The 476,455-nt window shown below is 35.4% G+C and overlaps 1 protein-coding gene across 1 annotated transcript; it reads left to right on the forward strand.

The window, feature by feature from the left end:
- The first annotated feature begins 4,527 nt into the window (after nucleotides 1–4,527).
- LOC150110456 (dipeptidyl peptidase 9) lies at nucleotides 4,528–445,990 on the forward strand. Its single transcript, XM_090393952.1, has 20 exons — nucleotides 4,528–5,057; nucleotides 30,988–31,490; nucleotides 74,927–75,095; nucleotides 87,215–87,325; nucleotides 127,061–127,174; nucleotides 150,317–150,378; nucleotides 171,392–171,492; nucleotides 179,768–179,936; nucleotides 222,029–222,191; nucleotides 229,630–229,697; nucleotides 245,357–245,427; nucleotides 263,175–263,256; nucleotides 266,098–266,245; nucleotides 287,467–287,647; nucleotides 321,060–321,171; nucleotides 345,771–345,873; nucleotides 358,731–358,780; nucleotides 388,755–388,897; nucleotides 423,471–423,582; nucleotides 445,231–445,990. Exons 2-20 carry the CDS (start codon nucleotides 30,990–30,992, stop codon nucleotides 445,321–445,323), a joined length of 2,553 nt encoding a protein of 850 aa, XP_090250078.1. The 5' UTR covers nucleotides 4,528–5,057; nucleotides 30,988–30,989; the 3' UTR covers nucleotides 445,324–445,990.
- Nucleotides 445,991–476,455: the final 30,465 nt, after the last annotated feature.

Genomic DNA, 476,455 nt, shown 5'->3' on the forward strand with positions numbered 1-476,455 from the left:
AATGCTTTTCTTCGGAATATGAGCAGTTCTGCTCGGTGGTGTTGATGGGTGGAAGGCCATCACTGAGTGGAGCCAACGCTGAGATGGATGGTTTTTCACCCACAATTGAGTGGCCTAGGGATCGTCCGAATTTTTAGACACGGCTTTAGTTATTCATAAGGTCGAAACCGGTCTGGGTAGTGGCCCCTTGCCTCTAATACAAAGCATCATACATCTTCTCCAGGAGTTGTGCTTTGCATTAATCGTAAATATTAAGATTAGTGATAAGAGCTTTTTCTACTTTTTACCATGAACTGCTTTGATCTTGCACTATGCACAGGGTCAACTAGACTTGCAACACTGGCAGGCACAAACTTGACTTGTTTGTCAGTTTGCTTACTTGGGAAATGGAGTAAAACTAGGTTTAAAATAGCTTGCTATCTTTAACATGAGTAATATAATAACATGAGTACTTTAACATGAGTAAAGTATATAGATATATATATATATATATATATTAGAGTTACCAAGTAATTTTATAAGCTTGGTTATTTAACTCCTAATCCCAAGTATGCAAACAATTAAGTTTATGCCTGAAACATAGTTCAAGTCTAAAGATGGTATAACACCAGGGCAACTCATTGTAAAGGTGTATAAAACACTGATCACTATTCTTAGTATTTTCCCATAATGTAAAGCACATCTCACTAAAAGATGTATACTGCAATACGTTATGTGTGGGGTCACTACCCAGACCAGTTTCAACCTTTTTTTTTTTGAGGTCTTCTCAGTGAGTAGCTAGACCCTAAATACCAAGGTTTTAGTAATACAGAGCCTTATCAACTTTACCTATGGAAGTTGCTGCAAGGTGTTTTGATTTTTATTAAGAATCTCTGGAGGAGCTATAGATGTAATTAATTTTTTAACTTGGGGATACTGTATATTAGGGTTACCAAGTAATTTTATGAGCTTAGTTATTTAACTCCTAATCCCAAGTATGCAAACAAATAAGTTTGTGCCTGAAACATAGTTCAAGTCTAAAGATGGTACAACACCAGGGCAACTCATTGTAAAGGTGGGTAAAGATCTGATCACTATTCTTAGTATTTTCCCATAATGTAAAGCATATCTCACTAAAAGATAAATAAAAATAAAAACTTAATAAAAATAAAAACACCATGCAGCAACTTCTATAGGTAAAGTTGATAAGGCTCTGTATTACTAAAACCTTGGTATTTAGGGTCTAGCTACTCACTGAGGAGACCTCAAAAAAGGTTGAAACCTGTCTGGATCGTAACCCCACCCATAATGTATTGCAGTATACATCTTTTAGTGAGATGTGTTAGTCTTGGCAACTCGTGGTAAAGGTGGAATAAGCTCTGATCACTATTTTATTGCAAAGCCCATCTGCTTGAGGAGTTGTATGATGCTGTGCATTAAAGGCAAGGGGCCGCTACCCACACCGGTTTTGATTAGTGGAAGCCAGGCTTAGAAATACCAAGGTTAAGTAATACAGAGCTTATAAGTATTTTACCAAAGCAAGTTATAGGCTTTGCATTAGGGGTAAATATATGGAATAGTTATCAGAGCTTATTCCACCTTTACCACGAGTTGCCTAGAGTTGTACTACTTTATGGGTCACCTAGACTTGCAATACATGCAGGCGCAAAATTGACTTATTTGTCTGTTTGCTTACTTGGGAAATGGAGTAAAACCAGGTTTAAAATAGCTTGGCATCTTTAACACACACACACACACACACACACACACACACACACACACACACACACACACACACACACACACACACACACACACACACACACACACACACACACACACACACACACATACTTATTTAGATCCGAGAACTAGAAAAAACAGCCCTCCCTTGTTTCGGACTGGTAGACTGGTTCTCCTTGAATTCTGATGACCTGAATTTTGAAAATTTGAAAGGGGGAACTCCGCCTCATGGTAGGCCTGGGTTTGTTATGAATTGTTCTAAAAGTGTACAAATCTCTTGTGATCAAGGAACCGAAAAGAGACTCTTTGCATTTCGCATAGTGAGTAGAATGCATTGCTGTAGTGAGTGGGAAGTACACCAATGCTAAATGTCTTCAAAGCAAGATATGACAGTTATTGTCGTCTGTGAATATTCTACCTTCAGCAATGAGTCTTCATGCTCCATAAAGCTTGGAAGCAATGCTAATACTTTTAATTTTTGAAAAAATATTACTAGACATTCCAATCAAAATCTTAGGCTCTCTCCTAATGTCCATAGAGAGCATTACACTTAAGACTCTGTGTTTGGAGTTCAATTTCCCTCTCCTTCTGTTTTTCAATATGTTATAATTTTTATATTGCATTCCATTTTATAAAATATGAAACATTATAGTCATTAAACCTTTGTTAAGTTCATTGCCAGTGCCATTTTTATTCTATTAGACTATAAAATAAATAGAAATATGTAGAAAAAATTAAGCGAATTCAGCAATCTAATGCAAGTAGCAAATACAAGTCAAAATAGCACACCACATGAGGTGTTTTAAATATTTAAGTATTTAAATTAACTCAGAGTTGTATAACACTAATCAGCTATGCTAACGCCTTTTTTTAATTCCCGTTTCGGGAGTAGGAGAGCCCCTTTTAGCCCTATCTGACTTTTGGAGAATGAGTTCCAATCAGAGATTGCTGGCCCAAGGTTATCACTAATTGATCGGTATAGTATGCCCACCCTTTGAAGAGCTTCGCTTGGCTTTGTGCCAAGAATAGTAGATTCGTGCTGAAGGGGAGAAAGAAATGAAGGAAGTACGAATTGGTCACCAAAACCCGAAATCACGTGCTTTATAGATAAAATTTTCCAACTCTTTATACAAGCAAAATAGTTACCTGATCATAAAAGAGAAGTTAATTTTTCAACTTGTAATAATAAACAACTCATCCCAGAAGACGGATTGATTACTCTATTATCAGAATGGATTCTCCTTTTTGTGACATGCGCAGAAGTGTCGAATCTGTGGGCGTACTATACTCAGTGAAGAAGGCTGATAACAAGTGCCGCCATCTCGTGGTCCCTTACCCTAACACAATATTTTTAATGTCTGAAAATCGTGTGGGTTCGACAGCTGATTTTCTTGAGTTTACGGGACGAAAAACCCTAGTTTCCCGGAGAAAATACCCGCTTGTCTGTGCCAGAGATTGACTAAGTCGGGAAGGTCGAAAAACGGCTTAGAAAATGTTCCTCCATTCCATGACTAGACTCGAATTTAAGTCTTTTTTTTCGTGCGGTCAAGCGCCGTAGAGTGCAAATGCCACTTCTACTGAGCTACGCAGACATATAACATAATTTAATGTATCGCTTAAGTTAAAAAAAAAAACAACACTTTCTGCTTGTTTAAACAGAATAGTATGAAACAATAATAATTAGAATAATACAACTACGACAACTGTATCTTTAACTATCATAAAAGCGATTTTAACTTTTAATCGTAAAACCAAACACTTAAACACTGCTATTACAAAATGGAAATATGAAGAGAAACTGTGGGAAAATAAAATTTATGATCAGTATTCTTACGTGACACCTCCAAGGAGTCCTCATGGGAGGATACACTACCGACTACAACTAACCGTCTCGCTTACTCAGCTCTCCAACTATATGGCATTACCAACCAACACAGAGCCATCTGCCATACAACCACCACCAGTATATATTGTATGTAAATTGTGGGATGTATGCAGAATATAAAACCGGAGTGTCCATGAGGAAAAACCTTTGCTTCATCCGTATGAGATCGTCTAACTCACCTTCTATTGAAATTAAAAAAAGCTCACAAAGAGGTTCCTCTTGCCACGTCGAGAATCTAACTTATTTCTCTTTCAAACAAACGGCGCAATGTATCGTCGTTCTTCTATTGTGGTATGAGGTGCTTAGGTAAGATTAGAAACGAAGACATATACAGAACAAATGTACTTTCCGCTAATTGAATGGACAGAAAACAAGAAAATAAATGCCAAAAGGAATGCTCACTGATAAGGATACGGTAGAGTTGTAAGAAGAATAGAAATCTTCTTCTCCTTATTATTATTATTACATGACATCTCTAAGGATTCTAAGGATTCATCGCGAGAGTGCAATCTACTCCATTCAGCTACACACTCCAACCGTCTTCCGCACTACTATTTATATTAAATTATTAAAACAAAATATTAATTAAAAAATAAAAAAAATTATATTTTTTTATTAAAATACTATATGAACATCTAAGGAGCGTTTATAAACAAAGATTGAGATGAACTTTGTGACACCACGATTAAGATCTAAGGCTAATTGAGATGATGATGAAGAAGGTAATTGAAACTGCCTAATTTAATAAAATATGTTTCCAGTCTTTTGGAGCTACGATCAGCTTCATTGATGCGGTGTCTAGAACATCGTCCTTGAATTTCACATCGTATATTGCATTTCAAATAATTTTTTGAAAGCATTTTTTTCATTGTTTCCACATTGAGGGCGCTGAAACTCATCATGGAGGCTTGTGCCGGCAACGTGGGCATGTGAAAATGTCATGAATAACTTTTGAAATAGCATGAGCCATTAATGTTCTTAGTTTGTAATGCATGTTAGTATCTGTTTACGGATATTATTAAATTTATGTTAATTTATTTAAAATATTTGAAACGTGAACGGTGTTTTTTTAAAAATGTTGATTTCGAAAGGCGCATATTTTTAGTATTGCTGTTCGTCAGTGTTTTAGTGGTGTGTACTCATCAGAAGGGAAATAAACTCTACCCTGCAATCGACATTTTTTTTTTTTTTAAATACAAAGAAGCGATTTATTCTGTTATAAAACAATGCAAGATATACTACGAAATGCGTCAGACCTATGTAATTCATATTGCAATACATGACAGGAAGATTCTGCCTGTGTTTTCATATTCAGATGTATGCAGTGTTGACCACCCACTACTACTTATCACATATTGTTAAGATCATCAGATATTTTTGCTCATACTGGCTTCTAGCAATACCGATCCAAACTGTGGCCCACAGTTCCTTCAGTACAAAAAGCGTAAAGGTAAGTATAATTAGATTGTGAATTATTGTAGAGATACTTCATGAGCCTTCGTGGTTTGAATACCTTGTCTTTAGATTATATATATATATACATATATATATACATACATACATATATATATATATATATATATATACACACACACACACACACACACACACACACACACAGTTTTTGTATGCAGTATACATTTACCAGTGTATATCTTATTCAGACATGTTTATGCATGAGTGCATACATCATTGATTGGCAGTAATTCAATTTCACATGCTTGCAAGGGGGGGGGGTGATCTTCTAGTGGTTCAATACAGAAGAAAAAATTATCAGTAAATTGCAAATTATTTTGCTCTAAAAGTTATTTAAGAGGATCCACCCAAAATATAGAGATTAAAAACACGTGAATGCAGTAAACATAAATGGATTTTTTTGAAAGAAACCAAAATTATTTTGGACTGAAAAGAAGAGTAGTTAAAAAAAAAAAAAGCAATTCAGACTTCAGGAATGGATAGATCATCATTCTGATGTAAATTAGGAGCTAATTAGGATGTAAGCTTTAGATATCTCTTTGAACTGATATTCATGTTTAAAAATTATTTTTCAGAATTAGATGTATTTTTCCAAAGAGGATTCTGTGCTTTGTGCTGAAGCTTTCCAATTCCTCTCCAATATTCTGAGAGGAATGCTGAACCAAACTTTATTATATACATCTGTTGGTGAATGTGGGCTTATGGTAAAAGCTGCTGGATAAAGTGCTAGAGGAGGAAGGGCAAACTATTACCACTTTTCTTTTCCATAGTTAATTTGATCTGTAGATGATGATTGCTGATTGTTTTAAGGTGATCCATTCATTTTCGGAATGTGACCAGAATTGTAAAAATATCACCCACATAGTAGATCCAGAAGGAACGATAAAGGTGAATGTTCGAAAACATGGTATCCTCTAAATTGGTGGTCCACCAAAATCCTCTTTAAGATTGTTTGATTTTATCCAGAAGGAACAGTAAGGGTGAATGTTGGAAAACATGATATCCTCTAAATTGGTGTTCCACCAAAATCCTCATTAAGATTGTTCCATTCTATCCAGGAGAGTGCAATCCAATTAATGATCCCTCTAACATATCCACTGCAATCCCTGTCTCTCTCTCTCTCTCTCACATAAGACATCCAGTTTCCCCCTCTCGTGCCTCTTCTACAGATACTTTCATGGACAGTGCTCTGCTGAATTGGCCATTATTATTCTTCCAAAATCATTAGAACGAGAGCTACTGCTAATCAGTACCCTTTTACAGCCCATCTTAAAACTCACCAAACCAACTTCACTTCCTTCTCTTTCATATACCATATACTTCTGTTCTTTGAATCAGCTTCTCCCACTCTGCCTTCCCCAAAGAATACAACCTTCAGTTGTTCCAAAAAAAATTTAAACAGATTCCTTCTCTCTTCTGTCCTCTTGCTCACACATAGCACTGATGTGTTATAGGTCTTCTGAATTTTCATATGTAGTTCAGATATATATAAATATCAATTTTCCATTTTTTAAAATTTTTTTTTTAATGGGAATCCCTAACTGTAAATCAGAAAAAAAACTATCAGACAAATACATAGTTCAAAATTGTAATTATCATATTACTTATGTACCAACATTCAGGCCACAGCATTATCAATATTACCATGCATGTTTGCTTTCTGACATACTAATCGTATGATGTCATTTTGGACAAGTCCATTTTGCATACCATAGTACATTTTCCTATTCTTATGAATAAGAATTATTGTTCATATTCACAAGATGGCATTGTATGAAAAGTATAAAATTGTTTTATATTTTAGACCTAGGCCCGAAGAGCTCCTTAGACACTTCACAGAACCCTAGGGTTCTGTAACACACTGACCTGGATGGGTGGTGGGTTAACAGTCTTCCTACAGCTGAGTCTTTAATCTCTTTATAGATCTTATTCTTCTAGCTAAAATAACATGTACATGACCTATTCAGATACCTTCACTATCAGCAGAAAAGTCCCAAGATTAAAAAAATAAAAAATGAATAGTTTCAGCCATTGAGGGTTTGTTTGTAAATAAAGGAGTGATGTCAGTGCAACAGATAACTATAAAAAAATCTTGACTTTTTATATTATGTTTATAAAGATAAACATAAAAATTTTGATGCTAGTTAAGCATGAGTGTCAATGTAGTTGTAGGTTACAAATGATAGTCCCCTTTGTGGATTTGTAGTAAACTATATAAACGAGGAGTCCTTCCAGAATAAATAGTTTCTTTATAGTATTCTTCTACCAGCTTGCAACATCATCTACTTGAATTCATTGATTGATTTGACTTTTGGTGGAATTATGAGTGATTTTTCTGATAAATGATCCATCTCACTTTAGAAGGAAGAGGAGTAGAACATAATAAGAACTGTCTTATATTTCAAGTGTGTCTGAACCTATTAGTAGAATTTTGAGAAAGTATCACCTTATCTTGTTGTCATTTCATATTAACAAAATTATCCTGGTTTCCTGCTAATAACTGAGGATAAATCCAGAGGTGAGCTGTTAAACTATTAACAAATGGCTTACTTCAGAAGAAATGAATGAATAAATAAAATATGCAACGAATTCTCCCTTTGTGAGAATTTCAACCCCCCCCCCCCCCCAAAAAAAAAGGAAACACAAAGGGTACCAAAGTTAAATTGTCCCCTGGCTGGATTTTTTGTCACCATTGCAGCAAAATTGAAAAATATATATTTAGGAATTGGATAAGTAGCATATCAACATAATAGGGGTGACTGAAACAAAAAAAAGGCAAAAACTGCTGAGATCTTTCTGAGCAATGAATACAAAATGTTATACTCAGGCAATGACAATCAAGGAAAAGGAGTTGCCATAGTATTCAACACTAAATATGAGGCTAATCTTCTTGAATGGCAGGCAGTCTCAAGTAGAGTGATATGGGCATTTCTCAGAATGGGGAATTGGACAATAAGACTTATTTGTGCCACAGAAGGCTCTACTAAGGTAGAAGTAGAAGAATTTTTTGAAGCTCTAGAAAAAGCTACTGACACAATGAAAAGGAAAAGTTGGTCTTTGTTGGGGATCTAAATAGCAGAGTAGGAAATGATTATCAAACATAAAAATATTTTGGGAAAATTTGGAGAAAAGAGCAATGCTAATAATAATGGCAAAAAATGCCTGTTGGATTTCTGCTCAGGACATGGACTGGTTATTACTAACACAATGTTCCAACATAAAAATGTGCACAAATTCACATGGAGAGAAGAGGCAAGGAATAAGAAAAGTCTCATTGACTATGTTATTGTTGATAGTGATGTTTTCTCCCTGGTGCAGGACACCAGAGTATATAAAGGATTTGAAATTGGAAGTGATCACCATTTAGTCTTGAGCAGGATAAAATTGAATTTCATACTGAAAAGAAGAACATATAAGAAAGCTTCAAAACAAATAAAAGTTGAGCAGCTCTCAGATGTGAACTGTAGACTAAAATACACAAACATGATTGAAGAAAAAATGAAAGAGTTTGAGAACACCAACCAAACCTTGGAGATTCAGTGGCAATCCCTGAAAACACTGATTGATTTAGCCAGAGAGCAATGTGGTGAGGTTGTCTGTAAGGATAGAAAAATCAGAACTCTATGGTGGGCACAGTAAGTTAAAGAGGCAGTGAAAAAAAAGAAGAAGAAAGCATATCAAATGTTCCTGGCAAATAAGTCAGCTTGTCCTCTTAGAGAATACAGAGACAAATGTAAGAAAGCTAAATACTGTGTAAAACTAGCTAAACAAAAGTCATGGGAGGACTTTGGTGAGAACTTAGAAAATAAATATCAAGAAGGTGGCAAGATATTCTGGAGGTTGTTGAAGAAGCTCAGAAATGGTTGAAGAGTGCTGTAAAAGGAATTAGAGATGATATAGGTGACACAAAAACAGGAGAAAAAGATATCTCTGAAGTATGGAGTAATTACTTCGAGAAATTGCTAAATGAAACAAGCAGTGATGATAGCACAGTGATAAAAAAAACACTCAACAGGCGAATAGTCAGGAATACATATCCATAGACTTGAAGTAGAAAAAGCCATCAAAGGCTTGAAATGTGGAAAGGTAGCAGGAGTAGATGATATTCGACCAGAAAGCTCAAGTATGGAGGTATAAAAGTCTTATAGTGGCTGCACTGCATAGTTCAGAAGGCAGATTGGACAGAAGAATGAATTCCAGATGATTGGAGTAGAGCTCTCATAGTAACCATATATATAAAAAGGGAAATAAAACTGAATGTGAGAATTACAGAGGTATTTCATTACTGAGTGCTCCTGGTAAGATATATGCAAGTATACTTGAGAAGGATTGTGGAAGAGAAGCTTGGTGAAGAATCAACTGGATTCTGCCAAATGGAGGCTGTCAGGATCAGATTTTCACTTTATGACAGATAGTTGAGAAATCATGTGAATATAACAAAGATCTGTATTTAAGTTTTGTAGATCTAGAAAAGGCATATGACAAGGTGCCAAGAGAGAAGTTATTTGAAATGCTACGGTTATATGATGTCAATGGGGTGTTATATCAAGCAATACTTAGTCTTTATTTGAGTTGTAAGTCAGCAGTTAGAATTGAAGGAAGTACAGGAAGGTGGTTTAATGTTAAATCTGGTGTCAGACAAGGATGTACATTATCCCCTCTGTTATTCATTATCTATATGGATCACATTATGAAGGAAAGTAGTATTAAACCTGATTTCAAAATTGGAGATGTTAATGTCACCTCTTTTCTTTATGTGGATGATGTTACTCTTCTAAATAAATTCGCTGCAAGTCTGCAAGATTCCCTAACTTAAATAATTAACTGTTGTAATAGGTATGGTATGAAGGTTAGCATTAAAAAGACAAAGACAATGAAAATATGTAGGAACATTGAAATTATCAACTGCATTGTGAATGGAAACCTATAGAACAAGTAAAACATTTCAACTACTTAGGCACAAATTTTAGTGAAGATGGTAAAATAAATATGGAAATAGACAACAGAATCAACAAAGCTAGTCAATTGAATTAATTATTATTATTATTATTATTCGTGACATCTCCAAGGAGTCCGAAGACTCATCGCGAGAGGACACCTACTGTACAACTCTCTGTCTCCACCACTACCGAACCTCTACTTCCAATCAACTACATCAGTGCCATCTAATGCCCACCACAACAACAAGTATTTTTTGTCTGTAAATTGTGGGTGTTCTGAAGGGCCGATTTGTCTGTATGCGACAAATAATGAAAAACCCGAGTTTCTGGGAGAAAAAACTGCTATCTCCATATGAGATTGGCTAAATCACCTTCAAATGGAAAAGTATATTTGTCAATTGAAAATTTATATGGAATAAGAGAGAAATTAGTCAAAACAGTAAATTAGCTGTATACAAGACAGTGTTCAAACCAATTTTAACCTATGGATCTGAGAGGTAAGTCAGAAGTTAAACACTTGACCAAAGATTAGAGACCGTAGATATGAGAGTCCTGAGAAAGATTAGGGGCATGAACAGATGTCATCAATGGCGATATCATATTAAAAATGAGGATATTAGGAAAGAATTGTCAGCATCCAGAATGCATTAGTATGGTCACTTAAACACTCATCTCTTCATCGGGAGAGGAAAGATTAGCAAAACAAGTGTTCTCTGCCAGGTTTGCAGGAAAAAGAACCAGAGGAAGACCAAGATATAGGTGGCTTGATACAGTACAAAGTGCCTTAGACAACAGAAATATAAGATCTGATAATGTTGGAGTCTTGACAGGTAACAGACTGATTTGGAGGAAAATTGTAAATTGGAAGTTAGTAATGATGTAAATTTTTCATGTGGTACTATCATATCCTGTACACCCCTAGACTGTATATATCTGCAATTTGATGATGATATATATATTTCAATGACAAAACAGAAACACGAATGCAATCTCTGATTTAAGAGATAAGAGAGCCTATTGCCCAAATGCTGCTGGCCATAGTGGACTGAAGTGTGTGCTACTCAGTAGTTTATAGCAGGTGTCGGTTTAATAGCTGGCTCATGAAATTCATGAAATGATTAGTTCACATGGGCTAGCTCCAGCACATCACTGAATAAAGCTCTTCTCTTTCTCTACTTGGCAATTATCATATTTGTTATGAATGTCGTCATATTTTGGACAAACTAGGCTGCTTATTAGAGAAAATAATTAGTGAACACCAGCTTACCTATTGATTACGATAACATAAATAAATCTCATCAACTTTGAATACTAAAACACAGAATCCTTTGGGAGGTTATATGCCTAGTTTATAGAAATGTATTTAAACATGAATGCTTCTTCAAAGAAATCTGAAATGTTGTTATATCTTCCTATTTTAAATCCTAATGTTGACCTCTCTTCTGGTTTGTAAGATGCTCACTACTTGCTTTTATCAATTAATTGATTTTTTATATTTTGTTTGAACTGTTCTTCTTTTTCTTCTTTTTTTATTTTATTATATATATATATATATATATATATATATATATATTATTGGCATCACATGCCCATTTAAGGTAGGTTAGTAGGCAATCCACACTACAAAATTCACATCAGTTTAACTGTATAATTGCATTTTTATCAATGTATGATAGCTTTAAGAGTGCATAGCATATCAATACTCATCGTAATTGGTCCAATGCAATTAATTGTAGGATAACTTTCATTCTTCAATTAACATAATTTTAAAGGAGACCTGTGTAACTCAGTGGAAGTGGCTCTTGTGTCCTCTGCACTAGGCTGCCTGGAGATAGACTTCAGTTCCAATCTAATCCACTCCGGAAGAACTTTTTCGAAGCTTATTTTCAACCAGTTCCTGAGTTAGTTGATCTCTGCACAGGCAAGTGGGTTTTTTCTCCAGGAAATTCAGTTTTTTTGTCCTGTAAAGTCAAGAAAATTGACCGTAAAACTCACATTATTTCAGATAGTTACATATCCTGTTAGTTAGGTACCAAGAGATTGCAGCACTTGTTTGCCCATCTCTTCATCGGTTGCTGCTTATAATTAGTTATAGTCATCGGCCAGCTATCTGTGATTGGCTACCAGTGGATATTAAATTGCCCTCTCAGTCTCCAAAAGCTAGATAGGGTTAAAAGGCCTCACCTACTCCCTATAAGGGCATAAAAGGCTTTAGCTGATTATTTTTATTTATTTATTTATATAATTTTAAATATGGAAAGCATAAAGGTCAAATGAACAATACTGTTTATGTGAGAAGCAAAGAGTGTTTATGCTTCATGGTGAGATTACATTATCATTGGCAAATACTGGAGTGAGACACGCATAATTTGAATTTTGATACGATTTTTAAATACAGCCATATAATAGGCACAGAAATTGGAAAAAAATAATCACACGAGAAATTATTATTTTCCCAGATTGACCCAAAGAGATGCTGAAATAACTCATTTTATACATTCACAAGTTCCAACCTTCTTTGATTATAAACATACAATCCGTGAAAGCTCTGTTAAAAAACAGGACATTCAATAGATCTGCAAACCTGTTTCCCATTGTAAATATGGGAAAAAAAGTTATAAATTGTTTATAGAACATTATGTATTAAAAACTTGTCTATATTGGTGTCCTAAACACATCAGTTCACACTTCATGCATGCAAAATCGATGAAACTCAGAAAACAAAACTATAACGGTTCACTGTAGTTGATGGAGTGGTAGTGGTGGTGGAGACAGAGTGTCATAGTGTAGGTGCCCTCCCTCGATGAATCTTTGGACTCCTTGAAAGTGTCATGTAATAGTAATAAAAACAGCAACTCATGACAAACGACAACATTCAATTGGGTTGGTTGACACAGTAGCCAATCGCAGCTACTGATTTATGGGTGCTATTGTCTCAGAGCACACACACTTCCTTACCTTCTGGATGGTTTAAAACCCTGGAACACTAAGAATTTGACCCACTGCAGCATCTGTACATTTGTTGAAAGGGCTCAACAGTGTCTGTGTTGGTGACTGCACACCTGGGCTATTGATGCGATTGTTATGTAATGTTTATTCATCGAAAAGTGTCCTTTTCATGAAGCATTAGTATATTATGTTTAAGTTTAGGAATTACGCAGAGCCAGGAACAATTAGAGGAGTCTTTAATAGGAATAAATGCAAAAATATAATATTGGTGATATGCTATTTCATGGGTGTGCACTGCACACCTTGCACACCCAGAGTATATGCCGATGATAACTGCACTGATATTGTTTTCAGTATAAAATATTTATGCAAATCCTCTTAGAAAAATACTGTTATTATTATATGGGCAACTCTGTGGAGTCCTGTGACACATCGAGGGAGGCCTAAACATTATGCCAAGCACTACCCAACATTCATGTAATATTAATAGCATACACAGTTATGGCACTCATAACAAACTCTGGATACCTATTCCAGTCATTTACCACTCTCCAAGCAAAAAAAAAAACAAAAAACAACAAAAAAACATCTTTACACACCCTTTTCTTGCTCAATTTCCATGAGTGGTCCCTAGTTCTCCTACCACCAAACCTGTTCTGAAACATTTCCTCTGTATTAATCTTTTAAAAACTGTAGTAATTTGTATATCTTAACCTTTTAACTGCTGAGAACGTATTATTATGGGCTCAGAAATACATGCCTGTATATGTACTGTTGTACATAAATTAAGTAATTTGCATAATCAAGTGGACACCCCTTGATTATGCAAATTTTATAAAACTATTATTGCCAATTTTGTGAGTGAACAAGTGTATATCAAGAATGTATGATGCTGTCCGGACTTCTTACTTCAGTAAGAATTTTAATTGATTTTATTTATAAATTTTTTGCAGAATTAATTCAGCACTTGGACAATGTCAGTAGAATATAAAATCAGAAGTTAAAGGGTTAATCATATCACCCATTTTCTGCATGCCAACCAGTTTATGTAACTCACAACCTATCCTCGTAAGGTTCATTCCATAGACTTATTACCATCTTGGCCACTCTCCTCCAAATCTACTCCACCATCTTATCTCCAAGAAACTCAGGTGGCCAGTGCACAGTAGTCGAGATATATAAAGAAATATAATAACTTGCTTGTCTCTGCTCAACCAAGTAATCTAATGGGCTGCTTTAGCCACTTTTGCAATATGTCCTCTAAGCTTTATCTCCCTATCCACTTACATCTCCAAAATTTCTGACTTCATTAATTTCCTAGAATGCAGATACATCAGTGTGGTATGGCACACATCTGGTAATCTTTTCACTCCAAGATGGCATTACTTTGTCATATTAAACTGACATCTATTCACCTTTGCCCTTACTGCCAGTCTGTCTAAATCATCCTGCAACGAGTGTTTGGTGTAGGTAATATTAACATTCGTTCCAATAGTGTGCATCATCCCCTTATGCATACCAGATGGACAAATGGCAGTCTGATGCATGCAGTGTTGAACTTCTCATGTAGAGAAAAAATACCAGTTACATAAAATATTTAGAAAGAGATTCTATTTTCAGTCATACCTAAGATGCTACTGCCTTCATTGAAGTGACTAGGCAGGTCGATTCACTTTGATGTAATGACTTTGAACGTGTGATGTGCGAAATGTACTAGTAGCTGCTTGCATATTCTGATGATGTTAGATCCAACCATCAAAAGGTACCATACTCTTCTCTGTGGATAGTAAATTATGGACCTACAATCAAATCTTGATTGAACAAGTACATGATTAATTCAAAGTAAGCAAAGTCACTCCACACCCATTCTGCAGAAGACAGAATGCAAAAGACATTCAGCACTGTCTTGACTCTTCTCCCCATTTCCCAGCTGACAAATGTGTGCAAGGAATATAAGCCTTCTTTCAAAACCACCTCTGTTGATACTGAGGCAGTAGATGTGCCATCCTTAAGTGTATCTGGGTCAATGACTATCCCATTACAAGAATTACAGTAAATTTTGAAATCATTAATGTACAGAGCACTATCCAATATGGGAGGACAGCAAAGCGCATCATATTTGGGTGTGATATGCATTGCTGCCAAAGTGGACTCAATCACTGACCAAAGCATATCATACCCAAGTCCCATGGAACATCCTATGCCTGATAAAACAGCTGAGATGCTTGGCTGGTTGCTTCAGCATTAAATTTTGCAAGATGGGGAAATGTATTCCAATCATCCTGGTCAACCTTCCACGTGGGCATCCAGGATATAGTGCAAATCACAGTTGACAAGAACCTATATGATCTTTTCCATATATGCTCTCTCTCTCTTTGACTTCCCATGAACAGCAGAAGAATGGCAGGGGAGCAGATTGTAAGATCTATTGCAGAATACAAATAGGTAGGCAGTTGAAAGAAGGTATTGTAACTATTATTAAGAAGAGAGAGGTGATAATTGTCAAGCATATGCTTAATGCTTGACAATAATGGCCTCATCCATTTGTGCTGGCACAAATGCACATCATAGAGTGCTATTTCCATTAGTCACTCACAAGAAGCATGGCTAGGCAATTGTAATATAAGACTATCAAGGTCATTCAGACAGTTTTTCCTCCCGGAAACTCGGGTTTTTCGTCCTGTAAACTCAAGAAAATCGACCGTAGAACCCACATTATTTTCAGACATTAAATATATTGTGTTAGGGTTAGAGACCACGAGATGGCGGCACATTTGAGCCGTCTCTCTTCACTGCGTACCGCTTAATTAGTGATAGCCTTGGGCCATCTGTCTCTGATTGGGTACCAGTGGAGATTGAATTGCCCACTCAGTCTCCAAAAGTTAGATAGGGCTAAATGGCCTCGCCTACTCCCGTATATACGGGAATAAAAAGGCGTTAGCTGATTTTTTTTTTTTTAAGGTCATTCAGACTTAACTCAGAGCCTAGTGGAAAATAAATGGAACATATTGTAATAAGAAATCCCACTGAAATGTGAATGACCACCACCCCCACAGCAGCACTAACTGGACATGCTGGAAAGGACAGCAACTCCTTCACTAGTAGTTTCATCCAACCACATTCTTACAAATAACAGTGAAATTCCTTAAGGTAGAAACCCAAATGGGTTTTAAACATGTTTCTTGTAGACAGGAACAGATAGGTTTGTATTTCAGTTGAAGGACCTTCATATTATCAATATCTTGACAAAATCCACAATGTCACTGTAAAATTTTTTTTTTCATTCTTTTGGCTTTGTAGAGACCTCCAGTTTCTGAGAGATTGATGGGCTTTGTCTGTCTTGTCTGTGTTCAGGTCAGTTGTGTTTAGTTTACATTCAGTGGATACAGATGTATCAATTTTTTTCTGCACGAGCAAAGCTCCTTTTTCATAGAGATGTCCTTGCTATAACTTCCTTGTCAAGTGACAAGAGAGTTATGGCAAGGCTCTCTTGGCTCTCACTTCAGGAGTTTTCAGCAGAGAGACCGTAATAGCTTGGGTTACTACTGTGCTCCGTAGAGAAGTGCTCACAGTCATAAAGCTCAGGGAATGCTGAAAATAATGGCTTTGGTTAGCATATTTGCTCTCCAACCAACAGGTCGCATGTTCAAATTCTGCCATGGGCCATGGATGTTTGTGATTGTCTTTAGGTGGTAGATGAATTTCATTGCCTGGTGTGATACCACCACCCTGATTATTGGAGGCCTGAAGTGGCTTGAAAAAGTTCAATATTTGGTCTCCAAAGCAGGGTTTCTGGATTATGTAATTAAAAATAAATTAAATATATATATATGTAATTAATAAAAATAGGAAAAAAATCCTTAGCCCACCCACTGTACTAATATACTATAGGTTTACAGAAAGACCTTTCATGGGCAGGAGCTGCATAAAAATTTAAAAAAAAAAAAAAAAAAAAAAAAAACTTTATGGTTATATTTCCAGAAATGGAAATAAAAGTTAGAATTGAAATGGCAAGAAAAATTTTCTCCTGATGAAATCAGCACTGTGTAACCACAATTTAAATTTAGAGTTTAGGGTATGCATGGTTAAATGCTATGTATGGTCTGCTTGTACAGTGCAGAAACTTGGAGACAAATTGATAAAAAAAAAAACTTGAAGCCTTTGAGATGTGTTTATACAGATGGAAGTTAATAATCCCATGGACAGCAAAAATGTCCAATCAAAAAGTATTGGAACAAATGGGTAAATCACATGAACTTTTAGATACCATAAAAACTGCATATCTTGGTCACCTATTTTGTAATGAAAAACATAAGATACTTCAATTGATTATAAAAGGGAAGATAAATGGAAGAAGAGGACAAGGAAGATGAAGAAAATCTTGGCTGGCAGACATCAGACAGCGAACTGGTATAGGCTCTAAGGGAATGTTCAGCGTGGCTGAGGATTGCTCAAAATTTGCCAAAAGTGGTCGTCAACCTCTGATAGGAGATGGCACTCAAAGAAGAAGAAGAAGGTGGTTATTTTTACTCTGATATTGCTGGCCTGGTTGGCTGAGTGGTTAGTGTATCTACTCTCCAGCCAAAAGACCTCGGGTGTGAATCTCGCCATGGGCATGGATGTTTGTGATTGTCTGTGAAAATACTGGTGGTGAGCAGAAGATGGCGTTGGTATAGTTGCAGTTTGTTGTAGTTGGTGGATTGAGTGGTGGAGATGGAGAGTTGTGGGGTGGGTGCCCTCCTTCGATGACTCTTGGACTCCCTGGAGGTCTCACATGATAATAACAATATATATATGTGTGTGTGTGTGTGTGTGTGTGTTATTGTTTCTCGCTCCCACCATAAAGTTACAGACCCTGTAGCATGTTAACTTTTTTTGTGAATAGCTAGAGGTTCTAATCATTAGGGAACACTTTTACCAGGAAACACTGGTATTTAAAATAAAAGAGGAAGGGAAACAGCAGTAAATTTGGTGAATTAGCACATGGATTGGATGTTAAATATGGGACAGCTGCTACTCCTGTTATTATAAGCTTATTGTAAAGTGGAGGAATAATGTATGCCATTTCTGCACCCATGAACTGTAGAAAAGATATTAGACAGAATAATAAATTTAGTTTAATCCTTTATCCAAGTGTAAGCAAACAAAGTTTGCGCCTGAAGTATCTTCAGGACTGAGGCAACTCGTAGTAAAGGTGGACCAAGCTCTCATCACTCCTTGTCTCAGTATCTCCCATAATACAAAGCACATCTCCTTGCAGATATGTATAATGCTATGCATTAAGGGAAGGGCCACTACCCAGACCGGTTTTGATCTTTATTGAGGTCTCATCAGTGGGAGCCAGGCCCAGAAGTGGTGATACTAAGACAGAAGCAACAGAGAGGTCATATTTACTTATACGAGTTGCCAAAAGGTCTGGGTAGTGGCCCTTCCCTTAATGCATAGCATTATATATATCCACAAGGAGATACTGAGACAAGGAGTGATGAGAGCTTGGTCCACCTTTACTATGAGTTGCCTCAGTCCTGAAGATACTTCAGGTGCAAACTTTGTTTGCTTACACTTGGATAAAGGATTAAACTAAATTTATTATAGTCTAACCAAGTGGAAAATAAACTTCCAGTATCTTTCTCTAAATCCAGAGTAATTTAATAATAAGCTGGTACACCTTTTGGCAACTCATATAAGTAAATATGACCTCTCCATTGCTTCTGTCTTAGTATCACGACTTTTGGGTCTGGCTCCCACTGACGAGACCTCAATTAAGGTCAAAACCGGTCTGGGTAATGGCTCCTTCCCTTAATGCATAGCATTATACATATCTGCAAGGAGATGTGTTTTGCATTATGGGAGATACTGAGACAAGGAGTGATGAGAGCTTGGTCCACCTTTACTGTAAGTTGCCTCAGTCCTGATACTTTAGACACAAACTTTGTTTGCTTACACTTGGATAAAGGATTAAACTAAATTTATTATAGTCTAACCAAGTGGAAAATACACTTCCAATATTAGATAGAAACTGCTATCTGTGTTCTGTTTGTAAGAGATGGATAGATGTTTGGCTGAACTAGCCTAGTTTGAACACAAATGATTTTTTGGAATTTTTCTGTTGCCCCTCCAGATGTGAAAACACTATTTTTCAAGACAAATTGTCAGAGGTAATAATTGTGAATTAGATATTGTTTGATATATAAATTGAAATTGATATTTACAATCAAACATTTTTGACTAAGTCACTCAGTCAATCTTCAGTGAAACCATCATCAATTTCTTGATATGTACCTTCAAGGGGTTGTTCAGGTTACTATGACAGCACTACATGAATAAGTTTACATTATTATGAATGTCTTGTTAACAATTTTCCACAGATTAGTCTTACTTATCATTACCTAACATTTTGTGCTTCTAAGGCACTTCTGACTGAATCAATCCACCTACACTTTGGCCATCTTCTTATAGATTGCTTTACTGCCATCTTGGCATCAAACAATTGTTTTGCTGATCATTCATCACCCATTCTATTCCATACCAACTTAGATTAGCTCTGCTGACACATTCTTGAATGCTAACAAAATTAAGTTCCTTTCTAATATCATCATTTTCAATATGATTCTGCCATTGCTGCAATCAGGTCATTCCTTTAATTTTTCTCAGAACTCGCATATCTGTAGTCTCTAGTCTTTGATCAAGTGCTTTATTTCTACCCCAACTCTCAGATTCATAACTTAAAACTGGTTTGAACAGTCTTGTATATTGCTAGTTTGGTGTTTTAGCTTCTCTCTCTCTTTGATTCCATATAAATTTCTTCAGCTTGCTCCCCACTATATCACTTTGCTTATTCTGTTGTCCATTTTTAGATTTAACTTTCCATGTTCACTAAAAACTGTGCCTAAATAGCTGAAATGTTTTACTTGTTCTATAGGATCTCCATTCAGTTTTAGGAAAGGTAAGGGCATCAAAGATCAGATCCTTTGTCTTAGACAGATCATTGAAAGTATAAAGAATTTAGACTCCCCAGTAGTGTGTTTCATAGACTAGTTCAAAGCTTTTGGCTTTATCAGCATGTAACAGTGTGCGAAGTAATGAAAATAATGGATTTTCTTCAATATTATCAGGCTGATAGCTAAATTGTAACAATGAGCAATAAATCATGTTAAGAACAGGTGTTGAATAAACTGATTGGCTTCAGGTTGGAAAGGGAGTTTGCCAAGGATGCCTACGTTCTCCTTACCTGCTTAGTATCTATGCTGAGGATACTAAACAGAAAGACAGGATTTAGGATAAGTGGCAGATTGTTCAATAATCTGAAGTACACTGCTTATTCAGTACTCCTTTGTAATCACAAGAAATAGGACAAATCCTTGACTAAGTTAATGAGATCAGTAAGAACAGAGGACTTGAGCTCAATCCTAGCAAGACAAAGATTATTGTTCTTAAAGGAAATACAGACAGGGAAGCTCTTGAGAAACAAGTGTACCTTAATGGAGAAAGAATTGGGAAATCAAGTTTGAGTACCTGGGATCAATTATTAATTGGAAGGATTGTTGTTCAGAAGACTTCAGAAGAAGATTAGGAATGACTAAAACAACAGTCAGAGATTTGTGTCTAATACAAGAACAAAGTTCAGGATTCTGGGTGTAGATTTTTCCACCAGCAGCTTATGGATGTGAAACTTGGAACCCTTAAGAAATCTGATAGGAAAAGGATATCTGCTTTTGAGATGTGGTGTTACAGAAGGTTGTTGAGGATATCATATACTGAAAGGTGGACAAATGGATGAGTGATAGAAAGAATCCGTTGAACTTTAAGGCTCCTTAAGGATATTGGAAAGAAGAAAAGCAACAAAAAAGGCGAGGAAAGAAATTCATTGGAGATCATAAAGAAGAGGCGACTCAAATGGATAGGACACCTACCAAGGCATAACAGTTTCTTCAAAACAGTAATAGAAGGGAAAATCCTGGGTAAAAGAACAAGGGAAAGAACAAGATTTGAACTTCATCAAACAACTATGTGAAGGTTTGGGAACAAGAAAAATATTGAGAAATGAAGACATGGGACTTTTGTGCTACAGCCGACCAGTCCATGGACTGAAGGACCACAGGACGAAGGATATTGACAGAAGAAAGTTGAAATACTTTGGACACACTGAAAAGATGGAACGAGGACTTCTCAAAACAGTCAAGAAAATCAAGTTTCTGGGAAAAGAGGATGGAGGTAGACCATCAGTGAAATGGATGGAATAGTGTGTCTGGAGTGATTGATCTTCAGAAAGTTGAAGCCTCCAGAAAAGCATACAACAGAACCACCTGGTAAGGACTGGTATAGCACATCACCATGCAACTGAGTTACCATTTGGCATCTGTTGATGTCCACTGAGCAGTATTTAGAGTGATCTGCAAAGATCACTCCGAGTTTTGGAGGGAGAGAGAGATTCCCCCCCTCCCACATCTTAATGGTGCCACAATAGAGGTCAAACTGGTCTGGCTAGTGACCCTTTCCATATTTCATAACACTAAAGGAAAGGACTCTTTCCATAATGTTTTTGCATTGTATTTTAATAATAAGGTGTAATAATAATAAGTAGTGATAAATGTTAATAGTAAGCATTTTACTACTTGTATATGGGAAATATATGATATCTGCATTAATTCAACATTGATATCTCTCCTGGGTCTGGCTCCCATGCATGAAATTTAATAATGTTTATCTTTGGGATTGCTTCCAGGGGAGTAGAGCAGTTCTGCTTGGTGGTAGGCTTTTGCCTGGCACTGAGTGGAGCCACCACTGAGTATCCTCTCCTGGAGTGATAAGTTGAGAATAGTGATCCTTTAGGATCACTCAGTGAGATTTAGAGTGATCTCATAGATCACTCAGAGTTTTTAGAGAGATATCCCCACACTTTAACTGTACTTCAATAAAGGCTGAAGTCAATCTGGGTAGTGACTCTTCCCATAAGTGTGCCAGTCTTTTCTGGCATCATCTGTTTTTAAAAATATAATCACCGTTCTTCAATTTATACTTTTACATAAATTAACATAATACGTTAATTTATGTAGAAATAAATATTCTCTGAGATCTCAGTGATCTCATTGTCATTAGTATGCCATCAGTAATTTTTGCAAACAAATGCAAATTACAAAAATGTTTTTGTAATGAATAATGAAATATTTAATTTTCGGTTAAATATTTTTCATTAACTTGTATTTAGAAAACAAAAGTGGGCTGTTGGGATATTAAGGCAGTTGATCTGAAGTCATCAGCCTCTATATTCAAGTAGCCTAGTTGTTAAGATACTTCATGCACAAATTTTGTTTTCTCACACTCGCACTGAAATCACTCTCACACTGAAATAATTTCTTGGCAAATCTATTTAATTTCTAACCAAGTGAAAAACTTTATGAGTAGACCAGTCGTAGAAATCTTAACAATTAAATTTATGCTAGGATATAGGTTTCAAACTAGAACATAATTTAAACAATAAATTACACGATAACTACAGTAATTAACTTGAATGAAATGAAAGTACAGATATTTCGTATTGAAAATAACAGTCAGTGCATAGAAACAAACAAATCAAAGAAATGGGAATATGAGGTACATACAGCAGTCTGTGGTTTACTAATTAAAAACTGTTGCCTCATGCTAGAAATTAATATTAATAAATAATATTATTAAAAAATATTTTTGATGGTTACATAAAATAAAAATCTCCCACACTTTTGGGAGAGAGAGAGACAATCGTTCAGATTCAGATTTGGCCGATGTAAAAGGGCTTCTCAACTTTCTTTCAAAAAAGGCATTCATATTTAAACCTGCTTCTATGGAAAAGACGAGCTTCATCCCACTAAATACTTGTTTAATGTCAATACTATGTTGTGCCAGACCAGACTTTTGAGGTCTTTGATATAATATTGATGTTCGTTAATTCTTTTTTTCCATGTATTGCACAGGGGAGAAGCATACACAGTGCTATACTCAAAATACTGCTCCCTAGAATGGCCTGTCTGCCCAAAATATTACATTCACAAAGTATCTGGTAAATGTCAGCTAATGATAGAGGTGGCAGTTTGTTTTTTGTAGATGGCAATAGACGAGAAATTTTGTTGATAGGAAAATAATTTTTTATAGAAAAATTTCTTCCACATTAATCTAGTAACAACCTCTGACCATATCATATATCTCAATTATATACCCTCTCCTCCTATTCATGCGGTTGGAAGTTCAACTTTGTACGATATAAAGAAACAAGGTGGGCAACTCCAGAGATTCATGATGCAAGCAGAATCTACAAAAGCTGCAGAAAATTGGGAAAACTGTATACTGTTAAATTGTGAATGAAGATATTTTGTATGTTTTAATACTTCATTCACATTTAACATAAATCACCATGTCATTAGCAAGACTTGTAAATATTATTTATTGTTAGTCTCTTGCTTGTAATATATTATTCATATAAATGCTTTGAGTTTTGTTTGTTATTAATTAATTATTTAATCTTAGAATATGTAATAATAATGAAAAGACTATATAAATATGTCATTCATTTTATTTAGTTTATTCTATAAAATTTATTAAAAGAAACTGTAAGTAAATTTAAATGTATATTATGATTATATGAATTGTGATATATCTGTTTTTATTTTTGTATATAAGAGTGATTTTATGTAATTCTTCTGAATGCATTTGATTGGCTGCTGAAGGAGAAATGGAGTTTGTTTTTAGTCAGCGTGTGTTTAGAACGTGAATGGCTGTGATATGGAGTGAAGCCAGTAGATGTAAGCTGAACTGGCTAGAACCGGATTTTGGCAGGAAGAATGAACGTATTTAATTGGAAAACGAAAGTAAAGAGGGGAGAAGCATTGAAGACAGCAAGGAGTGAAGTAACGGGTGGCAGTAAGGAGATTTGGGAAATGTCGTAAATAGATTAAGAAAGGAACCGGGAAATTAATAGGCAATTAGGAATATTTATACAGAATTCTAAAATTACGACGAATTCCAATTGTTTTGAGGAAGAATAGTGCAAAGCTGAATTTAATGCATAGAAAAAAACAAGGAATAAGTAGATTACCTAAAACGAGTGCGTCAAGACTTGCGAAGCTCTATGTTTAATATTTCAGTTATTATAGCGAAGATTTCTTTTGAATAGCGTTACTTCAAAGTGATAGTTAACTACAGTTTTAAGTGTGCCTATAGTGAATCCAATGTGAAAAGATATAACCTGGTAAGAGCGGTCCTTTTTGTATTTCAGTATAAAGTTAGTTAGAGTTAGTTAAAGTTAGAGGAGTTAGCTCCGTCTGATATATCTTAACATTAACTGTGGCGTTCTACTAAAAATAGCCGAAGTATGAAGCTTTTGAGTGTTTCCCCCTTGAAATGATAACTGCCTCATAATTAAATTAAGTGTATAATTACTGTAAAATTCAGAAACATTGAACTGTGTAAACCATTTTCAATCATTCGGAAGAATATAGAATTGACAGCTGAATGTTTAATATCTAATGCTTTATGTTTGTTATGAGTATTTGAACTGAGTTGATGTATAAAAGAATTGAATTATCTCATTGAATAGAGGCAAGTTGTGATAATAGTATTTAAGCGTTGGAGAATAAGATCTGTAAATTTAACTTCAATCTTTAAACCAAACCGAGAGGCTACTAGTGTCTCAGAGATATTTTGAATATTGTTCGATTAGATTATCTTGCTTAGAAAATTATGCTTAAATGTACATGTTCTATAATCCTGTATTAAATGTTTATTTTATTGAATTCAGTTTGTTGTTTGCCTGATTTTTCTTCATCTGCACCGCTTATAAAAATTTATCGAACCTTGCGGAAACCTTAAATGATAATATTAACCTTAGCCTGTATAAAGTGAGATTCCAAAAGTTAGTTGATGATTGATTCCTCTGTATTATATAGACTAATCTGAGTATAGAGTGGCACAGTATAATATAAATTTCCTTATATTCAGATCAGTATCAATCAGCATCTAACAAAATAAAAACAGAATCTAAAGAAATAAGAATAGATCCAACTAACCAACATAAATGGATCAATTACAAGATGGACTGGTAATTAATTTACGGAATTAACAACGCATATGAAGTATATTAATTAAAGATAACTTTAATGAATCACTTCTATATTTCGGCAATGTCACATTGCCATCTTCAGGAACATAAAGATATGGTATGTGCACTAAGGAACTAACAAAGCAAATGAGGAAGAAAGTAAGAAACTAATTTTGTTCCTAAAGTCCTAATGGTGCCCTCTTGTGGGCTAATTTGGTAGTCTTGGCAGTTGGGCTGGATGATACAACAATACCAATCCCAATGTGAAGAATTAAATTGTGTGTTATATGAGTGGTTTTCCCTGAAAAAATCAGGGGAACTTGCATTTTTGGATAAATTCTGCAAGAAAAAAGCAAAAGAATTGCACGGGAAAATGAAGATGCAAGGCGAGTGTGTGAAGTTTCAGTTGGGTGGCATAACTGATTCAAAGAAAGGCATGGAATCCATAAGTTAGATGTGTCTGGTGAACAGAGGAGTCCTGATGAAGTGTCCGTGAACAAGCTTATCGAGCAGTTTCAGAAAATTGTGGATGAAAATAATATGACTGCAGAACAAATATATAATGCAGATGAGACTGGATTGTTATGGAAGTGTCTTCCTACGTCGACTTTGGCTTGTGCGAAGGAAGCCTCATTGATGGGCTTTAATCAGAACAAGGACTTCATAACTGTGATATGTGCAAATGATGCAGGTACGCACAAAGTAAGATTGTCAGTGGTAGGCAGGTACCACAATCCACGGTGCATTTAAAAATGTGAAAAATCTGCCTGTCATTATCAGGCGCAAAAGAACATATGGATGGATTGTGACATATTCAAAGAATGGTTTCATAGTGTATTCGTGCCCAGTGTGAAGAAGCATTTAAGGGAAAAGGGTTTACTACTGGACAGAAAAGTGATTCTTTTGTTAGACAACCGCTCAGCTGAAGACTTAAATGTGGAGAACATTCGTCTTATGTTTCTGCTACCCCAGCATAACAAGCCTTATCCAACCAATGGACCAAGGCGTCATCGAGAATATGAAGATGAACCACCACTCTCTTTTTATGCATTGATGTGTGAACTTTGAAGGTAGCGTCCAGGATTTTCAGAAACAGTTCGCATTGAAAGATGCCATATTTACTTTGTCTCTTGCCTAGAAGAATGTAAAGAACATTACGTTGCTGTTGGCATAAATTGTGGCCAATGATCATGTTTGAAGATGATGAATCAAGTGATGAAGATTTTTGCGGTTTTAAAACACGTCCTGTGTCCAACATCTTAGATTTAGTAACACATTCGGAGAAGGTTAGTGAAGAGGAGGTGCAGACTTGGGACAGTTCCATTTCCCCATCACTCTCTCTCTTGATGACGACGAAATAATCAAACATGTACTGGGAAAGGAGAAAGATGAGGAGGAGGATGAAGATGAGGACAACGGCACGCAGACCAAGAAAGTTATGTGGAAGGAAGCTGAAATGATTGCACACTTTCATAAGATTTGCCGAGCAGTGTTCATCTGTCAGCACATGATGTTATGAAACTTCATTGTATACACAGTGAATTTTTAAGGCTCCGGTGACAATCTTGTAAGCAGGCAGACATTTGAAGTTATATTATGTCGTCACACTAAGAAATTCACAACAACTTTCATGTGATATGTAATAATTTTTAAATGCTGTTTAAATTTGATTTGGTGAAATATAAAATTATATGTGTGTTTAAATTTTAAAAAATCTGCATAATTTTTGATATTATTTATTTAATTATGGCCAGCAGATTGAAAAACATGATCAACGAACTTTGCATGTCATGTTTTCTTAACTTACATGAATTACCTGAATTAAATAAAAATTATTTTTATTGGATATGTCATTGTTGTTTATATAATTTAAAAAAAAATGATTTCGGAACCTTACCCTACTTTTTCTATGTGATCTAAATCTCGCATAATGCAATTTATATAACACTCCATTTTTATGGAACCTAACATCCGCGTTATGAGGGTTACCTGTATTAAGAGATGAAGAGGAGAAAAAAAAATCTTGCTAAACTGGAGCTAGAATCCCAAAAATTATTCAGAGATATTGTTGAATGAGTTTTGGGTAACAGTAAAACTAACAGTTATAACGAGCCTATTGATCAACTTATAACAAAGTATCAAAGATGGTAACCAACCAGGATATCATTGAAGATGCACTTCCTTCATTTTCACTTGGACTCTTTCTTGAAAATCAAAGCGAGACATGTTAGTTCTTACAAAAAAAAAAATGAAGTACTTATAAGCACTTATAAATTTGTGTATTTTTAGTAATTTTTTTTCAGTATTGTTATTTATTGTAAATGAAGTAAAATATAGAAGTGCTCAAATTTTAGTAAAATAAATAATGCCTTTTATTCCCTTATAGGGAGTAGGCAAGGCCTTTTAACCCTGTCTAGCTTTTGGGGACTGAGTGGTCAGTTCAATTTCCACTAGTAGCCAATCAGAGATAGCTGGCCCATGACTATCACTAATTATAAGCAGCAGCCGATGAAGAGATGGACAAACAAGTGCTGCCATCTCTTGGTACCTAACCGTAATGTGTTAATGTCTGAAATAATGTGGGTTCTACAGTCTATTTTCTTGAGTTTACAGGATGAAAAAGCCTGTGCCAGAGATCGACTAACTCCGGAACTGGTTGAAGAAAGGCTTAGAAAAAGTTCTCCATTCAGCGACTAGACTTGAACTTAAGTATATCTTCAGGTGGCCTAGCACAGAGGATTCAAATGCCACTTCCACTGAGCTACACAAACCTCAAAAGTTTAGCTTAATTGTATTTTACAAACTGTACTTTTTTTATTTCATTTGATGGTGTTTTTTATTTATTAATCATGGAACAATAGTTAACCAAGCTTAACTTTTGGTATACATTGAATAAAATTCTTGACATGATAAAAAAGGAGTTCTATTTTTAAATTCTATGACTCAAAATACGTAGAATCCTTTGTTTCATTGCTACAAAATCTATGTCAACAAGGGGTACTTTTCTTGTAGCTATTTTAAGTTTTATATAGGTTTCTTGAAAGGTAGATGAAACAGATTTTAGGAAAAGTCAGCTGTGATTTCATTGTTTAGCTTAGCCTTGGTTGGGGGGAACAAATATTTCAGTAGATTCAGTGCAAATGTTTGGATCAGAAGAGCGAAACCAATCAATATTCCAACGAAGGAAATGAAGAATGAAATAGCTAATTCTACATTGGCATTCTTGTAATGCCAAATGTGTATAAGAGTGACTGTATGAGTTTTGCTCCATAGGAGAGAATCATCCTTAGATGTTAATCTCAATTGCCTTAATTAAGGACAAACAGCATCCACAGTATTTAAAGCATAATTAGTGAGGTATATGTTAAAGGAGGTGGAAAGCAGATTGTGTGATATTTTGGTATGCATATAACAATTTGTGCCAGATCTTTACTGATGGCAAATGGCTCAGCATCCCTACCTACTGGATCACACATTTTGAAAAGGAAAGACTCTTGGAATTGTGAATATTAACATCTCACTATAAGCCAGCTTTACTATTATCAAATATGAACTGGTGATATGCAACATTTAAAGAAAGTAAATCAGAAAATGCAGAATGGAATGAGGCAAGGAGACATTTAGCCAGTTGAGATCAAAGAGAGGTGATTATAAGGTGGATGTAGGATGTCAGATTATCTGTGGCAGAAACAAATGAAATTAGTTAAAATTAGGAAATGCAATAAAGATCAAAGTAGTGGCCCTTTCCATAATGCTTAGCATTACACACGACTGAAAGGATGTGTACTCTGCATTAAATATGGATACTAAGGAAATTAATGTGAAGATTCTCTGTATGCAAGTAGCCTAGTCATGAAGATACATGTGCAAACTTTGTTTGCTTACATTTGGATAAAAGATTAAACAAGAATATAATTTCTTGACGTCTTTAATTTCATTCTTACTATGAGTATATTATTTTGGGTAATATCTTCTAAATGCAGGTGACATGAAGGTTACAGATGCAGAAGAGGATGTTTAACTAACGAGTGTCCATTTTGTTAAAAGCTATCAATCTAGTGTATGCAACATTGCGCTCACTGCTACCCTTTCACTGGATGAAGAAATTCAGATGTATGAGGATGAGGTATTAGAGCTGTTGCACAAACTGAATAAGAATTCAGCAATAGAGGCTGGTGGGATATCTGCACATGTGCTAAAAGAATGTTCAGCTGAACTAGCTTTTCCTTTGACCAGGCTGTTTAAAACGAGTCTCAGAACAGGGAAGATTCTGCAGGAATGGAAAGAATGTTTGTTAATTCCATTGCACAAGGATGGTGCAAAGGCCAATGTATCCAACTGTTGACCAATTAGTATCTCAGGAGTGGTGGTGGAGAGTTAGGGCTCACATTCAGAAATGGGTTGACAGTGAATCTCTACTTTGCAATGAGCAACATGGGTTTACTAAGGGAAGGTCATGTTTTAGCAACTTGCTTGCATTCTATAACAATGTTACCATTGAACTAGACAAAGGGGAATGGATACATCATGATACTTTTGGAGTTTGCTAATGCTTTTGGCCGAATACAGCATGGTAGACTATTGCATAAATTGGAGAATATGGTTTGGATTATAGAATATTAGCATTGATAAGAGGATGGCTGACTGACAGATATCAAAAATGGTCTGTGGGGGATGTGAGTGCAAGATTTAAGGTAACCAATGGTGTACCACAGGGATCAGTGCTTGGTCCACTGTTATTCAATCTGCACATAAATGATATTAGGAAGGATTTGACAAGTGACATACAGCTATTTGCTGATGATGCAAAGATAGGTTGGGTAATCAGGAATGCTGCTGATATGCAGTACTTCTAGAATGATTTGAATATGTTGGAATTGTGGGCATGGGAAAATGGATGTCAGTTCAATGTCAGTAAATGTAAAGATTCACTTCAGCATGATTAGATATCCAATGTCATATTACGTTGTTGGGATTATGCTAGAAGAAATTGATGAGACTAAGGATCTTGCAGTGTTATTAGATAGGAAGTTGAAGCTCAAGGGACATGCAGCAATGATTGCAAATACAATTCAAAAGATAATTGCAATGCTGAAATGAATGTTCATTTGTAAAGATAAGGATGTCATTTTGCCTCTTTACAAGGACTTGATAATACCTCACTTGGACTATTGTGTGCAGGTCTGGTCTCCTGTTTTCCATTGTGATTCTGATAGAGTGGAGAGAGATATAGAGAGAGTGCAAAGGAGAGTGTTTAAAATGATATCTAGATTGTGGAATGCTGATTATGAAGACAGCTTGAGAATTTGTAGACTGCAGACACTAGCAAACAGGAAAAAGAGGGGATGATATGATCGAGACGTACAAACTTCTAGAATGGTCATGCAGGATTTCAGTTGATGGGAGGGTGGGGAAAGGACAAGAGGGCATCCTTGGAAGCTGAGAATGCCACTAAAAAAGAGGGTGAGGGTCAGATTTTTCTCTCAGGATGGTGCATGATTGGAATGGATTGCCATTGGATGTTGTGAGTGCAAGCAATGTGAATGAATTCAAGAATAAGTATGTAGCCTCCCTCAATGATTCCCTGACTCCCCAGAGGTCTCTCTTAATAATAATAATAATATACACGATATCAGTCACCTAAGATAGTATACTTTAAAGCGACACACACTTTCTTTCTTTCTTTCTTCATAACCCTGAAAATGTCATTCACACATGTGGAAGAAATGGAGAAACTTATTAAGTTGGAGCCAGAATAATTGTTATGAAATAGTATAGCAAAATAGTTAGGGAGATCAGAAAAATAAAATCCTGTATAACTAAATATTTGTTATTACTTAGGTTACATATTGTAATATTCCTATATAAAACTATAATTTTTATTGATATTGTAAGATATGATGCAAATGATTTATTTTTATTTTTTTTCTCCCCTGCACATACAGTTATGGAGTTAGAAGGTATAGAACAAGGAGACTCACTCAAGGTTGATTCCACAACTGAAGGATTCTCTCCTAAGCCCAAAACAAAATCATGGCAAGAATTGCGTCAAGTGGTTCGAACAGTACGCCGCCTAATGTCAAGTATTTCTGCAAAAGTTCCCAGTTGTTTCTCCTTTAAAGAGTTTTTGAGGGACGGTATTACAGTTACCCGTATTTATTTTCTAAGCACCCCTACCAATGGGCGAGAAACTACATTGCTTTGCATCGATGTGCCAAGGGGAAGCTGCTGTAATGATAAAACTGTATATTCATGGCAACCTTTATTAGAATCATCCTTTCAAGCATTCCCTCCATTAGGCAGATTTTCTCGGGAAGAACAGTTACAGTGGGAAAGGAAAAGATTAGTTTTATGGGGCATCACAGCCTATGATTTTCACTGTGATTCTGGAAGATTCGTGTTTCCAGCATGTGGCTCAGTTTTTTTCTGTGATGATAATGGAAGCCAGGTGAATTCTTGAATTCTTCCAGCTTTTTTTTAATTATAATTAGCAGTGCTGCAATTTAAATTATACATGTTTTGGTCATAAAGTATTACAAAATGAAGATTTATTGTTACATAGACCATATATTTACAACGTACTTAAGCTCTTACAAATTGCCTACCGGTTTCGCTAGTAACTGACCAGCTTTCTGAAGGCTTGCATAGTACAAAAAAGAGGTAAATGCAAAAAAGGTTTCAAAATACAAAGAACCGTTAGTACCTGTTAGGTAGCTAGGGTGACACGTTTGCGTGACATAACTACTCAGCATCATGAACACGCGTTACATGCAAACGCGTAATATGGTTATTTGCATACTGTAGCTCTGTTGAACTGAGGGAGTTAATTAGATTTTTCCAGGTATCGTTCAGAATGGCCCCTTGATTTCTGTTTAGGTTACTTCCCGTACGTAGTACAACTGCCACTTCTTTAAATACTCGATGCCTGTAATCCTCGTCTACATAGGGCATGGAGCTGTTATTCCAGTCTATAGTGTGGTTCGAAGTTGAAAAGTGATGTGCCAATCCTGAGATGATCATTCTGTTGTGATTAACATCGCCTATATGTTCTTTCTGTCTTATTTCCAGGCTTCTCGAAGTCTGTCCGATGTAGGAAAGACTGCACGTGCATGGGATATTATACACACCTGGATATTTATAAAATGGCACACTGTCTTTAGGGGATCTTAGGACCTGTCTTATGCTATTTGTTGGTTTAAATACAACCCTGATGTTATGTGTCTTTAACAATCTTGCAATTTTTGTTGAAGTTGAACCTATAAAGGGGATGACTGCTGTTGAGATATGCTGGGCGACTGTTCTTTCTTGTTGGTTATCTTTGTATAGAAATTTGTTGATGATGTGTCTAGGATAACCATTTTGTGATAGAGTTGTAGCTATTTGAGACAGTTCTGTTCGAACTTCTTTTCCACTTCTTACTCTAGAAGTGGAAAATAACGAACAGTTACACTTCTTGGACTTACTAGTAAAAAGACAAGGAAACAGCATCAAACTGTCGATTTACAAAAAACCAACGGACACTGGAAGATATCTACATTACTCTTCTAACCATCATAGGTCACAGAAACACAGCATCATCCACATGCTAAGAAATCGAGCTAGAAAATTTATCTCTGACGAGGAAGAAGTTCAAACAGAACTGTCTCAAATAGCTACAACTCTATCACAAAATGGTTATCCTAGACACATCATCAACAAATTTCTATACAAAGATAACCAACAAGAAAGAACAGTCGCCCAGCATATCTCAACAGCAGTCATCCATTTTATAGGTTCAACTTCAACAAAAATTGCAAGATTGTTAAAGACACATAACATCACGGTTGTATTTAAACCAACAAATAGCATAAGACAGGTCCTAAGATCCCCTAAAGACAGTGTGCCATTTTATAAATATCCAGGTGTGTATAATATCCCATGCACGTGTGGTCTTTCCTACATTGGACAGACTTCGAGAAGCCTGGAAATAAGACAGAAAGAACATATAGGCGATGTTAATCACAACAGAACGATCATCTCAGGATTGGCACATCACTTTTCAACTTCGAACCACACTATAGACTGGAATAACAGCTCCATGCCCTACGTAGACGAGGATTACAGGCAACGAGTATTTAAAGAAGCGGCAGTTGTACTACGTACGGGAAGTAACCTAAACAGAAATCAAGGGGCCATTCTGAACGATACCTGGAAAGATCTAATTAACTCCCTCAGTTCAACAGAGCTACAGTACGCAAATAACCATATTACGCGTTTGCATGTAACGCGTGTTCATGATGCTGAGTAGTTATGTCACGCGAACGTGTCACCCTAGCTACCTAACAGGTACTAACGGTTCTTTGTATTTTGAAACCTTTTTTGCATTTACCTCTTTTTTGTACCATGCAAGCCTTGAGAAAGCTGGTCAGTTACTAGCGAAACCGGTAGGCAATTTGTAAGAGCTTAAGTACGTTGTAAATATATGGTCTATGTAACAATAAATCTTCATTTTGTAGTGCTGCAATTGTCATTTTATATATTAGATTATTATAAAATGTCCTTACTTTTTGCGGTTGTGTATCTTAGCACATTATAGACAATTGCTCATTACATATATTTATTTTTCGTTGCATCTGGAAATAAAACATGATGCTATTAACTATTATCTTGCTATGTAATGCATTGGATTAACAAAGGATTTCATAAATATTAAATTAATACTGGCAAAAAACAGATAACATAAAACAGTTTTATACATCAATGACTACTTTTCTTACAACTCTTGTATACTTCTTCATGATTGTATACAATAAACAGATTACCATTTTAATATATCTGCATTTTTTAAATTTAATTTAATTTTATTATTATTATTATTATTATTTTTTTATCAGTCTGAAAAAAGTATGCATTAGTGTTGTATGCACTAGTCATTGATTTATTAAATTGCTTTACTTTTTTTACTTATTTTTTTGCCAGTATTAATTTAATAATTATGAATACTACAAGCCATGGAAATATAAATACAACAAGGGATTTATTGCATTCTAATTATAGATGATTGATTAACATCATAAACATTATGGGCGTTAATCATAACACCCATAATGTTGTGATTGTTAAGCTTAATATTAAGCTATTATAACTTAATATTAAGTATTAAGTTATAAGTTCATTAATATATCATTAATTAATCTTTTAAACATTAACTGCATTTTTTTACCATTTGTAAGCTCTTTTTCTATTTCTTCTCCAATTAGCCAATTATTTTTTCCATTTATTTCATATATAAATAATCATTTTTAGTAATCAATTATTTTTTATATCAATCCCATAAATGAGAAGTCTGAAGACATATAACATGCAGTGTCATGTGTGGGCAAGATTATGTTATTAAAATTACTTATCTACTTTTGTATTTAATTTTTTATATAAAGGGCTTGAAAAATGTTGTGCTGGCTCACCATTCAGGCAAATATGTCACAAATGAAGTATCAAACTGCCGATATAATAACATGTTCAGTTGTAAATTCAGTTTATGAGCTTTTGTTAATGCTTGGCTAATTTTTATCTTGTGTTATTACCATTTTCAGAGAGCTGTAGATTCAAATATACAGATATTATCAATGAAAAAATGAGAGTTGGAAGACAAGAATTGAACCTTGGAGAGTCATTGGCATACTGAAGAAAACATTGATTGATTTGTTTCATTCATTGAAATTAAACAGTGAACAGCACTCATTATATTAAATTTATGGACTCAGAGCTTTAATAAAATTAAAATTCTATATTTAAATCTTTGCAATTAACGTCATCTTAATCACACACACACACACACACACACACACACACACACACACACACACACTGCATTAAGGTACCTGAACTCTTGGGGAGTAAAAATAAAATTATCTGCCCAATTTTCATGGGAAAACAGGCCGTTCCAGTCTTTCTCTGGAGATACTTCATAGGATTAATTGGAAAGACACATAACTCTTGCATCAAATCAGAACTCGGTATGAATGAAAGTTTAAAAGTAGCTTTAAATTAAAGGTGCCAAGAAATTATATTCTTGGTTTAATCCTTTATCCAAGTGTAAACAAACAAAGTCTGTGCTATCTTCACGACTAGGCTACTTGCATATAGAGACACTAAGAACTTTACATTATCTGCCTTAGTATTCCATAATGTAAAGCACATATCCTTATATGGGATACTGTTATGTATTTGTCGTTGTTGTTTCTCTCTAATTTTCTTATTTAATATACTTCATTAACCTCTATTATCTTTTCTTGTGTGTAGCCTAACTAGATTCCACCTAGGGATATTTCCTTTTCAGATACTAGCAAATTTGTATTTATACTGCGCCAGCCAGTATCCTATAACAGGAATTTATTCAAGTCCAAGGAAATATTCCTAGATTCATTGGCATACACTCTAACATACACTTAAATAGATATCGGTACTTTGCAGTCATGACCAATGATCTATTACCTAAACATATATATCTAAAATTTCTCCCACTATGGTTCTAATTTTATAAGTGGTAATTTGATATCTCGAATTCAGGCATGACTCAGGCATATGCAATAAAACATGTTTATTGGAACTAAATGACAATTACTAAATTGAATCAAATTACTAAAACTTCTAAATCTCTTGCTAAGTTAAATCTCATGCTAAGATAATTAAACAATTCTAAATTAATCAAGTTCACCTAGACAGATCAAATTGTTAATCACATAGAACAATAGAAAGCAATGACAATATTACACTAAATTAAGATTCTCTCATGCATGCTATTCATAGAGTACATACTATACAACTTGTTTGTTTCTCAGTTAAGGTTACCTACTATACAAAATACACTTATTACTTCAGTCACATACAATTAGATTCGTTCCTGACAATTCCTTGTCCAACAGGATTTTCTGTCTCAAATACGAAATCTTATCCAAGTTCTCTAAAGAATTGTCCACATTACTTAATCAAACATAAATTTCAATCTTCTATCACTTCCGTAACATATAACAAAGATCTCTACATTACCCAATTCTTTCCGAAGGTCTATTAACTACCACGTGTTGTTCTGGTCATCCTTTGATCGGCTATCTCAGTGCCTGGCTTTTGGCTATGTCATTCTTTCTACTGCTGCCAGACTCGTACTATTTTCTTCCGCGACTGAGGACTATCTTCGCTCCTTTCCGATGGGACATCAAGTGACTGGCACGATTTCTGCATAGGATGATGATTTGCGTATGGCTCCGTGTGGAATCTTGTTCAGCATAATCTGGAAAATGGCCCTGTCCGACATCATAGAACCCTGGCTCGTCCTTTCTCTGACCACCGGTCAAGAATCTTCAAGATGAAATCCGGAACAAAAAGCCTTGCAATATGGCACGCATTGCCTTATATTCTATGTTCTAGCGCCCTCTTTTTGCTGTATCCTTTTTTTCGCACGACCCTTAGTTTTAATGCCCTTAAGATGATCCTTACTCTCCCTATTGCTGTTAGGTGCTGTCTTTGAGGAAAGCGCGCTGTAGCCTTCGGCGTTACGACCGATACATGCTTTTCAGACACGACTTTTGCACTGTTACTCATTACCTGTCTGGCGACTTACATTATTTGAGATAGCTTAATAGGACACATATTTAACCTAATATTTCTTTTACATAGAATCATTAATTTGTACACAAAGTTCTTTACATAGTATTACAATTCTACTAAAAGGAGGTAATTCTAATTCTATTTACAGTTAGTACTTTATTTCTTCTGCTCGAGTACAAATTTTTTTCCTTCAGCTGATTTTTCTGACTTGTTAAATCCTGAATGAATTGTTTATTTTAAAGGATCTTCATTTAGGATGTAACAATACTAAGGCAAGTGATGTGAAGTTATTAGCCTCTATATATGAGTTGCCTAGTCGTGAAGTTACTTCACACACAAACTTTGTTTCCTTACACTTGGATAAAGTATGAAACCAAGAATATAATTTCTTTGAATCTTTAATTTACGAGGATGGTCTGAAAAGTTCTCGGCCTCGACCATAGATGGTAACACTATTGGCAAGATTTTTTTTTCTAAGTTGGTACATCTGTCATAAGCATCAATGTGAAATTGCAAGTCATTCTATCAAGTAGTTTGTTTTATAAGCTGTCTGAAGCAAAAGTGTTGTCTATATCCCCTGAAATAGAAAAAATTGAGTATCGCGCTGTTATAAAATTCTTTGTAAAAGAAGGTTTAACTCGAAAAGAAATTCCTTCGAAGTTCATAAAAGTTGATGGGCACTCTTCTTCATTTTCGACAATTAAGAAATGGGCTGTCAAGTTTTATCAAAAGAACTTGTAGGATATAGTTTGCATGAAGAATTGCAAATGAGAAAGCTTTGCGCGAGATGGGTGCCGTGCTTGCTCACAGCAGATCAAAAACGCACTCGCATGAAAATCTCTGAACAGTGCTTTGAGCATTTAAACAAGAATAAAACTGATTTTGTATGTTGATTTATTACTATGGATGAGACTTGGATTCACCATTACATACAAGAATGCAAACAGCAGTCAAACAGTGGACAGAAGCCGGTTGTTCAGTGCCAAAGAAGACAAAGTTGGATCCATCAGCAGGAAAGGTCATGGCATCGTGTTTTGGGATGCTAAAGGCATTTTGTTTATTAATTATCTTGAGAAGGGTAAAACAATAACCGGGTAATATTATTCCAATCTTTTAACCAGACTGGATGAAAAATCGTGAGAAAAGACCTGGTTTTGCAGATGAAAAAAAAACATCTTTCATCAGGAATGCACCTGCCCACAAAGGTGTTTTGGCAATGGGAAAATTAAGGGATCTGTACTATGAATTGTTGGAACATCCACCCTATCCCCCAGATTTGGCTCCCTCTGACTTCTATCACTTCCCATAATTAAAACTCTTCCTCGCTGGTTAGCATTTTTCTTCGAATCAAGAGGTGATTGCAGCTGTAGAGGGATATTTTGTAGATCTTACTGAGAACCACTACAGGGACAGGATAATCGTGTTGGAGCATCACTGGAATAAACGTAAGTCTTATAGTCTTAAGGGAGATTATGTTGAAAAATTAAAATAATTTTAAAATTATAAATTTGTTTTTTCATTGTTAGGCCGAGAACTTTTCAGACCACTCTCATATAGTATAACCAAGTGGAAAAACTTTCAAAAAACTATCTCTAATCCAGAGTATTTTAGAAGTATAATGTGACACTTTTTGGATACTTCATCATCATCAAATTCCTGACATGTACCCTCAAAGGGTGTACAGGATATGATAGTTACTACATGAAAAATTTACATCATTACTAACTTCCTATCTACAATTTTCCTCCAAATTTTGCTATTTGTCAAGACTCCAATAATATCATTATCAGATCTTATATTTCTATCGTCTAAGGCACATTGTACCGTATCAATCCACCTATATCTTAGTCTTCCTCTGGGTCGTTTTCCTGCCAACCTGGCAGAGAACACTTGTTTTGCTAATCTTTCCTCGTCCATTCTGTTTAAGTGATCATACCAATTGAGATTAGCTCTGCTAAAGCATTCCTGGATGCTGACAATGTCAAGTTCTTTCCTAATATCGTCGTTTTTAATATGATATTGCCATTGATGCCATCTTTTCACCCTTCCCTAATCTTTCTCAGGACTCTCATATCTGTGGTCTCTAGTCTTTGGTCAAGTGTTTTACTTCTGACCCAGCTCTCAGGTCCATAAGTTAAAACTGGTTTGAACACTGTCTTGTATACAGCTAATTTAGTGTTGCGACTAATTTCTCTCTTATTCCATATGAATTTATTCAATTGACTTCCTACCATACCAGCTTTGTTGATTCTGTTGTCTATTTACATATTTAATTTACCATCTTCAGTAAAAAATTGTGCCTAAGTAGCTGAAATGTTTTACTTGTTCCTCCAGTTTCCCGTTCACAACACAATTGACATTTTCAACAATTCTACCTATTTTCATTGTCTTTGTCTTTTTAATGCTGACCGTCATACCATATCTATTACAACAGTTATTCAATTTAGTCAGAGAATGTTGCAGACTTGTAGCGGATTTATTTAGAAATATAACATTGTCTGCATAAAGCAAAGAGCTCACATTAACATCTCCAATTCTGATATCATATTTAATACCACTTTCCTTCATAATGTGATCCATATAGATAATGAATAACAGAGGGGATAATGTACATCTTTGTCTCACACCAGATTTAACATTAAACCATCTTCCTGTACTTCCTTCAATTCTAATTTCTGACTTACAACTCAAATACAGACTAAGTATTGCTTGATATAATGCCCCATTGACACCATATAACTGTAGCGTATTGAATAGCTTCTCTCTTGGCACCTTGTCATATGCATTTTCCAGATCGACAAAACTTAAATACAGATCTTTGTTATATTCCCATGCTTTCTCAACTTTTTGTTGTAATGTGAAAATCTGATCCTGACAACCTCTATTTGTCCTGAATCCAGCTTGTTCTTCACCAAGCTTTTCTTCCACAATTCTTCTCAACTGTTTCTCAAGTATGCTTGCATAGATCTTGCCAGGAACACTCAGTAGGGAAATACCTCTGTAATTCTCACATTCAGTTTTATTTCTCTTTTTATATATGGTACTATTAGAGCTCTACTCCAATCATCGGGAATTCGTCTCTCTGTCCAGGCTTTCTGAACTATGCAGTACAGCCAATGTAAGACTTTTATACCACCATATTTCAGCATTTCTTGTCGAATATCATCTACTCCTTCTGCCTTTCCACATTTCAAGCCTTTGATGGCTTTTTCTACTTCAAGTATGGATTTCTACTGCCTGTTGAATGTTTTTTACCACTGTGCTATCACTGCTTGTTTCATTTAGAATTTTCGAAGTAATTACTCCATACTTCAAGGATATCTTTTTCTCCTGTTTTCATGTAACCTTTATCATCTCTAACTCCTTTTACAGCACTCTTTCTTCCATTTCTAAGCTGCTTCGACTTTCAGAATATCTTACCACCCTCTTGATATTTATTTTTTATGTTCTTGCCAAAATCCTCCCATGTCTTTTGTTTAGCTAGTTTTACACAGTGCTTCACTTTCATACATTTGTCTCTATATTCTCTTAGAGCACAAGCTGACTTATTTGCCAGGAACATTTGATATGCTTTCTTCTTTTCCTTCACTGCCTCCTGTGTCCACCTTGGGGTTCTGATTTTTCTATCCTTGCATACAACCTCACCACATGCCTTTCTGGCAGAATCAATCGGGGTTTTCTTCAAGGCTTGCCACTGAATCTCCAAGGTTTGGTTCCTGTTCTCAAACACTTTCATTTTTTCTTCAATAATCTTTGTGTATTTTAGTCTACAGTTCACATCTGAGAGCTGCTCAACTTTTTTTCGCTTTAAAACTTTCTTACATTATTGTTTTCAATACGAAATTCAATTTTATCCTGCTCAAGACTAAATAGTGATCACTTCCAATTTCAAATGCTTTGTGCACTCTGGTGTCCTGCACTAGGGAGAAAAATCACTATCAACAATAACATAGTCAGTGAGACTTTTCTTATTCCTTGCCTCTCCTATCCATGTGAATTTGTGCACATTTTTATGTTGGAACATGGTGTTAGTAATAACCAGTCCATGTCCGGAACAGAAATCCAACAGGTATTTGCCATTATTATTAGCTTTGCTCTTTTCTCCAAATTTTCCCAAAATATTTTTGTATGTCTGACAATCATTTCCTACTCTGCTATTTAGATTCCCAACAAGGACCAACTTTTCCTCTTTCATTGTGTCAGTTGCTTTTTCTAAAGCATCAAAAAATTCCTCCACTTCCCTTAGTAGAACCTTCTGTGGGACCATAGTCACATATAAGTCTCATTGTCCAATTCCCCATTCTGATGCCCACATCACTCTACTTGAGACCGCCTGCCATTCAAGAAGATTAGCCTCGGATTTTGTGTTGAATACTATGGCTACTCCTCCTTTTCCTTGATTGTCATAGTTGGGGTGTGCTTTCAGATTTGTTCCAGTAGCTGAATTTTCGCTGTTCGCCCTGGTTCCCTGCAAAAACAACAGGGGCCTTGTGTAACCGGGCGATGCCCCAGCCGGCATGAAATTTTATCATGTTGTACCATCATTTTCTATATTGGTTTAAGCCAATAAGAATACAATTTGGTCGGCTAAATCCCAAATTGCCAGCCCATCCCTGTTCGTTCAGTATCCAGGTAGATACCCAACAGGGTGCTTCGCATTCCTTTAAAGGCTATGTTGAGTTCTCCTCTCAGTTATACAGCTTTGTCCCTTAAGCACCCCCTTTTTTTGGATACTTGTATATGGAAATATGACTTTTGCATTACTTCAACCTCAGTATCACTTCTGTATCTGGCTCCCACTGATGAGAACTCATTTAGTTCGAAACCAGTCTAGGTAGTGACCTTCCCATGATGCATAGCATTATACATGTCTGTAAGGATATGCGCTTTACATTATGGGATACTAAGGCAAGTGATTGAAGTAAAATACATTTGACTGTGGGGGAAAGAAATGAGCGTGGGGAACTCCTGGCAGAATTTGTTGAATCAGGAAGCTTTACATTATGAATAGTTTCTTTAAAAAGAGAACCGGAAAAAGATGGACTTGGCAGTCCCCAAAAGAAGAGAGAAGAAATGAAATTGATTACATTCTAACAAATTGCAAAAGAATAATAAAAAATCTTGTAGTCATTGGAAATCCTACTGCGATATTCATTCAGACCACTGCCCAATAAGAGCCACCCTCAAAATACATAAAAAAAATGAAGAACACCTATGAGCACAGTCCAACCATAAAAAGCGCTCGAAACAGATAAATCCAGAAGAATTGAGAAAATATGTGGAAGAAACTGACTGGAAATTAAAAAACGACATTGATGAAGAATTAACAAACTTTAATAATCATTTATTGAACTGCAAAGAAAGAGCCTCCTATGAACTTCCTCCTAAAACCAGGGAACATCTATCAGGAAGAATGATAGACTTATCGAAAAAAGAAGAGTACTGAATGATACAGGAAAAGACCGTTTAGAATATAAAATTAACTGTGAACAACTGAGGCAGAACATCAAAGACGACTATAATATATTTAGAATGACAAAATTGTCAGAAGCAGCTAGGCTCCATAGTAGCCTAAAAAAAGTAGAAAAAGAAATAAGTCTAAAGCAACCACTACCATCAGCCTTCATAGACAATCAAGGAAACAGACACACAAACAGAGGTGAAATGGAAAAAACAATAAAATCGTTTTATGAGAACCTTTACTCATCTGAACAGGTAGTCACAATGCCAGTATTAGATGAACATTTGGAAATACCATCTATCCTATCTGAAGAAGTAAAAATGGCTGTCCACCATATGAAAACTGACATCACCAGGAATTGATGGTATAAAATCCAATGAATTAAAAATGGGTGAACAAGTATTCTTTAAACTCTAGTAGAAAGATTTCCTCGATATATATATATATATATACAAATAAGGAAAGCACCTACTGAATGAAAAACATCAAAGACCATAATTCTGCATAAGAAAGGTAATAAGGAAGACACAAGTAATTACAGACGTGTCTGTCTATTATCATACACATATAAAATATTTGCTAGAGTCATCCTAAACAGAATACAAACCTCCATCAATGAAAATAGCTGCAAAGAACAGGCCTGTTTTTTGTTGAAAAAGGCTTTTCGACAATAGACCACATCCTAACTATTACTCAACTAACAGAAAGATGCAGAGAATACCAGATTCCGTTTTGTCTTCTTTTTATAGATTTTAAAAAGGCATTTGACACTGTTGAACATAATGCAGTATTCCAAGCTTTAATAGAACAAGGAGTAGAAATAGCATACATCCTGCTCATAAAAGATATCTACAAAGAAGGTACAACAAATATCACTCTTTTCAAATACCCAGTTAAAATTAAGTAGAGGAGTACATCAGGTCGATGCCTTATCACCTAATCTCTTCATATCTACTCTGGAAGCATCATTCGTAAAACTGATATGAAGGGTGGAATAAACATTGATGGTGAAATGTTAAATATCTTATTATTTGCCGATGATGTGGTATTAATATCTTACTCCCCCGAACTATTAGAATCAATGATGAATGACATAAGCAAAAACTGCCAAAAAATTGGATTGGAAATACACCCAGACAAAACAAGATGGATGAAAAATGAATACTGTTAAGATTACAATTACTCTAGAATCTCACACCATGGAAAAAGTTATCTACCTCAGACAGTCCATAAAAATGAATAACGACATATCAAATGAAATAGCAAGGAAAAAAAGAGCTGCTTGGATAGCCTTCAACAAAATAAAATCAACAATCACCAACCAAAATATAGATATAGAAATAAGAGCCCACCTTTTCAATAGTCACATCCTACCAGCATTAACTTATGGCAAGGAACACAACCTTAAAAGACGAACAAAGCTTAATAACAACTTAACATGCAATAGAAAGAATGTGCAATATAAATAAAATAGCCCACTTAAGACACACAGAAATCAGAAAAATGTCTGGACTCAAAGATGTAATAAAAGCAATCTACAACAGCAAAAGTAGATGGACAAGACATCTTGCATGAATGAGAGACAACAGATGGACAGTCAGAGTAACAAATTGGTTTCCGAGAGATATCAAAAGGAAACCTGGAAGACCAGCCTTCAGGTGGGAAGATCCAATGATTAAGAAAGTTAGAAGATAATGGAGAAGAAGGGCCCAAGAGAGGAATAGCTGGACTCTACGACCTGCAGTCATGGAGAAATCCTGACTAAAATCACAGGTCCATCAAGGTAAAGGCAAGTGATGTGACATCGTTAGCCTCTATATATGAGTTGCCTAGTTGTGAAGTTAAAGTGGCATGTGAGACCTTCATAAAATAATCAAATTTAAACAAAAACGGTAGTCTCAAAATTTCCGAGTTTTGATCAACATGTATACAACACTGACGACAGTGCAAATTCTCAGATTATCTACAGCAGGGCTGTCCAGCCTTAGGTAATCCAGGGGCCGCATTAAAAAAAAATTTCTGAGGGCCACATCATAATGCGTATCTAGTAATTTAGTGAGCAGCAGAGACATAACCTCGATAGCTGAACAAAAGAACAACACTAATCGCACACTCACGTTCCCCATGAGCGCCCGGAGCATGCATGTTGGAACAAAGCAGTGTAAGAACGCTTCTTTGACACATCTAATATTTGAAAAACACGTGGATATATGGTGATGTATAAACACCAAATAAAATTACCAACATCGAGATTATCGATTAATGATAGAATTACAATATCTAATATGCATTTGATTCAGATTATTTTATTTTTTTGCTCATGAATATCAAAACCCACAGGCGGAGCCACACAAAATCGCACTGTGGCTGCATCCAGCCTGCGGGCAGTGCTTTGGACAGCCCTAATCTACAGTATCACACTATGGTGTCAATGGATGGTGCCCACCTTAATAAGATGTAGGACCGCCTTTTGCTGCGATGATTGTAGCAAATCTACATGGCATACTTTCCACAAGCATGTGATAGCGATCAATGAGAATTTTGGACCATTCTTCCTGTAGGCATATGATGAAGTCCTGGGCTGTTGTAGGGCAGATGTCCCTTGACCTCACACAATGCTTCTGTTCATCCCACAAATGTTCAATATGGTTCATATCAGGGCTCTGTGGAGGCCAGTTAAATGTGATGATGTTCATGTCCACAAACTATGCAAATTACATCAGCAGCCTTATGATGCAGTGCTTTGTCTTGCAGAAAGACATGGTCAGTTCAGTAGTAATGCCACAAAATAGGAAGCATTGCATTGCCCAGAATGTTCAGATGCCTATTGGAGTTCAATGTTCGTGACACCACAAACAGAGGTCCAAGGCCAATTCAGGATCATACTATCACATTGCCACCTCCAAATTTCATAGTTGGAGTTGCACACACTATGGTAAGAGGTGTTCATTCACCAGGAATCCTCAATACCCACACCTGTCAGTCTGCTCAGTAGAGGGTATAGCATGATTCATTGCTCCATACCATAGCTTTCCATGCTTCCACATCCCACTGTACATGCTATTTGCACCACCACTCAAGACAATGCTGCATTTTGGTTTAGATAATGTGGAGCTTGCATATTGCAGTCCTACCATGGAAATTCATGTTGTGAGCATTGGTTCTGAATGTTTCCGTGCAGATTTGTGTTGACTCCCTGTACTTCCATCTCTATGGTACTATTATTATTATTATACAAACACCTCTTGGAGTCGTTTGTATAAATGTGTGTTTGTATACAAACGCCTCTTGGAGTCGTTCCACTCATCAAGGGATACTATCTCTATGGTATCACTGATTGTTGATATGGAATGGACCAGTTTGTCAAACAGATAGGCCTGCACCCTTGGCATCCTATCACACTGCCTCTTTCCAACTCCATCAGTTTCCTTCTCACAGCCATTTCGCTTGGATGCAGTTGCACTAATTGGGGGAGGGTGCATAATATTTCTCGAATTTATACAGGCTACAAACACGTTACTCATTACATTGCATGATGCACCTTGCTCCTGCTGTGTCCGTTAACTTCTTTTCAAGCAGTGTATATTTGTCTTAATAATTTGAATAACATCCCCACCTCCTTTGCGTTTATTTCTACTATGTTTTAGTATTTAATATCGTGGATTTCATCATCTCATGAGGCAATTAAAGTTTATAATCACTAATAGAGTATTACTATTAGTTTGAAATCATAGGCCTTTTTAAGATTAAAAAAAAAAAAAAATCAAATGTGTTTCCTGCCATTCGGTGTTTCATTTTTCAATGGTCTGTCTTATGAAGAAAATATTATCAGTACAGTAGTTCCCCCACCCCCATATGCAGGGGATATGTTTCAAGACCTCCAGTAGATACCTGAAACCATGGATAGTACTGAACCTTATATGTATGTATGTGTATATCTATATATATATATATGTATATATATATATGCTATGTTTTTTCTATACATACCTACGATAAAGTTTAATTTATAAATTAGGCACAGTAAGAGATTAACTATAATAACTAATAAAAAAATAGAAGCATTATAAGAATATACTGGAATAAAAGTTATGTGAATGGAATTTTATCAACTTCAGCATAAGTGTTTTTTTATTATTTTATTTTATTTTTATGAAGTCGAGAACTTTCACCTTTTCAATTAAAAGGAAGCACTTAACGGCTTCTCTTTGGCATATCCGAATTGCCAGCATCGTTACTCTTGCACTCATTTTGGGGCAAAGTAAAGTAAGTAAAATAAGGATTACTTCGAACACAAGCAGTGTGAAACCATGCCTAATGGGCGGGTGAAGGAGACGGTGCAGAGGAAAAGAGAAAGAGAAGAGGAGAAATACAGGAGAAGGTGTTGCAAGACCTTACATCCATGGCATGAAACTCATCAAAGAAATACCTCACGATAAATATGGTAGTGCAATATTTACAAAAGAAAACTTGATCCCATCATCCATTGGCTCAACAAACAACAGAAACATTGAGATTATTACAATCACATTTAAAAATATCTCAATCACCTCAGTCTATATACCACCAGAAGATTTTTCCTTCCCTGACATCCTCCTCAATAATAATACATACATGACTAGTTTTGTATTAGGTGACTTTAACAGCCATAGTGTTAACTGGGGTTACACAAAGTCCAACGAAAACGGAGAACTTGTTGAAAAATGGACTGAAAACCTTTCTCTAAACCTGATACATAATCCAAAACTCCCTGCATCTTTCAACAGTGGCAGATGGAAGCAAAGCTATAACCCTGACCTCATATTTGTTAGCTCAAAAATATCCAACATTTGTGTTAAAAAGGTTTTAAATCCCATTCCACATACTCAACATAGACCTCAATTATGCCTAACACAGTCCCTTACAGATGACGATTTCATTTCCAAAAAGCTAATTGGAAGGGTTTCATGGAAGATCTCGACTGCTCCATAGAACAAGTCTCTCCAAATCCTCAAGAGTATCCTGAATCCATAAAATTACTGAGGAAAATCTCCACCAAACACATCCCCCGAGGATGCCATAAACTACATTCCAGGCCTTTCCAGTGACATACAAGCCCAGTATGCTGATTGCTTACAACTTTACAACACCAACCCCCTCTCAGAAGAGACTATCCAAGCAGGAGAAAAATTATGCTCCAAGATGGCAGAGGAAAGGCATTCCTCATGGGAAAAAAAATAGAAGCCCTTGATGACCCATAGTAGCAGAAAGGCATGGAACTTTATCAACAAAATTAGGAAGGATTTCACTAAGCCATATGAGCATCCATAGATGATAGCTAATCAGATTGCTCACCAGCTGCTGCTGAATGGAAAATTCCCTAAAAAGCACACAAAAAATAACATACTTAGAACCCCAAGTGAGGAACAAAATGTGATTAACTCAGATTTCACCATCACTGAACTCAACACTACCATAAACCTATTAAAACCTAGAAAATCTGCAGGCCTTGATCATGTCTGTAATGAAGAGATTAAACATTTTGGAACCAGGACTAAAGAATGGTTATTAAACCTATACAACACTTGCCTCAGAACCCTAAGGATACCAACTATCTGGAGGCATGCTAAAGTGGTGACCTTTCTGAAACCAGGGAAAACTCTAACCGAAGCAAAAAATTACAGACCTATATCACTACTTGACAACCTCTTTAAACTCTATGAACGATTAATTTTGAATAGGCTACAATCCCTAATCTAACTCCATCTTATTGCTGAGCAGGCAAACCAGGAAAATCCTGCACATCACAAATTCTCAACCTCACTCAATATATAGAAAATGGTTATGAGCAAAAACTAGCCACAGGAGCAGTCTTTGTAGACCTAACTGCAGCATATGATACCATGAACCATCTCACACTCAGAAATAAAATATACAGACTAACTAGAGACTATCACCTTGTTCTCCTGATCCACTCACTCTTGGAAAACAGACACTTTTTATGTGGACCTGGGGGGGGGGATAGGAAGAGCTGCTGACACCTCCAAAAAAATGGCCTCTCCCCCAGGGAAGTGTGTTATCACCATTACTTTTCAACATCTACATCAATGATCTCCCCATCTTTCCAGAAACTAGAAATTTTATCTATGCTGATGACCTTGCCATAGCTACTCAATCAAAAAATTTCAAGTCCATTGAAACTACTCTATCACTTGCCTTAAATAGTCTAACCACATATTGTACCAGCAATCAACTAAAACCAAACCCCTTGAAAACCCAGACTGGTCTTTTCCACCTTAACAATAAGGAAGCCAATAGGAAGCTACAGATTTCTTGGGAAGGCTCTAATATAGAACATTCCTGGAACCCAATCTACCTTGGTGTGACATCGCACACTCTCATATAAAACACACCTAAAAAGAACAAAGGAAAAAGTGAATGCAAGAAAGAAACAATATACTAAGAAAGCTTACCTCCTCCAAATGTGGGTGCAGACCCTAACACACAGATCTTCTGCTGAATACGCCTGCCCAGTATGGTCCAGATTCTGCAATGCTGAAAAACTTGATCCAGCATTGAATGAAAGCTGCCGCTTAATTACAGGATGCCTGAAACCAACACTACTAAAAGACCTGTATACTTTGACTAGTATTGCACCCCCCCTTCAATTTGAAGATCTGCATTGTCAGCTGACGGAAGAAGCAGACAAATGAATGATGAACGCAACTCACTATTCGACCAAACCACAGTGCCCCAAAGACTAAGATCCTGGCATAGCTTCCTGGCAACTGTTGAACCACCTAAAAACCTCCCAGAGACAAGACTTCAACAATGGTTTGCACTATTGCCGAACATCTTCCACGTGGTGCCCACTTGAACTGGAATACTTGGAAAAGCCTCAACAGACTTCGAACAATAGGACGCTGCAAACAAAACCTCATCAAATGGGGCTACCTCACTGGCCCAGACTAATGAAACAAATGTCATAAACAGTTGACACAACACTAATGAAGGTTGATGCTTACAACAGGTGGCACCACTAGTTTCTTCTATTTTTGAAAAACTAGATTTCTTTTTGGACAGAGGGTGTACATAAAACATCTCAACCCAAAATTAGAAAATTCCATCAGAATTGGAATATACAGTTTCTTGTTTGGATGATAAAAAATCAAGGGAGACAGAACATTTATTAAGATCATCATTGAAAGAAACTGAGGGAAAGGTTTGCATCAGCAAATTAGTACGAGTGCAGGTCAAGTGATTATTATGGGGGACTTCAACTGTGGAGATATAGATTGGTCAGCAGAGCGATCACGTGGCAGGAAGCAAATGGAATTTTTTCACCTCCTGAGAGATAATTACTTGAGGCAGCATGTGATGGAGGGGACTCGAGGTACAAGAGTCTTGGACCTGGCCATAGGATCAGAAGAGCTATTCATAACTAAGGTGGCCACATTGCCTCCAATTGAGGAAAGTGACCATGGTCTTGACTTGGGATATTGTAAAAAATGAGGAACATTCTGTCAAGAAGTTGGAATTACAAGGAAGGTGATTATGACAAGCTTAGGGGAAGGCTTGAAACTGTGTCATCGCATAAAATCCTGCAAGGGAAGGATGTTAGTAGTGCATGAGAGATAGTTAAGGGCCTTTTGGGGGAAGCTATATTAAATTGTATACCTTAGGTAAGGAGGGTTATCAGGTAGGAGTTAGTTGGATGAGTAATATCATTAAGCAAGAGAAACAGAAAATGCTTTGGATAGTATATAAGGAGAAAGGTGACTAGCAAACTCAAGAACAGGTTGATCTCATGATCATGAGAAGAAACTAGCCAACAGGTCAAGGGAAATCACAAAGAGTTCTTTCACTATTTGGCAAGTAAGAGAAAGAATGACTATCGAAGAATAATCTTAATCAGTGCTGATTTGCTAAGGTGATAGAAGCATATAAAATAGTTGAGTTACTGAGTAACCACCTTGCAAGGGTATATCATTCAAGTTTTTATATCTGATCTGCACACACACACACAAAAGGCCACATGCTCACACACAGCACTAATGTGCTGTGCAGCAACAGGAATAGAAGAAAGGAGGAATCTGTTCATATTTTGCTTGAACAGCTTAGGGTTGTAATCTTCAGGGGAAGACAGAGTGGAGGAGACTGTTCCAAAGGACAGAAGTAGATGGAATGAAAGAGCAGGCAGTGAAGTTGGTTCAGTGAGTTTCAAGATGGACTGTAAGAGGGTGTTGGTTAGCAGTTGCTCTTGTTTTAATGATTTTGGAGGAGAGTGGGAGAATACTAGTGGCCAATTCAGTAGAGCACTGTTCATGAAAGTATCTGTAGAAGAGGCAAAAGTAGAAACTGAATGTCTGTGAGAGAGAGAGAGGGTGGTCATTAATTTGCCAGACTGCCTTCTTCTGGACAGAATTGAGCAAACTTAGAGAGGATTTTGGTGCAGTTGCTCTTGTTTTAATGATTTTGGAGGAGAGTGGGAGAATACTAGTGGCCAATTCAGTAGAGCACTGTTCATGAAAGTATCTGTAGAAGAGGCAAAGGTAGAAACTGAATGTCTGTGAGAGAGAGAGAGAGAGAGGGAGGTCATTAATTTGCCAGACTGCCTTCTTCTGGACAGAATTGAGCAAACTTAGAGAGGATTTTGGTGCACCCTCCCAAATATGGGAAATACTCCATGGCTGGGCAGATTTGGGCTTTGTATAGAGTTAGCAGGTGCGATGTAGTGCACCAAGTACACCAAGTTTTTTGGCAGCTGCAGAAGATATAGTTGAAATGTGGTTGTGCCAGGAAAGATCTGAAATTCAGGTGTCCAAGAAGAGAAATCTGATTGTTGTACTTGGATATCACAGTATTACTGAAGGTGAGGGGCGGGAGGCATGTGAGCTCTTTCTTGCAAGAGATCAGACAGGCCTATGTTTTGGTGGCATTGAAGTTTACTAGGTTGTCTTTGGCCCAGTGAGATATAGTTAGGAGATCCGAGTTCATTTCGCTGGTTGTGGTAGAGGATTCTTGAGGATAGAGGTGGAAGTCTTAAGGATTGTAATACTTGAGCACTGCAAGGTTTGTTGAATGAAATGGAGGAATGGAATGTGCTGTCGTTAGCAAAGCTATGGATAGGATTGGAAATTTGAGAGAGCAGGTCATTTATATATATATATATACAAAAGGAAGAGAGTGGGTGAAAGAACAGAGCCTTAGTGGGGAAATCTGAAAAGAGTAAGATGTCTACCATGGCATGCACTGAGCAATCAGTGAGACAGTCAGAGATCCAGCTACAGAGCGAGGAAGGCAGACCATAGGATGGCTGTTTGTTAAGTAGTCCCTGTGCCAAAACCGATTGAATGCCTTTAAAATGTCACTGGCAACCATGTGAGTTTCTCCATTGCTTGAGTCCAGAGGTGAGTGGTTTAAGCAAGAAGAAAACACAGATGAATTTGATAGAATGGGGCAAAGAGATTTTTACCCTAAAATGAACAAAAAGAGAATATGCCAAGGTGGACATGAAATATCAGAATGTACATATATACATATGTCACCTTTGAGATGAAATGAGTCGGAGAGTGAATAATTTGTCAAAGTGAGATGTGTAATATTAAAGAAGATGAAAGATAAGTTTCTGTTGGAAAATTTAGGTTTGGATTTGTTAATAACACACATGGCATGAATAAGCCATGTTTGTTATTTGATTATTTGTGGACTGATTCACAATCCTAAAGTGTTACCATTAATAAGTATATATCTAATGCTAGTAAAATACCTGATATTTCATCATCATCATCAAATTCCTGATATATACTCTCAAGGGGTGTACAGGATATGATAGTACTACATGAAAAATTTACACCATTACTAACTTCCTATCTACAATTTTCCTCCAAATGAGTCTGTTACCTGTCAAGACTCGATATTATCAGGTCTTATATTTCTGTCTTCTAAGGCACTTTTTTACTGTATCAATCCACCTATATCTTGGTCTTCCTCCTGATCTTTTTCCTGCCAACCTGGCAGAAAACACTTGTTTTGCTAATCTTTCCTTGCCCATTCTGTTTAAATGACCATAACACCTGAGATTAGCTCTGCTAATGCATTCCTGGATGCTGACAATATACAGTTCTTTCCTAATATCCTCTTTTTAACATGATATTGCCATTGATGCCATCTGTTCATGTCTCTAATCTTTCTCAGGACTCTCATATCTGCGGTCTCTAGTCTTTGGTCAAATATTTTACTTCTAAAACCCAGCTCTCAGATACTAGATACCTGATTTTTATTCTGGTGATATTGGTCAAGAAAAAGGGCTAAGGCTAATGTGTGTGTGTGTGTGTGTGTGTGTGTGTGTGTGTGTGGATGCTAAACTTGAATAAAGAGTTAAGATTTTCTGTTGTTTAATTTTATTTTTTATCCTTTGTAGCTTAATTTTCTCTATTGGCTTATATGCCATATGAATCTTTATATTTGCTGAAGTCCCTCCTCTCCCCAAGGATTGGTGGTGGGCTGTAGATCACACTTTGAGAAATTAGAAACATTGCTGTAATTGATTTTCTTTATAGTGGCCCAGCATCTCTCATATTGCAGTTTAGAAAAAAATAATGTAAAAGTAAATTATGACTTTGTGCTAGAGGTCAGATATAGGTTTAGTCTGCTTCATGCTGCTACTATGAAAAATAGTGGTATGATGCTCTTGATGAACCTCATCCACCCCTGTAGTTTGGCCTTTTCTGTGAGCGGTTCAGATGCCACACCTCATCTCCCATTTACATTGGTTTAGATGAAGTACAGTCCATTCTAACTATAGCAAACACCACTATAGTTAACTTGTTGACTGTAACAAACAATCGGAAAGTTCTATTCGTAGTCACTAACATAGTAATGAAAATTAGTTACTAGAAATATCCATTGATAGTGAAATATTTCTTTAAGTTCATAGTGAAAGTTGATTATATAAATTATTTGTATTTTCATTTTGTGTGATCATAACTTTCTGGAATGTGTTTTTAAGATGTGTACAGGATATTGGGGAAATATCAAACTCAAAATTATTATTTTTTAAATTAATTACTTTATTTTTTAATGAACCCTTTTCTTCTAGGTTGATGTATTATTTTTTAGGTCTCTCAATTGGTCACATCTTTTCAGAATTCTAAACAGACCTACCAATTCTCATGATATCTGTTGTCTGGTGGAGGTGGCAATCTTTTCTCCTCCTGGAAAACAAACTATTGGGCATACTGACTGCATAGAGTCAGTTGCTTCAGCTGCAGTGCCCTCCAGCATATCAGTGTTTTTTTAAATAAGGATTTTGTTTTCAGAGTTCTCTCATTGATATTTTTGGCATATTAATATCAATTCCTTTTTTACTGAGTTATAGCTAAAGGAGCTCTGCATAATTCCTTTGGGAATTAAGCATTGAAGGATTTTTATTTTGTTCTATTTTTTTATAATTCCTTTTTAATATACAGTGGTATCTCGCTAATCCGAACCTTTTTAGTCCGAACCCTCCAGTAATCCAAACTGCGGTTTGAAAGAAAAAAAAAGTTTTATTTATTATTTTTATTATATTTATTATATATTATTATTTTGCCTCCAAACTGTACTCCATTGTTGCAACCAATGGATCAGAACATAATACAATCCGTTAAATTAAAAGATCGTAAAAACCTGCTTTTAAATGTAATTTTCCAAAATTATGACCTTACCACATCAATAAAAAAGTTAAATTTTAAGGATGTAACATTCTCAATTGATGTTGCTTGGCAATCCTCAAACCTGAAGCAATTCGAGTATCATGGAGAAAACTGTGGCCTTCTAGAATTTACGAAGATAACTACGGTGATACACAAAATTCAAAACGTGCATAATTTGGTTAAAAATATAAATCCAAATGTTGAAATTTCACAAACCGATGTTACGGAATGGATTACAAGTAGAACCGAAAGTGAATTTGAAATCAAATCAGATGCTTAAATTATAAATATGACGCTACAGAATGAATTAGCAGACGATGATGACGATAAAGAATTCAAAGGAAGAAAAAGTAAAACATGAAAAGGCAGTTGACAGTTTTAGTATGTGTATAGAATGGGCTAATCAGAATGATACGCCATTGCACAAAGTTTTATTGCTAATGCAGCTCCGAGAAGAAGCATTCGAAAAAAGTTTAGCTTCTAAGAAGTGAAAGAAAATCAGTGACTTTTTTTTACAGAGAAATTAAAAAAAAACTTTTTTGTGTTATTTTGTGAAACTTTGTTTTGTGTGTTGCGTAGAAGAAAAGATATTTTTTACGCAAATTAAGTTATGTACTGAACTATACAATTTTCTTAAATCAAAATCCTCAACAATAAAGATATCCAAAAAAAAAAAAAATGAGCTAATTTTTTTTTACAATAAAGATATATACAAACTAAATTTTTTACTAAAATAAACTTATATTACTTTTTAAGTTTTACATTACAGTACAGTAGTTGTTTTTTTTCTATGAGTTACTTCATTTATTTCCAGAATTAAATTTATGTACCATTAGAATCTGATTATTTTTGTCTTAAACTCTAGTTATTGTTGTCTCTTGGGCGAAAATTCACTAATCCGAACTTTTCGTTAATCCGAACGAGCATGGTTTTTATTAGTTCGGATTAGCGAGATACTACTGTATTTATTTTTAATGACTGTCATGAATTCCATCTGTTCACTTTAATTTTCCTTAGAATTTTCATATCAGTGGTTTCCAATTCTTGATTGAGTGGTTTCAAATCTCATTCCAAGATTTCTGGGAGGGTTTGAATTCTCTTTTGTTTACTACTGGTTTTGGTGTCATGATTGAGTTCTCTCTCTCTTGTTTGTATGCATTTATTTATGTGACTTCTCAACCTTGCATATTTATGATACCAAGGTAGAGTTTTCTTCGTATGCACCCTTTCATAAAATGCTTTTTGTAGGTTCAGTATTAAAAGACTGCATTTAATGGTCTTTGATTTCTTGTCTATTTTCATAGTCTTTTCATAGTTTAGGTCAAGTGATTGCTAATTTTCTCATATCTGCTATAGTTTTAGATAATGAATCTTTCAGATTTGTAAGAGATTTACTTAAGAGAATAATGTTATCTGCAGAGATTATTCAATCCTGCGTTAAGTTTAATACCACTACTACTGCTGCTACTTCCCATAGTTCCATACCAGGGCTTTTGCCACATATATCAGAAGACATTGCTCACAAAAATCCTCCAACCAGGATCCACACTTCAATTTCAGCTCTTAAGCATTTGTCCAAATTTTTATATTGCCTCTCCAGTTTTTCCTGAGACTTCCTCTTTCAAGCTGATGGAATAAATTTCTTGAGGATCTTCATTCTGATATGAACAAATCAAATGAGTTGTTTCCTTTGCATCTTTGTAATTGTTTGATCTCTCAGATCCTTGAAATAATCATTTGTTTACCTCATTTCTGAATTTGTGATATGATCAGCGTATGGCATTTTTAGGACACATTTATAGCACCCCATTTCAAATGCAGCCTCTTTTCATTTTCTTTCACTGCTGTAAATACCCTTGTATCACAAGGGTATAATTCACAAGTGTGTCCAATATGTTTATAATTGTAATTTTGTTATCTCTCCAAGACGAAAGTAGAAGTTTAATATCGCTTTCTTTAATATTGTAGAGAATAGCATATCCTGTCCTTTAACTGAATTAACATTCATTATGAAAGTTTGTCATTTACTGAAAATCAAACAACGCAGATAGATAAAAGTATTTCTATTATTAATCTACATAGAAATTTTAAACAGTTATCGTATATTTTGGCGTACAAGTCGACCTGGCGTGTAAGTCGATATTGGAATTTTTTTTGAGTTTATTTGGATTTTTATAGTATACTCATTGTATAAGTCGACTCCAAAAATTTCTTTTTCGTATTAACCAGTTGACCAATAGTGAAGTAAAGTGCAATAGCTCCTTTTAAAAGGATGAAATATGACGCGAGTTTTAAGTGCAAAGTGATTAAATTTGCAATAGAAAATACTGTGTAGCTGCATGTCAGTTCGGAGTAAATGAAAAACTAGTTCGCGATTGGAGAAAAAATGAAACTTTAATAATGAAAATGCCAAAAAATAAATGCTCATTACGGAAAGGAATTTGTAAGTGGCCTATTCTGGAAAATAATGTTGCGGATTGGGTTCGAGAAAATCGCCAAAATGGACTTATTATAACGAGAAATAATATTCGTTTATTTGCTTTGAAGTGGGGCAAAGCAAATAAAAAGGACAGCGAAAACTTCAAAGCTATAGTGAGTTGGTGTAGCAGGTTTATGGAAAGGAAAAATTTAGTGCTTCGACTAAAAACGAAAATCGCACAGAAGCTGCCAAAAGATTTGGATGATAAGTTATTAAGTTTTCAAAGATTTATAATTGCTAAAAGAAAGCAAAAAAAATGATTTATTGTCTTAAATCGGAAATATGGATGAAACTCCAGTTATGTTTGACATGATCAGGAATAGAACAGTAGAATTGAAAGGAAGTAAAAATATTTCTTTAAAAACAACTGGACATGAAAAAAAGGCGTTTCACAGTTGTACTTGCTTGTATGGCTGATGGTACTAAATTAAAACCTATGATAATTTTTAAAAGAAAAACAATGCCAAAGATCAAAATTCCAAGAAACGTTTTTGTCCATGTTTATGAGAATGGTTGGATGGACGAAGCAGGAGTTAAGCTGTGGATAAAAAATATTTGGAATACACGACAAGGAGCATTAAAAAATCCAAACAGTCTTTTAGTGTGGGACATGTTCAAATCCCATTTAACGGAGAGCACAAAATCTTTATTAAGAGAGAATAATACCAATATGGCAGTGATTCCAAGTGGGTTAACTTCATTAGTGCAACTGTTGGATGTTTGTATAAATAAGCCATTTAAAGACGGTTTACAAAAACAGTGGAATGCATGGATGCAAGAAGGAGAGAAAAGTTACACAAAAGGAGGACAAATGCGACATGCTCTTTGGTAACTATGTGTGAATGGGTAGCGAAAGCATGGGATGAAATAAAACCATACAGTAATAAAATCTCTTAAAAAATGTGCTATATCTAACAAATTAGATGGCTCAGAAGATGATTTTGTTTACAATGATGACAAAATTGATGCTAAATCTGATGAAGAAAACGAATATAATTTATATGACGATATACCGGAAGAAATTACAGAACCAGAGTACAATGAACTTTTCATACATTCAGACAGTGAAAATTAAATTTTAATTATGTAGTTACCTACCTATTTTCTTTTGTAAATAAATAATTATATAACATGTAAATAATTTTTTCTGTAAATAAATTTGATATAAGTTGAAATATTTTTACTTATTTACTCTTTTTGTATATTGCTAATAAATTTAACAGAGTATGATACGTACTAGTTTTTTCTTGGAAAGCAATCAATTTGTGACCCGACGTATAAGTCGACCTAAAAAAATTAGTACCTTTTTTTCAATGCTGAAAAGTCGACTTATACGCCGGAATATACGGTGAGACCCTTATTCAAAGAAGAGGTTCCACTGATCCAATATTTACCTCTAGAATGATTTCTAGGCAGTAAAGACACCTTGTAAACTATACTTAAACCAGAATTGTATTGGCATAAACAAGAAACAAACATGGTTGCTATTAGCAGCTCTGGTGTTTTTCTTCAAATTTGACCATAGCTTTCCTATATGCCTGGGATTCATTTACTATCCAGTTGTTTAGATCTGCAACCAGATCAGCTTTTCTGTTTTCTTTGTGTCAAAGCTGCAGTCTCTAATAGCTAGAAAAATTCCTAAACTTCTTCCTCAGGAGAATTTTCTGTAGAGCCTTCATAAGCACAAATAAGCTTCACTGTCCAATTCCCCAATTAGAAAATTTCCCATAAAACTTTAATATTATCTGCCAATTAAGAACATGGTGATACAACACAATGAAATTTCATATCCGCTGTTACTTTGAACAGTTAAGTAAGAAACCTCTCCCCTTGTTATTTTTGTCAGGAAAGCATTTAACATCAAACATGAAGATAAACTTCTTAATTGGCAGATAATTTTAAGTAAAGTTTTATGAGAAATTTTCTAATTTCCCATAAACCGATCCTCGATCTTCCGGCCAACGTCTTTTATTCACCTTCTTTCAGATCCCTGCACGAAGACATGGGATCCCGAATATTTCGGTGCGACCTTGTTCTTTCCTTGACACTGACCCTTTCTTTGATCTTCTACACTCCTTTAATCCTATTTGTTTCGGGTAGCGGAAGTGCATCTGAAGTTTGTCGGTCTGTCTGACACTGACCTTGAGTGTTTACAGGTGGAATTTACAAACAACTTTCTCATATCCTTATAAGGAGCTAATATACAAAGTTTTCTGGTGGCAAGGTATTGCCTTTGTGTAATACAATCTTGAATTTTCCTTTTTAGGGCAGTAAGTACAGACAATCCCCATGGAATTATTTACATTAACAAACTGTTTTAACTATATACACATATACAGGTTATTTTTATAACATCCTTACAGGGCTTGACTTCTGTAAAAATTGATGTAAGGCTTTCTGGCATTATTAAGCTACATCAAATTTTTAAAAGGCCCACCCCTTCATGAAAAAATTTTAAACCATGAAAATGGATGAAATATTTTTAAATGCCGGACTGTACTCAGGTTTGTCATCTAACTTAGAGCAGGAAACTCCATCAATCTGTTCTGTGTGCTCTTTCTGGCACACAGACTAGCTCTGTGACTTATTATTATTATCCCTTGGGCATTTTACCCCATTACAATACCCTGATCTCCTTCCAGTTCTTCTGGTGCCTGGGTAGTGGCTTCTACTCTTGCATATCTCTGTAACGTTTACTTCTATTACATTCTTTATATTTTTCATTGTGGCCTCTGTATTCTCCTTTTCATCTGCTACCACCTTGACACTCAAGATGTGCAAGGTCTCTCCCCCTGTCCTTACCTGTCCAATATCTCTAATAGCTGGGGAGTCAGGCAATGAATTTTCCTCATCCTTCTGATCCACAATCTTATTTTCCTTAGCTCCCCCCTTTTCTAGCTGGGAATGGTCGTTTTCTGTGTTGACCTCGTTAATACTTTTGCCAGCATAATGCCTCCGACTTCCTCTCATCTGGGCATCCTGGTTGTATCCCGATATAGAAATTTCCCCCTTTGAAAAATCACATGAGAACTTGTGTTTCTTAAGAAAGTCAGTCCCAAGTTACTACCTTTGCTGTAGTACGAGAGGATTCCAGGAGAATTAATAGCTCCGGTGAAACATTTAAATTAAAATCTGCCAACCACATGTTCACTTTTAATTTCTTCGAGGCATAGAAATGGTGGGGTCTGTTATTCCCTTTAACATGACAGGTGGCTTAAGTTTAGTGATACCGTCGGATACTTGGGATTGCGACTTCCTGAATAGAGACCCAGTTATCACCGAAACTTGGGAACAGTGTCTAGCAAAACTCTGCATTTTACCCCCTTTTATTTTTCCCCTTATTACGATCATGGAGCTTTCCTGCTGACTTCTAACGCTTCTTGGCCATCTCTTAGTTCTCCGTGTGGGATGGTGGTGGGTCATTACCATATTGGCCTCAAATCTTCCATTTCTGTCATAGTTCCCTCTGCTGTGAGATCAGTATCTGGCAATGTGCCCAAATTTTCCGCATCTGTAGCACTGGGGTGCTTCTTTCCTATTTTCCTTAAAACAAACTTAGAGCATTTAGACTCGGAGTGAACGCTGTGCGTTTGCTCCGAGTCTAAATTCTCCAATGAGGGTTTTGCTTTGATCTCCCCCTAACTGATCGAGAATGGAGTTAAGCTTCTCCATCAAGGGCTGCTGTAGCTTTTCTACCTCTCTTTTGATAAAGGCTTGTAATTCTTCTCTGTTAAAAGAATAAGAGGTTGTCTGTATGTTGTGATCTACTTCATATATTTCTTTAACCTTATCTTCCTCTTTTTCTACCTTCTGTTTGTGTATTCTTTTTTCTTTAGGATCAGCTAGATTCTTCTCTTTCTTACTCTCACTTTTTGATTCCGACACCTCTGAAATGTTGTGTATTTGATTGGCACTAGATGCTGGATGTAGATCGTCTAACCTTTATTGCCTGATAGCAGTCTTCTAAATTATTTATCTTCCTATTATATGCTGTTTCTTTATATTCCTCTCTCACTCCTAGCCTGAATTGGTTAAGGACTGCCCAATCAAAATGGCTCTTTTCCTCATCTGGCACACTCAAGCTATTTGCTAAGGTGAGCAGCCTATTGTAAACGTCTGTGATAGTCTCTTTACTTTCCTGCTTGCATTTCTGTAGCCTCCACGGGTTTGGACCCATGCTTCTAGTCTTGGAAAACTGAGACATTAGGGTATTTTTGAACTTATTGTACTCCAAAGTGTCTCTCAGTATAGGAGAGGAATACAAAAAGTTTGTAGCCCTGCCAACCAGTTTGTTCCTTAATATTACCATAAGCTGGAAGTCCGACCAGTTTCCGACGTTCCTTAGCTCCTCAATGAACTTGAAGAAGGACAACACATCATCGTGATCCTCTCCAGAGAATTGAGGGATTAAGAGATGAGGATTCACCGTTCTGAAAAATTCTCTATTCCCCATTTTATCAGTACTAGTGAATCCCGAATCAACATTGTTCACATTCATTGTTAAAAAAATTTTCTTTTACACTATATGTATACTCTTTTCTGTTTAGTTGCCTGATCTTAATTTATGAAACTGTTCCAATGCACTTTTATCTAATTTAATTACTGTGGATTTGATCCTACCGGCTGCTGCATTGTAAATGCGGGTGGAGGTTCTATCCTATATCTCTATCTATACTTTTATATGTATTCTTTTATATGCTCTTTACCTTTCTTTACTTTAGGTATTTCAATGCCTTCTATAATGTTAGTCTGTTCCTTCCTATATATACTACTTTATGCTATGACTCCTTTTTTGCTTATTCTAACTGCCTTCCGCACTTGCCTTCTTATTCCTTGAACACCAGAAAATTTATTTGATATGCTGCGCCACTGATGTCCGTTTTCTAGTAATAAGAAGTGTTGAGTGCGTCCAGTAGTTTTCCCATTACATTCAAATTATCCCTGATTACTTAATATCTGCAGGCGTGGTCTACTATCTATCCTTTACTATCTAATATTTTTTTTGGAACAGTGCGGCAACACTCTATTAACATTTAAACAACACATTTATTTACCATAAAACAATTTACACTATTATTCCATTAAAGAAAAATTTGCTTAGTTTAACTTTACATAAAACAATTATGTTAAAATGCCCTTTCAATTCATGAAAATCATATCACATAAATAACCACTCTCTTCCAATATCGAATTACTATCCTAAGCAATAGTACCATTAACAAACAGTTACTTCTTTTCTGTTATACACATAAGAATGTCATTACATATAAAAGTTCGATCCTTCAGATACTAAGATAGTACTCTAGGCAAATGCACTGTTAACAAACTGTTACTCTCTAATTGCTACACACACACACACACACATAATCTTCTATTACTTATTAAATATTTAAATCCAACCATTAACTCTGTTCAAATTCAGCAGCCTAATCTTAACAGTCCACTTAGAGTTCTCTTATAATTCACAAAATTGGAAAGAAAAAATCAAACTCACTTTAGGGCTGCTACCCACTGCGTATTCTCATCCCCTGGCTTCGGATTGGAGTTCTGACCTTTTCCTCCCATATCAGGCTTTCTCTCTCTCTCCCTTTTTATGACAGCGATAAATTTACTGATGGCTTCTGTTGGGCGCTGTCCTCCCGTCACACGGGCGAAGATTTTCGGCTTGAGGAGTACTTGCTTGCGCATTAAACTAACGGAGCAATTCTTTCCTGCTCAAAGGTTCCTCTGTTTGGACGATAGCTCCCTGCAAAAGTTTGTCATCAGATCAAATGCTTTGCCTGGCAGACTGGCTTCTTCTGTCATTTTTCTTTCGGACCACTGGCATGGCTTCTTCTGTCATTTTTCTTTCGGACCACTGGCATGACTTCTCCTGATGTTGCATCCTCGATGGCTTATATCCGACAGACAACCACTGGGGTACTGGTGACGACCTACGGGTAACCGATGAAGACTTCTGGATAACTGATGACGACCTATGGATAACTGATCCTCGATCTTCAGGCCAACACCTTTTATTCACCTTCTTTCGAATTCCTGCACGAAGCCATTGGACCCCGATTATTTCGGTGCGATCCCTTGTTCTTTCCTTGACACTGACCCTTTTTTTGATCTTCTTCTACACTCCTTTAATCCTATTTGTTTCGGGCAGCAGAAGTACGTCTGAAGTTTGTCGGTCCATCTGACACTGACCTTGAGTGTTTACAGGTGGAATTTACAAACAACTTTCACATATCCTTATAAGGAGTTAATATACAAAGTTTTCTGGTGGCAAGGTATTGCCTTTGTGCAATACAATCTAGAATTTTCCTTTTTAGGGGTAAGTACAGACAGTCCCTATGGGATTATTTACATTAACAAACTGTTTTAACTATATACAGATTACTATTATTATTACTATTATTACGGGCGACTCCAGGGAGTCATTAGACTCATCGAGGGAGGCCCTAAACATCATATCCACACAACTATTCGACATTCTCACATTATGTATTGTTGTGGCGTACATCCTGGCTTTGAATCCGCCATCTCATTGGAAAGTTATTTTTATTTAAATTATCTGTTTTTTTTTTTTTTTTAATCAATTTTTGGTTGATTACTGATCCAAATATAGAGAAATTTATATTATCCTGTGCCACCCTATATTGAGATTAGTCTATATAATATAGTGGAATCAATCATCAACTTACTTTTGCAGTCACTTTTCTACAGGTCGAGGTTAATATTATCATTTAAGGCTTCCGCAAGGTCCGATAAACTTTATGAGCGGTGCAATGAAAGAGAATCAGCAAATACCAAATTGGAATCAATAAAACAAAACATTTAATGCAGGGTTACATAACATGTGCATTAAGTATAACTTTGAAAGCAAGATAATGCAAATCAACTTAGTTCAAATACTCATAACAAACATAAAACATTAGGCATCAGACATCCAGCAGTCAATTTTACATTCTTCCGAATAATTAAAAATGGTTCACACAGTTCAATGTTACAGAATCTTACAGTAAATATTCTTCAAGTAGAATTCTCTAATTCTCTCTTAGTCAACAAACACTTAATTCAATTATGAGACAGTTATCACTTCAAGGGGGGGGGACACTTTAAAGCTCCATACTTCGGCTAATTTTAGTAGAACGCCACAGTTAACGTTAAGATATATCAGGCGGAGCTAACTCTTATTTCTTCACGCTGAAATATAAAAAAAATGGACTGTTCTTACTGGTTTACATCCTTTGTACATTGGATTCACTATAGGCACACTTAAAACTGAAGTTAACTATCATTTTGAAGTAACACTATTCAAAAGGAATCTTCACTATATAACTGAAATATTAAACATAGAGCTTCACAAGTCTTGATGCACTTGTATCAGGTAATCTACTTATTCCTTATCTTCTTCTACGCATTAATTTCAGCTTTGCACTATTCTTCCTCAAAACAATTGGAATTCGACGTAATTTTAGAATTCCATAGAAATATTCCTAATTGCCTATTAATTTCCCGGTCCCTTCTTAATTTATTTATGGCATTTCCAAATTCCCTTTATTGCTGCCTGTTACTTCACTCCGTGCTGTCCTGAATGCTTCTCCCTTGTTTACTTTCGTTTTCCAATAACATGCCTTCATTCTTCCTGCCAAAATCCGGTTCTAGCCAGTTCAGCTCATATCAACTCCTTCTCCCTTCAAATACCATAGCTCACACTCCACACACGCACTATCTAAAATTAACTCTGTTTCCTTGACAACAGTCAATCAAATTCAATCAGAAGAATTACATAAAATTACTTTCTTTTTCAGTAATGTTAAATAAAAAATATCATAGTTCACATAGGGTACATTAAACCTACATATATATAATTTCTTACAATATTATTATAGGAATAAATTAAATAAAATGAATGACATTTTTATACAGAGTCCTTTTTATAACTATCACATTACTTAAGATTATATTATTAAATAATAAACAAAATTCAAGGCAATTATATGAATAACACACTCTAAGCAAGAGACAAACAATAAATAATATTTACAAGTCTTGCTTATGAAATGGATGATTATGTTAAATATGAATGAAGTATTATAATTTATAAATTACCTTCATTCATTATTTAACACTATCATACCCTGCCTTGAACTCATTCACTGTCATAGCACCTACAACAGACTCTGGCAGCTTATTCCACTCATTTACCACTCTAAAAGTTAAGAACCCAGCTCTAACACCCTTGCTAACCACACTCTTGCCCAGCTTCCATAGGTGTCCCCTAGTTCTCCCACCACCACCACCACCAGTCCTGATCTCAAAAATATCCTCTGAATTAATCCTATAGAAACCCTTCAGCAATTTGAATGTCTCAATCATATCTCCCCTTTTCTGCCTATCAACTAATTTCTGCAACCCACAAATCTTCAACCTGTTCTCATAAGGTTCCTTCCATAGACCTGCTATTATCTTGGTCACTCGCCTCTGGATCCTCTCCACCTCCTCCCCATCAAGAAGAAACCTAGGTGACCAAATCTGAGCACAGTAGTCGAGATGAGGTCTTATCAAGGCTCGGTACAGAGAAACAATAACTTGCTTGTCTCTGCTCGTCAAAGTATTTTTCAGCAACCAAGTGATTTGATGAGCTGATTTAGCCACTTTTGCAATGTGTCCCCTAAACTTCATCTCCTTATCCACCAACACTCCCAAGTCCCTGGCCTCATCAATCTCCTGGAGTACAGTTCCACCAGTGTGGTATACTGCTGCTAATCTTTTCACCACAAAATGCATAACCTTGCATTTTGTCACATTAAATTGACATCCATTCTCTTTAGCCCAGAACTCCAATCTATCCAAATCATCCTGCAAGATTTTGACATCTTCTGCATTCACTATTGCCCTACACCCAACTTTGCATCATCAGCGAACAAATGAACCGTTCCTCTTAGATCCTTCCCTATATCGTTAATGAACAAATTAAACAGCAGTGGTCCAAGAACAGACCCCTGCGGCACACCACTAGTCACAGGCAGTCTTTTGGATTCTACTCCTGAATAAACTACTCTCTGATATCTCTCCATCAACCACCCACCTATCCATCTCACCAACCCTATATCCATTCCCATATGTTGCAGTTTACGGATTAGAATTCCATGTGGTATCCTGTCAAAGGCCTTAGCCAGGTCCAGCAGTATCACTGTTAACCCATTGCCCTTATCCAGTTCAGCCGTCACCGTGTTATAAAACTTGAGCAAGTTACTGAGGCACGATCTACCCTTCACAAAGCCATGCTGTCCCCTGTACAGTATCTCATTTTCATCAATCCATTCCTGTATTTTTCCCTTGACTACTTTCTCCAAGAACTTGACAACGACTCCTGATATGCTGATCGGTCGGTAATTTGCAACAGTAGTCTTGGATCCTCCTTCATGCGGTGGAACTATTTTCCCCTCTTTCCACACCTTCGGGACTAAACCAGACCCGAGACTCAAATTAAACAACATGGTCAAGGGCACTGATAATTCTTTAGCCACTGCACGTAAGACCCATGTATACCATCCATAACAGATATACAGGTTATTTTTATAACATCCTTACAGGGCTTGACTTCTGTAAAAATTGATGTAAGGCTTTCTGGCATTATTAAGCTACATCAAATTTTTACACTCTCATAGCACCCATCTGTAAATAAGGAAAATAAAACTAAATTTGAGAATTACAGAGAAATTTCTGTATTAAGCATTCACGTAAGATTTATGCAAGCACGCTTGAGAAGAGACTAAGAAAAAATATTGAAGAGAAATTTGGAGAACAATTTGGTTCAGGCCAAATAGAACTTGTCAATATCAGTCTTTCACTTTACAGAAAAGTTAAGAAATCATGGGAATATAACAGTGATCTGTACTTACTTTTTGTAGATCCTGAAAAAGACTATAACAAGGTGTTAAGAGAGAGAGAGAGAGAGAGAGAAGCTGTTGCAATTGTTACACTTGTACAGGTAAATTGAAGATTATACAGAATAGTACATAGCCTGTATTTAAGTTGTAAGTTAGTAGTTAGAATTGAAGGAGGTACAGAAGATAGTTTGATATAAAATTAAGTGCAAGGCAGGAATGTATTCTATCTATATTGGTAATATTATGAAAGAAAGTGGCATCTAATAGGCAGATGATGATCAGTATACAGCCTCTCCCTGTCAAATCAAAACCAGCAATTATTCCAACTACAAAGGGATACCTTCCTAGTTAGAGGAAATGTCAACTAAATCCATGAGGTGGTAGATGACCTTCATTGCCTGTTGAAATGTCACCACCACCACCCTCATTGGAGGCCTGAAGTGGCAAATTCCAAGTTTGGTCTACAGAGCAGTGCTGCTGGTTTCCCCCATCCCCCCTCTTTTCCATGCAACAGGAGTGATACCCTTTAAACTGTGCCAAACATTCTTAGAGATCCATAATCTTCATTTCAAGGGTACATAATTTAAAATGGTAGTGGTGCTGTAAGCTGGCTGCCAGTTAGTGCACGAGCCGAAGCCTGTTATGAGTCAGGAGGCATCTTGGTCACCTGGTCGCATAATCCTGCTGTCATATACACTGCCAGGTTGTGCCTGGAGAGGAGATCCGAGTAGCAGTATGTCGGAAGCACCCTTTAGGCCATGTTATTGCATGGATATTGATCTCTCTCTCTGTATGGATGTCTTGTCTAAGAATGTCTCCTCTGCACATCCTTACTCTGTCCTTCTGTTTAATTACAACTGAACTTATGATGAATCTCACAAAAAATGACAGTTTTACTGCTACAAAATTGAATCTTCCTCATGAACTAATCATATCAAAAAGGACAACCAATCATAACATGCAAACCAAGCCAGAATCTCTTCAATAAAACTTACTTTCACATCCATGGCATTTACACCAACACAAAATGACATTTACTATTAAATGCAGTCATTCAAACAAGACATCTTACTCTTGACTATAATACTGTCCTTCCACCTTCATGCCCAATTATGCAATTCACAATTCCTTTCAACACAAACATGACACCTGTTTGGTCTGGGTTTGGTTTATTTGGTTTTATGGCCAAAGCAACTCGGGCTATGAGGCTAGTCTGCTATGCCTGTTAATTTGCTGTGTTCTAATGACTGGTTTTTCTGCTTTGTGGGATGAAAAAAACCTCTGCCACCTCCATCTGAAACCAGCTAATAACCACTGACCAACTTATGATTTTTTGAGGCTTTAGAGAAAGCATCTGGCACAATAAAAAATTGGTCCCTTTTTTATTTCCCTTTTTATATATGGGCACTATTAGAGCTCTACTATAATCATCTGTAATTTGTCCCTCTGTTCAGGCTCTCTGAACTATGCAGTGCAGCTACTGTAAGACTTATGCTTCCATACGTGAGCATTTCTGGTCAGATATCATCTACTCCAGCTGCCTTTCCACATTTCAGGCTTTTCTAAACTAAAGTTTTGTCTTGTTGATGGTTGGGAGCCATTCTGGGATAATTTTGTGTTGTACATCCAGTAGAAGGAAAAGTGGGTTGCTGTCATAGTGAGGTTGTCTATTCCACTTATTTAGCATCAGTGCATGATAATTTGAAGTATTGATGTCATGGACATCAAAAGGTTTTCCCTCCTTGTAGTACATGGGTTTTGGAGATAATAGAATTACGATGTTCCTGGTGGCAGCAAAGTCATTGAAGGTTCTGTTGTTACAGTTTGTAATTCTGCTATTTGAGGTAATGTGCTTGGCATCCAGGTCTGCTGCTACTAGCACTGCTTAGTTTTTATAGAATTTCAGTTACATCTGCTTCCAGTGACTGGAAATTTATATACAGTGTTTATTTTCAACAACATAGTTCCTGAGCTTTGGATTGTCAACACGTGTCATTTGCAAGGATCACCTCAGCACTGTAGTGTGTTGTAAATTATTGTAATTTGCATATTTCATTTCCTAGTTTTTGGTATTCCAGAACATGATTTGTAGAGAGTTTGGCCTTCTACATTTGTTAATCATCAATTGGTCCAGTTAAGAATTGTTTGTGTATGTCTCACAAAGTTGTTCAATGAGTCCTCGCTGGGATTTGCTTTGCTGAACTCGATTAACATCTCACCCAAAGTGGGAAATACAATTTTAGTTCTGTGAATTTTGTGGGTGCTGGGATTCAGTATTTTCTGCTGGTTTTGATGCCACTACCTTTGTATATAAGGCACATGCTTTGAATGGCTTGGTTCGCTGCCATTGAGAGGAGTATCATCATTTGCTGTAGGTGTCTGTATAGTTGTTGGTGGGCGTTTTAGTTTTCTTTTGCTGGTTTTGGTTAGCTGAGTATTGTTTACATTCTCTGTAGTTGGCAGGATATGATCCACTGCAACTGGGATGTTTAACTAGCTCCGTTTTTGATTTTTTGCAGGGAGCCATTGCATGCTTTTCTTCACATTTTATGCTGCAGAAATCAGTATTGCAGCAGCGTTGTGGCTGGCTGCAACAATTTTTGAATTTTTGACTATGATGCTTTCCTTTGTAATTGTTTTAGTTTTATAGCCAGGTCATAGACGGAGTTTAGGTTATGTATTGCTCAGTATTGTTTGCTGATTTCCACCAGGACGAAGAGCATTGAATGTTTATTTGCTCGATTCCCAAGGCCTGTGTTAACAAGGTTTAGTCTGCAGTTTTGGAAATCTCTTGTGACTGTCATGTCTGGGTCCTCTTTAACTCTGAAGTACCATCTTAAAGTTTTTTAGAGCGAATTTGTGGTACTGGATGTTTTCATCATCTGAAAATTTAGTGAGTGTGCAGTAGGACACTCATCCATGTTTCTGGCTTTTGGGAAATTTATTTTATGGCTGTGGCCATTGCTGTCCATTGTTCCTTAGCTTACAGGATAACTGTAGGAACTTTCATTATAGTTGTTCTTTTCTGCTTCCATGGGTGTTGCAGTTTCAATAGATGCTTGTTCATTGCATCTTTTTATCTAATTGACTTCATGTAACCTATTGTGTTTCTCAGCTGTTTCGTAAGTTTAATGTGAAATTGTGGTCTTCTGGTCTCTTGTCAATGTCTATCTGGAGTGGCAGTGGACCTGTTGAGCTCAACCTGCCATTGGTTGGGCCATTTCATCTGCAGAAATTCTGAACTATGTGAATACCTGCTGAAACTCCAGGCTTTCCTGTTGGTGGGAGGATCACACCTTTGGAGTTGGTAATGCTGTCATAAATTCAAAGTTTAAGAGACGTGAATAAAATTACTGAGTATAATAAAGAATGCAAGAAAGAGAACAATAGTGTAAATCTAATAAGTAATAAGTACTTACCTCCAGACTGGTCTTGAACACAAAGTCACTGAAGATTACAATGAATTACAATGCAGAAATCAGAGGATGCACAATGAAAAATTGTGCGTCCTCTGATTTCTGCATCGCTGCTTATTGTCATTGTTTCTATATCAGTTCTTCAGTGGTGCGTTACCAATTTCCTTTGAGAAGATGAAGTCTTGGTAACCAAAGTGTGTGCTTCTAATTCATAGAGAGATTTTACAATATGAGCAGTGCTCCGGGATGGTTCTTCATTCATCGGTCTTTCCATTAATTTGTTTGTTGTAGTTCTTCTTTATGCTGAGTTTGTATGGTAAGAAGAGTTAGATAATTCCAGTGATATTTATTTGTTATCTGTTTTTTAGGTATAAAAGCACTGAGATGAAGTTTTATATATATCCTTACTTATTCTATGATTAAAGTTTAGCTATTTCGTGATCGGATTTTAGTTCTACACCGTTGTAAGTTCTGCAATTTTGATCAGATTTCACAAACTTTCTGATTAAACTGTTTAAAATGTGATCAGTTTATGATCTTTTTCTGTTTGGATGTTCACATGTCCATTTTATTGCAGGTTTATGTGGAAATTTGTAGATTGACAAGGTTATGAGTGTTGCATAGTTCAGCTAGAAGATATCCATTTTCATTTATGGTATGTGAAAGGCCTATATTTTTTGTCATTTCCAAAACATATCCTATTTTTGGATGAAAATCTCCACTTATGATATGGAGATTGTGTGTTGGGACAATAGAGAAAGTTGATTGTAGGAAGCATTCATGGAATTTTCATCTCAAGTCTCAATGGATATAGGTCAGATTGTTGTTGTTGCTGCTTTTGGGTTTGAGTTTAAAGTTATGGCGATTATTCTCTTGGAGATTTTGAAGATAGATGAGATGTGACAATAGCTCTCTTTGTTGGCTAAGAAATCCGATTCCTCCATTACTAGATTTGTCTGCTGATGTATAAATGAAATTCCATTTTTTTTTTTTTGCAGTTTGATATGACTTAATTCCATTCAATATCTGTTCTCTACCTATGTTCTTGGATGTAGAGTGCATTAAGGTTTGCTGACTCTGCTCCAGTGCAAATTTCATGAAGTTTTCCAGATTTCAAGTGGGTACAAACATAGTAAGTGGATATAACGAGTGGGTTTCTCTACAGCTGATGTTTTGAGAAAGCTAAAGCAAGTGGACTTCCTTGAACTTTCACTGACAGGCTTCATAATTTCTCTTTGAGAAAAAGGAATGGAGATTGCACTATGTGAGTTTTCTGTATCTCTCTTATTCCTTTCGTAATCTGCAAAATATCCACATATCTTGTGATTGGTTTTGACATGCTTCACCAGCCATATTAGCCTACTGGAAGTATACCCAGTGTTTCCCACAATCAAACCTATACCACTAGGTTTTAATTGGAACGATATACTCAGGTATGAGGCATCTCTCATACACGGTAACACTCATCCAACTGGGAGGTGTAGCTTCGGTTTTACCCCAAAGACTAATAATAATATAAACTTAATCATGTACAAATCATGTATTCTCCTTTAGAGTATATATCAGGAATTTAAAGATGAATGCTTAAGGACAGTAATCATAGAATTTGTAGAAATATTTCTATGGTTATGCAACAGCAGAAAATACAAATTTATTCCTTATTAGTCTCTCTCGTCTCATTTTTTTCTTCTTTTTTCTGGTTATCTTCCTTGTTGTTTCAAAAAATTTCTTGGAATCAAAATTTGCTATAGCCTGCTCAGCCTCTTTACAGAGTTCTTCAATGAATTTTCTTTTATCATCTCACACTTTTCTTTACTTGTCCTTTTCCTCTTTTTTGTTTGTTATCCATTGTTTCTGGACTCTACAATTGTTTTAGATTGCCATTTTTCTTCTATATCCCAATTTTTTCCCTTTATTTTGTATTATTGTTTCATATTTGTGTTTAATTGTGTAAGCAAAGATTTTTAGTGTCCTTACTTTTCAGTTTATTTATATTGTACCAGTTTCTTTTTGCATTGTGATTTAAATATCTTTATTAATTTCATTTCTATCTTTTCCATTCATAGTATATGTCTGCATCTCTCCATGCTTTCATATCCTGCAAGGAGGATATCCATGATTTATTTATTGTTATGTGATCTCTTTGGTTTTTACTCTTTCCATCTGGTGAGATCCAGTTTTGTTTATGTATATTCTTATGATTAGATATTGTATGATTATATGATAAACCTATGATTAAGTTTTAAATAGGTAGACGTCCTTGAATAAAATTTCATTTCCATCTTTCCCCATCACTATTGCATAACCTCTGTTGTCTTTGCCTACTTTTGCATTTGCATCTCCCAGAAGTAAGATCATATCCCTTTTGCAAATCTTGGACCTACCCACGTATCCAAGCAGGTCATAAAAATCTTTTTTCTTCCCATTCAATACTGTAGGAGTATAGATGCTTATTATAGTAACATTTTTATACTTGGTTTGAACTTAGCTTTTATTATTCTTGCTGATACTGGGTTTCATTCCAATAGTGCCTTTCTTATCTCCACTATCATCATCAGAGTGACACCCCTGCTGTGTTCTTCATCCTCAGGGTTTCTAGAATATATGACTTATTGGTTTGATGTTAGTCTGATCTCACAATTTCCATCTCATCTCTGGTTTCACTTAATCCTATATATATATATAATCATATCCTCATATTTTATATCTGTCCATTAGCTGGTTTCAGATTTAGGTAGGAAGATATCATTTCTAAAAGCCTTCCCCTTGTGAGCTTTTGCCAACCTGCATAATTTCCTCTGGTGATTCTTCAGCAGAGCTAGTCTGATTTCTTTCAATATTTGAAGTTTCTGTGCAGGAAGCATTTTTTATGTGTTGTGGTTGCTGACTGCAAGTACAACCCTCTTTTTCTTCTGGGCTTGGGACTAGCAGTTGCTGAGTTAACTCCTTGCTATATTCCTAATATTTGAATTATCTGTCTTAAAGTGAAAATCTGATCCCAACAACTGCCGTTTAGAATAAACCTATCTTGTTTTTTCTCCAGGTTTCCCATTGACAATTTTTCTTCACCTTTCCTCAAGTGGGTTTGCATAAATCTTGCTAAGAATACCAAGGAAATTTCTCTCTAATTTTCCTATTCAATTTTATTTTCCTTTTTTATAGATGTGTACTGTGATAGGTCTACTCAAGTCATCTTGAATTTGACCCTCTGACCAGGCCTTCTGAATTATTCAGTGTATTCACTGTATGGAGTAAAATTTTACCCCATTTAATGAAGTGAAACAGCACTAGGAAATAATTAAAAATAGTATTAATTCCTATATTTTATCTCAGTTAAGAGACATCATCATGGAGTACAAAATGAGACATGTAACATGCACAAAGGCAGCACAAAACTAAGTGAAACACATGGATGAAAGACTAGAGTCTTAACTAAGTGGGAGACCCTCTATGGACACCTGTTGGCGGCATAAGATGTAAACTGGGATTTCGAAGTATTAGTGTTTCCCACATTTCCAAAAGTTTTATACAACCATATTTATTCAATTAGGCTGGTTTTTAAGAACCGCAGCAAATTCTAAAAACAGTCCTTCTCTTCTAAATTTACTGTGATGGAGTATAATGTTCTTTTTTCTAATTGATTCTGTGAGCTGTATCCAAAGCATAGTCTGCAATGCTGGATTGATCATAATCATGACTGCAGATATACTTTTTATGTCCTTCTGTGCAGACGGTAACTGATCTTCCTGTCTGTCCATAGTAGGCCAACTTGCAGGAACAAGAAACTATATATGCCCAGAACTGAGAGGGGAGGGAATTTGTCTTTAATGAGCAGATAAGGGTAGCTAGTTTTATGTGAGTACTGAAAATGGTGCAAAGATTTTATTTCTTTAAGATTTTTGATATTTTTTGTGATGTGCCTTGGACATAGGTGATAGTGATAGCATTGCTAAAATCTTTCGGAAGATAAGGTTGTGACTTGTGGAAGGATTAATTATTTTTTGATGCTCAGGGAACTCTAACCATTAGATAAAAAAGTGTGGTGTGTATATGATTGAGTTCTGTTGCAAGAGAGAGGTCTCGGACAAAGGTTGTAGGCTCTTTGAACTAGTGTTTTTATGATACCATATTGTTGGGGGGGGGGACTAATGGGAAGGTTTTTGAATGTATCTGCCTGTGTGAGTGGGTTTACTATATACTGAAAAGGATTAGGTAGGAGGATGTGTCTAGAAAGGTTAGACTATTAATAGTTTCCTTTTCCATTGTAAATTGGATTCTAAGATGAATACTATTGAGGTGAAAGAGAAAAGTGTCTAATGTGTCTGGGCTATTAGACCAAATAGAAAACATATCATTTACATACCTTAACCAGATAGAAGGTTTCAGAGGGGCTGAGTCAAAAGCTTGTTTTTCAAAATCTTCCATAAAACTTGACAAGGTGTGAGTGAGAGGAGAAATCCCATAGAGGTACCCTCTATCTATTTATAAATTTTGTTCTTCCAAGAGAGATAACTAGAATGGGTAGCAAAGGAAAAAAAGGTCAGTGACATAAAGAGGAAACTTTCTTTTTAAAAGGAAAAAAAGTTATTTCATCATGAGGCTTCTTAGCTATTATCTTCAAAAAAATTCATAATTGTTCAGATGAAGTGGTCATTATTGATAAGTTACCTTTGGCCCTTCCTAAGAGAATCGGAAACGGTCCATGCTTGCCTACTTTCTGATGAAAGGAGGTATTATTAATATTATTATTTTATTATTTTTACTGACATTCTGTCAGAAGTATTGAGAGAATGTTAGCACTTCTGTTTCACTTTGAAGTCTAAGGTAAACTCTCTCAGGGCTAATTGCAAATTGTTATTTCTTTTTAACAGTTTTATGCAAGATTGCCAAATTACATTTGTATTCGAGTGCTTGTGCATGCACACACATGCCTTTTTTTATTACTATATATTTTTGCTTTAATTTCACCTTTGATCTGGAGCTTTGCTATTTCTCATGCCCTTTTCTTATTTCTCTTTCAGCTCTGAGTGGATCAGATGTGTTATTCACAGTAATTTTTTTTCTGAAAGATGTGTCTATATTAACTTTAAATGATATCATTAATAGTGGTATGTACCTGTGTATTTTGCCAAGTAAATGTGACCTTAACTTATTTCATTGTTATTTTATTTATTTTTTTTGCATCTGGAAAACTTAACAACTTGAACAATATCATATTTATATTCATTATAACAAACTGTGTTTTTATTAGACTTGTAATGAAGCAAATTGTGCTTCTAATGTATGTAGATTTTACATTTGTTAATTTCACCATTTTCTTGTAAATGCTAATTAATATTGTTTCTACTTTCATTGAAGAAGTTATATATTTTTTCTCTTTTAGCCTCTTCCATTTTTCCCCCAAGAACTAAAAACATCTTCAGATGGTGCAAGATTAAATCCACAGATGTGTCCTTGGAATCCTAATTTAGTTGCTTATGTTCATAATTTTGACTTATGGGTATCCAATATTGAGACCTCCTCAGAAGTCAGATTGACATTTGCAAGAAAAGGTAGCATTCATAAATCATCTAGTTACTTAAAAGAAATTTTAGTAATTATATATACATACATATTTCAAATACAAATTTATTTTTTTAGCATAATACAAATTAGTATTTCATATGAATTTGCATTAATAACATTGAGTACTAAAAACTATGTATTGGGATCTCCTTGTATTTGAATGAAATATAACTGATATTCCTGCCATCACATGTAGCCTTCTCTGCTGCAGAATGCAAAGAAACATACCTCTTGACTCGACTGTATATCTCTATCAATCAGTGGCACATGGAGAACTTGCAGACTTTTAAAGGAGTGTTAAAAGGAACCCCATCATCCAGAATCATCTGGCAGCAACATTAATTGCCATTGGAAATATGAGAGTTCAACATCACCCTAGAAATGCAGTGGAAGATCCAGAAAGCTAATTACTAAGAAACTGCAGGAGGGTATAGACTCCTTAGCACCGGTTGACTGTTTCACTTCAGATTATTGAAATATCTATATCAGAATATTTCAAGTCATTAGTAGGATAGTATGTAAAAAGCTGCACAGTGCGAGTTTCTCTGGAAGGGTAGTTGCATGTAAGCCAAACATGAGAAATTCATGATATGGAGTGACAAATCATGCCAAACCCTTTACTGACCTGGTATGTCTAATGGATGCCTTGTACCCAAGTGCACTGCTCAGTTGTGAAATTTATCATTATCAAATTCCTACCATGTACCCTCAAGGGGTGTACAGGATATGATAGTACTACATGAAAAATTTACATCATTAATAACTTCCTGTCTACAATTTTCCTCCAAATCAGTCTGTTACTTGTCACGACTCCAACATTACCAGATATTATATTTCTATCGTCTAAGGCACTTTGTACCGTATCAATCCACCTATATCTTGGTCTTCCTCTGGGTTGTTTTCCTGCCAACTTGGCAGGGAACACTTGTTTTGCTAATCTTTCCTCGCTCATTCTGTTTAAGTGACCATACCACCTGAGATTAGCTCTGCTAACGCATTCCTGGATGCTGACAATGTCAAGTTCTTTCCTAATATCCTCATTTTTAATATGATATTGCCATCGATGCCATCTGTTCATGCCTCTAATCTTTCTCAGGACTCTCATATCTGCGGTCTCTAGTCTTTGGTCAAGTGTTTTACTTCTGACCCAGCTCTCAGATCCATAAGTTAAAACTGGTTTGAACACTGTCTTGTATACAGCTAATTTAGTGTTGCGACTAATTTCTCTCTTATTCCATATGAATGTATTTAATTGACTTCCTACCATACCAGCTTTGTTGATTCTGTTGTCTATTTCCATATTTAATTTACCATCTTCACTAAAAATCGTGCCTAAGTAGCCGAAATGTTTTACTTGTTCCACAGGTTCTCCATTCACAACACAGTTGACATTTTCAATGATTCTGCCTATTTTCATTGTCTTTGTCTTTTTATTGCTGACCTTCATACCATATCTATTACAACAGTCATTCAATTTAGTCAGAGAATGTTGCAGACTTGTAGCGGATTTATTTAGAAATATAACATCGTCTGCATAAAGCAACGAGCTGACATTAATATCTCCAATTTTGATATCATGTTTAATACCACTTTCCTTCATAATGTGATCCATATAGATGATGAATAACAGAGGGGATAATGTACATCCTTGTCTCACACCAGATTTAACATTAAACCATCTTCCTGTACTTCCTTCAATTCTAACTGCTGACTTACATCTCAAATAAAGACTAAGTATTGCTTGATATAATGCCCCATTGACACCATATAACTGTAGTGTATTGAATAGCTTCTCTCTTGGCGCCTTGTCGTATGCCTTTTCCAAATCTACAAAACTTAAATACAGATCTTTGTTATATTCCCATGATTTCTCCACTATTTGTCGTAAAGTGAAGATCCGATCCTGACAGCCTCTATTTGACCTGAATCCAGCTTGTTCTTCACCAAGCTTTTCTTCCACAATTCTTCTCAACCGTTTCTCAAGTATACGTGCCTAGTATAAACTTTATACCACCATACTTCAGCATTTCTGAAGTATGGTGGTATAAAGGTTTTACCAGGAACACTCAATAGGGATATACTTCTGTAATTCTCACATTCAGTTTTATTTCCCTTTTTATATATAGGTACTATGAGAGCTCTACTCCAGTCATTCGGAATTCGTCCCTCTGTCCAGGCATTCTGAACTATGCAGTGCAGCCACTGTAAGACCTTTATACCACCATACTTCTGCATTTCTGGTCGAATATCATCTACTCCTGCTGCCTTTCCACATTTCAAGCCTTTGATGGCTTTTTCTACTTCAAGTATGGATATGTATTCCTGACTGCATGCCTGGTCAGTGTTTTTTTATCACTGTGCTGTCATCACTGCTTGTTTCATTTAGCAAATTTTCAAAGTAATTACTCCATACTTCAAGGATATTTTTTTCTCCCGTTTTCATTTCACCTTTGGTGGAAATGTCATAGTCTGGAGCTGTTTCTCCTGGTATAGATTTGATCTTCAGTTGTAGTGCCTTAGTGCCTGCAAGTATGAACACCAACAGATATTTAACACTTATAGATAATGCAGTGCATCTGTCTCTAGCAAGTCTGTGCATCATATACAATGTTATTGCACATATGGTGCAGCTAGACTTGTGCATTCAGTGATAGTTGAACTGCTATGTCAAAAAAAAAAATAAAAAAATATTTAACATGCCTGACTTATTATCATATGCAGGTGGATAGTATACCTGGAAGAGTGGATATGAGTAGGGCCAAAGAATATTTCACATGTTTATTGAGGCATGTGCAGTTCAAATATTATCTTTGAAATATAGGGACAGTACTTATTTCAACATAATGTACAGTTTTCTTTGACTATAACAAATGCCATAATAACATACTTATTCATTTGTTGTTTAATTTTGACGGTATATATCAGAACACAGAATTATAAGTAAATTATTATTATTTATTAACCTATTTGCTGATATTTCGCTGGTGTTATAACCAGCATCTTCAGAGCACAAAAACACAGTTTTTCCAGTACATGAGACTACAGCAACATGGTGTGACAAAGGGACTAGTTTAAAAAATTGTAGCAACAACACAAAGACTAAAGTCCTAATTATGCCCCCTCTATCTTAAAAAAAAAAAAAAAACAGAGAGAAAGCAGTACCTAGTTATGTTTTAAGATGACTGTCTACCAAATCTTAAGTAAATTTATACAGCCATATTTGTTGGGATTCGGAGTATGTTTCAAGGCTTCTGTTGCTACTAAGAACAATCTCTCTGACTTGTAAAAGCTTCTGTCTAGTACTTTTGTTTTCTTTCAGTTGATCCTGTGTGCAGGAGTATCCAAAGCATTGTCTGCTAGGCCCGACTTGCCATAGTAATAGTGCTGGATGTATCTTTTATGTTCACTAATATATATGTCCACAGTTCTTCCTGTTTGACTGTAGTAAGCTTGATCACATGAACAGGATACTTCGTAGGCTCCTGGATGTGATAAAGGAGGGATATTGTCCTTGGGTAAACAGATGAGAGTTGCTAATTTGACACATGGTCTGAATACAGTGCGTAGCGTCTTCCAAATGGTTCGTTATCATTCTCAGTGTTTAGAAAACCCACACATACAGGGAGATATTTACACAAACAATCACACCATCACCCTTCTCAACAGTATGGTATCTTGAAAACGCTAACCCACAGAGCAAGAGCAATCTGTTCCAATGACAGTGCTCTTGCTGCTGAACTGACTCACTTACGGCACACCTTCTTGGCCAATGGCTATAATCCCCATAAGATAAACAAAATACTAAATGCTCCCAAGAAACCTCTCCCACTATCCACCACGTAGAACTACAACACAAGTCATATCCCATGCCTTAGAGGCACATTGAAACTTTTTAATAAGACCATCCCAATACATTCCTAATTAGAACTTTGTGTTGTTGTTGCTACAATTTTTTAAACTAGTCCCTTTGTTACACCATGTCGTTGTAGTCTCGCGTCCTGTGACAACTGTGTTTTTGTGCTCTGAAGATGCTGGTTATAATACCAGTGAAATATCAGCAATAAGTCAATAAATAATTATTTACTTATAAATCTGTGTTCTGATATATACCGTCAAAATTAAACAGCATGTACGAACACATAAGCCTTTCTGCACACTTACTCACTATTACAGAGTTTCTTATAGTGAACTGCTCTTTCTTCTCCTGATGGGAAAAAATCTGGACTTTAAAGTTTTATTGATTATAGACAATGTGTATAGCCATCCTGTTTTAGAACACCCGAATGTGGAATTTTGTTTTCTGCCACCTAATATAACATTTTTAATACAACCACTAGACCAGGGTGTGATCGCTATCTTAAACTTCCTACACAAGAAGACCATCCCAATACATTTTGGATAAACTAAATAAGGATAATTTACTGACAGTTATTCATGTTTGGAAGAAATTTTTTATTTTGGATTGCATCAAACTTGATACATTGTTGTTATCAGAATTGAAACCAACTTTAAGTGCATGCTGGAAAGCTACTTGGCCAGAGTGTGTGAAAAATAAAAACTCTGTACCTTTGCATACAACTGAATATCCCAATATCATCAGATTTCACATGCAGTTGGCAGAGAAGGATTTGATGATTTTTCCTCTGCAGATATTGAAGAATTGGTGGTTGACAATTCTGTTAGTGACGAAATAATAGGAGCTGTCCTTGAGAATCTCGATGAAAAGAAAAAAGTGATGATGAAGAGATTCCACTCACTGTAGGGTTATAATTAAAGAAGGGCTTCAAATGGCTAGTAAATTGCAAAGTCATTTTCCTACACATGATCCAAATACTGAACAAGCTGAACAGTTTAAACATGAAGTCATGTATGGTGCGACATGAAGAATTATACAAAGATATATTTGTTGTATAATGAAACCTGTGGAGCATTCATGACTAAACATATACACGTAACCACAGTAATAAGATTTTTTAATAAGTAAATATTTCATCCTAAGTATCATAGGACATCGTCAATTCAGTTAATTCAAACAATACTAGGAATCACATACAGTTAGGGCGCATGCTTACAATGGAATCCCTCTATGCGTGCAGTAGCGTGGTAAAAAATTAAATTAAAATATGTCTGGAAAAAAAATAAGAGAAATATTTACTTATTAAAAAATCTTATTACTGTGGTTATGTGTGTATGTTTAGTCATACAAAGATCTAGTCAAAACAGGATCTCAATGATTAATTACAAGAGTTTGTGGTGAGAAAAAATGAACATTCAGAATTATTGGACATTATTGTTAATTTAGTTCCTTTTACTGAAGAAAACATTTCACCATTGCACTATGAACAAGACGGCCAAAGTGTTTCAAGTGATGGAAGTGATCTAATTCGAATGATTTGAATAGGTTGGAAATTTGAGCAAATGATAATGACTATCCATTCATTGTTACTAAGTGTAAAGTAATGCACTTTGGTGTGATGAGATTTCGAACCCTATATTATATTAGTGGGATTATTCTTGGAGAAAGTTATCAGACTGGGGGATCAGACTTGGAGTTATGGCAGATGTGAAGTTAAAGTTCAAAGGTCATAAAGCAAAGATTGCACTCGGGGGATAATTGTGATGCTGAAATGAACATTGACATGCAAGGATAAGGAAATCATTCTGCCTCTTTACAAGGCTTTAACAACTGTACTTGGCTATTGCATGCAGATTTGGTCTCCTGAATTCCGAAGGGATGCTGTGGAGATGATGCACAAGAGTATTACAAAGACGATATTGGGATTATTGAATGTACATTATGAAGACAGATTGAGAGTATGTGGGCTGCAGATACTTGTAAGCAAGAGGAAGAAGAGGACTGATAAGATAGACACCTGTAAACTTCTGAAAACTTAATTCTAAACTTACATTCAGTAGGTAAGCTGTTCCACTCACTCAATGCTCTGTGAGAGAAAAACCTAGCTTCACCTCTTTCTTAACTGCACACAGCTCAACTTTCCTTTTGTCCTCTCTCACCTTCCATATAAAGAAAAGAGAGGGGAAAAATGTTGAGAAGAGGTGAGAGAGCTAGGTTTTCTTCTAACAGGGCATTGAGTAAGTGAAACAGTTTTCCTGCTGAAATGGTGAGTGCATCTATCATGAATGAGTTTAAGAGACGGTTTGGTAGCTGGTGTAGGGTGTGTGTGCATTGTATGTGGTTTCCCTCAATGAATCCTTGACTCCCTAGAGGTCTGCGATCTGCAAATGATGATCTCATTCATTCATCTAACTGAAGCATTAATAACTTGATATGCTATTGAAAGCTTCCGGATAAGATGGGCAAATGATAATTATTGTAGTTTACAAATCCACGTTTACAGAAATATATCATACCTTTTCTATGTGATTGAGAGGAAAAATCACATCATCGGCAATATGCTTGAAATGTCCCTTGCTTGTTGCATTATCTGACTGGAGTTTTGTCTATAGAATGCAAAAGGCATATGTAGTCAAGAAATTTGCTAAATGTCCTTATAAAATTCCTTATGTTATAGTTCATTTCAGCACAAAAAATATTTAAAATTTTTTTTTTTTAAACTTTCCGATGACCTTAAATGACTAGCTGATGAGTTTTCATGATTTTCCCATGTTACTGAATAAATTGCGCACGTGCACGCACACACAAATTATCATTAATTGATGTTTAAATGAGATAACACACACAATCTAAAAATAATAATTAACTTACTAATTTTATTTGGTTATTAAATTATTAAACCAGTATGTTGTCACCTTGGTCACCAAGGTACTTTCATGGCCACAAAGGTATACATTTCACTGTGCATGCAGGCACAGTTAAAATAATTGACAGGCCACACCATCAATATTATCACCATATGTTGGATCACCAGTGGGTTCCCCACCTATCCAGATTATATAGAAACAAATACAAATCTGAAAAACTGTTCCTGGATTCTGTCCCAGCACTAAATCCTCCAAATTTGCATAAATATGGCAAATTCATAAAAATTTCATCTTATCCAAAACCTGGGAGATAATCATCTTGAGATGAAAAGCATGGGTATCCAAGGGGTATCCAAAAAAAAAAAAAAATATATATATATATGCATATCTGGCATTTTGGCTATGGCAAGTTGGGTCGGGCAGACAATGCTTTGGATACCCCTACACACAGGATCAATTGAAAAAAACAAAAGTACTGCACAGAAGCTTCTGCAAGTCAGAGAGGTTGTTCCTGGAATAACCTTAAAACATACTCCAAATCTCAACAAGTATGGCTGTATCAATCTTCCAAAGATTTGGGAGACCAGTCGTCCTAAGACCAAATTAATTTTTTTTTTTTTTTTCAAAACTTTCAAAGACTATTATTTGGACTACTATTTTTCAAAACTTTGGACTACTGTTTTTTATCATCATCATCAAATTCCTGCCATGTACCCTCAAGGGGTGTACAGAATATGATAGTACTACATGAAAAAAATTACATTACTAACTTCCTGTCTACAATTTTCCTCCAAATCAGTCTGTTACTTGTCAAGACTCCAACATTATTAGATCTTATATTTCTATCGTCTAAGGTACTTTGTACCATATCAATCCACCTATATCTTGGTCTTCCTCTGGGTCGTTTTCCTGCCAACCTGGCAGAGAACACTTGTTTTGCTAATCTTTCTTCGCCCATTCTGTTTAAGTGACCATACTACCCGAGATTAGCTCTGCTAACACATTCCTGGATGCTGACAATGTCAAGTTCTTTCCTAATATCCTCATTTTTAATATGATATTAAAAACCCAGCTCTCAGATCCATAAGTTAAAACTGGTTTGAACACTGTCTTGTATACAGCTAATTTAGTGTTGCGACTAATTTTTCTCTTATTCCATATGAATTTATTCAATTGACTTCCCACCATACCAGCTTTGCTGATTCTGTTGTCTATTTCTATATTTAATTGACCATCTTCAGTAAAATTCGTGCCTAAGTAGCTGAAATGTTTTACTTGTTCCAAGGTTCTCCATTCACAACACAGTTGACATTTTCAATGATTCTGCCTATTTTCATTGTCTTTGTCTTTTTATTGCTGACCTTCATACCATATCTATTACAACAGTTATTCAATTTAGTCAGAGAATGTTGCAGACTTGTAGCAGATTTATTTAGAAGTATAACATCATCTGCATAAAGCAAAGAGCTGACATTGACATCTCCAATTTTGATATGTTTAATACCACTTTCCTTCATAATGTGATCCATATAGATAATGAATAACAGAGGGTATAATGTACATCCTTGTCTCACACCAGATTTAACATTAAACCATCTTCCTGTTCTTCCTTCAATTCTAACTGCTGACTTACAACTCAAACACAGATTAAGTATTGCTTGATATAATGCCCCATTGACATCATATAACTGTAGCGTATTGAATAGCTTTTCTCTTGGCACCTTGTCATATGCCTTTTCCAAATCGACAAAACTTAAATACAGATCTTTGTTATATTCTCATGCTTACTCAACTATTTGTTGTAAAGTGAAGATCTGATCCTGACAGCCTCTATTTGGCCTGAATCCAGCTTGTTCTTTACCAACCTTTTCTTCCATAATTCTTCCCAACCGTTTCTCAAGTATAATTGCATAGATCTTGCCAGGAACACTTAGTAGGGAAAAACCTCTGTAATTCTCACATTCAGTTTTATTTCCCTTTTTATATATGGGTACTATGAGAGCTCTACTCCAATCATCGGGAATTCGTCCCTCTGTCCAGGCTTTCTGAACTATGCAGTACAGCCACTGTAAGACTTTTGTACCACCATACTTCAGCATTTCTTGTCGAATATCATCTACTCCTGCTGCCTTTCCACATTTCAAGCCTTTGATGGCTTTTTCTACTTCAAGTATGAATATGTATTCTTGACTGCATGCCTGGTCAATGTTTTTTATCACTGTTCTGTCATCACTGCTTGTTTCGTTTAGCAGTTTTTCAAAGTAATTACTCCATACTTCAAGGATATCTTTTTCTCCTGTTTTCATGTCACCTTTATCATCTCTAACTCCTTTTACAGCACTCTTTCCTCCATTTCTAAGCTTCTTCAACAACCTGCAGAATATTTTGCCACCTTCTTGATATTTATTTTCTATATTCTTGCCAAAGTTCTCCCATGACTTGTTTTAGCTAGTTTTACACAGTGTTTAGCATTCTTGCATTTGTCTCTGTATTCTCTAAGAACACAAGCTGACTTATTTGACAGGAACTTTTGATATGCTTTCTTCTTTTTCTTCACTGCCCTCTTTAACTTCCTGTGTCCACCAGGGAGTTCTGATTTTTTTATCCTTGCAGAGACAACCTCACCACATTCTTCTCTGGCAGAATCAGTCAATGTTTTCTTCAGTGTTTGCCACTAAATCTCCAAGGTTTGATTCCTGTTCTCAAACTCTTTCATTTTTTCTTCAATCATGTTTGTGTATTTTAGTCTACAGTTCACATCTGAGAGCTGCTCAACTTTTATTCGCTTTAAAACTTTCTTACATGTTATTCTTTTCAATATGAAATTCAATTTTATCCTGCTCAAGACTAAATAGTGATCACTTCCAATTTCAAATCCTCTACACTGTAGTGTCCTGCACCAGAGAGGAAAACATCACTATCAACAATAACATAGTCAATGAGACTTTTCTTATTCCTTGCCTCTTCTCGACAATTCGAATTTGTGCACATGTTTATGTTGGAACATGGTGTTAGTAATAACAGTCCATGTCCTGAACAGAAATCCAACAGATATTTGCTATTATTATTAGCTTTGCTCTTTTCTCCAAATTTTCCCAAAATCTTTTTGTATGTCTCACAATCATTTCCTACTCTGCTATTTAGATCCACAACAAGGACCAACTTTTCCTTTTTCATTATGTTAGTTGCTTTTTCTAAAGCCTCAGAAAATTCATCCACTTCTACCTTAGTAGAACCTTCTGTGGCACCATAGGCACAAATAAGTCTCATTGTCCAGTTCTCCATTCTCATATTTGCCCACATTACTCTACTTGAGACTAACTGCCATTGAAGAAGATTAGTCTCGTATTTTTTGTTGAATACCATGGCTACTATTTCTTTCCTTGATTGTCATTGCCGGAATATAACATTTTGTATTTATTGCTTAGAAACATCTCACCAATTTTTGTCTTTTTTATTTTTTATTTTTTTAAACTTAGATAGCTTCTAATTAGGACTTTAGTCTTGTGTTGCACGCTGCAATTACTTATACTAGTCCCACTGTTACACTGGATTGTGGTTGTCTCGCTATCGTAACAAACTTTGTTTGTGTGCTCTGAAGATGCTGGATATAATACCAGTGAAATATTAGCTTTTAAGTTAATAAATATTTATTTTTCTTATCAATCTGTGTTCACATCAGTACTGTTAAAAATCCAATTCAACAAGTTTAAAGAACTGGCAGAAGAAGTGGAAACCCAGCATTAGCTGCAAAGTTTGCAGAAATGATCAAGGTATGATTAAAGAATTGTAATCATACCTTGATCATTTATTAATAGGTCTTTTTACCAAACCTGGTTGATTGCTTGTCTTAGAGATATCAAGGGCACTCGCTAGAGTTTTTGGAAACTTTTCTATAACATTTGTCTCAAGGTAGTCAACATAGTAAGAAGATCCCATGTTGATTGATAGCGGTAGAATTCTGGTAATCATTTATCAGATGTTTAAAGAAAGGCAACCAAAATTTCAGAATGGTTGGTGGCATTAGGAGAGTGCTAAAACACACTGATTGAATTTCATAGAATGAGCAAAGAAACTTGTAGTGAGATTAAACAAAGGAGATTCTAAGTTGGATACTCTGTGATGTGGAATATTAAAACAAACATGCACAAATTCTACCTTTGAGATGCATCGACGAGTGTACAATTTGGAAAAGTGAGATGAGTAATGGATGAACAAGCTGAAAGTTGAGTTTCTTTTTCAGCAAGTAGATGTGGTTAAACAGCATAGAAATGGAAGGAAGTTAAAATCATTCATTCTAAAACTGAGCACATGTATTTGTACTGAATCTGGAAAGTTTTGTAAGATTTTTGTTATATGTAATTGATTTTTCTTTGACTTTTCATAGTTGTTTAAATTGAAATTTGTAATTGTAAGATATAATCACCTGATGCATTACTACAAAACAGTAAAGTGATTCTATCTTTGGAAACTTTGAATCCAGAAGTTGATCTTTCAATTTTTGAAATATCAATCTTTGAAATTTCAATTTGAAACATTTATAATGCAGAACAGGTGTTCATCCGCATTGAACACCTGTTCTGCATTATAAATGTTTATAAACTTTGAGAGTTTTTTGTTTAATAAAATTTCCATGCAAAGGAATTTTCTTTTGAGTGCAATCTTCTATCCAAATCATTATTAGAGATTTCTCAATTTTTCCCAATAGAATATCGCGTACACGAGCAACATGCTTTGCACTTACTGTTGACTGAGCAATAAGACTCTTGGATTTTATGTTCATTTTGTTTGATTGTTCGAATTGTTGATTCATTTAAATTCCAGGGTCCTTACAACAACTCCTGGTTTTTCTTCATTTTTCAACTGATCCGTGATTTTAATTTTTTCTTCGAGAGAAATGAATTTTCTTTTCAATGTTGGTTTTTCCCCTTTCGTTGCAGTTTGTGGCCATTAGTATAAAAATCAATTTTTTACATAAAAAAAAAAGCATTACATATTAATTATGTATGTAACTCACCAGAAAATAAAGGCTCAGCTTGAGATTAACACACTTATTTTTAATGCGCTTTCCTGGTAGAAAACGAAGATAATTTCAACAATAAACACTAAAATACGGTAAACAATTGACGTACATGCGTGCTAAAGGATATTTCCCCTAATATAAATTCTCTATTTATAACTACATGTGTTATACGGGCAGATGCAAATTTAACGAAGATAAAATTTGATTTTTAAGTCGCACGGTAAAAAATATATGAAAAGATAAAGGGTTACTACAATTTGTAGACCATGTTTATACAGAAGCTTTTTTTGTTTTTCTTTTCTTTTTGTTAATGCTATATTTACAACTATAAAATAGTCTCTCTTGTGTGTGTTTCTATAGGAACTTCCAGTATAATTGATGATCCTGGTTCGGCTGGCATACCCCCATATGTCACTCAGGAAGAATTTAATAGATATACAGGATATTGGTGGCAGCCTGTATGTATGCAAAGTGAGTGATTTATTTTTGCTCAGTTTTTCTGGTTTTATATGTGCTTTATCATATTGTCATCAGGTAGCTTTTCTCAATAAGAGTTCCATCTATGGGTATGAAGTTAATTTTTCTGGATTTTGAAACTGCTGAGATTGAAAACATTAACCATACTGATAAGAAGATTGCTTGCACAACATTAAACCATACTGATAAGAAAATTGCTTGCACAAGTTATTGTTATTAACCAAATGATTCTAGTTGCTTGTATGTTATGGAACTTATTCTCTAGGAAAACGAAAACTTTTATATTTGTTTTCTTTACAACATTAACAATGGTGTATTCGGAAAACAATAAATATTAGTCTTTCTGTGGCTGATTGATTTTTTTTTAACACCATCATTAAATAAGGGTGAACAGTACAGTGTAGGGAGGAAGAAAAGAATAAGCATGAATTATTCCAAAAGTATACTTAAGATTGATAAGTTGTCTTAATAGTTTTTATTCATTATTGGTCCTAAATAGAGTTTGGGTCTTTGCTGTTTTTCTATTACCAGAACTCAAGATATTTTTTTCCCAAGTCCTGAGAATCTGTTTTCTCACAAAAAACAACCTTAGTCCATCTCCATTTACTTTTGATGACACTAAACTTAAACTCAGACTAGGTGTCTGTTCTCACATTGACTCTACTCAATGTGAGAACAGACTCACTTAGTCTTAGGTTGTCGTTCCTGGCATGATCACATCAGTTTTACAGATGAAGTTATTTTTCATATCATCATCATCAAATTCCTGTCATGTACCCCCAATAGGTGTACAGGACTGTATCAATTCACCTATATCTTGGTCTTCCTCTGTGTGTTTTTCCTTCTAACTTCGCAGAGAACACTTATTTTGCTAATCTTTCCTTTCCCATTCTGTTTAAGTGACCATATCACCTGAGATTAGCTCTGCTAACACATTCCTCAATGCTAACAATTTCAAGTTCTTTTCTGATATCCTCATTTTTTAATATGATATTGCCATCTGTTCACGCCCCCTAATATTTCTCAGGACTCTCATATCTGTAGTCTCTAGTCATTGGTCAAGTGTTTTTTTTCTAACTTATTCCATAAGTTGAAATTGGCTTGAAAACTTTCATATATATGGCTAATTTAGTGTTTTGACTAATTTCTCTCTTATTCCATATATATTTTTCCATACTGACTTTGTTGATTTTGTTGTATATTTACATATTTAATTTACCATCTTCACTAAAAATTGTGCCTAAGTAGCTGAAATGGTTTACTTGTTCTCTAGATTCTCCATTCACAATGTAGTTGATATTTTCAATGCTTCTACTTATTTTCATTATTTTTGTCTTGTTATTGCTGACCTTCATACCATCTCTATTACAACAGTTATTCAATTTAGCCAGGGAATCTTGCAGACTTGTAGCGGATTTATTTAGAAGTATAACATCATCTGCATAAAGTGAAGAGCTGATATTAACATCTCCAATTTTGATATCAGGTTTAATACCACTTTCCTTCATAATGTGATCCATATAGATAATGAACAACAGAGGGGATAATGTACATCCTTGTCTGACACCAGATTTAATATCAAACCATCTTCCTGTACTTCAATTCTAACTGCTGACTAACAACTCAAATAAAAATTAAGTATTGCTTGATATAATGCCCCATTGATACCATATAATTGTAGCGTATTGAATAGCTTCTCTCTTGGCACCTTGTCATATGCCTTTTGCAGGTCTATAAAACATAAATACAAATCTTTGTTATATTCCCAGATTTCTAGACTATTTGTCATATAGTGAAAATCTGATCCTGACAACCTCTATTTGGCCTGAATCTAGTTGTTCTTCACCAAGCTTCCTTTCCACAGTCCTTCTCAACCGTTTCTCAATATACTTGCATAAATCTTACCAGTGTAAAAATTTTATTATATTTATTTTTTCTTTTTATTTATTATTATATAAGGATTTGACGAATGTAACGAATGGATGTCTACTGCGCCATTATAATAGTTTCTTATTTATTTTATGTCATAGTTGCTTGAGCTAGTTCAAACTGTCTATGGACTTCAATTTCTAATTCGCCCATAAAACTCGCAATTAATTTTAATCCTTTAGTCCTTAACTTAGTTTTACTCCCCTCCCCCTCTCTCAAGGCTGTAAATATGCTCTTGCATGTGCTTGAATTGTAGACTTAAGAAAAGCCTCTGTCTGGAGCCAAGTCCTTAATCTACTTTGCCGTGTTTCACTTGTATTGATCCTTAAAAATTAATTTATTTATTGACTGTGCCATTAAGGATCGCATAAAAGAATTGTTGTTCCTTCCCTTATATACAAGAGAAATATTCAGCTAAGCACAAAGATAACTCTTAATTTAACTCTATCTCAAGCAACTCCTAATAATTAATCAGTCAGTCATGGCTACTACTCTTAGGTCACACAGGTTCGGTATTTTTATGAGAAGTGCATCGGCTAAAGATCAGGCAAGCTATTAACAAAAACAACATATTTATTCTTGCTAAGACAAATTATATACAACATTCAAACAGCACATAATCACGTGTCTGGTTCTAACTAAGACAACACACTGTCACGTGTCTAACTCTCCACAAAATCAATTAAGCATTTCACTTAAGCTTTAAGACAAAGGAATCATAATTACACATTAACTTTTCAGACACTTAGATGAAACACACTTTAACTTCTCTCACAGTGTAAACAATCAAAGGCCAAACTTAAACCACATTCACTCTTGACATTACATAACATAGGCAAATCAGTAAATCTCTGTATTCTACTATTAACACTCAAACTAAAATACGACTTTCTGATTCTTTGTAACAACTTCCATGCCACTAGATAACAGAACCAATATTTGTCATTTGAACTTCACAATGTAAGATATTACATGAAACATTCTACTTACAATCTTTCTAGTTCATTACACAGTCATAGATCCTGAAGGCTTATGGGCATGTTCTGCTTCTTCCCAGCTAACTTTCGATCGGGCACTGGGACACGGCTGCGATAATTCAGCACACAAGTAGATCATCGGGGAATCTCATGGTAGGATATCTTGAAAAAGCCGTCTCTGCAACTAGCGAACTTCCCATCTTCATCAGAACTGCTCTTCGCGGGAAACATGACTCTCTCTGTCCTCAGAAAAGCCTGGCACAGGAATGAACTTCGAAACGAGAGCTCCCTAGCCACTCAATCTCTGTTTTTTATATCATTCTCCTTACCTTGGCCCTTCTTCTCTAAAGTCCCCTGGATTTATAGACAGTTTTCTCTGTCATCCATGCTATCGCTGGATTTTGGTGGGAAAACTCATAATCCGGTGACCTTTGCAACTGTTGCTAGCCTTAGGTCTCCTAGCTTAATCCTGTCTGAGCTTAATTGTAGTTACAAATGTAGTGGTTGTTATTCAAATATTTTAACATTTAGTTACTGCATTTATCTCAGTACAGTGAATTATAAATATTTTTTACTTACAAATACGATATGTAATTTAATTGCCCATGTAAAATTGACATAGAAAAAATATTTCTATTTTTTTTCTATACAAGACTTTATACCAGGAACACTCAGTAGGGAAATACCACTGTAATTCTCACATTCAGTTTTATTATTATTATTATTTTTGTTTATGGGTATGATGAAAGCTCTACTGCAGTTGTCTGGAATTCATCCCTCTGTCCAGGCCTCGTGAACTATGCAGGCCTATCTTGTAGCCACTGCAAGATTTTTATACCTGCTCATTTCTGGTTGAATATAACATCTACTCCTGATTGCATGTGCCTTTCTACATTTAGGCTTTTGATGGCTTTTTAATACTTCCAAGTGTGGATATGTATTCCTGATTGCATGTGCCTGTGGAATGTTTCTTACCACTGTGCTGCACTGCTTGTTTCATTTAGGAACTTTTTGAAGTAATTACTCCATACATCAATGATATATTTTTCTCCAGTTTTCATGTCACTTTTATCACCTCTAATACCTTTTGCAGCACTCTTTCCTCCCTAAGCTTCTTCAACAACCTCAAGAATATTTTGTCACCTTCTTGATATTTATTTTCTATGTTCTTGCCAAAGTCCTCCCATGACTTTTGTTTAGATAGTTTCACACAGTGTTTATCATTCTTACATTTGTCTTTGTATTCTCTAAGAGCACAAGCTGACTTATTTGCCAGGAACTTTTGATATGCTTTCTTCTTTTTCCTTCACTCCCTCTTTAACTTCTTGTGTCCACCATGGAGTTCTGATTTTTCTATCCTTGCAGACAACCTCACCACATGCCTCTCTGGCTGAATCAATGTTTTCTTCAGGGCTTGCAACTGAATCTCGAAGGTTCCTGTTCTCAAACTCTCATTTTTTCTTGAATAATGTTTGTGTATTTTAGTCTACAGTTCATCTTGAGAGCTGCTCAACTTTTATTTGCTTTAAAACTTTCTTGCATGTTCTTTTCAATATGAAATTCAATTTTATCTTGCTCAAGACAAAATGGTGATCACTTCCAATTTCAAATCCTCTGTACACTCTAGTGTCCTTCACCATTCAGAAAATTTCACTATCGACAATAACATAGTCAATGAGACTTTTCTTATTCCTTGCCTCTTCTCTCCATGTGAATTTGTTTACATTTTTATAATAAATATAATAAATTATATTTCAGGCTTCTTATATTAATAGTACCAATCTTGATCTCTGTTGATGTTGAGTTGGGTGTGTTTCAGGATTTGTTCCAGTATCTGACTTTTCCCTGTTCACCCTTGTTCCCTGACGAAAACAATGTGGAGGGGGGGGGGCCTTGTTTAACCGGGTGATATCCCAGCCGGCATAAAATTGTCATGTTGTACCATCATTTAATGTGGTTTAAGCCAAGAGAACACAGTTTGGTCAGTAAATCTCAAATTGCCAGCCCATCCTAATTCATTCAGTATCCAGGTAGATACCTAACAGTGTGCAGCATGAGAAGGTGAGGATTGGACGGTATGTTAGATGCCCTTTGTCAGTTCTCTGCATTCCTTTAAAGGCTCTGTGGAGGTCTCCTCTCAATTTTATAGCTTTGATCCTTAAGCACCCTTCTTATTCATATGCAGTATATATTTATTATATTTTAATATAAAGCTTCAACAAAGTAAATTTTTGGCTGATTTTATATCCAGATATCTTCACCACTCTTGCTCTATATTTCGTTATGGGGGAAGGGACATGTTATTTGTAAATCCACAATATTTTGAATATCAGTTGTTAAATTTTCAATGTTTACAAACTAATCCTTAGTTAAAATTTTTTTGAGTCATCTTAATGAACAATACTGAAAATTTTCTTGTTTCACAAAAGATTAAAATTGAATGATCAGTCTCAGTTCAATCTTTCACCATTATCACTTTCCTGAGATGTATCCTCAACATGTGTTCAGGCTACTATGAGGACACTACATGATTAAGTTTATGTCATTACTAACAAACAATCCTTTCAACAATTTTCCTCCAAATTAGTCTATTACTTGTTAGTTCTAAGGCCCTTCTGACTGAATCAATACAACTAGATCTTGGTCTTCTTCCTGTGGGCCTTTTTGTCTTTTTTCTGCCATTTTGGCATTAAACACCTATTTCGCTAACCTTTCTTTTCCCATTTTATTTAAGTGACCATACCACCTTAGATTAGCCCTGCTCACACATTCTTGAATGCAAGCAATGTCAGGTTCCTTCCTGATGTCTTCATTTTTAATATGATTTTGCCATTGATCTCTTCAGGCCCCTATTTTTTCTAAGAATGACAAATAGAATTTGATCCTTGACCTGAAATTTGCTTTGAACATAATTGCACTGAACTGCTTTCTTAAAATGTTTCCAAACATTTGATTGATTGATTTTTATTTTGTAGCTAAAGTGAAAATAGTGAAATTATAAAAGTAAGAAAAATTAAAATTATAAATACTTTTTTTTTACCAAAATGTCAAATATGATCCAAATTTAAAAATAAAAATGAAATAATAATAGCCTCTATATTAAAAGTCCTTTGTCCACTAGTAGTGATCTTTGGTTTTCATATAATAATAATGAAAAAAAAAAAAATATATATATATATGAGGAGGGGGGAATGAAAAATTCTGATAAACACCTAGAATAAAAATGATATTAAAAAAACTGTTATAACCACAAGAAAGAGCATGTGTGTTCTTTCTGAAGATATTAAAGAAAAGCTGAAGATATGTTCTTTCTTGTGGTTATATCTGTTTTTTTAATATCATTTTTGTTCTAGGAATTTATCAGAACTTTTCAACCCCCCCATAACTATATTTTATATATTTTTTGCAGTTGTAAAATAGTTTTATTAATTTGTAAAATAATTTAATAATAATCTATAATTAGAATTAAAAATTATAATAAATTGAACACTTTTTTGTTTTAGATTTTTAAATTTAAATTTATGAAATGTCTTGCATCTCAAGCTATTTTCCCACAACTAGAGGTAAGAAAGATTAGAAAATCCCAGGAATTTTTTCCATGACTAAAAACCTAGTCCTTAACTTTCAATTCTGTTTCCAATAATGACATTTGAGATATAACACCAATATATTAATAATTTAAAATCCATATATACTCAAGTGCTTATTATTAAATTTGCCCATCCTAGTTGACTGAGTGGTTAGCATATCTACTTTCCAACCAAACAGGATGTGTTGTTGAATCCCACCATGGTTGTGGAATGTTTTATGAATCATGTTGGAGGTTTAGTGGAATATTTATGAATGTTTTTAACCATACTTCCATGTTTTTAACCCATGATGAAGTATAAATACTGGTGTGTCATATTAAAAAAATAAACTAAATACTACACTGTTTTTTTTTTTTTTTTTTAACAAAAAAATTAGTTCTGAAAAAATGTTTTCAGAATATCCATTAAGTATAACATGATGTAGACAGATATGCCAAATGGTGATGTTACACTTCTTCTTCCTATCCAGGTTCTAGGCCAAGTGGCCTGTTCCTGACTTAGTCCATCTTCTTGGTTGTCCCCTATTTCTTGTTCCTCTAGGTTTATGTGTTAAGATCTTTTTTGGTAATCTTTCTCTCTGCATTCTTGCTATATGGTCTAACCAGTTTTTTCTATATTTAATCACTGATCTGTTATGGAATTAATTTTAAGATTTTTAATTATTTCACTATTTCTTTTTTTTATCTAATTAAGTTAGTTTTTCTGTTTTTCTAAGGAATTTCATTTCTGCTGCCTGAATTCTCTGTATTCTCTTTCTCCAAAGGTCCATGTCTCACTTCCACATAATAGTGTAGGTTTGGCTATTGTTTTGTAGACTATAAGTCTTGTGTGTTTCTATATGTAATTAGTTTAAAGGTTCTGTTAATTACTCCAGTGATTTTTATAAAGTTTATCATCTTAAAATGAAAGATTTATTTTAGTATTTATTACAGTTTTACTTCTGACAGGGTTATCTCCATGAAAAATCGTGACTTTAGTTTTCTCCATTGATATTTCCAGGCCAAATTGTTGTATAATATTATGTTAAATGGTGATGTTACACTATTCAGTGATATATATATATATATATATATATATGTTTTGACTTCTTTAATTCTTTGACTCCTTTATTTATCATTAAACTTGATATTCTGATATCAGGTTTGATATTAGAATATCAAGTTTAATGATAATTTTCCACTTTCTTTCATAATGCGATCCGTATAGAGGACGAATAAGAGTGGAGATAGTATTTACCCATGCCTTACACCTGATTTCATATGGAACCATCTTCCTATGTTTCTTTTAGTTCTTTCTACTGATTTCAACTTAAATATAGACTAATGAATGTCTCTGTATAATCTATTTACCCCATTTAATTGCAGCATTTTATAAAGCTTTTCTTTGGGCATCTTGTCATATTCCTTTTTAGGATCTATAAAAGTTAAACGCAGATCCTTATTATATTCACATGATTTCTCAACTATTTATCATCAAGTGAAAATCTGAACTTGACGATCTCTATTTGTCCTGAACCCAGCTTGTTCATCAAGTTTCTCTTCAACAGTATTTCTTGGCTTCTTATGAAGGACGAGGTACCAAAAATTTTCGAGACTAGTTTTGTAACACACCAACAGATGGCAGCACAAGGCTGCACACACAGTCACAGGGAGCACCTACCTTCATAAGTGAGTGTGCCAAAAAAAGACATCGTCCTGTGTACATTGTTCTCCAACTGTGCAACTGGTGCTATTCTGACCACGTGCATTACCACGTCTGCAATTTCATTTTTTATTTTTTATATTTTAATGGAAAAATTCACGCATTGGTGTTGGTTCACAAACTTTGCTTCCTGCATATTTCGGCGCTTAATGAATATTAGTAAATATTGCTTATTCATATGTTTCATTTCAAAGCAGTGATGAATTGTATTTACTTCGAATGCTCTCCAGGTAAGCTCCAAATCTTCCTGTCCCTTTCATCACACGTTCGTAATCAGGGACTGTTGATATTGACTTTATATACATATCAAAACTCGTTTTATATTATCACTGTCATCCGAGCTAGTTTTCTGTCACCAATAAAAGTTTTGCATATACTTCACACATGAAAAAAAGCATAAACAAATTTATGTGGGGAGATAGTAACTCCCTTGCAGTGGTAAACAACACCCCTCTCTAACAGCCACTATACTGCAGAGGCAATAAAAACAAGTACTTTTATTATGCTAGTGAATAAGGTATGAGGAGTCTGTGTAATATATTTCTCAACAAATAGTGCAATTAGAGACAACTGGGATAAAAATACACTAATTAATGAATCACATGTCCCCTCATACAGAAACTATGCTGTATATATAGACAGAAACAAAACCATATGTTGCATGGGCAAACAGCGCATCTAACTAAAAACTATTGTTATTAATTAGATGTATGTGAGTTCGATTTCCCAAGGCAGCAATAAAATTCAACTGAGCCTGTTAAAATTCGTAAAAGTGTTAAAACTAAGTAATATACATATACAGGGTGTTCGGGATAAATTTGACAGTTTCGTAAGGAAAAAGAAAATCTTCTTTGTATCTATTAAATTTAATGAATTGACAAAAAACATTACAGGCAGAGTTAATTACAATACTATCAACAAGATTTACTCAAAATAACCACCATTAGCATCGATCACAGCTTCAATCCTGCTTCGGAACCTCGAACAAGCTGATGCTACAGTCTCCCTGGGAAGGGCCGCAAAAACTGTTTTAATTTTATCCATTAACTGGGCTTTTGTATTACTGGAAGTGCGATTGGTGTCTTTTTCAACTGCGCCCCATACAAAATAATCCATGGTGTTAAGGTCTGGGGAGTTTGGAGGCCAAACATTTGGACTGGTGAAGTCGTAGAAATTTTCAGACAACCATTTTTGACTTTTCCCAGAGGTGTGGCAAGGGGCCGAATCCTGCTGCCATACATACGGCCTACCATTGGCTACCCTTGTTATCCAGGGCTTGACTACAGTGTTTAGCAACTCCACGTAGCCATCTGAAGTCAACCTGAGGCCCTCTTGGAAAAAATGCGGAGGCATCACATTGCCTTAAGAGGATACACATCCGAAAACCATCACAGTTTGGGGAAATTTAGTCTGCATTACACGAGGAATGTCCTTTGTACTGTATGCAAGCCATCTGTTATTCTGCGTGTTGTGTTTTTGATCCTGGCAAAAGTTTTTCTCATCGGAAAAGAACCAGATTGTTTGTGGTTCCGCAGGATGTTTCACTTTGCTTAGAAGTTTCTTCGCGTTTATCAAACGTTTTTCATGGGCCTTTTCTGTAAGCAGCTGACCTTTGCGGCGCTTGTATGAGTAGTAGCGGAGGTCTTCATTGAGTGCAAGCTTCATAGTAGAGGCTGCAACATTCATTTCACGTGACAAAGCCCGAATTCCAATGCCAGGGATCTTCAACACCTGTTCCTGCAGATTTGCGAGGAATTCTGCTGTACGAACGCAATCAGATCGTCTGCTAGGGATCTTTCTTCTTACTACATCCTCGTAGTCACCATTGCAAGTCTCTAGTTCATGCCTGATTGTTTTTACTGTATTCAGGGAGCATTGGGCAGCAGTCGAAATATCCTTATTTTGATGGCCGGCACGAATCATCATGATACAAGTTATTCTCTTCCATGATTCAGGTGGGTTCCAGCTATCCATCCTTTCTGACATCTTGTATATGAATGAAGAAGGGTCCAACCTTTTAAATGAAGAGAAGTGTGTGTTAATACATGTAACTTACGGAAAAATATAATTAATTATAAATATGTCAAATTTATCCCGAACACCCTGTATATATAATGAATGTTATGGCAGTTTCACATATGGAATTCGGTTGAAGAAAGTTAGCATTTCAACTCAATTGTCAACTGTGCTTTTATCTTTCGGTTGCGCGATCTTTTGTTAATACCGCACCAATCATATGCACGTTTTAATAACCTGCCTTTGCTGTCTGTTTCGCGTTAGGCTTAATTAGATTAAAGGGAGAAAAGTCACAAAAGAGAAAAATGTTCTTGGTCCAGGGATTCCCTTATTCAGGTGATATTCACTAATTTCCTGTTATCAGTCTGTGGCGTGCCAATATCGGTAAGTGGTGATATTATTTGATCTATTCTACGTTAAAACATTTAACCCTGAGATGGATAAGTGGCTGATAAAAAAATAATAAAAAATCCCGCGAACAATCAGAAGAAGCAGAAACAGACTCAAAAAAAGGACAGTATTTCATATTTTACCAGAACAGCCCGCATCGTCTTTAGAACCAAACGGTAAGAGGCAAAAAAATGTAATATATGCATTTGATTTTTGTAATACTCGCTGTGTATGTTTTGTATTGAATATAAATACAATAAATATTATAATAATATATCTCTCTATTACGATTTTTTTTGAGCGGGGCCGTGAAATATTTTAATTTTTGCAAAGGGGGCCCTGACATCCAGAAGTTTGGGAAGCACTGCCATAGATGACCCGTCCTTCATGTCGAGGATCATTATCGGTGACGAAACTTGGGTGTATGGGTACGACCCTGAGACGAAGCAATAGTCTTCATAGTGGAAGAGCATATCATCACATAAAATTAAACTGAATGTGAAAATTACAGAGGAACTCCTCTACTCAGTGTTCCAGGTAAGATTTATGCAAGCATACAAGGTGGTATCAAAAAGTTTCGAGACTAATTCTGTTTACGAGAAATTACTTTATGTATCTACTTTATATTTACACACTATCTATCACCTTGAAAATAGTCCCCTTGTATAGCAATACAGCACACCAAGCGTTCCTGCCACATCTAGAATGTGTCTTGGAAGTCTTCTTTTCGAAGCGTGTCAAGCACCTTCTGTGATTCCCGCTGGATCTTGGCAGTGGTGCCAAAACGGTGACCTTTGAGCTGGATCTTCGTCTTTGGGAAGAGGGTGAAGTCTGCAGGAGCCAAATCTGGCGAGTAGGGTGGATTGGATGCGGAAGTGAGATCAAGTTGTTTCCAGCGAGAAACTCACGTGTGAGGAGAGCTCGGTGACAGGGTGCATTGCCATTGTGGAGCATCCAGTTTTTTGCCACAGATCCAGTCGCTTTCGCCGAGCGTACTCCCTCAGACGCCTTAAAACATGGCAGTAGAACTCGCTAATGATGGTCTGGCCCCTGGGGATTAATCTCGATGCATAATGCCACGAATGTCGAAAAAAACGATGAGCATGCACTTGGTCACCGGAAAAGGCGAGGCAGGTCCACAGCTCGACCAAGTGCATGCTCATCGTTTTTTTCGACATTTGTGGCATTGTGCATCGAGATTAATCCCCAGCGGCCAGACCCTCATTAGCGAGTTCTACTGCCATGTTTTAAGGTGTCTGAGGGAGGACATTCGTGAAAGCCACCAGATGTGTGATGTGCAAAAAACTGGATGCTCCATGACGACAATGCACCCTGTCACCGGGCTCTCCTCACACGTGAGTTTCTCGCCGGAGACAACATGATCTCACTTCTGCACCCACCCTACTCGCCAGATTTAGTTCCTGTGGACTTCGACCTCTTCCCAAAGACGAAGATCCAGCTCAAACGTTGCTGTTTTGACACCATTGCTGAGATCCAGCGGGAGGAATCGCAGAAGGTGCTTGACACACTTCGAAAAGAAGACTTCCAGGACACATTCCAGAAGTGGCAGGAACGCTGGGAGCGCTGTATTGCTATGCAAGGGGGACTATTTTCAAGGTGATGGTGTGTAAACGTACATAAATAAAGTAATTTCTCGTAAACAGAGACAGTCTCAACTTTTTGATACCACTCCATATGCTTGCATAAATCTTACCTGGAACACTGAGTAGAGGAGTTCCTCTGTAATTCTCACATTCAGTTTTATTTCCCTTTTTTACAAAAGATAGGAAGTATGAGAGCTATACTCCAATCATCTGGAATTCACCATTCTAACCAGGCCTTCTGAATTTTGACCTCATTGAAAGAGACTGGATTTCAAAAGGAATGTGAAAGCTGGACTGCATAACGTAAGAATAACTGGGGAATCTGCTAGTGCTGATAAAGATTTTGTAGCCAAATTTCCTGAACAATTGCAAAGGATAATTCAGGAGTGTGATTGTGACGATCGTCAAATATTCAACATCAATGAAACTGGTCTCTTTTGGAAGTGTATGCTGACAAAAACTTTCCTAGTTAAAACTGAAATATCTCAACTAGGATACAAAGTATCTAAAGATTGTCTTACGCCTTTTATTAGGAGGCAATGCAGAAGGTGACTTTAAACTCAAGCCTATGTTAGTTTATCGTGCGCAAAATCCAAGATCTAACATTATAGAAGAAATCAGCACAATTGGAAAAGAACTTGCATTTAATGAATTGGATAACGAAGATGTGAGAAACTTGTTCGATTCCGATGCAGAACAGTTAAGCAAGAATGATCTCCTTCAACTAGAAAACAGCGTGTATATGAAGAAGAAGATAAGAAGTGCTAACAAGAAGAGAATGTTACAACTAAGAAGCTAACTGTAATAGAACTTGAGTTAGTTTTCAGTTGCATTGAGCATGCTAAGGAAATTTTGTTTGATGCTGATCTTCATATGGAACAAAGCTTCAAAGTCCTCTGAAATCTTCATAAAGTGGTCGCCAGCTATCACAAATTGCATGATAAGATGAAAAAGTTGAATGCTATTCAAACATCTTTACCTAATTTTTTTTTGTAAAAAAGTAGCTCAATCAAATGTTTAGACATTAAATAAAAATTTGTGCAATTCATTTTTAACTTTGATGATTTGATCCACTAATATAGCTTATATTGTACATTTTTTTTTTTTCAAATTTATGCTAAATGATGGATGAATTATAATTATTCCTATTGTTTGTTGTATTTTTGCTTAATGCGATTTTACTCAGTGCGCATTAATTGATGGATTAATTAATTGCGTTAAGCGAGGTTTTCCTGTATATAGCAAATTACACAAGAGCAATGAATCTCATAAATATCTGTTTTTTTTTCATGGGATGATGTGGAGATTTTGGTGGATGTAAGAATCTGGAGTTTTATATAATGATAAAAAAAGCCACTTATCACTTTGTCTGTCTACCTTACATTAAGGTAGACCTTAATGTAAGGTCTTAAAATGTAGGTTTTTACATCCTATGTCCATAAAGGTACAGTAATGAACAAATTAATCCAAAAAGTACAAAAATGAAACTACAACCTGACCTAATAATTTATGTCTCCTCTTCGCAATAAGTCCATTAATTTGCTTGGGCATGGACCAATGTAGAACACATTTTTCTTATTTCTGCATCTCGAAACCATACTTTTTATAAAGGTTGTATTAATTTATCCTTTGTATCACAATTTAATTTTCTAAGTTCCTTTTTCACTATGGGCCAAAATATTTCTATTGGATTAATGTCAGGAGAGTTATCTGGGCACTGAAACAATTGGATATTGTGATTTTTGAAGAACTCTTTCACTTTTTTGAAAGTGTGGCATGGAGTGAGATTTTGTTGGAATATGAGTTCTTCGTCTTCCTGAATCTGTGGGACCACTCTTCCAGTATTTTTGTTTTGGTCACTTATCATCATACGTCAACAGGCACAACTAGCTTCAACTAGGTCCTAAACACCCGGCTAAAAATAAATATTTTTAGCTGGGTGTTTAGGAGCTAGTTGAAGGTGGGCAGGAGAAGTCTTCTTAATTGCTGATTTGCAAACATAGGGTTCCTGCTCTCCATGGACAAAGAAATAGCTCTCATCTGAGAGTATGACCTTCTTCCACTTCTGAATAGTCCAATCTTTGTATACTTTTGTCCACTGGAGCCTTTTTCTTTTCATAGCCCTAGTCAACAGTTGAGTCTTTTTTTTGGTCTGTAAGCAGTCCTCCCTGCTTCCAAGATTCTTTGATGGCTTGTCATGTCAGAATCTTTATTTAGTCTCTGTTTAAGTCTACAGCAGACAATCTTGGAATTCATTTTGCTTTTCCTAACTAGTAAAGATCTTGAGTAGACATAGTTTTCCTTTTTTTGCCCACATTTTTCTTTTCTGTCAGAACAAAAGGTACCTGTCTCCTTAAACCTCTTTAAAATCACATTTACAATACCCGAACCAACACAACACTCATTGGCAGTTTGTCTTTGGGTTGTTGTCTCTATCAGATATTTCCCCAAGTTTCTTCCACAATTTTTTCTTAGCCTCTTCTCAAATGTGCTTACATAACTTTTACCTTGAATAATCACCAGGACAACTTCTCTGTAATTCTTGCATTGTTTTATTTCTCTTTTTATAGATGGCTACTCCACCCATTAAGTACCTATCGATGAGATTTTGACCTTTTAAGTTATGCAATGGAGCAACTCTAAAACTTTTGTCCTGCAGTATTTGAGTATTTCTGGTTAAATCCATATTGATATGTACTTCTGATTCTATTTCTCCTGAATATTTTCTGCCCACTGTTCTGTCACTGGTCACTTTTGCACGATAATGCACCATCTCATCGTTCGAACATTGTGAGACAGTTTTTGAGCAAAAACCAAGTTTGTGTGTTGGATCACTCACCGTATTCACCTGATTTAGCAACTTGTGACTTCTTTCTCTTACCCCAGACTTCATTTGAATGATTTGATTTGAATAAATGATTGGAATAATGATAATTGGCCTATGTTTTATTTTCTATCAAAAGTTTGGTTTTTTTTGGGCAGAGGGTATAACTCATACAGGCCACTACTGAACATAATGAGTTGCCATCCTTATGTATTTTAGAAAAACCGTAGAGACAAGGCAGATGGGTATGATGAATTTATAACTTTTCAACAGTATTGATATCCCATGATTGTACACTCTCATAATTTATTTAATCGGCATCACTCATCTCAGAAAATGGGTGTAATCAAGAGTCCTATACATAGAACTCATACAATCTGCTCTTTTGATTCCCTTTTATTAGATGAACTGAATAAAATGAAAAGCAATCTCATATGTAATTGATCAACAAAACTACCATTAAAACATGTATTGTTAACTATCGTCCTTCTATCAGACTACAATCTGATATGAAAAGAATTTCAATACCTTACCATAAAGTAACCTCAGAACAGATAGCAGGGATTCTTTGTAAATTCAATTTATACCAGCTTGGAAACTGTCTTCCTTCCTACAGCTATGAAAGATACATTACCACCTCTTTCCTTGCCAGTGTCTATCAAGCACCCTGCTTATGTCATATTTGCTATTTTTGACTGACTGGCCACTCTCCGCCTTGATAAGATTTAAAGAACATCAAGACTATTTTCTCATTTTATTGATACTAGGCACAGTTCTTTGGAACAAGACAAAAACTTCTTCATTCTAGCAACTTCAGATTCTTTTATTATTATCATTATTTTAAATTATTCCTATCTATACAACTTTCTACATTTGTTCCTTTCAACTTTAATAAGTGTATTATCTTATACTTCAGCTGCTACTGAGACATGAGCTAATATACGCATGATTAATGACTCATTATTGTAATTAACAGTCTATCTCCCTGACGATGTACATGTAGCGTTGGATGAAATATACTGGAGATTTTCAATAAAATTGTATATATAATAATATATATTATAATATTGTATTATCTTATACTTCAGCTGCTACTGAGACATGAGCTAATATACGCATGATTAATGACTCATTATTGTAATTAACAGTCTATCTCCCTGACGATGTACATGTAGCGTTGGATGAAATATACTGGAGATTTTCAATAAAATTGTATATATAATAATATATATTATAATATTGTTATAATATATAACAATATTATATAATTTTTGCTTCCTGTAGGCCATGAAAGTTATTTCATTACTTAGCCCGCATGCATATAATGTTTTGTTCCCTGATGATGGCAATTTGACTTTTCGAAATATTGAAAGTATTAATTAAATTTAATTTAGTTAATATGTTAGTCTATATTGTAATTTGCTTAAAAAATACATCTATAAATTTGATATGTACTGTGGAGCTGAACAATGCATCCATGCAAATGTAACAGAAAATTTATCATTGGAATCGAAGGTGGGTTTAGGACTTTCTAAAAATAATTTCTGACCCTTGATTATATCATATTTTCATTTCGTTTGATAACACCATAACAGGAGTAAAAGTTGAAGGGAAATGGATTTGTGGAACATTGAGTACTGTGTAGTACAGCAACATAGCAATATACATATTATCAACTCCTATGGAAATAAAAAAATAATAATGATAATAAAATTTTGAACATAAATATGCCATTTCACCAGGATTTGTAAGGTGGTGCGATAACACAGTAACACAGAGATTGGAGTGTATTATTAGAGACCAGATAGCCTAACAATAAGATGGAATGATGAAACAGAAAGATATTATGGACATTTATGGTAGAGAGATGCAGAAGATTGGCCAGAATGGGAGAAGAGAATGGTGCCTGTTAAATTACCTTGGAAAAAAAAAAAAATGTAAAATTGTTAGACAACATTATAAAAATAATCTGCACAACCTTGAATACATGATTTTCTAGAGTGGACGAGCAAAAATTTGCTTGATTAGAAGGAAATAATTATCATGGTAAACATAGTAGAACCTTCTGTGGACTGAAATGCTAATTTTGGCATGGAATCTGCACAAATCAAATTTGCACAAAAAACTGAGAAAATGAATTTTCTCAGTTTTTTGTGCAAAATATATCAAGGCTTTGATTGATTGATTACGGGGGAAAGACTGAAAAATTTTGATAAATGCCTAGAACAAAAATGATATTAAAGCAACTGATATAACCACAGGATAGAACATATCTTAAAACACTTTAAGATTTTAAGATATGTAATAAATAGCTGAAATATGCCTTTAAGCAAATTTTTTGGCTCGTATTGTGACTGTTGATGAAACATGGCTTAATCTCTGTGACCCAGAGAGCAAATAACAGTGGGGTGGAAAGAGACACACGAACCTTGATGATAACTTACTAATAGCAACATCACCAAAAAAATTAAATCATGATTATTGAATTAAATGAAGTAAGTCTCAATATCAAAAGTTCTTGGGAAATAAGTCAGCTTGTGCTCTTAGAGAATATAGAGACAAATGCAAGAAAGCTAAACACTGTGTAAAACTAGCTAAACAAAAGTCATGGGAGGAATTTGGCAAGAACATAGAAAATAAATAACAAGAAGGTTGCATAATATTCTGGAGGTTGTTTAAGAAGAAGCTTAGAAATGGAGGAAAGGGTGCCGTTAAAGGAATTAGAGATGATAAAGGTGACATGAAAACGGGAGAAAAAGATATTCTTGAAGTATGGAGTAATTACGTTGAAAAACTGCTAAATGAAACAAGCAGTGATGACAGCACAGTGATAAAAAAACACTGCCTAGTCATGCAGTCAGGAATACATATCCATACTTGAAGTAGAAAAAGCCATCAAAAGCTTGAAATGTGGAAAGGCAGCAGGAGTAGATAATATTTGACCAGAAATGCTGAAGTATAGTAGTATAAAAGTCTTACAGTGGCTGCACTGCATAGTTCAGAATGCCTGGACAGAGGTACGAATTCCCGATGATTGGAGAAGAGCTCTCAGAGTACCCATTTATTAAAAGGGAAATAAAATTGAATATGGGAATTATAGTGTATTTCCCTACTGAGTGTTCCTGGTAAGATTTATGCAAATATACTTGAGAAACGGTTGAGAAGAATTGTGGAAGAAAAGCTTGGTGAAGAACAAGCTGGATTCAGGTCAAATAGAGGCTGTCAGGATCAGATCTTCACTTTACGACAAATAGTGGAGAAATCATTGGAATATAACAAAGATTTGTATTTAAGTTTTGTCGATCTGGAAAGGCATATGACAAGGTGCCAAGAAAGAAGCTATTCAATACGCTACAGTTATATGGTGTCAATAGGGCATTATATCAAGCAATACTTAGTCTGTATTTGAGTTGTAAGCCAGCAGTTAGAATTGAAAGAAGTACAGGAAGATGGTTTAATGTTAAATCTGATGTGCGACAGGATGTACATTATTGCCTCTGTTATTTATTAACTATATGAATCACATTATGAAAGAAAGTGGTATTAAACATGATATCAAAATTGGAGATGTTAATGTCAGCTCTTTGCTTTATGCAGACGATGTTGTACTTCTAAATAAATCCGCTACAAGTCTGCAAGATTCTCTGACTAAATTGAATAACTGTTGTTCATAGATATGATATGAAGGTCAGCAATAAAAAGACAAAGACAATGAAAATAGGCAGAATCATTGTAAATGTCAACTGCGTTGTGAATGGAGAACCTATAGAACAAGTAAAACGTTTCAGCTACTTAGGATGATTTTTAGCGAAGTTGGTAAATTAAATATAAAAATAGACAACAGAATCAACAAAGCTGGTATGGTGGGAAGTCAATTGAATAAATTCATATGGAATAAGAGAGAAATTAGTTGGAACACTAAATTAGCTGTATACAAGACAGTGTTCAAACGAGTTTTAACTTATGGATCTGAGAGCTGAGTCAGAAGTAAAACACTTGACCAAAGACTAGAGACCGCAGATATGAGAGTCCTGAGAAAGATTATAGGCGTGAATAGATGGCATTAATGGCAATATCATATTAAAATGAGGATATTAGGAAAGAACTTGACATTGTCAGCATCCAGGAATGCATTAGCAGAGCTAATTTCAGGTGGTATGGTCACTTAAACAGAATGGGCGAGGAAAGATTAGCAAAACAAGTGTTCTCTGCCAAGTTGGCAGGAAAACGACCCAGAGGAAGACCAAGATATAGGTGGATTGATACATACAAAGTGCTTTAGACGATAGAAATATAAGATCTGGTAATGTTGGAGTCTTGACAAGTAACGGACTGATTTGGAGGAAAATTATAGATAAGAAGTTAGGAATGATGTATATTTTTCATGTAGTACTATCATATCCTGTACAGCCCTTGAGGGTACATGGCAGGAATTGGATGATGATGAAGTCTGAAGACAGGCCTATAAATAAATGTGGACAAATCAAAAATAATGTATAGTGGAAATACCACAGAACAAAAATAGATGAAAAAAAAAAAAAAAGATTGAAATGGTGAGTTCATATAAATATCTAGGACAAATCATTACTGGGTGCTTAAGGGATCAAAGCAGTATAACTGAAAAGACACCTCCACATAGCCTTTAAGACAACAAGCCTGAATAGCAAAGAAATGGAGCTAGCTGAGGAATTGGATAAGTACCAGATTGGCATAATAGGGGTGACTGAAACAAAAAAGACACAAACTGTTGAGATCTTTCTGAGCAATAAATACAAAATGTTATATTCAGGCAATGACAATAAAGGAAAAGAAGGAGTAGCGATTAGTATTCAACACTAAATATGAAGCTTATCTTCTTGAATGGCAGGCAGTCTCAAGTAGTTAGGATGTGGGCAAATATCAGAATGGGGAACTGCACAATGAGACTTATTTGTGCCTATGGTCTCACAGATGGTTCTACTAAGGTAGAAATGGGGGGATTTTTTGAGGCTTTAGAGAAAGCAACTGACACAATAAAAAAATTAATCCTTCTAGAAGATCTAAATAGCAAAGTAGGAAATTATTGTCAGACATACAAAAATCTTTTGAGAAAATTTAGAGAAAAGAGCAAAGCTAATAATAATGCCAAATACCTGTTGGATTTCTGGTCAGGACATGGACTGGTTATTATTAACACAATGTTTGAACATAAAAATGTGCATAAATTCACATGGAGAGAAGAGGAAAGAAATAAGAAAAGTCTCATTGATTATTTTATTGTTGATAGTGATGTTTTCTCACTGGTGCAGGACACTTAGAGTGTACATAGGATTTGAAATTGGAAGTAATCACCATTTTGTCTTGAGCAGGATAAAATTGAATTTCATATTGAAGAGTACATGTAAGAAAGTTTTAAAGCAAATAAAAGTTGAGCAGTTCTCAAGATAAACTGTAGACTAAAATACACAAACGTTATTCAAGAAAAAATGAAAGAGTTTGAGAACTGGAGCCTTGGAGATTCAGTTGCAAGCCCTGAAGAAAACATTGATTCAAACAGAGAGGCATGTGGTGAAGTTGTCTGCAAGGATAGAAAAATCAGAACTGCATGGTGGACACTGGAAGTTAAAGAGGCAGTGAAGGAAAAAGAAGAAAGCATATCAAAAGTTCCTGGCAAATAAATCGGCTTTTGCTCATAGAGAATACAGAGACAAATGTAAGAAAGCTAAACACTTTGTAAAACTAGCTAAACAAAAGTCATGGGAAGACTTTGGTAAGAACATAGAAAATAAATATAAAGAAGGTGGCAAGCGATTCTGGAGATTGTTGAAGAAGCTGAGAAATGGAGGAGAGAGTGCTGTAAATGGAATTAGAGATGATAATGGTGATATTAAAACAGGGCGAAAAAGATATCCTTGAAGTATGGAGTAATTAGTTTGAAAAATCGCTAAATGAAACTAGCTGTGATGACAGCACAGTGATAAAAAAGTACACTGACCAGTATTTTTTATCACTGTGCTGTCATTATACATATAAATACATATCCATACTTGAAGTAGAAAAAACCATCAAAAGTCTGAAATGTGGAAAGGCAACTGGACTAGATGATATTCGACCAGAAATGCTCAAGTATGGAGGTATAAAAGTCTTACAGGGGCTGCACTGCATAGTTCAGAGTACCTGGACAGAGGAACAAATTCCAGATGATTGGAGTTGAGCTCTAGTAGTAACCATATATATAAAGAGGGAAATAAAACTGAATGTGAGAATGACAGAGGTATTTCTCTACCAAGTGTTCCTGGTAAGATTTATGTCAATATACATGAGAAATGGTTGAAAAGGATTGTGGAAGAGAAGCTTTGATGAAGAACAAGCTGGATTCCGACGAAATAGAGACTGTAAGGACCAGATTTTCACTATTACGATAAAATAGTTGAGAAATCATGGGAATATAACAAAGATCTGTAACAGGAACTGAGAGGAATGGTTCATTTGTTCACTGATGATGCAAAGTTGGTTAGGGCAATAGTGAATGCAGAAGATCTCAAAAATTTTCAGGATGATTTGGATACATTGGAAGTGTGGGCTAAGGAAAATGGATGTCAATTTAATGTGTCAGAATGTAAGATTATGTATTTTGGGGTGAAATTAATTTTAAAATAGCATTATTGATATTGTGCTTTATTCAGGAGTTGTCACTTCAGGATTTATTAAGTTCACTATAGAAAGGTTGCAGCAGGGCTGTACACTGTCACCCTATCTTTTTAATATTTATAGTGAATATATTATGAGAATAGCTAACTTAGACAAAGAAGCAGTTAGCAAACATAAGATGGATTATGTAAAGAAGAGAATTTCATAAGGAAGAGAAGAGATATGGTAGAAAGTTTATGTAATGGAGTAGCCATACTGCTCCTCTGAATGTTGCCTTTTGTGACTGAAAGTGATTAGTATAAACTACAGGAAGATTCTAAATTATTGTTGTAGTTACTCTGGCCTAATTTTAAAACTGGAAAGAACAAAATAAAACTGCTTACAGAATATGAAAATAACTCAAAGTTTTATTTTGCAATGCTGTGCTCACCACATTGATGTTTGGAAGATAATGACATCATACTTCAAAATGGTGATTCTTCAAGAGAAATGTGTGTTCTTTGGTTTTTCAATACAAAGAGCATTATCACAATGCAGTGTCATTACAAAACTCAATATGGAACACCTTCAGATAATGCTATCCAATGTTGGTTAAAGTAATTTCGAGAGGCTGGTAGTGTTCAACACCAAAAAAGTAGTTGGAACACTGACCCCTTTTCAACAAGATGTTGATCAAATCCAGGAAGCATTTTTTCGAAGCCCACAAAAATTAACTAGATAAGCTTCTTCGCAGTTAGGTATACTACAGTCAACTGTTTTTAAGGGTTGTTCATAATCGCCTTCAATTTCATGCCTATAAACTGCAGGCTTTGCAGCCAGACAATAAATCTTGCCATTTCCAATTTACCCAAGACATTTTGTTAAAACTTGAAGCTGATGAAAATTAGCTTTGGAGATAGATATTTGAAGCAACGCTTTGTATATCAGGGAGGGTAAATAATCATAACTCAGATGTTCACCTTACACAAAATGGGGATCAGAAAACCCTCATGCCATTCGAGTATTTGAAAGAGATAGTCCAAAGGTGAATCTCTGGTGTGTTTGTCATATTCGGAAATTTTGGGACTCTGTTTTTTCCAAAAAAAAAAAAGTGACAGCAGTGAATTATCTGGACATGCTACAGCTGTATCTGTTGCCGCAGCTGGAATATCATCAGCAAGATGTAGCACTGCCACATTGGACTCTTATTGCCCAAATTTTCTTGACATGCATTATCCTGGATGCTGGGTTGGGCATGGTGGACTGATTCCATGGCCTCTGTGCTCACCCGATATAACACCACTTGATTTTTTTCTGTGCGGATACTTCTTCTTGGCTTTCCATATTAGGCAATTGTTTGCCTGTAACATTTTCAAGGGTTTAAAGTCTTCTGCCCATCTCCTCCTGGGTCTTCCTCTTGATCGATGTCCCTTTTAATTTATATTTCCAAGCAATATTTTGCCATCTGTCCTCATTCATTCTTTCTGTGTGGTTTTCCCAGTTCTTTCTATAGTTTGTGATGTCTTCTGTTATGTTAATTATGGATAACTGTTTTCTTATTTCATCATTTCTTATCTTGTCTATTCTTTTACAGCCTGCGAGCGGTCTTAGGAACTTCATTTCTGCAGCTTCCACTTGTCTTTTATCTCGTTCTCCCCAAGTCCATGTTTCACTCTCATACTTCAGAATTGATTTGGCTATTATTCTGTATAGTTTTATTTGGGTTGTTCTAGACATCTGTTTACTGAAGTATCTATTCAAAGTTCCAATGACTGCTATGAATTTTTGCTTTTTAAATGCAATGTCGATTTCTCCATTGGGACTTATGTAATTTCCTAGATGTTTAAATTTCGTCAGTTGTTCTATTACTTTGTTGTGGATGACTAGTTTGCATCTTTTAATTTCTTTTCCTTGAAATGCTATTGATTTCGTTTTATTTATTGAGATTTTCATGTCATACTGTTCTATTGTTTTGTTCAATACGTGTAGATTTTTCTGTAATTGGTCTTGATCATCAGCATACAAAAGGCTGGTTTATTCTTTATTTCCTATTTTAATTCCCATAACTTTGTTCTTTCTCTATTCTCTTGAAATTTTTTCTATATATATAAACAGGTGGTTCACAATTCCACGTACAAGCTTTGAAAGGATGTGGAGAGTATCAGGATCAACCGTGTTCACATAGGGAAGCATGATCGGAAATGCCACCAGAAGGTAATAAGAGGGATACAAAGAGACAGAAATAACACAAGGCTGTAAGTAGCATAAAAAAACTTTATTAGGTGTAACTGAACAGTTCAATACTAGTTGGATACATAATATGGTTTCACATTGGGTGCTCAGAGTTACGACCATTAGCAGTGATGCATGCCTGACACAGACGACGCATTGATTGCCATACATTTTCGAAAATACCTGGAGTTTCCTGGATATTAGCAGCACTGATGCCAATTCTTGCCACGAGGTCCATGTCAGAAGCAACAGGCATTTCGTACACAATGGCTTTAAGGGTCCCCCCACACAAAGAAATCAATGCTCGATAAATCATGTGAGTAACAGGTATGGGCCAACTAAACAGTCAGTTACGATCCCTGTCCATACATCAATGGCGAAGCGTTGTTGTACAGCATGTGATCGCACAGCGTGTGGGTTCTCATGGGTTCACACATGAGCATTGTCGTGATTGAAGACCCCCTTCATGGGTAAATGAAGCTTCATCCGTGAACAAAACAGAAGTTGGAAAATCCGGGTCTATGGCACTTTTCTGTAGAAACCACTGCACGAATTGCCGACCAAATTGTAATTCTTATTGGCTTAAACCAAATTACAATATGATGGTACAACATGACAAAATTTCATGCCGGCTGGGGTGTTGCCTGATTAAACAAGGCACCCCCTTTGTTTTCACCAGGGAGCCAGGGTGAACAGCGAAAAGTCAGCTACTGGAACAAATCTGAAAAAAAAAAACACCCCAACTTAACATCACCAGAGTTAAAGATTGGTACTATCAACATAAGAAGCCTGAATGGCAAAGAAATGGAGCTGGCTGAGGAATTAGATAAATACCAGATCAACATAATAGGGGTGACTGAAACAAAAAAGACAAAAACTGGTGAGATCTTTCTGAGCAATAAATACAAAATGTTATATTCAGGCAATGACAATCAAGGAAAAGAAGGAGTAGCCATTGTATTCAACCCTAAATACGAGGCTAATCTTCTTGAATGGCAGGCAGTCGCAAGTAGAGTGATGTGGGCAAATATCAGAATGGGGAACTGGACAATGAGATTTATTTGTGCTTATGGTACCCAGAAGGTTCTACTAAAGTAGAAGTGGAGGTATTTTTTGAGGATTTAGAGAAAGCATCTCACACAATGAAAAAGGAAAAGTTGGTCCTTGTTGGGGATCTAAATAGCAGAGTAGGAAATGATTGCGAGACATACAAAAATATTTTGGGAAAATTTGGAGAAAAGAGCAAAGCTAATAATAATGGCAAATATTTGTTGGATTTCTGCTCAGGACATGGACTGGTTATTACCGACACCATGTTCCAACATAAAAATGTGCACAAATTGACTAAGAAAAGTCTCATTGACTATGTTATTGTTGATAGTGATGTTTTCTCCCTGGTACAGGACACCAGAGTGTACAGAGGATTTGAAATTGGAAGTGATCACTATTTAGTCTTGAGCAGGATAAAATTGAATTTCATATTGAAAAGAATAACATGTAAGAAAGTTTTAAAGCGAATTAAAGTTGAGCAGCTCTCAGATGTTAACTGTAGACTAAAATACACAAAGATTATTGAAGAAAAAATGAAAGAGTTTGAGAACCGGAACCAAACTTTAGAGATTCAGTGGCAAGCCTTAAAGAAAACCTTGATTGATTCTGCCAGAGAGGCATGTGGTGAGGTTGTCTGCAAGGATAGAAAAATCAGAACTCCATGGTGGACACAGGAAGTTAAAGAGGCAGTGAAGGAAAAGAAGAAAGCATATCGAAAGTTCCTGGCAAATAAGTCAACTTGCACTCTTAGAGAATACAGAGACAAATGCAAGAAAGCTAAACACTGTGTAAAACTAGCTAAACAAAAGTCATTGGAGGAATTTGGCAAAAACATAGAAAATAAATATCAAGAAGGTGGCAAAATATTCTGGAGGTTGTTGAAGATGCTTAGAAATGGAGGAAAGAGTACTGTTAAAGGAGTTAGAGGTTATAAAGGTGACATGAAAACGGGAGAGAAAGATATCCTTGAAGTATGGAGTAATTACTTCGAGAAATTGCTAAATGAAACATGCAGTGATAGCACAGGGTAAAAAACTCAACAGGCATACAGTCAGGAATACATATGCATACTTGAAGTAGAAAAAGCCATCAGAGGCTTGAAATGTGGAAAGGCAGCAGGAGTAGATGATATTCAACCAGAAATGCTGAAGTATGGTGGTATAAAAGTCTTGCAGTGGCTGCACTGCATAGTTCAGAAGGCCTGGAGAGAGGGACGAATTCCCAATGATTGGAGTGGAGTTCTCATAGTACCTACAGTGTGTTCGGGATAAATTTGACAGTTTCGTAAGGAAAAAGAAAATCTTCTTTGTATCTATTAAATTTAATGAATTGACAAAAAAACATTACAGGCAGAGTTAATTACAATACTATCAACAAGATTTACTCAAAATAACCACCATTAGTATCGATCACAGCTTCAATTCTGCTTCGGAACCTCGAACAAGCTGATGCTACAGTCTCCCTGGGAAGGGCCGCAAAAACTGTTTTAATTTTATCCATTAACTGGGCTTTTGTATTACTGGAAGTGCGATTGGTGTCTTTTTCAACTGCGCCCCATACAAAATAATCCATGGGGTTAAGGTCTGGGGAGTTTGGAGGCCAAACATTTGGACTGGTGAAGTCGTAGAAATTTTCAGACAACCATTTTTGACTTTTCCCAGAGGTGTGGCAAGGGGCCGAATCCTGCTGCCATACATACGGCCTACCATTGGTTACCCTTGTTATCCAGGGCTTGACTACAGTTAGCAACTCCACGAACAAAGCCCGAATTCCAATGCCAGGGTTCTTCAACACCTGTTCCTGCAGATTTGCGAGGAATTCTGCTGTACGAACGCAATCAGATCGTCTGCTAGGGATCTTTCTTCTTGCTACATCCTCGTAGTCACCATTGCAAGTCTCTAGTTCATGCCTGATTGTTTTTACTGTATTCAGGGAGCATTGGGCAGCAGTCGTAATATCCTTATTTTGATGGCGGGCACGAATCATCATGATACAAGTTATTCTCTTCCATGATTCAGGTGGGTTCCAGCTATCCATCCTTTCTGACATCTTGTATATGAATGAAGAAGGGTCCAAACTTTTAAATGAAGAGAAGTGTGTGTTAATACATGTAACTTACGGAAAAATATAATTAATTATAAATATGTCAAATTTATCCCGAACACCCTGTATATATAAAAAGGGAAATAAAACTGAATGTGAGATTTACAGCAGTATTTCCCTACTGAGTGTTCCTGGTAAGATATATGCAATTATACTTGAGATTTGGATTCCAGCCAAATAGAGGCTCTCAGGATCAGATCTACACTTTACGACAAATAGTGGAGAAATCATGGGAATATAACAAAGATCTCTCGAGTTTTGTAGATCTGGAAAAGGCATATGATAAGGTGCCAAGGGAGAAGCTATTCAATACGCTACAGTTATATGGTGTCAATGGGGCATTATGTCAAGCAATACTTAGTCTTTATTTGAGTTGTAAGTCAGCAGTTAGAATTGAAGGAAGTACAGGAAGATGGTTTAATGTTAAATCTGGTGTGAGACAAGGATGTACATTATCCCCTCTGTTATTCATCATCTATATGGATCACATTATGAAGGAAAGTGTTATTGAACATTGTATCAAAAAATGATAAGTTATGTCAGCTCTTTGCTTTATGCGGGTGATGTTATACTTATCAATAAATCTGCTACGAGTCTGCAAGATTCCTTGATTAAATTGAATAACTGTTGTAATAGATATGGTATGAAGGTCAGCAATAAAAAGACAAAGACAATGAAAATAGGCAGAATCGTTGAAAATGTCAACTGCGTTGTGAATTTTAACAGAGAACCTGTGCAACAAGTTAAACATTTCGCCTACTTAGGAACGATTTTTAGTGAAGATGGTAAATTAAATATGGAAATAGGCAACAGAATCAACAAAGCTGGTATGGTAGGAAGTCAATTGAATAAATTCATATGGAATAAGAGTGAAATTAGTTGGAACACTAAATTAGCTGTATACAAGACGGTGTTCAAACCAGTTTTAACTTATGGATCTGAGCACTGGGGTCAGAAGTAAAACACTTGACCAAAGACTAGAGACTGCAGATATGAGAGTCCTGAGAAAGATTAGAGGCGTGAACAGATGGCATCAATGGCAATATCATATTAAAAACGCGGATATTTGGAAAGAACTAGACATTGTCAGCATCCAGGAATACGTTAGTAGAGCTAATCTCAGGTGGTATGGTCATTTAAACAGAATGGGCGAGGAAAGATTAGCAAAACAAGTGTTCTCTGCCAAGTTGGCAGCAAAACGACCTAGAGGAAAGGAAGACCAATATATAGGTGGATTGATATGGTTGGTACAAAGTGCTTTAGACGACAGAAATATAAGATCTGATAATGTTTGAGTCTTGACAAGTAACAGACTGATTTGGAGGAAAATTGTAGATAGGAAGTTAGTAATGATGTAAATTTTTCATGTAGTACTATCATATCCTGTACACCCCTTTAGGGTACATGGCAGGAATTTGATGATGATGATGATGAGAGAAGAGATAAAACAAGAGAATTTCATAAGGAAGTATTCATCTGTTTTATTGATTATAAGAACGCTTTTGATTCCGTGGATCACAAGAAACTGTGGATTGTAGTGAGTTCGATGGGAATACCTGAGCATGTAATTCTCTTTATAAGAGAGCTGTATGAAACCAAGAAGTTTAAGTAAAAATAGTCTTTGTCGAAACAGTGTTCGAGTCGAAATGGATGCAGCAGGGTTGCATAATGTCAGCTTATCTTCTTAATCTTTATTGAATATATATTATGAGAATGGCTAACTTAGACAAAGACCCAGCTGGAATTAAGATTTGTAGCATAAAAATAAATAATTTAAGATATGCAAGTGATCCTATAGCAGAAACCAAGGAAGATCTGGAGCAGTTGATTGTATTGTTAAAGGGTAAGTAACAAAGCCCGGCTTAATTTAAACATCAGCAAAACAAAAGTAATGGCTTATAGCAATTTATATAAATTTATAATAGAGGGAAATAAAATAGAAATCATTGAAAGTTACTCTATTTTCCAGTGTATAAGACGCACCCAAGAAATTTAATACAATTTTCTTGGAAAAAACCTAAACTTTAAAGTATGATTTTAAAAAAAATGAATAAAATAATAGGTAATTTTTAATAGTAAACTGATCTTTCAGAAACCTGCAAAACCCATGTCACTGTTATCTGACTCTACTCTATCATCATTAATTTCTTCTCTTTCTTCTTCCTCTTGTTCTTCATCATCATCATCATCTTCATATAAGAAATGATCTTCACTTCCATCAAGGGCGTTGCTAATTCTACATTTCAAGAAAGATTTAACAATAGTTTTTCATTCATTTTCGACCAAGATATCTTAACCCACTCGCACACTTGAGAGATTGATGGCCGTTTCAGGGCACCCTTTGGTGTTAGCTGATGTACACTGGCATTCATCATCTTTTCATTTTTCTTCTAATCATTTCTAAGTTCTAATCATTTTTTCTCTAGGCGGAGGTCCAAAATGTCTTTTAGCTTCCCTGTTCTTCTGCATAATTTACAACCTGCAATTTGTAACTTGAAGTATATGAATGTCGCCTGTTTTTTTCAATCACTAAAATCTACGGGGAAATTTTAAACTGAACACAAAATATCTCAAAACGCCAACTCAATACTGATTAACATCGGTAACTGATTACTCAGGTAAGATATTATGAAACTTGAATAGGGACTTCCCGTCTTAGCCAATGATGCGCTAGAAGTCACGTGAAGGTCACGCATCAATTTTATTGCACCATTAACTGCCTACAAAGATCTTGGAACATAAAAGGGAGTGCGTATGACTTTGAAAAGAGGAAACAATCTTTACCTTCATTATATAAGACGCACCCCATTTTTAAGATGAATTTTTAAGGTAAGAAAGTGTGTCTTATACACCGGAAAATACAGTATGTTTTACTAGTGTCCAGTAATTAGAAATGATAGTGAATGTAAATATGAAATTAAAAGAATAGTCATGGGGGGGGGGGGGGAGCTTTTAAACCTGACAGAAATTGCGATAGATAGAGGTGTGAGTAAAGCCAGGAAAGTTAGAATTGTCAAGCAATGGTATTTCCAGTAGTGATGTATGGATGTGAAAGCATTATTATTATTAAGAAGAAAGACAGAAGGTGAATTGATTCATTTGAATTTTGGATGTGGAGGAGACTATTAAAAATCCCATGGTCTGTAAGAATGAAGATTTTAGAGAATATAAAGAGAGGCTCCTTGGAGGTGATGATCATTAAATAGAAGTCAGTATATTTTGGACATATTATGCAAACTGATGAATCATTGGAAATAGCAGTTGTGTTGGGAAAGATTGAGGAAATGAGAAGACTGCCAAAGAGTTGAATGGATATCAACAAAGAACTCACTGACTTGAACTTGCAATTGCTGAAAGAAAGGATGATAGGCCAAGTGGGATGAGAGTATTTGTTCACAAGATCACCAAGAATCAAAAATGACTGGATGGTACATAACAACAACATGGAAAGTTTATTTTTCACTTGATTAGGCTATAATAAATTTAGTTTAATCCTTTATCCAAGTGTGAGCAAACAAAGTTTGCGCCTGAAAGTATCTTCAGGACTGGGGTAAGGTGATACAACACCGGGCAACTCATTGCAAAGGTGGTGCAAGCTCACAACACTCCTATCTCAGTATCTCCCATAATGCAAAACACATCTCCTTGCGGATATGTATAATGTTATGCATTAAAGGGAGAGCCGCTACCCAGACTAGTTTCGACCTTTATGGGGGTCTCTTCAGTGGGAGTTCAGTATAAACTTTCAACATCTTTCTCTAAATCCAGAGTAATTTAATAAAAAGGTGGCACATCGTTTGGCAACTCCTATAGGTAGAGAGGACCTTGCTAATGCTTCTGCCTGGTATCTCCATTCGGGCCTGGCTCCCACTGAAGAGACCTCAATAAAGGGCGAAACTAGTCTGGGTAATGGCCCTCCCCTTAATGCATAACATTATACATATCCACAAGGGGATGTGTTTTGCATTATGGAAGATACTTAGATAGGAGTGTTGTGAGTTTGCTCCACCTTTGCAACGAGTTGGCCGGTGTTGTACCAGCTTACCCCAGTCCTGAAGATACTTTCAGATGCAAACTTTGTTTGCTCACACTTGGATAAAGGATTAAACTAAATTTATAACAACAAAGAAAAGTTGACCTTGATACCCATTATGTATATTTTTAGCTTATGAGTGCCCTGTATGTTTTCTGTGAAAATGCTGTGAATTAAGGTTAAATAAAGAAAACTCTTTTTTATGCAATGTGTGTGAGCTAAGGATTTTTCAAAATTTCAGATAAATTTTTATTTATTTTATTAGTATTATTTTCATGTATTCATCATTTTTTTTCATTATTTTTCATGTATTCTTCTTCATCATTATTAATTTTTGCATTGTCCAGAAGTCTTCCACTCTACAGATGAAACATGGAACTTTTTGAAGACACTTCAGGTCTCAATAAACAGAGCAGTGGGCTCATACTAGGCAACAAAATTCTTATCCCACATTAATCACAAACATCTGCACTGTTGGTACGATTTGATCTTGTAGCCTCTTGTTTGAAAGCTGGTATGGTAACCACTCAGCCAACCAGACTAGCTAGTTCCTCTCTTCATAATTTACACTTAACACATTTAACTTAGTAAATAAGACAGCAGGAAAAAACATTGAACAAACTAATATTTTAAGTCAATGAAGATTTGTACTTTACAACAGTCTGGAATGTGTGACCTATGAACATCTGGAAAGGGAGATCCTGGTAGTCTTGCTCTACTTTTGCTTCAGCAAGATTGGAGATCCTAGGTGGTCCAGCCAATATCAATCAGCTGGTGCAATTTAAGTTTCTTTCCTCATGATCTGGGGAATGGGACAAAGGATTGTTGTGGTGCCATTATGACATTCAGTTAGCCCTTGCATTCTGCATTCCACTCCCATGTCTAATGATTGCTTGCCAGAGAGCAAGTACCCATATATGGCTCTGTGGAGAGTTCTTCTCCTGAGAATGAATAATCTTTCATCCTGTTGTTTATTAGGGACTCTCAATAAGCCCCAGGCAAATGCATAAACCATGGGAACATTAACAGAAAACATTAGAGACAACAACAAATACACCACCATTCTTACTCTTCCCATGAACAGGGAACATCCACTTAAAAAATACCATCCTTCTTCATCCAGAATAGTTTGGAAGAATTGACAGGGTCTCTAAAATCAGTAAAGAAACTCTGTTCAGGAATCTTCAGGAAATATTCTTTTTGAAATAGTAGCAAGAACACAATCTGAAAAACTATTTCAAGCATTACCTGTTGGGGAAATACCCCCAACCCCCCAAACAAAACTCTAAACTTTTCTAAGAGTTCACTAAGTTGGAATGAGATCTCCTCAATGTTCCTTATGAACAAATCTGTTCCGAAATAAAAGACCAAGGATTAGCAGCCATGAGTAGAATACTCATGTGGGGATGGTCACCTCATTCTCGCTGGGAATATTATCTTGATTTTCAACATATCTAAACCACCAACATCCGTGGAAGCAGAATGTCTAACTGCCCAGTTAGGCTATTCATCCCAATTCCTTTACAATGCTTTAAATGTCAGAAGTATGGCTATTTGCAAACTGCCTGTTGTAGTTATACCATTCATGCTTGATGTGGTAAAGCTCACAAGAACAAAGACTGTAAGAGCAAAACACCAGAATGTGCTTAATATAGAGAGAAATCACCTAGTGTATTCCCCGATCATGCCAAAGGTGTAAGGATGAAAAGGAGATTCAAAAAATAAAAAACGAGCAGAATATGACATATTAGGAGATGAGGATGCATATGCCACAAATATCACAATATCCAATGGTAAACCCTCCTACATGGAGAAGCCAGCTGCGAAGAAAGTGTCGGTAGGACCCTTATTGTATATGTTGGTTCCACTTCTTACAATTACAACATCCTTGAATGGTATATGATTTGCTTGCTGTCTATTTAGAGCACATAAAAGAGATAAATCAATATTGGCTTACTCCTGAGGTCTTATGAAAAATGATTCTACCACACAAGAATCCACAAATTAAAAAATAATGGAACATGCACTGTGGAGAATCTAAGATATGCCTCCTAACCATTGATTGGATACCTTTGTTCCCTCACAAGAAGATGCAACAATTAATATGCCTAGTGTCCTAGAGAGAGAGTCCAATTTGATATTTTGGATATTTTTCCTGATGAAAAAGTGGCTATCCAGAATTCTTTGTTCACAAGGTCTAAGTTAAATGAAAATGAAACCTCACAAAATTGGCAGCCAGATGATACCATCAAAATGAAATAATGAAAATATTTCTATAATTGGATTCTTGTGGATTCTCTCAAAACATCAATGATATTAAGTCTGTCTTGTAGGAGTATGAACCAATCTACTTTTGCTTGTAGAAAAAAGATCAGTGATGACCTGTCATTATGAAATGTATTATCATTCCAAAGGACAGGATGGGGGATGGACCTACTGACAGAGGATTCCCCATCCTTGTGGGCATACTTCCTTCCAGCAAGTTGTACTTAATACAGATGTAGAGGCAGTTGTCATCTAATCTTCACTGAGATATTTTATAACAGTATGCTGTTTCAGATTTCTCTCAGGATGATCTTGATGTCATCATATTGCAGTCAGTCATCCCCTTACTCTTAAATGGAGATTTAAATGGACACAATGCTGAGGGGCAGTGCCCATACTAACATCAGAGGAAGAGTTGAGTATATGCTCAACAACAGTAACTTCTCTCTCTCATAAACACAGGAAGTAACACCTTCCATACACCTACCCTTTGCTCATCCTTCCTTTTCCACTCTTAAAGTTGGAAACTAGAAATCATTATCTCGTGATATTCACTTTTCTCTATGGGCTACCATGCACTACACTATGGGTAGCATCATGGAAAATTGAGCAATCTGACTGTCTCACCTTCTCTTCCCTAGAAGAGTTTGATTCTAAGACAGTCAGCTCATCTCTTTTCAATGATGCAGTGAGTCATGTGACAGAGTATATTACATAAGCTGCCACAACTGTAATTTCAAAAACACCTAGTCAGTTTTGATCATGAAAAACTGATTGCACAACAGTCAAGGAAGCACAGAAGAAAGCTTGGGATATTCTGCCAATACCTCATAACAACAAACCTCATTTTTTTCAAACATGCCGAAGCTTGATCTAATCACATCCATTGTGATTAGATCAAGTCAAAAGTAATCCTGGATCTAATATAAATCTGCCATAACAAGAACAACCAGTGTTGGATAAAACTTAAAAAATGAAAGGCAAATATATAGTGCCTGCCCACTCTGCATAATTGCGAACACTCTCAGGAAATTTTTGTAAAAACACCTGCAATACCTTCTTACAGGGTCCATGACAGGTGGGTGCAGAGGGGTACATCTTACCTGGGACTGGGAGTAAAAAAATGGGGCCTAGGAGCCATAAAAACAGAATGACTAATGGAGAAATTAAGGGGTCCAAAAGAAACTTTGCGTTCCCTGATAAAATTCCTCTCAAAGGCCCTGTCTTTTTACCCTCACTCTCTTTAAAAAAAAAAGGTCATGTTCCTTACCCAAAATGTAAAGCAGAAAAACAACAAATATAGAACAGCATAAGAGGCGGTTCACAAAAGAAAAAAATAAAAGCTGCTTTGCTAAAATGTTGGACCAGATAATATCCTTTATGAGATGCTCAAGCATCTGTCAGCAACTGCCAACTAATGTACCTGTTCAACTGAATATTTTGTGAGAATGTTTTTCCAGACATCTGGCAAAAGATTATTATTATTGCCTTTCCTAAGCTAGGGAAGGATCCAAAATCTCCAATAAACTCAACAAGTAATTGCTTTTAACAACAACTAAAGATAAATCTTTCTTTTAAGGTTTTACACGGTGATCAGCATTCATATTTACGAATTTAGGGACACAAAACACACATGTCGAAGAGATTAGTTTACTGATTAATAATAAAATAATAACGTAACATTTCGACCCCTGTATTGAGGTCATCATCAGAAGGATACATGTGTATAAGAACCAAGCTACATGCTGTTGCACTCTATACAGGTAAATTACATCTATGTTGTTAACTAATCTTTTTTCTTAGCCTGCCCTCTAGTGATTTAAAAAAAAAAAAAAACTACAATAAACGCTGCTAAAGTTTTCACATACTAGGATTCTTCTGGAATTATACAGTTCATATTGTTATATTACGATTATCTTCTGGATTTGTACAGTAAGGTTGCTATTGAACGTTCAGGGAAAAAAAAAAAAAAAACACTTCACCAAGTCTTCTTGTATTGAGATTTTTCTTTGTGGTTGCTATGAAGGTTGCAGATGGGTCCTCCACATTCTTGGAATGGTTAGACCATCATTTTTATTCAGATTCGGATCACGTTTGAGCATTTCACATGCTTCCTTGAATTTCTGCTTGAACCAGGTTTTGGTGCAGTGTAGGGACTTGGTACCTTTCCAATCAATTCTGTGGTATGTTTGGAGTGCGTGGTCAGAAAGGCCGGTTTTTCCAAAATGGAGGTATTTTATGTCGTTTGTGTTCATCCTTCCTGATTGGGATGGTTCGCCCTGTTTCCACTATGTATGGTATGCTACAAGTGCATTATATTTTGTAAACCCCTGGGCAGGCTAGGTGTGGCAGAGGATCCTTGGAAGAACTAAGTAGGGTCTTAATTTTGTCGGGGGTTTAAAGGTGGTTTCGATGTTGTATTTGTGTAGTGTTCTGTCTATTTTTTCGGATATGCTTCTAACATATGGTATAGCAATAGCATTCTTGAAATCTTTTTTGTTATTAGTGGTATCTTTGTGGAGGATCTTGTGAATAGTTTTTATACTGTATCCATTTTTTATAAATCAGGATCCCAATCAGGAAGGATGAACACAAATGACATAAAATGCCTCCATTTTAGAAAAACTGGCCTTTCTGACCACGCACACTCCAAACATACCACAGAATTGATTGGAAAGGTACCAAGTCCCTACACCGCACCAAAACCTGGTTCGAGCGGAAATTCAAGGAAGCATGTGAAATGCTCAAACATGATCCGAATCTGAATAAAAATGATGGTCTAACCATTCCAAGAATGTGGAGGACCCATCTGCAACCTTCATAGCAACCACAAAGAAAAATCTCAATACAAGAAGACTTGGTGAAATGGTCCCCCCCCCCCCCCCTGAACATTCAATAGCAACCTTACTGTACAAATCCAGAAGATAATCGTTATATAACAATATGAACTGTATAATTCCAGAAGAATCCTAGTACATAAGGACTTGAGCAGAGTTTATTGTATTTTTTTTAATCACTAGAGGGTAGGCTAAGAAAAAAGATTAGTTAACAACGTAGATGTAATTTACCTGTATAGAGTGCAGCAGCATGTAGCTTGGTTCTTATATGCGTGTATCCTTCTGATGATGACCTCAATACAGGGGTCGAAACGTCAAGTTATTATTTTATTATTAATCAGTAAAATAATCTTTTCAACACGTGTGTTTTGTGTCCCTAAATTCATGAATATGAACTAAAGATAAAGTTCCTTGCATAATTTTTCTCCTGCACCTTGCACTACATACCTCTTGTGATTGTTCATCAGAAGGACAACTTGCATTCATATTATAACTTAAATCAATCCTCCAAAAGTTCTTGTCCTGATGTTCTCTCCTGTTGTACCGAGAAGTTATGCTCCAAAACTATTTTTTTTATTAGCTGGCACCTGTTCCATAACCTGGAATTTAAACTTACCCCCATAAAGGTGGGGGGGGGGATAAGTTTGCCATCAAAATACCAATCTATTGTTCTCAATCTCATTATTCCACTCTCAAATACTGGAGAAGGTCAATAACAGCTAACTGTAATACATGGTGGTCATCAGTTGTAGATTTTGCCACTCTAGATCCAAGGCATGGATATCCTGGTGTACAGCATATCTGTCTTGTATCTTCTTCTTCAACTCTTCTCTCCCTTAGGATAGGTAGAGGCCTCTGAATAGGGGTCATGATGAATTAATGCAGCCAGAAGATCACTCCTCTGCTGCATCCCCTAAAGGCAAGTATTTATGGCTGTAGATTTGTGTTCATGCAGCCGGTTTGCCTGTTCTGAGGGACAAAAAGAACTCTCTACCTCCATATGAGATCAGTTAACTCACAACTGGGATTGAAAAGACCTGATAAAGGTTCCTTGTGTCATAGATGGGATTCGAACCCATGTCTTTCCAACCAAAGGGCTTGTCTCTACCAACTGAGCTATGAAGACTCCAATCTAGAGTGGCAGAATCTGGAGCATTTGATTGGGTCTTACATCATGGCCTTTTCTGAAAATTATCATCCTTTAATTTGCCTTCCACCCTCTGTAATATTTTTTTTTCTTCTTTCTTATCTGTCAGATGACTGGTTTAGTCCCTTATGAGTAAGAAATCTTTTGCCATTTAGCTCTATCTCTGGCCGTTTGTCATCTCTTGACCACCTTCCTCCAGTGATTCCATTCAAGACTATATTTGGTAATCTCTGAGAGGAGATTCTGTTATGACTAGTGAGTCTTATTTATTTTGTTTAAGCATTTCATTTTGAATGCTCAGATTTCTGTATTTCTTTCTGATTGAGTCTCCATGTCTCGGTTCCATAAATTGCCATAGGTATAATAATGGTTTTATAGAGTTCTAGTTTGAGGCTTTTTGAAATGTCGTTATTTTTCCATATTTTGTTTAATTTATTCATATTAGACCATCCTATTCTAAGTCTGTCTGTGTTGTTGAGATTATGAATAATGAGACTTCCAAAATATATAAATTACTTTACTTGTTCAAGTATATGATTTTCTAAATTTATTGAAATCTCTTCCTATTTTCATTGTTTTAGTTTTGCTTAGATTGATTTTCATTCCAAATAATTCTGTAATATTGAGTAGCCAGTTTTCCCCTAGATTGAATGTTGTTGATCATCTTGCACGGCTTCAGACTTCTTTTCCAACACAAGATCATTTGAAGACTCTGTTCTATTACCTGCCTTCCATCTCATATACACAAATGACCTCTCTCACTGACCAACTGTAATTTGCCAGACCTGTTTCTTCCCTTCCTCTTCCCTTCCCATCTGTTTCTATTCTCTGAGAAGACAGCCTTTTTCCTGAAGTGTTCTTCAAGAACTATAACTTTCAGCTTTTCAAGAAAAATATCATTAGGTCACTTTTTACCTTATCTTAACTCCTTTTTACACATAGCACTCTAGTGCTATGTGTGAAAAGGAGTTAAGATAAGATATACTAGGGTGCTATACTTTCTGCAGCTTCTTGTGTGGGATTATTATAAAAGAGAGAGTGCTCCTGTCAGTTCTCCTCATTGCTTACAGGATATGTAGAATCCCCTCCCTCCATGCACACTAACAAGTAGTGAAAATAAATTTTTTCATTGCTCTTCTTTCACAGTTTCCTTCCTTTGTTATTTCATGGGTAGTAAGCTCATTGTATATCTGTGCTTGTTATGTTTGGAACTCAAAGACCATTATAAGTCATGTTTGTTTAATTAAGATTTAGAGGATTCAACAGGTTTGTGTTAGGGAACATTTTATATTTTCCTTTATGCATATAGGTGCAGTTGAGTTTATATGTATCTTTAATATCTTGCAATATTCTGATTTTTTTTTTTTTTGTTTGAAATGCAACTCTTGACCTAATTTAAATGTTATTGGAAACATATTACTTTTTATATATTCAGTGTAATTTGTCTCATATATTAAAGCATTTCAAATGATGAATGATATATCTAATTTAGTTCATTTGACTTTCTGAAATAAGGGCAGGTTTCTTTAAAATGTTAATAAAAAATGTTACAGTTTTTGTGATATTACTGTGGCTGATCATTTGTGGATCTTGATACTTTTGATTGGATTTGTAATTAGGATATCCCATAGATTTTTTTTTTTTTTTGGAGGGGAGGGGTGTTACTATTTTTGTATATGTATACAATATTCATCCTCTCTTCATAATAATGGATGTTTCCACAGCATAGTTAAGGATCTAACTTAGTTAAAGACATGATATTGTCCTTCATTTGGAAAGACCTAGGTTTGAATCCTCTCTAGCATCTAAGGGACCTCTATGAAGGAATTTTCATCTTCAAGTGTTAACTGTGTAGCATACAACAGTAACAGGATTTTTGCCAAACATTTATGCAGGCCAGAGAATAAATGTATTTCCCAGAGAATTATGCTGGCCTTGTGGTGTTAGTTTCTTCAATTGTAATTTTAACAAAACCTAAAGTAATGCTAGAGAAAAGTTATAATTGTGAATGGGATCCAGATCTTCTTAAATATTCAGTTTTTCTGTTTAGATTCATATGCTATAAGGCAACTAAGAAAAAAAGAGAAAAACAGCATGCAGTTAACAGTATACCATAATATACTGGTTTCAGTTATAGCCAGTCATCATCTTGATATTTGTATCTGAGTATCAGATATTTTTAAATGTCATTACATGAAATGAGTGCTCTTTATAAATAAAGCAGCTAATTTAATTTTATTCACTCTTCAAAGTGAACCACAGTTAAAGTTCACCTATTAGTCTTTTCTTACAGAATTGAGCAATGGGTTTTATTTATACTTTAAAAAACATGCCATTTTGAAATAAATATGAATATCACTTCATAGAATTAAATAAATCATTTATGTCCTTTCTTTCCTTTTCCTGATACCCTTTCTTTTAGATGGTTATTATCGTATCCTCTATGAGGAAGTTGATGAAAGTGATGTTGAGATTCTTTGTCTCCCTAATTATGTTGATGAAAGAGAATTGGAACAGTTTAGATTTCCTCGGGCAGGTAAAGTAGTTCCTATATTTTTCTTATTATTTGCATACTATTAAGATACTACAGGAGGGAGGAGCTGTTTTCAGTAAAATAGTCATTGAAGCAAAGAATAGTTTAGATGTCAACATTTACTGTCCTAGTGTCATCACTCTCTAACCTACATACCAGTATCATAATTTACAACAGGTATGGATACTACCATGCTTATTGGAGGTCCAAAATGAGGTGCCGTTTTTTTGGAATTCCTGGATTATCTAGCCCTTAACTCACCTATGGTACAACTATATCAAAGGTTTGCTGCTTTCTGGTGGTAAGATTACTTATATGAATCTTACCATATCTTACCAGTATCATAATTTACAACAGGTATGGATACTACCATGCTTATTGGAGGTCCAAAATGAGGTGCCGTTTCTTTGGAATTCCTGGATTATCTAGCCCTTAACTCACCTATGGTACAACTATATCAAAGGTTTGCTGCTTTCTGGTGGTAAGATTACTTATATGAATCTTATATGTACATTCTGGTTAATTGGTCCACCGGTTAGTTAATCTGGGCAGCTATGTTATTGTGTTAAGTCTGGAAGAACAGAAACAAGATGAGAATACAACAAGAATTTGCTTCATTTGTTTGGGACACAATGCTGTTTAATTGGGCCAGCCAATATCCTCTACCACATGGTGTGTTAGAAAAATTATGTGATCTTGCTTCAAATATTTAGTGCTGATGACACCTGCAATGCTGATGAAATAGGGCTATTTATCATCCCACATTGGATTGTTCTCTGCATCATTGGATCAGTAAAAGCAATGATGACATTTGAATTTTTTAAGAAATTGGCTTTTGAGTTGGGACATGAAATTACAATGGAAATCAAGAAAAATTTACTGGTTCTTGACAGTTAGTAAGGAGGTCAGCCCAGAAGTTAATTGTTTACAAGAAATATAGTCTATGGCCATTGAGAAATAAGTGACAAGACCATTCAGAACTGCTTTCTTCACTGTGGTTTTAAACATTCAATCATGGATATGCTGGATATGGCCAATAGTCAAAATTACATCCTGTTAGATGTGAACCACATCAGAAACTGAAACATTTCATAGTTTTTAATGAAGATTTTGAGGAGGAATTTGAAGCAAAACATTAGTGGGCATTAGAAGAAAAAGAAAGTAATAGGATGATATTTTTGAACCTGAATGAGTGACTACCCAGGAACTATAAAATTTATTACTGAGTCATGACCCTGTCTCATGCAGGAAGGCAATATTATGTCTATACTAAATACCTGCACTGATTTTGTTTTCACTCAGACAATAAAAAAAAAAAAAAAAAGCCCATGCTATTTCATGTCCTACTTTAAACTTCTGACATGCAAGTTCATTTAATTGGGCAGCCACTTAATTTGGCCAAATTATGCTATTCGTGATGTAGCAATTAACCAGAATCCACTGTGTGTACACACACACACACACATATATATCTACACACATTATATGTGTGTGTGTGTGTATATATAAAGTGGAGGTTATATAAAGAGAAATGTGACTGACCAGCAGACTCATGAACAGTACATGGCTCAGGTAAGAGAGAGGTGACCAGCATGATGGAAGGCAAAATCAGATTATAAGAAGAATATAGCCAAGCAGACCAAAGGCAATCCCAAAGAGTTCTTTCGTTATTTGGCAAGTAAGAGAAAGAATAACTATGGAAGATTAACCTCAATGAGTGAAGATGGTCACGAGGAGACAGAAGCAGATAAAATAGTTGATTTACTGAGTGACCACTTTACAAGCATATATCTTCCTAGTGAGGTTACTGCTTTAGCATATGTGATGGACACTAATGTGAGAACAGAGGTGGATGAATTGGAGGTTCTTAGGTTATTGCAGAATCTCAATGTAAATACAGCTGTGGGATTAGATGGGATATCAGCTAGGGTTTTGCAAGAATGTGCAAGGGAACGGGAAATGCCTTTGACTAGTATCTTTAATTTAAGTCTCAGCTCTGGTAGAGTTCTAAGGGAGTGGAAAGAGAGGGAATAATAATAATTCCCTTGCATAAGAGAGGCTCTAAGACTGCAGTAGCAAATTATAGACCAATCAGTATCTCAGGTGTGGTGGTAAAAGTACTAGAAAAATTGGTGAAAAAAGAGATTTCTTTAATAGAGAGATAAAAATATGATACTGTATCAGGGTCAACATGGCTTGTGAAGGGTTGGTCGTGCCTTTAATTTGCTAACTTTTTATAATAGAGTAACAGTTGAGTTGGATAAAGGAAATGGCTACATGATGATTTTGCAAAGGCATTTGACATAATATCACATGGAGCTCTGTTATGCAAATTAAAACAAATGGGAATGGATATGGCATTGTTATGTGTATAAGATGGTGGGTCCTGGACAGATATCCAAAAGTGATATATGGAGGGGCAGAATTGAGGCAAAAACAGGTGACTAGGTGTGCCACACAGTTCAGTGCTGGGACCATTATTGTTTAATTGTACATAAATGATATAGGAAATAACCTGAAAGGAAATATTCAGTTGTTTGGTGATGATGCGAAATTAGGTAGAGTAATAGTTAATTAAGGCGATGTGGAGAACTTGCAGGAAGATTTAAATACATTGCCAATATGGACAAACGTTAATGGATCAGTTAGTGTCGAGAAATGTAAAGTTATGCATTTTGGGATAAATAGATTACAAGCTGCATATCACATTAATCGCACTGTACTCCAGGAAATAGATGAAGCTAGAGATTTAGGGTTGGTGGTAGACAAAGAGTAGTGGACATATTGCTAAGGTTGCTAAATTAGCCCATAAGATTACTTGGCTAGTGAAGAACACATTAAGTAGAAATAAGAACACACATTAAGTGGAAATAAGGAAGTTGTAATTCCTCTTTATAAGGCCTTGATACACTCATATCTGGATTACTGTGCTCAAGTCTGGTCCCTTGGGTTTCTTGGAGATGAGGAAGTGTTGGAGAGGATTCAGAGGCGAGTGACCAAGACGGTGAGTGGCCTGTGGAATGTTTTATGTCTTCAATATGAGGATAGATTGAAGGTGAGTGGATCCAGAAGTTGGTTGATAGGAGAAAAAGGGGGGGGGTCATCCCTGGAAGTTGAATAAATGTGTGGTCAGTAGGGGTGTGAGGACTACATTTTTTGCTTGAAGAGTTGTAAATGAGTGGAATGGGTTGCTTTGTCTGTTAATGAGTTCAAAGAGAGGTATAATAGATTGTATGGATAGATCGGGTCTCTCACGATGAGTCTTTGTACTTCATGGAGGTGCCTGTATAATAATATATATAGAAAAAACTTAAATGATTGAAAGTAGAGAAATGACAATGAAATTATTTATTATATGAAGGCACAACTAGTTTCCTCTTCTGAGAAGACTTCACAGGTGCATAACATTAAAATAAAAATACAAAACAGATACGTTACAAGAGAACAACAGCTATAAATTAAGTTGCAAACAGATTGCTGACATTTGAAGGCATTTTGGATACCATAATATTGTTGAGCATGTTCACACAGGCCTGATCTCACGTATACCAAAGATGGATAACTGAAGAGTAACAATCAGAGAGGTTATAGCTTAGGTTAGTATTAAAGGTGGACCAAATGGAGCATAATTTCTGTCAATTCAATAATTCTTCTCTCGAGCTCATCATAGCATCTAAAAATGTTTTCTGATTTGTTCCGGACAACTGGGTGAGTGATAAAATCTTCATCATTAGGTTTAGCTGAATTAAGGACATCATTAGACAGAGGAATGGCTCTAATTCTGTCATAGGTGATGTTTCTTGCATGCTCCTAAATGTGCAGCTCAATAGATTGTCTGTTTGACCAAAATAGAGCACACTGCAGCTACACCAAAGATGGTAAACTCCTGGATATTTTAAATTGTCACATTTAGGTTTAGCTGTACCATGTAAGGAACAGAGGTTGGTTAGAGGAGTGAAATCTGTTTATACTTTTTGAGACTTTTAGCTAACTTTGAAACAGAGTTAACACACAAGAGATATAAAACCTTTTACCTCATTATCTTCAATACCGTTAGTGGGTGGATTAAATAGCAACTCATTAATAGTCTCTTTACAATAGCTGTTCTTCTGAAAGATTGTAAGAAGAAACTTGTTCTTTGGTGATCTCTTCTTTTTCAGTGAGAAGAATAGTTATCATTACCATTTCACCAAAGTTAGCTAAAATTCTCAAAAGGTATAAACTCTTTCATTCCTCTAATCAGCCTCTTTTCCTTGTGTGGTACAGCTAAACCTAAACATGACAATTTGAAGTATCCAGGAGTTTACCATTTTTGGTGTAACTGCAATGTACTCTATTTTGGCCAGACAGAGAAATCATTGAGCCACACATTTAGGAGCATGCAAGTGACATTACCTATGACAGAACTAGAGCCATCCCTCTGTCTAATCATGTTCTTAATTCTGCTAAACCTAATGATGAAGATTCTATCACTCACCCAGTTGTCCAGAACAAATCGGAAAACACTTGAGAGTGTTGAATTATTGAATTGACAGAAATTATGCTCCATCTGGTCCACCTTAATAGTAACCTAAGCTATAACCTCTTTGATTGTTACTCTTCAGTTATCCACCTGAGATCATGCCTGTGTGAACATGCTCAACAGTACTATGGTATACAGAATCCCTTCAAGTGTCAGCAATCCTTTGCAAGTTAACAAGTTAATTTATAGCTGTTGTTCTCTTGTAATGTATCTTTTCTTGTATTTTTCTTTTCATGTTATGTACCCTTTGAAGTCTTCTTAGAAGATGAAACTAATTATGCATTCATGTAATAAATAGTAGTTTATTGTCATTTCTCTGCTTTTAGTCATTTAAGTTATATATATATATATATATATATATATATATATACAGAAAATGATTGGTTAACGAACATAAAACGAACAAATTGTTGGTTAACCGATCATCGATTTACCATTTGATTAATTCGTTCTGGAGACCCAAAAAAATAAAAAATAAATTATATAATTTCTTACTATGTTTATTTATAATAACAATAATACATACATACACACACACACACAGTCTTGCATTTTCGTCAGTCATGTTTTTTTTTTCCAGTTTGTGGGGCGTTAAAGAATCTGTCTAATGTCTATTGCTTTTCTCTCTTCTTCAGGATTTTTTGGAAGTGATTAATAGCATTGTGGTTGTAGAGATCCCCAAGCCTATTGACCTCAACTTGGTTTGGGCGCCATTCTAAGACCGTTGTTCTGACATCCTCCCACTTCTTCAAAAGATCTTTAATTGCAGATGTCGGCTTTCGTCTTCCTCTTTTTCAGAAGAAAACACATCTTGCTGAGCTTCTTGGTGTTCTTCATTCAAGAGTTCTTCTGTCGTCAGATCATTTTCATGTTTCATTATGAGCTCTTCAATGTCATCTTCATTCACCTCCAATTCCAGATCTCTGGCAGTTGTCACAATTTCATCCATAATTTCAAGGACATCATCTCCATCTCCCTGAATGCAGGATGGACACAGCTTTCACCAAGCAGAATTCAACTGTCATTGAGTGACTTCTGACCACGCCTTTTGAATGAGCCAAATAGCTTCAAGAATATCAAATTTTTCTTTCCAAAAATTTTTTATTGTCATCGTTGAGGAGAACTGGCGGAAACACCGACAGAACAGCACGCAAGTGTACAATTTCTCGTAACCTGCAATAACCTCCTGATTGATTGGCTGAATCAACGAAGTGGTATTTGGAGGCAGAAACTGAACTGTCAGCCAGGGAAAGTCTTCCAGCAAATTATCTTCAAGGTCTTTTGGGTGTCCTGGTTCATTGTCCAATAGCAACAGTGCTTTCAATGGCAATTCATTGGTCTGCTGGTAATCCTTGATGCTTGGGGCACAAACTTTAAACAGTCATTCTTTGAAAAGAAGCTGCATGACCGATGCCCTTTCATTCGATCTTCACATCACTGGCAGTCTTTCTTTCATTATGGAATTTTTGTTGAATGCTCTAGGGTTCTCAGAGTGATATACAAGAAGCGGTTTAAGCTTCATATCACCACTATCGTTAGCTCCTAAAAGTAACATCAATCAGTCTTCCATGGGTTTATGCCCAGGAATATTTTTGTCATCTTTCGTGATGTAGGTACGGTTCGGCATGCGCTTCCAAAATAAACTAGTTTCATCACAATTGAAAATTTGTTGTGGACAATATCCTTCTTTTTTTAATGAATTCTTGAAATTTGAGACAGAACTTCTCAGCTTCTTCTTTATCTGCACTAGCAGACTCACCATGCATTATCACATGTTTAATGCCAGATCTCCTTCTAAACTTTGCAAACCATCCAGTGGTAGTCTTGAATTGCATCTCCTCATGTGATGAATGTGGAGTTTGTTTCTTCAGTTCTTCAAAAATTTCTCTAGCCTTCTCTTGAATGATAGTCATACTAGTTACATCTCTTTTCATTTCCCTTTCTTTTGTCCAAACTAAAAGCAATCTCTCCATTTTTTCATGGATGGCACATCTTTGTTTCTCAGATGTGATTTTCGTTACTCCTTTAGCTGCTTGAGTCTTCTTGATTATATCTTTCTTAGCTAAGATTGTGCCTACTGTAGACCTGTTCAAGCCATACTGCCCAGCAACATGAGACATCTTCTGCCCACTCTCTACCTTGGCTATTTTATCTCTTGCTTAGTTTCTATGGTGAGCACAGTTCTTGACACTCCACTCTTTTTAGGCCCCATAATATTATCAGTTTGTTTTTTTTTTTAAATAAAAAGTTCAGAAAAGCACTTACAAAAATTCAGAGAACAGAAATCAACTAGTGTACAAAAAGGTTATGAATACAATTGTCAAAGTCTCGTTCCAGAAACCATTCATAGATGGCAGTAAAATACAGTTCTACAAATCTTACATACAGAGTCGCTTCTTATTGTGTTTGTTCTGTGAGGTGTTCGTTATCCGAACATGTGTTTGTTGTCCGAACATAAAAATCTTTCGCGAAGGTGTTTGTTGTCCGATTTGTTTGCAGTTCGAACTGTTCATTAACCAATCACCCACTGTATACACATACACAGACATTTGGCCTAATTAAGCACCTGCTCCAATTAAACTTGCATGTCAGGAGTTTAAATTTTTTCATGTTTTCTTAAGTTTCTAGTAATTTAAGTTTTTACTTTTAATGTCATATATGTAAATCAATTGCATCAAATGTGTGAGTGTGTGTGTATGCAAACAGTCCTTGTATTATGAAGAAGTTCCATTTCATTCCTAATTCAAGGGTATCTTTCTTTTCCACACTAGAAGAATGAATCACTTTTTACGTGATGGTCATTTTCAAAAATCAATAATCGCTGCCATAAATGAAAAGATGTTGTTATGCAGTGGATGGAGTGGTTATCATAAGGCTTTATGACCATGTATCCAGAGCAGTGGCAGCTTGTACATAAGCACTGTGACACTGTAGCACCTCCCAAGGAAAAAACAAAAAAATTAAATTTGGTTTGTGTTTATAAATAATAACAATGCTTACAACATTATATAAATGCAATACAACATGTTAAAGGTTACAGCTTATGTTTCGACATTGATTGAATAGTTAATAATTGGAATTGCTCAATTAACGCTTTAGATTACGAAACAAGTGCACTGTGATCTAACGCAGTATTGGAATTATCATGTTCAGTCAGTTACAGCTAGACTCGCTGGTATTCGTTTGCACTTACGTGCAGTGACAAGTGCAAACGAATATCAGTGAGTCTCAAAATTCTCAAAGTATTTAAATTTACATATTCTCGAATATGTAAATTTACTTATTAATAAATTGGTTACTGATTAGGAAAAAATGAATTATTTTTTTATTTTGTAAATGCAGCACCCCTCACTTAAAATTTTCATTGGCCGCCACTGATCCAGAGTCCAAAATAATATAAGTTTAGCATGTTTACTTCAAGCAGGGACAAATCTTGTCTGTGCTTGACCTTGTAGTGGGTATGCCATGAATCATCATATGCTTCCATTAAAACAAAAGCTATGTCCATGAGGGGAGGGAGGGGGATTTGTTTCAGGACATATAAATTAATAATTAAGGGAAATTTTTTATTTGGTTGGTATATTTAAACTAACTAATAATAAACAGCATTTGTATATGTAGGTAGATTAGTACTAAAATGAAAATACCCTCTGATCATCAGTTCAGGACTGACTGTACATATAAAACTGATGAAGACTGCAATGGTGGAATTAACTGGCTACAGATCTTGTAGCTATGACAGTGATTGCATTTGTTCTTGAAGATAAAGTACCTATATAATTGTTAGAAAGGTTGTTGAACTTTTATAGATAAATTAGAAAACATTAAAAAAAAAGTAATGTGATGACAATACCAACAATACTGAAGAAAGATTGTTCCAAATTAAAAAAAAAAAATGGGGAGTGGGGGTAACTGCTAAAGCTGCATAGTTTTGATTGTGGTGAAAGTGGGGTTATTCTGTTGCTGTATCGTTTTAGATATAACATTTTTTTTTCTCATCTAAAGGATAAGTGGCAAAATAAGAAAAAAAAATTTTGTTTTCTTTACTTTTCTATTTCCAATCTATAGAAAACGTTTCCTGGCATCCTGTAAATGTGTGACCCTTTTTAGAAATTTGACAGATCCTCCACTGAATTTGTACAATTTCAGAGAGTTTTTAAAATTAATCAGGAAATATTTTCTATAGATGGGAAATAAGAAAAGTAAAGAAAAACTTTTTTTTTCTTGTTCTGCCATTTATCCTTTAGATTTAGATCCCCCCCTTCATCATAATCAAAAACTATGCAGCTTTACCCCCCCTCCCCCCGTGGTTTTTTTTTTTCTTTTTCTTTCCCTTCCCTCATCTAAAGGATAAGTGGCAGAATAAGAAAATTTTTTTTTTCCTTTACTGATTTCCCATCTATAGAAAACATTGTGACCCTTTTCAGAAATTTGACAGATACTCCACTGAATTTGAACAATTTCAGACAATTTTAAAATTAATCTCACCTTATTTCCTGATTTTCCAATTTCTACCATTTTCATTGTCATGATGTGCTTACTTGTTGATTTCTTATTTGCATTTTCAGACACTTTGTTTTTTTTTAATGCTGGCTACCTGCTTTGGGTATTCCAAATGTTTTTTTCCTCCATTTTGTACTCTACCTTGTAGCCCCTGTGCTGAATTCACAAGTCTGAATTTTTGTGTTTCATTTATATATATAGTGGAATATGGTTGACTAACAGTTGACAATTTGTGATAACACAGTGAAAACAGTCATTTTCTTTTCAATAAACAAAGACCAACAAAGAATTTAATTATCACATTTTGTCAACTTAGTATGAACAAACTTCATGCTGAAGGAACTTGCATGAGACTAAATGAAACTGTGCTGAGGAGTGGTAAGGATGGGATGCAAATAACATGTTGAACATGCTGTTTGATTCATAGATGCTTATTTTCATACTTGCCTCTATTGTCACAAGTTCTGCAGCTTCCACAATTTTTACAGGTTTGGACACAAGAATTTCAGTGCTTTATATAATTCCTGTTCATATTGTACTTTTTCCTTGAGTAAATTATTAGTGTCTAATTTTAAAACATACAGGGTTATTTAACCCTCAGTGTTTGTATTATTTTATTACTTTTTGTTATCAGAATGCTATTTACTCTAGAAAATGGAGTAGATTGTGGGGGGGGGGGGAAATAAGTACAGATTAAATTAAAGATCTGCTGATTTGATATTTGAATGTCTTATTCCTGTATATAAATGTATTTTTATAAGCATTTTGTTCATTTATTTTTTACTCTCTAATTTGCTATTATTATTATATGGCATACGAGGGTTATTTGAAAAGTTTGCTAAAAAAATAAGTTAAACACTTTTTTTTTTTGGAAAATCACCTTTATTTCTCAACATAGTCTCCATCAAGGTCTAACATTTGTTCAGCGAGTTTCCAGTTTTTTCAAAATCAAGATGATTTTGATAGAGGCCTATGAAAAAATTGTCCTGATAGGTGGATGTACTGAATACACTGTGCAATCAAATGATGAGATCACTAAATAAAATTTCTACAAAATTAATTTGGTTATCTCATTATCTGATTGCACACAAACCTGGAGGTAGCAAGAGTTTGTTTTTAAGTTTTGAAGTTCTTTCTTTTTATTGAATCAGAATATTGATTATATGGATTGGAGATTGGCTCTCTGAACGATATCAGCAGGTCATGTATGATGGAGCAGGTTTTCAGAAAAGGAAGGTGACCAATGGCGTGCCTCATGGTTTTGTTCTTGGGTCTGTATTGTTTAACTTATTTGTTAATAATGCGAGGGGTACCCAAAAATAAACAGAATCTGAACTTGGTGTGTGCATGTTTTCTAATTATGGATGCTGCTGCTAGGCATCGTGAGTGTGCAGTTTTCTGCACCATTCTGTCAAGTGGCATCATCCTGTGTGAACTAGTTCGTTGTTCTGGCTGCTTTTTGTTAGTGCTTACAAGCAAGTTTGGCAATTTTGTGTTGGCTGACCACAAGGAACAGAGTGTGTGTGTGTGTGTGTGAAATTTTGTTATCTTTTGGATAAAACTGCAGCTGAAACTTGTTATGCTTCAGCAAGCCTTTAAAGGCGACGCTTTAGTTAAAATGCAGATGGTCTGTGAGTGGTGTTTCTCTTTAAAAAAATGGACATTTCAAGTTGAAGAGCAAGCACAGTCTGGCTGACCTTCAACAAGCAGAAATTATTAAAACATTAAAAATTTACCAGGCAGTCATCACTGAAGATTATCAAAAGACCATCGAGCAAGTTTCTGAAGAGACAAATTTGTCATGGAGTTTGTACCATTTTAAACAGAAGATTTGCAAAGGAAACGTGTCTGCTGAATTTGTGCTTTGTTTGCTCACAGAGGATTTAAAAAAAAAAACATTGTGAAATTTTGCTGCAATATGAGGCAGCAAGTTCTTAATGATCGGAACTTTCAAAAGTTGTGGCTGTGGATGGTTATAATCCAGAATTTGGATTATAACCAATTTATATATATATATATATATATAAATTTATATATAACCAATTTGGATTATAACCAATTATAACAGAATTTGGTACTATGGTTATAATCCAGAAACAAAACATGTAAATTCACTGAGACCCAAGCAGGCATGTCAAATTCAACTAAACGTACAGACAATGTTGATTTGTTTTTTTGATGTGAATGGAATTGTACACAAAGAATTTGTTCCTCCTCGACAGACAGTGAACCAACATTTTTATGTCAGCGTTTTGAGAATACTGCGTGACATAGTATGCAATGAAAATGGTCAGAAATGTGGAGTAGTGGAGATTGGTTGACACCACAACAATGCCACAGTCCACACAGCCTTGTCTGTCCAACAGTTCTTGACAAAAAAACAACATGGCAGTTGTTCCTTCCCCATTCTCCCTACTCGCCTGATCTCTCCATGTGACTTTTTTATTCCCACAGATAAAGAAAACTGTGGAAAGACAGTGATTTGTTGATGTGGACAAAGTGAAAGATAATTTGCTGGAGGCCATAAACAGTATTCCAGTTGAACAGTGCCAGAATTGTTTCCAGCAGTAGGAAAAACATTGGGTGGACAAGTGCATTGACTCACATGGAGAGTACTTTGAAGGAGACTAGAATATGATATTATAAACTTTAATAAAAATCTTTTTAAAAAAATAATTGTGGTTATTTTTGGGCAACCCCTTTCTATTTCATGTGAATCAACTGGAGATCTTCAAATTTTGCTGATGATGCAAAGTTAGGTGGAACATACAGAAATAGTACTGATGTTAATTCTCTACAGGAAGATTTGAATAGACTTTTAGCTTGCATTTGCAGCTTTAATATTAATAAATGCAAAGTGTTACACTTTGGGATACAGAGCTATAAGACTTCATACTGTATTGGTGGAGCTGTACTTCAGGAAGTGGATGAGATTCAGGATCTTGGAGTGATGTAGACAGTGAACTGAAGTTCTGATGGCAAATCCCAAGTGTTGCAAAGACTGCACATCATATTCCTGCTATGATGAAAAGTACATTGACATGTAGGGATAAGGAGGTTGTCTCTATAAAATCTTTGCCAATATGTCATCATATTGGCAAAGATTTTATATTGACCACATATTGGCTATTGTGCTTAGATTTAGTCACCTGGTTTTCATTGTGATATGGAAACACTAGAAAGGGTCCAAAGACGAATGACCAAAGTGACATCAGGACTCTGGAGTGTTGATTATGAAGAGCATTTGAGGTAATGTGGATTACAGAGGTTGGTGGATAACAGGAAAGTAGGAGATATGATAGTGACCTTCAAGTTTGTTAAGTGATTTTATCAGATTAATACAGAAGGAATTATAAAAAAAAAAGTGGATGTTAAGATGGGAAGAAAGAGAGCCCATCCCTGGAAGTTGTGTAAAGATGTGGTGAAGGTTGTGAGGAGTAGGTTTTGCTTGGAGAGTTAGTGATTGGAATGCATTGCCAGAGTGCATTATGAATGCAAGTAGTGTAAATAACTTCAAACTCATCATGATTAGACATGTTGCTGGTTGAGTCTTTTGTATGGGGAAAAAGTCACTCTTTTCATTTTTGCCTATTCCAAGAACTTTTTGCATAGTTACCAAAATTCATGTGGTATATCCATGTAGTATGCTTGTTATAAAAGTGAGCAGTTGTATGGGAATATGTCTAAATTAAAATCATTATGGCTTTTTTGCTCATTACAGCCACAATCTCATTATTTCCATGCTCTTGAAAGAAAGTTTGACTGTAGTTTTAGTATACCTCACCTAGACATGAGAACAGGATTCTGTATCAGTATGGATTTGGGATTTATAGATATAAAGAAAGGCTTATATAGCTTACTGGAAGTGGTTTGCATCCTCTATGCTAGGCTGCCTGAAGAAAGACTTAAGTTCAAGTCTAGTTGCTAACTAGAGGAACTTTTCTAAACCTTTGTTCAACTGGTTCCTGAGTTAGTCACTCTCTGGCATGGGCAAGTGGGTTTTAAGTCCCATAAACTCACAAAAAAAATAATAATAAATAAACCGTAGAACTTACACTATTTCAGACAATAACATATCCTGTTATGGTTAGGGACCATGAGATGGCATCACTTGTTTGCCACTCTCATCATCACATGGTGGTTTACTTTATTCGTGTCAGAAGCAACATAGTTCAAATACCCATAAATTTGCAAAACATAATTGATTATATATTGGAATTAAAAAGAAAAGAAAAACAACACAATTTACATCATAAATACACTAAGTACACTAGAAGGTCCATCAAATTTTTGCTCCCCAGAATTTGGTCAGATCACAAGCATTAGGTGTCTCCTTAATCAAATCGTCCATTGTACAACTAAATGGACATAACCTACAGTTCAAGAGGTGAGCCATGGTTTACTCCTTCCCACATTCACATAGGGATGATTCACATGAGAGTCCCCACTTTTTTAAATTATCCTTAGATCTTCCTTAGATATTTAAAGCTTTCCAGATAGTCCAGTTTTCTCTGTGGCCTGGTGGAAGACTTTCAGATGGTACAACCCAATCTGTAAGGTGATTATTTCTTGTCTTCCATGAGGCTAGTCTTGAATTTTGGAGTAGATCAGTCAGGCTTGGCTTTCAGTGGTATGAAGAAAACTTTTCCTGGATTTTAACCGTTGATGGATAGGTTGATATTCAAATAGGAGATTGTATGTAGACACGGATGCCTTCAGCCTCTCATTTCTAGCTGCCATCTTGCGTCTAATATCTAGAGGTGCTGTACCAGCTAAACAATAGATTTTTTCATGAGGTGTAGGTCTCAAGCAACTAGTAATGAGTCTACATGTTTCATTTAAGGCAACATCCACCTGCTTAGCGTGGCAGAACCTATACCACACAGGGCACACATATTCTGCAGCCAAGTAATATAGAGCCAAGGCAGTGGTCTTTATTGTTTGAGCTTGTGTTTCCCAGGTAGTGCGAGATAGTTTCTGAAGAATACTATTCCTTGTAGTTACTTTGTTTTGTATTTATACAATGTCTTTCATAAGATGGTGCTTATAATTATTGATTGTCTTGAGCCAGCTATTTCTGATTAACTACCAGTGGAGATTGAACTGCCCACTCAGTCTCTAGATAGGGCTAAAACAGCCTCACCTATCTCTATAAGAGAATAAAAGGCATTAGCTGATTTGATTTTTTTTGATTTTGAGAGAATAAAAATCTTAAATGAGAAGTTTGCATTGGAACTGAAAAGGGATTTCTGGATGGCAAAGCATTGATGTTAAATAAATCAGATCTCTCCTTGAGAGATCAAGCCTTACCAGGAGATCTCAAAGAGAGATTTTGAAAACAAGAACCAAATCCTGGAGACTCAGCAGAAAAATATGAAAAATATATTCATCAATTTAGCCAGGAAATCATTCGTTGAAGTTGTCTACAAGGATAGAAAAAGTATATGCTTTCAAAAGTGTATGATTTATACAGACTCATTGAGATTTTTACAAGCCATCTCCTTTCCTGTGTACAATCCACATCTAGTGCATAAAATGAAGCCACTTAATTTTGATGTTCAGTTGTGCTGAATTCCCAGCCACTTTGGAATCGAGGGTAATGAGGCTGCAGCTGCTAGATCAACTCATACTTTTTTACATACTGTTTGTCAGTACCATATGTGCGCTACACCGTTTATAAAATCAAAGCTAATTACCCAGTGGTAGTCATCATGCCAGGAAGTATTGACAATCAAATTACTCGAGATTAAACTGAAATTAAGCATTGGCAGTGTTGTCAACATCGAAAACAGAAGAGAGGAAGTTGTTCTTGCTTGGATCTGCATATGCAGTAAATACTCACTGAATTCACATTTTGTGAAATTGAGCCATGTCACAAGAAGGTTGGAGTTGACAGGGAAAGCTGTATGTTGTACTTTACCTGTGAACTATTGTAACTTTCATTAAATTTCCTCCATACTTCACTTTTCAAATACAATGATATCAGTTATATGATTGCAGTCGGAATTGATTTGCTGATCAGTTAGCTGAGGATAAGTTAAGTGAATGTATGGTTGAATAGTGCAGCTCCAGAAGATAATTGAAGATCACTAACTATCACCATAGTTAGTGATCTTCAATTATCCAACCTTATATTGATATTTGCAAAATAGCTTTTATTTAATGAGGTATAATCCTGCAGAGCTTACATTTTGTATGTCCAAATCAAAGAATTGTTTTAATTGTATCAGTTTATGATTTTATATATATATATATATATATATATATATATACAGTAAAACCCCATTTTTACGTTCCTGCAATTTATGTTTTCCTGCCATTTGTGTAATTTTCCGTTGGTCCTGTCTTAAGGCCTATTCTTATGATATATTGTTTTCCCACCATTAACAACTTGATGTGGACGTTATTTCCCGTGATTTGCGTTTTTTTCTCAGGCAGCAACACTGATTTTTGAATCGATTTCCTCTCATTCAAATCAATTTCTGCAGAAATCTGCGCATTTCTGTTCCCAGATGGTGTTGCTTTTGGCTGTAGTTTCGTTTCCACCATCATGGTGGCTTTCACTCTTGCAGCAGTGATGTAGTGATGAGCGATACTGTGATTTTTCAATCACAGTACGAATTGACACCGTGAAGTTTCATATCCGTAATTTTAAACTGTCAGTAGCTTGTGGCACCCATAACGTGTTGTGATGTGATTTTACATTCACAGTGCTGTATTGAAATAGTGAACAAGGATCATACACAGATTGTGAAATCACATTTACACTTCTACCAAGTAACAGTTGTTACTCGTGAATATTAGATATCATTGAATAATAAACCACAGTTCATGAAATATTGCTTCATTAGCTTGCTGTGTTGGTGTTCGTAGTCGCAATTCAGAAGCACGTGGTATATTGCAGAATTTCTGCTACATAATTTAGCGTGTGATAGTTGATTTCAAGCTGCGGTGGTGGATGATCCATGTTATTAACATGGAGAAAAAAAAGGCAGAAAATGTATTTCAGTAGAAGAAAAGATGGCAATTCTGCGACGTGTAGATTGGTAAGCCGGAACATGTGTGCAGTTGGTAAAAGATCTTGGACTCTCCATGTCCACTTTGAACACGATAGTCAGGGTCAAGCATTGAACTCAATTCAAAGCAATCTGGCACTATGGCAAAAAAACGAAAATATATCCGGACATCGACATACAATGAATTGGATAAACTTGTGGCAGGGTAGTTTGTTTCTACAAGAGTGTCTGGTATTCCAGTCGATGGTACTATACTCCGAACAGAAGCCTTTGAATTTGCTGTGAGCTTGAGGATAAACGGTTTTACTGCGTCAGATAGATGGATTGATCGTTTCGAGACTTGTCACAATATTGTGTATAATCAAGTGTGTGGAGAAAGTAATAGTGTTGCAGGGGACACTGTAAACCAGTGGAAACATGAACTAAAGACTATTATTCAGGACTATGAACTGAAAAATATTTTCAGTGTTGACGAAACTGAGCTCTTTTATAACATTCTGCCAAGTAAAACATTGTGTTTTAAAGGAGAGAAGTGTCACAGTGGAAAACTCAGCAAGCAGAGGGTAACTGTTTTGCTCATGGTCAATGCTGATGGATCAGAAATATTATCTCCATTGGTAATTGGTAAATTTAAAAAGCCAAGGTGTTTTAAGAACATGAAAAATCTGCCTACTAAGTATGATGCCAACAGCATAGCATGGATGACCAGCAGCATCTTCACATCCACCATGCATTCTCTGAATGCTAAAATGGGGGCAAATCACCACAAAATACTACTGCTAGACAAATGTCCTGCACACCCTGAAGGTCTGCAGCTCAGAAACATTTGATTAGTGTTCTTTCCCCTTAAATTGTACAAGTGAGCTTCAGCCATTAGATCTAGGCATCATCCATGCATTTAAATGGAAATATAGAAATATGCTTGTTGAAACAGCTGTGTTTATGCATGATAATGGTACGGACCCAAAACAAATGACCATATCAATCCTTGATGCCATGCATTATGTGGCCAAAGCATGGTTGCATGTTACTCCTGAAACCATATCCAAATTATTAAATTTTATTAAATTTTGTAATCTAGTATGTAGAGTCACATACTAGCGGTAAGTCATCTTTTAGCCTTTTTTTAAATATTTTTTACATTTCCTGCTATTTACACTTTTTTCCATCAGTCCCCTGGAAAGTGTAAAAAAGGGATTTTGCTCTCTCTCTCTGTATATATACAGGGTGTTCAGGATAAATTTGACAGTTTCGTAAGGAAAAAGAAAATCTTCTTTGTATCTATTAAATTTAATGAATTGACAAAAAAACATTACAGGCAGAGTTAATTACAATACTATCAACAAGATTTACTCAAAATAACCACCATTAGCATCGATCACAGCTTCAATCCTGCTTCGGAACCTCGAACAAGCTGATGCTACAGTCTCCCTGGGAAGGGCCGCAAAAACTGTTTTAATTTTATCCATTAACTGGGCTTTTGTATTACTGGAAGTGCGATTGGTGTCTTTTTCAACTGCGCCCCATACAAAATAATCCATGGGGTTAAGGTCTGGGGAGTTTGGAGGCCAAACATTTGGACTGGTGAAGTTGTAGAAATTTTCAGACAACCATTTTTGACTTTTCCCAGAGGTGTGGCAAGGGGCCGAATCCTGCTGCCATACATACGGCCTACCATTGGCTACCCTTGTTATCCAGGGCTTGACTACAGTTAGCAACTCCACGAACAAAGCCCGAATTCCAATGCCAGGGTTCTTCAACACCTGTTCCTGCAGATTTGCGAGGAATTCTGCTGTACGAATGCAATCAGATCGTTTGCTATGGATCTTTCTTCTTGCTACATCCTCGTAGTCACCATTGCAAGTCTCTAGTTCATGCCTGATTGTTTTTACTGTATTCAGGGAGCATTGGGCAGCAGTCGTAATATCCTTATTTTGATGGCAGGCACGAATCATCATGATACAAGTTATTCTCTTCCATGATTCAGGTGGGTTCCAGCTATCCATCCTTTCTGACATCTTGTATATGAATGAAGAAGGGTCCAAACTTTTAAATGAAGAGAAGTGTGTGTTAATACATGTGACTTACGGAAAAATATAATTAATTATAAATATGTCAAATTTATCCCGAACACCCTGTATATATATATATATATATGTGATCATTAGTTACATTGACTCGGTGATTGGATATGTTCATCTGGGGGATATGACTATAACTGAGGCTGCTGTTGATGTGAGAAGGGTCTAGGACAATTTCTTTCGATTCAACTCTGCTCCGTTCCACTTCATCATGACAAATATAAACGTTTGATGTTGTGTTCCAATCTACTCCATGTTGGCAGCCTTCTTCGTTTGTTCACTGAAAATATGATGTGACTTGGGAGTGCACTTGCTCTGATTCTATTGTATGAAATGTCTCTCTGATGTTTCCTCTAGCCGTAGGAGGATTGACTTCTCAGTCTGGCCATAGTATGGCCTCCCACAATCACATATTATTTTATATACACTGGGGAACTGAAGATGGTTATGAGCTTGTTTTGGTTGGCTTAGAACTGACCTTAGTTTTGGAAGAGTTGAAAAACATGTTTTTATATTAAATTTTTTCAAAATTCTTCCTAGTTTCCAGGAGAGCGAGCTGGTACGGTAAAGAAATATAACCCTTGGGAGTTGTAAGGGATGTCTGTGTTTTTTCGAGGGCACTGGTATAGTTGCCTCTTAATGTTTTTGGAAGAGTATCCATTATTTAAGAATGTTCTTTCTAGATATTTTAGTTCATTTTTTAGTTCTTCATCGGACAATACTGAGCGAGCACGGTGAGCCAATATGGAAATGATACCTAACTGTCGTGCGGGATAGTGATGTGAGGATGCATGTAGGTATTTTAAGTTCGAAGAGAATATTTATAAACAGAACAAAGGACTAGCTATGGATAGACCACTGTCCCCAATACTGGCCAACATTTTCTTCAAGGATTTCGAGGAAAAAGTCATCTCTAAAGCAACAGTAAAACCTAGAACATGGCTCTGCTATGTGGATGATATATTTCTTATTTGGGAGCATGGTGTAGAGAATCTTCACATCTTCCTAAATCATTTAAACAACTTCCACCAAGACATAAAATTTATTTACCATCGAGATTGAAGAAAATTATTCCCTTTCATTTCTAGACACAAAGCTTACTAAGATGTCTGATTGTTTAAGGATCTTGATCTTCAGGAAATCAACACACATGGATAGATACCTCACATCACTATCCCGCACAAAAGTTAGGTGTCATTTCCACATTGGCTTACCGTGCTCGCTCGTTATTGTCCGATGAAGAAGAACTAAAATATCTAGAAAAAACTTTCTTAAATAATGGATACTCTTCCAAAAACATTAAGAGGCAACTATACCAGTGCCCTCGAAAAAACACAGACATCCCTTACAACCCCCAAGGGTTATATTTCTTTACCGTACCAGCTCGCTCTCCCGGAAACTAGGAAGAATTTTGAAAAAATTTAATTAAAAAATGTGTTTTTCAACTCTTCCAAAACTAAGGTCAGTTCTAAGTCACCGAAATCAAGCCCACAACCATCTTCAATTTCCCGGTGTATATAAAATAATATGCGATTGTGGGAGGCCATACTATGTCCAGACTGAGAAGTCAATCCTCCTATGGCTAGAGGAACATCAGAGAGACATTTCATACAATAGAATCAGAGCAAGTGCACTCTCAAGTTACATCTTATTTTCAGTGAACAAACGAAGAAGGCTGCCAACATGGAGTAGATTGGAACGCAATATCAAACGTTTATATTTGTCATAATGAAGTGGAACGGAGCATAGTTGAATCGAAAGAAATTGTCCTAGACACTTCTCACATCAACAGCAACCTCAGTTATAGTCTACCTGACTCATATAGTTCTGCCATTAGATACTGGCATATGTGTGAATTCATACGCTTGCATTTGCACGACAGTAGAACTACAGAACGGACTATAACAACAATTCAAACTTAACTTCAGTTTACAAGTCTGTTATTATAATGGCACAGTGTTTTTATGGTTTTTTTTTTAATTTGCTTTAAGTATTACCACACCTGAAGAAGTCATTTTTGACAAAACGTGTGCTTCATTAAATTAACTTATCTATTTTCTCGGTTTCAGTCAGTCAAAAAAAAGATGAATATATATTTATGTATATATATAATATACAGGCCCATTCCATACCCTTGTGCAATGAACCTGGGCGTTATAATTGAACACGTTCATAAAAAATAGGGAATAAATAATACATTGAAATGTGTGTGGAAGTGGTGGGGGGGACAAAAATTTTGAACCCAGGCAGTGCAAACCCATAGAACGGTCCTGATTATATGTATATATTAATTTTATATGCAATTGAAACATCTGTTATGTAATTCAGAATTGACAGTTGAATGTACAGACAGGGTGGCCCATAAAATAACTTTTTCTCTTTGGAAGCATCTGTAGCTAAAACCAATAAACCAAATGAGACCAAATTTTATATCGAGACTTTCGAAGGCATGGGGAGATGATTTCCGCCAAAAAAAGATTTAGTACCAAAAGTCGTCGATGGGGGAAATTTTTGCGCTGGCAGAGCCGAAAACAACCGGATAATTACATGAAAGGCAGATAAAATGAAATAAAAACATTTTGTCGGTGTAAGTGACAGCCGTGTCACTCATTCCAGCTGGATATGTGGCGCTTTACAATGAGAATAAGAATAATAATAATTAAACTAAAACAGCAACTTGCAAGAGACACAGAAATTAATGTAGTGATTGAACTCACAGGAAATAATGTTTTATTCATCAGAATCAGGGTCCCCTGGACCACATACACAATTTTCAATGTGTTGACCTTTCTTGCGTACAACAAATTGCATCTGGTGTGCGACATGTTCTACAGCTGAGTGTATGGAGTCGGATTGGATGTTCATAACAGCTCGTTTTATGTTCCCTTTTGCATACTGAGCACAATTCGTCAGTAATTCGAAAAACTGCCTTGAATGTTCCCAATCCCTTTTTAAGCGGAATTGGTGGCTCTGCTGTCACGTACTCACAGTAGAATTTGCATAATCCTTTTTACCTGCATTTACTGAAAATATTTGACTGCTTTCGGCTCCACCATCGCCAAAATTTCCCCTATAGGCGATTTTTGGTACTAAATCTTTTTTCACAGAATTCATCTCCCCATGCCTTCGAAAGTCTCAATATAAAATGTGGTCTCATTCCGTGTATTAGTTTTAGCTACAGATACCTCCAAAGAGGGAAAGTTAATTTATGGCCTCCCTGTATATTAAAACAAACGAATACATTCACAGTAGCCACCGTTCATCTTGGCCACATTGGGAAGGTGATTTGCCATTCTGATGTTGAGTAATAGGATAACAGAAGTACATTTACATGGTGCCAGGATTAATAATATATAAACAACTAAGAACAGAAGACATAAAAGCCTACGATACTGAGGGCACAAAAAACATTCAATATGTTTGGAAAATTGTGGAAATCAAAGGATATAAGCTTTATAAAAAAAATCGGACTATTTAACACAAATGTCAAATGTTTTACTCTTATAGGGGTTAGAAACATGGCCAACAACAAAAGTAAACAGGAATAAATTACATATATTTGTAATTTATTCCTATTTATGTACAATAATAAATATAGAAAATGGAAATATATATGACATGTCTTAACAAAACCAAAAAACACAAGGTTAAACAGGTGCTGGAATGGAATCCCCAAGGGAAGAGAAATAGATGTACAGGGTGTTCGGGATAAATTTGACAGTTTCGTAAGGAAAAAGAAAATCTTCTTTGTATCTATTAAATTTAATGAATTGACAAAAAAACATTACAGGCAGAGTTAATTACAATACTATCAACAAGATTTACTCAAAATAACCACCATTAGCATCGATCACAGCTTCAATTCTGCTTCGGAACCTCGAACAAGCTGATGCTACAGTCTCCCTGGGAAGGGCCGCAAAAACTGTTTTAATTTTATCCATTAACTGGGCTTTTGTATTACTGGAAGTGCGATTGGTGTCTTTTTCAACTGCGCCCCATACAAAATAATCCATGGGGTTAAGGTCTGGGGAGTTTGGAGGCCAAACATTTGGACTGGTGAAGTTGTAGAAATTTTCAGACAACCATTTTTGACTTTTCCCAGAGGTGTGGCAAGGGGCCGAATCCTGCTGCCATACATACGGCCTACCATTGGCTACCCTACCATTGGCTATCCAGGGCTTGACTACAGTTAGCAACTCCACGAACAAAGCCCGAATTCCAATGCCAGGGTTCTTCAACACCTGTTCCTGCAGATTTGCGAGGAATTCTGCTGTACGAACGCAATCAGATCGTCTGCTAGGGATCTTTCTTCTTGCTACATCCTCGTAGTCACCATTGCAAGTCTCTAGTTCATGCCTGATTGTTTTTACTGTATTCAGGGAGCATTGGGCAGCAGTCGTAATATCCTTATTTTGATGGCGGGCACGAATCATCATGATACAAGTTATTCTCTTCCATGATTCAGGTGGGTTCCAGCTATCCATCCTTTCTGACATCTTGTATATGAATGAAGAAGGGTCCAAACTTTTAAATGAAGAGAAGTGTGTGTTAATACATGTAACTTACGGAAAAATATAATTAATTATAAATATGTCAAATTTATCCCGAACACCCTGTATACCAAAGATGTCCTGGAAGAGAGGAATAGAACAGGAGCTGAAGGAGGCTAGATGAAGAAAGAATCACATAACAGTTTGAAGATTGGATAAATGGTAGATTACCCCACACTCACCCACCCACCCACCCACCCACACACACACACACACACACATTGTGCATTTAACTCTCATTATAACAAACTTCCACAAAAGTCTACACCAATGCCCCATGGGCATGATGTTATATTAAAAAAATTGCCATAGTAAAACAATCCACTACAACAAACTACTTCTGGGTTTCCTATAGGTTTGCTATAATGAGAGTTGTCTGCATAGACCAGGAACATTTGCTATCACTTAATGTGTGTGTTGTAAGTTGTGAAAAATCTAATTTATTTTCTGTATTCTTGATTATTTTCTCTTAGGCACTGTTAATGCACGTTCATTATTGAAGATGGCACAGTTCTTCATATCAGATACCGGTGAGGTAAATAATATTCCATCTTTTTTTGTGCTATTAAACTTTTTTTTCCTTCAGCATGAAGGCAGCTTAACATTAAAAAAAAATTAAGTTATGATTATTTGATAAATTGTCTAATTTCAAAAGGCTAATGCAGTTGTATACTTCAAGTGATGTTGATCGATCATCAGAGAACAAAATATGATACCCACATGAGGTATTATTTTGTATATTTTTTATATTGTTATTAGAGTTAAAATTTACTCCATGCAAAATTTTTGATGGATTTTTAAATCTTTTTTTTTTTATATCAGATAATCTGAGAATTGGTTAGCTTAAGGCCAAAATGCAAGTAACTAGAAATAAATTTTCTTCATTTTTAAAATTGGGGAGAAGGAGTCTAGAGGTTTATGCTAATCTACTACACTTGTGTGGAGAGGGGGGGGGGGGGTAAATTCTTCTCACTTGGTACGATCTAACATCATGTTTCGTCACCAGTAACGATTGTTTCAAGGAAGTTTGAGTCCTTACGAGGCAGTTTTAATGAGGATCACTAGAGTAATTACTTTGAAACACTATTAAACTCAGAGTGACAGAACAGTGGGCAGAAAATATTCAGGAGAAATAGAATCAGAAGTACATATCAATATGGATTTAACCAGAAATACTCAAATACTACAGGATAAAAGTTTTAGAGTTGCTCCATTGCATAACTCAAAAGGTCAAAATCTCATCGATAGGTACTTAATGGGTGGAGTAGCCATCTATAAAAAGAGAAATAAAACAATGCAAGAATTACAGAGAAGTTGTCCTGGTGATTATTCAAGGTAAAAGTTATGTAAGCACATTTGAGAAGAGGCTAAGAAAAAATTGTGGAAGAAACTTGGGGAAATATCTGATAGAGACAACAACCCAAAGACAAACTGCCAATGAGTGTTGTGTTGGTTTGGGTATTGTAAATGTGATTTTAAAGAGGTTTAAGGAGACAGGTACCTTTTGTTCTGACAGAAAAGGAAAATGTGGGCAAAAAAAGGAAAACTATGTCAAGATCTTTACTAGTTAGGAAAAGCAAAATGAATTCCAAGATTGTCTGCTGTAGATTTAAACAGAGACTAAATAAAGATTCTGACATGACAAGCCATCAAAGAATCTTGGAAGCAGGGAGGACTGCTTACAGACCAAAAAAAGACTCAACTGTTGACTAGGGCTATGAAAAGAAAAAGGCTCCAGTGGACAAAAGTATACAAAGATTGGACTATTCAGAAGTGGAAGAAGGTCATACTCTCAGATGAGAGCTATTTCTTTGTCCATGGAGAGCAGGAACCCTATGTTTGCAAATCAGCAATTAAGAAGACTTCTCCTGCCCACCTTCAACTAGCTCCTAAACACCCAGCTAAAAATATTTATTTTTAGCCGGGTGTTTAGGACCTAGTTGAAGCTAGTTGTGCCTGTTGACCGTATGATGATAAGTGACCAAAACAAAAATACTGGAAGAGTGGTCCCACAGATTCAGGAAGACGAAGAACTCATATTCCAACAAAATCTCACTCCATGCCACACTTTCAAAAAAGTGAAAGAGTTCTTCAAAAATCACAATATCCAGTTGTTTCAGTGGCCAGGTAATTCTCCTGACCCAATAGAATATTTTGGCCCATAGTGAAAAAGAAACTTAGAAAATTAAATTGTGATACAAAGGATAAATTAATACAACCTTTATAAAAAGTATGGTTTCGAGATGCAGAAATAAGAAAAATGTGTTCTACATTGGTCCATGCCCAAGCAAATTAATGGACTTATTGCAAAGAGAAGACATAAATTATTAGGTCAAGTTGGAGTTTCATTTTTGTACTTTTTGGATTAATTTGTTCACTACTGTACCTTTATGGACATAGGATGTAAAAACCTACATTTTAAGACCTTGCATTAAGGTCTACCTTAATGTAAGGTAGACAGACAAAGTGGTAAGTGGCTTTTTTTATCATTATATAAAACTCCAGATTCTTACATCCACCAAAATCTCCACATCATCCCATGAAAAAAAAACAGATATTTATGAGATTCATTGCTCTTGTGTAATTTGCTATATACAGGAAAACCTCGCTTAACGCAATTAATTAATCCATCAATTAATGCGCACTGAGTTAAATCGCATTAAGCAAAAATACAACATACAATAGGAATAATTATAATTCATCCATCATTTAGCATAAATTTGAAAAAAAAAAAAAATTTACAATATAAGCTATATTAGTGGATCAAATCATCAAAGTTAAAAATGAATTGCATAAATTTTTATTTAATGTCTAAACATTTGATTGAGCTACTTTTTTACAAAAAAAAATTAGGTAAAGATGTTTGAATAGCATTCAACTTTTTCATCTTATCGTGCAATTTGTGATAGCTGGCGACCACTTTATCAAGATTTCAGAGGACTTTGAAGCTTTGTTCCATATGAGGATCAGCATTTGTTAAAACTTGAAGCTGATGAAAATTAGCTTTGGAGATAGATATTTGAAGCAACGCTTTGTATATCAGGGAGGGTAAATAATCATAACTCAGATATTCACCTTACATAAAATGGGGATCAGAAAACCCTCATGCCATTCGAGTATTTGAAAGAGATAGTCCAAAGGTGAATCTCTGGTGTGTTTGTCATATTCGGAAATTTTGGGACTCTGTTTTTTCCAAAAAAAAAAAAGTGACAGCAGTGAATTATCTGGACATGCTACAGCTGTATCTGTTGCCGCAGCTGGAATATCATCAGCAAGATGTAGCACTGCCACATTGGACTCTTATTGCCCAAATTTTCTTGACATGCATTATCCTGGATGCTGGGTTGGGCATGGTGGACTGATTCCATGGCCTCTGTGCTCACCCGATATAACACCACTTGATTTTTTTCTGTGCGGATACTTCTTCTTGGCTTTCCATATTAGGCAATTGTTTGCCTGTAACATTTTCAAGGGTTTAAAGTCTTCTGCCCATCTCCTCCTGGGTCTTCCTCTTGATCGATGTCCCTTTTAATTTATATTTCCAAGCAATATTTTGCCATCTGTCCTCATTCATTCTTTCTGTGTGGTTTTCCCAGTTCTTTCTATAGTTTGTGATGTCTTCTGTTATGTTAATTATGGATAACTGTTTTCTTATTTCATCATTTCTTATCTTGTCTATTCTTTTACAGCCTGCGAGCGGTCTTAGGAACTTCATTTCTGCAGCTTCCACTTGTCTTTTATCTCGTTCTCCCCAAGTCCATGTTTCACTCTCATACTTCAGAATTGATTTGGCTATTATTCTGTATAGTTTTATTTGGGTTGTTCTAGACATCTGTTTACTGAAGTATCTATTCAAAGTTCCGATGACTGCTATGAATTTTTGCTTTTTAAATGCAATGTCGATTTCTCCATTGGGACTTATGTAATTTCCTAGATGTTTAAATTTCGTCAGTTGTTCTATTACTTTGTTGTGGATGACTAGTTTGCATCTTTTAATTTCTTTTCCTTGAAATGCTATTGATTTCGTTTTATTTATTGAGATTTTCATGTCATACTGTTCTATTGTTTTGTTCAATACGTGTAGATTTTTCTGTAATTGGTCTTGATCATCAGCATACAAAAGGCTGGTTTATTCTTTATTTCCTATTTTAATTCCCATAACTTTGTTCTTTCTCTATTCTCTTGAAATTTTTTCTATATATATAAACAGGTGGTTCACAATTCCACGTACAAGCTTTGAAAGGATGTGGAGAGTATCAGGATCAACCGTGTTCACATAGGGAAGCATGATCGGAAATGCCACCAGAAGGTAATAAGAGGGATACAAAGAGACAGAAATAACACAAGGCTGTAAGTAGCATAAAAAAACTTTATTAGGTGTAACTGAACAGTTCAATACTAGTTGGATACATAATATGGTTTCACATTGGGTGCTCAGAGTTACGACCATTAGCAGTGATGCATGCCTGACACAGACGACGCATTGATTGCCATACATTTTCGAAAATACCTGGAGTTTCCTGGATATTAGCAGCACTGATGCCAATTCTTGCCACGAGGTCCATGTCAGAAGCAACAGGCATTTCGTACACAATGGCTTTAAGGGTCCCCCCACACAAAGAAATCAATGCTCGATAAATCATGTGAGCATGGGGGCCATGTAATGGGTCCACCACGCCCTATCCATCGAGCCCCAAAGGACCTGTCCAAATACTGACGCACAGAAATGCCAAAATGGGCTGGAGCCCCATCATGTTGGAACCACATCTGCTGACGTACTGTAATTGGAACATTGTTCAATAAATCCGGAAGAACTTCTTCCAGAAAGGTTTGATACTTCTGGGAGTCCAGCCGGGTGGTAACAGGTATGGGCCAGCTAAACAGTCAGTTACGATCCCTGTCCATACATCAATGGCGAAGCGTTGTTGTACCGCATGTGATCGCACAGCGTGTGGGTTCTCATGGGTTCACACATGAGCATTGTCGTGATTGAAGACCCCCTTCATGGGTAAATGAAGCTTCATCCGGGAACAAAACAGAAGTTGGAAAATCCGGGTCTATGGCACTTTTCTGCAGAAACCACTGCACAAATTCCACACGTCGAAGATAATCTTTGGCTATCAGTAACTGCACCCATTGTAGATGAAATGGATGCAAGGAATCAGAGTGCAAAACGCTCAATACTCTGGATCAATACTCCTATAGCAGAGGGAGCGGCACGTGTGCTTGTCTCTGGATTATTGTCCATCACATGCAACAGCTACACTTCCATGGCAGGATTTTGAACCGATCATGGCTGCCCACTATGATGCTTGCGATCCCTGAATGATCCATAGTCACACAAATTCTGATGCAAATGCACAAACATTTGGTGATGCGGTACATGTCTGTTTGGGTACCTTTCGCGATACATTCGTACAGTGGCTCGTCCATTACCATGAGCTAACCTGTAAACGAGGTGCATGTCTGCCATCTCAGTGTTTGTAAAATGATGCATGTTTTTCGTACGATGTCGATAGCTTGAATGAGGAAGTCACAATTGCTCACCTGGAGTGCTGCTGAACAGCGCCACCTTTCATTTTCAGGTGGCATTTCTGGTCATGCTTTCCTATGTGGTTGATTTTGAACCACCCTGTATATTGAAGCGCATTGGTGATAATCCACTTCCTTGAATGAGACCTCTGTTGGTTTTGATTTTTTTGGTTGTTTCATTATTAATTTTAACATAGCTTTCTTCCATTATATTTGTTATTGCTTTTGTGGTTTGAGGTGGATCTTTCAATTCATACAGTATATTGATTAATTTTGTTCTGTTGATTTGATCATATGCTTTCTCATAATCTAGGAAGGTCATATATGTTGGCAGGTTAAATTCTATTATTTTTTTATAATTTGTTTGAGTGTAATTGTGGGATCTGTGCAGGATCTCCCTTTCCTAAAGCTTCATTGTTGTTCTCCAATAATTTCTTCGGCCCATAGTGTTAATTTACTTTTAATTATATCTAGATATATTTTATAACATTTATTTAATAAGGATATTCCTCCATAGTTTCCGCAATCCTTTCTGTTTCCTTTTTTGAATATGTTTGACTATTGCTGTCTTCCATTCTTGTGGAATGTTTCCTTCTTCCCATATTCTGTTTAGAAATTTAATTAATTGTAATTGAAATGGTTTAGAGCTGTATTTGTATAGTTCTGAATTTATTCCATCTTCTCCTGTAGCTTTTCTATTTTTTATTTTTTCCAATATTTTCTTTAGATCATTTAACTGTATTGGTTCTTCATTCGTTTCTAGACTTATTACTTGTTTTATTTTAATTTTATTCTTATTGTTTAAAAGCTGGATGTAGTGATGGACCCATTCTTTTGTGGAGGGACCTTCTAATTGTAGATTATCCTTTGTTTCTTGAGTCATTTTTTTGACGATTTTATGGCTCTTTAGTTGAGGTCCATTTATGTCATGCTCTAATCTTGATACAAATTTTTCCCAGTATTGTTTTCTGATTTTCCTGGTTTCTCTTCTTGTTATTGCTCTGATTCTTTTATATTCTATTTCATTTCCTGTGGTTCTGTCATTTAACCATTTAAGGTACATTTCTTTTTTTCTTTCTTATTAAAGATTCTATTTCTGGGTTCCAGGTGGTGAGTCTTTTCCTTTTTCTTTGCAGTTTGGTTCCTATGGCTTCATATGCTGCTTGTTTTGCTATTTGTTTAATGTTTTGCCATTTTCTATATCTGTATCTCCATTTATTTTCTTTGTATGATTTGTAAGTCTTCTTTGATATAATTCTCTGTTACTATCTTGCTGTAATAACAGTTCTAGCTTAAATTGCTCCTGCTTTTGTTTTTGTGTTCTTGTGTTGTTTCTATTTCTCTGGTTTGGTATCTTAATAGTACTGATTAATAAATAGTGAACTGAGTCAATATTGCATCCTCTGTATTGCATCCTCTGTATATTCTGCAATTTTTTACCAACTTCTTTAGTTTTTCACCCACTATTATATAGTCAATGATGCTTTTATATCCTCCAGCTTCTTTATCTGTATCTTTATGTTTAAAGAAGCTGTTCATAATTTTAAACTATTATAGGCCACAAATTCCCCGAGTTCTCTTCCATTGTTATTTATGGTGTTTTCTCCTTGATTACCTATTAAATCTTTAAATGTATTTGATCCAGTTTTAGTATTGAAATCGCCTGCAATGATGAAGTAATCTTGTGTTCTAAATTACGTTTTGGAGGTTTTTATAGAATTCTGTTTTGGATATTTTTCCTTCTTTGGGTGCATATATTCCTATTACTGTAATAAATTTCTTTTTTTTTTTTCCAGTAAGGAAATACCGTGAACAGACATATTACTTACTATTGTAATAATGGAGTTGGCTCGCGTGGTTTGTTCTTTATTCGTGGAGTTTTCGCCTGAGTGTAGCGGGCATCATCAGTATGGGGGAGGGGTTAATTAAACAATAACTGTTATTGTTTAATTGGCCTTTGTGCCTGTGATGCTCAGCGGAGGGTTCTACGAGTGAGGAATGGTTTACTTGGTTTGGTTCCATTATTATAATAGTAAGTAATAAATTTCTTATTTAAATCTAGCTGTTATTATTCTTCGGGTGCTTAAAGATCAAAGCTGTATAACTGAGAGGAGACCTCCACATAGCTTTTAAAGGTATGCGGAAAACCGACCAGGGCTTCTGACCTAATGTCCAATCCTCACCTTCTCTTGGCATCCTGTTGGTATCTACCTGGATAATGAATGAACGAGGATGGGCTGGCAATTTGGGATTTAGCCGACCAAATTGTAATTCTTATTGGCTTAAACCAAATTACAATATGATGGTACAACATGACAAAATTTCATGCCGGCTGGGGCATTGCCTGATTAGACAAGGCACCCCCTTTGTTTTCACCAGGGAGCCAGGGTAAACAGCGAAAAGTCAGCTACTGGAACAAATCTGAAGAAAAAAAAACACTCCAACTTAACATCACCAGAGTTAAAGATTGGTACTATCAACATAAGAAGCCTGAATGGCAAAGAAATGGAGCTAGCTGAGGAATTAGATAAATACCAGATCAACATAATAGGGGTGACTGAAACAAAAAAGACAAAAACTGGTGAGATCTTTCTGAGCAATAAATACAAAATGTTATATTCAGGCAATGACAATCAAGGAAAAGAAGGAGTAGCCATTGTATTCAACCCTAAATATGAGCCTAATCTTCTTGAATGGCAGGCAGTCGCAAGTAGAGTGATGTGGGCAAATATCAGAATGGGGAACTGGACAATGAGATTTATTTGTGCTTATGGTACCCAGAAGGTTCTACTAAAGTAGAAGTGGAGGAATTTTTTGAGGATTTAGAGAAAGCATCTCACACAATGAAAAAGGAAAAGTTGGTCCTTGTTGGGGATCTAAATAGCAAAGTAGGAAATGATTGTGAGACATACAAAAATATTTTGGGAAAATTTGGAGAAAAGAGCAAAGCTAATAATAATGGCAAACATTTGTTGGATTTCTGCTCAGGACATAGACTGGTTATTACCGACACCATGTTCCAACATAAAAATGTGCACAAACTGACTAAGAAAAGTCTCATTGACTATGTTATTGTTGATAGTGATGTTTTCTCCCTGGTACAGGACACCAGAGTGTACAGAGGATTTGAAATTGGAAGTGATCACTATTTAGTCTTGAGCAGGATAAAATTGAATTTCATATTGAAAAGAATAACATGTAAGAAAGTTTTAAAGCAAATTAAAGTTGAGCAGCTCTCAGATGTTAACTGTAGACTAAAATACACAAAGATTATTGAAGAAAAAATGAAAGAGTTTGAGAACCGGAACCAAACTTTAGAGATTCAGTGGCAAGCCTTAAAGAAAACCATGATTGATTCTGCCAGAGAGGCATGTGGTGAGGTTGTCTGCAAGGATAGAAAAATCAGAACTTCATGGTGGACACAGGAAGTTAAAGAGGCAGTGAAGGAAAAGAAGAAAGCATGTCAAACATTCCTGGCAAATAAGTCAATTTGCGCTCTTACAGAATACAGAGACAAATGCAAGAAAGCTAAACACTGTGTAAAACTAGCTAAACAAAAGTCATGGGAGGAATTTGGCAAGAACATAGAAAATAAATATCAAGAAGGTGGCAAAATATTCTGGAGGTTGTTGAAGATGCTTAGAAATGGAGGAAAGAGTACTGTTAAAGGAGTTAGAGGTTATAAAGGTGACATGAAAACGGGAGAGAAAGATATCCTTGAAGTATGGAGTAATTACTTCGAGAAATTGCTAAATGAAACATGCAGTGATAGCACAGTGGTAAAAAAACACTCAACAGGCATACAGTCAGGAATACATATGCATACTTGAAGTAGAAAAAGCCATCAGAGGCTTGAAATGTGGAAAGGCAGCAGGAGTAGATGATATTCAACCAGAAATGCTGAAGTATGGTGGTATAAAAGTCTTGCAGTGGCTGCACTGCATAGTTCAGAAGGCCTGGAGAGAGGGACGAATTCCCAATGATTGGAGTGGAGTTCTCATAGTACCTATATATAAAAAGGGAAATAAAACTGAATGTGAGATTTACAGCAGTATTTCCCTACTGAGTGTTCCTGGTAAGGTTTATGCAATTATACTTGAGAAACAGTTGAGAAGAATTGTAGAAGAAAAGCTTGGTGAAGAACAAGCTGGATTCCAGCCAAATAGACACTCTCAGGATCAGATCTTCACTTTACGACAAATAGTGGAGAAATCATGGGAATATAACAAAGATCTCTTGAGTTTTGTAGATCTGGAAAAGGCATATGACAAGGTGCCAAGAGAGAAGCTATTCAATACGCTTCAGTTATATGGTGTGAATGGGGTATTATGTCAAGCAATACTTAGTCTTTATTTGAGTTGTAAGTCAGCAGTTAGATTTGAAGGAAGTACAGGAAGATGGTTTAATGTTAAATCTGGTGTGAGACAAGGATGTACATTATCCCCTCTGTTATTCATCATCTATATGGATCACATTATGAAGGAAAGTGATATTGAACATGGTATCAAAATTGGAGAAGTTATGTCAGCTCTTTGCTTTATGTGGGTGATGTTATACTTATCAATAAATCTGCTACGAGTCTGCAAGATTCCTTGATTAAATTGAATAACTGTTGTAATAGATATGGTATGAAGGTCAGCAATAAAAAGACAAAGACAATGAAAATAGGCAGAATCGTTGAAAATGTCAACTGCGTTGTGAATTTTAACGGAGAACCTGTGCAACAAGTTAAACATTTCGCCTACTTAGGCACGATTTTTAGTGAAGATGGTAAATTAAATATGGAAATAGGCAACAGAATCAATAAAGCTGGTATGGTAGCAAGTCAACTGAATAAATTCATATGGAATAAGAGTGAAATTAGTCGGAACACTAAATTAGCTGTATACAGACAGTGTTCAAACCAGTTTTAACTTATGGATCTGAGCGCTGGGTCAGAAGTAAAATACTTGACCAAAGACTAGAGACTGCAGATATGAGAGTCCTGAGAAAGATTAGAGGCGTGAACAGATGGCATCAATGGCAATATCATATTAAAAACGAGGATATTTGGAAAGAACTAGACATTGTCAGCATCCAGAAATGCGTTAGTAGAGCTAATCTCAGGTGGTATGGTCATTTAAACAGAATGGGTGAGGAAAGATTAGCAAAACAAGTGTTCTCTGCCAAGTTGGCAGGAAAACGACCCAGAGGAAGACCAAGATATAGGTGGATTGATATGGTACAAAGTGCTTTAGACGATAGAAATATAAGATCTGGTAATGTTGGAGTCTTGACAAGTAACGGACTGATTTGGAGAGAAATTGTAGGTAGGAAGTTAGTAATGATGTAAATTTTTCATGTAGTACTATCTTATCCTGTACACCCCTTGAGGGTACATGGCAGGAATTTGATGATGATGATGGTACGATCTATCCATCCTTAGAATATTGTTAGCACATTTGGATGATAACCTCTTTAAATATGTGTGTGTGATGCTATCCAGAAAAGGACATATGTGCTTTTCATGCCTTTTCAAAGTTATTCTTGTGGATCATACTTCATTGAACAGACCACTATTGCTTCTTTCTTTACAGTATACAGACATAGAACACTATGGGAATAAGGATTAACCACCTTCATTCTTCATGACCGAGCAACTCATATATAGAGGCTAATGACTTCACATCTGCATTATATCCCACAAGGTCTAAAAGCGGTCTCATCAGCAGGAGTCAGACCCCCCCCCCAAAAAAAAAAAAAAAAAAAAACCAAGGTTGAAATAATACAGGTCATATTCCCATAAACAAGTAGTCAGAGATGTCTCACCTTATTACTAAAATACTCTGGATTAGCAATAGATGTTGATAGTTTTCAGACTTGGTCATATTATAAATTAAAGATGCCAAGAAATTATATTCTTGGTTTCTTTTTCTTTATTCAAGTGTAAGCAAACAAAGTTTGCTCGTGAAATCACTTCATGACTCTTCAACTCGTATATAGTGGCTGATGGACATGTATAATGCTATGCATTACGGGAAGGGTCCCTACCCATAACATGTCCGACCTTTATTGAAGTCGCATCAGTGGGAGTCAGACCTAGAAGTGATACCAAGGTTGAAGTAATGCAGAAGTCATATTTTCATATACAAATAGTCATATCTGTAATCCCTACATGTCCATAAGGATATGTGCTTTGCATTATGGGATACTAAGGAAAGTGATGGGAAGTCATTAGCCTCTATATACAAGTTGCTCAGTTGCGAAGTGACCTTATGCACAATTCTTAACCTCAAGAATTAAAAGACTTAAGTTTTCAGAGTTTATTTTCAAGAAAAGTCTGGCTAATACTTAAGTGTTTAAAAACATTTTTAAACATTCTTTAACCTTCTATGGTTCTACATTCCAAATCAAGCCTTGTCCTCCTGGATTGTTGGCTCCATCCTGTCTGTCAAGGACCTTGAGTCTCCAGTTTGGACATTGCAATATGATTTTGCTATCTTTATTAATTGTATCTGTCTATATTGTTCTCAATTTTCCTTTTCCTTGAGTCTCCAGTTTGGACATTGCAATATGATTTTGCTATCTTTATTAATTGTATCTGTCTATATTGTTCTCGATTTTCCTTTTAGTCTTTTACTAAGAAATTCACTATATGGTGCTTTCTTAAGAATACTGTCATTTTTCCATACAAAAGCTTGTACTGCTCACTGCAACTTTTTGAATTTGATTATACTTGATATTAAGTTGATCTTTAAGTCTTCTCCATAGGACAATTTTAAATATGGATGCCTTTTCAAAGAAAGTTGTGAAGCCTTTTTACATCAGCCTAACTTGAATCAGTATGATAGTCTTTCTCTCTCAAAAATTTGGGAGATTCTCATTTTAATGTAAAACCAAAAATAGTTTTAATATTATTTATTAATGTTCATTTCTATCTCGTGACAAACTTTTTAATTGATAAAGCAATTGATATATATAATTTTGTATTCACATTCTTTTATTCGATCGTTTTTCTATACACTGATGATGTACTGTTATTTTCAATACGAAATATCATTACTTTCATTAAAGTTTATTACTGTGGTTAATGTGTAATTTTGTTGTTTATATTCGATATTGTGGGTTTTTTATAGAGTTGTTATAACTCATGGTTGTATCTGATTCCACAGAGACAATTGTTTTTTTAAACAAAGCATATCCAACTAGTGTGGTTATTGCTTTTTTTTTTGATGATGATGTGCTTGCCATTTGTTCCCATAGACAAGACACTTTGGATGCTTCTGTTAGCTACCTAAACAGCCAACATCCCAAAATTCACTTCACCAGTGGTAGCTCATGGCTTGAAATCATTGGGGTGCTTCAACTATCAAAATATACATACACACTGTAAGTACAGCATATACGTGTTTGGATAAAATATCAAAATTATGGTAAAAATTAAAAAAAAAATTAAACATGAAAAAATATTATTTATTATCTATAAAATTATACAATTTAGTATAATTCAAAATTACTTAAAAATAAAATCCATTATCATAACCCCAATAATGTTCTAAAATAAAAACTAAACAAATGTTATATCTTTAATTTAACGCTACCGCTCTCCAGCCAAAAGGCTACGGGTTCGAATCCCGCCGTGGGCATGGATGTTTGTGATTGTTTGTGGAAAAACTAGTGGTGCTGGTGGTCAACGGTAGATGGCGTTGGTGTAGTTGCGGTTAGTTGTAGTTGGTGGATTGAGTGGGGGAGGGAGCTGTAGAGCAGGTATCCCCCTCGATGAGTCTATGGACTCCCTGGAGATGACAAATAATAATAATAATAATAATATTTGTAATGTCCAAATATTTAAAGAGATAGAGTAAACACGATAAGCACTACGAACACTCTACTACTGGTGCACACTGCATATAAACAACAGTGGAACTGCGTGATGGGCAGTGCCGCATTACACTAATAGCTCGCATCTCACTATGACATGCACATGCTTGCATGCGTAGCAATGTGACACTGTGGTAAACACAGAGCTGCTAGTGTACTTTGCCCTCCTAAGTGCTACAAGATGGATTTTTATTATTTTTTATACAAAATAAGATAATTGTATAGGATTGTTGATGATAAAATTAAATATCACAAGCAAATATAAATAAATTAATAAATATATTTATATATCGAGAAAAATTGGGGGTGCTGCAGTTCCGCAGTGCCTATGCTCGAGCCACTCCTGCACTTCACAGTAGAAAAATAATCTAATACCTGTTCATAGTGTGACTTTTTTCTTGACTACTTGTATTAGAAACTATAACTCATTTTTTAGGAATGTTAGTCAAGTGAGTAATATTTATTATCCGACTAGTTTCACAGATTTTTTGCTATCGGCATCTTCAGGGATACAATTAGTAAGCGATATGAAGATAACAGACTAGGTTTTAACTCACAGTTCTAATTCATACAAAATTAGTATTGTATTGTGAGATGATACACGTATTGTCTCACGCACAGTACTTTTTTTTTCCATTTGCGGAAAGCCAACACACACACAGGAAGATGTCTACATAAACAATCACATCATCATCCATCCCAACAGTATAGTATTTTAAAATCACTTACACACACACAGAGCCAGGGCGATTTGTTCTAATGACGCAGCTCTTTCGACAGAACTTAAATATCTGTGCCATACTTTCTTGGCCAACGGTTCCAATTCCTATAAAATAGATAAAATATTACATAGGCCCATCACTTCTCCCTCCTCTAATACAGAAGAACAAAACATTACTATTCCTTTTCCCTCTATCAGAGATAATCAGAAAAGATAACCAAAGTACTAATAAAACATGACTTTCGCACCACATTCAAACTACATGTTAAATTAGCAAATCTGATCTGCTCTTCTAAGTATAAATTCCATCCTCTAGCACATCCTGGAGTGTATGAAGTTCCTTTTGACTGCGACTTTGCCTTCTAAGGCCAGACAGGAAGATCTGTTAACATCCACCCTGGAGAACAGAAAAATACATATGCTACCATTATTATGGCAAGTCAGGACTGGCTGACCATGCTTTGGATACCTCTTCACACAGGATTAGATGGAAGAAAACCAATGTGCTATTTAGAAGTTGTTACAGATCAGAAAGATTATTTTTAGAGTCAACTATGGCTGTTTGGCTATATGTGTTATATGGCTATATAGGTTAGGACTGGCAGAGAATCAATGGACATCATCAGGAGAGATAAATGATGCAAAGTCATATGGTCAGGACATGACACCAAGCATGAAGCAGGAGTTGGCTTCCTTCTTAACAAAAAAGCTAGAGAGACACGGTTAAGCTACAAACCAGTTGGTGAACAATTCATCATGGTAGCAAGATTTCAAGCAAAACCATTTGATATATCAATAGCCCAGATATATGCACCCACATCTGACAGCACAGGTGAGGATATTGATTTATTTTACAAAGATCTGACACAGACAATAGAAACAATACCAAAGAAAGATGGACTAATTATTGAAGGAGACTGGGATGCCTAATTGGGAATAGAAAATAATGATTGGGAAAGCATCATGGGAAAATATGGTTTTGGAGAAAGAAATGAACAAGGTGAAAAAATGTTAGAATTTGCTGTGGACCATGTGATGATTGTCTGTAACACAAGATTCCAGCAAAAGGAGTGTAGAAAATGGACATGGTGATCAAATGATGGGAAAACCAAGAACGTAATTGATATGATTAGAATTAAAAGAAAATGGATAACATCAGTATAGCAGTGTTGAACTTTTCAAGGAGCAGATATAGATTTGGATCATAGCTTAGTGATTGCAAACAATTTGAAATTAAAAAGAAAATATAAACCCCATCATCAGAAACAAAGAGATACAGCAAGAATAAGTGAAGCAGAAATAGGAAGAAGGTACAGAACAGTGTTAGAAGAGAAACTAAAAAGTGTGGACAAAGAAAAAAAATTCGAATTGAAGAGTATCGAAGCAATAGAAGATGCAGTTGAAGAAACAGTACTACCAGAAAAAGAGAAGATCAAGAAGAAGTGGATTAGTCAGGAAACACTGAATTTAGTACAGGAGAAGAGAATGATGAAGGGATACATCAGAACAAATAGAGGAGCAATAAAGAAGAAAGCGTAATTAGGTGACAAAAGCAGTCAGAATGGATAACATGAAATGATTAGAAGCCCAATAATAATATAGAACAGCACTATGGAGAGTATAAAACTAGGAGAGGTATACAAAATGATAAGAACCATTAATAGAAAGTGGCAACCAAAAGAGATCACAACTAAGGATTAAAAAAAACAAAGTACTGATGAATGAAGATAAAATTGTATAGCAGTGGACAAAATACTATAGTGAGTTATGTGAAGAAAATGTGGATTTAAATGTGTGAAACTGATTGAAGAATTGAAGCAGATATCACCACCAGGTAATGAGTATGACATGGACATTTTAATAGGAGAGGTAGAAAAAGCAATAGGACGGCTAAACAGCAAGAGTCCTGGTAATGATAACATTTCTGGAGAAATGATTAAATATGGTGGCAACAGAAATTGTGGTTATAGAAATGCACCAACTGTGTAACGTGGTATGAAAGGAAGGGAAAATGCCAGAGGAGTGGGTGAAATCAATATTAGTGACATACAAGAAAGAAAATATGCTAGAATGTAAAAATTATAGAACAATTGCTTTGAGAAGTCATATTGGTAAGGTGATGATATTGACAGAAAGATCGAGAACACAATTGGAAGCATACCTTTCAGATGAGCAAACAGGATTTAGGAAAGGTAGAAGTACAATTCAACAGATTTTGACAATTCGGTTAATAGCAGAGAAAGCTAGGAGAAAAAACATAAAACATATTTATTTGCTTTGTTGATTTTCAGAAGGCATGTGACAGTATCAACCAGAGAGTAACATTAGCAGCAGTAGAATCCTATGGAATTGACAGAAAGCTAATAGCTATATTAAAAGATGTTTATCAGAATGCAGGTGGCAGCAGTTAGAATAGGTGAGGATTTGGAGAAATGGTTTACAACAAGCAGAGGTACTAGACAGGGGACCCATTATCACCAAGCATTTTCATCGCACATTTGGAAAGAGCAATGGACAAAATGAAGGAAGATGCAAAAGGAATATCAGCACATAGGATGAGAATTAACAATCTGAGATTCGCAAATGACATTGTTATTATTGAAGAAGACGAGAATTACAAAAAACATTGAAACTGTTAAATGAGAAAAGTAAGAGATTTGGACTTGTTTAGAACTTGAAAAAAACAAAGACAGTGGCATTTAGTGAGACGAGCATGAAACAAAGATACAAGTGGATGGAATTGATATAGAAAATCTACAACAATTCAGTAAAATAACATATGACTTGGACTGTAAAAAAGAAATGAAGTTCAGGATTGGAAAGGAAAGAACAAATCTGAAGGCCATGGATAACATCTGGAAAAGTAAAGTGATCAGCCTATAAATGAAATTAAGAGTACTAGAGACATGCATCTTTATCAGTGTACGATATTGATCTGAAACGTGGGTAATAAATAAAGAATCAAGAAAAAGAATTTTGGCATTTGAAAAGCCTTGTTACAGGAAGAATCTAACAATAGGATGGGTACAGAAAATCGCAAATGGAGAGCTCTTTTGGAAGATACAACCAAAGGAGAATTTAATGCAGAAGATTATACAATGGAAACTGCAATTATTTGTACACATCTGCAACGAGGATCAGAAGATAAAGACATTCATGTTTGGTATTATGGATGGTGTAAACAGAAGAGGTAGACCATACAGAGAATGGATAGATAACATAAAGGACTGGTGTGGAATGGGTTTACAGAAATTACAATGCTGTGCACTGGACAAAGAAGATGGAAGAAGATAGTGAAGGACGCATCTAACACCAATGGGCAGAGTGGCCATGGTTTGTGATGATGACATCTATAAAGAATTCTTCTAACCTGAACAACTATCATTGCATTAATTTGCCAAAAATTGGGAGACTTATCTTAAGATCAACTCCTACATAACTGTAAAACTTTTTTTAAAAATTTTATTTATTTTTTACAACATTAGCAGGTGTCAAATTGGACTTTTTGATCTTTTGCCTGTTATAATTGGAATTTCATACTCATAATCACATGTAAACTATAGCTGCTGCTTTGTTACTTTGAAGATGCTGATTTGAAATCTAGTGAAATATCATCATCATTATCAAATTCCTACCATGTACCCTCAAGGGGTGTACAGGATATGATAGTACTACATGAAAAATTTACATAACCGGGCAATGCCCCAGCCAGTATGAAATTTTGTCATGTTGTACCATCATTTTTTATTTTGGTTTAACCAATAAGAATACAATTTGGTCGGCTAAATCCCAAATTGCCAGCTCATCCTCGTTCGTTCAGTATCCAGGAGATATCCAACAGGGTGCACCATGAGAAGGTGAGGATTGGACATTAGGTCAGAAGCCCTGGTCGGTTCTCTGCATTCCTTTAAAGGCTATGTGGAGGTCTCCTCTCAGTTATACAGCTTTGACCCTTAAGCACTGCCAGTTAATAAACTTTTTTTTTTTTAATAAAATAGTCCATTTGGTGTTGTTAATACTGTTAAAATAAGTTAATAACATTTAACACCTAAGCTTGTCTGATAGATTTTTTTTTAACTGAATATACACGAGAAAGAATAAAAAGCCCGATTACCTCCTCTTTATTTGATTCTGCACTCCGGTCAACTCATTTAGTTGGTTTGTGGTCATTACTCCTAAATATTTGAACCTTTTCTATTTCAAGGTTTCCAATTTTTACGCTTTTTCAGTCAACTGATTCTGCCTAATATTAATCATTTTAATTAACCAAAACATAACTAAGTGAGAGAAGATGTATGAAGTAATAGTATGCTTGTGTGTTCAGGGAGAAAAAAAAATTTTGTTTTTAAGTAAAAGCAGGAGGGGAAAAGGGGGGAAAACAGAAAAGATCAGTAATAATAATCATCATCAAATACCGATATGTAATCTCATATGATGTATTACATTATTATATTACATAATATAATATTATGTTATATTATGATAGTGCTACATGAAAAGATTATATCATTACTAACTTTCTATCAATAATTTCATTCAGATTATTCAGATATCTATGAGCATTCTAATATTCTCCGAGCTCATATTCCTGTCCTCTAAGGCATAATTACTGCATCGATCAACCTAGATCTTGTCTTTCTCTGTCTTTTTCGTTCCATGCTGAGATGAAAAAAAATCTGTTTTGCTTACCGTCTTCTCCCATTCTATTTAAGTAACTATACCATCCCAGCTTAGCTGATAACACATTCCTGAATGTAACAATGTTAAGTTCTTTTCCCTAATATCCTTGTTTTTAACATGATTCTGCCACTGATGTCATCTGTTCATTCCCCTAATCTTTCTTAAACTCTAATATCTGTGATGTCCAGTCTTTGATTATGTGTTTTATTTCTAATCCAACTATTAGATCCTTCGGGTAAAATTAGTTAGAATACATTGCATATAGCTAGTTTAGTGTTTTAACTGATTTCTCTCTTATTACATATAAATTCATTCAGATGACTTTCACCATACTAATTTTACTAATTCTGTTGTCTATTTCCATATTTAGTTTGCCAGCTTCACTAAAATTGTGCCTGAATAGCTGAAATGTTTTACCAGTTCAGTATATTGTAGGTACTCTATTTACTCCCAACCAACTCTTAACAATATACAGATCCGAAAGCTAACCATACATGGAATACCGTTTAAAAAAAAAGCCATAGATGCATGTGTGGGGGAAAGAAATCCTTGATAGAGACACTTAGTGATACTTGACATTTGAAATTAAGTTTCATTTGAGAAAGAAATCCCACTGAGCAAAGTTTTGTAAGTAGAAATATTATCTAGCAGTAATTTTTCTATTCTGCAAATTGGAAGAATATGTATTCTGCAAAGTATTGGTTTCTTCCTTGAAATTTTTAGCACAATCAAAAAAGCAGAATTTTATTTGAGAGTTAACTGACAGTTTCCTCTATTTTTTCAAGAACAACTTTATATGTTTATTTTTATTACAAATAACTAGACTGCAAACTGTTGTCTTTACTTTTCTTCAAAAATTTTTTTCATTTGGTTATACTGTAAATTAAAGATGCCAAGAAATTATATTCTTGGTCTAATCCTTTACCAAGTGGAAGCAAATAAAAAATTTGCACATGAAGTAGCATCACGACTGAGCAACTTCTATAATGGCTTCACATTAATTGCCTTAGTATTCCATAATGCAATGCACATATCCTTATGGACACGTATAATGCTGTGCATTATGGGAAGGGCTACCACACAGACCTCAAGAATCATGCAGTTTATAATGGTTATTCTATTCTCTTTAACCGCTTATATTGAGAGTGGCTGAGAATTTCAGCCCTGTACTCGTTAATATCAACATAATGCTATTCATAGTGTATACTCATTAATATGAACCATATAATGCTATTAGAACTTTAGCAAATAGAGCTAGAATCATACTAGCCTCCTCAGTTCAGTTGCACCCACAATAGTTTTCAAAATGCCCCCCCCCCCCTCCCCCTAATAACATAAGCAGAATTGTATGCTTTTCTCCTGAACCTCCAAATACCTCAAAAAAAAAAAAAAAAAAAAAAAAAAAATCAGAAGATATAATATTTGAACTTCCTACAAGCCTTGCCAAAAATTGGTATTTTTATCCAATCACCAGAAGATCCTTTTCATTACACTGATCATTATGGTGTATAAAGCATTGCTTACTATTGAAAATTTGATGTATTTTGGTCAAACTGGAAAAAACAGCTAGTTTTTGATTGATGATCGTAAAAAATATATCCTGAATCTACACTGCAGCTGCTCTGGGACTGCAGATCATGCTGGCATTAATCATTGAATTCAGTGGATGAACCCTCCCTCTTATAGAGATGTAATTTTAAATACAAGAACTTGTTTTTGGAATCTGCCACAGCTCATAAACATTTCTGTAACTTCAATAAAGGTAGCTTCCTCACTCTACCAAATATCACTGTTGATGACTATCATCAGGTGATTCTCACCTGAACAAACATGATCTTCTCACCACAGTCACAGAGGATGTCGTTAGGACTTTGCCAATGCACACTGAGTTCACTATTTTGAATTCAGTGTACATTATGTCAGTTTGCACACTTGTATCCAATATTCTTGTGCCTATGAAGATTATATTAATCAATTTACTGTTATTTGATGAAGTTAATATTCATCAATATTTCACCTTAATTATCAAAGCAATAATTGAGGTGAAATATTGATGAATATTAACTAAATAAAAATAGGTAATTGCTATTGCTATACATCTGTTTCTAAAAGTTTTTGAAATAAACACTGATATGCATCAATTTTGTTAATTTACAAACTTCAATAGCTTTTGTGATGTTCTGTCAAATCTGAATGGAAGTACAGAAAATCCTTAGTAGATTAACTTGAAGTACTCAGAGTCACTAACTGCTGCTGTATATTATTTGCTTTTCTACCAGACAATATTGTTCCATCTTCTTATTAAATTGTTGATCCATTTTACTACCCTCTCTTAGTTTAAATTGCCCCCCCCCCCCTCCCAAAGCATTACTGTTTACTATTTAGTGCCTGGCACTGATTGACATTATATTGATACATGAGTTGATCACATGGTCGCTAATTCTATCAAATATAAAATAAATTAAGCTATAGATAGTGTTTTTGAAACTGAAATTTATTGAATATAAGATCTGTTTATGGTAATGGGAGATCTATAAGGAATGTCATATTAGTATTTTAAAATGATGAAACAAGATTTTAACAATTTACTTGTAGCAACAATTTGCTACATGTAAACTGTTAAATGCTGTGTAATATACAGCATGATATACATTTTATTATCTTAAAAATAATTTTAAAAAATCAATGTGTAGTATGACTAGGTTTTAAAATTTTCAAATGTGATTAGTAAATTCATTATTTCTATGTTATTTAGATAGATGGTGTAGTATTGTTGCAACTTGCTGAACCTCTCCAGAATTTGTGCCCAGATTTAGAATATCTGGTAAGAATAGGCTGGACTAGAGATGGGAAACAGTAAGTATAATTCAATTTAATAATTGTGCTATCATCCAAGAATATAGAAACTTATAACCCTTACATGAAAAGTTGTTTTTAAGTATAGATAAAATATTTTATCTGCTTAAAATATAGCATAAAATGTAGAACTCAGGAAATAAGCTGTGGCGACGCCGATACACTAGTACATGGTCTATTTGGTTAGCTTTTCTACCATCTGGCGATCTCCAGGTCTGCTTGTGGACGTCTTTGTGCGCGAACATAGTGCTCTTTACAAAGCATCCTGTGACTGAGGCAAAACTCACAAGTTGGGTCCCGTTATCGTTGCACTCCTCATGTAGACTCTCACTACCCACGAAAGGGCACCACACACGCTCTCTCCCCAGTTTCGCCTTGAAATCTCCTACCACTAACTTGATGTCATAAGACAATAGATTAGCGCAGGTATGCTCAAGTACTTCATAAAAACAATCTCTGGCTTCCTCCGAGCTCTCTTCCGTAGGCGCATAACAGTTCACAATAGATACATTTTGAAAATGTCCCTTAACTCTAATAGTGCACAACTGATTGTTCACAGGTTTAAAATCTAAAATATTACACAAAAATTTATCACTAACTAAAAACGCAGTTCCGAGGACTCTTCGTCCTCTGTCGTCACCACTATAGTGTAGAGTCTATCTGTGTAACGTGGTCCGGCCAACGCGCCTCTTGTAAAGCACACAGTCCAATTTTATACTGTCATAAGACGTTTGTCACATTAAAAAGAGCACCTTCTTTCATCAAAATGCATATATTCCAAGTCCCAAAACAATTAGTAAAAGTTGTCGTAAAAGCATCTGAATTCCGAGGCTTCTGTGGTGCTTGTTTCGTAACCAGAGGTATTATTACAGGAAGGGTGTGGTTGGTCCCTTGCTTACCCTCCCCATTTCTCCGGGCTTGGGACCGGCAAGGCTTCAACGGTGTCCTTTCTTGACCGCCACCTTGGCTGAGTTCAAATATTGCATTTACTCTGTGCTTTATAATTTCTTATTTGCTTTCTGCTCTCTCTGTCTCTCTCATATGCTCTTTTAATAGTAATTTCACATATGAGAAGCTGCTCATCCTGTATTTATGATTCATGGGAGTAATGTATATCGGACAAAAATTTAAATAATAGCTTTATGAGGATTGACGTTAAGTTTTTTTTTTTTTTTTTCAGCATATTTGCTGAAAAATTGCAATCAAAATTAAGGGTGGTAGAAGTTGATTTTTTAGAAGTTTTGATCAATTTGGTATTGCAAGTTTGTGAATGTACTGTCATCAGCAAGACTTGTTCATCAGGATAAACTATTTTGATGTACTGAAGAAATAGTGGGGGAGGGGGTAACAGAGCCATGTTGTACCCCAGCATTGGCCGCAGTTTGAGTATAAATATTGCTCTGCCATCGCAAGTAATTGTGATAGCAAAAGTTGGCATCTCTATTGCAGAAGTTAGAAAAGAGACCAAAACATGGGAACTTGTTACCAAATGCAATCAGATACCACACAGATATCAAGAGCAACCAGTCAAGATTTCCCAGCCTTTTTCTTTTTTCATAGCATTTCATGCAAAGGTTGGTGACACAAGTAACATCTGATAATTGAAAGTGACAGAACCCATACTGATGATTGTTTTAATTAATTGGAAGGGTTTCCAATTTAATTAAGACTTGACACAAAAGTTGAGTCTTAATGATTTTCTCCATTGCTTTAGAAAAAATTAAAGTCCTAAAATTTTTTTAAGTGTCAAGAAGACGACATTTACTAAGATTATTGATGTATGAATTGAGGAAAAGTGAAAATCCAAGGGCTTGGGTTTTCTTGGTGATACTGATGCTACATATCCAATATATCATTTCCTATTGTGCATGGTATCACTCATATTATTTAACTGCCTGGTTAAATATCTCTTAAATAAAGCTAGGAGTACTATTGGAATGACAGGAAGCAGAATAACCTATTAAGATAATAATAATAAATTTAGTTTAATCCTTTATCCAAGTGTGAGCAAACAAAGTTTGCACCTGAAAGTATCTTCAGGACTGGGGTAAGGTGGTGCAACACCAGGACGACTCCTTGCAAAGGTGGAGCAAGCTACTAACACTCCTATCTCAGTATCTTCCATAATGCAAAACACATCTCCGCAAGGAGATGTGTTTTGCATTATCCCTTAATCACACATATTATCCCTTAACCACACTCCCTTAATGCATAACATTAGACATATCTGCAAGGAGATGTGTTTTGCATTATGGGAGATACTGAGATAGGCGTGTTAGTAGCTTGCTCCACCTTTGCAAGGAGTCATCCTGGTGTTGCATGACCTTACCCCAGTCCTGAAGATACTTTCAGGCACAAACTTTGTTTGCTCACACTTGGATAAAGGATTAAACTAAATTTATTATATTCTAACCAAGTGAAAAATAAACTTTCAATAACCTATCAAGAGTTTGCCGATGACATTGATTTAGTGGAGTAGAAATCAGACCTTCAGGAAATCACCACAAAGGCAGATCAGACTTTCAAAAAAAATGTCTGAAAAATCATAAACAATAACAAATATCTCTGCTTCTGATTCAAAAGGAAATGCTTTAGTAGAAGTTGAAAAAATCCTACTTGAGATATAAAAAATATTTCATCTCATATCATATCATCTCATCTCTTCTCTTCCTGTGTTATGCTCAGTTATTTGTTACAGCCAAGTAATTTGGCCTCTGAGAAACCCAATAACTGCTTATAAGGTAGTTAATCCAATCTGCATTTTCTGTTTTTGTCTGTAAATTACATTTGTTCTTCTTCTTCCAGTCAGTCTTCCTTTCTGAAAAAGTCAACAAAAGTAGATGACTAGATTGTCATATTAACACAGTTGTTAATTTAGTACTCCTCTACAAATTCAGAAGTGAGAAAAGAATTGATTCTTTCATTGGTTCAAGAGACAAGATTATAAGAAAAATTTGAAACAAACATCTCATCGGATTTGTTCATATCAGCAGATCTGTTTGCCTCCCAATACAGGCCCTTGAAAGACTTATTCTAAGAATTAAAAAAGAAGAAGATCCATAATAAACTGGATCAACATTATAAAAAAAAGTCGAATAATCACTTCATTTACAAAGCTGAAAGCAAAATGTAGGTCAAAAACTAGACTGTCCCCTGATGTATGTCTGATTGGCCCTGTTGCAGACTATGTGAGGAGGAAGAATGATGCAGCAGAACCATTTGAGTTATATTCTTTTTTGGCACTGAACAATAAAGCATGCTTTTATTGTTATTATTATGAAGCAGGTTCCTGCCTTTGGTCATTTCAAAATCATTTTTGAATTGCTTGTAGGACACATATCCACAAAAGATTAAAGGTGGATGATTAGCTTATGTATGGACAGTTTTTTGCAATATTTGTTGGTAATAGGAAATGTTTTCTATTCCTCTAGAGTAGTGCCAGTTCAAGATGCACCAATAAAATGTCTGAGGCAGATGACTTCACTATTAGAAAATTTGAATTTGAGAAAATCAACATTTCCAGAATGGTAATCAAAATGGTCCAGATGGCATCTTCCATTGGGTGAGCAGTAAATAGAATAAATGAACTTGACATGCGGCAAAGAGATTTTTAGTCATTAAGGAACAAGATCAAAAAACGAGATTCTGTGTTAGACTCTGCCTATATGGGTATGAAAATGAAAATATGCAAAATCAGTGAAAAGAGTCCATTTTAATTGAGAAAAGTGTAATGAGTAGTGCATTTTTGAAAATTATGGAGACAACTACCGTGTTTGAATAAAAACTTTAGTTTAATATAACTAAAATCTACAATTCGACGTTTCGACCTTTATGTCAAGGTCATCTTCTGGAGCATACAAATATACACAAGAAACAAGCTATACTACAATCAAACTGGTTTGTTAAAGACACTGACCAACCGCTACCACAATTGTTGGCCTGACTTCTGGTGGGAAAAAAAATAAAAAAAATAAAAAAATATATATATATATATAAAAAAAAAATAAAAATAAAAAATTATACATCAACGCTAGAGTCCTATTATTTGTGTTGTCTACTATATACATATATTAACATTATTCCAGCCCGTTGGAGTGGAATGGTTTCTAATACTAGCGGATTGGCTAGAGTCCTGACTTATGTTGAATCTTTCATATTAGGTTGGCTGAATGTGTGCCATCCAGATCCTTGGAATTTTCATACCATCTTTGTTATTGATATTTGGGTGGTTTATCAGGATTTCGCAGGATTCCTTAAATTTTCTTTCGTACCAGGTTTTTGTGCAGTGTAAGGAGCAGGTGCTTTTCCAGTTGATTTGGTGTAAGGTGTTAAGTGCGTGGTCTGAGAGGCCTGCTTCACCATAATGGTTATATTTAATGTGTCTAATGTGTGTTCTTTCTTGCATATAGGGATTGTCCGTCCTGTTTCACCAATGTACGGTAAGTTACAGGTGCAGCAGATGCAATAGACTCCAGGATGTGCTAATGGGAGGAGAGGATCCTTAGAGGAGCTGAATATGGTTTTAAGTTTAGTGGGTGGTTTAAAGGTGGCATTGAGGTTATAATGTTGTAAGATTCTGTTGATTTTTTCTGATAACCCTTTAATGTATGGGATGGCTATGGTTTTACTGTAATCTAGATTAGTTTTTGTTGTGGTTTTATAGAGTATTTTATTGACAGTAATTTTGTTATAGCCATTATTTATGAATGTGTCACTAATGATTTTTAGTTCTTGTTTCAGGGCTTGCTGGTTAGAGCAAATAGTTGTGGCTCTGTTTTTAAGGGTGTTAATGACTCCATATTTTTGTGCTGGGTGGTGGTATGAATTCACATGTATGTATTGGCCTGTGTGTGTCGATTTTCAGTAGAACATGAAGGATAGACTGCCTGAAGGAAGTCGTGTAACTAGTGTGTCTAGGAACGGGAGCGAATTTTGGTTTTCGATTTCGATGGTAAATTGTATGCGTTCGTGTTGTTTGTTTAGGTGGCTGAGGAATGTGTTTAGGGTTTGTCGCCCGTGCGGCCAGATTGCGAACACGTCGTCGACGTATCTGAGCCGGACTGTCAGTCGTAGCGTGGCGGAATCAAGAGCCCTTTGCTCAAAGGTTTCCATGTAGAAGTTAGCGCTTGGGGGGGGGGATAATGGTGAGTCCATGGCTGTACCTTCCTTTTGTAGGTAGAATTTGTTTTGACACACGAAGTAACCGGACTTTAGTACGTGGGCAAAGAGGGCCGTAATGTCAGGCGGAAATTTGTTCTGTAGTAAGAGAATTGTGTCATTGATGGGGACATTAGTGAAAAGGGCAGAAACGTCAAAACTGACTAATAAGTCTTCTTTGTCGAGTGTTATGTTCTTGATTTTGTTTATGAAGTGTTGTGTGTTTTTTATGTAGGAGGGGGAATGACCTACCAACTCCTTGAGTGTTGCCGCTAATTTCTTGGCTAGGTGGTAATTGGGACTGTCTATTCCTTCCACGATTGGTCGAAGGGGCACATTTTGTTTGTGTATTTTTGGAATCCCATATATTCTGGGGGGTCGGGTGTAGTGGGGTTTGAGTTTTTTAACCGTGTCTGGTGGCCAAGAAGTGATGGACTTTAGTAGTTTTTCTGTTTTATCCTTTTTGTTGGGTTATAATTTACCATTTTATGTGTGTTGTTATCGGCTACTAGTTGGTTCATTTGCAGTATGTATGTTGACCTGTCAAGGACAACCAGAAAGAATCCAAATTTATTAAACTGGACAAGCTGTGTAGTGATGGAACAAAAGTGGTATGCCAACTACAATTTCAAACCATTTTTCTGTTGTTCATGAAGGCAGAAGCAACATCAACCAATAACTGTGTAGCCAGAAATATAAGGATGCTGAAAAGACTCTGCTTCAGTTAAAATCATCAGCTCGTTTATGGTGAGATGTAATGGTGATAGTGAAAATATTAAAATTGCAGCAAGTGAAGCTCTTGTTGATTATCATATTGTGTGTCATGGCCAAAGTTTTCACATAAATGACTGCTTGTCGACATTGATAACCAAAATTTTCTTCAGCACGTACAAATCAGAAGCAACAATTACCAGGGTTTTATCACCATACATATTGGTGATAAAACCAATATGTATGGTGATGTACATATTGGTTTCTCCATTACTGGCTGTAATGAAGAAAAAGCATTACAGCCAGTTTAGATGCATCAAACAAGAAAGACATCAAACTTTTTCCAATTGTTCGGTACTTTTTGCCAAATTGTAGTGTTTAAGACACAAATATAGATTTTATTTCCTGACCTGTTGAAATATCTGACCTACAGTGTGCTATGTTGAAGGAAGGAAGTGACAAATTTGCCTTACAAAACATAATTGTTGCTTTGTGTGCAGATAACACAAACACCAATTTTGGTGGTTGCAACAGACTTGGCAAATATAATGTGTGGCAAAATCTTGAAACTGAACTGAAGAAGCAGATTATCAGTATTGTTGTGACACACATTGTACACAATTGTCTCCACTGTGGTGTCGGCTGTTTACCAGTAGATATTGAATGTTTTGCAGTGAAAGTATACAAATACTTCAATATATATACACAGTCAGAATTGAAGAACTGAAAAACTTTTGTGATTTTGCAGGAAACAATTATGCTAAATTGTAGAGCATAGAAATACAAGATTTTTGTCCCTGGGTCCATAAATTGACAGAATTTTAAGCATGTTTGATGGGCTTTGTTCTTATTTTCTCTCTCAAGAAAAATGCCCTGTTGCGAAAATTGTTTGAAGATCCTTGTTTCAAACTGTGGTTGTCATTTGCAAGAGATGAAGTATCTACGTTCCAAAAATACATTAGCTTAATTGAAAAAGATAATATTTCAGCTACAGAAGTAGCCATGAACATTGAAAGTCTTGTAAACAATTTAGAATTCAGATAAAGTGAAGTATTTGTAACTACTGATGTCAAAAAACAACTGAAAATGTTAGTAGATTCAGGAGAAATTAATAAGGCTAAGTTTTTTGAGGTAGTTGAGAATTTCTATGAAACCAGCTTAGAATTTGTCAACAAGTGGAAGTGCAGTTAAGTTCAAGTGGGTGTCACTAAGGAAGACACCTGAATGGAAAGAAATACAGGACAGCCTGAACGAGGAATTCATCACATGCACAGAAACAGAAGAAACTCATGTATTCGATCAGTGGACCCTCATAAAATCTATAATTGTGAGGCTGTTGGATACATGGAATAAAGAAGACATTCCTGTATCTGATAAATGGATACAGATTTTTTCTGAAATGATTCTTTATTCTTTGTCTGCCAGGAAGTACAGCACCTGTTGAGAGAATATTTTCTATTATAAACAGTATATGGTCAAAGGAGAAATCTAGATTAAGTGTTGAGAAAATTGTTTAATGGAGTGTGAGAAGTTTCTGATAAGGTGTTGAAAGACCAAAATTTGCTGCATAAGATCACTTCATTGGAGAAATATTCATGGTGTGATCGCGGTGAAAGGTACAGCCCCCCCCCCCCCCCCACGTTTACCTAAATGTTAGTAGATTCAGGAGAAATTAATAAGGCTAAGTTTTTTGAGGTAGTTGAGAATTTCTATGAAACCAGCTTAGAATTTATCAACAAGTGGAAGTGCAGTTAAGTTCAAGTGGGTGTCACTAAGCAAGACCTGAAGAATAATGGTAAGCTCAATATATTTATGTAATAAAACTTTTTTTTTATATCACCTTACTTTTTCATGTATACAGAATATTACATAACCCCCCGTCCTGTTTTTATCTTCCCAATGTCTCGTTTTTGTCTCAAGGAAATATGGTCACCTAAGTATAAAGCTGTTAGCTGTTATGTAATTTTGTCCATAAATTGTATGTCTTCTTTGGCCATTTGCATGTATTTCAGATGATAAATCTGAGTTTCAAACAGAGAAAACCCTGTTACCCCTGTATAATATGTATGAGATTAGCTAACTTTGAGATCAGTTAGTATGCATGCTTGAAAATGTGGTAATTAACACTAAATATATCACATTGACAGGGACATATTTAATTACTATCAGCCCATGGCAAATGGCAATATTCTCCTATATATTAACTAGGTTGTTATGATGTTTTAACTTTAGGAACTGAAACAGTTGAAATATAACTTTCACAATTTTTGTTGGTACAATAGAAATTTAATAATGTTGAACTTCTATGATATCTGTTCCAAATTAAGTATAAAAATATAAAGTGGTGTTATATATTAGAAAGATAATTTTCTTGAACAGCAAAAATGTAATCTAATTACTTCTTCAGTGTTTGGGCTCAGGTTCTAGACAGACAGCAGTGCCATTTACGTCTCATTCTCATCCCATTATCTGCATTTATTCTGCCTGATCATATGGATGATTTAACTGATAATCATGTAAATTGTGATCCAGTGATACAAGTGATATATGAAGAAAAGTCATCAGTTTGGATCAATGTAAGAAACATTTATTCAAATATGATATCCGGATCTCTTTTATATGTTTTTATTTGCTGGTATATTCGATAAAATAAAATACTTCTGCTTACATGATAAAATTATTTTAATATTTTGAAGATATGACAGGAATTTTTTTTTTTTTTAAAAAAGGAATAAAAATATTTACAAGTAATTGGGCTTAAACATCAAAAAAGGTTTTCTACACCACTGACTCCTTTTACATATAATTCTCTTGTGGATGATATACAAAATACACTGCTTGCATATTCTTAGATAAATATAGAAATGAATGAATTTCAAGAAGTTGTTAACTTCTTAAAAATTGGGATGGAACACCAGCCCAAATGTAACCACATTAATCACATTATTCAATGGTTGGATGAAATTGTGACATATTCATTTATTCTTTATAGGTAAAGTAATGTTGGATCAAAAGAGAAAATCCAATTCTTTTGCATACTACATTGAGTTGGATTGCTTTGAATTATGGCCATAGCAACTAAGGCTGTGAGGCCATGCAAAGAATCACAATATGTGTGTTCTTTTGACATTTGGCCTGTTATTCAGTTTATTCTGCATGAAAAACCTGCAAAACATTATGCTTCTTTATGAGACAGGCTAACTCACCTTTAATTGAAAATCCTTTATAAAAGTTCTTTATGTCTTAGATAGGATTCAAGCATAGGTTTTTTCTTAACTAAGCAGGTTATGTTTTCCAAATGAGTTCAGTACTGAGGAAGTGATATTTGTTTATGCAATCTTTCTTGCAGCTTAGAGCTAACCCAAGAAGAAAAAAATGCATTTTAACTAGAGATTTGAGCTATCAAAAGTAAGACTGGAAGAGAATGATTAATTTTTGTGAGAAATAAGATAGGCTTGAGTTTTGTATTCTTATACAGTCAGTAAAACAAAGACTATATATATAGTTTTTATATCATCCCAAGAACTATGACATGATAATTCTATGTATGGGTGGTCAGAAAGAAGAAAGGAATTTGTTAATGTGATTCCTTGAAGATCCGAGGTTTGTAGTAATTGAGGAATACAATATAGGGACGCCTGATCCAAAGAACAGAGGATGAGAAGTTGGTTCATTGAGGTTGGAATTGAACTGTTGACCAGAAGCTGCTCGTGTTCATACATGATTATAGGAAAGTGGAGCAATGCCCTTAGAAATACCCATTAAAAAAAACAAAAAACAAAAAAACATAATCAGCAACTAAGCATCTATAGTGAATTGCTGACTTCTGAATAGTCAAGCATTCTGAGGGAGGACTTAGGTATACCACCCTAAATAGGAGAAAAGTATTCTAAGTTCAGGAAAATTTGAGTTTTATGAAGTGTTGGAATTGAATAGGAGAGAAGCAGTATAGTGTTTTTGTGAATAACTATTGCAAGAATAGCTGATTGTTGAAGATACTGATAGGGTGATAGAAGAAGATGCTATCGTGGACATTTCTACAATGTATTTCACGATCAGGGATAAACACAAGACAAGAAATTGCCTACTGTGAACTGTTTGAGATATTAAGTAAGATTAATGTTGAAAGACTGTTGGATTAGATGGAATATTTCCATGTGAAATATGAAACTATGCAAAGGAATTAACAGATGGCTTTAGTGATGGGCCATACAATTGTGAAAGTTCCTAAGGAGTGGAAGGTGAGCAAGATGTTACTGCATACAATGAGAGAGAGAAAGAGAAGTGTTCATTTGAGAGAAAATAGTACAGGTATCCCTCGATTAATGCAGTTAATTAATCCCTCGATGTTATAGCGTATATCAAAATCGCATTAATCAAATCTAATAATCAATGGTAAAAATTACAATTCGTCCATGATCGAATACTATATTAATAATTCGTTTTATATGGTACTCTTTTAGGAAAGATAAAAAATGAATGCAAAGTAAATGTTTAATAAATACTTGTACCTACATTATTTACTGCAATTTTTCTATCAAAAGAAGTTATCAAGAGTTGTTTGAACCATTTTAGTTTTTTTTCTTATTGGCATAAATTCTACAATAACAAGCAAAATGACTCTCCAGACCTGGCAAACAAGCAATAAAACATAAAGAAAATACACTGCAAATATAATACATGATGGTACAAATTAAGTGGATATTGAATCCAACATTATTTCATAGCCGAATATAGAAACTACAAGAGTTTCATGCCGAATATATAGAAACTAAACGTTTCGGCAGATGCAAGCATAGGGAACCTTATGGGCAACTCGTAGTAAAGGTGGAATAAGCTCCAGATCACTTTCCTTTGTATTTTCCATAATGTAAAGCACATCTCTTATATGATAGATAAGCCTTTGGCTCTCTATTTCAGTAATACATGATGGTTTATTTATTTTCAGTTACAATCTAGAAATTATTGAACAAAGAATAATAAAAACAACTACCAAACCATACTATACTGACATCGGAGGTCGTGGTATCTCTCATAGTTGTTATATCACAAACCTTTACTTAATGTGTTAAAAACCAAACTGACAGCAAAAAACATTATGGAATATCACTCGTAACATATGAATGTACAGCTACTCATGACCTCCAAGCTATACACTGAATTCTGTAAGAATATTTATATTAAACACTTTGAATGTATCTGTCAGATCAGCTGCGAGCTCCGCAGGGTTAAAGGCGCATTAATCAAAACTCTTGCCGCGTATATCAAGGGATTGCCGCAATTTGTTTCCCAGCATTAAACAAGGGATACCTGTACAGTGAAAATAGTACTGTGAAATTTATTCTAGTGCTGGCTAATGAAGAGATTAGTTGGGTAAGAATACATGGCTGGAATGATAAAAGTAGAAATCTCCCCTGTTTAGAAGTGAGGATGCTGAAAGTTGGGATTACAGTAATAAGGCATTGTTTGAACTGGCCTTAACTGCTGTACACTGGATATCCAGTGTACAGCAGTTAAGAATATAATAAAAGAATAATAATAAAACTCACCTACAGCATCTAACTAAGATTCCATCAGGATTGCAGAATGTTAAGCATAAGGATATATTGAAAGCATGTGGCTTACGGGACATAGAAAGGAGAGAGAATATATGATTGAAAATAGGCTGTTGAAAGGATCTTGGAATATGTGTTGTCAGGGTGCTCAATGCATGTGAGAACAAATAAAGAATTCAGTGAGGTCCGATTGATACCATGTGTAGGATGAAAGGGCTTCTCATTGTGATGTATATATCATTTCAAGATTTTCATAGAATACTTCTAGTACTCCATGGAAATCGTGAAATAATAATATAAAAGAGCATCCCTAATTCAGTTAGTAGGTTTGTTCATATGTTAGACACACTCTTGGAAAGAAGTCATTGGACATCCCAAGGGTAAAGTGCATCATGTCATGTAATGAGTTACATGGTATGATGCACTTTATCCACCGTGTTTATAGCCGGTGTTAAGTTCTGAATGAAACTGAAACTGTATTAATTCATATTTTCTTCAGAACTTAACATGCATCTTACATTTTGAAATATACTGATATATCAGATGGATAAAGTTACTTGTAGATTACCAGAAACATTAATAATTAAGAATATATTTGTCTACACATCATGTTGTAATGCATTTTACTATAAATAGTCCATTTTTAAGCTTTGCTAAATTTTGTATAAATATTTGTATATTGCTGGGAAATGGCTAATTGGATTAAGTACCGATAGCCAGGAGCAAAACACGTATGCCAAGTACACTTACATGGTGGAAGGAGAGCACGCCCCACCACCACCGAAGAACATGCTAGGGGAGATTATGGTGCTGGGAGATGTAAGGTGACGTGAGCAAAGAGGGAGAAATTTAATGACATAGTAAGGAAGTGTTGGGCGCAGGATTTAAAAAGCGAAGCAGTGCCAGCTCACGGCTTTTTTTTTTTTTTTGTCGTCCTTTTCGCCTGCCGATGTTCGTCCCTGTTCCTTGGAAAGATTGTTGAAGCAGAGAGCATGGGAGCATGCCGAGGAGTCCTTGGGAGATTGCCTGTTAAGGAATTGCTCAGCAGAGCAGACTTCCTGATTACCACAGAGACAGCTAAGCCTTGCCGAGCCAGATGACCAGTGAACGGCGAGCATCTGCTTTCGTCGCCGGAGATATATCCAGTCTGGACCATTCAGTGGAGTAATGCAGACCAAGCAGAACGGAAGGTGGACCTGGAAGAGATGTTATATCATGATATGTATGATGTTCTAATAGTTCCCCAGCAATTGGTAAAGTAGAAACTTTAATCTGTTTAGTGAATGTGTAAAAGAAGAAAGACTGTAATTATTAGTTGGACATTAAGTTTAGAAGGTTGTGAATTTTATGCAAGGACTTTAGAGATATAGTTTAAGAGGGCAGTGTAATTCTGAGACATGAATGAAGAAATTAGGGTTAATTTTAATGTCAATGAATGAATGAATGAATGAGAAAGAGGAGTTTAAGCTCATGTTTTACCTTTGATAGAATGTTTTAACTGAACTGATACTTATACATGCTAAGAGAGAGTAAGAAGGGTTAGATAATTATGTTTTCATTGAGATTGATATTGAAGCAAGCATGTGCCAAAGTTTATTCATGATATGTAATCTGACTAGAGTGTAATTAAATGTTTTCTTTAGACTCAATAGTTGACTTGCCTGATTTCATTTTCTGTTGCACCGCTCACAAATAATCAAACCACAGCGGGAGGTAATTTATAGGGGGAGGCTACGACTGCAAACTAAGTTAGAGATAGATGAGGTTTGAACTCCTTCATATTGTTTAAGAAATTAACGATAGTGTGCTATGCTTAGTTCTGGTTCTTTGATTTTTCATTGTTCAGAAATCTAGGATTCAGGGTGGCGCAGTATAATAGAAATTTTCCCTGAATCTGAACAAAGGAATTCCCATTGTCCATTGGAAATCTCTTCTTCTACCCATGTGCAATATCCTTAAAGTTGTTAACGGCCCAAAGTGAATGTTGAGACTGCATAAATTAAAGAGTTAATGAAGTATAATTAAGGTTCTAACAGAAAGTGTTGAATTAAGGAATTAATAACATCATAGACTCAAAGTAAATAATATAAGCCAAGCAAGAAGAATTATAAGGAAAGTGAGGACGTAACACTGGTATAAATTGGAGGAATATGATGCTCTCAAGTCAGTGCAACTGTGTCTGGGTAAAATGGCTGTGAGAAGAGAACTGATGGAGTTTGAAAGAGGCATTGTGAAAGGATGCCCTGTTGCAGGCCTATCTGTTTGGCAAATTCTTGACGAATTGGGCCATCCCAGGTCACACTCACCAGACATGAGTGTGATGAATGTCTAATGAATGTCTATTACCAGACTGCGTAACTCAAAATATGAAATTTGGAGCTGGCAGTGTTATAGTATGGCCCCCCTTTTTCCTGGTTTGGACTCCGAACTCTATTTGTGGTGGCACAAACATTGAACTCGGAGATATCTGAACATTCTGCACAATATGGTGCAATGCTTCCTACTTTGTGGCATTTCTATGGAACTGACCATTGTCTCTTTCAGCAAGACAATGCATGTCATAAGGCTACTGCTGTAATGGCATGGTTTGTGGACATGAATGACACCACACTTGACTGGCCTCCACAGAGCCCTGATCTCAACCCTATTGAACATTTGTAGGATAAACTGTAGCATCAGCTGAGATCAAGGGATGTCCACCCCACAGCCATCCAGGATCTCATTATATGCCTACAGGAAGGATGGTCCAAAATTCCCATTGATCACTATCTTACACTTCTGGAAAGCATACCCTGTAGGATTGCTGCTGTCATTGCAGCAAAAGGAAGTCCTGCATCTTATTAAGGTGGGTGCCATGACTGTTTGTTCCTTACACTAGGTGTCACTTGACTTCTTTCCAAGCATTATATATTGTCCTTTGAAAGATCTGTGCTTGGATGTTGTCTACAATGTGAAGAAAACATGTATATGATTCTTTGTCCGTTCATGTAGAGGCTTTTCATCTAATGGTGAAATTAGCTGGTCTCATAGAGGTAGTAGGATTACATCTTAGGGAAAATAGTGTTTTTCACTATTTTGTTGTCAGGCTTGCTAGATTTTCATCTAGCAAGCCTGACAACCTTCTCAGAGAGTTGTCTGATATCATAGATTATGTAGATAGGATTAATGGCTCTTCTTCTTCTCCTCCCATAGTCCTAAATGAACCGTTGGGTCATTCATGGCTGGTAGGTAATACTCATGTCAATTGAGAAAGAGAGGAATTTGTCCATTTTTTGATGTTATCAGTCCATTTTAATCGAGGTCGGCCCCTAACCCTTGATCCCGGAACGATTCCTTCTAGGGTTTGCTTTGGAATGCCATTAGCCCTCTCCACATGTCCGAACCATTTCATCTGTCTTCTTCTGATGAGTGTCAGAATATTTTCCCCCTTTTCTCCCATCTATTGAGTCAATCAGTTTTCGGACATTTTCATTGGTTTTGTGAGCGGTATAGGGAATTCTCAAAAGTCTTCTGTAAGTTTTCATTTCAAAAGATAGGAGTCTCCTCTCATCTTCCTTCAATAAAGTCCAGGCTTCACAACCATATAAAAGGACAGAATTCACCAAGGTGTCAATTAGTCTTAGTCTGGTTGTGATTGCTATTCTGTTATCGCCCCACAATGGTTTTAACTTCTGTAGGGCCACGGTTGCCTTAGCAATCCGGTATTTAATGTCGGTTTTTGAACGACCATCTCGACTCAACGTGCTTCCTAGATAAGTGAACTTCTTTACATTCTCAATTTGTTTATTGCCAATTTGTATCTTTAAGAATTCAATGTCTGATTTTGAGGTTATCATTGTTTTTGTAGGTTTATGTATAATCCATATTTTTTTAATGTTCCGAAAACACGACTAGTTATCTCTTGTAATTCTTCTTCACTTTCTGCCAGAAGATCGATATCGTCAGCGAAACGTAAGTTATTTATTCTTAGTCCGCCAACTACTATTCCAATGTCATATTCATAAAGAGCTTCATCTATGACATATTCCAGAAAACAATTAAAAAGAAGAGGGGACAAGATGCATCCCTGTCTTACCCCCCCCCCCCCCCCCCCCCCCCCCCCCGTTCTTCCCGGAACGGTTCACTGCTGTAATTTTTAATTTCAATTCTCATATCAGATGAGGAATAAAGAGATTTAATAATCCTAATGATTTTGTTGTCAATACCATAATGTTCTAAAATTTTCCATAATGCCTCATGCCATATTGAGTCAAAAGCTTTTTGAAGGTCTAAGAAGTTGTGACAGATTATTTTGTTATGTTCTATGTATTTTTCGCCTAGTATGTGTATTGTAAAAATATGGTCGATTGTACTTCTGGACTTCCGGAAACCTGCTTGTTCATCTGATAGTCTGCTTTCTATTTTCTTTTCGATTCTTGAGAATAGTGTTTTTAACAGGATTTTGCTTGGATGACTAATAAGGCTTATTGTTCTTTAGTTGCTACATTTATTGCTGTTTCCCTTTTTAGGGATAGGTACAAGGACAGAAGTCCGCCAATCAGAAGGTCAAGTCTCTGTGTTCCATACGTCCTGGAATAAATTTAGCAAGGTGTCTATGATGATGTCACCTCCTTCGCATATCAGTTCCACTGTGACACCATCACTTCCCGGTGATTTTCCAATTTTTGAGGAGCTAACTGCTGCAATAACTTCTTCTTTTAATATCGGGTAACCTCCTTCCTCCGAACCTCTTGGCAAAATTCGTCCAAAATATCATTGGTCAGTTGAGGATTTTTTTGAAAAAGATTGGTTGCGTAACATTTCCATCTATCAATTATTTTCTGGTTATCCGTGATAGGAGTTCCATCTTCATCTTCTATGCTACAATTAATTGCAGTAAAAGGTTTGGTTAGCTTATTGATAATTTGAAAAGCACTTTTAGAATTATTTTTATTTAAGTCCTCTTCTATATTTTTGCATTCATCCAATATCCATAAGTTTCTAGCATGTTTGATTTCTTTTTTAATAATCTTAGTAATATTTTTATACTGTTCTCTATTATCACCACTATTAATATGAGATTTCAAATATCTTCTTTCGTCGCATAGGTCCAAAATATTGTTGGTTATCCATGGTTTATTTATTTTCCTTTTGTATCCAAGGATTTCTTCAGCTGTCTCAGTTATCTTTTGTGAGAAGTATTTGGTTTTAGATTCGATACTATTATGTTTCTTGAAGCTTGTGTCAAAAATTTGTTTTAATTTGTATTTATATAGTGTATTTATTTGGGGATCTTTTAATTTTTCTATATTATATCTTTTACTAGTTGATTTTGTAGGTAATCTTTCCCTCATTTTCATATTCACAGTTGCGATGACCATATTGTGGTCACTGCCAATATCTGCTCCAGGAAATGATCTGGTTCTTGTGAGGTTGATGGAGTTTTTAAATCTTATGCTTACAAGGATAAAGTCAATTTCGTTGTGTGTTTTACCATCAGGGGAAGTCCATGTCCATCTTCTGGAAGGTTTATGGGGAAATAGAGTATTAGTAATGGTAAGTTCATTTTGTGAGGCAAAATTGATCAATTCAAAACCTCTTTCGTTTGTCTCCCCCATAGCCATATGGTCCGACAAATGGGAGATAATCCTTGCTGATGTCTGTTCCAATATTGGCATTCCAATCGCCCTGTACAATCAAAAGGTCTTTTCTATTCACTCTGGTGATCGTTGCATTAAGTTGACCATAAAACTCCTCTCTTTCGGAGTCCTCGTGATCTGTGGTTGGGGCATAGACCTGTATGATGGTGATATTGAGTGGTTTTTCTCTCAGGCAGACTAGAGCAATTCTGCTATTGATAGGGTTGAATTCCAACAGAATTTTGTGATGATTTGTGTATCAAAAACCCGACATCTTCCTCTCCACTGCAGTCACATCCATAGTAAAAAAGCAAATGTCCTTCATCTGTTGTTAGCTCTCCTGTTTTGGGCTATCGAATTTCACAAAGTCCCATAACAGTCCATTTATATCTTTTTAGTTCATGTTGTAGTAATTAATGGCTCTAGTAACATGAATTGAATTTCTGTGAATTCAGGTTGCTTGATTGTGACAGGCAAAGAACTTAAGGAGAAATTTGATCAAGATAACAGATGTATAACTTCATATAATATTAAGTAGTGTTTAGTATCAGTAATATTGATTAAAAAAAAGTAAACAAACATTTTTCCATATACAAATAATTTAGACTCGAATATTTTGTTATTGTTTATTTTTTATATTTATAAAAAAAAGTGTGTTGCCATTATTGGAGTGTTGAATGATTTTGGAAACTAGCTCTATCATATTTCTTTCATTTGATGTCAGCAGTAGAAGCAATGTAATAAAAGAGAAAAGTCATAAATAAAACAAATAAAATGGACTATTTACTACTAGCAGGTAATTTAAATGCCAGAATAGGAAATGGGAAATAAAAACATACATTCAGAGATTTGGCAAAGATATATGTAATCAAAATGGACATACACTACAAAATTTTGTGATTTATTATGGTATGAGAATAATGAACTCATTTGAATTTCAAGAAATGCATAAATATACCCTTCATTTTAGAAATTATGGACTTGACAACCGCGTTATAAATAACTCTTTTAATACCCCGACGTTTCGATCTTCATATATTAGATCATCATCTAGCATATACAAAAATACAGGACAAGCTAAGTTACATTACATACAGTAAGCTAGAGAAAAAATGAATTGATCACAAGTTATTCTACTGGCATGACCTCTAGTGAAAAAAAAAAAATTATTTATAAACTACATCAAGCTAAATTCTATTTCTGATAACATGAATAAACATTCTTTCTTACAGATAGTAACAATGATGTCCTGCTTTTAGCATTACAATTGTTATTTTTGATTTAGGATCCTGGATTTTGTACAGTCCTGTTTATAGTTCCTCTTAAAAAGGAAGGTTCCGTGGCTCGAAGCTTCCATATGTTTGGAATTTTTAGACCATCATTATTGTTCAGATTGGGGTGGTTGGTAATAATCTCACAGGCTTCCCTAAATTTGCGTTCCTACCATGTTTTGGTGTGGTGTAGACAACTAGTGCTTTTCCAGTCAATTCTATGTAAGGTGTTCACAGGGCATGATCTGAAAGGCCAGCTTCACCATAATTATTATATTTGATGTGTCGTTTACGTTCTTTTTGTCTGATAGAAATTGTGTGTCCTGTTTCTCCTATATATATGGTATGTTACAAATGCAATAAATACAGTATACTCCAGGGTGGGCCAGCGGAGGGAGTGGGTCTTTGGATGAGTTGAGTAAGCTTTTTAATTTTGCAGGAGGTTTAAAGGTGGCTTTGAGGTTGTATTATTTTATCTGATGTCCCTTTAATGTAAGGAATGGTTATAGTTTTATTGTAGTCTGGTTTGTCTTTGTTTTTTATTGAGGTCTTGTAGAGAATTTTGTTAATAGTGTTTTGGCTGTACACATTTTTTTTGAAAACTATTGCTGATAACTTTTAATTTGTCTTTCAGTGCCTGTTCACTGGAGCAGATCTTCATAGCCCTATTTTTTTAGATTATTAATGACACCTAGTTTTTGTGTTGGGTGGTGGTAGGAGTTTATGTGTATATATTGGCCAGTATGTGTTGGTTTCCGGTAAACCGTGCATTAAAGATTGCCAGAAGGAAGACGTGTGACAAGTGTATCTAGAAACGGAAGTGTGTTCTGTCTTTTAATCTCAATTGTGAACTGTATGTGTTTGTCTTGTTTGTTTAGGTGGCTAAGGAATGTGTCTAGTGTCTGCAGGCCATGGTGTCAGATCGCAAAAACATCGTCAACGTATCTAAGCCAGACTTTGGGTTTTAAAGGAGAGGAACCTAAAGCAAGTTGCTGAAAATGTTCCATATAAAAGTTAGCAATGGGGGGGGGGGGAGGAATAATGCTGTGCCTTCTTTTTGTAGGTAGAAAGCATTTTGCCATACAAAATAACTGAATGCAATACATGTGCAAAGAGCGAACTGATATCTGGAGGGAATTTGTTCTGTAAAACAGTTATTGTGTTATTGATTGGGACATTCATAAAGAGAGCAGAGACGTCGAATTACGAATGTTCCAATCAATGACACTATGTTTCTTTTGCAGAACAAATTCCCTCCAATTATCACAGCCCTCTTTGCATATGTATTGCGTTTGGGTTATTTTGTATGGCAAAACGCTTTCTACCTACAAAAAGAAGGCACAGCCATGGGCACACCATTATTCCCCCCCCCCCATTGCTAACTTTTATATGGAATATTTTCAGCAACTTGCTTTAGGTTCCTCTCCTTTAAAACCCAAAGTCTGGCTTAGATACGTTGACGATGTTTTTGCGATCTGATACCATGGCCTGCAGACACTAGACACATTCCTTAGCCACCTAAACAAACAAGACAAACACATACAGTTCACAATTGAGATTAAAAGACAGAACACACTTCCGTTTCTAGATACACTTGTCACACGTCTTCTTCTGGCAATCTTTCCTGCACGGTTTACCAGAAACCGACACATACTGGCCAATATATACACATAAACTCCTACCACCACCCAACACAAAAACTAGGTGTCATTAATAATCTAAAAAAACAGGGCTATGCAGATCTGCTCCAGTGAACAGGCACTGAAAGACAAATTAAAAGTTATCAGCAATAGTTTTCAAAAAAATGTCTACAGCCAAAACACTATTAACAAAATTCTCTACAAGACCTCAATAAAAAACAAAGACAAACCAGACTACAATAAAACTATAACCATTCCTTACATTAAAGGGACATCAGATAAAATAATACAACCTCAAAGCCACCTTTAAACCTCCTGCAAAATTAAAAAGCTTACTCAACTCATCCAAAGACCCACTCCCTCCGCTGGCCCACCCTGGAGTATACTGTATTTATTGCATTTGTAACATACCATATATATAGGAGAAACAGGACACACAATTTCTATCAGACAAAAAGAACGTAAACGACACATCAAATATAATAATTATGGTGAAGCTGGCCTTTCGGATCATGCCCTGTGAACACCTTACGTAGAATTGACTGGAAAAGCACTAGTTGTCTACACCACACCAAAACATGGTAGGAACGCAAATTTAGGGAAGCCTGTGAGATTATTACCAACCACCCCAATCTGAACAATAATGATGGTTTAAAAATTCCAAACATATGGAAGCTTCGAGCCACGTAACCTTCCTTTTTAAGAGGAACTATAAACAGGACTGTACAAAATCCAGGATCCTAAATCAAAAATAACAATTGTAATGCTAAAAGCAGGACATCATTGTTACTATCTGTAAGAAAGAATGTTTATTCGTGTTATCAGAAATAGAATTTAGCTTGATGTAGTTTATAAATAATTTTTTTTTTTTTTTTTCACTAGAGGTCATGCCGTAGAATAACTTGTGATCAATTTATTGTTTCTCTAGCTTACTGAATGTAATGTAACTTAGCTTGTCCTGTATATTTGTACATGTTCCAGATGATGATCTTAACATGAAGATCGAAACGTCGGGATATTAAAAGAGTTATTTATAACACGGTTGTAAAGTCCATAATTTCTAAAACGAATGCTGATCATAATAATAAATTTAGTTTAATCCTTTATCCAAGTGTGAGCAAACAAAGTTTGCGCCTGAAAGTATCTTCAGGACTGGGGTAAGGTGGTACAACACCAGGGAAACTCGTTGCAAAGGTGAAGCAAGCTACCAACACTCCTATCTCAGTATCTCCCATAATGCAAAACACATCTCCTTGCAGATATGTATAATGTTATGCATTAAGGGAAAGGCCACTACCCAGACTAGTTTCGACCTTTATTGAGGTCTCTTCAGTGGGAGCCAGGCCCAAGTGCAGATACCAAGGCAGAAGCATTAGCAAGGTCATCTCTATCTATAGGAGTTGCCAAATGGTGTGCCACCTTTTTAATAAATTACTCTGGATTTAGAGAAAGATGTTGAAAGTTTATTTTTCACTTGGTCAGACTATAGTAAATTTAGTTTAATCCTTTATCCAAGTGTTGTACCACTTTACCCCAGTCCTGAAGATACTTTCAGGTGCAAACTTTGTTGGCACACATTTGATAAAGGATTAAACTAAATTTATTATAGTCTGACCAAGTGAAAAATAAACTTTCAACATCTTTCTCTAAATCCAGAGTAATTTAATAAAAAGGTGGCACACCATTTGGCAGCTCCTATAGGAGGAGGAGATGACCTTGCTAATGCATCTGCCTTGGTATCTCCACTTGGGCCTGGCTCCCACTGAAGAGACCTCAATAAAGGTCGAAACTAGTCTGGGTAGTGGCTCTTCCCTTAATGCATAACATTATACATATCTGCAAGGAGATGTGTTTTGCATTATGGGAGATACTGAGATAGGACAGTTGGTAGCTTGTTCCACTTTTGCAAGGAGTTGCCCGGTGTTGTACCACTTTACCCCAGTCCTGAAGATACTTTCAGGCAGGCGCAAACTTGTTTGCACGCTTTTGAATGCTGATCACCGTGTAACCCTAAAAGAAAGGAGCATAAATATACCCAGTCAACCAGAGGATATAAATCAGTTACATCCTCTTGTTGTAACTGATTGGATTTAAGACAATAATTGGATTTAAACCAAAACAACTAAAAATAAATAAATTAAAAAATGACTATCAACGAAGAGCTACAAAATTTCTTCCTTACAAGATCTCCATACTGGGCAACAGTATCAAATATGCACTGATTTAAAAATAGAAACTACACAAGAATCAGATGATATAAAAAAGGAATGGGAAAATCTGAAAAAAAATTGTGACAAAAGCAGCAACAAAAAGCTATGGAATAAAGAGTAAATAGAATAGAAAAAAGAGGTGCTTAAGGGTCAAAGCTATATAACTGAGAGGAGACCTCCACATAGCCTTTAAAGGAATGCAGACAACCAATCGGGTTCTGACCTAATGTCCAGTCCTCACGTGGTGCACACTGTTTGGTATCTACCTGGATACTGAATGAATGAGGATGGGCTGGCAATTTGGGATTTAGCTGACCAAATTGTATTCTTATTGGCTTAAACCAAAATATCAAATGATGGTACAACATGACAGAATTTCATGGCAGCTGGGGCGTCACCCAGTTAAACAAGCCTCCCTGTTGTTTTTGCCAGGGAACTAGGGCAAACAGCGAAAAGTCAGCTACTGGCTGAGGAATTGGATAAGTACAGATTGACATAATTGGTGTGACTGAAACAAAAAAGACAAAAACTGGTGAGATCTTTCTGAGCAATAAATACAAAATTCAGGCAATGACAATCAAGGAAAAAGAAGGAGTAGCCATAGTATTCAACACTAAATCCGAGGCTAATCTTCTTGAATGGAAGCTAGTCTCAAGTAGAGTGATCTGGAAAAATATCAGAATGGGGAAGTGGACTACGAGACTTATTTGTGCCTATGGTCCCACACGAGGTTCTACTAAGGTTAGAAGAGGAGGAATTTTTTGAGGATTTAGAGAAAGCAACTGACATAATGAAAAAGGAAAAGTTGTCCCTTGTTGGTGATCTAAATAGCAGAGTAGGAAATGATTGTCAGACATGTAAAACTATTTTGGGAAAATTTGGAGAAAAGAGCAAGGCTAATAATAATGTAAATACTTGTTGGATTTCTGCTCTGGACATTGACTAACACAATGTTCCAACATAAAAATGTACATAAATTCACATGGAGCAAAGAGACAAGGAATAAGAAAAGTCTCATTGACTATGTTGTTGTTGATAGTGATGTTTTCCCCTCTGGTGCAGGACACTAGAGTGTACAGAAGATTTGAAATTGGAAGTGATCTCCATTTAGTCTTGAGCAGGATAAAATTGAATTTCATATCAAAAACAAGAACATGTAAGAAAATTTTAAAGGGAATAAATGTTGAGCAGCTCTCAGAAGTGAGCTATATACTAAAATACACAAACATAATTGAAGAAAAAAATGAAAGAGTTTGAGAACAGGAACCAAACCTTGGAGATTGTGGCACCCTGAGGAAAACACTGATTGATTCAGCTAGAGAGGCATGTGGTGAGATTGTCTGTAAATAGAAAAAGCTGAACTCTATATTGTGGACACAGGAAGTTAAAGAAGCAGTGAAAGAAAAGAAGAGCGCATGTCTTCCTTCAAATAAGTCAGCTTGTGCTCTCAGAGAATACAGTGGCAAAGGTAAGAAAGCTAAACAGTGTATAAATCTAGTTAAACAAAAGTCATGGGAGGACTTTGGCAAGAACATAGAAAATAAATATCAAGAAGGTGGCAAAATATTCTTGCGGTTGTTGAAGAAGCTTAGGAATGGAGGAAAGAGTATTGTAAAAGGAGTTAGAGATGATAAAGGTGACATGGATACGAGAAAAAATTATATCCTTGAAGTATGGAGTAATTACTTTGAAAAACTGCTAAACGAAACAAGCAGTGATGACAGCACAGTGATAAAAAAAACACTCACCAGTCAGGTATATACATCTATACTTGAAGTAGAAAAAACCATTAAAAGCCAGAAATGTGGATAGGCAGCAGGAGTAGATGATATTCAACCAGATATATATACTCAAGTATGGAGGTATAAAAGTCTTACAGTGGCTGCACTGCATTCAAAAAGCTTGGACAGAGGGACGAATTTCAGATGATTGGAGTTGAGCTCTCATAGCACCCATATATAAAAGGGAAATAAAACTGAATGTGAGAATTACAGAGGTATTTCCCTACTGAGTATTCCTGGTAAGATGTATGCAACTGTACTTGAGAAATGGTTGAGAAGGATTGTGAAAAGAAGCTTGGTGAAGAACAAGCTGGATTCAGGCCAAATAGAGGCTGCCAGGATCAGATTTTCACTTTACAACAGATAGTTGAGACATCTTGGGAATATAACAAAGATCTGCATTTAAGTTTTGTAGATCTGGAAAAGGCATATGACAAGGTGCCAAGAGAGAAGCTATTCAAAACACTATAGTTATGTGGTGTCAATGAGGCATTATATCATGCAATACTTAGTCTTTATTTGAATTGTAAATCAGCAATTAGAATTGAAAGAAGTACAGGTAGTACAATGCAGACGATGTGATACTTCTAAATAAATCCGCTACAAGTCTGCAAGATTCCCTGACTAAATTGAATAACTGTTGTAGTAGATATGGTATGTAAATCTGCAATAACAAGACAAAGACAATGAAAATAGGTAGAAACATTGAAAATATCAACTGCATTGTGAATGGAGACCCTATAGAACAAGTAAAACATTTTAGCTACTTAGGCACGATTTTTAGTGAAGAAGATAAGTTAAATATGGAAATAGACACAGAATCAACAAAATTGATATGGTAGGCAGTCAACTGAATAAATTTATATGGAATAAGAGAGAAATTAGCCAAAACACTAAATTAGCTGTATACAAGACAGTGCTCAAACCAATTTTAACTTATGGATCTGGAAAGCTGGGTGAGAAGTAAAACACTTGACAAAAGACTAGAGACCACAGATATGAGAGTCCTGAGAAAGATTAGTTGCATGAACAGATGGCATTGATAGCAATATCATATTAAAAACGAGGATATTAGGAAAAAACTTAATATTGTCAGCATCCAGGAATGCATTAACAGAGCTAACCTCAGGTGGTATGGTGACTTAAACAGAATCAGAGAGGAAAGATTAGCAAAACAAGTGTTCTCTGCCAGGTTGGCAGGAAAAAGACTCAGAGGAAGACCAAGATATAGATGAATTGATACAGGAAAAAGTGCCTTAGAAGATTGAAATGTAAGATCTGACAACATTGGTCTTGACATGTAACAGACTGATTTGTTGAAAATTGTAGATAGGAAGTTAGTAATGATGTAAATTTTTCATGTAGTACTATCATATCCTGTACACCCCTTGAGGGTACATGTCAGGAATTTGATGATGATGATGGAATAGAAAACAAGGACTATGAAACTGGAACAAAGAAATAGAAAAGCTAATAAAAAAAAAAAATTAAAAAGTCTAAATTCCATGACAATAGAAATAGAAATAGAAATAGAGTACCAAAGAATCAGTGCAATTGCAAAATGAGAAGGGAAAAAACTAGGAAGCAATTTTGTAACAGAACTAGAAAATGATATATGTAAACCAGTAATTTATAAAAGAATAAAATACATAAACAAAGACATAAAAGAAAAGGTAAAATTACAAACATTAGATTGAGAAAAATGGGTGATATCTTTCCAAAATCTCTGGGCTGATGATCATAAAGAAGTAAAATTTTATACCACAAAGAAAGAACTAACAGAAAATATTACAGTGACAGAACTAAAAAAAAAATATAATAAATAAGTTGAAAAATGGGACCACCAGCAGAAGATAATATAAACATGGAACTGTACAAAAATGCAAGTGAAAAATTTAATAGAAGACTCCTGAAATTCTTTAATATGGTCTGGATTTCTGGAACAACTCCAAGCCCTTGGGAAAAAAGCACTGGTTATTCCAATTTATAAAAAATGAAATAAAGATGACTGCAATAACTATTGGAGAAAGAATTAATCTTCTAAATGCACAGTACAAAATACTGTATATTCACAAATATTAACAGAGAAGCTAAACAGTTGTAAAAAAACAAACTACTAGAATAACAGAATTGATTCCGAAAAGGCTGATCTTGATTAGACTCAAATTTTTCCTTTTAAATTATTAATAGAAATGAGAAGAGAATTCAAAAAAGAAACACACCATGGCCTTCATTGATTATGAAAAATCCTCTGAAAAAAATTAATAGAGGAAAATTATTTAAATTATTAATTGATCTAAATACACCAAACCAGCTCTTAAATTCTGTTTAAGAAATATATACATGAAATAAAATAGCAGGCAAATTGGAACAAATATCATAATGGAAAGACACATAATGGAAAAACACATAACAAAGAGTAGTGCAGCAAGGATGTACCTTATCACCTCTACTTTTTATTATATATATAAATAAAATCGGGAAACAGCATAACCCATTTGGTATACAAATAATCTCACAAATAAAGATAAATACACTATTATTTGCAAATGATAAAATTGTATTAGCTACACCAGAAGATGATTTACAAAAATCAGCAAAAGCATTAAATAAAATTTCAGGAAATATAAATTAAAGATGCAAAGAAATTATATTCTTGGTTTAATCCTTCTTAATCCCAACTGTGTAAGCAAACATGCAGAGTTTACATGTAAAGTATCTTCACAACTGAGCTACTTGTATATAGAAGCTAATGATTTCACATCAATTGCCTTGGTATTCCATAATGTTATTCTCTGTTCTATGCTATAAAAGTAGGCACACACACCAAGGGATTGTGTGTGTCTATGTGTAATTCATGCAATAATACCTGACAACAGTAAACAATAATGGGCCAAGAACTAGAGAGGCCATGATTATTTGCATCCAGCAGTGTTCATCACAGAAATTGATGACCTGCTGAGATATTTACTCAATTGTAATAAATTATAATAGAGAGGAAATTACATCATTTAGTGCTGCCATAGTAGCCTGAACACTCCTTGAGGGTACATATCAGGATATTGATGATGATGAGTAGGAGGAAATTACATTTTTGTTTAAACCCTATACCCAAGCTTAAGTAAATGCAGTTTTTCATGTCAAGTATCTTCATAACTAGGCTGCTTGTATATAGAGGCTGTTGAATTCACATCAATTGCTTTAGTATCCTGTAATGCAAAGCTCGCTTCCTCACAAACATATGTGTTACTATGCATTACGGGGAGGAACACCACCAGACCAATTTTAACCTTTATCAGTGTCTTCTCCCAGTGTGATATAGACCCAGGAATATACTGAAGTGAATTCTATCAGTGCAGAAGTCATACAATATGAATGGTATTTCCCATATATTGAGGAGAAATACTTTTACATAAAAATAAATATATATATAAGGAGGTATCCAAAAATAACAGGAATTATTTTTAAAAAAAATTTAATTAAAGTTTATAATATCATATTCTAGTCTCCTTCAAAATACTCTCCATGTGAGTCAATGCACTTGTCCCAACATGTTTTCCACTGCTGGAAGCAGTTCTGTAATGGCTCAACTGGAATACTGTTTATGGCTTCCAGCGACTTTTCTTTCACTTTGTCTAGATCAACAAATCACTGCACTTTCATGGTTTTCTTTATTTGTGGCAATAAAGAAAAAAGCTACACGGGGAGAGAGATCGACAAACAGGGAGGATGGGGAATAACCACCATGTTGTTTTTTGTCAAGAACTGTTGGACAGACTGTGGACTGGGGCATTATTGTGGTGTAGCAACCAATCTCCACTACTCCACATTTCTGGCCATTTTTTTTGCATACTATCACACAGTATTCTCAAAACGCTGACATAAAAATGTTGGTTCACTGTCTGTCGAGGAGGAACAAATTCTTTGTGTACAATTCCATTCACATCAAAAAACAAATCAACATTGTCTGTACGTTTTGTCGAACTTGATATGCCTTCTTGGGTCTCAGTGAATTTGCATGTTTCCATTGGCTTGATGCTTGTTTTGTTTCTGGATCATAACTGTAGCACCAAGACTCATCCCCAGTCACAACTTTTGAACGAAAGTTTTGGTCATTAAGAACTTGCTCCTTCAAATTGCAGCAAGCATTCATACAATTTTTTTTTTTTTTTTTTTTTTTTTTTTTGTTTTAATCCTCTGTGAGCAAATGAGGCACAAATTCAGCAGACACAGGTTTCATATATAAATCTGTTAAAATTCGTTTGCATGAACTACATTACAAAGTCTTCTCTTCAAAAATTTGCTCAGTGGTCTTTCGATGATCTTCTGTGATTGCCTGGCAAACCTTTTTCATTGTTCTTATCATTTCTGTTTGCCGAACACTGGCCATATTGTAGTTGGTCTTCAACTGATAGAAATGGGAAAAACCACTCGTAGACCTTGTTTTACCTAAAGTGTCATCCTTAAAGGCTTACTGAACCGTAACAATAGGTTCAGCTGCAGTTTTACTCAAAAGAAAACAAAATTTCATGCACACACTCTCTGTTCCTTGTGGTCAGCCATCACAAAATCGCTATACTTGCTTGTAAGCACTACCAAAAAAAAAAAGCAGCCAAAACAACGAACCAGTTCACACAGGATGACAGCACTTACCAGACGGCACAGAAAACTGCACACTCACAATGCCTAGTAGTAAATCTAACTTGAAAATGTGAGCGTGCCAAATTCGGATTCCATTTATCTCTGTATACTCCCTTGTGTGTGTATATATATATATACAGGGTGTTCGGGATAAATTTGACAGTTTCGTAAGGAAAAAGAAAATCTTCTTTGTATCTATTAAATTTAATGAATTGACAAAAAAACGTTACAGGCAGAGTTAATTACAATACTATCAACAAGATTTACTCAAAATAACCACCATTAGCATCGATCACAGCTTCAATTCTGCTTCGGAACCTCGAACAAGCTGATGCTACAGTCTCCCTGGGAAGGGCCGCAAAAACTGTTTTAATTTTATCCATTAACTGGGCTTTTGTATTACTGGAAGTGCGATTGGTGTCTTTTTCAACTGCGCCCCATACAAAATAATCCATGGGGTTAAGGTCTGGGGAGTTTGGAGGCCAAACATTTGGACTGGTGAAGTCGTAGAAATTTTCAGACAACCATTTTTGACTTTTCCCAGAGGTGTGGCAAGGGGCCGAATCCTGCTGCCATACATACGGCCTACCATTGGCTACCCTTGTTATCCAGGGCTTGACTACAGTTAGCAACTCCACGAACAAAGCCCGAATTCCAATGCCAGGGTTCTTCAACACCTGTTCCTGCAGATTTGCGAGGAATTCTGCTGTACGAACGCAATCAGATCGTCTGCTAGGGATCTTTCTTCTTGCTACATCCTCGTAGTCACCATTGCAAGTCTCTAGTTCATGCCTGATTGTTTTTACTGTATTCAGGGAGCATTGGGCAGCAGTCGTAATATCCTTATTTTGATGGCGGGCACGAATCATCATGATACAAGTTATTCTCTTCCATGATTCAGGTGGGTTCCAGCTATCCATCCTTTCTGACATCTTGTATATGAATGAAGAAGGGTCCAAACTTTTAAATGAAGAGAAGTGTGTGTTAATACATGTAACTTACGGAAAAATATAATTAATTATAAATATGTCAAATTTATCCCGAACACCCTGTATATATATATGTATGTATATATGTAATAATAAAAGAACCCTCAGCCCATGCATTGCACAAATTTATACATTTGAAAGTAACATATCGTCAACATAGAAGATGTCAAAGGCATTTTTTATGTTTCTTCAAATTAGTCAGTTAATTTTCAGGACTCTAATATTGTCAGATATTTTGGCCTGCTGGGTGAGACACTTTAAATACATCGAACCAACTAGATATTTGTTTTTCCCTGTGTTATTTTCTTACCATTCTGGTATCAAACCACTGTTTTGCTAATCTCTCTTTCTTCTGTCATTCTATTTAAGTGACCATGCAACTTAGATTAGCTCTGCTCACACATTTCTGAATGCTAACAATGACAAGTTACTTCCTAATATCTTCATTTTTAATATGATTCTGCTTTTGATACCATCTGTTTCTATTTTCCTGTTTTTTTTTTCTTTCTCAGAACTCTCATTATTTGTGGTCTCCAGTCTTTGATCAACTGTTTTATTTCTGACCCACTTTTCAGATCCATAGATTAAAATTGGTTTCACTATCTTACATGCAGCTGCGTTAGTGTTTTGAATAATTTCTTTCTTATTCCATATAAATTTATTCAGTTAACTTCATCCATGCAACTCTTGCTTGTTTCTGTTTACATACATATGCATCTCACTGAAACTTGTTCCTAAATATCTGACATATTTTACTGATTTTGTCAAGTTTTCCATTAGAATGCAAGTGATGATTTCAATGTTGCTCCCCATAGTCTTTGTCTTTTTATATATTGTTTGGGATGAAAATCAGCATGATTTTCATATAAACAGATGGTATCAAAATTATTACAGCACATCTTGAAGACTTATACTGAATTTATTGCAGAGTATATTATCTGCATAAAGTAAAGAGCTGAAATTATTATCATTATTCTTAAGAGAGAGAGACCTCCAGGGAGTCAAGGGCTCATCGAAGGAGGCCACATACAACACATTAGCTATCATACTTCACACTGCTTGTACACACAACATCAATGACAATCCATTCCAATCATGTACCACTCTATGAGAGAAAAATCTAGCCCCCCCCCCCCCTCTTAGCAGCATTCATTCTCAGCTGCCAAGGATGCCCTCTTGTCCTATCCCCATCCTCCATAAAATGAAAAATTCCATCGACTAAAATCGTGTATGACCCTTTAGAAATTTGTAAGTCTCAATCATATCACCCCTTTTTCTTCTGTTTGCTAGTGTCTATAGTCTACAAATTCTTATAATCAGTATTCCACGATCCTGATATCATTTTTACACTCTCCTTTTCACTCTCTCCACTGAATCAAAATCACAGAAACCAGGAGACCAGACCTGCATACAATAGTCCAAGTTATTATTAAGGCCTTGGAAAACAGTAAAATGCCATCCTTATCTTTACATTCAAAAGTTGATTTCAGCATTGCAATTATCTTTTAAATTATATTTGCAGTCTACTACATGACCCCTGAACTTCAACTTACTATCTACTAACACTCCAAGATCCTGATCAGTTTCTTCTAGCATAATCCCACCAATATGATAAGACATTGGATATCTAATCATGCCAAAGTGCAAGACTTTACATTTACTGACATTTAACTAATATTCATTTTCTCATGCCCACAATTCCACCCTATTCATTCTGCAAGTACTGCACATATCAGCAGCATTTCTGATTACCCTACCTATCTTTGTATCATCAGCAAATAGCTGTATGTCACCTGACAAATCCTTCCCAATGTCATTAATGTACCGATTGAATAACAGTGGAACAAGTACTGATCCTTGTGGTACACCATTGGTATGATAAGATCTTAAATCTTGCAGACATACATTCTCCATATACTCCACTTTTTAATACCTGTTAGTCAGCCATTCTCTTATTCATGCTAATATTCTATAACCCAAACCCATTTTCTCCAATTTATGAAACAGTCTATCATGCTGTATTCTGTCAAAAGTTAGCAAAATCCAAAAGTATCATGGTGTATCCATTTCCCTTGTCTAGTTCATTGGTAAGAGTATTACAAAATGTGAGCAAGTTGCTAAACCATGACTTTCTTTTAGTAAACCCATGCTGTTTATTGCAAAACAGAAATTCGCTGTCAACCCATTTTTGAATGCGAACTCTAACCAATTATTCCAAAATCTTCACCACCAACTTTGTGCAATGAGATTACCATATGTTCTTTCCACTCCTGCAGAATTTTTCCTGTTCTGGGACTCAAATTATATAGCCTAGTAAAAGGAATAGCCAGTTCAGCTGAGCACTCTTTTGGCACCCACCCATGCAGATATCCCATCAGCCCCTATTTTTGAATTCTTATTCAGTTTGCAACAGCTCTAACACCTCCTCTTCATACACCTGAGTTTCTTCATCCAGTGAAGAGGTAGCAGTGAACTCAATGTTGCATACACCAAGTTGATAGCTTTTAGCAGAATGGGCATTCATCAGTTGAACAACCACTTTTGCACTTTTTCTTTTAAGGTTACATGGTGATCAGCATTCATATTTATGAATTTAGGGATACAAAACGCTTGTTGAAATGATTATTTTACTTATTATTAATAAAATAACACTTGACGTTTCGACCCCTGTATTGAGGTCATCATCAGAAGGATACATATGTATAGGAAACCAAGCTACATGCTCTTGCACTCTATAAAGGTAAATTAAATCTACGCTGTTAATTGATCTTTTTCTTACCCTGACCTCTAGTGATAAAAAAATAAATAAAAAATAATAAAAAAATTATATTAAAAAAATAATAAATAAATAAAATAAATAAAAAACTACAATAAACTCTGCTAAAGTCCTGTACTAAGATTCTTCTGGATTTGTACAGTTCAGATTGTTATGCTACGATTTTCTTCTGGACTTGTATAGTTCAAGTTATTATTGAATGTAGGGGGGGGAAAAAAACACTTCACCATGTCTTCTTGTATTGAGATTTTTCTTTGGCTTGTTCTGGTTGCTCTAAATGTTTCAAATGGGTTCTCCACATTCTTGGAATGGTTAGACCATCATTTTTGTTCAGATTTGGATTATGTTTGAGCATTTCACATGCTTCATTAAATTTCCTCTCGAACCAGGTTTGGTGGGGTGTAGGGACTTGGTACCTTTCCAATGAATTCTGTGGTATGTTTGGAGTGCATGGTCAGAAAGGCTGGTTTTTCCAAAATGGAGGTATTTAATGTGTCATTTGTGTTTGTCCTTCCTAATTGGGATGGTTTACCCTGTTTCCACTATGTATGGTAGGTTACATGTGCATTATTTTGTAAATCCCTGGGTGAGTAGGTGTCTTAATTTTGTCAGGGGTTTAAAGGTGGTTTCAATGTTGTATTTGGTTAGTGTTCTGTCTATTTTTTCGGAAATGCCCAAGGCATTTCCGAAATTTCTGACATAAGGTATGACAATAGCATTCTTGAAATCATTTTTGTTTTTAGTGGTATCTCTGTGGAGGATCTTCTGAATAGTTTTTTTACTGTATCAATTTTTTATAAATGTATTGGTTGATGATCTCCTATTCCTGGTTTAGAGCTTGTTCATTTAAACAAATTGTTTCAGCTCTGTTTTTATGGGTGCTTATGACCCTTAGTTCTTGTGTATATACTGGCCTGTGTGTGTGTGTAGGTTTGCAGCTTACATCAGCTAAAGCTCTCCATATCTATGCCCAGTTGGAAAAAGCGTTAAGCGAACAGATCCACAAGGCACTAAAAAACTTAGCATCCACCCAAGCCAAAGTTTTACAACTAAAATTAGAGCTATCCAGCTACATTAATCTGGAAATTTGGGATATTTTTGAGAGGATCACAGACGACTCGGCCAAACACCTATTACTCAAAAACAAGGAAAAATTAATAATGAAGTTTCAAGCACTACAACATCAAAGCGTAAGACAATCAGGTTGCCATAACGAAAGGAGCAGCCAATCACCCACAAACAAAATTGGTAGCAACCAACCACCATCAGACCACAGCCTGGTTATCAACAAATCAAACTACAGTCTCACCCGAGGTGAACTCTCACTGCTGGAGAAAGGTCTAAACTATGCCATTGCACCGAGATCAGTAAACAAACTTGATATCATTTATCATATCAAGAGGTTTAAGATCCCTCCCCTGCCAATCTAGCTGACAAAATACGCATGGAAACATCTTGTATACTAGATTCAAACAAAAAACTAAGCAGCAACCTGAACAAAATGGAAAAACTGGCCCTCGAATCCTTAAAAAATAACCAGGACATTATAATCACAAAAGCAGATAAAGTGAATGCCACTGTTGTTTTAGACTGGATAACTTACATAGAAAAAATAAACCATTTGGCATCGGACCACAACACCTACTAAATGGTAAATTACAACCCCACAAAACACATCAAAAAGAAAACAACTGAATTAATTAAATCCGTTAAATCGCATGGCCAGAAGAAACAACTAAAAAACTAATACCTTGTTGTGCCCAGAATTTATGGCCTGCCAAAAATAACACAAAACAGACACACCACTACGTCCGATTGTTGAAGGAATGGACAGCCCGAATTACCACTTAGCAAAAAAATTAGCGGCCTCACTCAAGGAATTGGTAGGTCATTCCCCCTTCCTACATAAAAAATACACAACATTTCATAAACAAAATTAAAAACATTACATGTAATCTGCTTCGGATATTTCGTGTGGCAAAACAATTTTTACCTTCAAAAAGAGGGTACAGCCATGGGCTCACTACTTTTTCCCCCAATAGCTAACTTTTATATGGAAGACTTGGATCAACGAGCCCTAGAGTCAGCATGCCTAAAGCCCAAAATTTGACTGAGATACATTGACAATATTTTTGCCATTTGGTCCCATGGCTGCGAAGCACTAAATACATTCCTTAGCCACTTGAACAAACAACACAAACGTATCCAATTCACCATTGAAATAAAAAAAACAACTCTCTTCCGTTCCTAGACACACTCGTCACACATCTTCCCTCAGGCTGTCTCTCCTTCTCAGTCTACTGCAAACCTACACACATAGGCCAGTACATACACAAAAATTCTTATCACCATCAAACACAAAAACTAGGTGTCATAAGCACCCATAAATACAGAGCTCAAACTATTTGTTCAAATGAACAAGCTCTAAACCAGGAATAGGAGATCACCAACCAATACATTTATAAAAAAAATGGATACGGTTAAAAAACTATTCACAACATCCTCCACAGAGATACCACTAAAAACAAAAACGATTTCATGAATGCTATTGCCATACCTTATGTTAGAGACATTTCCTAAAAAATAGACAGAACACTACACAAATACAACATCGAAACCACCTTTAAACCCCCGACAAAATTAAGACACCTACTCAGTTCTTCCAAGGATCCTCTGCCACACCTAGCCCACCCAGGGGTTTACAAAATACAATGCACATGTAACATACCATACATAGGTGAAACAGGGCGAAACATCCCAATCAGGAAGGATGAACACAAACGACATGAAATACCTCCATTTTGGAAAAACCGGCCTTTCTGACCACGCACTTCAAACATACCACAGAATTGATTGGAAAGGTACCAAGTCCCTACACCACACCAAAGCCTGGTTCAAGCGGAAATTCAAGGAAGCATGTGAAATGCTCAAACATGATCCGAATCTGAATAAAAATGATGGTCTAACCATTCCAAGAATGTGGAGGACCCATCTGCAACCTTCATAGCAACCACAAAGAAAAATCTCAATACAAGAAGACTTGGTGAAGTGTTTTTTCTTTTTTTTTTCCTTGAACATTCAATAGCAACCTTACTGTACAAATCCAGAAGATAATCGTAATATAACAATATGAACTGTATAATTCCAGAAGAATCCTTGTATGTGAAAACTTTAGCAGCGTTTATTGTATTTTTTTTTTTTTTTTTAAATCACTAGAGGGCAGGCTAAGAAAAAAGATTAGTTAACAATGTAGATGTAATTTACCTGTATAGAGTGCAACAGCATGTAGCTTGGTTCTTATACACATGTATCCTTCTGATGATGACCTCAATACAGGGGTCGAAACGTTAAGTTATTATTTTATTATTAATCAGTAAACTAATCTTTTCGACATGTGTGTTTTGTGTCCCTAAATTCGTAAATATGAATGCTGATCACCGTGTAAAACCTTAAAAGAAAGATTAATCTTTAGTTGTTGTTAAAAGCAATTACTTGTTGAGTTTATTGGAGATTTTGGATCCTTCCCTAGCTTAGGAAAGGCAATAATAATAATCTTTTGCCAGATGTCTGGAAAAACATTCTCACAAAATATTCAGTTGAACAGGTACATTAGTTGGCAGTTGCTGACAGATGCTTGAGCATCTCATAAAGGATATTATCTGGTCCAACATTTTAGCAAAGCAGCTTTTATTTTTTTCTTTTGTGAACCGCCTCTTATGCTGTTCTATATTTGTTGTTTTTCTGCTTTACATTTTGGGTAAGGAACATGACCTTTTTTTTTTAAAGAGAGTGAGGGTAAAAAGACAGGGCCTTTGAGAGGAATTTTATCAGGGAACGCAAAGTTTCTTTTGGACCCCTTAATTTCTCCATTAGTCATTCTGTTTTTATGGCTCCTAGGCCCCATTTTTTTACTCCCAGTCCCAGGTAAGATATACCCCTCTGCACCCACCTCTCATGGGTTTCTCCATTTCCTGGCCAACTATTATCTATATGCACTTGAAAGTTTTTTGAAAGTTTATTTTTCACTTGGTTAGACTTTAATAAATTTAGTAATCTAAAATAAAAATCTATATGCACTCTTTCCAACAATATAACTGTAATGGATTCACTGCTTTGGGTTTATTACATTAATACTGTTTTTATTATTTGACCATATTTGTAATATGATTTTGTTAATCTTCCTACAAAAAATTGTAATCTTTCTAATTGAAATGAATTTACTATAGAAGTAAGAAATTACAAAAAATTATCTTTCTTAAACAGCCTGCTTACTTAAAATTCTGAAAAAAAAAAAAAAAAAAAAAAAAATAGTCTTACCAGCAACTGTACACCATAAATCAGTGGTAGATATACATATAAAAATTCAGATCATTATCCTTCCAAGAAGTAGAAGTCACAAAACATCATTTCTTCTTCTGATACAACTTGAAAATAGCTCAGTCTTTATGCAACCAAAACAAAATAGCAGCAAAATAATCTTTGTACAAATATTTAAAGCTTTATATAAAATTTATACAAAGATTATTCATTTGATCATAATGAATGTAAAAGTAAACAAGAACAGATTATTTTTTAAAAGATCACACTAATTGCCACCCAACACAAAAACTAGGTGACATAAGCACCCTTAAACACAGAGATTAAACTATTTGTTCAAACGAGCAAGCTCTAAACCAGGAATACAAAATCATCAACCAATACATTTATAAGAAATGGATACAGTAAAAAAACTATTCACAAGGTGCTCCACAGAGACACAATTAAAAACAAACAAAAAAAAGATTTCAAGAATGCCATTGTCATTCCTTATGTTAGAGGCATTTCAGAAAAAATAGACAGAACACTACACAAATACAACATCAACACCACTTTTAAACCCCCGACAAAATTAAGACACCTACTCAGTTCTTCCAAAGATCCTCTTCCACACCTAGCCCACCCTGGGGTTTACAAAATACAATGCACATGTAACCTACCATATAGACAAAACCTATAAGACAAATATTCTTGTCTTATAGGTTTTAAACTTAGTTGGGGTTATAATCATGTTGAATGTTTCCCAATTTTGTTGTTTGGGTGCCTTATTTGTCTACTTTAACATCTTTATTATCTTTAATTTGTTCTCCCTTCTTCTAAGAATTTATTTGGGCAACCTCAGTATTATTACTATCTTTATGACTGACAATCATAATTTCTTCTTGAAATGATTTACATTTGGAATAATTTAGGGATAACTTAATTTTACCCACAGAAGCTTGCAATTTTTCTTTAGCTACTTATCCTATCAAGTCTTCTTTCTTACCTTTATTTATCATTTCTTTTCAAGAACTTTTTTCTGTTCTACCTTAGAGCATTCACTAGACTCTTGTATGACTGTTAAAGGCCTATCATGTGCCATTTCAACTACTACATTGACTATGTGATTCGCAATTAAATCTATTAGCTTGATTGCTTGGTAAGTCACTGTTTACTAACACAATGTTTGAGTCATAACTTATTCCCTTTCTTTCCTTATAATCATATCTTTTTCATCTATAACAATACTTAGCTATATGCCCCATTTTGTTACAGTTGTAGCATTTAGGCAGAACTCTTTCCCTTATTATTTTCATACTCGTAGTTTCATTAGATGATTTATTATAAGACCTATTTGTCTGTAGCTCTTCTAACATTTTGAATATTCTCTCTTGTCCTTCTAATATTGGTCTTTGTTGTTTCTCTACTTCTTGTCTAATGTATTCCTTTAGCGGATGTAATTTTAAGAAATCTGCTGATTTAGTTTTAGAGTTAACACCTAAACTAATATCACTATTTCCTTCAGTTTTGGTTAACTTACTTTTTTGAAATACAATTAATGCTACTTGAAATGACACTACTTTGTTCTCAAGCGTGCACCTGTTTGGGAATAGAGGACTGATGGATGTCTCCAAGTGTTTCTTCCCTTTCTCCAACAAATTGGTAACATTCACCTAGACACTTAATTTTTTTTCTTGTAGGCAACCTCTTTCAATTTTTCCTTTAAGCCTACTCTGAACTGACGGAATATACACCATTCTAGGTGTGACCTCTTTTGTGACACTTATCCTATTAGCTACATTTAATAATCTATTGTATTAATCCAATACGGTCTCCTTATTTCCTTGAACGCATTTATGCAATTTCCATAAATTTGGACTTGCATCTATTACTTTAGAATATTTTGCTCCTAACATACTTTTAAACTTTTTATAAACGAACATATCTCGCAAAATAGGCGAAGTATTTAAGAACATCTTAGCCTTACCCACTAATTTATTTGAAAGAATTATCAGTAATTAAAAATCAGACCATTTTCCTACATTTTTAAGTTTTTCCATAAAATGAAAATACAATTCTAGGTTTTTGTTGTCTTCTGTAAATGTCAGAATTACAAGATTAGTCACAATCACCTTCTATATCCATAATTACTTAAAGTGCACAATTTTTTATACAACACACTGATACTGATGTCAAAACTATCCCAATCCACTATTAAATTTTCTCTTTATCTTTGTTGGACTTTATCCTGCCAACTGCGCCATTTGTAAAAACTGTGGTTATGCATTCAGTATTCTTGTCACATGTGCCTTTTGTTATACTACGTAGTTCCACTACCCTGCTTTGCCTTTGTATCTTCTTTTACTTAACTATCATTAATGGTCGACTGCCTAAAGCTATGAACTGCTGCCATATATTTATTTCTACTATATTTTATTTCTCACGCTCTATAGTCGAATAAATTTATTTGTTTAATTCCTGCACCAGTTAGACTATATATTGAGTGCAAGAGTATAAGATCTTAAACCAAAAACAAAGCAGATATCATTTATATTCCCTGCTTATATTATTCTTACTTCAAACTAGTTGTGGCTCAAATATAAATAATAACTTCTGTCTTATGCAGGTTCAAATAATTTTTTAGGATAGCACATCAACAGAATCAGTCCAGTATATTGTTTACAAATCATTTAATAAGTCAAAATGAAGTATTTACAGAGCGAATTACATATACACAAAGTCATTACCACTCTCAATTCTCTCTGTTCTAATCTGAATTCTAAGCTATTTCACAATCCAGCATTACTTGAATATAGGACATACCTTGGTTAAACCTAATTCACCATTAATATACAGTATCTCACAAACATAGACATATACTCTTATTCAGTATTACAACTACTTACAATGTTTGTTCAGCAGACAGTTTCTCACAAACTTTTGTACACACTTGTCTTCTTTTTATCTTTCTTTCCACTTACTGACACATTCCTGTTTTCCTGCAAAATTTCTTCCTTTTTTGAGTAGTTGACTGTGCCTTTCTTTATTGGATCCTTAGCTTGGTGGTGATGTACAGTTCTTTCCTTCCACAATGACTCGACACAACATTAATCAGATGGTCTCACTTGCTCTCTGCTAGTGGAAGATATATGGAGGAAATATGAAAATAGATTACAATGGGGAAGAAACAGTGACTCAGCTCTCTAAGATTTGGAAGAATAGAAAAATATCTATTAACGCAAAGATCAGACTGGTCAGATACTTTGTCTTCTCTGTGGTTCTTTATGGCTCAATCTTGGACACTGAACAAGGCAATTAAGATCAGTGCTTTCAAAATATGGGCCTGGAGAAGGATGGCTTGAATTGCTTGGACAGAGAAAAGAAACAACTATAGCATCAGAGATCAATTGAATCTTGAAAAGAGTCTCTGCAACATGGTGGAGAGAAGAATCCTCAGATATTTTGGGTGCATCTCAAGAAGAGAGGGATAGAACATTGAAAAATTCTGCATGCAGGGCAAGATATCAAGAGCTAGAAGAAGAGGCAGGCCCTCATGGGAAATGGCTAGATTAAATTCCTGCTCTTATTGGAATAAGTTTGCAGAATGCATTTCAAATGAGCTTGAAATGCATTCAAGCAGAATGCATGTCAATCCCTTGAAGGCAGGTCACAAGTTCCCAGCCTTTTGAGGGATTGACTAAGAGAGATATGAATGCAAAGAAAACACAGATGACATTGAAATAAATGATAATTTAATAGAATCTGACATCTCAAAAAAAAAAAAAAAAAAAAAAGGAAATCAGCTGAATTGATGAAATTTATGATGAAATATTAAAATATGGAGGTAATGAAATGACTGAAAATATGAGAAATTTAATTAAACATATTTAAAAAAAGACAGATTCCTAATGAATAGAGGATGAACATATAATACCAATGTTTAAAAAGTGAATGAAGTTTGAATCCAAAAATTCTCAAAGAATAACTCATTCTGTACTACCCTAAAAAAAATTATCAAAGAAAAAATCAAAATAGTACTAAATTATAATGATGAACAACAAGGATTCCACTGGAGAAGATCATGAATTGATGCTGTACTGATCACCATGTTACTCTAAAAGAAAGGAGGTACTGATGCTGTTGTTTCTGTGATACTTGTGCCATAAGGTTTAACAAATTAACATGATAACACAAGAAAAAGAGTGAATAATATATTTAATGGCCAAATATTTCCTGATGCTACTGATGATGACCTGAAAATTGTAGGTCATCAGGCAGTTTGAATGTATGGTAGATCATGAACAATGGATTATTTAAAATAATATGAGCTTCATGATGTCACACCGAATAACACAAATAGATAACAGAGGAAGCATGGAATTATTAATATGTGTGATTAAGACTCTTTCATATCTTCAATAGTGGGAAGCAGTCATTCTGATTCAGGCATTTTTCTCAGATTTTTTTATTAGCAATCTAAGATAGGTATTCTTGTACTAATTTCTCCAGTGAATGTCCAATTTATCTGAAGAAGTTAGAAAGGTAATGATCACATGGAACTTGATAGACATCAGAAAAAAGCCAGGGGGGGGGGGAATAAGACGGAAATGATGATGATGATAGTTTGTTGAAAGGAATGAATGTAGTCACCAGATTATATTTTTTTAAGGATTCTAGAGATTAGTTTTAAGATGGCAGAAATGTATGGGGTAGGAACTCTTAACGTTGTTTCACTGTTGTTTGAGCTCAGTTTATAATAATCAAAAATATGTTGTATAGTCTTTTCTGAGAAGTCATTGAGATGCATTTAACATTTGATGTTCAGAAGTTCTTGCTTTAACTGTTGAGGTTTAGAGCATATAATATGAGCATGATCTAACAATTTTTATAATTCCATTCTTCTGAGAAGAATAGCGAGCAGATTGTTGCTGATCCAGTAAAGGTCGGTTTTTTACATTACTTGCTTTTCTAGCAAAGATAAACAATCCTATACCCACGAATTAATTTCAATATTTAAATTGGAAAAGAAAACAAACTAGCTTTCCTAGACATCTTACTCTTCCACTCCTCTTCAGGTGAGACCATAATTACCTCTGTTTATCAGAAAACTTACCTTTACTGAATTTTTTTATCTTTATTTTTATTTTTTTAATAATAATAATTATACCATGTTTTCTCTGTTATCCATTTGCATTGTTCTTGTTCTACTTTGTATTCAAACTGCCTAATGCAACTGATGATGACCTGTAATTTTCAGGTTGAAATATCTGGCTATTAAATAAATGATTTACTCATTTCCTTATGGTATCATATTAATATTTGTTAATGTACTGATGCTATATTGATTGAAAAGCAATTAACATAATACTACAAACCATTATTTATATATTTCATCATCATCATCATCAATTTCCTGCCATGTACCCTCAAGGGGTGTACAGGATATGATAGTACTACATGAAAAATTTACATCATTACTAACTTCCTATCTACAATTTTCCTCCAAATCAGTCTGTTACTTGTCAAGACTCCAACATTATCAGATCTTATATTTCTATCGTCTAAGGCACTTTGTACTGTATCAATCCACCTATACCTTGGTCTTCCTCTGGGTCGTTTTCCTGTCAACCTGGCAGAGAACACTTGTTTTGCTAACTTTCCTCACCCATTCTGTTTAAATGACTATACCACCTGAGATTAGCTCTGCTAACGCATTCCTGGATGCTGACAATGTCAAGTACTTTCCTAATATCCTCGTTTTTAATATGATATTGCCATTGATGCCATCTGTTCATGCCTATAATCTTTTTCAGGACTCTCATATCTGCGGTCTCTAGTCTTTGGTCAAGTGTTTTGCTTCTGACCCAGCTCTCAGATCAGTAAGTTAAAACTGGTTTGAACACTGTTTTGTATACAGCTAATTTAGTGTTCCGACTAATTCTCTCTTATTCCATATGAATTTATTCAATTGACTTCCTACCATACCAGCTTTGTTGATTATGTTGTCTATTTCTATATTTAATTTACCATCTTCACATAAAAATCGTGCCTAAGTAACTGAGATGTTTTACTTGTTCCACAGGTTCTCCATTCACAACACAGTTGAAATTTTCAATGATTCTGTCTATTTTCATTGTCTTTGTCTTTTTATTGTTGACCTTCATACCATGTCTATTACAGCAGTTATTCGATTTAGTCAAGGAATCTTGCAAACTTGTAGCGGATTTATTTAGAAGTATGACATTATGCGCATAAAGCAAAGAGCATACATTAACATCTCCAATTCTTATATCATGTTTAATACCACTTTCCTTCATAATGTGATCCATATAGTTAATGAAAAACAGAGGCAATAATGTACATCCTTCTTTCACACCAGATTTAACATTAAACCATCTTCCTGGATAAAATATACAAAAGTCAGATTATATAAATCAGTAATTCCACCAATATTAATTTATGCATGTGAAACAAGAATTGAAATATCAAAAGCATAACAGGTATCAAAATACTAAATACAAATATCAGAAATACAACAGATTGCCTGTCTGGTTGGCCTAGTGATTAGCATATCCACTCTCCAAACAACAGGTTGCAGGCTCAAATACTACTATGGGCATGGATAATTGTGATTGTTTTTAGGCATAAGATGAATTTCATCATCTGGTGTGAGACAATTCTGCTTACTGGCGGCCTGAAGTGCTTTGAAAAAATTCCCTGTTTGGTCTGTATAGCAGGGTTACTAGACTGTGGAAAAATAAATTTAAAAAATGCCAAAAAAGTTGATAAAAACAGAGAGAAAGAGAAAAAGAAACCTTAATCCAGTCACTGTACAAATGTAGTATAGGTTAGCAACATAAAAAAAATATATATATGAAAATCCTAAGAAAAATAAATAATTAATAAAACAAAATTTTATTCTATCAAATTTTGTTTTATTAATTATTTTTCTTCGCATTATTATTATTATGTGACACCTCCAGGGAGTCCAAAGACTCATCGAGGGAGAGTGTGTCAATAGCATCGAATGATTGATCCCTTCACTACTCGCCACACTCAAACTTACTTAACTTTTTGCATGAGCCATTAGTAGCAGAGGTTCTACCAATCGACCAACCTTTGCTATATATATATATTTTGTTTATGTCCATGCTGATATTCTTTATAAATCTTTTCATTTTTTATTCCATATGAGATCATATATATATTAACTGGAAACCAAATATGAAAAGACCAATTTCATGAGGGTGGGGGGGGAAGCAATATACACTTCAATATACTGGCAAGCTGCCTGTATATTGAAGTGTACTTCAATATACAGGCAGCTTGTATATTGAAGTACAATATACAAGCTGCCTGTATACTGAATCAAAATAATAAAAATATTTTGATTTTTGGTTGAGCAACAAGCTTTGTTGTGCTGTATATAGAATTTTATGTCATATATATAGTAGACCACAAAAGAAAAAAAATCTCTCTCTCTATCTATTTATCTATCTATCTTGACGCGGAAGGGTGCAGACGTGTCCACGGTTGCTCTTGCCTAAAGTTGTAATTTGTGCGGTCGAATACGTCAATCAACTTCAAGATTTATACCTACCTAATCGTAAGCACCTCATCTATCGCATTATAAAATTAGTTTTCTAAATTTGCGAAGCTAGAAAAAGTTATTTTAAATTTTAAAATCTTCATTGTTCGTTGCTCATTGTTACAACGGTATCGAGTGCCGGAAATTGTGATAGCTTGCGTTTCCCCATATTCGCCCGAAGCAATGGCCAGTAAAAACCCCAGCAGCTGGTCCACGCCCAAGCTCAGCAGGAATCGGTCCAAGGTCGCAGGATTCCAATCAAGGAAAAGATGCCAGCCACAGCTCCAGAGAAAGAAAAGACATCAGTCTTAGCCCCTCGGACAATAACGGACAAAGGTCAGTACTCTCTGTCTCTTATGCCAACATTGTAGCTAATACTTCCGCGTGAATTAATACTACTGCGACAACGACCACTGTGCGTGCAAACGTTCAGCTAGCCAACTGCATTTCCCAAGACGTTTTTCGATTGCAAAAATTACGGAATTGTAATTTTTGCAATCGAAAATACCCCACTAGAAAAGTATCTAGACGCATTAGTTCAACATGTTCCCCCAAATAATATAACTCTCATTTCAAGAGTTGCTGGAACCATACAAATGTATTTTAACAACGCATCTTGGTTTGAGACATTAATTGAAAAGGGAATAAACATCGCAGCATGCCATGGGAATGTCTCGCCAATCGCGCTAGCTCCCACAAAAGTAACAGTGTCAAATGTCCCACCGGAAATAAGCCATCAAATTCTTCGTGGATTACTATCAAAATATGGCGCAGTGACAGGTAAAATACGAACGCTACACACCTCTACAGCTAGGGCTGAATTCGCTCGCATCAAGAGCTTTAGAAGACATGCTCTAATGCACTTTGGCGACAATATAATTGGCTTCATACCCAAAATAATCAATACAGAAATAGACGGAGTATCCTACACCCTTTTATATTACTGTTGCTGCTCAGTGCTTTTACTGCCACGAAGAAGGACATGTAAGGAAGTTATGCCCGTATATACCCAGAAATGAGAAACCGGTTAACAATACTACCAACCCTAGTAGATCAGAGAATCAGAAGCAGCAAGCAGCCAACCCCAAAAAACAGAGCATCCCTAACGAACAACAAATATCTCATGGAAACAACTCTCAGTCGAGTACCGAGGAGACAAAATCAAGTGGTAGCACTAACGAAACCCAACTTTCGGATGAACCTCCACCAACATCGATTAAAAGCAATCCTAGAGAAAAGGAAACAACACAGACAACTAACTAACTCTGATAAAGATAAAAATAATGAAGAGGAGCAAGAAAAAAAACGGAGAAACAGCCAAAGACAAACCAGCGCAGCTGCAGCAGGAAACCTTTGCCTCCAAGCATTCTGGAACCCTCCCAACAGCCTGTAGATGGGGATGAAGAGATCAAGCTTCTTGAGTCCTCAGATGATGAAGAGGAAAATGGAAATGCAGGTCTTCCTCACACTGAAGGCCCACTTACAAATGAGCAGCTTCAGAGCTTTCTTAAAAAAGTTCGAGGCTCTTCACAAAAACTGCTGACAGCCTATGACTGACCCGCTGACATCAGTGGACTTATCACCCAGCTGGAAGAATTAAGAACTATTCTGGCAGGAAAAAGAGGAAGAAAAACCACCAATCTCAGGAAAAGGATATACTACCTGATAAACGGGCTTGAATCCCAGCGGCAGCGTAACTATCCATAAAGGAAGTGAGGATTACTGCACCAAATAAAACTAAACCATAAAATAATGAGCACCTCAGTAAACCTTCTCTCACTAAATGCTAGAGGATGTGCCGCACCACTGTGAAACAGGTGGTCCTGCAGCATATCCTTGCCCACCTGCCGGAAATAGTTATGCTGCATAGCTATTTCTGGCATGCACCACTGTCCTGCCATACGACTTCATGGATCTGGAGTCAGCAATAAGTAGAAATAATCGATACCTTTTCTGGGTGTGCACTATATGCACTCATTACAACTCAGACAGGAAGAAAATATATATCATTAACACATGCATCCCACAAATTGAACAGCTTGCAGTGCAGGTACTAGAGTTTGTGCGAAACCACCTCAGCAAGGTCAATGACCACATCATACTGGCTTTCAACTGCACTCTGGATCCTGCAATGGACAGACAGCAATGCCAAGAACAACGACACTCTCTAGCTCAGCTTCTCCAGGATGTAATAAATGACTATGAGCTGACTGACACCTTCAGACACTTGCACCCATATGAGAAAGTGTTCTCCTGGAGAGCCAAAGGTGGTCCTACCAGTGTCCTATACCAGGCACGGCTCGACAGATACTACACATCGATACACACAATACCCTACATCAGGAGAGTCACATATCATCCATCTCATGCATCAGATCATGATTCCATCCTCCTTAGCATTTGCATTCCTGGACACACCAGACACAAAGGAGGAGCATACTGGATATTTAACAACAGCCTACTAAAGGATGCAGAATATCTCAGAACCTCCAGAATCTATCGAAACTCTCATCAGAGATATACCTACTTCCCAATCAATTTCTGAGTGGTGGTCACTTTTTAAATCCAAAGTTAGGGTATTTACCCAAAAATATAGTCAGCAAAAGAAATTTGAATAAGCATTCAGTCCTTAAAAATCTTCAACAACAACAGCAATTGCATCATCCAGAATCTGAGGAATACCAGTCCCTAGAAGTCACCATACATTCACACCTAGAGCACTCTGCAAGAGGAGCACTAATAAGAGCACGACGCAAACACATTAACTTCACAGATGCCCCACAAAGTATTTCTTCTCACTAGAAAAATGCCAACAAGAGTGCACCACTATATCTGCTAAACGTGTGGACAGACTTATGTGTTCGTCGAACATGTTGTTTATTATTTTAACGGTATAATAGAACACAGAAAATAAGTAAATAATTACTTTATTAACTTGATGCTGATATTTCGCTGGTATTATAACCAGCATCTTCAGAGCACAAGAACACTGTTTGTCACAATACGCGAGACTAAAACAACAGGTGTACTTAAACAAAATTGTAGCAGCAACACAAAGACTAAAGTCCTGATTTTGGTGCCCTCTATCTGGAAAAAAAAAAAAAGCTATCATATATTACTAGAGTCCTAGAAAAGTGCTAGTTTTTTCTTAACATGACTGTCTCCCAGATCTTCGGCAAGTTGATACAGCCATATTTGTTGAGATTTGGAGTGTGTTTTAGGGCTTCTGTCGCCTCTAAGAACAATCTCTCTGATTTATACGGGTTTCTGTGTAGTACTTTTGTGTTTTTCCAGTTGATCCTGTGTTGATCCTTATTTTCTGTGTTCTATTATACCGTTAAAATAATAAACAACTATATCTGCTATTAAAACAGATAGTGGAAACATCATAGAAAATCATGACGAAATCCTCTTATATACCTTGCAGTACTACAAAAATTTGTACCAAGCCAACTCAACATCTATGGAGGCCACGAATATAATTCTCTCCGATGTGAAAAGACTCTCACCAACAACAAGGAGAAACACAGAACTCCCCATCACGTTACATGATCTGAAAACTGCCTGCACCTCCTTACCTAAAGATAAATCTACTGGCATAGACGGGCTCACCACTGAATTTTACCAGTCCTTCTGGGAACAGCTTGGACCTATCCTCTACAGAGTTTTTGTCGATGCGAATACCAATGGCTTCCCACTCAATATGACAACATCGGTTATTAAACTCATTCCAAAGAAAGGAGACACAACGAAACTAGGAAACTGGAGACCCATCTCTATCACAAACACCGACTGCAAAATTATATCAAAAGCCATTGCCAACAAACTTAAACCCACTCTGAGCGAAATAATAAATAGGCATCAGAGCTATTCCATCCCTGGAAGATCTATCCATGAAAACTTACACCTCATAAGGGATCTCATAAGCATAGCGAACAACAACAGTGAAACAATGGGTCTTGTAACACTAGACCAAGAAAAAGCTTTCGACCGTGTTGAACACCTATACCTCTTCAACTGCTTGAAAGCATTTGGCTTTGGCTCGGCATCATTTATTCTATTAAGATGTTGTATGCCAAGGCACAGTTTTGCATGAAAATAAACGACAGGCTTACCATAACTGCACCATACAGCAGAGGTATTAAACAAGGCTGTCTGCTCTCTGGTCATCTTTACACAATTGCCATTGAACCCTTTTTGTGTAGACTCAGCATGCTGCTTAGGGCATGCCATCCTAAACTTCCCTACCAAACCATAACCCTGACAGCATATGCTGATGATGTTACAATCATAGCCCGCAAAGACGAGGACTTCCATAACATACAAATGGCATACCAACAATATCAGGCAGCCTCAGGAGCGAAACTAAACATGCATAAAACCACAGGACTGATGGAAAAATCGAACCGATTCCCCAATGTCTGGTACCTGGTCTGCAGAGGGAAACAAATACCTGGGGATTTACCTAGGAAACACGCCCACTTATGTGGATAAGAACTGGGAAACACTAAACAAATGTTTCAAGCAAGTACTAGGAAAGTGGGCAGCAATACGAGCTTCTGTCTCCACAAGAGGGAGAACAATAATCGTTAGCCAAATGGCCACCAGTGTCCTTTGGCATACACTAAAGATTCTTACGCCACCAGTGCAATTCATCAAACAAATAAAGTCAACCATCTATCGATTCATATGGAATAAAACAAACTGGCTTTCCTACTCCAAGCTATGCACTTCTCTCAAAGATGGAGGACAAAATTTGGCCTCCATTGACAACAAGATAACAACGTTCCGCGCTCGATTTCTCCTTAATGCCCTACAACAGGAAATATCACACTATTGCACCACTGAATATATTTTCACTTCTGCCACTAGAGGTCTCTCTCCACAACCTTAAGAATGACAACAGCTCAAGTGCCAGTAAATTTAACAAACTTCTACAAAGATGTCCTTCGACGATGGAAGAAGCTAAACCTCCAGCACACAGTGAAGACAGCATCCCTACCTGAAATCCTCATGGAACCTATCTTCCACAATACGATGGTAAGAAGTCCGATCACTCAGAAAGAGTTTTTCTTTCCTCCATGGAGCTGGCGAAGCGTGAGGATCTTGGGTGACATTCTTTCTCCAAGCCTCACCTGGCGCTTTTCAAAATCGCTCGAAAACCTGGAATATGGGAATGAGTCTGAGCAGATAGACACTGTAAAGGCCGCCTTTCAAGCCGCTATGCTTGATAGCATAACAGAAGTGGGCTTAGCCCTCCCAACTCAGAAGATCTGGTGCCTATCTTTCTGATAAAAACCAATAACTCATGGGAGAAACTTACACCCAGCAACTCCAACAAGATCTACAGCACTCTAACACAACAGTCGAACCAAAGCACTTTATTGGAAAATCCTACATCATCTGATCAAACACTATTTCAAAGGGACCTACCATATTGCACAAGAGCCATCAAACCTGATGCAGATATTCAGTGGAGAATGTGGCACAATGTATTACCCACTCCAACTATATTACGAAAATTTAACTCAAACGTCGCAGATAACTGCCAGTTCTGCTACCAATTAGGAACAGTCCGGCACATCTACTTGGAATGCCCAGTCAACACCGAATTAATCAGTTTGTCTCGGAAAATGGCAGCTCTCACCTGTGGTAGTCTTCATACTGAAGAGGAATATTTCAATATCGTCCATGCGGAGTCAAATAACCACTCCTTCTGCAATTACCTCTTCATCACCACGAAAGCCGTAATATACAACTTCTACCTCAGACATACAAGACCAGACAGCACAACAACTTCACAGAGAGAGGCAACTGATCAACTCATTGCAGCCTTCAAACAAAAGGTGAGAAGTCGGATCCTACACGAACATCAAAACAACACCTTAGATCTTTTCCACCAAGACTGGAATCCACAGAATCAACTCCTGGCTGAGCAGGGTGACTGCATCATAATCCACTTTCCAGCATAGAAGTGACATCATCCCCCCTCCTCGCCAAGAAAGGGGGAAGGATTGTTGTGCTTAACAGTGCCAAAATTAATCAGCTTGCACTCTCATGTAAATAGATAATATTGTGCTATAGTAACTCCTATGTTCTTCCACATTTATGTTCTTATACAGTATCATATTAAAATAACTCTTAATGGCTTTAATCTAAAAGGAAAAAAAAAATCTATCTATCTATATCTATCTGTCTATATATATATATATATATATATATTTATATAAAATTAGAAAATGCTAAAGATAATCATTGAAAAGATATTATTGTATGTTTAAAATATAATTGCCTTTTGTTTAGGTCCATGACATTTTACATTTTTTCCCTCAAACTTCAGAAGAAGAACTGACTTTCCTTTGGGCTAGTGAGGAAACAGGCTTTCGCCATCTTTATGTGATAAGTGTTGGTTTGTTGATGAATAGTGGTGATGATGTTATTAGCCTGAATTTTGAAGATAAAAAAAGTAAGTTTATTGTTTTGTGAATTTTCCTATTCAGTAAATAATAAGTGTTCAGCTATTCTATTCACATCTCCCAAGAGTTAGCACCTGTGAAGATGTGAAGTAGTATCTTGTACCAAAAGGTTTTTTAGCAACTGCAGAAGCTATAGTTGTGCCATGATCTCAGTATTATTGAAGATGTGGAAGAGGGATGTGGGCTCTTTCTTGTGAGAGATCAGACAGAACTGAGTTTTGGTGGCATTGAAGTTTACAAAGTTGTCATTGCCCCACTGGGATTTAGCTAGGAGATTTGAGATTCTAATACTTGAGCACTAAAGGGTTTATCGAATGAAAAGGAAGAATGGAGTATACTGTCATTGGCAAAACTATGGATAGGATTGGAAGGCTGTGAGAGTAGGTCATTTGTTAACTAGGCCCCTGTGCCAAACCAGATCGAATGCTTTTGAAATGTCAAGAGAAATCACATGAGTCTTCCAAATTTCTCCATGACTTGAGTTCAGAGGTGAAAGCAAGAAGGATCAGCTGTAGATCAGTAGAGGCAGAATCCATACTGCTGGGCACTGATTAGTTAGTATGTCTCTAGGTGATTCAAGAGTTGGTTGTTGACGACTTTCTCCATAAGTTTAGAGAGAGCAGAAGTGAGAGCATTTGGACAATAGTTTGTTGGTTGACTTTTATCACCTTTCTTTGGGATGGGCTGGACTTGCTTCCACGTAGTAGGATAGCTGCCTGCCAGTTGAATAGGATAGATTGAAGAGGTGATACAGGATAGGTGTTAGTTCTGGGAAACAATTTTTAAACTCAGTAGGCGGGATACCATCAGGACCAGTTGCCGTGGTTGTATTTAGGTTATTAAGGATTCTTTAGATTTCTTTTTGTTGGAAGCCTATGGGAGACAGGAAGGGAGCCTTTCTTGGTGGAGTGGAGGGAACTTTGCCCAGGTCATCAGTGCATGAATTGGAAGAGAGTAATGGCAGTAAGTCGGCCATGTCTTTGGGTGCAGTAACTATAGTACCATCGGGATGTGAGAGTTGTGGAGACTTAAGTGGGCAGGAGTTGCACCCAGTGGCCTGGGACCAGAAGGAGCAACTGTCATTTGTGCAGGAGGCAGGTTTGTAGCGTTTATCCCTTTCAGAGTCTGTCTTGGACCTGGTGATGATTCTTTTGTAACTGTTGTGAGCTGTGATATAGGTAGAGTAGGCAGCTGGAGTTTTAGTCTTGAGCAATTCGTGGTAAGTAGAGGTTTTTTTTTTTCTTTTACAGCATTGGCACACTTTTTTTGAGAACCAAGGCTTGGATGTTGGCTGAGAATTTGGAGTGGAATAAGCGATAAAAGCCTTCATTCCTGTGTGAATGATTTCTGCTATTTGGTCTGAGCAGGTATTTGGATCAGAAGAACTGAAGCAGTAGTCTAACCATAGGAAGGAGAAATAGAGTCATGGAGGTCTTCCCAGTTGGCACTCTTGTAGTGCCAAAGGACACAAGACTGTGAACTGGTGGCTGAAGGTTGTTCTGTGGCAAAAGAGACTTGTATAAGGTTGTGGTCCAGATTACCAAGAGGAGAACCAACAACCACAGTATACCTGGAAGGGGAGCTTGTTAGGAAGAGGTGAAGTGTGTTGGCAAATTTGAGGGGGTTGTCAGATATTCTGATAGGAAGATTGATGATCTGAGAGTGGTCATTGCTGATGTCAAACACCTCAGCTTGAATCCTGCTGTCTGTTTGATTGGTGAAACTGGAGAAGGGGGAGCCAATATGAGTTGTGTACATTAAAATCCCCAAGAAGGATGACCTCACTATTGGGGTATTTTGACTGCAGAAAGTCAAAGTTTTCTGTATATTGTTAAAGAAAGATGCCATTGATGTGTTATTAAAGTATTTACAAAATTACTATCGATATTTTCTTTTCGTACAGTAAATTGAATTTTTTTGACCCAGGTAACATGCATTATCATATCTCCTTCCCTTTCAAATAGAAGAGTTTTCTGAATTTGGTATGAATTCCACTTCCAAAAAAGTTAGAAATCAGATGGTTTTTCCAGATTTACTAGATCATAGTGTTAGAAAATCATGTGTAGTGGGAGAAAGTAAGAAATCTTCTTTTATTGAAGGTACACAAGACTTGAAATCTTCTCAAACTAGTTCTAGATAAGCTACAGTATCTGCCACATGTTACTGTTCAGAAGATTACTGTCTTGTGCTTTGTCATTGCCAGTGGATATCAAAAATACAAACCTATAATTGCAGAAAGTCACCTTTACCATATGCCCGGAGACAAAACAATTGTTCCAGTAATAGCAGTCCTTTGGTGCGTGGATTAGGCACAACTGTTGGACTTTCAGCCAATAGTGTAGTTTTATTGCAGTAGCTTGTGTTTCCTCACATTTGGATAAAATATTGGCCATATTTTATATTAAAAATTAACATGATATTCTTTAAAAGAAATTTTATATTACAAAAAAATAATTTTCTATGCTCACTTTCTCATCATCATTAGTATATTGTACAAAGGATACTATGATAGTATCACATACACTCTGAGGGTACACACCAGGAATTTGATGAAGATAGTGGTTATATTCTTACCAACTTCGTATCAACCATTTTCATCCAGATGAGTCTGTTAAGTTATTAATCTTGTCATATATTATTTTGCTTGGATCATTTTTCTGTCATCCTGACACCGAACACCTGATTTTTTCATCTTTTTTCTCCTATTCTGTTTATCTAACCATACCACCTTAAATTATCTCTGTTTACATGTTGAATATGGGGAGTGAATCCAAATAATTTCACTAATTTTTCTGAGAAATCTCATATCTGTGGTCTCTAGACTTTGGTCTTCAATATTCTCTCATTTCTTACACAATAAATAACGGAAAAAACTCACATAGAAAGATTATTTATTAGTATAATTTTCACCTGTGTGTCACAGGCATCTTCAGTACGTTAAGCTCAAAATTAAACACTAACTGACAATTCCAAAAAGCGCCACCTAGGTAGCTGGTGTACGATAACTAAAAAGGTCAATAACTTTCCTAAAAAAAAAATAAAAAAAAAATAAAAAATAAAAAATAATAATAATAATAATAATACAATAAAAAGTTAGGAAAGATTAGCTGATTTGTAAAGTACTATCTCCCATAAAGGGGATAGACATAAGCCGTCGGATCTGTTTAAGTTAGTAGAATGAAGTAGAGTTTCACATGTTTCTTTATAAAGGCATTCCATGAGAAACTGACTTTTGTGAAGAACTCTTGTCTTTCTCCAATGAACTCTGTGTCTTGTGAAGATGGCATGTTCAGAAAGTCCAGACTTTTCAGGTTTAAAGTATTCAATATAAGATTGGTGTTCTTCTAGCCTAATCAGCTTATCTTTCCCAACTTTTTATTGTATTAATTTTTTTTTTTTATTTTTTTAATTTTAAATTTTTTTTTTTTAGGAAAGTTATTGACCTTTTTAGTTATCTTACACCAGCTACCTAGGTAGCGGTTTTTGGAATTGTCAGTTAGTGTTTAATTTTGAGCTTAATGTACTGAAGATGCCTGTGACACACAGGCGAAAATTATACCAATAAATAATCTTTCTACGTGAGTTTTTTCCGTTATTTATTGTATACCAATATGTCTACTCACGGTTTACCTCTTTTAAAACTTATTCTCTCATTTCTTGTTTCATTTAACAATCTTTCACAGTAATTACTGCAGACATCTAGAATATCTTCAAACAATAAATTACACGATAACCATAGTAATTAACTTTAATTAAATGAAAGTACGAATATTTCGTATTACTGATAGTAATGGTTATATTCTTACCAACTTCGTATCAACCATTTTCATCCAGATGAGTCTGTTAAGTTATTAATCTTGTCATATCTTATTTTGTCTGGATCATTTTTCTGTCATCCTGACACCAAACACCTGATTTTTTCATCTTTTTTCTCCTTTTTTTTTCCCCCCAAACGTTTGGGAGGTTCTTATTTTATGTAACCATCAAAAATAGTTTTTAATAATATTATTTATTAATATTAATTTCTAGCATGCGGCAACAGTTTTTAATTGGTAAACAGTACATCATCAGTGCGTAGAAACAAGCAAATCATAGAAACGGGAAGACGAGGTACATACAGCAGTCAGTGGTTTACCAATTAAAAACTGTTGCTGCATGCTAGAAATTAATATTAATAAATAATATTATTAAAAACTATTTTTGATGGTTACATAAAATAAGAACCTCCCAAACGTTTGGGGGAAAGAGAGAGAGACAATCATTCAGATTTAGCTGATATAGAAGGGTTTCACAACTTTCTTTGGAAGGACGTTCATATTTAAACCTGCTTCTATGAAGAAGACTAGCTTCATCACACTAGATACTATGTTCAGTGTCAATACTATGTTGTGCCAGGTGAGACTTTTGAGGCTTCGTGTATTTAATATAATATTGATGTTCATTATTCTTTTTTTTTCACAGAACAGCCTGTCTGCCCAAAGTATGTTAGATTACATTCACAAGGTATCTGGTAAACGCCAGCTAATGATAGAGGTGACAGTGCATAGAAACAAGCGAATCAAAGAAATGAGAATATAAGGTACATACAGCAGTTGGGGGTTTACCAATTAAAAACTGCTGCCACTTGCCGGAAATGAATATTAATAAATAATATTATTAAAAAACTATTTTTGATGTTTATATATAATAAGAATTTCCCAAACATTTAGGAGAGAGAGAGAGAGAGAGAGAAACAATGATACAGGTGTTTGTCATTGCTATCATCAGATGGTGTTTATCTGGTATTCCTTTTGTACTCTGCTTTAGTTCTCCACTACGGACCAACTTTTCATTTTTGTTAATTTCAGCTGTCTGAAATGAAGCTAGTCATCATAATCATCAAATTCCTGACATGTACCCTCAGGGGATGTACAGGATATTATGATAGTACTACATGAAAAAGTTACACTATTACTTCTGATTACAATTTTCTTCCAAATTATTCTGTTATCTGCCAACATCCAATATTAGTAGATCTCATATTTCTGTCTTCTAAGGCACTATTTATTGTATCAATCCACCTACATCTTGGCTTTTCTCTGGTCTTTTTACCTTCCAACATGACAAAACACACTTGTTTTGCTAATGAAACTAGTCTCATTGTCCAATTTGCAATTTTTATTTCTGCCCATATAATTCTAATTGAAATTTCCTCCCATTCAAGAACATTATCTTTTGTGTTTGTTGAATACCATAGCTTACACCTTCCTTTCTCTGATTGTTATTGCTTAAATATTACATCCTGTATTTGCTATTTAAAAGAATCTCACCTGTTTTTGTCTTTGTTTTGGTATTGCCAATTATTTCATTGTATTATTTCTCTACTTGTCTTACCAGTTCACTTCTTTTCCATTACTACTGCTTATGTTGATTGTACCTGTCTTCAATTCCACTGATATTGAATTTATTGTGGTAATTGATGTTCATCGTTTGTATTGTTCCATTACAAAAACCACAAGGGAAGCTTTGTTTAATGAGTTGACTCATTAGCTGACATGATATTTTATCATTTTGTGCCATCATTCTCTTTTGGATTCTTCCAATTTACATAATGCTGTTGGATCAATTAAATAGGTTGTAAACCTCTCCTCATTTGGTCAGATACCTACTGACGGTGTGTAGCACTTGGACATCAAGTTGGAAACATGGTCATTCTCCACATTCCTTAAAATGGGGGATTTCCTTCCATTTATCTAACTTTCACTCTTAATTGACTCAAAATTTTTGAACTGTTTTGATTGTTTATTCTCTTTGGATTTCCATCATCTTATCAGGTCATTTATAGCTCATTTAAAAGGGAGTAGTTTTACAGTATGCAGCATAATTCTTTAAATGCATGCATGCACACACACACATTATGTCCTAATCACACCTCATTGTTAAGATCAGTTTACAAAATAATAAGTTGCTTAAAGGACTTAACAGCCCAATTGTGAAGAGACTTTAGAAATCTATTCAGCTGGCTCCCTACCATACCAGATTTGCTTATTCTGTTGTCAGACTTAATTTGTCATTTTCATTGAAAATTTTATGCAAATAGCTGTATTTTAATTATTCTATAGTTTCTTCATTGAGAATGCTGCTGAAGTTTTCTATTTTCCTGCCAGTTTTCATAGTTTTGGACTTTTTATTGATTATTTTTGTTATAATTGTTATTGTTTACTTAGAGAATCCTGGAGACTTGCACTGGAGATATTTAGGAGTTCAACATCATCTGCATAAAACAGAGAGTTATGTTTGATATTTCTGATTCTAATATCAGGTTTGATGCCACTTTCTTTCATACAGTCCATATAGATGATGAATAAGGGTGGAGATAATGTTCTTTCACCTGATTTTACATCAAACCATCTTCTTGTATTTCTTTCAATTCTAGCTGCTGACTTACAACTTAAATATAAACCATCCATAACTGTGCAAAATATTCCAGTTACCTCATATAACTGTAGTGTTTTGAAAAGTTTTATCCAGACACCCTGTCGTATTCCTTTTCCAGATCTATAAAACTTAGTACCCTTGTCATATTCTCGCAATTTCTCAAATTAAATTTCTCAAAGTAAAAATCTGATCTTGACAACCTCTATTTGACCTGAATCCAGCATGTTGTTCTCCAAATTTATTTTTGGAGAAGAAAAGAATAAGCTGCTGGCTGACAACCTAAATATAGACTATGTATAGCTCTGTATAACATTCCATTCACCCCATATAATTGAAGTGTTTTGAAAACTTTTCTTTGGGCACCTTGTCGTATGCCTTTTTTCAGATCTACAAAACTTAAGTACAGATTTTTATTATATTGCCAGGATTTTTCAACTATTTGTCACTAAGTGAAAATCTTATCTTGACATTCTCTGTTTATCAGGAACCAGCTTCTTGTTCTCCAAGTTTCTTTTCCACAGTTTTTCTCAGTCTCTTTTCAAGTATGCTTACATAAATCTTACCTGGAAAACTTAGGTAATTCTCACATTCGCCTTTATCCTCCCCACTTTTTTTTTATAAATGGGAATTATGAGAGCTCTATTCCAATCATCTGGAATTTGACCTTCTGACTAGGCACTCTGAATTATGCAGTGTAGCTACTGCAAAACTTGTATACCTCCATATTTGAGCATTTCTGGCCGATTATCATCTGCTTTAGCTGCATTTTCACATTTCAAATTTTCCTTGAAATGTATTCCTTGAGGTGAATGTTGGCAAGAAGAGCTTCTGTCACATTATCATTTCCTTTCCCAGCAATGAATTGGTATCAAAATATTAGCTAATCAAGCTATAACCATTTGCTCTGACCACATTAGTCTATCCACAAATAAAGAATTAACATAGGGATTCTGAGAAATTTGAGTCTGCATGTTAAATACTACTTATAGCATTTTATTAATTCCCTTATAGATACTACTGTTCGAGTTCTTAACAAAGTGGCCCTAACAAGTGGTGATTGGGAAGTTTCAGAACAGGATGTAAGTATTTTTGTTTGTTGTACTGTGGGCCGTTAGTTTTGTTGAGGGGGAGATGTGAAATCATGAAAACAAATTTAAAACGTTTTAAGACTAAGTGTGCTATGTCAAATGTGTATGTAAGATGCTAAAAATATAATATTTGCATTTGATTTTTGCAATAGTTGCTGTGTATGTTTTGTATTGAATATAAATACAATAAATATTATAATAATATATGTCTGTATTATGAATTTTTTTTTCAATGGAGGCCCGTGAAATATTTTAATTTTTCCAAGGGGACCTTTACATCCATAAGTTGGGAAGCACTGGTATAGACAGAGAAGAATACCCTTCAATGGTTGGTTCCAATCTCCGGTCCCTCTGTGCAAGCAAATGACTGCTCTCTCTCTCTCTCTCTCTCTCTCTCTCTCTCTCTCTCTTTGACATCAGCAGATGTGATATTTGATTTAAAAATAAAGCTTTTACTTGAACATCCTACATGGATCAGTCTATTTTCTCATATTGGAAAGTTTAAAGCACTGCATTGCACTACCATACACATGGTAGTGCAATGCAGTGCATTACCAATACATATATATTGCACAATCCATTGTGCAATATCAATTGCATTACCATGTGCAATTGATATTGCACATGGTAGTGCAATATCAATCTTTGTTATTGATATTACAAAGATTCTGCAAGATCTCAGTTTTTATTCCGAGAGTTTGCAGAATCTCTGGCCTAAACAACATCACAAACACATATCATGGTGCTTCACCTTGCAATTTTATACTCCACTGAGTTGCCTCTTATTATGCCACTTAATGAAGTGGCTTGTTCTATTTTCAACTGTTATTTATCTTAACAGTTCTTCAGCATGCATGCATGCATGCACGCACGCGTGCGCACACACACACACACACACAGATCAGTCTTATTTTGCCCTATTCAGTGTAGATTTTGAGATTAATCATAGTTGGATCCTATTTTTCATGATTCTTTCCAGTCAAATCCTATTCTAATTCAGTTACTCTTCTGCTGTATTATATTGTAGCTTGCACTAGTTTGTTTGCAAGCGAAGTGTCTTCAACAAATGCAAACTTTGTTTGCTCGCACTTGAGTTAAGGATTAGACAAAAATAATATCATTTCTTATCAAGTTTAATTTACTTTGTAACCAAGTGAAGAAAACTTTTTTATAACTATCTCTGATCCAGACTATTTTAATAATATGATGATAACATCTTTTTATCACTTGTATATGGAAAATATTGATTCTGCATTAACTAGGGGCTATGTTCAATCGGTAGTAGAGCAGATAAGCGATGTCAGTTTTTTTGTATGGTTTGTAAGATGTTGTAATCTTGTATTTATTTTATTTTACTTTATTTATTTATTTATTTTTTTTTTTAAGGATTTTTGCTAGTTTTTTTCAGATGTGCTCCAGATATTCTTGGGGGGGGAGGGGTATATTTTTTGGATATATTAGGGAATGTAGCCATTGGCTAAGAAGGGATTTGCAAATTTGGTCAAATTCATGGAGAGGAACACTGGTATCAGAACTAATTGATTTTACTGTGCTATATAGGGTTTTAATAATCCATACTGATTAGAGGGGACGGGGTGCCTGTTGATGAAAATATCTATATCTACCAGTGGGTGTGATTTTCGGTAAATACAGAGTACTGGAGACCTGTCGGGCTGATGTGTAATCAAAATTTCTAGGAAGGGGAGATGGGTTTTATTTTCCTTTTCTATGGTGAACTGGATCCTGTCCTGGGATGTTGGTTGTTTAGATGTGTTAAAAAAATGTTGGGAGCATCCAGGCCATATGGCCAAATAGAGAATACATAATCCACATAGCATAACCAAACAGTAGTTCCATATGGAGGCAGAGCCTGCAATCCTCACCATGTCCAAAAAATATTACCCCCCCCCCTCAAGCTATCACCATTTTATATATCAGGCACATCTGAAGAACTAGCAAAAACAAAAAAAATTACAACTTTACTACCACTTGCGAAACCATTTAAAAAATTGGCATCCCTTATCTGTTATACCAAAGACATCCACAGCCTCTACACCTGCCAGGTGTTTATCAGGTTCATTGCAGTTGTAAACTATCTTACTGTGGCCAAACACAAGGACTGTATCCGTTTCCACCATTGCAACCACCCCTCCATGTGGGGCAACTGTTCGTGGTGGAGGGGACCTCCCATTGATGGTACTGGCCCTTTTCATTCTACCTCTTTTTCTTTGCTTTTCTTCCCGTATTCTTTGCTCTACTTCTCCTGAGTTTTTTTCACTATCCTTTTTCCAGACCACCATCACTGGGATCCAACGCTGTGTTTGCCGTGCGGTGCGACCCGTCGACATCCAAAAAGGGGGATCCTGGTAGTCTTGCACTACTTTGGCCCCTGTTCAGCAAGACGGGTGGTCCTAGATAGCCCAGACAGGATCAATCGGCTAGTGGGCTTACCTGCAAGGGTCAACAGTGTTGCAGTAAGTCTCTCACCCCATGGTCCGCGGTCAGGATCATAGACCTGCTGCAGTGCCGGTATAGTGTCCAGGGTAGCCCTGTCTTTCCACTCCTGAGCACAGTCTTTGCTTGCCGGGTAGTGGGTGTCCATATGTGGCTCCGTGGCGGGTGGGGAGCTCTGGCGCCGAATTAAAAATTCTTTAAATATGAATTCTTCATCCTCAAATGTTTCAGGGACCCTAACAAAGTCCCAACCAAGTACTGATAATATAGTGTTGGATCCTACTTCGTCTTAATCTATACCTTGGATCCGAGGGTTAAGAAATAATCCATTCTAATGGTAGAGGTATTGCATCCTCTATCTAATAAGATGTCACATTTAGAGCCCAGGATATCTCCTCTAATTCTCATCAACTGTTCACTTAATTTGTGGGGTTTCTGAACTCTATTATTTCTTCTGTGGAGTATGTATCTAAATTTTGAGTTCCATATGCTATTAGAGTAGTTTCCCTTGTTATGGAAACAATTCCTGGCATAATGTCCAACTTAGTTGCAGTTATAACATTTGGGAGGATCTCTTTGTTTTGTCTCTGTCTTAGATTGAGGGATAGTAGACACCTGTTGTTTAACATTATCTAGTCCTTGAATTACCTTATCTAGACTAGTTAAAATGGGTTGATTTTGTTTTTTCACTTCATGTTTAATTATCTCATTAATTTTATCAGTTGTGGGGTTTTGGTTTTCTTGAGACTTTAAAGTAATAGCTGATAATTGTCTCACAACCTCATTAAGACTATCCATTATTGGCTGATTTAACCTATTTACTTCCTGGTGAATTAGGGTTTGCACTTCTGTCATCAGCCTCTTGTCAAATTGTTCTTTACCTTCAGTTATGCAATTAATACCACTTGAAATTTCTCCAATATTCTTTCCTTTTCCTTTTTCATCCTTATTTTTCTTTTCAACATCAGATTGGTTCAAGGAACAACCAATCTTATTTACAACATTAACAAGACTTACACTGGATGAGGGATAAAAGTCTCCTAACATATGTTCTTTCTCCTTGACACTTTAGAGACACTCTTGTAAGGTGGAAATTTTCTTCTTATAGGCTGTTTCTCTTAATTCTGATCTAACGCCTTGGCGGAACTGTTAGAATACAGCCCAATCTAAGTGAGACTTATCCTCATTAGTAACATTTAAACTGTTGGCTAGTGTTAATAAACGCTTGTAAAAATCAGTAACAGTCTCTTTATCTTTTTGTAAGACTCTCTGTAACTTCCATAAATTTGGACCAATACTTCTTAATTTTGAGAACTGAGAAATAAGATTGTCCTTAAATTTTTGATAATCTAATGTTTCTTTTAGCACTGGAGATGAGTACAAAAAAGTTTTTGCCTTGCCAATTAACTTATTTCTTAATAATATAAGTAATTGGAAATCAGTCCAGTTAGCTATTTCCCTAAGTTTTTCAACATAAATAAAAAAGGACAGTACATCATCTGATTCTTCACCTGAAAACTGGGGAAAAACCTGTTGTGGGTTCAATGTACGAAAAAATTCACTATCTTCCATTTTAGAAGTAGATGAAACAGCCATATTACTCTATTAACAACAACTTTAAAAAAATCAGAATCCTAAAATAACTTCTATGTTTGCCTGATTCTAGTGTACAACCAATTCACTTGATTCACTTAATTTACTTTCAAAGTTCTTGGGATCACCTTTTTTTTTTTTTTTTGATACTCTTATAAAATTTAATACTTAATATTACAATCTTTTTTAGTGAATTCAAATCCTGTCGACTGCACCATTTTGTTGGATCCTACTTCGTCTTAATCTATACCTTGGATCCAACATGTTGATCACTATGATGTTCTTAAACATAATAAGTTGCTAGATGGTTTCTAATTCAAATATAGAGAAAATTTTTATTTATAGACTGCGCCACTCTATATCTGAATTAGTTCAAGAATTGAAGAAAAACCAACTCACAACTATCTCTCCTTTTAGGTGTTAATATTATATATACTGGCCGAGTATATTAAACTTATTTAATTCACCCGCTTTGGTTCGAATATTTTATGAATGGTACAGTAAAAGAGATTCAGGCAAAATACAACTCTTGATTAACACTTTCATTGCCAAGCTGAAAATTGGAATTTCATGTGGTGGCCAAATTTTTTTTTATTTTTTTATTTTGTTAGCGGCGGCCACGCGATAAACGCATGATCGGCCGTTTGGTGAGAACTCGCATTGCTTGATCGCGCAATATCATTCATTGCCAAGCTGAAAATTGGAATTTCGTGTGGTGGGCAATTTTTTTTTTATTATTTTATTTAGTTAGCGACGTCCATGCGATAGCGGGTGATCGGCCGCCTGGTGAGAACTCGCACCACACGATATCGCGTGATTGGCAATGAACGTGTTAACAAAAACAAACATTTAATTTTAGAATCACAAATTTTACACTTAAGATCAAATCACTAAATAAGTTATTATAAACACTTCAGTCTTTCTAATAATACAGTCATACAAACTCAGACAATGGTAAATCTGTTATCTGTAATACAGTCTTCTCACAGTTCCTAAGTGTCAAATACAATAAAATTGCAGTAACATCTCTTCACAAACAAACATCTTTAATTTTACACTTCAGCTAATTCTCCACAATAGTTACTGTTAGTATAGGGAAATTCTAGGGTGAAACTCACACACTTCTCTGTATAGGAATATTAATGGTTGGAATAATCTTACCGATAATCTACTTTCTTCATCAACTTACACACAAACACTTTTACAATAAACGGCACTCATTAAAATAAATCTTCTAAGCATTAACTGAATTAATTCACAGTCACAATATACATAATCAGATGTTCTTGCATGAATCACTACTGATCACTCATGAATTAAGGTAACACAATAATTCCTTAACTTGAGGTTTTATATGCACAGTTGTTCATTCCTCCGGCATTCAATTAATTCTTTAGGCACTATAATTCTAAACACAGCTAACGGTAAACTTCAACTTTACAGCCTCTACTATTCTCTAGTAACTTCGGGCTTTGCTTCAAGGTTCCGTATGTCCTTGAAAAGTCGGCTCTGAAATTAAATCTCAACTCAAGTATCGCTAATCTATTTAATAATCTCTCAGCTGTTTTCCGTAGCTATAATTGTTATTCTACAACTTATTAGCTAACTGCTTCTCGACTAGTAGACTTAAATTAGCTGCTTGAGTGACTTGCCGACTCTCTAATATCGCACTCTGATTCCCCGAATGCTGAATACTCTGATTCCAACCGAATGCCAATTCTCTCTCTCTATGTTTCCTATCTATCTCCTTCTCTCTCACCTTTTCTTTTACCTTCTCACAATATTTTCAGTGTTCCTCGCTTATATATTCGTTCGTCCCGCCTAAATTGTTCTCGTGATCTCTTTTTAATTAAAACTCTTTTGAATAAACTTTCAACATTCTCCTCACGCACTGTTCCAAACTCGCGCTCGCTCACTTACATATATCTCCATGACAACAAAACAAAACATAATAAAATTGAGCTATTGCATAACGTTAAACTTCTACAAATAGGAATAAATAGAGAATATTTACATTTCAATTAATGCGCAGTTAAATTATCAAATACAAGTTTTTATAATATTAATATAGTAATAAATAAAATAGCTTAATAATATTTAATACAGTCTTTTCATTATTAATACATATATCTTTGATTAATTAATTAAATATTAGATAAAATTAAAGGTAGTTATGAATATTAAATTGTAAAATAAGTTGTTTACATTAAATAATATTTACAAGTTTAGCCTTTGTGATGGAAGATCATGTTGGATTCTGAAGCAAATAATAATTACTTAAATCTCTATATATTCAGAATCCAACAATAGACACAGCATATGGAAATAGAAGTAAGAAACAAAAGATATCGGATACTGACATAAATGTACAATCTTTTTCATCATTCATGCAACAGGTGAAAAATCAATTGGGAAAATGTCACCCTTCTTTATCCAAAAAAGGTTTAGAAGGACTGGCAGGACCTCCTAAAACTATCAAGAAATTGCTTTCTGGTGATATCCTCGTGGAAACAATGTGCAAACAACATTCTGAGAAACTACTGAGAGCAGCGACAATGGGTGGAATACAAATTGCAGTAACACCTCACAGAACACTCAATTCTAGTACAGGAGTGATATCAGAATGGAACATCCTTGATGTTCCTGATGAGGAGATATGTTCAGAGCTTACAGATCACGGAGTGAAGGGTGTGAGGTGCATCCTGATATGCAGGGATGGTCACCTGGTCTCAACCAAGAACATCATCCTTACTTTTGATACACCTAGGCCTCCAACATCTCTAAAAGCAGGGTATCTCAGCTGTCCTGTTAGAATGTACATCCCTAACCTGCTGAGATGCTTTACATGTCAAAGATATGAACATCCTCAAACTGCTTGTCGTGGTTCTACTACCTGTGCCCGATGTGATAGTAAAGAACATGATAATAAATCTTGCTGTGAAAAAAAAGCTAAATGTGTCAGCTGTCAGGGAGATCATCCAGCATACTCTCCTACATGTCAGAAATGGAAAGATGAAAAAGAGATAAAAAAAAAATTAAAACAGAACAAAACATAACATATCAGGATGCAAAAAGAAAGCTAGCCACCATTACACCGGTTCTACGATCCTCTTATGCTGAAAAAGTAACAATTAAAAAAGTGCCAACAGCAACTCAAACATGTTTGTCTATTCCACCATTTGATAATTTCACCATACTTTAACTTTACGATCGCAGGTGCTTCTCTGTTGAGTGCATTAATCACAAGACCTATGGCCTTACTCCAGAGACAACTTCAAAAATGGTCCCATTCAATGAAAACTCATCTGTCAAAAAAATTATGGTGGAGACTTCACTCAAAAATAAACCACCAGACACTTACACAGAAAAAATGGATACCTCAGTACCCACTGAAAGTAAACTAAGCATACCAAATGACCCTAACACATTTGATGTTTTGAACACTATACCAGAGGAAGAGATGGACACTGGCCGTCCATACTTCCCTAAAACAGTGGATAAATATAAATCTGACAAAGGTGAGTCCTCAACCTCTCAAAAACCAGACAAGTCAATAAAATCAAAACAGTAGGAAAATTTTTACAATGGAACTGTCGTGGGATCTGCCAGAATATTGACGATATCAAAATGTTCTTGCAAAAACACAAACCTTTCTGTTTCTGTCTACAGGAAACTTACTTAAGACCAATGAGGACCGTACCTTTAGGAATTTCATTGTTGTACGTAAGGATAGAACTGGAGATGGTCCTGCTCATGGAGGAGTAGCTATCCTAGTGGGCAGTCCTACTCCTTTCCATCAGGTCCAACTTAATACTTCTCTGGAAGCGGTAGCGATTCGCTTCTTTGTGGGATTTCTTATTACAGTATGTTCAATTTATTTACCACCAAATGCTGAGTTAAATGAAATAGATCTTGATAATCTTATCTCACAACTGCCTGAATCCATACTTTTGATGGGTGACTTTAACGGTCACAATACTCTATGGGGTAGTGCCAACACTAATAGACGAGGTCGAATCGTTGAAAAAATGTCTTCGCAGTTAGCCTAGTGGCTTTGCGCTTCGTAACCATATGCCTGGGGAAGGAGTGTCCGACGTTCAATTCCCATCATTGACGTGAGGAGCTCAAGGATCTTCCTCAGCCATAGCCAAGTTAGCTGGTCTTGGGCGTGGACAGCAGGGTTTTTTCCACCAGTTTATCTGATATTTTATATCCTGCAAGCAGGCAAACTGGTCCAAGGACATACACTGATTACAGTCAAGAATACTGATCCACCCATAGGTCTGATTCGTCAGCTTATTCTGGTTCCGGAGCCCAGATAAAATTTGGGGGGACTAGATGGTACCCTGAACTCCCGTATAAAGGGGGAATGCTGTGTCATCACACGTAATTTATTTATTTATTGAAAAAATTCTTGATAATAACAACCTCATCATCATCAATTCCTGACATGTAACCTCAAGGGGTGTACAGGATATGATAGTACTAGATGAAAAATTTACATCATTACTAACTTCCTATCTACAATTTTCCTCCAAATCTTTCTATTATTTGTCAAGTCTCCAACATTATCAGATCTTATATTTCTATCATCTAAGGCACTTTGTACTGTATCAATCCACCTATATCTGGTCTACCTCTGGGTCATTTTCCTGCAAACCTGGCAGAGAACACTTGTTTTGCTAATCTTTCCTCGCCCATTCTGTTTAAGTGACCATACCACCTGAGATTTGCTCTGCTAACGCATTCCTGGATGCTAACAATGTCAAGTTCTTTCCTAATATCGTCGTTTTTAATATGATATTGCCATTGATGCCATCTTTTCACCCTTCCCTAATCTTTCTCAGGACTCTCATATCTGCGGTCTCTAGTCGTTGGTCAAGTGTTTTACTTCTCACCCAGCTCTCAGATCCATAAGTTAAAACTGGTTTGAACACTGTCTTTGTATACAGCTAATTTAGTGTTCTGACTAATTTCTTTCTTATTCCATATGAATTTATTCAATTGACTGCCTACCATACCAGCTTTGTTGATTCTGTTATCTATTTCCATATTTAATTTACCATCGTTAGTAAAAATCGTGGCTGAGTAGCTGAAATGTTTTACTTGTTCCACAGGTTCCCCATTCACAACACAGTTGACATTTTCAACAATTCTACCTATTTTCATTGTCTTTGTCTTTTTAATGCTGACCTTCATACCATATCTATTACAACAGTTATTCAGTTTAATCAGGCAATCTTGCAAACTTGTAGCAGATTTATTTAGAAGTATAACATCGTCCGCATAAAACAAAGTGCTGACATTAACATCTCCAATTTTGATATCATGTTTAATACCACTTTTTTTTATAATGTGATTCATATAGTTAATGAATAACAGAGGTGATAATGTACATCCTGTCTCACACCAGATTTAACATTAAACCATCCTTCCTTCTGTACTTCCTTCAATTCTAACTGCTGACTTGCAATTCAAATAAAGACTAAGTATTGTTATAATGCCCCATTGACACCATATAACTGTTGCGTATTGAATAGCTTCTCTCTTGGCACCTTGTCATATGCCTTTTCCAGATCAACAAAACTTAAATACAGATCTTTGTTATAATATTCCCATGCTTTCTCAACTATTTGTCATAAAGTGAAGATCTGATCCTTACAGCCTCTATTTGGCCTGAATCCAGCTTGTTCTTCACCAAGCTTTTCTTCCACAAATCTTCTCAACCGTTTCTCAAATATACTTGCATAGATCTTGCCAGGAACACTCAGTAGGGAAATACTGCTGTAAATCTCACATTCAGTTTTATTTCCCTTTTTATATATAGGTACTATGAGAACTCCACTCCAATCATTGGGAATTCGTCCCTCTCTCCAGGCCTTCTGAACTATGCAGTGCAGCCACTGCAAGACTTTTATACCACCATACTTCAGCATTTCTGGTTGAATATCATCTACTCCTGCTGCCTTTCCACATTTCAAGCCTCTGATGGCTTTTTCTACTTCAAGTATGCATATGTATTCCTGACTGTATGCCTGTTGAGTGTTTTTTTACCACTGTGCTATCACTGCATGTTTCATTTAGCAATTTCTCGAAGTAATTACTCCATACTTCAAGGATATCTTTCTCTCCCGTTTTCATGTCACCTTTATAACCTCTAACTCCTTTAACAGTACTCTTTCCTCCATTAAAATATATTTAAATATGATAAATACAAATTTTTATAATATATATGCACAGCTTCTTACAACATTTACATAGGAATAAATAAAATAAATTAAGTGACATTATAATACAGAGTCCTTTCAGTACTAATGCATATCCTAGATTAAATAATTAAACAATAATAAACAAACTCAAAGTAATTATATGAATAATTTACGAGCAAGAGATTAACATCAAATAATATTTACAAGTGTTGCATAAGTTATGGCAGATTATGTTAAATGTGAATGAAGTATTATAATTCTCAAATATCTTCATTCCCAATTTAAAACTAGGTCTCAAAGGAGACCTCCCTATATTTATTAAAAACTTTCTGTCCAGGCAAACTTTCCAAGTCGGAGTGGGAAGTGCACTATCTCAACCATATCTTCAAGAACAAGGTGTTCCCCAAGGCTCTGTCTTAAGTGTAACCCTTTTTGCTATTAAAATCAAATCAATCATTGAACAGCTTCCTCCCACTGTAGACAATGCTCTATATGTTGATGACTTCACAATTTACTGTTACTCACGTAACATGAGGGTAATTGAAAGACAACTTCAGCAATCAATTGATCATGTCTCTCTGTGGGCTCTTAATAATGGGTTTAGATTTTCAACAGAAAAAAGTGTATGTGTACGCTTCTGTCGAAAACGCACTCGTCACCCACAGAATGTTATTCCAGTAACTACAGAAACCAAGTTCTTGGGACTCATTTTTGACAGAAAACTCACATTTCTAGCACACATTTGTCAACTAAGAGAAAAGTGCAAAAGAACTTTGAACCTCCTTCGCACTCTATCCTCTTCTGAGTGGAGTGCTGATCGATCTTCATTACTTCATGTTTCGTGGACTTATACATTCAAAGCTGGATTATGGGTCCCAAGTCTATGGTTCAGCAAGACAGAATAACCTACGTGGTTGGATTCCATCCATCATCAGGGTATACGGATAGCTACTGGTGCCTTTCACACCTCACCCACTCCAAGTCCCTATGTAGAAGCAAATGAACCAGCTCTATCACTTCGATGGAAACAGTCGTCTCTTAATTATGCCCTTAAAATAAAATCTCTCCCAGATCACCCTACATGGAATACTATCTTCTCTCTGCATTGGGAAGCTCAATATCACACACATCGAACTGCTATACATCCTTTTGGTATGCGTATTAAAGAAACTGTGCAAGCTGTTAGTATAAATGTTGACAACATCAGCTACACTAAACATAACAGCATTCCTCCATGGCAGGTTTGCACACTATCCTGCAACCTCTCACTTTGTCAGCTACAGAAATCTTATACCCCATCAACCATTTACCTGCAATTGTTTGATGCACATAGAGCAGCACACGCTGATTTCTTACCCATCTGTACTGATGATTCAAGAACTAACACCTCTGTTGGCTGTGCTGCTGTGTTTCCTGACATTATTATCTCTAATCAGATCCCACCAGACTGCAATAATTATACAGCAGAGTTACATGCCATTCAGCTTCCGCTTGTGCATATAAAAAAAAACTGCTACCAAAAGTGTGTAATTTATAAAGACTCATTGAGCTCTTTACAGGCTATCTCCTCTCCTATGTATAATCCACATTCAGTACTTTATGAAGTGCTATACCTGCTTCACAAAATGAAAATCCTTAATTTCGATGTTCAGTTCTGCTGGATTCCCAGCCACATCAGAATCAAAGGAAATGAAGCTGCAGATGTAGCTGCTAAATCAGCCCATACCTTCTCCACATACTATATGACAGTTCCATATACAGATAACTTAGTGAGAGTTAACATGGCAAGAAACATCAACAAACAAATTATATAACATTAAACCTGAAATTAAACACTGGCGTTCTAGTCAACGTACAAAGAGAAGGAAGGAGGTTGTCCTTGCTAGGCTCCGCATAGGTCACAGTCACCTTACGCATTCTCATTTACTGAGAGCTGGTGGCCCTCCCATATGTGAAAAATGCAACACACATCTCACTATTCATCATATTCTGCTAGATTGTCAAAAATTTACACGAGAGAGGAATGAAATTTTCACCTATCTAACCAAGCCATATACACTCAGGGAAATGCTAGCAGACTCAGGCAAATTGCATGGTGTTTATTATTTTTTAGAAAGAATTAATTTGTACAAACACATTTGAACATAAATTTGTTTATATGTAAATACTTTTTTTTCGCTTAACTTAACTTTTATACATATATATTGTTGATTAGGTTAAATCTGACCAATTATGTATTACCATGGGCCTTGATCTTGTATATTTGTATCACCCCTGCTGTAATTTTGTTAATATGTAAATACCATAATGCTAAACTTAAATATTATGTATCAATACTGTATAATAATTCCTTTCTGACTCTAAGTATTAGTATAATAATGTTTGTTGTAATCTTACTAGATGTAGACACTGCTTTCCTTGACTTGTTTTGTATATTCATATGTTATCCTATAGTTATCTATTTATGTACTGCTGAAATCTTTGCAGTAATTTTGTTTATATGTAGATACTGCATCTGCATCACTTAACATACATTTTTGTATGCATCTTATTTACTACTTTATTTTTTGAATAATCATGTAGTGCTGAAGGACATCTTACCTATTTGTGTACTTTCTAGTAATTCTGTTTATACTGCATTGTAAATTTAATTTTCATCCATGCATATTGTATAACAATCCCTTTTTGCCTATTTTTGTACTGCTGTAAAGGCATCTGTTATAATTTTACATATATGTAGATTCCTTGACTTAGTGTTTCATATATTATCTATTAACTTATATTGTTAACTATTTTTGCACTACTGTAATAACTTCTGACCTTGTGTGTTGCTGTGCCCTCTGCAGCAGTTCTGTTTACCTAGACATGCTGCTTTGTGAAACTAGATTCTTGTACAGGCATATTGTTTACAATTTTCTGTAAATGCTAATGTTGTAACCTTTAGTATGGCACAGTATGACCTTTGTAGTTTTTGTGCCAAATAAACTATAAACCAAAAAACCACCACTGCAGCCACTCAGAACTTGTTGACCATATTTTGGACACTTACCACAGGATATGCTGGAAGAAGGCCACTCTTCTCCACCACAGCAAATATAAATATGAGACTATTCCTTGACTCTGCCTCACACTTAAGAAATCACCTTAGCTTCAAGAAATATGGTTGCATGAAACTTTCCCAAATTTAGGAAGCACGCTTCCTCTGCACTTCAGCTCAACCCATTTTAGCCCACTAGTGGGCACTATTTAGGATTTAGATTCCCTTTTGGTTGCCAAGTGGCAGCCCCATTTACCAATGTAATGCCTGCATGCACATATCATACTGTACTGTGTTCTCTGATGATAGCAGTTTGACTTTGCCAAAATACTGGAAATATCAATTAAATTTATTGTAATTAATATTAGTCTACCTTGTAAGTTCCTTTAAAAAAAATAGTTAGTTTGCACTACAACACATCAAAAAAATACTACTAAAAGATGAATAAGTTATACAGACTCACTTAGCTCTTAATAGGCCATACTGCCTCTTGTTTACAGTCCCTGTCCAATTTTTTTCTCAAATGTAACAATGATTCTGTCAAATGATTAGGTTTCCACGTAGTTCATTTTTGCTAAATTCTAAGCCACATTTGAATCAGCGAAAACAGAACTACAATGTAATTGCTTGGACTCGCACTGTCTTTAATTTCTAGTTGTCTTTCCTTCTACAGATTATAGGCAAGAAAAAAAAAAAAAAGAAAGAAAACATAAAACCTTCCAAGGCCCTACTTAGACACATTGTCATCTTATATTTTTTCTTGCCTCAGCAAGAAAAAAAATGTGTAAGATGACATTCAGTCCTCAGACTGAATGATCCATCTCATCATCATTTTTCATATTCTAGTGGGATACTGTCACATTACTTAAGAAAACTTGGCCAGCCCGGCTGGCCGAGTGGTTAGTGTATCCACTCTCCAGCCAGGCCGTGGGCATGGATGTTTGTGATTGTCTGTGGAAATACCAGTGGTGGTGTTGGCAGTAGATGGCGTTGGTGTAGTTGCAGTCAGTTGGTAGATTGAGTGGTGGAGACAGAGTTGTAGAGCAGGTGCCCTCCCTTGATGAGTCCTTGGACTCCTTGGAAGTGTCAAAAAAAAAAAATAAATAATAAGCCTTTTACAATTTCTGCCATACTCACAGGATATGCAATTCTCTATTACATACACAGACAGAATACATCATTTTTTTAGCTTTTTCGAAAAAATTATTGAACTTTTGTCATTATGTCTAATTAGAAATTTATATGTTGTGTAGTAATCAACACAGGAGGTCTTTGTTTATGTGATAGTTGGGTTTTTAGGGACTTGAATAAATGAAAGCGCCATTAAAAAGAAATAAAAGACACATGATGACAATTAATGAGATACATTCCTGGCATGCAAAAATCATTCCTATGAATTGCTTTTCCATCTAAAGCCCAAGAAATTAATGGAAAATATTGTTTGTTATAATATAGATGAATGGTAAAAAAAAAGATTTCATGTCACTCCAAAGTTGAGTAATGAAAATCTTTATAACAAAACTTATTTAACTGGTATGGAGTTCTTTTTAATAGATCAAAATGGTAAACTACATTTGAAACAAGTTAATAAACATAAATTTCCAAAAGTAAGGTAGTTGTGAAATTATATTTAATATATTAGGAGTATAAAATTTTAACCTGTCCTGCCAAACTTCATCACATGCCTTCCCCTCCCCTCCTCCCTTGACTGAATCTATCATTTTTTTTTTTTTCAGAGTTTGATTCTTTTTCTTTCTTACATGATTTTCTTCAGTATGATTTTTTAGTGTGATATTCAGTTTTATGTTCAAAACTAATTGGTGTTCACTTTTATATCCTGAACTAGCATGAAGCTATCCCTTTCAACAATAACATAATTAATGAAACTTTTCTTATTTCTTGTGTTTACTCTCTGTGTGACTTCGTGCACATTGCCATGCTGGAACATGGCATTAGTAAGAGCTTGACAGAAATCCAGTAAGTACTTACCATTATTATTAGATTTTCTATTTTTTCCAAATTTTCCCACAGCATCTCTGTGCATCTGGTATTCATTTCATATTCTACTGTTAATATCACCAACAAAGAATTTTCTTTTTTCTTTCTGAGTTGCCTGTTCTGATGATTCATAAAACTTCCTCCACTTCTTCCTTAATACAATCTTTTTTGGGACCACAGGCACAAATAAGACTCATTCTCTCCAGTTCTCTATTACCCACATTGTAATATATATATATATATTTTTTTATCATATGGTAAAAAATGAAAAAGTACAATAGGCAGTTATTGTTATGCATTGTGTGATATGCACATCAAAATTTCATATTATTAATTATTTTATGTTTAATATTTCATAGGTATGGATAGATGAAAACAGAAGATTGGTGTATTTTGTTGGATTGAAAGATTCACCTCTAGAAAGACATATGTAAGTTTTTTCTTTGCATACTTAATTGCTTTTCAATGATAATTTAATAAATATACAGTTTTATAATGTATATTACACATCCCTTGATTGTACATATCAGACAATGATTTGTTTTAATTTGCTAATTACCTCACTTTTTGCAAACTATTTGATAAAACTCCTTATTCAAATATCAGTCATGTTGACTGAAGTAACATTTTTACTCTTCAGCTAACAAGCACTAAGTTTGAATCCCACTGTAGTTTAAATTATACTTGACAAGATATTATATTCTTGCTTAACTCTTTACCCAGGCATCAGAAATTTATTCATGAAATATCTTCACAGCTATGCTTCTGTATATGGAGTATACAGAGCAGAGTTGGGCAATCCCAGCGGTACTGGCCATATGTGGCCAAACAAAACAATTATGGCCAACAGTGTTTTTTGGCAAAAGTTAAAATTAAATCGATATTATTTTATTTTATTTGTATTATAAAATTATATTTTGTGCATATTTTCATTGTTAAAATCTTGTTTTCTTATTTGCGAGTTTAGGAATAAACTTTTTCTAGCATTTCTTTTTTTTTATTGCAAATTTGGTGATATGCAGCAACTGCACTGCCTTGAGCAAATCATTTTTGTACATGACTCAGCACATTTTGTAGCAGCAGGTCGACTTAGTTATTTTTCAGCAAGTTTAGGTAGGTAATTGTGCAACTTTAAGTGTTTAAATAAACTTTATTTTAAATTCATGATATGGATAACTAGATAATTTAAAAATGAAAGAATTCAGAAGATGATGCTTAAAACTCAAAAAATAAAGACATTTGATTTTGGCATTGCTGCCGAAAAGAAAATGGTGCTTGACTGAAAAAAATGTGAAATGAAAATTTAATGAAAGTAGGGAGTTGAAACTTGCAGTGATGGAAGTAAATAATTTAATGTGCAAAAATTCATGATATTAGACCTGACATCTGGATGCAAAAATGTAAGTCAAAGGAATGATTCTCTTGGGTGGTACAAATGATTTGAGAGGCGACAAGTATTCTATGAGGGAGGATGTAAAGGAGTTGTTAGAAGAGGCAGTACTGAAGAACTAGAAGGTGAAGACTGTAAGTCTCCTACCACATTATGATAGAGGCGAACTGAGGAGCAGGGCATTGGTAGCCCTTGGATCTATTTGTAGATTGTGCAAAACAAATGATGTAGAATTTGTGAATCTCTGGTTTGACAGAAAGAACGATTTGTACAATGCTGATGGATTGTATCTAAATGATTTTGGTGTTAGGTGTCTGGAGAGAGCTTTGTTCACTGAGAATGCTAAGTGCAAATTCAGGGAAACTTAAGCAATTAGGTGGACGCAAGTGAGTTTGCGTGAAGGCACTCATAAGGTGAATGAGAGGGAGAATGATCAAGTGTGGAATCTAGTCTCTCAAGCAAAAATATTAAATAAGGTAGTCAATTCAGAAAGTAAAGGTGGGGTGGGTGACTAAAAGGATGCTGCAGTTTCTATATACTAATGCCAGAAGTATCAGGAACTAGAGGCAGGAGTGTTTGGCATTGGTTCATGCAAAAATTATAGGCATTAGTGAGACTTGTCAACAGCAGATGATGTAGCTACAGGGATTGAATGTGAAGGGTTTTGTATTTTTCAGGGAAGATAGGATGGGGTGGGGGATACTGCTGATGATAGCAGATGAATTGCAGCCAAAAAAGAATAGGAGACAACAAAATATACAGTTGGTTGTTGCTATAGGCCAGGAAGTCCCACAGATGATCTGGAAGACATGCATTGCCAAATTAGTACAATGAGTACAAGTTGAGTAATTATTGTGGGGGACTTCAATTGTGGAGATATAGACTGGAAGGAAAGAAGATCACATGACATGAAGGAAATAGAATTTATATACCTGCTGAGAGATAATTACTTAAGGCAGCATGTGATGTGGAAGAGTATTGGGTCTGGTCATAGGATCAAAAGAGCTATCCATAATCAAGGTAACCACATTGCTTCCAGTTGGTAAAAGTGACCATGCAGTCTTGACTGGCAGATTGTAAAATATGAGGAATCATGAGGATGAATCTTTGGACCCCACGGAGGTGCTCGTATAATAATAATAATAACAAGCCAGTGTGTCTTTTGTGTAACAAAATTTTTAGTGATAAAAAACTATCCAACTTTAAGCAACACATTAACAATTTTCACAACAAATTTGATGTAAAATTTCAAGTTGATATTCAAAATTGGTCACGAGGAGACAGAGCATCATCATATCCTCAGAGCACAACTTCATGAACAAAAGAGAGGCCTAAAAAACATTTTATCATTGATCAAACTAGTATGCTAGCTGTAAAGTAGCTTCGATTCTAACTCAAAAAAAAAAAAAAAGAAATAATTTTCTGATGCTGAACTAGTAAAAGAAATACTTATTGTGGTAATTAAAACTATTGGAGAATATGATTCAAAAATAAAAGATGATATTCTTCAAAAGGTAACAAATTTACAATGAAGTTGAAGAACAATTGTCTCTAGAATGCTCGAGTTAGTGAAAGTCATAGAAAATTAGTTGTTTGAACAACTAAAAGACTAATTGTATTTTTCTTTAGCAGATGAGTCAACAGATGTTAGTGACACTGTGCAATTGATATTTTGGGTTCGATATGTGACTCCAGATCTTTAAGTTAAGGAAGAAATGCTTGGCATCTGTGGATTAAAAGATTGAACATCTGTATACCTTTGAAAACATTTCTGAAATGTTAAAAAAATTTAATCTGGATTTAAAAGAACTGGTTTCTCTCACAAGACATAGTGCTCCTGCCATGATTGATTCAAAATTAGGATTTGTTTCTCTTTTGAAGCAGCATTTAAATGAAAACAATGTAATGTCTGTGCTGCCATCTTTCCATTGCATTTCAATCAATAAACTATGTGTTCAGATATCTGAAAATGATGAATTAACAAATGTGATGGACATTGTTATAAAAGTTGTGAATTAAAATAGAAGTGGAAGCTCTCTCATTCATCGACAGTTTGTTGAAGAAAAGCGATTAATTCATTTTTGATGATTTTACTGGGTTTACAAATGTAAGCTGGTTAAGTAGATGAAAGTCTTGGAATGATTTACTTCCTTACTTCCTCATATAAAAGAGTATCTTGTTGAAAAAAAGGTAACATTGAAAATTTCCTTCAAATTTAAACTTTTTCTTGGCAGTGTTATTTGCACTTTTTGTGCAACATGATGGTTCACTTGAATAATTTGAATACAAAACTTCAGGGAAGAGGTAAAATAATAAGCTAGCAATCACAGTCTATTCATTAATTTCAATTAAAGCTGAACCTCCTTTTCAATTCCAATAGAATGATTTGACACATTTTGCAAAGTTGAATAGTTTTCTCAAAAATAATAGACTGTGATTTCTCTGATGCTAAAGATGGTCTCTATGTAAACTGGATTATAATTTTATCTCAAAAATTTGAATCTCATTTCTCCAAATTTGAAATTGATATTTGATTTTTTGCATGATCCATTTCAGTTTGACTTAGCAAATTCCAGTAAGGAAATTACAAATTTTTTTGTTTTGGGGTAAGAGTGGATTTGAAGATGAGATACTTACCCTGCAAAGTGTAGAATGCATAAAAGATAAAAATATAAATGTTCTATCAAAGAGAGGTGGCTCTCTATTCTGACAAATGAGAATCCTCCAAACTTAAAGATAACTGTTGGAAGTTTTTCCATTTGGTTATACTATTAATTAAAGATACCAAGAAATTATATACTTGGTTTAATCCTTTATCCAAGTGTAAGCAAATAAAGTTTACACCTGATATATAATCAGGACTGAATAATTTATAGTATAATGAAGTGGAAAAACTTCCAACAACTATCTCTAATCCAGAGTATTTTAATAATAAGGTGTGACATCTTTTGGCAACTCGTATATGAAAATATGACTTCTGCATTACTTCCTTAGAGGTGATACTTTGGGTCTGGCTCTCACTGACGAGACCTCAATAAAGGTCAGGGTATTGGTCCCCTTCCCATAAGGATACGTGCTGTGCATTATGGGATACTAAGACAAGTGATGTGAAGTCATTACCTTCTATATACGAGTTGCCCTGTCATGATTATATTTCAGACGCAAACTTTGTTTGCTTACTTGGATAAAGGATTAAACCAAGTATATAATTTGTTAGTATCTTTAATTTAAAGATAGCTATTTCAAAATTATGTTCCATATTTGGATCTACATGGATATACGAGTCAACATTTTCTGTGCTAGATACAGATCTAAGCTTAATGAGTTAAATTTAGAGGCAGAACTAAGATGTTCATTGAGCATAGATATTAAGCCAAATTTCGTGAAACTTGTTGATGAAAAACTCCATCAATTTTCACATACAGCTGAAAAAGACCATGTATGAGGCAGTAGTCGAAGTTAATCACTGAGGTTTGGATGGGGGGTAATTTATCACCTGATAAATTACCCCCCCCTAGGTAATTTATCTAGGTAGTTGCAGGAATTTCTAGGGATGTTTTTAGTGCATTATCCAAAACTTGGAATACCGTTGAGTGGATTTAGGATTCTCATGAAATTAGTAGCAACAGAAATAGATGCCTTTTTTAGAGGCTGAGAAGGCCAGTAACATAATTTGTGATTCCAATTCACAAACAAGTTATAACCTTTTCTGGTGAAGAAAGAATACAGCAATCTCTCGATTAATGCGCCACCGATTAGTGCATTATTTTTTTTTATACCCAAATTCGATTAGTGCATCTATATACATCTTAAAAATAAATGTTACAGATTTTAAAAATTTTCTATCTATACATTTTTATGGCTAAGTATTTTAAAAAATCACTCACCAGAATGAAATAATTTAGTTACCGATTTAAAACATTTTACAAAGTTATTTTTAATGGCATGCTACACTATGTATACTATGTTCCAAATTTTTACCGCCAAAATTTATGTTGTCTGCTATAGTATGCCTACAGATTCGAGATCCTTCGACACTTCTGCGCATGTCATAAAAAGGAGAATCCATTCCGATAATAGGGTAATCAATCCGTCTTCTGGGATAAGTTGTTTATTATTACACGTCGGAAAATTAACTTCTCTTTTATGTTCATTGTAGTTTTTAAAGTGGTAACTATTTTGCTTGTATAACAGTTGGGAAATTTTATCTATAAAGCATGTGATTTCGCGTGTTGGCAACCAATTCGTACCTCCTGCATTTCGAATCGACTATTCTTGACACCAAGCCAAGAAAAGTCTACAAAGTGTGGGCGTACTATAATTACATAGCGTTTTGATGATCGTATTTCCTTTGCAATGTTATATGAGTGTGTTTTTCTTACTTTTTTTATTTTAAAGTATTTTTCCCAAGCTTTAATCATGAGTAAAAGAATTAGTGAGCGAAAAAGTGGATGTGTGAAAGAGATTTGAAAAGTAAACTCATTGGAAGAAAAACTTGAAATAATAAAGAAAAATGAACAAGGCAAGTCTAGAGCAAAGATAGGACAAGAACACAAAATGGGTGAATCAAGTACAGGGTGTTCGGGATAAATTTGACAGTTTCGTAAGGAAAAAGAAAATCTTCTTTGTATCTATTAAATTTAATGAATTGACAAAAAAACATTACAGGCAGAGTTAATTACAATACTATCAACAAGATTTACTCAAAATAACCACCATTAGCATCGATCACAGCTTCAATTCTGCTTCGGAACCTCGAACAAGCTGATGCTACAGTCTCCCTGGGAAGGGCCGCAAAAACTGTTTTAATTTTATCCATTAACTGGGCTTTTGTATTACTGGAAGTGCGATTGGTGTCTTTTTCAACTGCGCCCCATACAAAATAATCCATGGGGTTAAGGTCTGGGGAGTTTGGAGGCCAAACATTTGGACTGGTGAAGTCGTAGAAATTTTCAGACAACCATTTTTGACTTTTCCCAGAGGTGTGGCAAGGGGCCGAATCCTGCTGCCATACATACGGCCTACCATTGGCTACCCTTGTTATCCAGGGCTTGACTACAGTTAGCAACTCCACGAACAAAGCCCGAATTCCAATGCCGGGGTTCTTCAACACCTGTTCCTGCAGATTTGCGAGGAATTCTGCTGTACGAACGCAATCAGATCGTCTGCTAGGGATCTTTCTTCTTGCTACATCCTCGTAGTCACCATTGCAAGTCTCTAGTTCATGCCTGATTGTTTTTACTGTATTCAGGGAGCATTGGGCAGCAGTCGTAATATCCTTATTTTGATGGCGGGCACGAATCATCATGATACAAGTTATTCTCTTCCATGATTCAGGTGGGTTCCAGCTATCCATCCTTTCTGACATCTTGTATATGAATGAAGAAGGGTCCAAACTTTTAAATGAAGAGAAGTGTGTGTTAATACATGTAACTTACGGAAAAATATAATTAATTATAAATATGTCAAATTTATCCCGAACACCCTGTATAAGAGCAATTTTAAGCAACGCTGCTGAATACAGAGAAAAAGGTGTCTGCTTCAAGTTTATCATGCATGCAGACCACTCGAAATCAAAGTATTATAATGATTGAATTAGATAGACTTCTTTCTGCATGGATCGAAGATTGTAACCAAAAACTGATCCTGCTAAGCACTGATCTTATTAAATCAAAAGCACTAAGTCTATTTGCAACCTTGAAAGAAAGGGCTATCAGTGATGTAAAAGAAGAATTCCACGCTAGTGCTGGTGGTTTGAGCGATTCAAAAAGAGAAATGGCCTACATAATATTTGAATTACAGGTGAAGCTGCAAGTGCAGATAAAGAGGTGACTGCAAATTATCCAGGGATTTTGAAGAAAATTGTGGAAGAAGGGGCTATTGTGACCAACAAATATTTAATGTCGATGAAACCAGCTTTTTTTTTTTTTTTTTGGAAGCGAATGCCTTCCAAGACTTTTCTGGCCAAATCAGAGAAATCTCAGTCTGGTTATAAAGTTGCAAAGGATAGAATGACTCTTCTATTAGGTGGCAATGCCGAAAGTGATCTAAAATTAAAACCCATGGTAATTTATAGAGCACAAAATCTTAGGGCTCTCAAGGGCATTAATCAAGCTTTCCTCCCAATTATTTGGAAATCTTACAAGAAAGCGTGGATTACTAAATCTTTATTTGAAAGCTGGTTCACAAGTTATTTTCATCCAACAGTTGAGAATTTTTGCAAGCAAAATAATCTTGATTTTAAAGCTCTGCTTATTTTAGACAACTCGCCTGGTCACCTGACTTCTCTTAATTCATTGTGTGAGAATATTAAAGTGATATTTTTACTGCCAAATACAACTTCTCTCATACAACCTATGGACCAGGAGATTATTACAACCTTTAAGGCATACTACCTGAGAAGAACATTTAAACAGGCAATAGAAGCAACATCTAGTGAGATTTCTATGACATTAGTAGAATTCTGGAAGAAATTTAATGTTAAATCTGCTATTGGAAATATTCCTCAATCTTGGAGGAATGAAATTACTGCTAGCAATATGCAAGCTGTTTGGAAGCACATTCTTCCACATTGTGCAAAAGATTTTGGAAGCTTTTCAAATGAAATGGATAATGTTGTTGAGGAAATTGCCAACATCAGGCATGAACTGGGTTTTGATGAGATTGACAATAACGTCCAAGAGTTAATTAAATCTCATTCTGAAGAATTGAGTGATTTCGACCTGCTAAATTTAGATGCACAGCGGGAAGATCCCAAAGAATATGAAGAAAATTTAACCACTGATAGTCAGCCAAAAGAGATTTCACAGAAACAATTTGAAAATATTTTTTGTACAATCGAAGTTTTTAAGCAGCAATGCTTAGAGGCTGATCCTGAAGAAGAGAGAAGCAGTAAAATTTGCAGAAGAGTAAAAGAGGCAATAGGGCCATACTGTCGGCTGTATGAAAAAAAGAAATAAAATGCCCACCAAACTATGTTACCTCAATTCTTTGTTAAGAAGTAGAATAATAAAATTTATATTCTGAATATGTTTTATTGTCTTTCAGCTTCATAGTTTTCCTTTAACTAGGCCCTGAGATATACCTTAATTCTTTTATAAAAAAAATTAAACTTCAAAAAAGAAATTTGAGGAACGAATTATACTTTGTCCCATAGGTTATTGTATTCGATTAGTGCATTTTTGATTAATGCACCTGTCTTAAAGAATGCTTTAGGTGCATTAATCGAGGGATTACTGTATTTATTTCTTTTGGAAATAAAAGAAATATTGTTTTATTTGCAAAGAAATACTCTGGAAAGAATGTCTTTTTTTTTTTTTTTTTTTTCCTAATAGCACCAAATTTATATATAGCTTTATATATTTTTCATTTAGTTGTTTTCATAAATCATCTTCTACATATCTGTATATGCTAATGTGGGTCATCTGTATCTTTTATGTGACTCACCCACAAAAAGTTGTGGGTGAGTCACATATGTGGGAACTAAGGATTTTTATTTTTATTATTTTTTATTGTTATTTATTTGTATTTTTTATGTTTTGCATAATCTGGAAACCCTGCTTTACAGGACAATCATGGAACTTTTTCAAGTCACTCAAGGCTTTCACTGAGTTGATTTTTATCTTATTCTGGATGATGGCATATATATATCCTACCTAAAGATATTTACAGACATCAACCATAAGCACTCAGGATTAAACTTTGCTACCTATCCTTAACTTCATGTAATTGTGAGGGGCACATATTACTGAGAGGCATTTTAGTTTAATCGTTGTATATTATGCATAGAGTTTCTTTAATTTCTTATACCAGCTCTACAAGTTATATCATTTTAAATGGTTTTTGAATGTTTTTTGCACTCTTTTTCTTCTCTTTTTGTTGAAGTATGATTATATAGTTAAATGCAGTTAAGAATCAGTAAAGGAGCTGCATTGGTAATGACTTTTAACATTCCTCTGCTGTTTTGAAGAAACTGGCATTAGCTATCAATGTAAAATTGGTGACTGCATGAACAAATGATGTAAATTAGAACCTATAAGGGAAGGCAAAGGTGGATGTATAAATAAAGCAGATCATAGAGAGAAAGAAAGAAATAGATACTCCAACCTAGGTATAGTGGAGCAACAACTATGCTTATGTGTCGGCCTTGTTGGCCAAACAGATACTGCACTTGCTCTCTCTCTCTCTCCACCAGCAGGCTGTAAGTTTGAATCTTACTATTGCATTGAAGGGTGGATGGCTTGAGTGTCATCAGATGGTAGAGAATTTTTATCACCCAATGTAAGACTACCACTAGGCTACTGGTGGTAGTCTTACATTGAGATACCTAAGATATCTTGAAAAAAAAATAGCATATTTTGGTCTATGTAGCAGGGATACTGGGTTATTTAATTCTCAGACACATCCACTTGACTGGTTTATTGAACAACACTGTTCCATCCATAGAACAACACTGTTCTATGGATGGGATTCATTAAAAAATGTAAAAAATAAAGAAAATGCAAATAGAATTGGTCTAGAAAGAGAAAATAGTGAAAAAGAAAAGAAAAGATTTGGATTTTATGTAGTGCTACATGTTGTGTGTCACCCAGAAAAGAGATGATAATTAAAAAAAAAAAAATGAAGATATAGATGTAGAAGATGAAATTGTAGATGAAGAAGAAATGAATAGTATTTGATATGAAAGTGTGTCAAATTGATGCTGATGTAGAAGTAATAAGTAATGGTCTTATTACTATCATTGTAATCAGTGAACCAAAGGTGAGGGGTTTAATACACTGGCAATGAATAGCATACATTTGTTAATATGCAAGAAGAGTTAATTAATGATCAAAGTATGCAAATTAACAACATGGTTCCAGCTTAAATAACATGGAATATTTGAATAAAGGGTAATTAGTAGAATGCATCTGGGACTATTACTGTTTATATTGATGATACAGGGAATTAATTTGACAAAAAATATTTATTTGTTTGTTGACAATGCAAACCAAGGAGGATATGGTTATTAAAGGTGATGCAGAGATCTTGCAGGTTGATAAATTTTAATAAATTACAGTGTGAGCAAAGGAACATTAAACCGATAATTGTTATTGGTTTAATGTGACAAAATGTAAGATTATGTAATGATGAAATATTACATACTGTTTATTATGGTGATGGTACTGAATTTGCAGGGATTTGGTGTAGTTAAGAATTTGTGTGGTGGTGATGAACAGTGTTGAAGTTCAGAGGAAGGGCATAGCGTAAGTTGGCAAATTAGCTCGAAGGATTACTTGGATGATGAAGAACACACTGATTGGGAGGTTATTATCCTCCTTTATAAGTCTGTGAAACAGCCACGTGTCCTGTGCACAGATTTGGTAACGTGGGTTCTTTCAGATGAATAACCAAGATAGTGACAGGTCTGTGGACTGCTCCCCCCTCATGAGGATAGATTTGAGTATGTGGGTTGGAAGACAGGCAGAAAAGTGAGTGGGGGGAGGGGTCAATATAAAAGAAATTTTTCAATGACTAGGAAAAGAACTAGGGATCACCTCAGGATGTTGTTTAAGAATGTGGTTAGTAAATGTGTAAGGAATAGATTTTTTGCTTGAAGACTGGTGGATGACTAAAATGGATTGCCAGAGGTAATTGTGAGTGCTCTGATATTGAATAAGTTTAAGGAGAGGTATATTGCATGAATAACAGTTAATGCCTACTGCATTGAGTTTTCTAACCCCATGGACATGTCTGTGCTGATAATAATAATATAGTTACCTTTGTTAGGATAATTACTTTAATTAGCTGATTATTGGTTATGAAAATTTTTAAATACATTGTATGCACTTGTTCCTCATTTCTCCATTATGAGATATGGCTTAATTCATCTTGTGAATGACAGGGTTGGGGGAGGAGGGCTGCTGATAAATAAATAAAAGCAGTATGATGTTCAGAGAATACGGGATCAACTGCTTGAATAACATCATTATAGGGAATAATGTAATGTGTACTCAGTATTCACCACCTCTGCAGATTTCTTTTACTTTATCTCAAATTTTTCACGTTTTTTTTCTAATATCACCAGATTTATATATTTTGATTTTTTTTTTTTTTTTTTTTTAAATATCACTCCCAATACATATTGTAGTGTAACCTGCACAAATACCATGTCTCGACAAAGCATGAGATAGAAGGAATGAATCTCTTTGATTCACTTATTGGATAACTGAAATGCCTCATCAAAGTATACTGTGTTTGGTCTAGAATAGAGGTTTACAGATTATTTAACTTTTAACCGAATGGCTGTATTACTGTGCTATAAGTTTATACCTTTTGTGAATGTGCTATGATTTTAATAAAAAAATTAACAATTAATTATTAATCATCATCATCATCATCATCATGCGTATCAAGGATTTAGGCCTAGCATGGCCTGTTCCAACCTTAGAAGTCATCGTTTAAGAGGACGTCCTGGTTTTCTTTTTCCTAATGGCTTGTACTTTAAGGCTTGTTTTGGTAATTTTTCTGTTTTCATTCTTTGAACATGTTCTATCCATATATGTTTATATTTTTTAATTTTTTCTATTACTGGTTCTTGGTTTAATTCTTTCATAATTTCTTCATTTCTTTTGTGATCAAATAGGGTATACTTTGCAGTTTTTCTCATAAACTTCATTTCTGCTGTTGTTAATCTTTGTTTGTCTTTTTGTTTTTTGTCCAGATTTCGCTTCCATACATTAAGACCGGTTGGGCTAATGTATTGTATACTTTTAGCCTGGTTTGTTTTTGAACTAGGTATGGTTTAAATATAGAGTTAATTACACCTGTTATTTTTAAATATTTTGCAATTTTTACGTTTATATCTTTTTCATTTTCATATGTGATCGTACATCCTAGTTAGTTAAATGAATTCACCTGTTCTGAGATCTTGCTATTTATTACTATTTTAGTTCTTGCTGGATCTTGCCCCTTAAAGGCCATAGTTTTTGATTTTTCTATTGATATTATCATACCATAATCTTTGGATATCTCATTTAGATCTAAAATAGCTTTCTGTAGTTTATCTTCAGAATTGGTAATTATTATTTGGTCGTCGGCAAAGAGAAGAGTGTTTAAGTTTACTGTAGGAGAAAGTTTAATTCCTTGATATAAATTTTTATTCCATTTTATTATTATTTCATTTAAGTAGATATTAAAAAGAGTTGCTGAGAGGGGACATCCCTGTCGGACCCCTTGGTTTATCTCTCTCGTACATGATAGCTCGTGATTTAATCTTATTTGTGTTTGATTATTTTCATATATACTTATGATAGCTTTTAGGATATTATTTGGTATTTGTCTTTCTTTTAATATGTTAATAATATGTTTCTTTTAACTTTGTCAAATGCTTTTTCAAAGTCAATAAATGCAATATGTGTTTCTAAATTGTATTCTCTTCTTTTCTCTATTATTAATTTTAGGCAAAAGGCCGGGTCTATACATGATCGTCCTTTTCTAAATCCATTCTGTACTTCTAAAATAAAGTTTTCGGAATATTTCATTAGTTTGCTATTTAAGATTCTGCTATATATTTTGTAACAGGAATTTAGTATACTGATACCTCTATAGTTTTTAGGGTCATCTCTATTACCTTTATCAAAGATAGGAATCACAATTATTTTTTCCATTCTGTTGGGTTGATACCAGTTGAATAAATTTTGTTTAAAAATAATAAGAGTCTTTCTTTGAATCTAGTTCCTGCATATTTATATAGTTCTGAACCTAGTTTATCTTCTCCAGCTGATTTTCCATGTCTTGTTTCTTTCAGGCTGATTTCTAATTCTTCTTTAGTTATTTCCTTTTCATTTTCATTAATTGTTTGCCAGTTGTCTTTTTTAAAATATTTGTCTGTCCACAATCTGTGTAGTAATTTAGAAATTCTACTAATTTCAATTCAGTGTTTAATTTTATGTTTTCTTCGGTATCTGCATTTAAGTGTTTCAAAATTTTATATACATTGGGTCTTATTTTATATAAATCATGTTCTAAATTAGAAACAAATTTGTTCCATGATTCTCTGTCTTTTTCAGACTTCTCTTTTAGCTATGGCTCTTATTCTTTTATATTCTATTTCATCTTCTAATCTTTTACTGCTTAACCATTTGTGATAGGCTTCTTTTTTCTTTTTGATTATTTCTTTCATTGTATCATCCCAGATCTTCAGTTTTATCCTTTTATTGAATTTTTTGACTTTCATTTGTTGCTGCATTTAGTATCATTTTTATATTAAGCCATTCTATTTCTATTTCTTCATTTTGTTTTATTTTGTCTAGATATTGGTTAATTCTTTGTTCATATAGCCATTGTACATTTGTGTCATTCAATAATCTAGTTTTATAAACAAATGTTTCAATTTTTCTTTCTGTTCTTGTTACTTGTAGCCATTTAGGTGGTAATATTAATTTTATTTTAACAAGTAAGTGGTCACTGCTTATTTCATATCCTCTGTGAACTCTAACATCTAGTGAAAATTTTGATGTCTTTTCATTTAGTATAAAGTAATCTAATATTGATTTCCATCCTCTTGCTGCCCAAGTATATTTATGTATGTCTTTATGTTTATAGAAGGAATTCATTATTTTTAGGTTATTATAAACTACAAAGTCAATCAATTTTTTACTATTTCTGTTTAGAGTGTGTTCTCCATGTATTCCTATATTATTATTAATTTTCATGTTTCCAATTCTTGCATTTAAGTCTCCTGCTAAAATTACATAATCATTTTTATTTATTTTATTATATATGTTTTGTAGCTGATTATAAAAATCAATATTATCTTGTTCTCTTCCCTCTTCTGGGGCATATAAACCAATTATTGTTAAATAGCCTCTATCTATTTTTATTCTAGCTTCTATTATTCTTTCATTCCATAATTTATAATGTTTTAACTATTTTGAAAGGGAGTTATGAATCAAAATCATGACTCCTGCTTGTGCTCTTTGGTCTCTGTCAACTCCACTGTATATCACATTAAAATTTTCAGTTCTCATAGTTCCTTTTAATTTCTTTTTTGTTTCAGTGATTATTGCTATTTTAAAATTTCTTTCATTTAATAACTGGTCTAATTCTATTTCTTTATATGCTATTCCTCTTACATTCAAGTTTGCTATGTATATTATATTTTGTCTTTCCATTTTTGTTTTACCTTTTCCATTCCAGGGTCGTTTCCTATAGATTCAATCCGATTATTTTTTTTCTGTCAGCTTACTAGTAGAATTATGTTCTCCATGTCAGGGGACTAGCTTGACAATGGAATAGTTCAGTGGTAGGGCTGCTACCTTAAGGATTCTGAACTAGCCTTCTTCTGAATTTAAACCCATAGGAGGAACAGGGTATATTGAAGGGGGGAAAGAGTAGATTATAGAAGAATTATAGTAAGTTTATAGAGAAGGCATAGTTGTAAGGCCAGAAATGAAAAGACCCCATGGCCCTCGAGTACTCTAATAGCATAGGGGTCATAAAATAAGAAGAGTTGGATGATAAGGCCTTATAGGAAAGATTAAAGTAAGTGGATCTTCCTCAAAGTAGTAGAAGGAGAGGATAGATTCAGCTAGGGGTCCATGGGAGTGCCGCTTCCCTTACAATCAAGATGATTGGCCCTGTTGGTCTAGGAGTTCTTATTCAATATATTCGGACCATCCCACCATATACACGCATGCACACATATGGTGGGCTCCCCCTATCTGCCACCCAGGGGATGCGCTCTCTAGGGGGTTACAGGGTCCCCCGAGAGGATATGGTATGATAATATCAACAGAAAAATCAAAAACTATGGCCTTCAATGGACAAGATCCAGCAAGAACTAAAATAGTAATAGATAACAAGATCTTAGAACAGGTGAATTCATTTAACTATCTAGGATGTACAATCACATATGAAAATGAATTGCAAAAATATTTAAAAATTGCAAAATATTTAAAAATAACAGGTGTAATTAACTCTATATTTAAACCAAACCTAGTTCAAAAACAAACTAGGCTAAAAGTATACAATACATTAGCCCTACCGGTCTTAATGTATGGAAGCGAAATCTGGACAAAAACAAAAAGACAAACAAAGATTAACAACAGCAGAAATGAAGTTTATGAGAAAAACTGCAAAGTATACCCTATTTGATCACAAAAGAAATGAAGAAATTATGAAAGAATTAAACCAAGAACCAGTAATAGAAAAAATTAAAAAATATAAACATAAATGGATGGAACATGTTCAAAGAATGAAAACAGAAAGATTACCAAAACAAGCCTTAAAGTACAAGCCATTAGGAAAAAGAAAACGAGGACGTCCTCTTAAACGATTCATCATTGAATCGTTTAAGAGGATGTCCTGGTTTTCTTTTTCACCATGACTTCTAAGGCTGGAACAGGCCATGCTAAGCCTAAATCCTTGATATGCATGATGATGATGATGATTTAAATTCTTAAATATATTTACTCACCATGAACATTAAACTTACATTTTAATACAGTGGACTCTCAGTTTATTGATACCCAGTAAATAATTTATGAAGCTTGAAATTTTTTTATTTACCTGTTACGTTAATTGTGATGCAAAATGGAGCTCAGCCAACATATTTCTCCATTATATGTGAAAGAACCACATGTGGCTCACAAGCTGTGGTTTGACCACCCCTGATATATGCTCGGTGGTGGGGTGAGCCTGCCATGGTGTTCTGAGAGTTCTTAGTAGCAGGGTGAGCCTATTACTGAGGGGAACAATGCTGAGTTTTTGGAGTTTGACCTGTATGCATGCAGATCTGACCACCAGGGTTTCTTGGTGATGAGTAGGAGACTGAGCTACAGAGATTCATGTAATCATATGCATTATGTTTTAAACAGTGTGAAATGATAGATGATTTTTTAAGCTGCACAGTTGAAAACCCTGGTTTCAGTTTATAACTGTTCTAAAGAGCAGCTAACTGTTAAGAGCGGGACTGATATCAGCCGAGTTTATAACATCCAAAGGACTGAGACAAGGATGGATGTCACCAACTCTATTTAAGATTTACCTTGATGCAGTGCTGACACGTTGGAGTGGTTCATGCAGAGTTATGGGAATTCGATTAAAATCAATGTCATTCATTCACTATTGTTTACTGATGATCAAATGGTAATTGCTCAAGATCAGGATGACATTAATTTTATGTTGAGAAAACTGTTTGATGTTTACAGCATAGAAGGTCTAAAAGTAAATTTACCAAGACAAAATATTTGGTGGTTAGTGGAGAAGGCAGACTTAGATTTTCTAGTCAAGGCAGTAAATCATTTCATATACTTAGGATCTCTTATTCATTATTTGGAAACATGGGAGTTAAGGCATTTGATAGGAAACCAACATGATACTACAAATGATAGTAGAGAGTGTTTTGGCATTTGGGGAAAGAAGGATAGACATTGAATGTGAAGCAGAAGAGTTGTATAATGACTAAAGCTAATTATATGTATCCTGTCTTCAAAGAGTTCAGAATGAGGCCATTATGGAGAGATTGAATTTGCAAGAAAATGTATTCCTTATAACTACATCATCCCCCGTCAACCAAATCTTACTAATGCAGAATGTGAGCATATGCTCCATTTGATAACCTTAATGGAAAGTCAAAACATCTAATAATTAAGTAAAGGAGATAAAAATCCCTTATTGTTTTTCAGCCAGTATGCGAAACTAAGATCGAAAACTATGATCTAAACATTTCATGCCAACGAACCGTCGGCGGATCCAAGCGTAAGTGACCACTTGGTAGTGCTACACCAAGGCAACTCGATGCAGAGGTGGAGCAAGCTCCCTCACTATCCTTGATATTTTCTAATAATGTAAAAACACACAGCTCCTAGGAGTTGTAGAACTGCTTTACATTATGAGGAGAGGTCACTACCCAGACCGGTTTCAACCTTTTTTGAGGTCTCATCAGTGAGTAGCTAGACCTAGATAATATCAGAGTTTAAGTGAAAAGAACTTACATGTCTTCGCCGTTTGGCTTTTCATCTTAGTTATAATATGTTATAATATAATATAGTGGCACACCTTTCTGGCATTCGTGTTGCGAAGGTATTCAAGTTCTTTTCACTTAAACTTGGATATTATCTAGGTCTTTCTACTCACTGATGAGACCTCAAAAAAGGTTGAAACCGGTCTGGGTAGTGACCTCTCCTCATAATGTAAAGCAGTTCTACAACTCCTAGGAGCTGTGTGTTTTTACATTATGAGAAAATATCAAGGATAGTGAGGGATCTTGCTCCACCTTTGCATCGAGTTGCCTTGGTGTAGCACTACCAAGTGGTCACTTACGCTTGGATCCGCTGACAGTTCGTCGGCATGAAACGTTTAGATCGTAGTTTTCGATCTTAGTTTCGCATACTGGCTGAAAAACAATAAGGGATTTTTATCCCCTTTACTTATCAACCTCGCCAGAAAAAATAGCCGTTTGGCTTTTCATCTAATAATTAAGTTTATATTAAAGTTATTACTCCTGCACTGTAGCAGTCTTTATAATTTTTCCATAATTAATTTGACCACATGTAACAGTAAAGGAAAAGATTAATAACCCCTCTTGGCCTCATTTGTCTCAACATTTTCAGCCATACTGTTTAAGCAATATATCATTCTGAAATTTAAAAATTTTTTCCTTTAGAACGTACTGTGCATTAAGATAGCATATTTTTTTGTATGCCATTTGGATTACAGTGTTATTTATTATATAGAGATATCTGATTACATGAAAATGGTGCCTGCTTTTATTTTATTATATTTAATACTCTTTTTTTTCTCAGGTATGTTGTCCCACTTGACGAATTTAAAGAACCACAAAGACTAACAGAACCAGGATTTTCCCATGTTTTGGCAATGGACCGAGTAAGTAAATTGCATTTCTTTAGTGATAAATAACACAAATTTATATACTTGTGAGATAAACCACTGTTTCTTGGATAAAATAAGTTTTGTTTCTTGAATAATGAGTTTATTTATTTATTCATTTTGACTTTCACTTTGTATTGAGGTCATGCTTAGGAGTGCATGTATGGAGTAGCAAGTACAGAATACCTGACATTGCTAACATAGTAGTAACACACGTTTTCACTAACTCTTAGATCTGACCCTTAGTGTTGTGGGACAGGAGAAACTACATCAGAAACTTTTGAAGTTTCAGGGATAAACATTTTTTTTTAGTTAACAATAATTCACCTTAATAATAATTTTTGTTAAATTGAAGCACATTTTAGGTTCTTCTTCATTAAATAAATATTGTTCAAGTTTTGCTACACAGAATTTACTATCGCCAAGTTTTTTTTTAAATTGTCTTTTTACTGCCCATAAAAAAATTCTCCTGAAGTTGGCAATCTTGTTTGTTACATTATTCATAACTGTAAATCAACCAGACCTTCCTTGCTCCAGTAACTTAATTATGCAATTGGTTTTTAATATGGTGTAAAGATTCACTGAATTCTTATTAGATTACAAAGGAATTCACAGTTTAGGTCTTTGGATTCTATGCATTAATATTAGTGTATAAAAAAGTGATATAATTCATCATTAGTATCAATTTAATGAAGTAGAATTATTATTTTTTCCCCTTAGGAACAATATTCTCAATCCTTTGGTTGTCAACGCTCTTTCATTATCTTACAATATTTGAAAATTGCTGCTATTTTGAAGAAAGTTTTAAAAATGCTTCAGCTTGATATTACAAATATTAATTAAGGACGATAAAATTTCTTTATTTTCTGATCATCCAGATAAGTTAAAATATGAATAGCTTTTATCATAATTAATTAATGAAAAAGTAACAACTAATTTTTTTTTTATAAAAACCATCTAAAATGTGTTGTGTATCAGAATAATCAATTCTTGATACACTCATAAAAATGCTTGAAACATTCATAAAAATCTCTTTAAATAAATTTATATTATACTGAAGTAATTCCTTATGTGTGTGCACATGGGTACAGTATATCAAAACACAAGACACTGTAAACACACAAAGTGGTGGTATGCTATAATATTAAAATTTTCACTACTCAGTACAGTGCCTAACATTTAACATCAAAAAAGAGAGAAAATAAATTGCATCTGTGACTAAATAGACCTGGATTATATGTTAAAAATGCACATTTCAGCTCCCAGATAATGAATATTATCTTATTCATAATCTGCCAAGACATTTTTGGGAAGCCTATAGTTATGACTGATGAAATTAATATACTGCCATGTTATAAGGATAAAATATTTAATAAAGGTTTTGTTGTCCAGGTTGATATGATAAAGGTAGCAGTATTACCACAACTGCATATATTATTATGAACACTGTTTGTCAAAGCACTTAATGTAAAAAAAAAAGTGAAGAATTAATAAATGATTACAATTTAGAGTTATATTTACCTTGGACTGCTTTATTCAAATTTCAAATCTGGCCAAACAAATAAATAATGCAGATTGTAACCCCCCCCCTTCCCAATACTTACATACAACAGTGTTTATAACAAGTGGTTCAACCATCAGATTTCTATCAACAAGGAGTCTAATTCACAAAAAAATTCTGATATAGAATTTTTCACATAAAAATGTGATGAAGGTACTATAACCTTTTATCAAAGAGTACTTTAAAGGATTTACTTACTACTATTAAGTAGTTCATATTATAATAACACTTCTTACCAAAGGCTGAATGTATGCCATAAAGTATATTTAGTCCCACAGGAACTTATTTATATTTATATATACCTCCTGTTATACCTCCACCAGACTTTTGAGTATTGGTGTAGGGGAGGGGGGGGGTTTTCAACAGTTAAATGTGGGTTATCAGTGAGAGCATTAAAGGTGAGTGACCATTTCTTCACATTCAGTTTGTTTTTTTGGGCTGATTTAAAGCAGTGCTTCAAGAGCTCTTTTTTTCAGAAGGCTTTGGATAGGAGTATGTGCCATTAATAGGTATATTCTAAAAAAAAAAGGATGATGCATCAATAAATAAATGGTGATTGTTGTTTAACAAGCAGTTCTGTATGTACTTTCTTAAATGGCTAGGATTTTTTTATATGATGATGATGTCTTTCTATATGTTAGTTAAATTCGGATGCCAGGTAGTTTATTAGTTTACAGGTGGGACAGTTAATCGCATTCATAATTGCTGATAATAGGACTTTGGATTTATAATCATTATAAGTAGCTCATATAACCCAGGTATTGTGATGATAATTTTTTTTATTTAGCTACCTAATCCCATGCTACCAACTAATGGTACTATCTAATAGGCTTTAATTTTTTTTTATGAAATATGTTGATTTTCTGTTTATTGATTTGTATGTTAATTCATATCTTAATATTTTTTAAAATTTTATTGTTGTAATCAACGTATTTAATGTATATTAAAGTACCGAAGAAGATCTTCCAGAGAAGATTTAAAAAAAAAAAAAAAAAAAGTTTGAATTGGTGGTTATTGTGAATGACAAATCATTAATTGTAAATAAATTTACATTTTATGCTAATACATGAAGTACATTTTCTTTTCTCCCTTTATCCCGTTCAAGAGTTGAGGTTAAAAATGCCATCACATAGTTAAAATACCAAACCAAATTGAATAACTCTTAGAAAATATGATCAGGTGTTACATCACTGTGATTTATTATTCATGTATTGCTTCTGTTAATACAGTATGTCACGCAGTATATTCAAAATGTAATATTAATGTATTGCATATAGGACTGCAGTTTATTTGTCACAGTTCAAAGTAAAATCAGCCAGACTCCATTTGGAGAAGTGTTTCAGTTGAACTGGTCATATGAAGATGGTCTTTCAACTCCTCGTGAAATTTGGGTTCATTCACTTGGATATCTTTTAGAACCTGTTGGTAAGTTTTTGTTATAACTTATATAAAGTATTCTGAGAAAATAATAAAAAAAAAAATGAAAAATTACAACCTAATCATTACTGTTAAGTTGAATATAAATCCACTTTTTTTTATAACTATTTTAACTGGAATATTATAGATAGCCTATATCATTAAAACTAGTCTATTGTTTATTAATTTTTATATGATACTGCAAATAAATTTTTTTAAAAAATAATTGGTTTTGAAGTAAAGAAATAATTTATTATATTTAATAAACTTTATGAAAAATTAAATATAAATATATTTGCAGCATAAAAGGGTAGTGTAATAGAAACTACCTAAGGTATATTGTTCATACATATTCTATCATGTAATTCATTCATGAATAAATTGAGGCTATTAGTCAGTAGTGCATTGCATGCATGGGTGGGGCTTGACAAATGCACTTGCACATTGAGTAGATTTTGGCAGCTAGAATGTAACTGCAGACTGAACAAAATACAATAATTTGTATTTATTTAATTTTAAAAAAATTAAAACAAATCTTTTTAACTTAAGGAAAACACAGAAGTTTATTATTATTTATTTATTTATTTTTAAAGAAAGAATGAATGCCAAGATATTGCCATGATAACTTCTTTGATGGATGTGACATATCACCATTACCAGTGGGTATTGCTCTTGTTCTTTGGTAAACATCTTAAATGTGCATCACATTCATCACAGTAATACGTCTTTCACTGGATGCTGTGAAAGTGGTTTTACTGTGATGAATATAATAAAATCTAAGAACAGGGCTATGCTTCATTGTTCCAGCTTGGAAAATTTATGATGATATCCTGAAATCATCAATTAATTTGTTAGAACCAAAATGTGCAATTTATAATTTGTTTCCCTAGAAATACACATCACATTAAGAATTATTCTAGTAATAAAAATTAATGCAATAAATTATATTTTCCAAAAACAATGAATATTGTTTTTATCATCATCTTCCTGTCGTGTATTAGGCCTCGGGACTTGTATAATTTTTACTATTCTTATTCATTGATGTTTCCTTCTTCAGATGATTCTCACACAAAGGAAATCTTTGACCATGATATAGCACCCCTAATCAGTTTATAAAACTCCTTATGACTTAATGGGACATTATTAATGTGTGGCAGGTAAATTTATATAGCGAGTAGGGTTTTGTCGAGCCATCAGTTTATGTAGACACACAGAGTAATCTGCCATTTATTTGCTCACATCAGGAAGTCAATTTGCTTTTTGATAATTGAAATACACCTACATGGTACTATGTGGGAAGTCAGTTGACATGCAGGAGTTGGTTATTTGAAGGTCAGATAAATGGTAGATTACTGCACGCATGCACACACACACACACACACACAAAAAATTTTTACTCATCAGCTGAATTATAGCAAAATAAGTTAAAAATCATTTAAAAACTAGAGTGGCCAGTGGCTGCTCTAGTTTTTATGTGGTTAGAAGAAAGTGGAGAAATGGTAGCTTCCAATTCAGAGGAACAATGCCCATGAAAGTACCTGTAGACAGGGACAGTCCAGAAACAGCATCCAAGGGAAAGTAACTGAAGGTAGTCTGTGAGGGAAGGGTCACCTATTAAGCTGATTGCCCTCTTCTGTATATCATCGAGAATTCTTGGGAGGTGCACCACCCCAAATGTGGGAACCATATTCCAAAGTTTGGCTCTAAGAGTGTTAGAAGTTGAGCAGAAAAGAAGCTCTGAATGGAAAAGAACATCAAGCTTTTTAGAGGCTGTGTATGTGATATGTTTGTGCCAGGATAAACTGATTGTGACAGTCAGCCCATGAAGAGAAAGCTGATTTTGAAAGTAAATTGGACCATTATCAAAAGTGAGAGAGAGAGAGAGTGAACTACTAGGATCTTTCTTGAGGATAATAAGGCTTTCCTGAGTTTTTATGGCATTGAAACTTACTAAGTTGTCTTCACCCCATTCGAGGTTGTTGAGGAGATCAGTGTATAAGTCACTGGGTTAAGGAAATCTTGAGGCCTGTATCATTTGAGTACTAGGGTTTCTTGAATGAGGAAGAGGAATGAAGGATGCTATCATCGGCAAAATTGTAAATAGGTTTTGAAGTCAGAGAGAGAGAGAAGATCATCAATGTAAAAAAGGAAGAGCCTGGGTGAGAGTACAGAACCATATAGTACTCCAGCATCAGGAGAGAAGGCTGATGAAAGGAAGCCATCCACCATGACACGCAATGAATGACCATTGAGGAAACTGGCCATAAGATGTAGCTTGTTCAAAAGGCTTCGATGCCAAACATGATTGAATGCCTTTGAAATATTGATGGTGGCAGCATGGGTTTCTCCAAATTATTCCATAGCTTGTGTCCAAATATGGGTGAGATTGACGTGGAGGTCAGCTGTAGAACAAGAATTACAGAATCCATATTGATCATCGCTAATTAATTCATGAATCTCCAGATAGTGAAGAAGCTGGTTGTTAATAACCTTCTCCATCACTTTTGAAAGTACTGAGGTGAGAGCAATGGGACAATAGTTAGATGCCTGACTTTTGTCTCCCCTTTTTTTGGATACATACTGTATGTAGGCCTGCTTCCATGCTTTTGGATAGATGTCAGCAGAATATGAAAGCTTATATGTGTGATACAGGATGGGTGTAAATTCTGAGGCACAAGTTTTGAGCACAGCTGAAGGAATACCATCAGGACCAGGAGCTTTATTAGTCAGTTTATCGAAATTAGTCAGGGTTTTCCTGGTGTCCTGGGTAAAAATACAGAGGAGGCATGCATTAGACAGTTTGTAGTAGTGCAGGAGGCAATTTGTCTTGATCATCCTAGCAAGAGTTGGAAGAAAAAATCGATGCTGAAAGATCTGCCTTTTCTTTGGTGTGGTTACCATGGTGTCATCAGCTGCATACTATCATACTGCTTCTCCTTTTTACAAACTAATCAGTCTCCTAGTTAAATATTCCACCCGTCCCTTTCTCTACTAGCAGCTTTGCTGAAAACACCCCCCCCTCCCACACACACACACACAGTGCAGAATACTCTTAATTTGAACCTGTCTGTACAAATGGTTCAAAATTATAGTTTCACGTGGGGTTTGCAGCTGTCTTTCCTGCCAGCATAATATCTAATGAGATCCTGTCAGAATATACTAACTGTATTACTAAACTGCATGCAGTAGAGCTTTCATTAATTTTCATAAAATTGAAATTCTGCAAGAGTGCATTATTTATACTGATTTAAGATGCTCTCTTCAGGCACTTAGCAAGTCTAGTATACCAATAACATCAAGTACTTTTCCACAGCCAACAATTGTTCTATCACATAAGTAGGCTCCATCTTTATATTCATCTATATTTGTTCCCCAACCACATTTGGATTGAGCGAAACATGGTTGTAGATGCTGCATCTGCCACAGCTTGTTCCTTAAGATAGGACATCTGCCTCCATACTGCACTTATTACAGGCAGATTATAAGACATTAATATTACAATGGCAAATATCATGGCATAGAGACAACAAGTTATATCAGATTAAGTCTGAAATTAAATATTGGCAGTCCAGTCTATGCAAGGTTTGCAGAGAGGAAGTTGTTCTTACTCAGCTTTGCACAGGTCATCTCACATAGCTCTGTCTGTTGGGGAGATGATGTCTTAAGTGTTAGTATTGTTTATCTGCTCTAACTGTTCATCATATCTTAATGATTGCCTTCTATATTTTAATGGGGGCAGTCATTTTATTGCTTTTAGTAACCTACCCGAGCCCTATACATTCAAATAGATTTTATCTGACTCAACAAATATGCCATATATTCTTAAATTTTTACAATAAATCAATTTATATCTAAGGTTCGAACATTATATTGTTATTAGAACTTTAATATTAATTTTGTCATTTATATTATTGTATTATATTTTGAAAAATGTATGTACAGTTCTATAAACTTTCTAAACTTTTGACTTGGAACTTCATAGCCTCAGTTCTTAATGCACCATAAAAATTCAAATCACCAACAGCCACTGTACATATTGGTCAGACCCTATATGAACTGTTGTGCTCAAATTTGTTCACCTGGTTTTCTCTGTAGAGAAAGGGTCCAGGTATCAGTAAAAGGACATTATCAGGGTTATAGAGAGATAAGTTGAGCAAATGCAATTTGCAGAGTATGGTGGATATGCAGAAATTATGTGATATGATGGAGTAGGAGTTCTCAACCTGGTTGTAGTCGCAGGTGCATTTGAGATTGGGAAGAGAATGGTGGGCATCAGTATTTTTTTCTGTGAAAATTTATACTTGCTTATCATATCAAATGATAACAATTAACAATAAAAGTAGGATAAATACACATGTAACATTTATATAACTAAATTAACCCATGCACAATAAGCAAAAACATTTCTCTTTACTCTGGATAACACAATAGTCTTCTTCCCAGTCATCGTTGATTTTATAGGTTTATTGTTTTTTATTTGGATTACTCATTTTGGGGTAAAATTTTAAACACGAGAAAACAATGTGTGGTCAAAGCATGACAACAACACCAGTGAAGTGGTGATACATCCCTCAAGCACATGGTTGCCAGTAAACTAAAGACATGAAACATATGCACAAAATTGGCACTGGTAACACTCGCACTCAAAGACAGAGCAATTACAAAATGTTCATAATATAACATAAATGTTAGCATTTTTTACGATTTCAATAAATATTATTACTAGGAAAAGACTTATATTTTCCAGTTTTAATTTTATTTTTTCCTTATTTAATAATTGGCAGTGAGTGTATGCAAATAGCTCCATGGGTGTATTTGTGCCCGCAGGCATAGAGTTGAGAACTGCTGTGATGTAGACATTTAAGTTACTGAGGAGATTTCACTAAATTAATATAGAGGTGATTATAGAAAAATGTGAAATGCAAGAGGAGAAGAATAAGAGGCCATCTCTGGAAGTGCACACTGTATTAAGGTTTGGTTTTGGGGGTGAGTAGGTTGTGTTCATGGAGAGTCATGGGGGGAGTGAAACCCACTGTCAGAAGGTATTGCTAATTCTTGAAGTGTAAACGAGTAAGGTTCAATATGATGTGTTGCTTAGTTAAATAAACTTTCCACATTGTCAACTTCATGGAAGTTGCTGTCACAATAATAATATAAATAATTATTTAATGAAAGAATAAAAATTATATTTTTATGAAATTGGCAACTTGAAAATAAACTGTTTAACTTTTATTATGCTGTAAAACTGCATGCCCTTTGACTCAGAACCAAGTCACACGGTTTAATAATATCAGCAGGAAAGAACTAAGAATTCAGTAGAATGGAATCTGCAGTATGAGCATGGACTTAACTATAGATATCCATTGGTCATATCCAACAAATGATGTGAATTTTTTGTTTAAACCTGAGTCAGTTCATTGTGTTATTTGATGCAATATCAGATTACATTATGAAGATCTTAGTTATATACAAGAAATCATCTGGCCACGTCATGGACACGTACAGAAAAAATAATAGAACAATATTCTGTAGTGCAGTGGAACGTATAAACAATAGATACAAAATATCATACCAGTAGGTATGAGAGGGATATAAAATCCATCAAAGGGATATAAAGAAATATAAACATAACTTTGTTATGTTTATATTTCTGAATATCCCTTTGATGCAATTGATATTGGTTATGCACCAGATAGACCAACAGAACATAATGATATATGATTCTTTACCAGAGTATTGTATAAAATTAGTAATGGATGACTTTAATGCTAAAATAGGTAACAAAACAGCATATCGTTTTGCTGTTGTCTATATGCTGTTGTCTATCTGTAGAGTGCCTATCTGGCCCAGATAAGCACTCTAGAGAATACAATGTTAATCTAATGGGATTAGAGCTATTAACATTGCATTCTCTAGAGCGCTTACAATTAGTGGCATGTACTTTCCAGAAAAAAATATCCATAAACAAATGTGGTTCTCCCCAATTGTAATAGTAAGCAACCAGATAGACCATGTAATAATAATCAGTAAGCACAAGAAATGTATAAGACAATGTATTGTGCAGATAATAATCACTACTTATAATAGCACATTTCAGGCTGACTGACTTTCTGTTAAAAGGAGAAACGTTAACAGAAATAGAAATGCTAATCAATATAATATTGAAAAGCATGAAGATGTAAACATATGAGGGCAATATGAAGAAAAGACTAAACAGGAAATACAATATTTAGTGTTTCTTATAACTGAGAGAAAAATAGAAAACAAGTGTTCTCTGATTAGAAACTTATTACTCATTGTGTAGAAGAAAGTGTTCAATTCATAAGCAGCAGAAAGGAGTTAAATAATGCATGTAAAGAAGCTATAAATAAACATAATATCCATCACCAGAAATTAAGCCAGTAAAATTACTGCATTGAGTGAAAAGATTGGCAGTGAAAAAAAAATTTAAATAACATAAGTAACTCAGAGATTCTTCAAATGCAGTGGGGTATTTAAAAGAGAATATAAATCACAAACTCAAATGCTAGCAATTAAGGAGATTTAATTACCCAAGAAAAAAGATGGTTGAGGAATTCAAACAGTATTTTGAAAGAATACTAAACAAATTGCCACTGTCATATGGAAACGTTACACCTGAGATCCAATGTTCAGAAGGAAATGATGAAAAAACCACCTCTGATTGAAATGAAGAATGCTATTAAAGCAGAAAAAAAGCACAAAAAAAAGTCAGCAGGCAAAAATAAAATTTCAGCAGAACTTCTAAAAATCGAAAGGCCACCCTTAACTGAAATTAATAAACTTATCAAGCTAATATAGTTAAAAAGAAGATATACCAATGGATTGGAATACTGCCATGTTGTGTTCTGTTTTTAAAAATGGAGATCCCATGATTACCAATAACCATAGAGGTATCTCCTTCTTGAATCTTGTTGCAAAATACTGTCAATGCTAATCGAGAAAAGAATTAACTTTTATGTTTAAAACCTCATTGGAGACTATCAGTGGGCTTCTGTAAGGAGAAATCAATACCTGATCTTAGCACAAAAAGCTAAACCCAAAATTCCTACAGGCACCAAAAAAAAGAGATCTGACATCATGTTCTACATCCACAGCAAACTCCGATCCAGTAACTGTAGATGAAATTGATGCAGCACTCAAACTAACTAAAACAGGTAAAGCTCCTATCATAGATTGGATTGAAACAGGTAAAGCTCCTATCATTGACATTGATGGCATCCTTCCAACTTTCTTACTTACCTTGGCCAAAGAGCAAAATCCTGGCTATCTCTGCAATAAATGATGAACAGCTCCCAAAACTTTGACATGAATCAAAGATAATAGCCCTGCCCAAACCTAATAAGTCAACTGATGACCCTAATATTTAAAGGTACTTATGGCATGACTGTAATAAATTACATGGTAATCACAGTAATTCATTTCATTAAAGTTAATTTATCTTGTAATTTATTGTTTAACTGATGACACTATTGACTACTGTCCTATAGCATTATTCTGTACTCCTCACAAACTTTTTGAAAGGATTTTCCTCTGTAGAATTTCTCCAAAAATAGAAGCCATCTTACCCAGTGAACACGCTGGGTTTAGGCCTGGCAGAAGCTGCTGCGATCAGGTCCTAGATCTCACAACCCATACAGAGGCTGGATACCAAAAGAGTTTAAAAACGTGTGTTGCTTTTGTAGATCTAACATCAGCTTATGGTTCTGTATGGAAAAAAGGTTTACTCTATAAAGCAACTAAAACAACTGCCAAAAAACACTAAAATTACTAGAACAAATGCTCTCCAATAGGAAAATAAAGGTTCATTCTAATTCACAAAAAAGCAGAACATTTATCTTACAGGATGGATGGATGGATTGCCACAAGAATGTGTCTTTGCCCCAGCTTTATTCAACCTGTACACAACTGGCACCCCTTCAACAGCTAGTCAGAAGTTTATCTATGCTGATGACATAGCTATCACTACCCAAAACAATACCTTCCAAGGCCTTGAGGAAACACTGAGCTAACTACAAAATTACTTTGAATGCTGAGGAGTATCCTCTAATCAAGAGCTTTCCAAACTGTGTGTCGGCTGCAGTGTGAAGGTGTGTCGCGCAAACATAAAGCATTAAACAGAATAATTGCTGAAAATTTCCACAGCGGACTCCATTTTGCAAAGTACCAGTACAACTTTTATTTAGCGCCGTTAAAGATATTTGGTCAACCGCTTGGAATCCCCTCCCTGAGTCTATACCGACTTGCATGCAACCAACACCATCAGCTTCATTTTCGTTGGGGCTTTCTATAGTTCATTCAAATATGAGTGACAGTAAATGTAAACAGAAGCTAAATTGGGCAGAGCCGCACTAAGGAGTCCCAAAAATACTTTACTTTAAATAGAATGTAATTGCAAGATGTTTTACGTTCTAGAATTTAAATTTCACTTTCAAAATTTTATATACAAACTATCTTTTAATTATTTTTAACCTTTAAGAATATTTCGTATCAATATATTTCGATAAATAATGGAGAATAAATGCAGCCGAATTCATCCCTGTGGTTTTATCAGGTAGTAGTCGCTTGGTTTTATTATCGTTCGACCAATAAAAATAAAGCTCCCCATTATATAAGTGCTATTATTGATGTTTATTCTAACTGCAGCGTGAATAAATGAAGAGCTGGTGCTTTTATTTTATGTTTAGTTACTGTTAAAGCTTTACAATAAATTTGCACAGTTTTATTTATCAAATTGGTGTTGAATTACCTGTAAAATGGATAAGTTTCTAATTAATAAAAGAAAAGCTGAAGGTGATGTTTGTGATGAACAAAATGTATCGGCTATAGAGGAAACTACACAAGAATCAAATGTTGAACGATCTGCATTAATACGGAAGAAGTGTAAAGGAAAATTTTACATGCCTCGTTTATACAATAAAGATTATATGAAATTGGGGTTCACATTTTCTGGTAATGATAACCATCCTTGTCCCCAGTGTTTAGTTTGTGGGGTGATACTTGCAAATGAAAGTGTGGTACCAAACAAATTAAAGCGCCATTTTACCTCAAAACACAGTCAAATGTCAGAAAAGCCAGTAGAATACTTCATTGAACTTTCAAAATTTATAAAGAAGCAGTCTACATCGTTCACCAAGAGAATGAAGATATCAGAGAATGCTCAAAAGGCAAGTTACTTGGTTGCTCAAATAATTGCCAAAAAAAAAGGAGCCACACACTATTGCCAAAACCAAATTATTTTCCTTCATGAAGGAAAATAATTTGCTGTGGTTAAATTGTGTAGGAATATGCACAGATGGCGCTCCTTCAATGGTTGGTTCAACAAAAGGTTTCACAGCTTTAGCAAAGAAAGTGAATGGAAATACACACACAGACAAAGAAATTAGCGCACCAAGAAGGAAGCATAGGATTCAACTGAAATTTTATGGGTGTAATGATACAGGTGAGTGATGCACATGATGGCAAAAACAGCTGAAGGACGATTACAAAGAGATCTGTGGTACGCAATCCGGTCATCATCAATAGCGCATTGCACCATTACATGTTGCAATATGGTCCGGCATGGTGGCAAACAGACGCCTGATGTTGTCCTGCGGCAGACTGGTCCACACGTGTTGAATGCTGTGCTCCAAATCCTGGATATTGCGGCACGGTGGGAACTGGCGTTTCAGTTGCTCCCAAACATGCTTGATAGGTGAAAAGTTCGGGGAGCGGGCAGGCCATTGAAGTGTCTGTACACGACATAGGCAGGCCTGGGCAACCCAAGCAGTGTGCGGAAGGGCATTATCCTGCTGGTATAGCGCTCCTGGTATCCCGGCCAGGAATGGGAGAACGTGGGGCCGTAGGATGTCGTCCACATACCGCTGCCCCGTCAATGTGCCATGTATCACTACGAGGGGTGATCGGCTATCGTAGGCTATGGCTCCCCAGACCATAATGCCTACAGTGCGGGAGGTGTGGCACTCGATAGCGAAGTCGGAATTGTGTCCTTGACCAGGGGGTCCTCCACACCCGGACACGATGATCATCTGTCCCCAAGACAAAGCGGCACTCATCGCTGAAGACCACACGTCGCCAGTCTGTGTTGTTCCACGTTGCTCTCATCTAGCACCACTGTAAATGGAGTCGGCGATGTTGCGGTGTTAATGGGAGCACACGTAAGGGGCGCTGGGAGCATAGATTCGCCTCTGCGAAGCATTGGGAAATGATTCGTGGGCACACAGGATCCCCTACATTTGCCTGTATAGTGGACCGGGTCACCGTGGGATCCCTCCGTGCTTGCCGCACGATCCATCGATCCTCTCTAGTGTTGGTCCTCCTGATCCTACCGATGCCGCTCTGCCGTGTGGCAGTGCCGGGACGTGTCCACAGCTTCCAACACTGTCGGACAGTATGGTCAGAATTGTTCATGTGCACGCCTATACGGCACGCCGACCACCCTCCAGTTTTCAGGCTGATGATTATGCCTCTGTCAAAGTTCGTAAGTTGCTTAAATCGATGTCTCTGGCATCTACCCGGCATTATTGTCACTCTGTATTCTAGCTTGCGTCGACCGGTGCTTTTCACTTTAATCGGCTATCGACTACACGCCAGCTTTATAAGGCTGCCAGTTTGTGCTTGCAGCGCCACCGCAGGGTGTGTGGGCATGTGTAATCGCACCAAACTTGGATCATTTGCATACCATCCAGCACTCTAGCTATTTGCTTAGTTTTGCTGTTTTACCATGTTTTCTTCCAGGTGCGCTAATTTCTTTGTCCGTGTGTGTATTATAATTACTCATTGCTCTTTACATCACGAAGCACTAGTCATGCAAACCACTGGTAATGAATTTAAAAAGGTCATGGACAAAGTTGTTCAAATAGTCAATTACATTAAAAGTAGACCTCTTAAATCAAGGTTATTTGCTAAAATTTGTGAAGATATGGGGGCAAAATTTAAAAAACTTTACTACACTCAGAAGTTCGTTGGCTGTCAAGAGGTTGAGTGCTTTGTCGTGTATACGAATTGAGGGAAGTGATGCTTAAACTTTTTGAGGAAAATCAACAAAATGAATTCTGCGATCTAATTCAAAACAAATTATGGTGCACAAAATTGGCATATCTTGCTGACATATTTGAACACTTGAATAAAATAAACACCAGTATTCAAGTAAAAGGAGAAAATATCTTATCAGCAGTGGATAAAATTTGTGCTATGAGAGACAAGATAGAAATTTGGAAAAGGAAAGTAAAGAAGGAAATTTTGAAATCCTTTCCAAAACTGCAGACTGTGAACTAAAATGTGGTATCAGCTCGCTAATTGTTGATCATTTAACAATGCTCGGAGAGAAAATTCATCACTACTTCCCAAATATTAAAATACAAGACTATGATTGGATCAGAAATCCATTTTTTTTTCAACTACAATGATTAACTTCTCACTTATTGAAGAAGAAGAATTAGCTGAAATAAAAAATGATCTAAGTCTGTTAATGATATATGAAAAGGGTGATTTAGACAACTTTTGGATTCATGTTTCAAAAATGCATCCAAACATAGGTAAAAAAGCGTTGAAAATTCTTTTGCAGTTTTCCACTACACACATATGTGAAGTATCCTTTTCTGCAATGGCAAACTTGAAGATATTGAAATGTGGAAGCTTAAGAATGCTTGATGATGAAATGAGAGTGTCTTTATCTACTATTCCACCAAATATTGAAAAGCTGTGTTCATCCCATGAAGCTCATAAATCTCATTAAAATTCTATTATTATATATTTCTTTCTATTTCTTATAACTTGAAGACATTGAAACGTGGAAGCTTAAGAATGCTTGATGACGAAATGAGAGTGTCTTTATCTACTATTCCACCAAATATTGAAGAGCAGTGTTCATCCCATGAAGCTCATAAATCTCATTAAAATTCTATTATTATATATTTCTTTCTATTTCTTATAACAATGACATTAATCTTGGAAATAAATATTTTGTATATTTTTATTTTGCATATTTTATTATATATAAAAATACAGTATGATCGAAAAAACTCAGCAAGCAAGCTATGAAATCTGTTTTCCCTATATTAAATACATTGAAAAATTAAGAAGAGAGAATCATTTCAGCTCACTTGATGTGTTTTTTATTCGATCATACTATATTATATATTTTTAATAAAAATGAAAGGTTTTCATGAGATAGGTTGTGTCATGAAACAAGTTTAACCTCTGGTTTGCTAATGGACTGTGTTGTGCCCTCAAGACAAGAGTATAGTCTAACTATATCACACAACCTTTAAAGGAGTTATATGATATTTGATCTTATCAAATATCAAAAGGAGTTGCATGTTATAGTAATGATGGGATCAGTTTTTAAAAGAAGTGATTAATCACCTACTATAAATAGTGAATTTTTATTAACCCAGTATTGGATGAACAGGAAGAGATTTTTTAAATAAACCTTATAAAAGTTATACAAAATATAATTGTAAAAGCATATAAACTACACTTGACCCATGAGAGGCACATCAGACTGAATTATTGTGCTGCGAAATTATGTTTGTCTAAAAAGTATGTCACCAACATGAAAAGTTTGGAAAGCGCTGCTCTAATCCCAGTAGAACTGTTGTTTCTGATTTCCACCTAAATATCTATGAGGCTCATAGAAAACTAAAAATACATTTCTGCAATGGGACTCTAAATCCCTGAAAATAACTCTTGTTACCTTAGTGTCACACTTGACCATAGTCTAACCTATGAAAAACATTAGGAAAAAAACTAACTTAAAGATATTTGCTAGGAACAACATCATAAACAAGCTGTGGCAGACACAACTTGAGGTTGTAATGCCCCAACTCTTAGAACAGCAGCCGTGGCTCTAGTTGTTCCTGTTGAGAGTATTGTTTGCCAGTTTGGAGCCAAAGTCACCACACGACTCTCATAGATGCGCAGATTAACATAACAATGTGAACCATCTCTGTACCTTACAATCTACTTCTCTTCCATGGTTACCTGTTCTTTCCTGCATCACTCCTCCAAGCTTCAGAAGAAAAGAAGCTATCATCAAAGAAATAAAGAAAATCAGAAATAATATTATCTTCCTATTCACTAAGATATCTCTTCGCCTCTAACGCACTGTCTTGCCTCTAGATTTCCCATATCCCTTGTGAAATTACCAGATGATGGTCCCTAGGACTGGGAGAGAAAACTCTGGAATGAACTACAGGTACTTGATCATGGATCCAACTATCAAATCACCAGGATTCAATCTACCTTGAAACCTTTGCAGTCAGCTAAGCAGATTTAGGACTGACAAGGCCACTATGCCCAGTTATTATATCTGTGGGGAATTTCACATTCACCCTTTAGCATGTGTGGTGCTATGCAGACTCTGCATCAAATCATTGATGACTTCCCCCATACATTTCTTTCCTAGAAGCCTCAGGAATTGCATTTACTCTCACATAGTACCATCGACTGATTAACTTAACCATCAGTCTCTATATACTTTTTTGCTTAATAATTTCTTGTATTTCCCCATACGCTAAATAAATAAATAAATAGCTGACTGATCATATTTTCACAATCGAACAGTCATTAGCAAAATGCTATGAATTGGATAAAGAATTATATCTGATTGAAATACATGATGAGATGCAATGAAATGTCTTTAACATGTTCATTGCCAATCACGCGATGTCGCGTGATGCGAGTTCTCACCAAACAGCCGATCACGCATTATTGCGTGGCTGTTGCTAACTAAATAAAAAAATTAAAAAAATTTTGGCCACCACACGAAATTCCAATTTTAAGCTTGGCAATGAAAGTGTTAAATACCACAGAAATTTATAAATATAATACTACTACGTAATTATCATACCTTGCATAAGCTGTGGATTATATAGTAGTATCATATTTAGATTAGAAATACAGGAGTTTTTAATTTTTGAAATAAAATTTTGACTTGCCTTTTAAATGCTCTCTCACCACCACAGTTCAACCTAGCTTTGGAAAAAGTCATTAGAGACCTAAATAATAAAAAGAATAGAAATGGGAAGAACATTTTATTGGCTTGTGCTGATGACATCATTATCTTTGAAGACTCTTATCAGAATGTTATACAAACTACATCTAATTTGATTAAAGCAAGTAAGCTCATGGACCCTCTCATAAACAAGGGAAGGACTAAACGTGTATGCATTTCCCTGAAATGGTGAAGGACCATCTCTGATTGAAGTATGGCATGTTATTAAAACACTAAAATGTGCTGAAGTGCCCACAGGACTGATTCATCTTGGTTGTCGATAATTATATCTTTGAGTAAGTGGATAATTTTAAATATGTAAGAGTCATCATTAACAGATATAGTGATATGCATCAAGGAATAGAGAAGAGAATTGAGATGGAATTTGCAGTCTTAAAGATTCCAAAATATTATCAAGAAAATCCAAAGAAAACCTATTTGCCCGATGTTTACCTACATTTGTGAAACATTGTCATCAGCAACAAAGGAGGATAATAGAAAACTTACTACATTTGAAAGAAAGTATTGAGAAAGTTTTTGGATCATTTTACAGTCAAAATACTGGATGGTATGAACAAAAGCTATAACGAGATACCGCAAAATCAATTTCAGAATCCCAACATTCTATCATTTATAAGAAAACTGAGTGGTTTGACTGTTTTAAAGGCTGATTACCAGTTGATCAAACAAATGCTTATAGATAAAATTGATAAGGTGAAACCTGCAGGAAGACCCTAACTACAACGGCCTATGAGTACATGATGACAGCATTAGACCTAAATATTCAATTAAGCTGTTGAAAAAAGAAGATTGGGATTGACTTACCACAATATTTATCAACAAAATATAGAAATCCTCTGCTGAAATTTGAGATTATTCAAAAAATGTGATGCAGTCTTTTACAATGATATCAATCCAGTTTGAATGGCATTGATTGCTAAAAATTTCACAATTTTTAAAAATGGTAACTTTAAATTGCTGCTTATAAACTATTATTATTTTTTCACATATAAATGTATATGTATTTCATATGTGTATGTCACACACTTTAGTGCTCCAGGAAAAATATGACATTCATGAGAGGATTCATTATTATTATCAACATCCAACCTCCATGGAGTCAGAGACTCATCGTGGGAGGTACACACTATCACACACAGGGTTCATCCAAACCTGCCTTAAACTGATTCAGTGTGTCTACAATCACAACACACTCAGGAAATGCATTACACTCACCAACCACTCCATGTAATAATAATTACTCTCACTCCTCTGCTCACACCCTCATTATACAGTTTCCAGGGATGGCCTCTTGTTTCTATTCCTCTTTCCCATTCTATGAAAAAAATCTCTTCTATGTCAACCTGATAACAACCACTGACTAACTTATATGTCCCAATCATATCCCCCCCCCCTTCTCCTTCTATTCATGAAGCTTTGCAGTTTACTTTCTCTCAATCTGTCCTCATACTCCACATTGCAGAGACCACTGGCCACCTTTATGAATCTACTCTGGACCCCTTTCTAATATATCCTTGTTACATATCCAAATCTATGCATAATAATCCATATGAGGCCTGATCAAGGCCTTATATAGTGGCATCAAAACCTCATCTCATCTTCTCTACCTCCTTTAAAGTTTCACCACCAGGTGTATATACTTTGTATCCTATCATTGCTTACCAAATTTCAGAACCTTACATTTCTCAACATTGAACTGACAGTTCCACTTACCTGCAATCAATCAAGTCCTCTTGTAAAGTGATAACATCTGCTTGACTCTGCATTGCTCTCCCCAATTTTGCATAATCTGCAAACAGCTGCATATCACCAGTTTAATCCATCCCAATATCATTAATATACAAATTTAACAACAATGGTCCCAAAACTGATCCCTGCAGCACACTACTAATGGTCTTCCTCTTTTAAGATACTGAAACCCCACATACAACTTTCTGATACCTATTTGACAGCCAGTCACTGATCCAACTCAGAAATCTGTTATCCAATCCCATCTGTTTCAGTTTATTTAACAGCTTGTCGTGTGGCAGTCTATCAAAAGTTTTTGCAAAATCCAAGTATACCACTATATATTCATCTCTCCTCTCCAAGGTGTTTGTCACCTTGATATTGTACATAAATTAGAAAAACATGATCTCTCTTTAACAAACCCATGCTGATAACTACATAGAATACTGTTGTTATCAACCCATTTCTGTATCCTACTTCATACCAATCTCTCTAGTATCTTCACAACTGCAGATGTATAGATTTGCCTATAATTTGTAATGGCCTTATCACTGCCTTTATGCAGTGGAACAATTTTACCTTCTTTCTACTGCCTTGGAACTTGTACTGTTGTATGAATAATTAAACAGGCATGCCAGTGTGCCACTGCCAGTTCCCGGGAACATTATTACCTAGACACATGGTGGTATATCATCAAATCCTATTGTCTTATTGACAGCAAGGTTATTTATTTCCTCATATACCTCCTCACTCACAATTAAGCCATCCTCTCCTATGTCCCCTACACTTAAGTTTTTCATGATTTCACCCTGATGAAGATGAAACACCCTATAATTGATCACTGAATACCTCAACGATGTTTTCTGCAGCAGTTATCATTCTTCCTTCTACTTGCCACATATCTAAAAAAAACTCTGTATGGTTTTTTCTTTGTCTGATTTTCTAATTTCTGCTTGTACTACCCTTTTGTTGTCATCCTTACTAACTGAGTCACTCTCCTGGCTTGTTCTTTATACTTTTCATATAACTGATTATTACCATTATTCATCTTGTACTTCTCCAAAGTACTTTCTTCCAGATTTCATGCTTAAGCCCTCATTCATCCATTTTACACCTACGTTATTCAGCCTTTTGACCTTCTGAATACATTCACACATTGATGCTATTATTTATATATATATATGTCTTTGTCATTTCTCAAGCAGCATATATTTTCTTACCAGTCAACTTCTAATTCCATGCTATAGCTCCACATTGTCTCCTAAACTTGTCATAATCACTATCCTTGTACTTCCACATATATCTTCACAGAAGTCTGCATATGGCTAGCCACAACCCAGGTGATCACTTCATAATCACTCTCACCACCTGGATGAAAGGCAAAACCCCACTCACTATTAGATCCTCTGGTGCAATAATCAGTTCTGAAACTCTTGATCCTTGCATGTCCTGCTTTACATGCCGCATGAGATACTTGTCTCTCAAGAACTGGAGAAATTGATTTTCCTTATTCCCAAATGCTATCTCTTCATTCCACTCTATATTAGCATAATTAAAATCTCCCATAATAATTACCCTTTCTTTGTTCACTAACCCAAATTGTTTATGCAGTTCTTCATCACCACCCTCCACATTTTCCAGCCTATAGCAACACCTGACTAAACATCTCTTCCTGTCACCCTCCACTTTACACCATATTGCCTCATAACCAATGCCACTGTGTTTCGTATTTTCATGTATACCATATGTGGACATAATTCCCTTGCTATCATCATCATCAGCAGCACTCCCTCCCTACCTTCTTGTTCCTTTCTATTCTTGTGAAAAACACTATAAACTTCCATTTCTTTTCCCATAAGAATATCATCTTCATTCAACCATGTTTCACTTATTCTGATGAGTTCGAGGCAAATGAACTCAATCAGTTTATTTATTTATTCATATGGGGTATTCCTCCCTTTTTCTCCCTCATCCCTATTGGGGTGAGTTGAGCCACCTCATGGGGGGGGGGGGGTAGGTATTTATGGCTGTAGATCCATGTGTGTTCACGGGGCTGGTTTGCCTGTTTGCGGGATGAAAAACGCCAGATAAACTGGCGGAAAAACCCTACTGCCCATGCCCAAGACTGGCTAACTTGGCTATGGCTGAGGAAGATCCTCAGATCCCTCACGTCTTCGACGGGAATCGAACCTGGGACATTCCTTCCCCAGTTATATGGTTGCAAAGCGCACAGCCATTAGGCTAACTGCGCAGAACTCGATCAGTGAAACCATTTCATCTCCCTTATTTTTGATATTTCTGGCATTGTAAATAAACACAACAGTTCACTTTTAGGTCTATAACCAGTCCTATTCAAGTCACTTGTTGGTTGTTATTTCCCCACCACACCTGCCTTGTCCAATCACCTTTATCACTACTTATGACATATAACTGCTCAGTCTCAACATTCTTACCTTTTCTGATCTATTCCATTTCTATGCTGATCATCCCCATACATACATTCACTACTAGTTCCAACAGGCACCCTCTCTCCCTGTCCACCCTAGTTTCCCTGTTCCTCTTGCATTCCTGTTCTCTCTTCATCTCACACTACTACTATTTCCATTGCCTCTTTTGTACCACTCTCCTGATCTTTCACTACTGACTTCTGGTATCTTGATTGCATCACACACTGAACTTCCATTTAGCAACAGTTTTTCCAGCATACTCACTCCAAAGCCATTCAAATGTAATTCATAACATCTGTATAATTCCGTTCTCCTCCTCAGATACATGCCATATATCCACAAACCGTAGTTCCTTCTCCTCACATAGCTCTGCTTGCATACCATTCATGATTCTCTTTCTCCGTCTCAACTCGGCAACACATGAACAACCTTTCCAGCTTTGCTCTTTTCTCCGAATTTTCTCAAAACATTTCTATTATGTCTGGTAATCATTTCTTACTCTGCTGTTTAGATCTCCAACAAGAACCAACTTTTTCTTTTTTTATTGTGTCAGCTGCCTTCTCTAATGCCTCAAAAAAATTCCTACATTTCCTCCTTAGTGGAAACCTATGGTCCCACAGAATTAAGTCGCATTGTCTAGTTCCCCATTCTGATGTTTACCCACATCACTCTATTTGATATAGTCCACCATTCAAGAAGATTATCCTCATGTTTAGCTTTGAATATTATAATTACTCCTTCTTTTCCATGACTGTTTTTGCTTGAATGTAACATCTAGTGTTTGTTGTTTAGAAGGATCTCACTTGCTTTTGTGTTCTTTGTTTTTGTCATGCTTAATATGTTGAACTAGTACTTATCCAATTCTTCTGCAAGTTCCAAATCTTTTCTGTTGATGCTTCTTATGTTTATGGTGCCAATCTTGAATGCTGCTGATATTGAGTTAGAATTTGTTCCAGTAGCTGAATTTTTGCTCTTTGCCCTGGTTCTCTGATGAAAACAATAGGGACCTTGTTTAACCAGGCTTTGCCCTAGCTGGCATGAAATTCTGTTATGCTATACCATCATTTTATAGTATGGTTTAAGCCAGCAAGAATACAGTTTGATCAGTTAAATCCCAAATTGCCAATCTATCCTCATTTTTTCAGTATCCAGGTGGATAACTAACAATGGTGCACCATGAGAAGGTAAGGTTAGGTTGGACATTAGGTCAGAAACCCTGGTTAGTTCTCTGCATTAAAAGGCTATGTGGAGGTCTCCTACCAGATATCCAGCTTTTATCCTTAAGCACCCCAGTAGACTTTATTGATGAAAGAAATGATGCTTCAAAAGGGCATGAATGTTTATAAAGAGGCACTTAGTGAAAATCCGGTGTGTAACAGTGGTCATGAATTTTGAATATCACATTTTGAACAGTTGGAAGATATTCGCTTGTCGCAAAAAAAATCAGATCTGTGAGAACTCATATATTGTCATATCATATATTTTGGTCTTCTAAGGCTCTTCTTTCTACATCAGTCCACCTAAAGCTTGGTCTTCTAAGTCTTTTTCCTGCCATAAGCCACCTGCTCTTCTGATCTTTCTTCTTCTTCTTTTTCCATGACCATACTTCTTGAGATTAGCTCTGTTCACACATTCCTGAATGCTGACAATGTCAAAATCTTCATTTTTAATATATTTTTCCATGGGTTACCTTCTGTTCATTCCTTTTTTTTTTTTTCTTTTCTCAGAACTCTCATATATGTAGTCTTCAATCTTTTATTAGCTATTAACTGATAAAAGATTGAAGACTACATATATGAGAGTTCTGAGGGGGGGGGGGAAATCAACTAACACCTTTTCATAAGTATATGGAGTAAGCAAGGCCATTTTAGCCCTATCTAATTTTTAGAGACTGAGTGGGCAGTACAATCTCCACTGGTAGCCAGTGAGGGATAGTTGGCCCAAGGCTATCACTAATTAAGCAGAACTCAGTGAAAAGGTGCTGCCATCTCATGGTCCCTAACCCTAACACAATATATTTAATGTCTGAAATAGTGTAGATTCTATGGTTGATTTTCTTGAGTTTTCAGGAGAAAAAACCCGCTTACCCATGCCAGAGATCAACTAACTTGGAAACTGTTCGAAAAAAGGCTTAGAAAAATTTCCTCTATTTGCTGACTAGATTTGAAACCAAGTCTTCATACGTGTGGTCAAGCACCGTGGCGTGCAAACACCACATCCACTGAGCTATGCAGCTCCCTCAATCTTTTATTAACTGTTTTATTTCTAACCCAGCTTGTAGATCCATAAGTTAATATAGGGTTGAATACTGTCTTGTATACAGTTAGTTTTAGTGTATTTTGACTAATTTCTCTCTTATTCCATATAAAATTATTCACTTGTGGCCCACCACCACAATCACCATATTTGCTTTGGTTATTCTGTTGTTTATATTTCCATATCTAATTTGGTGTGTTCAAAATTGTGCCTGAATAATTGAAATTTTACTTGTTTTTGTATCTCCATGAAGTTAATATTGTCAATGTTCCTGACTATTTTTCATAGTTTTCTCCTTGTTTTTTGCTGATTATCATGATTAGTTTGCTAAATGTTAAAATAGATGTTTAATGTTATGTCCTTGATTTTCAATTTGTTATCATACCTTCTTCTTTTTTTTGCTTAAAATCACTCAAGGAATCATCACCAATTGATTCTTCATCTGCATCTTGTACATGTATTTTAACATGCACATAGCTGTTGAGTTTTGCACTCCTCTGTTGATTTTTAAAATATTTTCCTTAGCTTCCTAATAATATTAATTACCAGTGTCAGGGTGGTATAAAAATGCACTTTGTGAGCTCATTATTACTCATACTGCTTTTCTTGCTTCGTGTAGCAATGGTCCATTTATTTGCTGTTCACTTTAATGATGTGATGAGGTTCTCAATACAGAATAAGTGTTTTATGTTAAATCTTTTATGTGAACTAAAGTAATTTACGTGTATAGTAGAGTCAGTTCATTATTCAAATTTTATTTACAGCTTTAGATCCAAGCTATCCTCAGCCAGAGTTGTTTAGTCATGAACTGTCATCTGGCCATTTAGTGTATGGAATGGTTTTTAAACCCCCTAAATTTGATGCTGAAATAAAATATCCTACTGTACTAACTATCTATGGAGGACCTGAAGTTCAGGTTGTTACAAATACTTTTAAAGGAATGAGGTACTATAATGTTGTGCAGTATTGTTATATGAATTTTGTAAAGTGCCTAATTTATATTTGAAACAACTTATTTGTATATACTGTGTTTGCACTTACTAAAATGAAAAAAAAAAAAAAAAAAAATCAGTAATAGTGCTTTTTTTTTTTTATAAGGAAAGGTTTTTTGAAGCTTATAGCTGAATTTTGAAAAAGTTGTAAAAATTTTTATATCATACAAAAGCTAGCAAATATTTATTATTTTATATTAGTTTAAGCTTGGAAACAGTGTAAGCAAATTAAGGACACTGAAAAATTTTCATAAATGGTGGAAATATAAAAATATGCATTATTCTGAATAATATATGATGGATAGCAAATAACTTGAAAGACTTATTTTAGTATGTGCAATTATAGTTTATGTTAAGTGGATAATAGTACAAAACTTTATGCTTAACCAAATTTTCATTTGTAAATTATTCTCCTAGTGGAAATTTTTGAACAGGAAAGCAAATTAATGACACTTAAATTTTAATATTCACAAAGAAAATATGCCTTTTGATGTATGTTTTTCTGATAACTTTGTATTTACTAATACTGATGATGCTGAAAAAACTAAAAATAACTACAAAATAGCAAGGTTTTCACTCATATATTTAATAGAAACAAATGAACATTTACATGTTTTACTATTACCAAAATTTTCTTCAGAAAATTAGCTAACTAGAGAAAAAAAAAATCTCTGGGAACTTTTAACAGTTATTTTTCAAAAAATTATAACATTTTATCTTGTATTACCTACAAGAACTACTTGGCTTGTCATGTGTAAATTGTTTATTGTTGCAAATAACTTTTACATAGTTATCAGCATAATGGAGGTCAGATATGCTGTATACACACATAAAGGGAGCTTTCAGATATTCCATGCAGAATGAGATCCTGGTTCAAGGTGCCTTGAAAGTGTATGACTTTCTTCATAATATTGGGAAGTCCCTTATATGTTTGTGTAGCATATCCTGGGCTCAACAAATATGATTTCTCACACATCTGTGACTAGTAGCTGCAGAATGAACAAACTAGAATATTTTTTATTCTAAAAAAAGATTCTAGACTCAAAATGGGAAGGACCCCCTTTCGAGTCATAAGATTTCAAGGAAAACCGGCCTACCAGTCCAGACCTCAGGGGGGGGGGGGAACCACGGGCAGCACTATTAAGGGTGGAACCTCCCCTTTCAACTCATCAGAATTCAAGGAGAACCGGCCTACCAGTCCGGAACTCGGGAGAGGGGTGAGACCCCCAGTATATATATATATATATATAAAGTTAGTTAGGAAATTAGCAGATTTAAAATGTACTATCTCCCATAAAGGGAATAGACATAGACCATTGGATGTGGTTAAGTAGACTGATGGAATAATGTTCACATGTATCTTTATAAAGACATTTGATGAAAGACAGTCTGGACTTGCTGAGCATGCTATCTGCATTAAACTATGTTTAATGCAGATAGCATGCTCAGCAAGTCCAGACTGTTCAAACTCATGATATTTAATATATAACTTATGGTCTTCTAGAAGAATAAAAGCAGATCCTCCAGTTTGTTCAAAATAAGATAAGCCACAAGAGCAAGGAGTCTGGTAGACACCTAGAAAATCTACAAATGGAAACTTAGGTGAAGTGAGAAAGGTGATTTTTCTGATGGAACGATAGGCAACAAAATGTTCAGTGGTTTTTCAAATTTTCGCTATTTGTTTGATAATGACTTGCACATAAAAGGATGGATATGAGTTATTTCTTCTGTATTAGAAGAGGCAGAAATTCCATAAGTGTTAAGTGTTTTTTTGATGAAGGAATCATTAAAACTACTTGATAAGAAGGTGGATTTAATATGTTGTAATTCTTTCTGTAAAAGTTTGTCAGAAGAACATAAACAGTGAGCATGATATAATAAAGTCTTAATAATTCCAGCATTTTGACTTAGATGGTAGTGAGATTCAGCATGGATATAATGGCCTATATGAGTCTTCTTCCTAAAAACGGAAAATTGTAACTTTCTTCTTGTTGACAAAGAATTAGTAGATCTAATGGTTATCTGTTTCTTTTTTCTAAGGTGAATCGGATCCTAGGATGAAGTGCATTTAATTTCGAAAGAATCTATTGTAACTCAGAGGAAGAACCATTGTAAATTGCAAAAATACAATCCCCATATCTGTATCAGTATGTATGTCTAGGTGAAATATTATCAAAGAGATGTTCAAAGTGGTCTCTGAAGAAGTTGGCAGTGATTGAAGAAATAGTACTGCCCAGTCTTTCAGTTTGTTGATATAATTTGTTTTGAATGATGAAATAATCAGAGTGTATAACATAATCAAATAGTTTAACAAAATCTGAAAGAAATTCTTCTCGAAATAATTCAGTGGTGTGTGATAAAGGAATACTAGTAAACAAAGACCATATCTAAGCTGATCATAACATCAGAAGGGCCTAGATGAAGATAACAAATTTTATTTTTAAAAATTCAAAGTGTTTTTTATATTAAGTTGAAGATCTTCTAGCAGATGTTGCAAGTAGATTGGATAAGCATTTAGGTACATTATAAGTGGGACATCCTGCACACTCTGATTCTGATTTTCTCTTTCAGTCATTTCCGACCATTGGTGACTTTGTAAGCATTGCCCACAAAGTATTCCTGGTGAGATTTTTTACAGGATAGTTCACCATTGCTTTCCCCAACCTCCCAATTTTATTCGGGCTTGGGAGCAGCAGAGGACTGGGATGTATTCACGACTAATTTACGTGTGTTCATGGGGCCAGTTTGTCTGTTCTGGGGGGACAAAAAACCCGCGTTTCTGGGTGAAAACACCCTCATATGAGACCGGCTAACTCACCTTTAGTCGAAAGAGACCAGATAAAGGTTCCTCACGTCTGATGGTAATCGAACCTAGGTCATTCCGACCAAAGGGCTTCATCTATACTGACTAAGCTGTGGAGGCACAACATCGGCAGGGCCTAGATGAAGATCACAAATTTTATTTTTAAAATTCAAAGTGTTTTTTATATAAGTTGAAGACAAGTAATTGGATAAGCATTTAGATACCTTATAAGTGGGACATCCTGTACACTCAACAAGTCTTAATTGAATACCTGGTTTATGAACTTTGTTTAGATCATATAATCTAGGTGAACAACCTTAGAAAGATTTTAAGCTTTTTTCTTTTGTTCTTTGTCCCAAACAGAAACATTATCAATTAGAGAATTAAGCCTATTTATCTGGCCACAAGTAGGTTCAGAAATGAGAGGCCTATAAGTAGAATAGTCTCACAGTAATAGACATGTTCTATCATATTCTCTTTTATCTTGAACAACAACAGCCATTCCTTTGTCTGCTGTAGTAATAATTAAATTGTTGTTATTCTTCAAGAACTTCAGCACTTTACATTCAGAAAAAAGAGAGATTAGGATGAGAAGGCTTAGAGAATAAGAGTGGGAGAAACAGTGAAGACATATCATCATCATCATCATACGTATCAAGGATTTAGGCCTAGTATAGCCTGTTCCGGCCTTAGAAGTCATTATTGAATCGTTTAAGAGGACGTCCTGGTTTTATTTTTCCTAATGGCTTGTACTTTAAGGCTTGTTTTGGTAATCCTTCTGTTTTCATTCTTTGAATGTGTTCCATCCATCTATGGTTATATTTTTAAATTTTTTCAATTACTGGTTCTTGGTTTAATTCTTTCATAATATCTTCATTTCTTTTGTGATCAAATAGGGTATACTTTGCAGTTTTTCTCATAAATTTCATTTCTGCTGTTGTTAATCTTTGTTTGTCTTTTTGTTTTATTGTCCAGATTTTGCTTCCATACATTAAGACCGGTAGGGCTAATGTATTGTATACTTTTAGCCTGGTTTGTTTTTGAACTAGGTTTGGTTTAAATATAGAGTTAATTACTCCTGTTATTTTTAAATATTTTGCAATTTTTATGTTTATATCTTTTTCATTTTCATAAGTGATCATACATCCTAGGTAGTTAAATGAATTCACCTGTTCTAAGATCTTGTTATCTAATACTATTTTAGTTCTTGCTGGATCTTGTCCTTTAAAGGCCATAGTTTTTGATTTTTCTGTTGATATTATCATACCATAATCTTTGGATATCTCATTTAGATCTAAAATAGCTTTCTGTAAGTTATCTTCAAAATTTGTAATTATTATTTGGTCGTCTGCAAAGAGGAGAGTGTTTAAGTTAACTGTAGGTGAAAGTTTAATTCCTTGATGTAAATTTTTACTCCATTTTATTATTATTTCATTTAAGTAGATATTAAAAAGAGTTGCTGAGAGGGGACATCCCTGTCGGACCCCTTGGTTTATCTCTCTTGTATATGATAGCTCATGATTTAATCTTATTTGTGTTTGATTATTTTCATATATATACTTGTGACAGCTTTTAGGATATTATTTGGTATTTGTATTTCTTTTAATATGTTAAATAATATGTTTCTTTTACTTAAGTATAAAGAGCTAATAAGCTTCATTTCGGCAATGAAAACATTACTTAAATTAAGGGGATATTAAATCCCACATAGTTTTAAAACCGAATAAGAAACTCAAAGATTGGAATCAGAGAGTTTCTTGCCAAATATAGTAAACTATAAAGTATCGGCGACGCTAGCGTTAGCCAATGCAAGTGATCCTAGTACGTAGTACAATTTCGCTATGCACTTTGGTATTAGGTCTAGCTACTCACTGATGAAGCCTCAAAAAAAGGCTGAAACCGGTCTGGGTAGTGACCTCCCTCCATAATGTAATAACAGCATACATTTCCTAGGAAATGTGTTTTTACATTATGGAAAATACCTAAGAATAGCGATCTGAACTTCCCCACCTTTGCAACGAGCTGCCCTGGTATTGTACTACGTACTAGGATCACTTGCATTGGCTAACGCTAGTGTCGCCGATACGTTATAGTTTACTATATTCGGCAAGAAACTCTCTGATTCCAATCTTTGAGTTTCTTATTCGGTTTTAAAACTATGTGGGATTTAATATTCCCTTAATTTAAGTAATGTTTCTTTTAACTTTGTCAAGTCATATCCTTTTGATAAAACAATAAAGTCACCCTGCATTAGTGGAAGGTCTACAAATTTACTAATAAGTTTATCTGAGTCACAGACAACATTATGAGTACTGGTCCTAATGTGGCTTATGAGTGAATCAAGCTTGCACTTGCATTTCACAAGTCAAATTAAAAACACGTGGTATGAGATTGATGAAATAAAAAGAATAATGGTAAAAAATTCAGCTGCTAATACAGATTCTATAGCAATATTTTCCTCTTAAAGAGGGCTAAAGTTTTTTAGCTTCATTTAGTTGATAATTTAAATATGACCTGCTAGCCATCATGTAAATCCGATGTGCTTTAGGAGACCGATAAATTTCTTTTATTATAAAACAGATAGGAATAACCTGAGCCATCTTACAACATTTTAAAAATATTATTCTGTTAATGTATTTAATCTTCTTCACTATAAGTTTGTCATATCTTGTACACTGTTCAGAAGTAGACTGTCTTTTTAAAATATGTCAATTTGTTTCAAGATTGGAATAGTGTAAGTTGGCATAATAATAATAATCCAGATTTCTTGCTCTTGTGGCTTATCTTACTTTGGACAAACTGGAAGATCTGCTTTTATTCATCTAAAAGAACATAAAATCTTGTATTAAATATTATGAGCCTGAACAGTCTGGACTTCCTGAGCATGATCTGCACTAAACCTAGAATTCACTGCAATAAGACAAGAGTCCTTCATAAAAGTTGTTTTCTTATAGAATGCATTTATCAAGACATGTATAAAACATTACTATCTCTCTCTCTCTATATATATATATTTTTTTTTTTTTTTAATTAATTTAATTTTAATTTTTTGTTAGGAAATTAGTTATCAATCATTTTAGTTATCTTACATTAGCTGCTAAGATGGAATTTCTTTAAAATTGTCTGTTATTATTTGATTGGCATTCTGTAATACTGTATAGAAGATGCCTATGACACTTTGTTGAAAATTCCACAAATAAGTATAAGTTTTAACTTAAGTTTTTTTTTTTGTTTTTTTTTTTATAGTTTATTATTAACTATAAAAATGAACCAAGAAACATAATTGCCATTTGAACACAACTGCCTCAACAAAAATTAGATATAATCAAAACTTTAAAAACTACAACTTTAAATATGCTAAAAAATGATTAAATTAAAGGAAAAGAAAAACTTCAAATCCTATTTAATCAGTTCTTCCAAAATTTGTACTCTTTTTTTTTTTTTTTTGGCAGTGGTATTCTGATTTCCTTATTCCTTTGCATACTTATGGGATTTCAGACAGGTTGAGGACTTACCTTTCTCTGGCCTTTGCTTGTAATTAGATTTTGGGAAGTAAGGAGGATGTGCTAGTTCTTACGTTTGCTTTAGATTCAGTGAATATAGAAATTCTATTTTTTCTGTGTAGGTGTCTGGTGGTTTTGTACATTTACATTTGTACATTTATTCTTTGTGATACTGTACTGTTAAAGGACATTTTTTTGTCAGTTTGAGCCTCCTTTAAACAGTAAATTTTAGGAGATCTTTCAGAAGTGAGACTGTAATATCTTGGTTGATTAATACATTCAATGCATTCCAAAGAGAAGTTGTCGCAGTCATGAAGTTGGGTATGCTGGAATTATCAAAAGAGTTTTTGTCACTGAACTTCTACCATCTCAGCTTAACAGATGTTATTCATAATAATGCTTAATGGTGTAAACACCACCAAGAGGGGGGGGGGGGGAGATACGTTAATTGTATTTTTGCCACATACTTAGTAGATGTGGCAAATACACTTACACTTACATTTGTACATTCATGGTGGAATTATCAGAAGGTAGGATTGATGCAAGGGTTTTTGTCACTGAACTGACACTTCTCACCATAAGAGGATTTCAGACAGATGTTATTCGTAATAATGCTTAACATTGTATAAGGGGGACTGGAAAGTAATCAATTTTTTGACATTTTTAATATAAATTTTATTAAAGAACAAATTAACATTATTCAATTCTATAATCACCATAGTTAATTTTAACCTTATTCCAACGATCTACTAAGTTTAGAATTCCTTTTTTGAAAAAAGTTTTTTCTTTGGAGGAGGCAAAAAATGATATCAAACTCCTTTGGATATCATCTTGTGAATGGAAGGTTTTATTTCTTATGCTGTGTTCTAAGGACCTGAATAAGTGATAGTCACTAGGGGCAATATCTGGCGAATATGGAGGATGTGGTAGAAGTTCCCATCCTAACTACCTAATTTTTTCTTGAGTCATTCTTGCAGAATGTAGTTTTGCATTATCTTGCTGCAAAATTACCCCTTTTTGATTGACAAGCGCAGAACATTTGATTAACAATGCTTGATGTAGTCGCTCTAATTGTTCACAGTAGATGGCTGCTGTGATAGTCTTACCTTGTACCATGAGTTCGTAATGAATCATTCCATGAATATCCCACCAAATGCACAACAGAACCTTTTGTGGATGAAGTAAATCTTTAGGTGTTGGAGTTTGATTTGGAGAAAGCCACTGTTTTTTGCATTTATTATTCTTATACAGCACCCATTTTTTGTCACCAGTTATGACTTGTTCCAAAAAGGGGGTCATTTGTTGTCTGGTCAACAATGAATTGCAAATTGCCCGTCTCTGTGCTTTATTGTTTTCTGTCAGTTCATGCAGTACCCATACACCCTGTTTAAGAACCTTGCCACTCTTATATAAGTGCTCTTGGACAGTTGACCATGATGAATTAAGTTTCTCTGCTAATTCTTGTATGGTTTGTTTTGGATCTGATTCAACGTGAGTCTTAAGAGCATCGTCATCTAGAGTAAGAGGTCTTCCAGATTGAGGACGATCAGAGAGATCAAAATTTTTTTCAGCAAATCTCCTAAACCATTGCTGACATTTGTTAACCTTCAATACGTCTCATAAGTTGAGCGAATGATTTTGGTAGCCTTGGTAGCATTCTTTCCTTGGTGAAACAAAAACAGCATACAATGACGTAAATGGTGCTCTTTAACTTTAAAGTCCGCCATATTAAAAAAAATAACTAAAATTTAAAAAAGAACAGATTTTTAAATAGAAAAGTAATGCTAATATTTAAATATTAGCATTACTTTTCTATTTTCAATATTAGTGAGTTTCACTAATAGCTAAATCACTACCTAGCATCATCAAATCACACAGCACTAAACCAAGAAATTGTAGAAACAATTTAAATTGTAACTGATACTTAATGTCCTTACATGGCACCTTCTATAGGTCAGATAACTACAAAGTTAATTTAAAGAAGTCCATCTATTAGATCTTAAAATCAGTCTCTCAGATCTTTGGTAAATTAATGCAACCATACTTGTTGAGGTTGGGAGAGTTTTTCATTGCTGATGCTGATTCTAAGAATAGCCTCTCAGGCCTGTAATGACTTCCATGTAATATAGATGTTTTTCTCCATCTGATACTATGTGAAGGAGTATCCAGAGCATGGTCTGCCAATCTTGACTTGCCAAATAGATGATCTCGGATGTAATTTTTGTGTTCTTCAAGGTAGATGTTAGCTGATCTACCAGTCTGTCCAAAGTAGGCTAAATTGCAGAAAAAGGAACTTTATACACTTGGGATGTTCAAGAGAATGTATTCGATCTTTAGGAGAATGCATGCATCTAGCTGAATGTAAGGTTTGAAAGTAGTCTGACGATCATATTTGCAGAGAATTTTGGCTATTTTTTCTGGATGTGTTATGAGATTCCCATCTCATATGTTCCCTTAACATATGAGATGGAAATGGTTTTGTTGTGATCCTGTGTATTGGGTGTAGGAGGGATGGGGGATGCATGTAATATTGTACTATTTTATATGGACTGTAGTCACTGGCTAAAAAGATGTTGCAAAGGTCCATGAGCTCAGTTTCAAAGACTGTGTCATTTGAGCAGATATCCCTGTTTGTGAGTAAGTGTTTTGAGGATTCTGTACTATTGGGAAGGGTGATGTGTGATTATTTATGTAAATACCTTCCAGTATGAGTAGGTTTTTCTGTTATAGAGAAGGATAATGAGCCATTAGGAAGTCCATCCTGTCACTAGTTTTCTTTGTCTGGACCTTGTAATCAAATGACAAACACACCATAAAACTGTTGGTTTTTAAAATGCTCCATATAGAAGTTTGCTGTTAGAGCAAACTTCCATAGCAGTTCCATCTATCTGTTTGTATATTTTTCCTTTCCGTAGGTAACAACTTGCATATATGGTGAATCTGAATAATTCAGTTATGAATGGGGGGGGGGGGGGAATGTGACTTAATAATAATATTGAAAATAAGGGGATAAACATCCTTTGTTGTTTTATAGCCAGTAAGCGAAACTAAAGATTGATAACTACGATCTATACGTTTCATGCCGAAAAACTATCGGCGAAGGCAATTCGAAGTAAAGGTGGAGCAAGCTCCCTCACTATTCTTGATATTTTCTCATAATGTAAAACAACACAGCTCCTAGGAGATGTAATACTGTCATTACATTATGAGAAGAGGTCACTACCCAGACCAGACCGGTTTCAACCTTTTTTTGAGGTCTCATCAGTGAGTAGGTAGACCTGGAAGATATCAAAGCTTAGTGAAAAGAACTTACATACCTTCACTATACGAATGCCATAAAGGTGTAATTATAATTTAGTTAAGATAAAAAGCCAAATGGCTTTTTATAGATCGTAGTTATCGATCTTTAGTTTCGCTTACTGGCTATAAAAACAACAAAGGATGTTTATCCCCTTATTTTCTATATTAAGGTGCCAGAAAACTAGCCATTTGGCTTTTTATCTTAACTAATAATAATATTATTAATATAATATTTTTTTAATAATTTGAACTACAATAGTTTATTCTCTATCAAAGAAATTATATGTACACTTGTATCATGATGCAGGTGTAGCACTGAGGTGCTGCTCAGTACTGCAATGAGTAATTAAATTATAAAAATTGATAAATTTTTAAAACTCAATTCAATATATATACATATATATATATATATATGAACTTAACACTGATCCTACAATTGAATTACACAATAGGACTAATAATTTATTAAAAACCACCTTGTAGTTACCAAGAAACATCCATCTTTCACTTAGATCACTTCATCCTTGAATCCCTCGATTATATGGTCTCCCCAAGATACATAAGGCAAACGTCCCGCTCGGACCAATAGTTGAAGGGATACATTCACCTACCTACCCTACAACCTTTCTAAGTACCTTGCAACTTTTTTAAGAAATCTTTCTGGAATAACCTCTTCTCATATTAAAAACTCTGCTGACGTTGTATCAAAAATCAAGGACATCAAACTTAAAAAAACAGATTTAATGGCTAGTTTCGATATTGTCTCTCTCTCTTCACAAATGTTCCTGCTCAAGAAGTCCTCAATCTTCTTAAGAACAAATTATCCAAAAAACTCTTTTCTTTACTCTCCCATTGCATAAAGTCAGGACTCTTCAAATATGACAAAAAGATCTACTTACAAAACTCAGGTCTAGCCATGGGCAGCCCATTCTCTCCAATTCTCGCAGATATATTTCTTAACGATTTTGAAGAAAAAGCTATTAACTCCTTCCCCCTTAAACCAAAATTTTGGTATCATTATATAGACGATATATTCCTCATCTGGGAAGACTGTCTCAACAACCTCCATTTATTTTTGGACCACCTAAACAAGTTTCATGAAAAAATCTCTTTTATCTTCAAACTGGAATCCAATGACTGCCTCCCCTTTCTAGATCTGAAGCTTACCAGATGTTCTGAAAGTATTAAAATCTCAATTTTTAGAAAACCTACTCATACTGACAGACACCTTCATGCTTCTTCCCATCACTACCCTCTGCAAAAATTTGGTATTATTTCTACCTTAGCACACCGGACCAAATGTTTACTAACAGAAGAAACAGAAATTGAAAATGAACTCCTTTTTCTTAAAAAGACTTTTTTAATAATGGTTTTTCTCCTAATAAGATTGAAAAATTTCTTTCTCTCCATCACTCAACTGCTTCTGAAGATCCCTAGAGCCTTTATTTCTTTGCCTTACATCAGCTCTCTTTCACCAAAACTAGCTAAAATTCTCAAGAAATTTAACTTCAGAACTTGCTTCACTACGCTCCCAAAACTTCACTCCATACTTAGTAAACCTAAAGAAAAACATCTTCCAACTCAGTTTCCAGGAGTCTACAAGATCTTATGTGCTTGTGGAAAGCCATACTACAGCCAAACTGCTAAATCCATCCTTCTATGTTTGGAAGAACACCGTAGTGATATTTCCTATAACAGGACTAGAGCCAGCGCTCTCTCTAGCCACATTCTTTTCTCCATTAACTCAGATGAATGCCACCAACACATTGTGGACCGGACACAAACTTCTAATATCCATGTGTGCTATGATGAACTTCAAAGAAAGATTGTCGAATCCAGAGAAATTGCGTTAGATTCTTCCCATATCAATAACTCCCTAAGTTTCAATCTTTCTGACACACACATTGCCTCTGTTCAATACTGGCGCACTTGTGACAGCACATGGTCAACTTTTATTTGGAACTCAAGCTCACATTACTGTTTTCAAAATGTACTACTGTTTTTTTGGACTAGTACTGTTAATGCAATTTTTAAGTCTGTTATTTTTTGTATATTTCTTTGATTGTGATACCTGAAGAAGTTGATCCATTCAACGAAACTAGTAAACTAGTAGAATGTTGAAAGTTTATTTTTCACTTGGTTAGAGTATAATAAATTTAGTTTAATCCTTTATCCAAGTGTGAGCAAACAAAGCTTGCACCTGAAAGTATACTCTTTATATACTCTAACCAAGTGAAAAATAAACTTTCAACATCTTTCTCTAAATCCAGAGTAATTTATTAAAAAAATGGGTGGCACACCATTTGGCAACTCCTATAGATAGAGATGACCTGCTAATGCTTCTGCCTGGTATCTCAACTTGGGCCTGGCTCCCACTGAAGAGACCTCAATAAAGGTCAAAACTAGTCTGGGTAGTGGCCCTTCCCTTAATGCATAACATTAGACATATCTCCAAGGAGATGTGTTTTGCATTATAGGAGATACTGAGACAGGAGTGTTGGTAGCTTGCTTCACCTTTGCAACGAGTTTCCCTGGTGTTGTACCACCTTACCCCAGTCCTGAAGATATTTTCAGGCGCAAACTTTGTTTGCTCACACTTGGATAAAGGATTAAACTAAATTTATTAAACTAGTAGTATCTTTTTAAATAAACCATGTCATCTCTTTATCTCTCAGTATCAGTGATTTAAAATAATTTATAATATTTTCAACTGAGTAAAAATGAATAATCACAATATATATATATATATGTATGTATGTGTATATATATATATATATATATATATATTTTTTTTTTTTTAATTGATGAAGTTTATATATCCATCACATTTACAAAATATTTACGAATATACAATTCATGTATTACTATGATATTTTCTGTTCACTAAAAACATTTATCCCAGAATATTAAGTAAATAATGTTATATAAATATGCATAAATATTAATAGTAATTAGTAATAAGTCTTCCCTTTTTAAATACCATAATGACAGGCTTCCATGAGCCTGTGTAGCTCAGTGGATGTGGCGTTTACACACCACCGCGCTAGGCCGCACGAAGGAAGTCTTGGTTTCGAGTCTAGTCGGCGACTAGAGGAAATTTTTCTAAGCCTTTTTTCGACCGGTTCCCGAGTTAGTCGATCTCTGGCACGGGCAAGCAGGTTTTTCCTCCCGGAAACTCGGGTTTTTCGTCCTGTAAACTCAAGAAAATCGACCGTAGAACCCACATTATTTCAGACATTGAATATATTGTGTTAGGGTTAGAGACCACGAGATGGCGGCACATTTGAGCCGTCTCTCTTCACTGCGTACCGCTTAATTAGTGATAGCCTTGGGCCATCTGTCTCTGATTTGGTACCAGTGGAGATTGAACTGCCCACTCAGTCTCCAAAAGTTAGATGGGGCTAAATGGCCTCGCCTACTCCCGCATACGGGAATAAAAAGGCGTTAGCTGATTTTTTTTTTTTTTTTTTTTTTTTTTTTATTAGTAATAAGTCTTCCCTTTTTAAATACCATAGTGACATGGCTTCCTTATGGCCTTCCCAACAGTATGGAATCCTTACTCACCAAGCCAGGGCTATTTGTTCAAATGACACAGTCCTTGAAACTGTGCTCAGGGACCTTCGCAACATCTTTTTAGCCAGTGACTACAGTCCATATAAAATAGATAAACTATTACATGCATCCCCCATCCCTCCTACAGCCAATACACAGGATCACAACAAAACCATTCCCATCTCATATGTTAAGGGTACATCAGAAAAAATAGCCAAAGATCTCTGCAAATATGATCCTCATACTACTTTTGAACCTTTCATTCAGCTAGTTGCACGCATGCTTCTAAAGATCGAATACATTCTCTTGAACATCCCAAGTGTATAAAGTTCCTTTTCCTGCAATTTAGCCTACTTTAGACTGACTGGTAGATCAGCTAACATCTGCCTTGAAGAACACAAATATTACATCCAAGATTATCTGTTTGGCAAGTCAGGATTGGCAGACCATGCTCTGCATACTCCTTCACATAGTATCAGATGGAGAAAAAAATCTATATTACATAGAAGTCATTACAGGCCTGAGAGGCTATTCTTAGAATCAACATCAGCAATGAAAAACTCTCCCAAACCTCAACAAGTATGGTTGCATTAATTTACCAAAGAAATTATGAAAGAATTAAACCAAGAACCAGTAATAGAAAAAATTAAAAAATATAAACATAAATGGATGGAACACGTTCAAAGAATGAAAACAGAAAGATTACCAAAACAAGCCTTAAAATACAAGCCATTAGGAAAAAGAAAACCAGGATGTCCTCTTAAACGATTCAACGATGACTTCTAAGGCCGGAACAGGCCATGCTAGGCCTAAATCCTTGATATGCATGATGATGATGAATTTACCAAAGATCTGAGAGACTAATTTTAAGATCTAATAGATGGACTTCTCTAAATTAACTTTGTAATTATCTGACCTATAGAAGGTGCCATGTAAGGATATTAGGTGTCATTACAATTTAAATTGTTTCTACAATTACTTGGGTTAGTGCTGTGTGTCTCACAGTTGTTATTCTTTGATGCTAGGTAGAAAACTATCAAAATAGTAAGTTTAATAAATGTATTTTTTCCCTCTTGGTGTTGTTTATACTGTTACTACATTGTTATGAATAATGAAACATCTTAGCCTTTCTGTAAGTAGACATGTTATATTGGCATGTGAGATATTTTCAGTGTTCTGAGACTGTAAAATGAGGGGATTTTGAGCCATTTGTATATCTTACACTTGTACTTTTCCTTTTATCTTTCTTCTTTATTCTGCTGTCTCAATCAATTATTTTTTTATCCCTCTCTAATTTATCTTTGTTCTAACTTTCTCTATCCTTTATATTTCTTTTTATCTCCATTTACTGTTACTCTACTTTATGTTATGCACTACCTTTATACTTTATCATTATTTCTGTATACTCTATTCTTTCTTTATGCTCTTTACACTTATACCTATTTCTTAAGCATTGCACTTAAGTTACTACAGGTTATCTAATACCTTGAGAATCTTGGAAAATTTATTTAATGTTTCGACTGTGCCACCGAGATTTTCCTTTATAGGTATTAAATATAATTAAGATCACCTGCAGTATCTCTGTAAATTTATCTCTGGCTTTATTGACAGTCGTGGCTACTCTTATTTTACTTTGTACACAGGTTCGCATTTTATTTAGGATCAGTGCATTGGATTACGGATCATTGAATACACATTCTTTATCATAACAAACATTTATTAAACTAGGATACATTAATACAGTTTCTTAAATGAATTGGCTCTTCAAAAAATTAAAAGTTAAGAATTATAATCTCATGTAATATACACACATCAAAATACACAGCAATACTAGCAAATGCTAATCTTTAACCTCATTCATTCTGCTGCTAAGAATTATAATCTCATTTAATACGCACATTGAAATATACATCAATACTAGTAATAATATTTTTGGTTTACAGATCAAGTGTTGATCAATTTTATTAACTTAACCAACTAGTTTCGCCAAACTTTAACTGTTGGCATCTTCAGGGCACTTACATATAGGCTGAAACAATCTCACAATTATGTGTAACTATAAAACTGACAAGAATAACTGTAAAAAATTGACTAGAATAATTACAAACAAAATAAAATGTCTGATCTAATCCATATAATCTATATATGTCAAGGAGAACTACTAAGATCTCCAAAAGACAACCACCCTTTCTATAAATATGCTGGAGTTCATAATATTCCATGCTTGTGTGGATCTAGTTACATCGGACAGACTTCGAGAAGCCTTGAAATCAGGCAAAAAGAGCACATTGGCTATGTCAAAAACAAAGACAGAACATTTCTGGCCTATCGTCTCATTTCTCTACAACCAACCATGTCATCGAGTGGGACAAAAGTTGTTCCCCTTACTTAGAGGAAGATTACCATTCAAGAATTTTCAAAGAAGCAGCCACAGTCGCCCATTCTACTGTCAACCTTAACAGAAATCAAGGCCTAATACTCCCAGAGATATGGAAAACCCTAATGAAATCTTTAAAAACAAAAGAAATGAACTTTAATACAAACTACAGAAAGTTCCTTAGCAACAGCTAGCTAATCTTGTACACGTGATACGTGTTTCACGCACGTTAGATACTATTTTATTTGTAATTATTCTAGTCAGTTTTTTAGTTATTCTTGTCAGTTTTATAGTTACACATAATTGTGAGATTGTTTCAGCCTATATGTAAGTGCCCTGAAGACGCCAACAGTTAAAGTTTGGCAAACCTAGTTGGTTGAGTTAATAAAATTGATCAACACGTGATCTGCAAACTAAAATTATTATTACTAATTCTCAGGATCAAGAAAATAAACCTTCATTATACAGCAATACTATCAAATACCAATCTATAATCTCACTCATTCTGCTGCTAAGACTTATGATCTCATACATTGTACATACATAATGAACATGCTGCAATACTATCACATTCCAATCTATAATTTCATACATTGTACATACATAATGAACATGCAGCATGCTATCCTATAAGAATCTATGTTCACATTCTAGAACTAATCTGTTCAATCAATATGCACATATCTCAAACAACAAGTTTACCTATTTAAATTATCTCAACTCTATTCAGCCTCTTAGTCCGGGACAAATCATCACAATTTAACTTTTATATATATGTCCCGCCGAATACATATACTTCAAACAATAAATATGCAATAACTAAATCACTACCAGTATTTCTTTAACCTCATAGTTAAATTATCACAATTTAACTTAACTTTATATATGTCCCGCCGAATATATAAATACTTCAAGGTTGTACTCACAGTTCTTCTCATCACACAATTATCTGAACTGGCTCTTTCATCTCTTATCTGGTTCTACTGGCTTCTTTTCCGGCCTGGGCCTCATCAATCGTGTGGGTTTCTCTTTCGTTAGCTCCATCGCATTGTAGAAGATTTTCAGAGGATTGGATCATATCAATACTGCTTTTCCATCCTGGGCTTTTAACATTCGTGCAGGCTTCTTTTCTTTAGCAGTGTCGCATCTCGAAGAATTCAGTTCAACGTTTCCCTGCTTCTCTTTGGATGTTCAAACGGACTCGCCATGCTGGATTCCAAAACACTACGAGAGGAGACTGCTTTTCCTTATGCGTACCAGCATACAGCCACCATACCGCTGCATACTGCCTCCACCTGCTGCATTTTCGATCTGCTGCATCTGGATACCTGGATAGAGAGCCCCCTATGATACTTCTGGGTCCTTTCTTATACTCCCTCTTGCAGTCCCTGGAATAAGGGTTGAGAACCCCGAACATCCCGTACAAAAAGGGGGATGTGACCTTCAAGTTGTTGTTTACTTTTGTTTCCCCCAGATGCAAGAACAATCTTATTCACTATACACGGGATATACAAAATTCCACAATCAGCAGTAAAATTACAATCTCCTTCTATATACAATGTTTGTAACCTCTGTAAAAGTCAATGCAAAGTTAAGAAAAAAATTCTTACTGCATCGAATTTTACAAGACTGCAATAAGCTTAATGTAATTACTTATAGTGATTTTTTTTTTTTTACAGTCTTAACTGTTTGTACCTCCTTTTCATCCTTTAGCCTTTTATATGCTCAGTGGGATTGTCTCCCTTTAAAAAATAAAATTAAAAAAAAACATCAAACTTTTTGTTGCAGAGCAAAAAACTTATAAACGTGTCAAAACCTAACTTTCATACTCTTCCTACCACATCAAACACAGGTGGTTGGGCCACAGTAGGCTAGGCAAACTTACCTATTATAGCAGTTCTTTAAATGCTTTAAATTTATTTCTGACATTTAAAGCATCTTGATTGATTAAAGGTAGAACTAACTATACAGTTGAGATATCCAGCTTTTTACAGATAGATGTTAGTTATTTAGGTATGTCAAAAATAAAAATGCTATTCCTAGTCGCAACCAGACCTGCATATCAGGATTTGCCTCATACCTATCACTTCTTAATGCATAAAACTCTGATTCTATTATTCTATTTTCACTCATCTAGAATGGCCGAGTGTTTTGTGGAGAGTTACCATAATAGATATTCCCTCACCCCTCCCTGATTTTTTAAGTTATAGTAATTGAGTATTGCTGACATGTTTCTACCAGCTCTGAATCCTTTTGAATAAAGATGATAACAAACAGGTATAAAGGCTTATCTGTTGGCATTTCATGTTTAGTTTATTTAATGGTTTTAATTCACGACAAAAGAATGATAAGAAAATGGTGAATATTTATTTACTTATGTGCTGATATTTTGCTGGTGTTATATACCCAGCATCTTCAGAGCACAAAAAAACAGTTCATCACAGTACGTGAACAGCAAACAGTTTGCTAACAGTGGGAGCAGTTTAAAATTGTAATGGACAAGACAAGGAACTACAGTCCTAATTGCTGCCATCTATTGTAGGGAAGAGAGAGATAACAAGCATTAATTTGATCTTAAAATGGTCTCTCAGATTTTTGTTAAATTGATACAGCCATATTTGATAAGGTTTGGAGAATGTTTTAAAACTGCTACTGATGGATGATTAGAAACAACAGTATATTTATATGTGTATCAGACATCTTCTGTTCCATATTTTTGTTATCAGATGATATATCTGTATGAGACTTTGTGAAGGCTGCAGAAAAATTTTGTGAATTTACCTTCAAAGAATTTTTCATTCAGTATCAGCTATACATGGTAATCAACATCCAACAAGCAATGACTGTGCTTGGAAATGAAATTCTATACCAGTTCTACAGCAAGCTTTGTGCCCTGTCCCTAGCCAGACGGAAGGAAGAATACAGTGCAACAACTATTGAACCATGTGGGCAAGCCCATTGTCAGTGGATCCTCATCAGCCATCCAGAACTGCCTCTCTTGCTAAAGCAGGGTTCAAAGCAGTGTGAGACTATGAAGACTCCACTTTCCAGATGTCCAGTGGTTGGACCACATGGCAAACACTGTGGCTGGGCATTGGATTCCATTAATTGTAGTCTGGAAAATATGTCGTTAAGAGTAGAGCAAAGCTTCCGAGAAGAAAAGAATAGATAAAGTTGAGAAATGAAAAGGGCCATTGCCATCACTAGGAGTTCCTCTCAATCATTAACAGATACTAACCATGGAGTAGGGGAAGGCCTTTCCACAGGTGGGTGAGGTTTTTATGAATGAGCAAATCTGAATTCAAGAAATGCACTAATCAATTATCTCACATTCAGTGAATGTCATGCTGTGTAACTTCCAGGGACATTTGTGTTTTTATTTGCATGTACAGACATATCCCAGGCAGACTATCATCATCATATAACAAATCGCTCTCTTCTTTTTTTTCTTCTTCTCCACTTGTATTTGCATATAGTGGTTTAATAACATTTTTAAGCAGTCATATATGTGCATAACTTATGTAAATAGGACATTTAGTTACATTGGATACATAAACAAAAAATTTAGGTTAATTTTTGCAAAACAAAAGTTATTCTGAATAGCTTGCCTTAAGAGAATGCACCAAGCAGTTTGGTCATCAATCTATACCATTAAAAGTTTTCCCATTTAAAATTGCCACAGTTATGGACAACTATAATATTAACAATAATCTATACCATTAAAAGTTTTCCCATTTAAAATTGCCACAGTTACGGACAACTATAATATTAACTAGTGTAGCACTTTTCACTTCACTTAGAACTTTATCTTTGTTTTTAACAACAATAGTGTGGGGTAAGTTGAGCCTTTGCTCCATCTCGATTTTCAATGCACCAACCAAATTCAATCATTTTAATCCTGGCATGTAATGGGTTTACACATATTTTCATTGGATGCTACAGAACCTTTACTTTGAATTTTATCTGTCATTATTAACAACAATAAAATAATAATTATAAACAGTTTATAATTCAGTACTAAACAAACATCAAAACACAAAGAAATGTAGCAAGCAACAATGTCATAAATAAACTGAATTTCATAAATAGAGCACATCAGGATTCATGGGAGCATCATGTCACAAAAACCTTTATGTCAAGGAATGCAGCATCATATAAATGCCCCATTACCTAGTTATATAGATGCTATTATGTGGACAACTCAAATAAAAAAAAGCATATGTGAAGTTTTAGTTAGTTTTGGCTAAGTTAACTTTTACAAAATCATTTCATTGCAGAAATAGTGGATAATTAAGGATCCAGCATTATTTCAAAGCCAAATAGATGTAGAAATTTTGGAAGTTTCGAAATTTTGACCAGAGCACTTTTGAGAATATAATCCTCAGCATCAGAGTTGCCTTAGCTTGCACTACTTAAAAGACACAAGTGCTGCACATGCATTTGTATATTCACCTTTTATTAGTGCATTTGATGAGGGTTTCACTGGCCTGATACCTGCTTGGTTCTCTTCAGAGATCATACAAAACTTTGGCTGTCAGGCCAGTGATACCTTTTCCAAATCAATTAATAAAAGGCAAATATACAGATGCCCATGTCTTTTAAGTATTGTAAGTTAAAGCAGCTCCATTGCTAAGGATTGTATCCTCATAAGCTCTTGGGTCAAAATTTAAAAACTGAAGTTTCTATCTATATTTGGCTTTGAAATAATGTTGGATCTTTAATTTTCACTATTTCTATGTAATTTGCATCACCAAAATGAAGTCATATAGTTTACTTTGATAATTTCATTGCAATTATCTGCTTAGCTATGTAGTACCTATTTTCAGTTTGCATTTTAAAAAATAATAAGTTGAAATGAGAATTGGAACAACAAATGACAGTTGAGAGGTTGAGGAAATGTTTAGTGAACAGACCTTATTATAAAATATCCAGATTTAGGTAAAATTTTATCTGGATCTGATTCTTCGGGATTTTGCATTTGATACTATTTTATCATCCTATATCTGATATTGGCAGCGTTTTGAACTGGACATTATTTTACATGCTGCAGTAAATGACATTGTGGCCTATCTCATTAGTAACTTATTTGGCTCATACTACAAACCAGTTACCAAGTCATCGTTGTGACTCTCAACACGGTAGAATTTTTTTTGCCACATGATACAAAATCACCACCGTGATGCTTGTTGGAATCTTGAAGTGGATTCACATTAAATTAGTGAAAGGCAGGTATCAGTTCTCCCATCAAAGTGTGTTAATTAATTTGCTTGTTTCAGGAAAAGATGAGCCACTATTGATTAGGAGTGGGGTTGTAGTTGATGTCTGCATGAAAAAAAAAATTATTATTATTATGACCAATTTTCTTGTACTTTTACCACCATGCCTGAGATATTGATTGATCTCGATTGCTATAGCAGTCCTAGAACCTCCCTTATGCAAGTTAAGTATTTAGCTCTCTTTACAATCCCTTGGAACTCTACCAGAGGTGAGACTTAAAGACACATGCTTACAAAATCCCTAGCTGAAATCCCATGTAATCCTTCAGCTGTATTTCCATTGAGATTCTGCAATATCCTAAGAACCTCCAATTCATCCACCTCTGTTCACACATCAGTGTTTGTCACATAGGTTAAAGCAGTAATTTCACTAAGATGATATACCCTTGCAAAGTGGTCACTCAATAACTGAACTATTTTATAGCTTCTGTCTCCTCATGACCATCATCAATCATTAAGATTAATCTTCCATAGTTATTCTTTCTCTTACTTTCCACATAACTGAAAGAATTCTATGATATTTCCTTTGACCTGCATGGCTAGATTCTTCTCATAATCGGATTTTGCCTTCCTTGCCTTGCTGGTCACCTTTCTTGCCTAAGTGTTGTCTTTATGAGCTTGCTGGTCACCTTTCTCTTTATATACTCTCCACAGCATTTTCTTCTTCTGCAGTTTGTACTTAATGATATTACTCATCTATCTAACTTGTACTTGATTAACCCTCCTTGTCCTAGGTATACAATTTAATACTTCATCTAGGTGACCCAGGGGTAAGGATGTTAGTAGTGCATGGAATACTAACATCCTTACCCTGCAGTTTTATGCCATGGCACAGATCTTCCTAAGCTTATCATAATTATCTGCCTTATAGTTCCACATATCCCCTTTCTTGACAGAATATTCCTCACATTTTACAATCTCCCAAGTCAAGACTGCATGGTCACTTTCACCAATCAGAAGCAATGTGGTCGCCTTGATTATAGATAGCTCTTTTGATCCCATGACCAAGTCCAATACTCTCCCACTCCTAATCCCCTACATCACATGCTGCTTTAGTAATTATCTCTCAGCAGGTGTATAAATTCTATTTCCTTCATGCCATGTGATCTTTCTTCCTTCCACTCTATATCTTCCATAGTTGAAGTCCCCACAATAATCACTCGACCTGTACTCATTGTACTAATTTGGCGATGCATGTCTTCCAAATCATCTGTGGGACTCCCTGGCTATAGCAACAACCAACTGTATATTTTGTCATCTCCTATTCTATTTGGCTGCAATTCATCTGCTATCATCAGCAGTACTCCCCCCATCCTATCTTCCTGGAAAATACTAAACCCTTCACCTTCAATCCCTATAACTACATCATCTGCTGTTAGCCAAGTCTCACTAATGCCTATAATTTTTGGTGAGGTTGCATTAACCAATGCCAAAAGCTCCTTCCTCTAGTTCCTGATACTTCTGACAGCATACAGAAACTGCAGCATCCCTTTAGTCTCCCACCCCATCTTTACTTTCTGAATTGTGACTACCTTATTCAATATTTTTGCGTGAGAGACTAGATTCCACACTTAGTCATTCTCCCTCTAACTCACTTTATAGGTGCCTTCACAAACTCACTTGCTTACACCTAATTGCTTAAGTTTCCCTGAATTAGCAATTCAACATTCTTGGTGAACAAAACTCTCTCTCCAAGATACCTACCAAAGTTATTTAGAAACAGTTCATCAGCATTCTACAAATCCTACATCATTCCTTCTGTGCAGTCCATGTATAGACTCAAGGGCTCAATGCCCCCACCCCTCCTTCCTCAGTTCGCCTCTATCATAATATGGTAGGAGACTTATAGACTTCACCTTCTCGTTCTTCAGTTTTGCCTCTTCTAACAACTCCTGTACATCCTCCCTCATAGAATACTTCTAGCCTTTCAAATCATTTGTACCTACCAAGAGAATCATTTCCTTCTACTTATGTTTTTGCATCTGGATGGCGTGGCTAATATCATGAATTTTTGCACCCTGGAAACACGATTTTGCCACACTTTCATTAAGTACTCCACTGATCATTGAGTCTCCATACATAATTTTCTCCTTTACTTGTTTTTCTTGTTTGTTCATTTTCAGTCCTGTATTATTCCTTCAGACCACCTAATTTGTTCTATTTTCATCCCTGATAATTAATCTCTTGCTGCTTCAGCAATTTTTCAATTTTGTGCTTTATCCTATGAACGATAGCATTTAAGTGCACTATTTCTTCATTAATGCCCATTTCACTCTTCTTTATTTCTGCTGCTTCATGTTCGACATTAATAACATTTCCATCTTAGCGTCGGTATTTGCTGTGTTCTCATCACCTAACAGATGCTCATTTTGAAACATTTAATACGTATTCTCTCTCTCTCTCTCTCTCTCTCTCTCTCTCTCCAGTTTCAATTTCCTTCCACATATTCTTTAATTTTCTTGACAAATACATTTCACATGCACTGCACTAAATAAAATCCTGCAAATTCAAATTGCCTGACAACGTGGTCTTTGCCACCATTGTTCATTGCATTGTTGCCATGCCAACAATATCACAATAAATATTGAGTTGGCACACTATTCTTTCGAGGGTTGGCTAATTGAAAGTTCATGCATTTTAAGATCAGATAACTTAGAGATCGCTGTATATAATTAATTGTTTTTTACAGGAATTTGACTCAACATATTTTCCAGTGAAATGTGTGTGCATACACATAATTAATTGACAGGATTACATAGTGAACAATTTTTTTTTATTTTTATAATATTTGTAATACTTTTCATTTTTATTACTTCCATTTTAAAATATTAAATTATTTTATGACCAGGTAGTTTAATCAAAACAATTCAAAAATAAGTAAGAGTTCCAGAAAGTTGAATAACGCAATAGTTGATTAATAGTAGTTCAGAATTGCTAAAACAAGAATTAAAGAGCAGGAAAATATAAAAACAGCATCATCATTGCCATCAATAACAAACTGGAAAAGCAAAATGAAATTAAACTTGCACGATTTGGTCAGAGAGATAAATTGAAAAAATATCTGTAAACACTAAATCTTTTTAAAAAATAAGTCGGGGAATTTTTACATATGTTTGATTGGCACTCAGTATCACTCGCTATCAATATCTAAAAAACAGTAATCAATATTAATTTCTGTTTTTTAGACAAATGCATATTATGTTGGTAATACTATTTATTAAGCTGTAGTCAGTCATTCTCAAAGAGGAGTCTTCTTTTTAACTTTGCAAAGAAGGGAAAGAAAGTAAAAAATGTTATATTAAATAAATTCATCATGCTTTTAAGCATGATGAATTTATGTATGTTTTAATGCAGTTTTAATACAGAAAACGTTTATTTGAAAATCTTCCAACTTAGATTCTTTAACCTGCAGAAACATGGATTAGGAAATACAGTTCATGAATTTCTGCCTAAATATTTTGACTATTAAAATACCTGTGGAATATTGAGCTATGTCTTTTAATACCACTTACTACTTCCTAATATGTCCATATTTAATTTATTTTTATGGGAAAGTTCCCTTCTTCGGTATTATACTTTTAATACCAGGTATTAAGATTTAAACATTGCACAAAAATGTTCATATAATGAAAAGTTTTTTTTTTTAGAGTAAATGAAAATTTAAAGATGAAACTTTTGTAACAGACAGACAAAAAATTGTCAGTAATGAAAGTTGATCAGAACTTCTTCAGATTCTTTGTTTTTCCTCTTTTTTTTCCAAAAACAATGCTACATTTTGTAGGAATTCAACAAAATGTAGGAATTTCGTTTTTTGTTTATTTTTTTTTTTTTTTTTTACATTTTGACCAAAATCCAAAAGCTTGTGATAAGCAAGGGGGCACAGCTTCAAGATTTACATTGATAATGTGTAAATTAAAATATTTTTGATTAAATTTCATTCATTTTGAAATTCAAATTGGGAAAGGTTTGAATGAATGATTCTTATATTTATCAGAAATTGAGCATAGTTTAAAAAAAAATAAATAAATAAATAAACACCACTCTAGATACTGTTCTATGTGAACATTGGTAGGCATTGGCTATTCTTCTTCTTTCACTATGCGTTATTCCCGCTTCCTATGCCGGGTCCGCTTGTCACTTACATGCGACTTCTTCTTAGTACCACTCCCAACCGACCTGTCGCCTAGTCCATGCCGCTGGGGGGGTGGTATGTTTTTGAGTGTGGAGGCGTATTGCGGGATGAAAAATGCCAGATAAACTGGTGGAAAAGGCCCTACTGCCTGCGCCCAAGACAGGCTAACTTGGCTATGCCTGAGGAAGATCCTCATGTCTTCGACGGGAATCGAACCTGGGACGCTCCTTCCCCAGGCATATGGTTGCGAAGCGCAAAGCCACTAGGCTAACCGCATGGACTGGCATTGACTATTATGCTATGCTAAAAGTCACTTATAGTTCACTGTTGATCAACCCCCTGGAGATGAAAGTAAACAGAAACGTCACTGTGTTTTGTGTTATGAAGTGTTATCAAACGAGTACATGAAACTAAACATTGTGATGTGAAAAATAAGCAAATTGAAAAAGAGAGAAAAAAAGTCCAATTTCAGCGATGCTTAGCGACATTAAATCATGGGAAAGATGTAGTTTAGGCCATGGGTTCAATTAATAGCAAGGCACTGGAAGCATCTATATCTTAAGTTTGTGCATAGCGAAAACAGGGAAGCCTCAATCTATTTGAGGAAAATTTACTACTTCCAGCTATAAAAGATGTGGTAAAAACTATGTTTGGCAACAAGTTACTAAAAGATGTTGATTTAACTCCTCTTTCAATGACACTGTAGGTCTCAGAATTAATGATATGGCAGGTGACACAGAATCTTAGTTAATCGAAAGAGTTAAGAAGAGACTTTATTATGCATTACAAATAGACGAGACTACTGATTTTACAGATGATGCAAAGTTAATATGCTACTTAAGATATGCACATGATAACAACATTCATGACGATATTCTGTTTTGTAGAACTTTATCATCCCGGACAACTGGAGAAGAAATATTTCAACTCTCAATAATTTCATAATACACAAAGGGATCCAGTGGGAAAAAGGCTTCTGTTCAGATGGAGCTCGTGCCCTTACAGGCAGGCATAGTTGGGGGGTTATTTCTCTGGTCAAGGAAGTGGCACTGGATATGAATCGGGTATATTGTTACATACATAGGGAAAGGTTGGCCTCCCAAGGAATGCCATCAAAATTTAAACCTGTGCTATATAACGTTGTAAAGCTAGTTAATTTTATTAAGGCTTGACTGCTAAATAACAGGTTATTTTCAGTATTCCAATGTAATGGACAGTGAATATATATACAACTTTTGCTTCATTCTGAAATTTGCTGGATTTCCAGGAGCAAAGTACTAACAAGCTTATTTCAATTAAGGCACGAAGTTTTATTCTTTGTAAATGAACGTAATTCTAATTTTGCATTACTCCTTGTTGACGAAGCATGGCTATCGACACTATCCTATCTTTCAGACATTTTTTTCAAAATTAAATGAACTAAATCTCTCCCTTCAGGGAAATTCTTTAAGTGTTCATGCCTATGACAAAATAAAGGCATTCGAGAAAAAAAAAAAACTGGTATTGTGCATTAGTTACGTAATTTGCACCTTTTCCAACATTGGAATCCTTTTTAGTGGAAAATGATCTTTTTGTTGATTCTAATTTCTGGAAAGGGTTTGTGACCACTTCAAAACTCTGAAACAGAATTTTGAAACATATTTTCCGAATAACTTAACGAAGAAAATTCTGTGGGTTTGAGATTTATTTCAGGCTTATAGTCATGAGAAACCTTTTGTTATCGAAAAAAAGAACAGTTAATTGAGCTTTCAAGTGACAGTGGGCTAAAAATGCATTTCCGTGATCTTCATTTGGCTTGATTCTGGATCTCGCCTTCAGTGAGAAGTGAATTTCCCGAATTATCTGAAGAAGCACTGAAAATTATCGTGCAGTTTTCTACAATCTTTCTTTGTGAGAAAGGATTTTCATCGCTCCTTCAAATAAAAACAAAATACAGAAATCATCTTAGTGTGTGTGCTGATCTTCTACTGAAGTCGACCAATATTGAGCCAGATATCCAGCAACTCTGCAAAGGCCGAGAAGCTGAACCATCTCATTAAAAGTAAGTAGTAACATAATTATATCATATTATTAATTTGGACTATTTCCGATTATTCTCATTACTGGTTTTGGAATTAATCCATTTCCAAATTCGGACAAAATTGGGGATGAAACGAAAGTTAGCAAAGTGACGTCAGGGTGAGGCTCAGCTCTGTTCTGCTGGCGAGGAGGATAGCTGCCCGCATCCTGTTTAGCGAAGTTCCATATTTTGTATGGTCGCTTGCGGGAATATCCGGCCGAGCACATCGAATCCGTCACATGGAGACAACACCATCCTTACTGTCATGCATTGTACAGAAACACGTCACGACGTAACGAATACAAGCAGCACACTGGACAGATATAAATAAAACCACCACGTGATTAATGAATCTGCCAGGTTTGCAATGACCACTGTTGTGCCTCTGGATAAAACAGGATGGATATAATTAAAACCACCACCATAACACGATTAATACTTGGTGTATTAATACTTGGTTACTTGGTGTGCAGAGACTGGAAAAAGTGTTGCTGAATGAAGTGAAAATGGATGTGCAGAACCAGGAAAACTAGAACTACCAAGGAGAGGGGGGGGGGGTGGATATGCGGACATTAGTGAGACAGTTGAATGTAAGAATGTATATAATGTACCCGAGCCAGCACTAAGAACAAAAAATGGGAATGGGACATTTAGAATAACGCATCAAGATAGAGGTGGGACAAAGGGATCACTGCATTTCATGTATACTAATGCCAGGAGTATTAGGAACAAGAAGGAAGAATTTTTGGCCTTGATTGGCTCTTCCTGGCCACAGGTTATTGGCATTAGTGAAACATGGCTGACGGAAGATGATATAGTTAGTGGGATAGAATGTGTAGGTTATAGTGTGTTTAGGAGGGACAGAGAGAATAAAATGGGGGGAGGGGTATTATTGATGATAGCTGATGAACTGCAGCCAAGGAGAATTGAAGTTGTATCGCAGGATAGTGAAAGGAGCTCATTTGAGGCTATTTGGTGTGAGATTGAGACTGGCAGAATAAAATATACAGTTGGGTGCTGCTATAGACCAGGTGATGGAATAGATTGGTGGAGATAGTATGCGTAAACAAATTGATGAAATGTGTGGAAGGAGGGTAATTATTATGGGGGATTTCAACTATGGTAACATTGATTGGAAGGAGGAGAGGACACATGTGAGGAAGGAAATGGATTTTATTCAATTATTAAGGGATAACTATCTGAGACAGCATGTAATTGAAAATACTAGGGGTTGTGAGAGTGCTTGACCTGGTAATAGCATCTCACAATTTGACTGTAATGAATATGACCATATTGCCACCTATTGGTGAGAGGGATCATAAGGTCTTGACCTGGGAGGTGGCTAAAGGTGTGGAATTACCTTGCTGGAAAGTATGACAAGCTTAGGAGATTGCTTAGATCAGTGCCATGGCATGTACAACTGCAAGGGCTGGACGTCGATAGAGCATGGGAAGTGGTCAAGGAGCATTTACAGGAGGTTATGGCTGATTGTATACCTAGGGTCCGAATAGTAAAACAAGTAGGGGTTAAATGGATGAATAACACCATTAAGCTTGAGCTGCAAAAAAAAGAAACAACCGTGGAGGGAATTTAAAGAAAGGGGTGACCTGCAGGCACACGAACGGTATAAAGTGCAGGCCAGAAGGGTAACGATTGTGGTAAAAAAAGCAAAAGTGGAAACTAGCTATGCAAGCTAAAGAGAATCCCAAACAGTTCTTTCAATATGCTGCAAGCAAGAAAAAAACTGTACACGGCAAAATGATTTTAAGGAATACTGATGGTAAGGAGGTCACTGAATCAGTCGATATAGTGGAGTTACTGAGTGCGCACTTTGCCAAAGTATATCATCCAGGTGGTGACATTGAAAAAATGAAGGAACCATTAGTTTATACGGGAATTGTGATGAATGAAGTGGAGGTGAATAGTCTATTACAGAACCTTAATGTGAATACATTTGTGGGATTGGATGGTATAGCGGCACTGGTCTTGTGTGAAGCGGCTAAGGAATTATCAGTGCCCTTTACCATGTTGTTTAATCTGAGTCTCGGGTCTGGTTTAGTCCCAAAGGTGTGGAAAGAGGGGAAAATAGTTTCACTGCATAAATTACCGACCGATCAGCATATCAGGGGTCGTTGTCAAGGTCTTCGAGAAAGTTGTCAAGGGAAAAGTACAGGAATGGATCGATAAAAATGAGATACTGTACAGGGGACAGCATGGCTTTGTGAAGGGTAGATCATGCCTCAGTAACTTGCTCAAGTTTTATAACAAGGTGACGGCTGAACTGGATAAGGGTAATGGGTTTACAGTGATACTGCTGGACCTGGCAAATGCGTTTTAACAGGATACCACATGGAATTCTAATCTGTAAACTACAACATATGGGAATGGATATAGGGTTGGTGAGATGGATAGGTGGGTGGTTGATGGAGAGATATCAAAGAGTAGTTTATTCAGGAGTAGAGTCCAAAAGACGGCCTGTGACTAGTGGTGTGCTGCAGGGTTCTGTTCTTGGACCACTGCTGTTTCTGTTCATTAACGATATAGGAAAGGATCTAAGCGGAACAGCTCATTTGTTCGCTGATTATGCAAAGTTGGGTAGGGCGATAGTGAATGCAGAAGATGTTAAAATCTTGCAGGATGACTTGGATAGATTGGAGTTCTGGGCTAAGGAGAATGGATGTCAATTTAATGTGACAAAATGTAAGGTTATGCATTTTGGGGTGAAAAGATTAGAAGCAGTATTCCACATTGGTGGAACTGTACTCCAGGAGATTGACGAGGCCAGGGACTTGGGAGTGTTGGTGGATAGGGAGATGAAGTTTAGGGGACACATTGCAAAAGTAGCTAAATCAGCTCATCAACTCACTTGGTTGCTGAAAAATACCTTGACGAACAGAGACAAGCAAGTCATTGTACCTCTGTACCAAGCCTTGATAAGACCTCATCTCGACTACTGTGCCCAGATTTGGTCACCTCGGTTCCTTCTTGATGGGGAGGAGGTGGAGGGGATCCAGAGGCGAGTGACTAAGATGATAGTAGGTCTATGGAATGAATCATATGAGAACTGGTTGAAGATTTGTGGGTTGCAGAAACTAGTTGATAGGCGGAAAACGGGAGATATGATTGAGACATTCAAATTGCTAAAGGGATTCTATAGGATTAATTCAGAGGATATTTCTGAGATCAGGACTGGTGGTGGGAGAACTAGGGGACACCTATGGAAGCTGGGCAAGAGTGTAGTTAGCAGGGGTGTTAGAGCTGGGTTTTTTACTTGGAGAGTGGTGAATGAGTGGAATAAGCTGCCAGAGTCTGTTGTGGATGCTATTATGGTGAACAAGTTCAAGGCAAGGTATGATAGATCCTGTGAGAATATCGTATAGTTGTGTGGACATGATGTTTAGAGCCTCCCTCAATGAGTCTAAGGACTCCCTGGAGTCGCCCGAAATAATAATAATAATACAAATCACATATGTACGGTATATACGGCATACAGTCGCTGGCAGGAAAATGCACCTGATTACGTGGATGACACTTTGCGACTGACATCGTGGATTGGACTGTTTATAGATATCTGGAATGACCTAACATAACAGGATGTCTTAAATTTTTTTGCTGGTCATGGAAAAGTCCTCAGGGAAATAAGGCGATTCGTATCAGCTGGAAGTGTGTGTGTGTGTGTGTGGATGGGGGGGGGGCATTAATGGCTTTGGGTGTTCTGACTGAAATTTTTGGGTATGTGCAGGGGATGGTTTGGACAGGACAAGGGATGTCATCCATGATGGAATCCATGGATGTCAAGTTCATATTCAGTATGATGAATGGAGTACAATAAGGAGATAATTTTTCCCTTGTCTCACAACCCGATTAGCCAATGGAACAGTTTACATGTCGCAGGTCGAATCAGAAAGTGCATGAAGATAAAAGTTGTTGTAGTGGCTAGCTTCGTGAGTATGGGCAGATGAATGGAGATTATATATAAAATATAAAAGTTGCTGTGGATAGATGAATGGAGATTAAAGATAAACGTCGTTGTGGACAGATGAATGAAGGTATAAGCTGGATAGCGCTGACATCCCCATTAATTTTCCAATGGTACCAACAGCACTAAAAATGTTGTTGTGTTGTGAGCTTAATGAGTGTGGGCAGATGAATATGGGTTTCAGTGGGATGACACTGACACCCATTCATTTACCCACAGCAAATTGGAAACATACCTTTATTTGTTTAATAAAAGTTAAAACTGCTCATCACATATCAGACTATCAGATTTTTCTTGGCCTGATTGACCAATGCCAGTCAAACTGCACTTTCAGTTTCCCAGCATACTCTTTATACTAATCATGCAAACAGTTATTATTCACCATATGTTTTGTGCATAATTCCATCTTCCAAATGCATGTTTTTATCTTACTATTCATCTATTTTTACACTTTGCTGTCTGAAATTGTTGACAATTTCAATTCCTTCTATATCTATGTCTTCTATGTTGTTTAAAATCAATATTTTAGTTTTATCTTGATTTATTCATAAACCACGGCTTAAGCTTTCTCATTCTGATTAATTTAGGATTGATTTTAATTCTTGTTTGTTTGTGGCTATTATCACTGGGTCATCTGCAGGGAGGTTGTCTCGCTCACACTGGGCGATGAAGTTCATCTGCCATCTAAAATTCTCCCAGCTGGGAGTAATAGCATGAAATGTGGATCTAGGTGGAAAGAAGATTATTGATGTTTGGTTACTGCTTAATAACTATTTGGTATTGTTTACTGGCCTAATTGGCTGAGTAGTTAGCATGCCCCCTTTCCAACCAACAGTCTGTGGGTCCACATCCTGTCGTGGGCATGGATGTTTGTGATTCTCGTTGAATTTCATTGCCAAGTGTGACCTCACTACCCCACTGATTGGAGGGCTGAAGTAGCTTGAAAAAGTTCCATGTTTGGTCTCTAGAGCAGGGTTTTCAGACTATGTAAAAAATAAATTAAAAAATACAAATATATATATATAATTGATAAAAATAGAAAATATCTTTAGCCTACCCATTGTTGTACAAAAATGTACTATAGGTTTGCAAATAACTTTTCATCGGTGGGAGCAACATTAATAAAAAAATTGTATATATATTGAGGTATAATCCCATTCCTGTCACCATGCTACCTCAAAGCTGCTGTTACAGTTGTCTCTTTGTCCACCTTGTGCAGGTATGACTCCACTTCCGGAATTCTTATGCCATACAAAAAACGTCATACCCTTCAGTTCTCCCCCCCTCCTTATTTTTGATACTTCTAGCATTAAGAAATCACACAAATTAATTTTTGTATATACAGCAGCCCCCTTTCTATTCCACCTCTTATCTGTGAATTTTCATGCCCTCATTCTCCCCCATCACCACCCTCTCCCACACACTTATGCATCTTTTTCATCTCTTATTCTGCATAGCTTCCTAGACTCAAGCAGGATGACTGCTTGAGTCTAGGAAGTCTGTGTTGTCAACTCTAATATATGCATTAACTGTTGCTGCTTCTGGCATCAATCTCCAACCATGGCTTCCTTTCCCCTACCCTTCTCTACCTGTTTTGTGTTTGTGTGTGTAGTTTGTAATTTGAATTGATTTTAATTTTCACAAGCACTTTTTTCATCATCCACCGTCTCACTCTTCTGTTGCGTTTTTTTTTTTCACATTTCTGGCGATCTCTTGTTTATATTTGTTTTTACCTTTCCAGCAAAAGCTTCTCTGGTTCACTATGGTTTCCCACCAAATCCTTTCAAATGCAACTATCATTCTTATGTAATTCTATCTATCTCTCAGAATCATCACTCATGCACAAAATCTACTCTGAAAAATCCTATTTTCCATAGTGAATAATGATTTCGGTCTAACTCACTTGCCTGTAACCCCCCACCACCACCCACAATCTCTTCTCAGTCCAACCTGTTATATTAAGAGTCAGACGTTGAGAATAAGTTTACTATACAGCAAATATTATATTATTGATAATCATGGCTATGATTGTCTAAAGCTATTTAGCTGTATACAGCAGTGGATAGATATTTATCCTCAGAACTGGAACATTAGTTGCCAAATTAATGCCTTAAATTATGCATGTGTGATTTATGTGATTTTGCATTAAAGCATTTTTTTGTGATTTTATGCTATTCATGATTATTGTTCACCATCTCAACTCATCATTGTTGCTTGATTTTTTTGTATCCTTTCATTCTTGTCTACCAGTCTTCTGATTTCATGCTGCTTCAGTTAAAATGTGCATTAATTTTTAATTTTAAATAGTAGTAATTTTAATAAGTAGTTTTATTAAAAATGTATGTGTAGTCATCTGATCATATCTTAGAATTTGCCATTTTTAGGCATCTTAGATATCATTTGTTAGCAGCAGAAGGTTATGTTGTTGTGGCTGTTGATTCTCGTGGGTCAAGAAACCGTGGATTAGCATTTGAAAGTCATATTAAAGAAAGAATGGTAAGTTTGTTTTCATAATTCATATGCAGAAAAACTTTAATTTAATATAAAGTAGTGTATTAGTTACTTTTCATGTATTTGATTCATAACAGCATTGTTGTCAATATCATTTTGTTCTCATTTGTATTTCACTGAAATTACATTTAAGTATTGTAGAGATTCATTGTAAAAATTTACCACTGCATAATGAATATTTATTTTCTTGATCATCTAACTAGAGTAATTATTTGGACAATAGATCAAGTGTTAACTAAAATATTTATTAAACCTACTAGTTTCGCCAAACTTTAGCTGTTGGCATCTTCAGGATACAAGCACTTAGGTTAAAAAACATTACACAAATATGAATAACTGTAAAATTCTAATGATTATAGTTGCAAACTGATATAGCATTGAACGTGAGTGATACACATATCGCGTGTACATGATTAAGTAGTTGTTGCTAAGGGACATTCTTTAGGTTGCATTAAAGTTCATTTCCTGTGAGATCTAATTAGGGTTTTCCATATCTCTGGAAGTATTAAACCTTGGTTCCTGTTAAGGTTATCAGCAGAGCGAGCGAGCAACAGTAGCTGCTTCTTTAAACATTCAGGAGTGGTAGTCTTCTTCTATGTAAGGGGAACAGCTTTTGTCCCACTCAATGACATGGTTAGTTATAAAAAAATCAGATGACAGGCCTGACATGTCTTGTCTGTTGTTTTTGACGTAACCAATGTGCTCCTTCTGTCTAATTTCGAGGCTTCTAATTCTAACTATAATCGTTAGAATTTTACAGTTATTCATATATGTGTAATGTTTTTTAACCTAAGTGCTTGTACCCTGAAGATGCCAACAGCTAAAGTTTGGTGAAACTAGTAGGTTTAATAAATATTTTAGTTAACACTTGATCTATTGTCCAAATAATTTGCCATTGCATTTTTGAAAAAAAATATTATAGATAATCATGGCTATGATTGTCTAAAGCTGTTTAGCTGCATACTGTTCATATCAGTGAATAGATGTTTATCCTCAGAACTGGAACATTAGTTGCCAAATTTGAAGTTTTCTTATTTCTCCTATATGAATGACCTTTTACCATTTGACTCATATCAGTTAACAGTTTTGCCAGTTGTAATGCCTGTGCACCTCCTTTTCATTTGACATTCCTGGCATTTAACCTTTCCCCCCAAACAGAAATGTGCAAAACTTCTAGAATATTTGTCTTTGCAACCATAAATACTTTTCAACCAATTTTCCATTGAATTGGTTGAAAATTCTCTTTTCCTGCTGCTATAACATCACTTCTGAACAGCATTGAATATATAATTGGGAACTGCAGTTTGCAAATTCCTAAACTGGCAAATCAGAATCCACATCATCTCGATCACCAAAGGATTTTTCATAGTGGATGATTTTAGCTTGAGTAGGATGCTAACCCTTTCTGTTTTCCCAACCTTTTTATGTTAATGTCATGTTGTACCATCATTTTGTATTTTGGCATTAACATAAAAATTTAAATAGATTGGGCAAGGAAAGATTAGCAAAACAAGTGTCCTCTGCCAGGTTGGCAGGAAAACGACTCAGAGGAAGACCAAGGTATAGGTGGATTGATACTGTACAAAGTGCCTTAGACGATAGAAATATAAGATCTGATAATGTTGGAGTCTTGACAAGTAACAGACTGATTTGAGGAAAATTGTAGATAGGAAGTTAGTAATGATGTAAATTTTTCATGTAGTACTATCATATCCTGTACACCCCTTGAGGGTACATGGCAGGAATTTGATGATGATTTTTATGTTAATATTTAGATTTGGAGAGTAAGTTAAATATAGTAATACTTTAAGTTACTCATGTTTTCATATTAACACAATTTTTTTATGATTGTTTAGAAATCTCCATTTTGGCTGGTGTGTGCAGTTCTGTGTACACAGAAGTTTGTGTTTGTATTGAAAACCTCGTAAAGCGTTAATTTAGCTTTACGAGGTTTTCAATACTTCAGGCCTTGTTCAGACCTGTTTTTGCACTGGATATATTCCGATTTTAGTTTACTTGTTTTGGATTTTTTTTTTTTTTTTTTTTCCCAGCATGTAATATGATTTTTAATAAATCTTCAAAGAAAAGTTTTGTTGTTGTGAGAGAACATATTAAAGTGGTGGGAAACATGAAGTATAAAATTAATGACTGGACTTACAGTAATCATGCACAATTTTGTTATTCAGTCAGTGATTATAAGAAAAAAAATGGATTTCATTTCATGGATTGAGCACCAAAAATAAAGAAAGTATTCCCGTTTCAACCCAAGTGATTCAAGAAAAATTCTAAAATATTTGAGTCTTTTAAAATGATGGTCCCAAGCTAAAATATTTAATGCATGTAAGTGCTAGATGGTTTAAGAAATTCAAAGACTTACATTGTGGTTTACACAATGTAAGGCTGACATCCAAAGTTGTCAAAATTTCATGACCATAGCCTACTCTCTGGTGAAAATAAATAAAATAAAAATAGAATTTTAATCGAAATAGATAATAATAATAAAATAGAATAAAACATAATTATCTTAGTAAAAACTACATCCATCATTAGTGATTTGTTTCTTGAAGTCCTGTTATTTTTAATTTCTATTAGCTGCTAAAAGTTACTGTGGTGTTATCCAGTTATATTTCTTTTCTGTTGGTCTTCACTATGTGTGTAATTCTCTTCTTTTTCCAGACGTTACGTTTCTGTGTGCCATCCAGATCCTTGGGAGTTTCATTTTTGAGATTTAGTTGGTTGATGAGCATTTCACAGACTTCCTTGAACTTACATTTGAATTGTTTTTTCTATTTAATTTCACTTTTCAGCAACTGCTCATCAATGCAGATGATTAAGGCTCTGTTTTTTAGGATACTAATAAAACCTGGTTTTTTTGTGTTGTGGTGGTATGTCTCTGTTTATGCATCATTGGCCTATGTGTTGGTTTATGCTAGACAGTGAAAGATACGACATGAGGGAAGACGTGACAAATGTATCTAGAAAAGGAAATTTGTTATTGATTGTAGTGGTGAATTGAATGTGTGTTGCTTGCTAAGGCTGAGGGAACTGTTTCAAGTATGACAACTGTGGGGTCAAATGGCAAACATGCCATCAACATATCTTAGACAAACTTTAAGTTTCAAGGTCACTGAAGTCACATATAAAGGTTTGCTATGGGATGGGGAAGCAGTGAGTCCATTGCTCTACCGTAGAAATGGTTTTGCCACACGAAATAACCTGATTGAAGGGCATGGGCAAAGAAGACTGGGATGTCTAGAGGAAATTTGTCTTGTAAGAGAAGAACTGTGTTGGTAATGGGAACATTCATGAACCCTCAGAATTGACTATAAATCTTCATTTATAGTCAATTGAACCCACGCTAATAAAAAAAATTCTCAATACAGCCCTTACTTAAACAAGATTTCGAGAATGCAATCAAGCTGTCGTAAATCAAAAATGTCACGGACAAATCGGCTATGTTGCTCTGCAAGTTCATAAAATTGGCTTTTCTATCTTTACAAAAAATATCAAGATTCCTACATCCAGCAAAACTGCCACATCACCCCATGAAAAAACCAGGCGTCTATGAGATTCATTGCTCTTGTGGCATTTGTTATGTAGGCCAGATGGGAAGGTCGGGAGAGATCTGCATGTCTGAGCATGTAAATAACGTCTAAAAAAAAGAAGGGAGCACAAATCAGGCTATGCATTCCACACAGCCACTACTGGCCATCAAATACTCTGGCAACAATATCAGACATGTTATCAAACATGTCTAATATTGATAACAACTGTTTCACAAGGAAACTTAAAGAAGCTGCATTAATGCTTAGGATCTCTACACAGTGTAATAAAAATCAAGGCTTGATTTTACATCAAGTGTGGTCTGCCTGTCATAAAGATATTCTCCTTTCACTAACGACAATAATGTATCCCATTATTGACTTCTTACTTGCTGCTTAGTTGAACATAGTGCATGCTTACTGAGGATATTGGTGGATGATTGACAGCTAACAGAGAGAGTGTTCGGTACCTGGATAACAAAAGAAACAAGAAGAGAGAGAGAAAATGGAAATTTGAGAACTCTGATCAGAGAATTTTGTTTTAGAAGTTTTTGAAAACTTGACAGAATGTATTAATAGGAGATTCCAAAAATGAATCTTAGCAAAGTGAATTTGTTGATTGACTGAAAAATTGACACTTTCAACGAGTGAATAGTAATAAAAGGAGGTATGGAATAAATGTTCTATTTTAGTGTTCGAAGCAGTGCTAAAATGGAAAGTTTCTTCTTATGTCTCAAAGACACCGGTGATATTGATGAATCATTTTCTTGGAACACATATTGGAATTAGAGAAATCTGAAACTGTCAAGTGTCATTAATGAAGAACTCTACTTTGATACGCTTTGTTTATAAAATAGTAATAGAAATTGTTTTTCTCTTGTGAAAAGATTTGCGATTTATGCTCCTTTTAAATTCAATTGCCTAAGGTAAGACAATATTTATACTTATTGAAAAATTGAGAATGAATGGGAAAAGATGTGCTAATTAAGGAAACACTGCATAGTCCCATGGAAGTTAAGTAGAAGGTCTATATTTTGAGAGTAGAACCGATAAAGAACTTTCAAAATGTAGAAGGAAAAGATGTGAGTTTTTTAGATGTATGGAGTGAGTTTGAGAGAAGAATGGATTTGTATAAGAGGGGTGGCCCACACTTGAATGCATTTGGTACTTGAGTCTGGAGAAATTATTAAAGTTTTGTGATAGGAGAAATGGTGATAATCTGTGCATAAGAGTGAGGATGTTAATGATAGTAATGTGCAATGTCATGGAAATGATTATGAGGAAAGAACAATCCAGTTCAAACTTATTAATTATGCACAAGGATGTCTGCATAATCATGACAGATTATGCAGACATCCACAATGACAGAATTAGAAACAGCAATTAGTAAAATTGACCCTGACAAATCACCCGGAATTGATCTTATCTTTGGACATATGATTAAAAACATGGGAAAAATAGCCAAAAACGCAGTTTTGGGCTATTCTTCTAAGAGCCTATTATGAATTGGCTCTTAGAAAATAATAAGATCAACTTCTACCAAACTGCATACAGGTGTCAATACAGTACAGAAGATCAATTATTTTATATTTGCCAATCAGTCATAGACGGCTTTCAAGAAGAACCACCAAAGAAGGCAACAGCAATATTCTTGGATCTCACAGCTGCCTGTGATCATGTCTGGAGACAAAAGTTAATAAAAATTGCATACGATACTGGAATAATGCATCAATTTGGATTTCAGATTTCATGAAAGTAAAAGTTAATGAAATTTATTCCAACATGCATCGAACTTAGACTGGAGTTCCACAAGGTTCTGTTTTAAGCTCACTCCTATTTCTCATCTATGTGAACAATATCCATCCTCACATAATAAAGACAACAAAAATAGCATGCTATTCAGATAATATAGCAATCTGGCACACAAACAGTAATCCTCAAAATCTGAAAAAGTCCTCAATACAATGGTATCTTGGTTTGCGAGCATAATTCGTTCCGGAAACGTGCTTGTAATCCAAAGCACTCGTATATCAAAGCGAATTTCCCCATAAGAAATAATGGAAACTCAAATGATTCATTCCAAAACTCAAAAATATTCATATAAAAATTATTAATACAAAATACATATCCCTTCGTATACCTTATATATGTATGTATGCCTTTTTATATTTTTATTATTTAAATCTAATATACATAAAGTAATCAAATTTATTAATTACATTACAATTACATATTACAGTAATTGTATTGGGTAGGACGACTTTCATTGTCACTAACAGAATCACTGCTATCTGTTGACTCTTTTTTCTTTTTGTGCGACTTTAACAAGGAACCTATCCAATGACACTTGCTTTTGCCTCCTTTTGAGGATTTCACGGAAATATGACATTGCATTGTCGTTAAACAGATTCATCGCTCGCACTGCCACAGCCTTACTCGAGTGGTGCTTTTCTACAAAATTTTGCAGTTTCCCACATTTTACACACCTCCCTAATCTCATTTGAAGAGAGGGATGTCTCCGTCTTTTTCTCCTCCTCCTCAGATGAGATCTCCTCCATAACCTCTTGCTGTTGCGATGCAGATCCATCAGTTCGTCGGTGGTAAACTCCTGGCAATGTTCCTCCACCAGCTCTTGAATGTTGTCCTCATTCACCTCCAGTCCCATGGTCTTCCCCAAGGACACAATTTCATCAACAACTGGCAGCTCCTGTTCATGAGCAAACCCCTCGATGCAGTCAGACCACAGTTTTCTCCAAGCAGAATTAAGGGTTCTCTTGGTGACCCCATCCCAGGCTTTATCGATGATCTTGATGCAGTTTACAATGTGGAAATGATTTTTCCAAAAGGGTAAGGTTAGTTCCTTCAGTCACCTTGAAGCATCGCTGAAATAGTGCCTTGATGTATTTTTAAAGTTCGAAATGACCTGTTGATCCATAGGCTGGAGTAATGGAGTAGTGTTGAGAGGAAGGAACTTGACCTTAATGAACTCAAATTCTTCCAGTAAGTCATCCTCAAGGCCTGGAGGATGAGCAGGAGCATTATCCATAACCAGCAAGACTTTGAGTGGCAATATTTTTTTTCTAAAAGGTATTTCTTCATTTCAGGACCGAAGACTTCGTTAATCCACTCAACGAACAAGATACGAGTGACCAAAGCCTTGCTGTTGGCCCTCCACATAACGTTTAACTGGCTCTTCTTCACCTTGCATTTCTTGAAGGCTCATGGATTCTCAGAATGATAGGGGCTTGACTTTGAAATCACCGCTTGCATTAGCACACAGCAAGAGGGTGAGATGGTCTTTCATGGGCTTGTGACCGAGCATTGCATTTTCTTCTGCTGTAATGTATGTCCTCTTTGGTATCTTTATCCAAAAAAGCCCCATCTCATCGCAATTAAAAACTTTGTAACACTCAAAACCATGAGCTTCTGGAACTCGGCAACGAACTCTGCCAAAAACAGCTGCCTTTGCATCCGAACTCGCAGCCTCTCCGTGCCTCACAACACTATGGATGTCACTTCTCCTCTTAAAGTTATCAAACCATCCCCCTGTTCGCCTTGAAGCCTTCTTCTTTTTCTGTAGATGTACCTGGCAGTTTACTTACGAGGTCGGCGACAAGGCCTTTGCCTTCTCACAGATCAAGTTCTCGGTCACAGTATCACCTGCTAGTTGCTTCTCGTTTATCCACACCAAAAGCAACTTTTCTACATCTTCCAGAATACGTGGCCATTGCTTTGATACTCTCGTGACTCCTTTTGCTACATCTAGCCCCCTTAATTCTTCTTTCTTCTTTAATACTGTGCAAATCGTTGACATAGACTTCTTATAAAATTTTGCAATGGTGGTCACTTGCATACCTTGTTCGTGCTTCCCGATGATTTCCTTCTTAACTTCCATCATGATCATCTCCTTCTTCTTACTGCCTTCCTTTTCAACCCTTTTCTTCATTGGGGCCTTGTCATAGTACAGTTAATAAAGAACAGTCACTACGTTTGGACACAAAATAAAAAAATGCTTTACGCACACACACGTGGTCACAACGCTAGCACGAATGTTGACTATATGAATGAGGTATGCCAACTGGGACCGAACATGGAAGACGATTACCCACAATCCCGAGTGGCTTGTGATCACGTGGCGCTCAGCAGACAAAGTGTATAGGTAATACTCATATTGCAAGACCTAGCTCATTTATCAAGTTAAAATTTATTAAAAATTTTTGCTCATCTTGCAAAACACTCGCAGACCAAGTTACTCACAATCCAAGGTACCACTGTAATTCAATAAAAGGCATTTAGGCACTTGAGGCATTAAAAAATGGAAAAATAAAACTCACACAGGAAATTCATGAACTACTAACAACCTTAAATTTGAAAAAGATGGGCAAAGGATCTTCTCCACTGATAGAAAAAATAGACACAATTACAACCCTCAAATCAAAATATATAATACCAAAATAGAAAAAACAGTCTCCAAAATACTTAGGCCTAACCCTAAATACGGAATTGAGATTTACAACTCATATTACAAATATATCTAATATAGCTCTTAAAAAGCTTAATATCATCAAAAGGCTTTGTTGAACAAACTGGGGATGCAAAACCAAAGACACTCAAAACTACCTATATGGCACTCATATGACCCACAATGGAATATGCCTCATCAATCTGGGCTCCAGCTTCTACTAGCTTAAAAGAAAAACTTGACAGAGTACAATCAAGAACAGCAAAAATTATCATAGGTGCAGTCTCATCCACAAATAATTTAAAAGCTCAACACGAGTGTGGGTTTCATATACTAGAAGATAGAAGAAAACTCTTCACAGTTAAATTCACCAACAGGATCACATCTCACTCAGGACTTTCGATGCCTGGACAGGAAAATCTAGACTAAAGAAATCATCTACGTTACAATATAAGCATGAAATTCGAAAACAGATTGACTTAGAGCATCTATCCATTGAAATAAGCAAAGAACCATTCTTTTCCACTATTCTACCCAAAAACACAAAGATAAACTTAAATCTCCTTGAACCTTGTTCAAAAAAGGATTTGCAGTAAGAAAATAAAAGAAAAGGACTTGACACTATACATCACTTAAATAATCCAAACCATGTCATTGCCTACACTGATGGATCATCTGATGAAGCACTCAACCAAGGAGATTCAGGGAGTTTTCTAACTCTACCTTGAGGTGAGGAAATGCCAATCAAAACAGTTGGCAAAATTGCTTCAAACTTCACTTGTGAATTAATAGCCATACAAACAGCTCTCAAATCCAGTAATAAACATTACAGAAGGAATAACCATCTACATTGACTCAAAATCTGCACTTGAAGCATTAAAAAATGGAAAAACAAAACTCACACAGGAAATTCATGAACTACTAACAACCTTAAATTTGAAAAATAAGAATTGTACACTGCAATGGATACCAACCCATGCAAATATTGAAGGCAATGAAAGAGCAGACAGACTAGCCAAAGAAGCAAGATACTTACCTAAAAAATTACACCCACTATCACTAACTGATACTAACTCTGTCGCCAAAATAAGATTGGTAAAACAAACTATCAAGAAGAAGAAAATTAATTAAAATTAATGAAAATAGAGAAATAACCACAATCATCACCAGACTATGGATGGAACATTTTAAAGGCATGAAAATTCAGCCAGATGGTAGTAGGAGCTATGAAACATGCAAAAAACTGTCTCCAGGAGTTGAACTAACACCTGTCCATATTTATTATTGTCCAGCAATTGCAGCTGCTCTACAGAAATTGAGAATAACCCTGGAGAAAAGCTCTACTCCATCAACGTTCAACAGATTGGCAAAGCAGTTCTACAGATCCATGGTCATATCTGGAAGCTCTTCAATGGACTCAACAACAACAACATCAGGAGAAAGTTATATTAATGTGAACCAGATGGTATGTAATTGTGAAATGATTCAGAGTAAATAACAAACAAAGTTATTTGATGATGTTTGTTTCACTCATTTCATAAAATAATGTGATACTAAAAACATATTACACAGAGCTGACATGCTGCAAGCAGCTGTCAAGGAGATCTGGATGATCAATAAGAGGTGACGTTCAGTGTGTTGGCCTTTGTGCAAGGGCAGTAGTTAATTTCACTATACGGCATTGTCTACAGTGGAATGCCACTGATCTGTCAAAAGGGTGTCCATATGATGTACAATTTTGTGTCTCAAATCTGCCAGATGAAGAACTTTGCCCAAATACACCATGCTTTTTGGGCGATCCCAATGCCAGAAGTCACAGGGGTTAAGGGTGGTGAATGCAGTGGTCATCTCATGGCATATGAGTGAATGATTAATTACTCTGTCAAATGGTGATAAAATAATTGTTGAACCTGATGTCCTATGTGGGGAGATGCTCTGTCATACATCAGCACCTTCTTTCAGGCACTCTCTTTGCTGCACTTGATGGATGATGAAACCGCTCAACATGTCCCTGTAATGCTAAGCTGTGACCATGCAGGTCACACATCTGGTTCGAAGAATTTTACCAAAGAAAAATGACACGATAATGAACTTGACCATACATCTTATCCATGCTGTGACTTTTAGTGAATTTAAGAGAACTCGTTGAAATGCACAGGGTGTTTTGAGTGTATACTGTTCCACAAACATGAAAATGCATTTCATCACTCAATAGGATGTTCCAAGGCCAATCCTCATCAACCTCCAGGCATGTCAGAATGTCAATGCAAACATTTCTTGGAAGCTAGCATCTCCTGTTTGCAGCTCTTGGCTGTGCTAAGTTTATATGGGTGGCATTGCAATGCTTTATGCATAGTTCTCCATACCATTGTGTATGGCAAATTTAATTGTCTTGCTATGACCCATGCACTGCATGAACCTACAGTATTCTCATTTGACTGCTCAACCACTGTAGTTGCAACATCTTCAGTCATTTGTGGAATTTCAGATTTATACTATTCTCCTGGTTGGGCTGTCAAATTGCCTTAATCTTCAAATCATCACCCCCATGCATTACATTGCATTTGGTTCCATTGGGCCTTTTCACAAAGTCTTTAGGTGTCTACTTGTGAAGTACTGCCTCAGCATTTTTTCCATTCCTACAGAAACACTTCACAAGCAAGTGAGTCTCACTTTGCCTAAAAAATGACTCATTGTGCAAGTCAAATAACTGTAGTATCAATCTTGCTCCTTTGTTTATATCTTTTCTGACACATGGCTCCATATTTCCCTATCAGTCATTTTTTGAACTCTTTTTTTTTTTTTTATTGTCAAAATCTTTTACCCATGATCTGGTTAGGATAACCACCAAGTTTGAGGCTATTTTGTCTACTGGTTCTCTCTTCTAATTCCTCTGAATAGGGGTAATTTAATTCGAAACACCTAGTGTGTGTATTAATCAAAAATGTCTGGAACAATTAGAAATTATTTTAAAAAAATAGCATCAGTCTCTTTTGTATAACTGCATAACAGTTGTCACCTTCTTTAGTTCTTACTGTTTTGTTTACTAGTTTATTTATTTACATCTGAAGTAATGCTGTGCAATTGGGAGGAAACATCGTGTTACTAAGTAAGTAAATGTTAACAACTTATTCCAGTGTTCTGCCTTATAAACTTTAATCGAATGTATTTATCGGTGTGTTAGGTTATTTTTGATTCATGATCTGAACATGACTGTGCATTGACTTCAAAAACAAAATGTTGGGAATTCTGGAGAATGAAGCTCAAGCTGTAAATTTAAATAACTACTGTAAACAATTATATGTGCAATAGATACAATTTCTTATGTTATATTATTCTCCTTATCTTTCTCTGGAAATGTGGCAAATCATATTCTCTATAGATTTGCATCTATTAGTAAAGATTAATTTCTACTATTCTAATATATCTAACTTGTAAATTCTTATGAAATACATATTTAGCCCACCCATGATATCAATGCACTATCAGTTTACAAAAAAATAAATAAATAAAAAATAATTATAATAAAAAATTAACTATTTGACCATTCTAAAGATTACACAATATGAGTTCAAAGAGAGAAAAAAAAATTCTCTTACTCTTTCATTAATATGACTTCTCAAAATAATTGTTCTTGAGATAATATACAAAAGAACATAGGATTCAGCTGATTGTTCTGTAGATTCATTTTAACTATATGGAAAGTTTAACTTCCTTTGCAGTTGTAATTTCAGTAGCTTCCTCTCTGTTTGTTTCAAAATTGGAATGCAATGCAAAATAAATATAACTATAAAAATGGAATAAAACTCGTGTTAAAACTTATTAATTGTAGAATTTTTGCCTAAGTGTCATAGGCATTTTCAGTACAGGATTATACAGGGCATCCCAAAATTCACGCAAGATTTAAATTTATCGCCATTTGTGCGGTAAAGTGTTGCCAACGAGGAAAAAAAAAGAGCGTGACAGTTCAGGGTTATTAAAAATGACCACACACAGCGAAGAGAGTTCGTTGAATGGATTATGGAACAACAACAAGTGGATGCTTATTTTTCGAACAAAATCATCTTCAAGCGATGAGGCTCATTTTCATCTTGATGGCTTCGTTAATCGACAAAATTGTCGCATTTGGGGTTCATAAAATCCATGAGTGATTGTTGAGAAACAAATGCATCCACAGCGTGTCACTGTTTGGTGCGGATTTTGGGCTGGAGGCATCATCGGTCCATTCTTCTTCGAAAATGAGGCTGGTAAGGCAATAACAGTTAATGGTGCTCGCTATCGCGACATGTTAACCCAGTTTTTTGTGCCTAAATTGCAATATATGGATGTGGACGACATGTGGTTTCAACAAGACGGTGCCACCTGCCATACAGCCCAAGAAACAATCAGTTACTGCATGAGTCATTTCCTGGTCGTGTAATTTCCCGTTTTGGTGATCAGAATTGGTCACCCAGATCATGTGACGTAACGGCGTTGGACTTTTTTCTTTGGGATTTTTTGAAGTCTAAGGTTTATGCCAACAAGCCCACGACCACCCACGCCTTGAAGGAGGAAATTGAACGCTGTATCAACGGAATTCAGCCACATTTATGCAAAACGGTCATGGAAAATTTCGACAAAAGAGTGCGTATGTGCCAGCAAAGCCGTGGAGGCCATTTACCCGATATGCTATTCCATGCATAACCCTATACTGTATGCTTTATGAATCAATAAGAAATTACAATTTTTAATTAAAAACCTGTGTTTTCTATCAAAATTACTTCTTGCGTGAATTTTGGGACACCCTGTAGAAGAGTAATCAAACAATAACAGATAATTCTAAAATGTGCCACCTTAGTAGCCAATGTAATGATTAAAAAGGTTTAATTTCCTAACTTAAAAAATTAAATAATAAATTAAAAAAATTAAAAAAAAAATGTGTGTGTGTGTGCACGCACGTACAAAAATAAAGTTAGGTAAGATTAGCAGATTTAAAACTTACTATTTCCCATAAAGGGGGATAGACATAGTGCATCAGATCTGTTTGAGTTTGGATCCAATGGAGTAGTTTCACGTTTCTTTATTAACACCTATGATGCAGTGATAGCATAACTATTGTACAATTATGGTATCACTGCCTCTAACAATGCAGAAGAAATAACTAGCATTCTTATCCCTTATGTACAAGGCATTTCTGAATGCATAGCAAAAGTTTTAAAATATTTTTGTTGCCATTTCATCTCATCAGAAAAAACTAAAAATCTCCACCTTTCTCACTTTGCCTAAGGACAAGCTTCCACCTCTAGATTTTTTAGGTGTCTACCAGATTGCTTGCTGTTGCAGCTTATGTGCCTTTATTCATCTAGAAGAACACAAGTCTTATATGAAATATCATTAAATTTCATGCAATTAAATATTATTCTAGACTTGCTGATTATGCTTTCTGCTAAACATAGAGTTCAGTGGAACAAGACAACAGTCCTTCATAAAAAGTTGTTTCCTAATAGAAAGTATTTATAAAGAAACTTGGGGAAACTACTCCATTTTCCTAACTTAAACAAATCCGATGATCTATGTCTAACCCCTTTATGGGTGATAGTACTTTAAATCCGCTAATCTTTCCTAACTTATTTTTGTGTGTGTTTAATTTGTTTAATATTTTGTTTTTATTATTTCTTTAATTTAAGAAAGAATATTAATTGTTTTAGTTATCTTACATTAGCTACTAAGGTGGCACTTAGTACTGTAGAATTTTTGCCTAAGTGTCATAGACATCTTCAGTACAGGGTAATTGAACAGTAATCAAACAATAATCCTGTACTGAAGATGTCCATGACACTTATTCAAAAATTTTACAATAAATAAATTTTGTCTCAACTATCTGATGAGGATGATCTACAGTTGAAGAAGGAAAGAAGAAAGCAGCAGCTGTACTTTTGTCCAGTGCTTTTTCTCTGTGGTTGAGTTATTTTATAATAAATGAATTTAATGCATCAGTTTTGCCAACCATGGTCTTTTGACCTTTTAGAAAAAGTAGTACACCCATAATATTCAACATAGAACAAAAGTAACAACAGGTCAAATTGTTTTCTTTAAGGTTACCATATGCTGTCATCAGCATTCATAGGAAGAATTTATGAAGACAAAACACGTTGGAATAATTACTTTACTTATTATTAAGAAAATAATGTTCAATGTTTCGACCCCTGTATTGAGGTCATCATCAGAAAAACATACATATGTACAGGCACAAGCTATATGACACTACACAAAAGTAAGATGAATCTAAATGCTTTGTTGTTTATCCCAGCCTGATCTCTGGTAGAGAAAAAAACTTTAAATAAAAATATTACTAAATATGATATATATAAAATTAAAAAATAACTTCACAAAATAAAATAAACTTTTTATACATATCAGTATAATAATATACAAATGATGGTTGGGGGGGGGGGGGGGTGTTTTATAGCAGAACTACATTAAAGAATTTCTAAAATCCTCTCATATTAAGGTTTTCTTCTGTTTGAGATTGTTCTGGATGCTATATGGATTGAAGATAAGTCCTCCAGATTCTTGGAATTATTAATCCATCATTCTTGTTTAGTTTGGATGATGTTTCAGCATTTCACAGGCTTCTTTGGACTTTTTTTCAAACCATATTTTGGTGTGGTGGTAAGGACTCGTGCCTTTCCAGTTAATTCTGTGACATGTTTGAAGTGTGTGGTCTGACAGGCCTGTTTTACCCTTTACCATAGTGGAAGAATTTAATGTGGTGTTTGTGTTCGTCTTTTTTGATTGGGATGGTGCACCCTGTTTTCCCTATGTAAGGTAGGTTGCAGTTGCACTAAATTTTGTAAACCCTTGGGTGGACAAGGCATGAAAGAGGATCTTTGGATGAGCTGTGTAAATTTCTTAATTTTTGCAGTTTGAAGGCTGCCTTAATATTGTATGTATGTAGTGTTCTATCTATTTTTTCTGATATTCCCCCAATTGTATGGTATGGTGGAGGATCTTGTGAATTGTTTTTTATCGTAGCCATTTTTTACAAACCATTTGGTTAATAATTTCATAATCTTTGTTCACTGCCTATTCATTGGATCATATCATTATGGCTATGTGTTTGAGGATGCTGATCACCCCTTGTTTTTGTGTTGGTGATGGTATGAATTTTTATGTATTTATTGGCCTGTGTGTGTGTGTAGGTTTGTGGTAGACCATGCAGGAGAGGCAGCCTGAGGGAAAACATGACAAGTATGTCTTCCTTTTCTAGACATCCCATCCATCTTCCCATGTTGACATAATTAGTGTTACTGAAACAATGAAGATGAAAGCAGGTGAGATTCTTCTAAGTAATAACAACTACAAGATATTATATATTCAGGCAGTGATGATCAGGAAAAGGAAGGAGTACTTCTAGTCTTCATCAGCAAATAATGAATATTCTCTTGAATGGCAGGCAGTATCAAGTAAAGTGATGTGAACAAGCATCATAATGGAAAATTAGACAATGAGACTTATTTGTGTCTATGGTCCAACAGAAAGCTCTGCTAAGGAAGATGTGGAGGAATTTTTCGGGTTATTAGAGAAGGCAGCTGATATAGAGAAAAAGGAAGGTCCTTGTTGGAGATCTAAACAGCAGAGTAGGAAATGAATACCAGACATACAGAAACGTGGAGGGAAAATTTGGAGAAAAGCAGCAAAGTTAATAATAATAATGATAAGTAATTATGATTTCTGTTCAGGACATGGAGTAGCTATCACTAACACCATGTTCTAACATATAGATATGCACAAATTTACATGCAGCGAAGATACAAGAAGTGAGAAAGTCTCATTAACTATGTTATTGTGGTTAGCGATATCCTCATGATAGTTTAGGACATGAAGAATACATGAAATTTAAAATAGAAAGTGAACACCATTTAATTTTGAACAGAATAAAACTAAATATCATTTTGAAAAAAAAAATTATATAAGAATGTTTACAAAAAAAAGGATCAAAGTTAAGCAGCTTTCAAAGGTGAGCTGCAGACTTAAGTATAAAAATATTATTGAAAGAAAAATGAAGGAGTTTGAAAACAAAAATCAAACATTTGAAAGCCTCAATATAAGACTTGGAAGAAAACATTGATTCAGCAAGATGTGATGATGTCTCCAAAAATCAGAGCTCCCGCGGTCGATGCAAGAAGTGAAAAAGACATTCGTGGAAAAGAAGAAAACATATCAAATGTTCCTAACAAATAAATAAGCAAGCTCATACAGCTTGGTATTTTTGTTTCTTACTCTAGATATCATGCCTTTCTCAGATGATTAAATTGAAAAGTAAAAGATAATCTGATATATTAGATTTGACTACAGAGCAGGAAATTATGACCAACAGAACAGTATACTGAGTTGAGTGGAATGGGATCGGTTGCAGGATGGAAAGAATATCGACAGTGCATGGGAAGCATTTTAACAATACTTAAATGATGCGATATCAGAATGCGTCTCGAGAGTTTGAAGAATAAATAGGGTAGGAGTCAAATGATGTGTAATCTTATTAAGCAAGAGATTCAAAAGAAAAGTATGATGTGGAAGGAATACCGTGTGCACAAGGATGACGTTCATTATGAACGTTATAAGCAGCATGCTAGAATAGTTACAACTGTTGTACGGAAAGCAAAGTCTGAATTTGAGAAGACACTGGCTCTGTGTGCTAAAGACAACCCACAAGAATTCTATCGATATGCTGCAAGTAAAAGAAAGAATAACTCTTCTAAATGCAGATGTTGTGAGGGTTACAGATGCAGAAGAGGTTGTTCAGCTAATGAATGCCCATTTTGTTAAAAGCTATCAACCTGGTGTACACAATATTGAGCTCATTGCTACCTCTTCACTAGATGAAGAAACTCAGTTGTATGAGGATTAGGTATTAGAGCTGTAGCACAATCAGATTAAGAATTCAGCAATAAGGACTAATGGGATATCAGCATATGTTCTAAAAGAGTGTTCAGCTGAACTAACTATTCCTTTGACCAGGCTGTTTAGAAATGTATGGTAATTCCATTGAACAAGGTTGGTGCAAAGTATTCAACTATGTATTCAACTGTTGACCAATTAGTAGGCTCAGGAGTGGTGGTGAAGATTTTGGAAAAATTGGTTAGGGCTTGCATTCAGAAATGGGTTGACACTGAATCTCTACTTTGCAATGAACAACATGGGTTTACTAAGGGAAGGTCATGTTTTAGCAACTTGCTCACATTCTATAACAATGTTACCATTGAACAAGACGAGGGGAATGGATACACCACGATACTTTGGGATTTTGCTAAGGCTTTTGACAGAATACAGCATGGTAGACTATTGCACAAATTTGAGAAAATGGGTTTGGGTTATAGAATATTAGCATGGATAAGAGGATGGCTGACTGACAGATATCAAAAAGTGGTATATCAGGAATGTGAGTCTGCAAGATTTGAGGTAACAAGTGGTGTACCACAAGGATTAGTGCTTGGTCCACTGTTATTCAATCTGTATATTAACCTCCCAACCGGCCGGTGTGGATGAAATATTCAACACTCCCTAGCTTTTTTCATGGATCAAAACTTCGTCGGCATTCTACCTTTTATCATGCCATTACCTTCCTCTGCCGTTAGTCTCGTTACGGCTATTCTATAGCCATTAGTGGATTAACTGTTGCTGAGTGACCTTTGTGTCCCTTCCCCCATGTCTTTACGTCTATTGTGTTGCTTAGAATTTCATTTACTGTCCTAAGTTATTTGACCTTTCTTGCCTCTAAAATGATTTATTGTGTCTCTTCCCAAAAATTGAAACGAATTTCACATATGCGAAAAAAATCAATCCTGAAATGACCACTGATCAGCTTTTGCAATGAATCTATTTAGTGATAGTAAATTTGGTGCATTTTATTCTACAAATCAGTGCACTGGAAGAGTTGCACTGATTGTTCTTTCACTTTACGTATAATAATTGAATAATTTTTTTTCGAATTTTAGAATTTTCAAATGTTTGCTTTGAAAATCTTATGTCAAATATTTATATTTTTAAACAATATTTATTGAAATAAATATGTCCTTTTTCTTTCGGTTCTAGCGAAATTGCATTATATGGATCATCACATTTCAGATTTAGAAACGATTTTTTGTTATTCATAACGACAAAATAAAAAAAAAAATGTTAAAATGCTAAATTGCATTACTCGGTTTCCAATCGTTTCTTTTTGGTATCAAAAATTTATATCCAATGATATTTTAGCAGTGATTCTTCGCCTTCGTCATTTATTTATTTATTTGTATTATGCATATTACGATAATATCTAGTGCATAACCTTGTAGATATGTTGAAAATATAATGTGAAAAATATCATATACAGAATGATTCAAAATTCATTCTTTTTCATTTTGAAGATTTTCTAATGCTTCCCCCCCCCCTCCTTATCTTCTCCTAGAACTCACAGGTTTGAAAGCTTTTCTAGACAGCATTCAAAATCAAATACTTCATTTTACCATTTTGACAATAGATATACGGCAATCAGATTGTATTGTGAAGCTCCTAATTCTGTTCTATTTATTTGCAATCTAAAACCAGCTGTTCTACTGTCCGCTGAAATTATGTGAAATTTTAGAAATAATATGCTATATTTTCACCATGCAAAATTGTTTATATGCATACCACACAAAAGAAAGTTCAGTAGTATTATTTGTGTTTGTTTTTCTTTAAAAAAAATCTAAGTATTACTTCTGCTGCTGCTGAAAGCTATTTCTGAAATAATCTACGTCTTCTAAATACTTGGTAATATCCTCTTAGCTGGAGGAAAAGTTGAAGGCTTATTACTCTCAGTGCTATTGAAAAGAAAGGGGAGAACACTAAAGTGCCTCAGGCTGTAGTGCAGAATATGTGAAGAATGTCTTGTTTCCTTTTCGATTGTTGATTACCTATATCCTAACAGAAATACTGATATTTCATTTACATGCTTATACATTATTTATGCCAAAATAATTGCTTAATTTATAATGATCAGTTTTACTTTTATTATCAAAAATTAGAAATTAAATCATACAATTATCTTGAAAAAGAGGATTTGAATTATTTTCAAAGAAAAGGTGCATATGCATTTCATAATCTTTTTTTGGAGGGGGGGGGGGTAATAGACCTAATCAATCTGAGGATATTTCAGATAATTTATTTCATAAATCGTTCGCAAGACAGCTGTTACAAACGTAAATCACTTGAGGAACATACTCATTCATTTTAGTGTAAAATAGTAGCAAAGGTTCAATTACTTTAGATATCTAATCTAGAAGAAAATGTTATGTCTGCTGAGATTAGAATCTTACGTGAATAATTTTTCTGACATGATTTCTCTATTCCTTATAATGTAACCAATTTCCAGATTTTTTTCCCTCCTGCAGGCTATATGCAGTGATTTCTTCTTTGTACTACAAGAAAAAAAATCAGATAACAGGAGAAAAATATGTAGTATTTTCTTTTCCACTGGCTGAATTTACAATGTTCTTTCTTTGTGTTTTGAAGGGAAAGTGCAAATGACTTTTTTCTTACTATTTTTGCTATTATAACACCTCATATAATTATAAGAGTGACATTTTACCGTTTTTCTCCCACACGAGAAACAGAAATAAGGTAGTAATAATATTGTTGATTCTGCCAAACTTCATTGTAGCAGAAATTTTTATTACAAAACTTTGTAATATATATATATATATATATATATATTCATTTTTCTAAATTAACTGACTTAAACCCGAGAATTATAACACAATGACATTTATTTGAAAAAACGCAACATGTTTCGTCAAGAATGACTTCTTCAGGCGATAAGAACATAGAAAGATAATAAAAGACACTTAAATTAACATTGACACACTCTAAAGCTATACAATTATAAAGCCATAATATTCGACTGTAAATTACAGTTATTATGAGCTTGAACTACAGTCCGAGTTAAAGTTCTATTGTTGTACACCTGTGCGTGTGTGGAATCACGCGATCTCCAGTATCTAATAGTAGAGTTGAAAGAGTGCCAAATTATAGCTAAGATTATTATTCAAATGAAAAGGGTCTAAGGTGATTTCCCTTGACTCGACAATGCGGCGCTCTATTTCATCATGGCTGATGTGTAGGTTTGAAGTCAATGTCCAATTTATTTCATGTTGGTGTCCTTCGTTGTTCGTGTTTATTGAAAGCAGGACATGGCCCGACAGAGCAGTTGCTCTGGTTCTCTTATAAGCAATGTCTCTCTGATGCTCTTCGAGACGTAGTAAGATAGATTTCTCTGTCTGCCCATAGTAAGGCTTTCCGCATTCACAAGTGACCTTGTATACACCTGGGAATTGTAGAAGGTTGTGAGGTTGTTTATAGTTGTTGAAGCGTGATATTATTTAATAGTACGTTTCATATATATATATATATATATATATATCCGAAATAAGAAATTTGGAACCCATATCACATCAATGTTGAGTGTTGGCAAGGTGAAAATGTTCCCGTTATTATTTATATATTTCATTTATTAACTAGGGGGCTATGCCCAACCCCCCGTGTTCCGGTATGGTAGACCAGTTCTTCTTCAATTGTGATAACTCGAAAGGGGGTTCCGCCCCTGTATTCTGATGACTCAAATTTTGAAGACTCGACACTCAGGGTAGCCCCTGAGTTTCAAAACGTTTCGATAAACATGACATAAAAAAGGCTTATCATTTTATATATATATATAGGGTAGATTTTATTTCATTATTATTTATTGTTTTGATGAAATGCTTTACCTGGAATACTCTTTCAAGTTTCTCTGTGTCATAAAAATAACTTAAAAATTAGCCTTCAAGATGAAACAGAAACAGTGCATTCGGGTATCCCTCTATCAATATTTGTAGTCCTGAAAAGGACTGTTTTGATGGCCTTGAAAACAAACATTTTTTATTTCATGCTGTTCAGAATTTAAAATTCTTGAACAGCATGGAACACCTTGAAGCAAGGGTAAACACACAAAGCAGTTTTACACTCAGGGCACCAGATTTTTTGTTTCCTTTCTGATATTTTTTTTATTACATACATAATATTTGCGTGCAGGTTTTTTTTTTTTTAGCCGTTGGTGGTAGATTTTCGGGATAATGGTTGGAGTTAGCAGCGTTCAACCTCAGATGTCTGGCAGAATTTCCTGTTTTTCTGCTTGCTGAAGAAGGTGCATGTTCATGCAGCAATGCTTTCGCAATTTCTATTCTGTATTCTAGATATGTTATGGTAGACAAACATTTTTTCTTGAACAGGAGGAAACTGTTCCAAATAACAAAATCCAAACACTTCAAAATTCAAATAACATGTCCAAACACTTTTTTGTAATATTTTTTATGCTGTTTCCTCATTACAGAGTAGAATGATAGCTGTTGATCGCACCTGTCGACTCAACCCATAGTGTCGTTGTATGCACACACAGCAATGGGTTTTTCTTTCTTCAAACCATGCTTCTCCACGGATTCTGTTGATGGATTGTACAGGAAGATAGCAGAAAAACATCTTTTTTTGGCTTTCCAACGTAGTGTAAAGACTTTCCCTCGCTGATAAGTTCGGATTTCCCCCTTCGATAGCTTTCCTGAAGCCAGATCTGGAGGCATATCTCACCTTTTTACATTTACAGTACCATAACATCTGTACGATGCTGTAAAAGCAAATCAGCGAGTTCAGGACACATATATAGTAATTATCCATTATAATGCAGTAACCTTTCCCCAGTAAAGGGTCTAGTAACTGCATTACTGCATGCATCGACAAGGGGAGATCCGAATATTTATCGTGCTTGATTACAGTTTGCTTTCCCGTATAAAGTTTGAAATCCCAAAGATATCCACTTTCCGATTTGCAAAGCATAAAAAATTTTACTCCATACTTCACTTTCTTTTTGGGAATATACTGCTTACATTTCAGTCCACCTTTGAATGGCATAAGGCTTTCATCGATACTCAAGTCTCTCAGGAATGTAGAGTGATCTACATTTTTGACGGATTTTCATCAGAAAATCATAAATTTTGTTGAGGACTGGGCAAGGATGTGTTGCCTGATCGTATTCCTCATTATTCTGAAAATGCAAATACTTCATGATGAGACTGAATTGTTTTTCAGTCATAACATCACGAAACATTGGTGTGTTCAGAATCCAGTCTGTAGACCAATACATTTCGAGAGTGGGCTTTCGAAATGTATTTCGAAACTTCGGGTTTTCCACTTTCTTTATTCTGATATTGCATTTGAAGGATGACAGTGATTTTAAATATTAATTTCACCTATATCCGAATATCACATAATTTCCTGATTTATAATAATCAGGAAATATGTATATTGTCTGATTTATAATTTGCTAATTTATAATAATCACCACATAGTTTCAGTATCAAAAAATTAAAGTTATGTGGAACAATTACTAGAGAAAAATAACGAATTAAATAAAAACTGTACCTATGTTTCATAACAGTTTTCGGGTGTGTGATAGTAATGCAACGGGGGGGGGGGGTTAAACTATCAGAGGCGAAATAAAGTTCAATTCTATTGTAAAAATATGGAAATGAAATTTCACATTTGATATACATATTTTGAATGATAAAAATAAGCAAATGTATCGCTTACTTTAAAAATTGGAGAATAAAATATCTGAATTATGCAGAAAATATAAATTTAAATCATAACTGTTAATTTCATTTTGTAATGACCAGTTATACAAGGAAACCAAGAAAGTGAAAGTACAGATTACTATACAACATGAAGAAAAAATTTAGTAATATGATTAAAGAATTTCATGTTATTCTCTATAAAGCAAAGTTGCTCAAGCGTGTCCTAAAGGAAATCTGTTAAGTATTATTCGATTTCGATGGTTTTGTACAAAAATAAAATTAATATAATCTAGAACGTCAGCAGCCGGTTTTCTTTTCTTTTTTTAAAAGAATATTTCAAATAATTATCGTGAATTAATTTCTTTGAGAACAAAGAAAAATCTTTTGTCTAGTAAGCGATTAGAAAAAAATTAGCGCAAAAAAAATAAAAAATTAAATTCGTTCTCCAAGGTAAGGCAATATTTAAGTGAAGAAATTATGCAAGACCTTTATTTTGTCCAGAAATTAAAATTGAATTGTACAATAAAAAGAGAAAACAAAAATATAAATAATTTCTCTATTTTTAGTCTATCATATATAACTAAAATCCAGTTCACCAGCATGGAACAAGAAAGTCCGTTTCTTGTTATACGCAACTGAGAGGCATCTACGAACGGGAGATAATCCGATTAACCGTTCTCTTCAGCGTGAGGGTTTATCACACCTTCTAATGGACATGACAGTCAAATTGCACTTCTTATCCAGGTTCTTTAAACAGGTGGGCTGAATCATATCCAGATTTAGTTGGACGTCTATAGACGTCCTAGCCGGTATAGGGAGGTTAATGATATTGGGTAGGATTTGACAAGTGACATATAGCTATTTGCTGATGATGCAAAGATAGGTAGGGTAATCAGGAATGCTGCTGATATGCAGTACTTGCAGAATGATTTGAATAGGCTGGAATTATGGGCATGGGAGAATGGGTGTCAGCTCAATGTCAATAAATGTAAGTCATTCACTTCGGTGTGATTAGATGTCCAATGTCGTATTATATTGGTGGGGTTATGCTAGAAGAAACTGATGAGGCTAGGGATCTTAGAGTGTTAGTAGATAGGAAGTTGAAGTTCAGGGGCCATGTGGCAAAGATTGCAAACACAACTCAAAAGATATTTGCAATGCTGAAATGAACATTCACATGTAAAGATAAGGATGTCATTTTGCCTCTTTATAAGGCCTTGATAAGACCTCACTTGGACTATTGAGCTCAGGTCTGGTCTCCTGCTTTCCATTGTGATTCTAATATATTGGAGAGAGTACAAAGGAGAGTGTTAAAAATGATATCAGGATTGTGGAATACTGATTATGAAGACAGATTGAGAATTTGTAGACTGCAAACAGGAGAAAGAGGGGTGATATGATTGAGACTTACAAACTTCTGAAAGGGTCATAGAGTATTTCAATTGATGGAATTTTTCGATATATGGAGGGTAGGGGAAGGACAAGAGGACATCCTTGGAAGCTGAGAATGGAGACTGCTAAGAAGGGGTGAGGGTTAGATTTTTCTCTCAGAGGGTGGTGCGTGATTGGAATGGATTGCCATTGGATGTTGTGAGTGCAAGCAGTATGAATGAATTCAAGAATAAGTAATAGCTGGTGTATGTGTATAGTATGTGGCTTCCCTCGATGAATTTCTGACTACATGGAGGTCTCTCTTAATAATAATATATCATTTAAAGTCACATACAGTTGACTGGGATTGAGTTATAAGATTTTTGAATTTATTTGATCAGCGTAAACTTCTGATGTAAGATTCTGAGCAGATATACTTGTAAAGAATTTTTAGAGCATTTTCATCTCTACGTTAATGTAGTTGCTTGTCATTTGCATGAGCTAATATTATGATAGCATTGACCATTCTATAATTTTCATTGATGGAAAGATAGTAAATCAGTATTTTAAATTTATTGCTTTCTTTTATTTTACTTCCTTTTCTTACAGGGTACAGTAGAGATTTGGGATCAGGTTGAAGTATTAACTTGGCTTTCTAGAACAGCTGGGTATATTGATATGAAGAGGATTGCTATTCATGGCTGGTCTTATGGTATGAATACTTTTAAGGAAAATTTAGTTTTCCCAGAGAATTATTTTTTTTTGCCCTCATTTTTTTGGTAGAGTATATATATATATCTTTTATATCTCTATAAAATGAGAAGACTAATCTTATGAACAGAATTAAAGATTCTGGGCATGCTGCTAATTCTTTTCCACAGAACACTGATCTCCTTGCCATTTGAACATCAATTGCATCAAAACACTGTCCTTTCTCGTGAGAGAGGCATTTCAGTTCACTTCATCTTTTATAATTCTCAGATCTCCTGATGAGGTAATATTCCTCTTCTTGAGCCGACTTACCCATCTGGCACAGAAACTAATATTCTTATCTTTTCACAGTGCTCCTGTTCACTTGTGCTACTCCCAACACTGTATAAATCTCACATTTACTCAGTCTTAAAGCCTATTTTCACATTTGGGTGGTGCATCAAAGTCATCCCTAAACATAATTGGTGTTATCCAGAAGGCAGCGATCAGCTTAATATATCTCACACAAGTGCTCTCCACTTGCTTGCTGACAGACATTTTGCTTCTGCTTTTTTGCCTCTTCCGTAGTTATTTTCATTGGTGCCATTCCATTGAAATGGCCATTGTCATCCTTTCATCATACTAAAGTTCAACTTCAAATTTACTTCAAAATCACCTTCTCATCCTCCTCTTTCATTCATTCTGCCTCTGTTGGAAAAATCTTCACACTTTTTTTGCCAAGTACTGCAACTTCCTGCTATTCAATGAACATGCGCATAGGCGCTCTCTTTTTCCTTCTCTTTCATCCATTATTGTTCTACTCCACATTTTACGATCTCTTATGGGTATAAATAAATAAAAATTGTGTGTGTGTGTGTGTATACATTGTATTTTTTTTTTTTTTTTTTTTTTTTTTTTTTTTTTTGTTGTTGTTGTTGTTGTTGTTTTCCCTCTATCCCCATGGCCATGATATTTTTCAGCTACATAATATAAGAATCTGTTTGTAGAGCGGAATATTTTATTTTGCATTCTGCTCCTAATACAATTAGATCGCAGGTATATTTATTCTATTTTTCTTACGTTTTCAGTTAGTATCCCTTTCCTCTTATTCTACTTAATTCTGACTCAACTAATTTTGTTTTTTGTGTATAGTACTATTTAGGTTTTGTTATGATCAACAAATGTGTTTAGTTTTCACTGCTTGTCTGGTCAAAAAAAAAAAAAAGAAAAGAGACTTTAAGAATAAGTCTAGTATTTTAAGTCTCATTTCAATCTTTATTATTTCCTTTCTCTGGTAACTTATATACTGTTACATATATATATCAAGCCTGCATAACTTGTCTTTGAGGGCCAAACCCAACTTGGACCACCTGACCAAGGGCCAGATCACTTCAGACCTTGAATCTTAACAGCTAAACTTAATTAAATTTGATAGTAGGTCTACAGTAAATGCTAATTAATATGCATATTTAAATTTTATAGAGTTACAATTAAAAGTATAATCAAAATTATTTACAAACAGATATAGCTGCAAAATTTCTCAATAAAAACCACTTAAACATAAACACAAAGTTTACTAATAATTTCACTGAGAATATCACACTTATTATCGGTGAAATATCAGTGACTGAATGTCACAATGTGACACATTGCATTTCTTTGTTGCCACTATCTTATCAAAGTTTGGTGTGATGTTTGAAGTGGCTGTTCTTAATATGCCTCTAAAATGATATCACTTAAAGGTGAACGCTGTTTGGTTTTGTTCAAGTTCATGAACGAAAATGTTTGTTCACAAGTATATGTGCTCCCAAACATATACAAAATACCTGATAGGTAGTATCCAACAAACTTTTAAATTTATCCTGATCCAGAATAGAATAAAACTCTTCTAAAGTACTCTCCCTATGCTTGACCCGATAGTTTTCAGAACACTGGAGATCAATAACTTCCATCTGGAGTTCGACAGGTAGATTTCCTGCTTCGACAGAAAATGGATCCTCAATCACTTTTATGCGGACTTCGTCTTCATTACTCAATGGCATTCTTTACTGAAACTCCTCACTTAGAAGTGATATGTGCTTCTTATATTTTCCACCCACCATTGAATGATATTTTGATGGAATATTCTGTCGACAAGTTAAGAAATGTGACATATTTCCCCTTAGCAAGTTGATTTTCAAATAAACTTAAATTTCATTTTGAATACCTTTATAAGAGACATTAACTGAAAAACAAACTTAATTTTTCCTTGAAGCTGTAAGTTAAGGTCATTCAAGTGACCCAAAATGTCACACAAGAAAAATAAATCTTGATTCCATTCTTCATCCATTATTTCTGGGAATTTTTCCATATCTTCTTGAGATTCCAAAAATTCAACTAATTCATTTTTTAGAGCGACAAAGCATGACAAAACTTTACCATGGCTCAACCAACGTACATCAGTGTGGTATGGTAGATCCCCGTACTCTGCATCATTTTCTTCTAGAAACGCCTGAAACATTCTGTGTTTCAAACCCCGAGCTCGAATATAGTTGACCAGAGCAAATACTACTTTAATCACGTGATCAAACTGCAAAATCTTTGAACATAATATCTGCTGATGAATTAGGCAGTGAAATTTTGTCAATGGTTTACCTGCATACTGTTCAATAAATGTTACAGCAGCACCACCAACATTTTTTCCACATATAGATGTGACACCATCAGTGCAAACTGCTACTGAATTCTTGAAATTTAAGGATAGTTTGTCGATTACACACATCTTTACATTTTCTGCGATCTCCTTTCCTGTTGTTCTTCCTTTCATTGAACACAAACTAGCAAGCTTCTCTGTCACCTCAAAATTCTTATTAACGCCTATTACATATATTAAAATTAAAAGAAAAAGAGATTCCATGCTCATGCAAATTGTCTTACTTTGGACAGACAGGTAGGTCTGTTCAGAAATGAATCTCGGAACATCAAGACCACATTTCACTTTTTAAACCGCAGAAATCTGGCCTCTCTCAACACGGAATTGAAAATCCAAACCATAGGATCCATTGGGAAAAGTCTAAACTTTTACATAGATCTTTATATAAACATGAACGTTTATACAAAGAAAGTTCTGAAGCTCCACTACATAGACCAAACCAGATATATATAAATAAATAAAAAAGATTTATATATATATACAGGGTGTTCGGGATAAATTTGACATATTTATAATTAATTATATTTTTCCGTAAGTTACATGTATTAACACACACTTCTCTTCATTTAAAAGTTTGGACCCTTCTTCATTCATATACAAGATGTCAGAAAGGATGGATAGCTGGAACCCACCTGAATCATGGAAGAGAATAACTTGTATCATGATGATTCGTGCCCGCCATCAAAATAAGGATATTACGACTGCTGCCCAATGCTCCCTGAATACAGTAAAAACAATCAGGCATGAACTAGAGACTTGCAATGGTGACTACGAGGATGTAGCAAGAAGAAAGATCCCTAGCAGACGATCTGATTGCGTTCGTACAGCAGAATTCCTCGCAAATCTGCAGGAACAGGTGTTGAAGAACCCTGGCATTGGAATTCGGGCTTTGTTCGTGGAGTTGCTAACTGTAGTCAAGCCCTGGATAACAAGGGTAGCCAATGGTAGGCCGTATGTATGGCAGCAGGATTCGGCCCCTTGCCACACCTCTGGGAAAAGTCAAAAATGGTTGTCTGAAAATTTCTACGACTTCACCAGTCCAAATGTTTGGCCTCCAAACTCCCCAGACCTTAACCCCATGGATTATTTTGTATGGGGTGCAGTTGAAAAAGACACCAATCGCACTTCCAGTAATACAAAAGCCCAGTTAATGGATAAAATTAAAACAGTTTTTGCGGCCCTTCCCAGGGAGACTGTAGCATCAGCTTGTTCGAGGTTCCGAAGCAGAATTGAAGCTGTGATCGATGCTAATGGTGGTTATTTTGAGTAAATCTTGTTGATAGTATTGTAATTAACTCTGCCTGTAATGTTTTTTTGTCAATTCATTAAATTTAATAGATACAAAGAAGATTTTCTTTTTCCTTACGAAACTGTCAAATTTATCCCGAACACCCTGTATATGCATGGAGGTTCATTTACTCGGTTGTTAAACATATTTTTAAAAGAATTGAATGACATAAACCGAGAAAAAAGGAAAAAGGTTTAATAGTATCACATGACTAGTTTTGGCTTTTTACAGTCTTCTTCAGGTGTTTTTATAAAAGAAAAGAAAAAACTATAATTCAGTGATTTGTTGGGTGATGCGTGTGTACTGTATGCACACACTCACCCAACAATGTGGCCAACAAAGGAACAGCTTTGAATACGTTAACTACAACGTATTCACTGTAAATATGTATAGTGACTTTCCTGTGCTGTTCACAGTTTTTATCTTCAATGTTTAATTTTTTTTCTTTTCTTTTATAAAACACCTCAAGAAGGCTGTAAAAAGCCGAAACTAGTCATGTGACACTGTTAAACCTTTTTTTGCGGTTTATGTCATTCAATTCTTTTAAAAATATATATGTATACAGTAGGGTCTCTTTTTATGTGGTAGATACGTTCCACAGAAAACTGCATATAAAAAATCACACAAAAAAAGGCATAACTTACGTTGAAAAATCAGGGATACGTTCTATAATTTTCTAAAATCACATGAAACCGAAGCAATGAATTAAAATAAACCTAAAATCGCATTAAAAAAGTTTATGAAAATTCAGGAAAATAAGAATGTTTAAGTTGGTTTTAAAGCTTTATTCATTAAATTTTATTGAAAAGTAACTTTTTTTTTTTTTTTAACATATTGTCATCAGAATTATCATTGCTATTAGACAATATTCGGCAACATTTGCGAACTGGTGCAAAATCATTTTCATCACTAGAAGAGATAGTCAGCGCATCAGATCTATATGGTAAAGGCAATGGTCTTCACGAACAGAATTAGCTTCGCTCTCATTCTGTGCTGATTTTTTTTTCTGCTGACAATGTAATCAGCGATTAAACTTTGCAATGATGATTTCACTAATTTTTTATACAGCTCACGATATCCAGACATACAGTTCTTCAGCTCACGTTGAAATTTAAAGGCTTGTTCGAAATTTGTGTCATTAACAAGAAAATGATTTTCCAATTTATTGCACAGTTCAAGACCTTGAATAATATTTGCAGTGAGGGGGACAGGTTTTTCTTCTGCTTCACTGCCGTTTTCTGAATCTTCGACGATATCTAAAGTTAATCGATATCCAATAATATCATAGTCACTTAAGGCATTATCCACAAGCAATTCGTCTACATCGTTCTGGCTAAATGTATTAAAACCTTCTCCACCAATTTCATGTGCCAATGTAATGATTTCAGCTGATAATGTAGATGTTTGCATGGTTGCACTGTTTGCAATACATCTAGGCCAAGCTGCTTTCCAGCAAGCATTTACAGTTTGTGGTCTTATTTCAGCGATAGCAGATGCAACATGATTTAAGCAGTCCAAAATAGAAAATTTTTTTCCAAACGTCAGTTACTGTTAATGATTCAATTTCTAGTTTAGCCAATATAAATTGAAAAGTATGCTTATCATAATATTTTTTAAAAGTAGCAATTATGCCTCGATCTAATGGCTGAATAACGCTTGTTGTATTGGGTGGAAAAAACACTACCTGCACATTCGGATGTTCTAAATGCAGATGACTTGGTGCATTGTCAACAATTAATAAAACTTTAAAATTGAGAGCTTTTTGCTTCATATATGTTTCCACTTCTGGTACAAAGCAATTATTGAACCATTCAGTAAATATAGCAGTTGTTACCCAGGCCTTTGTATTAGCCATCCAATGTACCGGCAGCTGTTTTAGATCTTTGCCTTTTAGAGCACGTGGTCTTAGAAATCGATTTACTAGAAGGGGTTTCACCATTAGATCTCCTGATGCATTGCTACAAAGTAACAATGTTACTCGATCTTTGCTTGCTTTAAACCCACTTGCTTTTTTCTCAGACTTTGCGATGTAAGTTCGACTAGGCAGCTTCTTCCAAAACAATCCTGTTTCATCAGCGTTAAACACTTGATCAGGACAATATACATCATCTTTAATAATTTTGGCTAACTTCTCTTGAAAATTTTTGGCTGCTGCTTCATCTGCTGCTGCAACCTCGCCTGTAATCTTCACTTTATGAAGTGCATTCCTTTTTAAAAACCCAGTTAACCATCCTTTGCTAGCTGAAAATTCTTTATCAGCTGGGAGGCAGAAGTAGATGGCTCCAATTGCTTCATCTATTCATATAACCGAAGAGCTTTTTGTTTAATTAAATAACCACTTGTAGGAATTCCCTTTTGAGTTAATTCTTCAATCCAAATTACGTGCGCTCGTTCCGTGTTTTCTAATAAAGCATCTCTTGAGTACGATGATAATTTGGCACTTAGTTTTGTGCCAGAAATGACAGATTTTTTTATTTTGACTTCATTCTTTTTAATTGCTCTTATAGTAGATTCGCCTAAATTAAAATGTTTACCAATCACCATAGATCCCTCTCCTTTTGCTAAGCGATCTAAAATTGTAATTTTCATTTCCAAAGAAATTGCTTTTCTTTGGTGCTTTTTTCTCCATTGGGCCAAATTTAATTAATTATTAATTAATAATTAATGATCAATTATTAATTAATAATAAAAATCAGCTAAATTAATTATTAATGAATACATTACAAAATAACCAAGGTGTTACATGAAAATTTCAGGATTTGTGAAGTGTTTCCGTCATAGGAAAAGTTTGGGAAACGCTGGATTACACTGTTATCGGAATGAATTCGCCTTCTGTGGACGTGCACCACATAACTTCAAATCTGCATAAAAAAGATCTGCATAAAAAGAGACCTGTGTGTGTGTGTGTGTGTGTGTGTGTGTGTGTGTGTGTGTGTGTGTGTGTGTGTGTGTGTGTGTTTCGCTTGGATATCTCCATTTACTGATACTTATCATGGGAGGTTCACTTCTGGCACACGCTTTCAAAAATTTCCTACATATGCATTCACTGGTCTCACTCTCTTTCCACAAATCTTTCACTCTTCATAACAAATACATCTCTCACACACACTGAAATGAACAGAATCCCACATGTTAGTTCACTCTCGATTGTTATACTTTGCATCTACACAACAACAAACAATGCACTTCAGTATATCATATATCATCTTGAATTTGCTCATAGTCAGTACACTCACCACTGCACTCTCACTATCTGCTGACAAAAAACAAAAAACACATTAAGTAAAAAATACCAGACATTCTTTGTAAATGCCATTTCTCTTTCTCTAATATACTTATACCTTATTATTAGCAGTGGCAGTAGTTCATGTCCTCCAGTGCTTTAGCTGTACTCATTACAGGAAGTTCCTTCTATTCTTGCTTTTGGCCTTCCAACCCATAGATGTGCACCAAACATATCACTAAAGATCCTCACACTGGCATGGAAACATATATTCCCCACACCACTCTGAACTGCTATTCCCTACTTTGGTTCTCCAAAAGATGTGCCAAGGCTGTACAACTTAAAAAACAAACATACCATAACTGGCTCACATCAAGAACTCTATCCTCCTTTGGTGCTTATACTCAAACCCTAAATAGATGCAAGAAAATTATCAATGCTTCCAAAACAGAGTTTGAAAGAACAAAAAGCAGAAAATTAGCAGCCTGTCCGAACACCAGCCGAGCCTTTTGGTCTCTTGCCAAAGCAAGTGACTGTAACTTCTGCCCAACACTATTCCCGCCCCTATTATACCCAGATGGCTCTACTGCATCATCACCCACAGAAAAAGCCAATCTTCTGGCTTCACACTTCGCTTCCAATGCACACATAACTGACAATGGTAAATGTCCCCAATCATATCAGATGCCCAACATACAATTCCCCCTATATCCTTTTGCCAGAAAGAGACCAGAAAAATACTGTTCAAATTGGACAAAAAAAAAAAAAAAGAAGAAGAAGAAGTCCCCTGGCCCAGATGACATTCTTTAAATTATCCTGAAGGTTTTGCACATTGTATATACTCTCTTACTCCACTGGTATCTATCCCACAGCCTGGAAATTGGCCTATTTTCATCCCATTCCCAAGAAGGGTGACAAATCACTACATGGATGTCGCACCATGACAGTGCAATGCATCGCTCTAACTACCATTATGCAGTAGTTAGGGGGATAGATAGGGCGGTAGTTAGATGGAGTCACACGTCCATCTAACTACTGCCCTATTTCACTCACCCCAGTCCTGTCTAAAGTAATGGAGAAAATCATCAGTTCCAACTCCTATACTATCTTGAAGGCACCCATCTAATAAATGACCATCAGTATGGATTCTGGCACTGCAAATCAACAGGAGATCTGTTCACATCTGTCACCCATCTCTGGACAAATGCCATGGAGAAGTTTGGTGAATCTCAAGTAGTTGACTTGATATCTCCAAAGCTTTTGACTGGGTCAGGTCTAGCACAAAGGCTTACTAAGCAAAGTTCCATCATTTGGTTCTCAGGACTTCTACAGTTGGATTGCCAGCTTTCTGTCTGGATGCATTATGTGTAATGGTGGATGGTTCATCCTCTCACCATTCAACTAACCACTCAGCCAAACCAGGCCGGCTTGTTAAAGTATGAAACTTTATGCAAAGTAACATTAAATTGGCATCCAAACTTATCCTGCTCAACTGAGCTGTTCAACTCATCCTGAAGTGACACCATTTTAGTATTCACTGCCATTACTTTCTTTCATTTTGTACCATTTTCAAACAACTGAATATATCCCTTCAGTCCTTGAACCATGTTGTTAACATATCACTTAAATAATAGCAGCACAGAACATTACCTTTCAGCATGCATCACCTTTCTTATGAGACAAAACTCCCTTCTCCACACAGCTTGCTGATATCTATCATTCAGCTATCACCATACCAAGCCACCTTAAGATAACCACATTATTAAAACATTCCGATCTGTTTCAATATTACCCTGCATATTACACAATCAGTCAGATTATGTAATATGTGGTCTCCCTTGGTGAGTCCATGACTCCCTGGAAGTTCTTTGTAATAATAATATAGTAAAATATTTTCTGTTGTTTAGATATTGTTAATAAATTGTATCCTATTGTAATTTTTTTTTCCTTAGTTAATAATACTGAAAATGATGGTGTGTCTTTCACTTGACGGCATCTTACAGTTGAAGAGATATGGATATCTTATTATTAATATTATTATACAGGTATCACCATGGGATCTGAAGACTCACCTTGAAGTCCCACACTGACTATTAGTAACACATTACCTTCTTGTTTCTGCTTATCTGGTGAGCATGCCAGAGCCATTTCATTTTGGTCACTCACCTCTGGATCCTCTCCAAAACTTCCATATTCGGAACCTAGGCAATCAACAATATCTGTGCTGTAGTTCAGATATTGCTGTATTAATGCTTTATAAAGAAGAATAATAACCTCCTTATCTCTATTTGGATGTTCTTCAAATCCGAATATCATTTTTGCTGTAATGTCCGAACTTTTCACTCCCTTTTCACCATTACCCTTAGATCACTAAGTATCATCAATTTCCTGCTGTTCAATTCCTTAAATCTAGTACAAATCATTCTTAATATCATTATCATACAAATTGACCCAACAGCAGCCCATATGCAAAGTCATGTGGTACATCACTAATCACCTGTCTTCTCTTTTATTCATCACCACCATAAACCACTTTCTGATTCTCTTCTCTCTCTCTCCTTGTGAATACCTTTGCACAGTCTAGCAGTATCATGATGTAGCCATTTCTCTTGTCTACTCAACGCTCGTTAAATTACTAAGACAAGACCTCAGCTTCACAGAGCCATGCACTTTCTTATAGGGAATCATGTTGGAAGTTTTTCTACTTGGTTATACTATAAATTAAAGATACTAAGAAATTATATACGTGGTTTAATCCTTTATCCAAGTGTAAGCGAAGTTTGTGCCTGAAATATAAGCAGGACTGGGGCAACTCGTATATAGAAGCTAATGACTTCACATCACTTGCCTCAGTATCCCATAATGCAAAGCACATATCTTTATGGGTATGTATAATGCTCTATATTATGGGAAAGGTCACTACCCAGATGGTTTTGACCTTTATTGAGGTCTTTTCAGTGGGAGCCAGACCCAGAGGTGATAGTAAGGTTGAAGTAATGCTGAAGTCATATTTTCATATACAAGTAGCCAAAAATGTCACACCTTATTATTAAAATGCTCTGGATTAGAGATAGTTGTTGGAAGTTTTTCCACTTGGTTATACTATAAATTAAAGATACTGAGAAATTATATACTTGATTTAATCCTTTATCCAAGTGTAAGCAAACAAAGTTTGTGCCTGAAATATAACACCTGGATCTGGCTCCCACTGATGAGACCAATAAAGGTCGAAGCTGGTCTGGGTAGTGACCCTTCCCATAATGCATAGCAGTATACACATACCCGTAAGGATACGTGCTTTGCATTATGGGATACTAAGGCAAGTGATGTGAAGTCATTAGCTTCTATATATAATTTGCCCCAGTCCTGATTATATTTCAGACACAAACTTTGTTTGCTTACACTTGGATAAAGGATTAAACCAAATATATAATTTCTTGGTATTTTTAGCTTGTAGAGAATCATATATTGGTAGCCAAAAGCTAAGGATGAACTGCATTTTTATCTGTATATGAAAAAGTTTTCATGACTACAGCCAAATGTGGACATAAATTTATTGCCTGCATACTCATAAATTATATCACTCAAAAATATGCTATAAATTTCTTATAAATTAAATTGCAGTACATTTTTGGCAAAAGTTACAAATTTCTTAAGAATGTAGTTAAGGAATCAATGTACAGTGCTTACAGAAAACTATCCAGAGAGACATTTTAGTATGGAATATGTCCACCATGAACTACGATGTAGCTCTCAAAACATTGTACCAAGCTTAGCACCAAGTGATTCAGGAATTCTTGATGCAAACTGGCCCACTCCTCCTTCTGAGCAAGGATAAGGGCCTAGTTTGTTTTCTGGAAGGGAATTTTGAGCATCAGTGAGTCTCCCTATTGCATTCCAAACATGTTCTATGTGACTGAAATCTGCGGAACATGCTGGTCACTCAATTCAATTAATATCCTCTGTCTCCAGAAGTATCTCCAGAATATTCTCCTTTCAAGAATATTCTCACGTAAGCAGTACCACTTTCATGCCAGATGAAGTGTCATCTAGAATCAGAGGAAAGACTAAAACAACTCATCTGTAAAAAGTACATTAGCTCATTGATGTCTTGTCCAATTTTTGTGGATACAACACTACTGTTGAGATATCTGCATACCTGTGCTTGAATAGAGCCCACTTGCAAGCTGACCTGCCGCAGTGTGTCAATTACATTTTGCTGTTATAACCAAAAATCTGTCTTCATGCTCCATGGTAGAGTTGAGGGCAACCTCTTAGCAAGCGTCTAGAACACATTCCATTGGTTTGAAATGCTGCTCAGAGCCTGGATGCAGTGCTATGTGAGATTCCAAACTCTGGCAATATCAGTAATTCTGTGGCCTTCTTCAAGCTTTCCAATAATTCTTCCCCATGTGAAATCATGTAGTGATGTCTTTGAGTTATCACAAGACATCCAAGTTTGCAACTTCATTCCTTCACAAAAAGAGCTTCCTTCAAACAGAATTCACTTAGTGCAGCTTTTTTCCTTTTATCCTGTTGAGTGCCACCACGTTGATCCCCTTTTGCATGTGATTCGAAAATTTGAATGTGTATCCATTTTTTTCTCGAAATTGTCAGTTATACAAATTGTCACAAGCTGATTCATCTGAATTTGCAGTTCTAATCTTCAGAAATAGTGTTTTTCTTAGGTTTTGGATACCAGTGTATTTCTGTATCCCCATTCTCAAATTCTGCCTTAACTAATTATCCAGTACTTTTACTGCAGTGCATGAGGTACTGACTGTTTTATAATTTGCTACATCTATCTTGGAGTAATGTAATGGGACTATCTTGCCCTCTTTCTGCTACCTTTAAGGGAAGGTGTAATTTCTCTTACATTTTCTTCTGACACACATTGGCTATATTCAGATTGAGGTTTATTAATACCCTAAACACCTTCAATTCATCTGTATCTGTTCTTATATTGATCCTTATCTTCATCTATCCTATCATCAGTATATTGGGTTTAACGATGAAGATTAGATAATGAGAAAGATACCTTTTCTTAGCCTAATGCATAGAACCAACTTGGGCTTCTGAACAAATGAAGATGAGTGACAATTTTGGAACTTGGAGGGTGGGGGGGGGGACAGACTGAAGGACTATAATCTTACTTTCATGGTGTAGAGTAGATATCAAATGTATATGAAATATTTTCATGACATTATAGGATGACTGTTAACTCTGGATCTCAGATTTTGAGTTCATTTGGGAACAACACCATCAGGTGCTTGTTGTTATTCAAGCTAATCAGGTAATATCTTTCTGACGAAATACCAGATGCTTCATGTATTGTTTGAGGTGATTTATCTTGGTTGTAGTGGTTCGTTATATTCACTTTTTTTATATGTATATTTTAAAATAGTCACTCCCAAGGTAGCAACAAGCAGAATTCATGAATATAATTTATTAGTAAGAATATGAGCATCATATTAAAAAATTAAATTACACCTTGGTGCATTCATCTTTTATTTCTTTAACAAAAATTAACTGCATATTTTTAAATCATCTACCATTGCCTAACAAAATTATATGCTTGACAACATCCTGTAATATTTTTTGATAATATATTGAGCCTATCATTCTTGTATGTTATTCATGATCATCATTAGAATCTGTATATTGTTTATCCTGCAGGTGGCTACTTATCTTTAATGGGTTTGGCCCAAAGACCTGATATTTTTAAGGTATGATTTTTAGAAATATAATCACAATTTTTAGCTTATTTTAAGGTAATAATAACTATAAAGTTTTCATGTGTGATTTTTGTTTAGCACTGTTTTTATTGAAGATGGCAAATTAAACACGGAACAAGACAACAGAATTAGCAAAGCTGGTATGGTGTTGAAATAACTGAATAAATTTATGGAATAAGAAATAAATTAGTCAGAACACTAAACTAGCAATATATCTCTTCAAACCAGTTTTAACTTATGGTTCTGGAAGCTGAGTTAGAAATAAAACATTTGACCATAAAAACACCACTGAGATGAGAATTCTGTGAAAAATTAGAACTGTAAACAGATGGCATTAATGAGCAGAATCATATTAAACATGAGTTGAGTGTATTAGAGAGGAATTTAAAATTGTTAGCATTCAGGAATCTGTGAACAGAGCCATTCTCAGGTGTTATGGCCATTTAAACAGAATGGGAGAGGAAAGATTAATAAAGTAGATGTGTGCTGTCAAGATAGAAGAAAAAGACAGAGCAAGACCAAGATTGGGAAACAAAAATCGGTAATGCCCAGATAACTTATTTAAATTCCATTTTTTTTTGTTTCCATTATATAAGTATGTTGATATTTGTATAATCTGAGATTGGAAGGGAAGATATGATGAATTAAGTGCACTTTCATTGATGGCATGCTGGAAGTGAGATGCAATTTGTGCCATAGTAAATTTTTATTTACAGTTTTATGATGAATAATCTTTTTTTGTTCATCACAAAATTGCTAAGAAGTCCTGAAATACCTTGAATGATGTTCTGCCCCTTCTTATAGAGCTTTTCAAATACTCTTTCAATGCTTCTGCTCTTTGTAGGCAAGTAAAAAAAAAATATATATATATAAGCTTTGATTATTTTGTATTTCATTTTATTTATCTATTTTTGTATATTTTTTCAGTATAAGGAAACAATCTTATCATCCTGTGACAAGAGGTTGTTTTTGTGTCACAAATCTAACATAAAGTATTTTAGTATTTTATACACTATTTGATATTCATTATACATCTCTACTATGTTAAACCATAAGATCAAGATCTCGATTATTCATTATCATGATCATATGTGCACACCTTAGAGGCATAATCATACATGCCTCTAAGGTTTGTATCAGATATTACAATAGTTCAGTATAATGAGTATTTTATGATTGGTTTCCTTTCAGTAGTCTGAATAAAATTGTTAATGTCGCAGCCTATGCAAAATTTTTAATATCAATTCATATTATTTTTTCCAAAAGATGAACCACACAGGACATATTCTTATGTACATCTTAAGTTCCATATTTTATTTGCAAATATGCTCACTCATACCAAGTAGTTGCAGACTGAAGAAAATAAAATGTTTTTTATTTAATAAAATAAAAAAAAGGAGCCTGTGTAGCTCAGTGGATGTGGCGTTTGCACACCACGGCGCTTGGCCGCACGAAGGAAGACTTGGTTTCGAGTCTAGTCGTCGACTAGAGGAAATTTTTCCAAGCCTTTTTTCAACCAGTTCCCGAGTTAGTCAATCTCTGGCATGGGCAAGCGGGTTTTCCCTCCCGGAAACTCGGGTTTTTCGTCCTGTAAACTCAAGAAAGTCGACCGTAGAATCCACATTATTTCAGACATTAAATATGTGTTAGGGTTAGGGACCATGAGATGGCGGCACATTTGAGCCATCTCTCTTCACTGTGTACCGCTTAATTAGTAATGGCCTTGGGCCATCTATCTCTGATTGGTACCAGCGGAGATTGAACTGCCCACTCAGTCTCCAAAAGTTAGATAGAGCTAAATGGCCTCGCCTACTCCCCATATACAGGAATAAAAAGGCGTTAACTGATTTTTTTTTTTTTTTTTTTTTTTTTTTTTTTTAAATAAAAAAAAAATTTCTAAACAAATTCCTTTAACTTTAAGACACAAGGAAGAATATGTGTAATATAAAGAGCTCTTTTAGTAACAAAAATTAATGTATCAAATTATATTTTTCAAAAAATCAGTGTTATTTTTATTATTTTATTTATTGACTTCTTATTGGAATGGTTCTCACAAAAAAAACGTTCTTCAAGCAACAGTACAGCACCACTAATCACTTCATTGACTCCTGTTGACTTATTAGGACATGTTATTAAAAAATGAAGGGGACGAATCTGGGCAAGTAAACTTTTTCATAGCAAATAGGATCTTGCATAATTTGTTGAGCCCTGATCATAGGATTATTTAGAGGTCAAAGCAAGGTAAGTGGTGAACTCTTCACAGCTTGTAAAAAATGCTGAAAACTGTCCAGGACTTCTGACTCATTCTAATCCTTATCATCTTTTTATCATTACCCACGTACCACGCATTCTGTTCACCATGGAAAAAGAAAAGGCTGGTACTTTACCGTTCTTGGACATCCTTCTTACATACACAGCCTCTGGTAATTTATCAACCATTGTTTATCGAAAACCTACTCTTACTGGCAGATACATTCATCAAAAGTCTGCTCATCACACCCCTCAAAAAATTAGTGTTATCAAGCCTTTAATTAATAGAGCACATAAAGTGTGCTCTTCTCCCTCAAGCTTACAACAAGAACTTTTCACTATTAAAACATTAATGGAATATAATGGTTGCAACCCTAATCAAATCCAGCAGATAATTGACTCCAATGTTCCAACACCTCAGGATTCCTCAACAGACTGTAGGGTTCCAATCCCTTATATTTCTTGCATTTTGGAACCGATTGGCAGAATTTTGAAGAAGCATCATCTCATTCCTACATATTTTCCGATCAACAAAATTTCTCACCTGTTGCCATCTATAAAAGACAAACTGGCACCTCTATCATTAGCTGGCGTTTTTACCGTGTGAATGTAATCTAGCATACTTTGGACATACAGGCCATTCTGTGGAAAAAAAGAATTAATGAACATCAATATCGAATACATGAAACCTCAAAAGTCTGGTCTTGCACAACATAGTATTGACACTAAACATAATATCCAGTGATAAAGCTTGTCTTCTCCATAGATGCAAGTTTAAATATAAACACCTTTTCAAAGAAAGTTGTGAAGCCTTTTACGTCAGCCAAATCTGAATTGAAACGATTGTCTCTCTCTCTCTCTTCCAAAAGTTTGGGAGATTCTTATCTTATCTTATGTAACCATCAAAAAAAAAATTTTTTTAAGAATAATTTTAATAATATTCTTTATTGATATTAATTTCTAGCACGTGGCAATAGTTTTTAATTGGTAATTCACTGACTGTTATGTACTTTATATTCCATTCCTTTGAATTGCTTGTTGTCTACACTGATGATGTACTGTTAATTTCAGTACGAAATATCTGTACTTTTATTTCATTAAAGTTAATTACTGTGGTTATTGTGTAATTTATTATTTATAGTTTATTTATTATAATTTATTATTTATATCTTCAATAGAAATTATAGCAATTACAGAAGTACATGAATTTTAATATAAAGTTACTGCACAAAGAGGATGTGAGATAGTTCTAAAGTAACTATAACAGAAATAGTAAATATAACAGAAAAGTTATATTCTGTACTGATCAGGAGTAGTTATAATATTCAATACTGAATATGGAGATAAACTTCTTGGATAGCAGGTAGTTTTGATTAGAGTAATGTATGGAAAATTGAATGGTGAGGTTTATTTGTGCCTACACACAAGTTTCTAATACAAATAAGCAGAGTAACATTTTGAGTCATTAGAGAGGGCAGCTGACAAAGAAAAGAGGGTTCTTCTTGGAAACTTAAACACTGGGAGTAGGAAATGATTCTTCAACACAGAAATATTTTGGGAAAATTTGGAGAAAAGCAGAAGCTAATAATAATGGTAAATACCATTGGATTTCTGTCCAGGAGGTGGACTGGTTTTGATAACAGGTTTCCACGACATGTATAAAATTATAGACTTCCAAAAGGATTTTGTTTTGCTCCGAAGTTCATCATCATCAAATTCCTGCAATGTATCCTCAAGGGGTGTACAGGATATGACAGTACTACATGAAAAATTTACATCATTACTAACTTCCTATCTACAATTTTCCTCCAAATCAGTCTGTTGCTTGTCAAGACTCCAACATTATCAGATCTTATATTTCTATCGTCTAAGGCACTTTGTACCGTATCAATCCACCTATATCTTGGTCTTCCTCTGGGTCGTTTTCCTGCCAACCTGGCAGCGAACACTTGTTTTGCTAATCTTTCCTCTCCCATTCTATTTAAGTGATCATACCACCTGAGATTAGCTCTGCTAACGCATTCCTGGATGCTGACAATGTCAAGTTCTTTCCTAATATCCTCATTTTTAATATGATATTGCCATTGATGCCATCTGTTCATGCCTATAATCTTTCTCAGGACTCTCATATCTGCGATCTCTAGTCTTTGGTCGAGTGTTTTACTTCTGACCCAGCTCTCAGATCCATAAGTTAACACTGGTTTGAACACTATCTTGTATACAGCTAATTTAGTGTTCCGACTAATTTCTCTCTTATTCCATATGAATTTATTCAATTGACTTCCCACCATACCAGCTTTGCTGATTTTGTTGTCTATTTCTATATTTAATTTACCATCTTCAGTAAAAATCGTACCTAAGTAGCTGAAATGTTTCACTTGTTCCACAGGTTCTCCATTCACAACACAGTTGACATTTTCAATGATTCTGCCTATTTTCATTGTCTTTTTACTGCTGACCTTCATACCATATCTATTACAACAGCTATTCAATTTAGTCAGAGAATCTTGCAGACTTGTAGCGGATTTATTTAGAAGTATAACATCATCCACATAAAGCAAAGAGCTGACATTAACATCTCCAATTTTGATATCAGGTTTAATACCACTTTCCTTCATAATGTGATCCATATAGATAATGAATAACAGGGGGGATAATGTTCATCCTTGTCTCACACCAGATTTAACATTAAACCATCTTCCTGTACTTCCTTCAATTCTAACTGCTGACTCACAACTTAAATAAAGACTAAGTATTGCTTGATATAATGCCCCATTGACACCATATAACTGCAGCGTTTTGAATAGCTTCTCTCTTGGCACCTTGTCATATGCCTTTTCTAAATCGACAAAACTTAAATACAGATATTTGTTATATTCCCATGCTTTCTCGACTATTTGTCGTAAAGTGAAGATCTGATCCTGACAGCCTCTATTTGGCTTGAATCCAGCTTGTTCTTCACCAAGCTTTTCTTCCACAATTCTTCTCAACCGTTTCTCAAGTATACTTGCATAGATCTTGCCAGGAACACTCAGAAGGGAAATACCTCTGTAATTCTCACATTCAGTTTTATTTCCCTTTTTATATATGGGTGCTATGAGAGCTCTACTCCAATCATCGGGAACTCGTCCCTCTGTCCAGGCTTTCTGAACTATGCAGTGCAGCCACTGTAAGACTTTTATACCACCATACTTCTGCATTTCTGGTCGAATATCATCTACTCCTGCTGCCTTTCCACATTTCAAGCCTTTGATGGCTTTTTCTACTTCAAGTATGAATATGTATTCCTGACTGCATGCCTGGTCAGTGTTTTTTATCACTGTGCTTTCATCACTGCTTGTTTCATTTTGCAGTTTTTCAAAGTAATTACTCCATACTTCAAGGATTTCTTTTTTCTCCTGTTTTCATGTCACCTTTATCATCTCTAACTCCTTTTACAGCACTCTTTCCTCCATTCCTAAGCTTCTTCAACAACCTCCAGAATATTTTGCCACCTTCTTGATATTTATTTTCTATATTCTTGCCAAAGTCCTCCCATGACTTTTGTTTAGCTAGTTTTACACACTGTTTAGCTTTCTTACATTTGTCTCTGTATTCTGTAAAAGTAAAAGCTGACTTATTTGCCAGGAACGTTTGATATACTTTCTTCTTTTCCTTCACTGCCTCTTTAACTTCCTGTGTCCACCAGGGAGTTCTGATTTTTTTTATCCTTGCACACAACCTCACCACATGCCTCTCTGGCAGAATCAATCAATGTTTTCTTCAGTGTTTGCCACTGAATCTCCAAGGTTTGATTTCTGTTCTCAAACTCTTTCATTTTCTTTTCAATAATCTTTGTGTATTTTAGTCTACAGTTCACATCTGAGAGCTGCTCAACTTTTATTCGCTTTAAAACTTTCTTACATGTTATTCTTTTCAATATGAAATTCAATTTTATCCTGCCCAAGACTAAATAGTGATCACTTCCAATTTCAAATCCTCTGTACACTCTGGTGTCCTGCACCAGGGAGAAAACATCACTATCAACAATAACATAGTCAATGAGACTTTTCTTATTCCTAGCCTCTTCTCTTTCCATGTGAATTTGTGCACATTTTTATGTTGGAATATGGTGTTAGTAATAACCAGTCCATGTCCTCAGCAGAAATCCAACAGATATTTGCCATTATTATTCGCTTTGCTCTTTTCTCCAAATTTTCCCAAAATATTTTTGTATGTCTGACAATCATTTCCTAGTCTGCTATTTAGATCCCCAACAAGGACCAACTTTTCCTTTTTCATTGTGTCAGTTGCTTTTTCTAATGCCTCAAAAAATTCCTCCACTTCTACCTTAGTAGAACCTTCTGTGGGACCATATGCACAAATAAGTCTCATTGTCCAGTTCCCCATTCTCATACTTGCCCACATTACTCTACTTGAGACTGACTGCCATTCAAGAAGATTAGCCTTGTATTTTGTGTTGAATACTATGGCTACTCCTTCTTTTCCTTGATTGTCATTGCCTGAATATAACATTTTGTATTTATTGCTCAGAAAGATCTCACCAGTTTTGGTCTTTTTTATTTCAGTCACCCCTATTATGTCGATCTGGTACTTATCTAATTCCTCAGCTAGCTCCATTTCTTTGCCATTCAGGCTGCTTACGTTGATAGTACCTATCTTTAACTCTGGTGATGTTGAGTTGGGGTTTGTTTTCAGATTTGTTCCAGTAGCTGACTTTTCGCTGTTTGCCCTGGTTCCCTGGCGAAAACAACGGGGGCCTTGTTTAACTGGGCCACGCCCCAGCCGGCATGAAATTTTGTCATGTTGTACCATCATTTTTTTTATTTTGGTTTAACCAATAAGAATACAATTTGGTCGACTAAATCCCAAATTGCCAGCCCATCCTCGTTCGTTCAGTATCAAAGTAGATACCCAACAGGGTGCACCACATGAAGGTGAGGATTGGACATTAGGTCAGAAGACCTGGTCGATTCTCCGCATTCCTTTAAAGGCTATGTGGAGGTCTCCTCTCAGTTATACAGCTTTGACCCTTAAGCACCTCGAAGTTGGATAATGAAAATGTTTATAGCAAAGCTTAATTAACTGGAATAGAGCTCCCCTTTAAAGGAAAGTACACACAAAAATAATAAAAGCTTTATTAATGATGTTTTTGATGGTGACGTGATCAACACTTAGTTTGGAGGGGATAAAAACGATTATCATAATGAAAAGGGGAAATAATGTATTAGAGTTTTTAAAGGAGTTGAACACCTTTCATAGGTGAACTGCAGAATCATATATAGAAGTATTATTGGAGAAAAAAAATGAAAAGGTTTGAAAAGAAGGAAAGACTTTTAGACCCAATGTCAAAATCTAAAGAAAATATTGAATCTTTCATGGAGGTATGTGATGGATTTCTGCAAGGATAGAAAAATCACAAATTTTTCTTTAACTCAATAATTAAAAAGCAGTCCTGGATATGAAAAAAAAAAAAACATATAAAAATTTCTGGCAAGTAAGTCAGAAGAAAGCTGAGCTTATTATAAAAGTAATGAATAAAAATCATGGGAGGACTTTTTGGCTACTTTTATACATAGCTTTGGTTTCTTACATTTTTTTTTCTGTTTTTCAATATGAAAGTAAGAACTTTCCTTTTGCTCTCTTCTTTTTTAGAAATGCTACTTTAACTTCCTGAGTCCACCTGAAGTTAGATTTTTTTCTGTTTTTGTAAGCAGTTTTACAACATATCTTTCTAGTTTAATCAGTCAATGCATTCTTCAGGTTTACTACTCTGTCTCCACTGTTTGTTTCTTGTTTTCAAACTCATTATTTCTTGAAATATAATTGTATAGTTTAGTCTACAATTCATCCCAGAAAGCTGCTCAACTTTAATTCTTTTTAAACCATTCTCGTAGACAGGCTTATACATTGGTTATGCATTATTAAAACACTTAAGGAATTGAACAACGTAGTTAAGGATATAAATTAAATTAAACTTTAATAAATATTTTCCGATATTTCGGCAACGTCACGTTGCCATCTTCTAAAGGAACTTACAAAAAAAAGTTACGTGCACGTAGGCACTACAACACAGAAACTGGGAATGAAGAGATGAAGCTATTGTTCTCAGCCCACTAGAGGGCACATCAGCACAACAGTCCTGATGTGCCCTCTAGTGGGCTAAGTAGGTGTTCTTGGCCGTTGGGCTGAAGGTCTGCTGATGTAGGCCTCCCAGATTTGGGGCAGTCGCATACAACCAAATTTGTTGAGGTTTGGAGAATATTTCTTAGGGCTGAGGCTGATTCCATAAAGAGTCTTTCAAATTTGTATTTGCCACGGTGTATCACTGTAGCGTTCTTCCACCATATTCTGTGGCGTGTATCCAGAGCATGGTCCGCAAGCCCAGAATGACTGTATTTGTGAAAACGGATGTAGTCCTTGTGTTCCGAAATTCTGATATTCGCTGTCCTGCCTGTTTGCCCAAAGTAAGACATTTCGGCAACGTGACGTTGCCGAAATATCGGAAAATATTTATTAAAGTTTAATTTAATTTATATCCTTAACTACGTTGTTCAATTCCTTAAGTGTTTTAATAATTTTTAAACCATTCTTACATATTTTTGCTTTTCAGGATTATGATATTCATTTTAATGCTTCTCAAAACTAAATGGTGATCACTTGCTTATGTGTCTCATATTAATTTCCTGCTCTACTATTAAAATTTAAAGCAGAAATTGGTTTTTACTTTTTTGTTTACTTGAAAAATCCTTCTCTTCTTCTTTAGTATGACTGGCTGTAGACCTATTTGTGGCTATGTTCCCACAGCCAGTCCTACTAAAGAAGAAGGGCAAGAATTTTGAAATTGCCTGCCATTCAAGAAGAGTATAAAAGCACAAACACATTTATTAAAATCAAAATTTTATTGAATTATTGAAAATTAGGAGCCATCTTCTTTGTCTCAGTATCACCAGTTATGTAGTACTTCTCTAATTTTTTTCATTTCCACTTCTTTTCCATTGATATTTCTTATGTTGATTATGCTCATCTTCAGTTCTGCATTTTGAGTTTCTTCTGATATCTGACCATTCACTGTTTAACTTGGTTCTGTGATGAAAAAAAATGTGGACTTTGTTTTATCATCTAACACCTGAACTGGTAGGTTTTTTTGTTTAAGCTAGTACAGTTTGGTTGGTTAAGTCCCGAATTGACAGTCTATCCTTAATGCAGCATCCAGGCAGATAGCTATTTACGATTTGTACCCTGTTAAAGCGAGCATTGGATATTATGTCAGAAGCCCTGGTTAGGTCTTTATATTCCTTAAGAGCTGTATGAAGGTGATCTAGCACGAAGTTATTTTAGTATTGATTCTTAAGTTATCCCATTTAAACTTTGTCGATCAGAATTTTTTTTTTTTTTAATTCTGATCAATATATATTATATATATATATATATATTTTTTTTTTTAAAAAAAGAATTGAATGACAAAAACCGAGAAAAAATGTACTTGATCCTCTCCATTTTTTAATATGTCCCAGTCAGCTGGAGTTCCATAAAGTGACTGCATCTGTTTTCTTAAAGTTAAAAATATTTTGTTTATAATCTTATTGTACTTGATCTTCCCAAGAGGATCAAGTACATTTTTTCTCAGTTTTTGTCATTCATTAGTAATAAGGTACCAAGGTGAAAAACTGTTCAAACACTAAATCTGTATGATGTGATTGAAATCTTATACAGCGTGATGATGTATAACTTAGATATAAGTTATGTATAAATAATATTTAAAGGAATATATAGGAAGATAGTTAAATGATAAATCCAGTGTTAGAGAAGTGTACACTATCTCTGCTGTTGTTTATAATATGTATGGACCATATCATTGAATGTAACCTTAGTGATGGCCTAGTTTGGCAGTTATGATTAATGATGAGATTAAAAGTTTAATGAACAAAGTTGTGGAAAATACTAAGATGGGAATGGTAGCAGTAAACACTAATGTGCAAGAGCTTCAGAATCAGAAAGATTTTAATTCAGGATATATATATATGTGCTCAACAAATATTCTCACAGGTGTTAGTAGATTTTGCCAGCTAGTGAATAACTACAGATGGGACAAAATATAATGTTTTTTTTATTTAATAAAAAATGAACTTTATAAACAAAATATTTTTAACTTTAAGAAAACAGATGCAGCACCAGTCACTTTATGGGACTCCAGCTGACTGGGACATATTAAAAAATGCGGAAGATCAAGTACATTTTATGTATGATGAATAGGATTTCATAAATTGTAATTTCCTGGAAATAGCAGTTAGGAATTAATAGTTAAAAATGTTTTATTTTATTTTCAACTGTTAATTCTTAACTGCCATTTAGTAAAGTACTGTTTGGGCAAGGACAAACTAAAAACAGTGAAAAAGAAATAACAGTAGTTTTCTGTGTGTATTGGCCTTACCAATTTAAGGAATTACAGTTATATAAAAAATGTAGATCATATTTAGAGTGCTTCAAGTTTCTAATGTTGTGTTTTGTTTTTATGATATTCCCATTTAAATGTTAGATGAATTTCATTATCTAGCATGAGATCAACTCTTGCTTTAAGGCGGTCTGGTAAATTCACTTTAAAAAAAAAAGAAAAGAAAAAAACGTTTCTTTATTATCATTATTACCTGAGACCTCCAGGGAGTCAAGGACGAGGCTGGCTATAAATCATCCAAACCAGCTGGCATACTCATACCTTCCCTTAAAATCATTCATACTAGATGTCACTACCCTAAAGGCAAACTATTCCACTCACTCACTGCTCTCTGGGAGAAAAACCAAGCTCTTATCCCTTTCTTCACTGCAAACAATAACTTCCATGGATGCCTCAGTGTTCTCTCCCGACCTTCCATATAATGAAAATTTTCATCAGAAAATATCCAATAACTCCCATTCAAAAGTTTATAGACCTCTGTCATATCACCCTTCTTTCTCCAGAAAGAAACTAAAGCCAGAGTCTACAATCCACATACTCACACAATCTGTCCTCATAATCTAGAATTTTTGCAACTCTTCTTTGCACCCTTTCCACAGCTTCTTTATCTCATTGGAATCCGGGAGACCAAATCTGTACACATTAATCCAGGTGTGGTCTTATCAAAGCATTATAAAGAGGCAAAATCCTTATCCTTTCTTGCCTCCTCAGTTTCTTATATTATAACCCTGCTAATATAACATGCCGCTGGAACTCTTATCATGCCAAAGTGCATAACTTTACACTTACTAACATTAAACTGACAGCCATTTTCGTTGCCCAAAGTGCTGAATATCAGTAGCATCCCTCATTGCCCTGCCTACCTTTGCATCATTGGCAGACAATTGAACATCTGATGTTAGACCCTGCCTGATGTCATTAATGTATAGATTGAACAATAATGGCCCAAAGACTGAACCCCTTAGATACACCACCACCACCACCACCACTGGTCACCTTAAATCTGGCAGATTCACACCCACTGTATGCCACTTTGATATCTGTCTGTCAACCATCCCCCTGTTCCAAGTCAAGAGTTTATATTCCAGTACCATATTCTCCAGTTTATGCAACATCCCTTTTGTGTGGTATTCTATCAAATACTTAGAAAAATCCAAAATTTCTATAATGTATTTATTCCCTTTATCCAACTCTACCATAACATTGTTATAAAATATGAGCAAATTGCTAAAACATGACCTTCCTTTAGTAAACCCATGCTGTTCTTTGCAGTGGATGGCATGCTTGTCTACCCATTTCTGTATGCGAGTTCTTACCAACTTCTCTAAAATCTTCACTACCACACTAGAGATACTGATAGGTCTGAAGTTAGACACATCAGTTTTTGCACCTCCCTTGTGCAATGGAACTATCATACATTCCTTTCTGTGGTATCATTCCTAAGCTGAGACTCAAGTTATACAAACATGTAAAAGGCATAGCCAGTTTGGCTGAACATTTCTGTAGCCAAAGGCTGATATTCCATCTGTCTTTATAGACAAATTCTTATCCCAGTTATGCAACAGCTTTTCAACCTCATTTTCATGAACCACTAACTCTTCATCCAATGTAGCAGTAGCATTGTGCACCATGCTACATACACCTGGTTGATATATTTTAGCAAAGTGAGCACTCACTGACTGTACAATCTCCTTAGCTTCCGACACTCTAGTATCATCTACATTCAATAAAGTTATTCTTTCACATTCATTCTTTCTTTTACTTGCATAACTATAAAATTCTTTTGGATTGCCTTTAGCTTGCATGACCAATTTCTTTTCATACTCCAGTTTAGCTTTCCGCACAATATTAGTTACTTTTCTGGCCTAAGCTGTATTTATTTCATAACTCCTCACTCTTATTCTTACAATATTCTTTCCACATCATCTTCTTCTTGCAGGTTTCTTGTTAGAATACTTTATCATAAATTTATTAATAAATTGATAATAATATTAAAATTTTAAATTATCATCACATCAAGTCATGGCATGATCTTAGGTCAGGAAATGTGAAACGCAAAATTAATCTGATGTTCTAACTTGCATTGAGACATTTTTAGTCTGTTATTTCTTTATTATCATTATTATTATGCTACATTTAAAAGTTAAACACTTTAAAACAATTGTAGACTGCTATTATTATTTATGTTTGTAGGTCATTTACAAGTTGTGCCGCAGCACAGTTACTTGCATGGCAAACATTAGATGTCCTGGTTTGACTTGTACATGGCATTCCATTTCATCCCAGGAGTTGAGATCTGGACTCTTATGTTATTACAGTCATGTTTTTCCACATGTTTCTGAAAATGTTATATTGTGCCATACAACTACTACAACGTAGGAAGCATTTTATATCCATTGGAATTCCTCCTTCCAGGCATTACTACCAGAAGAAAAGCTACAACTGTCAGACTTACATATCCAGACTATACAGAGTAATGCACTTAGCCATATGGAATTTTCCAGGCATCTGCAACATCAACTGTTAGATTTTTCACATTTACTTCGCTTTTCATCATCATCATCAAATTCCTACCATGTACCCTCAAGGGGTGTATATAAAATCTTCTCCACTTCTGTTTGTTTACTTTATAATTTCTTATCAAGATGCTTTCGAAGATAAGTGCACCTGAGAGTGGTGTGGGAAAGAGGTTTGTTTTCATGATGATGATACTGTATTTTTTTATATAGAGTAAATAGCTAACTTAACTAACACTGATACTTTCCCACCTGATCAGAAAATTATGTTTTATGAAGCATAATGAAAATGTAATTTTCATTACGCTTCATTACATCACAGATTATTTTAATGAAATAATAAAGTTATTCTTTTACTTGCAGCATAACTATAAAATTCTTTTGGATTGCCTTTAGCTTGCATGGCCAATCTCTTTTCATACTCCAATTTAGATTTCCGCACAGTATTAGTTACTTTTCTGGCCTATCTATTTTGCTTAATTAAAATATTATCACAGCGACAAATAAGCTTAAAATACAGAATCATATTACAAACTTCTAGTGTCATGTAAATCAGTTATACAATGATCTTGTACCACTAGCCCAACTTGTAGCTGCAGTGTCAGTTGTTGATGTCTGGTTTATGTACAGCCATTCTTATAGAAACAATGACTGTATAGCTCATTTCATGATATCTTGAAACCATTGTAGAATCTTTGAAGTCCTGGTTGATAATTCCCACATTGCCATGCCAAGATTTCTTTTCTATCCTAGTATTCCTTGATTACTTAGTCAGCTATCTGCTCTCATTCCCATATATTTATTGGCTGAGATAGTATTCGCATATTTTCACCAGCTGACGACATTGCATACACTTGATTTTGGGTGATATATTCTTTTATCAGGGTCGCAAATGGATAACACCTCGAGAACACAAGTTTTCCATTTGCTATCGATATATAGATGCATAGTCAACTCTAGATATATCTGTTTCCTTTACATAGCAGTTTAGGTCACATCATGACTGTAAACATACACACACACACACAAAAAATCAGCTAACGCCTTTTTATTCCCATATATAGGGAGTAGGCAAGGCCGTTTAGCCCTATCGAACTTTTGGAGACTGAGTGGGCAGTTCAATCTCCACTGGTACCCAATCAGAGATAGCTGGCCCAAGGCTATCACTGATTAAGCGGCATGCAGTGAAGAGAGACGGCTCAACAAGGACCACAAGATGGTGGCACTTAACTAACCCTAACACTCATATTTAATGTCTGAAATAATGTTGGTTCTACGGTCGATTTTTCCTGAGTTTATGGGATGAAAAACCCGAGTTTCCGGGAGAAAAAACCCGCTTTCCCGTGCCAGAGATTGACTAACTCGGGAACTGGTGAAAAAAGACTTAGAAAAATTTCTTCCAGTCGCCGACTAGATTTGAAACCAAGAAGTTTTCCTTCGTGCAGTCAAGCGCCATGGTGTGCAAACACCACATCCACTGAGCTACACACACACACATTGTTTCCATAAATTAAGGAAGAAAGAGAAAATCATGATAACTCAGGGAGAAATGGGGATAAACATATGAAAGTCAGGTACATAATGTAAAACGTGATGTGAGTCGTCTTAGCATATACAAATAAATGGCACTGTTCAGTAGTATGTACAAATGAGCTACAGCATAAAAGTGGGCATTTTGGAGGTTTTCCATTTTGTGCCTGGAGTGAGAACAAGACATTTCATGATAACAAAATTCTTGGATATGGCTACACGGCTTTATTTAACTGATAAATCCAAGTGATTAGTCTTCGTTTGACTAGAGGATGACCAAAGTCAAGCAGCATTTGCCAGGTGGTTGCATGTGAGTTGTTCCATGGGTTCACAGACTACAAAACCAATTCCAACAGTCATAAACAGCATCCCAGAAATGCAGTGAAGAAAGGCCACAAGCTACAACCAAAGTGGATGGTGGGTATATCTGCTTGTCATAACAGAAGTGCTAACCTGAATCAGCTATAGTCTGACCTCAAACATACAGGAACATTGGTATCTGCTTCCACTGTGGCTTCACAAAGGTGGTCTGTATGCTAGGTGACTGGTAATATGCATGCCCTAGTCTCCATGTCAACTGGACCCAAGACCAATAGGGATCAGTGTTATTTACAGATGTGTCCCAATATGCTCTACTAAGTGATGCCAGGCATGTCCTGATCTGGAGAAAACCAGGGACATTTAAGGTGGGGTAGTGTGATGGTTTGAGGAGGCATCTTGTTGGGCAGACACTGACAATATGTGCTTCATAGCTGAACTCTGAATGCTACAACTTATAGAGATGAGATCCTGGACCGCTCTGTTCATCTATATGCAGGTGCATTGGGGAGGTGACATTTATCATACATGAAAGTAATGCTTGTCCTCAGTGGGTGAAACTCATGGACCAGTATCTTCAAGAAGAGATTATCATACATATGGACTGGTCAGTCAGGTCTCGTCTCCTGACCTTAACCTAATGAGCATGTCCATGTTCCCAGATGAGTCTTTGACTCCAGGATCTTGGGTAATAATAATGATGTCTGGAATGCTCTAGACAGATGTATTACGAGGGTGTGTGTGTGTGGGGGGGTGAGTTAAACCATTTATTTAAAATTTTTGTGGGTGTTTCTTTCACATCACATATCATACTACTTTTCACCAAATTACATAAAAATTCAACGCACCGTTTTTGAGTTATTGTGATTTTTTTATTTGTTCCTTAATTTATGGAAACCAGTGTATTTATGCATGTATCTCTGTTTCATTTCAATGTATGTTTGTCTCTGTAGAAGAATATAAATAAATAATAATAGATAAAATGATGAACTGGGTGCAAAAAACATAAAATGCAAGAAAACAAATGCTATTCTATTCAAGATTTAATTTCAGAAGATGATTATGCATTTCATTTATTTCCACAGTAATGTTTACCAGTATATGTGATTTTGGGTTTTCTTTTGAAAACTATAAATGTGGTGTTGGAATACTTTAAATTAATTCGAAATTAATTCCTTTGCCATCCTTGATGGACTTCATTCTCTTGGTGGATTGTGGAAATAGTAGTAATAAAGATCCATCCACCATCACACATAATATATGTCCAAATAAACAGAAAACCAGTAATACATTAAAATCGGCTGTAAAAAATAAATAAAAAAGGTGAAACAAATGAAATCGAAGAGTAATTAGGTGCCAAAGATTTGTCACCCTCTATCAAAATCAAAGGAGACACTGAATGTCATGTGCTTGGAATGACAGAAAGACATTTACCAAGATTGTCTATGGAAGAATTTGCAGACAAGTGAAGAACAAGGTGATTGGTTTTCTATGAAAGTAATGATGCAGCAGAACTATTTAAAAGAGGGGGAGAGTAGAGTTAGACAAATTGCACCTAATAGATTGAGCAAAAACTATCACCACTGTTTGGAGATGATGCAAGTTTTTCACTTCTAGCCCTTTCAAAATCAATTTTGGACGTATCGATAGTTTCCTTTCAGCTACCTTGAGCTTAGGTATAAAGAAAAGAAAAAATAGAGATTTTGATAAATGCTAATTGTGATATGCGTGGTTCTTCTCTTTGCACTTCTTAGAGAACCAAGTCTTAGAATTTCAAGTGAGAATGGGAGAAGCAGAGAATTTCAAGTGGAATGGGAAATAAATGTTTCCATACTAATAAGAATTACTTGAACGATATATTTGAATGACACATTTGGATTAAGAAAAGGCATGTCCCATTTAGCATCTTATAATGCTAAATGGAGTGTTGTGCTCCATGGAAGAAGAATTCAACATTACCTTGTAGCTCAAAGTTCATAGAGGACATACACCATCCACAATATACTCAGAAGTTCATTAAGAAAGGTGAAATCTAGTGTTTGGAGAATAGTTAGGATTATTTGATGTACTGATGGACATGTGAACAATTTGTGAAACATCACTGGTGATAGAATATGTCTCAGTATCTCTACTTGCTTAATAGGTACAGTTTAAAATAGAAGGCCAGTGAGGGGAGGGTGACATTTGGAGTTACTAACCACAAATCTCCAAGAGTGATGAACTTAGTGGTATTCAGAAAGTTACAGAAAATGAACAATTAAAGAAAATAAATTAAAAAATTCAGAATGATTGGGAGGGTGATGGATATAGGAAATGAATTTGTGGGAATTAGCCAAAGATCAGAAAATAGGAGATTCTAAGTTGGACACTAACACATTATTTCAGAGATGAAGCATTGAGATGAAAAGAATCAAAGAAAATAATTGAGAAAATTGAGGTAAAATAGTACTTGATGAAGACAAAATTTGAGTTTTTTACAAAGAGTTTGTGTGATTTTATAGATTGTGGATGGAAATGAGCTTTATTCATGTTGGAACTGTTACCACATATATTTATGAAGTGAATACGAGTCTCAGGATGTTTATTTACCTTTATTCCCCTTTTTCTGTTTCTTTTTACTTGACTTTTCATGGTTATTGTTTAAATTGAGTTGAAGTTGGAAGGACATAAAATATGTAATTGTTAATTCCTTACTAAGACGTGGAGAATTTCACTCAACTTCACTGCATCCTATACCATTATACAGATTCCCTTCATGCACACTTGGTACTACTATTCTGATGGCAGAATAGTGGTACCAAGATTATGTGTATCCACTGTATTTTTCTTCATTATGTCTAATGAATGGAGGGGGGGGGGGGGAGATAATAAACTGGATCTTTGCTTGGAACCCAAAATTTAATTTTGGTCATTTCAAGCTTCCAGTAATCAAAGTGGTGGTATTATGCTGGGCAGTGAAACAGTCATCTACCATTAGTAGTGCCAAGTAATGAAAATGTGGAACCACAGCCCATGCTAATTCACTCCTAGCTAATTTCTTTCATCTGATTTGTTGAGAGATATATTCAGGACTACTAATAGGCCCATTAACATGAGGATGTAGGTACAGGATTTGGTTGCTGTAGATCAAGTGAACTTCACCAAAGTTCTGCAATCATAGTGGCCTGCAACTCAGTTCTATTGCCATTTGAGATTTATCCCTGTATACTAAATAATCTGAAAACTTCAACAGTCAATTACTGTAAGTGTAGGGAATTAAGTGTTGAAGACCTAATCTACATTACTGCTTCCCAATTGGATTGAGACCTAATGATAGACAGTTGGCATATATTGATACTGTTCTCTTAAAACACTAAATTAAAGAAATATGGTCCATAAGGTAAAAAAAATTTTAAGTTGTTTGATAACAATCATACAGAATTCCTTTCCCAATGAAAATAAAATGTTTTGCATAATTTTGAAGTAAAGGATAATTCAAGGTATAATAAATTTAGTTTAATCCTTTATCCAAGTGTAAGCAAACAAAGTTTGCGCCTGAAAATATGGTAAGGTAGTGCACTACCTTACCTCAGTCCTGAAGATATTTTCAGGTGCAAACTTTATTTGCTTACACTTGGATAAAGGATTAAACTAAATTTATTATAGTCACCAAGGGAAAAATAAACTTCCAACATAATTCAAGGTAAACTGGTATGTAATCATATACAGAATTTTGAACTGTTGCAGTTTTACGATTCATACTACTGCTTAAAGTAGTAGTGTGCACCATTTTTAGTGTGTTAATGGCACCTATTTTTCGTGTTGGGTGGATGTGAGAGTTACATACGAGGGTGATCTGAAAAGTTCTCAGCCTAACAATGAAAAAACTAATTTATAATTTCAAAATAATTTTTATTTTTCAACATAATCTCCCTTAAGACTAATACTCCAGCAATGCTCCAGCACCATTATCCTGTCCCTGTAGTGATTCTCAGTATGATCTGCAAAATACTCCTCTACAGCTGCAATCACCTCTTCACTCAAAGAACAATGTTGACCAGCGAGGAAGAGACAGAAGTCAGAGGGAGCCAAATCTAGGTAATAGGGTGGATTTTCCAACAATTCATAGTGCAGATCCCTTAATTTTCCCATTGCCTAAACACATTTGTGGGCAGATGCATTGTCCTGATGAAAGATGATTTTTTCTTCTGCAAACTGGGTCTTTTCTCATGAATTTTTTCGTCTAGTCTGGTTAAAAGATCAGAATAATATTCCCCGGTTATTGTTTTACTCTTTTCAAGATAAGTAATAAACAAAATGCCTTTAGCACTCCAAAACACCAATGCCATGACCTTTCCTGCTGAAGGAACTGACTTTGTCTTCATTGGCACTGAACAACCAGCTTCTGTTCACTGTTTTGACTGCTGTTTGGATTCTGGTGTGTAATGGTGAATCCAAGTTTCATCCATAATAATAAATTGATGCACAAAATCAGTTTTATTCTTGTTAAAATGTTCCAAGCACTGTTCAGAGATTTTAATGTGAGTGTGTTTTTGATCTGCTGTGAGTAAACGTGGCACCCATCTTGTGCAAAGCTTTTTCATTTGCAATTCTTCATGCAAAATATATCCTGCACTTTCTTTTGAAATGCTTATAGTCTCAGCAATTTCATGCACTTTGACTCGCCAGCCATCCAATACCATATTGTGCACTTCATCAATGATTTCTGGTGTTACACTTTTTGGACATCCTTCACGTGAATCATCTTCAAGGCTGGTATGGCCATGTTTAAACTCGGAGCCCATTTCTTAATTGTTGAACTTTGAATGAATTTCTTTTGCCGTTAAACCTTCTTTTACAAAGAATTTTATAACTGCATGATACTCAATTTTATCCATTTCAAGGGATACAAATAACACTTTTGCTTCAGACAGCTGTATAAAACAAACTACTTGATAGAATGACTTGCAATTTCACATGGATGCTTATGACAGATGTACCAACTTGGAAAAAAAAAATCTCTTTCTGATAGTGCTATCATCTATGGTCAAGGCTGAGAACTTTTCAGACCACCCACTTATGTGTAATGGGTATATGTTGGCTTATGGTGGGCTGTGAAGGACAGATCAATTTCAGTGGTGATGAATTGTATGCATTTGTTTTTTATTCAGGTGGCTGAGGAAGGTGAGGAAGTGTGGAGACCATTGTTCCCAATAAGAAAAATATCTTTAATGTACCTGAGCCAGACTGAGTTTTAAAGTAAAGGAATCGTTGCAAGTTAAATATTGTAAAGGAACACATTGCTCAAAAGCTTTCACATGAATCATAAAAATTGCCAAAAGGAAAGAACAGTGGGAAGCATGGTTGTACCCTCTTTTTATAGGTAAAAAAAAGTATTTTGCCACATGAAATAACTAAAATATAAAATAGGGGTACAAAGAGACTGTGATATCAGGTAGAAATTTGTCCTGCAAAACATTTGATCAAATTAGTGATACTTTGGCAAACTCTTTGGATTATAATGTAATGTGTTTTTCTGTATGTTTATGGAGACTACTACCATGTTAGGAGTAAACACTTTAATTTCCTAACATTTTGACTTTCATGTTAAGGTCACCATCTGGGATACACATACAAATAAAAGAAAGGATTCTCATAATCCACAGGTATTTTATCAATAAGATTGCAATCACTATGTTTCTTTCTTGATTAGTTGGCTGGCATTTTTAAAAAAGATCTAGAGGCAGAAATATGATTCCCCTAACTACATTCCTAAAAGAAAAAAATTGCAGCTAAAAATAGAGTAATAAAAGCTTAGCCATTTTGCACATTGAAGGATTATCAGAAAAAATAAACAGAATACTACATAAATGCAACTTTGTGCCACCTTTAAACCTCCTGCAAAATTGAAAAACTTATTCAACTCTTCCAAGGATCCCTTTCTTCTTGGCTCTCCCTGGAGTGTATATTCAATACACCTGTTGCTATATATCAGTGAAATGAGATGCATAATGACACATTAAATTTAATAACTATGATAAATCTGCCTTTTTTGATCCTGTCCTGAATATGCTATACAGCTATATGGAATACGTGACTGGAAAGTCACGTATTCCTTACATCACACCAAAACCATATGAGTGCAAATTTAAAGAACCCTGTGAAATTCTAATCTCCCACCCTAATCTAACAATAAGCTTCAGCTCTTATTTTAAATACTTATTATTATTAAGCCATCACTAATATATAACATTAAAAAGTTGCTTAGAATTTGATCTCTGACTTAGCTTTGATGTAGTGTTTTTTTTTTCACTAAAGGTCTGGTCAGTAGAGTAACTGTTGACTAAATTAGTGACACTTTGGCATATTGTCTGAATTGTAATGTACTTTGTTTCTCTTTATCCAACTCAGCTGTCACTATTATAAAAAGTGAGTAAATGATTAAATGCATGAGCTACCCTTCACAAAACCATGCTGTCCCTCCCCTATAAAATATCATTTTCTTATCCACCCATTCCTGAAAAAAATTCAAAGCCTTTTTCAGCCATTATTTTGAGAGTGGTAGGTTAACCACATTCGAAAAATAATGATTGGTCTGTAATTTACTAATTTTGTCTTCAAACCTCTTTATGCAATGGAACTATTTTGCTCTCCTTCCACTCACTTAGGACTTTACCAGCTGAGAATTCAGTAAAATAGTCTAGTCAGAGGACTTGCCATTCCTTTGTACATTCTCATAATACACAGGCCGATGTCCCATGATGACTATATTATTCACATTAAGATTTTGCAATACACCAAGTGCCTCCAATTCATCTCAACTCAGCTTGTCCTTGTGTATTTGTATACACTCCAGATGATGACCTTAATATGAAGGTCAAAACGTCTGGAAATTAAAAGAGTTATTTATAACACGGTTGTAAAGTCCAGAATTTCTAAAATGAATGCTGATCACCTTGCAACACTAAAAGAACGGATTCTGATAATTCATGGAGATTTGACCCACAAGCGATGCAATCAGTACGGTAAGTTGAAGATTCGTGTTTCTGGTTTGATCAATCGACTGACATTTTTAAAACGTTGTAGGGACAGCAATATCATTCTGAATTGCATCAAACTAAAGAGAAAATTTACCTCAACAAAGGCGCAACGAATATACCACCGCATAGAGAAAGTGTTACTCAGAGAACAGATCAAGGCTATGAGAAAAAACTTGGCCGTTGCTCAAAACCAGGTACAAAATGTAAAATCTGAACTATCAAGTTACTCGAACGCATATATTTGGATTATCCTTGAAAAGATTACGGACAACACAGTAAACTCCTTCAAACTAAGAAAGAAAATCTCATATTCAAATTTCATAGACTAAAAGATCGACAAAACCAACGGACATATTTGAATTTCTTCACAGTGAACGTTAACAACCAACCAGAAGCAAGAAACAACAGGAGTCACCAATCACCGTAAGGAAAAGTAATGTAGTCAACCTATCTTTTACGCCTTAAACAAAGATGAACTCTCGCTACTAAGCAAGGATTTACTTTGCTGTAGCACCCAGATCAATGAACAAACTGGATTTTATTTATAAATATATTGAAAAGAGGTTTAAGATTCATCCCAACTACCATAGCAGATAAAATACGTTTATAAACTGCCAACATTTTAAATATAAATAAGAAAACAATAACAAGCAACTTAACGAAACACGAATTAACAGCTGTGAAATCATTAAAATCAAATCCGAACATCGTAATAACTAGAACTGATAAAGGAAGTGCCACTGTTATTCTAAACCAAAGCACTTATTTAGAAAAAATTAATCTGCTAATCTCGGACAATAGTACATATCAACTTAACTGTGACCCAACCAATAGAATAAAAAAGAAAACAGAGAAACTACTTAAATCAATTACTACATGGTCCCAAAGATACAGTCAAAAAAATTACTTCCACACTACTCTCGTTCCCTGAGAATTTACAGTCTACCAAAGATACACAAACAAAACACACCACTCCGGCCAATAGTCGAAGGCATAGACAGCCCAAATTATCACCTAGCCAAGAAATTAGCGGCGACACTCAAGGAGTTGGTAGGTCATTCCCCATCCTATATCAGAAACACACAACACTTCATACACATGATCAAAGACATTACATTAGAAAAAGATGATTTATTAGTCAGTTTTGACGTCTCTGCCCTCTTTACAAATGTCCCAATCAATGACACAATTCTTCTTTTGCAGAACAAATTCCCTCCAGATATCACAGCGCTCTTGGTGCATGTATTACGTTCTGGTTATTTTGTATGGCAAAACGCTTTTTACCTACAAAAAGAAGGCACAGCCATGGGCTTGCCATGGCTGTGCCTTCTTTTTGGAGTCAACAGACTCATCGAGGGAGGCCCAAACATCATGTCAAGAACAACTATTCAGCATTCACACAGTATCTATCATACCTTGCCTTGAACTCATTCACGGTCGTAGCACCCACAACAGACTCTGGAAGCTTATTCCACTCATTTACCACTCTCCAAGTAAAGAACCTAGCTCTAACACCCTTGTCAACCACGCTCTTGCCCAGCTTCCATGCATGGCCCCTAGTCCTCCCACCACCAGTCATATTTTCAAAAATATCTTCTGGATCAATCTTATAAAAACCCTTCAGTAATTTGAATGTCTCAATCATATCACCCTTCCTTCGCCTATCGTCCAATTTCTGCAACCCACAAATCTTCAACCTATTCTCATAAGGTTCATTCCACAGACCTGCTATCATCTTGGTCACTCGTCTCTGGACCCTCTCCACTTCCTCCCCATCACAAAGAAACCCTGGTGCCCATAACTGGGCACAGAAGTCCAGATGGGCTCGATACAGAGGAACAACAACTTGTTCGTCTCTGCATGTTAAAGTATTTTTCAGAAGCCAAGTGATTTGGTGAGCTGTTTAGTTACTTTTGCAATGTGCCCCCTAAACTTCAACTCCCTATCCACCAACACTCCCAAATCCCTGGCCTCATCAATCTCCTGGAGTATGGTTCCACCAATGCAATATACTGCTGCTATTCTTTTCACCCCAAAGTGCATAACCTTACACTTTGCCACATTAAATTGACATCCATTTTTCCTAGCCCAGTCCTCCAAACTATCCAAATCATCCTGTAAAATTTTGACATCCTGTGCACTCACAATTGCTCTACCAAACTTTGCATCATCAGCAAACAAGTGAACACTTCCTCTCAGATCCTTTCCAATATCATTGATGAACAAATTGAAAAGCAGTGGTCCCAGAACAGAGCCCTGTGGCACTCCACTAGTCACAAGATGTCTTTTAGACTCCACTCCTGAATAAACCACTCTTTGATATCTCTCCTTCAACCACCCTCCTATCCATCTCACCAACCCTATATCTATACCCATCTGCTCCAGTTTACTGATTAGGGATCCATGTGGTATCCTATCAAAGGCCTTGGCAAGGTCCAGTAGTATCACTGTAAACCCATTACCCCTATCCAGTTCAGCCGTCACTGTATTATAAAACGTGAGCAAGTTACTGAGGCATGATCTACCCTTCACAAAACCATGTTGTCCCCCATACAATATCCCATTTTCATCTATCCAATCCTGTATTCTTTTCTTGACTAATTTCTCTAAGACCTTGACAATGATTCCTGATATGCTAATCGGTCGGTAATTTACAACAGCAGTCTTGGAACCACCTTTATGCAGTGGAACTATTTTCCCCTCTTTCCACCCGCTCGGGACTAACCCAGACCCGAGACTCAAATTAAACAAAATGGTCAAGGGTACTGACAATTCTTTAGCTGCTTATCGTACAATACGAGCTGGTATACCATCCAATCCCACAGATGTATTGACATTGAATTTATGCAATAGACTACTCACCTCCACTTCATTAACCACAATTCCCATATAATCTACTGGTTTATTCGTTTCTGCAATGTCACCACCTGGATGATATACTCTTGCAAAGTGCTCACTCAGTAACTCAACTATCTCAACTGAATCAGTTACCTCCCTACCATCGGCATTCTTTAAAATCAATCTGCCATGTACATTTTTCCTTTTACTTGCTACATATCTAAAAAACTGTTTAGGATTCTCTTTAGCCTGCATGGCCAATGTTCTTTCGTTATCCTTTTTTGCTTTTCTTACCACACTCGTCACCCTTCTGGCCTGCGCTTTATACCGTTCATGTGCTTGCCAGTCACCCTTCTCCTTAAATTCCCTCCATAGTTGTTTCTTTTTTTGCAGCTCAAGCTTAATGGTGTTATTCATCCATTTAACCCCTACTTGATTTATTATTCGGACTCTAGGTATACAGTCAGCCATTGCTTCATGCAAGCACTTCTTAACTACCTCCCATGCACTATCAACTTCTAGTCCTTGCAGTTGTACATGCCATGGCACTGAACCAATCGAACTCCTAAGCTTGTCATACTTTCCAGCCCGATAATTCCACATGTACCCTATCTTAATTGAAAATTCTACACCTTTAGCCACCTCCCAAGTTAAGACCCTATGATCACTCTCACCGATTGGTGGCAATGTGGTCATATTTGTTACAGCCAAATCCTCAGATGTAATTACTAGGTCAAGCACTCTCTGACCCCTAGTATTTTCCATTACATGCTGTCACAGATAGTTATCCCTTAATAACCGCATATAATCCAGTTCCTTCCTTCCGTGTGTCCTCTCCTCACTCCAATAAATGCGGCAATAGTTGAAATCTCCCATAATAATCACCCTCCTTCCACCCATTTCTTCTATTTGCTTGTGCATACTGTCACCACCATCTTTTCCATCACCTGGTCTATAGCAGCACCCAATTGTATATTTAGTTCTGCTAGCCACAATCTCACACCAAATGGCCTCAAATGTGCTCTTTTCTCTATCCTGCAATTCAACTGGAGCTCATCAGCTATCATCAACAATACTCTTCCCCCATTTTATTCTCTCTGTCATTCCTGAACACACTATACCCATCACATTCAATCCCACTAGTTATATCATCTACAGTCAGCCATGTTTCACTAATACCTATAACCTGTGGTCTGGAAGTGCCAACCATGGCCAAAAACTCTTCCTTCTTGTTCCTAATACTCCTAGTATTAGTGTACATGAATTTAAGACCCCCATTAGCCCCAACCCTACCTTGATGCCTTATATTAACTATCCCACTCAGATTTGTTGTCCTTATTTGCTCTGGCATATTATATTCATTCTTACATTCAACTGCCTCCATAAGGACTGTATATCTACTCCCCCCCCTTAACAAATCTAGTTTCCCTGAATTTGCACATCCACTACATTCAGCAACACTTTCTCAAGTCTTCTTACACCGTAACCATTCATATGCAAGCCATCCATCTTATATAGATCCTTTCGCCCATCAAACTCACTCCACACATCCACAAATTCCACACCACTCGTCATACATAACCCACGCATAAAGTCATTCGCAATTATGGCCCTCCTTTTAAACATTTCACTGTCATACCGTGGCAAGAGACTAATCATTCTAATTCTCTCACTCTTTTCTTTTGCTACCTCAAACAATTCATTCAGGTCTTCTATCATTTCGATTTTATCTCCTTTCAAATCATTCGTACCTGCCACAACAATCATTTCTTTCACCCTTTCCTTTTGCTCTCTAATAGACTCAGTTACATCCTTTATGGTCGCACCAGGTTGGTACGATTTTGTCAAATCCTCTACTAACACACCTCGTACTAACGAGTCTCCATACAGCACTCTATCCTTCATTTTGTTCATGTTCACATTCATACGTCTATTTTTCCTGTCATACCTTTTATTATTGGTTGGTTCATTCAGTCTACTTTTGTTCATGCACTCTAGCTGCTGTTTTGCTCTTTCTATCGCACTATTCAACAACGCGATCTCACTCAATGCATCTATCTCATCTTTTTTTATTCTCTGAGAAACCATTTATACTATCATTCACACTTTCCACATTCACACTCTCACAATTTTCATGTACAACCTTGCCGTTTCTTGTCATATCCCTATTTCCTTCATTCTGAAGGTTGACAAAAATATCACACTCACGATCCGAAATACACTTCAATTCAGCATTCTCCCTACATTTTCTACACACATTCAATCCTTTATTATCATCTAACCGCACTCCGCAAAGCGTACATTTCACAGCTAGTACACTGACTCATTTCTTTTATAGTACTGTTCTTTGATAAGGATGGCGAACCTTCATTACTGGCCGCTATTTTCCTTCGCACAGGTGCCATACTTATTTGCAACGTGTTTTGTCAAATTATACGTTATAACACACCAAAAACAGATGCACTAAAATACGCAAGGCAAACAAAACAAAACTACACAATATTAAGTAATTTGTATCGATAACTGAAAATGATACTTATCTTATCTGGAGCTTGCACGAACACTACACATTACGAATTCATCTAGCGGCGACTTCCCGACATAGATTATGTTATAAAACACTTTAGTACACTAACCACGCTAATAAAGCTCCAATAATATACCAAAATTACACACTTAAGTCCATTACATTGAATCCAAAACATCAATAAATCAACAAAAATCACAAATCTCTCAGGAGCTCTCCGATAGCACGTCCGTTCACCAGCTAGCCTCAACACCAAATTGGAGTAGTTGCATGAACTAGTCAAGTTCATGTAATAGCATGAACTTGACTCTTTCATAAACATGTAATTTCTTACTGATTACACTGACATGCACTGCAGAAGTCTGAAAATCAGTTTGCAGTCTACCTAATGTTGCACTTGCATCTCTGCTTTAGATTCCTGAATGGTCTAATACAATAACTCCCACAGTATCCAATTACTCTATGTCTTGTTATTAACCAGATATCCTGTCCATTTTTAATCATACACAAGAACAAAATGAATGTGATAATCTATTAAGCTACAGATATTTTGCTGGATTTCATATCCACATCCGTGAACTAAAAGGGAGGAGAGGGAATGCTTGTCATTGAAATATGACACTAAATTAATTATAGAAACACTTGATACTTTTACTAGACAAAAAACGTTTTCTCCAGATGTCCCCTAGCAATCACAGAAGTTTACTGAAGGTGGTCTTAAATTTTTGGTAAATTAATTCAGCTGTACTCATTGAGGTTCAGGGAGTATTCATTGTTAATGCTAACTTCAAAATTTCTCTCTCCGAGACTTTTAACAGCTCTATGTGGTAATGCGTTTTCTACCATTTGATCCTCTGTGAGAGTGTGTCCATTGCATAGTCTGTTAGTCCTTTCTTTCTATAATAATAATAGCATATGTAGTTCTTATGTTCTTCGTCTCCATGCATGCAGTTAGCCTAGTGGCTGTGCGCTTCGCAACCATATGCCTGGGGAAGGAGTGTCCTAGGTTTGATTCCCTTTGGAGGCATGAGGAGTTTAAGGATCTTCCTCAGCCATAGCTAAGTTAGCCAGTCTTGGGCATGGATAGTAGGGTTTTTCCCGCAGTTTATTCTGGTGTTTTTCATCCCGCAAACAGGCAAACCGGACCCATGAACACACAGGATACAGCCATAGGATTTAGCACGGCAAGGAGGGCAATGGGAAACCACCTTGTTCGTAGTCACTTCCCTAGTATGGTAGCATAGCTGCCCCTACCATCCGTAAGGATGAAAGGAAATCATTCTATTCCATGTTTTTCATGGTGGATGGTAACAGATCTTGTCATATGTCCATACTAGACTAAGTTGTAGTCACAAGGCACTTTACAATCCTTGGTATATGTCAAAGAATGGTCTTTGCCCATATGAAAAGAGCTAGGGTTCTGGTTTGATGTGTGAATTAAAGAGTGGCGTGAGGATTATATTGATTTTGCACTTTTTGGTTCTTTTGGCTATATTTATGAATATATTTCAGTTGTATATGTTGAGAATAGTTTTGCTATAACTTGTATGTTGTCGGGTTGGAAATGGGGCATGCAGCATTTTATCTATTTTACTGCAGTTGGCAGTGGATTAAATAGCCTCTACCTTTTGCATTATTGTTAGAATGGCGATGACATGTTTTATGTCCATTTAATGAACATCGGGACATATTATGTCTATTTTATGAACGTGACTATTATGTCCAAAGCAAGTACATATGACAGAGCTTGCTTTGGATATAGAATGGAGGGTGAGAAGCTCTTATCTGGGATTGATTCAACCCATCTTGAGGACAGAACAGAAGACGAAGAAAAAATGTATCTATAGCGTCTGAGTCAATAGCAAATGCTTCTCCTGTGTTAGTGCACCAGACTAAGATTTGAGTTGCTGTGGTGAGAGCTTTGTTGTTCTGGATGTTGTACATATCTCAAGACTTCCACTAGAACATTCTAGTGGAAGTCTTGAGATATGTAGAACACTTTACTGTATAATGTTTTTTTTTTCTTTTAGTAACAATATTGTATTTATGTCTTATTTCCTGAAGAAACTCCTTGAATTTCATTAGAGTTACTTCTTGTGTGTGAAATATAAGCTTCAGTCCACAAAGCAGATAAAATAAATTTTGGAACACACAACACAATTGATAGATGCAATACAATGGATAATATCCTTAGTTGCATTTTTCAGAACTAGGGAATGTTCTTGGTTTGCCTATCAAAGCATTCATTGTCAGTCATGCGATATCACGTGATGCGAGTTCTCACATTCTGTCCGATCACGCGTTATCACGTGGACGTCGCTATCAAGTAAAAAAAAAAAAATTGGCCACCACACGAAATTCCAATTTTCAGCTTGGCAATGAACATGTTAAGGACACCCTAAGTGGAGGGTGTCCTTAATTTATCAAGAATTTGTTTTAAATTCTTGATAAATTATTTTGCATCTACATTTGCCATTATTTAACTAAATTATTTTTATCTCTTTTGTTTAAGGTTGCAATAGCTGGAGCACCAGTCACATCATGGTCACTCTATGATACAGGATATACAGAACGGTATATGAATATTCCTGCAATAAATGCTTCTGGTTACTCATCTGGATCTGTATTATCTTATGTAAACATGTTTCCAAATGAGTAAGTTTCTTATTGTTATCCACTTATTTTATAAAAGAACTAATATCTGGTAAATCATATTTGAAAATGGTTCATGGACTGATTCAACAGCAGAACTGGCATTTTTTTTTCTCTTGAATTTTTTTTTCAAAAATGTTATTATTATTAATTATTTATTTATTTTTTAAAATGGTTTTAGAAGATTAGTAACTAGATATAACTACAAGATTTTCTAAGATTAGTCTCCACGAAAAAAGACAATGACAAGATTGAGCGTAGCACTACTATAAATTAGTAATTTTTATAGTAAGTCCACTAATTTTCTATGGAGAAATTTGTATGATAAATATCACATTTTAATGAAGTTTTAAGCGAACAGTATTTGAATGAATGATTGTCTAACACTGACAGCACCAAATTAACACTTCTTATTCTTGCTAGCCTTGTTGAATTTAAGGTAGAGGTAGACTGGATTGAAATCCCACTGTCATCTGAGAGCTTTGAAATTAGCAGGTAGATGAATATAGAGAATTTAAAAAAAAATGTGTTATTATGAATTTCAAAATAGGATTTTTCAAGACTGATGTTTGCAGCAATCAAATCATCTGTACCAAATTCTTCAACTTCATGTTGTTGATATGCCAACAGACATATAACTACACTAGTAGAGACCATCCAGAAGTAAACTAACATCAATTCTGATCAAAGTGTTGACAAATCCCTCAGAATAAGTGAAGCCCTTGTGGTATTAATCACCAATGGGTCGTTAAATGAGTATAATTAATAGATACAGTAGACTACCGTTGCTCCATGTAAATTTACAATAACAGAATAATTTTTGAAATCACATAGCATACTTATGCATAGTAGGGTATTAAAATGAACATCTCATTCTGCAAGCTTTAACATATCTTGTTAGGATGAGGTACCGAGAGATGGCAGCACTATGTTTGCCTGTCTCTTCATTGTGCTGCCTATAATTAGACATGGGCCAGCTATCTCTGATTCTCTGCCTGGTGGAGATTGATCTGACTCAGTCTCCAAAAACTAAATAGGGTTTAAAAGCCTCGCCTGCTCCTGATAAGAGAATAAAAGGCATTGGCTAATTTATTATTTTTTTTAAATACTTTCATGACATATCAAATCAAACTCATCCAACCTTACAACATCCTTTCAATTATACAATCATTGCATATTAATTGACTTCTAGTACAGTTCCATGTAATTGTATTTCATTAACCAGAATGGTAAATTGTCTTTCCAAAGTGTTCAGATCATTGATAGATACTGTATATACTTCATCAAACCTAATGATAACTTTATAGAGGACTTCCAAATTAGGTAGCATGTGTAATTTAATTTTGGTGCTATTGTTCTGCTACTAATGTCAAGTAAAGAGAAATTGATTTTATGTGGAAAAAGACAGACTTCCTGAACCTTCGATATCAATTTGTACAGGTGGTGAGATCACCACACCCCTATACAGATACAAATATATTATAGATTTATAGCGTTTTGTGACTAGGATTCACATAAAATAAATAAATAAATAAAATAAAATGAGGTTGGCTAACCACACTTAATTTTTCTAAACGAAAACTCTGTTTATGTAGTCACTGCTCATCTCACTTTTCCCAGTTATTCACTCTAAATGATTTTTTTCATTTGTGGCATTTGTGCATAATTTACTGTATAATCCAAGTCAGAGAGTGTCCTACTTTTAGTGTTTCTTCTTATTGTGTAGCTTCTCAGGTTAAAAATTTTCTTGCCTCAATGTTAGAATGTTGTCTTTATTGCTCTCCTAGTGATATCAGCTATTCTGACTTTTTGATTTCCTTGTTAAATGTTACTTTTCTACTTTCTTAATAGTGAAATCAGATACTGTAGAGATTTAATGTTTACAATTCCAATTGGCATTGCTTTTCCAACTGCACTAATTGAACAGGTACATATTCCAAGTCATTTGATATTACCAACAATTTCATTCAAAATGTTTATGCCTGCTAGCATATCATATAATTCTAACCACGCTCCCTACACTTTTGATCATTCTCCTCACCAGTAATCTTTCTAAGTATACTGCTAATGTTCATAGTATTAGGCAGTTGATATCACAACCTAATACTAATTTCTTCTCTCATGGAGAAAGTGGTTAGTGCACCCACTCACCAACCAACAGACTGTGGGTTTGAATCCTGCTGTGGGCATGGATGTTTGTGATTGTTTTAGATGGAAGATGAATGTCATTGCCCAGTGTGAGACTATCATCCTGCTGAATGGAGGTTTGAAGTGGCCTGAAAAAAAAGTTCCATCTTTGGTCTCTGGAGCAGGGTTTCTGGACCATGTAAAAAATAATTTTTTTTTGTCTTCTTAAGAATACTGTTGTTTTCCCTTATTATTGTTATATGGGCACCTCCAAGGAGTCTGAAAACTCATTTTGGGAGATCTACAATGAGTTTTCAGACTCATTGTGGGAGATCCAATCTATCATAACAAGGTAATGCCTCCAAGGGCTCATCTAAGGAGAGTCTAATCTACTCCGCTACATACATCTTCCCTATTACTGAGTTCTCCAATTATAGCACATTGACACTATTACTGGGGTGCTTAAGGGTCAGAGCTATATAACTGAGAGGAGACCTCCACATAGCCTTTAAAGGAATGTGGAGAACTGACCAGGGCTTCTGACTTAATGTCCAATCCTCACCTTTGCGTGGTGCACCCTGTTAGGTATTTACCTGGATACTGAATGGACGAGGATGGACTGGCAATTTGAGATTTAGCCGACCAAATTGTATTCTTATTGTCTTAAACCAAAATTTCAAATGATGGTACAACATGACAGAATTTCATGCCGGCTGCAGCATCACCTGGTTAAACAAGGTCCCCGTTGTTTTCACCAGGGAACCAGGGCAAACAGCCAAAAGTCAGCTACTGGAACAAATCCTAAAACCCACTCCAACTCAACATCACCAGAGTTCAAGATCGGTACATAAGAAGCCTGAATAGCGAAGAAATGGAGCTAGCTGAGGAATTGGATAAGTACCAGATCAGCATAATAAGGGTGACTGAAACAAAAAAAAGGCAAAAACTGGTGAGATCTTTCTGAGCAATAAATAAAAAATGTTATTTTCAGGCAATGACAATCAAGGAAAAGAAGGAGTTGCCATAGTATTCAACACTAAATACGAGGCTAATCTTCTTGAATGGCAGGCAGTCTCAAGAAGAGTGATGTAGGCAAATATGAGAATGAGGAACTGGACAATGAGACTTTTTTCACGGAAAGTTCTACTAAGGTAGAAGTGGAGGAATTTTTTGAGGCTTTAGAGAAAGCAACTGACACAATGAAAAAGGAAAAGTTGGTCCTTGTTGGGGATCTAAATAGCAAAGTAACAAATGATAGGCAGACATATAAAAATATTTTGGTAAAATTTGGAGAAAAGAGCAAAGCTAATAATAATGGCAAATACTTCTTGGATTTCTGCTTAGGACATGGACTGGTTATTACTAACACCATGTTCCAACATAAAAATGTGCACAAATTCATATTGAGAGAAGAGGCAAGAAATAAGAAAAGTCTCATTGACTATGTTATTGTTGATAGTGATGTTTTCTCCTTGTACACTCTGGTGCAGGACACCAAAGTGTACAGAAGATTTGAAAATGGAAATGACCACTATTTAGTCTTGAGCAGGATAAAATTGAATTTCATATCGAAAAGGACATGTAAGAAAATTTTAAAGAGAATAAACGTTTAGCAGCTCTCGATGTGAACTGTAGACTAAAATACACAAATATTATTCAAGAAAAAATGAAAGAGTTTGAAAACAGGAACCAAACCTTGGTGATTCAGTGGCAAGCCTTGAAGAAAACCCTCATTGATTCAGCCAGAGAGGTATGTGGTGAGGTTATCTGCAAGGATAGAAAAATCAGAACTCCATGGTGGACAGGAAGTTAAAGAGGCAGTGAAGGAAAAGAAGAAAGCATATCAAAAGTTCCTGGCAAGTAAGTCAGCTTGTGCTCTTAGAGAATACAGAGACAAATATAAGAAAACTAAACTATGTAAAACTGGCTAAGCAAAAGTCATGGGAGGACTTTGGCAAGAACATTGAAAATAAATATCAAGAAGGTGGCAAGATATTCTGGAGATTGTTGAAGAAGCTCAGAATTGGAGGAAAGTGTGTAACAAAAGGAATTAGAGATGAGAAAGGTGACATGAAAATAGGAATATATCCTTGAAGTATGGAGTAATTACTTCGAAAAATTGCTAAATGAAAAAAGCAGTGATGACAGCACAGTGGTAAAAAACACTAACCAGGTATGCAGTCAGGAATACATATCCATACTTGAAGCAGAAAAAATCAAAAGCCTGAAATCTGGAAAAGCAGCAGGAGTAGATGATATTCGACCAGAAATGCTCAAGTATGGAGGTATAAAAGTCTTACAGTGGCTGCACTGCATAGTTCAGTAGGCATGGACAGAGAGACGAATTCCAGATGATTGAAGTAGAGCTCTCATAGTACCCATATATAAAAAGGAAAATAAAACTGAATGTGAGCATTACGGAGATATTTCTCTACTTAGTGTTCCTGGTAAGATATATGCAAGTATACTTGAGAATTGGTTGAGAAAGATTGTGTAAGAGAAGCTTGGTGAAGAACAAGCTGTATTCAGGCCAAATAGAGGCTGTTGGGATCAGATTTTCACTTTATGACAGATAGTTGAGAAATCATGGGAATATAACAAAGATCTGTATTTATGTTTTGTGGATCTGGAAAAGGCATATGACAAGGTGCCAAGAGAGAAGCTATTCAAAACGCTACAGTTCTATGCTGTTAATGGGACATTATATCAAGCAATACTTAGTCTTTATTTGAGTTTAAGTCAGCAGTTAGAATTGAAGTATAGGAAGGTGGTTTAATGTTAAATCTGGTGTCAAACCAGAATGTACATTATCTCCTCTATTATTCATTATCTATATGGATCACATTATGAAGGAAAATGGTATTAAACCTGATATCAGAATTGGAGATGTTAATGTCAGCTCTTTACATTGATACATTGTGGAAAATTATGGAGACAACCACCGTGTTAGAGCAAAACTTTAGTTTATATAAATCAAAATGAACACTCGACGTTTCAACCTTCATATCAAGGTCATCATCTGGAGCATCCATTACGCCTTATTCTCCCAGAATATATGGTGTTCCTAAAGTACACATTCGTTCCACTTCGGTCGATAGTTGAAGGAATAAACAGCCCTAATTATCACCTAGCCAAGAAATTAGCGTCAACACTCAAGGAGTTGGTAGGTCATTCCCCCTCCTATATAAAGAACATGCAACGCTTTATAAACAAAAAAAAGAAAAAAAACATAACACTCGGCAAAGATGATTTATTAGTTAGTTTTGACATTTCTGCCCTTTTCACAAATGTCCCAATCAGTGACACAATTCTTCTCCTGCAGAACAAATTTCTGCCCAACATTACGGCCTTCTTTGTCCATCTGTTATGTTCCGGTTACTTCGTTTGGCAAAATAAATTTTACCTACAAAATGAAGGTACTGCCATTGGCTCATCCCCCCCACCCCCACCCCAATTGCTAACTTTTATATGGAAGCTTTTGAGCAAAGTGCTCTTGTTTCCTTTACTCTAAAACCTACATTGTGGCTTAGATACGTTGACAATGTTTTCGTTATCTGGTCACACGGTTGACAAACTTGAAACACATTCCTCAGCCACCTGAACAAACAACATGAATGCATATAATTTGCTATCAAAATTGAAAATCAGAACTCACTCCCCTTTCCTGGATACACTGGTCACACCTCTTCCCTCAGGTAGTCTACCCTTCACAGTTTATTGCAAACCGACGCATACTGGCCAATATGTATTGCTAACTTATATCACCACCCATCGCAAAAATTTGGAGTCATTAACACTCTTAAAAACAGAGCAATAACAATTTGCTCTAATCAACAAGCTCTTAAACAAGAATTAAAGATTATTAGCAACACATTTATAAATAATGGCTATAACAAATATACTATTAATAAAGTTCTTCATAAAACTTCATCAAAAAAAATATAGATTAAAAACCATAGCCATCTCATACATTAAAGGGTTATCAGAAAAAATCAATAGAATCCTGCACCATTATAATCTCAATGCCACTTTTAAACCACCTATAAAATTAAAAAACATATTTAACTCCTCTAAGGATCCTCTCCTCATATTGGCACATTCTGGAGTTTATTGCATCTACTGCACCTGTAACTTACCTTATATTGGTGAAACTGGACATACAATTCCTATACATAAAAAGAAAGAACACAAAAGACACATTAAATATAACAATTTTGGTGAAGCAGGCCTCTCAGATCACGCTCTCAAAACCCCACGCCAAATTGATTGGAAAAGTACCAGCTCTTTACATCATACAAAAATCTAGTATGAAAGAAAATTTAAAGAAGCATATGAAATTTTGATTAACCACCCTAATCTCAACAATAATGGTGGCATAAAAATTCCAATAATCTGAATGGCACATATTCAGCCTACTTAGTATCTAGCATACTTCAGGACTAAGCAATTTTCAGCTTTTATTGGAAACTATACCATACCAATTGGTTGAAATTTATATGTATAATCACACTTTTTTATTTATTTATTTTTTTTTATATATATATAAACATGTTGCTCTCCAGCCCAATTTAATTTTGTAACCTAATAGATGATGATAATAATAAGATGGCTTTGATCTAGTAAAAGTTTTTTTTTTTTTTCACCAGAGGTCAGGCCAATAATTGTTGCAATGGTTGGTCAGTAACTTTAGCAAACCATGTAGATTGTACGTCAGCTTGTTTCTCTGTATATATGTGTATGCTCCAGATGATGACCTTGATATGAAGGTCGAAACGTTGAGTGTTCATTTTGGTTTATGTTAAACTAAAGTTTTGCTCTAACATGGTAGTTGTCTCCATAATTTCCCACAATGTATTCTGATCACTGTGTAAGCATGAAAGAAAGGATTATGCGGATGATGTTATAGTTCTAAATAAGTCCGCTGCGAGTCTGCAAGATTCCCTGGCTAAATTGAATAACTGTTGTAATAGATATGGTATGAAGGTCAGCATTAAAAAGACAAAGACAATGAAAATAGGCAAAAACATTGAAAATATCAACTGCATTGTGAATGGAGAACCTATAGAACAAATAAAACATTTCAACTACTTAGGCACAATTTTTAGTGAAGACGGTAAATTAAATATGGAAATAGACAACAGAATCAGCAAAGCTGGTATGGTAGGAAGTCAAATGAATAAATTCATATGAAATAAGAGAGAAATTAGTTGGAATACTAAATTAGACAGTGTTCAAACCAGTTTTAACTTATGGATCTGAGAGCTGGGTCATAAGTAAAACACTTGACCAAAGTCTAGAGACTGCAGATATGAGAGTCCTGAGAAAGATTAGAGGCATGAACAGATGGCATCAATGCCAATATCATATTAAAAACGAGGATATTAGGAAAGAACTTGACATTGTCAGCATCCAGGAATGCATTAGCAGAGCTAATCTCAGGTGGTATGGTCACTTAAACAGAATGGGAGAGGAAACATTAGCATAACAAGTGTTGTCAGCCAGGTTGGCAGGAAAAAGCCCAGAAGAAGACCAAGATATAGGTAGATTGATACGGTAAAAAGTGCCTTAGAAGACAGAAATATAAGACCTGATAATATTGGAGTCTTGACATGTAACAGACTGATTTTGAGGAAAATTGTAGATAGGAAGTTTGTAATGATGTAAAATTTTCATGTAGTGCTATCATATCCTGTACGCCCCTTGAGGGTATATATCAGAAATTTGATGATGATGACACTACTGCCATCAATGCCATCTATTGCCTTCAAACAACAGCGATATTAATGTAGAAAGTATTTTACCTTGGGTATAATAAATGTTAAAAAATACCAAGTAATTTTAAACCTGGTTTTACTCCATTTCCCAAGTAAGCAAACAGACAAACAAGTCAAGTTTGCTCCTGCAAGTGATGCAAGTCTAGCTGATCCTACAGGTAGTGCAAGACCAAGGCAACTCGTGGTAAAGGTGGCATAAGCTCTGATCACTAATCTTAATATTTACCCTTAATGCCAAAACACATTCCCAAGGAGGGGATCTATGCTGTTTTGTATTAAAGGCAAGGGCCACTATCCAGACCGGTTTCGACCTTTATTGAGGTCTCATCAGTGGGAGCCAGGCTAGAAATACCAAGATTTAGTAATACAGAGCTTATAAGTATTTTACCAGAACAAGTTACCATAAGGTGTTTTAACCTTATTAAATAAAAATCTCTGGAGGAGATATAAATGTAGAAAGTATTTTACCTTGGGTATAATAAATGTTAAATGTAGGATCAGCTAGACTTGCATCACTTGCAGGCGCAAAGTTGACTTGTTTGTCTGTTTGCTTACTTGGGAAATAGAGTAAAACCAGGTTTAAAATTACTTGGTATTTTTTAACATTTATTATACCCAAGGTAAAATACTTTCTACATTTATATCTCCTCCAGAGATTTTTATTTAATAAGGTTAAAACACCTTATGGTAACTTGTTCTGGTAAAATACTTATAAGCTCTGTATTACTAAATCTTGGTATTTCTAGCCTGGCTCCCACTGATGAGACCTCAATAAAGGTCGAAACCGGTCTGGATAGTGGCCCCTTGCCTTTAATACAAAACAGCATACATCCCCTCCTTGGGAATATGTTTTGGCATTAAGGGTAAATATTAAGATTAGTGATCAGAGCTTGTGCCACCTTTACCACGAGTTGCCTTGGTCTTGCACTACCTGTAGGATCAGCTAGACTTGCATCACTTGCAGGCGCAAAGTTGACTTGTTTGTCTGTTTGCTTACTTGGGAAATGGAGTAAAACCAGGTTTAAAATTACTTGGTATTTTTTAACAGCGATATTATTTACCAGTAATTTGCATGTATTCTCATGGACAATTTGCCTGTGCACAAGATGAAAAATCCAAGTTTCTAGGAGAAAAAATTTTCCTATAAATTATAAATTAACAAACTAAGGATATTGTAGGACTAGTTATAGACCTAAAAGTGAACTGCTGTGTTTATTTACAAATGCCAGGAGTATCAGATATAAGGAAGTTGAGATGGTTTCACTGATTGAGTTTTATTTGCCCAAAATCATTGGAATAAGCGAAAACATGTTTGAATAAAGATGATAGCAATAAAACACTTGACCAAAGACTAGAGACCACAGATATGAGAGTCCCGAAAATGATTAGGGGCGTGAACAGATGGCATCAATGACAATATCATATTAAAAATAAGGATAGTAGGAAAGAACTTGACATTGTCAGCATCCAGGAATGCGTTAGCAGAGCTAATTTCAGGTGGTATGGTCACTTAAATAGAATGGGCAAGGAAAGATTAGCAAAACAAGTGTTCTCTGCCAGGTTGACAGGAAAACGACCCAGAGGAAGACCAAGATATCGGTGAATTGATACGGTACAAAGTGCATTAGACGATAGAAATATAAGGTCTGATAATGTTGGAGTCTTGACAAGTAATAGACTGATTTGGAGGAAAATTATAGATAGGAAGTTAGTAATGATATAAATTTTCATGTTGTACTATCATATCCTGTACATCCCTTGAGGGTACATGGCAGGAATTTGATGATTATTATTATTATTATTATTATTAATTGCATGTTATACAGTAATAAACTTTGTTTTGTTTTTTTTTAGCTTCAGGTAATCTAATGTATAATAATAAAGATCTATGAGCAGGTAAACAATTTATTATTATTATTAACATCTGATCCCTAGGGTCAGAGGTAGAAGGTACACACTATCACATACAAAGCTCATCCAACTGTGCCTTAAATCGATTCAGTGTGTTAACATTCACAACACACTCAGGAAATGCATTCTGCTCACCAACCACACTCTATATAAAGAACATGTTCTTTGCTCCTCTGCTGCACACTCTTCTTATATAGTTTCCAGGGATGGCTTTTTTGTTCTATTCCCTCTTCTATGTCCACCTGAAAACAAATGCTAGCTTATACATCCGAATCATATCCCACTCACCCCTTATGTTCATGAGGCTTTGCCGTTTATATTCTTTCAATCTGTATTCATACTCTACATACCAAAGAACAACTGACCACCTTTGTTAATCTGTTCTTGGACCTTTTCCAACATATCTCTGTCACATATCCAAATCAGTGCACAATAATCCATATGAGACCTGATCAAGGCTTATACAATGGCATCATAACCTCTTTATTTCTTCACAAATTGTGCAATGTGGACCCTGAATTACAGCTCCTTGTCAACCACTATTCCCAGATCTCTCATTTCTGCTAACTCCTTTCAAGTTTCCCACCAAGAATATACCTTGCATCCAGTTGTTGCTTATCAAAGGTCAATGCATAATACTTTGCAACACTGAACTGACAGTTCACTTACCTACCCATTCATACAGACCTGGCCTGTAATTTGTAGCCATAACTTCATAACAACCTTTGTGACATGGAACAATTTTAACGTCTTTCCAATGACTCGGACTTGTGCTGTAACAAGACTTTTATTAAACAGGATGCCAAAGCTACTACCAACTCACTGGAACATTCCTGTAAGACATGTGGTGATATGCCATCAAATCATATCACCTTATTTACAAAGTTAATTATTTCCTCAAATACCTCCTCTCACTCACAATTAAGCCATCCTTTCCTATATTTCTTATATGCCTTTTCCAGATCAACAAAACTTAAATATAGATCTTTGTTGTATTCCCATGATTTCTGAGCTATTTGTCATAAAGTGAAGATCTGGTCCTGACAGCCTCTATTTGACCTGAATCCAGCTTGTCCTTCACCAAGCTTTTCTTCCACAATCCTTCTCAACCAATTCTCAAGTATACTTGCATAAATCTTACCAGGAACACTCAGTTTTATTTCTCACATTCAGTTTTATTTTCCTTTTTATACATGGGTACTTTGAGAACTCTACTCCAATCATCAGGAGTGTTTGTTGTTGTGTGTTTTTTACCACTGTGCTATCACTGCTTGTTTCATTTAGCAATTTTTCAAAGTAATTACTCCATACTTCAAGGATATATTTTTTTCCCGTTTTCATGTCACCTTTCTCATCTCTAACTTCTTTTACAGCACTCTTTCCTCCATTTCTAAGCTTCTCCAACAACCTCCAGAATATTTTGCCACCTTCTTGATATTTATTTTCTATGTTCTTGCCAAAGTCCTCACGATGTTTTGTTTAGCTAGTTTTACACAGTGTTTAGCTTTCTTACATTTGTCTCTGTATTCTCTAAGAGCGCAAGTTGACTTATTTGCCAGGAACTTTCGATATGCTTTCTTCTTTTCCTTCACTGCCTCTTTAACTTCCTCTGTCCACCATGGAGTTCTAATTTTTCTATCCTTGCAGACAACCTCGCCACATGCCTCTCTGGCTGAATCAATCAAGGTTTTCTTTAAGGCTTGCCATTGAATCTCTAAAGTTTGGTTCCTGTTTTCAAACTCTTTCATTTTTTCTTCAAATAATCTTTGTGTATTTTAGTCTACAGTTCACACCTGAGAGTTGCTCAACTTTTATTTGATTTAAAACTTTCTTACATGTTATTCTTTTCAATATGAAATTCAATTTTATCCTGCTCCAGACTAAATAGTGGTCACTTCCAATTTCAGATCTTCTGTACACTCTGGTGTCTTGCACCAGGGAGAAAACATCACTATCAACAATAACATAGTCAATGAGACTTTTCTTTTTCCTTGCCTCTTCTCTCCATGTGAATTTGTGCACATTTTTATGTTGGAACATGGTGTTAGTAATAACCAGTCCATGTCCTCAGCAGAAATCCAACAGATATTTGCCATTATTATTAGCTTTGCTCTTTTCTCCAAATTTTCCCAAAATATTTTTGTATGTCTGACAATCATTTCCTACTCTGCTATTTAGATCCCCAACAAGGACCAACTTTTCCTTTTTCATTGTGTCAGTTGCTTTCTCTAAAGCCTCAAAAAATGTCTCCACTTTTACCTTAGAACCTTCTGTGGGACCATAAGCACAAATAAAATCTCATTGTCCAGTTCCCCATTCTGATATTTGCCCACATCACTCTACTTGAGACTACCTGCCATTCAAGAAGATTAGCCTCATATTTAGTGTTGAATACTATGGCTACTCCTTCTTTTCCTTGATTGTCATTTCCTGAATATAACATTTTGTATTTATTGCTCAGAAAGATCTCATTGTATTCTTATTGGCTTAAACCAAAATACAAAATGGTGGTACAACATGGCAAACTAATAATAAAGATTCTGTAATTATTTCTTCATATAATATATTTAGATATAAAAAGAAAATTTAGAAACTCAAATACCTCATAATGCTGTTTGATTGCCATTCCAATAATTTTTAATTGGTTTTTATGCGTGCAGTTGAATAGCAGAATATTACAGCAGTTACAGTTTTTCATGACTTGACAAAAATTTACAAATTTTATTACTGTTGCTGTGTAATATTGCATATGAATTCCATCTATCATAGTTATTGGTAATGAATTAAATTGTGCTTTATTTGATATTAGATTTTTAAAAATCATTTCTTACACTTAGACTTAATTCAAAACTTCAAAAATGGTAATTATTTATAGTATAACAGCCTGAATCAATAAAATTAGAAGCACATATACAAGGACAAATTTTTTATTAACAGGGCTTTAATAACTAAAGAACAAAATTATTGGTTAGGCCATACAAAAGAACTTTGATGGAAAATCTTTAACTCACTACGCATTCTTACAAAAACTGATTTTTTGTATAATTATAATTATTGTTTATATAAAATAGTTCAGTGATAGCTTGAGTCAGTGAGTAATGGTCTAAATTTTAATGATTACAAATAAGAGATGTAAAAAACATTGACTTTATTCATTTTAAAGGGTTTGGATCCAGTTATATTTATTAAAGTTTTATATTGCTCAGAGTTATAAACTCAAGTAATTTTCATTATTTTGTATATAATTTTTTACAATAAACAGGTATATTTTTTTATTTTGTTTTGCATCAGTTGTTTTATGGATTCTGAGGAAATAAATTTTAAGCCATTGTGTCGATTAGAAATTAATCAATGAAATCTCATCACTTAATATTGAAGTGTAAATATAAATTCATGGTCAAAATGTGTTAACAATATGCAAATAAAAAAGCAAGAAAATTGGGACTATATTCTGCAACTTTTAGTTTACCATTTTTAACATAGAAGCTTTTATATCCACTTCACAGATTTTCATTTGGCTATTTAATGCAATGGTAACCTTACAAAGGACAAGGTCCTATTATAATGTGCACAACATCTGACATTGAGAAGTTTATGTACAACATTGCATATGTGGGAACTGCATTCTAAGCTAGCATGTATTTGGGATTTCTATGATGTGAGGAGTTCACTGGTGAGAAGTAATGTTATCATCGTCATCAATTACCTGATATGTACACCAAAGGGATGCTCAGGTTACTATGACAGCACTACAAGATTAAGTTTACATTATTATTTAATCTGCTATCAACAATTTTTCTCCAAATCAATCTATTACTTGTGAACACTCCATTGTTATCATATCTAACATTTCATGCTTCTAAGGCACTTCTGACCGAATCAATCATTCATCTAGACCTTGGTCTTTCTCTGGATCTCTTTCCTACCATCTTGGCATCAGACATGTTTTGCTAACTTTTCCTCACCTGTTCTATTTGAGTGACCATACCACCTTAGATTAACACACTATAATGAGATGCAGATAAAAATGAAGATATTAGAAAGTTCCTTTCTAATATTTTTATTTTTAATATGATTCTGCCATTGATACATCAGTTACAAGCTAACTCACTTTCTAGGAACTTTCTATATGCTTTCTTCTTTTCCTTGACTATCTCTTTAACTTCCTGTGTTCACTATGAAGTTATGATTTTTCTATCCTTACAAACACCCTCACCACATGCTTCTCTGGCAGAATCAATCAGTGTTTTCTTCAGGATTTGCCATTGAATCTTTAAGGTTTGGTTCTTGTTTTCAAATTCTTTCATTTTTTCTTCAATGATGTTTATATATTTCAGTCTACGGTTGACCTCTAAAAGCTGCTCAACCTTGATTCATTTTTATGTTGGAACATGGTGTTAGTAATAACTAATCTATGTCCTGAACAGAAATCCAGCAGGCATTTACCATTATTATTATGTAGTCAGTCTAAGAAGAGATGTCTTGCATGGGAATTAGGATTATCAAAGGTGAGAGGCAGTAAAGTGTGGGCTTGAATGGACGTAGATAGAACTTGGATGACACTGAAGTTGAGAAGGCAGTAATGTCTGCAGAATGTAGAGAAGGTTGCAGATTGGGGGGAAGGTTAAATATTTTGTTAGTTGGAATTGTAGCCATTAGATAAGAAGAAGATATTGTGGATATATGCTTAAGTTCAGCTGTAAGTCTTATTGAAGTAGAGATTGAACAGAGGTTCACAAACTTTATCACCTGCATTAGTATTAACTAATAGATTAACTGTATTAATACTACTGGGAGGGTGATAGTTTGTGAATATATCTATCTCTGCGAGTAGGTTTTCTGTATACTGTAAAAGAAGATTACCATTTGGAAGGCATATTATTAAGTTGTCTAGAAAAGCCAGACTATTGTTAATCTTTTTTTTTTCCAAAGTAAAACAGATTCTTGAACATTAACTGTTGAGATGAAGGAGAAAGATATCTAGGCCAAAGTCTTAAGGTGTTAGTCAAGGGATATTGATGAAGAGAGAGAGGGGAAATTGTGTGAAATTGAACAAGATATCAGAATTACTTAAAATTAAGTTTTTAGTTGAAGCCTTAAAATGAGTAGAATTTTTAATGTAAGAAGAGGTATTGCCATCATGAGGAATAAGAGATTTTGCTAATTGTTTGGATGGTTGATAAGGGGAGGGGGGGGGATTATTAATAGTACCTGCTTTGAGTCAGAGAGGATTATTAGGTTGTGGATTTTATGTATTCTGTGTATCTGCCGTGTGTTTGGCATTCGGGGGGGGGGGGGCTGAAAAGTTTGAGTGTTTTGGTGATTTTAGGCTAAGAAGTTACTATTTTGAATAATCTGTTTATTCAAGTGTAAAAATTGGATAAAGGATTAAACCAAATTTATTATAGTCTAACCAAGTGAAAAAAACTTCCAATCCTTTTATTGTTTTAATCTTAGAGTTGGACTAGAATTCCAACAAAATTAACAGAATATTCAATCTTTACTCCAATCCTCAACATTCAGATAATGGTATTGCAAACAGTATTCCCTCTGTGTCGAGTATACATCAGAACAGCAAGAATTTTAAAAAAGTAGTCTCTGCACTGCTTTCAATCCTCACTGGAAACTAGCTGCCCATATCTGTTCTCCTAAAGACCTATCTCATTTACCATTATGTGTGTGTGTTGGGGGGGGGGGGGGGGGTCCTTGTTTACAATAGTATACAAATGATCAGCCAATATTTTTGGAGCAACATAAAAATTACATCCACAGTCATCGAGTTAGGTCTTGCAGACTATGCATCAGGCACATCTACACAATCAAATGGGGAAAAAAAAGAATACACCTCATCACAGCAAATTCAAATATGGGAAACTTTTAGAATCTGCAGTCACAGCCTAATTTAAATAAGGGTGTGTGTGTGTGTGTGTGTGTGTTAAACTCCTCAAAATAAGGGGAATGATAATTCTTAGGTATTTTAAGTTACCTAGTCTTCCTATTGGCACCCATAGACAGTGCTGTTTAAACTATCACTAGAGCCTAGCTAAGAACAGTGCTGTTCTTAGCTAGGCTCTAGACTTTAGTCTGCCGAGTTTCACTTCACTGTGTGTCGCTTGTTCCAATTAATATTGTACTCCTGAAGATGTCTCTTTGACAGAGTTGAAATATTGGAAATGTTAAACTGATTAAACGGAAATGTTAAACTGCCCAGAGCTGTTGAGAGCAACTTTCTCAAGTAGCATATAAAAGAAAGAACTCAAGGACAAATAGTATTTTTTTTTTCCTTTCTTTTCCCCATTGTCAGAAGTTGTGTCATTTAAGGTAACTGTTTTACTTCTAGTTGGTGACAGTAATCACCAACTAGAATTGGACTACTTGCCGTACTGACACTAGGAAGTAACTAGTGTATGGATGTTTTCAATTAGGATAGGGTACATGCTGAACTACAAAGCTGGAACATATAACAAACTCAGGAGAATGTGGAAGAATAACTTTTCTGAATTCAGCTGATTCCCTTGCATCAGAAGCGGATGAGGCCGTTCAAATAGTGAGTGCTTACTTTGCTAAGATGTGTCATATATGTAACATGGTATACAGTGCTACCACTACATTTGATGAAGAGAAAGAGGTGTATGAGAAGGAAGTTCTAGACAAGAATTTGACAATAAAAACAGATAAGATATCAACACATTATTATTATTATTATTATCATTATCATCTGAGACCTCCAGGGAGTCAAGGACTCATTGAGGGAGGCTGTAAATTACCCAACCCAGCTATCATACCTTCCCTTAAATTCATTTACACTAGATGCACTTGTAAATTGATTTGGTTTTTAATCTATTTTGGTTTCCTTTATCCTTTTTTTTTTCTATATTATATCTCTTTAATATCCTAAATATATCTTATATATATCTTATTTCTATATCTCTCTTCTATATATTATATCTTATATCTCTTCATCAATACCCAAGTCTTTAACTTGTCTCTGTCCCTTATACAACTCTATTAACTTTAAACTTATATCCTCCTATTCCTTATCTTTACCTCCAGTATTCCTATTTTATTATACCAAGGATCTCTAGATATTTATTTGAATTAGTGACTGCGCCTCAGGAAATCCTTTTATGGCATTAAATATTACTACTTTCGGTAGATATCATTCCTTACTCTTACATACAGTCGTGGCTATTCTTTATCTAAATCTCATATTAATTATCTATCTTCCCCGCTCACAAGCTTGGTTGTTTTTTAGAACAGTGCATCAAAGAATTAAATTATCAGGCAACACTCTATTAATATTTAAACAACAAAATTTTAATTCACATAAGACACATTTTTACACTGCATTTTCAATAATAAAAGGAAACATCACAATTTAAATCTGCATAAATAGACTAATTAAGTTCCTGTATTATCTCACGCAAATCATGTCACATATTTAACTAAATTTCTTAATGCAACATAAGTCATTTATACTGAGCAATGGTACTTGTTACTGAATTATTAAATCTTACTCATTGAACACATAAACAATATCTTTTACACTCGATTGCTCTTTCCTTTTTATGCTGGGAATATTCTATAGGCAAGTTTCACCAATTCAGCAAATAGTTACACTATGACTTATTTCAACCTACAAATTCCTGACACTTAATTACTTTATAAACTCTTAACTTCTAAATATGCTCATTTAGATCAGCCTCTACTTACAATCCATTAATAAGTGTTCTCTTAAAAGCTCAAGGAAATTTAACAAACGGGTCAACTCACTTTATAGCTGCAACCCTCTGTGTACTTGGCTGGACTTCCTTTCCCTTTTTCTTCCATGTCAGGTTTTTCAATCCCTCTTTACGCCGGCAATGGGTCTACTGATGTTTCTAGGATACTCTGTCCTGCCGCACTTCGGGCGAAGATTATCGGCTTGTGGAATGCTTGCATGCGCTTTGGATCAATGGAGCAATTTCTTCCCTCTGACAACAGCTCCCGGCGAAGACTCGTCAATTCGTCATCGACTATCAGTTTTGCCTGGCGGATCGGCTCCTCGTCATCTTTATTTCAGATCTCTAGCATACTTTCCCTTGAAGTCGCGTTCCCGATGGCATACATCTGACGGACAATTTCTGGCAACTTCGCGATTACGACCTCTGGATCCTTGACAAAAATTTCTTGAACCGATGATGCGATCTTTTCGCCTACGCCTTTTATTCGGTCACTTCCGAATCCTTGTGCGGAGATATGTGAACCCCGAACATTTGGCCGAAATGCCTTGATCCTTTTCTTTGACAGACCCTTCCTTTGTTTTTCTCCTACACTCCGTAAATCCTATTCGTTCTGGCAGCGGACATTCGTTTGAAGCTTTTGTCGGTCCACCTAGCACTGACCTTGAGCTTCCCATGTAGAACACGCACAAAGTTTGACATCTTTACAAAAATCTAAAAATATACTGCTTTACTATTGGCAAGGTATTGCCTTAATACTATACCTTCTAGAATATTCCCTTATTTGGCATAGAGCACATACAAATTCCCATTGGGATTATTTATATATAACATACAACTATTTACAAGTTACAGGTCTTACTGGACTCGACCATGGTAAACCTTATGTAAAAATATTTAGACTTGTTATAGCTACATAAATATTTTTACACACTCACTACCCCTAAGGGCAAATTATTCCACTCACTCTCTGGGAGAAAAACCTAGCTCTTACCCCTTTCTTGACTGAGAACAACCTTAACTTCCATACATGCCCCCCCCCCCCCCCCGTGCTCTCTCCCTGCCTTCCATATAACGAAAGATTTCATCATTTGAAATTCTATAACACCCATTCAAAAGTTTATAGACCTCTATCATATCACCCCTCTTTCTCCTGTTAACCAGAGTCTGCAATCCACATACTCGCAATCTGTCCTCATAATTTAAATCCCATAATCCAGATATAATCTTTGTAACTCTTCTTTGCACCCTTTCCACAGCTTCTTTATCCCCTTGGAACCTGGGAACCAAATCTGTGCACAGTAATCGAGGTGTGGTCTTATCAAAGCCTTATAAAGAGGCAAAATTACTTCCTTATCCTTATATGTCAAGGTTCGCTTCAACATAGCAATTATCCTCTTAGTTGTATTTGCAACTTTTGCTATGTGACCTTTGAACTTTAAATTCTTATCCACCAATACACGAAGATCCCTTGCCTCTTCAGTTTCTTGTAGCATTATCTAATATAATATGCTGCTGGAACTCTAATCACGTCAAAATGCATAACTTTACACTTACTAACATTAAACTGACAGCCATTTTCGTTTGCTCAGATTTCCAGTCTATTCAAATCGTTTTGTAATTGCTGAATATTAGTAGCATCAGCAAACAATTGCAAATCTGATTATAGATCCTGCTTGATTTCATTAATGTATAGATTGAACAATAATGGCCCAGGACTGAACACTGAAGTACACCACTGGTTATGGACAGTACTACCCTTATATCACATCCAGACTTGATATAGGCCTAAGCCTTTACAAAGTGTTTTACTCTATGCCTGTTCTAGTTATCATTGTAGTCATTCTCTGGTGGCAATGCCATGCCACCAGTGTGCCCTGTAGGACCCTCAAGGAAAGAAGTTTTATATCCTTCTACGTAAGCGCCCAAGCTGTTTTAAGTCTTTATAACTATCTGCGCTCCATATGCCATGTAAAGAGATAGGTGCTGGTAAAACCTCTAAGTTGCCCCATAGTCCTCCCTTATCTTACTAACCACATCTTGGTTATTCTTATAATAGTTTACCTTATTATTATGGTTATAGGCTAGTGGGCACCCTGTTCCCACCACCTGGGCATCAACTTCCCAAACACCACCATCTCTTTTAATCACTAAGTCTGGCTTACGCAAACCTGCGGAGGTCCTATACTGTGGTTCCACCGCTGTCTCCCAACCTTTGTTCTTAAAGCGGTTGTTCAGAATGGAGACCACGGCATCATGCCTCCGCACATGGCCCCCATGGGTGCAGAAGCAACACTGGGCTATATGAGACAATGTCTCACTGTAGTGGTAGCCAGTCCTATAGTTTGAGTCGTCAATACCCCATCGAGCTGTGCGGGCTCGAGTGGGTAGGGCATTGATTCTCGTCCTGGTAAGGTCAATATACTCGAACCCAGGGAGGAGTCTGGTGCCATCCCTTACCCAATCATGCTGGGGAGGCACCAGATATGACTCTTCTAAAGAAGCACCATCTACAGAAGAGTTCAGCAGAGATGCCCATCTCTTGTGTTCTGCAGGTGCTGACTCAATTAAGGTACCTTGATAATGGGACCAGCCTTTAGCCCGCCTAAAGTCTTCTTGTATTAATGGGCTATAGAAAGCCTCTCTGCAGATAGGGGAAGAAGATAGATCTAATTTCGCGATTCTGGACAGCTGCAGGCATAGGATCACCCCATCTAAGTGATGGAACACCGAGCCCGCCGTCCTTCACCCTCGTGTGGAAATATGCAGTATTTTCATGCGAGGGGGCGGCAGTCGGAGCCATGATCTCACAGCTGGATGGATAACCCTGTCCATTCGGGACAGTACCGAGATATATGTCCTACCAAGCACCAACTTGTGGTAAAAGTGAGGTAGCAGATAGTGGGAAAGGAGAAATAGTCTTTGCTGGGGCTTGAGAGGAGCTTTCCTCAAAGAAGCGATCCCAGCTTCTAGGATAAAAGCGACAGAAGACCTTCCCTTTGGGGTGAACATGATACCAAGGTATATCCACTCTTCCAGGATGGTCAAAGCATGCAACAGCCTCCCGTGCAGGGAAACTCTAGTCTCGACCTTAAGCTTCTTGTCACGAACAGAGGGAGACAAGAGCTAAAGAGTAGGATTTCTCTACATTAATAGAAAGGCCTCGAATAGAGGAAAAATGTCAACTGCTTGGTCAAGGAGTTCCTGCAAGCCTACCTTAGTAGAGGCTATGAGAATAAGATCATCCGCAAAGGCCATAGCATTAAAGGAAGGAGTGCCTAGAGAGTAGCCTATATGGCTATGAAGAGAGTGAAGAAACTCATCTATGATGCAGTTAAAGAAAAGGGGGAGATAGAGGATTACCCTGATGAACACCCCGCACTGCGAGAATAGAAGTCGCACGGGATCCTGTAGTGATAGTGATGGAGCTCTCCCAAGTATAGCTCCATAACATAAGATAGAAAGGGTTCTGGACATCCAGCAATAGACAGTGCTCGAAGGAGAGCAGGAAGGGAGATGCTATCAAAGATTTTTTGGAGATCCAGCAACCATATATAGAGACTTAAGGCGTCTTCAGGAATCAGAGAGAAGAGAAGAAAGAAGATATATATTCTCGGCACAGCCATCCGAAGGGACATAAGCTCTCTGTCTATAATCATGCTGTATATGTTGCTGAAGTCATTTAACAAAGATGTTATGATAGAGTCTTAAGTATCACAGGGGAGATGTAATAGGTCTAAAGTCTGATGCACAGCTTGAAGTTTCTTTCTTCGGAATGAAGATAGTTCTTGAAGCGCATAGGTATGGTGGTATTGCTTTACTGGAAAGGAGAATGTCCAATAAGGCTTGAAGAATCTTCAGCAGCACCTTCTGAAGCCTAGACGCAGGAAAGCCATCAGGTCCAGAAGCGGAAAAATTGGATGGAAGAGCTGCTTTAATCTCCTGGATGGAGACAGGCTGGTATATTTGAAGGGCAGGAATGGACCTCAATATCGTAGGATGGGCATCATCAGGGAAGTGTGGAGGTGGAGCAGAAAAGACTGTACTCCAGAATCTAACAAAAATCATCATGTAAGTCTGCTAGAGGTAGAGGGGAAGCACTGTCAAGGATGGTTTTGGTACATTGCCCTCTATTCTTTTTATAGAGGGGCCTGCATAGGCCCTCTTCCTCTGCTTCCTATTTGACAAAGTCATTGTAGAATGAGACTTAGACTGATGTTGACGAGGCATCAAGTGTTCGGAGAATTCAATATGGAGGTAGTCATTTAACTGATTTGTGATATCCATTCCCAGAAGATGAGTCTGGATGAGAGATTTAAGAATTTGATGGTTAAATCTGGCAGATTCTCGCTCACTGTATACCACTTTTTGATATCTGTCTGTCTGTCAACCATCCCTTGATCCATGTCAAGAGACAATATTGCAATTCAATATTCTCTAGTTTACGCAACAGCCTTTCTTGTGGTATCCTATCAAATGCCTTAGAAACATCCAACATTATTACAGTGTATTCATTCCCCTTATCCAACTCTGCCGTAACATTGTTATAAAATATGAGAAAATTGCTAAAACATGATCTTCTTTTAGTAAACCTATGCAGAGTATAGCATGTTTGTCTACCTATTTCTGTATGCGAGTTCTTACCAAGTTCTCTAAAATCTTCACTACCACACCAGAGATTTTAATAGGTCTGTAGTTAGATACATCAGATTTTGTACCACCCTTGCACAATGGAACTATCATATATTCCTTCGATTCCTGTGGTATCATTCCTAAGCTGACACTCAAGATATACAAATATGTGAAAGTCCTAGCTAATTCAGATGAACATTCCTTTAGTAAACGGGCTGATATTCGATCTGTCCAAATTGTCAAATACTTATCCAGGTTTTGCAACAGCTCTTCAACCTCATTTTCATGAACCACTAACTCTTCCTCCAATGTATCAGTAGCACTGTGCACCAGCCACAAATACCTGGTTGATAAATCTTAGCAAAGTGAGCACTCATTAACTGAACAATCTCATTAGCTTCCGACACTCGTGTACCATCTGCATTCAATAAAGTTATTCTTCCACATTCATTCTTTCGTTTGCTTGCGGCATAACGATAAAATTCTTTTGGATTGCCTTTAGCTTGCATGGCCAATTTCTTTTCATACTCCGTTTTAGCTTTTCTCACAATACTCGTTACTTTTCTGGCCTGAGCTTTATTTATTTCATAACTCCTCTGACTCTTATTCTCACGATATTCTTTCCACATCATCTTCTTCTTGTGGATGTCTTGCTCAATAAGGTTGCACATCCATTTCACTCCCAACCTATTTTTTTTTCGAACACGAGGGATACATTGAGATACCGCCTCATTCAACACGTTTTCAAAGATTCCTCATGCATTGCTGACATGTTTTTTCCATTCAGTAAGTGATAATGGGACCAAAGATAGTATTCTCCTAAGTTGATCACAAGTTCAAGCTTTGTAGTTCTCATGTAGCCTGTTTTAATCCGAGCTTCAGAACAAGTAGATACTTCCCAAGAAAGTACAGCATGATCACTGCCTCAGTTGGTGGTAATATAGCCATATTCCTGACAGAGATCCCTTCTGATGCTATGAGCAAATCCAATACTTCCTGACCTCGAATTCCTCTTCTTTTTTATCATAAGATTTCTCTTCTATCCAATCAAAGTTTAGAAAATTAGCCAACCACAATGATCATTCGCTTGTTATCCATAAGGCTAAATTGATGTATTTCTTCGTCCCCTACAACCGAGCAGCCAGGTTTGTAGCAACACCCCACCATATATTTCATTCTGTTAACCTCCACTTCACACCCGCTACATGAGACATTGTTACCATTATTGTTTTCTTGCATTTCTACCTTAACTGGACTTAAGTCATCTGATATGATTAGTAGCATTCCTTCTCTCCTATCTCTTCTGTCATTCCTAAAAATAGTATATCCGTTATACTCGATCCCACTTACCATATCTGATTCTGATGGCAAGTTTTCACTAATGCCAACAATCTTAGGCCACATCGTATTCAATAAAGCAACAAACTCAACCCCTTTGTTTCTAATACTCCTCGTATTTGTGTACAGACATAATAAATTACGACCTAGCCTATTCTTATAATTAGATATGGAATCTATTTCGTCTTGTTCTAGAATTTTCTCTTTCTCCCTCCCAAGACATACTTAAAAGGTCCGAACCTAAAGCATATTTTTCCACCTCCTTCGCCACATGCATAACCGTGTTCGAAGGCATTCATATCTTTATTACGTTTGCATACCATAGCTGAACGTTCACTCACATTTTTCCTAACCCTCCCTTGAAAATCTTGTTTCACTGACGCTCTGCATTAGGTCTCATACCAAGAAGTAATTTCCCTAGGTTTCTGATGCCAAATGAATTCAAATGCAGGCCATCATTCTTATACAAATCTTTTCTGCCATCAAACACACCCTACACGTCTAAAAACTCACATCCATATCTTCTACATAGCTTGTGCGTGAAATAATTTGCTATCATCGCCCTCCTTCGTAACTCAGTACTATCATATCTAGGTAGTAATCCTACAATTTTTACTCTCTCACATTTCCTTTTCGCTTCTTCTAACAGACACCTTTCATATCTTCTCTCATACTATGTTTGTCACCACTTAAATTATTAGTACCCACCAGCACAACCATTTGTGTTTCATTTCTTTTTTTGGTTTTCAATTACGTTTGTCATATTTTTAATTTTCGCTCCCGGGAAACTAGAAGTGGCGACCCCCTCGGCAAGCACAAATTTTAAAATTGAGTCACCATACCATATTACCTCTTTGCTAAAGGAATATTCACCCAAGCTGGCCCTTAACCTCTTTGTATAATTTAAGTCTCAGCTCTGAAAAGATTCCATAAGAATGGAAAGAATGAATGATAATTCCACTGTACAATGGTCATTCAAAGACTGGTGTTTCTTTCTATCAGTATCCCTGAAGTGGCTGGGAAAATGTTGGAGAAGTTGGTAAGAACTTGTATACACAAATGGTTGACAGACAAATCATATTTTGTAAGGAACAGCATGGGTTTACTAAAGAAACCGTGTTTTAGTGATTTGCTTGTATTTTATTATAATGTTATGGCACAGTGGGATAAAAGGAATGGATACACTGCGACACTGTTGGACTTTGCTGAAGTGTCTGATAGGATATTACATGACAGACTGTTGCACAAACAAGAATATGGGAATGAAATATAAACTACTGACTGGATAAGATAAGTTAGCGGTTGTTGAACAGGTAAATGGTATTATGTGGGGGGGGTGCATCTACTGTATTTAAGGTGACAAGTGGTGTAGCCCTAGGATCAGTCCTTGGGCCATTGTTGGTCAATTTGTGTATTAATGATGTTAGAAAGGGCCTAATAGGAGATTTTGCTGATGATGTAAAGATAGGCAGGCAATCAGGGATTCTACTGATACTGATATACAACATTACAGATGATTTGAATAAGCTGGAACTATGGACAAGTGATAATGGCTGTCAATTCAGTGTTAGTAAATGTGACATTATGCACTTTGGTGTGATGAGATTTCCAGCAATATATTTGTGAGATTATGCTTAGAGAAACTGATGAGGCTAGAGATTTTGGAGATATGGTGAATAGGAAGTTGACGTCCAAAGTTCACATAGTAAAAATTGTTAATACAACTCAGAGGATAGTTGTGATGCTGAAACAAACACTGACATGTAAGAATAAGTCATCAAATCATCAAAGTCATGTAAAAAGTCATTTTTGACTTTTTACATGACTTTGATATAGTTCGCCCACAGATTAGAGACCCTTCGACACTTCTGCACATGTCACAAAAAGGAGAATTCATTCCGATAATAGGGTAATCAATCCGTATTGTGGGATGAGTTGTTTATTATTAGACGTTGGAAAATTAATTTCTGTTTTATGATCATTGTACTTAACTATGTTGCTTGTATAACAGTTTGAAAATTTTACCTATAAAGCACATGATTTCGCGTGTTGGCGAACAATTCGTATGTCCTTCATTTCTTTCTTCCCTTCAGCATGAATCGACTATTCTTGGCAAGTTTCCAAGTGGAGATCTCTAAAGCGTGGGCATACTATACAACTGCACCTGGTTTTGGGCACAGATTTGATCTCATGGGTTCTGAGGAGATAAAGAAGCTCTGGAAAGAAGAGTTACAAAACTGATATTGGTATATGGAATGTTGATCACGAGGGTAGATTAAAAGTGTGCAGACTGCAGACACTGGTTGCCAGGAGAAAGAGGAATATAATAAGAAGTCTAGAAACAGCAGAAACTCAAATTTCAGTTTCTTAAAGCTGTACTCATGTCAGTTTTCCCAGTTACACCTAGTTTGATTATTTTTGTCTCTGATATACTATGTCAGGCAGTTTGCAACTTAGAATCTCCATTTTTCTTTGACTAAAAATCTTTCAGCCCCTTTCTGTTGGATTCATTTCTTGTCTCCATCACTCCACTAATGTTACCAACCATTCTGAACTTTTGATTCTCTTTCTTTAAATATTGGTTTTTCTCTAGTCCAATTTTTCTAATGGTCGAGCCTTGAAGCTTAATGTTCATAATTCTAGCTAGCTTTTCTTTTCCATTTGCATGGATCAGGCAGGTAGAGATGCAGGGACATTTGTTATCACCAGTGATCAGGGCTTGAAAAATTTTGTGCTGCCTCACTAATTATGAAAATATCTTATTAATCAGATATTTGCCTGCATGTACCTACCACTGTTGTCAAATATATATTGTAGCCATGTGTTTAATCCTTGATCTAGTCGATTTAATCTTTTGTTGAGGCTGTGGTTAATTTTTACTCTGTGTAATTAGCACTGCTAAAGCAAATATGTTAACTACTTATATATTAGTGTTCATTGGTCTGAAGAAAAAAAAATTCATGCATTTTATAAGCAATACAAGACCCCTTTTTTTAATTAATGATAATATTTTTTGCTTTTAATACTTAAGTCTTGAATCACTTTTATGGAAAAAAGTAAACAATTTCTTCTCTGCCCATTATAAACAAATTACGTGGAAATCATTTATTATCATAAAAACTCTCAATAAAAATAAAACCCTGAGGGCTACACATATAACAACATTAGCAGGTTTCTGAATTCTGACTGGCTTCAAAATATTGACCAATGGAAAGGGCCAGTCATAGATAATAAACTAATTATCGCTGTTTGTTGCATATATTTCTGAGCTTGCTGTGTCTCAATATGTTACTTTGTGGTACAACTGAGTGCTCTTTGAAGATAAAATGAAGCATATGTATCCTATCTCATCCTTTCATTGGTCATATTTCATTATGATGAAACAGACAGTTTATAATGACCAGCATTCCTCAGTAGATTCAGTAAGTATGAAAAATATACAGAAAAACTAGTTACGACATAAAGCATGAAACAGAATCGGTACTATGTAAATAAAATAGATGATTAGAACCAAAACTTTTTTTTTTTCACGAACAGTCAAATAAATACATTTTTTCAAGCACTGCCAGTGATCTTCACATGCCTGCCAAAATACCAGGGAATGCCAGTGGGACGATCTTTGGGACTTTGACTTCTGTGCCCTTTTTTTTTTTTCAGTCTTCTGATCCAAACATTTGCACTCAGTGTATCACTGAAGCAATTCTTATTTGCCTTGAGTTCTCTGAGAAGTGTGCTAAAGCTTACAAGAAAAGAACCAGGTATATTGCATTTGGATAGCTGCATGCAAACTGTCAGTACCTAAAATGTATTTTGAAATGTCTAAAATGATGGAACCTTCCATTATGTACAAATAATGGTCATTTCTGATTTTCTTTCAAAGCTTTTGCCTTTTTTGCATTTTAAAAGTTCCTTTTTTTTTTTTTGCTCAATCTCACATTAACAATCTTAATAAATGCCTCCTGCCATTCCAGACACACAACATTCGATGCTCCCTTTGATTTTTGCCAGAAAGAGATCAGAAGACTTTCGGTCCTAGTGACATTTCTCCAGTTGTACCGAAGTTTTATGCTCCACATTTGATTCCTCTTCTGTGTTATCTTTTTATTCTCTCATATTCCATTAGTATCTGTCTTGCTGTCTGGAAATTAGCCCATATTCAACTGATTGAATATGGGCTAATTTCCAGACTGTGCAAGACATTACCAGACATTACCATCCAGTTTCACTCACTTTTTCTTTCTAAAGTAATGAGGGGGGAAAAAACCATTGATACTCAACCTGTGTGCTACTTTACATCCTCTCAACCAACAGGGGATTCCACCACTATTAATCAACTGATCTTCTTGTACTATGTTACTCACCTTTGGACAAATGCCATGGAAAAGTTTGGATGTCTTCATAGCTGTTCTTGGATTTGGTACAAAGGCCTAGTAAGTAAGCTTCCAGCATATGATATGTCTTCTTAATTCTGCAACTGGTTGGGTTGCCAGCTCACTTTCTCGACAGCATGTGATTGTGGATGAATCTTTATCCTAAAAATTTGCAACTAATGCTTGCCAATGTGTTTCAGCATGTTCTTTTCTTCCATTCGCTCTCCATTCTGTTTTTGAGATGGTATGCAACAGTACTTCATACCAGCACTTTTATTAACAGTGACCTAATGTACAGATGCAAAACATTTAGAAATTTGTAGTAGTCAGTAATTTTTTTTTACACTCTTACCTGTGTACATAATTTATTGTTCTTATTCCAGAAACAGTATCATTCTATAAAATAAAAATATAAATGAATAATTTTTTAGTTTACTTTTTTGTTTTATATCCTTTTAATTTTCAATTTTTTCTTCTAGAAAAGAATGAGTACTGGCACTTATTTATTTATTTTACAAAACAAGCATTATATATATATATATATTAAAATTACCAGCCTATTTTTCTACCCACAGCAGGGTGAATGCTTCTCCCGTTGTGGGAGATTTTGGGTCTACTACTCCCATGGTGACCCAGTCCATATTGAGAGAAGACAATCACAAATTCATGCTTATGTGGGATTCAAACCCACAGCCTCTTGGCTGGATAGCGGATATGGTAACCACTCGGCCAACCAGGCCAGCGCATGTGTGTGTATGTACACATACATACACAGAGTCATCCCGCGACATACGTCCATTCGAAGATATGTCTGTAATCCCATTGTCGTAAATGTTATTTATTCCATTATGGGATAAATTTATTCCATAAAATCAACAGAGGAACTGTTAAAAACATTTGCTGACTACCGAGGGAGTTTACGACTGCACATGATGCATTGTTGCTAAATAGAAACCTTTTTAATTGCAGGCGTAGACTTCTGTGGCTAATTGGTTCAAAAGATATATTTCGGTGATTACACCACATTTTTTTTATTATTCAGTTATATAAAACACTGAAATAATAGTTCCCAACAAATTTCGTAAATTGTAGGATTTACATCTTCAGGGGGTAAATAGTATAACTTAAAGTTTAAACAAGAGAATTAATATATAAAAATCATAACCATCTGGCTATTCATAAAACTCAAATAACAGAATGCAGATATATAACGTTATTGACGTTGAACAATACTGGACGATGTCATGTGTTCTTGTTCTCATTCATACAGTTTGAGCTCAGATTGAAGTAGATTTTTTATTAGAGCTGACCACACTTGATGGAGAATTAAACCTTGATTTTTATTGCATTGGGTTGGCTTTTTTTAGCATATTAGCAGCTTCTTTAAATTTTCTTATATAACTGTTGTTTTCTATGTATGACATCGTCGTTTTTTGCCAGAGTACATCGTGTCCAGTGGAAGTGGTATGCAAAGCAAGACCTGTTTTTTGTTCTCTTTTGTATTGTATGTCTTTTTGGTGTTCAGCCATGCGTATTCCTCCAGATCTTCTTGTCTGTCCTACGTAGCAAATCCCGCAAGAGCAATGGATTTTGTAGACTCCTGGTTTTTTAAGAGGATGATGAGGTGGTTTTGGTGGATGTAGGAATCTTGAGATTTTTTCCATAGGAAGGAAGGCTACTTTTATGTTGTGTTTGTTCATTAATTTGGTTAGCTTGTCTGTAACATTTTTGATATAAGGAAGCGAGATTGCGTTTTTGTAATCCTGTTTTATTGTGTTGTCACGAGACAAGAAATTTTGAATCTCCTAGAAGACCTCTTCCCTCCGGACATCTTGAATCTTTTTTAACATTGTATAAACAATACTTTTTTCACCTATAAAGATAGAATCTGGGAACAAAAAGAAGGACTGGCCATGGGTTCATCATTATCACCGGTATTAGCAAACCTATTTATGGAAAAATTTGAAAACAATGCTCTTAAGAATTACCATAAAAAACCAAAAATATGGCTACGCTATGTGGACGATATTTTCATATTTAGTGGAACAACAGTTGAACTTATCAATTTCAAAGATTATCTCAACAATTTGCACAACACCATAAAATTCACTTTAGAACAAGAAAAAAATAAAAAACTTCCTTTTCTGGATATTCTATTAGAAGTTAATGAAGAAAGTAAACTCTCCTTCTCAGTATATAGAAAGCCGACAAACACTGGAAGATTTCTAAATGCAACCTCACACCACCATCCTTCACCAAAAATAAGCTTAATTAAAACTCTTCGAGACAGAGCATACAATATTTCTAGCACACAAGAAAGATGTAATGAAGAACTAAAATACTTAACACAAATCCTCCAACAGAATGGGTACGAAACAAAAACCATCAAGAGAATCCTTAAAATGGCTCCAGCTAACAACACAATAAAACAGGATTACAAAAACGCAATCTCGCTTCCTTATATCAAAAATGTTACAGACAAGCTAGCCAAATTAATGAACAAACACAACATAAAAGTAGCCTTCCTTCCTATGGAAAAAATCTCAAGATTCCTACATCCACCAAAACCACCACCTCATCATCCTCTTAAAAAAACCAGGAGTCTACAAAATCCATTGCTCTTGCGGGATTTGCTGCATAGGATAGACAAGAAGATCTGGAGGAATACGCATGGCTGAACACCAAAAAGACATACAATACAAAAGAGAACAAAAAACGGGTCTTGCTTTGCGTACCACTTCCACTGGACACGATGTACTCTGGCAAAAAACGACGATGTCATACATAGAAAACAACAGTTATATAAGAAAATTTAAAGGAGCTGCTAATATGCTAAAAAAAGCCAACCCAATGCAATAAAAATCAAGGTTTAATTCTCCATCAAGTGTGGTCAGCTCTAATAAAAAATCTACTTCAATCTGAGCTCAGACTGTAAGAATGAGAACAAGAACACATGACATCGTCCAGTATTGTTCAACGTCAATAACGTTATATATCTGCATTCTGTTATTTGAGTTTTATGAATAGCCAGATGGTTATGATTTGTATATATTAATTCTCTTGTTTAAACTTTAAGTTATACTATTTACCCCCTGAAGATGTAAATCCTACAATTTACGAAATTTGTTGGGAACTATTATTTCAGTGTTTTATATAACTGAATAATAAAAAAAATGTGGTATAATCACCGAAATATATCTTTAGAAACCTTTTTACTTTAAGCTTGCTTGCATCATGTTGGAAAGTATAAAGTAAAAAGGTTTCTATTTAGCAACAATGCATCATGTGAATGGTAACAGTGTATTCAGTGGTAAACTCCCTCGGCATTCAGCACGTGTTTTTAACAGTTCCTCTGTTGATTTTATGTTTGAGAAATAGGTTATTTATGTATTTATTGTTAAATATTTTGTGCAACATGGCTCCCCCCCCCTTACACACCTAATCAAAAAACCTAGTGAAGCATCACAGAAAAAGAGGAGAGCAGTTGATCTTGAAATGAAGTTGCAAGTTATAAAGCAACATGAAGCTGGTAAGCCTGTCAGTGTGATCGCACGATTTCAGATGGTCTCATTCTACTGTGACTATCATTTTGAATAATAAGGATAAAATCGTAGAGGCTGTGAAAGGATCTGCTTCCATTAAATCGACAATAATGACAAAGCAATGACAAGGTTCTATTGGTGATATGGAAAAGCTACCTGCATCATGGATAGAGGACCTGAACCAAAAGCGCATACTCCTTAACACTAGGACCATAACTGCTAAGGTACTAAGTCTCTTCAACATGTTGAAAGAGAAAGCAAGGCCTGATTACGACTATGAATTCAACCTTTCTTTCGGTCAGTTCATGAGATTCAAGTAGCGTTTTGCGCTGCATAATGTGAAAATGTATGGTGAATCTGCAAGTGCTGATGAGAAGGCTGTCAAGGAGTTTGTGGAGAAATTGGATAAAATTATTATTACGGAGGAAAATTATTTGACACAGCAAATAATTAATATGGATAAGACCGCTTTGCTTTGGAAAAAGAATGGTTGAGCAGGCATTCATCCACAAAAAGCTAAAATCTATGCATATCTGGTTTCAAAGCTCTTGAAGACCGTATTACGATTCCTTTAGGGAATAATGTGGCTGGATACAAACTGAAGCCATTTGTAATATGGCACAGTGAGAATCCACAAGCCTTCAAAACTCGTGGATTCTCATGAGCTGGAAGCATACTTTTCCAGTTCATTAACGGAGCAATAAGAAGTCGTGGATGACTCAAAAATTGTTTGAGGATGCCTTAATCAACTGTTATATGTGAGTGAAATGGAAAGCTATCGTGGGAAAGAAAATGTAGAATTTAAAATTTTATTAATTCTAGATAACGCTCCAGGTCACCTTACATCAGTGATCTTCACCCCAAGATCAAGGTCATGTTTCTTCCTCCAAACACTACTTCATTGATCCAACCGATGGATCAGGGAGTTCTTGCAGTGTTTAAGGCTTATATCTGTGGAGAACTTTTTCACAAGCCATTTCTGTCACTGAAGGAAAGGATCAGACTCTCATGCAATTCTGGAAAATATTCAATATTTATCATGCTATTAAAATATTGCTGTGACTTGGGATGAAGTGACCTCTCAGTGTATGAATGGCATATGGAAAAATACATTAAAACAGTTTGTGCATGATTTTGGAAGTTTTGAAAAAAATTAAGACCTTTGTAAATTGAGTGAAGAAAGAGTGTGTCTTGCATACAGTCTGAATCTCGAAGTGAATTATGATGATGACATAGTTCAACTCATAGAAAGTAGGCTAATGAAGAATTGGTCAAACTGGAGGAACAGCGTGTTGCGAAGAGGAAGGAAGAGGGAAAAGAGAAACAGGAAGAGGTAGTTAAACAATTCACAGTGAAGATCTTGCAGTAATGTTCTTTGCAGTTAGTGATGTTCTCAAAATGGCTGAAGAGATGGATCCCCCAGTGTTGAACATTATTATTAATAGAAAGGAAGGTACATGATGCATTTGTTTGCTATAAACAAATTTATGGTGAAAAGAAGAAGAAGAGGAATAAGCAAAGTATATTGGACATTTTCGTCAAAAAAAAAACAAAGGTTAACCAGAAGAGCTGCAGCCTGGTCCTTCACATAGGGATGGTAATGATGATTGTGGAGGAAGATTTGGGTCATTGTTCTTCTGCTTTATAGTGGCAGTAATGCGCAGTACACTTTTATAAGGTTTAAAAATTAAAATGACTATTGTCCTTATTATAGTTAAGTCCCTAACCTCCTATAACTCTGTTGATTTAATGTATTGACTTACATCCAACCGACTTACGTCCTGCCCGATGGAACGGAACCCGACGTAAGTCGAAGGATGACTGTGTGTATATATATATATATATATATACACACAGTCTGAATATATATATATATATATATATATATTCAGACTGAGTATATATATATATTCAGACTGAGTATATATATATTCAGACTGAGTATATTCAGTCTGAGTATATATATATATATATCAAATGATCCGCTCTCAATTTGACTTCAAACCCAGTATACAGTTTTCTGATGACAGTAAACTGTACTCCACTTTCTTGTGTGACAAGCCTTGCAGCTATGCAAGATCACCAAAAATTCTCCACATATCACATATAGCACCTTTTCTAATTAACCTTCCTTTCACTGCTACTAAAACTCCATCTTGTTTTATTTCTCGCAAAAAAGAATCCTGTACAAATCTCTCCAACCATTGGATGCTCTGCTCACATTTGGTAGTGCCCCTCAGATCTTAAAAATACTCCAAATTTATTTTCCCCTATCTATCCATGATACTAATATACAACAGGTTGATAACTTTTCATAAGTGGGATTACCATTAAAAAAAAAAAAAAAAATCCATAACTCTGATACTATTGCTTGTAGAGCCATATAGCCAATTGCATTATATTACAAGAACCTCCTTAGCTTGGTCGGAAAGACCTAGGTTCGATTCTCGTCCATGACGTGAGGAACCTTTATCTGGTCTCTTTCAATGAAAGGTGAGTTAGCTGGTCTCATATGGAGGTAGGCGGGTTTTTTCACCCAGAAACTCTTGTTCTCCCAGAACAGGTAAACTGATCCCAAGAACACACACTGATTATAGTCAGGGATACTTAAGACAGTCCTTCCACCCATAGGTTTGATTCATCAGTTATGCTAGTCCCAAGCCTGGATAAAAATAGAGGGAGGGGAGGAGATTGAGGTGATGCTGTACCTCCCTGTAAAAGGGGCTCACGGCCATTGTATCATCATCATCATACGAAATAAATAAAAACATTACATTACTATTCAGTGCTACATGCTGCTTTCATACCGATCTTAGGGTGATGCAGATGGTCCTAATTCAATGCTCTAACACAAAAGTGTATGATAAAATGATTATCATAAATTATGTGAGTGTTCACTTTTGAGTATTCTGTTCCTTATTGAGATTTGGTGTTGTCTATTAACAATATAGGCAAGCATATAATGATACAAGAAGGTTCAGGTTTCCTACCACGATAGTAGTAAAACAGACATAACACAGTTGTCTCTCATTATAATTTTTCATTGCTATTAAAAAGAGAATTTATCATAGTAGTACTACTAATAATCATAGTTTTTATCCTGAAATCTATAAAAGCAACTAGATTACTTATTGTTTATTTATAAGAGAAATTTTTTTCAGAGAGAATCGTCTATTAATTATTCATGGCCTCATGGATGAAAATGTTCATTTTTCACATACAAGCCAGTTAATTAATGCCCTCGTGAAAGCTGGAAAACCTTATCAATTACAAGTATGGTTTTTTAATCCATTTTTAATTTACTGTAGAGCTCAAAATTAATGATGGATGTTACTTTTAAAAGGACTGTATTTATTCTTTTGTTTAAACCAAGCCTGAGCAATCTTTTATTTTCATTTGACTGCAGTCAGTGACATGAATTTTTTTTCACTTAGTATAATAAAAATGTTTTTTATGTTAGTATATATATATATATATATATTTGTAGCAAGTTTTTTTGCTTGTTAAAAAGTAAATTATACTTGACAAGAAATTATATTGTTTTTATCCTTTATCCAAAGCATGAGCAAACAAAAAGTTTGCATGCAGATTAATATCATGACTAGGCTACTCGCACATTCATAATAGTGCTTAACAGTATAAACAACACCTGAGGAACAAAATAAATCAATAATTTATTGAGTTGCTAATATATTCCTGGATTTCAAACCAGCATTGGTATTTTAAGATGCCAGTTTGAAATCCAGTGAAATATTGGTAACTCAATAAATTAATTACTTTGTTTCTTTGCTGTTGTTTACTGTAAAGTACTGTTTTAATAATAACCAAACCCAATCCTGTCATTACATTTCTGTAGGCTACTTGTTTATAATGGCAGATAACTTCACATCAGATTATCCTAGTATTCTGTAATGTATAGCATGCATACTTTCAGATGTATAGCTTACCCTGCATTTACGGGAAGGGGTTTGAGCTTTACTGACATCTAACTTCCATTGAGAAGTTAGATCTGTGGAAAGCCTGAGCAAAATTGCTGACTTGGTTGGCCAAGTGGATGGCACGCCTGTTCTCCAACCAACAGGTGGGAGGACAAGCGTGTTCAAATCCCACCATGGGCGTTTCTAAAAGCCTGCTCTGGATGGGCTTTTATAGCTACTTGAGTTTTTAAGGCTTGTCTTAAAATAAATAAAATAAAATAAAATAAAAATCATTTCAACAATCTTATATGTCCAAAAACAAGTGTGCCATGCATTATAGTATACCAGAGCAATTTTATGTGAGTCATCCACCTCTATACAAAAGTCATCATGATCAGTGCCCATGGATCCAATGCTCATTGGTGTCTGATGCTTTTCCATTGATGTCCATTGGCTATAGGTTTACTTTTGCTGAGATCTTATCTCTTTTTTACAATCTATATATATATATATATATGTATATATAGATTGTAAAAAATTAATAATTAAAAGTAATACTCGTGAACATATATAGGTAACTCTCAAAATGTTACTTTACATGCAAACTTTTGTTTGCTCATGCCTGGGTAAAGGATGAACCCAACAGTACAATTTCTTGCCAAATATTTTTTAACCAAAAAAAATTGCAGTCTAGAGTATTTGAATGATATAGTAATATGCCAATTTGCTACTTGTTTATGGAAAATATGATGATGATATCTTTCCCATGATGCTTGGTTGCATTATGGTATCTGAAAGGTAATGTGCTATGCAATATAGCAGGGTTTCTCAAACTGTATTCCATGGAACACTAGTGTTCCGCGAGAAGTTCTGGAATTTGTCATTTTAGTTTTCTAAGCATTTTTCATGAATAAATATTTTATAGTAGAAATATTCTGAGGAGAATAATACTCGTGAATATGTCGAAAAGCTCATACCCAGAATCCCTAATAACATCTATGTATCGTTAATTTTCACACATCGAAACATTTCAACATTTGGGAAAGGGAATACCGCTGTTTATGACCGGTCATAAAAATTGCCTGCAATCGGATTATAACAATGGTGGAATATCCTCTGTTCTCAAAACTGAAGGAAATGACATCTGTGTAGCAAATGTCAGTGACAAGCGGCATATTTTTAAACATGGAAATATTCATGAATTATCGTTAATTTTTACACATCGAAATCTTTCAACAATCGGGGAAGAGAATACCGCCGTTTATGACCAATCATAAAAAATTGCCTGCAAGCCAATTACAACAATGGGCGGCATGTTCTCAAAACTGAACAAAATAACATCTGTGTTGCAAATGTCAGTGACCAATCAAGGAAGTATAAAGAAAATTTTTCCACTGAAATTGAAAATCAATGTAGTCTGTATTTGGTTCTCAAATCTAGTAATACTGAATACTTTCTCCGCAAGTTCGTATTGCAGTGTATAAGTGCCTAAAAGTAATAGGAATACAGATTTAAATTCTAATATGAATAAGAGGCAAGACACTTTGTTTAATTTTGGTATTAAGAAATCTCTTATTTGAAGGTGTTTGTGACGGAACAGATCGTGAGTCATTCACCTCAAGTCTACAAAGATCTCCAGGATGTATAAAAGGAGGGGAAAACTACCAGCACACAGGAGAAAAAGTCTGCATTCACTTGTAAGCACTTATAATAATATTATAAATATATTTGATCAGAATAGGATATGTCAATGAAAATCAGCAGAAATTAATTTAATGATGGTTTATTGATGCTTTAATTAAATTAATTAAAACAAATTAAATTGAACTTTAATTTTGTTTAATTAATTAATAATTAATTATCAATTTGTATTATTAATAATTAATAAAATTGGCTAAATTGCCAGTTAATTATTAATTAATACATTACAAAATAACCAAGATGTTCCGTGAAAATTTCAGCATTTGTGAAGTGTTCCGTCTTAGAAAAAGTTTGAGAAACCCTGCATTATAGTATGGTAATTCCATATTTCTTCTACCAGAAATATGGAATTAATCAATTCAGAAGAATTTTCATCATCATCTTCTAATTTCTGCTATGTGCTTCAAGGGCATACAGGATACAAATACTGTTATAGCACAAGCTGATTCTTGTACATTCAGCACTCTCGATATCAGTAATTTTCCTCCAGAATTAATAAAAGTTTAATCATATGATACCATAATTTTTACCTTATAATTTATCATCACCTCCAGTATTGTCAGAACCTAAATTTCATTCTTCTAAGGCACTACTAACTGCATCAATCAACCTTAATCTTGATTTCCCTCTGGAGTTTTTCTTGTTATCCTGACATGAAGTACCTGTTTCGCTAGTCTTCTCTCTCTCTCTCATTCTTTTTAAATGATATACCATCTTAAATTAGCTCCTTAGATATTCTTAAGTGCAAACAGTACCTAGTCCCTATTTGTTCACTCGTCTGATTTTTCTTAAAACTCATATCTGTGAACTCTAGTTCTTTGATTCACTGTTTTGTTCATAACTCCACTCCAATATCAATAAGTTAAATCAAATACTTTACAGTATGTAATAATTTGCTTATATATATCTATATATACTGGGAGTTTAACTAATTCCTCCCAGTTTCTATATAAATGTATTCGGGTTGGGCCCCCACCATACCGGCTTTGCTTATTTTCTATTATCTATTTGCACATTAAATTTATGTTCCCTAAAATTATATGTAGGTTCATCAGTGAAAACATTAAGATGTTTTCCATGTTTTGAATCTTTGTATTAATAATTTATTATTGATTTATTATTAGTTCATTAATTTCACAGTATAGCCTTGGCTTTAAATTTTTCAGGAAATGGCAACATATACTAAAATATGAATTAAAAAACTTTAATCAGTACCTTCCTATATTTTGGCAATGTTACATTGCCATTCTGGGAACATGAAACTATGATATGTGCACGCAGGCACTAACAGTGAGCAAATGAGGCTGATGAAGGCAATTGAAGTTGGTCCTAGAGTGAATCTAGGACCAACTTCAGTTTTATGTTTCCAGAAGATGACAATGTAACATTGCCAAAATATAGGAAGGTATTGATTAAAGTTTTTAATTAACATTTTAGAGTATGTTGTCATTTCTTGAAAAATTTAAAGTCGTCTAACCAATGTATAAGTTTATCTACAAGAAGTATAACTTTGGGTTTGAGGTTAGTATCATGAGAGGTCACTATAGGTGATTTTTATTTTATTATTGTGTTATTTATTAGAAAAATTATATTTTATTTTATATTACAGCTTTTTTTTTTCTAGTTATAATTATCGCATTTTGGGTATTTCACAACATCCTTGTTGATCTATTACTATATTAAAGTGCCATAAAATGGCACCAGAGCAACAACAAAAAAAGAATGGTAATCTATATAGTGAGGTTGAGAACAAGAAGTCTTGGAGAGATAGCAATGCACTGAAGAAAGAGATATTAAGTAATGGTAATCAAGTAAGTAGTAAAGTGAATATAAAAAGGCTGTTATATGGTATTCTGGGCACAAAAATAAAAAATATAACAAATGAAAAGAAAAAGAGATGGTAGTAGTTCTTGTAAGAATAAATGATTTAACTAGTGATAAACACAGTATGAAGAAGGATATGAAAGGAAGAAGTGAGGGTGAAGAGTGAAAAAAGGAAAATTGTTAGCATATTACCATAATATTACAATACTGAATTAAGAAGAAGGGTTCTGTTGCAAATGATTCAATGCCAAGCTGTGTAGAAGGAATGGTTGCAAATTTTGGTATATGTGTGTGTGTGGAGTTAGTGTGGAGGAAGAATGGATTTATATATGAGGGATAATCTACACTTGAATGTGTTCGATGTCAGGAGACTTGAGAAATTATTTATTGGTATTAGACCTAATATGGAGTCAGGCAAACTATATCATGATAGGGAGAATCTATGCATAAGAGTGACTAAGTTATGCAACTGTATTCTGTGTTAATGATGAATATGCTTAATCATCAAGGGGATTATCATGAAAGGATGATGGTGTTTGTCCAGTTTTGACTTGTTAAGTATGTTCAGGAATGTCTGCATAAGTAAAGCTTTAGATTCAAATAGAGATCTTCCAATTATTCAACTGGATCATACAGACTACAAAGGAAATTACACAAAAAAAAAAAAAGCATGGAGGCAATTTATTATGTCTGTACACAAATGCCAGGAGTATCAGGAAAAAGGGGTTTGTGGCCTTGCTAAATACATTGGTCTCAAACTGCAGACATTAGTGAGAACTTGCTTTCATAGGCAGATATATTAACTGGTATCAAGTTTAAAGGATACAGCATATTTTAGGAAGGACAGACAAGATAGGAGAAGAGGTGGTGTGCTGTAATGATATCAGATTTGAGTCCAGTTAGGGTGAAAAGCTATAGTTGCATGACTGGTAGCAATGGGTTTGAAGCCTATCTGGTGTGAAGTGGAGGCTGACAAGATCAAACAAGGATGATGCTAGCTATGAAAATTATAAGACACGGGACAAAAGAGTTGCAAGTATTATGTAAGAAGTCTAAGTCTGAAGAGAAGAAACTGACTCTGCAATATAAAGATAGCCCAAAAGAATTCTATTTATGTTGCAAGTAACAGATGCAGAAGAGATTGTTCAGCTAATGAGTACCTAGTTTGCTAAGAGCTATCAAGCTGATATATGCAACATTGTGCTTAATGTTGGATGCAGTAGCTAGTAGAGCTATTGCATAAACTGAGCTAACCTGGTTGGTGAAATGGTTAGCATACCCACTCTCCAACACAAGTCATGGATTCAAATCCTGCTGCAGGCATGAATGTTTGTGATTGTCTCACCTTGTGTACTGCTATAACCTCTGGTATGGCATGGTATAACCTTTGCTGTCCTTGCATTATTAAAACCAGAAATTATCATCATAAACTGAATAAGAATTTGAAAATACAGGATTGATAGAATATTGACATGGACCAAAAAAAGTGTTCATCTGAACTGGTTGTTCCTTTTACTAGAATGTATAATTTGAGTCTCAGAACAGGCAGGATTCCACCAGAGTGGAAAGAATGTGTGATAATCCCATTGCACAAGAGTAGTGAAAAGTGGTGGTGCTTACACATGGATAAAGGATTAAACCAAATATATAATTGGTAGTATAGCTAAGTGAAAAACTTCCATCATATATACTAGGTGGTGAAAAGATTTCTAATGGTTGACCTATCAGTATCTTGGGAGTGGCGGTGAAGATTTTGGAAAAGTTGGTAAGAGCTCTCAAAGAGAACTGGATTGACGAAGAATCTGTACTTTCTAAAGAACAGCATGGATTTATTAAGGATGGGTCATGTTTGAGCAACTTGCTCATATTTTATTATAATGTTACAGTGAGCTAGACAATGGGAATGGATACGCAGACCAAGATACATCAGACCAAGGACTGATCCCTCAGGTATACTATTGGTCAACTTCAATCCAGTAGTCTCACATAATTTGAATCTCCCATATATCACTTTTTGATATCTGTCAGTCAGCTATTTACATTCCTACTATGTCCTTATCCAAGCTAATATTTTATAATCCAATCCCATATTCTCCACTTTATGCAACAGTCTTCCATGTTGTATACTGTCATGTTTGACCTATCAAAGGTCAAAAGTATACAACATGGAAGACTGTTGCATAAAGTGGAGAATATGGGATTGGATTATAAAATATTAGCTTGGATAAGGACATAGTAGGAATGTAAATAGCTGACTGACAGATATCAAAAAGTGATATATGGGAGATTCAAATTATGTGAGACTACTGGATTTAAGTTGACCAATAGTATACCTGAGGGATCAGTCCTTGGTCTGATCCTTAGTTTGAAGTCCTTGTTATTCATTCTTTACATTAATGACAATGAGAAAGATTTAACAGGAGACATTCAGCTATTTACTGATGACGCAAAGACTGGTAGGGTAATCAGAAATGTGACTGACACACTTGCAGAATGATTTGAATAGGTTGCATCTGTGTGCATGAGAAAATGGCTGTCACTTCAATTTTAGTGAATGAAAAGTTATGCACTTTGGTATAATCACCATCATCAAATTCCTGACATCTACCCTCAAAGGGTGTACAGGATATGATAGTACTACATGAAAAATTTACATCATTACTAACTTCCTCCCTACAATTTTCTGCCAAATCAATCTGTTACCTGTCAAAGCTACAACATTGTCAGATCTTTATTATTATTATTATTATTTTCGGGCTACTCCAGGAGTCCTTAGACTCATCGAGGGAGGCCCTAAACATCATGTCCACACAACTATACAACATTCTCACAGTATCTATGATACCTTGCCTTGAACTTGCTCACTGTCATAGCACCCACAACAGATTCTGGCAGCTTATTCCACTCATTTACCACTCTAAAAGTAAAGAACCCAGCTCTAACACCACTGCTAACCACACTCTTGCCCAGCTTCCATAGGTGTCCCCTAGTTCTCCTGCCAAGAGTACTGATCTCAAAAATATCCTCTGAATTAATCTTATAGAATCCTTTTAGCAATTTGAATGTCTCAATCATATCTCCCCCTTTTCTGCCTATCAACCAGTTTCTGAAACCCACAAATCTTCAACCTGTTCTCATATGGTTCATTCCATAGACCTGCTATCATCTTAGTCACTTGCCTCTGGATCCTCTCCACCTCCTCCCCATCAAGAAGGAACCGAGGTGACCAAATTTGGGCACAGTAGTCAAGATGATGTCTTATCAAGGCTCGGTACAGAGGTACAATAACTTGCTTGTCTCTGCTCGTTAAGGTATTTTTCAACAAACAAGTGAGTTGATGAGCTGATTTAGCTACTTTCGCAATGTGCCCCCTAAACTTCATCTCCCTATCCACCAACACTCCCAAGTCCCTGGCCTCATCAATCTCTTGGAGTACAGTTCCACCCATGTGGTATACTGCTGCTAATCTTTTCACCCCAAAATGCATAACCTTACATTTTGTCACATTAAATTGACATCCATTCTCCTTAGTCCAGAACTCCAATCTATCCAAGTCATCCTGCAAGACTTTGACATCTTCTGCATTCACTATCGCCCTCCCCAACTTTTGCATCATTAGCGAACAAATGAACTGTTCCACTTAAATCCTTCCCTATATCGTTAATGAACAGATTAAACAACAGTGGTCCAAGAACAGAACCCTGTGGCACCCCACTAGTCACAGGCCGTCTTTTGGACTCCACTCCTGAATAAACCACTCTTTGATATCTCTCCATCAACCACCCACCTATCCATCTCACCAACCCTATATCCATTCCCATATGTTGTAGTTTACGGATTAGAATTCCATGTGGTATCCTGTCAAACGCCTTTGCCAGGTCCAGCAGTATTATCACTGTAAACCCATTTCCCTTATCCAGTTCAGCTGTCACCTTGTTATAAAACTTGAGCAAGTTACTCAGGCATGATCTACCCTTTACAATACCATGCTGTCCCCTGTACAGTATCTCATTTTCATCAATCCATTCCTGTATTTTTCTCTTGACTACTTTCTCCAAGACCTTGACAACAACTCCTGATATGCTGACCGTTCGGTAATTTGCAAACATAGTCTTGGATCCTCCTTTTTACAGTGAAACTATTTTCCCCTCTTTCCACACCTTCGGGACTAAACCAGACACGAGACTCAGATTAAACAACATGGTCAAGGGCACTGATAATTCCTTGGCCGCTTCACGCAAGACCCATGCCGGTATACCATCCAATCCCACAGATGTATTCGCATTAAGGTTCTGTAATAAACTATTCAACTCCACTTCATTCATCACAATTCCCATATAAACTAATGGCTCCTTCATTTTTTCAATGTCACCACCTGGATGATATACTTTTGCAAAGTGTGCACTCAGTAACTCCACTATATCGACTGGTTCAGTGACCTCCTTACCATCGTCATTCCTTAAAATAATTTTGCCATGTACAGTTCGTTTTTTTTTTTTTTTTTGCTTGCAGCATATTTGAAGAACTGTTTGGGATTCTCTTTTGCTTGCATAGCTAGTTTCCTTTCATAATCGGCTTTTGCTGTTTTTACCACACTCGTTACCCTTCTGGCCTGCACTTTATACCATTCGTGTGCCTGCAGGTCACCCCTTTCTTTAAATTCCCTCCACAGTTGTTTTTTTTTTTTTTGCAGCTCAAGCTTAATGGTGTTATTCATCCATTTAACCCCTACTTGTTTTACTATTCAGACCCTAGGTATACAATCAGCCATAACCTCCTGTAAATGCTCCTTGACCACTTCCGTGCTCTATCGACATCCAGACCTTGAAGTTGTACATGCCATGACACTGATCCAAGCAATCTCCTAAGCTTGTCATACTTGGCAGCACAGTAATTTTTAATTAAGGAATTTTTGATTAAGACAGGGTATATGTGGAATAATCCACATATACCCTGTCTTAATCAAAAATTCCACACCTTTAGCCACCTCCCAGGTCAAGACCTTATGATCACTCTCACTAATAGGTGGCAACTTGGTCATATTCATTACAGTCAAATTGTGAGATGCTATTACCAGGTCAAGTACTCTCACACCCCTAGTATTTTCAATTACATGCTGTCTCAGATAGTTATCCCTTAATAATTGAATAAAATCATTTCCTTCCTCACATGTGTCCTCTCCACCTTCCAATCAATGTTACCATAATTAAAATACCCCATAACTTATATTTATATCTTATATTTATATATCTATCTTCTAAGGCACTTTTTACTGTATCAATCCACCTATATCTTGGTCTTCCTCTGGGTCTTTTTCCTGCCACCCTGGCAGAGAACACTTGTTTGGTTAATCTTTCCTTGCCCATTCTGTGTAAGTGACCATACCACCTGAGATTAGCTCTGCTAACGCATTCCTGGATGCTGACAATGTCAAGTTCTTTCCTAATATCTTCTTTTTTAATATGATATTGCCATTGATGCCATCTGTTCACACCCCCTAATCTTTCTCATGACTCTCATATCTGCGGTCTCTAGTCTTTGGTGCAGTGTTTTATTTCTGACTCAGATCCATAAGTTAAAATTGGTTTGCACACTGTCTTGTATACAGCTAATTTAGTGTTTTGACTAATTTCTCTCTTATTCCATATGAATTTATTCAATTGACTTCCTACCATACCAGTTTTGTTGATCTGTTGTCTATTTCCATATTTAATTTACTATCTTCACTAAAAATCATGCCTAAGTAGCTGAAATGTTTTACTTGTTCTATAGGTTCTCCATTCACAATTCAGCTGATATCTTCACTGCTTCTGCCTATTTTCATTATCTTTGTCTTGTTATTGCTAACCTTCATACCATATCTATCACAACAGTTATTCAATTTAGTGAGGGAATCTTGCAGACTTGTAGCGGATTAATTTAGAAATGTAACATCATCCGCATAAAGCAAGGAGCTGACATTAACATCTCCAATTTGATATCAGCTGTAATACCACTTTCCTTCATAATGTAATCCATATAGATAATGAATAACAGAGGTGATAATGTACATCCTTGTCTGACACCAGATTTAACATTAAACCATCTCCTTGTACCTCCTTCAATTCTAACTGCTGACTTACAACTGAAATAAAGACTAAGCATTGCTTGATATAATGCCCCATTGACACCATATAACTGTAGCGTATTGAATAGCTTCTCTCTCTTGGCACCTTGTCATATGCCTTTTCCAAATCGACAAAACTTAAATACAGATCTTTGTTATATTCCCATGATTTCTCAACTATTTGTCGTAAAGTGAAGATCTGATCCTGACAGCCTCTATTTGGCCTGAATCCAGCTTGTTCTTCACCCAGCTTTTTTTCCACAATTCTTCTCAACCGTTTCTGAAGTATACTGGCATAAATCTTACCAGGAACACTCAGTAGAGAAATACCTCTGTAATTCTCACAATCAGTTTTATTTCCCTTTTTATATATGGGTACTATGAGAGCTCTACTCCAATCATCTGGAATTCGTCCTTCTGTCCAGGCCCTCTGAACTATGCAGTGTAGCCACTGTAAAACTTTTATACCTCCATACTTGAGCATTTCTGGTCTAATATCATCTACTCCAGCTGCCTTTCCATATTTCAGACTTTTGATGGCTTTTTCTACTTCAAGCATGCATGTGTATTCCTGATTGCATGCCTGATCAGTTTTTCATCACTGCTAGTTTCATTTAGCAATTTTTCGAAGAAATTACTCCATACTTCAAGGATATCTTTTTCTCCAGTTTTCATATCATCTCTAATTCCTTTTACAGCACTCTTTCCTCCATTTCTGAGCTTCTTCAACAACCTTTAGAATATCTTGCCACCTTCTTGATATTTATTTTCTATGTTCTTACCAAAGTCTTCCCATGACTTTTGTTTAGCTAGTTTTACACAGTGTCTAGCTTTCTTACATTTGTCTCTGTATTCTCTAAGAGCACAAACTGACTTATTTGCCAGGATATTTTGATATGCTTTCTTCTTTTCCTTCACTGCTTCTTTAACTTCCTGTGTCCACCAGGGAGTTCTGATTTTTCTATCCTTGCAGACAACCTCACCACATGCCTCTCTGGCAGAATGAATCGATGTTTTCTTCAGAGCTTGCCACTGAATCTCCAAGGTTTGATTCCTGTTTTCAACCTCTTTCATTTTTTCTTGAATAATGTTTGTATATTTTAGTCCACAGTTCACATCTGAGAGCTGCTCAACTTTTATTCTTTTTAAAACTTTCTTACATGTTATTCTTTTCAATATGAAATTCAATTTTATCCTGCTTAAGACTAAATGGCGATCACTTCCAATTTCAAATCCTCTGTACACTTTAGTGTCCTGCACCATAGAGAAAACATCACTATCAACAATAATATAGTCAGTGAGACTTTTCTTATTCTTTGCCTCTTCTCTCGATGTGAATTTGTGCACGTTTTTATGTTGTAACGTGGTGTTAGTAATGACCAGTCCATGTCCTGAGCAAAAATCCAACAAGTATTTGCCATTATTATTAGCTTTGCTTCTTTTCTCCAAATTTTCCCAAAATATTTTTGTATGTCTCACAATCATTTCCTACTCTGCTATTTAGATCCCCAACAAGGACCAACTTTTCCTTTTTCTTTGTGTCAGTTGCTTTTTCTAAAGCCTCAAAAAATTCCTCCACTTCTACCTTAGGAGAACCTTCTGTGGAACCATAGGCACAAAGAAGTCTCATTGTCCAGTTCCCCATTCTAATATTTGCCCACATCACTCTACTTGAAATTGCCTGCCATTCAAGAAGATTGGCCTTGTATTTAGTGTTGAATACTATGGCTACTACTTCTTTTCCTTGATTGTCATTACCTGAATATAACATTTTGTATTTATTGCTCAGAAAGAGCTCACCAGGTTTTGCCTTTTTTGTTTCAGTCACCCATATTATGTCGATCTGGTACTTTTCCAATTCCTCAGCTAGCTCCATTTCTTTGCTATTCAGGCTTCTTATGTTGATAGTACTGATCTTGAACTCTGGTGATGTTGAGTTGGAGTGGGTTTTAGGATTTGTTCCAGTAGCTGACTTTTCGCTGTTCGCCCTGGTTCCCTGGCGAAAACAATGGGGGGGGAGCCTTGTTTAACTGGGCGACGCCCCCAGTCGGCATGAAATTCTATCATGTTGTACCATCATTTAATATTGTGGTTTAAGCCAATAAGAATACAATTTGGTCGGCTAAATTCCATATTGCCAGCCCATCCTATTTCGTTCAGTATCCAGGTAGATACCTAACAGGGTGCACCATGCGAAGGTGAGGATTGGACATTAGGTCAGAAGCCCTGGTCAGTTCTCCACATTCCTTTAAAGGCTATGTGGAGGTCTCCTCTCAGTTATACAGCTTTGACCCTTAAGCACCCCTTTGGTATAATGAGGTGTTCAGTGTCATATTATATTGGTGGGATCATGCGAGAAGAAACTGATCAGGTTATTAATCTTGTATTTTTAGATAAGAAGTTGAAGTTCAAGGGTCATATAGCAAAGATGGCAAATACGTCTCATTGTGATGATGCAGATACAGTAGACAATGTGTAAAGGAAAGTGTTAAAGGTGATATTGAGACTGTGTTATGTAGATTATGAAGACAGATTGAGAATTTGTGGACTGTAGACACTGGGAAAAAAGAGTGATATGATAGAGAAATACCTGAAAGAAATATATACTAGTAGAGTGAATCTTTAATTTTATGGAGGGTGGATTGAGGATGAAAGGGCATTTATGGAAGTTGAGAATGAATATAGTCAATAAAAGAGTGAGAGCTAGATTTTTCTCTCATAGAACAGAGTACTTCATTTGAATGAATTGCCTTTGGAGATGAAGATGTAGCATGAATGAATGCTAGATATGACAGCTGGTATGGGTGATATGTGAATTCCTTCGATGTGTCTCTGGTAGTAATAATAATAATTTTCATTATCAAATTTGTTATTGGTTATTGTTTAGAGATCTAGAAATATGAATTTAAATTCATTTATGTATGTCACATCATCTACGTTTAAGCAGAGAACTGTTTAATATTTCTGATTTTGATATCAGGTATGCACTTTTTTTGGTAATGTGATCTATACAGATTATGTATAACAGTTCATGTTGAGGTTTAATGTGTGAAAATAGCACAAAAAAATAATTAAACACTGGCATAATGGTTTCAATATTTTCTCTGTTACAGAGACATAGCTGGGAATTCAACATGGGAATTGTTAATGGGGGGGACAGTAATTAGACTAAATCTTTCCTCTTTGTATTTACAGTAATGAAGCATAATAGTAAGTCTTTTCCATTTGATTTTGTGCAAGAAGCCAACGCATATTCATCTACATCCAAGTGACCATAATTGATGTGTGGATTATGTCTTGCATTATTGTAGATGGGTGTTCTTCTAGTTTGCTAATAATAGGACAAGTTACAAGAACAAGGACCATTGTATAGATCTGGGACTGAGAGGGGAGGAAATGGATCTTTAGGTGAAACGCGTCTTGCTTCACATAGAGTTTGAAAGCATTACAGAGATTGTATTTCTTTCAAGTCTGGCTATTTTTTAAGTGTGTCTCCAGATGTATGAAATAGTGTTATCCTGTATATTGTTGAGAGATGCAGGGGGACAAAAGCAAACTATTAATTTTATTGTCATTGTAGTCAATGAATAGGAAGATTGTGACAAATACAGGACAGTTCGTCTGTGATAGGTCTGGTTGGAACAGAATTTGGTGGATTTGTTAACTGGAGCTTTTATTATACCATATTGTGAGGGGGGTGAATGTTGGAAAAGTTTGTGATTGAATTGATGTCGGTAAGTTTTCTATAAACCAAGAAGGAAAGAGTACCATTAGAGGAATGAGTAATTAGGTATGTCTAAAAACATATTATTATTATTATTACTTTATTTATTTTTATAGAGCTGTTGAGGTGGAGAAAGAACAGGTCTAATGTCTCTGAGCCATATGGCTAAATGGTGATACATCATCAGTGTATCTTAACCTAGATACTGCTTTGTTTTACTAAATATTTTTAAAAAGTTTCTGTTTATACATAACATGTTATCTATGTTGGCTATATATATACATCTGTTTATATATGGTGTCCTTCAAAGTGAAATAGCCAGCATGGATTATCACCATTGAAAAAAGTTAGTAATGTCTGGGGTTGGGGGTAAATGTCAGTGTCAGAAAAGGGGAATATTTGTAAGAAGTAATGTTAAAACCATGATATTGGTGCTACTTAAAACTAAATTTTAGATTAAAGATTTGAAGGTGTGGATTTTTTTTTTTTTTTTATAAGATGAAACATGGCAGTTAGAGGAGTAACTGAATTAGCTACTTTAAAGGTTAGGTAGTCAGCAGCATCCAGCTGTCAGATGGAGGGTTATTGGGTTTGGGGAATTTTGAGATAGTCTGTATATCCTGAGGGGGGGAGGGGGGGCGCTAAAAGGTTCGACTTTTTTTTTTTTTAATTAAATTTCGAGGCCTATGATATAATATTTTTAAGGTCCTTTTAATGTTTTCTTCTAAAAATTAATGGAGTCCTAATGTAAAAGTTGGTATGTATTGAAGGTCTCTGAGCAGATGTTAATTTTATAGTTGTATGCTCTGGTAATGAGACCCACAGTGGCATAACCCTTATATACTCGCAATTCTCATTATGTTCTTGTCTTTGCATAATTTATAAAGCAGTGGAAGTCGGCCTTAGAGGAATTTCCTTTATGTGATAAAGCTTGCATAAGGATATTAACTACATCAAAGTCTGATGTTTTAGTTGTTAGCAGAATCTGGAGGTAATTTATAGACACTATTCTGTATACATTGTATGCAATATTAGGTCTAACATCAGGATTTGAGGCATCAAAGCAGTTTTTGGAGGAAAAAGTTGAGGGCAACTTTGAAAAGATGAATATGTGACTAAGAAATTGAATTGCAGAAGTTGTTATATTTCTTGATGTTTTTGTTCTTATTTTTAGAAAAAAATTTGAGATTATCAGAAATATCAGGATGTTCAAAAATTCTTGGTTGAGAATAGAAATGAGTTCTGTTTGAAGAAATCTAATGACTGTGTTTGTTTTGGCTAGGCTTCCACTATTGGTGGATTCTGTTCTTGTAGTAATTCAAAGCTAGTGCATCTGTAGATTCATTTATTTAAGTGAAATTTGATTTTTTAACTTTACACAACTAGGTATAATTCTAGTATCCTTACATAGTTTTACGAAGGCTAGGCAATATAAAGTTCTCTGGATGAACAGTGTTTTCACTTTATGTAGCATGCAAAGGAAAACAGCAGTGCTTTCTCCATGAAGAATTATCAGTCATTTATTTAGGCTAAAGTACTGGTTGAAGCTCAAGTTAAGGTTTAATGGAGTGAAAACAGCACAGAGAAAGAATTAAACAGATTTGCTTGAAGAAGTGAATGCAGCTCTTTTGTGTTGTTTGTGTGTATCATCACAATTCTCATGTTATATTCCAAATGACATCTTTGTGATAAAGACAAAGTATTGGAACCATTAAACCTTAACATGATTTTTGGCCAGCACCTAATCATAAATACATGATGAATAACATTGAAGATATGCACCTCTTTCTTACACCTGATTTTACAACAACGCATCTTTTTGTATCCCCTTCAATTTTAACAGCTCACAGCTTACTAACAATGCATAATGTCCCATTTATGGGACATTATGCATTGTTAGTAAGCTGTGGTGCATATAATTGTAGTGTATGCTACAGCTTTTCTCTTGGCACCTTATCACATTTCTTTTCCAGATCTACAAACTTAAATAATGATTCTTGTTTCTCATGATTTCTCAATTTTATAATGAAAATCCTGATAACTATATTTGGCATTAACCTAACTCGTCTCCAAGTTTATCCTCCATAATTTTTCTTAGTCACTTCTTGAGTATGCTTGCATAAATATTACCTGTAATACTCACTAAGGGAATTTTACTGTTATTCTCGTATTCAGTTTTATTTCCAGTCGCCTGGAATTTGATTTTATGACCAGTTTTCCAAATTATGAAGTGTATCTACTGTAGAATTACCTCCGACTAAAACTTCAAATGATTGTAGTAGAGTTCTCATGGTACCATCTATAAAAAAAAAGGGGGGAATTACATTGGATAAGATACCAAGCTGTTCAAAATGGTATGGTTATATGGGGTAAATGGGATATTGTGCAAAGCATCCACATTTAATCACAATTCCTTACATTTTATAGATTATGTTGTACTTGTAAATAAATCCAGTATGAGTTTTCAGGATTCCTTAACTAAATTAAATAACTAGTGTAACAGATTTGGTAAAAATATGCGTAAACTCTGAAAATAGGCAAGAACATGGAAAATATCATATACATCCTAAATGAAGAGCGTTTAGAACAAGTGAAGTGTTTCAGCTATTTACACGCAATATTTAGTGTAGATAGCAAATCAAATTTGATAACAGAATATGCTGGAGAGCCAGTTGAGGAAATATTTATGAAAGAAGAGAGAAAATAATTAGTCAAAACACTAAACTATTGATATACAAGTCAATGTTCAAAACAGTTTTAACTTAGGATCTGGAACTGGGTTAGAAAAAGAACATTTAACCACAGAATATTATGAGATATGAGAATTCTGAGAAAAATTAGGTACAATCCATATGAAAAATGGATATATTAGAAAGGAACTCAACATTTTTAGCATTCAGAAATGTATGAGCAGAGCTATTCTGAGATGGTATAGTCACTCAATCAGAACTGGAGATGAAAGGTTAGCAAAACTGGTATTTAGGTTTGTCTCAGGTTGAAAGGAATAAAGATCTAGAGGTTGATTGGGATCTATGTAGATTTGATTACAAGTGGCTTAGAACCTTGTTCTTCAACCTGTGGTCTGCAGACCAGCACCGGTCCACAGAAATTTCCTGGCAGTCCGCCAAAAATTTCTTTGTCTCTCAGAAACAACGCTCCAGCCATATATATCAAATTTTCTAACCTCTAAGCAGAAGCAGATGTCGCACTACCTAAAAATTGTAATTTCATAACATTGGATTTAATAAAAGTACTATCTACATTGGTTTATGTTTTTGTCTTAGCCGCTAGCCGGTCCACGAAATATTTCTCCTATTTTCCTTGGTCTGCAGGTGTAAAAAGGTTAAAGAACTCTGGCTTAGAAGACTAAAATGTTAGATGTGACTATATTAGACACTTGGCAAATAAGAAATTAATTTGGAAGAAAGTTATTAATAGAAAGCTGGTAATACTTAAGAATATATTTCTATCGTTGTAAATCTTATATATTCCTGGAAGGTACATATCAGGAATTAGTTTATATGATGATGATCAAACACTTATGTCACAAATATGTTAAAACATACAGGATGCTTTAAGAAGAAAACTGGGTTTGTTTAATTACACCCTGTGTGCAGAAATATTTTGTTTTGCCTTACTTTACATTGTGATTTATATTTAATAAATATCTACCAACTTATGGGGGCGGTCTGAAAAGTACTCGACCATAGATGGCAGCACTATTGGAAAGAGATTTTTTTTTTTTTTTTTTCCAAGTTGGTACATCTGTCATAAGCATCCATGTGAAATTGCAAGTCATTCTATCAAGTAGTTTGTTTTATACAGCTGTCTGAAGCAAAAGTGTTGTCTGGTTAGGTTAGGTTATCCCTTGAAATTGATAAAATTGAGTATCGTGTGGTTATAAAATTCTTTGTAAAAGAAGGTTGTTAACCAAAAGAAATTCATTCGAAGTTCATAAAAGTTTATGGGCACTCTTCTCCTTCGTTTTTGACAATTAAGAAATGGGCTGCCGAGTTTAAACTTGGCCATACCAGCCTTGAAGATGATCCACGTGAAGGAAGTCCAAAAAGTGTAACAGCACCAGAAATCATTGGTCAAGTTCACAATATGGTATTGGATGACCGGCGAGTCAAAGTGCGTGAAATTGCTGAGACTATAGGCATTTCAAAAGAACGTGTGTGTGTGTAGGATATATTTTGCATGTAGAATTGCAAATGAAAAAGCTTTGTGCAAGATGGGTGCCCGCTTGCTCACAGCAAATCAAAAATGCACTCATAGGAAAATCTCTGAACAGTGCTTGGAGCGTTTTAACAAGAATAAAACTGAAATTCTGCGTTGATTTATTACTATGGATGAGACGATTCACCATTACACACCAGAATCCAAACAGTAGTCAAAACCGCAGACAGAAGCCAGTTGTTCAGCACCAAAGAAGACAAAGTTGGTTTCATCAGCAGAAAAGATCATGGCATCTGTGTTTTGGGGATGCTAAAGGCATTTTGTTTATTAATTATCTTGAAAAGGGTAAAACAATAACTGGGGAATATTGTTCCGATCTTTTAACCAGACTAGACGAAAAAATTTGTGAGAAAAGACCCGGTTTGCCGAAGAAAAAAAATCATCTTTCATCAGGACAATGCACCTGCCCACAAAGGTGTTTTGGAAATGGGAATATTAAGGGATCTGTGCTATGAATTGTTGGAACATCCACCCTATTACCCAGATTTGTCTCCCTCTGACTTTTATCTCTTCCCAAAACTAAAACACTTCCTCAGTGGTCAGCGTTTTTCTTCAACTCAAGAGGTGATTGCAGCTGTAGAGAGGTATTTTGTAGACTTCACTGAGAACCACTACAGGGACAGGATAATAGTGCTGGAGCATAGCTGGAATAAATGTATTAGTCTTAAGGGAGATTATGTTGAAAAATAAAAATAATTTTGAAATTATAAATTCATGTTTTCATTGTTAGGCCGAGAACTTTTCAGTCCACCCTCGTATGAGAATTGATATAGGCTGAATCATAAAACTTGGCTTGGTGATTGATTGTATTTAAAAAAATCTTTGAGATCAAGACCTTTGTATTGCTCTGTTTGAAGAAAATGATCTGTTTTCTAAGCACAACAAAGCAAAAATTTACATCTGGCATCTCTTTATGAAGATGTTAAATACAAAAACAAAAAATGAGCTAATGTGAATCTCTTATATTTCTTTTCCCTCACCAAATGAGATAATGTTCATTATAAATGTTTTTTTTTTGCCACCTGGTGGGGGGGGGAAAAAAATACTGGCAGAGCAGCTTTTTAATTTCTTAAAAACTGAGAGTTAGATTCTGGTGATCAATCATGAACTTGCCTTTCAACTAAGGGTGTAATTATATATAGTGTGAATTGCTCTTAAACCGAAATGGTTGATTTTCGTACATTCTATTGCATGATATAATTCAGTATAGAAATTCTGCTCACATTTATATATAGATATTTATTAATAAAAATATTGGATTTATAATCAGATGTTTTGACTGAATAACTATAATATTTGCATAACCAACCACTGGAGTTTATCATTTTTATCATTGCCTAGCTACTTTTAGAACATTGCTCTGAATTGGTAAAACATCCATAGCTGTATGTAACATATTTTGTCTCCTACGCAAATAAGATTGTAAACCTGTAGTACATTACAAAAATAACTAATTGCAAAAGTAACACCTAGCTGCCCACACTAGTTTTATACACATACAGGGTGTTCGGGATAAATTTGACAGTTTCGTAAGGAAAAAGAAAATCTTCTTTGTATCTATTAAATTTAATGAATTGACAAAAAAACATTACAGGCATAGTTAATTACAATACTATCAACAAGATTTACTCAAAATAACCACCATTAGCATCGATCACAGCTTCAATTCTGCTTCGGAACCTCGAACAAGCTGATGCTACAGTCTCCCTGGGAAGGGCCGCAAAAACTGTTTTAATTTTATCCATTAACTGGGCTTTTGTATTACTGGAAGTGCGATTGGTGTCTTTTTCAACTGCGCCCCATACAAAATAATCCATGGGGTTAAGGTCTGGGGAGTTTGGAGGCCAAACATTTGGACTGGTGAAGTCGTAGAAATTTTCAGACAACCATTTTTGACTTTTCCCAGAGGTGTGGCAAGGGGCCGAATCCTGCTGCCATACATACGGCCTACCATTGGCTACCCTTGTTATCCAGGGCTTGACTACAGTTAGCAACTCCACGAACAAAGCCCGAATTCCAATGCCAGGGTTCTTCAACACCTGTTCCTGCAGATTTGCGAGGAATTCTGCTGTACGAACGCAATCAGATCGTCTGCTAGGGATCTTTCTTCTTGCTACATCCTCGTAGTCACCATTGCAAGTCTCTAGTTCATGCCTGATTGTTTTTACTGTATTCAGGGAGCATTGGGCAGCAGTCGTAATATCCTTATTTTGATGGCGGGCACGAATCATCATGATACAAGTTATTCTCTTCCATGATTCAGGTGGGTTCCAGCTATCCATCCTTTCTGACATCTTGTATGTGAATGAAGAAGGGTCCAAACTTTTAAATGAAGAGAAGTGTGTGTTAATACATGTAACTTACGGAAAAATATAATTAATTATAAATATGTCAAATTTATCCCGAACACCCTGTATATATATATATCATTATCAGCCATTGTTGATCCACTTCTGGATGAAGGTCTTTCCAAGATTACTCCAAAACTGTCTGTCCATGGCTCTCCTTTTCTATGACACTCTTGCAAATCTGATGATATCATTAATCCATCATGATTTAGGTCGCCATCGTGGGCATTTTTCCGCTCGTGGAATCCAATCCAGTACTTTTGTCCATCGTTGATCTTGTCTTCGAGCAATATGCCAGTCCATTGCCACTTCAGATGTTTCACTCTTCCCATGATGTCAAAGACTTTGGTTTGATTTCTTATCCATGTATTCCTTTTGTGATCCAATCTTGTGATACCAAGCATACTTCTTTCTATACTAAATTGTGTTGTTCTTAATTTTTGAATTTCCTTTGCATTCAGTGTCCGTGTTTCACAGCCATATGTCAGTATAGTCATATTGTAATGGGAATTGGCAATTATAATGGTAGTTGGCTTTTGAATATTGAATATATATATATATATATATATATATATATATATATATAAAGAGCAGGATTTCAGGATTATCATATAATCCTGAAACCCTGCTCTAGGGACCAATTGTGGAACTCTTTCAAGCATGGCCAGATACACACTTAAGCTAGACAAGCTACAACTTCTTAGGACCTCACAGTACGAGTTGTCTCTTAAAAGTTATAACTTAGGGCATCACAACAACCTTAAATCCAACCCTACTCTCAAGCCACTTCACACCTCTAGTAAGTGGGGCAGTGGTCTCACATTGCACGACATAATTCATTTTTCACCAGACATTCGCAAACATCCATGTCCATGGCAAGCTTTAAATCCACTTTGGTTGGGGAGCAAGTATGTTAACCATTAATTAACCAGGCCTTTAGAATTTGTCTTTGCACATACATCTACTGTTTGTTATCTAAAAATAAATTCAATACATATCTTAACTTTATTGCATTATGTATAATCACAGATGTTTACAATATATTTTTTTCCTTTCTTACAGATTTATCCAACTGAACGTCATAGCCTTCGCCACTTAGATGCAAGTGAACATTATGAAACTGCCCTTCTTAGTTTTCTGCAACATCATCTTTGATTTTAATCTATCCTAGCACATTTGTTATTGCTTTGTCAGCAAACTTGAATAATTATGACCTCAGGAATGAGCCCATGTGTACTGTCCAAATGCAAATTATGAAGCTGCAAATTTTAATAACAAAAAAAAAAAAGAAAGCTCTACAGAACTGCAGAGGTTGTTTTGCTAGTCTGATACTATTAAAAAATTATGGAATTGGTGGAAATGTGCCAAGTAGTCTGCTGAAGAAAACTGCTAATTCCTTTATTTTTTAATCTTTTCCCCATATAATGAATAATTTATCTTGTCTGATAAAGTGTAAATTGGAATGAACACATGCAAGAAGATGCATACTCTAATAAGTTAACATTTATAGACAAAGACTAGGTGCACACTTTGGCCTAAATTTTGGATTTGGCATATTTGCATTAAGTGTAAGTAGATTTTAAGAGTGCAGTATTCAACATAAGATGCAGTGGAAGTCACAAAACAGCATATCCAGATAAATTCAGTTCCCTATTAAATTCATGAAATAATCAACATATGCAGACTTTATATATAACTTTATAAGGTTTTCATCAGTTTTATAATGGGTATCTATTTATCCTTTGTATTATATATTGATATATATATTGATTTTATGGCTCATTAAATCTACTTACATGCTGTGTCATGTCTTCATTGTGAAGATGCATTTAGAAATTTTTTTAAAGAATACTAACACAGTACCAATTCTTATTAGAGACTGGTTGCAATAGAAATTTCAATATTAAAGAGTTGCTCAAGAAATTTTGAAATTATTTTTTGCTGAGTGAAAAAAGCAATATTTATGATTGATAGTTAAAAACACCTTCAGACATTTAAGGACATTGTCTGTTGAAATGTTGATTATTTTTAAATATATACCATTTAAATTTATTTATTCTGAAGCTGGTATTACTTAAACATATGTATCTACATAGCCTCATAGTAAACATAGTATTTTTGCTGCAGAGAAAAAGGTCATATAAGTTAGATTTTGTTATCAACTCAAAGAAATCTTTGTAAGAATATTTTCATTTGATTCAAGAATTAGGTGATTGCTAGCACAGACAAGTACCACTTTTTTGCCTGGATCAGCAAAACTGAATGTAGAATTCACACACAGGTATGAACTATAAACGCTACTTAGAATGAGAGATGGAAACTGCCCTGCCTGCTACCAATTTCAAAAAATACATAAAAAAGTTAGCTGAAAGAGTATTGCCTTTTCTGTTTAACAAAAAACATATTATGGCATTTATATTTCAAATCTGTTTAGCCTGATGCTTCAGTGGTTATACCACTGAATTCTTTGAGTAGCATGTGTCATAAAAAACAAACTCTGAAACGCATTAATCATATGAATCTCAATTAAATGAATAGGGGTGGATATATCTATTCTGAAATTTACAGTTCATCTTCAAGTGCAACTGATTTCAAAAAGTGGAATAACAATAATGGATTAAATTTGGTCTCAAACACTGAAACTAGACATTCAATTCATTGGAAGAAAATCCTCATCTTGATTGAAATGTATGAAAGTTCTGAGAGTTAGTTTCTGTGTTACTGAATGTAGGTGAACTTCTATTTCCTGATTCATTGTTCCTTACAGGTCATTAAGGTTCACCTTTTTTAAGAATTTTAGTTTGAACCTAAATACCTCATTTTTAGGTTAAAGGCTCATATCTTGATTTTTTATAATTTCAGCAATGAAAACATTCATTATTATACTACTATATGAGCAATTTGTTCATGTAGTATTGTAGTCTCTGATACTGTGTGAAAAATAGGAGTAAATTTCTCAGTGAGGAATGCAGATTTATTTTCATGTTTAAATACCACAGGTTTCATTAACTGATGAGAGAAATAGTTAAATTTCCCAGTAATGAAGACTCTGCTGGCTTTATTGAAGAAGGGTAATTTCATATATCATAGGACATACCTTAATTAGGTAACCTCAAATGAAAAATAATAATATGTAACTCCTTGGGTGTGCCATTAATAATAATAATAATGAAAGCAGTGTTATTTTCTTCTGTTTGTGCTCATTTTATTGAAAATTTCATCTTCAGTATACTGTTGAGTTTAAAGTAACGATTTTGAGAGATCACAAACAAGAGAGGATATAAAAGGACTTCAATTACAAATGTTATCTGTAAAAATTGAAAGGGAAAGTTTCCTTTTCAGTTTGCTTACTACATATATACAGTAATACATGAAATACAAAGTTGTAATCTTGGAAATGTAACTCCTCTAACACCATTTATTTCTCAAAGGGAATAAGCAGAACTTTATTAGACCCAACTAACTTTTGGAAACCAGTAGACATCTGGTCTTCACCCTTAGTAATCACTAGTAGTTGAGACCATAAGTACTGTTATGTCGTTGCATTTCCTTAATTTATATTTTATTGTGTTCTCCTTTTTGTATCACTTATCTTAGATTGTCACTGTGTAGTGTTATTACTTTAACTATATATTTCTATGGTCTATACACCTACAGTTAAATCTATTGGCCGATTCATAGAATGATTAAGTATATTAAATAAATTAACAGGGGGTGCTTAAGGGTTAAAGCTGTATAACTGAGAGGAGCTCCACATGGCCTTTAAAGGAATGCAGAGAACTGATCAGGGCTTCTGACCTAATGTCCAATCCTCACCTTCTCGTGGTGCACCCTGTTGGGTATCTACTTGGATATTGAACGAATGAGGATGGGCTGGCAATTTGGAATTTAGCTGACCAAATAGTATTCTTATTGGTTAAACCAAAATAAAAAATGATGGTACAACATGACAAAATTTCATGCCTGCTGTGGCATTGCCCGGTTAAACAAGACCCCCCGTTGTTTTCGCCAGGGCGAACAGCGAAAAGTCAGCTACTGGAATAAATCTGAAAACAAACCCCAATATGGATCACATTATGAAGGAAAGAGGTATTAAACATGATATCAAAATTTGAGATGTTAATGTCAGCTCTTTGCTTTATGCAGATGATGTTATACTTCTAAATAAATCCGCTACAATTCTGCAAGATTCTCTGACTAAAGAGACCGCAGATATGAGAGTCCTGAGAAAGATTAGAGGCGTGAACAGATGGCATCAATGGCAATATCATATTAAAAACGAGGATATTAGGAAAGAACTAGACATTGTCAGCATCCAGGAATGTGTTAGCAGAGCTAATCTCAGGTGGTATGGTCACTTAAACAGAATTGGCGAGGAAAGATTAGCAAAACAAGTGTTCTCTGCCAGGTTGGCAGCAAAACGACCCAGAGGAAGACCAAGATATAGGTGGATTGATACGGTACAAAGTGCCTTAGACGATAGAAATATAAAATTTGATAATGTTGGGGTCTTGACAAGTAACAGACTGATTTGGAGGAAAATTGTAGATAGGAAGTTAGTAATGTAATTTTTTTCATGTAGTATGTATCATATCCTGTACACCCCTTGAGGGTACATGGCAGGAATTTGATGATGATGATGAATAAATTAACAAAGGGTAGACTTCTGAATAGAGTCCGATCCTCAGCAATAACAGTCTGGAGTTACCTCCTAATCAGGTGCTGGCAATATTTATTTGATCAAGCTGTGCCAGCCAGATCCCTAGGTTAGAAATTCCTCTTAGCCAAGGAGTAACCCTCAGAAAATATACTAAGTAAATCAATCTATTAATTATTCTTTATCTCAATTTTATCTGTCTCTCTTAAAATACTTTAGTTTGCAGAAAGTTTATTTTCCACTTGGTTAGAGTATAATAAATTTAGTTTAATCCTTTATCCAAGTGTGAGCAAACAAAGTTTGCGCCTGAAAGTATCTTCAGGACTGGGTTAAGGTGGTACACACCAGGGCAACTCGTTGCAAAGGTGGAGCAAGCTACCAACACTCCTATCCTAGTATCTCCTATAATGCAAAACACATCTCCTTGCGGATATGTCTATTGTTATGCATTAAGGGAAGGGCCACTACCCAGACCGGTTTCAACCTTTATTGAGGTCTCTTCAGTGGGAGCCAGGCCCAAGTCGAGATATCAGGCAGAAGCATTTGCAGGTCATCTCCACCTATAGGAATTGCCAATTGGTGTGCCACCCTTTTTTAATAAATTACTCTGGATTTAGAGAAAGATGTTGAAAGTTTATTTTCCACTTGGTTATAGTATAATAAATTTAGTTTAATCCTTTATCCAAGTGTGAGCAAACAAAGTTTGCGCCTGAAAGTATCTTCAGGACTGGGTTAAGGTGGTACACACCAGGGCAACTCGTTGCAAAGGTGGAGCAAGCTACCAACACTCCTATCCTAGTATCTCCTATAATGCAAAACACATCTCCTTGCGGATATGTCTATTGTTATGCATTAAGGGAAGGGCCACTACCCAGACCGGTTTCAACCTTTATTGAGGTCTCTTCAGTGGGAGCCAGGCCCCCGATAAGATAGGAGTGTTGGTAGCTTGCTCCACCTTTGCAACGAGTTGCCCTGGTGTGTACCACCTTAACCCAGTCCTGAAGATACTTTCAGGCGCAAACTTTGTTTGCTCACACTTGGATAAAGGATTAAACTAAATTTATTATACTTTAGTTTGCAGTCGTGGTCTCTGTCATATAATTCTTTCCCGCTCAGATTCAGATATTAGCAAACGGTGCATTGGATTCAATTCAAGGCACAAAACAGGTTAAGATATTCAAGATACGTTTATTAAATTCCTAAGATCACATATTTACAAGAATATACTCAATTGGAATGGAGTTATCCTAAGTTATAAAGTTAAACATAGCAACTGTAATTCACACAACATATCCAATCATAGGTTTATTTCACAGCACAAAGTTTTGTTTGCATCTTCTAAATATCCTTTCTAGTCTACACATACTCTCAAGACAATCACATTGGCAACTTTATAGATTGTTACTCAACAATTCAAACTACAATTCATTAAATTAATCACTTGAGAAATAGCCCTAAGACTTAAAATGCTGCTATCCAATATTCGCTCAATTCCTTTTCATACAAGTATAAAGTTCTAAAACATAACATCTCTCTTCTTCTATATTACAATATTCGTCTCTTTCTTAACAAAGAATTACAAAAGGTTTTAACATTACCATATTTCTGGAATTATATTCATTCTCTCATCTTATCCTTACTTTGTCCCACGTAATGTCCGGTCTTCTTCTAGACGATTGTCTCACAGGCTAGGCTTGGACTTCATTGTTCTGCCTTTCTTTCCCATCACGACTAGAAACAGTATGGCTCAGACCGATCCACGTGGACGTATATGGCGGTGAGTTCCTTCAAGCTTGCTTGGAATTCTGCCGATTATCTCCTCGTCGAATACTTCCGTACGACATTGCCAAACGATGGCAGTGAATAGCTACATGCTATCGATAAGAACTCTCAGACTCCACAAGAAAATCCCTAGTAGACTACAGATCTCAAGAAGAAAAAGCCTCTAGAAAGGGGTCAAACCCCTTTTATACCTTCTACCCTTGGCACCCTCTTTTGCGCACGTGTCGTATATTTTATTCGCGTCTTCCTGAAGAACTCTGTGAGCGTGCCGTTCTGCATGTAAACAATTTGCCGTAGGCTACGCAATTCACCCGAAGTTTTCGTTAGTGGACTTTGAACTTCTGTTACATGCCTTAACATATATCTTACAAAGAATACCTTTTCCAATATAAATTCTTACAAAAAATTATGACATCGTTTACCTTTAAGTAATATTACATAAAATAGTATTAGCATAATGTTCATTAAACAATTTTTATCTTTACTTATGTACAAGCATTTTCGTTGTTTAGCTAAAACTTGTTGAATTCTGAATAAATTATTTCTTTAAGGAAATCTTTTCATTCAAGATCCAACATTACCAAAAGAGAGAGTTCAGGAGACTCTTTCACCATCTCATATTCTTAAACAGTAATTGATATATTATTGTCTGAAATATCAGTTCTATGGTCAGTTTGTTTGTAAGCTTCATTGTTAGAAACCAAGTTTCAGGGATAAAAAAAATGCTACTTGCCTGTGCTAACAATCAACTAGTATGGGAACTGGCTAAAAAAGGCTTAGACTAGGTTTCTCTAGTTGTGATCCAAGCTGAGCCCATCTGTTTTCTTCTGCAGGTCTAGCATTAAAGATGCAGAAATGTTACAAGGCAACACAGTCACCCAGTAATGATTTTGAATTTGAAAGTACAACTTCTGTCATCCAGTTCTCATCCATCCTTAGACAGGTTGAATCCCCATTTACAAGATTTTAGGCACTTTAAGTAGTCATATAGTAATAATCAGTGCATTTTTGGGAGTGGTATGTAATGGTACTACATATAGGTACTGTTATTAAATGTACTGCATCCGTCTGTTACGTGTCATTGCTAATAAAGATACTGGTACACAGTAGCATTGGGTACCATTCAAAAATAAAACATTTGACTGATGACTAAACTTCACACTTATCTCTTTATACAAGGATATTCTCTTTCAGTCTTCATATACTTACAATACAGAAACTCCACAGTTTTTTCCTCCTGGTGTGTTACTTTCCTATTCCCTGAACAGTTGAACGAATGCTTAGCAATGTTCTTTTCATATCGGTGCATGCATTGGAAATGCAACTGAGAAATTTCAGCTCAAGTCCACCATTGTGCACTGCCATTACTGCTTTCCAGTATTGTGCTTGAAACAATGAAGTTCTTTCTTCACAGTACAGAAAAGTTTAATTATAATTTTAAAATGAAAGTAGCAGAAATTATAACAGTTCTTCATTTTACATTCTTTGATGCACTGCGATAAATTGACTTATTTTCATATTATCCCTCGTAAGTGACAACGTATTTGTAAAAATTAGTGTTTACATACAAACAACACCAACATTATAAACCCTTTGACAGCTCATCCAATATTATAATTATGCTCTAATAACTCATTTTAATAAATTTATTTCACATTTAAACAAGACTTCATCAGCCAAGTGTAAAAATAACATCTCAAATTGTCTTGTTGTGACATATCAAAAAGATACAAACAATTAACACTTTCACAAATACTGTGTTATTTATTAACTTAACTTTCATTTTTATATTTTTAACTTGTTGGATATCTGAATTTTAATACAGATGTCCTACATTCTCATTATTAAGGCACTGTTCATTATTCACATAATGAATATATTTCTTCCTAATCTTATTCACTCGTGAAACACCTAAAATGATCTGAAGGATAATCCCTTGTTCTGATATTTCCTGCCATGTACTTTAGTCTTCAGTTTCTATCCTATAGAATTGATTTAATAACTGATAGAATGGTATTGCAGTTCTATCATGTCTCATCTTTTTTTGTCTATCAAATAGTTTTTAAAACCCATAGACCAACTATTCTCTTAGGGAGCATTTAATAAGTCATATGAAAGTTTCACTGAACTCGATACAATATCAGGGGACCAGTTTGTACAGAAAATTACAGCACAGAAAAAATTCTACACATACACCAAACTCAAAGCAGTATATGCAAAAGCTTACTAGATCCACTTTCCATTTACTCCAGTACTGAGAACAAAAGGAGTGAAATCATATTATGCCAGTCTTAAGCAGTGTCTTGTGACTTCTGGTACATCCCATTTACGAATCTCCAAAACATTTAAAAAAAAAAAAAGGGAAAAAAAAAGCACATCATGCATGTCTTCCAACTGAAACGAAGGCATGCTGTGGAAGGCCTACAAGCTGTTACTTTTACAAAGACTCATGTATTAAAGTGTTGCTGGGTCTTTGTAAAAGTAACAGCTTGTAGGATCCACTATAAAAAAAAAAGTGAAAGAATTTGCAATGAGTTTAAACGATGGCGGACACAGATTCCACTCATAAATAAAACATTATTCTGGCTGAGTTTAGTACAAACAATTATCCTTATAAGTATACTATTTGGACATGCAATTTGACTGTATGTAAGAAAAGACAGCATAGATGCCCTGACAAAAGTCCAATGGTATGTACAAGTTGTGATGCAGAACTATGTTCTTTGAAAAAGATGAGTGTTGGGTGACCTTAGGATTACACTTCTCCTGGCATCCAAGTCAATAATCACCCAGACAGTTGAGCATGAAGAACTGTGTGTGTGTAAGAAAGTCTTTCAAATGGATTCATCAAATATCATCAGCTATCAATATAATTTATTAAAAACACTAAGTAAATATTTAATAATATTGAGAATGCATAATGAAACAGCAGTTTATTCAGAAGTGCATGTGGATAAAATCATTCACCTTAAACTTCATATCTATGTAATTTTAATGGAATATCAATGGTATTGCAATTTTAATAGCACTTTGCATTTTTGGTAACTTGATGTGTATATGTCACGGCAGGTAGTTAACAGTTGATATTAATAACAAATTAACTCTACAAAATGCAGTGCAATCAAGTTCATGTATATAATGTATGTACACATACTAGCCACTGAATTAGAAACTTATTTATACCATGTTGGACTCCTTTAGCCCAAATTACATCACACACACACACACAGTTTGGCATAGATTCTATAAGATGTTGGTTGCATCTACATTTACAACATACCAGGCATTCACCAGACAGTCCTATAACTATCTCAGATTTGATGGACGAGGGCTTTGCTCCTGGATCAGTTTTTCTAACATGTCGCATACATTCATTCTCAATGGGGTTCAGATCCAGACTTTGTGGTGGCCAGGAAAGATGTTGAAAATTACTGTCATTATTGCTGAACAATTCTTGCAGGACAGACTAGATTGGCAACAATGTTCAGATAATTCTTGGAGGACACCCAACCTTCCAGCAATATCAGGAGAGGCGTTCTTCACCAACAGAACGTTCCCCACACCATGATGCCACCTCTAGAATCTTGAATTGTGTTAACATGGCAAACTGGGTTCATTGCTTCATTAGGCTCCTACCAAACACTTTGCTTACCATCAGTACAAAAAAGGTAGACCATGACTCATCGTCTACATGACTTTTTTTCCCAGTGTCGTCACAGTATTCCTGACACCACTGTAGACAAATTTTCCAGTTCTTTGCCAAAATCACTGATTTCCATATAGGCATCCACAGGGACTGCTCGTGCATAGACACTGCGGAACTGCAGCACCCCCAATTTTTCTTGATATGATATATATTAATAAATATATTTAATAATTTATATTTGTTTGTAATATTTAATTTTATCATCAACAGTCCTATACAATTCTCTAATTTTGTATAAAAAATAAAAATTCATCTTATAGCACTTCTGAGGGCGAAGGACACTGTGTTTACCACAGTGCCATATTGCTACGCGTGCAAACATGTACGTCATAGTGAGATGCCAGCTATTAGCAATATGTGACATTGTTCGTAGTGCCTATCGTGTTTACTCTGTCTCTGTAAATATTTGGACATTACAATTAAAGACATAACATTTGTTATAGTAATTTTGAATTATACCAAACTATAATTTTATCGATAATAAACTATTTTTTCATGTTTAATTTAATTTTTACCATAATTTTCTGACATACATACACACTGTACTTACAGTGTGTATGTATATTTCGAAAGTTGCAGCACCCCTATGATTTCAAGCCACGAGCTGCCACTGGGCATGCCAATAGAGATCCTTTTCAATTGGAGGCAGGAAGTCTTCATTAAATGCTTCAGTCAGCTGCATGCAGGAACTTTTTTTTTCCCTAGTCCTTTTTTAAACTCTTCCAAGGTAGTTGATCTTTGGCACTGACAAGCATGGTTTCCATCCTGGAAAATAGTTTTTAATTCTGCAACTCAAGAAAATTGTAGAACTATCACTTTGATATAATATATAGTGTTGAGATATACAGGTAAGGGATGGTCATCGATCATTAATAAAAAAATTAACTAGGATTAAAATGTCCTCGTTTAGAAAATAAAACGTTAAAATGCCCCTTTAGAAAATAAATTGAGTTAGAGATTTTTTATTGTTTTCTGTATATATGTTATAGAAGGTGATTTATATATAGCACGATTTTTTTTTTTTTTATTACCAAAACACGTAATTTGGTGCTTAACAGTCATCTGGCATAACAGATCTCTGGCCTTTGTTGCTTTTGTCGTAATTTCAACTACATTTCGCCGACTAGAGGAACTTTTTCTAAGCCTTTTCTCGACCGGGTCCAGAGTTAGTTGATCTGGCACAGGGTAGCAGGTTTTTCGTCCCGTAAACTCAAGGAAATCGGCCGTCGAACCCACACTATTTTCAGACTTGGCTACCAGTGGAGATTGAACTGCCTACTCAGTCTCCAAAAGTTAGATAGGGCTAATAAAACGGCCTCGCTTACTCCTTATATGGGAATAAAAAGGCGTTAGCTAATTTTTTTTTTTTAAGTTCATAGGAAAACGAAATTGCACAGCTCTCAATCTTAGATAGCTTTGTTACTACACATGTTTTGTTTCACTTTGGATTGTTAACATCAGAGATTACCAGAGGCATAGCTAGGGAGGGGGAGGGTGGTACTTTGAATATTTTTGAACTTTTGCAGTTAATTTAAAAATACAGTCTGGGGAACTCATTTCCAAATATTGTAATACTGCGAAATTTCCTCGCAATTGCTGTAAGTGTTGCTAGTTGTGAGAGAAGTTTTTCTAAATAAAATTGATTCAGAATTACCTACATTACTGCGAAATAGACTTCGCCATGTCATCGGCGATTTTGCTAACAAAAAAGCAAGAAAAATAACATTTTAGAATGTTGACATTAAAGTTTTACTTCAAAAATAAACATAGTGTTTTAATTTATTTCCCTATAAATTTCCCTATTTGGAACTCATTTCCAAATATTGTAATACTGCGAAATTTACTCGCAATTGCTGTAAGTGTTGCTAGTTGTGAGAGAAGTTTTTCTAAATAAAATTGATTAAGAATTACCTACATTACTGCGAAATAGACTTCGCCATGTCATCGGCGATTTTGCTAACAAAAAAGCAAGAAAAATAACATTTTAGAATGTTGACATTAAAGTTTTACTTCAAAAATAAACATAGTGTTTTAATTTATTTCCCTATACGTCGTTTTGACTCTTTGTAGTATTTTCGGTGTGTATTGAGAGGGGCAGCAAACTCGGGGACCTCCCCGTGCAGCAAAAGCTCAAGCTTAAATATGAATCATAACTAAAAACGCCGAACGTATAGGAACGTTACAGAAAAATGCAAGTACAACAGAAATGCGTGGAAGCTGGTACATGGTCATTGTTCAGCAGGTGTGCCTGATAGATAGTTTGTAGAAAAAAATCCGATGTGTTTAAAGATCTGCTGAGTGATTTCCAAATGCCACAAAATCATTCCTTGGTTTATGTTGAGAGTGCTGTGTGAGTGGATTACCATCGTAGCCTCTTCAATTTTGAGGGTGCTGAAATTGTCTTCTATGTACAGCATGAAGCTCCTGTCCCGTTCAGTGTTGTGGTGGGTGTGGAAGAAATGGATTGCCAGACCTGAGCTGTTTTCTTTGTTGACGTCTCCAATATCCTCCTTTTGTCTTATCTTATTTCTAAACTTCTCGATGCTTGCCCTATATATAAATAAACTCCAGGATGTTTGTTGAAAGGGTTGTGATCCTTCAGTGACTAACAAATTTCGTTTAAAAAAGTCACCTTCAAACCCATGAAGGCGACTCTAATGTCAGGCGATTTTCAGCGAAAGTTTGCCAGTAAAAGGGTTGGAAAATGAGGCAACTATTCAACACAGTGATAAAAAATATTCGGATACCTACTCATCCCAATTCTTACTCTAATATAAAACTGCACCACCTTCACAGATTAACAGCTACAAATAGAGAAAATTATGTAAATATGCATTATAATTATATAAAAAAGTGGATATAAATCACATTGAAAGAAAGCTGCAAAATAAAGCACCAGTTGATGTTGATATTTGAGATACCCAATCCTTAGCGTCACTGCCTTTGTACATTGTTAGCGTAAGAAAACTATATATGAACGAATGTTTCTCTTATGTTATCTTAAATAGAATTTAGCTTTGATGTAGTTTCTAAATAATTAATTTTTTAATTTGATCTGTATATATACACACACATATTAGGAATTGGTCCACCGTTTGCTGTTATAATAGGCTTCTATCTTCTGAAAAAGCTTTCCCGCTTGATTTTGCATGTCGCTGGAATAATTCCCTTCCATTCTTCCAGAAGAGTACAAGCGGCGTTCTAACTCATCCCACAAGTGTTCGATGAGGTTCAAATTAATCATCCGCTGTGCAGAGAACTGATTCCACAGCATCCTTTTCATCAAATCATTCCTGCATATTGCTCATAATTACGGATATGGACATTGTCCTGTTGATACGGGGGAAGATCTTCACTGAACTTGCCATAAAGTTGGAAGCAAATAATTATCTAGAATGTCAAAATAGACAGCAATGTTAAGATTCCTCGTCACTGAAAGTCGGGCATTCAGCACAGACCATGATGCTTCTTCCACCAGCTTCACAGCAATCAGAAAACATTCGGGCAGTAAAGTTCTGGCATCCACTTACCCTAACTTGTCCTGACTGCCAGATGGTGCAACGTGATTCATCACTCCATTGAACTCGTTTTTGCTGATCCTAAATTGAAACATGCAGATATTAGGCTGCATGCTGTTGCCTGGCCATGGAAACTCATGTTCTTTGGTTAAGGTGAACTGTTGTTCTGCTGGCTTGCTTGCAGAGGAATTTCGGCAACCAGAAGCTAGTGTTCAGCCAAGGATATACTCAATTATTTTGCGCTGATCGATTCAGCACTATGCAATCCGCTATGTGATTTTATACTACATATCAACTTGCGACTGAGCTAATGTTGCGCCTAGTCATTTCCTTTTCACAATAACATCACGTTTCATCAGGACAGCTGTAACACGGCAGAAATTTCCCGAACTGACTTACATCAAAAAAAATATATATATATATATATATACAGTATATATATATATAATTAAAACGTTTTAATGACTGATACCGAGAGATAAAGAGATGACATGGTATATTTGAATATTAGTTTACTAGTTTCGTTGAATTGATCAACATCTTCAGGTATCACAATCAAAGAAATATATAAAAAATTACAGACTTAAAATTGCATTAACAGAACAAGTACAAAAGACAGTAGTGTTAGAGACAAACATGCTACTGTCTTTTGTACTTGTTCTGTTAATGCAATTTTAAGTCTCTGTAATTTTTTATATATATTTCTTTGATTGTGATACCTGAAGATGTTGATCAATCCAATGAAACTAGTATTCAAATATACCATGTCATCTCTTTATCTGTCGGTATCAGTCATCAAGACTTTTTAATAATATTTCCCACCGAGTAAAATGAATTATAATATATATATATATATATATAGTCATGAAGTTCAGTCATACCCATTAATACGAAGGAACATCCAGATATTAAATGTAAAGTCATGCACTTTGGCGTGATTAGATATCCAATGTCATATTATATTGGTGGGATGATTCTAGAAGAAACTGATCCGGCTAAGGATCTTGGAGTGTTAGTAGATAGGAAGTTGAAGTTCAGAGGTCATGTAGCAAAGATTGCAAATATAATTCAAGAAATAATTGCAATGCTAAAACGAACTTTGACATGTAAAGATAAGGATGTAATTTTGCCTCTTTATAATGCATTCATAATATCTCGCTTGGATTGTTGTGCACAGATGTGGTCTGGTTTCTGGTTTCTGGTTTCCTTTGTGAGATTTTTTTCTGAGAGAGTGGTGTGCAATTCCAATGCACTGCCATTGGATGTTGTATGTGAAAGCATTGTGAACAAGTATGATAACTGTTGCGTGTAGTGTTGTATGTTGCCTCCTGCCATCATACTACACGAAATTTTAAGTGCAGAATCCTACTGCATTACGTACAGGTTATTATTTGATTTCCGTCGGACGATATATCCTCCAGGCATTTGATACACTTCATGATGGTGGCATCCTTTGTTCTTCGCCAGTTTTTGACCGTGGTCCTCTCTGTTCACATTTCAACACTTCAAAATTTGGTTTCTTCTTAACCGATTTCGGTGAATTTTATACCACTGTCTTCGGCGTGACTCGTAGAGTTACTTGGGAACACTTTCAAATTAAAAACAGGAGTTCGAACCACTTTAAAACCAGTGGAAAATGCTGATCTTGAAATTCACGGTTGCTCTTGTTATCAATCAGGGAGTGAGAGGTCTGATTAGCGGAATAATGAATTACTGATCATTTAAAACTATATATTTAGAAATTTATGTACATTTAATCATACAAATAAAACATTTATTTTACAAATGATATTCTATCTTCAATTTAGCTACTCATATACAAATTCTATCCTACGGTTCTTCATGAACTGGTCAATAACAACCTCATAAAAAGTTGGTTGTAACTTAATTTTCCTAAGGCAACACGTACACTTGTAAAGGATGGCTAAAGTTCACTGGCTAGAGCTACGTTGACTGCGTACGACCTGTGTTTAAGCAACAGAGTGAGACGACATGAAATGGCTATGCACGTGCATGAAATCGCAGTGCTGCTGCGAGGATCTGAGTAGTAGTAGTAGGTCCACTAGTGACAAGATCAAGAAAAGATAAGCAATCATGACGTCATTGGTTGATAAGAAGATGACGTCATTGTGGGCGTGACGTCATGAGATTGGAATGTTTGGAATTTCCCGGGGAGACTTACGTGTCAGTGACGTGATTTTTGTGTTTTGGTTCGCGTATGGAATTATGGGTGATGATAGAGTCAAGGATTCGTGTTGTCATTGATGGTGCACTTCTGACAAGATCAAGATAAGGAATCGGGACGTCGGTGTGTGTTGTTATGAGATGGAGATAAGTGACGTCGTTTGTTAGTTGTAAATAAGTGACTTTATTGTTTTGAATGGAAAGGATGATATTGGTGAATAAGGAGTCATGTCATGATTGGTGGGACACTTCTGACAAGATCAAGATAAAATAAGGAATCGTGACGTGAATGTTTGTTGTTATCAGATGAAGATAAGTGACATTTGTTAGTTGTAAATAAGTGTCGTTATTGTTTTGAATGGAAAGGAAGATATATTAGTGGATAAGGAATCGTGTCATGATTGGTGGGACATAAGAAATAAATACTTATTTCTTATTATTTCAAATGAATATTAGCTCTCTAATATATACTTTGTTAATTTCTATGTTACCTTTTATTTGAGCTTTTATAAAGAATCGTGACATGGATGTTTGTTATTATAGATTTTGGAATTTTGCTGAGGCCCTCGTCTGTCAGGGACATCACGTGGTGTGCTTGATTCGTTTATTGACTTGTGGGTGATATTTAGAGATAAGAATCTTGACTTTATGTGTTTGGAAATTTCTGCAGAATATATGTCTCTCTGTGATATAACGTGGTGTTTTGGTTTGGCTATGGAATTGTGGGCGATGTTTTTGAGATAAGATATCTTGGAATTTGCCAGGGTGACACACACACACACACACACACATCCGTCATTGTCGTCATGTTTTGTGTTTGGTTGTCTAGAGATGGGTGTTCTAATTTTCCAATACATTTTGGAGTATTTCTTTCCTGTTAAAGGGTGGGAATTCTTAGAGTAGAGTAGAGTCGTGATGGCGTCAGTATTTAGAATTTTCGGAATAAATTAATTATATGCTAATGTCACTCAAACATACAGTTTTTTTTTTTTTTTGATGGCTGTACTAATTTTCCAATACATTTTGGGGTATTTCTTTCCTGTTAAAGGTGGGAATTCTTAGAGTGAGCAGTGATGGCTGCAGTGTTTTAAACTTTTCTGAATAATTTAATTATATGCTGGTGTCTCTCAAACACACACATTTTTTTTTTGCTCCGAAGTTTTTATTATCAGTTGGAGGCGACATTACTAAAAGATTATTGGCAAATGACAACCTCTTTTTCGAAATAACGTTATCTTGTTTACTAATGTTGGGTAATGGTGTTTTTTTTAGTTTACATGAAAAGAAAAAACCAAACAGTATTTTAAAAATAAATGGAGACTTAAATGGTTAAATAACTTTTTTGTATGTAGCCTAGAAATTCTAATAATAAAATAAATTTACTTACAGTTTTCCAGGATGATTCTTCTTAATGCAAATAGATATTCCAAAATAGCTGAATTTCTATCCACATCACAACACACAAAAACACAATCTTGAAAGAACGAAATTTCTGTAATAACCTGAAAAGCTATTTGACATTTTTTCTGTCCGTTTGGTACATTCTTAATTCCTTAGTAATTTCAAGTAACGGATATGTGTCAAACAAGGTTTTGAACTCGCCTTAGCGTTTTCTTTAAGAAATTTCTTTTGCCAGCACAACAAATAAATACTTATTTCTTATTATTTCAAATGAATATTAGCTCTCTAATATATACTTTGTTAATTTCTATGTTACCTTTTATTTGACTGTAATATTATTAACAAATTGTATTTACTGAATCTAATATACAGAAATTAAATAAAGTGAAAAAGACAGGTTTCTACATATATAATAAATAAATTGTCACTTTTCAGGTGAAATATTCTTTACTAAAATTCTGCCTATTAATTTAATACCCATTTCCTTTTGCTTCGAAGAGAACTGAATACTGATACTGATAACTTTGGAGGAAAAAAATAGAATTAGGTGGTGGAAGTGAAAGGGTAGTCAAGAGGGTGACAGAGATCTTCCCTGCAATACTTCCCCTCACCACCCTCTCTTCCAGAAGATGTCTGCTCAGGCTAGTGGAGATGAGCAAGCTCATCATTTGCAGATATCTTTTAGTGATGTCACCTCCAATTGATACTGATAACTTTTGGAGAAAAAAAATAAAAAAAACGCGTTTTTTTATTTTTTTTACCAGAGCCTGTGTAGCTCAGTAGATGTGACATTTGCACACCACAGCGCTTAACCGCACGGAGGAAGACTTTCTTTCGAATCTAGTCGGAAATTAGACTAGAGGAAAATTTTCTAAGCCTTTTTTTCGACTGTTTCCCGAGTTAGTTAATCTCTGGCATGGGCAACAAGCGGGTTTTTTCTCCCGGAAACTCGGGTTTTCGTCCCATAAACTCAAGAAAATCGACCATAGAACCCTCATTCTTTCAGACATTAAATATATTGTGTTAAGGTTAGGGACCACGAGATGGCGGCACTTGTGCCGTCTCTCTCTTCACTGCGTGCTGCTTAATTAGTGAGAGCCTTGGGCCAGCTATCTATGATTGGCTACCAGTGGAGATTGAACTCCCACTCACTCTCCAAATGTTAGATAGGGTAAACAGCCTCGCCTACTCCTTGTATGGGAACAACGAGGCGTTAGCTGATTTTTTTTGATTTTTTTATATTAAATCCACAACTTTATACCTTAATGCAATTCTGTTTAATTATTTTTTTAAAAAATCACTACTATGAAATTAATGCCAGGAACTGGGGAAAAAAGTGTTGAAAACCGATATCCATGTATTGATTATTTTAGAAATTGTCTAATGCTACCATTGACATTGTTTAAGTTATCTGAAAACAAATCGTTCACATAATCGAAAATCCGAACTGTTAGAATTTGGTTGTTTTACAGAGATATAGCAGATAATTAACCCAAAAACGTGACTTAAACTCTTAACGTTTGGTATAGAAAAAATGTTTGTACTCTCCAGATAACACATATACAAATTTTACCTTTCCCCACACAAAGTAAGAGAAAAACACACCAACAGTATATCCAGCAGCATGTGAAAACATGTCATTGAGTCATCTGTGCAAAAGATTCATTTTTGAAGGAACGGTAAGGGTAAGTCAAGGTAAGTGTAAACAGTACTATAAGTAAATACCATAGAGTTGAGTGACTTTGGACTTAAGGTAATCGTTCATCCACTGCAGCTGCTGTTTTGTGTTGTGGTGTTTTGTATTTGGTAATGTAAAAATAATGGGTGAGCCACAAAATTCATTGAAAGTTTCTTTATGAAAAGTTCTAATTGTTTAGAATTTTGTAACAGAAAGTTGACATAAAATATATGATGAGAGCTATTAATCAGTGAAATTTTATTTTAAAAAAAAAAACATTTTATTATGTCTCAGTATAAATTACATACAATAATAATATTTACAATAAGGATTATACAGAATTTTTGAATTTAGAATATACATAATTATAATAATAATAATAATAATAATAATAATAATTTATTTATTTTATTTATTTATTATTATTTTTTTTATGTCTCAGATGAATTGCATACATAGTTGCTGTAGTAATTATATATATATATAATATTTATAATGCATTACAAGTGTGTATAACAGATACTTGCACGTTAGTCATTTACTTCCTCGAAGCTTATCTGAGGAAGATAATAGATGACAGAGGGTGGTGGTTTCATGGTTGTGTTCCTATACTGGTCACAAGCCAGGTGTTGATTTTAGTGTTTGTTGGTACATGCTTGGAAGACTTCGACTGCTATTACAGTTTAACTTTTTTTTTCTTTTTTTTTTGTGCAAATAGGGTTGGATTTAGATATGATGTGTTTGTTTCTTTGTGTTCTTGTAGTGATAGTTTTGAGAGGGGGGGGTTGTCATAGGTTTGTGTGTGTGTGCATGTGTAGTGGGGGAGAGAGAAACAGGAATTGCTCTAATTTTCATTCTCGCTATAATATTTATATAGTGCCTGTTTCAGCTCTCTGTATGTTCCTAGGTTTCTGTTGTCGAACGGCAGTTTGTTTATCATGTCAGGTACGTAGAAGTTTCGGGTGGCTTTGCCGTAGTGATTGTTGTACTTATATGTTATGTAGTTTGTTGACTGTGGTCTTGTTATTTGATATGTTGTTCTGATACTCTATATGTTGGGCTGTAGTACTAGTAGTGTTTTAACATGACTGTGTAGTGGCATAAGTGTTTCACCTTAAATATTTTGTGTTTTGTCCGTGCTTCCTGCATAATAGTGGATTGTTCCTAGAATATCAGTTTTATCATTTTATCTTGCAACCATTGTAGCCTATTAAGTCTGTAGTCTGCGCAGAATGCATATGATGTGATTGCATATCTTAAAGTGTTTTCACATAATGCTTTATAGATTAGTATTTTTATGTGGGTTTGGGCAATGTCTTTTAATCTGTATAGTTTGCTTGCTATTATCCTTAGCTTGGTATGTAGGTAGTTTGTATGGCTATTCCAACTTTGATCAGCATCGAAGTGAAGTCCAAGATAGCGTGTTGTTTTCACCTATGTGATGGTTGTGATTTTTGGTTCTGCACTTTGTGTATAGGAGGATGAATATTTGATAGTGAGATATTTATTTTCTATGGGCAGGGTTTGGGAGTTTTTGAATATCATTAGCTTTGTTTTTCCAGGGTTTATATATATGACGTTTTCGGTTAACCAGTTAGTGATTTGATGATATCGTGTTGCATATTTTTGTAAGCGATATTTGCATTGTTGTGAATGGATACTATGGCCGTGTCGTCTGCATACTGGAAGATTTTACTTTTTAGGGGGAGTTGACTTATGTCGTGTGTATATGTTAAACAGAATGGGAGATAGGACAGCTCCTTGTGGTACTCCACAGGTTACATGTACCTCTTTGCTGTATGCTGATCCTATACGTGTGATGTGCTTTCTGTTTTTCGTGTATGCTTTAAACCACTGGAGTAGACGACCTCCAATTCCGATTTGGGTAAGTTTCGTTAACAAGGTTTTATGTGTTAGTGTGTCAAATGCTTTTGTTAGGTCAATGAATACCACTAATGTTATTCTCTTTTTATCCAATGCAGCGTTTATTAGATCTGTGAAATCTTCCAGGAGTGTTGCTGTTCCTTTATTTTTTTGAAAGCCATATTGTGTTTTGGGTATGATTTGAAATTTTTCAACGTTTGTGGAGAGTTTCTGATGTACAATGCGCTCCATGATTTGGTTGATTACAGGCAGCATGGCGATAGGTCTGTAATTACTTATTATGTTTCTTTTTCCCTGCTTGTGTATGGGTGTGATTAATGCAGTCTTCTGTGTTTCAGGTATGTGTCCCGTTTCGAAAATTTTATTTAACAGTTTTTGTATAACTGGAAGTAGGTCGGTTGAGTTTTTCTTGATGTCTTTTGGTCTGATTCCGTCTATCCCCGGTCATTTGTTAGGATTAATTTGTTTAATTGCCAGTGATAGTTCTTCTTTTGTTACTGTGGGGAACCACATCGACTGGGTTGCTCGTGGACCTAGTGGAGAATGTTCGTTTGTGTGAGGAAAGGTTGTTTCTTGTAGCTTTTGGACAGAGTTCACGAAGTGCTGATTAAACTTGCTTGCCAGCTGTTTGAGGGATTTGGGATCGCAGGCAAAGCTGTGTTTTATTGTTTCTGAGGCAGTGGTTCTGTGTATATTGTCCAGCATTTCATTAATCAGGTGCCAGGTTTCCTTTATGTCATTCTGAGCTGTTGTTAATTTGTTCCTGTAATAGTTTTTTTTACCGTTCTAATCTGGGTTGTTAGGAGATTCCGTTTTCTTTTGTATTCAGCTTTTAAAGCGATATTGTTCGGCGACTTCTTAAGTTGTTTCCATAGTGCATCTTTTCTTTGTGTATCTGTTAGTATGTTGTCTGTTATCCATAGATTTTGTTTCGTTTGGGGGCGTATTTTTATTATTGTTAATGCTTTGTTATATATTTTGTTAAATGCAAGTTTAAGATTATTATATACAGCTTTAGCAGAGTCTAAAGATGCTACCTGCATCCAGTCTGTTTTTCTAATTTCATCGTTCACTATTGCTTCGTTTACAATGCTATGATACTGTTTTGTAGTCTCAGTGATTTTTATGGGTTCTGGTTCGGTGTGTAACTGCAATGCTGTGAAATAATGGTCTGCTAGTTTGCATGTTATGACGGTTGCTGTTTGGAGGGGCCCTTATATTTATATGATCAATGCAGGTTGAGGTTGTTGTGTTTCTGACTATCTCTTCGCGTGTATACGACTGTATGGATGGGGTTATGTTATATGCCGATAATAGGTCTAGGTATTGTTCTGTGTTGTTATTTATGTTCCTAATGTTTATATTAATGTCTCCTATTATTATCAAGTATTTTGAGGTGCCTACTTTCGTGGCTGAAAGCCATCTGTTTAGTTCTTCTAGGAATTTTGTGGTGCTTAAGTTGGGTGGTCTGTATATTGCGTTTATTATCAGGGAGTTTTCTTGTTTGATGTTTTTAATTTCGATGCATGTGTTTTCTGCGTATTCTAATTTATAGTTTATTTCTGTTACTTCTAGTTTATGTTTGGTAAATATTATTATACCACCGCCTCGTTTTGTTTCTCTGCAGTGTTTGTGTTGTTGGAAGTGTGGCATTTGGTAGCAGGATGACTCTTCGTTTGTCGTAGATACTTCAGTCAGTATTAAAATGTCTATTTCGTCTATATCTTCCTTCAGATAAGCTTGCAGGGTCAGCCAGTATTTTTGAATGCTCCTGATGTTGATGTGGAGAATAGATAGTCCTTTTTTGGGGTTTATCAGTTGTTTCCATTCTGTTATTGATTTCAGAATGAGGCAATTATCATGTTCCAGGGTGATTATGTCTGCTTGATGGTCTGCATTCATGTTGGTTGGTGTGCTGTTCCTTCTTTATGAGTTGTCAATATTCCTTTCAATGTGACAGCCTGTTGAGGTTATCTACGGATTTTATTTCGATTGGTTTTGCGTCTTGTGGCTTTCTAAGGAATATTTTGCTGTCTCTTATCCATATAAACTGGTAATTGTTTTCTGTTTTAACTTTCCTTGCTTGGTAGAATGTTTTCTGATAATATGGCATAAGGTATTCAGACAAGTATATTGGGGTATTGTCGTGGTCTCCTTTCCGATCGTTTACTACTGGATTTTTAATCCTGCTAGCTTTTATAAGTGTAGTTTTTGTTAGGCTGTTGGTGAGTCGCACTACGACAGGAGAAGGACGGGTATTATTTTCTCTTTTCCTTTTTTGTGGTAACCAATGCACTGACTGGATGTCTCTTGATTCAATGCGAGAGCCGATTTTTTGGCTTAGTTGTATTACAGTGTCTCTTAGATGTTCCGTAGCTATTTCTGGGAGACCATTTATGAGGAGGTCATTTTTGTGCTGCTGTTGGTTTGAGAGCTCGTACTGTTGCTTTAAAGAGTTTAGTTCTTGCCATAGGTCCGTTGTCTCTTTAATTAAATTATGCTGTCTTTCAGTTAGCTCTTTGAAGCAGTTTCTAATTTCTTTAACGGTCTGTAACATACCTTCTACCGAGTTATTATTAAATTTAATAAATTCCTCATATTGGTTGAATTTTTCTGTAATTTGTGCGGTATGTTTTTGAAATAGTTCTCCAACAAAATCGATTAAACAGTCTTTTAGGTTTTGTAATCTATTTTCGAGTAATGCATTTAAAGTTGGCTCACTTGGGTTTCCGTTGTTGTTTTCTATGTTTTTAATTCCCTCTGTTGTTGATAGCTGTTTACTGCCTGTGGTTGTTTTCTGCATTGGCTGTTTTCCAACTGCGGTCGAAGGCTACGTTCCTTTGTGGTCTCTGCAATGGGGACACTTCCACTCGTCACGATTCTTGTTTGATTTTCGCTGCCAAGTAGTCTCAGACAATCCTGAACATAAAATATGCATGTTTCTTTGGCAGTTCCTACATGTTACGTGGTTTTCTTCCCCCTTTAGGTCTTCTTGGCATTTGTAGCACTTCATGTTTCTTGTTTGACGATCTTGGTGTAATTTCTAATATGGCGTCTTCCTTTGTTCTCTTCTCGCGTAGTTGACCAACGTATACTTCGAAATTTGAATACTTATATTTTACTTATTACTTAACAGATACTTAAAGTTTTTACATCTATATGTTCGTCTTGAAGAACGGAGTTCACTGATGTACTTTAAATTTTAATTCACAAGAAAAGATCTACTTTGCAACTTAAAACATGGGAGCATTGAAATAGCGTGCTTGCGACTGCTTGTTGCTAAAGCGCCCCCAAATAATAATAATAATAATAACTATTTATTTGTGGTGCCATATGAAGTAATCTAAGAAGAAGAAGAATGAAGGAAAATGTTTATGAAAAATCAATAGTTGGGGAAAAAGACGAATTTTCAGTTATCATTGGGATAATTGATTGCCAATTTCTTTTAAATAAGAGTTCAAATTTATTTCCTAAATAAATTTGTATTTCTGATGGAATTATTGTAAGATATGCATTGACAAAATCACCTTGTAGTTGGAAAGAATTACCTGAAAGAGTTAAAAAACAGAATTCTTGGTTAATAAAATATAACCATCAGCTGAATTGGGAAATAGGTTCACTACCTCTGGACAAACTAAGAAATTGGATGATAGAATCCACATGCAAATATAAAATATTACTCGCCAAAGGAAGAGAAAAATCAAAAACATTAACGAGGTTAATAGGGAGGCCTGATCTTGATTTAAATGAAATTTAAATCAAGAACAGGCCAAATCATGCCCAAAACGTGAAAACATAATGTGTACTTTTAAATGCTTTTGGAAACATAACGAAAGATTCTGTGCTTTTAATAATTCTCAGAAGTATATGTATTGGCTTTAAAAAAAATAAATATACAACCCTTAGTTGTACTACAGTAATAAATGTTTTTGATTTTTCTCTTCCTTTGGCGAGTAATATTTTATATTTGCATGTGGATTCTATCATCCAATTTCTTAGTTTGTCCAGAGGTAGTGAACCTATTTCCCAATTCAGCTGATGGTTATATTTTATTAACCAAGAATTCTGTTTTTTAACTCTTTCAGGTAATTCTTTCCAACTACAAGGTGATTTTGTCAATGCATATCTTCTTGATTTAAATGAAATTTAAATCAAGAACAGGCCAAATCATGCCCAAAACGTGAAAACATAATGTGTACTTTTAAATGCTTTTGGAAACATAACGAAAGATTCTGTGCTTTTAATAATTCTCAGAAGTATATGTATTGGCTGTAAAAAAATAAATATACAACCCTTAGTTGTACTACAGTAATAAATTCCCAACGTTCACAGATGAAAATTAACTTTAAGATGAGAGTCACATTGTCAAAAACCACATAATGGCAATTCCAGAAGCATGGGAAGTACCTTGTATTTTTCATTTTATTTATTTTCTGTATGTTAGATTCAGTAAATACAATTTGTAAGTAATATTTCATTCAAATAAAATGTGTAAATTTAAATGAACAAATTCGGTCTCGTTGATGTGTTATACAAATTTAAGTAAGACCATAACATTTTTTTTTCTCCTTGTAAAATTTCATGCCGCAAACTAACCAAAGACTTTTTTTAAAATCCACTCAATGAAACTGTGTCAAATCTTAGAAGCAAAATGAAATGGGTATTAAATTAATAGGCAGAATTTTAGTGGAGACTATTTCACCTGAAAAGTGACAATTTATTTATTATATATGTAGAAACCTGTCTTTTTCACTTTATTTAATTTCTGAATGTTAGATTCAGTAAATACAATTTGTCAATAACATTACAGTCAAATAAAAGGTAACTTTTATTTGACTGTAATATTATTAACAAATTGTATTTAAGGGTGCTTAAGGGACAAAGCTGTATAACTGAGAGGAGACCTCCAGATAGCCTTTAAAGGAATGTGGAGAACCGACCAGGGCTTCTGACCTAACCCTGTTGGTTATCTACTTTGACACTGAACAACGAGGATGGGTTGGAAATTTGGGATTTAGCCGAACAAATTGTATTCTTATAGGTTAAACCAAAATAAAAAAAATGATGGTACAACATGACAAAATTTCATCCCAGCAGGGGCGTCGCCCAGTTAAACAAGGCCCCGTTGTTTTCGCCAGGGAACCAGGGCAAACAGCGAAAAGTCAGCTACTGGAATAAATCTGAAAACAAACCCCAACTCAACATCACCAGAGTTAAAGATAGGTACTATCAATGTAAGAAGCCTGAATGGCAAAGAAATGGAGCTAGCTGAGGAATTAGATAAGTACCAGATCGACATAATAAGGGTGACTGAAACAAAAAAGACCAAAACTGGTGAGATCTTTCTGAGCAATAAATACAAAATGTTATATTCAGGCAATGACAATCAAGGAAAAGAAGGAGTAGCCATAGTATTCAACACAAAATACGATGCTAATCTTCTTGAATGGCAGGCAGTCTCACGAAGAGTAATGTGGGCAAATATGAGAATGGGGAACTGGACAATGTGACTTATTTGTGCCTATGGTCCCACAGAAGGTTCTACTAAGGTAGAAGTGGAGGAATTTTTTGATGCTTTAGAAAAAGCAACTGACACAATGAAAAAGGAAAAGTTGGTCCTTGGTGGGGATCTAAATAGCAGAGTAGGAAATGATTGTCAGACATACAAAAATATTTTGGGAAAATTTGGAGAAAAGAGCAAAGCGAATAATAATGGCAAATATCTGTTGGATTTCTGCTGAGGACATGGACTGGTTATTACTAACAGCATGTTCCAACATAAAAATGCACACAAATTCACATGGAGAGAAGAGGCTAGGAATAAGGAAAGTCTCATTGACTGTGTTATTGTTGATAGTGATGTTTTCTCCCTGGTGCAGGACACCAGATTGTACAGAGGATTTGAAATTGGAAGTGATCACTATTTAGTCTTGAGCAGGATAAAATTTAATTTCACATTGAAAAGAATAACATGTAAGAAAGTTTTAAAGCGAATAAAAGTTGAGCAGCTCTCAGATGTGAACTGTAGACTAAAATACAGAAAGATTATTGAAAAGAAAATGAAAGAGTTTGAGAACAGGAATCAAACCTTGGAGATTCAGTGGCAACCTCTGAAGAAAACATGGATTGATTCTGTCAGAGAGGCATGTGGTGAGGTTGTGTGGAAGGATAAAAAAATCAGAACTCCCTGGTGGACACAGGGAGTTAAAGAGGCAGTGAAGGAAAAGAAGAAAGCATATCAAAAGTTTCTGGCAAATAAATCAGCGTTTACTCTTACAGAATACAGAGACAAATGTAAGAAAGCTAAACAGTGTGTAAAACTCGCTAAACAGAAGTCATGGGAGGACTTCGGCAAGAATATAGAAAATAAATATCAAGAAGTTGGCAAAATATTCTGGAGGTTGTTGAAGAAGCTTAGTAATGAAGGAAAGAGTGCTGTAAAATGAGATAGTGATGATAAAGGTGATATGAAAACAGGAATATATCCTTGAAGTATGGAGTAATTACTTCGAAAAACTGCTAAATGAAACAAGCAGTGATGACAGCACAGTGATAAAAAACACTGACCAGGCATGCAGTCAGGAATACATATCCATACTTGAAGTAGAAAAAGCCATAAAAGTCTTTAAATGTGGAAAGGCAGCAGGAGTTGATGATATTCGACCAGAAATGCTGAAGAATGTTGGTATAAAATTCTTACAGTGGCTGCACTGTATAGTTCGGAAAGCCTGGGCAAAGGGACGAATTCCCGATGATTGGAGTAAAGCTCTCATAGTACCCATATATAAAAAGTGAAATAAAACTGATTGTGAGAATTACAGAGGTAGTTTCCTACTGAGTGTTCCTGGCAAGATCTATGCAAGTATACTTGAGAAACGGTTGAGAAGAATTGTGGAAGAAAAGCTTGGTGAAGAACACGCTGGATTCAGGCCAAATAGAGGCTGTCAGGATCAGATCTTCACTTTACGACAAATAGTCGAGAAATCATGGGAATATAACAAAGATCTCTATTAAGTTTTGTCGATTTGGAAAAAGCATATGACAAGGTGCTAAGAGAGAAGCTATTCAATACGCTGCAGTTATATGGTGTTAACGGGGCATTATATCAAGCAATACTTAGTCTTTATTTGAGTTGTAAGTCAGCAGTTAGAATTGAAGGAAGTACAGGAAGATGGTTTAATGTTAAATCTGGTGTGAGACAAGAATGTACATTATCCCCTCTGTTATTCATTATCTATATGGATCACGTTTTGAAGGAAAGTGGTATTAAACCTGATATCAACTTGGAGATGTTAATGTCAGCTCTTTGCTTTATGCGGATGATGTTATACTTCTAAATAAATCCGCTACAAGTCCTCAAGATTCTCTGACTAAATTGAATAGCTGTTGTAATAGATATGGTATGAAGGTCAGCAGTAAAAATGCAAAGACAATGAAAATAGGCAGAATCAGTGAAAATGTCAACTGTGTTGTCAATGGAGAACCTGTGGAACAAGTAAAACATTTCAGCTACTTAGGGATACTTTTTACTGAAGATGGTAAATTAAATATAGAAATAGCAACAGAATCAGCAAAGCTGGTATGGTAAGAAGTCAATTGAATAAATTCATATGGAATAAGAGAGAAATTAGTCAGAACACTAAATTAGCTGTATACAAGACAGTGTTCAAACCAGTTTTAACTTATGGATCTGAGAGCTAGGTCAGAAGTAAAACACTTGACCAAAGACTTGAGATTGCAGATATGAGAGTTCTGAGAAAGATTATAGGCGTGAACAGATGGCATCAATGGCAATATCATATTAAAAACGAGTATATTAGGAAAGAACTTGACATTGTCAGCATCTAGGAATGCATTAGCAGAGCTAATCTAAGGTGGTATGGTCACTTAAATAGAATGGAAGCGGAAAGATTAGCAAAACAAGTGTTCTCTGCCAGGTTGGCAGGAAAACGACCCAGAGGAAGACCAAGATATAGGTGGATTGATACGGTACAAAGTGCCTTAGACGATGGAAATATAAGATCTGATAATGTTGGAGTCGTGACAAGTAACAAACAGACTGATTTGGATGAAAATTGTAGATAGGACGTTAGTAATGATGTAATTTTTTCATGTAGTACTGTCATATCCTGTACCCCCCTTGAGGGTACATGGCAGGAATTTGATGATGATGATGATAAAAGGTAACATAGAAATTAACAAATTATATATTAGAGAGCTAATATTCATTTGAAATAATAAGAAATAAGTATTTATTTGTTGTGCTGGCAAAAGAAATTTCTTAAAGTATACACTATGGCGATATCAAAACCTTGTTTGGCTCATATCCATTACATAAAGAAAAAAAAAATTTCAATTACAGAAATAAGTTAAGAGCACAAGGAATCGCAAATAAAAGTAATAGTCAATATTGGTTTTAAAAAAATAAATATAAGCAGTAATTTACTTCAGCAATAATTTCCCACAGGAACGAAGTGTTCCAACCTAAACATACAATTTCTTACCTATGTACAACAAAATTGGAGACCGGATAAGAGAGATTATAGAGCTAATATTCGTTTGAAATAAATTCCACTTTCCTAACTACACAAAATGTAAACAAACAAACAAACAAACAAGCTAAGTATATAAAATCCTTAATCAAATATGAATAATTTTAGGATATGTGTCATAAGAATTTTAAACTAGAAAAACAGTTGTATTTCCCCGAACTGCTAAAACAGCGCAAAACATCAAAGGGAGAATATGAGTCATGAAAAAGGTGAATTTGAAGTTACCGCTCGCTGCCAGATATTACTCATGAAAACACACGACTTAGGATATGTGTGTCACAATGAACGAATCATGTGAATGCTAAAAACATATAGTCACATCAGAAACATCGTATGACCCAATGCTAAGGAATTAACAGTGTACCAAATGGACATCAAAAAAAGTGAAATACTGCCGCCATCACGACTCTACTCTACTCTAAGAATTCCCACCCTTTAACAGGAAAGAAATACCCCAAAATGTATTGGAAAATTAGTACACCCATCTCTAGACAACCAAACACCAAACATGACGACAATGACTGATGTGTGTGTCACCCTGGAAAATTCCAAGATATCTTATCTCAAAATCATCGCCTACAATTCCATAGCCAAACCAAAACACCATGTGATATCACAGAGAGACATATATTCTGCAGAAATTTCCAAACACATAACGTCAAGATTCTTATCTCTAAATATTACCCACAAGGAAACGAACCAAACACACCACGTGATGTCCTTGTTTGTTGCAGTTTAGTACCATATTTGTGCGAAAGCGGAATTTCGCTCTACATTGTGACAAAAACAAAATACAGAAGTATTTTGGATACCACTCCTGATATCAGAATTCAGCTATCCACAATAAACTATTTTGAAAGAATATTTGAAAGAAAAAAAGAAGTTTAATCCTTCACATTAATTGCCAGTTTGAATTAATATTTGTTTCCCATTGTTAATCTTTTTTTTTCCAGTAAATCATTTTTGATATTTTGATTTGTTGTTGTGTTTTTGTTTTTGATTTGTTTGATTTGTTGTGGCCTCGCCTACTCCTCGTATACGGGAATAAAAAGGCGTTAGCTGATAATTTTTTTTTTTGATTTGTTGTTTTATTTATAATTAATAAAAATTGTCAGGGTTCCAAAATTTGTTTTCAAGTGAAAAGGATTTCTCGACTAATTATGTCGGGAACCGCTGCTTTAGTATATTTCTATCTTCTTATTGTTATGGTACCATCTTCTATCGAAGGTCAGCAATCATCTTGGCGAACAAACTGCCTGCTTGCGTTAATCTCAGCAGTTTTAGGCTGTCCTTTCCTGTCCATGTCTTGATGTTGTCACACCGAGATATTGTTTTCTTCCTCTAGCTCTTTGCCATCCATTCTTCCTACCCAAATAGTTTGTAGAAGTTGGTATTTCCCGTTTCTCATTATGTTGTCAAGATATGATGTTTTTCGATTCTTGATTGTTTGCATGAGATCTTTGGCTTTGCCAATGGATTTTAAGGCATCTTCATTGGTAATTTTTCTGTCCATGATATCTTTAGCATTCTTCTATGCCATATCTGAAAGGCTTCAATTTTTTGGATGATTGTCGCCTTCAGTGTCCATCTTTGAACTTCCTAGAGCAGAATGGACCACATGTAGCATTTCAGCATTCAGCATCTGACTTCTATGTTTAGTTCTTTTTTGAAGAATGATGTTCTCATTTTCATGAAAGACTGCCGCGCATCTTTAATCCTTGTCTTTATATCTATTTCAGATCCCACCTTTCATTAAGCCAGTAACCAAGATATTTATATCTTGACACTTGTTTTCAAGATATAAATGTTAAGTGTTTGCTGATGACCATGTATTTTCTCTTGTAGATGTTTATATTTATTCCCATTCTTTGGCTTTCTATGTATACTCTGTCAATGAGTTTTTGGAGATCCGTGATGGTATATGTAATTAGCATGGTGTTATCTGCATACCATAAGTTGTTAACAATCCTTCCATTTATTTTGATTCCCTCTGGACATTCTTGTAATGCCTTTTTAAAGATTACTTCTGAGTACATGTTGAAAAAGAGTGATGAGCGCACACACCCTTGTTTTACTCATCTTTTGATGTTAATATCACTGGTGGTAATGTTGTCTAATTGAATGGTAGTTGATTGATTCAAATATAGATTTGTTATTAGTCTAGTCCTATTTGTTGAAAGACTTCTATTATGTTAGTGTATCTGACTTTGTGGAACGCTTTTTCGAAATCTGTGAAACATATACAAGCACATGTGAAACAGTCTCGTAAAGACGGATTTCTGTTTTTCAATGCATTTTTGTATAAATATTCGGGCACAAAGAGGTGCATCTCTAGTACCAAAACCATTCCGAAACCCAAACTGCGTTTTACTCAGAGTTTTCTTCACTTTTTCTATAGATGTGATTCTGAATTACTTTCAAATATTTTTTTAACGTTTGATTCATTAGACTAATAAGTCGTAAGTCGCCACAGAAATTCGCTTTGGGATTCTTTGGGACAGTGATAAATATAAATTTGAGACAATCAAGTGGAAGTTTGCCACTTTCCAAATATATGAAAGTGGCAAAAAGCATTGAATAGTTTTTCAGGAAGTTTAGAGCTTCCTCCTGACAGAACTGGACAAGGCGATCTCCTCGTTCATTTCTGGTGCCTAAGCCATGTTCTCCATCACACCCTCTACCTTCTTTCACATTGAAATCACCCTATGTTTACCTTATGTTTCTTTGTTAAGTTTTTGATCTCTTTTAAGTGTTCATAAAACTCTTCAACTTCTTCACTTTTGTCAGCTGTGGGTGTATAAGCTTCGATGATATTTATATTAACAGGATTTCCGTTAAGTTGTAACAGCATTATCCTTTCAGGAAATGGGATTTAATCTATTACTGATTTATTGATTTCTTCATCTACTATTACAGCTACACATT

The sequence above is a fragment of the Typopeltis vanoorti genome, chromosome 1 (genome assembly GCF_054136105.1).
Source record: "Typopeltis vanoorti isolate ZY-2024b chromosome 1, IOZ_Tvanoo_1.0, whole genome shotgun sequence".
Classification (NCBI taxonomy): Eukaryota; Metazoa; Arthropoda; class Arachnida; order Uropygi; family Thelyphonidae; genus Typopeltis; species Typopeltis vanoorti.

What these genes read in the sequence shown, in the direction of transcription:
- LOC150110456 (XM_090393952.1), top strand. Translation starts at nt 30,990, where the DNA reads ATGGAGTTAGAAGGTATAGAACAAGGAGACTCACTCAAGGTTGATTCC. An exon ending in GTGATGATAATGGAAGCCAG is followed by an intron (nt 31,491 to 74,926) that starts GTGAATTCTTGA and finishes TTTCTCTTTTAG; the next exon opens with CCTCTTCCATTTTTCCCCCA. An exon ending in GTCATATTAAAGAAAGAATG is followed by an intron (nt 321,172 to 345,770) that starts GTAAGTTTGTTT and finishes CTTTTCTTACAG; the next exon opens with GGTACAGTAGAGATTTGGGA.